Source organism: Oncorhynchus masou, chromosome 23, assembly GCF_036934945.1.
Source record: "Oncorhynchus masou masou isolate Uvic2021 chromosome 23, UVic_Omas_1.1, whole genome shotgun sequence".
NCBI classification, from domain to species: Eukaryota; Metazoa; Chordata; class Actinopteri; order Salmoniformes; family Salmonidae; genus Oncorhynchus; species Oncorhynchus masou.
Genome location: NC_088234.1, coordinates 60,069,106 through 60,554,105, shown reverse-complemented (window position 1 = coordinate 60,554,105; position 485,000 = coordinate 60,069,106). Strand labels below are relative to the sequence as shown.

Sequence of the window (485,000 nt, the reverse complement as noted above, 5' to 3'; positions counted from 1 at the left end):
TCACAGAAGGAATGCAATCATTCTTTGGTGACAACAAAATACATCATTTCTGTCTCTTTTTTGTACAATGTGTTTTTTGTAATATGCTCTGCAGTACAAGTTGCTTTTGTACAGTAGACTTTAAATACTATAAATATAAATATATAAAACCAATTAATTATTGTTATAACTTGGTCTTTTGGGGCTTCATTCAAAATCTGCATTTGCCACCTGCAAGAAACCCGGTAAACATCACGTCACATCTCTCTCTTCATCTCAAAGTTGTCCCCTAGAGAATGCTCCTAGAGTATGTGTGAAACTCATTCCACTGAGGCCCGAGTGCCTGCGGTTATTTTCGCTCCACCCTTGTACTTGATTGATGAATGAAAGTCAGTGATTAGTTAGAAACTCCCCTCACCTGGTTGTCTAGTTCCTAATTGGACACAAATTGAAAGGAGGAACCAAAGACAAGCAGACACATGGCCCTCCATGGAATAAGTTCGACACCCCTTCTCTAGAGTCTAAGCCAGGAGGGGAATTGTTGTAAGATGGTCATACCAAGGATCATTTAGCAATTCGATATTTAATTGTAGGATCCCTTTAGGTATTCAATTAAAATAAAATAAAAATATTTGATGAAACATTGAATTTGGCCATACTGCTATTAACCCATCGAAACTTAGAAGCTTTATTCATTGAAGATCTAGATTTGAGACCTGCAAGAAACTCACTAAACAGGTAACGTCAGAATCATTTTTTTCATCTCAAGGCAGTTTCTCAAAGAATGCTTGAATTGGAATCCTCTATTGTCCTTTCTGTTAGAACTATACTGAACAAAAATGTAAACCCAACATGCAACAATTTCAAAGATTTTACTGAATTACAGTTCATTTAAGTAAATCATTGAAGTGAATTAAATAGGCCCTAATCTATGGATTTCACAAGACTGGGTATACAGATATGCATCTGTTGGTCACAGATACCTTGAAAAAATGTAGTGGCGTGGATCAGAAAACCAGTCCGTATCTGATGTGACCACCATTTGCCTCATGCAGTGTGACACATTTCCTTCGGAGTTGATCAGGTTATTGATTGTGGCCTGTGGATCAATGGATGTGCAACGTTGCTAGATATTGACGGGAACTGGAAAACGCGTTCGTACACGTCAATCCAGAGCATCCCAAACATGCTTAATGGGTGACATGTCTGGTGAGTATGCAGGCCATGGAAGACATGTAACATTTTCAGCTTGCAAGAATTGTGTACAGATCCATGCAACATGCATTATCATATTGAAACATGAGGTGATTGCAGCAGATGAATGGTACAACAATGGACCTTGGGATCTTGCCACTGTATCTCTGTGCATTCAAACTGCCATCAATAAAATGTAATTGTGTTTGTTGTCCGTAGCTTATGCCTGGCCATACCAAAACCCCACCACCACCATGGGGCACTCTGTTTACAACGTTGACATCAGCAAACAGCTCACTGCAGTCCTGCATGCCAATTTCACGCTCCCTCAAAATGTGAGACATCTGTGTCATTGTGTTGTCTGACAAAACTGACTTCTTCCGTCGCGACGTCCCTCTAAGGCCCTTTTGCTAGTCCCGGGCCCGCTAGCTGCCTGAATCGCTGTGTCTCCGGTCCGCCTGAGCCACTCACTGGACCCCTAAGATCACTTGGCTATGCATGCCTCTCCCTAATGTCAACATGCCTTGTCCATTGCTGTTTTGGTTAGTAATTATTGCATTACTTCACTGTAGAGCCTCTAGCCCTGCTCAATACGCCTTAGTTCCACCTCCCACACATGCGGTGACCTGACCTGGTTTAAATTATCTTTCTAGAGACAATATCTCTCTCATCGTCACTCAATGCATAGGTTTTTTATTTATTTTATTTATTTTTAATAATTATTTATTACAAAAGACACAAGGAAGGGGTAACATTAAAGTATTAGAACATGAAGGACAAACAACACAGCATCAAGACACTATCAAACATGTATCAGTCCTTCCGCAACAGAGCCATTCTTATGTGTGAGGGTGCGTGTGAATGATAGTGATATGAAATATGTCATAGTTTCGTTTTTCAAGGACAACTGAAATCATAACAGCAAAGCCTACTATGTGTTTATTTGAATGAGAGTGTGTGTGTATATGCATGTGTACAAACACCTGCACGGCATAAGCCTCAGGTAAACCGTCATTAGTTGTAAAAACACTGCCACTTAGTTTCATTCAAATGTACTTTTATTATGTTTTATTTTGACTTTTTTCCCCTTTATCTTTTGACCATCATTCTCTCTCTCACACAGCAACTCCACTCCCACTTGTCTCCAGTTCCACATCCCAACCCTCAGCTTCCCTCAGCCCATCCCATCATTCTCTCTCTCACACAGCAACTCCACTCCCACTTGTCTCCAATTCCACATCCCAACCCTCAGCTTCCCTCAGCCCATCCCATCATTCTCTCTCTCACACAGCAACTCCACTCCCACTTGTCCCAATTCCACATCCCAACCCTCAGCTTCCCTCAGCCCATCATTCTCTCTCTCACACAGCAACTCCACTCCCACTTGTCTCCAATACCACAGACCAACCCTCAGCTTCCCTCAGCCCATCCCATCATTCTCTCTCTCACACAGCAACTCCACTCCCACTTGTCTCCAATTCCACATCCCAACCCTCAGCTTCCCTCAGCCCATCCCATCATTCTCTCTCTCACACAGCAACTCCACTCCCACTTGTCTCCAATTCCACCGACCAACCCTCAGCTTCCCTCAGCCCATCCCATCATTCTCTCTCTCACACAGCAACTCCACTCCCACTTGTCTCCAATACCACAGACCAACCCTCAGCTTCCCTCAGCCCATCCCATCATTCTCTCTCTCACACAGCAACTCCACTCCCACTTGTCTCCAATTCCACATCCCAACCCTCAACCTCCCTCAGCCCATCCCATCATTCTCTCTCTCTCACACAGCAACTCCACTCCCACTTGTCTCCAATTCCACATCCCAACCCTCAGCTTCCCTCAGCCCATCCCATCATTCTCTCTCTCACACAGCAACTCCACTCACACTTGTCTACAATTCCACATCCCAACCCTCAGCTTCCCTCAGCCCATCCCATCATTCTCTCTCTCACACAGCAACTCCACTCCCACTTGTCTCCAATTCCACATCCCAACCCTCAGCTTCCCTCAGCCCATCCCATCATTCTCTCTCTCACACAGCAACTCCACTCCCACTTGTCTCCAATACCACAGACCAACCCTCAGCTTCCCTCAGCCCATCCCATCATTCTCTCTCTCACACAGCAACTCCACTCCCACTTGTCTCCAATTCCACATCCCAACCCTCAACTTCCCTCAGCCCATCCCATCATTCTCTCTCTCACACAGCAACTCCACTCCCACTTGTCTCCAATACCACAGACCAACCCTCAGCTTCCCTCAGCCAATCCCATCATTCTCTCTCTCACACAGCAACTCCACTCCCACTTGTCTCCAATACCACAGACCAACCCTCAGCTTCCCTCAGCCCATCCCATCATTCTCTCTCTCTGTCAGGATTTGGCCAGGGTTGTTCCGGGTTTTGGTCACTAGATGCCCCCATTGTGCTTTTTGACCTTATGTTTTTTACCTTGTTCCCCATTATTATTTGCACCTGTGCCTCGTTTACCCTGATTGTATTTAAACCCTTAGTTTCCCTCAGTTCTGTGCTCTGTGTTTGTATGTTAGCACCCAGCCCTAGTGTTCTGTGTATTCTTGTCGATTCCGGTGGATGCTCTTGTGGAATTCTGTTTTTGTTTTTGAGTATCTCTTGAGGCTTTTTTGTGCTATTCCTACCACCTTTTGGATTTGCCATTTTTGTATTGAAGGACTTCTCCTTTTTACTTTATTAAATACACCGTCTTAAGTACTGCTGTGTCTGCCTCATCTTCTGGGTTCTGCTGACTATTCGTGGCTCAGTTGGTTAAGTGACTGTTTCTCACTCTGGAGACCCAGGTTCGTAACCGGGTCCTGACAGAAACACAGAGCCAAAAATGAACCCAGCGGCAGCCAGTTCCCAGGACCTTTTTGCCATGCTGTCCCACCACCAGGAGACTGTCCAACGCCACGAAGCCGCCCTGGTTCAGCAAGAGGCCTTAATGGCTAGACATTCTCATCTTCTGTCGGAGATGCTGACTTCCATTAAGCAAATATCTGATCGTCTTACCCCGGCAACAGTTCCCGTCCCAGTACCTCAGATTCACGTACCCATGGCAGTTAACCCCCTGGCTGAACCTCGTCTTCCACCTCCCCAACGGTTCTCAGGTGATCCAAGTGCTTGTAAAGGGTTTCTCACTCAATGTTCTCTCTCCTTTGAGCTGCAACCCTCGTCGTTTCCCACCGACCGGTCTAAGATCGCATATATCATCACCCTGCTGTCGGAAAAAGCCCTGGCCTGGGCTACTGCTGTGTGGGATGCCCATAGTTCCTGCTGTGCCAGCTACTCTGCCTTTGCTGAGGAATTCAAACGAGTGTTTCAAGGCCCAAGCAGTGGTTCTGACTCAGCCAAACAGCTCCTGACTCTCCACCAAGGTTGGCGCAGCGTGACGGACTATGCCATCCAGTTCCGCACGGTGGCAGCAGCAAGTGGCTGGAACAACGAGGCGCTCACGGTGTGCTTTCTGAAAGACCTTTCCGACACTATCCAAGATGAACTGGCCACTCGGGAACCACCGGACAATCTCGAGTCCCTGATCAAGTTGGCCTCACGCATTGACCAGCGTCTGAGAGAGAGAGAACTCAACCGTAGACCTCTAGCCCCTATCAGTCCCAGCTCCGAGTCCCCACCTTTATCCTCGCTGGCTCCATCGGAACCCATGCAGATTGGACGCATCTCCCAGGCTGAGAGAGACCGCCAGATGAGGGAGCGACGCTGTCTATATTGCGGCAAACCGGGCCATTTCCGTTCCACGTGTCCCGGGCTCCAGGGAAACGCTCTGTCCCGTACAGACCGGGGGGAACTGTAACGGGAAACATAACCTCCTCCCATCCGTCCAACTCCCGTCTGCTCATTCCAGTCACCCTCTCCTGGGACAACCACAAGCTTCACCTTCAAGCCTTGGTAGACTCTGGAGCCGCAGGTAACTTCATGGATGGTGTCTGGGCGAAGGAGAATGGCGTTCCCTCTGAACCTCTAAGTGAACCCATGAGGGTCACTACATTGGATGGAAGCCCTTTGGGATCTGGACTTGTCACTCATGTCACTACCTCCTTGCGACTTTCAGTTTCACAACACCAGGAATTGATGAACTTTCATTTGATCTCCTGTTCCGAGTTCCCTCTCGTCCTTGGATACCCCTGGCTTCACAGCCATAACCCTCACATCGACTGGTCTATGGGCACTATCAAGCAGTGGGGTCCTACGTGCCAAGCTACTTGTATTTTCCAGAATTCTCAGAGTTCTACTCCAGAGTCTTTAGAATCCATCGACCTGACCCGAGTTCCCGAGTGTTACCATGACCTCAAACTGGTGTTTAGCAAACAGAGGGCCACCATGCTACCACCCCATAGACCTTACGATTGCCCCATCGACCTGTTTCCGGGCACTTGCCCCCCCAGGGGTCGGATCTTTTCCCTATCTCCACCCGAACGAGCTGCTATGGATACCTACATCAAGGACGCTCTGGAAGCAGGCCTCATGCGTCCATCCACCTCCCCGGCGGGAGCAGGGTTTTTCTTTGTGGCCAAGAAAGACGGTGGATTACGTCCTTGCATCGACTACCGGGGACTCAATGCCATAACCGTCCGTAACCGTTACCCGCTACCCCTTATGGCCACAGCCTTCGAGCTGCTCCAGGAAGCAGTTGTTTTCACTAAGCTTGACCTGCGGAACGCATACCATCTTGTGCGGATCAGACCTGGTGACGAATGGAAGACCGCTTTCAACACGCCTACTGGTCACTATGAATACTTGGTGATGCCCTTCGGCCTGACCAACGCCCCAGCGGTGTTCCAAGCACTCATAAACGATGTACTTAGGGATATGCTTAACATATTTGTGTTCGTTTACTTGGATGACATCCTCATCTTTTCGAGCTCCCTTCAAGAACACACTAAGCATGTCAGACAAGTACTCAAACGCCTCCTAGACAGCCATCTGTACGTTAAGCCGGAAAAATGTGAATTCCATTCATCCCGAGTACAATTCCTGGGATTTGTAGTGGAACCCGGTCGAGTCCAAATGGACCCCAGGAAGGTAGGGGCGGTAGCGGATTGGCCCACCCCCAAATCCGTTAAGGAAGTTCAGCGTTTCCTGGGCTTCACAAACTTTTACCGCAAGTTCATCAAGAACTTCAGCTTGGTGGCAGCCCCTCTCTCAGCTTTAACCAAGGGTGGCAATGCAAGGTTTTTGTGGGGAAGAGAAGCTGAGACGGCCTTCCAAGGACTCAAGCAGCGCGTTCTCTCTGCTCCCATCCTGATACTACCGACTACGGATGAACCATTTGTGGTGGAGGTAGACGCATCAGAGGTTGGTGTTGGAGCTGTCCTGTCTCAGAGGGGTGAAGACAAGAAGCTTCATCCGTGCGCTTTCTTCTCACACCGGCTTACCCCGACTGAGAGGAACTACGATGGGGGATCGTGAACTCCTAGCGGTTAAGATGGCATTGAAGGAATGGAGACACTGGCTCGAGGGGGCTTCTCACCCGTTTCAAGTGCTTACGGACCACAAAAATCTGGAGTATATCCAGCAGGCGAAGCGGTTGAACTCTAGACAAGCTAGATGGTCTCTTTTCTTCAATCGATTCCAGTTTATCCTCACCTATCGGCCCGGGTCGAAGAATCTCAAACCGGATGCCCTGTCCCGAGTCTACGCTCCTGCCATTCGAGATGACACGGACATGCCTGTCCTTCCTGCTGCTAAGATTGTGGCTCCGATCCCGTGGCAAGTTGAGGATACCGTGAGACGTGCTCAAGCTAGCGAACCGGACCCGAAAGGAGGTCCTGCCAATCGGTTGTTTGTCCCCAAGGCAGTGAGGATTCAGGTCCTTCTGTGGGGGCACTCCTCTCGCCTCACCTGTCATCCGGGCGTAGGTCGCACCTTGGAGTTCATCCAGCGTAAGTTCTGGTGGCCTACCATAAGAGAAGACGTTGCCACTTTTGTCAATGCCTGTCCCGTGTGCTGCCAGGGCAAATCTTCTCACCTCCGCCCTCAAGGACTCCTTCACCCTTTACCTGTTCCCCACAGACCCTGGTCCCATATCTCATTGGACTTTATTACTGGACTTCCTCCATCCCATGGCAATACTACTATCCTAGTCATAATCGACAGGTTTTCAAAGGCGGCCAGGTTCGTCCCTCTGACTAAGTTACCTTCTGCCAAGGAAACGGCTGAGATATTGGATATGATATAATGAGAGTGTGTATGATGTCTGTATTTGGATTATATAATGTGTGATGTCCAAATAAATAATAACTCTGCCAATTTGCATGTTTGAGTGTCTATGTGTGTAACATAATTGTAATCCATATCGTATCACCGTCATAGTTGCCCCATAATTGAAAAACACATCTCAGCATTTCCATAGCAATTGACGTTTCACATGATCATGAAAGAGACCTTGCATTACTCAAGAGACGGCTTCACTACAGTACAAATGTATTCCGTACAATATGTCATTATTCCCCAATGCCCCTATTTTGATATCTTCCCCTTGCTTGTTGTAGACATATATAAACTTGTAGACAGATACTTAAAAAAGATAGACAAACATTAAACACATTCAATTATAAAATAGTTCTCGACAATAGAAAGAGAGGGAGAGAAGAGAAGAGAAAAGAGAGAAAGAGAGTGAGAGAAGAGAGCGAGATCAGGTGTGTGTGTGTAAGCAAGCATGTAGTTGAATACGTGTGTGTTCATTTCCACTTCATAATGTTCAGATATTTTAAACAGTTCCCATACCTTCTTTTTTTTGTAACCTGAAGTCCCTGTAGAATTTAGTACAGCCACGGTGTTATGGAGCTGTCTGGGAATAGCTGTCCATCTATAAAGAGTTTGTCCACATGATAAAGGCACAATTACCCTTCTCCCTTTGTTGTCTTTGTACCGGATACAGTCTCTTACGACGTTCATTTATCTCCCTTGGAAATTGGTCATTGAGACCGAATTTGGTCCCTTTTTAGCTCCCTTCCTCTGCTTTTGTTCAGCTCCTTTTGTTGGTAGTGTTCAAATTTAGCGATGATCGGTTGGGGATCCTTGGTCTTGTCGCTCCGAGCTCCAAGTCTGTGTACTCGGTGGAAAGCCACCTGGTTTAGTCTCTATAGTAAGTTTTGATGCAAATTTCATGAATTCTCTGATCGCGCCCTCTGGATTATTGGATGCGTCCCTTGTTGGTATGCGATGTGGAGTTTAGCTTTGACTCCCAGAAGTCTTCACAGTTAGGTCATTACAGCTTCCAAAAAGTGGGTTCCTCTGTTGCTGTCCACGGTTTCTCCTAGCAGGCCGAAACGACTGAAATCGTGGTTTAGCAAAAAGAACGGCCGAGGTTTCCGCTGTGTCATTGGTCGCCAGCAGGCACTCCACCCACTTTGTGAAGGTGCAAGTCACTGTGAGGAGATACTTGTTGCCTCTGGCTGACCTGGCAACTGGGCCCACCCAGTCGATCTGGATCGAGCTCCAGTGGTAAGCCACACCTTTGCATTGCAGGGGTGCTCTGTGAAGTGGCTTGGAGGGTTGAAACTGGCAGCAAACTAGACACCCTCTCACGTATTGTGCCACATCTTGTTCCATGTGAGGCCAGTAGGCCACCCGTCGCAATGTTTCACATGTAGCCTTGACCCCCCTATGGCCTCCACATGGCTCGTCGTGGGCTTGGGCTATCATTATCCCCCTCTGTGTTTTAGGAACCCCCATTTGGCCTCCACATGGCTCGTCATGGGCATGGGCTATCATTATCCCCCTCTGTGTTTTAGGAACCCCCCTATGGCCTCCACATGGCTCGTCGTGGGCTTGGGCTATCATTATCCCCCTCTGTGTTTTAGGAACCCCCATTTGGCCTCCACATGGCTAGTCGTGGGCTTGGGCTATCATTATCCCCCTCTGTGTTTTAGGAACCCCCCTATGGCCTCCACATGGCTCGTCGTGGGCTTGGGCTATCATCATCCCCCTCTGTGTTTTAGGAACCCCCCTATGGCATCCACATGGCTAGTCGTGGGCATGGGCTATCATCATCACCCTCTGTGTTTTAGGAACCCCCCTATGACCTACACATAGCTCGTCGTGGGCTTGGGCTATCATTATCCCCCTCTGTGTTTTAGGAACCCCCCTATGGCCTCCACATGGCTCGTCGTGGGCTTGGGCTATCATTATCCCCCTCTGTGTTTTAGGAACCCCCCTATGGCCTCCACATAGCTCGTCGTGGGCTTGGGCTATCATCATCCCCCTCTGTGTTTTAGGAACCCCCCTATGGCCTCCACATGGCTCGTCGTGGGCATGGGCTATCATTATCCCCCTCTGTGTTTTAGAAACCCCCCTATGGCCTCCACATGGCTCGTCGTGGGCATGGGCTATCATCATCCCCCTCTGTGTTTTAGGAACCCCCCTATGGCCTCCACATGGCTCGTCGTGGGATGGGCTATCATCATCCCCCTCTGTGAATGCCATCAAAGTGGTGAGGGACTCATCTTGGTGTTGCAGTGTGGGTGGATCATTTCATTTTGTCCGTGATGTGTGCACAGAGGAACTTAAAAATTTCCACCTTCTCCACTGCTGTCCCTTCAATGTGGATAGGGGGGGCTCCCTCTGCTGTTTCCTGTAGTCTACAATCATCTCCTTTGTTTTGTTTACGTTGAGTGAGAGGTTATTTTCCCGACACCACACTCCCAGAGCCCTCACCTCCTCCCAGTAGGCTGTCTTGTTGTTGTTGGTAATCAAGCCTACTACTGGTTTGGCATCAGCAAACTTGATGATTGAGTTGGAGGCGTGCATGGTCAGGCAGTCATGGATGAACAGGGAGTAAAGGACCCTTGTGGGCCCCAGTGTTGAGGATCAGCAAGGTGGAGATGTTGTTTCCTACCTTCACCACCTGGTACCCGGCAATAGTCATTTATTTCAGATACCTTTGCGTTATTGGGTACAGGAACAATGGTGGTCATCTTGAGGCATGTGGGAACAGTAGACTGGTATAGGGATTGATTGAATATGTCCGTAAACACACCAGCCAACTCGTCTGCCCATACTCTGAGGACGCGGCGAGGGATGCCGTCTGGGCCGGCAGCCTTGCAAGGGTTAACACGTTTAAATGTCTTACTCACGTCGGCCACGGAGTAGGTCCAGCAGGTATATCTCACTGGTCATCCCCAAAGCCAACACCGCCTTTCCTTCCAGTTCTCTGCTGCCAGTGACTGGAACGAATTGCAAAAATCACTGAAGCTGGAGACTTACATTTCCCTCACTAACTTTAAACATCAGCTACCTGAGCAGCTAACCGATCGCTGCAGCTGTACATAGTCCATCTGTAAATAGCCCAACCAATCTACCTACCTCATCCCCATATTGTTTTTATTTACTTTGCTGCTCTTTGCACACCAGTATCACTACTTACACACCATCATCTGCTCATCTACTCCAGTGTTAATCTGATAAATTGTAATTACTTTGCTACTATGGCCTATTTATTGCCATACCTCCTCATGCCATTTGCACACACTGTATATAGACTTTATTTTTTCTCTATTGTGTTATTGACTGTACGCTTGTTTATTCCATGTAACTCTGTGTTGTTGTTTCTGTCGCACTGCTTTGCTTCATCTTGGCCAGGTCACAGTTGTAAGCCCTATGTCCATCATTCTCCACCAGATAGCTGGCATGCTTGGCTGTATGCAGGCACCAGGGTCAAGTAAAGGTGCAGGTAAATATGTCAACGTGATAAGTGGGTTATCTGTAGGCCCTCACCCCACACAAAGGACCCATGGGTGGAGTAGACATACTGGTATTTCTAGTGAACCATGGATCCATTACACAGTCTGAGGTATCTGCGCAGCTACAGAAACATTAAGTAGCATATGACTTCAGTCCCCACTATTAACAATAGTGTGACATATCGGTTTTTAGCCACATGTGCTCCCTATAGAAAGCAACCGAGTCACTCTGATGCTACAGTAACTTTACAGGTGAATTAATGTCTAAACTGTATCATTGCAGGACAAATGGACTCATTCTCTGTTTAGTTTGACCAAAAACCCAGATGAAGACCGAAAGCCGAAACTTCTACCTTTATTAATGATGCTTTTTTTAATTGAATTCCATTCCAAGTTTTGCTGCAGTGATGCTGAATCTCTTCTCTCCTTTAGTTCCTAATGTTGCTTAGTAGGTACATATTTGTTCACAGGCCAGAGATTTTAATCTTAAATTGTTTTTCATGCACAAATTTATGTTGACTTGTGTTTTGAAAAGCAGATATTGTCTCAATCTCATGTAGGTGACAGTCATTACATGGAATGTGCGTGTGTGTCTGTCATAGGAGGTTGGTGGCAACATAGTTGGGGAGGACAGGCTCATAGTAATGTCTGGAATGGAATGAATGGTAGTGTGTGTGTGTGGGCAGGTAGGGGAAGGGGTATCAGGAAGGGGAAAGAGTTCCTATGTACCAGGAACCAAAGAAGTGGAGGACCATAATCAATGCAGTAATCAATAACAATGTAATACTACAAATAACATAAGGTAGAACAGAAAATAAAAATAAAGGTAACCGACAAGATCCAATAAATACCTTTCTTGGTCACATGACCCAATGCGCTGTTTATAATAATATAAATAATAACATCCCAAGTTTCCATGGCTTTTAAACCAAATACATGTTGACAGGCTATAGCGGCACCCACTGTGTGGTCATTAATTAAGCCTGATAGGAGGCATCCACTGAAATGTAATATGATGATGCTGAATCTATGTTGGAAACTGATTGGATATGCAAAGACATCAATGTAAGGGAATTTATTTTTTCCCCCACCCAACTTTTAATCTAATCCAATGACATGGTGCCAGTTTTTCAAATGTTCACGTTGAAATCACGTTAGCTGCCAACTCAAACAAATGTAAATCAAACCTTGACTTTGAAATTACATCTGTACCCAGTGGAACAGGATGCGTTGTTAGATTCGTTGGAATACAATAAATCTAATGATACTTCATGAAAGGTGAAAAACAAGGAACTTAACTACGGGATGTCATAACATATACAGTATATGTACAATATTATAGTCTCATGACTGACATAAAAATCCACATTTTATCCATAATAAGGGTTAACAATATAAGAAGCCTGAATATCAGGTGCTAATAGCACCACCAAGTGGCAGAGAGGTCACATAACACATTACACCTGTACTGCACAAACCATTCAGCTGAACGTCTTCAAAGAACTACTTAGTTTGAATCCTACCATTAGTTCAACCATCAAGTTCAAGACCATATTAAGAGAACACTATTGAAACAAATGCCTGTCTGGCCTGTCTGGCTTAAGACAGACAGCACTATTGGAAGGATCCCTTTCTGGAGAGCTGTTCATGTCTGAATTAATGCTTCTTCAGACTACAAACTAGAGACTCCCTGCCAAGGGGTTGCCAAGGACACATAATTGTTAATAACTCATAAGTTGACTAAAGGGACCATTAGAGTCTGAAAATAGAGTCAAGGAGAGATAACATGGAAAGTCAGAGTACGGAAAAGTACAGCAGAAATGTATACTTTGACTTTACAACGTCATTCACTGTTTAAAGCTCTTGAGTTCTTTGATGCTATTTTCTTGCTTCATTGTTTCGTTTTCTTGCTGCAAAGTTTTGTTTTCATGATGCTTGTGGAAGGTGGTGGCTGTTAGTAGTTGCATACTGGAATGTAGGCGGAAATGAACTGAAAAGCTAAAGCAGCGAGAGCCTCCGGAGCGAGCAGTGGACAGCTGCTGAGGAAATGATCACTATCACTGTCATCAAAGCATGACATGTCCTGACAGCTCCTTCAAAAGCAATAGAACACAACACAAGCCATTTTGGAGAGTTTACATTTTTATTAGACAGCTCTCATTTTGGACAACGTCACAAGCCCTGTCATGCGTTTCATGTCCTGTCTCTTCCTCGGGTTTGTGGTCAGGATGCACTCCATTCTTAGGGGTGGCCGCGATGAGGGGCAGGGGCCCGTGCTCCGGCTGAAACTGTTGGGTCTCTTACAGAGAGGAGAGAAGACGGTTAGTCTAAAGCAGTGGGTGTGTGTGTGTGTGTGTGTGTGTTTATGTTCAGAGATCATGACTATGTTTTCACAGGAAGATTCCCGGAGATTGGCCGAGAACCAGCAAGCAACCCTGACAATGGCTCACCTGATTGGCCAGTCTGGTGAACACAGCCATGGTGATGTTGAGCAGGTTGACGGAGCCCTCTTCCTTGGCGTACATGTCCTCTACACCAATCAGCTTACAGATGGTGATGACCGCGTGGTGACAGTGTAGTCCGTAACCTGAGAGCAACATGTTAGACTAGCCAGACTAACAGACAACCTCCATGCCTATCACAGTGTTAATGACTCTTCCATTGCAAACAAATGAAAATGAACTCACACACGGGGGAACGTAATACGTTGCCGGTCCAGACTCACAAGGGACTCTAGTGTAGCATGTAAGGTCAAAGGTCCTCTGAGCTGATACTCCTCCTGAAGCTGGAGGCCCCTGTGTCTCTAACACCATGACATTGGAGTTTCATTATCCTTTACATAACACACCTGCGTCCGAGGCTATGTGAGACATGATGTGTTCACATGATAGGATGTAAATGAGAGAGAGATGTGGGTGTGAATAGATTTGTATTCAAGACTGTGTGTATGTGTTTGAGTAAATGTGTGAACCGTATCAGAGAAACTTTTTGTGTGTGTATGTGTGTGGGGGGGGGGGGGGAGCACAGTGCTCTGTCAGTTGAACGAACTCTCATCAACTTATTGCTCCTCTGGGTTGAGCACAGCTTGTTAGGGCAGCCATACACACACAAATGTTTAACCTTTATTTAACTAGGCAAGTCAGTTGAGGACAAATTATTATTTTTAATGACAGCCTAGGAACAGTGGGTTAACTGCCTTGTTTAGGGGCAGAACGACAGATTTGTACCTTGTCTGCTCAGGGATTCAAACTTGCAACCTTTCGGTTACTAGTCCAACGCTCTAACCACTAGGCTACCCTGCCGCCCCAAAATGCTCTACCACCCCTCGGTGCTGTTTCTTCATGCATAGGGTGGTCCTCTTGAAAGTAGAGTTGATGTCATGGTAAACTGTTACAAAGCAAAAAAACATTCAACCCAGCTGTCAGTCATCAGCTCACCCTAGCCAGTATGACCCTTTCCCTCTGGCCAACAAAGTGTACTAAATAGGGAATAGGGGGACATTTTTTCATCTCTCCCGATGAGCAATTGGGGGTGAGTCAGAACCTTGAGTGAGTGTGACTTAGTGGGTTAGTGACAGGAGTCAAAGAGCCAGCCTGTCCTGTGTTAGTCTGGGCCGGCATGGCACAAACACATCACCCACAGAACAGAACACTTACAGTAGCTGCAGGAGGTCCGGGCCTGTTAGGAACAGCCTCTTTCAGTGTGTGTGTGTGACTAACACAAAGACCAACTTTTTTATGTGATCAATATTTAACTTATTTTGTGCAGTGCTGTTTGCAGTTTGATTAGTCTGTTGAGGGAATAGATGATATATTCTTTGAGCTCGCTCACTTAAAGTACAGGGATTTGCATAGAAAAAAAGCCTGGTTCACTGTTCAGACAGTAGGAATACACATAGGAAAAAGCCTGGTTCACTGCTCAGACAGTAGGAATACACATAGGAAAAAGCCTGGTTCACTGTTCAGACAGTAGGAATATACATAGGAAAAAGCCTGGTTCACTGCTCAGACAGTCAGAATACACATAGGAAAAAGCCTGGTTCACTGTTCAGACAGTAGGAATATACATAGGAAAAAGCCTGGTTCACTGCTCAGACAGTAGGAATACACATAGGAAAAAGCCTGGTTCACTGCTCAGACAGTCAGAATAAACATAGGAAAAAGCCTGGTTCACTGTTCAGACAGTAGGAATATACATAGGAAAAAGCCTGGTTCACTGCTCAGACAGTAGGAATACACATAGGAACAAGCCTGGTTCACTGTTCAGACAGTAGGAATATACATAGGAAAAAGCCTGGTTCACTGCTCAGACAGTAGGAATACACATAGGAAAAAGCCTGGTTCACTGCTCAGACAGTAGGAATACACATTTGGAAAAGCCTGGTTCACTGTTCAGACAGTAGGAATATACATAGGAAAAAGCCTGGTTCACTGCTCAGACAGTAGGAATACACATTGGGAAAAGCCTGGTTCACTGTTCAGACAGTCAGAATAAACATAGGGAAAAGCCTGGTTCACTGCTCAGACAGTAGGAATACACATAGGAAAAAGCCTGGTTCACTGTTCAGACAGTAGGAAAACACATAGGGAAAAGCCTGGTTCACTGTTCAGACAGTAGGAAAACACATAGGGAAAAGCCTGGTTCACTGTTCAGACAGTAGGAAAACACATAGGGAAAAGCCTGGTTCACTGTTCAGACAGTAGGAAAACACATAGGGAAAAGCCTGGTTCACTGTTCAGACAGTAGGAATACACATAGGGAAAAGCCTGGTTCACTGTTCAGACAGTAGGAAAACACATAGGGAAAAGCCTGGTTCACTGCTCAGACAGTAGGAAAACACATAGGGAAAAGCCTGGTTCACTGTTCAGACAGTCAGAATAAACATAGGGAAAAGCCTGGTTCACTGTTCAGACAGTCAGAATACACATAGGAACAAGCCTGGTTCACTGCTCAGACAGTAGGAATACACATAGGGAAAAGCCTGGTTCACTGTTCAGACAGTCAGAATACACATAGGAAAAAGCCTGGTTCACTGTTCAGACAGTCAGAATAAACATAGGGAAAAGCCTGGTTCACTGTTCAGACAGTCAGAATACACATAGGAACAAGCCTGGTTCACTGTTCAGACAGTCAGAATAAACATAGGGAAAAGCCTGGTTCACTGTTCAGACAGTAGGAATACACATAGGAACAAGCCTGGTTCACTGTTCAGACAGTCAGAATAAACATAGGGAAAAGCCTGGTTCACTGTTCAGACAGTAGGAATACACATAGGAACAAGCCTGGTTCACTGTTCAGACAGTAGGAATACACATAGGAACAAGCCTGGTTCACTGCTCAGACAGTAGGAATACACATAGGGAAAAGCCTGGTTCACTGTTCAGACAGTCAGAATACACATAGGAAAAAGCCTGGTTCACTGCTCAGACAGTAGGAATACACATTGGGAAAAGCCTGGTTCACTGCTCAGACAGTAGGAATACACATAGGAACAAGCCTGGTTCACTGCTCAGACAGTAGGAATACACATTGGGAAAAGCCTGGTTCACTGTTCAGACAGTAGGAATACACATTGGGAAAAGCCTGGTTCACTGTTCAGACAGTAGGAATACACATAGGAACAAGCCTGGTTCACTGCTCAGACAGTAGGAATACACATTGGGAAAAGCCTGGTTCACTGTTCAGACAGTAGGAATACACATAGGAACAAGCCTGGTTCACTGCTCAGACAGTAGGAATACACATAGGGAAAAGCCTGGTTCACTGCTCAGACAGTAGGAATACACATAGGAACAAGCCTGGTTCACTGCTCAGACAGTAGGAATACACATAGGGAAAAGCCTGGTTCACTGTTCAGACAGTCAGAATACACATAGGGAAAAGCCTGGTTCACTGTTCAGACAGTAGGAATACACATAGGGAAAAGCCTGGTTCACTGTTCAGACAGTAGGAATACACATTGGGAAAAGCCTGGTTCACTGTTCAGACAGTAGGAATACACATAGGAACAAGCCTGGTTCACTGTTCAGACAGTCAGAATACACATAGGGAAAAGCCTGGTTCACTGTTCAGACAGTCAGAATACACATAGGGAAAAGCCTGGTTCACTGTTCAGACAGTAGGAATACACATAGGAAAAAGCCTGGTTCACTGTTCAGACAGTCAGAATACACATAGGGAAAAGCCTGGTTCACTGTTCAGACAGTCAGAATACACATAGGGAAAAGCCTGGTTCACTGTTCAGACAGTCAGAATACACATAGGGAAAAGCCTGGTTCACTGTTCAGACAGTCAGAATACACATAGGGAAAAGCCTGGTTCACTGTTCAGACAGTCAGAATACACATAGGGAAAAGCCTGGTTCACTGTTCAGACAGTCAGAATACACATAGGGAAAAGCCTGGTTCACTGTTCAGACAGTAGGAATACACATAGGGAAAAGCCTGGTTCACTGTTCAGACAGTAGGAATACACATAGGAAAAAGCCTGGTTCACTGTTCAGACAGTAGGAATATACATAGGAAAAAGCCTGGTTCACTGTTCAGACAGTAGGAATACACATAGGAAAAAGCCTGGTTCACTGTTCAGACAGTAGGAATATACATAGGGAAAAGCCTGGTTCACTGCTCAGACAGTCAGAATACACATAGGAACAAGCCTGGTTCACTGCTCAGACAGTAGGAATACACATAGGGAAAAGCCTGGTTCACTGCTCAGACAGTAGGAATACACATAGGGAAAAGCCTGGTTCACTGTTCACTGTTCAGACAGTAGGAATACACATTGGGAAAAGCCTGGTTCACTGTTCAGACAGTAGGAATACACATAGGAATTGTGTATGAGTGCCATTCAGAGGGTGAATGGGCAAGACAAAATATAGAAGTGCCTTTGGATGGGGTATGGTAGTAGGTGACAGGCCCACCGGTTTGTGTCAACAACTGCATTGCTGGTGGCGGTTTTAAATGCTCAACAGTGCACCACCTAAAGGACATCCAGCCAACTTGACACAACTGTGGGAAGCATTGGAGTCAACATGGGCCAGCATCACTGTGGAACGTTTTCAACACCTTGTAGAGTCCATGCCCCAACGAATTGAGGCAGTTCTGAGGGCAAAGGGGTGTGCAACTCAGTATTAGGAAGGTGTTCCTAATGTTTGTTATACTCCGTGTGTTCTGATTGACATATTTTGGCCGTCATGCTGAACACACTCTTCACCTGTCAATCAAACAACAAGAGCAACAGAATCCAACATCAACCAGGTCAATATAGCTTAGCAGATTCCAACATCACCTTGGGGCGGCAGGGTAGCCTAGTGGTTAGAAGGTTGCAAGTTCAAACCCCCGAGCTGACAAGGTACAAATCTGTCGTTCTGCCCCTGAACAGGCAGTTAACCCACTGTTAGTCATTGAAAATAAGAATTTGTTCTTAACTGACTTGCCTAGTTAAATAAAGGTAAAATCAACCAACATCAACCAGGTCAATATAGTTTAGCAGATTCCAACATCAACCAAGTCAATATAGTTTAGCAGATTCCAACATCAACCAAGTCAATATAGTTTAGCAGATTCCAACATCAACCAAGTCAATATAGATTAGCAGATTCCAACATCAACTAGGGTCAATATAGTTTAGCAGATTCCAACATCAACCAAGTCAATATAGTTTAGCAGATTCCAACATCAACCAGGTCAATATAGTTTAGCAGATTCCAACATCAACCAAATCAATATAGTTTAGCAGATTCCAACATCAACCAGGTCAATATAGTTTAGCAGATTCCCGGCTAGAATCCCAAAACCGTCCACTTGGAGAAATTACTTCTAACAAGACCATTTAAAACGACCCATTACTGCCGACACTGCAGAGCAGAACAATGTGAAACAGCCCCTCTTTATGGGAGGCAGAAAGAGCCCATTAACGTAGACATGCTATTATAAAGAAGAGGATGAGCCCTGGTGGAGAACTGAAGGGAGGAGACAGGCCCCTGGTTCACTGCATTTGGTGATAATCTTCCCTTCCCTCCCTCTTCTCGGTTATTGCTATCCTCCTAAAAGTCCCATCTAACTGACCAGAGACTATAGTCAAACGAACAAATGATCAATGGTTACCAAACAGAATGCAGGTAGCACCATATTAAAGCTCAGGCTTTTTAAGAGTGATTGATCTTTCCTTCAAGGCCTCAGTCACCACTGTTCACACTTTGTGTCTGATGTTTGGACTGAGTTAAAGTTCCTGCTGGTGTCTGGGCGGCGGTGTGTGTGTGTTTGCCCCTGGGGAGACAACCCATCTCATCCCTCCTTGACACCCTCTCAAAATTTAAGAGCTTTACAGTGGTCTGGATAGAGAGACGAATGCTGCCCTTCCCGTCCATTCACTCTGTTCTCCTCACTCCGGACAGATTTACGAGCTGCAGTGTGACCTAGGAGGCAGCAGAGGGCAGTGTGAGCATATAACAGGACCAGGGGACAAGACGAGGGTTAGCCATACGTACAGCCCTGCTCTGCACACATCCACACACCTGTGACACACACATACACAAACTGACCTAGAACATACATTTACACACAGACACACACTGCAATATACACACACATACTGCAATACACAAACAGCAAACATACTGAGCCAAGATCCTCTGATCGAGACCATCACTGCCACAGACCCGTGAGTTGGAGGATCAGAGAAGAGATGGGAAACAGACCCAGGGCAACACAAAGTGACTGAAGTAGTTATGTGAGCATTACTCTTGAGCAGCAGTGTCAGAGGCCATTTCCATCTGTGCAGCTACACGCATGACTGTGTGAGGAAGAGCAGAGCAGAATACTAAGAAACAAACTTTATGCTCTCTGGTGTACAGGCATGAGCAGCGTTCAACATCTACTCTGTCCTTGTACTGCACTAATGTGAGTGGACACTGTTGTTCACCATGTCAATCAATATCAATCACTGTTCTTGAGGTAGACTCAGGTAGTAGGCCAGTATACGGTTGCCTCTAAAATACTTGTATTTAGTTGTGCAGTTGACTAGGTATCTGAAATACTTGTTTTTAGTTGTGCAGTTGACTAGGTATCTGAAATACTTGTATTTAGCTGTGCAGCTGACTAGGTATCTGAAATACTTGTATTTAGTTGTGCAGTTGACTAGGTATCTGAAATATGTGTATTTAGTTGTGCAGCTGACTAGGTATCTGAAATACTTGTATTTAGTTGTGCAGCTGACTAGGTATCTGAAATATGTGTATTTAGTTGTGCAGCTGACTAGGTATCTGAAATACTTGTATTTAGTTGTGCAGCTGACTAGGTATCTGAAATACTTGTATTTAGTTGTGCAGCTGACTAGGTATCTGAAATACTTGTATTTAGCTGTGCAGCTGACTAGGTATCTGAAATACTTGTATTTAGTTGTGCAGCTGACTAGGTATCTGAAATATGTGTATTTAGTTGTGCAGTTGACTAGGTATCTGAAATAAGTGTATTTAGTTGTGCAGTTGACTAGGTATCTGAAATACTTGTATTTAGTTGTGCAGTTGACTAGGTATCTGAAATACGTGTATTTAGTTGTGCAGCTGACTAGGTATCTGAAATATGTGTATTTAGTTGTGCAGTTGACTAGGTATCTGAAATATGTGTATTTAGTTGTGCAGCTGACTAGGTATCTGAAATATGTGTATTTAGTTGTGCAGCTGACTAGGTATCTGAAATACTTGTATTTTTTAGTTGTGCAGCTGACTAGGTATCTGAAATACTTGTATTTAGTTGTGCAGTTGACTAGGTATCTGAAATACTTGTATTTAGCTGTGCAGTTGACTAGGTATCTGAAATATGTGTATTTAGTTGTGCAGCTGACTAGGTATCTGAAATATGTGTATTTAGTTGTGCAGTTGACTAGGTATCTGAAATATGTGTATTTAGTTGTGCAGCTGACTAGGTATCTGAAATATGTGTATTTAGTTGTGCAGCTGACTAGGTATCTGAAATACTTGTATTTAGTTGTGCAGTTGACTAGGTATCTGAAATACTTGTATTTAGTTGTGCAGTTGACTAGGTATCTGAAATACTTGTATTTAGCTGTGCAGTTGACTAGGTATCTGAAATATGTGTATTTAGTTGTGCAGCTGACTAGGTATCTGAAATATGTGTATTTAGTTGTGCAGCTGACTAGGTATCTGAAATACTTGTATTTTTTAGTTGTGCAGCTGACTAGGTATCTGAAATACTTGTATTTAGTTGTGCAGTTGACTAGGTATCTGAAATACTTGTATTTAGCTGTGCAGTTGACTAGGTATCTGAAATATGTGTATTTAGTTGTGCAGCTGACTAGGTATCTGAAATATGTGTATTTAGTTGTGCAGTTGACTAGGTATCTGAAATATGTGTATTTAGTTGTGCAGTTGACTAGGTATCTGAAATACTTGTATTTAGCTGTGCAGCTGACTAGGTATCTGAAATACTTGTATTTAGCTGTGCAGCTGACTAGGTATCTGAAATACTTGTATTTAGTTGTGCAGTTGACTAGGTATCTGAAATACTTGTATTTAGCTGTGCAGCTGACTAGGTATCTGAAATACTTGTATTTAGTTGTGCAGTTGACTAGGTATCTGAAATACTTGTATTTAGCTGTGCAGCTGACTAGGTATCTGAAATACTTGTATTTAGCTGTGCAGCTGACTAGGTATCTGAAATACTTGTATTTAGCTGTGCAGTTGACTAGGTATCTGAAATACTTGTATTTAGCTGTGCAGCTGACTAGGTATCTGAAATACTTGTATTTAGCTGTGCAGTTGACTAGGTATCTGAAATACTTGTATTTAGCTGTGCAGCTGACTAGGTATCTGAAATACTTGTATTTAGCTGTGCAGCTGACTAGGTATCCCCCTTTCAGTTCCGTTATTTGGTTTTTCAAATAACCATTCAAATACTCAAATAAAAGTACTTATTTTGGACTGTGCATTTTGAATCGACTAAAATACACTATTTAAAATAACAGATACCCAAATACATGTGGAATTAAATCCAGTCTGACTGTGACAAGTGTCCACCTGTGCTCCCTCCATCCAGAAAGTGGGAGTGTTATGTGGGAATAGGACTTGTCCCCATGCTAGTTTCAGTGTAAATGATAAAGCAGAAACCCAGGCAGGGATTTGGTGCTGAGAGAACATCAAAGGAAAGAGCTGCCCTGAGCTCAGAGAGCAGCAATAGTTACGTAACTAACACAAACACACAGAAAGAGACAGAGACAGAGACAGAGACAGAGACAGAGAGAGAGAGAGAGAGAGAGACAGAGAGAGAGAGAGAAGGGGATATTTTTTCTTACAGGGCTAACACCAGTGAGGACCAGAACCTAAGGCTGGTATCATGAACCTAAAGAACTTCACTTTGCCCTCCTGCGTGCGTGCGTGCGTGCATGGGTGCGTGCGTGCGCGCGCACATACACACACACACACACACACACACACACACACACACACACACACACACACACACACACACACACACACACACACACACACACACACACACACACACACACACACACACACACACACACACACACACACACTTTTATCCATCCATCTCTTTGGGTAGATGTTTCTGCCTTCTCAGCATCCTCAGTCTAAAATGGCTCCATTCCTGACTACAGCTGAGTGCAAACCTCTGAAGCTGTAGCCATACACCGCCTCTGAACTGTCTTCAGATACAGAGATGAGACGATGAGACAGATCATGATGGCAGCAGTGTGCTGTAGGAGAGGCCCAACCCAGAACAGGGAGAGGGATGAAAGAGTGGAAAGATGGGTGTGAAAAAATTATCTTTATGAGACATGAGTAAAGAGAGACAAGTGAGAGGACACAGAGAGAGAGGAGGACACGGAGAAAGAGGAGGACACGGAGAGAGAGGAGGACACGGAGAGAGAGGAGGACACGGAGAAAGAGGAGGACACGGAGAGAGAGGAGGACACGGAGAGAGAGGAGGACACAGAGAGAGAGGAGGACACAGAGAGAGAGGAGGACACAGAGAGAGAGGAGGACACAGAGAGAGAGGAGGACACAGAGAGAGAGGAGGACACGGAGAGAGAGGAGGACACAGAGAGAGAGGAGGACACGGAGAGAGAGGAGGACACAGAGAGAGAGGAGGACACAGAGAGAGAGGAGGACACAGAGAGAGAGGAGGACACAGAGAGAGAGGAGGACACAGAGAGAGAGGAGGACAGAGAGAGAGGAGGACACGGAGAGAGAGGAGGACACAGAGAGAGAGGAGGACACGGAGAGAGAGGAGGACACAGAGAGAGAGGAGGACACAGAGAGAGAGGAGGACACAGAGAGAGAGGAGGACACAGAGAGAGAGGAGGACACGGAGAAAGAGGAGGACACGGAGAGAGGAGGACACGGAGAGAGAGGAGGACACAGAGAGAGAGGAGGACACAGAGAGAGAGGAGGACACAGAGAGAGAGGAGGACACGGAGAGAGAGGAGGACACAGAGAGAGAGGAGGACACAGAGAGAGAGGAGGACACAGAGAGAGAGGAGGACACAGAGAGAGAGGAGGACACAGAGAGAGAGGAGGACAGAGAGAGAGGAGGACACGGAGAGAGAGGAGGACACAGAGAGAGAGGAGGACACGGAGAGAGAGGAGGACACAGAGAGAGAGGAGGACACAGAGAGAGAGGAGGACACAGAGAGAGAGGAGGACACAGAGAGAGAGGAGGACACAGAGAGAGAGGAGGACAGAGAGAGAGGAGGACACGGAGAAAGAGGAGGACACGGAGAGAGGAGGACACGGAGAGAGAGGAGGTCACGGAGAGAGAGGAGGTCACGGAGAGAGAGGACACGGAGAAAGAGGAGGACACGGAGAGAGAGGAGGACACGGAGAGAGAGGAGGACACGGAGAGAGAGGAGGACACAGAGAGAGAGGAGGACACAGAGAGAGAGGAGGACAGAGAGAGAGGAGGACACGGAGAAGGAGGAGGACACGGAGAAAGAGGAGGACACGGAGAGAGAGGAGGATACGGCGAGAGAGGAAGACATGGAGAAAGAGGAGGACACGGAGAAAGAGGAGGACACGGAGAGAGAGGAGGACACAGGGAGAGAGAGGAGGACACAGGGAGAGAGAGGAGGACACAGAGAGAGAGGAGGACACGGAGAGAGAGGAGGACACGGAGAGAGAGAGGAGGACACGGAGAGAGAGGAGGACACGGAGAGAGAGGAGGACATGGAGAGAGAGGAGGACATGGAGAGAGAGCAGGACATGGCGAGGCTGATACATAAGCAAGAGGATGAGAGGGGGAGAAAGAGAGAGGGGGAGATTGATAGAAGTAAATAGAGAGCAGGAGACAGCAGAGAGTGAGGGAGAGAGAGAGGGTAGGAGAGAGAGTGGAATAGAGAGGGATAAAGATAGGGAGGGAGAGAGAGAGGGTAGGAGAGAGAGAAATAGAGGGATAAAGAGAGGGAGTGAAAGAGCTGGACTCCCACATGAAGGCTGTTGCAGTAATGGTAGCATACAGAGCCAACTGTTCAGACTGATTGGCACAGCAGAGGGACAGAATTATCAGCACCAACTACCCCCCAAGACAGACAGTAGGACCAAGACAGGACAGGAAGTAGGACCAGGACAGGACAGAGAGTAGGACCAGGACAAAACAGCAGGCACAGGACACAACAGACAGTAGGACCAGGATAGGACAGTAGGACCAGGACAGGACACGGCACAACAGAGTAGGACCAGGACAGGACACAACAGACAGTAGGACCAGGACAGGGCAGAGAGTAGGACCAGGAAAAAACAGTAGGAACAGGACACAACAGACAGTAGGACCAGGATAGGACAGTAGGACCAGGACAGGACACAACAGACAGTAGGACCAGGAATGGACAGTAGGACCAGGACAGGAAACAACAGACAGTAGGACCAGGATAGGACAGTAGGACCAGGACAGGACAGGACACAACAGACAGTAGGGCCAGGACAGGACACAACAGACAGTAGGACCAGGACAGGACGGTAGGACCAGGACACAACAGACAGTAGGACCAGGACCAACTAGACAGTAGGACCAGGGCAGGACAGTAGGACCAGGACAGGACACAACAGACAGTAGGACCAGGACAGGACGGTAGGATCAGGACAGGACACAACAGACAGTAGGACCAGGACAGGACACGGCACAACAGAGAGTAGGACCAGGACACAATAAACAGTAAGACCAGGACAGGACACAACAGACAGTAGGACCAGGACACAACAGGACACAACAAAGAGTAGGACCAGGACACAACAGAGAGTAGGACCAGGACAGGACATAACATAGAGAAGGACTAGGACACAACAGACAGTAAGACCAGGACAGGACACAACAGAGAGTAGGACCAGGACACAACAGGACACAACAAAGAGTAGGACCAGGACACAACAGAGAGTAGGACCAGGACACAACAGACAGTAGGACCAGGACAGGACATAAGAGAGTTGGACCATGACACAACAGACAGTAGGACCAGGACATGACACAACAGACAGAAGAACCAGAACAGCACACAACAGAGAGTAGGACCAGGACACAACAGACAGTAGGACCAGGACAGCACACAACAGAGAGTAGGACCAGGACACAACAGAGAGTAGGACCAGGACAGCAAACAAAAGAGAGTAGGACCAGGACACAACAGAGAGTAGGACCAGGACACAACAGACAGTAGGACCAGGACAGCAAACAACAGAGAGTAGGACCAGGACACAACAGACAGTAGGACCAGGACAGCAAACAACAGAGAGTAGGACCAGGACACAACAGACAGTAGGACCAGGACACAACAGAGAGTAGGACCAGGACACAACAGACAGTAGGACCAGGGCACGACAGGACACAACAGACAGTAGGACCAGTAGAACTGGAGAGAACAGATGTAGAGCTTGTACAGGTCCAACAGAACTCTGCTCCTAAATCAACAACACTTACTCCAGAAGAGAAGTTTCGCTTTGGGGATCAGTAGAGTATATTATTATTCATTCATGAGTTCTTTCATTCTGCTCCTAAACTCTGTAACAGTAAACCCAGACCTGCTGCTAACTCAGCCTGTACTGAACCCATCACTGTCGTGTGTGTGTGTGTGTGTGTGTGTGTGTGTGTGTGTGTGTGTGTGTGTGTGTGTGTGTGTGTGTGTGTGTGTGTGTGTGTGTGTGTGTGTGTGTGTGTGTGTGTGTGTGTGTGTGTGTGTGTGTGTGTGTGTGTGTGTGTGTGTGTGTGTGTGTGAAATAGGAGAATACATTAAAAGTCTGCTGAAACCTAAACCCAACATACAGTATTATGACTCCATTCAGAAGAAACCATAACAGCTGGGTATTAAACAATAGAAATATGACTCCAAGGACAATGTGTTGAGACCCCCAGAGAGAGAGACAGAAGGAGAGAAAGAAAGAGAGAGGAGAGTCAGACTAAGAGAGCTCCAGTTGCATGCTAATGGAATTGGCAGCACCGTGAAGCCACTTCGTCATTATATTCTTGTTACCATTTGCTGCATATTGCCAAGTCTCTCTTTCAGCTGCAGAGAACAGCACAGAAACAGCCACATGCATGATATGTTTTTCTATTCACCCGAATACAATTATGAACAGGCATTGTGTCCTGAACCCTCATACAGAGTTAACTCGAATTAGCAGGTGCGCCGACAAATCGCTTCTCCATGGATTTGTGTAAAAGTTAACTATTAAAAGATGAAAAAAATCCTCCAGTCTGAACTTAAACAACTAAAACCAGGTAGAACGTGTGTAGAATGATGAATTATACATAACTAAAATCTACTGAACAAAAATATAAATGCAAAATGCAACAATTTCAAAGATTCTACTGAGTTCATAGAAGTAAATTGGTCATTTGAAATAAATAAATTAGGCCCTAATCCAGCGGTAGGCAACCCTGGTCCTAGAGTGCCACAGGCACTTCATGTTTTTGATTTAACCAACCTGGAAGACCCGCTGGTTGAATTTAGGCAACCATTGAACTGATCAATTAGCTCAGTTGGCCAGGTGTGGTGCCTTGTTGGAACAAAACCCTGCAGCACACAGTGCCTACCCCTGCCCTAATCTATGGATTTCACATGACTGGGCTGGGGTGCAGCCATGGGTGGGCCTGCATGGTCCTGCATGGTCCGTGGTTGGACGTACTGCCAAATAATCTAAAACAACGTTGGAGGCAGCTTATGGTAGAGATATTAACAAATTCTCTAGCAACATCTCTGGTGGACATTCCTGCAATCAGCATGCCAATTGCACACTCCCTCAAAACTTGTGGCATTGTGTTATGTGACAAAACTGCACATATTAGAGGGATCACGTGACCCTTGAACGAGATGACTGCACGAACTAAGAGCTCCGCACAAGTAGTATCCAATTCCTAATCTTACCTCCACTCCAAGTCCAAACTCATTTAGCTTTAGTAAGAAAAAGTCATGGCGGCTACAAAAGGCGACACTACAGGTGACATTTTTACCCAGACTCGAGTATTAGCGACAGAAAAAGCCTCCAAGAAGCAGCTAGCTTCAGAAAAAACTAGCGCCATTAGCCAGGAGCAAGAGAACCCGCTCCCCCCCTAGGCACAACGAATGCCAACCTCGCACTCTGTCGAAGTCATCCTTTCTGAGTTGAGATCCCAACGTACAGAACTAAGCACTAAATTAGATGCCATTAACTCTCAGTTCAGTGCGATAGGGGGCAAGGTGACAATCCTGGAAAACGCTTTGCCTGACATCAACAACAATGTCAGGGGCGCCTGGACGAGGCAGAGGGGAGAATCCTATCCATGGAAAACTTATTGACAGATGCCATGGAAACAATAGCATATGCTAAAAAGAAAATAGAGCATCTGGAAGAGAAAACAGAGGACCTGGAAAACAGGGGGCGAAGGAATAATTGTGTTCTATTCAATCTGGGCGAAAAAGAAGAGGGAAACATGCCACTGATCCGCTACCTGCAAGACAAACTTCCCGAGTGGCTCCATCTGTCCACCGACAGGCCCATAGAACTCAAGAGAGAGCTCACCGAGCACTGAGGGCCCCACCAGAAGCCAGACAACCACCGCGCCCTATCACCATACGTTTCCTGAGATTCACCGACAAGGAATGAGTCCTACAGGTGGCGAAAAACAACACCATCACAGTGGGAAACGCCAAACTCGCTTTACACCAGGACCTGTCAGCTGGAATATGCCGAAAGCGCCGAGAGTTTGACGAAGTGAAGAAATACTCAATTGACCAAGGCGTCTTCAGGCGATTCAAATACCCAAACGAGCTCAGGATTCTTCACCAAGGAGCCTTGTGACACTTCAAAACCCCCGAAGAGGCAAAACGTTTTTTGAGAGACAATCCTGGTCAATGAGAAACGGACCAATGACTAAATGCTATTAATGCCATTACTAAAGGAGGTAAGACAACATATAGCCGATATCCAGAGAGCCACCCCCTACATGTCATTATAGCCATCCAATTTATATTTATTTTCCTTTAACTGAGAGGGATGGGCTCTATAGCCTAACCTAGGCCTACTATGTTTCAGCCTACTTTTATTTCCTTGTTTTTTTGTTGTTGCTATTATTACTTGGGGTTCCCTATGTCCCTTGGGGGAGGTATATGTAGGCTGGGCTATTGATTTTATTTTTCTCCCCTCTTTTACTGTGGTCTGGACGAGGGCAACTGTGTCATTTACTCAATGCGGGGTGGAGAGGATGAGGCATTTCTTTGGTGGGGAGAGGGAGACGTTGTGTGTTGCTAACTGTTCCCGGTTTTTGTTTTATTCGGAACACAGAATTGAGACTGAGCGGGGGGGGGGGGGGGGTAATAGATCCAACGGGATGTGTCGAGTTGTTTGGGAACTCGGCTGGGGTGTTCAGAGATTATTATTTTATGTACACCATTTATTGTCCTTCTATGTGAACGCAGCTATAACTACTATCCATTTTTACCCAGCGATGACTTGCACTAAAGTTCGATTACCATCCGATGACGATGACTAGTACCTTAAATCTATTGACGTGGAACTGCCATGGTCTAAGGCATGCAGTAAAACGGAAAAAGATACTATGTGCTCTAAAAAAGGAAAAAGCAGACATCACAGAGACACACCTCTGTGATGCTGAACATGCCAAACTCCGCGGAGCTTGGGTGGGACAGGTGTATTTCTCATCTTTCAAATCAAACAGTAGAGGCACAGCCATACTTATCCATAAAAATGCTCCATTCATAATTGACAAAAACATATCTGATCCCGAGGGGAGATTTATTTTGATAACTGGGTCACTATATGGTCAACCAATGACTATATTAAACATATATGCCCCTAACACAGATACTCCTGCCTTCATGTCAAAAATGATAACCCTGTTCAATGAGCATTGTGTTTCCTTTGGCTTGGTGGACGGAGATTTTAATTGTACCCTTAACCCAGCCCTAGACAAATCATCTTTTACTAAAGAGATGGGACTGATAGATATCTGGAGAGAGACTAATAGCTCACCTATGGACTATACATACTACTCTAATGTCCATAACACCTACTCCCGTATAGATTACATTTTTATCCCAAAGAGTTTCATAAATTCAGCCACATGTACAATCGGACCCATAGCACTTTCAGATCACGCCTTTGTCCACCTCCGCTTTGACCTCTGCAAAAGCATCCCGAGGTCAAAGAGCTGGAAATTCAACACCTCCATGCTATCAAACGAAGCGTTCCATACATTGGTAACTACATGGATAGACAACTACACACAAGACAACAAAGATTCTCCTGTTTCTCCGGCCACAATGTGGGACGCTGCTAAAGCCACACTAAGAGGCCATCTAATCGCATATGCTTCCTCTAAGAAAAAAGCAATGGAAGCACACAGGCTAGATCTCGAGAGGGAGCTGGAATGCTGTGAAAGAATACATAAACAATCCCCAGACAGCACCTCTGGAGTCATCTTAAAGCAGCCAAAGCCAAACTGAATTTGGACTACACTCGGGGGATAAAAAAAGGTTTTCTTTACTAAACAGAAATACCATGAGTATAGCAATAGGCCCAGTAGATTGCTTGCTTACCAATTAAAAAAGGAGCAGTCAGAGCGTACAATCATGGCTATCCGAACAGCAGAGGACGAGGTCACATACGACCCAAAAAAGATCAATTTAACTTTTCATGATTTTTACTGCAAACTATATACCTCTGAGAGAAAACACACGGAGGCAAAACTCCACTCTTTCCTAGAGGGAATCTCGCTACCTAAACTATCAGAGACCGACCAAGAAGATCTCAACTCCCCCTTCACTCCTGAGGAGATCCTGGAGGCAATTACCTCCATGCCACCTAATAAGTCCCCAGGCCCAGATGGATTCCCCAGAGAGTTCTACAAAGCTTTTTGGCCCCAGCTCCGCCCTATCTTCATGCCAATGCTGGAGGATTTTTGCAAAAACGGAGTTCTCCCAGACTCAATGCACACAGCCCACATTACAGTGTTGCTAAAAAAGGACAAAGACCCCCTATCCTGCTCATCCTTCCGGCCCATAAGCTTGTTGGATTTCAACTATAAAATAATTACCAAACTGCTCGCCAAAAGACTAAACACTCTTCTTCCCAAAATAATCAAAGCGGACCAAACTGGATTTATTAGAGACAGATACTCTTCTGATAACGTTCGTCGTCTTTTTGATATTATTGATCAAGTAAACGCACAGAAGACCCCTGTCCTGCTGGCTTCACTGGATGCTGAGAAGGCATTTGACAGGATGGAGTGGAGCTTTCTGTTTTCAGTCTTAGAAAAGTTCAATATGGGCCCAAATTTGTATTAAATGGATCGAATCACTATACTCTCATCCAAATGCCATGGTGACTACTAATGGACTGAATTCTGAGATTCCCTCTGGAACGGGTCACAAGACATTGGTGCTCGCTGTCCCCCCTGCTCTACTTGTTGGGGGCGGAGCCTCTGGCAGAGCTGATAAGGAGCAATCCAAGTATAATGGGTGTTTCTGCAGGCGGCCTGCAGCACAAGATTTCGCTTTACGCGGCTGATGTCCTGCTCTACATATCCAACCCTGAGAAATCACTCACTCTAATTTTAGACACAATTGCTCAGTATGGCAAGTTTTCAGGTTATAAGATCAATTTTAACAAATCCACTGTCTGCCCTCTCAATATTACACTCACCAGCTCTATGAAGACACTATGTCCTTTCCAATGGAAAACACAGGGGTTTCAATACCTCGGGATCTTCATAACACCAGATCTGAATAGCCTTTTCAAGGAAAATTACCTTCCACTCCTGGATCGAATCAAGAACGATCTCCAAACCTGGATCTCCCGCCCAATTAGCTTAGTAGGAAGAATTAATGTAATCCGTATGAACGTCCTCCCTAGACCGAACTACTTATTTCAGATGCTCCCATGCTATCTCCCAGTTTCCTTCTTCAAAACAACTAACCAAAGCATCACCAAATTTATATGGGGCAATAAAAAAAACCTAGGATCAAGTTTTCCACTCCATCGAAACCTGAATCTAAGGGTGGTCTTGCCCTTCCCTCCCTTCAACTGTACCACTGGTCTGCCCAAATCCGCAACATGCTAACATGGATCACAAACAGACAAGAGTCAACGTGGATTCAGATAGAAGCCCAATCCTGTGGTTCATTGCCCTTAAACTCAATTATATTCATTAATAACTTTAGTGAAGTGGGCAACATAGCCAAAACCTTTGTGATTTACAGCACCCTACTAGCGTGGAGGGACTGTAAGAAATACCTGGGCATTTCCTCCCAAATATGTTCTCACTCGCCTATTATAGGCAACCCAGACTTGCCAAAAGCCCTGAGGGATGCCAACTTTAATCTTTGGCATACTCTAGGGATCAGGACCTTTTCAAACCTATTTCATCAGAAAACCACTACACTGAAATCCTTTCAAGAGCTCTGCAGTGAATTTGATGTGCCAAGATCCCATTTTTTTAATATCTTCAAATTAGACATGTAATTTCCTCATTTAGGAGGTTTAGAACTCAGTTGAATGAAGTTGAAACCCTTCTTGTCACAGCACAATCCATTAAAGGCAAAACATCTTACATCTATAGACTCCTTTCTGAGAAAGGAGGCTCCTCCTGTAACGACGTTCTTCGTTTGTCGAAAGAGAGTCGGACCGAAATGCAGCGTGTTGGTTACTCATGTTTATTAATTGAACAAACGACAATACATGAAAAAACAAAAACGACAAACGGAACGTGAAAAACCTATGCAGCCTGTCTGGTGAACACTAACACAGAGACAGGAACAATCACCCACGAAATACAAAGTGAAACCCAGGCTACCTAAATACGGTTCCCAATCAGAGACAACGAGAATCACCTGACTCTGATTGAGAACCGCCTCAGGCAGCCAAACCTATGTAACACACACCCCTAATCAGCTACAATCCCAATAACTAAAAAACCCCACTAAGAATACAACAAACAATAAACCCATGTCACACCCTGGCCTGACCAACTAATTAACTAAAACACAAAATACTAAGACCAAGGCGTGACAGAACCCCCCCCTAAGGTGCGGACTCCCGAACGCACCTCAAAACCATAGGGAGGGTCCGGGTGGGCGTCTGTCCATGGTGGCGGTTCCGGCTCAGGACGTGGACCCCACTTCATAAATGTCATAGTTCCTCCCCTTCGCGTCCTGGGATGATCCACCCTCGCCGCCAACCATGGCCTAATAGTCCTCACCCAGAACCCCACTGAACTGAGGAGCAGCTCGTGACTGAGGGGCAGCTCGGGACTGAGGCAGCTCGGGACTGAGGGGCAGCTCGGTACTGAAGGCAGCTCGGGACTGAGAGAAAGCTCGGGACTGAGAGAAAGCTCGGGACTGAGAGAAAGCTCAGGAGTGAGAGGAAGCTCAGGAGTGAGAGGAAGCTCAGGAGTGAGAGGAAGCTCAGGAGTGAGAGGAAGCTCAGACAGGTTGATGGATCTACCAGATCCTGGCTTGCTGGTGGTTCCGGCAGATCCTGGCTGACTGGCGGAACCTGGCTGACTAGCAGATCTGGCAGATCCTTGCTGACTGGCGGATCCTGGCTGACTGGCGGATCCTGGCTGACTGGCGGATCTGGAAGAGTCTGGCTGACTGGCAGATCTGGAAGAGTCTGGCTGAATGGCAGATCTGGAAGAGTCTGGCTGACTGGCAGATCTGGAAGAATCTGGCTGACTGGCAGATCTGGAAGAGTCTGGCTGACTGGCAGATCTGGAAGAGTCTGGCTGACTGGCAGATCTGGAAGAGTCTGGCTGACTGGCAGATCTGGAAGAGTCTGGCTGTCTGGCAGATCTGGAAGAGTCTGGCTGACTGGCAGATCTGGAAGTGTCTGGCTGACTGGCAGATCTGGAAGAGTCTGGCTGACTGGCAGATCTGGAAGAGTCTGGCTGACTGGCAGATCCTGGCAGACTGACGGCTATGGCTGCTTCATGCTGACTGACGGCTCTGGCTGCTCCATGCTGACTGGCGGCTCTGGCTGCTCCATGCTGACTGGCGGCTCTGGCTGCTCCATGCAGACTGGCAGCTCTGGCTGCTCCATGCAGACTGGCAGCTCCTTGCAGACTGGCAGCTCTAGCTGCTCCATGCAGACTGGCAGCTCTGGCTGCTCCATGCAGACTGGCAGCTCCTTGCAGACTGGCAGCTCTAGCTGCTCCATGCAGACTGGCAGCTCTAGCTGCTCCATGCAGACTGGCAGTTCTGGCTGCTCCATGCAGTCTGGCAGCTCCTTGCAGACTGGCAGCTCTAGCTGCTCCATGCAGACTAGCAGCTCAAGCTGCTCCGAACAGGCAGGAGGCTCCGGCAGCGCTGGAGAGGAGAAAGGCTCCGACAGGGCAGTTGAGGCGAGGCGCACTGTAGGCCTGATGCGTGGTGCTGGCACTGGTGGTATTGGGCCGAGGACACGCACAGGAAGCCTAGTGCGGGGAGCTGCTACCGGAGGGCTGGGGTGTGGAGGTGGTACTGGATAGACCGGACCGTGCAGGCGCACTGGAGTTCTTGAGCACCGAGCCTGCCCAACCTTACCTGGTTGAATACTCTCGGTTGCCCTGCCAGTGCTGCGAGGAGGAATAGCCCGCACTGGGCTATGTAGGTGAACCGGAGACACCGAGCGCAAGGCTGGTGCCATGTAAGCCGGCCCAAGGAGACGCACTGGGGACCAGATGCGTAGAGCCGGCTTCATGGCATTTGGCTCGACGCTCAATCTAGCCCGGCCGATACGCGGAGCTGAAATATACCGCACCGGGCTATGCACCCGCACTGGGGACACCGTGTGCACCACTGCATAACACGGTGCCTGCCCGGTCTCTCTAGCCCCCCGATAAGCACAGGGAGTTTGCGCAGGTCTCCTACCTGACGCAGCCATACTCCCTGATAGCCCCCCCCAAGAATTTTTTGGGGCTGATTCCCGGGCTTCCATCCACGTCGCCGTGCTGCCTCCTCATACCAGCGCCTCTCCGCTTTAGCCGCTTCTAATTCCTCCTTGGGGCGGCGATAATCACCAGGCTGAGCCCAGGGTCCTTTTCCGTCCAGTTCCTCCTCCCATGTCCAATTCTCCAAATGGTGTAGCCTCTCCCACTGAAGCTGCTTCTGTTGCCTCTCGTGTAGCTCCTGCCTGTTAACACGCTGCTCAGTCCGTGTGTGGTGGGTGATTCAGTAACGACGTTCTTCGTTTGTCGAAAGAGAGTCGGACCGAAATGCAGCGTGTTGGTTACTCATGTTTATTAATTGAACAAACGACGATACATGAAAAAACAAAAACGATAAACGGAACGTGAAAAACCTATACAGCCTGTCTGGTGAACACTAACACAGAGACAGGAACAATCACCCACGAAATACAAAGTGAAACCCAGGCTACCTAAATACGGTTCCCAATCAGAGACAACGAGAATCACCTGACTCTGATTGAGAACCGCCTCAGGCAGCCAAACCTATGTAACACACACCCCTAATCAGCCACAATCCCAATAACTAAAAAACCCCACTAAGAATACAACAAACAATAAACCCATGTCACACCCTGGCCTGACCAACTAATTAACTAAAACACAAAATACTAAGTCCAAGGCGTGACACCTCCTTTACTCCTTTGAAAATAATCTGGGAAAAGGACCTTGGTCTGACTATCAGTGATGAGTTATGGGCGGAGGTTTGCGACAGGGTATACTGCTCCTCTACCTATGTAAAAATGAAAGAATCTAATTACAAATTTTTGTACAATTTTTATTATACTCCTTTGAGACTCCATAGAATGAAAACAGATATGTCTCCTAACTGTAAAAGATGTACCTCTGAAAGTGTAACCTAATATGCATGTATTTTGGAGCTGTAGAGAGATTGCCAGATTCTGGCAATCTATACATACTGCTGCACAGAAAATACTAGAGGTACAGTTTGATATGACCCCATGTATCTATTGCCCAGCAGGACTTTGTTCTTGATCCTGACAGAGATAATTTGCTTATGACTATTACATACTTTGCTAAGAAATGTAGTCTTCTATTGTGGGCCTCTAATATCCCTCCTACATTTAAAATGTGGATTGACCAGATTGTTGACTTTCTTCCTCTTGAAAAGCTCACTTATGACCTCCACAAGAGACAGCCCAAGTTTGATAGATTCTGGTCTCCACTATTCAACTATATTTCAAACTGGACAGAGTGAACGGGGTGACTAGGGAAATGCGCAGATACATGTTGTGTAAGGTACTGTAAAACCTAAAAACTAATTATTGGCCAATCGTCTCAGCGAAAGCTAGAAATAGCTGATAAGAACCTTGATAGTGCTGCTGCAAGTGTTATATGTTTTTTTGTTTTTGAGTACGTGTGCGTATGTATGTATGTATGTATGTATGTATGTATGTATGTATGTATGTATGTATGTATGTATGTATGTATGTATGTATGTATGTATATATATATATATATATATATATATACGCACCAAGGAAAATAAATAGATTAAGAAAAATAAATGTTTTTATTTGACTTTATCATTCATTTTAATTTTATTTTAATTTTTAATTTTTTCAAATGTATTATTATTATATTTTTTGACTTTTAAATTTTTTAAGCCTGTCACATCTGTGCATGTGGAATGTGTTTTGTTGGTTGATTGAGAAACAAGAAAACTTAATAAAACTTTAAATTGAAATACAAAAACTGCACTTCTTAGAGTGGCATTTTTTGTCTTCAGCACAAGGTGCACCTGTGTGACTAAAATGGCGCCAGAGCAGAAGGCAGACGTTTTATGTGCCCCCAACCGATTGTGTTTTTTAAATTTGTTTATCTGCGTTGTTTGTAACTTATTTTTTACTATTTTTGTACATAATCTTTCCGCCACTGTCTCTTATGACCGAAAATAACTTCAAGACATTAGGACTGCGATTACTAGCAGAATCCTTTTTTTACTTTCACGACTCTGACAAGCCCGAGGCGGAGGATATACGGCTCCCTCAGGAACAGACCCCGACCCCCGTGATCTGCGGGAAGAGGAGGCAGAGAAAGAGAGGCCGAAGGGCGGGCTGCCTTCTGAGGAGTAGGAGGTGATCAAATAAACCCCCACTCCCCTCAATTCTGCTCGCAAACATGCAATCTTTGGACAATAAAATGGACGAGTTATTGGGAAGATTAAATTACCAACGGGACATTAAAAACTGTAACATCTTATGCATCACAGAGTCGTGGCTGAACGACGACAACATCAACATACAGCTGGCTGGTTATATGATCTATCGGCAGGATAGAACAGCGGAGTCTGATAAGACGAGGGGCGGCGGTCTATGTGTTTTAGTAGACAACAGCTGGTGCACGATATCTAAGGAATTCTCGAGCCATTGCTCGCCTGAGGTAGAATACCTCATTACCTACCAAGAGAGTTTTCATCTATATTCTTTGTAGCTCTTTACATACAACAGCAGTCAGAGGCTGGCACTAAGATAGCATTGAATGAGTTGTATTCTGCCATAAGCAAACAAGAAAACTCTCACCCAGAGGTGGCGCTCCCAGTGGCCGGGGACTTTAATGCTGGGAAAATTAAATCAGTTTTACCAAATTTCTACCAGCATGTTAAATGTGCAACCAGAGGGAAAAGAACTCTGGACCATCTATACTCCTCAAACAGAGATGCATACATAGCGCTCCCTCGCCCTCCATTTGGCAAATCTGAACATAATTCTATCCTCCTGATTCCAGCTTACAAGCAAAAGCAGGAAGCAAAATGTGGTCAGATGAAGCAGATGCTAAGCTACAGGACTGTTTTGCTAACACAGACTGGAATATGTTTTGGGATTCCTCCAGTGGCATTGAGGAGTACAGCACTTCTGTCATTGGCTTCATCAATAAGTGCATCGATGACGTCGTATCCACACAGTGACCGTACGCAAATACCCCAACCAGAAATCAGCACTGAGTTAAAGGCTAGAGCTGCCACTTTTAAGGAGCGGGACTCTAACCCGGAAGCTTATAAGAAATGTCGCTATGCCCTCCGACAAACCATCAAAAAAAGTGTCAATGCAGAACTAAGATCGAGTCGTACTACACCGGCTCTGACACTCGTCGGATGTGGCAGGGCCTGCAAACTATTACAGACTACAAAGGGAAACACAGCCGAAAGATGCCCAGTGACAGGAGCCTACCGGACAAGCCAAACTACTTCTATGCCTGCTTCGAGGCAAATAACACTGAAACATGCATGAGAGCACCAGCTGTACTGGAAGACTGTGTGATCACGCTCTCCGCAGCCAATGTGAGTAAGACCTTTAGACAGATAAAAACTCACAAGGCAGCAGGGCCAGACAGATTACCAGGACGTGTACTGCGAGCATGCACTGACCAATTAGCAAGTGTCTTCACTGACATTTTCAACCTTTCCCTGCAGAGTATTTAATGGCAACATGTTTTAATCAGACCACCATAGTGCCTGTGCCCAAGAACACTAAGGTAACCTGCCTAAATGACTACCGACCTGTAGCACTCACGTCCGTAGTCTTGAAGTGCTTTAAAAAGTTGGTCATGGCTCCCAACACCATCATCCCAGAAACCCTAGACCCACTCCATTTTGCATTGATCCCCATCAGATCCACAGATGATGCAGTCTCTATTGCACTCCACACTGCCCTGTACCCACCTGGACAAAAGGAACACCTATGTGAGAATGCTATTCATTGACTACAGCTCAGCTTTCAACACCATAATGCCCTCAAAGCTCATCAATAATCTAAGGACACTGGCACTAAACACTTCCCTCCACAACTGAATCCTGGACTTCCTGATGGGCCACCCCCGGGTAGTAAGGGTAGGTAACAACACATCCGCTACACTGATCCTCAACACAGGGACCCCTCAGGGGTGCGTGCTCAGTCCCCTCCTATACTCCCTGTTCACTTATGACTGCGCGGCCAGGCATGACTCCAACACCATCATTAAATTTGCAGATGACACAGTGGTAGACCTGATCACCGATAACAACAAGACAGCCTATAGGGAGGAGGTCAGAGACCTGGCCGTATGGTGCCAGGACAACAGCCTCCTCAATGCAAAGGAGATGACTGTGGACTACTTGAAAAAGAGGACCGAGCATGCCCCCACTCTCATCGACGGGGCTGCAGTGGAGCAAGTTGAGAGCTTCAAGTTCCTTGGTGTCCACATCACCAACAAACTAACATGGTCCAAGCACACCATGGCAGTCGTGAAGCGGGCACGACAAAACCTATTCCCCCTCTGGAGACCGAAAAGATTTGGCATAGGTCCTCAGATCCTCCAAAGGTTATACAGCTGCACCATCGAGAGCATCCTGACGGGTTGCATCACTGCCTGGTATGGCAACTGCTCGGGCTCCGACCTCAAGGCACTACAGAAGGTAGTGCGTCTGGCCCAGTACATCACTGGGACCAAGCTTCCTGCCATCCAGGACCTCTACACCAGGCGGTGTCAGAGGAAGGCCCTGAAAATTGTTAAAGACTCCAGCCATCCTCGCCATAAACTGTTCTCTCTGCTACCACACGGCAAGCGGTACCAGACTGCCAAGTCTAGGTCCAAGAGGTTTCTAAACAGCCATAAGACTCCTGAACATCTAGTCAATTGACAAGCCAGACTATTCGCATTGCCTGCCCTCCCCCTCCCCTCACCACTGCCACTATCTGTTGTCATCTATGCATAGTCACTTTATTAACTCTACCTACACGTACATACTTCCTCAACCAACTAGTGACATTGACTCTGTACTGGCACCCCCCTGTATATACATTGTTATTTTTTACTGCCCCTCTTTAATTAATTGTAACTTTTATCTCTTATTCTTATCAGTATTTTTTGAAACTGCACTGTTGGCTGGGGCTCGTAAGTAAGCATTTCACTGTAACCTGTTGTATTCGGCGCATGTGACGAATAACATTTGATTTGAAATGATCAAGCTGATTAAATCAGCTTCTTGGCAAAGGAGAAATGCTCACTAACAGGGATGTAAACACATTTGTGTACAACATTTGAGAGAAATAAGATTTTTGTGCGTATGGACAATTTCTGGGATCTTTTATTTCAGCTCATGAAACATGGAACTAACACTTTACATGTTGCGTTTATATTTTTATTGAGTGTTCAATATAAATATATATTTTTAGAATGGTTAGCCTAGTGGTTAGAGAGTTGGACTAGTAACTGGAAGGTTGCAAGTTCAAACCCCCGAGCTGACAAGGTACACATCTGTCGTTCTGCCCCTGAACAGGCAGTTAACCCACTGTTCCTAGGCTGTCATTGAAAATAAGAATTTGTTCTTAACTGACTTGCCTAGTAAAATACTAACATTCTCTCAGTTTTAATTATTGAAGGAGAACGTGGGAATGTTGTTCCCTTATAATTGCTACATTTACTATCCATATAGCATTAAAAACAGCTTTCTAGATTGTATTTTGGAGAAATAAATTGTGATGTGAATTTTAAGTTGCGACACAACCTGGTCTAATTTGGGTCCCATGGAAAAACACTATTTTTCCACAGTTTTTATCTCGGTCTCTAAGTGCTCTTCTCACCGGTACTCTCCCTCTTTCAATACGAAACTATAGTTGTGCTTCTATGATCAAGAGGAGAGTACGGTTCAGGCAACCACAGCTCACATGTTAGGGAACGAGAGCTTTAAATCAGCCTGCCAGGCATTAAGGGGGAAGTCAAGTACTCAGCATGTTAATATTCAAAAGCAACATCACCACCATTTCTTTTTATAAAGAATAGAGGTAAGGACATCTCTCTGCTCTGGCTTTCATCCGTGTGACTCATCTGTCATCTAAGCATCTGCCAGGTGGCTGGCGGCACCATTCAGCCACTCACTGGCCAATCACAGCTCAAGGACCTGATTTGCAGATTGTATAGGGGAGGTGTGTGAAACCTGGTCAGGCAGGAGTGTCTTCAGAATTAGAACAGAACAAACACAGTGGCTCACGGGTCATTGAGAATAACATCTCATGTGGACTGTACCACAAAGCAGAGTGTAGGGGGTCTAGGAGTGCAATGGAAAGGATGGCAGCCTTCCGACCCACGTTATCCATCTTAAACCGGATGTCTGCAGACCTATCTATACGCTGACATTCCCCCACAGCCCGACTTTATCTTAGAATTCAGGTACAAGTGTTTCTTTCCAATTATCAGAGGATATATTTTCATCCAACTTTTAATCTAGAACCTGTGTAATGCATAATACACCTTAAATCCGGGATGAAAAATGAACTGCCAACAAATTCACCTAGCCTTATGAATCACTGTGGAATTAGTGGTGTGTGTGTCTGTGCCATGTGTGTGCTCGTGTCTGTGGCACACGATAAGGGAGTCCATTACCGCAGGTATAAATTGATTTTATTACAGCGGCTTAATACTTTGGGGTGGATTTCAGAAGCTCTGTGTATCACACCCCTGCAAGATAACCTCTATGGATGGTCCCTGTTAGTTTAGGCCCTTCACTACATCCATTTGTTTTCAATTAGTCTAAATGGAAAGCACCATCATTACCGGGAGAGATCTACTCCAACTGGATGGGGAAGCTAAATGTATCTCTGAATCTCCGAAGCCCCTCTCTTCTCTCTCTCTCGGCCCCATAATAAGGATTGATGAGGATGGCGAGGAGTTTGTTTTGGGTGCCAATTGACAGGTGTGTCTGTTTATCAAAACATTTTGTAATCGACTCCGTCTATATTCCAATATCCTCTCTGACGGGTGCCTCTGATAACAACATACTGTATTAGCAATATCCATATCACCGCCATATTCATATCACCGTACTTCCCTTCATTTACCGAAATGGAAAAGTCACATCATTTCCTCCGTTAGGGGGGTAGAGTTGCAGTGAGACCTCGGTTCTGACAACATGGCTGTCTGTGCCTACAGTCTCTCTCTGGCAGCCAGAAGGCATAAAACTGTCCTTTGGAAGACATAGATCATGTAGGTGCATGAGTAGGAATCATGTTGTTATCAATGCTGGGGGGGGGGTGTTTAGAGATTACCTTTAGCCCCCTACCCCCACCAACCCTCAGTTAGTGCTGGGGTAGGAATGATGTTAGGTAGCGATAGCTACATTAGTCATTAGTTGACTGAACTTTTGTCAAAACTCTGGTAATTTTCATCCTATAGTTCAACATGTTTTCAGCACTTTTATTTCCATGACTGATCAAAACTAATTTGCTCATGCTCTCTCTCGTCTCTGCGCAGCATCAAATCCCAGCATCGAATCCCAGCATTGATTCGCAATATATATAGAATCGTGATAATCGCAATACATATCGTATCGGCACCTAAGTATCGTGAAAATATTGTATCATGAGGCCCCTGACAATCCCCAGCCCTAATGTAGACATATCGTGAGTGTCTGGGTAGGAGTGAAGCAGGTGAGATGTATCAGTGAGTGTAAACATACAAGTCGTTTGCCCTTTTTCATACAGTGTGTAATACACAGATTTCAGCATGTCTGTGCTAGGGCCTGTGTTTATGTGTGAGCGCTCCGGGGTCATATCCTTTCCAATTTCCCTCAGTGAGTTCAGCTGTGGTTCAGGCTCTTTGATCAGGGATGTTGAGAGGCCCATTGGCAGCTGGCTCCTCAACCAAGTGATGTTCCTCACCAAGCAAGGAGTTCCGGCAAGCAGCAGGGGAGACACAGACATCCTCCCAGCTAGTCTCCACGGATCAAACCCAGCTCTCCCAGGGACCGGGAACATCAACCATCAAAGGGATCCCAGACGCTTTTCTTCAAAGCCAGTAAATAGCACTACGCTACAGCGTGGTGTCTGCCCTGCTTTGTCAAACTACAGACATTGCTACATGCCCTGATACACTGTTTTGGGCGGAGTTAATATCATGGTACCAGATTCCAACATTTTAGGTTAGTATTTGAAGAGCACTCACCTCGATCACTCAGGAGTCAAAGTCTTCGTAAGTTTCAGTAAAAACATGAAATAACAAAGCAGTAAAAAAAACATGGAGATAAAAGGTGAATTCCAGGGGAATGAATATGCATGTTAACCCAGGTTACAGCTTCCAATAAACAAGAAATGTAATATAAAATTAATTTCATATGACCTGTAAGAGAGGAGCTATTTGGACTGATGATGTCAGAATGCTGTTCCTCGACTGCAGGTCAGCTATCAACACCATAGTGTCCTCCAAGCTCGTCACTAAGATCAGGGCCTTGGGTCTGAACCCTGACCTGAAAAACTACATCCTAGATTTCCTGACGGGCTGATCCCAGGTGGTGAGGGTAGGCAACACCTCCTCCATGCTGACCCTCAACACAGGGGCTCAGGGGTGCGTGCTCAGCCCACTCCTGTAATCCCTGTTCACCCATGACTGCGTGGCCACGCATGACTCCAACTCAAATCATCAAGTTTGCAGACGACATTACAGTGGTAGGCCTGGTTACCAACAATGATGAGATGGCGTACAGGGAGGAAGTTAGAGCCCTGGCGGAGTGGTGCCAGGAACATAACCTCTCCCTCAACGTCAACAAAACGAAGGAGCTGATCATGGACTACAGGAGACAGAGGGCGAATGCCCCCATCCTCATCGACGAGGCCGCAGTGGATAGGGTCAAAAGCTTCAAGTTCCTCTGCGTGCACATCATTGAGGACCTGAAATGGTCTCGCCACACAGACACCGTGGTGAAGAAGGTGCAAAAGTGCCACTACAACCTCAGGAGGCTGAAGAAATTCGGCATTGCCCTTTAAGACCCTCACAAACTTATACAGATGCACGAGGGCATTCTGTCGGGCTGCATCCCCGTCTGGTACGGCAACTGCACAGCCCTCAACCGCAACTCCAGAGGGTGGTGCGGTTAGGAACAACGCATAACCGGGGTGATGTCAAAGGATGACCAAGAAGATCATTAAGGAACTCAGTCACCTGAGCCACAGACTGTTCACCCAGTTACAGTCTGACAGACAGAGAAAGTGCAGGTGCTGGGCTTGAGAGTCCAGAAATCAACTATCGCCAGACCAGTAGACTGTTGGACAGGTTCTATTACCATGAGACTGCTGAACAGCTTCTATTACCATCAGACTGTTGAACAGCTTCTATTACCATCAGACTGCTGAACAGCTTCTATTACCATCATACTGCTGAACAGCGTCTATTACCATCAGACTGTTGAACAGCTTCTATTACCATCAGACTGCTGAACAGCTTCTATTACCATCAGACTGTTGAACAGCTTCTATTACCATCAGACTGCTGAACAGCTTCTATTACCATCATACTGCTGAACAGCTTCTATTACCATCAGACTGCTGAACAGCTTCTATTACCATCATACTGCTGAACAGCTTCTATTACCATGAGACTGCTGAACAGCTTCTATTACCATCAGACTGTTGAACAGCTTCTATTACCATCAGACTGCTGAACAGCTTCTATTACCATCATACTGCTGAACAGCTTCTATTACCATCAGACTGTTGAACAGCTTCTATTACCATCAGACTGCTGAACAGCTTCTATTACCATCATACTGCTGAACAGCTTCTATTACTATCAGACTGTTGAACAGCTTCTATTACCATCAGACTGCTGAACAGCTTCTATTACCATCATACTGCTGAACAGCTTCTATTACCATCAGACTGTTGAACAGCTTCTATTACCATCAGACTGTTGAACAGCTTCTATCACCATCAGACTGTTGAACAGCTTCTATTACCATCAGACTGTTGAACAGCTTCTATTACCATCAGACTGTTGAACAGCTTCTATTACCAGGCCATCAGACTGTTGGACAGCTTCTATTACCATCAGACTGTTGAACAGCTTCTATTACCATCAAAATGTTGGACAACTTCTATTACCATCAGACTGTTGAACAGCTTCTATTACAAGGCCATCAGACTGTTGAACAACATATATTACCATCGACTGTTGAACAGCTTCTATCACCATCAGACTGTTGAACAACTTCTATTACCAGGCCATCAGACTGTTGAACAGCTTCTATTACCATCAGAATGTTGAACAACTTCTGTCACCATCAGACTGTTGGACAGCTTCAATTACCATCAAACTGTTGGACAGCTTCTATTACCATCAGACTGTTGAAAAGATCATTTTAACACCAGACTGTTGTTTACAACACAGGCAAATCGGACTTGTGTGGATATTGTTTATTAGTGTACTCCACGGCTAACACAGTAGAGAATCCTTTCTGTGGGCAACCCACACGAATCCAAAACCAATTGTTAACAAACACATGACATTCACTACATGGAGCTCGTTTAAATGGAATGTTGTAAGCCACCATAACAGTATTCATTTCACAACATTTGATGGCATGTAAATATATCTGGAAATAAACGTAAATAGTCTGTCAATGATTTGGCTCTGCAGCGGTGTATCAGTAATTCGCTCACTACGCTCCTACATGGGATTCTGAAAGAGATGGGAAGCGACAGGACATTTCCTTGATTTTAGAGCCGGGCTTGGCAAAGGTGTCTGTTAGGAGGTGGGGTTAACCCCAGGTTGAGGAATAGGAGGGTGAAGGTCAAAGGTTGTGCGTTTCCCGCTCCAATCCAGAGCCGTGATTTAGGATCCTGTCTACGCAGATGCACGGCAATCAATCACCGTGGGGACTAGGAGCCAGAGCTGACACTGCAGCTGGACTAGCAAGAGAGAGGGAGACAATGGAAAACAGGAAATGTAATAACCAACCAAGCACTGCCTGGGCAACTGGAAGAAATAAATATATAAAATAAATGTATAACAAATAAATCCTGGTCGTGCTGTGTGGGAACGACTAAAATTAAACCGAGATTGTTCTCTCTGTGGTGCGTTTCAGTCGTAAACAGAGGTGGGGGTGGTGGGGGATGAGGATAGATTGGAGAGGCAGATGAACAATACCAGTTTGATTGTGTTCCATCTCACAGGGAGATGAGGAGAGGCAGAGAGAGTGTTCTATTTCAGATACGTCTTTCCTTGACAGAGGAACACCATAAATCATACTTATTCTCAAGTTCTGCAATTCTGAAAGTTTGAGCTTTTTGACTACTGTAATATTCAGGCCCTACAATAAGTTCTCCATCGGAGGGGTTAAGGGCCAAATGGACAGAGCTGAGAAACAAGAGGGAAGGGGTGAGTGGGTGGTAGAGGGATTAGTTTCTAAATGTGGACAAAGCCCCACTGTACCTTCTTTTTAATCTTGCTCTCCATCAGTCATGAGGTGCTAAAGGAATACAGGGCTATCCCCCAGCCCTACAGACAGCCTCCACTCTTCCTCTCTCAGACTACAGTACAGTGAGAGTGAGTCTGATGGCCCTGCACACCCTCCCTCCCTCAAAAACACAGACTTCTCACTTGATCTAGAATGTATCAAAGACCTGATATATCATTTTTAATATCAAAGACATAGACATGTAGTGAATTTAGTAGTGAATTTCGACCATCACAGGTGTTGGGTTTAGAGGGTTAGAGCCTAGGGTTAGAGCCTAGGGTTAGAGCCTAGGGTTAGAGCCTAGGGTTAGAGCCCAGGGTTAGAGCCTAGGGTTAGAGCCCAGGGCTAGAGCCTAGGGTTAGAGCCTAGGGTTAGAGCCTAGGGTTAGAGCCTAGGGTTAGAGCCCAGGGTTAGAGCCTAGGGTTAGAGCCCAGGGCTAGAGCCTAGGGTTAGAGCCTAGGGTTAGAGCCCAGGGTTAGAGCCTAGGGTTAGAGCCCAGGGCTAGAGCCCAGGGCTAGAGCCTAGGGTTAGAGCCTAGGGTTAGAGCCTAGGGTTAGAGAGGTGGAAGGGAAAGAGTCCTGTCAGTCTGCCGGGCCTTTCATTGTGTTTCGCTAGGCTCCATTGGTTCTCAGTTTCTTGTTTTAAACCCTGCTAGCCAGATGACATTTACCCTCCTTCCAGACAACGGTACGGACAGTGGACTGAGCTTTTACCGTGTGGTGCGGCGATTGAAAGACTCATCGCCGTGGAGGCTGCAGGCATTTGGAGCTTTCAGAAGGAAAGAGTGACCCAACCTGTCCTGCAGGGTTATTGATTACCAGAGCAGATAGAATGCTGACAAAATGCTGTGAGGAACGGCCCAGTGTTGTAATATGCCTGGCTGGAGGATGACACTGTTATTACTGTTTCACAACCTTTACCAGTAAAGCAAGGCCAGAGGTGACGCTGTGTGGTGGATGCAGATAGCTTTGCTTCAATAATATACCAACAATATTCAATCTGATCTAAGGTAATATCACTATACAGTAACAGTGATTGATGTTTGGTGGCAAAACGGACCTTCAAAATGTGTGCACGCGTTACACACACACACATACCTCCGTTGGGTCCAGGGTCAGGGGGCCCCAGACTGATGCCTCCCCAGGAGTTGCCAGTCCACCCTCGCTCCCTCTTCACCCTGCGATCTCATTCGTCACGCTGCCGCAGAAGCTCCTCCTGTAGTTCCTGTTGCTCCGACTCCACACGGCAGGACATGTTCTGTATGGCCCCACTCTTCAGGATGGGCTGCGTTCAACCCACAGCCACAGGACCCCCCCGATGCCCTGACAGAGAAAGAGGGTAGGAAGGAGCATTGCTTTGTTCTAAACTCCACTGCAATCCTAACTGAAACAAAGCAGCAACTTTATTTTACCTTACAGGGGGTACTGTCAAAAGAATAGTAGTTACAGAGAGACCAGGACAGATGGGACAGATGGGGCACTGATTAGGAGGGGAGTAGACAGCACTTCAACCACTGTGACGAGGTGCAGCCAAACATCAAAAGAACATAGGAAGAGAAGTCACGCCTATTCTCTTCCAATAGGGCACTGATTACACAATCTTGTCACAGTTGTAGGGTTTGAAGGATTTGAACAAAGCCAGAGAAGAAAGACAGGGAGACCTTCTGGGTAGCAGACAGGTCAGCAATAAAATAACCCGATTAATTTCCACTTTTTAAACGAAACAGATAGATAAGAGACAGAGAACAGATTTGTTCATTATAAATGAGTGTAATTAATAAAATAATACTGGTGACAGATGAATAGTCTACACAGTGCCTGTTTAATGCCCATTAGCAGAATGAAATTCAGATCAAACTTTAGCCATCGATACACAAACTCGAATTCAGCTTTGGCATCAAAGATGGAAAGAAACATGATACCAACCAATGCTTGTGTTGGTTCTCTCAGGGGTTTGGATTTACTCTCCGTCTCCAACATAAAGTAACATTATTGAGTTATAGGGATATATAAATAGCTATGAATTAAATAGATCTATCCAATATATCAATCTTACCTTCTCCGATGTTCTGGCCTCAGTTCAGATCTTTCGTCATCTTCCTCTTGGTCCTCTTCCCTCGACCCTTCCGAGCTCCGGCGCCAGTCTCCGCCAGAACTCCCCTCCAAAGCTCCTCTGCTGTCATTGCAATGATAACACACCAAAAGGGGGATTTAATTGGGAAATCTGACCAATCTGGCAACCTCAACGCAGTATGTGTTTTCTCATCCCTCTATGTTAAGAATATCGAAAGCAAGCTAAATATCCAGTGAACAAACTAGACGTCTGGTTGCCTGTAGGATACTGATGACGAGTATCCAATGGCACACAGAACCCAGCTTATATAGCCCTATGTCACAGAGATCTGCATGTGTATGGGGCTGTGGCAGTCACAAAATGTCATCAGCCGGTGATTGTCAAGCAAATAACTGGGCTATTCTGTGTTGAGCAGTTAACAAAGAAATATGTATTCCTATGTGCTTAATTTATAGTTATGTAACTTTAGTTGTTCTACAAATGTTGGGCTATATGTTTCGATTTTTAATACATTGTAAGGCTACATGATGAGAGTCTAATGATGAATTTGAAAAAAGTTGCTTGAAAGGCATGATTTCTGATTTTTATTTTTTTGCGCAGGCTGTACACACTTCTTTAGTCTCTCATTCACAATTTGACAAGCACTTGATAATGCCTTGAATTTCCCAGCTGCATCCCCTTTGTGGCTGTAATGCACCCCCAATAAATCCCTGCCTTTTGCGACCAGTGGCCACTCTGCCCTTGACCTAGTGTGCTGCGTTGTGCCCTTCTCCCTGAGTGCTGCACACTCCATTAGCACCTCTCAATCAGACGGATCCAATTCCAAGGTGCATATTGAAGCTATTGGAAGAACTGTCCACATTTACTTTTCATCAGCCAACAAGATGAGGAGGCCTAATGAACAGCAAAATCACTAACTTGTCAATCTCCTATCCCCTATATTACAAAAGTCGACCTATTCTATTCTGTGCTTGAAATAAATATTCCAAATATAGTCTGGGACAGTTGTAGGATTCAATAGATCCCAAATTAATACAACCACTGCGTAATTTGTTTTTGTTGATAATGTGGCTGACGCAACAGATCAGAACATTTAGCTGAAATTGTTGATAAATTATTAGGCTATTTCTTCACATTATAAGCTCAGTAATGTGTACACGGCAGAAGGGTATAAGCTCAAATGTTCCATTAGCGGAAAAACATTATCAAAAGTGACCGCAAATGCGATTATGCATGTAATGCTCTTATTATAAAAGGTGCATTTTTATGGTGAAAATGATCTTCTCTGAACTTGAAACTCACGTGCTGCGTATATATACCAGTTAGGCTCTGCACCCCTTGTAAAGTGGATTAATGTGCTTCATTTTGACAAAAAAAAATTGTCCACCTTAGTTGTGATACAAACCTTATCAAAACATACAGGCCTATAGGCTAGGCTACATGAGGTGTGAGACTATCATTAGAAAAATGAACAAAAAAAAGGTGGTTTCTTCTGCTGGGCATCTTTCACAAGTGATAGGCTAACATTGTCACCCATCAGACTGTTCTTGATTTAATCTCATCTTTACATATACTAAATATGTGTGTGTGTGAAATTAGTTTTGATTTAGAATGGACCATTATCATGCACCTGTCTTGAAACAGGGGCAGCGGGGGAAAAAATGCAATAAAAAGCAAATGGAGGATGCTTTTCCTGTGGTTTATCTTCATGACAGCCAGGTAGGCTATACTCCTATCATAACAATAAACAACGTGCTTAATATTAGGAAAGTTGAGTAATAAATATAGTAGGCCTAGCCTATAAGAAGCTGATGGGATCCTCCTCTTTTTATTAGCGGACATCACTGTGTTTTCTCATGCAATTGCATAACCTATAGAAATGTTGCGCAACATGAGCTCATGGGCTCTCATGTAGTGTTTGATTAGATTTCCGATTACATTTGCATTGATGTCAGAGTGATTTAGAGGGACAATAGAGTGCAGTAGCAAGTTTGGTAGGCTAATAATGACCATCGGCAGCATCAGAGCTTGGAGAAGCCTAATTACCGTGACTAAACAGTCACATGGAATTTGTCTGCCTTCATGACTTGTGACCTCTGTTGTGGCGGTAATACGGTCTCTAGGAATAGAAAATTACAACAAGGCTAGAGAGTTTGAAATATATTGAATTTCTTCTTTAAATGTAGCTCTACTTGTCTCGACAAAAAATAACTTCAGTTTTAAATTCGTTACAGGCCCTTCTTGTCCCCTCAACCACCTGAATGTCTGAACAGACAGCATAATATTACCATTTGGAAACACATTTGCAAGTACAAATATTTTTCCGCAGCATCTGTCGTGCTGCTGGTGTTGCTGCTGTAAAAAAATCTCTCTGCAACACGGCTGGGATCGACCTCCAACACAAGAGCCCCAAAAATACAATCTGCAGCTACAGTCATGAACTAATCAAACCTGCTGGAGCGCACTGAATTTCAGCAAACAAACACCTGGTATTACTCAGTGAGAGAGAATGCTGGCTTGTTTTTGTAAAAGAAAAGCTCATTTCAGCCAGTTTGCTTGGTTCTCGAGGATTCAGAAGGAGATGCTCGGTGCCGCTCTGAGATTTGATTATGAGTTCATTAAAGCATGAGAAGGGAGATGTAACGAGTGTGCTTGAGCATTTAACGAGGCTTTGTACTACAGCAAAGAAACAAAACACTGTCAATAAGCCAAACATTGCTTGAGGCTAATTCTAGTGTCCTTGCTGTGAGGAAACGTCTGAAAAGAGAGTTTGTCTTCATCATTGGGTGAGTCAGTGTCACTGGAAAGTAAATTTTGTAGCCTACTGTATTCTATACTATATATCTATATCAGGGTTTCCGTTAGAAGTAGGAAGATAAAAATGTATTGGACATATGAGAAATTAACCAGTACTCCATATGCATTAGGGCATCCACCCATCCAGTAAGCACCATCAATAAACAAGGGATACTGGTCAAATGAACGACATCTACATCTTTAAAAACAGCCTATAACAAAAACACTATTCCTTGTGCAGCATTTGCAAAACTCTATAGCCTATTGATTAATTGTTTTTTAATTTCCTAAAAGAATAATTGTCCACCTCACAGTTCAGCTGTCAGAGATTTGAGCACTAAATGCATCAGGACATTGCATGCACAGACCAATAGGCTTAGGTGTCATTGAAGAGAAAATGTTCTAAAAAAGGGGTAGAAGATGAGGCCCCGGAGAGAATGATATGTCGGCAGCATGCTACAACACTGACATGCATTTCTTAATCCTTAGACTACTGCGTCTGCTATATCCACTGAACAAAAAATATAAAAACGCAACATTTCATGAGCTGAAAAAGAAATGATCAAACGTATGCGGACACCTGCTCGTTGAACATCTCATTCCAATATCATGGTCATTAATTGTTGCTATAACATTCAGCCACAAGAGCATTAGTGAGGTTGGGCATTGATGTTGGGCGATTAGCCCTGGCTCGCAGTCAGCTTTCCAATTCACCCCAAAGGTGTTCGATGGAGTTGATGTTAGGGCTCTGTGCAGGCTCGTCAAGTTCTTCCACACCGATTGACAAACCATTTCTGTATGGACCTCGCTTTGTGCATGGTGGCATTGTCATGCTGAAACAAGAAAGGGCCTTCCCCAAATTGTTGCCACAAAGTTGGAAGTACAGAATCATCTAGAATGTCATTGTATGCTGTAGCGTTAAAATTTCATTGCACTGAAACTAAGGGGCCCGAACCTTGAAAAACAGTCCCAGACCTTACAGTTGGCACTATTCATTGGGGCAGATAGCGTCCTCCTGGCAGATAGCGTTCTGTTGGCATCCACCAAACCCAGACTCCTCCATCGGACTGCCAGATGGTGAAGCGTGATTCATCATTCCAAAGAACAGGTTTCCACTGCTCCAATGGCGGCGAGCTTTACACCACTACAGCCGGTGCTTGGCATTGCGGATGGTGATCTTGGCTTGTGTCCGACTGGAAACCCATTTCATGAAGTTCCAGACAAACAGTTATTGTGCTGATGTTGCTTCCAGAGGCTGTTTGGAACTCGGTAGTGAGTATTGCAACCGAGGACAGATGATTTTTATGCACTACGTGCTTCAGCACTGGGCAGTCCTATTCTGTGAGCTTGTGTGGCCTACCACTTTGTGGCTGATCCATCGCTGTTCCTAGGCGTTTCTACTTCACAATAACAGCACTTACAGTTGACCGGGGCAGCTCTAGCACGGCCGAAATTTGACAAACTGACTTGTTGGAAAGGTGGCATCCTATGACGGTGCCACGTTGAAAGTCACTAAGCTCTTCAGTAAGGCCATTCGACTGTCTATGGAGATTGCAAGGCTGTGTATTCAATTTTATACAATTGTCAGCAACAGATGTGGCTGAAATAGTCTAATCCACTAATTTGAAGGGGTGTCCACAAACTTTAGTGGTTATATAGTGTATCTCCATGTTTCTGGTTTGTAACGCTTGTTACTTTCAACAAACGTGCCATCATCCATAATTTCATGCTTTCGTCGATTTTAATAATTCATAAAGGTTCTACATTTATGTAAATTCACCATGCATCAACATCACAATGTTGTACAACCACCATATTTTGCAATATTATAAGACTAAAATAGGTCACATAATACCTATATTAACCATAATGTTCTCATCTCACTAATGGGAATGTAGTAGGATATCTTTCTCACCATTTAGAATGACTATTCATGCTTAGCCCTACCAATCAGCTGGCTCCAGCTGTCCTTGTCATGCACACTCCTCGTGTCTTGATAGAATAAAAAAATATACCTGTATATCTTCACAAAGCAAACTCATCAGGTTTATCACATTTCCAAGGCTTGACAGAAGGTTAATAACCTCTAGATATACTACCAGTCAAAAGTTTTAGAACACCTACTCATTCAAGGGTTTTTATTTGAACTATTTTCTACATTGCAGAATAATAGTGAAGACATCACAACTATGAAATAACACATATGGAATCATGTAGTAACCAAAAATGGCTAAATCAAAATAGATTTTATATTTGAGATTTTTCAAATAGTCACCCTTTGCCTTGATGACAGCTTTGCACATTCTTGGCATTCTCTCAACCAGCTTCACCTGTAATGCTTTTCCAACAGTCTTGAAGGAGTTCCCATATATGCTGAGCACTTATGAGTTACTTTTCCTTCACTCTGCGGTCTGACTCAATCCAAACCATCTCAATTTGGTTGAGGTCGGGGGATTGTAGAGGCCAGGTCATATGATGCAGCACTCAATCACTTTAATTATTGGTCAAAAAATAATTGCCCTTACACAGCCTGGAGGTGTGTTGGATCATTGACCTGTTGAAAAACAAATGATAGTCCCACTAAGCCCAAACCAGATGGGATGGCGGATCACTGCAGATTGCTGTGGAAGCCATGCTTGTTTAAGTGTGCCTTGAATCCTAAATAAATTACTGGCAATGTCACCAGCAAAGCACACCCACACCATCACACCTCCATGCTTCACAGTGGGAAATACACATGCAGAGATCATCCGTTCACCCACAACTCATCTCACAAAGATACGTCGGTTGGAACCAAAAATCTCAAATTTGGACTCCAGAACAAAGGACAGATTTACACCGGTCTATTGTCCATTGCTCGTGTTTCTTGGCCCAACCAAGTCTCTTCTTATTGGTGTCATTTAGTAGTGGTTTCTTTGCTGCAATTCAACCATGAAGGCCTGATTCACACAGTCTCCTCTGAACAGTTGATGTTGAGATGTGTTTGTTACTGGAACTCTGGGATGCATTTACTTGGGCTGCAATTTCTGAGGCTGGTGTTGGGTTCTGAGAATATGAAATATACTTATGTCACCGAGGGAGATAATGTAAATGTTATACATTACCTTATGTCAAGATATGATTTTTATTGTTAGCCATCAGGGATCCTCTGGGAGGAGAAGAGACACAGTCTGGTACTAGGCACCATGATAGCCTTGATTTGGGGAATAGTGACCACAGAGGCCAGGTCAGATGAAGTGAGGAAGAACAGATATCACTAAGGTTCTGTCTAGCAACAGAGATGCATTGGCTGTTCAGATGTGTATCAGGAGACTCGGCCTAGGAGGAAGGGTTAAATATCAGTGCTTGTGTGAAATGTCCTTGTCTAGTGCAGCTGTATTGACCCTCTGGGAAGAATAAACTTGGTTCAGCTTTCATAGTGTCCGTTGAGTTTTTGACTCTGAGAATTAGAACCTAAAACTGGTAACTGTAATGAACTTGTCCTCTGCAGCAGAGGTCACTCTGGGTCTTCCATTACTGTGACGGTCCTCATGAGAGCCAGTTTCATCATTGCGCTTGATGGTTTTCGCGACTGCACAAATGTTCCGGATTGACTGACCTTCATGTCTTAAAGTAATGATGGACTGTCGTTTCTCTTTGCTTATTTGAGCTGTTCTTGCCATAATATGGACTTGGTCTGTTACCAAATAGGGTTATCTTCTGTATACCACCCCTACCTTGTCACAACACAACTGTTTGGCTCGAACGCATTAAGGAAAGAAATTCCACAAATTAACTTTTAACAAGGCACACCTGTTAATTGAAATGCATTCCAGGTGACTACCTCATGAAGCTGGTTGAGATAATGCCAAGTGTGTGCAAAGCTGTCATCAAGTCAAAGGGTGGTTATTTGAAGAATCTCAAATATAAAATATATTTAGATTTGTTTAACACTTTTGTTACTTTTGTTACTACATGATTCCATGTGTTATTTCATAGGTGATGTATTCACTATTATTCTACAATGTAGAAAATAGTAAAAATAAAGAAAAACCCTTGAATGAGTAGGTGTTCTTAAACCTTTGACCAGTAGTGTATATATTTTAAACACTAACCTGTCAATAAAAGCTTGAAGCTGATCCATCAAGTCAATTGTTTAAGGCATAATTCTAATTATGTTATAATTTTGAAACATTGTCAGATATTTTATCTAACATTATAAAAGCAATATGAACTAGAGGAGACAATGGCCTGTACTGAAACCTTTATTCTATTCCAGGTCACCAGCTAATACCTTCGTCCCACCAGTCTCTCCTGTAACTTCTCCCAGGATAACACCCAAGCATGGTACTTGAAACCTATGCAGAAATGTATTCACTAGATGGGTTAATAAAATGGCATATGTTTGGAACCTTATTAAACAACTCCACAATTGAAAAGCAATTCCAGGCGATTTTTTTAACTTACAAAACAACTTGCAAAACAACTTTTTTCTTAGTTGATAACTTGGCAAAACATGGTTGGACCTGCTGTTTTTTTTTGCAGGGAACTTCTCCACATTAGGAATATGCTGATGTCACTATTTCATTCTAGCTCCTCTCTTATCTGAGAAAGTGGGCGTGTTACTTTCGTCCGGGCTCGCCGCTACTTGTGACGCCACATGCAGGTAGATTTTGTTATTTGCGGGTAAGAATGTAGATTTCACCAGCCACTTTGGTGGGTGGTCACACAGAGCATTTGGGAACAGATTTTTTTTAAATCCAAAGCCCACATGTAGAAGTTAGTTTAATTGACAAGAAATGTTACAAAAAAGTCTGACTTTGTCCTGTATCTTGGCCAGTTACCTCGTTTTGTTCACATGCTCGGTTGTTTTCAATGTTAATTTGAGTTTGCTGCTACTGTCTGCTGATAGGAAAACATTTCAGTCTGAGATTGATCTGGTTTTACCATTGTATTGAATTGATTTATTTGAACATACAAATGGTTAATAGACACAGCTCACAAAAATGAAATGAAATTAAGCAATATACCCATTTATGTTATGTACTTGAGTGAAGACCCAAAAGCGGTTTTAACAGAAAACAGAGTTCTTTAATAAAAAACAGGAATGGCATAAATCCTCTTCCAACGTAGTCAATGGAACAAAAGAACGTAGTATAATGCAGGATGCACCTGCCAGGCAGACTCCGACAGGATAGGACAAGGTGGAAGCAAACGGGACGACAGCTTGCTTCTAGTATCAAAAACACAAACAAGAATCAGACACTGAAAGTAGCAGGAACAGAGAGAGAAATAGAGACCTAATCAGAGGGGAAGAGAGAACAGGTGGGGAAAGAGTGAATGAGCTAGTTAAGGGAAATGTAGAACAGCTGAAGAATGAGAGACAGAGAAGGTAACCTAAAAAGACCAGCAGAGAGAGACAGAGTGAAGAGAAAGGACAGGAACAGACATAACAAGACATGACAGTACCCCCCCACTCACCGAGCGCCTCCTGGCGCACTCGAGGAGGAAACCTGGCGGCAACGGAGGAAATCATCGATCAGCGAACGGTCCAGCACGTCCCGAGAGGGAACCCAACTCCTCTCCTCAGGACCGTACCCCTCCCAATCCACTAGGTACTGATGACCACGGCCCCGAGGGCGCATGTCCAAAATCTTACGAACCCTGTAGATGGGTGCGCCCTCGACAAGGATGGGGGGAGGGACGAGCGGGGGCGCGAAGAACGGGCTTAACACAGGAGACATGGAAGACCGGGTGAACGCGACGAAGATAGCGCGGGAGAAGAAGTCGCACTGCGACAGGATTAATGACCTGAGAAATACGGAACGGACCAATGAACCGCGGGGCCAACTTGCGAGAAGCTGTCTTAAGGGGAAGGTTCTGAGTGGAGAGCCATACTCTCTGGCCGCAACAATATCTAGGACTCTTGGTCCTACGCTATTAGCGGCCCTCACAGTCTGCGCCCTATTACGGCAAAGTGCCGACCTGACCCCCTTCCAGGTGCGCTCGCAACGCTGGACAAAAGCCTGAGCGGAGGGGACGCAGGACTCGGCGAGCTGAGATGAGAACAGCGGAGGCTGGTACCCGAGGCTACACTGAAAAGGGGATAGACCGGTAGCAGACGAGGGAAGCGAGTTGTGGGCGTACTCTGCCCAGGGGAGCTGTTCTGACCAAGACGCAGGGTTACGAAAAGAAAGACTGCGTAAAATGCGACCAACAGTCTGATTGGCCCGTTCGGCTTGACCGTTAGACTGGGGATGAAAGCCGGACGAGAGACTGACGGAAGCCCCAATCAAACGGCAAAACTCCCTCCAAAATTGAGACGTGAACTGCGGGCCTCTGTCGGAAACGACGTCAGACGGAAGGCCATGAATTCGGAAAACATTCTCGATAATGATCTGAGCCGTCTCCTTAGCAGAAGGGAGCTTATCGAGAGGAATGAAATGAGCCGCCTTAGAGAATCTATCGACAACCGTAAGAATAACTGTCTTCCCCGCTGATGAAGGCAGTCCGGTGATAAAATCTAAAGCGATGTGAGACCACGGTCGAGAGGGAATGGGAAGCGATCTGAGACGGCCGGCAGGAGGAGAGTTCCCAGATTTAGTCTGCGCGCAGACTGAACAAGCGGCGACAAATCGACGCGCGTCACGTTCCCGAGTGGGCCACCAGAAACGCTGGCGAATGGAAGCGAGCGTACCCCGAACGCCGGGGTGGCCGGCTAACTTGGCAGAGTGGGCCCACTGAAGAACGGCCGGACGAGTAGGAACGGGAACGAACAGAAGGTTCCTAGGACAAGCTCGCGGCGACGGAGTGTGAGCGAGTGCTTGCTTTACCTGCCTCTCAATTCCCCAGACAGTCAACCCGACAACACGCCCGTCAGGGAGAATCCCCTCGGGGTCGGTGGAGACCTCAGAAGAACTGAAGAGACGAGATAAAGCATCAGGCTTGGTGTTTTTGAGCCCGGACGATAAGAAATAACAAACTCGAAACGAGCGAAAAACAGAGCCCAACGAGCCTGACGCGCATTAAGTCGTTTGGCTGAACGGATGTACTCAAGGTTCCTATGGTCAGTCCAAACGACAAAAGGAACGGTCGCCCCCTCCAACCACTGTCGCCATTCGCCTAGGGCTAAGCGGATGGCGAGCAGTTCGCGATTACCAACATCATAGTTACGTTCTGACGGCGATAAGCGATGAGAGAAAAACGCGCAAGGATGGACCTTGCCGTCAGAGAGAGAGCGCTGAGAAAGAATGGCTCCCACGCCCACCTCTGACGCATCAACCTCAACAACAAACTGTCTAGAGATGTCAGGTGTAACAAGAATAGGAGCGGATGTAAAACGATTCTTAAGAAGATCAAAAGCTCCTGGGCGGAAACGGACCACTTAAAGCACGTCTTAACAGAAGTAAGGGCTGTGAGGGGAGCTGCCACCTGACCGAAATTACGGATGAAACGACGATAGAAATTAGCGAAGCCCAGAAAGCGCTGCAGCTCGACGCGTGACTTAGGAACGGGCCAATCAATGACAGCCTGGACCTTAGCGGGATCCATCTTAATGCCCTCAGCGGAAATAACGGAACCGAGAAAAGGGACAGAGGCGGCATGAAAAATGCACTTCTCAGCCTTCACATAAAGACAGTTCTCCAAAAGGCGCTGGAGGACGCGTCGCACGTGCTGAACATGAATCGAGAGAGACGGAGAAAAAATCAGGATATCGTCCATGTAAACGAAAACAAAAATGTTCAGCATGTCTCTCAGGACGTCGTTAACTAGTGCCTGAAAGACAGCTGGAGCGTTAACGAGGCCGAAAGGAAGAACCCGGTATTCAAAGTGCCCTAACGGAGTGTTAAACGCCGTCTTCCACTCGTCCCCCTCCCTGATGCGCACGAGATGGTAGGCGTTACGAAGGTCCAATTTGGTGAAAAACCTGGCTCCCTGCAGGATCTCGAAGGCTGAAGACATAAGAGGAAGCGGATAACGATTCTTAACTGTTATGTCATTCAGCCCTCGATAATCCACGCATGGGCGCAGGGACCCGTCCTTCTTCTGAACAAAAAAAAACCCGCTCCGGCGGGAGAGGAGGAGGAGACTATGGTACCGGCGTTGAGCGAAACCGACAAATAATCCTCGAGAGCCTTACGTTCGGGAGCCGACAGAGAGTATAATCTACCCCGGGGGAGTAGTTCCCGGAAGGAGATCAATACTACAGTCATACGACCGGTGTGGAGGGAGAGAAGTGGCCTTGGAACGACTGAACACCGTGCGCAGATCGTGATACTCCTCCGGCACCCCTGTCAAATCGCCAGGCTCCTCCTGTGAAGAAGAGACAGAGGAAACAGGAGGGATAGCAGACATTAAACAGGTCACATGACAAGAAACATTCCAGGATAGGATAGTATTACTAGACCAATTAATAGAAGGGTTATGGCGCACTAGCCAGGGATGACCCAAAACAACAGGTGTAAAAGGTGAACGAAAAATTAAAAAAGAAATGGTTTCGCTATGATTACCAGAGACAGTGAGGGTTAAAGGCAGCGTCTCACGCTGAATCTTGGGGAGAGAACTACCATCTAAAGCGAACAAGGCCCTGGGCTCCCTAACTGTCTGAGAGGAATGTCATGTTCCCGAGCCCAGGTCTCGTCCATAAAACAGCCCTCCGCCCCAGAGTCTATCAAGGCACTGCAGGAAGCAGATGAACCGGGCCAGCGGAGATGGACCGGAAAGGTAGTGCGTGATCCAGAAGGAGAGGCCTGAGTAGTTGCGCTCACCAGTAGCCCTCCTCTTACTGATGAGCTCTGGCTTTTACTGGACATGAGGTGACAAAATGACCAGCGGAGCCGCAGTAGAGACAGAGGCGATTGGTGATTCTCCGTTCCTTCTCCTTGGCCGAGATGCGGATACCCCCAGCTGCATAGGCTCAGCATCCGAGCCGGCGGAGGAGGGTGGCAGTGATGCGGCAGGTGGCAGTGATGTGGAGAGGGGAGCAATGGAGAACGCGAGCTCCTTTCCACGAGCTCGGCGACGAAGATCAAACCGTCGCTCTATGCGAATAGCGAGAGCTATTAAGGAGTCCAGACAGGAAGGAACCTCCCGGGAGAGGATCTCATCCTTAACCTCGACGAGGAGACCCTCCAGAAAACGAGCGAGCAAAGCCGGCTCGTTCCAGTCACTAGAGGCAGCGAGAGTGCGAAACTCAATAGAATAATCCGTTATGGATCTATTCCCCTGACATAGGGAAGACAGGGCCCTGGAAGCCTCCTCGCCAAAAACAGAACGGTCAAAAACCCGTATCATCTCCTCCTTAAAGTCCTGATACCGGTTAATACACTCAGCCCTCGCCTCCCAGATTGCCGTGCCCCACTCACGCGCCCGTCCGGTAAGGAGAGAAATGACGTAGGCGATGCGGGCTGCGCTCCTGGAGTAAGTGTTGGGCTGGAGAGAGAACACCACATCACACTGAGTGAGGAATGAGCGGCACTCAGTGGGCTCCCCAGAGTAACACGGCGGGTTGTTGATCCTGGGCTCCGGAGACTCGGAAACCCTGGAAGTGGGCGGTGGATCGAGGCGGAGTTGGTGAACCTGTCTTGTGAGGTCGGAGACTTGGACGGCCAGGGTCTCAACGGCATGTCGAGCAGCAGACAATTCCTCCTCGTGTCTGCCTAGCATCGCTCCCTGGATCTCGACGGCGGAGTGAAAAGGGTCCGGAGCCGCTGGGTCCATTCTTGGTCTGATTCTTCTGTTATGTACTTGAGTGAAGACCCAAAAGCGGTTTTAACAGAAAACAGAGTTCTTTAATAAAAAACAGGAATGGCATAAATCCTCTTCCAACGTAGTCAATGGAACAAAAGAACGTAGTATAATGCAGGATGCACCTGCCAGGCAGACTCCGACAGGATAGGACAAGGTGGAAGCAAACGGGACGACAGCTTGCTTCTAGTATCAAAAACACAAACAAGAATCAGACACTGAAAGTAGCAGGAACAGAGAGAGAAATAGAGACCTAATCAGAGGGGGAAGAGAGAACAGGTGGGGAAAGAGTGAATGAGCTAGTTAAGGGAAATGTAGAACAGCTGAAGAATGAGAGACAGAGAAGGTAACCTAAAAAGACCAGCAGAGAGAGACAGAGTGAAGAGAAAGGACAGGAACAGACATAACAAGACATGACAATTTACTTCTTACTACTAATATATTTGTTGTTTTTGAAACAGAAAGCATGCTCATCCATTTAAAAATAAATTATGGAAGAAAAAATAATTTCTGGTAAGCTGCTTGACTGAGGGACCTTACAGATAATTGTATGTGTGGGGTACAGAGATGAGGTCGTCATTCAAAAATCAAGTTCAACACTATTATTGCACACAGAGTGAGTTCATACAACTTATGTGACTTGTTAAGCACATTTTTACTCCTGAACTTATTTAGCCTTGACATAACACTGTGATTGCATACTTATTGACTCAAGAGATTTCAGCTTGGAATTCTTGGTAATTAATTTGTAAACATTTTGAAAAACATTCCACTTTGACATTATGGGATATTGTGTGTAGGCCAGTGACAAGATGTCTACATCTAATCCATTTTAAATATGAGCTGTAACACAACAAAATGTGGAAAAAGTCAAGGGGTGTGAATACATTCTTAAAGGTACTGTAGATACTATAGACAGTGTTGAAATGTATCCATTCTAGAGCAATAATACTGGTCAATCAAAAAACTGTGTAGCATATGCTAGAAGCTTAGAACGCTTCCACAGTCTCCTTTAGGCCTGTACACACCTATAACCTTCATCCCTTCCCTTCATCTCTCCTATATATTGGCACACAATGAATGAGGAATGAGGCACACAAAAAAAGTTGAAAAAAGTTGAAAGGCATGAAAAGACCAACAAGCCACGCTTCCCTCTCCGTACGCACACTTTGTTTTGCCTTACTTTGCTCATGGCTATGAGACTTCTGTGCTAGAAGTCTTCAAATTGGACACAGACTAAAGCAGTAAACAGGCGTACTGCATATCGAAACAGTTTGTTCACAGACAAAATACAATCAAAGAGGTCTGAACAGAGTTCTGAGTGAGTATAAAACTAAAACTCCAGCTCATCTCCAACAATTTGTCATGACCTAGTGAAAATATTATCTTCAAAAGAACCAAGCCCTCAGGCAAAAGAGCCTTTAGAACACAAATGAGTCTTAAAAAAATGAATCACTCTGTGATCTAACAGAGCATGGGCTTTTCACAAAATGTCTTACAGGACACTGTATACAAGCATAGGGACCCTGTTTTCTGTTCTCTCTTGACTCCCTGTACACGCCCAGTCAGTGAAGCTGGCCACTCAGATGCTCATAGACATGTCTGACACATTCATTAGATTCAGCAGCCATATCTGCTGTGCCACCAGTCAGCCAGCCAGTCAGTCAATCAATCAGCGAGTCAGTCAGGCGGCCCAGCATCTCTTTCATTAGCAGTAGTAATAATCCTGGGCTAGGCTGCCATGACCAGCTATTAGAACATTTGGCGTCAGGCAGAGAGACAACAGAGTTCCACTTGGCCCAATCATTTCACTCATCTTTCACATTACACTGAACAAAAATATAAAACGTAACACGTAAAGTGTTGGTTTCATGTTTCATGAGCTGAAGTAAAAAAAGATCCCAGAAATGTTCCATACACACAAAAAGCTTATTTCCTCTCAAATGTTCTGCACACATTTGTTTAATCCCTGTTAGTGAGCATTTCTCCTTTTCCAAGATAATCCATTCACCTGACAGGTGTAGCATATCAAGAAGCCGATTAAACTGCATGATAATTACACAGGTGCACCTTGTGCTGGGGACAATAAAAGGCCACTAAAATGTGCAGTTTTCACAACACAATGCCACAGATGTCTCAAGTTGAAGGAGTGTGTAATTGGCATGCTGACTGCAGAAATGTCGGCAGCGCTGTTGCCAGAGAATGTTAATTTCGCTACCATAAGCCGCCTCCAACGTCGTTTCAGAAGTACGTCCAACCGGCCTCACAACAGCAGACCACGTGTGACCACGCCAGCCCAGGACCTCCACATCCCGCTTCTTCACCTGCGGGATTGTCTGAGACCAGCCACCCAGACAGCTGATGAAACTGTGGGTTTGCACAACCGAAGACTTTTTGCATAAACTGTCAGAAACCAGGGAAACTCATTTGCTCGCTGTCCTAACCAGGGTCTTGACCTGACTGCAGTTTGGCATCGTAACAGACTTCAGTGGGCAAATGCTCACCTTCAATGGCCAGTGGCACGCTGGAGAAGTGTGCTCATCACGGAAGAATCCCAGTTTCAACTGTACTGGGCAGATGGCAGACAGTGTGTGTGGGCGAGCAGTCGACTGATGTCAACGTTGTGAACAGAGTGCCCCATGGTGGCGATGGGGTTATGGTATGGGCATGCATAAGCTACGGACAACAGAAACAATTTCATTTTATCGATGGCAATTTGAATATACAGAGATACCGTGACGAGATCCTGAGGCCCATTGTCGAGCCATTTATCCACCACCATCACCTCATGTTTCAGCATGATAATGCACAGCCCCATGTCGCAAGGATCTGTACACAAGTCCTTGAAGCTGATAATGTCCCAGTTCTTCCATGGCCTCCATACTCACTAGGCATTGACTGGTTTTCTGATCTACGCCCTACTATTTTCTTGAGGTATCTGTGACCAACAGATGTATACTGTATCTGTATTCCCAATCATGGGAATAATGACTAATTCATAGATTAGAGCCCAATTCATTTATTTCAATTGACTGATTTACTTATAAGAACTGTAACTCAGTAGAATCTTAGAAATTGTTGCATGTTGCGTTTATATTTATGTTCAGTGTAGTACATAGCATCTCATCAGATTAGTCTTAGCCTTCCTTATGTGCTAAAGATCACACACTTAAGTTAACATAGAATCTAGTGACAATTCTGGCATTCGACATCTCTTGGAAAAGTGTACCTTTCCCTATTTAAAAATAGTCTTCCCAAAACAATTGAACAGGATGTCAGTCCGTTTTGAAAACCCATTGCTAAAGAATCATTTGCCAGCAAAATCTTTAAAAAGTATGCTGAAACATCCTAATACACACCAAAGCAGTTTCTCAACTATTTAAGAGGCATATAATTTACAATAATAAGTCTGGAGATGCAACGCAATTAAAGTAGCAACTTGTCTTGAGTATGTATAAATAGAAATATAATGCTGAGAGAGTGTCAACTGAAGGTGGCAGGTTAATAAAGTCAGGAACGTTGGGTGTATGTTTGGGTTTTCTTGCATAGGCTGAGACAGAGCTGGTGGTGACAGATGAAGCATGGGTAATTATCTCAGAGAGAAGCTGAAAGAGAGAGTGGGCTGCCTGCCTGTGTTGTGCTGAGTTGAGCTGACAGACACACACCAATGGAAGCTCTCCGCTTGACAGGTTCACCCACTGTGATTAAGTCTCACTTGGCGAGCTCGGGCCTTTTTTAATGTGTCCTATTCAAATGCTCAAGTAGATATGTCTATGTCAGGGATGGGCAACTGGCCTCTTGCAGGCCTGCGGATCAATTTCTCGGAACTCAGTCTCGGGGTCTCAACTTACTGTTTAGCGTCAGAATAGTAGAATATACATGGTGCAATTATTTTATTGTGCATCAGCAGTATTTCTTGTTGGGGTGGAGGGGTTGCCCATCCCTGGTCTATATTATAGTGCACGGAGCTTCCTTCCATCTCATACTGCACAAATAAACTGCAAACCTGGTTTCAAAAAACAGATAAAGCAACACCTCGTGGCACAACACCTCTCCCCTATTTGACCTAGATAGTTTGTTTGTATGCAATGATATGTAGGCTAAGTGTGACGTTTTAAAAATGTATGAAGTTCTGTCCTTGAGCTGTTCTTGTCTAATGATGTTCTGTATTATGTCATTCTGTATTATGTTTCATGTTTTGAAACAGGAAGATTAGCTTCTGGAAGATTAGGAAGATTAGCTGCTGCTTTTGCAACAGCTAATGGGGATCCTAATAAAATACCAAATAGTGCCGTCTCTGGTAATACTGGGGCAGTATCGAGAGGTTCAAGTCGTAGACCAGAGTCGGGGATGATTCGCATTGTGAATAACAGCACCATTATAGTGAAGGTTGAGCACATACTGTATCAGAGCTGATGTCAGCTAATATTAGAATTAATCCATTTCTTCACTTGATAGAGTAATGTGGAAAGGAAGTGTGTTCTGTTGATAAAAAAATAAGCATTGACATAAGAGCTTGGCTGATAATGACAATGAGTTAACATGAAAATAATAGATATGCTTTAATATAGGTACTCTATCAACTCTTCAGAGTTCGGGAACACCAGTACTTACGCTTGTTGAAGAAGCTGCTATGTCTGGTCTGTATCCAGGTAGCAGGGGCAGCAGGGGTCCGTAGAGAGCCAGTGGGTCTGGCCAGGTGAGAGAGGCAGGGCACCCCGTGCTGTCCGAAGTGGCGCTACCCCTGAAACACAGCACAGACAGGGAATGTTATTTACTGCACATTAAAATTACTTAGAACAGCTACGAATGAGCCAATCTTCTTTATTTTGGATTTGGGTGTCAACGACTTTTGAGCACTTTGTATACCGCAAAACTAGCTCTCGTCCACGCAACCGTCTGGTCCTTAGATATGCATGGGCCAAAGAGTCTGGTCGCATAGAGATCCTACTATAATTAATAAGCATTCTAATTCTATGGATTGTCATTCATTTAGTATTTTGGAGAAATTACACCCTGTGCATACAAAGAAAGGTTATCCAGCACTCAACGTCTTTACTTTGGTGAGTTAAAGATTTAGATTATATGACTTAATTTGCAGTTTATTTCATCATTTTTGGGGGGAGCTAAACAAAATGGGGGCCTGACGACTCACACTAAATTCTGCCGCTGCTCTGTTGTTTGCTACATACTTTAGTCTGAGACTCATTGAAGTCGTCTGTAGTGCCGCGAGGAATGAGGGGTGTTGTACAAAACAAAGCCATTAGCAATTGGATTGTCTCTAACCAATCAGAGTATCAAATGACAAATTTTCTAACCGCCACTTCTCCACATTATCCACTAAATTGGCCAGAATTAAAAAAGATTTGTTTATTTTTTATTTTTATTAAAATGCCGCCGAAGTAGAAGGTTTTACGTGTCCCCAACCGATTGTGTTTTTTTGTTCATTTATTAGCATATTTAGTAAAAAGAAAAAATAGAAAACGTATTTTGTACATAATGTTGCCTCTACCATCTCTTATGACCGAAAATAACTTCAGACACCAGGACTGTGATTACTCAACACGGACAGGCAGAATCCTTTTTTACCTTTAACGAGTCTGACGAGCCCAACGGGAACAATACACTGCTTTCTCTGGAACAGGCCCAGATCCCTGTGATATGTGTGAAGAAGAGCGGACAAAAAGGGACCAAAGGGCCGACTGCCTTCTGAGAATTCGAAGGTGATCGAATAAACCCCCACTTCCTTCCATTCTGCTAGCAAAAGTGTAATCTTTGGAGTTATCCCCCTCTCTTCCTCTCTGGCATTACCCACGTGTGTTCTGGCCCAACGCATCGATTTCTGGACCAATCAGATGGCCACGAATGTGTTCATGTTCTGTAAGGTACTCAGATCAAAAGACAGTACAGTATGAAAGGGAAATGTAAAAAATGTTCAACTTCATATTCATCATCTCCAGCACCACCTCAACAGCAACACGTGAAAAGTGCGTCTTTCTATGTTTTGTAGTAAAAAAAAAGAGAAAGATAAGCGTTTCCAATAACATCATCGGTGTGCATCGTGTGATTTTAACCATTTAGGAGTTGGCATTGCCTACTAATTGGTTGATGATGTCATTGGAAACACTTATCTTCCTCTATATTTTTTACATAGAAACACTCCATTTTCACATATGTTGATGTTGGGAGATGATGAATATGAAGTTCAAAATGTTTGACATTTCCCTTGAAGATGAAGGCTAAAACTGCTTCTCCAAAAGAAATCCCTGATCACACTTGTAGGCAATGTCATGGCGAGGTTGGCTATCAAAGCCTCAGGGTTTAGAAACTCTGTGCTCAGATCCAGAACTTTGCGCAAAAGAAACGAACATGCTGACCAAAGTGCCTCCACCATCGTGTGCATGTTGATTTTGTCCAACCACACCAGAACCGTTCATGACACGCAGGTTAAAATATCAAAACCAACTGTGGACCAACTATATTAATTTGGGAACAGGTCGAAACACATGAAACATTCATGGACATTTAGCTAGCTTTGTGTTGCTAGCTAATTTGTCCTGGGAGATAAACATTGGATTATTTTACCTGAAATGCACATGGTCCTTTTTTTTGTTGCTGGATCTTTATACAAAATTGTGTGTTCTGTAACGTCCGGGGTGTCATGGGTGAGAAGTCAGGCGCAGGAAGCAGAGAGTTCAGGGTAGTGCCATACCTTTTAATGTACAAAAACCGGTGAACATACGCCAACCCCACGAAGCACAGGGCGCACACCAAAACAAATGCCCCAAACACGGGGGATTTAAACAGTCCAGCAAAACCCAAGAAAATGGGAAAACCGTGACACACACAGACGTGTACACCAAACAATCCCGCACAACCAGCAGGCTCTGCACCAGACCAATGTGTACAACAGCGTGTTCCAGTTCCTGCCAATATCCAGCAACTTCGCACAGCCGTTGAAGAGCGGGACAACATTCCACAGGCCACAATCAACAGCCTGATCAACTCTATGCAAAGGAAATCTGTCACGCTGCATGAGGCAATGATGGATACACCAGACACTGACTGGTTTTCTGATCTATGCTCCTACCTTTTTTAAAGGTATTTGTGACCAACAGATGCCTATCTGTATTCCCAGTCAAATGAAATCCATAGATTAGAGCCCAATTCATTTATTTAAATTGACTGATTTACTTATATGAACTGTAACTCAGTAAAATCTTTGAAATTGTTGAATTTGTGTTTTTTCTCAGTATAGTTAGTTCTCTCTCCTCATTCCTCTTCTGTGGATTTTATATGGCAGTTGGCAACCAAGGTGCTTTACTTACACCAGTTGGACTGGACTGTGGACCTCATTATTTCAATCACCCACATACTGTAAGTATATGCTCATAAAAGCCAAAGAGTAGATGGGAGAGGCGGGACTTGCAACGCATCAAGCATCTAAAATTGCTGGGGTAGCCATGTTGGTTGTGTGCCTTGAAATCTAAATAAATCACAGACAGTGTCACAAGCAAGCACCCCCACAGCATCACACCTCCTCCCTCATGCTTCGCAGTGGGAACCATACTCATTCGTTCACCTACTCTGCGTCTCACAAAGACACGTTGTGGATGGAACCAAAAATCTCAAATTTGGTCTAATGTATATTGCTCGTGTTTCTTGGCCCAAGAAAGTTTCTTCTTATTATAGTTGTCCTTTGGTAGTGTTTTTTTTCACAGCAATTCGACCATGTTGACCTGATTCAGTCTCCTCTGAACAGTTAACGTTGAGATGTCCCTGTTACTTGAACTCTGCAAAGCATTTCTTTGGGCTGCAATTTCTGAGGCTGGTAACTTTAATGAACTTATCCTCTGCAGCAGAGGTAACTCTGGGTCTTCCTTTCCTGTGGCGGTCCTCATGAGAGCCAGTTTCATCATAGCGCTTGATGGTTTTTGCGACTGCACTTGAAGAAACTTCAAAAGTTCTCAAAATTTTCCAAATTGACTGACCTTCATGACTTTAAGTAATGATGGATTGTCGTTTATCTTTGCTTATTTGAGCTGTTCTTGCCATAGTATGGACTTGGTCTATTACCAAATACAAACCACCCCTACCTTGTCACAACACAACTGATTGGCTCAAACGCATTAAGGAAAGAAATTCCACAAAAGTAACTTTCAGCAAGTCATACCTGTTAATTGAAATGCATTCTAGGTGACGACATCCTGAAGCTGGTTGAGAGAATACCAAGAACATGCAAAGCTGTCATCAAGGCAAAAGGTGGAGGCAGGGTAGCCTAGTGGTTAGAGTGTTGGACTAGTAACCGAAAGGTTGCAAGTTTGAATCCCTGAGCTGACAAGGTACAAACCTTTTGTTCTGCCCCTGAACAGGCAGTTAACCCACTGTTCCTAGGCCATCATTGAAAATAAGAATTTGTTCTTAACCTCTTGATGCTCTGGGGGCGCTATTTCATTTTTGGATGAAAAACGTTCCCGTTTTAAACAAGATATTTTGTCACAAAAAGATGCTCGACTATGCATATAATTGATAGCTTTCGAAAGAAAACACTCTGACGTGTCCAGAACTACCAAGATATTTTCTGTGCGTGCCCTAGAACGTGAGCTTCAGGCAAAACCAAGATGAGACGGCATCCAGGAAATGAGCAGGATTTTTGAGGCTCTGTTTTCCATTGTCTCCTTATATGGCTGTGAATGCGAGAGGAGTAAGTCTGCCCTTTCTGTCGTTTCCCCAAGGTGTCTGCAGCATTGTGACGTATTTGTAGGCAGATCATTGGAAGATTGACCATAAGAGACCACATTTACCAGGTGTCCGCCCGGTGTCCTGCGCCGAAATTTGTGCGCAAAAGTCAGCTGCAAGTATTTTTCCATGGAATTTAGAGAAGAATGCAAGCTTCCACGAACGATATATCAATGAAGAGATATGTGAAAAAACACCTTGAGGATTGATTCCAATCAACGTTTGCCATGTTTCGGTCGATATTATGTAGTTAATTCGGAAAAAGATTGACGTTGTAGGTGACTGAATTTTCGGTTTGTTTCGGTAGCCACATGCGATGTACAAAACGGAACGATTTCTCCTACACACAGACGCTTTCAGGAAAAACTGCGCATTTGGTATGTAACTGAGAGTCTCCTCATTGAAAACATCCGAAGCTCTTCAAAGGTAAATGATTTTATTTATTTGGTTATCTGGTTTTTGTGAAAATGTTGCGTGCTAAATGCTACTCAAAATGCTAAGCTAGCTTTGCATACTCTTACACAAATTAGTCAATTTCTATGGTTCAAAAGCATATTTTGAAAATCTGAGATGACAGTGTTGTTAACCTCTTACACTTATGGTGGCGCTATTTCATTTTTGGAAGAAAAACGTTCCCGTTTTAAACAAGATATTTTGTCACAAAAAGATGCTCGACTATGCATATAATTGCTACTGTTCGAAAGAAAACACTCTGACGTGTCCAGAAATACAAATATCTTCTCTGTGCGTGCCCTTTAACGTGAGCTTCAGGCAAAACCAAGATGACTTGGCATCCAGGAAATGACAAGGATTTTTGAGGCTCTGTCTTTCATGATCTCCTTATATGGCTGTGAACGCAAGAGGAATGAGTCTGCCCTTTCTGTCGTTTCCCCAAGGTGTCTGAAGCATTGGGACGTATTTGTAGGCAGATCGTTGGAAGATTGACCATAAGAGACCACATTTACCACGTGTCCGCCCGGTGTCCTGCGCCGAAATTGGTGCGCAAAAGTCACCTGCCAGTATTTTTCCATGGGGCACAGAGAGAGCAGCAAGCTTCCACGAACTGCATGTCAATGAAGAGATATGTGAAAAAACACCTTGAGGATTGATTCCAAACAACGTTTGCCATGTTTCGGTCGATATTATGTAGTTAATCCGGAAAAAGTTTCACGTTGTAGGTGACTGCATTTTCGGTTCGTTTCGGTAGCCAGGCGCAATGTAGAAAACGGAACGATTTCTCCTACACACAGACGCTTTCAGGAAACACTGCGCATTTGGTATGTGGCTGGGAGTCTCCTCATTGAAAACATCAGAAGCTCTTCAAAGGTAAATTATTTTATTTATTTGGTTATCTGGCTTTTGTGAAAATGTTGCGTGCTACATGCTACACAAAATGCTATGCTAGCTTTGCATACTCTTACACAAATTAGTCAATTTCTATGGTTCAAAAGCATATTTTGAAAATCTGAGATGACAGTGTTGTTAAGAAAAGGCTAAGCTTGAGAGCAAACGCATTATTTTAATTTTATTTGCGATTTTCAGAAATCGTTAACGTTGCGTTATGCTAATGAGCCTGAGGCTTAGTCACAATCCCGGATCCGGGATGGGGAGTTTCAAGAGGTTAAGAAAAGGCTAAGCTTGAGAGCAGACGCATTATTTTCATTTTATTTGCGATTTTCAGAAATCGTTAACGTTGCGTTATGCTAATGAGCCTGAGGCTTTAGTCACGATCCCGGATCCGGGATGGGGAGTTTCAAGAGGTTTAACTGACTTGCCTAGTAAAATAAAGGTAAAATAAAAAATCTAAGATATATTTTGATTTGTTTAACACTTTCTTTTTTGGGTACTACATGATTCCATATGTGTTATTTGATGTCTTCACTAAAAAACCCTTGAATGAGTAGGTGTGTCCAAATTTTTGACTGGTACTGTACGTCCTTGGGTGTTGCATAGCATTTGACCAGAGTTATGCCCCCTTTGTTTTCTGGATGTCTAGCCCACATTTTCTGTACAGGACACCTACAGCACCCGTTGTCGCAGGAAGGTCAAAAAGATTATCAAGAACATCAACCACCCGAGCCACTGCCTGTTCACCCCGCTACCATCCAGAAGGTGAGGTCAGTACAGGTGCATCAAAGCTTGGACCGAGAGACTGAAAAACAACTTCTATCTCAAAGCCAATAGACTGTTAAACAGCCGTCACTAACACAGAGAAAATCACTGGCCACTTTAATAAATGGAACACTAGTCACTTTAATAATGCCACTTTAATAAGGTTTACATATCTTGCATTATTAATTCCATATGTATATACTGTATTTCTATACCATCTATTGGCTCTTTCCTATGCCGCTCGGTCATCGTTCATCCATATATTTATATTCTTATTCCGTCCCTACTTAGATTTGTGTGTATTAGGTAGTTGTTGTGGAACTGTTAGATTATTTGTTAGATATTACTGCACTGTCGGAGTGGGAGGCACAAGCATTTCGCTACACTCGCATCAACATCTGCTAACCATGTGTGCGTGACCAATAAAATTTGATTTGAAGCACGTGCACCACTTTTTTAGCTTGCTAAAATCTAGCTAGTTGGAGTCGGTGTGTACCTCCGTTTGTACCACTACACAGTGGGCTCCCAAGTGGCGCAGTGGTCTAAGGCACTGCATCTCAGTGCTAGAGGCATCACTACAGACCCTGGGTCTGGCCGTCATTGTAAATAAAAAATGTGTTCTTAACTTATTTGTTCTTACTGCCTAATTAAATAAAGGTAAAAAAAAACAGTCAAATATTTGACGCATGTGTGCACCCGTTGAGGCCTGTTCCATTGAAAATGAATGACTTCCACCGGAATGCAAAGAGTTTGATGCATCTAGTGGACATGAGGCGTTCGGAGTCTTGGTACACAGTCAAGAAATCCTCCGCGAAAGGACATGGAAAGCGACAGAGCACGGGGACAACAGATTGTCTTCACGCGATGGACCAGAGCTAGGCATTCATCAAGAAAGACATGTAAACGAAAGATAAGAATGGATTTGTTGAGCAACGTACATCCCGATAATATATTATTATCGATAAGAGATGATTTCTGATGGAATGGTGATCTTAAATAGCTAGCTTGCCGACTGTCTCGCTAAATCTGACAAGCTGAGAATGACAAGTTAGCATTAGCCATAGCATAGTGTGCAGCCTTTGTCCTTCAAAACAGACTACATGGTTCAGTATGCAACCCAATTACATATTCTAGGGTTAAAACGTGTAATTTGGGAAATATATTCACTTCCCAGTGTAATCCGGAGGGCACAGCCCATCCGTATGGACGCCGCCATTTTGAAGTTATGAAAGGTCCTGAACAGCACAACAAGTAGACTGAGATGTGCCGGTTCAAAAATAAGATTTTGTTTAATTTTGTCACGTTCTGACCTTAGTACTTTTGTTATGTCTTTGTTTTAGTATGGTCAGGGCGTGAGTTGGGTGGGTTGTCTATGTTCCTTTTTCTATGTTTTGGGATTTCTGTGTTTGGCCTGGTATGGTTCTCAATCATACGCAGCTGTCTATCGTTGTCCCTGATTGAGAACCATACTTAGGTAGCCTGGTTTCACTTTTGAGTTGTGGGTGATTATTTTCCCGTGTCAGTGTTTGTGCCACACGGGACTGTTTTGTTTGTGTCGTTCTTTCACTTTGTTATTTTGTATTTTGTAGTGTTCAGATTTACATATTAAAACGGACACTTCCAATGCTGCACCTTGGTCCGATATCTCTTACTCCTCGCCAGAAGAAAAGATAACATTACATTATGGATAACGTACAGGTAAATATGATTATTAGGAAAGCTATATTCAATGTAATTAAAGCTATAATGAAGTGTTTCAATTATAAGCATGTCGGCTTAATCTGACCTGGACCTCAGATCCTGGTATTAGGCTACATGGGTGACTGGTTAAGAATTATTGGGTGATATAATCCTGCTATTCTGTGTGAAATAGCTGTACAAATGCATTTTCTGTCTGTTAAATTAGCTTGATTTCTGATGCCTGTTTCTGTTGAATGTACTCACAGGTTCAACTTAAAGAGCAAAGCTCATGCTATGCTTATTGCCACTGTGTGTTCTATTACAATACATTGCAGCATTTCTTGAGACTTCTCACACCTGCAGAAGGCAAGGAACTGTGAAAATAAAAGAGGCCTCTAGAACAGAACATCCTGTTACAGATCATGTCTCTCATATCTGTGACAGCTGCCATGTGTGCTGCAGCTTCGGAAATGACTCCCAGCAGCAGGGCACTGAACATGGAAAAGTGAGGGTATGTACGTGCATTTTCTTGTTGGCGTTTTGACAATTTATCTATATCTACCTTGTCTGCTGTTGGACAAAGACAGAAGCGTCGAATGAGAGAGAGAAAGCTCAGGAAATGAACCAGCGGATGTGAATACAACTCAACACAGTTCCAAATCAAATCAAATCAAAATGTATTTGTCACATACACATGGTTAGCAGATGTTAATGCGAGTGTAGCGAAATGATTGTGCTTCTAGTTCCGACAATGCAGTAATAACCAATGAGTAATCTAAACTAACAATTCACAACTACTACCTTATACACAGTGTAAAGGGATGAAGAATATATACATTAAGTGATGGTACATAGCGGCATAGGAAAGATGCAGTAGATGGTATCGAGTACAGTATATACATATGAGATGAGTAATTTAGGGTATGTAAACATATAAAAGTGGCATTGTTTAACTTCTTCGAAATAGGGGGCGCTTTTTTAATTTTTTGGATACAAAACATTCCCGTTTTAAACAAGATATTTTGTCACAAAAAGATGCTCAACTATGCATATAATTGACAGCTTTGGAAAGAAAACACTCTGACGTTTTCAAAACTGCAAAGATATTATCTGTGAGTGCCACAGAACTGATGCTACAGGCGAAATCAAGATGAAATTTCAAACAGGAAATGTCCCAGATTCTGAAGGCGCTGTGTTCCAATGTCTCCTTATATGGCTGTGAATGCGCCAGGAATGAGCCTACACTTTCTGTCGTTTCCCCAAGGTGTCTGCAGCATTGTGACGTATTTGTAGGCATATCATTGGAAGATTGACCATAAGAGACTACATTTACCAGGTGCCCGCTTGGTGTCCTCCGTCGTAATCTCCAGCTGCGTGCATTTTTCCATTTTCTTCAAGGAGAAACACAACTGCCACGAATGATTTATCATCGAATAGATATGTGAAAAACACCTTGAGGATTGATTCTAAACAACGTTTGCCATGTTTCTGTCGATATTATTGAGTTAATTTGGAAAAAAAGTTTGGCGTTGTAATGACTGAATTTTCGGGGGGTTTTCTAAGCCAAACGTGATGAACAAAACGAAGCGATTTCTCCTACACAAATAATCTTATTTGGAAAAACTGAACATTTGCTATCTAACAGAGTCATTGAAAACATCCGAAGTTCTTCGAAGGTAAATTATTTTATTTGAATGCTTTTCTTGTTTTTGTGAAAATGTTGCCTGCTGAATGCTAGGCTAATGCTATGCAAGCTATCAATACCTCTTACACAAATGCTTGTGTAGCGATGGTTGAAAAGTATATTTTGAAAATCTGAGATGACAGTGTTGTTAACAAAAGGCTAAGCTTGTGAGTGAATATATTTCTTTCATTTCATTTGTGATTTTCATGAAGTTAACGTTGCGTTATGCTAATGCGCTTGAGGCTATGATTACACTCCCGGATACGGGTTTGCTCGACGCTAGAGGTTAAATAGCCTATAAACAAAACCTAACTCAAAACAGGTGTACCCAATTAAACCCAATAAACAGAAACAAACAGAAAGGGAATCGATGGCAGCTAATAGGCCGGCGACGCCGACCGCCGAGCGCCGCCCGAACAGGAAGAGGTGCCATCTTCGGCGAGATTCGTGACAAAGTGGCACATCAATTTTTCCACTATTAAAGTGGCTGGAGTTGAGTCAGTATGTTGGCAGCAGCCACTCGATGTTAGTGGTGGCTGTTTAACAGTCTGATGGCCTTGAGATAGAAGCTGTTTTTCAGTCTTTCGGTCCCTGCATTGATGCACCTGTACTGACCTCGCCTTCTGGATGATAACGGGGTGAACAGGCAGTGGCTCGGGTGGTTGTTGTCCTTGATGATCTTTATGGCCTTCCTGTGACATTGGGTGGTGTAGGTGTCCTGGAGGGCAGGTAGTTTGCCCCCGGTGATGCGCTGTGCAGACCTCACTACCCTCTGGAGAGCCTTACGGTTGTGGGGCGGAGCAGTTGCCGTACCAGGCGGTGATACAGCCCAACAGGATGCTCTCAATTGTGCATCTGTAAAAGTTTGTGAGTGCGTTTGGTGACAAGCCGAATTTCTTCAGCCTACAGAGGTTGAAGAGGCGCTGCTGCGCCTTCTTCACCACGCTGTCTGTGTGGGTGTACCAATTCAGTTTGTCCGTGATGTGAACGCCGAGGAACATAAAACTTACTACCCTCTCCATTACACTCCCGTCGATGTGGATAGGGGGGTGCTCCCTCTGCTGTTTCCTGAAGTCCACGATCATCTCCTTTGTTTTGTTGACGTTGAGTGTGAGGTTATTTTCCTGACACCACACTCCAAGGGCCCTCACCTCCTCCCTGTAGGCAGTCTCGTCGTTGTTGGTAATCAAGCCTACCACTTTAGTGTTGTCCGCAAACTTGATGACTGAGTTGGAGGCGTGCATGGCCACGCAGTCGTGGGTGAGCAGGGAGTACAGGAGAAGGCTCAGAATGCACCCTTGCGGGGCCCAAGTGTCGAGGATCAGCGGGGTGGAGATGTTGTTACCTACCCTCACCACCTGGGAGCGGCCAGTTAGGAAGTCCAGTACCCAGTTGCACCGGGCGGTGTTGAGACGCTGGGTCTCGAGCTTGATGACGAGTTTGGAGGGTACTATGGTGTTGAATGCTGAACTGTAGTCAATGAGCAGCATTCTCACATAGGTATTCCTCTTGTCCAGATGGGTTAGGGCAGTGTGGTTGCGATTGCGTTATCTGTGGACCTATTGGGGCGGTAAGCAAATTGGAGTGGGTCTAGAGTGTCAGGTAGGGTGGAGGTGATATGGTCCTTGACTAGTCTCTCAAAGCACTTCATAATGACGGAAGTGAGTGCTACGGGGCACAACATAGTGACACAACTTTTAGCTCAGTTACCTTAGCTTTCTTGGGAACAGGAACAATGGTGGCCCTCTTAGAGCATGTGGGAACAGCAGACTGGGATAAGGATTGATTGAATATGTCCGTAAACACACCAGCCAGCTGGTCTGCGCATGCTCTTAGGACGCGGCTGGGGATGCCGTCTGGGTCTGCCGTCTGGGCCTGCAGCTTTGCGAGGGTTAACATGTTTAAATGTTTTACTCACATCGGCTGCAGTGAAGGAGAGTCCGCAGGTTTTGGTAGCGGGCCGTGTCAGTGGCACTGTATTGTCCTCAAAGCGAGAAAATAAGTTGTTTAGTCTCTCTGGGAGCAAGACATCCTGGTCCGCGACGGGGCTGGTTTTCTTTTTTGTAATCCGTGATTGACTGTAGACCCTGCCATATACCTCTTGTGTCTGAGCCGTTGAATTGCGACTCTACTTTGTCCCTATACTGACGCTTAGCTTGTTTGATTGCTTGTGGAGGAAATAGCTACACTGTTTGTATTCGGTCATGTTTCCGGTCACCTTGCCCTGGTTAAAAGCAGTGGTTCACGCTTTCAGTTACGTGCGAATGCTGCCATCAGTCCACGGTTTCTGGTTTGGGAATGTTTTAATAGTTGCTGTGTGTATGACATCGCCGATGCACTTGCTAATAAACTCGCTCACCGAATCAACGTATTCATCAATGTTGTTGTTCGACGCAATGCGGAACATATCCCAATCCACGTGATCGAAGCAATCTTGAAGCATGGAATCAGATTGGTCGGACCAGCATTGAACAGACCTGAGCGTGGGAGCTTCCTGTTTTATTCTCTGTCTATAGGCAGAGAGCAACATAATGGAGGCGTGGTCAACTTTTCCGAAAGGAGGGCAGGGGAGGGCCTTATATGCGTTGCAGAAGTTAGAATAACAATGATCCAGGGTTTTACCAGCCCTGGTAGCACAATCGATATGCTGGTAGAAGTTAGGGAGTCTTGTTTTCCAGATTAGCCTTGTTAAAATCCCCAGCTACAATGAATGCAGCCTTAGGATATGTGGTTTCCAGTTTACATAGAGTCAAATAAAGTTTGTTCTGGGCCATCAATGTGCCCGTCTGGAGCCTGACCAGAAAACCGCTTCCTCTGCCCCTTTTACGGCGTCGTTGTTTTGGTTCGCCGGCTGGGATCCGATCCATTGTCCTGGGTGGTGGGCAAAACAGAGGATCTGCTTCGGGAAAGTCGTATTCCTGGTCGTAATGATGGTGAGTTGACGTTGCCCTTATATCCAGTAGTTCCTCCCAACTGTATGTAATAAAACCTAAGATTACATGGGGTACCAATGTAAGAAATAACACGTAAAAAAACAAAATAATGCAGAGTATCCTTGGAACGCGAAGCGAGGCGGCCATCTCTGCCGGCACTGTTCAACAGGATAAACTGCTGTTCAACAGAAACCTCATCCCAGACCCAGGCTTCTAAAATGTTCTCTCTGACAGCCGAAGCTGTCAGGAAATATGACAGGAGACAGGAAACAAATTAAAAAGATTCTGGAAGGTCCCTCTCCCACTGCCAGTGCAATGAGCAGAATTGAAGCTTAAAATACATTTAAAAATCTACAGGGTTTGAATATGGCAATTTCGTTGTACTTGTGACAAACATCTTTCCGGGTTCTACTATTATTCGCTCTCCTTGGGGTTTGAATACAAATGACTCTGAGGCTTTTCTTCATAATTTACAGCCCTTTTCTTTGTGTAAATATGAGTGTTTACTGTGTTAGACATGAGTGTAGCAGCAGCACTAGTATGGGGCAGTGTAGGTGGCAGGAGAGCTACAGTTTGTCTTATAATAATGATTCAGGTGTTGCATAACCATAATCCATTAAGTATCTAAAGGAACAAATAGCTGTATGTTTCTCAATCCATGCTGTATTCAGGTGATAGAAGGGATAACTTTCCTCTGTCAATTATACTGACTCACTCCACAGTGTATCTCTTGATTTTAATCATGTGTGACATATCGCTACTTTGATTACTTTGCAGAAAATGAACCATGTCCATTCATATGTCCTGGAGCATTGGCAATATTACATTGTAATGACACACCACTGTAAAGACATTGTAATGACACTGTAATGACTCTTCTCTTACAAGAGGGATAACCCTATCACTTTACCCGCTCTGTCTGACCCCTCTTCAAGCTACGGTCCAGTAGCGCTGCATGCTCTTTTTCCTCAGATCTCCATGCCTGTTCCTCTGGTCTATGACAGACGCTTCCATAATCAGTCTCAATTCACCGTGCTCTGTATAATTACCCTTCCTCAGGCTACCAGCTGGGCCCTCAGCCACAGGAAGTGGTTTTGTGTGTGGCGGGTCACCCATCACTCCCGCTAGAGGACTCAGCTGTAATTGGCACGTGGCGAGGGAAAATATAAAGTGTGTGTCACAATTGCATTCAGTGTAAATGTGGCAGCATTATATTCCTTTTCTGTGTGATAATGAAGGTAATGGTATCAAGTTATTTTGTAAGGGGGGGGTAACTGCTGTGCTGCAGTGTGATACTGTTATCAAGAGATAACTGACTAACAGGTGAGTTAAAGCAAGTTTTGCATTAACACACACACACACACACACACACACACACACACACACACACACACACACACACACACACACACACACACACACACACACACACACACACACACACACACACACACACACACACACACACACACACACACACACACACACACACACACACAGAGAGTCCCCATTCCTCTTATCCATATCTAGTCCAGAGTCTATTGTCCAGGCCAGGCATTTCCTGAAGAGACCCTTAGGGGACCCTGAAGGGGTTGATGAGGAGCAAACCTCCAGCCCTCACGCTGATTGATGTCAGCCTGTAATCTCCATAGCCACCTGGTGAAGTCTGATTTAGTGAGGCCACTCTGGGCACAACCTGACAGGGATCGATGCATCCCTGTTGGCACCATGCAGCCCTGGACCAAGCCACTGTCTCTGGCAGCTACTGAGGAGAGAGAGGGAAGGAGGGGAGAAAGAAAAAAGAGAAAGGGGGAGGGAGAAAAGGGAGAAAGAGAGAGGGGGAGGAGGGAGAAAAGAGAGGGGGAGGAAGGAGAAAAGAGAGAGGGAGATGGGTGTAGGGATAACAGAGAGAGGGGGTGGATTGAGAAAAGAGAAATAGGGGGGAGGAAGGAGAAAAGAGAAAGAGAGAGAGAGGGGAGGAGGGAGAAAAGAGAGTGGTAAGGAGAGAGAAAATAGAGAGGGGGAGGAGGGAGAAAACATCAATAGTGACACAATAGCATTCAAGATAGTCCACCGGTGCAATTTAGAGCATCAGTGTTCCTGACCAATATTGCAAGAAGCATCTCTATCAAATCACCCGGAAGCATCTCTATCAAATCACCCAGTACCTCTTCTCAACAGACCATTGTAATTCATTCATTTTATTTTGGGAACCAGTTCACCTAGGATGCACTTTTCATTACAGTAAATTGTCAACTGTTGACATTCCATAAGGACACAGTCTTTTCATTTTGGAGGAATTTTCCCTGCTTTGGGGTTAACAGTGTTACGGCGCTGCTGTGAGCAATGTTGACTGTCAGGCATATGCTGTTTTCCTCGCCAGGGAAATTGCTCCCTAGCCATTCAGCCCCAGAGTTTTTATTCAAGATTATTGATATGAAATAATGGCTTTTCTGGGAACACAACCAAAGAGACTAACTCAGTGTATCCAGTTCCATTTAGAGGAAAATTAGTCTGTGTACATTGTTAGATGGAAACACAAAGGCTAAATTTAACTAAAGTGATAGTCCAGCAATAGTGACATTGAAGGTTGTCACATTAGGGCTTGACTAAACATGAAACAAAGTGTTGGCAGGTCCACTGACCATTTTTCTGCTATTGTTTTGATGTCCCTGAAACAGCCATTAAATATATTAGTGATGAAGAAAGCATCACTCTGGCTGCATTTACACAGGCAGCCCAATTTTGATATTTCTTTTACAAAATGGTATTTTGGCCAATCAGATCAGCTCTAAAAAAGATCTGATGTAAAAAGATCTGATGTGATTGGTCAAAATGCCAATTAGTGGAAAAAAGGATAGGCATTGGGCTGCTTGTGTAAACACAGCCATGTTTCTGTTTGAGGGTAACCCTTTTGTTTTGTTCTAAATGAAAGTGCCGTCTCAGCCGATGATTATAGGAATAATAATTGATGAGTGATGGGACATTCACGTGCTTGTTGGAAGTCTTATGTCTGACATGATTGTGTTCAAGTGCTTTTGAAGTTGGAACAATTCTTCAACCAATAAGATTTTAGATCGTTAGATAAGCTAGCTGACATTGCTAATAAAGTTAGCTAGCTTGCTTAACATTTAGAATATGGTCAAACGATCTACATTCTACTGTAACGATGTGGGGTGAGAGTCGGGAAGCAAGTTCAGGGAGTGAGTGTTTTAATAAATAAACAGGACATAATACAAAACAAGAAACATAAAAAATGATGCCTGGGGAAGGAACCGTAGGGAGTGACATACTGTATATAGGGCAGGTACTCAAGGAGGTGATGGAGTCCAGGTGCGTGTCATAATGCGTGTAAGAATATGGTCAAACTATCTACATTCTACTGGTGACAGGTGTGCACCATAACGAGCAGCCACGTGACCTAGAGGCTGGAGAGGGACACGTGACATCTACATTCTCCACATTGATGAGTTTGGAATGGTCAAAAACTGTTTTGTTTTCATCTTTTGGTTAAAAAGTGGTGAATTGTCAGAACTCGTGTAACAACATATTCTCTGAATTTCCCATGCACTTACAATTACGACTTGGAAAGTCGTTCAAGTCAAACTTCCCAGTCAAAACTCAGAACTTCCGTTAACTCCAACAGCACAGGATCAAACCGAGAGCCTAATAACCATAACAGAATGCATTAAAATAGCTATTCTCTTTGATTTCTTCATAATTTAAAATGAAAAAAAAGCACTTGAACATCTGAGTTATCTCATTGCAGGTGCATGGGAACAATGTGATTACTTTAAAGAAAAGACAAACTAGCACAATGCTCTTGCTCGTATCACTTATTTTTATTAAAGCTTACATGATGGCCTTTTGGCCTTTCAAGAGTAATTTCTTCATAATTTAACACCAAAAGGTTTGAATAAAATCACACATGACCGACAAATAATTGAACCAACTCTGTCAGATTAAATATTGATTGTGAAAAACAATTTCATATGAATTGTTTCCATCCTTTTATTTAGAAGATAAACTTAAAGCACTAAAACAATAAAGCGAATAAACTAAACGTGACGCTACATGCAGTGCAGAAAGCAACTCCACACAAACATAGTCAAGATCCCACAAATCACAATGGGGACAATGGCTAAATCAGAGACAACGATATACAGCTGCATCTGAATGGGAACTATATCAGGCCACCATAGAAATACAATTCCCCTAGATAACCCACCCTAAATCACACCCGACCCAACCAACATAAAGAATAAACAGCTTTCTATGGTCAGGGTGTGACAGTACCCCCCCCTAAAGGTGCGGACTCCGACCGCAAAACCTGACTCAATAGGGGAGGGTCCGTGTGAGCATCTACCATCGGGGGTGGCTCCGGTGCAGGGCGCGTCGCCAGAGGCTCCGGACCGTGGATCATCGCAGGGGACTCCGCACCGTAGATCGTCGCCAGAGGCTCCGGACCGTGGATCGTCGCAGGGGACTCCGCACCGTAGATCGTCGCCAGAGGCTCCGGACCGTGGATCGTCGCAGGGGACTCCGCACCGTAGATTGTCGCCAGAGGCTCCGGACCTTGGATCATCGCAGGGGACTCCGCACCGTAGATCGTCGCCAGAGGCTCCGGACCGTGGATCGTACTGGGACCGTGGCGCCGTACTGGGAACCCTCGCAGTAGGCTCTGGACTGAGAATCCCGCTGGAGGCTCCGGCGACAGTTCCCAGTCCAGAGCTTCCTGCGACGTTTCACGGTCCGGTTCCTCCTCCGACGTATCTGTAAGTGGAGTGGGTACTTCGTCCTGCACCGGAACCGCCCCCGACGGTACATGCCCACCCGGACCCTCCCCTATTGAGTCTTGCGTTTTGCGGTCGGAGACCGTTTTTGTTTGGTGAGTTTTGATTCATTAAAATATGTGGAACTCTACGCACGCTGCGCCTTGTCCATTCATTATGACGAGTGTGACACAATACTTCATCAGATGAGAGCAATATTGTCACTGATTAAAGTGCTTGGGGCGAATCACATCGTCAGAGGGATTGACAAAGAAAACAAAATGAATGAATCGGAAGGATTCTTTATTAAGATAGGCATTTGAATGTCCCTGCACTGTGGGGCCGAATTAGACACATAGTCAGACCAAGTACGGGGAGGTTGAGAAGAAAAGCTACATGAGATAAAGTGATGGAGAGGTAATGAGAAAAAGAGATGAGAAGAGGGAATGAAAGGTTGAAAAAGAGAGATGGGAAAGAGGGAATGAGGGAGAATGAGAGATAGAGCATGATAGGGTAATGACAGGAAGGAACTTGAATGTGCTGTTAGGAGGCTGACAGCCCGAGCAGGGGAAGGTGACCGAGGCTGTAAGAACAGCAGGAGGATCAGAAACGACAGCAGACGAACTGGAGATGAATGAAACAGGAGCAGAGGTGACCTACAGAGAAACACCCAGAGAGAGGAACGAAAACAACAGAGGGAGGTAGAGGAGGAACAGATGTAGAAAAAGAAAGATCCTGGGAGAAGACCGACAGAAAACAGAGGGAGGTAGAGGAGGAAAAGATCCAGAGAGAACAAGCAGACACCCAGAGAGAACATATAGACCATCAGAGAGAACATATAGAATATCAGAGAGAACATATAGACTATTAGAGAGAACAAACAGACACCCAGAGAGAACATATAGACTATCAGAGAGAACATACAGACTATCAGAGAGAACATATGGACTATCAGAGAGAACATATAGACTATCAGAGAGAACATATAGACACCCAGAGAGAACATACAGACACCCAGAGAGGACATTCAGACAACCAGAGAGGACAAACAGACACCCAAAGAGGACATATAGACTATCAGAGAGAACATATAGACACCCAGAGAGAACATATAGACACCCAAAGAGGACATCTAGACTATCAGAGAGAACAAATAGACACAGAGAGAACAAACAGACACCCAGAGAGGACATACAGACACCCAGAGAGAACATATAGACTATCAGAGAGAACATATAGACACCCAGAGAGAACAAACAGACACCCAGAGAGGACATACAGACACCCAGAGAGGACATATAGACTATCAGAGAGAACATATAGACTATCAGAGAGAACAAACAGACTATCAGAGAGAACATATAGACACCCAGAGAGAACATATAGACTATCAGAGAGAACATATAGACTATCAGAGAGAACATACAGACTATCAGAGAGAACATATAGTCTATCAGAGAGAACATATAGACTATCAGAGAGAACATATAGACTATCAGAGAGAACATATAGACACCCCGAGAGAACATACAGAAAACAAGAGAGAACATACAGACACCAAGAGAGAACATATAGACACCCCGAGAGAACATACAGACAACAAGAGAGAACGTATAGACACCAAGAGAGAACATACAGACACCAAGAGAGAACATATAGACTATCAGAGAGAACAAACAGACACCCAGAGAGAACATATAGACTATCAGAGAGAACATATAGACTACCAGGGAGAACATACAGCCACCCAGAGAGAACATATAGACTATCAGAGAGAACATATAGACACCCAGAGAGAACATATAGACTATCAGAGAGAACATACAGACAACAAGAGAGAACATATAGACACCAAGAGAGAACATACAGACACCCAGAGAGAACATATAGACTATCAGAGAGAACAAACAGACACCCAGAGAGAACATACAGACACCCAGAGAGAACATATAGACACCAAGAGAGAACATGCAGACACCCAGAGAGAACAAAAAGACACCCAGAGAGAACATATATACAACAAAGAGAACATACAGTGCCTTGCGAAAGTATTCGGCCCCCTTGAACTTTGCGACCTTTTGCCACATTTCAGGCTTCAAACATAAAGATATAAAACTGTATTTTTTTGTGAAGAATCAACAACAAGTGGGACACAATCATGAAGTGGAATGACATTTATTGGATATATCAAACTTTTTTAACAAGTCAAAAACCCGAAAATTGGGCGTGCAAAATTATTCAGCCCCTTTACTTTCAGTGCAGCAAACTCTCTCCAGAAGTTCAGTGAGGATCTCTGAATGATCCAATGTTGACCTAAATTACTAATGATGATAAATACAATCCACCTGCGTGTAATCAGGTCTCCGTATAAATGCACCTGCACTGTGATAGTCTCAGAGGTCCGTTAAAAGCGCAAAGAGCATCTTGAAGAACAAGGAACACACCAGGCAGGTCCGAGATACTGTTGTGAAGAAGTTTAAAGCCGTATTTGGATACAAAAAGATTTCCCAAGCTTTAAACATCCCAAGGAGCACTGTGCAAGCGATAATATTGAAATGGAAGGAGTATCAGACCACTGCAAATCTACCAAGACCTGAACTAAACTTTCAGCTCATACAAGGAGAAGACTGATCAGAGATGCAGCCAAGAGGCCCATGATCACTCTGGATGAACTGCAGTGATCTACAGCTGAGGTGGGAGACTCTGTCCATAGGACAACAATCAGTCGTATATTGCACAAATCTGGCCTTTATGGAAGAGTGGCAAGAAGAAGCCATTTCTTAAAGATATCCATAAAAAGTGTTGTTTAAAGTTTGCCACAAGCCACCTGGGAGACACACCAAAAATGTGGAAGAAGGTGCTCTGGTCAGATGAAACCAAAATTGAACCTTTTGGCAACAATGCAAAACGTTATGTTTGGCGTAAAAGCAACACAGCTCATCACCTTGAACATACCATCCCCACTGTCAAACATGGTGGTGGCAGCATCATGGTTTGGGCCTGCTTTTCTTCAGAAGGGACAGGGAAGATGTTTAAAATTCATGGGAAGATGGATGGAGCCAAATACAGGACCATTCTGGAAGAAAACCTGATGGAGTCTGCAAAAGACCTGAGACTGGGACGGAGATTTGTCTTCCAACAAGACAATGATCCAAAACATAAAGCAAAATCTACAATGGAATGGTTCAAAAATAAACATATCCAGGTGTTAGAATGGCCAAGTCAAAGTCCAGACGTGAATCCAATCGAGAATCTGTGGAAAGAACTGAAAACTGCTGTTCACAAATGCTCTCCATCCAACCTCACTGAGCTTCAGCTGTTTTGCAAGGAGAAATGGGAAAAAATTTCAGTCTCTCGATGTGCAAAACTGATAGAGACATACCCCAAGCGACTTACAGCTGTAATCGCAGCAAAAGGTGGCGCTACAAAGTATTAACTTAAGGGGGCTGAATAATTTTGCACGCACAATTTTTCAGTTTTTGATTTGTTCAATTTTTTTGAAATATCCAATAAATGTCATTCCACTTCATGATTGTGTCCCACTTGTTGTTGATTCTTCACAAAAAATATAGTTTTATATCTTTATGTTTGAAGCCTGAAATGTGGCAAAAGGTCGCAAAGTTCAAAAGGGCCGAATACTTTCGCAAGGCAATGTATATACACCCAGAGAGAACATATAGACTATAAGAGAGAACATAGAGACACCCAGAGAGAAAATACATACACCCAGAGAGAACATACATACACCTAGAGTGAACATATAGAACCCCAGAGAGAACATGCAGAAACCTAGAGAGAACATACAGACACCCAGTGAGAACATACAGACACCCAGAGAGAACATACAGACACCCAGAGAGAACATACAGACACCCAGAGAGAACATATAGAAACCCAGAGAGAACATATAGACACCCAGAGAGAACATATAGAAACCCAGAGAGAACATACAGACACCCAGAGAGGATATACAGACACCCAGAGAGAATATACAGACACCCAGAGAAAACAAACAGACACCCAGAGGGAACATACAGACACCCAGAGAGAACAAACAGACACCCAGAGAGAACATATAGACACTCAGAGAGAACATATAGACTATGAGAGAGAACATAGAGACACCCAGAGAGAACATACATACACCCAGAGAGAACATACATACACCCAGAGTGAACATATAGAACCCCAGAGAGAACAAACAGACACCCAGAGAGAACATACAGGCACCTAGAGAGAACATATAGAAACCCAGAGAGAACATATAGAAACCCAGAGAGAACATACAGACACCCAGAGAGAACATACAGACACCCAGAGAGAACATATAGAAACCCAGAGAGAACATACAGGCACCTAGAGAGAACATATAGACACCCAGAGAGAACATATAGACACCCAGAGAGAACATATAGACTATCAGAGAGAACATACAGACACCCAGAGAGAACAAACAGACACCCAGAGAGAACATACAGACACCCAGAGAGAACAAACAGACACCCAGAGTGAAAATATAGACACTCAGAGAGAACATATAGACTATGAGAGAGAACATAGAGACACCCAGAGAGAACATACATACACCCAGAGAGAACATACATACACCTAGAGTGAACATATAGACACCCAAAGAGAACATATAGACACTCAGAGAGAACATATGGACTATGACAAAGAACATAGAGACACCCAGAGAGAACATACATACACCCAGAGAGAACATACATACACCCAGAGTGAACATATAGAACCCCAGAGAGAACAAACAGACACCCAGAGAGAACATGCAGACACCTAGAGAGAACATATAGACACCCAGAGAGAACATATAGACACCCAGAGAGCACATACAGATACCCAGAGAGAACATATAGAAACCCAGAGAGAACATAAAAACACCCAGAGAGAACATACAGACACCCAGAGAGAATATACAGACACCCAGAGAGAACGAACAGACACCCAGAGGGAACATACAGACACCCAGAGAGAACATATAGACACCCAGAGAGAACATAAAAACACCCAGATAGAACATATAGACTATGAGAGAGAACATACAGACACCCAGCGAGGATATACAGACACCCAGAGAGAATATACAGACACCCAGAGAGAACAAACAGACACCCAGAGGGAACATACAGACACCCAGAGAGAACAAACAGACAGCCACAGACCTGGAACATGATGACACTCTTTATGTTCCTAGACACAGACAGACTTGTAGAGAGCCATGGACAACAGAGACACAGAGGCCAGAGATACAGGTTGGCATAGAGACATTCAGACATATATACTGTACAGAGTATTAGGAGAAGAGGCATATAAACACAGAGATATATTGTATAGTCTTGGGAGAAGAAGCATATGAACACGGAGATATACTGTATAGTCTTGGGAGAAGAGGCATATGAACACAGAGATATACTGTATAGAGTCTTGGGAGAAGAAGCATATGAACACAGAGATATACTGTATAGAGTCTTGGGAGAAGAGGCATATGAACACAGAGATATATTGTAAAGTATTGGGAGAAGAAGCATATGCACACAGAGATATATTGTATAGTCTTGGGAGAAGAGGCATATAAACACAGAGATATACTGTATAGTCTTGGGAGAAGAGGCATATGAACACAGAGATATACTGTATAGAGTCTTGGGAGAAGAAGCATATGAACACGGAGATATACTGTATAGAGTCTTGGGAGAAGAGGCATATGAACACAGAGATATACTGTATAGAGTCTTGGGAGAAGAGGCATATGAACACAGAGATATATTGTAAAGTATTGGGAGAAGAAGCATATGCACACAGAGATATACTGTACAGAGTCTTGGGAGAAGAGGCATATGAACACAGAGATATATTGTAAAGTATTGGGAGAAGAAGCATATGCACACAGAGATATACTGTACAGAGTCTTGGGAGAAGAGGCATATGAACACAGAGATATATTGTAAAGTATTGGGAGAAGAAGCATATGCACACAGAGATATACTGTATAGAGTCTTGGGAGAAGAGGCATATGAACACAGAGATATATTGTAAAGTATTGGGAGAAGAAGCATATGCACACAGAGATATACTGTACAGAGTCTTGGGAGAAGAGGCATATGCACACAGAGATATACTGTACAGAGTCTTGGGAGAAGAGGCATATGAACACAGAGATATATTGTAAAGTATTGGGAGAAGAAGCATATGCACACAGAGATATACTGTATAGAGTCTTGGGAGAAGAGGCATATGAACACAGAGATATATTGTAAAGTATTGGGAGAAGAAGCATATGCACACAGAGATATACTGTACAGAGTCTTGGGAGAAGAGGCATATGCACACAGAGATATACTGTACAGAGTCTTGGGAGAAGAGGCATATGAACACAGAGATATACTGTACAGAGTTTTGGGAGAAGAGGCATATGAACACAGAGATATACTGTACAGAGTTTTGGGAGAAGAGGCATATGAACACAAAGATATACTGTACAGAGTCTTGGGAGAAGAGGCATATGAACACAAAGATATACTGTACAGAGTCTTGGGAGAAGAGGCATATGAACACAGAGATATACTGTACAGAGTCTTGGGAGAAGAGGCATATGAACACAGAGATATATTGTAAAGTCTTGGGAGAAGAGGCATGTGAACACAAAGATATACTTTACAGAGTTTTGTGAGATGAGGCATATGAACACAGAGATATACTGTACAGAGTTTTGTGAGATGAGGCATGTGAACACAAATATATACTTTACAGAGTCTTTGGAGAAGAAGCATATGAACACAGAGAAATGGAGATTCACAACAAACAATCCATTCAAACCTATCGAGCAGGGGTACTCAAGTACTATTTCAGAAGGTCAAGTTACACAAATGTCCTAGGTGACAAAGGTCTGGATGAATAATGTAATTTCTCGGCTTAGTAACAAACCCCCACCTCGCAACCCATGCCATCCCAAACTGTTCACGCCCCTCTTGTTGGCGGAGAGAAAATGTTGCTATATTTAAAGCTAATTTCCTTCAATTCTATGCATTCTTCCATGTCTTATGTGTGTTTATATGATACAAGGGGTCAAAGCTCGACCAAGTTTTTTTGGGGAGGACATGCAGTCCGTATTTACCCCGTTCTGGGTCCGGATCCGGTCCTGCTGTCCGCCAGTTGAGTATGAAGGCTATAGAACATCAAATAATCATTGATGTCTGGGCAGTCAGCGCTGATGGGGACAAACAGACATTAGTCATAAGATATTAGTCAAGCAATGATTCACTTTTACCTCTGAGCTAAAGGACATGTCTCAATTGTGATCTCTTTATGCAGGTATATGAATTCATGAGTGGACTGTGTTTGATTTTGGCATAGATGAGCAGGAGTCACAGTCATGGTTTTATGGTTTTATTGAGTAAGTGTGGCTCTTTTCAAGTGGCTGAATTAAAAGGGCAAGGCTGCAATGTGATGGATGAATTGAGGGACTGTGGGTGGAATGGAATGGAACAGCTCTCCTGGTGTTTGGGTAGATTTGTGTTCTGTACCTCTCCTGGTGAGTCAGCAACAACTGTACATAGATCAACCGTACAATAAGGTCATCATCACTGGCCAGGGGGAGAAGGGCGAAGGTCAAGTGATCTACTTGACCTGTGATCACAATGGCAAGTGTAATGTAGCCTTTAACGTTGACCTTTAACCTGACCTCACACATTAGCCTTGGCACTGATTTCTATGCCTTGTTGTTGTGTGGGTTCAGTGAAACCCTCTCGGACATCTTCCTGAGCTGAAAGATTGGGCTTCAGAGAAAAGATCGCAACACATGGGAACACATGAAAAATGCATGTACATAATACTTAAAAGATAGTCTCCATGCAAATGAAGAAACACAGCCTCAAGAGGGGAAAGTAAGATGAGTTAACTTATGTGTTCACTTTACACATTCACAAGTTAAAGGAAAAATTCATTCATGATGACATGTTTCTCCACACTTCTCTGTCCAGATTATTATCCCCCCACCCTCATAACTCTTGGACATGGCTAAATGGTGATGGACTCAACAGTAGCACCTGCTCCAGGAGGAGTTCATCCCAACGTCCTGATCTAGGATCAGCTCCTCTCAAACATCACTTCAACATTATTTTTTAGAAGCCTGGATTTGGTGACAAAATTATAATATATTTTGCAACTGCAAACACAGTACTAGTCAAAAGATTGGATACACCTAATCATTCAAGGGTTTTTCTTTATTTTTTTACTATTTTCTATATTGTAGAATAGCAGTGAAGACATCAAAAATATGAAATAACATATGGAATCATGAGTAACCAAAAAAGTGTTAAAAAAATCAAAATATATTTTCTATTTGAGATTCTTCAAAGTAGCCGGCCTTTGCCTTGATGAGAATTTTGCACATTCTTGGCATTCTCTTAACCAGCTTCACCTGGAATGCTTTTCCTACAGTCTTGAAGGAGTTCCCACATACAGTATGCTGAGCACTTGTTGGCTGCTTTTCTTTCATTCTGCAGTCCAACTCATTCCAAACCATCTCAATTGGGTTGAGGTCAGGTGATTGTGGCCAGGTCATCTGAGGTTGCATTCCATCACTCTCCTTCTTGGTCAAATTACCTTTACAAATAACCTTTACAAATGATCGTGCCACTAAGCGCAAACCAGACGGGATGGCGGATCGGTGCAGAATGCTGAGGTAGCCATGCTGGTTAAGTGTGCATTGAAATCTAAATAAATCACAGACAGTGTCACCAGCAAAGCACCCCAACACCATCACACCTCCTCCTCCATGCTTCATGATGGGAACCACACATGTGGAGATCATCCAAATACCTACTCTGTGTCTCACAAAGACACGGCGGTTGGAACCAAAAATCAAAATTTGGACTCATCAGACCAAACGACAGATTTCTACCGGTCTAATGTCTATTTCTCATGTTTCGTGGACCAAGAAAATCTCTTATTCTTAGTGGTGTCCTTTAGTAGTTGTTTCTTTGTAGCAATCGACCATGAAGGCCTGATTCACACAGTTGATGTTGAGATGTGTCTGTTAGTTGAACTCCGTGAAGCATTTATTTGGGCTGCAATCTGTGGTGCAATTAATGAACTTATCCTCTGCAGCAGAAGTCCCTCTGGGTCTTCCTTTCCTGTGGAGGTCCTCATGAGAGCCAGTTTCATCTTAGTGCTTGATGGTTTTTGCGACTGCACTTGAAACTTTGACTGACCTTCGTGAGTTAAAGTAATAATGGACGGTCTCTTTGCTTATTTGAGTTGTTCTTGCCATAATATGAACTTGGTCTTTTACTAAATAGGGCTATCTTGGGTTTACCACCCCTACCTTGTCACAACACAACTGATTGGCTCAAACACATTAAGAAGGAAAGAAATTCAACAAATTAACTTTTAACAAGGCACACCTGCTAATTGAAATGCATTCCAGGTGACTATCTCATGAGAAAATAACAAGATTGGTTGAGAAAATAACAAGAGTGTGCAAAGCTGTCATCAAGGCAAAGGGTGGCCACTTTGAAGAATCTCAAATATGAAATATATTTTGATTTATTTAACACTTTTATTGGTTACTACATGTGTTATTTCATAGTTGTGATGTCTTCACTATTATTCTACAGTACAATGTAGAAAATAGTAAAAATAAAGTAAAACCCTTAAATGAGTAGGTGTGTCCAAACTTTTGACTGATACTGTATGTAGAGTTGTCTGAAGTTATATTTGGTCAGTTTTTCTCAGTTGTGTTAATAGTTAGAAAATACTACATCAACCCAGACACAGACACAGTAGAGCAAATTGGAGCAAACCGAGCCAGACCACACTAGACTAATTGATCCTATTGGGCAAAACATTGTTTCCACGTCATTTCAACTGCCAAAATCTATGTGATGACGTTGAATCAACGTGGAAAACTAATTGGAATTTCTAAAATCAACATAAGGGCAGTTTGTCTTTTTTTCACCCAACTTTGAACCAAATTCCAATGATATGGTGAAATGTTTTGTTGATTGTCACCAAAGCCCCATATACTACCCACTTATCTCAGCTCGCTTGTCACCATAGCATCTCCCACCTGTAGCACACGCTCCAGCAGGTATGTCTCTCTAGTCACCCCCAAAAAGAATTCTTTCTTTGGCCGCCTCTCCTTCCAATGACTGCTGCCAATGACTGGAACGAACTACAAAAAGCACTGAAACTGGAAACACTCTCCCTCACTAGCTTTAAGCACCAACTGTCAGAGCAGCTCACAGATTACTGCACCTGTACATAGCCCACCTATATTTTAGCCCAAACAACTACCTCTTTCCCTACTGTATTTTATTTATTTATTTATTTTGCTCCTTTGCACCCCATTATTTTTATTTCTACTTTGCACATTCTTCCATTGCAAATCTACCATTCCAGTGTTTTACTTGCTATATTGTATTTACTTTGCCACCATGGCCTTTTTTTGCCTTTACCTCCCTTATCTCACCTCATTTGCTCACATCGTATATAGACTTGTTTATACTGTATTATTGACTGTATGTTTGTTTTACTCCATCTGTAACTCTGTGTCGTTGTATGTGTCGAACTGCTTTGCTTTATCCTGGCCAGGTCGCAATTGTATATGAGAACTTGTTCTCAACTTGCCTACCTGGTTAAATAAAGGTGTTCTCAACTAGCCTACCTTGTTAAATAAAGGTGTTCTCAACTAGCCTACCTGGTTAAATAAAGGTGTTCTCAACTAGCCTACCTGGTTAAATAAAGGTGTTCTCAACTAGCCTACCTGGTTAAATAAAGGTGTTCTCAACTTGCCTACCTGGTTAAATAAAGGTGTTCTCAACTAGCCTACCTGGTTAAATAAAGGTGTTCTCAACTAGCCTACCTGGTTAAATAAAGGTGTTCTCAACTAGCCTACCTGGTTAAATAAAGGTGGAATAAAATTTAAAAAAATGTAAAAAATTGAACGTTAGTTTGACAACTGAACCAATCAACTGAACCAATCAACTAAGCGTTGAACTGACGTCTGTGCTCAGGGGAATGGCAGATCGGATGTACTAAAGCCGGTACGATTGATGAGGTAAACTGCGCTCTCCCATTCAGCAGCTAACCAGGCCGTAATTACTTCTAAAGAGCTGCATCCACGGTAACTGCAAGCTAAAAGCATTCTAGAATTTCTCCCTGACTGTCCATGAATTATTCATTCCATTATAATCCTGAGGAAACGGTGGAATTTATCTTTCTTAACCATTTTCATGAATAGTGACATAACGGAGAGAGAAATAGAGTGAGAAAACTTCCTTTCATTACTGTGCTCATGCGGTTATCTAACGGTCTGTCTGTTGGATCTGATGGGGGCTAGCTATAATAAATGTATCCAGGGAGACATGATGTAAATCATTATCAGTGGACAGACAGTGACCTCGCCCCGGCTTGGACCCATCGCTCTGTCTCTAAAATGGCAGCTCCTATTTATACACTGCCAGGCAGGCAGTTACCGTTCCCCAGAAAATGTGCTTTTAAATTATCGTCACTTCATTATTCATTAGCGCACATTCAGGACTTATTACGGCTGTTGAATATTTAAAGCAGGTTAATAATTCAAAATGAGACAAACATGGGCTGGGTTAACATGGTTAATAATTAGACTGGGACAGTTAGAGAGCCACTGACTGACGGTTTTTGAACTGTGTGACGAAAGTAATTTATTACCATGCTGTGACGATGATCTGATATTATGTAGCTTATGACTTGGAACATGTTGTTGACATTGTGTTGCTTGACATGAACATGGGGAGATCGTTTTTTTATGCAATGCCATCTACTCATAACAAAAACATCCATTACAACATATATGTTGGGGAAAGTATGACAAGGTCGATTTAAACTCTTAAAAATTTAAAAGTCTTTCTTACTCATTTGTCTTCATGTGAGTTCTTGTCTACAACTTATGATTTTCAATTACATGTTGTTGTTTTTTTTTCATTTACATGTTGTGTGTGTTTGTTATGGGAATGGGATGAGTCACACACACACAGAGCTCGAATAAGAAATCATAGGCCCCGGGGCTTTGCTTGTAGACCAGTCAAGTTGTATGTCATTGTATACTGTAGCATTAAGATTTCCCTTCACTGGAACTAAGGGACCGAGACCGAACCATGAAAAACAGCCCCAGACCCTTATTCCTCCTCCACCAAACTTTACAGTTGGCACTAAGCATTGGGGCAGGTAGTGCTCTCCTGGCATCCGCCAAACTTAGATTCGTCCATCGGACTGCCAGATGGTGAAGTGTGATTCATCACTCTAGAGAACGCGTTTCCACTGCTCCAGAGTCCAATGGTGGTGAGCTTTACACCACTCCATCCGACGCTTGGCATTGCGCATGCTGATCTTAGGCTTGTGTGATGCTTCTCAGCCATGGAAACCCATTTCATTAAGCTCCCAACGAACAGTTCTTATGCTGACGTTGCTTCAAGAGGCAGTTTGGAACCTGGTAGTGAGTGTTGCAAATGAGGACAGAAGATTTTTACGCACTAGGCTCCTCAGCATTTGGAGGTCCCATTCTGTGAGCTTGTGTGGCCTACTACTTTGTGGCTGAGCCATTGTTGCTCCTAGACGTTTCCACTTCAGAATAACAGCACTTACAGTTGACCTGGGCAGCTCTAGCAAGACCGAAATTTTATAAACTGACTTGTAGGAAAGGTGGCATCCTATGACGGTGCCATGTTGAAAGTCACTGAGCTCTTCAGTAAGGCCAATCTACTGCCAAGGTTTGTCTATGGAGATGGCATGGCTATGTGCTGGATTTTTGTCAGCAACAGGTGTGGCTGAAGTAGCCAAATCCACAAATTTAAAGGGGTGTCCACATAACTCACCTAATGATGAACATGAAGCTGTAGGCTACTACTCACGGTGATGGCCGATGTACTCCTCTTGGCAATAGCCTATCTCAAGATGAGGTACTTTGAAAAACAGTGCTGCTGTTCGCAAAACAATTGAGAGTTGTTGAGAATTTTTTTAATATTGTTTGCTAATCTTGTCAACAAAAAATGTAATAAAGTGGTTGGCAATATCAAAGGGTTTTGTTATAAAAAGCCATCTGCCTCAATGAAAGATGGAGCCAAGTTTGCTTTCTTGCCTAGAATTTCATTTAAAGTACTCCAGAGCTTTTTTACTATCATTCTTCATCTAATTTAACTTTGTTCCATAGTATAGTTCTTCTTCTTTTTGTTTAGTTTAGTTCCGTGATTTCTCAGTTTCCTGTATGTTTGCCTGTCTGCTGTGTTGTCAGACTTATTTTCTATTCCCTTTGCCTCATCCCTCTCATCCCTCTCATCCCTCTCATCCCTCTCAGCCATACATTTCTTCAATTCATCATCTATCCATTTGGCCGTTCTAACAGTTAGTTTCTTGATGGGCGCATGTCTATCAGTAACCTGAAGAAACAATGTGCAGCATTCTGATGTTCAGAATTAGTTGTTAAGAAAAAAATGTTGTAATGGTTCTATGGACAGATTAGTCTTGTCTTTTCAGCGGCAGGCATTTGCTTTCCAAACTGTTCATTTTTCCAGCGATTGTATTTTGACATTTGCAAAAGGCAAACAGACCAACATACCATAGAAAAATAATCCATAGTAGGCCGTACCCATTCAAGTCAGGACTGGCATCCATTGCTAGTGTACCCATGAGTTTAACAGTCAAATTTCCAGGGTAAGAGGTTCCAAAACCCTTCTATGGATTATATGTCTATGGCAGCAACGCAACAAGCTGTATATTTGACATGCATGTTGCCACATTGCGGCCTTCCTGACTGTAGGCAACTGGTAACTGCCAAAATAAAGGATACACTTGAGTAAATGGGGGATACGAAGTTTATGTGTGAGGTGCATTTTCCTGGCATGGTTTAGGTCCACTTGTGGAATCTATGCCAAGGAGCTTTGAAGCTGTTCTGGCAGCTCATGGTGGCCCAACACTCTTTTAAGACAATTTATGTTGCAGTTTCCTTTATTATGGCAGTTACCTATATGAGTTTATGATAAAATGTAATCCACAGTCATTTTTTTGAAACTGTTGGTCCTTTGTGTCTAAGTTATGTTCTCTGGTGTATTTTGAACATCGAGAGTGGGCTCCTGTGTGAGAGAGCGGGCTCCTGTGTGAGAGAGCGGGCTCCTGTGTGAGAGAGCGGGCTCCTGTGTGAGAGAGCAGGCTCCTGTGTGAGAGAGCGGGCTCCTGTGTGAGAGAGCGGGCTCCTGTGTGAGAGAGCGGGCTCCTGTGTGAGAGAGCGGGCTCCTGTGTGAGAGAGCGGGCTCCTGTGTGAGAGAGCGGGCTCCTCTTGGGCCCAGTGCCTGACACAATTGACCAGTCACATGTACTTACTATGCAGTTGATTTACTTTATTTGTATTAATCAGTTAGCCAATCAAGGCAGGGCCACGCAGTTACCCACGTGGGCCCCCTACCTCCTCAACTCCCCCATCTGATGATTAGCAGAGTGGCGGCAGGCAGCAGCAGGCTGTCTACACTCATTGAGAAAGGGCTCCTGAATCCTTTTTGGCGGATGCAGTAAAAAAAGAAAAATATCTACAACTTATCTAAGATATAGTATATATATATATATATATATATATATATGTATATATATATTTTAAAATGTTGCTGTCTCTTATGCCCCCCACAGGCCTGGGCCCAGGGGCTTCAGCCCCGGTAAGCCCCTGCATTAATCTGGCCATGCACACACACACACACACACACACACACACACACACACACACACACACACACACACACACACACACACACACACACACATACACACACACACACACACACACACACACACACACACACACACACACACACACACACACACACACACACACACACACACACACACACACACACACACACACACACACACACACACACACACACACAAACAGGTCAGTAGGTATTGACTGTGTTTGAGGGGAGAAGATGCATCACAGTAACCACATCCAGAGACCCACTGCTGCTAAACCCAGGACCAGATCAGAAAATGTTCTATCTAGTATTATTTCAACTTATAGTTCACAGACTAGTGTCCCCTCACATCTGACTGTGTGTGTGTGTGTGTGTGTGTGTGTGTGTGTGTGTGTGTGTGTGTGTGTGTGTGTGTGTGTGTGTGTGTGTGTGTGTGTGTGTGTGTGTGTGTGTGTGTGTGTGTGTGCGTGTGTTACAGATCAGTCTTCCAGGGTCCTCTGAAACATGTGAAATGACGAAATGACACTACAGCAACCACTAATGACTCCTAGCATGTTCCCTCTTTTGCTTTCTCTCTCAAGTCCACACATACAGTACACAAACACACAATCATTCTACACCATGTACATCTTCAAAAGATGATAAATGGTTACCCCTTAATTATCGTATATCGTGTTGCGATGAATGTGGTCAAGGCATGGTGCAATTGATACTGTATAAAAACATTGTGTGATCATTTATCAATGTAGTGATTCCTATAACATGTTGTTTTTAATTATCACTCGCTGCTGGCATAAATCAAGCAGTAGATGGAGCATCTGTTTCCGAATGGGTGTATAAAATGGATTTATCTACATAACAAACAAGCTGTCAAACAAACTAAACAAGAAAAAGAAAGATAAAAAACGACTGCCATCAAACATGTCACCAAGGAGATGGGCCTTGGCATGACTGACTGATTTGAGCAGAGCGGAAGGCTTTACCAACGGAGGAAAATGGTTGGTTCTGCAGGAGCCTCTCTCTCTCATTCAAAGCAGTGTCTGCCATTATGGTAATGAGAGGATGGAGGGCTGCCTCTGTGTCCAGCCTGGATTACAACTGCTCAATGGTGTATCTAAGGGAGAAATAAACAAGAGTTTGGCTATAAAGATGCTAACAGGCCCTCTGAGAGGATGTTAAATAATCTGCAAAATACATACAAAAAGTAGAGTTAATGATGGGGTCTGTCATGCATGAGGCACAAAGATTTCAATTGAGAAATGTGTAAATGGTGCAGCAATTTCACTGTAATCATCACAAATAAGGTGAGATACTCTATATAGGCACTCTATGTCTAGGTTGTAGGAATAAGGAAAGGACACACACACACAGACATACACACACTTCTTGTTTCATAGATGGCTGGGTTAGGAATGGGGGTCAGCTGGGACGATAATTTGTTTCTCTCCGATGTGGATGGAGCTGGTAGGGCTCCCTGTCACCTGAGGGCAGGGGGTTGGGATAAATCACTGGTACAGTCCATAAGAGTGACCCCCTACTGCCCCCAGACACAAACACAACTGTCAGCCACACAATCAGCCTGCTGGAAATGAATAGACCATGAGGACTTCCTGATCCCCAGGTTACCAGGCTGAAAACCCTCAGGATGAACCTTCACTCCTACACAGGTGGATTCTAGTGGGCTCTGAAGAGCAGGACAATTGTTACTTGTTCATTCTTCACGTCACTAAAATTGGTATTACATTTGACATTTTAGTCACTTAGCAGACGCTCTTATCCAGAGCAACTTACATTTAGTACATTCATCATAAGATAGATAGGTGGGACAACCACATATCACAGTCACAATTAGTACATTTTCATCAATAAGTAGCTATCTGTATTGTCAGAGCCAGTAAGGTGGGGAAAAAGTAAAGTGTGCGTCTTAGGTCGCGACTCTGCTGTCCTGGCTTCAGGGGGAAGCTGGTTCCACCATTGGGGTGCCAGGACAGAGAATTGAGTGCTCGGCTTAGGGTGTAGGGTTTGAGCATAGCCTGAAGGTAGGGACTGGCAGTTCCTCTTGTTGCTCCATAAGCAAGTACCATGGACTTGTAATGGATGGGAGCTTCGAGTGTGCGGAGGAGCGAGGTGACATGGGAGAACTTGAGATGGTGGAACACCAGGTGGGCTGTAGCATTCTGGATAAGTTGCAGTGGTTTTATAGCGCAAGCGGGCAGCCCAGCCAACAGTGATTTACAGTAGTCCGGACAGGAGATGACAAGTACCTGGATTAGCACCTGCAGCGTTTCCTGTGTGAGGCAGGGTCGTACTCTATGGATGTTGTAGAGCATGAATCTGCAGGAGCGAGTCACTGCTTTGATGTTTGCAGAGAACGACAGGGTGTTGTCCAGGGTCACGCCAAGGTTATTTGCACTCTGGGAGGGGGACACTGGGGAGTTGTCAACCGTGATGGAGGGGGGAAGCAGAAAAGTAGTTGAGTGTCATGTGAGGATATGACGGAGCCGAGTGACTTGGTGTATAGAAATGGAAGAGGAGAGGACCTAGAACCGAGCCCTGGGGAACACCAGTAGTGAGAGTACGTAGGAGTGGCCTGCCAGGTAGGATACCATCCAAGAGTGTGCAGAGCCTGAAAAGCCCAGTCTTGAGAGAGTGGAGAGGAGGATCTGATGGTTCACGGGGATAACTTTTATTTTTGCACTTTTATTTTTTTTTCATTACTACGATTTATGTTTCCAGTTTGTCAAGAATAACATTCAGGTAGCCTAGTTATTTGGGTTTTGGAGCACACGGTCGATGATGTGGCATGCAACCATTGGTTGATGCAATAGAACGTTTGCATTGTAGCAGAGAGAGGGAGGCGAAACGAGAGCCCTTCCTCTGCCCAAAATTTATCCACATTAAGCAGATCCTTAATTATTAAGCAGGTGCTGAGATTTTGTATGGGGAGCAATGAGAGAGTGTCAAATTAAGTCAAGTTAAACATGAATTGCTATTTTGATATGTGAGGCTTATTTGATTTAATAGAAGTTTCATAATGCTTAGGTTTTTACTAATGTACTGATATAAGTGCGATGAACCCGTCATCCCGGCAACTTGATTTAAAAAAACACTTGATATCGGAAGTTGTCCCTGTTGAAATTCGAGATGTCTATGCATATTCCCGAGGCTAGCATAGCATCTCACTCCATTGGATACTGGCAGTTGATGTCAACACACCTCGTTTTTTTTTTAAATAACGAGATGTATCCACCAATCCAAAGAGAGAAATAGGCGGGAGATGGACAGCCTGCCATTCCACTCTGTGGACAACCAATCCCATTGTTAGGGTGGAGACACAAGCATCATTATATCATATCTCTGAATATAGTCTGCCTGGAACCCAACCAATACCAGTGACAGGTGGATCCTCATATGAAACAAAAAGATCCCTCAAAATGAGATTATTTGTCATAAAAACAAACAATGATAATAGTATAATGCACAAAACGTTGTCACTGACATTTTAGAATGGATAATCCCAAACACTGCGCACACTCTTCTTGGTAAACTTAAAGTAGTGCATGAGATAGGTGTTCTAGACAGCACACCCTAACTAAAATTACACAAGACCGCGCAAGATAAACAATACAAGAATGTCTTGGCACATTTCCGAGGGATGATGGGTGTGAGACCCTACCCATAGGCTAGATGAGAAATATTTTAGCTTTGTTTTGTTTTTAAATCAACCAGTGTTGGGGAAGCTACTCTGAAAATATAGTTCACCAAGCTACACTTAATAAAATATAGTTTACTTAACTTCTTTGATATAGTTTACTTAACTTCTTCTTCTTCTGCTGTTCAGAAATGCTCTTCATCCAACCTCACTGAGCTCGAGCTGTTTTGCAAGGAGGAATGGGAAAAAATTTCAGTCTCTCGATGTGCAAAACTGATAGAGACATACCCCAAGCGACTTACAGCTGTAATCGCAGCAAAAGGTGGCGCTACAAAGTATTAACTTAAGGGGGCTGAATAATTTTGCACGCCATTTTTTCAGTTTTTGATTTGTTAAAAAAGTTTGAAATATCCAATAAATATCGTTCCACTTCGTGATTGTGTCCCACTTGTTGTTGATTCTTCACAAAAAAATACAGTTTTATATCTTTATGTTTGAAGCCTGAAATGTGGCAAAAGGTCGCAAAGTTCAAGGGGGCCGAATACTTTCGCAAGGCACTGTATATACAACAGTAAGTGGACACCCCTTCAAATGAGTGGATTTGTCTATTTCAGCCACACCTGTTGCTGACAGGTTTATAAAATTGAGCACACAGCCATGCAATCTCCATAGACAAACATTGACAGTATAATGGCCTTACTGAATAGCTCAGTGACTTTCAATGTGGCACTGTCATAGGATGTCACCTTTCCAACAAGTCAGTTTGTCAAATTTCTGCCCTGCTTGAGCTGCCCTGGTCAGCTAGTAGGCCGTCATTGCAAATAATAATTTGTTCTTATCTGACTTGCTTAGTTAAATAAAGGTTAAATAAAATAAAACTATAAGTGCTGTTACTGTGATGTGGAATTGCCTAGGAGCAACAAAGGCCACACAAGCTCACAGAACGGGACCGCCGAGTGCTGTAGGGCGTAGTGTGTAAAAGTTGTCAGGGATGAGATGTTTGACGAGCAGGTGTCCAAATATTTTTGGTAATGTACTGTATATATTTATATTCTAATATTTCTATGTATATATTTCTATTCTAATATTTTAATTTCTATATTTCTTAATTCCTTTCTTTTTATTTGGGGAATTTGTGTGTATTGTTTTCTATTGCAAGTTACTACTGCACTGTTGAAGCTAGTAACATAAGCATTTCGCTACTCTCATAATAACACCTGCTAAATATGTGTATGCGACCAATAAAATGTGATTTGATTTAATTCATGATGATTGTTTAGGGTGATGTATTAGAATGGGCCTTCAGCCTTTTGCATAGCCAACAGAGGTAGGCCTAACTCAGTGTAAGGGTTCCCTTGGTGTCTCATGCTACAGTACATAAAAACCCTGCTTTCTTTGCTACTTACTTGACTGTTTTCTCCCCTAAGCCCCTCGCCAATGCTCAACGGGTCCTAATAGTCCTATTGTTCAACAGAGCTCCTAGCTGTTTAAAAGCTGCATAAATGGATGTGACGTCAAGAGTAAGCAAAATGTTTCTGTAAAAGTTATCTGAATCTGAGGCTTAAGCTGTATGCTATAGTTAGGGTTAACCATCGACTATAGCTTCATATGACATAGCTGTGAGCCAAAGCTGTAAACAACAACTACATTCAGCTACTCAGAACACAACAAAACAATTATTTTAGATACTTTTGGCTGTGTAGCATCAGCTGTTGGCTACTACAGGCTATGCTACTATACGCTAAAAGCAACAAATGCATGATGAAGTGGTTAATACCTCAGTATCTGTTCTACGTTGATGGCATGCTAAGGTCTGATCCACAAGTGCTGACTCAGAGAGATGAGGTATGATAATCCAGTGGGCAAAAACTGGTTGAATCAACATTGTTTCCATATCATTTAACCCCCCCAATTCTGTGTAATAATGACATTGAATCAATGTGGAAAACTGATTATATTTGCAAAAAGTCATCAACATAAAGGCATTTTGTCTTTTTTTCACCCAATTTATATTTTTTTTGTTGATTTCATGTTAAATTCACTCAACCAAATGTAAATCAAAACTAGATGTTGAACTGATGGCTGTGCCCAGTGGGAAAGCTATAAGTGCTCTTAGCAAATATATTCATCATTCAGTCAGCAAATCTATTGTGTTCTTAGTTTGTTGGATGTGTTGGCACTTTCTGTGTCTTAAAAAGATCTGTCCCTCTCATGTCTCTCCTTTCACCCCATTACTCACAGACAGATTACATGATTGTGTGTTAATTACATATGCCTTTGCCATCCCACAGGCGACTGAAGGTTTCGACAGCCGACCAGGAGTTCCACACTTCTTTACTGCTACTGCAGTGCTTATTTTTAGAATTGACAAATTACATCCTGTCTTTTTCTTCACTCTTCTGCAACATGACCAGACTAGAAAATGGACCCCGGGCACAACTCCCTTACTACCTACATCACAGAAATCTCCCCTCCCCCACCTTGTTCTTATCCTCTTTCTCCTCTTTCGTCCTCCATGGTACTCCATCCCACGGTCTGACAGCCGGCTGACACTCTTTCTTGTCTCTGGGCCAAAATCCCTGGGATTTAGGGGGGCTAAATCAGAGCACCAGAGAGCAAAGAAAGAAAAATCCTTTCTTCCTCCCTCTCCCTCTCTCTTGCATTCTTTCTTTCTTTCTCTTTTCTCTCTCTCTCTTCCTGGAAAAGAACAAGAGAGAGAGAGAGAGAGAGAGAGAGAGAGAGAGAGAGAGAGAGAGAGAAAGAAAGAGTGCAAGAGAGAGGGAGAGGGAGGAAGAAAGGATTTTTCTTTCCTTTCTCTCTGGGGCTCTGATTTATCCCAGGCACATTCCCGGGACCACCCATACGTAAAATATATGCATGCATGACCGTACCTCGCTTTGGATAAAAGCGTCTGCTAAATGGCATATATTTGTGGTGCCTGGATTAGAGATGATGGCCTCACTTTCTGAGGCTTAAAAGCTCGGTTTTCACAAGACAAGGGCTTTGAGACTCACTCCTGGACAACATTTCACCCTCTGCAGCTAATGCATTTAAATGACAAGCACATATCTAGCCCTTTTATAACTGCTCTGGCATACAGTCTGTCCAGAGACAGAGAGCAATGGATCTCCCCTATAATGGATCTCCCCTATCACAAGGGGGAAAAAAGTCATAAAGACAAAATGCACAGGTCAATCACTCACTCGCTCTCTCTCTCACTCACACACAGGCGATTCCATTAGTGTTAGTACAGCCTGGCTGTAAAAAGTGTATTTCTTTATTGTGGGAGAACGTAAAGCAAACATAATACAATGTCAGAATGACAGCAGCCCATTTAGCATGTGGCTCTAGTCACATTTATAACCTTGACTATATGTCTTGTTCATCTCTCCATTCAGTTCCATCAGAATTGTGATTTATGACTGTGCACATTACTCTCCTCTAGGATAATATAGTACGCTTGTTGGGAAAGTAAATAATTAGCGCAAACAATATGAGAGCAATTAGTGTGATACATTTTAACACACACTATCGACTATCTGTGTCTTCTTTTGAAACCTCACATCAGTGGCCTATAAGCACATTTAGACTAGAGCATCCCTCAGAATATCCTCTAGAAACCCTTAGAGCAGTAGGATCTCATTTTAAATGGTGTCAGGGAAAATCTGAGAAAGTGAGAGAAAACAAGCCCTGCAAACCTGAAGTCATAACTTTTATAAAAACGACCCGCTCACAACAAAGGTGTAGCCTGCAGGCTCTGATCAGTGAGCAGTGTCAGATGTAGGAGAAAGAAAACCGCCTTGGTTACCACTGCCAGACCTGTGGCACAGATTCGCTCTGTTTATGCTTCAGTGTCCAAACTCATACATTCTGATCTAATATCATCTGTCTATCCTACTGTATTATAATATTTATTTAGTTTGGAAAGGTTTTTAATGTGATCTAATGCAACATTTGTATCAAATAACAAACATGAGAAAGAATGCTTTGTGGTAGGTGTCCAAATGATGAGTTATGTGACAAACTAAATTGCAGTCAAGTAAAATGTGATTTATGCTAATGTTGACATGACATGCTAATCTGCAGGATACAGACTGAATGAACCTCTGGCTCCAAGGCTAATCTGCCTCTCAGCACTGTTCTAGGATCAGTCTGTCCAGCACAATTCTAAAACTTAATCCTAATCTCGCCATGGAACTCTCCAGAGGTATAACAGGCATTTGCATGAAACCTATGCTAACAGAGTAATCCCTATGAACCCTACAGTTCTGGGCATTAAAAAGTAACTTTCTCATAATGCGTTTGCTGCAGTAAGAGACATTGTTAAGGTGACAAACTCTCTTGCAGGGTGACACAAAGCATTTCTGAAACATTTGTAAGAATTTTTTTTTGCAGTAGAAATTAACTTTTTAATGCCCCCAACTGTATTTACTCTGAATTCCCAGTTTGTGATTCAATCTCTAGTCCTCCATGACATTTCATGTACAGTATGTAAGTCAATTACTGTATTAGATCCTGTTTTAATTGGGTAGATCATATTCAGAAAGTATTCACACCCCTTGACTTTTTCCACATTTTGTTGTTACAAAGTGGGATTAAAATTGATTAGTATTTTTTTGTCAAATATCTACACAAAATACTCTGTAATGTCAAAGCGGAAGAGAAATGTCAAAACATTTCTACAAAAATAATGAAAAATGATTGAATATATAAGACAGATATTGTCATTGATTAGATAAGTATTCAACCCCCAGACTCAATACAGTTTAGAAACACCTTTGGCAGTGATTACAGCTGTGAGTCTTTCTGGGTAAATCTCCAAGAGCTTTGCACCACTGGATTGGTCAATATTTGCACATTATTATTTTTTAAATGCTTCAAGCTCTGGTTGCTTCAAGCTCTGGTTGTTGATCATTGCTAGACAGCCATTTCCAACTCTTGCCATAGATTTTCAAGATGATTTAAGTCAAAACTGTAATTAGGCCATTCAGGAACATTCAATGTCTTCTTGGTAAGCAATTTCAGTGTATATTTGGCATTCTGTTTTAGGTTATTGTCCTGCTGAAAGGTTAATTCATCGCCCAGTGTCTGTTAGAAAGCAGACTGAACCAGGTTTTCCTCTAGGATTTTGCCTGTGCTTAGCTCGTTTCTGTTTATTTTTATCCTAAAAAAACTCCCTCATCGTTGCTAATGTCAAGCATACCCATACCATGATGCAGCCACCACCATGCTTGAAAATATGAAGAGTGGTACTCAATGATTTGTTGTGTTAGATTTGCCCCGAACATAATGCTTTGTATTCATGACATAAAGTACATTTCTTTGACACAATTCTTGCAGTTTTACTTTAGTGTCTTTATTGAAAATAGGATGAATGTTTTGGAATATTTTTATTCTGTACCGGCTTCCTTCTTTTCACTCTGTCAATTAACATGATTTTTGTTGTCAGGTATAGTTTTCTCCTATCATACCTATTAACCTTTGTAACTGTTTTAAAGTCACCATTGGCCTCATGGTGAAATCCCTGAGCGGTTTCCTTCCTCTACGGCAATTGAGTTAGTAACGCCTGTATCTTTGTAGTGACTCTGTGTATTTTACACCATCCAATGTGTAATTAATAACTTCCTAATAACTTCACCATGCTCAAAGGGATATTACATGTCTGCTTTTTTATAAAATATTTACCCATCTACCAATAGGTGTCCTTTGTGTGGCATTGAAAAACCTCCCTGGTCTTTGTGGTTGAATCTGTGTTTGAAATTCACTGCTCGACTGAGGGACCTTAGAGATAATTGTATGTGTGGGGTACAGAGATGAGGTAGTCAGTCAAAAATCATGTTAAACTCCATTATTGCACATAGAGTGAGTCCATGTAACTTATTATGTGACTTGTTAACCAAAAATGTACTCCTGAACTTATTTAAGGTTGCCATAACAAAAGGGTTGAAAAACCAGTTACCAAAAATCTAAGCATAATCCATTTTAAATTCAGGCTTTAACAACACAATGTGGAAAAAGTCAAGGGGTGTGAATACATTCTGAAAGCACTGTAGAATAACATCTATAGTGTATTGCAAATCTTTCTGTGCACTTTACTGTTACCTCACCTACAGTTACATACGTACAGTTTGCATTTTCCTAACCAATAGTGTTTTTTTGTTTGTTTCTTTGCATTGTTGTAATTTTTTTAAATTTATTTTGTACATAATGTTTCTGCAACCATCTCTTATAACCCGAAAAGATCTTCTGGGCATCACCACCGCCCCCAGGTGGTGAGGGTATGTAACAACATCTCCTCCCCGCTGATCCTCAACACTGGGGCCCCACAAGGGTGCGTTCTGAGCCCTCTCCTGTACTCCCTGTTCACCCACGACTGCGTGGCCACGCACGCCTCCAACTCAATCATCAAGTTTGCGGACGACACAACAGTGGTAGGCTTGATTACCAACAACGACGAGACGGCCTACAGGGAGGAGGTGAGGGCCCTCGGAGTGTGGTGTCAGGAAAATAACCTCACACTCAACGTCAACAAAACTAAGGAGATGATTGTGGACTTCAGGAAACAGCAGAGGGAACACCCCCTATCCACATCGATGGAACAGTAGTGGAGAGAGTAGCAAGTTTTAAGTTCCTCGGCATACACATCACAGACAAACTGAATTGGTCCACTCACACAGACAGCATCGTGAAGAAGGCGCAGCAGCGCCTCTTCAACCTCAGGAGGCTGAAGAAATTCGGCTTGTCACCAAAAGCACTCACAAACTTCTACAGATGCACAATCGAGAGCATCCTGGCGGGCTGTATCACCGCCTGGTACGGCAACTGCTCCGCCCTCAACCGTAAGGCTCTCCAGAGGGTAGTGAGGTCTGCACAACGCATCACCGGGGCAAACTACCTGCCCTCCAGGACACCTACACCACCCGATGTTACAGGAAGGCCATAAAGATCATCAAGGACATCAACCATCCGAGCCACTGCCTGTTCACCCCGCTATCATCCAGAAGGCGAGGTCAGTACAGGTGCATCAAAGCTGGGACCGAGAGACTGAAAAACAGCTTCTATCTCAAGGCCATCAGACTGTTAAACAGCCACCACTAACATTGAGTGGCTGCTGCCAACACACTGACACTGACTCAACTCCAGCCACTTTAATAATGGGAATTGATGGGAAATGATGTAAATATATCACTAGCCACTTTAAACAATGCTACCTTATATAATGTTACTTACCCTACATTATTCATCTCATATGCATACGTATATACTGTACTCTATATCATCGACTGCATCCTTATGTAATACATGTATCACTAGCCACTTTAACTATGCCACTTTGTTTACATACTCATCTCATATGTATATACTGTACTCGATACCATCTACTGTATCTTGCCTATGCTGCTCTGTACCATCACTCATTCATATATCCTTATGTACATATTCTTTATCCCCTTACACTGTGTATAAGACAGTAGTTTAGGAATTGTTAGTTAGATTACTTGTTGGTTATTACTGCATTGTCGGAACTAGAAGCACAAGCATTTCGCTACACTCGCATTAACATCTGCTAACCATGTGTATGTGACAAATAAAATTTGATTTGATTTGATTTGATTTAGAACTGCAATTAAACACCACAGACTGGCAAAATCCTTTTTTCCCTTTAATGAGTCCGACGATCCCGACGTGAATGATATACTGCTTTGCCAGGAACAGGCCCAGATCCCCGTCATTTGTGTGAAGAGAAGGCAGAGAAAATGGTTCGGAGGGTGGGATGCCTTCTGAGAATTTGTAGGTAATCGATTAAACCCCCACTGCCTTCCATTCTGCTAGCAAACGTGCAGTCTTTGGAAAGTAAAATGAATGACCTATGCAGAAGATGAAATTACCAAAGGGACATTCAAAACTGTAATATCTTATGCTTCAAGGAGTCGTGGCTGAACAACGACATTATCAACATACAGCTGGCTGGTTATACGCTGTATCGGCAGGATAGAACAGTGCCGTCTGGTAAGACAAGGGGCGGCGGACTATGTATTTTTGCAAACAACAGCTGGTATCTAAGGAAGTCTCGGGGTTTTGCTCGCCTGAGGTAGAGTATCTCATGATAAGCTCTAGACCACACTATCTACCGAGAGAGTTTTCATCTGTTTTTTTCATAACTGTCTATATACCACCACAGAGTGATGCTTGCACTAAGACCACACTGAATGAGCTGTATTCCTCCATAAGCAAACAGGAAAATGCTCACCCAGAGGCGGCGCTCCCAGTAGCTGGGTCCTTTAATGCAGGGAAACGTAAATCCGTCTTACCAAATTTCTATCAGCATGTTAATTGTGCAACCAGAGGGAAATAACTCTGGACCACCTTTACTCCACACACAGAGACGCATTAAAAGCTCTCACTCGCCCTCCATTGAGCAAATCTGACCATAATTCTATCCTCCTGATTCCGGCTTACACGCAAAAATTAAAGCATGAAACACCAGTGACTTGATCAATAAAAAAGTGGTCAGATGAAGCAGATGCTAAACTACAGGACTGTTTTGCCAGCACCGACTGAAATATGTTCCGGGATTCCTCCAATGGCATTGAGGAGTACACCACATCAGTCATTGGCTTCATCAATAAGTGCATCGATGACGTCGTCCCCACAGTGACCCAACCAGAAGCCATAAATTACAGGCAACATCCACACTGAGCTAAAGGATAGAGCTGCCTCTTTCAAGGAGTGGGACTCTAAACCAAAAAGCTTATAAGAAAACCCGCTATGCCCTATAACGAACCATCAAACAGGCAAAGCGTCAATATAAGACTAAGATCAAATCGTACTACACCGGCTCTGACACTTGTCGGATGTGGCATGGCTTGCAAACCCTTACAGACTACAAAGGGAAGCACAGCTGAGAACTGCCCAGTGACACGAGTCTACCTGACCACCTAAACTACTTCTATACTCGCTTCGAGGCAAATACAACTGAAACATACATGAGAGCACCAGCTGTTCCGGAAGACTGTGTGATCTCGCTATACTCAGCCAATGTGAGTAAGCCCTTTAAACAGGTAAACATTCACAAGGCCAAAGGGCCAGACAGATTACCAGGACGTGTACTGCAAGCATGCGCTGACCAACTGGCAAGTGTCTTCACTGACATTTTCAACCTCTCCCTGTCCGAGTCTGTAATGCCAACATGTTTTAATCAGACCACCATAGTCCCTGTGCCCAAGAACACTAAGGTAACCTGCCTAAATGACCGCCAACCGATAGCATTCACGTCTGTAGCCATGAAGGTCTTTGAAAGGCTGGTCATGGCTCACATCAACACCATAATCCCAGAAACCCTAAACCCATTCCAATTTGCATACCACCCCAACAGATCCACAGATGATGCAATCTCTATTGCACTCCACACTGCCCTTTCCCAGCTGGACAAAAGGAACACCTATGTGAGAATTCTATTCATTGACTACAGCTCAGCGTTCAACACCATAGTGCCCTCAAGGCTCATCAATAAGCTAAGGACACTGGGACTAAACACCTCCCTCTGCAACTGGATCCTGGACTTCCTGATGGACTTCCAAGTTGTAAGGGTAGGTAACAACACATCCGCCACGCTGATCCTCAACACAGGGCCCCCTCTGGGGGTGCCTACTCCCAGTTTACACATGACTGCACGGCCAGGCACGACTCCAACACCATCATTAAGTTTGCAGATGGCACAACAGTCGTAGGCCTGATCACCGACAACAACGAGACAGTCTATAGGGAGGAGGTCAGAGATCTGGCCGTGTGGTGGCAGGACAACAACCTATCCCTCAACGTGATCAAGACAAAGACAATGATTGTAGACTACAGGAAAAAGAGGATCAAGCACACCCCCATTCTCATCGACAAGGCTGTAGTGGAGCAGGTTGAGAGCTTCAGATTCCTTGGTGTCCACCAACAAACTAACATGTTCCAAGCACACCAAGACAGTCGTGAAGAGGGCACGACTGTCTTGGTGTGCTTGGACCATGTTAGTTTGTTGGTGGACACAAACCTATTCCCCTTCAGGAGACTGAAAAGATTTAGCATGGGTCCTCAGATCCTCAAAAGGTTCTACAGCTGCACCATCGAGAGCATTCTGACTGGTTGTATCACTGCCTGGTATGGCAACTGCTCGGCCTCCGACCGCAAGGCACTACAGAGGGTAGTGCGAACGTCCCAGTACATCACTGGGGCCAAGCTTCCTGCCATCCAGGACCTCTATACCAAACGGTGCCAGAGGAAGGCCCTAAAAATTGTCAAAGACTCCAGCCACCCAAGTCATAGACTGTTCTCTCTGCTAGTGCATGGCAAGCGGTACCAGAGTTCCAAGTCTAGGTCCAAGAGGCTTCTTAACAGCTTCTACCCCCAAGCCAGAATACTCCTGAACACCTAATCAAATGGCTACCCAGACTATTTGCATTGCCCCCCCCTACCCTTTTACACAGCTGCTACTGTCTGTTGTTGCCATCTATGCATAGTCACTTTAATAACCCTACCTACATGTACATATTACCTCAACTAACCGGTGCCCCCGCACATTGACTCTGTACCGGTACCCCCCTGTATATAGTCTCACTATTGTTATTTTACTGCTGCTCTTTAATTACTTGTTACTTTTATTTCTTATTCTTATCCGTATATTTTTAAACTGCATTGTTAGTTAGGGGCTCGTAAGTAAGCATTTCACTGTAAGGTCTACCTACACCCGTTGTATTTAGCGCATGTGACTAATAACATTTTATTTGAATTGATACCATATATCATACACACAACATTGTTCATTTGCCTTATGCAAAATGTCAGTCATTGAAGCACTATTGCTCATTCAGATTCCTTGGTAATTACCCCAAACGTCCATAACCCAGGCCTGATCCCCGAACTCATTACAGCTAGCACATGTACTGCACTTGCTCTTCGATAGAGGTATGATGGTGTTTTAAAAAGGGTGATATCTGTCTTAATGCTATTATGCTGAAACCTCTAGGGCTCTGATTGTGGCTGTAGCCTACTTTCACAGCAATTCTTCTTCCGGACCTGTCAAGACACACATTATAAAGGGGACATGCTCCAATTAACAACTTGTTCTGTCCTCGATCCAGTTGACCAAATCTTTCCTTAAATCTGCTCGTATGGAATAATTTGACCTTGGAGAAATGCTGCAGTTGCATGCTCACTATAGCATGTCATATAGCCATGGAAAACTGCCCCTTGGTCCTTTAGTGTTGTAATACACAAAGGTTACAGCATTTCATCCTGTCTGTTCTTTAATGGCCCTCACCCTCTGTGTACTTTGTCATAGCCGAGGAACATGGCAACATCATATCAATGAAACTGGACGGTAGTTTAGATTACGCATTACTGCGACCATATATAGATCAAACAGTATTCAGACTATAATACAGACCAATGCATTACAAAGTCAGCCTCAATCACAGGCTCACAATGAGGATCTTATTGGATCATACAGTATGACCCCTTTTTTCCAGGCCCCCTGAGACACAGACACAGAGACACCCTACCTATATGTACATAGCTACCTCAATTACCTTGTACCCCTGTATAGCGACTCGGTACTGGTACTCCCTGTATATAGCCATGTTATTTGTACTCGTTATTGTTATTTGTTATTCACAGTGTATTCATTCCTCATTTCACTATTTGACACAGAGGCACAAAGACAGGTGACAGGGCTAACTAAATGACAAGCTGAACAGAACACACTGGCCCACCGGGAGGGATGAGGGAGGTGGGAAGGAATGAGAATTAGATTGGAGTGTGTGGGTGTGTTATTCTGTACTTGTCACTTGGATGAGGGGTTGAGTCATATGAATGTACAGGACAGAGCATAGCTTGAACTGTCATCAACTAAAAGGGCCATTTTGCACCTTATGGGTACTGACTTACAGTGTAGTTTGGCGGTTTGTCTCATACAGAGCAAGATGGAGACTGTTTTTCTGTACCAAACCAGTTGTTAATCCTGTATCTCCTTTCCACTGTGAGCTAAAATAATACATGAATAAACTATAATATGCCTGGATATGGATCATACGCATGATGATGATTGTGTGTGTGTGTGTGTGTTTGTGTGTGTGTGTGTGTGTGTGTGTGTGTGTGTGTGTGTGTGTGTGTGCGTGTGTGTGTGTGTGTGTGTGTGTGTGTGTGTGTTGTGTGTGTGTGTGTGTGTGTGTGTGTGTGTGTGTGTGTGTGTGTGTGTGTGTGTGTGTGTGTGTGTGTGTGGTGTGTTTGTGAGTGTGTGTGTGTGTGTGTGTGTGTGTGTGTGTGTGGTGTGTTTGTGAGTGTGTGTGTGTGTGTGTGTGTGTGTGTGTGTGTGTGTGTGTGTGTGTGTGTGTGTGTGTGTGTGTGTGTGTGTGTGTGTGTGTGTGTGTGTGTGTGTGTGTGTGTGTGTGTGTGTGTGTGTGTGTGTGGTGTGTTTGCGAGTGTGCATGTCAGGATGTGCATGTTCGCAGGGTCTTTCCCCAGTATGACAGAAGTACAATGTACCCTTCTTCTCTTTTCAGTCAAGAAGACCCTCCGATGCAAGAAGAATCCAGAAGTGAGCCCTCGTTTCAAGAGAGCTATGATGACGTCAACGTAGATCACCTCCTCAATAACTTCCAATTGGTAGGTTCAGTCTCACTCCTCCTCCTCCTTTCAGATTCAGTATGTGCATGTGTGTGTGTAATTGGACTTCGTCCAGACAGTGTTTGTGGAGGCAGGTGAGCAGCTCACAGCGAGAGAAGATTGATGACTTTGTCTTTGAAAAACAAGTTCCCATGAAATGAAGGCAGGAGCATCAGTCCTGGCCTAGCTGTGGACCTCTCTCTCTCTCTCGCTCTCTCTCTCTTTCTCGCTCGCTCTCTTGATCTCTCTCGCTCTCTCGCTCTCTTGCTCTCTCTTGCTCTCTCGCTCTCTCGCTCTAGCTGTCGCTCTCGCTCTGGTTTATAGGCTCCATGGGTTATAGGGGTTATAGGCTCCATCAACAGTCCTCTCCCACAGTAGTTAGACCATCGAAGCGCAATGATGCACCAACTGATGGTAATGATAGAAGAGGGAACTTGCAGAGATACCATTTCTCTATTGAAAGTGATGTTCTGTAGTCCTAATCTAATCTATGAGGTGTCACAAATTTAAATGTTCTGATGAAAGAACACTTTCTATCTACAGTATCTGTATCTTTCAGCTAGTTGTTTTTCTCTCAGCTGTATTTCAGTCCAATATGGTTAGCAATCTAAACTCACGTAACACGCAACATATTGAAACATGTTTTAATTTCCTAGCTCAACCTCTCCTTCAAATGTTACTGCTCAAATGCGACCACTTCCCCCAAAACTTAAATTGTATGTTTAATATAATATTCAAACTTACAATATGACATTTTCAATATGTCAGCTATGAAATATACAGCTGGAACAGGGTTTTTTCGAAATCGGCGTGCACGTTTTGGTTTTTGCCCTAGCACTACACATCTGTTTCAAATAATCAACTAATCATCAAGCTTTAATCATTTGAATCAACTGTGTAGTGTTAGGACAAAAAACTAAACGTGCCCGCCTTGGGGTTCCAAGGACTGAGTTTGGGAAACCCTGAGCTAGAATGTTAATGAATTCCCAGATTCCATATTTCTCATATTACTGTCTTTTCAAACAGCTCTTACACATAGTATCATCATTTTCACAATTCCACAGTACTATTCCAAACTCATAGTGTGGAAATATATTTTATACAGAATTTGAAAATCACTGCACTGCCCATATAATGTGTTCTTGATTTGATTCCATCTGTTGGGTTCAGGAGGTGCTTTTCTGTTGGTCTGTTCCTTGGTCTGGTCTTTGGGTCTGGTCCTTGGTCTGGTCTTTGGTCTGGTCCTTGGTCTGGTCCTTGGTCTGGTCCTTGGTCTGGTCCTTGGTCTGGTCTTTGGTCTGTTCCTTGGTCTGGTCTTTGGTCTGGTCCTTGATCTGGTCATTGGTCTGTTCCTTGGTCTGGTCTTTGGTCTGGTCCTTGGTCTGGTCCTTGGTCTGGTCTTTGGTCTGGTCCTTGGTCTGGTCCTTGGTCTGGTCCTTGGTCTGGTCCTTAGTCTGGTCCTTGGTCTGGTCCTTGGTCTGGTCCTTGGTCTGGTCCTTGCCTCACTTGCTTTCAGTAGATGTGTGGTGCTACCCAGTTCTTATAAGGAGGTGTGGGAATGATTCAATCTGTAGAGGGCAGAAGACTGCTACAGTCTGTTCCTTGTGTCTCCAGTGCAGGTAGCCTACCCCCGGCTGAGCAGATGGCATGTGAAGCATGTCAAAAATAGGAAATGAAAGCATTGTGATTGATTTGATACACTTGCACTTATTCCCTGACCTGTTTATCTGGAAAATATGCTATTTTACATTATATTATGCAGAGGCAGAGAAATATACAAAAACTGAGGATAGCATCAGGGAATTAGCATGTAGATCATTTTTTTGCGTCTAGTTGTTGTGATTGCACTGTGTCACTGAGAGGAGAGCCATATGTACTACCAGGAGAGAAGCATCAAATGGAATTGAACCTATTACAGTCCAATGATCAGTAGGATGAAGGAGTCCTGCAATCACATTTGTCCTTCAAACACAAGGTATATTTGAGTCCAAAATCCAAAATCTCTCTCTCTCAATTCAATTCAAAGGGCTTTATTGGCATGGGGAACATACAGTTGAAGTCAGAAGTTTACATATACCTTAGCCACATTTAGCCTTTTCATCACATTCCCAGTGGGTCAGAAGTTTACATACACTCAATTAGTACTTAGTATCATTGCCTTTACATTGTTTTAACTTGGGTCAAATGTTTCAGGTAGCCTTCCACAAGCTTCCCACAATAAGTTGGAGGAATTTTGACCCATTCCTCCTGACAGAGCTGGTGTAACTGAGTCAGGTTTGTAGACCTCCTTGCTTGCACACGCTTTTTCAGTTCTGCCCACAAATGTTCTATGTGATTGAGGTCAGGGCTTTGTGATGGCCACTCCAATACCTTGACTTTGTTGTCCTTAAGCCATTTTGCCACAACTTTGGAAGTATGCTTGGGGTCATTGTCCATTTGGAAGACCCATTTGCGACCAAGCTTTAACTTCCTGACTGATGTCTTGAGATGTTGCTTCATTACATCTACATAATTTCCCTTCCTGATGATGCCATCTATTTTGTGAAGTGCACCAGTCCCTCCTGCAGCAAAGCACCCCCACAACATGATGCTGCCACCCTCGTGCTTCACAGTTGGGATGGTGTTCTTCGGCTTGCAAGCTTCCCCCTTTTTCCTCCAAACATAACGATGGTCATTATGGCCAAACAGTTCTATTTTTGTTTCATCAGACCAGAGGACATTTCTCCAAAAAGTAGGATCTTTGTCCCCATGTACAGTTGCAGACCGTAGTCTGGCTTTTTTTTATCCCGGTTTTGGAAGAATGGCTTCTTCCTTGCTGAGCGGTCTTTCAGGTTATGTCGATATATAACTCGAAGAGGCATTGAGTTTGAAGGTAGGCCTTGAAATACATCCACAGGTACACCTCCAATTGACTTAAATGATGTCAATTAGCCTATCAGAAGCTTCTAAAGCCATGACATAATTTCCAGGAATTTTCCAAGCTGTTTAAAGGCATACTCAACTTAGTGTATGTAAACTTCTGACCCACTGGAATTGTGATACAGTGAATTATAAGTTGTCTGTTAACAATTGTTGGAAAAAGGACTTGTGTCATGCACAAAGTAGATGTCCTACCCGACTTGCCAAAACTAAAGTTTGTTAACAATAAATTTGTGTAGTGGTTGAAAAACAAGTTTTAATGACTCCAACCTAAGTGTATGTAAACTTCCGACTTCAACAGTATGTTTACTTTTCCAAAGCATGTGAAATAGATAATAAACAGAAGTGAAAGACTCTCTCTCTCTCTCTCTCCCTCTCTCTCTCTCTCTCTCTCTCTCTCTCTCTCTCTCTCTCTCTCTCTCTCACTCACTCTAGCCCCCTCTCTTAAGCTTTCTTTCTCTTTTGGCTTGAAGCAGAGGGTGTTTTTCCATTCAAAGCGATATTCTAAGGAAACCGTTTTTAAACCATTTCCCTCATCTATATATTCATGCAGAAGCAGCCGCTCTGGTGTCAGCAGTAAATCACAAAGAGAGAGAGCGAGACAGAGAGAGAGAGAGAGAGAGAGAGAGAGAGAGAGAGGGAGAGAGAGAGAGAGAGAGAGAGTGTGTGGTTAATGACTGTTGCGGCTCCCTAAAGCCATGGGGACATTAAAGCTCATTCTCAATGGAGGAGAGGGGACAGAGGCAGGAGGGGCTGTATTGGGAGGCAAATACATATACATGTGATTTAATCTACCAGTCTGCGTGACTGCGTTATTTCCCCAAGGATGAATGGCAGCTTCCTGTCGCCGTATCAGCTCCCTTGTGTATTAGCAGCTCAGGTCTTTTTGTTGGTTTTCAGAATTAAGCATTAGGTGTTGACGTGCCAGGCAACAAAATGAGATTAGATTTATAATCACAACGTGAGCAGTGTTATTTAGTCGGCTGGGTTAGTGTACAATGATAGATCCCTCATCTCACTTATTTTCTGGACAACCTTGGTTTGTCATAAATATCAAATCAGCGCAATTCATTTAAAATGCCACTATAGTGCGCTCTCAGTGAAGCAGAATGCCAGTACATAAACACGCTCTTAGTGATCTCTAGGGAAACAGCCCTGCTGGGACGCTCAGAGGCACAGTGAGGCGAGGCTCTGGGAAATACAACTGCTATGCCCTTAAATGGTTTGGTGGACTAAATCTGATGTCAAAGTCAGGCTCTCTCCAGGATAGGATAACATGGGGCTTCCCTGCCTCTTTGTCAACTAATAGCCACATGGGATGGAAATGGTGGAAATGGAAAGTCTGGTATATGCCTACTTGGCGTGTAGGAGGAACTCAACTAGAGCTCAGAGTAAACCTGAACCTATACTAGAAATGAAAGTTATAAAATACAGTCAATGTGATGTTCATAAGCCACTTCAGTTTGTTCTATATCTCTGGGATGACAGATAATGTTGCTCTTTTTGCAATCACACTCTTTCTCTGATCCACGAAAAGAAGATACCTTCACACCAATAGCAGTACAGAAAGCAATTTCAGTTCATGTTCATACAGAAGCCTATCACATTATAGTCACAAGCTAGATTTCCAACCAATTGGTGACTGATTTTCATGTGAACATTAAAAAATAAAGATAATATGCAAATGTTGTGTTTGTGATTCCACCAAACTGACTTGTTGCAGATAAACATCAGTGTGTGATGACGTAGTGCACACTAAATGTACTTTTTGATGAAGTTTTCATGTACTGAATACAAATCTAAAGTTCAATGCGTTTCCATCACATTTTCAACTCTACTGATATTTTGTCACAAAAACTGTTATATTAAATAGCAAATGTGCCTCTTTGGTCTTGCCATGTGTGTTCCAGCCAACAGCTCGCAGATACAGTGTAGGTAGGCTGTGTGGCTAGTCTTACAGTACATGATGAGATTATTATGGATAAGAGCAAGAATATTTTTATCTGTCAAATGGCAGTCAAGCATCAATCATCATGTCACCAGAATAAGACCCTGGATATTTATTGGAAAGGAGCATCAAGCTCATCACCGTGCACTTTCACCAGCCTGTGAAGTTCATCCTAAATGATTTCATCTGTTGCCTAATGAATTACATGCTTACCAGAGTCGTAGTGGGAAGACCACACATCTTATCATCGTGTGACTCCAAGTTTACTTCGATATAATGATTTTTATATCAATATTTATGCATAAAGGCGTTTCCACTGCCATTTCTCGCAAAATGTATTTTACCGCCACAAAAAGATCCCACCATGTCGAAAGAACAAATGATCTGTTTTTCTTGGAACTTTCAATAAATTGCCTGGTTTTCCCAAATCCCCTGTTGGAGGATTCCTGGATTCATGGAATAAGCAGGACATCCGAAATCCTCCAGCCAGGATTTCTGGAAACCAGGGAATTTTACAACCCTATTCCTACATGTGAGCTATAAATTGACTTTACATTTCAATGCACACATCAGATTGTTTTATTAGAATATTTCCCCCCCGGTTCTTTTAAACCATTATGAACTTCACCCATGTCTATGTCTCCCACCACACGCCTGTCAGATAAACACTTACTGAAATAAAAACACTTTCATTATAAAATCCAATTAAATGCAGTTCCAACAATAGGTTTACTTGTTCCTTGAAAAGCAACGTGCTAGCAGAATTGAGTTTGTCTTTTTGTGTATGAAACATCTTGTTTTGAGTGCTGTAGAATACACTACAGACAATTCATTTGTTTGTGTATGAACAGTGAAATGTATTCTCATAATGTGGAGTGTTCTGGGTTCTGTGCCAGGATGAAGTGACTGTTCTCCACCATCCATTCTGTTCTGGGTTCATTTCTATGCAACAATCTTAATTGGACCTGTCCCTCGAAGGATGTTGAAAGAGGGAGTGTGTACTGCTGGTACTATTTTGTGAGCATCCCAATGTATTCTTGCATAAAAACAACACCATTATGACTTTCCTACATTCTGCTGTCTGTTGTCAAATTCCTGACATGATGATGCCCTTACCTGGCAGCATGGGCTCATACCAAAGGCATCTAGCTTAAAGATTAAGGCTTATGTTTCTGTTTGTTTAGCATGATTATTTTTGATTCAAATAAAATACTTAATTTTTTCCCGAAGGTGGTGTCCCGTTCTCATCATTTTAAAGGTGACATGTCACACGGACAAGCCAAGGCTCTCCGCTGAATCCCAGCTCTGTTTTGTCCCCATTACTAGTCAATTGACATTATATCTTCATTTCTCCACTCAACGCTCTTGAGGAAAAACCTACTCATGTGTAAAAGTAGAGGGAAGAATTTGGAAGGAGACATGCTTACCTAGCTGGTGACTCTTTTTCCTCAGTGTTTATTGGAAAAATCTTCATGTGAAGCGCTTTCCACTTCACTCAGGGCCAGACACCTTGGCTGCAGAGATCACCTTTCAGATCGCATGATGGCATGGGAGGTGTACACAGTATTCCGTCAGCTTTTTCCATCCCCCATATGTGACTGATCTGGGATGGAGAAAACAAAATGCCAATCCTTATAAAACTGGCTACACTCCATTACAACTAAAATGGTATTTATATGCATTGCTTCTGAAGGGGTTAATGTTATGACCTCTAATGTCAATGTAAAGATCACAAATAAAGAAGCCCCAACACTAACCAAGCACTGCCGTCCTGTGTCCCCATTATGCCAAATGTCTTCACATAAAGTGACCATGCCATCCTGTGTCCCCATTATGCCAAATGTCCTCACATAAAGTGACTATGCCATCCTTTGTCCCCATTATGCCAAATGTCCTCACATAAAGTGACTATGCTGTCTGGTGTCCCCATTATGCCAAATGTCCTCACATAAAGTGTCTATGCTGTCCTGTGTCCCCATTATGCCAAATGTCCTCAAATGCACAGTGTCTCAATGCCCCACATCATGTGTCCTTATATGCCCAGGTTGCCCACAGTACCCTTCTGCTCCCATGTGCCCTTTATCGACCGCCCTCACTTTTCCTGCCAGTGCTTCAGACAGAGAAAGCCCCAAATCGATCACATTTCCCAGGCCTTCCCCTGTAACCACACTAAACACACTTTCCCCTTTGTTTAAATAATTCAAACACAACCACTTACGGCCTACTGCCTTAGCTTTAGTTACACTGGAGCAAGAAGACTTAAGTTTCCTTTGTGTGTAGATAACCCACGGGTGGTAAGATGTTTCCTCAGATGTGTAGAATTCATCACTGAATCCAAATGAAAATGACAACAACAGCAGTAATCCGAGACAAGGGATAACTCTTTCATGTACAAAAATCTAATATTACTCAACCTACCTGAAAATGAACTGAAAATAACATTCTGCTTGGGGGTCAACCTTCATGATTTTTGTACATATGGATCTGTTGACGCCCAGTTGTTAGGAAATACATTTTATTTCTAGATGTGTTAACCTGTGCAGTGTTTATCTCAGGCCAGTCATTGTGATCTAGCTAGCAGTAAGTCTATTGTAAGTCTATTGCCTTACTGTGTATAGATTATATGGGCTGCGTTTGGTTACTGTGAGCTCTGAGCTGGTCTCCAGGCCTATGAGTTGTGATTGGCAGACCCGGCGCCAGGATTAAGTGACTAAGGGGGCAGTTGAAATCGTTGAGGGGGTACAATTGTCGAGGTTCTTGCATTGGAATTATATTGAATTTAGCTTATATCACAGTATACCACAATAAACATAACGTTCAAATGCCGAGACTCCGAGTACATTACATGCTTTTGAAGTGACAGGTTGGCGCGAAATCTCAACCTTTTCTCTGCTGCGCTGAGTCAGGTTAAATAGTGGCCTTCTAGCAGTCAGCAGGAAGCAGGCCGGTACTGTTGCATTTTCAGTGCCTTCGAAAAGTATTCAGACCGCTTGACTTTTTCCACATTTTGTTTATGTTACAGACTTATTATGAAATGGATTAAATAAATGAAAAATCCTCAGGTCTAAGGAATTGTCCGTAGAGCTCTGAGACAGGATTGTGTCGAGGCTCAAATCTGGGGAAGGGTACCAAAACATTTCTGCAGCATTGAACACATTGGCCTCCATCATTCTTAAATGGAGGAAGTTTGGAACCACAAAGACTCTTCCTAGAGCTGGCCGCCGGGCCAAACTGAGCAATCAGGGGAGTTCCTCAGTGGATATGGGAGAACCTTCCAGGAGGACAACCATCTCTGCAGTACTCCCCAAATACAGGTGTGCCAAGCCTGTAGCACCATACCCAAGAAGACTCGAGGCTGTAATCGCTGCCGAAGGTGCTTCAACAAAGTCATACCCAAGAAGACTCAAGGTTGTAATTGCTGCCAAAGGTGTTTCAACAAAGTACTGAAAAAGGTCTGAATACTTCTGTAAATGTGATATTTCTGTTTTTTTTTACAGAAAACCTGTTTTTGCTTTGTCATTATGGTGTATTGAGGGTAGATTGATGAGGAGGAAAAAAAACAATTGAATCAATTTTAGAAAAAGGATGTAACGTAACAAATGTGGAAAAAGTAAAGGGGTCTGAATACTTTCTGAGGGCACTCTATATACACAGTGCTGGTGTTTCAAAAATATTTACAAATATATATACAAAGCTTATGACTTCAAAATGTCAGCATTCAAAAGAAAATCCTGTCTTAACCAATAAAGCACAGGTGGGGTCTACCAGGCTCAGAAACAGCCTCCCACTTGCTGAGTTTTAGTCAGAACATAAGTAGAGGTTTTATGTGCAATCTATATAAAACTACCAGAAGCCCTCCGTAAACCAATGGGAATATTAACTGTATGGAATATACTGTAGATCTTAAAGACCACCAACAGAATGCAGACTGGAAAAGAGTCCCAAACAGTATCTCAATGTTTAATTATCAACTAATACACTACAAATTACTTCACAGATTTTACTTGACTCCATGAAAAAGCTGTCAATTTAAACTGGCTTGTGTTCTCAATAAATATTAGAACCTACACGCACATGATGAGGGACTGTCCCAGTCTGAAGATCTTCTGGTCACAGGTTGCCAGGTCTGTGTCGATGATAGTTGGTGCTGTCATTCCCTATCTTCCCAATATACTATTGTTGAACGATGACTCTTCACTGACTCTCACAGTTCCCCAAAAATAAGTATGGTTGCATGGACTGACCGTGGCACAAATAATGTTGGTGACAAACCTCCACATAAACTCAGCATAACTCAATGGCAACATAACTGCCTTGACGTTCTTTCACGAGAGCTCTCTATCTTGTGTGAACGGCATCAAGGAAACAACACTAGATACATTTAATAGAGCAGTCCAAAAGGTTAAAAGCTTATTATGAGTTCATGTAATGCAATTATGTTTGAATTCATTAATTGTGTTTTGAATATCTATATCGAATATCGATGCATGCAGGCTAATTCTATCCATGTGTGGGGGGAAATAGGGATTACTAAGAAGGGGGAAGGAGAGGGGAGATTGGACAGACAGAACAAATAATTCTTATTTAAATTTTTCTGTATTGTTTTTAGTTTCTTTGCATATGTACTTTTTGAACATAATATTATTATTATGTCTGTGATCTGAACCCTTCACAAAAAAATTTAATAAAAAGTTGTAAACCCCATCCCCCCCCACCCAAAAAATAACACATTGAATAACATATTCACTATATGGAACAACAGATAGTCACAAAAAATCTAAAGGAAGTTTGTTCTGAAGTGTCTGTCCTATATCTGCGTGATCAAGAAACATTACTTGTTTTTTGGGGTATATTAGTGTGTAGCCCAAATGGTTCGGACGCTACAGACAGAAGTTGGCAGATCGGCTGTAACGACCTCAGACGAGTCCCAAGAACGCTTGTGGGGAATTATGTTATTTCTAGATGGTGCACAGTGAGAGACCAGGTCTCCCCCCCTACAGTCCAGGGGAGCTGCCATTGAATCCACCACTCAACATGCAACAGGCTGGTGCTAATGATGAGCATTTTGCTTCTATTGATTGGGTTATGGCTGTTGTGTGAGTGCGTGTGTGTGTGCGTGTGTGTGTGTGTGTGCGCGCGTGTGCGTGTGCGTGTGTGTGTGAGGGAGAGAGAGCATGTGCATGTGATTCAGCAAGTATTGTATGTGGCTGTCTATGTGTATGAGTTGTTTTGCAGATTAATGTTTGAGTATAGTTGATCATACTATTCATACTATTTGTTCTGCAGATTCATGTTTGAGGATAGCTGATCATACTATTTGTTCTGCAGATTAATATTTGAGGATAGCTGATCATACTATTTGTCCTGCAGATTAATCTTTGAGGATAGCTGATCATACTATTTGTTCTGCAGATTAAGGTTTGAGGATAGCTGATCATACTATTTGTTCTGCAGATTAATGATTGAGGATAGCTGATCATACTATTTGTCCTGCAGATTAATGTTTGAGGATAGCTGATCATACTATTTGTTCTGCAGATTAATGTTTGAGGATAGCTGATCATACTATTTGTCCTCCAGATTAATGCTTGAGGATAGCTGATCATACTATTTGTTCTGCAGATTAAGGTTTGAGGATAGCTGATCATACTATTTGTTCTGCAGATTAATGATTGAGGTTAGCTGATCATACTATATGTTCTGCAGATTAATGTTTGAGGATAGCTGATCATACTATTTGTTCTGCAGATTAATGTTTGAGGATAGCTGATCATACTATGTGTCCTCCAGATTAATGCTTGAGGATAGCTGATCATACTATTTGTTCTGCAGATTCATGTTTGAGGATAGCTGATCATACTATTTGTCCTGCAGATTAATCTTTGAGGATAGCTGATCATACTATTTGTTCTGCAGATTAAGGTTTGAGGATAGCTGATCATACTATTTGTTCTGCAGATTAATGATTGAGGATAGCTGATCATACTATTTGTCCTGCAGATTAATGTTTGAGGATAGCTGATCATACTATTTGTTCTGCAGATTAATGTTTGAGGATAGCTGATCATACTATTTGTCCTCCAGATTAATGCTTGAGGATAGCTGATCATACTATTTGTTCTGCAGATTAAGGTTTGAGGATAGCTGATCATACTATTTGTTCTGCAGATTAATGATTGAGGTTAGCTGATCATACTATATGTTCTGCAGATTAATGTTTGAGGATAGCTGATCATACTATTTGTTCTGCAGATTAATGTTTGAGGATAGCTGATCATACTATGTGTCCTCCAGATTAATGCTTGAGGATAGCTGATCATACTATTTGTTCTGCAGATTCATGTTTGAGGATAGCTGATCATACTATTTGTCCTGCAGATTAATGTTTGAGGATAGCTGATCATACTATTTGTTCTGCAGATTCATGTTTGAGGATAGCTGATCATACTATTTGTTCTGCAGATGAATGTTTGAGGATAGCTGATCATACTATTTGTCCTGCAGATTAATGTTTGAGGATAGCTGATCATACTATTTGTTCTGCAGATTAATGTTTGAGGATAGCTGATCATACTATTTGTTCTGCAGATTCATGTTTGAGGATAGCTGATCATACTATTTCTTCTGCAGATTAATGTTTGGTGATAGCTGATCGTGAGAGGCTGGTGAGGGCCACCCGCAGTGTGGAGAGGGGCTGGTGAGGGCCACCCGCGGTGTCGAGAGGCTGGTGAGGGCCACCCGCAATGTGGAGAGGGGCTGGTGAGGGCCACCCGCAGTGTGGAGAGGGGCTGGTGAGGGTCATCCGCGGTGTCAAGAGGCTGGTGAGGGCCACCCGCAGTTCGAAGAGGTGAGGGACTGGTGAGTAGAGGTATGGTGGTCATCAGCAGGTGACAACGGAAGCTTGGGGAGGCTTGGTGCTCAGCCTGTGTGTTGGTCCTGTGGAGCCCTTTGCCTTGATTAGCAGGCAGGGCATGTCGTCCACAGAATACTTATTTCCTGTAATGACTTTACAGTATTCAACTTCTAACCAGCCAGCTTCATCCTGCAAGTCAGCACTGAGCACCTGCTCAGCGATCACACATACAAACACACTCATTCTGCACACACACACACGTGAATGTACAGTACGCATACACGCATGCACAGCACACATACACGATTGTTACACTCTAATATTTCTACACACTTACACCCACCGACACACTCACACACATAATCAAATTCACACATGCTCACACATTCAGGTTATCAACCAGCTATAGTATCGTTATAAATCCCTCCTTTTCCTGACTGATTGGATTTTCATGAGCTACAGTATGGCCATCTCTGTGGCTGTTTTCTCTAGTGCTCATGTATAATTTTACGACTGAAAGAAGAGCACATTATCATAACGGGATCTCACCACGCATGTTGCCATGGGGGTTGCCACCCAATGTCATTAAGAGAGAAGCAAGTAGCAAGCCGATGAACAACACACACATTTACAGTAAATGAGACATTTTGGCTATCAGCAGAACTGCATAATGTTTCTCCATAGTAGAACAGGAATTTGACATTTAGTTTAAAGTTTGACACAGCGGGCTATCTGTCCGGCTGTGAGTCTGTGAGGAGCTTCAGTGTTTGACATTCAGAAATGGACTGGGGAACGCAGATTAATCACACATATGGCCAATTATCCCCAGGATCCAACGCAGCTGATGACAAAACAACAATGAGGAAATGAAGGAGATGCAGCTGAGACCAACCCCCATTTACAGCTTTCAGTTCTTCAGGAAAGCAGGAAATCAAGGTTTGAGGACATACAGAACTGGAGCATGAAAGAGAGATAAGTGGATTCTACCTCATAATCTGACAGGAATACATGGTCTGTCATTCATTCATTGTTTGGTTATTGCTTCCTCCCTTAGGGCCTACTTATTGCAGGGATGGTTTAGTATCTCAATTGATAAGAGAAAGTGGTTGGTATGACAGGCTATGATAACTACATTCACCTGAATTGGCCAACAGAGTCCACTGTCACTGGGCCCACTTTCATCATTTGTTCCTGTAGATATATATAGTCATTGGTGAAAGTAAGGTGGTACGGCGTCCCGGCAAAATAATAGTGGGGGTACGCTGTACCGGTAAAACGTTAATCACAATTAATACAACATGCCCAAAAAAACATTATTAAAGATTACTGCATGTCAGCCTCATGAAACATTTGTGAGTTGACTGTAAACCGGGTGGTATATGCTCCAAACTGTGTTGTGGTTTGAGGAGAACACTTACATTTTGTCAAGGCGAAGATGAGTGGCCGAGAAGCTTGTAGACAAGGTGAAGGTGAGTGGCTGAGACTGAGGTGCGCGTACAGTGGATCCATCAATTCAGGCTACAAGTGTAGGCCTAATGACAAATCGCAGAATGTCATTACAATACACGTAGGTGTTTTGCAACATATATCTCTTTCCATTCATCAAATTGCAGGTGGAGTGCATTGTTGTGGTTTGGATGATGAAATTATTTTGTGACAGGATGAATGTACGCTGGTAGCCTACAGGAGCGCCTTTGTTAAGTGATTGTTTGACAATAAGACGAAAACATCATAGTAGATATACTGTAGATATATCTGTATACTGTATATATATCATCATAGTATCGTAGTAGATATACTGTATATCTACAGTAGATATACTGTAGATATACTGTAGTTATACTGTAGATATACTTTAGTTATACTATAGTTAGACTGTAGATATACTGTAGATATACTGTAGTTATACTGTAGATATAGTGTAGTTATACTGTAGATATACTGTAGTTATACTGTAGTTATACTGTAGATATACTATAGTTAGACTGTAGATATACTGTAGATATACTGTAGTTATACTGTAGTTATACTGTATATATACTATAGTTAGACTGTAGATATACTGTAGATATACTGTAGTTATACTGTACATATACTGTAGATATATTGTAGTTATACTGTAGATATACTGTAGATATAGTGTAGTTATACTCTAGATATACTATAGTTAGACTGTAGATATACTGTAGATATAGTGTAGTTATACTGTAGATATACTGTAGTTATACTCTAGTTATACTGTAGATATACTGTAGATATACTGCAGTTATACTGTAGATTTCTCTTCCAATACGAATCCCTGACCTACATTACAGATTGGGACAAAGCACACGTTTCACCATGGTTACATGTAAGTGTTGCACAAATATAACAGATCTCTAGTCATGCTCAGTCATTCAATGAGTCAGTCTAGTAATCTTGGACCATTTGATAGAGTTACATCTCATATCCTCAACAAACTGGAGAAGCCACTGTGCATCAGCAAATTTCTCTTTCTCTGTCCAACAGTACTTCACTTATCAATCTGGAAGCCTCTGAGTTGGAGCATACCCAGTAAGGGGCTCCACCCCAGAGAAATCAAATCAAATCACATTTTATTTGTAACATACACATGGTTAGCAGATGTTAATGCGAGTGTAGCGAAATGCTTGTGCTTCTAGTTCCGACAATGCAGTAATAACCAACAAGTAATCTAACTAACAATTCCAAAACTACTGTCTTATACACACAAGTGTAAGGGGATAAAGAATATGTACATAAAGATATATGAATGAGTGATGGTATAGAGCAGCATAGGCAAGATACAGTAGATGGTATCGAGTACAGTATATACATATGAGATGAGTATGTAAACAAAGTGGCATAGTTAAAGTGGCTAGTGATACATGTATTACATAAGGATGCAGTAGATGATATAGAGTACAGTATATACGTATACATATGAGATGAATAATGTAGGGTATGTAAACATTATATTAGGTAGCATTGTTTAAAGTGGCTAGTGATATATTTTACATCATTTCCCATCAATTCCCATTATTAAAGTGGCTGGAGTTGAGTCAGTGTGTTGGCAGCAGCCACTCAATGTTAGTGGTTGCTGTTTAACAGTCTGATGGCCTTGAGATAGAAGCTGTTTTTCAGTCTCTCGGTCCCAGCTTTGATGCACCTGTACTGACCTCGCCTTCTGGATGATAGCGGGGTGAACAGGCAGTGGCTCGGGTGGTTGTGTCCTTGATGATCTTTATGGCCTTCCTGTAACATCGGGTGGTGTAGGTGTCCTGGAGGGCAGGTAGTTTGCCCCCGGTGATGCGTTGTGCAGACCTCACTACCCTCTGGAGAGCCTTACGGTTGTGGGCAGAGCAGTTGCCGTACCAGGCGGTGATACAGCCCGCCAGGATGCTCTCGATTGTGCATCTGTAGAAGTTTGTGAGTGCTTTAGGTGACAAGCCGAATTTCTTCAGCCTCCTGAGGTTGAAGAGGCGCTGCTGCGCCTTCTTCACGATGCTGTCTGTGTGAGTGGACCAATTCAGTTTGTCTGTGATGTGTATGCCGAAGAACTTAAAACTTACTACCCTCTCCACTACTGTTCCATCGATGTGGATAGGGGGGTGTTCCCTCTGCTGTTTCCTGAAGTCCACAATCATCTCCTTAGTTTTGTTGACGTTGAGTGTGAGGTTATTTTCCTGACACCACACTCCGAGGGCCCTCTCCTCCTCCCTGTAGGCCGTCTCGTCGTTGTTGGTAATCAAGCCTACCACTGTTGTGTCGTCCGCAAACTTGATGATTGAGTTGGAGGTGTGCGTGGCCACGCAGTCGTAGGTGAACAGGGAGTACAGGAGAGGGCTCAGAACGCACCCTTGTGAGGCCCCAGTGTTGAGGATCAGCAGGGTGGAGATGTTGTTGCCTACCCTCACCACCTGGGGGCGGCCCGTCAGGAAGTCCAGTACCCAGTTGCACAGGGCGGGGTCGAGACCCAGGGTCTCGAGCTTGATGACGAGCTTGGAGGGTACTATTGTGTTAAATGCCGAGCTGTAGTCGATGAACAGCATTCTCACATAGGTATTCCTCTTGTCCAGATGGGTTAGGGCAGTGTGCAGTGTGGTTGAGATTGCATCGTCTGTGGACCTATTTGGGCGGTAAGCAAATTGGAGTGGGTCTAGGGTGTCAGGTAGGGTGGAGGTGATATGGTCCTTGACTAGTCTCTCAAATCACTTCACGATGACGGAAGTGAGTGATTAGCATTCCCGCACAGATGAGTTGAGCTTGTCAGTTTGGAGCCTACACCTGTCAGAATTTACCCAGGCTCAGCCACAAAGCAGATGAAAATCCCTGAACAAACACTGTAGCGGCACAGCGATACATCAGACAGTTAACATGTCAACTGGAAACGATAAGGGCTTACAATTGCTTTTAGAGAGCTTTGCCTCAGAGAAATTCAACACCTTTCCATTGAGGTGGAGCTAGCAATCCCACACGCCATGTGCCTTAGTTGTTTCTGTTGCGAAAAAAATAGGCTAATTCATGACAAAGTTTACTTAGTGAGCGACTGTGTCTGTTTTGAGACCCTTCATGTTGGTCTTCACTAGGACATGGATTGGGAGGAAGGAGTGACTCCATTCTCAGAGGCTGTGCGTGTGTTTTTTGTTATTGCTGATTTCACAAGGTTTAAGCATCCCTCAGGGGGTTATAGAGTGACAGTCTTCACTCACATTAAAATAAGGCTGCAGTTAGCATGTGTTCATTCACACGTGGCTCGTGACTCAGGAAAACTCAGGGCTTTTAAGCATTTCATCACTGTTTATTTTCAGGATTTTACATCCACATGCATAACCATTCTGCTATCATTCCATTGCCACATCATCTTTGTCAGTCATACTAGGACACTATCAGAATATGAAACATCTCATTCGCTTGTCAAAGACAGTTGATTTTGTAATTAATTGTAATCTACTGAAATTAGCATTTATAACATGATATACTGCAGTATCTGTTATTGTAGGTCTTTATGAAGACATTCCTTTAACTTCTCACAGTAACGTTTACAGCCCCACCCCTCCCTGGGTACAACAAGCAGAGCTCTGGAAAAGTGTAGTGATGCGTTGCAGACGCCTTATTGCAAACTGGCTGAAGTTGGCCCTGGTTGTGGGGAGGGTGGGAGGAAGAGGATTGGGGGAGAGAGGGAAGGGAGAGGAGGATGGGGGTAAATGCGTCAAAGCTGTCCCACTGAGACAGATTCAGGCCTGCAGAGTTATCTCACAGACCGATCCTGTTTGGAGGAGAGAAGGGAGCCAGAGAAATGGAGCAGTGTGTATCTCCAGGCCACAGAGATGGAGACATGATTTAAAGCCCCACATAGATTCACTTACACTTACACACAAACACACACACATCCACTTTAACACACACTTGCGCAAATTCACTCATGTGTACAGTATATATAATGGACACACGCACATCCGCATTAAGATATATACTCTTAGACAGGATTGTTTTTGGCCCGGTACCGGGTCCGCAGAGCTTTAGTGTGACCTAACATTTGAAAGCTACAGCACTTGTCTTTTTGGAAATCAAGCTCAAATCACATTTGGAGATTTACATCAACTTTGCTGTCTGTCTCTCACACATGTACAACGTTGTTTCAATATTGAAATTCGATCTCCAACTGTCCCATTGAGGATTAACAAATAGTGTAGCTTTTCTCAGCCAGTCAAAATCAGGAATTAGCATCATTTTGTATAGATAGATACCAGGGCTATTTAACTTATTTTTCCTTCATATCAATTTGTCTCTAGCATTTGAACGGTGTAAGCTACATAAAATATTAAGACCCCGTTTCTGAAAGTTATGACTCTCAGGAATAGGTACGTGCCTTCTGTTTCCCTCTCTGATACTCACGAGGTCTTGTTAGAAGGGAGTGTGACAAAAAATAAAAGAATTAATGAGTGAGGGAAATGAATTCAAAGCATACTTCCTTCAGACTGGAATTTGGCATTACCGACATGTCTTTGTGTTATTTATTGAGATGCTTAGTTTTCAGATCATTTTTAAATTACCTAATTACTTTTAAGAAGCTTTCAATAGTTGTTTAATTAACCTCTAATTAACTATGCTAATGTGTACTTGTTTTACAATGGTCATACCATGGATAATTTAGCTCATTTCGTGAGAAGACCGTTTTTTGGGGTGTCTCAAACACTGCTGTAGCTCGGCCACCTTCCACTGCAGATGTGGAAGGCCACGATAAGTGGACGCTGTGGATTGAGATGCGGCATGAAGCCCATGCAAAGAACCCAGATATCTCTAGCTTAAACTGACAGATTTATTTATTATGTTACTTAGATTGATGCACGGGTGAGCGAGCATTGTGCCTTTTCCTTTTCACCGATTTATCGAATGTTTTTGATGCACATCGACTCACTTTGGTTGAGCGCCCTCCAATTCTTTCCAAATAAATCTTAGCAACATTTAATTTAAAGAAAAGTGCTTTATTGGTGTGTGTGCAATGCTTTTTTAAACAGTTGTTCCGAATAATAACTGCATGTGGAAAATGTCCGGCCCCCCTGCAATTAACCTTTTTTACATCTGGATCCTGTAAGAATGTAGTTGAATAGCGCTGATATTACAAAGAAATGTCAGGTGAAAAACAGTTAGTTTAGCATGCAAGCAGCTAGTTTGCTGTCTTTCCAGCTTCAGTTTGAAGTGATTGTGTTAGCTGTGTAGTTGGCTAGCTCCTCTGAACAGTGATGAGAGAGATAAAATGTTCTATGCCAGGCGAAATAGTGAATCATTACTCTTTGTTATAGATGTATGCAAATAAATGTCACTAGAAAACAGGTTGCGTCTCTGGCAACCTAATCGATAGAATGAACGACCAGCCGACTTTGGAAGCAACCCAAGATTTGTGTCGGGACTATATATCGTGGAAGGATGAAATAGTATGAATAGATTCATCAAAATAACGTTTTTATTGAAAGCACGTCAACCATTATTTGAATATGTTGGTAACCCTTTGTGTAAAAGTGATAATACCGAGAGGCAGGTGTTTGGAGAATATATTGGTACGGTTTGTCTCGGGCCTAACAACACCCATGCCAATATATCCTCCAAACACCGGCTTCTCTGTATTATTGCTTAATTGGTATATTGACAGAAAATACGTCTCTTGTACACCAAGAATGCAGGGAAGACTTTCAGGTAGATGAGAAGAGAAGAACGTGCCTATTTGAAAGCTATAAAAATCTTTTTGTAGCTCTCATGCCAGAAAACATTGGAGACCCCTGCTGTAACAGAACACAGGCAGGCAGAGGGTCTAGGCCCCGCAGCACCAATGGTACTGATGATGGCATGGCTGAGTGTGTGATTCACACACCCAAATGACATACAGACAGGACATATCCCCGTTCCCTGGGTGCCAAGTACTTGTTCAGTTCTTCTTCCCTATGAATGTTTATGTTTTGATGAGATTAGAGTGAATGTGTGACCTGCATTAACCTTGGGTGTTAAAACAACAGATTAAATTGATTGTTCCTTGTAAAACTGAGGCATGGAATCACTGAGCCATGCAGTTAAACCAAAGGAGAGGGGAGAGGTTTGAGTCCAAAGTCATGACTGCATGGTTTAAAGCCCCATGCAGTCTTGTTAATTGAATGATTAAATCATCGCTGTATGTCTAATAAAAAACTATATGTTTATTTCATGAAAATATCTAAGTATATATATATATATATATATATATATATTTGTTTATTTCACTGAGTCTCTTTTTGCCATTGAAATGCTCAGTCTGAGAGTAAATATATTTACAGACACAACCCTGATTGGTGTATAGGATCATCTAGATAAATAAAAAAAATAACAGCACTCACTTATAATAAGCGTGACCTGTGGAATGCACATGGAACTTTGACTTGGGAGTCCGGTGCACTCAGGCATGTTGTTACATTTGTATCATTTGAGGGGCGTGTATCACAAGCAAAGTCATTTGTATCATTTGAGGGGCGTGTATCACAAGCAAAGTCATTTGTATCATTTGAGGGGCGTGCATCACAAGCAAAGTCATTTGTATCATTTGAGGGGCGTGCATCACAAGCAAAGTCATTTGTATCATTTGAGGGGCGTGCATCACAAGCAAAGTCATTTGTTTCATTTGAGGGGCGTGCATCACAAGCAAAGTCATTTGTATCATTTTACTTTGCCTGTGAGAACCATTAGCACAGGCAAGTCTGATTAGGCTTAGCTTTACCATAGCCTCTGCCATAGGAACAAACAGGGCATGGCTTTGTGTCCGTAGGGTTGCAGCCTTTACAATGCTGGAAACCACTCGCCTCTAGCACATACTGTTCAAATCCAAATACCTATTTTATAGGGGTACACACAAATCAATCCTCATGAGTAAGGAACTATGAAAATAGTTTAAATAAACCCTATTCAATCTATAAAAAAACAAACATTTGCCTCAGAAAATAGAATATTTGCAGTATGGATCAGATGAAATGGAGGTCATCGCCACAAAATAAATGAATAGTGAAATTTTAGGTGTGCCGCAGAACTGTTATTCCTTCAAGGTGTGCCGCAGAACTGTTATTCCTTCAAGGTGTGCCGCAGAACTGTTATTCCTTCAAGGTGTGCCGCAGAACTGTTATTCCTTCAAGGTGTGCCGCAGAACTGTTATTCCTTCAAGGTGTGCCACAGAACTGTTATTCCTTCAAGGTGTGCCGCAGAACTGTTATTCCTTCAAGGTGTGCCACAGAACTGTTATTCCTTCAAGGTGTGCCGCAGAACTGTTATTCCTTCAAGGTGTGCCCCAGAACTGTTATTCCATCAAGGTGTGCCACAGAACTGTTATTCCTTCAAGGTGTGCCGCAGAACTGTTATTCCTTCAAGGTGTGCCGCAGAACAGTTATTCCTTCAAGGTGTGCCACAGAACTGTTATTCCTTCAAGGTGTGCCGCAGAACTGTTATTCCTTCAAGGTGTGCCGCAGAACTGTTATTCCTTCAAGGTGTGCCGCAGAACTGTTATTCCTTCAAGGTGTGGCACAGAACTGTTATTCCTTCAAGGTGTGCCACAGAACTGTTATTCTTCAAGGTGTGCCGCAGAACTGTTATTCCTTCAAGGTGTGCCGCAGAACTGTTATTCCTTCAAGGTGTGCCACAGAACTGTTATTCCTTCAAGGTGTGCCGCAGAACTGTTATTCCTTCAAAGTGTGCCGCAGAACTGTTATTCCTTCAAGGTGTGCCGCAGAACTGTTATTCCTTCAAGGTGTGCCGCAGAACTGTTATTCCTTCAAGGTGTGCCACAGAACTGTTATTCCTTCAAGGTGTGCCGCAGAACTGTTATTCCTTCAAGGTGTGCCACAGAACTGTTATTCCTTCAAGGTGTGCCGCAGAACTGTTATTCCTTCAAGGTGTGCCCCAGAACTGTTATTCCATCAAGGTGTGCCACAGAACTGTTATTCCTTCAAGGTGTGCCGCAGAACTGTTATTCCTTCAAGGTGTGCCGCAGAACAGTTATTCCTTCAAGGTGTGCCACAGAACTGTTATTCCTTCAAGGTGTGCCGCAGAACTGTTATTCCTTCAAGGTGTGCCGCAGAACTGTTATTCCTTCAAGGTGTGCCGCAGAACTGTTATTCCTTCAAGGTGTGGCACAGAACTGTTATTCCTTCAAGGTGTGCCACAGAACTGTTATTCTTCAAGGTGTGCCGCAGAACTGTTATTCCTTCAAGGTGTGCCGCAGAACTGTTATTCCTTCAAGGTGTGCCACAGAACTGTTATTCCTTCAAGGTGTGCCGCAGAACTGTTATTCCTTCAAAGTGTGCCGCAGAACTGTTATTCCTTCAAGGTGTGCCGCAGAACTGTTATTCCTTCAAGGTGTGCCGCAGAACTGTTATTCCATCAAGGTGTGCCGCAGAACTGTTATTCCTTCAAGGTGTGCCGCAGAACTGTTATTCCTTCAAGGTGTGCCGCAGAACAGTTATTCCTTCAAGTTGTGCCGCAGAACTGTTATTCCTTCAAGGTGTGCCGCAGAACAGTTATTCCTTCAAGGTGTGCCGCAGAACTGTTATTCCTTCAAGGTGTGTCGCAGAACTGTTATTCCTTCAAGGTGTGCCACAGAACTGTTATTCCTTCAAGGTGTGCCGCAGAACTGTTATTCCTTCAAGGTGTGCCACAGAACTGTTATTCCTTCAAGGTGTGCCGCAGAACTGTTATTCCTTCAAGGTGTGCCACAGAACTGTTATTCCTTCAAGGTGTGCCGCAGAACTGTTATTCCTTCAAGGTGTGCCGCAGAACTGTTATTCCTTCAAGGTGTGCCGCAGAACTGTTATTCCTTCAAGGTGTGCCGCAGAACTGTTATTCCTTCAAGGTGTGCCGCAGAACTGTTATTCCTTCAAGGTGTGCCGCAGAACTGTTATTCCTTCAAGGTGTGCCGCAGAACTGTTATTCCTTCAAGGTGTGCCACAGAACTGTTATTCCTTCAAGGTGTGCCGCAGAACAGTTATTCCTTCAAGGTGTGCCGCAGAACAGTTATTCCTTCAAGGTGTGCCGCAGAACAGTTATTCCTTCAAGGTGTGCCGCAGAACTGTTGTTCCTTCAAGGTGTGTCGCAGAACTGTTATTCCTTCAAGGTGTGCCACAGAACTGTTATTCCTTCAAGGTGTGCCGCAGAACTGTTATTCCTTCAAGGTGTGCCACAGAACTGTTATTCCTTCAAGGTGTGCCGAAGAACTGTTATTCCTTCAAGGTGTGCCGCAGAACTGTTATTCCTTCAAGGTGTGCCGCAGAACTGTTATTCCTTCAAGGTGTGCCACAGAACTGTTATTCCTTCAAGGTGTGCCGCAGAACTGTTATTCCTTCAAGGTGTGCCGCAGAACTGTTATTCCTTCAAGGTGTGCCGCAGAACTGTTATTCCTTCAAGGTGTGCCGCAGAACTGTTATTCCTTCAAGGTGTGCCGCAGAACTGTTATTCCTTCATGGTGTGCCGCAGAACTGTTATTCCTTCAAGGTGTGCCGCAGAACTGTTATTCCTTCAAGGTGTGCCGCAGAACTGTTATTCCTTCAAGGTGTGCCACAGAACTGTTATTCCTTCAAGGTGTGCCACAGAACTGTTATTCCTTCAAGGTGTGCCGCAGAACTGTTATTCCTTCAAGGTGTGCCGCAGAACTGTTATTCCTTCAAGGTGTGCCGCAGAACTGTTATTCCTTCAAGGTGTGCCGCAGAACTGTTATTCCTTCAAGGTGTGCCGCAGAACTGTTATTCCTTCAAGGTGTGCCGCAGAACTGTTATTCCTTCAAGGTGTGCCACAGTTCAGAAAAGGTTGGGAAACACAGGTCTCTACTGCAAAGCCTACCCCGCATAACCCTTCAAAGTAGGAGGATACATATACAAATAAAAGATGACTGGTCATTGGTGAGAATAATCCGATCAGATTGTGATGTCATGATCTGGGTCAAAAACTCCATCCCACCCACTGAGGTCTAAATGACTGGAGACTGCGTCGTAAATGTAAGACGTTGTTTTCAAGGTAATCTACTTACATTCGCATAAGCCGATTCATGGTCCGGCTACATCCGGGTTGCATCCAGGTTGCATCCGGTTTACATGGACCAACATCACATGCGTACTAGCACTTAGCACTCACAAGGAACAGTGTGAGAAGAGACGACGTCATCAATTCATCCAAAAACATGACAGAGATTGGATGAATACTGTATATAAAATGTTAATGTGAGTGATGTAAAAACAATCGGCCATAGTGACAATTATTTGAATGATTTAATGGATGTTTTGTGCACAAAATTGATAACTAAAGAGTCTTATTAGGAATGTTCTAATCTGACTTCTCTATGTGGTTGTTGATGGAAATGCCTTTCCTGGGGCCGGGCATTAGTTAAACTGCAGTACCAAAGCAAGAATGTAGGAGCAGTCGAAACCATGCTTCTAGACCGGACCCTGGCCCCTTGATCCCACCTGAACAGGCTGAAATTCCAGGCATGGTTTTCAAACAGCTCTTACACAAAAGGTGCATTATGATAATTTTCACAAATTCTGTTATTTTGACCTTATATTGTGGAGATATCACACAATACACTGGGTCAGTTGTGCGCCACCCTATGGGACTCCCGATCACGGCCGGTTGTGATACAGCTCAAGATCAAACCAGGGACTGTAGTGACGCCTCTAGCACTGAGATGCAGTGCCTTAGACCGCTGCGCCACTCGGGAGCACGAACTCAATCATCTCAATATTCAAATCAAAGTCAATTCTGCCAACAGTTTTGCATACGAAGACTGAGAACAAATTGAGTTTTTAGACAATTTTGAAACACCGAAGGAAGAAAAGTTTGGCAGGTAGGGTAGCCTAGCGGTTAGAGCGTTTGGCAAGTAATTGCAGGTTTGGGAAGAAAAAAAAATCTGCTGATGTGCCCCTTGAGCAAGGCACTTAACCCTAATTGCTCATGTAAGTGTCTCTGGGTAAGAGAATCTGCTAAATGGCAAAAATGTTAAATGTAAGGTGGATGGTGCTTATTGTAACCTAACAATTTCAGGACATCCATGTCTTACACAACCTGTGGTGCTTGCAGTGTTGACTGCGTTGATTATATAACATCTCAAATCTGCCTTACAGTAGCCTAAATAGATGCCAGTGTGATTGTGTGTATTTAGCAGTGAAAATGTGGATAAACCATGTGGAGTGAACGCATGGATACTCCTTTCAGAGTGACACAGTCACTGGAGACCAACATTGCTTCGGGTTTAGGACTGTGTGTGAACACACGTAGCAAACCATAGCTTGGACCCTGGAGGTTGTCAATCGTACAGAATGAGTCACTCTGTGTGTGTGACACAATCAGCTCACATTATGCATATTACTGTCCCAAGGTCCTTCTTAACTGAACTATTATGTCCCTCCTTTTATCAAAGCTTTACTCCTTTTCCAACCCAGAGATGGATAGAGATTGTGTGATGCATATGCAGCTCTACTGGGGTGGCAAAACCGTTATTGTCAGATGAATCAGACTCAATTGGCAGAAGTCAACTGTCACATGAGAATTGAAAATGAACATTTTCTGGATGTCACAATGACAATGTTATAGATGTTGTCCCATCGGTGCCTAACCTGGGTATTTGACATTTTTCACTGGTTAGTGCTAATTTATGGCAAATTTGTCCCAAATTCTTTTTTCCACAACCTAATGACCTGAAAACAATGCTAACAGACTGTCAGATCTGAAAGTTGGCCCACTATGTCGTGGGCTGAGCCAGTCCTAACATGGCACAGGAAGAAACAGATGGAGACTACAAAGACTTTGGTCACATTGCTCTCACGTTCTAGTCATTGGTATTCCAAACACTAACCACTCCACAACACGGCTCAGGGAGGGAAGGGGATGAAAATGGCTCACACCCCACTCCTATCCGGTGCCAACCGGTGTGAAACTGAATGAGGTGATTCCTCTCCTGTCACTGGCTGCCATTAAGGTCCAGGCTTTGTGTCTGCCCATATTAAATCACATTACAGAGCAGCTGTGTGTCGCTGCCATGTCCTATAGTCTTATAGGCTGTAGACGTGTTGTAATATATGCGGCCAGGAGGCTACAATGAAGGGTGCATTACGTACAAATAGAGGTTTGTATTGTGGTGATATTTTTAGGTAAGTTCTCTCAGGGTTAGATACAATATATGTATAGGTGATGTGTGTCTGAGGAGACCTTAACCAATATGTACATGTCTAAACTGTTTCTGTTTTTGCATTCTGTCTCCATTGAAGATTGTTGGGGCACGGTGACATTGTCTCAAGTATAATACAATGGCTCGACTCCAACACCACACACACAGTATAATGAAATGCTTACTCAGACTTCTATACCCATAGAATTCCATTCCATACAATAGCTCAGTGAGTCTCCACTGTGATGAATCCCTTAATTACTGGTGGCCATGAGAGAAATCAATGGAAAGTCACAGTCTCTTGTGGGTTACTTGTGATCACAAGGGGGAGTACTGCAAGTCAGGGTAACATGAAGGACAGACTAAGGGGACGAACTGAGGGGTATTATGTTAAAAAACAGAGAGCATTAGTGAAATAGAGAATTATCATGAGTGTAGAGACAGTAACTGACTCTCTTACTGATCCTTGACTTTGGCAACGTCATCTACAAAATAGCCTCCAACACTCTACTCAGCAAACTGGATGTAGGCTATCACAGTGCCATCCGTTTTGTCAACAAAGCCCCATATACTACCCACCACTGCGACCTGTATGCTCTCGTTGGCTGGCCCGCACTACATATTTGTCACCAAACCCACTGGCTCCAGGTCATCTATAAGTCTTTACTAGGTAAAGCCCCACCTTATCTCAGCTCACTGGTCACCATAGCAACACCCAAATATAGCACGTGCTCCAGCAGGTATATTTCACTGGTCATCCCCAAAGTCACCACTTCCTTTGGCCACCTTTCCTTCCAGTTCTCTGCTGCCAATGACTGGAACGAATTGCAGAAATTGCTGGAGACCCTCTCTAACTTTAAGCATCAGCTGTCAGAGCATCTTACCGATCACTGTACCTGTACACAGCCAATCTGTAAATAGCACATCCAACTACCTCATCCCCATATTGTTATTTATCTTCTTGCTCTTTTGCACCCCAGTATCTCTACTTGCACATCATCACCTGCAGAGCTATCACTCCAGTGTTAATGCTAAATTGTAATTATTTTGCCTCTATGGCCTATTTATTGCCTTACCTCACTAATCTTCTACATTTGCACACACTATACATAGATTTATCTTTTGTGTTATTGACTCTACGTTTGTTTATATGTAACTCTGTATTGTTGTTTTTGTCGCACTGCTTTGCTTTATCTTGGCCAGGTCACAGTTGTAAATGAGAACTTGTTCTCAACTGGCCTACCTGGTTAAATAAAGATGATATATATATTTTTTTAAATGGGACAGGGTTGGGTGATGGATGTCATTTTTAAACCATTCACTCCAAGCCTGGTTATTGGACATCATCCAAACCACCCACTGAGGAATGAGACCCTGCCCTGCTCCACTGGGGCCTCTGGAGGTGCTCTGGGGGTGCTCTGGGGTGCTGTGGAGCTCTGTATGACTACATGACTCATCACAGGTCTTTATAAGCTCTGTGCCAGGCTCTCTGCCTGGCGCTCTGCCAGGCTCCTCCGAACCGGTAACCCAAACCTGGTAAACTGCCAGTTACACCTTCATAGCACTGGCCTGGCTCAGCAATCTGTTTTCAGTAGGACTGGTGAACCTGAGGGATTGCCATGCTCTTTAATGTCAGGAGTTTTATTGTCAGCTGATTGACGAAGTCATCAAAAGCTTAAATGTCATTGGATGGTGTGCTAGCTGATGAGCTACGATTTCTGAAGGCTGTATTTAACATGACCATAACACTCAACACAATTTTGTTGTGTTCAAAATGACAATAATTTATTGATGACAGCAGTCAAGACATGTCTTGGTGATGGTAGTCTACAGACTGATCCATAAGGTTTGAGTAAAGTGCTATTGAGCTATGAGGGTCCGGTAAAAGGAATGGGGTAGGAAAGAGAATGGTTGAAGAGGGGGAAAAAGGATGGACGCAGCTACAGGAACAACAGAGGAAGGGGCTGGGAGTGTGAGTGAGGGTCGCAGTCGTGAGCCATTGAGTGAAATTATAAAGTATTGATCCAGAATAGCTTTCTGCCATCCAGGACTTCTATACTAGACAGTGTCAAAGGAAGGCCAAAAATTGCCAAAGACTCCATCCATCCTAGTCATAGACTGTTCTCTCTGCTACAACACGGCAAGCGGTACCGGTGCGCCAAGTCTAGGTCCAAAACTGCTTCTGCACATTGTTTCACATTTTTAACATTTTTGTCAACATCAATGTGGAAACTCTGGTGAGTTACCTAGCTTGTTTTCTGCTAACATGCTAACTGGGGAAAGGCTAATGTTATTGAGCTACAGTAGCATGTCACTAGCAGGGTTTAGTAGAATAATTATATCGCTGTCACGTTTCTTTATGAGTATTTTGTAACTAAAAACCAATTTGAGTCAGATCTGTAAAGAGATAAGGTATACGTTTAGTTTTTAGCTCATATTAAAGATTGCACCACTATTTCTTGGTTGTAATAGTTTGCCTAATTTCAGTTCATGTGACAAAACAAGAAATGTATAGTGTAGAGAATCGTTGTGCCATTTAACCCACAATTAAATATATTTTCAATAACCCAAAATATTGTATTTTCAGCTGTTTGAAACTGATGTACAAAACTGAAAGTAAAAGACGCAAAACAAAACTTAGGAATGGGAAGAATAGAAACGCTGCACACAGAATATATCTACCGCTTCTTAGACTTGCTTTCAATAAGAATGACAGATCTATAACTCACAAGTGTATGTGAATTCGTTCGGGTCGCCCAAAAAGTGACATATTGTGTCTTTCAGTGTTGACAATGTCTAGCTAGCTACTTGTATTGCTGACGAGGCTAACTAGCTCTGAGTGGTAATCCTAGAATGTGTGTTGGCATATTTTCACCTGCTCATGGAACTGTAAGCTAATTTAATGCTGTCAAAAAAATATATATATATATATATATTTCACCTTTATTTAACCAGGTAAGCTAGTTGAGAACAAGTTCTCATTTGCAACTGCGACCTGGCCAAGATAAAGCTTAGCAGTTCGACACATACAACACAGAGTTACACATGGAATGAACAAAACATACAGTCAATAATACAGTAGAAAAAAAGAAAACAAAGTCTATATACAGTGAGTTCAAATAAGGGAGTTAAGGCTATAAATAGGCCAAGGTGGCGAAGTAATTACAATATGGCAATTAAACACTGGAATGGTAGATGTTCAAAAGATGGATGTGCAAGTAGACATACTGTGGTCTAAAAGGAGCAAAATAAATGAATACAGTATGGGAATGAGGTCGATAGATGGGCTGAATACAGATGGGCTATGTACAGGTGCAGTGATCTGTGAGCTGCTCTGACAGCTTGTTCTTAAAGCTAGTGAGGGAGATGGGAATCTCCAGCTTCAGTGATTTTTGCAGTTCGTTCCAGTCAGTGGCAGCAGAGAACTGGAAGGAAAGGCGACCAAAGGATTGGCTTTGGGGGTGACCAGTGAGATATACCTGCTGAAGCGTGTGCTACGAGTGGGTGCTGCTATGGTGACCAGCGAGCTGAGATAGGGCCGGGCTTTACATAGCAGAGACTTGTAAATAACCTGTAGCCAGTGGGTTTGGCGACGAGTATGAAGCGAGGGCCAGCCAACGAGAGAGTACAGGTCACAGTGGTGGGTAGTATATGGGGCTTGGTGACAAATGGATGGCACTGTGATAGACTGCATCCAGTTTGCTGAGTAGGGTGTTGTAGGCTATTTTATAGATCACATCCCCGAAGGTACTATTACTCCTGTTATGAACTTCTCTTTATGAGGAGTTTTATGCAGATATGTTGTGCACATTCTAACATTTATTTCCTGACTATATGTCACAGTCATAGAGAATAGAGAATTAATAGAATGGATGTCTCCATTCAAGGCAATGATGGCATAATGGGTGGACTGGCAGCCATTTTGAGTGTACCCATGCAAGGAAGTAAAAGCAGGAACCTTACACTTCAATCTGGTCATGGCTAGAAGTGTCATGTCCTGACCTTAGTTCCCTTTTTATGTCTCTATTTTAGTTTGGTTGGGGTGGGCATTCGGTGTTCTATGTTTTTGTATTTCTGTGTTTGGCCTGGTATGGTTCCCAATCAGAAGCAGCTGTTTATCGTTGTCTCTGATTGAGAACCATACTCAGGCAGCCTGTTTTCCCACTATGATTTGTGGGTAGTTGTTTTCTGTCCTGCAGCACACGCAAGGTCCCCCTGCTCAAGCCAGCGCATGTCCAGACCCGTCTGAAGTTTGCCAATGACCATCTGGATGATCCAGAGGAGGAATGGGAGAAGGTCATGTGGTCTGATGAGACAAAAATAGAGCTTTTTGGCCTAAACTCCACTCGCCATGTTTGGAGGAAGAAGAAGGATGAGTACAACCCCACGAATACCATCCCAAGCATGGAGGTGGAAACATCATTCTTTGGGGATGCTTTTCTGGGGAAAGGGGAAAGGACGACTGCACCGTATTGAGGGTAGGATGGATGGGGCCATGTATCTCGAGATCTTGGCCAAACACCTCCTTCCCTCAGTAAGAGCATTGAAGATGGTTTGTGGCTGGGTCTTCCTGCATGACAATAACACGAAACACACAGCCAGGGAAACTAAGGAGTGGCTCCATAAGAAGCATCTCAAGGTCTTGGAGTGGCCAAGCCAGTCTCCAGACCTGAACCCAATAGAAAATCTTTGGAGGGAGCTGAAAGTCCGTATTGCCCAGCGACAGCCCCGAAACCTGAAAGATCTGGAGAAGGTCTGTATGGAGGAGTGGGCCAAAATCCCTGCTGCAGTGTGTGCAAACCTGGTCAAGAACTACAGGAAATGTATGATCTCTGTAATTGCAAACAAAGGTTTCTGTACCAAATATTAAGTTCTGCTTTTCTGATGCATCAAATATTTATGTCATGCAATAAAATGCTAATTAATTACTTAAAAATCATACAATGTGATTTTCTGAATTTTTGTTTTAGATTCCGTCTCTCACAGTCGAAGTGTACCTATGATAAAAATTACAGACCTCTACATGCTTTGTAAGTAGGAAAACCTGCAAAATCGGCAGTGTATCAAATACTTGTTCTCCCCACTGTATACCCAATACACACAAATCTAAGTAAAGGAATGGAATTAAGAATATGTAAATACATGAACGAGCAATGTCAGAGCGGCATAGACTAAGTGTTATGTACTTGAGTGAAGACCCAAAAGCGGTTTTAACAGAAAACAGAGTTCTTTAATGAAAAACAGGAATGGCATAAATCCTCTTCCAACGTAGTCAATGGAACAAAAAGAACGTTAGTATAATGCAGGATGCACCTGCCAGGCAGACTCCGACAGGATAGGACAAGGTGGAAGCAAACGAGACGACAGCTTGCTTCTGGCATCAAAAACACAAACAAGAATCAGACACTGAAAGTAGCAGGAACAGAGAGAGAAATAGAGACCTAATCAGAGGGGGAAGAGAGAACAGGTGGGAAAGAGTGAATGAGCTAGTTAGGGGAGATGTAGAACAGCTGAAGAATGAGAGACAGAGAAGGTAACCTAAAAAGACCAGCAGAGAGAGACAGAGTGAAGAGAAAGGACAGGAACAGACATAACAAGACATGACAGTACCCCCCCCCACTCACCGAGCGCCTCCTGGCGCACTCGAGGAGGAAACCTGGCGGCAACGGAGGAAATCATCGATCAGCGAACGGTCCAGCACGTCCCGAGAGGGAACCCAACTCCTCTCCTCAGGACCGTACCCCTCCCAATCCACTAGGTACTGATGACCACGGCCCCGAGGGCGCATGTCCAAAATCTTACGAACCCTGTAGATGGGTGCGCCTCGACAAGGATGGGGGGAGGGACGAGCGGGGGCGCGAAGAACGGGCTTAACACAGGAGACATGGAAGACTGGGTGAACGCGACGAAGATAGCGGGAGAAGAAGTCGCACTGCGACAGGATTAATGACCTGAGAAATACGGAACGGACCAATGAACCGCGGGGCCAACTTGCGAGAAGCTGTCTTAAGGGGAAGGTTCTGAGTGGAGAGCCATACTCTCTGACCGCAACAATATCTAGGACTCTTGGTCCTACGCTTATTAGCGGCCCTCACAGTCTGCGCCCTATTACGGCAAAGTGCCGACCTGACCCCCTTCCAGGTGCGCTCGCAACGCTTGACAAAAGCCTGAGCGGAGGGGACGCAGGACTCGGCGAGCTGAGATGAGAACAGCGGAGGCTGGTACCCGAGGCTACTCTGAAAAGGAGATAGACCGGTAGCAGACGAGGGAAGCGAGTTGTGGGCGTACTCTGCCCAGGGGAGCTGTTCTGACCAAGACACAGGGTTACGAAAAGAAAGACTGCGTAAAATGCGACCAACAGTCTGATTGGCCCGTTCGGCTTGACCGTTAGACTGGGGATGAAAGCCGGACGAGAGACTGACGGAAGCCCCAATCAAACGGCAAAACTCCCTCCAAAATTGAGACGTGAACTGCGGGCCTCTGTCGGAAACGACGTCAGACGGAAGGCCATGAATTCGGAAAACATTCTCGATAATGATCTGAGCCGTCTCCTTAGCAGAAGGGAGCTTAGCGAGAGGAATGAAATGAGCCGCCTTAGAGAATCTATCGACAACCGTAAGAATAACTGTCTTCCCGCTGATGAAGGCAGTCCGGTGATAAAATCTAAAGCGATGTGAGACCACGGTCGAGAGGGAATGGGAAGCGGTCTGAGACGGCCGGCAGGAGGAGAGTTCCCAGATTTAGTCTGCGCGCAGACCGAACAAGCGGCGACAAATCGACGCGCGTCACGTTCCCGAGTGGGCCACCAGAAACGCTGGCGAATGGAAGCGGCGTACCCGAACGCCGGGGTGGCCGGCTAACTTGGCAGAGTGGGCCCACTGAAGAACGGCCGGACGAGTAGGAACGGGAACGAACAGAAGGTTCCTAGGACAAGCTCGCGGCGACGGAGTGTGAGCGAGTGCTTGCTTTACCTGCCTCTCAATTCCCCAGACAGTCAACCCGACAACACGCCCGTCAGGGAGAATCCCCTCGGGGTCGGTGGAGACCTCAGAAGAACTGAAGAGACGAGATAAAGCATCAGGCTTGGTGTTTTTGAGCCCGGACGATAAGAAATAACAAACTCGAAACGAGCGAAAAACAGAGCCCAACGAGCCTGACGCGCATTAAGTCGTTTGGCTGAACGGATGTACTCAAGGTTCCTATGGTCAGTCCAAACGACAAAAGGAACGGTCGCCCCCTCCAACCACTGTCGCCATTCGCCTAGGGCTAAGCGGATGGCGAGCAGTTCGCGATTACCAACATCATAGTTACGTTCTGACGGCGATAAGCGATGAGAGAAAAACGCGCAAGGATGGACCATGCCGTCAGAGAGAGAGCGCTGAGAAAGAATGGCTCCCACGCCCACCTCTGACGCGTCAACCTCAACAACAAACTGACTAGAGATGTCAGGTGTAACAAGAATAGGTGCGGATGTAAAACGATTCTTAAGAAGATCAAAAGCTCCCTGGGCGGAAACGGACCACTTAAAGCACGTCTTAACAGAAGTAAGGGCTGTGAGGGGAGCTGCCACCTGACCGAAATTACGGATGAAACGACGATAGAAATTAGCGAAGCCCAGAAAGCGCTGCAGCTCGAAGGCGTGACTTAGGAACGGGCCAATCAATGACAGCCTGGACCTTAGCGGGATCCATCTTAATGCCCTCAGCAGAAATAACGGAACCGAGAAAAGGGACAGAGGCGGCATGAAAAGTGCACTTCTCAGCCTTCACATAAAGACAGTTCTCCAAAAGGCGCTGGAGGACGCGTCGCACGTGCTGAACATGAATCGAGAGAGACGGTGAAAAAATCAGGATATCGTCCATGTAAACGAAAACAAAAATGTTCAGCATGTCTCTCAGGACGTCGTTAACTAGTGCCTGAAAGACAGCTGGAGCGTTAACGAGGCCGAAAGGAAGAACCCGGTATTCAAAGTGCCCTAACGGAGTGTTAAACGCCGTCTTCCACTCGTCCCCCTCCCTGATGCGCACGAGATGGTAGGCGTTACGAAGGTCCAATTTGGTGAAAAACCTGGCTCCCTGCAGGATCTCGAAGGCTGAAGACATAAGAGGAAGCGGATAACGATTCTTAACTGTTATGTCATTCAGCCCTCGATAATCCACGCATGGGCGCAGGGACCCGTCCTTCTTCTGAAAAAAAAAACCCCGCTCCGGCGGGAGAGGAGGAGGAGACTATGGTACCGGCGTCGAGCGAAACCGACAAATAATCCTCGAGAGCCTTACGTTCGGGAGCCGACAGAGAGTATAATCTACCCCGGGGGGAGTAGTTCCCGGAAGGAGATCAATACTACAGTCATACGACCGGTGTGGAGGGAGAGAAGTGGCCTTGGAACGACTGAACACCGTGCGCAGATCGTGATACTCCTCCGGCACCCCTGTCAAATCGCCAGGCTCCTCCTGTGAAGAAGAGACAGAGGAAACAGGAGGGATAGCAGACATTAAACAGGTCACATGACAAGAAACATTCCAGGATAGGATAGTATTACTAGACCAATTAATAGAAGGGTTATGGCGCACTAGCCAGGGATGACCCAAAACAACAGGTGTAAAAGGTGAACGAAAAATTAAAAAAGAAATGGTTTCGCTATGATTACCAGAGACAGTGAGGGTTAAAGGCAGCGTCTCACGCTGAATCTTGGGGAGAGAACTACCATCTAAAGCGAACAAGGCCGTGGGCTCCCCTAACTGTCTGAGAGGAATGTCATGTTCCCGAGCCCAGGTCTCGTCCATAAAACAGCCCTCCGCCCCAGAGTCTATCAAGGCACTGCAGGAAGCAGATGAACCGGGCCAGCGGAGATGGACCGGAAAGGTAGTGCGTGATCCAGAAGGAGAGGCCTGAGTAGTTGCGCTCACCAGTAGCCCTCCTCTTACTGATGAGCTCTGGCTTTTACTGGACATGAGGTGACAAAATGACCAGCGGAGCCGCAGTAGAGACAGAGGCGATTGGTGATTCTCCGTTCCTTCTCCTTGGCCGAGATGCGGATACCCCCAGCTGCATAGGCTCAGCATCCGAGCCGGCGGAGGAGGGTGGCAGTGATGCGGCAGGTGGCAGTGATGTGGAGAGGGGAGCACGGAGAACGCGAGCTCCTTTCCACGAGCTCGGCGACGAAGATCAAACCGTCGCTCTATGCGAATAGCGAGAGCTATTAAGGAGTCCAGACTGGAAGGAACCTCCCGGGAGAGGATCTCATCCTTAACCTCGACGAGGAGACCCTCCAGAAAACGAGCGAGCAAAGCCGGCTCGTTCCAGTCACTAGAGGCAGCGAGAGTGCGAAACTCAATAGAATAATCCGTTATGGATCGATTCCCCTGACATAGGGAAGACAGGGCCCTGGAAGCCTCCTCCCCAAAAACAGAACGGTCAAAAACCCGTATCATCTCCTCCTTAAAGTCCTGATACTGGTTAATACACTCAGCCCTCGCCTCCCAGATTGCCGTGCCCCACTCACGCGCCCGTCCGGTAAGGAGAGAAATGACGTAGGCGATGCGGGCTGCGCTCCTGGAGTAAGTGTTGGGCTGGAGAGAGAACACCACATCACACTGAGTGAGGAATGAGCGGCACTCAGTGGGCTCCCCAGAGTAACACGGCGGGTTGTTGATCCTGGGCTCCGGAGACTCGGAAACCCTGGAAGTGGGCGGTGGATCGAGGTGGGGTTGGTGAACCTGTCTTGTGAGGTCGGAGACTTGGACGGCCAGGGTCTCAACGGCATGTCGAGCAGCAGACAATTCCTCCTCGTGTCTGCCTAGCATCGCTCCCTGGATCTCGACGGCGGAGTGAAAAGGGTCCGGAGCCGCTGGGTCCATTCTTGGTCTGATTCTTCTGTTATGTACTTGAGTGAAGACCCAAAAGCGGTTTTAACAGAAAACAGAGTTCTTTAATGAAAAACAGGAATGGCATAAATCCTCTTCCAACGTAGTCAATGGAACAAAAAGAACGTTAGTATAATGCAGGATGCACCTGCCAGGCAGACTCCGACAGGATAGGACAAGGTGGAAGCAAACGAGACGACAGCTTGCTTCTGGCATCAAAAACACAAACAATAATCAGACACTGAAAGTAGCAGGAACAGAGAGAGAAATAGAGACCTAATCAGAGGGGGAAGAGAGAACAGGTGGGAAAGAGTGAATGAGCTAGTTAGGGGAGATGTAGAACAGCTGAAGAATGAGAGACAGAGAAGGTAACCTAAAAAGACCAGCAGAGAGAGACAGAGTGAAGAGAAAGGACAGGAACAGACATAACAAGACATGACACTAAGATACAATAGAATAGAATACATTATATACATATGAGATGAGTAATGCAAAAAATGTAAACATTATTAAAGTGACTACTGTTCCATTTATTAAAGTGGCCAGGGATTTAAAGTCTATATATATAGGGCAGCAGCCTCTAATATGCTAGTGATGGCTATTTAACAGTCTGATGGCCTAGAGAAGCTGTTTTTCAGTCTCTCGGTCTCAGCTTTGATGCACCTGAACTGACATCGTCTGCTGAATGATAGCGGGGTGAACAGGCAGTGGCTTGGGTGATTGTTGTCCTTGATTATCTTTTTGGCCTTCATGTGACATCAGGTACTGGAGGGCAGGTAGTTTGCCACTGGTGATGCGTTGGGCAGACCGCACCACCCTCTGGAGAGCTCTGCGGTTGTGGGCGGTGCAGTCTCTGTACCAGGCGGTGGTACAGCCTGACAGGATGCTCTCGATTGTGCATCTGTAGAGGTTTGAGAGTGTTTTAGGTGCCAAGACAAATTTCTTCAGCCTCCTGAGGTTAAAGAGACTCTGTTGCGCCTTCTTCACCACGCTGTCTGAGTGGGTGGACCATTTCAGTGTCCGTGATGTTCATGCCGAGGAACTTGAAACTTTCCACATTCTCCTCTGCGGTCCAGTCGATAGCGGGGTGTTCCCTCTGCTGTATCCTGAAGTTCACGATCATCTTCTTTGTTTTGTTGACGTTGAGTGAGAGGCTATTTTCCTGACACCACACTCCAAGAGCCCTCACCTCCTCCCTGTAGGCTTTCTCGACCATGTTGGTAATCAAGCCTACTGCTGTTGTGTTGTCTGCAAACTTGATTGAGTTGGGGGCGTGCATGGCCATGCAGTCATGGGTGAACAGGGAGTACAGGAGGGGGCTGAGTCAGGAAGTCCAGGACCCAGTTGCATAGGGTGGAGCTTAGTGATGAGCTTGGAGGGTACTGTGGTGTTGAATGCTGAGCTATAGTCAATGAACAGCATTCTTACATATGTATTCCTCTTGTCCAGATGGGATAGAGCAGTGTGCAGTATGATATCGATTGCATCGTCCGTGGGTCTATTGGGGCGGTAAGCAAATTGAAGTGGGTCAAGGGTGACAGGTAAGGTGGCAGTGATATGATCCTTGACTAGTCTCTCAACGCACTTCATGTTGACAGAAGTGAGTGTTACGGGGCGATAGTCATTTAGTTTTGTTACCTTTTCATTCTTGGGTATAGGAATAATGGTGGCCATCTTGATGCATGTGGGGACAGCAGACTGGGATAGGGAGAGATTGAATATGTCCGTGAACACATCAGCCAGCTGGGACGTTGAGCTTCCAAGCCCATTCTATTAATTCTATTTCTATGGTTATAGTACGGTTGCTAACTGATTTTATGGAGTCACTGTATTGTCTACATCGAGATGTAGAACTTTTACTGGCAAGTAAGATATTCTAATTGACATCCTATTCTGCTTTGTTTAATTTATTGCCTGATTGGGATCTGAGTTGAGGTTATTCTACGATACTCCGAGTCGATATACAGGTAATAATAAGGCATTCCCCTCGACCATGCCGACAAATTGGGGAAAACCAATGGGTTTTGTCTGGCTAATAGCCGACACAAATGGGCTGCAATATTCAAGGTAAATTCAATCAAATTAAATCCAACTTGAGAGACTCCCCTTGTCTCCTGAAGTCCTCCAAAATGTTTCACCACTGCTTGTAGGTCCAGATTGCGGACCCAACTTTTTTCTATCCTGAGTATTACCAACCCAGACAGTTTTCACTTAGACATTGTGCATTATATGTCCATTGCGCTGCACACAATTTAAACTTAGTCTTGAATGATGCATGCTAAAATATACTGTACCAGAGATAAGGGACTGTTGTTATTGCAACCACACAACTCAAAAGTCGGTTCACCAGTATGATAGAAATGGCAAACAGCATTTTTTGGTTCAAGTCCTCAAGAACTGTTGCCTGCTAAAGATGATGCTCTGTTTGCATCTGGCAATATACTGTCTGTCCAGTATCCAGACGACCTGTCCCCAGAGCTTCCTATACAGTTCATCTCTTTCCATAACATGTTGAGGCCAGCAATAAAGGAGAATGAGCGGCTCAATTAAAGATGTTACAGAACTGCTGTATGTGAAGTACCACTCCCTGCAGATTCCCTGATGTTGCTATGGCAATCAAGCTGTCTGTAGCATCACTGTCACTGTCGGTTCTGCAGAGAGATCGTTTTCTAAACTAAAACTCACAAAGAACAACCTGAAGAAGCATTAGGCTCTCAGTCTGATATGAACTTTTAAACACCTGCGTAAGCTCCACTCGTTGCACAGGCACTGTCGTAGCCTTGACAACAGCATTTGTTCACCAATATCCTCTTGTCCATTCAATCAGTTCATTTGATTGAATGGACAAGGGTCACTTTTTCAGTCACATTCCTGAAGCCCTAGAAACAAACACGTAGCTTCCTAGTACATATGGACATTTAAAAGGCTTATTATTGACTTTTTGGAGGGTTACTGTCAAAATTATTTATAAAAATAAATAAAAATAGACATCAATGACAGGCTCGTGGGCCACCAGAGCTTGTGGCTCCCCCGCTAGATACTAGCCCAGACACTACAGTTCCTAGAACAGGGTATGTTGGTAAGTGTTACATCACTTTTTGTCTGCAATTCTACACATTAATTATGCCATGTTAATGATATCTGAGTCAGAGTGACTAACAGAATCAATGGGTGCGTCCTGGAGGTTAGGGTCCTTGGGCACGTGCCCTGCATGCCCAGTCGGTATTCAGCCATTATTACTACAAGTTTAGATAACTGGCTAGACTAATTGTGATGCGTTTCAGAAAACTAGGCATATGTCGCGGGTCACTACTTCACAAGAGAGCCCTTTGAACGTTATCTTTTTTGGCAGAAATGCCTTCTGGAACATGTGAACATTCGTGTGCCTTAATAACAAACTTGTATGCCATCTGTAAAGACTAATAAAATTGTTCAATTACGAGTCTAGTTGGTTTAGCCACAGAAGAAGTGAGCAACCTTCCCACTAGCCATGATTGGCTGAGATAATGAGTGGGCTGGACAAGCAGAGAGATGAGTTCGGATTGGTCTGTCATATAGCACCCTTCTGTCTATCTGAGCTGGTTAGTATGTGTAGGTAATCCTGTCTAACGCAGATTTAAAAATAAAATCTATTTTCAGCCTTTACAGAATGCATGTCTTCCTCCAGCCCCAACAGTCTTCACAGTCTTCAAAAATAAAGACAGGATATAGAGCACATTGGAACAGAACTGTCCTCCCTCCATACTGTATTTGAGCAGAGACCAGTAAACCCTACTATTATCTGTCTAGAGTTGTTATAATGTTGTTGTTTTTTAGCAATAACTGAACTGGCCTGGGCTTGACCAATTAAATCTGAATCATAGTGCAGGCCACACTTATGAGGGGTCGGAGGAGTTCAGTATATTACAGGCAGTAATACAATCCCCAAAGATTTGTGGCTTTTGCGCCGCAACATAAATTCCCCTTTGTATGTAATCAACACAGATCAACACAAATATCCTGATGCCAAAGCTAATTGTAAACCACCCACTAACCATTTCAGGATGTTTTACAAGCCCAGTGCTTATACTGTAGGCTCTAAATTAAACCTGCCTTGTTTTCCTATTGGAGTGCTTGTCAGGGTTGTAATGCAACAGCAGATTCTGTCACCCCCAGCCTACGGCCCCCACCTTTCCCATTCTCCCAGGGATCCGTTGCCAAGTTCAACCCCCCACGCATCCTCAGCCCACAGTGGTAACTTGAGGTGGCTGGTCTGTGATGGCCACACAGTGGCGATTGCTCTCTCTATTTCTCTACTCTCTCCTTCTCTCTGTCTCTCTCCCTCTCTTCAAGGCTGTGTGTGTCAGCCACTACTAAGGGCCCTGCCACTGGGAAGCAAGGCACTGTCACTGAAATTTACTGTGATGAATGGAATCAGATAGAGGAGGAAGCTGCTGAAAGAGAGAGGGAGGGAGGGAGAGGAGGATAGTGAGAGAGGAAGAGGAGGGGGAGTCATGAGGGAAAGAGGGTAGGAAGAGAAGGTGAAAGAGTGAGAGAGGGAACAGAGAGAAAGGGAGAATGGGTGACAGAGTGAGGAAGGAATGAGAGAGGAAACAGAGAGAAAGGGAGAATGGGTGACAGAGTGAGGAAGGAATGAGAGAGGGAGAGCGAGGAAGGGTGAGATTGCTAGAGAGGAATAATAGGTCAGAGAGAGAGGCGGGATAGAGTGAAGGGTCACATTATTACAATCCATTGTGGGAAGGAAGCGAGGTAGAGATGAGGAGAGAAGATAAAGACAGGGAATAGCGGCTAACTGAAAAACAGAGGGAAAGACATACAGTGAGAGAGAGAAAGACCGAGAGAGAGGGGGGGGGGGCAGAGAGAAAGGAAGCTTTAATGTAAACCCTGTGTCTCCTTGACAGAGGTTTTATTTTCCGTTCCTCTGTCTAAATTGCTTTTTTGCCATACTCTTCTGTCTCTCGTCTCCCTCTCTGGTCATGTGCATGCACAGTGAATGGAGGGGCTGCCACACATCACACAGGCACCCTGAGATCTGAAAGCTCCAATAAATCACCCAGTCGGCTGCAATCAAATGTCCAGGAAAGGAAACCTCTCAGTGGGGGACAGAATACAGACAGCCTGTCTGTTTCTCCCCCTCCCTCCTGGAGGACAGGATTACGACACAGATTTAGTAGGATAGCAGGACATGGACCTGACCTCTCATTTTTACATTTCCAACTTGATTTACAAGCTCATTAATTTTGTATTAATGCCATATCAACTAATTTCTCTCTTCCTGTGTATGGATCTGGGGAGGGTAGAGTGGGTGAGTGGGGTGTGCCAGGGCTTTGAGGTGATGGCAAGTACAGAGACAGAAAGACAGAGAGAGAGTGTGGGGGGTGGGGGGGTGGTTTTGAATAAGAAGTAGTTCCAATTAGATAGAGGGACGGAGAGAAAGAGAGAAGGAGCGAGGAGGGTGAATAGAATGAGAGAGTGAGAGAAGAATAAGACTTCTGGCACTCTCATCACTGTGAGCGACACTTTGATGTTGGAGCAGAGAGGGAGCCCTGAGATTATTCTTATTGTGTGCTTAAACTGAGGATGTAACTCCATCTAGTCTAAATGAAAAGAGTCAATATTAAACGACACTGTTTCACTCATTTGGAAGGTCTTTCAAAGTCTAACTTTTTTTCACAATTGCAAAAGGAAAAGATGAAAGAATAGTTATCGTAAGGATTCCCCATTCGTCTACATTAGATTCTCTTTTTGGAAGCCAGGCAAACAAATATCCATGGCTCGAAGACTATAGGTGCTGCTGACAGTGTGTCATGCCACCCCTCCTCCACAGCTTTGGTCCCTGTCAGCTAATGTGCCTTATTGTTGATTCAGAGCCAATAACAATCCAGGGAGCTCCAAATTCTCCAGACAGAGGACACTCATGAAAAAGTATTACTAAATTACTACTCATCACTACTACACAAGGTCTACACAAAACCTACTGGTTTTACTACTTGATTGCCGTTGAGATGGGTAGTAAACCAGTAAGGATTTATGTAGTAATTGCAGTAGTAATGAGTGATAAATTGGGACGATCCACTACTGGTGAACACTACATTTCCTACTCAAATATCTACATATTCTTCCATTAAATGTGTAACTAGTGAGCTTTTGGGTATCTACTACTTAAAACCTACACATACTTACACAATTCCTTCATGTTCACTATTGAATTACTACACAATACCTACACATTACTGCTGTATGTCTACTCAGTCCCTATTGAATTACTACACAATACCTACACATTACTGCTGTATGTCTACTCAGTCCCTATTGAATTACTACACAATACCTACACATTACTGCTGTATGTCTACTCAGTCCCTATTGAATTACTACACAATACCTACACATTACTGCTGTATGTCTACTCAGTCCCTATTGAATTACTACACAATACCTACACATTACTGCTGTATGTCTACTCAGTCCCTATTGAATTACTACACAATACCTACACATTACTGCTGTATGTCTACTCAGTCCCTATTGAATTACTACACAATACCTACACATTACTGCTGTATGTCTATTCAGTCCCTATTGAATTACTACACAATACCTACACATTACTGCTGTATGTCTACTCAGTCCCTATTGAATTACTACACAATACCTACACATTACTGCTGTATGTCTACTCAGTCCCTATTGAATTACTACTGCCAGTGCCATCTGTGTGGGTATTGTTGTGTTCTTTTGATTGAAAACTATTCTTACTATTGAAAACATAGTTTACTACTGTTTGATATTCAAAAGTGACTACTGACATCTTGTTTCACTACTGTGTCACTACTAGACTAGTGAACCTGTAATTTCCTCAAGTTTCTAACTGTAGTTATATCATCAAACAAGAAATAATAAGCGTTACAAAAGCAATACATTTTTATTATTTTATTAATTAAACACGTGAAATATTTACAGTTTTTTGTTAATCCCTTTGAGGTCTTCATTCAGCTTTGTCTTAATTATCTTCAGATCCTATTTTGTGTTCGAGACCCATTTCCACCATCTTTTAGACAATACAGACGAACACAAGAGACAACCAATTAAAAGTCATTATAAATCATTTCATAACAGAGTCACATAAGACAACACAGAAAAACATTTGATAGACAATGTTGTTAATCTTAGCAACAATGGCCTCCAGTCTTCTTATGTCGAGGGCCTCCTTGGCAACAGGCCAAAAGAGGTAAGAAAATTCGGTAAGTATACCAATATGAACATACTGTACATTTGCATACAAACACACATACATTAGATAGCATGACAAAAACAGAGGCTACATAGCTACATATCAATGGGGATAGCAAACAGCTGGGCTAAACACAAGATCATTTTGGCTCACAATCTTTTTGATGTGGTAAATGGCTAAATAACAACATAAAAGTATTCAGAAAACATAAAGGAAAATTAAACTTGATTACATTCAGGAATGTCAAAAACAGTAGCTAGCTAACAACAACCAACTTCTTCCTGTTTTGTATTTTTCTGTGGTCTCGAAAATCCGGTGTAGTCTGGCTGTAGTGTTGTGACTACTTATTTACTTCGAACATCAAGTAGTAACAATCTCAACCAGATTACTACTGGAAACATTAGCGTTTTCCTTCTGAACACTACACAACTCTACTTGTGTATCTTGAGTAATGCATAAACTACACATTCACTGCACAATCCCTACAAGTCTTTACGTAGTCACTACTGCACAAATAGATTTTGTGTAGTAATTCAGTAGCAAAAAAAAGTAAGGTACAAAATGAGTCAGCCCCACGTACTTAGAATGGTAGAAAAATGTGTACTTGTGGACCTTGCTGATCGTACAGGCTCCTGTATCAGTCAATCCTCTTATTTATGAAAATAAATAAACAATACTTTCAAGAAAACTTGATTATGTCTGAGTTTGGTCTGGAATCAACATACAGAGTAGTCTTGTGATCAAAACTCTTTTTCAAATGAAATGTTGTTTAAATGGATCTATTCAAGTGAATGCCCGAAAAAAACATCATTGTTGGAGCAGATTAGTTGATGGTTAACGTAGCTGAAATAAACACGTTTCATGAGTTTCTCTAATAACTGTTCTGACTGACCCTGAACTTGTGGAACAAATGAGAATCTTTGCAAAACTAAAATGCAAAGGCACATTTTAAAAGACTGATATGAGATTCATTAATGTTCTTCTTTTGGATACAGCTTTTAGAATATTCAGCTTTTTATTTGCTTGTTTAACACTACTCAACGTCCCCTCTTAAATAACACATAACTGCTGATGATATATCTGTCTGTTTCAACAGATATGGACCATATCTAACACCCGTAGTAAAACATGCATATGGTCCTTCATTGGTGCAGTGGTTTTTGAACTACAGTACATGTCGCCTTTTCATGTGACTCATCAGTGCACATGGGAAGATCACACAGTAAATCTTCCTATGTTAGTCGCTGTGTGTGTTGTAGTATTTACTCTAACTCGTCTGAAGGGAAGCAGTCAGCTATACCCATCACTCTCCTCAGTCTCAGTGAGTAAGCGTCTACAAGTGTGTGTGTGTGTGTGTGTGTGTGTGTGTGTGTGTGTGTGTGTGTGTGTGTGTGTGTGTGTGTGTGTGTGTGTGTGTGTGTGTGTGTGTGTGTGAGAGAGAGAGATAGATAGTGAGGAGCAAAGAGAGAGCAGACAGAGAGCGAGAGAGGTCAGAGAGAGAGAGACAGCAAACTGACAAATTTGGGTGCTTGACACTGACATGAAAAATCTCTGAATCAGCAAAAATATTTTTCTGCTACTCCTTACGACACACACACACACACACACACACACACACACACACACACACACACACACACACACACACACACACACACACACACACACACACACACACACACACACACACACACACACACACACACATGACAGCAGTGTGGGATTGATTAAGCATAAATCAAATCGCATTGTATTTGTCACATGTGCCAAATACAGTAGGTGTAGACCTTACCGTGAAATGCTTACTTACAAGCCCTTTAACCAACAATGCAGTTCAAGAAATAAAGTTAGGAAAATATTTACTAAATAAGCGAAATAAAAAATGTTATAAAATGTAACACAATAAAATGTAATAACGAGGCTATATACAGGGGGTATCGGTGCGAGGTTCCAGGTTAGTCAAGGTCATTTTTAAATGTAGGTAGGGGTAAAGTGACTATGTATAGATAATACACAGTGGGGGGGCCCAGACAAATGGAGGTGACCTAAATGGCGTCGCCACCGCCATCTGCATCAGTTGAATACATAGGCAAAAAATACCCATTATATTTTCTTTTGTTGCACACTTTCTCATTTCACACTTGGGCAACAGTGTTTAATGTTCTGTGTGAATTTGAATGGATGTGGGTGCTGAGTGGCTGGTTGGTAGGTGGTGGAACTGAATGTGCTGATGAAGCCTGTGTTCCCTCATTTCCACTGAGATAGGCTGCAACAGACAGACAGACAGACAGACAGACAGACAGACAGGCTCTGACCAGAAGTAGTGCATCATATTCAGAGTATTTCTATACTACTGGCCAAAAGTAAAGTGCATTACACAGAGAGTGAATAGAGAGAGTGACATTTGGAAGCAGACAGAGTCTGGCCTGCCCTCTCCCCACAGTGCTGGCGCCGTGGATGCTGTGCTCGGAGTGCCAGACGGGAAGGGGCCTGGTGATGAATCCCTTCCCCAGAGCAGGGTGACGTTGCTGAGCTGGATGACGCATGGTCCCTGGGTCTGCCGGAGATCAGCAGCCTGGATGCCCATTTCACCCAATTATATTTCTAATCTTGTTGAGGGATGGTGTGTGGAAGGAGCCGACGGCCAATCAAATCATGCCCCTGGAGGTAAATAACCAACCTCATTATGGACATGGAACGCCAAGGAACCAACAGGGGTTGTGTGGCTTGTATCGGTTTGGTTAATGTACTATCCATGTTCTGAAGGCACTGTGTGTGTGTGTGTGTGTGTGTCTGTGTGTGCCTGTTAAAGTTTCCTGGTATACCATCTATTGTAAAAGCCCACAGAGGTCCCAGATGTGTGTGTATGTGTCTATGTTTGTGTGTGTGTATGACAGACAGAAACAATGTTAGACTAACTGATCCATTTGAATGAGTGAAATGAGTCTTTCTAACTGTCAAGATTGTCAGCAAAACATCTGCTGACAATCTTGACATTTAGAAAGACTCATTTCACTCATTCGAATGGATCAGTTAGTCTAACATTGTTTCTGTCTGTCATACACACACACAAACATAGACACACACACACACACACACACACACACACACACACACACACACACACACACACACACACACACACACACACACACACACACACACACACACACACACACACACACACACACACACACACACACACACACACACACACACATGCCACACACCAAAGATGATATTTCATAACTGAATTTAGAAGGCAATAGAGATTCTATAAATAAATATGAACTAGAATTGTAAATTGTGATGATGAAATTTATGAGAAGGGTCTCTGAATACTCTGTTCATTATCATGTCTAGAGTTACTCTGATTACCCTGGAGATTCAAAACATTGACTTTGTTAGCTGAATAAACTCTCCCATGTGAGTGGGGCAACTAAGGGCAGTATGAAGGACCAGCTGGCTGCTCAACTCACTGAGGTCACAGACTCCACCTGCACATACTGTGGAAATAAACCAATGCACCATACAGTACAAACATGTTTTCAAGGTAAGTGGCCTAGTTCGGAGTCCTAGCACTTCTCAATGTTCTATGCAACAATGTTTGGCCATCAGAGAAGCTCAACATTCTGAAAGACCCAGCTATTGTTACCAGGGTTCTGGAAGGTATCCCCAACATTCTGTAGAAACATGGGTCTCAGTAACCAAGACAAACACTAGTCATTTGCCTTGCACTGTTTGATATAAATGTGATTAATTATTGTTCCTGATGAATGCAATTTTTTGCTTTTTAATTGTTCACTGACCATTATGGAAAAAATAAGACCTAAATTAGAACTAATTTACTACATGGTACTACATGGTAACTACATGGTAAAACAGTAGTTATCTACTTCCGGCGCCGACAGAGATGGCCGCCTCGCTTCGCGTTCCTAGGAAACTATGCAGTTTTTTGTTTTTTTATGTGTTATTTCTTACATTAGTACCTCAGGTCATCTTAGGTTTCATTACATACAGCCGAGAAGAACTACTGTATATAAGATCAGCGTCAACTCACCATCAGTACGACCAAGAATATGTTTTTCGCGACGCGGATCCTGTGTTCTGCCTTACAAACAGGACAACGGAATGGATCGCGTGCAGCGACCCAAAAAAACGACTCCGAAAAAGAGTAAGAAGAGGGGTGGGGGTGTATGCCTTATGGCTAACGAGCATGGTGCGATGAAAGAAACATACAGGAACTCAAATCCTTCTGTTCACCTGATTTAGAATTCCTCACAATCAAATATAGACCGCATTACCTACCAAGAGAATTCTCTTCGATTATAATCACAGCCGTATATATCCCCCCCCAAGCAGACACATCGATGGCTCTGAACGAACTTTATTTAACTCTTTGCAAACTGGAAACCATTTATCCGGAGGCTGCATTCATTGTTGTTGGGGATTTTAACAAGGCTAATCTGAAAACAAGACTCCCTAAATTTTATCAGCATATCGATTGCGCAACCAGGGGTGGAAAAACCTTGGATCACTGTTACTCTAACTTCCGCGACGCATATAAGGCCCTGCCCCGCCCCCCTTTCGGAAAAGCTGACCACAACTCCATTTTGCTGATACCTGCCTACAGACAAAAGCTAAAAAAAGAAGCTCCCACGCTGAGGTCTGTCCAACGCTGGTCCGACCATGCTGACTCCACACTCCAAGACTGCTTCCATCACGTGGACTGGGACATGTTTCGTATTGCGTCAAATAACAACATTGACGAATACGCTGATTCGGTGTGCGAGTTCATTAGAACGTGCGTTGAAGATGTCGTTCCCGTAGCAACGATTAAAACATTCCCTAACCAGAAACCTTGGATTGATGGCAGCATTCGTGTGAAACTGAAAGCATGAACCACTGCTTTCAATCAGGGCAAGGTGTCTGGTAACATGACTAAATACAAACAATGCAGCTATTCCCTCCGTAAGGCTATCAAACAAGCTAAGCGTCAGTACAGAGACAAAGTAGAATCCCAATTCAACGGCTCAGACACAAGAGGCATGTGGCAGGGTCTACAGTCAATCACGGACTACAGGAAGAAATCCAGCCCAGTCACGGACCAGGATGTCTTGCTCCCAGGCAGACTAAATAACTTTTTTGCCCGCTTTGAGGACAATACAGTGCCACTGACACTGCCTGCAACGGAAAAATGCGGTCTCTCCTTCACTGCAGCCGAGGTGAGTAAAACATTTAAACGTGTTAACCCTCGCAAGGCTGCAGGCCCAGACGGCATCCCCAGCCTCAGAGCATGCGCAGACCAGCTGGCTGGTGTGTGTACGGACATATTCAATCAATCCCTATACCAGTCTGCTGTTCCCACATGCTTCAAGAGGGCCACCATCGTTCCTGTTCCCAAGAAAGCTAAGGTAACTGAGCTAAACGACTACCGCCCCGTAGCACTCACTTCCGTCATCATGAAGTGCTTTGAGAGACTAGTCAAGGACCATATCACCTCCACCCTACCTGACTCCCTAGACCCACTCCAATTTGCTTACCGCTCAAATAGGTCCACAGACGATGCAATCTCAACCACACTGCACACTGCCCTAACCCATCTGGACAAGAGGAATACCTATGTGAGAATGCTGTCCATCGACTACAGCTCGGCATTCAACACCATAGTACCCTCCAAGCTCGTCATCAAGCACGAGACCCTGGGTCTCACCCCGCCCTGTGCAACTGGGTACTGGACTTCCTGACGGGCCGCCCCCAGGTGGTGAGGGTAGGTAACAACATCTCCTCCCCACTGATCCTCAACACTGGGGCCCCACAAGGGTGCGTTCTGAGCCCTCTCCTGTACTCCCTGTTCACCCACGACTGCGTGGCCACGCACGCCTCCAACTCAATCATCAAGTTTGCGGACGACACAACAGTGGTAGGCTTGATTACCAACAACGACGAGACGGCCTACAGGGAGGAGGTGAGGGCCCTCGGAGTGTGGTGTCAGGAAAATAACCTCACACTCAACGTCAACAAAACTAAGGAGATGATTGTGGACTTCAGGAAACAGCAGAGGGAACACCCCCTATCCACATCGATGGAACAGTAGTGGAGAGAGTAGCAAGTTTTAAGTTCCTCGGCATACACATCACAGACAAACTGAATTGGTCCACTCACACAGACAGCATCGTGAAGAAGGCGCAGCAGCGCCTCTTCAACCTCAGGAGGCTGAAGAAATTCGGCTTGTCACCAAAAGCACTCACAAACTTCTACAGAGGCACAATCGAGAGCATCCTGGCGGGCTGTATCACCGCCTGGTACGGCAACTGCTCCACCCTCAACCGTAAGGCTCTCCAGAGGGTAGTGAGGTCTGCACAACGCATCATCGGGGGCAAACTACCTGCCCTCCAGGACACCTACACCACCCGATGTTACAGGAAGGCCATAAAGATCATCAAGGACATCTACCACCCGAGCCACTGCCTGTTCACCCCGCTATCATCCAGAAGGCGAGGTCAGTACAGGTGCATCAAAGCTGGGACCGAGAGACTGAAAAACAGCTTCTATCTCAAGGCCATCAGACTGTTAAACAGCCACCACTAACATTGAGTGGCTGCTGCCTACACACTGACACTGACTCAACTCCAGCCACTTTAATAATGGGAATTGATGGGAAATGTTGTAAATATATCACTAGCCACTTTAAACAATGCTACCTTATATAATGTTACTTACCCTACATTATTCATCTCATATGCATACCTATATACTGTACTCTATATCATCGACTGCATCCTTATGTAATACATGTATCACTAGCCACTTTAACTATGCCACTTTGTTTACATACTCATCTCACATGTATATACTGTACTCGATACCATCTACTGTATCTTGCCTATGCTGCTCTGCACCATCACTCACTCATATATCCTTATGTACATATTCTTTATCCCCTTACACTGTGTATAAGACAGTAGATTAGGAATTGTTAGTTAGATTACTTGTTGGTTATTACTGCATTGTCGGAACTAGAAGCACAAGCATTTCGCTACACTCGCATTAACATCTGCTAACCATGTGTATGTTACAAATAAAATTTGATTTGATTTTAGTGTGTAGTTCCAGTAGGTAGCTACACTGCTACATGGTAAAACAGTAGTGTGTAGTTCCAGTAGGTAGCTACACCGCTACATGGTAAAACAGTAGTGTGTAGTTCTAGTAGGTAGCTACACCGCTACATGGTAAAACAGTAGTGTGTAGTTCCAGTAGTTAGCTACACCACTACATGGTAAAACAGTAGTGTGTAGTTCCAGAAGATAGCTTCACTGCTACAGGCAAAAAAGTAATGAACTAGTAAAAACACTACCTTGATTTAGTTCAACTACCCCCAAGATACTTCAAAATGTAGTTAAATTACTAGTTCACTACTCCCCAACACTAACAGCTGAGGACAGTTGAGGGTTTAGTCAGGAATAGCCAGGAATTATCATGCGCCAAAAAATTCATTCCGGTCTCTGAAAATTCTCTCCCTTCTAAAAGTAAGGTTTTCAATGTCTTCCAATAACGCAAGAACAGTCATGGTTACTTCTTATCTGCCCCACTATTTATAGAACATCGCATCCTGTTCACTCAAAGCACCTTGCATCTGGCAATTCATTCCTCACACCTTTAATTTATCATTCCTAACAAATTGTTCATGAAGCTACTGCAAAGTTCACCACATGCTTGGAACCATATGCGTCCCAAACTGCATTACCCCTACATATCCAGCAGGAAAATCACTGAGGTCTAGTCTAGACTTTGTGTAGCGATAAACTCATTTCCACATCAAGGTAAGGCTTTTTAAGTAACTACCTATATGTGGTTTTCTGCGTAAGTCAGACTTAAGATCGAAATTGATCGTAAGTCCGTTTTATAAAAGAGGCCCCAGATACATACTGTAACAGAATCAGTGGACACAAGAACATGTTCTAAAGGAAATGTCTTAAAGGAAATGTTTTAAAGAAATGTTTTAATGTTTGAATAATAACAGTCAATAAAAAAACTATGCTCCTAAATGACAAAGCCCAATTAACACCCACAACAAAGTAACAGGTACAAGAGCATCAGACATCCCTGTTTAAATGAATCATACTCCTAATCTTCTCCCCTCCCCTCCTCCTCTCCGACCCTCCTCCTCTTCTCCCCTCCTTCTCTTCTCCCCTTCTCCTCTTCTCCCCTCCTCCTCCTCTTCTATCCTCATCCTCCTCTTCTTCCCTCCACCTCTTCTCTCCTCCTCCTCTTCTCCCCTCCTCCTCTTTTCCTCTCCTCCCCTCCTCCTCTTCTCCCCTCCTTATCTTCTTCCCTCCTCTACTCTCCTCTTCCTCTTCTCCATCTTTCTCATTCTCTTCCTATCTGAAGCTGATCAGCATATAAGTGGTGCTTCACTGTGAAAGTCTCAATGTTGCATGGACAGCGTGTGTGTGTGTCCATGTGTGTATGCATGCATGCGTGTGTTTGAGTGTGTCTGTGTGTGGATCGGGTAGGAAAGCTGCAGCAGAGATGAGCTTTCTACGGAATACAGTCTTCTCAGACATGGGGTCGTCTCGATTAGCCTATCTGTCATAATGCCTCTTATTCCAGAAATGGAACCATTGGGCAGCACTTTGCGGGATTGCCTGCATTATATCACCAGGGTGGAAGGACAGCCCATCCCTTGGTATCTAGCCCTCCCTCCTGCTCTCCATCTCTCCTTCCCTCCCTTCATTTCCTCCTTCCTCCACTGCCCTTGTTTCAGCTGACTCACTCCTTAGACCCATATGCTCTGTTGCTCTCATCCCTCTGTTGCTCTCATCCCTTCTTCCCCTCTTCCTCTCTTCCCTCTATCTTGTCTTCCATCTTTTCGTGTCTTCAGCTGGGTGACTCCTAGGGCATGGTGCCTCCCCTGAGGTAAGCCGGGATGCTGCCTGCATGCCTGACTGCCTGACTGCCTGGCGTGGGTATGAGAAGCTGATCATTACAAAGATCCTGCTGCAGCTGAAGCTTTTACAAATGTTTTCCCTCTACGTTCAGAATGTTTGTATTCCAGAAGAGATATTTGGATGTTGTTTTCATTATTTTGACTGACACGCAGTGAATGCATGCCCCACATATCATATAGAGGCTGGCTACATTGTGAAGTTGTAACAGAAGTGTGTGTGTGTGTGTGTGTGTGTGTGTGTGTGTGTGTGTGTGTGTGTGTGTGTGTGTGTGTGTGTGTGTGTGTGTGTGTGTGTGTGTGTGTGTCTGTGTGTCTGTGTGTCTGTGTGTCTGTGTGCCTGTGTGTGCCTGTGTGTGCCTGTGTGTGCCTGTGTGTGTCTGTGTGCACTCTTCACTCTGCAGTTGAGTTTATTGATTTCCTAGCCCCCTGCTCCCAGTCAAATATGAGATGATGATGATATATGGATTACGTGGGAAATATTGAACCAGGTAGATACGGCTGGATGGTCTGTCCCTGTGAGGGTTAAAGAAGAGGGTGTAATGACAAAAGAAAACTTTGGATTTCACACCTTTGAAGGCCCTTTGCTTCTTCTAGCCTTCCCAATTTACAGTGACAAGGAGATCCTGATCAGTGTGGGCAGCACCTAGCAATGTGAAGACAGAAATCTTTTTCAGCATGAATGGACACATTTTACACTATTTTGTTGAATAGGATTTGTTATAGATCTTCATTGGCTGTTACCTTACCAACATATTTTCTTCCTGCGGTCCACAGAAACAACACATTATTAAACAATCATACAGAAAGAAAGGAGAAGCCATACATAACTAACAGTTTCTCAGCCACTTTCACAACTAATGCTCATTCCACCATTTCTATGTTTAGCTGTTTCTATATTTATAAACTACATCCCATACACATGTCTTGAATAATCTACCCATGAGGAGATAATCTATAGGATATTCTAATATTGCCCACAACCCTTCAGCTATTTTATTTGACCACAATAAAAATGGCATGTTTGTATGATACTGTGTAAATTCTGCCGTGCAGATTCAATTGAATTGAGCCCTTAGTCTTGACATTTTGGTATAAGACCTTTTTCAGCAGACAGTGGACAAGTATTTTTCACTAGGTGTGCCCTGGATGTGGCTCCATTGACATCTCCTGCTGGGCACATGGTGGGCCGGGGTGGGCAGCTCCTTCTCTCTCTCTCTTCTTCATTAGGACCAGACAGATGCTGAGACAGCTGTGGAAGTGTTTGATTCAACACCTCACTGCCTCCAGCAGCAGCCTCACAGTGTTCACTGATTCCCATTCATCCTGTTCTATCTGGCCAATATACGTCCCCAGCACCCAGAGAGGCTGAGTGCCTGACAGAAAATAAACTCTAGCCTGCTCAGTAATTGGCCGAAGTGTCATGCATAGGGGAACTCCGTGTATTGCAAGGTGGTTCAGGTGTCCATAGTGGTCTCTGACCTACAGTATATAATTACCATGGTCTTGGATTTGCTTCTGCCAGGGCGGAACATCACCTAAGCACTAGGTATAAATCCCCAGGGAATAGACGTGTTCTGAATGAATGGGCTGTCAGTGTGAGGGTCTGTGTATAGCAAAGGGAAGGGAAAGGGGGATACCTACAGTAGTCAGTTGTACAACTGAATGCATTCAACTGAAATGTGTCTTCTGCATTTAACCCAACCCCTCTGAATCAGAGAGGTCCGCACCTCTCTGATTCAGAGGGGTTGGGTTAAATGCAGAAGACACATTTCCCTTAATCGACATCCACGGCGCACTGGGAACAGCGGGTTAACTGGCTTGATCAGGGGCAGAACAATAGATTTTTACCTTGTCAGCTCAGGGATTCGGTCCAGCAACCTTTCAGTTACTGGCCCAACACACTAACCACTAGATCGTGATACCTCACATCTCAAAATAGGGCTACTTAATGTTAGATCCCTTACTTCAAAAGCAATTATAGTCAATGAACTAATCACTGATCATAATCTTGATGTGATTGGCCTGACTGAAACATGGCTTAAGCCTGATGGATTTACTGTGTTAAATGAGGCCTCACCTCCTGGTTACACTAGTGACCATATCCCCCGTGCATCCCGCAAATGTGGAGGTGTTGCTAACATTTACGATAGCAAATTTCAATTTACAAAAAAAAAAGACATTTTCGTCTTTTGAGCTTCGAGTCATGAAATCTATGCAGCCTACTCAATCACTTTTTATAGCTACTGTTTACAGGCCTCCTGGGCCATATACAGCATTCCTCATTGAGTTCCCTGAATTCCTATCAGACATTGTAGTCATAGCAGATAATATTCAAATATTTGGTGACTTTAATATTCACATGGAAAAGTCCACAGACCCACTCCAAAAGGCTTTCGGAGCCATCATCGACTCAGTGGGATTTGTCCAACATGTCTCTGGACCTACTCACTGTCACAGTCATACTCTGGACATAGTTTTGTCCCATGGATTAAATGTTGTGGATCTTAATGTTTTTCCTCATTATCCTGGATTATCGGACCACCATTTTATTACGTTTGCAATTGCAACAAATAATCTGCTCTGACTCCAACCAAGGAGCATCAAAAGTCGTGCTATAAATTCACAGACAACACAAAGATTCCTTGATGCCCTTCCAGACTCCCTCTGCCTACCCAAGGACGTCAGAGGACAAAAATCAGTTAACCACCTAACTGAGGAACTCAATTTTACCTTGCGCAATACTCTAGATGCAGTTGCACCCCTAAAAACTAAAAACATTTATCATAAGAAACAAGCTCCCTGGTATACAGAAAATACCTGAGCTCTGAAGCAAGCTTCCAGATAATTGGAATGGAAATGGCGCCACACCAAACTGGAAGTCTTCCAACCCACTTGGAAAGACAGTACCGTGCAGTATCAAAGAGCCCTTACTGCTGCTCGATCATCCTATTTTTCCAACTTAATTGAGGAAAATAAGAACAATCCGAAATGTATTTTTGATACTGTCGCATAGCTAACTAAAAAGCAGCATTCCCCAAGTGAGAATGGCTTTCACTTCAGCAATAATAAATTCATGAACTTCTTTGAGGAAAATATAATGATTATTAGAAAGCCAATTACAGAATCTTCTTTATATCTGCGTATTCATTCAAAGCTCAGTTGTCCTGAGTTGTCCTAGGATCAAGAGAGACACTCTTATTTTCCACCTTAATTTGCAAATTAATTAATTAAAAATCCTACAATGTGATTTCTGGATTTTTTTCCCTAATTTTGTCTGTCATAGTTGCAGTGAACCTATGATGAAAATTACAGGACTCTCTCATCTTTTTAAGTGGGAGAACTTGCACAATTGGTGGCTGACTAAATACTTTTTTGCTCCACTGTACCTACACGTACGCTACGGTCACAAGACGCAGGCCTCCTAATTGTCCCTAGAATTTCTAAACAAACAGCTGGAGGCAAGGCTTTCTCCTATAGAGCTCCATTTTATGGAATGGTCAGCCTACCCATGTGAGAGACGCAAACTCGGTCTCAACCTTTAAGTCTTTACTGAAGACTCATCTATTCAGTGGGTCATATGATTGAGTGTAGTCTGGCCCAGGAGTGTGAAGGTGAACGGAAAGGCTCTGGAGCAACAAACCGCCCTTGCTGTCTCTGCCTGGCCGGTTCCCCTCATTCCACTGGGATTCTCTGCCACTAACCCTATTACAGGGGCTGAGTCACTGGCTTACTGGTGCTCTTTCATGCCGTTCCTAGGAGGGGTGAATCACTTGAGTGGGTTGAGTCACTGATGTGATCTTCCTGTCTGGGTTGGCGCCCCCCCTTAGGTTGTGTAAGTATGCTCTCTCTAATTCTCTCTTTCTTTCTCTCTCTCGGAGGACCTGAGCCGTGCTGTCCCCAGTCCACCTGGCCGTGCTGCTGCTCCAGTATCAACTGTTCTGCCTGCGGCTATAGAATCCTGACCTATTCACCGGGCGTGCTACCTGTCCCAGACCTATTATTTGACCATGCTGGTCATTTATGAACATTTGAACATCTTGGCCATGTTCTGTTATAATTTCCACCCGGCACAGGCAGAAGAGGACTGGCCACTCCTCATAGCCTGGTTCTTCTCTAGGTTTCTTCCTAGGTTTTGGCCTTTCTAGGGAGTTTTTCCTAGCCAACGTGCTTCAACACCTGCATTGCTTGCTGTTGGGGGTTTTAGGCTGGATTTCAGTACAGCACTTTGAGATATCAGCTGATGTACGACGGGCAATATAAATAAATTTGCTACCTGCTGCCCCCACAGTGTGTGTGTGTGTGTGTGTGTGTGTGTGTGTGTGTGTGTGTGTGTGTGTGTGTGTGGAACTATCCCGTCATTTCTGTCAGCAGGTCTCTCATGGTCCCTGGGGTACCGGCCTCGGACTACCCCAGCACTCTGGTCTTTTCCTGGACTCAAATGTAGAGATAAACAACGAAACAAACTAATCGTAGATTCACCAATGTGTCAATTGTGAAATCCCGGACAGTTTTTCATTCATAATTTGTTAAACTTTCCAGCCAGCTAAACCACATGTAGCAAATAGTTTTTTGCAGTTGTTTTCAGGGACTAAAGTTGGCACCTGATCTATTTTCACTCCATTGCATTGTCTCGACAGGAGAAAACAGTCCTCCCGACTTGATTGAAGGTACAATGTTTTTTTGTTGATGTACTTTTTACCCCTTTTTCTTCCAATGTCATTATATCTAATTGGTAGTTACAGTCTTGTCCCATGGGTACAACTCATGTACGGCCTCGGGAAGGTCAAGAGCCAAGCACAGCTTCTTGACACACTGCTCACTTCATCTGGAAGCCAGCCGCACCAATGTGCCGGAGGAAACATTGTACATCTGGCAACCTACGTCAGCTTGCAGGCCCCCGGGCCGGTACAAGTAGTCACTAGAGCGCAATGGGACAAGGAAATCCCGGCCGGCCAAGCCCTCCCCTAACCCGGACGACGCTGGGCCAATTGTGCGCCGCATCGTGGGTCTCCCGGTCATGGCCAGCTGTGACATAGCTTGGGATCGAACCTTGGAATTTCTAGTTAAAATTTGAAGATAAGTTACTGTAAACAACTTGCCAAACTGTTAACAAAACGGATGCATGGTTAATAAAGGTAGTTGTTGCAAAGAAAGTTCAAGGAGAGGGGCTACAAGAATGATCAGATTAATATTGCCATTGAGAAAATTCAAAACAAAACGAGACATGACCTTTTTCCAAGGTCAGTCTCGCAAAAAGACGCATTCTTGCGTTCTAACTACCCGCTATTCAAAGTGCTCTGAACAAATTAAGGGAATTGTTCACAAACATTGGCACATCCTAAAATCCGATGATAGTCTCGGTAATGTGTTTTTGGACCTTCCCTTGGTCGTATTCTCGCGGGGCAGAAATCTCAGAGACCAATTGGTAAACTCTGATTTACCACCCCAAGATATTCCTGAGCAACGTCTATTTGCGCCCCTACTGGATGGAAATTACAAATGTAATGGCTGTGCTCAATGCAATGGCACTTATAAATGTAGATCCTTCAAACACCCACAAACAGGGAAATCGATCCCAATAAAAGGTGTTATTACGTGCTCCACTAAGGCAGTTATTTATCTTATAACTTGTCCTTGTGGTAAAAATTATGTAGGTAAAACAAAGCACGAATTAAAAGTACGTATCTCAGAGCACCGTAGCAGAGGCTGCCTGGATCTTTAATTTAAAGACCCTTGCGCCCTTCGGTCTCAACGTAGACTTTGATCTGACGCCATTCTTGTGATTATTGTGACTTTGCCATTGTAATTGTGTGTAAACTTGTATAGTCAAATTAATCTATGATCGTATGCTATCCATTTGTTTGTATGCTGTTCTTTGTATGACATTTTAATATTTGATTATTAACCAATGATATTAGGCCACTCCTGGCCATGATTACAGACACCTGTATGATATGATACAGTACTGCTGGAGTAGGCTAGCTGGCAGTGGCTGCGTTGTTGACTTTGTAGGCTAGCTGGCAGTGGCTGCGTTGTTGACACTACGACTTGATTAGTGTAGTGTCAACAACGCAGCCACTGCCAGCTAGCCTACAAAGTCAACAACGCAGCCACTGCCAGCTAGCCTACTCCAGCAGTACTGTATCATTTCAATCATTTTAGTCAATAAGATTCTTGCTACGTAAGCTTAACTTTCTGAACATTCGAGACGTGTAGTCCACTTGTCATTCCAATCTCCTTTGCATTAGCGTAGCCTCTTCTGTAGCCTGTCAACTATGTGTCTATCTATCCCTGTTCTCTCCTCTCTGCACAGACCATACAAACGCTCCACACCGCGTGGCCGCGGCCACCCTAATCTGGTGGTCCCAGCGCGCACGACCCACGTGGAGTTCCAGGTCTCCGGTAGCCTCTGGAACTGCCGATCTGCGGCCAACAAGGCAGAGTTCATCTCAGCCTATGCCTCCCTCCAGTCCCTCGACTTCTTGGCACTGACGGAAACATGGATCACCACAGATAACACTGCTACTCCTACTGCTCTCTCTTCGTCCGCCCACGTGTTCTCGCACACCCCGAGAGCTTCTGGTCAGCGGGGTGGTGGCACCGGGATCCTCATCTCTCCCAAGTGGTCATTCTCTCTTTCTCCCCTTACCCATCTGTCTATCGCCTCCTTTGAATTCCATGCTGTCACAGTTACCAGCCCTTTCAAGCTTAACATCGTTATCATTTATCGCCCTCCAGGTTCCTCGGAGAGTTCATCAATGAGCTTGATGCCTTGATAAGCTCCTTTCCTGAGGACGGCTCACCTCTCACAGTCCTGGGCGACTTTAACCTCCCCACGTCTACCTTTGACTCATTCCTCTCTGCCTCCTTCTTTCCACTCCTCTCCTCTTTTGACCTCACCCTCTCACCTTCCCCCCCTACTCACAAGGCAGGCAATACGCTCGACCTCATCTTTACTAGATGCTGTTCTTCCACTAACCTCATTGCAACTTCCCTCCAAGTCTCCGACCACTACCTTGTATCCTTTTCCCTCTCGCTCTCATCCAACACTTCCCACACTGCCCCTACTCGGATGGTATCGCGCCGTCCCAACCTTCGCTCTCTCTCCCCCGCTACTCTCTCCTCTTCCATCCTATCATCTCTTCCCTCTGCTCATACCTTCTCCAACCTATCTCCTGATTCTGCCTCCTCAACCCTCCTCTCTTCCCTTTCTGCATCCTTTGACTCTCTATGTCCCCTATCCTCCAGGCCGGCTCGGTCCTCCCCTCCCGCTCCGTGGCTCGACGACTCATTGCGAGCTCACAGAACAGAGCTCCGGGCAGCCGAGCGGAAATGGAAAACTCGCCTCCCTGCGGACCTGGCATCCTTTCACTCCCTCCTCTCTACATTTTCCTCCTCTGTCTCTGCTGCTAAAGCCACTTTCTACCACTCTAAATTCCAAGCATCTGCCTCTAACCCTAGGAAGCTCTTTGCCACCTTCTCCTCCCTCCTGAATCCTCCTCCCCTCCCCCCTCCTCCCTCTCTGCAGATGACTTCGTCAACCATTTTGAAAAGAAGGTCGACGACATCCTATCCTCGTTTGCTAAGTCAAACGACACCGCTGGTTCTGCTCACACTGCCCTACCCTGTGCTCTGACCTCTTTCTCCCCTCTCTCTCCAGATGAAATCTCGCTTCTTGTGACGGCCGGCCGCCCAACAACCTGCCCGCTTGACCCTATCCCCTCCTCTCTTCTCCAGACCATTTCCGGAGACCTTCTCCCTTACCTCACCTCGCTCATCAACTCATCCCTGACCGCTGGCTACGTCCCTTCCGTCTTCAAGAGAGCGAGAGTTGCACCCCTTCTGAAAAAACCTACACTCGATCCCTCCGATGTCAACAACTACAGACCAGTATCCCTTCTTTCTTTTCTCTCCAAAACTCTTGAACGTGCCGTCCTTGGCCAGCTCTCCCGCTATCTCTCTCAGAATGACCTTCTTGATCCTAATCAGTCAGGTTTCAAGACTAGTCATTCAACTGAGACTGCTCTTCTCTGTATCACGGAGGCGCTCCGCACTGCTAAAGCTAACTCTCTCTCCTCTGCTCTCATCCTTCTAGACCTATCGGCTGCCTTCGATACTGTGAACCATCAGATCCTCCTCTCCACCCTCTCCGGGTTGGGCATCTCCGGCGCGGCCCACGCTGGGATTGCGTCCTACCTGACAGGTCGCTCCTACCAGGTGGCGTGGCGAGAATCTGTCTCCTCGCCACGCGCTCTCACCACTGGCGTCCCCCAGGGCTCTGTTCTAGGCCCTCTCCTATTCTCGCTATACACCAAGTCACTTGGCTCTGTCATAACCTCACATGGTCTCTCCTATCATTGCTATGCAGACGACACACAATTAATCTTCTCCTTTCCCCCTTCTGATGACCAGGTGGCGAATCGCATCTCTGCATGTCTGGCAGACATATCAGTGTGGATGACGGATCACCACCTCAAGCTGAACCTCGGCAAGACGGAGCTGCTCTTCCTCCCGGGGAAGGACTGCCCGTTCCATGATCTTGCCATCACAGTTGACAACTCCATTGTGTCCTCCTCCCAGAGCGCTAAGAACCTTGGCGTGATCCTGGACAACACCCTGTCGTTCTCAACTAACATCAAGGCGGTGGCCCGTTCCTGTAGGTTCATGCTCTACAACATCCGCAGAGTACGACCCTGCCTCACACAGGAAGCGGCGCAGGTCCTAATCCAGGCACTTGTCATCTCCCGTCTGGATTACTGCAACTCGCTGTTGGCTGGGCTCCCTGCCTGTGCCATTAAACCCCTACAACTCATCCAGAACGCCGCAGCCCGTCTGGTGTTCAACCTTCCCAAGTTCTCTCACGTCACCCCGCTCCTCCGCTCTCTCCACTGGCTTCCAGTTGAAGCTCGCATCCGCTACAAGACCATGGTGCTTGCCTACGGAGCTGTGAGGGGAACGGCACCGCAGTACCTCCAGGCTCTGATCAGGCCCTACACCCAAACAAGGGCACTGCGTTCATCCACCTCTGGCCTGCTCGCCTCCCTACCACTGAGGAAGTACAGTTCCCGCTCAGCCCAGTCAAAACTGTTCGCTGCTCTGGCCCCCCAATGGTGGAACAAACTCCCTCACGACGCCAGGACAGCGGAGTCAATCACCACCTTCCGGAGACACCTGAAACCCCACCTCTTCAAGGAATACCTAGGATAGGATAAAGTAATCCTTCTCACCCCCCCTTAAATGATTTAGATGCACTATTGTAAAGTGGCTGTTCCACTGGATGTCAGAAGGTGAATTCACCAATTTGTAAGTCGCTCTTGATAAGAGCGTCTGCTAAATGACTTAAATGTAATGTATGTAAATGTGTCCTTTGACACTATATAAATGAGTCATCCCGCAGTGTTTGTGATTATACCCTGATGAAGACAGCTTGGCTGTCGAAACGTTGGTATTAAATTTTTTCATCTGAGCTCCAAGAGTGTGCGGCTCTCTTTTATTTTCAAGTTGTTGCTTCAGCAACTTGAACCAGCACTAACCAGTTTAATTGAACCAGCATCAATCAGGTTAAATCTTTTCACCTTGTCTCTGCTTGTTCCAGGTTGAAGAACATCCCACCCTGACACCCTGCAGATGTAAAGAACTCCCAGTCACCAGGATATTCACCATATCCCAGGATATTATTCAGTAGTCTGCAACATCACAATTTTAGATAGAAATAGATTCACCCATGTTATTGTTTATCATGCAGATTTGTTAGGACATTGCAACTTATGCAGCTCATTCTAAAATACAGATGTGATTTCTGTCCCAGAGGATTGCACTGTGTGCAAGTCTTCCATTCAGACCACAATGTGTTGAATTAGGTGTAAGTAAATGGCTGGAACAAAAACCTGTAAACTCCTGTCCTGTCTATAAAAAATTGACCTGTGGTTGTCAGGACTAATTGTACCCACAAGCTTAAGAATGTTGGAGTTTAATCTCCTTGATATCCCTCACTTGGGAGTTACTTATTTTGTACAATGGACTGTGTTTTCTTCAGGACTCATGCACAGGTACAAGAAAATCAATACAAATGTTAGGATTTATTAAAAATGACCCGTGTTGATGTCTCCACGTGGTTCTGGTTTTGAGGCTTGGGCATCATGTGCCCACAGTTCATCTGCATCAGTAATATTACAATGCTGTATTCAATTCATTAAATAGGTATTCCTGATTGATATGCCTTTATATAATTAAACTGGAGATGTTGTCCTTTATCACATGCCAGGGGTTGTTTCGTATCCAATGCATTTAGCTTACATGAATTGGCCTATGCCATCTAGTCTAGTTAAATTGCATCATATACAGTTGAAGTCGGAAGTTTTACATACACTTAGGTTGGAGTCATTAAAACTCGTTTCTCAACCACTACACAAATTTCTTGTTAATCTTGCGACGAGCAATCCCGTATCCGGGAGCGTAATCATAGCCTCAAATGCATTAGCATAACGCAGCGGACATAAATACCCCTAGAAACTTTTCCTATTCATTAAAAATCGCAAATGAAAAGAAATAAATATATTCAAACACAAGCTTAGCCTTTTGTTAACAACACTGTCATCTCAGATTTTCAAAATATGCGTTACAGCCAACGCTAGACAAGCATTTGTGTAAGTATGCTATGCATAATGCTATGCTAGCTCTGCTGGCAGCAGGCAACATTTTCACGAAAATAAGAAAAGCAACCAAATTAAATCATTTACCTTTGAAGAACTTCGGATGCTTTTACTCAGGAGACTCCCATTTAGATAGCAAATGTTCCTTTTTTCCAAAAATATTATTTTTGTAGGCGAAATCGCTCCCGTTTCTTCATCATGCTTGGCTGAGAAATCGACCGTAAAATGCTACAACTATAACGCCAAACCTTTTTCAAAATTTGCTCCATAATATCGACAGAAACACGGCACACGTTGTTTAGGATCCATCCTCAAGGTGTTTTTAACATATATATTTGATAATATATCCGTCGAGGCAATTGGTTTCTCATAAGAAGCGATTGGAAAAATGGCTACCTCAGTATTTTACGCAAGATTTTTTTGCGGGAGACACCATGTGACCACATACTATATATGGTCCCTTACAGCCATTCTTCAATGGAAATGCCTAAAAAGACGTCTTAATGCTGTAGACACCTTGGGGAATACGTGGAAAACGTAAGCTCATTCGTAGCTCATTCACAGCCATATAAGGAGTCATTGGCATGAGGCGGTTTCAAAAAATGCGGCACTTCCTGGTTGGATTTTTATCTGGGTTTCGCCTGTAACATCAGTTCTGTGGCACTCACAGACAATATCTTTGCAGTTTGTCAGAGTGATTTCTTTCCAATGCATAGTCGAGCATCTTTTCGTGACAAAATATCTTTTTTAAAACGGGAACGTTTTTCATCCAAAAATTTTAATAGCGCCCCCTCAAGCATAACTGGATGCAAACTATAGTTTTGGCAAGTCGGTTAGGATATCTACTTTGTGCATGACACAAGTGGTTACACACCAACAAATGGTTACAGACAGATTATTTCACTTATAATTCACTGTATCACAATTCCGGTGGGTCAGACGTTCACATACACTAAACTGACTAAGCCTTTAAACAGCTTGGAGAATTCCAGAAAATAATGTCTTGACATAATTTGAGTCAATTGGAGGTGTACCTGTGGATGTATTTCAAAACCTACCTTCAAACTTTGCTTGACAAAAGTGGTGCTGTTGCGCCTTCTTCACTACACTGTCTGTGTGGGTGGACCATTTCAGTTTGTCAGTGATGTGTACGCCGAGGTCTCTTCAGAAAAGAGAGGCCATGGAAGGTTATTAAACAGAGGTGCCTAGTTATTCTTATTTTGTTGATATCAAGTAACGCGCAACCTAACCCTGGCCCTGGTATGCAATGTCTCCAAACCCGCTCTGATTTTAAATCTCGATCTGGTCTTGGTATTTTTCACTTAAATGCACGCAGCATGTTGTCTAAAATTAGTCTGAGACTATTTGTAAACAGTTGGAATTTCTTGTTTTGAATCTTGATGTTTTAAAGGGTCTCTCTATAACTGTGATTGGCTGTTATAGACCCCCCCCCCACCCCCCCTCTGCTCTCAGTGATGCATTTTCTCCTCTGATGTACCTTATGTCTAAACTTCTTTTCAGTGAAATGATCTTGATTGGAAATTCTTTCATTTTGTTTTTTTCCAAATAGTAAACAATCATGCCCCATTCCACAAGTTCAGAGTTAAAGGGAGGGATAATCCATGGTTTTCTTCTGAGCTGTCTTGTATTATTCACAGATGTAATCTAGCCTGGGCTAAAGCAAGGAAATCATGTTCTGATGCTGATTGGCTTCTTCTGAGGCAGCTTAAAAAAGCGTTCTTCTCTTCTCGGAAAGGCCAAGTCTGAATATTTGATGTATGTTACCACTGATAACCTGAATGACCCTAGACAGTTTGAAAGGCTATTAAGTCTATGTCTGGTAACAGTAATGTTAATGAATTACCGTCATGTGTATTGAAGGACTCTGTTGCTGTACATGACAAAACCGAAATGCTGAATTGTTTCAAGGAGCACTTTGTATCATCTGGTAGGCTGTTTGATTCAGTATCCTCTGTCTCTGTACAACCCTGTGTGGATGAACTGGCGAGAGCTGGTCAAACATTTAGCTTTTTGCCATTCTCAGTGCAGGAGGTACATAAAGCCCTGAAATCCTTAGATCAGACTGGCAGCTGAATTCATAGCTGAACCACTTACATATCTGTTCAAATTAACCCTAGAATGTAATGAAAATCCAGGGATCTAGAAATTAGTATTTGTCCTACCACTTTTAAAAGTTCCAACTATTGTAAATAATTACAGGCCAATCTCAAAGCTGTCACCCCTGGCGAAAATACTTGAAACCCTTTTAAGATAAAATAGTTTTTTATTTACTAACCATGTTATCAATGAAAGAATCGGGCTTCGGGAAAAAGCATAGCACAATTACAGCCGCCATGAAGGTTTTAAATAATGTAACTGAAATCGTTGACAAAAACAGCACTATATCTCACTTTTTATTGATCTCTCTAAGGCTTTTGATTCAGTTGATTATGCTAACATGAGGCAGAGAATGTCGAACGTTGGTCTTTCGGAGCATACAGTTGCATGGTTTGCTAACTGTTTGTCTGATAGAACTCAGTGCACTCAATTTGATGGGATTACGTCTTTTAAATTGTCTGTCTGTACTTGGTGTTGTGTGCCCCAGGGCTCTGTACTTGGTCACCTCTTATTCACTATTTATATAAATAATTTAGACAGAAAAAATTGCAAAATGTGCAACTGAACTTTTATGCTGATGATACTGTTATTTATTGTTGTGCCTCGTCTCTCACAAAGCTTTCCTGAACTTGAAAACTGCTGTTTAACTTCTTGAAACTCCCCATCCCGGATCCGGGTTTGTGACTAAAGCCTCAGGCTCATTAGCATAACGCAACGTTAACGATTTCTGAAAATCGCAAATAAAATGAAAATAATGCATCTGCTCTCAAGCTTAGCCTTTTCTTAACAACACTGTCATCTCAGATTTTCAAAATATGCTTTTGAACCATAGAAATTGACTAATTTGTGTAAGAGTATGCAAAGCTAGCATAGCATTTTGAGTAGCATTTAGCACGCAACATTTTCACAAAAACCAGATAACCAAATAAATAAAATCATTTACCTTTGAAGAGCTTCTGATGTTTTCAATGAGGAGACTCTCAGTTACATACCAAATGCGCAGTTTTTCCTGAAAGCGTCTGTGTGTAGGAGAAATCGTTCCGTTTTCTACATTGCGTCTGGCTACCGAAACGAACCGAAAATTCAGTCACCTACAACGTAAAACTTTTTCCGGATTAACTACATAATATCGACTGAAACATGGCAAACGTTGTTTGGAATCAATCCTCAAGGTGTTTTTTCACATATCTCTTCATTGATATGCAGTTCGTGGAAGCTTGCTTTCCTCTCTGTATCCAACGGAAAAATACTGGCAGGTGACTTTTGCGCACCAATTTCGGCGCAGGACACCGGGCGGACACCTGGTAAATGTGGTCTCTTATGGTCAATCTTCCAATGATCTGCCTACAAATACGTCACAATGCTGCAGACACCTTGGGGAAACGACAGAAAGGGCAGGCTCATTCCTCTCGCATTCACAGCCATATAAGGAGACAATGGAAAACAGAGCCTCAAAAATCCTGCTCATTTCCTGGATGCCATCTCATCTTGGTTTTGCCTGAAGCTCACGTTCTAGGGCACGCACAGAAAATATCTTGGTAGTTCTGGACACGTCAGAGTGTTTTCTTTCGAATGCTATCAATTATATGCATAGTCGAGCATCTTTTTGTGACAAAATATCTTGTTTAAAACGGGAACGTTTTTTTCATCCAAAAATGAAATAGCGCCCCCAGAGCATCAACAGGTTAACCTGTTCAACATACCTTGTGTCAATTTAACCTTATGCTGACAAAACTCAACTAATGGTGTTTTCTAAAGCAAGAAATAGACATCTGAACCTTTTACTTACTACCTGTCAGGGCAATGAGATTGAGGCTGTAACCTCATATAAATATCTTGGAATTTTATTGATGACAGCCTCTCTTTTCATTTGCAAATTCAACAACTTACAAAACAAATGAAGCTGAAGTTGGGATTTTATTTGAGGAATTAAGCCTGTTTTTCTTTTGAAGCCAGAAGGAGACTAGTATCAGCTACATTTATGCCTATACTAGACTATGGTGATATTTTATATATGAATGCTTCCGCTCAGTGTTTGAGATCAATTGACACCCTTTACCATGGAGCATTGAGATTTATTTTAAACTGTAAAACCCTTACGAACCATTGCATTTTATATACCAGGGTTGGCTTGCCTTCTCTAGTCACTCGTATGCTCAGTCACTTTATAAAGCCATTTGGGGTTTACTACCATTTTATTGGGGCATTTTAATTCTTCAGAAATGTGGTGAGTACTCTCTTCGTTCGCAAGACTTTATCCTATCCAAACTGAATTTGGTAAAAGGGCTTTTATGTACTCTGCACCATCAGCTTGGAACTCCTTACAATAGTTTTCAACTGGAAGAACTTGTCCAGATTGGTGTTTTTAAATCATCAATGAAGGACATTAAGGCTCATTCCTTGACCTGTCAATGTTTTGAATAAGCGGCTTTATGATTTTGTTATACTCCTGTGATTTCTATGGTTTTTACTAGATAACTTGTAGTTTTTCATTTGGTCTGTCTGTAAAAATAAAAATGTGTGGGTTGACAGTAAGAGACAGACTCTGCATCTGTTCCTATATCCACAATGGCATTCTACTTAGAATGAAGCAACGGACGGGCATGCTCTCTATGTGGCATGCTCGTATCCATGGTTACTTGCACATGGACACTGTTGTTTTATACTGCCTTGTGGACAATGTAATTCCTGTTGTGTTCGTATGACAACACTTTACTGGAGGCTTGTCCTGGGAACCTGTCGGGAGAAAACCTCCTTGTGACTTTATTGATCCACTTTTATTTCTAATGAAGAATGAAGAACAAAGTGAAATATAAATATGAAATATTTTTCATCACTCCCTCGAGAATTTTTGTAAGGCCTCACAAATTGCTTCATTACATGTAGGTATTGTATTTCTCAGATTATATTTTATGATACAATTCAGAGAAAACACTGAAAATGTACTTCATGGTTCTTTGAGAGAATGAATGTGAATTTGTCTGTCTGTCTGTCTGCGTGCGTGCGTGTTTTAAGGAGTAATGTAGATAACATTCCTCAAGAACTTGACATTTATGAATAATGACAAAAAAAAGGAAATCAAAGGCAAACATTCCTTTACAAAGAAAACCAATTTGGTCTACCGAGCTAAAGAATCATTTCTGCAAACAATTACAGGCAGCGATGGTTTTAGCTTGCCTTTATAATCCCTCTGGCTATGGAAGCATCCATTTTGAGACGTTACCTTTACTACTGTGCAGGAACAAAGAGCCTCATAAAATCCGTCAATGTTCCTGTTGCCTGTGAATGAGGCACTAGTTTGCTCTACTCTGCTACTTTAAGCTAAGAGGCTCACCATCTGAATATCTATTCTGCCTGTCCCCTGTGTCCAACAAACGCTACTGCTGGCTGGCTGGTCCATTGCCCACCCATTGAGGAAGTGTTTCCAGCTTCTGCTAATGTAGGGAGTGAGTCTCTCAACAACTGAGATTTTATGTAATTTTTACCAGTGTTGAATATGCCTCCTGGCTATTGTAAAATGTTAATTTGGATAATTATTCAACATGTTTTATTTTACCTTGCTCTAATCATATTCGGACTGCATAAGAACACCCAAAACTGTGTAAACATTCCAATCATGTAAACACTCTGACTTTACTATTACAAACATACATTTTAAACAGGCAGAGCTGGGACGGTTAATGACCGAGACCCCCATGACAAGTGGCAATGATGGAGGAGCCATGTCCTCTCAAGATGCTTTGGGAGCTCCCTGAGCGGGAGCCAAGTGAATTCATGATGCTGCTGGTCATGGCTCCCATGTCATTTCGTCTTGGTTTGGAGGGAATGTGGAGTATGGGCCACTATAGCTCTCTCTCAGCTCTCTCTTTCAGCTCTCAGAGACTGGGCAGCTCTGCTTCTTTGGCACTATGAGTGGTAGCTAGCTATATACAGTGCATAGCCTAGTTGGAGATTGGCCTCCTGAGGCTAGATAGCTTTGTTTGGTAGTTTCTTTTACAGGTGGAAAGGTAGTTAGCAAGGGTACGGACTGACATTTCAATCCTTCTGAAATATAATGTTACAGAGGAATCTGCTGGGAGGAGCTCATTGCAGGACACGCTCATTGTTTTGGCTGGAATGGAATTAAATGGAATGGAGTCAAATATTTACTAAGTAGACTAAAATAAAAAGTAATAATAAAAAGTAACACAATAAGAATAAGAATAACAAGACTATATACAGGGGGCACTGGTACCGAGTCAGTGTGCGGGAGTACAGGTTAGCTGAGGTAATCTATACATGTAGGTGGGGGTGAAGTGACTATGCATAGATAATAAACAGCGAGTAGCAGCAGTGTGCAAAAGGAAGGAGGGGGGGTCAATGTAAATTGTCTGGTGTTGATTTTATTCATTGTTCAGTAGTCTAATGGCTTGGGGATAGAAGCTGTTAAGGAGCATTTTGGTCCTAGACTTGGCGCTCTGGTACCGTTTGAAGTGCGGTAGCAGAGAAAAATATAGAAGTTTATAACTTGACACCGCCTATTGCATAGGTCCCGGATGGCCGGAAGCTTGGCCCAGGTGATGTACTGGGCCATTCGCACTACCCTCTGTAGCGCCTTACGGTCAAATGCCGAGCAGTTGCCATGCCAAGCGGTGATGCAACCAGTCAGGATGCTCTCGATGGTGCAGCTGTAGAAACTTTTGAGGATTTGGGGACCCATGACAAATTTTTTCAGTCTCATGAGGGGAAAAAGGTTTTGTTGTGCCCTCTTCATTACTTCTTTGGTACGTTTGGACCATGATAGTTCGTTGGTGATGTGGACACCACGGAACTTGAAAAACTCGTCCCGCTCTACTACAGCTCGTCGATGTTAATGGGGGCCTGTTCTGCCCGCCCCGACTTTTCCTGTAGTCCAGAATAAGCTCCTTTGTCTTGCTCACATTGAGGGAGATGTTGTTGTCCTGGCACCACACTGCCAGTTCTCTGACCTCCTCCCTATTGGCTGTCTAATCGTTTTCGGTGATCGTGGCCAAACACGACTCCAACACCAGGATCCAGTTGCAGAGGGAGGTGTTTAGTCCCAGAGTCCTTAGCTTAGTGATGCGCTTCGTGGGCACTATGGTGTTGAACGCTGAGCTGTAGTCAATGAACAGCATTCTCACATAGGTGTTTCTTTTGTCCAGGTGAGAAAGGGCAATGCGGAGTGCAATTGAGATTGCGTGGATCTGTTTGGGCGGTATACAAATTGGAGGTGGTCTAGGGTGTCCGGGAGGACATTGTTGATGTGAACCATGACCAGCCTTTCAAAGCACTTCATGGCTACTTACATGAGTGCCACAGGGTGGTTACCTTCACTTCTTTGGGCACAGGGACAATGGTGGTCTTTTTTTAAACCTTTATTTAACTAGGCAAGTCAGTTAACCTCTTTCATCTGGGGGACACTATTTTTATGTTTGGAAAAATAATGTTCCTGTCACGAATATTACCGAAGGTGACTCCCCTTCTTGTTCGGGTGGCGCTCGGCGGTCGTCGTCGCCGGTCTACTAGCTATCACCGATCCGTTGTTCTGTATTCCTTTGGTTTTGTCTGATTGGTATCACGTGTTTCTTGTTTGGTTGTTAGGGTAGGGTTATATATAGTTTGTTCAGCCCGCTTCTGTTTCGTGCGGGCAAGACTCTATGACACTGAGGACAGGTCCATCGATCCTACTCCCATCATTCCGGCAGCTAAGCTGGTGGCACCAGTAGTATGGGATGTGGACGCAGACATCGAGCGGGCGCTAAGGGAGGAACCTGCGCCTCCACAGTGTCCGGAGGGTCGTAAGTACGTGCCGCTGGCTGTTCGTGATCAATTGATTCGATGGGCTCATTGTCTACCCTCGTCGGGTCACCCAGGTATTTTTAGGACAGTGCGAGGTCTTCAGAGGAAGTACTGGTGGCCCACTTTGAGGAGGGATGTGCGATTCTATGTCTCCTCCTGTTCGGTGTGCGCCCAGAGTAAGGCTCCTAGACACCTGCCACGAGGTAAATTACAACCTCTTCCCGTTCCACAACGGCCGTGGACCCATCTATCGGTGGATTTTCTTACTGACCTTCCCCCCTCTCAGGGTAACACAACGATCCTGATCGTTGTGGATTGGTTCTCTAAGTCCTGCCGTCTTATCCCATTGCCCGGTCTCCCTACGGCCCTACAGGCTGCGGAAGCTCTTTTCACCCATGTCTTCCGGCACTACGGGGTGCCCGAGGATATAGTTTCTGATCGGGGCCCCCAGTTTATCTCCCGTGTTTGGAGGGCATTTATGGAACGTCTGGGGGTCTCGGTCAGCCTGACCTCAGAGTATCACCCGGAGAGTAATGGGCAGGTGGAGAGAGTGAACCAGGAGGTGGGTAGGTTTCTGCGGTCGTATTGCCAGGACCAGCCAGGGGAGTGGGCGAGATATATTCCCTGGGCAGAAATAGCCCAGAACTCACTAAGCCACTCATCTACCAACATGTCACCATTTGAATGCGTGTTGGGGTACCAGCCAGTCCTGGCACCGTGGCATCAGAGCCAGACTGAGGCTCCTGCAGTGGAGGAGTGGGTGCGGCGCTCTAAGGAGACCTGGAGGGCTGTCCAAGAGTCATTACGCCAAGCGAGTGTAAGGCAGAAGAAGAGCGCTGACCATCACCGCAGTGAGGCCCCCGTGTTTGCACCTGGGGACAGGGTCTGGCTCTCGACCCGAAACCTGCCCCTCCGCTTGCCCTGCCGGAAGCTGGGTCCGCAGTGTATAGGGCCATTTAAAGTCCTGAGGAGAATAAACAAGGTGTGTTATCGATTATTACTTCCTTCGTATTATCGTATTAACCCCTCGTTTCATGTGTCTCTTCTCAGGCCGATGGTAGCGGGTCCCATGCAGGAAGGTGAGGTTCCGGAGGTTCCTCCTCCCCCTCTGGACATCGAGGGGTCCCCAGCGTACAGGATACGAGCTATTCTGTACTCGAGACGCCGGGTGAGGGGCCTGCAGTACCTCGTTGACTGGGAGGGGTACGGTCCGGAGGAGAGGTGCTGGGTTCCGGTGAGGGATATTCTAGATCCATCTATGTTGAGAGAGTTCCATCAACTCCGTCCGGATTGCCCAGCGTCTCGGCCCCCGGGTCGTCCCCGAGGCCAGCGTCGGCGTGCTGCGGGAGCTGCGCATCGGAGGGGGGGGTACTGTCACGAATATTACCGAAGGTGACTTCCCTTCTTGTTCGGGTGGCGCTCGGCGGTCGTCGTCGCCGGTCTACTAGCTATCACCGATCCGTTGTTCTGTGTTCCTTTGGTTTTGTCTGATTGGTATCACCTGTTTCTTGTTTGGTTGTTAGGGTAGGGTTATATATGGTTTGTTCACCCTGCTTCTGTTTCGTGCGGGCTTGTTCGTCTGTTCTATGTTTGAGTGTATTTTGTTTGTATTTTGGGTTTCGCACTGTCCGTTTATATTTCTGATCATTTGTTTTCCTACTTTTGATCATGTTATTTTTCCAGGACATTAAAGCATGTTTTTTCCCACATCTTTTGCTCTCTGCGCCTGACTCCACACCTCCTCACTCATTTGCCGTAACAGTTCCCAATGTAAACGGCCTATTTCTCAGGCCAATAGGCTAGAATAAGTCCAACGCTCTAACCACTAGGCTACCTGCCGGTCTGCTTGAAACATGTGGGTATTACAGACTCGGTCAGGAAAATGTCAGTGAAGACACTTGACAGTTGGTCCACGCATACTTTGAGTACACATCCTGGTAATCTGCCTGGCCCAGCGGCTTTGTGAATGTTGACCTGCTTAAAGGTTTTGTTCACATCAGCTACCGAGAGCGTTATCACACAGTCATCCAGAACAGCTGGTGCTCTCGTGCATGTTTTAGTGTTGCTTGCCTCGAAGCGAGCATAAAAGGCATTTAGCTCGTCTGGTAGGCTCGTGTCACTGGGCAGCTCTCGTCTGGGTTTCCCTTTGTTGTCCATAATAGTTTTCAAGCCCTACCACATCCGAAGAGCATCAGAGCCGGTGTAGTAGGATTCAATCGTAATCCAGTAGTGAGCTTTGCTTGTTTGATGGTTCATCTGAGTGCATAGCGGGATTTCTTAAAAACGTCCAGATTAGTCTCCCGCTCCTTGAAAGTGGCAGCTCTAGCCTTTACCTCGATGTGGATGTTGCCTGTAATCCATGGCTTGTGGTTGGGATATGTACTTACAGTCACTGTGGGGACGACATCGTCGATGCACTTATTGATGAAGCCAGTGACTGAGGTGGTGTACTCCTCAATGTGATTGGATGAATCCCGGAACATATTCCAGTCTGTGCTAGCAAAATAGTCCTGTAGTGTAGCATCCACGTCATCTGACCACTTCCGTATTGGGCGAGTCACTGGTACTTCCTGCTTTAGTTTTGCTTATAATTAGGAATCAGGAGGATAGAATTATGGCCAGATTTGCCAAATGGAGGGCGGGGGAGAGCTTTGTATGCATTTCTGTGTGTGGGGTAAAGGTGGTCTAGGATTTATTTTTCTCTGGTTGCACATGCTGGTAAAAATTTGGTAAAACTGATTTAAATTTGCTTGCTTTAAAGTCATCAGCCACTAGGAGGGCCGCTTCTGGGTGAGCATTTTCTTCTTTGCTTATGACCTTATAGAGTTGGCTGAGAGGGGTCATAGTGCCAGCTTCGTTCTGTGGTGGTAAATAGACGGCTACGAATAATATAGATGAGAACTCTCTTGGTAGATAGTGTGGTCTACAGCTTATCACAAGGTACTCTACCTCAGGCGAGCGATACCTCAAGACTTATTTAATATTAGATATTGTGCACCAGCTGTTATTGCAAATAGTCACACACCCCCCACACCTCATCTTACCAGATGTAGCATCTCTGCTCTGCCGATGCATGGAAAATCTCGCTATCTCTATATTGTCCGTATCGTGGTTCAGCCACGTCTCGGTGAAACATAAGATACAGTTTTTAATCTCCCGTTGGTACGATAATGTTAATCGTAGGTCATCCCTTTTATTTTCCAATGATTTTACGTTAGCAAGATAAATGGATGGCAGTGGGAGTTTACTTGCTTGCCTATGGATTCTCAGAAGGCTGCCCGATCTGCGAACCCTTTCCCTGCATCTTTTCTTCACGCAAAAGGCGTGGATCAGGGCCTGTTCCAGTGAAAGCGGGGTATCCTTCAGACTTGTTAAAGGAAAACGTTTCTTCCAGTCCGCGGGGAGTAATCGCTGTTCTGATGTCCAGAAGTTGTTTTCGGTCATAAGAGATGGTAACATTATGTACACAATAAGTTAAATATAAAAAGGTATACAAAACGCCAAAAAAAATTAACCAAATAGCACAATCGGTTGGGAGAATGTAAAACAGCCATGTTCTTTGGCGCCACCTTGACTCCGTTCCATTGATTTCATTACAGCCATTACAATGAACCCATCCTCCTATCGCTCCTCCCACCAGCCTCCTCTGATTCGGTGCCTCTGTTTAGGATTGAGCAGAACTGAATGGAAACAGTGTTGTTACTTAGGATTGCCTCCTAGACCTGTGGTGTTGTTGAGGTGTCTCCTATACCTAGACAGCAGGTTATTAGGATGAATGTTGTCCTGGAGGCAGTAGTGAGTACATGATAAATCACAGTACATGCCAACCTGCTCCTAGAACGTGACACATTGAGTGTGCTACGGATCTGTCACATTTGACTGACTGCTGTGCCTCATTCAGGATGTGACAGGAAGCACAATGAGATTTGTAAAGCTCTCAAACGCATAATAGAAAGAAAGCTGTCACACAGCGGTGAATCAACATCTGACGATAGGTTAAACTCAACGAGAAACTTGGTTTGCATTCGAAAAGAGCTGACAAAAGGCACCACGTGCAATGACAGCATAAGTGGAGTACAATAGGGTGGCACTCTTGAGAATATGAACGGGGTTGGAGAGAGGTGATTTGATTGTGTTGACTCAAAGCCAAGCTAATCTACGCCTTTCTATGCTGTTGTGTCTTTGCCAAATAGAAACAGTGGGAGGCATAGACAGAATAACAATGGTGGACAGAGGCAAGATGTCTGTATGTACAGTATTACTGTATTTGCGTAATTGTGTCTGAAACACTAGTACTTACCTGGCACATGCCAGTATTTGTACACACACACACACACACACAACATGCACATGTATACATTAGCAGGTGATGTCTATCATCCTCAGGTGGATGGACAAAGAAAACGGCTGATGTGGAAAGAGGACACAGTGGAGAGGTGTGAGATAGGGAGGGAGGATGAGTATATGTTTTCCAGCAGAGCAGATGGGTAGTGTGAGGGAGGAGGATTGTGTTTTCCAGCAGAGCAGATGGGCAGTGTGTGTGTTCTTAACCTTGATACCACCCTCCGCCCCCACCTCCTTCCAACACGCTGTACAGTATATTAACACTGTATCTGTGTCCCATTGGATATCTCAGGCACGATGTATACATCCTATATTTCTATAATGAGCATCTGCTGGTCAGAGCAGCCTTAGACAACCTTTAGTTCATACATTTTCTCATATGTGTGAATCAAACCAGTGCATTTCAGCTTGCTCCCAAGGATGCTGCTGGAAAATCATTAAAGTTGCATTGCTGTGTGTGTGTGTGTGTGTCTCTCTGTGTGCGTTTCTGGACATCCATCCTTGTGTGTGTGTGCCCGTGACGGTATGAGTGTGTTTCTTAGTTAGTTTAAAAAGATAAGCAGTGTGAAAGAACACTTTCTCTGTGTGTGTGTGTTTACACCACAAACAGTAATCTTGCTGCATCGACAGATCTCACCGCTTCACACTGAGCCAACTCTGGCCATCTTCCAGCCTCTTCCCTGGAAATAGGCCTTAATCCTAATGATCTATTTATTTGGTCAACACACTCCCTGGTAGAAGGTTCACTCAGTGTTACCAGATAATATCACTCCAAGTTTGCAGATAATATCACACCAAGTTATCTGATAGGGATTGGATTCAATGAATAGAAATTGGATCTGTTGTGTAAAGGCTGAGGAGTAAGTTTACACATCGTCATGTGCTACACGCGCATGCCCACGCACGTACACAAACACACACACACACCTACACACCCATAAACACCTGACACACACACAGAGCCCAGTGTAATAAACAATCAATTATATAGACTAGGTTGTGTATCCGTCCAGGGATTGTGCCCCACGGTAAGTGACCCTGTTCCTTCCAATAATCCGGCTTCTATTACTTTGTACTGAGGCAATCAGTAGGTCTGACCCCCTCCACCTCTGTCTCCACTTCCCATCCTCATACTTCTGCCTCACCTGTTATCTCCACCCGTTGTGCGGGAGGAAACAGTCCTGATGTGAGACGGGAGAGAGTTTATTTATGTACACAAATTCTATAGCAGTGATTCCCAACCCTGGTCCTCCAGTGCCCCAGTGGTGTAAAATACTTCAGTAAAAATACTTGAAAGTACTACTGAGGTAGTTTTTGGGGGTAACTGTACTTTACTATTTATATTTTTGACAACTTTTACTATTACTTCACTACATTCTTGAAGAAAATAATGTACTTTTTACTCCATACATTTTCCCTGACACCCAAAAACGACTTGTTACATTTTGAATGCTTAGCAATACAGGAACATGGTTTAATTCACACACTTATCAAGAGAACATCCCTGGTCAACCCTATTGCCTGTCACGACTTCCGCTGAAGTCGGTCCCTCTCCTTGTTCGGGCGGTGTTCGGCGGTCGATGTCACCGACCTTCGAGCCATCTCTGATCCATTTTTCATTTTCCATTGGTTTTGTCTTGTCTTCCTTCACACCTGGTTCCAATCCCATCAATGACATGTTGTGTATTTAACCCTCTGTTTCCCCTCATGTCCTTGTCGGAGATTGATTTTTTTTGTATGTGATGTGATATTTAGTGTTGTTTTGTACCCACTTTGTTATTTTGTACATTTTGGTTGTTTTGGAGTTTAATCACAATTTATTAAACAACTCCGTTTATTCCAAGTTCGTTCTCCTGCGCCTGACTTCCCTGTCACCAACACGCACCCCTTACACTGGCTCTGATCTGGTGTTGGCCCCTTGCTATCCGTACATTTATAAAATACAAATAAAATGGTGCCATCTGGTTTGCTTAATATCATGAATTTAAAATTATTTTTACTTTTGATACTTAAGTATATTTTAGCAGTTACATTTACTTTTGATACTAAAGTATATTTAAAACCAATTAGACTTTTACTCAACTAGTATTTTACTGGGTAACTTTCACTTTTACTTCAGTCATTTTCTATTAAGGTATCTTTACTTTTACTCAAGCATGACAATTGGGTACTATTTCCACCACTGCATTACCCCCAACAGTAGACATTTTTATTGTAACCCTCGACAAGCACACCTGATTTAACTTGTCAAATAATCATCAAGCCCTCAATGAGTTGAATGAGGTGTGTTTGTCCAGGGGTACAATGAAAATGTGTTCTGTTGGGGGTCCTGGAGGACCAGGGCTGGGGATTTTCCCCAAATGTTCAGCATACCTGTCTAACAACATTTGTCAGATAGACATACAGGTAACTGCCAAAATAAAGGAAACACTTGAGGAAGTGAGGGATACAAAGTATATTGAAAGCAGGTGCTTCCACACAGGTATGGTTCCTGAGGTAATTAAGCAATTAAAAAATCCCATCATGCTTAGGGTCATGTATAAAATGCCCAGTTCCCAATTATTTTGGCTACCATGGCTAGAAGAGATATCTTTGAAGGAGGGGTCTCGAAGGAGCATTGGGGGTTTAAAGGGTGTGTGTGTGTGTGTGTGTGTGTGTGTGTGTGTGTGTGTGTGTGTGTCTTTGTCTTTGTCTTTGTCTTTGTGGATGGTAAGGTCAACTTGTTTGCAATGTACAATGTACTGGTCTCACCTATTCTTGGACTGTCCTCTAGGTGTGTTGTTTAACATGTCCTTGTACTGGTATGTCTTCCTTTGTGCATGAATGAAACAGGAGAAAGGAGGGTATGAAATAACAATGGTCGAATAAATGAATTAATTGAGCATGACACCACACTTGATTTCCATATCCATCACTTATGTAAATCAAATCCTTACACACTACACACGTTAGTTATAAGCCCTTCAAGTCATAAGAAAAACTAACATAAATACAATATGTTGATAGAAGGTGGCATATAAGACCCTCAAAATTAATTATCAGGTGTTTGACAGACCTGGGTGCAAATACATGCATATTCATATTCTGTATATTTAAATACTTATATTCTGTTTATTTGAGTATTTTTCAAATAATTTTGCTAACTTCTTCTATTTGAAGTAAATAGCATAAGCATTATATAGCATTATATTATTATTATATTATAGAGCATTATATTTGGAACTATGTCCAAATACATTAAGCCTACTTCAAATACCCATAGGACCAAAATATAACTATTATTTTAAAATACATTTGTCTATATATTTGATCATGCCAATTCATTCCAATATCCAAATGCTTACTTCGAAATTTAGTTGAAAGTAATTGAAATACCCTAAATCGGTGGTCACCAACCGGTCTCGCTCAAAGCACTTCCAAGTCAATCACCAAACATTTCTGTAAAAAACAACAACAATCAAATCAAATCAAATGTAATTGTCACATACACATGGTTAGCAGATGTTAATGCGAGTGTAGCGAAATACTTGTGCTTCTAGTTCCGACAATGCAGTAATAACCAACGAGTAATCTAACATAACAATTCCAAAACTACTACCTTATACACACAAGTGTAAAGGGATAAAGAATATATACATAAAGATATATGAATGAGTGATGGTACAGAACGGCATAGGCAAGATGCAGTAGATGGTATCGAGTACAGTATATACATATGAGATGAGTAATGTAGGGTATGTAAACAAAGTGGCATAGTTTAAAGTGGCTAGTGATACATGTATTACATAAAGATGCAGTAGATGATATAGAGTACAGTATATACATATGAGATGAATAATGTAGGGTATGTAAACATTATATTAAGTAGCATTGTTTAAAGTGGCTAGTGATATATTTTACATCAATTTCCATCAATTCCCATTATTAAAGTGGCTGAAGTTGAGTCAGTGTGTAGGCAGTAGCCACTCAATGTTAGTAGTGGCTGTTAAACAGTCTGATGGCCTTGGGATAGAAGCTGTTTTTTAGTCTCTCATCCCTGCTTTGATGTACCTGTACTGACCTCGCCTTCTGGATGATAGCGGTGTGAACAGGCAGTGGCTCGAGTGGTTGTTGTCCTTGATGATCTTTATGGCCTTCCTGTGACATCGGGTGGTGTAGGTGTCCTGGAGGGGAGGTAGTTTGCCCCCAGCGATGCGTTGTGCAGACCTCACTACCCTCTGGAGAGCCTTACAGTTGTGGGCGGAGCATTAGCCGTACCAGGCGGCGATACAGCCCGACAGGATGCTCTCGATTGTGCAACTGTAGAAGTTTGGGAGTGCTTTTGGTGACAAGCCGAATTTCTTCAGCCTCCTGAGGATGAAGAGGCGCTGCTGCGCCTTCTTCACGTTGTTGTCTGTGTGGGTGGACCAATTCAGTTTGTCTGTGATGTGGACGCCAAGGAACTTAAAACTTACTACCCTCTCCACTACTGTCCCATCGATGCCAGTCAGCCAGACTCTTCCAGATCTGCCAGTCAATCAGACTCTTCCAGATCTGCCAGACAGCCAGACTCTTCCAGATCTGCCAGTCAGCCAGACTCTTCCAGATCTGCCAGTCAGCCAGACTCTTCCAGATCTGCCAGTCAGCCAGACTCTTCCAGATCTGCCAGTCAGCCAGACTCTTCCAGATCTGCCAGTCAGCCAGACTCTTCCAAATCTGCTATTCAGCCAGACTCTTCCAGATCTGTCAGTCAGCCAGACTCTTCCACATCTGCCAGTCAGCCAGACTCTTCCAGATCTGCCAGTCAGGCAGACTCTTCCAGATCTGCCAGTCAGCCAGACTCTTCCAGATCTGCCAGTCAGCCAGACTCTTCCAGATCTGCTAGTCAACCAGACTCTTCCAGATCTGCCAGTCAGCCAGGATCTTCCGGATTCAACTGTCTGGCTGGGCTTCATCTCAGTACTGGGCTTCCTCTCAGTACTGGGCTTTCTCTCAGTACTGGGCTTCCTCTCAGTACTGGGCTGCCCCTCAGTCCCGAGCTGCCCCTCAGTCCCGAGCTGCCCCTCAGTCCCGAGCTGCCCCTCAGTCCCGAGCTTCCCCTCAGTCCCGAGCTTCCCCTCAGTCCCGAGCTGCCTCAGTCCCGAGCTGCCCCTCAGTCACGTGCTGCTCCTCAGTTCAGTGGGGTTCTGGGTGAGGACTATTCGGCCATGGTCGGCGGCGAGGGTGGATCATCCCAGGACGCGAAGGGGAGGAACTATGACATTTATGGAGTGGGGTCCACGTCCCGAGCCGGAACCGCCACCATGGACAGACACCCACCCGGACCCTCCCTATGGTTTTGAGGTGCGTCCGGGAGTCCGCACCTTAGGGGGGGGGGTTCTGTCACGCCTTGGTCTTAGTATTTTGTGTTTTCGTTAATTAGTTGGTCAGGCCAGGGTGTGACATGGGTTTATGTTGTTGTATTTCATAGTGGGGTTTTTTGTAGTATTTGGGATTGCGGCTGAGTAGGGGTGTTGTATAGGCTTGGCTGCCTGAGGCGGTTCTCAATCAGAGTCAGGTGATTCTCGTTGTCTCTGATTGGGAACCGTATTTAGGTAGCCAGGGTTTCACTTTGTATTTCGTGGGTGATTGTTCCTGTCTCTGTGTAGTGTTCACCAGATAGGCTGTAATAGGTTTCACGTTCCGTTTTTTTTTTTTTTTGTATTTATAAGTTATTTCGTGTATCGTCATTTGTTCCATTAAAGAACATGAGTAACCAACACGCTGCATTTCGGTCCGACTTTCTTTCGACAAACGAAGAACGCCGTTACACAAACGCACAGCAAAGTTGATAATGTGAGATTTCAAAACTTTTGATATTACCAGAGACAGACTCAACGAATAGAGCAAAGAGCTGCTGTTTTTATGAAAACGTTCATGTTTAAGTTGTTATTCAGCACTAGTGTCAACACTTTGTTCAAAATGCGCGTTCTCCCTACTTCCACTAATATCTCACTTTCTCTGGGGATAAGAGTAACCACATGAATTGGTGCATGAGGCAGAAATAATGCAGTGCGACTTGAGTTTCGCCATCAGCTGGAATACTGTCTTATTTCTCATTGGAGGGAGGGAGAGAGGAATTTCAAGTTGGTCTGAGAAGAACAACATTGGCAGGGCAAATTCAAGCATAGCCAATATGCAGTGATAATATATTGGGCCTATAGCCTACTGCACAAACCTCATTGCTACATAACTGTTTTTAATTTGTTAATGTTGCATAGGCTTATGTTTTTAAGTCATGTTTAAAAAAAATCTAAGCGGGAGATCTCTGCTTTGCATATTGACTCAGAAAAAGGATCTTGACTCAGAAAAGTGACCAACCCAGGTCTGGTGTTTGAACATGGTTCAGAATCCTTTGCCTGAGCAGGTTACCTACAGTATATTTTCAATGTTATATCATCGGCAATGCAATGGGAAGATTAAGGATTACCCTTATTCATAGATTAAATTGGTAAAAACTAAAATGCTGTTTTTGAATAATCCATTATATGTTGTGTATAAACAATAATGAAGATGCTGAGAGGTTAAATCTCTTTAATGACAGTTTTGCGTTAGCTAGTGGATCACTGAGTGGATCATCTGAATGATCAACTGTGATGGAAATCTGTCAATTTTAGTAGAGCTCTGTCTTTGTTTACTCAATGATCAACTGTGATGGAAATCTCTCTCACTCACTCACTCACTCACTCACTCACTCGTCCTCCCTCTCACAGGTAGATAAAGCAAGGCAGGGTTAACACCTAAGACTGTAGTCACACCTGCTTCTCTTACAGCTTCCCCTGGGAGACAGAGGATCTGCCTCCCTGCTAGCTCAAAGTGAAGACAACCTGTACCAGCAATTGCATAGGGATCAAGAGGGATGGATTGAAAGAGAAGAACCACAGAGTACTATAGCTCTAGATGAGAGAGTAGTGCATATTCACTTCACCCCTACCTACATGCACAAATAACCTGAAGTAACCTGTACCCCCGCACACTGAATCTTCACCGGTATCCCCTGTATATATTATTTTACATTTTTCACTTTAGTTTATTTGGTAAATATTTTCTTAACTCTTCTTGAACTGCACTGTTGGTTAAGGGCTTATAAGTAAGCATTTTACGGTAAGGTCTACACTTGTATTCAGTGCATTTTATTTGGTTTTATTAGAGACTTAGCTACATATCTATCAGCGACTGACATCACAGGAGACTGCTGAGGGGAGAACGGCTCATCATAACCATGCGTTTGATGTATTTGATACCATGCCACTAATTCCGCTCCACCAACCTCCTGTGACTGACATACTGCTAAGTATATACACCTGTTGCACTCTATAGGATGGGAAACAACCAATAGTTGGAATCATGTACTGTTTGATGGAGAGGCAAGTTTCCATTTTCCATCCAAGCTCAGTTGTAGTGTTTTACAACATGTTTCTGTACCGCTTTTGGTAACTGGAATAGGGTGTCCTTTGCCATGTTTTTCCCCTCTCAGGTGAAGCATCTTCACAGAACATCATCATCTGACACCCCCAGCCTTCATCAACCCCCTCTGTGTTCAACAACAAATACACACACAGTCCAACCCCACATTACCCCCTCCTCATCCACTTTCAGCCCCCTGGACCCCCTTATCTGCCTGCCTCTAAGCCGCTCCTGATGAGAAGGGATTGGAATACTAGACGGCTGGAAAGAAACAGGGAGGAAAATAGAAAGGGGGAGAGAGAGAGAGAGAGAGAGAGAGGGATGGATAGAGAGGGAGAAAACAAGTGTAGAGGAAGGGATAGGGATTAACAGAGTGAGATGATACTGGAGAGAGGCATGGAAGAACAGAGAGAGAGAGAGAGAGAGGGAGAAAACAAGTGTAGAGGAAGGGATAGGGAGAGTGAGATGATACTGGAGAGAGGCATGGAAGAACAGAGAGAGAGAGAGAGAGAGCGAGAGAGTGAGATGATACTGGAGAGAGGCATGGAAGAAGAGAGAGAGAGAGAGAGCGAGAGAGTGAGATGATACTGGAGAGAGGCATGGAAGAACAGAGAGAGAGAGCGAGAGAGTGAGATGATACTGGAGAGAGGCATGGAAGAACAGAGAGAGAGAGAGAGCGAGAGAGTGAGATGATACTGGAGAGAGGCATGGAAGAACAGAGAGAGAGAGAGAGTGAGATGATACTGGAGAGAGGCATGGAAGAACAGAGAGAGAGAGAGAGTGAGATGGAAGTGACATAACGTCCACACTTCTTCCCTGTAGATATATTAGGGTCACTTTTGCTTTCACATAAGGTATTCCTCTTAATTTGTATCCAGAAAAATAAAACCGCCCACAACCACTGCTCTTTGGTTGCTTCTACAAACAATAACTGTCACAGCATAATGACAGAAATCACAGCACTAGGGTGCTAAAATATGGTGTGAAGTGGTGCTATCTGTTTATATTGTAGCTACTGTACTGTCTTCTGAGAAACATGGAGGAGGAGATGTCATGAAAAACCTTCCCCAAAAAGCCAGAAGATCAGCAGCAGTGGCGCTCTTTCTTGAAATAATGTTCCAAATAGGAACAAACCAAATCAAACTATATTTGTCAGATGCGATGGATACAACCGTAAAATGCCTACTTACAAGCCCTTAACCAACAATGCAGTTCAAGAAACAGTTAAGACAATATTTACCAAATGAACAAAAGTAAAAAATAATAAAAAAGTAACAGAATAAAATAGCAAAAATGAGGCTATACACAGGGGGTACCGGTACCAAGTGGATGTGCGGGGGTACAGGTTAGTCAAACAGACAAGACTAGGAAATAAATAACTATTGTCTTCATCACGACTTGTTTGTCTACAGCCACTATGGAGGAGGGGGTTTAGTCTCTGTATTGTTGGGAAGGGTCTGTTAGTTGTATTTTGTTTTGTGTTACTAGTCTAAATATAAGTCTAAATGTTGCTGTTACATTGCACAACCTTCAATGTTATGTCATAATTATGTAAAATTCTGGCAAATTAATTGTGGTCTTTGTTAGGAAGGCCAGGCGGCTCAAACTGTTGCATATACCTTGACTCTGCTTGCACTGAACGCAAGAGAAGTGACACAATTTCCCTAGTTAATATTGCCTGCTAACATGCATTTATTTTAACTAAATATGCAGGTTTAAAAATATATACTATTAAATATACTAATGTATTAATTTTAAGAAAGGCATTGATGTTTATGGTTAGGTACATTTGTGCAACGAATGTGCTTTTTTCGCGAATGAGCTTTGGTTAAATCATCACCCGTTTGGCTGTTGAAGTAGTCTGTGATTCGATGATACATTAACAGGCACCGCATTGATTATATGCAACGCAAGACAAGCTAGTTAACCTAGTAATATCATCAACCATGTGTAGTTAACTAGTGATTATGTGACGATTGATTGTTTTTTATAAGATAAATATAATGCTAGTTAGTAACTTACCTTGGCTCCTTGCAGCCTCAAGGTCCTATTGATGCTGCACTCCCGTAACAGGTGGTCAGCCTGCCACACAGTTTCCTCGTGGATTGCTATGTAATCGGCCATAATCAGCATCTAAAAAGGCCGATTACTGATTGTTATGAAAACTTGAAATCGGCCCTAATTAATTGGCCATGCCGATTAATCGGTCGACCTCTAGTCACTACCCTGGCATCTTGAGAAGTCAATGTTGATTTGTCAGCATTAGCCCATTTTACTGAAGGAAGCCTTTCAGAAATGAGTCCCTTTGGAACCATTACACAGAGTTCTTAATGGAGTCAGATGACCCAGTCAGCAGGGTGAATCAACACATGGGTGACCCAGTCAGCAGGGTGAATAGACACATGGGTGACCCAGTCAGCAGGGTGAATCGACACATGGGTGACCCAGTCAGCAGCGTGAATCGACACATGGGTGACCCAGTCAGCAGGGTGAATCGACACATGGGTGACCCAGACAGCAGGGTGAATCGACACATGGGTGACCCAGTCAGCAGCGTGAATCGACACATGGGTGACCCAGTCAGCAGGGTGAATCGACACATGGATGACCCAGTCAGCAGGGTGAATCGGCAAATGGATGACCCATACAGCAGGGTGAATAGACACAGGGATGACCCATACAGCAGGGTGAATTGACACATGGATGACCCAGTCAGCAGGGTGAATAGACACATGGATGACCCAGTCAGCATGGTGAATCGACACATGGGTGACCCAGTCAGCAGGGTGAATCGACACATGGGTGACCCAGTCAGCAGGGTGATTCGACACATGGATGACCCAGTCAGCAGGGTGAATCGACACATGGGTGACCCAGTAAGCAGGGTGAATCGACACATGGGTGACCCAGTCAGCAGGGTGAATCGACACATGGGTGACCCAGTCAGCAGGGTGAATCGACACATGGGTGACCCAGTAAGCAGGGTGAATCGACACATGGGTGACCCAGTAAGCAGGGTGAATCGACACATGGGTGACCCAGTCAACAGGATGAATCGACACATGGGTGACCCAGTCAGCAGGGTGAATCGACACATGGGTGACCCAGTCAGCAGAGTGAATCGACACATGGATGACCCAGTCAGCAGGGTGAATCGACACATGGGTGACCCAGTCAGCAGAGTGAATCGACACATGGATGACCCAGTCAGCAGGGTGAATCGACACATGGGTGACCCAGTCTGCAGGGTGAATCGACACATGGATGACCCAGTCCGCAGGGTGAATCGACACATGGGTGACCCAGTCAGCAGGGTGAATCAACACATGGGTGACCCAGTCAGCAGGGTGAATCGACACATGGGTGACCCAGTCAGCAGGGTGAATCGACACATGGATGACCCAGTCAGCAGGGTGAATCGACACATGGGTGACCCAGTCAGCAGGGTGAATCGACACATGGATGACCCAGTCAGCAGGGTGAATCGACACATGGCGGTGTGATACCAGTTTTCATTGTGAGACATTGATTCTCCTTGGTGTGATTTTTGCTATGTTCTTTCCTTTAGTTTTTGGTGTCAATTCCATTTCAATGAATTTAAAACAGGAGATTGAGGTATTGGACATGAGGAATTCAATGTAGAGAGGAGAGGAGAGGAGAGGACAGGAGAGGAGAGGAGAGGAGAGGAGAGGAGAGGAGAGGAGAGGAGAGGAGAGGAGAGGAGAGGAGAGGAGAGGCAGTGATAAAGGTTGTGGTGGTGGTGGAAGGGGGGAGGACTGTGTGGCCATGATGATCAAAACAGAACATGACTTGTACCTGCCTTACACTCTCTCTCTCACTCTCTCTCACTCTCTCTCCCTCTCCCTCTCTTTGTCCTTCTCTCTCTGTCCTTCTCTTTCTTTCTCGCCCTACTTAACTCTAACAGAGTTCTATGTGCTGATTCAGCATGGCTCCATGCTCATCCCAGAAATTTTCAAAACTCTGCATGCATGCACACAGATGCATGGAACACACACAATCAATTTATCAACCCCCCCATATCTGCCTCTGTCTCCCTGCCACACATAAACACACACTCCACGGAACAGTGTGATGCACAACACACATCTGCCTTTGATAGTGTGCCATGAGCTCTGAAGCCCATCATAACGAATACACATATTTTATTTACATTAGCAACAATATCACACCGAAGGGGAAAAGTGTCATATGTATTCCATGTAAAGTTGCAGGATTTGTGCTATAATACCACATTCAGTGTGTGATGTATACTGTTCCCCAACACATGTTGTTATTCCACCATTTGAGCATTTACATTCATTCTCTCTCTTTCATTTGTTTCCCCTGCAATTTGTTGACATCGCATGATATGCACACAGTAAAAAAAAAAGAAATCACATCCTTTCTTGCGGAGCTCTTGACAGCTGCTTTTCTGACAGGTTTCGTCAGGAAATACTATGGCTCACACACTTCGCATCTCAACCCCCAGCTAAAAGAGAAGATACTGTATGTCACCACCACATAATCATATAATATCTCAGAGGCCCACACTGTACTATACTATTGAAGACAGCAGCAGCAGGCTCTGGCTCTCCGCACGCCATCGGTTAGCGGTTAGCCTTGCCTAGCTTAGCCCGCGTCTACCAGGTACACTCGGGACGATAGCGAGAACAGACAGATTAACCATGTGTGACGTGACTGGAGCCTCTGCTGCCATTCCTTTCCGTGCTTAAGAGCCATGCCTGGTGGGACTGGTGACTCAGGGAATTTCTCCAGTGTCAGAAAGCGTGATCTTTTCTTTCCTAGTGTAAACAGGCCTCTCTCCGACAGATGCCGATTTAAATCTAATCTTCCCCTCCCACCCCCCTCCTCCCAATATGGCAGCTGGGCTAGACATACATGCGGACAGCAGCAGTGAGGGAGAGAAGGTCTCCATAGAAAGACGAGGTTAGAGAGTTGGATTAGCAAGCTAATTTAACACTCATTAATGTCATGGACATGTGGCCATGGGCGTAATGACAGCAGAGTGGGGAGAGAGAGAGAGAATGAGAGAGAGAGAATGAGAGAGAGAGAGAGAGAGAGAGAGAGAGAGAGGGGGGGGATGGCAGCAGAGAGGAGAGAGAGAGGAGAGAGAGCAAAAAGAGTGAGGGAGAGAGGAGAGAGAGAAAGAGAGAGAGAGAAAGAGAGAGAGAAAGAGAGAGAGGGGAGAGAGAGAGAGATGGGAGAGAGAGACAGAGAGAGAAAGAGAGAGGGGGGAGAGAGAGGGGATGATGACAGCAGAGAGGAGAGAGAGAGGAGAGAGAGAGAGAGGGAGAGAGGTGATGCTGACTGTGTGTGAGGAGCCTGAGAGAAGCCTGGCATTACTACCACATGAGTTCAAGGTGAAGCAGATCTCTCCAGCCGCCCTCCTCCAGAGAGCAGCCTCTCTCCCAACGCTTCACCCAGGCAAAGTGCTGCTCACTGGGCCACTTCGCCTGCCCACGGCACCCTAGGGCACCCAATTCTGGGGCCTGCAGCTGGATGTGACACCATGCAGCTCCCCGAACACACAGGCAGAGCACACACACACACGATATAGTGTCTCATAGAGCACACGTACACAGATTATTTATAGTTATAGTTATAAACATCAACACACTCTGACTCATGAACACACACAGATCACATGTGCACAGTGTCCCTTACATGCACACATGAAGGCTCGCGCACATGCAACTGCACACATACGCGCACACGTACACACGCACTTGCATGCACAATGTAACACGCCTGCAGAGCTGGTTGCTGAATCACGGACATCTTCCAGGCGTTTTCTCTACTGATGCCCAGCGCCTCTCACCCCTGGAGCTGCTTGGCATCATGTAAACACTATCTGCCCTCTCACAACAGCCACAGCCCTATCATGTTATCACACAGTCGCTTCACACAGCTCCATCACACAGCCCTATCTCACAGGACTCTCACACAGCACTATCACACAGCCCTATCATAATATCACACAGCCCTATCACACAGCCCTATCATGCTATCACACAGCCCTATCACACAGCCCTATCACACAGCCCTATCACACAGCACTATCACACAACCTTATCATAATATCACAAAGCCCTATCACACAGCCCTATCACACAGCTATATCACACAGCCCTATCACACAGCCCTATCACAGAGCCCTATCACAAAGCCCTAACATGCTATCACACAGCACTATCATGCCATCACACAGCCCTATCATGCTATCACACAGCCCTATCATAATGTCACACAGCCATATCACACAGCCCGGTCACACAGCCCAATCATGCTATCACACAGTCCTATCACGCTATCACACAGCCCTATCACACAGCTCTATCAATTAGCCCTATCACACAGACATATCATGCTATAACACAGTTATATCACACAGCACTATCACACAGCCCTATCATAATGTCACACAACCATATCACACAGCCCTATCACACAGCTATATTACACATCTCTATCACACAGCTCTATCACACAGCCCTATCACACAGACCTATCACACAGACCTATCACACAGCCCAACCACGCTATCACACAGCCATATCATACTCCCCTATCATGGAATCACACAAACCTATCACACAGCCTTATCATGCTATAGTGTAGTAGCTGTGGACCACCAGGGTCCGTCAAACATGTTCCGCACCATCGTCATGTGATCATCATATGCTTAACCTCCTGTATGGTATATTCACCAGGTGATCTTAGCCTCCTGGACAGCATATACACCAGGTGATCTTAGCCTCCTGGACAGCATTTACACCAAGTGTTGTTAGCCTCCTGGACAGCATGTACACCAAGTGATCTTAGCCTCCTGGACAGCATGTACACCAGGTGATATTAGCCTACTGGACAGCATATACACCAGGTGATCTTAGCATCCTAGACAGCATATACACCAGGTGATCTTAGCATCCTAGACAGCATATACACCAGGTGATTTTAGCCTCCTGGACAGCGTATACATCAGGTGATCTTAGCATCCTGGACAGCGTATACACCAGGTGATCTTAGCTTCCTTGACAGCATATACACCAGGTGATCTTAGCCGCCTAGACAGCATATATACCAGGTGATTTTAGCCTCCTAGACAGCATATACACCAGGTGATTTTAGCCTCCTGGACAGCGTATACACCAGGTGATCTTAGCATCCTGGACAGCGTATACACCAGGTGATCTTAGCATCCTGGACAGCGTATACACCAGGTGATCTTAGCATCCTGGACAGCGTATACACCAGGTGATCTTAGCATCCTGGACAGCATATACACCAGGTGATCTTAGCATCCTGGACAGCATTTACACCAGGTGATCTTTGGGTGCATATAAACATCATCTACACCAAACTCCTTGGTGACTTCATCCTGTTTTGTTGTTAGCTTGTTTGTGATTGTGTCACTCGGTCCGTGTTCAGCCCTCGAGGCAATCATTGCTCTTTAACGACGGCTCATTGAGTGGGTACAGCAGCTGTTGATGAGGTATTGCCCTTTTACACAGGGTTAAAGAGATGTGGGCGGGGTAGGTATTGCCCTTTTACACAGGGTAAAGGGGATGTGGCAGGGTTGGTATTGACACTGCTCTCCCCACCAGCTTTCCTTTCCCCTGTGTTTCATTCAGGGTGTAAAATAAATTCACTGACAATGTGAGGCAGTGTGAGTGTGACAAGGTTTGTTTGTTGAAAGTCTGTCTAATGGATGGCTGGTATTACCCAGTCTCCATGGATGAGAGGAGGTGGAAAACGCTGAGCAGAGCTATTAGATATTAGAGCGGGCGCTCGTAAAGATCACTCACACAGATACTCTGTGTCTTGAAGCAGGCAATGGGGAGAGTACTGTGCATACATACAGATGACAGAGGGACCACATGCTTTCATAAAGAGACAGGAGGGGAGGGGGAGACTGTGTTGGCTTGGTTAAGATGGCTGATTGTGGGCTGACAGATCACATGTCCTCTGCTTATAGGAGCTGTTAGGGTGTGTGTAGTGGTGTGTGTAGAGTGTTAAGATGCAGTGTGTGTGTGTGTGTGTGTGTGTGTGTGTGTGTGTGTGTGTGTGTGTGTGTGTGTGTGTGTGTGTGTGTGTGTGTGTGTGTGTGTGTGTGTGTGTGTGTGTGTGTGTGTGTGTGTGTGTGTGTGTGCGTGTGTGTGTGTGAGTGTGTGTGTGTGAGTGTGTGTGCGTCTTTGCCCTGAGCCAAAAGGAAACCCTCAGAGGGCAGTGACAAGGTGGAGAGGGGAGAGACCGGTTTGGCCTGCTTTAATCCCTGAATCCAATTCCCTGCTTGTTGACAGTCCACACACTGGGGTAGAAAAGCTGTCATGGTAAAACCATCAAAGCTGAGAAACAGGCCTTAAAGGTGGAATCCGTAGCGATGAAACTCCCATGTCCGTTTCCCATATTTCAACAACAAAGACGTTACTTCAAACTAACACCGTTACCTTCCCTCTGACATCAACGCACATGCGATAGAACAGCAGCATATGTACTAGGATTATTTTATGACCACGATGCTGGATACTCATTTCCTCAAAGCAATAATAGAAAATGCAACTGGGGCGGCCAGTGGCTCTGTTTCGCCTATCGCGGATCTCAGCTTTAAGGCAGGGTACAAGTATGTGGTGGAGAAGATGGAAGACAAAAACAAGACAAGAACAGATCGAGGAATAGAGGCAAAAACACTGACTACCCTACACCTTTCAGGTTTGATGTGTCATACACAATTGCATGGTTTACAATTTGATTCCCTTGTATCATTCAACGTAAGCATACTGTACTATAAGAATCTTTCAGGCCTCTCTATGGGGTTTCTTCCTGTGTGTACTGTAGAATGTGCTGACACATGGAGGTTGTGTTGTTGCTATAGGGCACTGATAAACACTGACAAACATATTGTAGCAGCGGGGTAGTACCGGGCTGTTGTCACCGCATCTTCAACATAGTGTGGATATACACTGTCACTATCCTCCGTGCTCAGTCTGACTCATCCAACAGTCAGAAGAGAACAGGACAAATGCTGAAGCATGGAAAATATCAATACAAATAGACTGTCTGCATTTGGAGGCCAACTAAGCATCCCAGCCCATGTCCAATCCACCTGCTCAAATAAAGAAGCGGAATTCTCAGCCTTGTTTGGGTGTAGAAACAGGTCAAGGGTCAGACCCACCTATTGACTGGGGCATGAGTGACAACAGCAGTTGAAAATGGACTGTCATACAGTAGTTCCGGGGCTAGTTGAAGGTGAATATGCACCCACTACACATACAGCTTTGCATCATATTGTGCTTTTAATGTACTAAATTGGGAATCAAAAGCTAAATAATGTATTCATTGGCCTTACATAATGCTACATACTGAAAATAGACAGGAGGAATGATTCTATGAGTCCTGGTGCATGCAGCTGTTATTGTTTCCAACGCTGAGTGAGTCAATGTTAGCCATCGATTTGAGTTATTGAAGCTCAACCTGCCACAGGCACTTCTACATAGCAGACAAAACTATAACCAAGAGGGAAAGAATGTGAGGGAGATAGGTGAGTTACTGAGCTGTCTTAGAGCAAGAAAATCAATACTTGGATACCTGACTTTGCTACATCTGTTAAACAACCACTCTTGATTGGAGGCAAGTGTTTAGTGCTTACAGTTGCATTTGCTGCAAACAAATGATAATAAACTCCATTCAGAACAGCCTCTGTACTGGCTGTTTTTAACTAGCTTTTTTCTATTTTACACCAATTCACTCTGATGCACATACAGATTGTATTATATAGTTGCCTGCAGAATGCTACCATACTTGATCATGATGTGCCTAAGACAGGCTAGCTAGACAAGCCAGTCAACTTACCCAGTCATTTACTGTAGGAAAATAGAACTTCCTATTGACCTGGGGAAAGGAAGATACCACACCTAAAGTCAAAATGACTCCACGGCCTCTTCACGAGTTTGGCTTCTCGCCATCTGATGAACATGTCAGAAGGGGTAGTAGTTGGTAGTTGGTCGTTTTTTGGCGTGGATGGTCATGGATCAGGGTTGGTTGCTAGTGTTGGGTGGTCCTTTGCATGGGGTGATGTAAGTTTCCTTCAACAATCAGTCTTCCAGATAGATGACACAGACACAGTGTGACGACCCTCCCACTCTGTCTGCCGTATTCTCTCTTTGTTCTTGTTTCCTTATTAGGATGCCGGTGGGCGGAGTTGGGAGGGTCGTCAGCTACATGGGAAACACCTGGGCCAGGTGTGTCCTAGGATAAATAGACCTCTTCCACATTCATGGAGGAGACTCTCTCCATGCAGACACCTTTGTAGATTGTGTTGTGGTTCTTGGTGGCCTTTTGGTTGTTTGCTTTGGCACCTTTCAACACCCTGCATTATCACATTCATGCAAAACACCCACTTACACTACTGATTACTGATTACACACACCATTGTATATGTTACTTAGTTACTTATTTAATAAATATATTTGTTGTTACTCCTTATCTCCACGTTGTCTCCCTTTGTTACGGGCTTTGAGCCGGTTCGTGACAACAGGAACCTTGGTATAAAACTCTTTAGTAATAACATACAACTGTAGTATAGTCTATAGTAAAGACCTGTGTGGCGAAACAGGAGACAACACTCTTTATACTTAGTTGGTGTGGACAACCTACCGTCAATCATACCTTAACATTGTTGCATTGGATTAGATACAAAGTATCTAAGATAAGAAAAACAAGTCTAGACTGTGGTTTTCTCACTTACTATCTCGGCCTTGAGGCTGTATGACTATCAGCAGGTGCTTTAGTTCCCAGCCTGAGAACTAAAGCAGTACTTCTCTGTTTACCCAGTACTTTTCCATCATTGCGCATTGCAAGCATACAAAGATTATCACATATATACAGTAATCATGGCACTGGTGTACAGGAGGCTGTTGAGGGAAGAACGGCTGGCTCATAATAATGGTCACAACGGCGCAAATAGATTGGCATCAAACATCTGGAAACCATGTGTTTGATACCATTCCACTAATTCCACTCCAGTCATTACCACAAGCCTGTCCTCCCCAATTAAGGTGCCACCAACCTCCTGTGGTACACTAATGAGTAACATGGACCATGTTAGTCACAGAGCAGGAGTATCAGTTAATATCATATGGATGGTATGATGTGCAGTCACCAAACTCAGTCCCGATTACAAAGTATCCATGCAGAAAATGAAGACAGCGATGTTTTTGGGGATGTGTCCATTCACACAGGTTTGGGACTTCGACATATTCATATGACATAATATGACATATTATTATTATGTGGAAGCATGGAATACTGTTTGTACTGTTACCTCACTCATGTTCCATATTAATATACAGAGGCAATCAGAGTCATATTTGGGGACATGGGTAACATTCTGGATGTGTCAATTTAAAGAATGAGAACTTCAGCTTTAGGGATCATATTGTTCTAGCTAGGGTAGTTCATTAAACTGTAGTCTTGTAATCCTCCCCACTCCTGGCTGGGGTATTCCAGCTCATTTGAAGAGTATGTGATGTTGATGAATGGCCACAAGTGTCTCTTCCAATCTCTTCCCCCTGAGCTGAAGGAAAACTCCAATCAATCATCTCAACACACCCCACTGCTCACTTTGTGCTTGGATCAGCAGTGTGTGTATGTCTATCTGTGTGTCTTTGTGTGTGTGTTCATGTGTGCTTGCGTGTGCGTGCTGCATGCAGATTTCATGCTTGCTAAGGACTTGTGTTTTCAATTGTGATTTTGTGCACTTATCAAGTCAATAGCAGCAGTTCAGGGGTATATCTCAATGTATTACATTTTCAGTGTCAACACGAAGCAGGAAATGGGGTGACAATTTATTTAAGATTTTAGTATTCAGTCGCTTCAGTAGAACTCTACTCCAGAGAAACTTGAACAATTCATCTATATTTGAACAAAAGCTTTTCCGCTTGCTTTTTGCTATATTGAGTTGCAAAAGGGCACTGTTCCCAGATCACATAGCTGTAATAGTGACACAAATTGAGTGGTTGAGAGAGTTTCTTTGTTTACACTGAAATAATGGCAATCTTCTACATCGATTTCCCAAAGCTAGCTCTTTCTGTTGCGGTTCACACCTCATGTAAACTAAAATTCCTGCATAGCCATTGACTTTCATCATGGACACACCTCTGTCTCTCAGAGCGCCTGGAACAAAACGCTGGTGGCAAGACTCAGCGAGGCAGAGGCATAGTTGACCAAGTTATGCAAAAAGATTGGTCCTTCCGGACCTCATAATATCACGGTCACTCCCATGCTTTGGCTGGTGAGGGACAAAAGATACACATTGGCCTGGAGTGGTAGTCTGGATGGAGAATCAGAAGAGCAGCTATGTTTCACACTTAGGATTGCAAAATGTCAATAAATTCCCCAGTTTTCCCAGAAATCCCGGGTGGAGGTTCCCTGAAATCAGGAGGTAATAAGCAGGAAATCTAGAATCCTCCGACCAGGATTTCTGGAAAACCAGGGAATTTATTGGACATTTTGCAACCTTAGTCACACTCAGCCCCTCAGGCCCACTATAACTTCCTCACCGCCCCTGATATTCTTAGACAGCGGGTGTAGGAAGTAAGCAGTGAGCCTGGGCGGTCTGAGCTGCCTTCCCTGGGGTTTGTCTCTGACACCTACAGAGAGACAGAGAAAGGGTCAGAACAATGAGACTGTCAGCGCCACTTTCTTAGAGTTGCTTCAGCTCTCTTGTCACAGCATCACTGTCCTCACAGTGCCCATGTCCCCTCCAGTCAGGCTCCCCTCCAGAGCTAGCGTGTGATCAGTGACTGTGATTCTACAAGAAAGTCATGAGTCATGTACTGGAGTCAGCTCTGCAGAGTGGTCACTAGCGGGCACAGCCACAAAGTCATACAATATGAATTAAAACCTAACCCTAACCTTAACCACACTGCTAACCCTTATGCCTAACACTAACCTTAGTAAATTAAGACCAAAAAGCATGTTTCTGTTTTCATTCATTTTTACAATATTGCCAGTTTTAACTTTGCAGCTGGTACATCTAGCAGAAATCACTCAGTTCTGCTTCCACGGCAAGATTCACGACAATAAACTTCAACCTGCAACTTGAATTGGGGAAGATCTCATTGTTCACTTGAGGGTCACCCCTGTCCTTGTCACAAATGGACAGCCCAGTACATCAGGCAGGGCCTTTTTGTAGAGCCAAAAGATTTTACAAGGACGGAGAATAAGCCAGCTTCATAATAGAGACTCCGACAGTAATCCATTGAAGCAGTCAGCACCCCCCTCCCCTCCATTGGCCCGTTCATGCTCATATGTATGGTGATAGGAGAGAACTAGTCTGTAACCGGATTAACGCGGCCCCATACTTAATACTTCCAAAATACTATGGAACAAAGGGGAGAGGGAGACGCCAGGAACGAACCCCATGCATCATTTATTCAGTCCCGCAGCTATGCAACAGAGAAACCTGCTTTCCTGCTATTGCTTCTCCAATGTGGTGTTTATATTATTAGTTCAAATGAGGGTCTCTGATGAACGCAGTCACCCTGTCTGGCCCTTGGGAAAGATAGCTGAACCATTATGAGAAAGGCCAACAGCTACAACAACAGGATTCCAGCTGAGCTAGACAAAATAAAAAATAAGTAGCCTAAGTAAATAGAATAAATTGTTTTGTTTGTCTGCACAGACCCTCCCTGGTAATGTTATTGGTAATAAGGCCTGGTCTCATAGACTAGACGTAATATAGTACATGTAAATCCGGAACACTCAAATTAGTATGATATCTTACGTTTGATATGGTTACATAAGACAGAAGGTTACTTAAGGCAAAACTGAAAGGAGAATGCTTGGTCAAGATAGATAAGCATACTGCCTAACACAAACGTCTAGTAACCCAATGGTTGCATGTTCAAATCCCATCATGGACAACTTTAGCAATTTAAGTAGAAAGCAACTTTGCAACTACCTACTACTTTTTATCAACTTTGTAAATACTTAGCATGTTAAGTAACCCTTTCCCTAACCGTAACCTTAATGCTTTAACCAACAGTTGAAGTCAGACGTTTACATACACGTTGGCCAAATACATTTAAACTCCGTTTTTCACAATTCCTGACATTTAATCATAGTAAAAGTTCCCTGTCTTAGGTCAGTTAGGCTCACCACTTTATTTTAAGAATGTGAAATGTCAGAATAATAGTAGAGAGAACCATTCATTTCAGTTTTTATGTCTTTCAGCACATTCCCAGTGGGTCAGAAGTTTACATACAACGAGGAAAAAAAGTATTTGGTCTCCTGCTGATTTTGTACGTTTGCCCTCTGACATAGAAATTATCAGTCTATAATTTCAATGGTAGGTTTATTTGAACAGTGAGCGACAGAATAACAACAAAAAAATCCAGAAAAACCTATGTCAACAATTTTATAAATATATTTGCATTTTAATGAGGGAAATAAGTATTTGACCCCCTCTACAAAACATGACTTAGTACTTGGTGGCAAAACCCTTGTTGGCAATCACAGAGGTCAGACATTTCTTGTAGTTGGCCACCAGGTTTGCACACATCCCAGGAGGGATTTTGTCCCACTCCTCTTTGCAGATCTTCTCCAAGTCATTAAGGTTTCGAGACTGACGTTTGGCAACTCGAACCTTCAGCTCCCCACAGATTTTCTATGGGATTAAGGTCTGGACACTGGCTAGGCCACTCCAGGACCTTAATGTGCTTCTTCTTGAGCCACTTCTTTGTTGCCTTGGCCGTGTGTTTTGGGTCATTGTCATGCTGGAATACCCATCCACGACCCATTTTCAATGCCCTGGCTGAGGGAAGGAGGTTCTCACCCAATATTTGACGGTACATGGCCCCGTCCATCATCCCTTTGATGCGGTGAAGTTGTCCTGTCCCCTTAGCAGAAAACATCCCCAAAGCATAATGTTTTGATGGTGAGGATGGTATTCTTGGGGTCATAGGCAGCATTCCTCCTCCTCCAAACACGGTGAGTTGAGTTGATGCCAATGAGCTCCATTTTGGTCTCATCTGACCACAACACTCATAACACTTTCACCCAGTTGCCATCTGAATCATTCAGATGTTCATTGGTAAACTTCAGACAGGCATGTATATGTGCTTTCTTGAGCATGGGGACCTTGCAGGCGCTGCAGGATTTCAGTCCTTCACGGCGTAGTGTGTTACCAATTGTTTTCTTGGTGACTATGGTCCCAGCTGCCTTGAGATCATTGACAAGATCCTCCCGTGTAGTTCTGGGCTAATTCCTCCCCATTCTCATGATCATTGCAACTCCACGACGTGAGATCTTGCATGGAGCCCCAGGCCGAGGGAGATTGACAGTTATTTTGTGTTTCTTCCATTTGCGAATAATCGCACCAACTGTTGTCACCTTCTCACCAAGCTGCTTGGCGATGGTCTTGTAGCCCATTCCAGCCTTGTGTAGGTCTACAATCTTGTCCCTGACATCATTGGAGAGCTCTTTGGTCTTGGCCATGGTGGAGAGTTTGGAATCTGATTGATTGCTTCTGTGGACAGGTGTCTTTTATACAGGTAATAAACTGAGATTAGGAGCACTCCCTTTAAGAGTGTGCTCCTAATCTCAGCTCGTTACCTGTATAAAAGACACCTGGGAGACAGAAATCTTTCTGATTGAGAGGGGGTCAAATACTTATTTCCCTCATTAAAATGCAAATCAATTTATAACATTTTTGACATGCGTTTTTCAGGATTTTTTTGTTGTTATTCTGTCTCTCCCTGTTTAACCTCTTACATCTATGGGGGCGCTATTTCATTTTTGGATGAAAAACGTTCCCGTTTTAAACAAGATATTTTGTCACAAAAAGATGCTCGACTATGCATATAATTGATAGCATTCGAAAGAAAACACACTGACGTGTCCAGAATTACCAAGATATTCTCTGTGCATGCCCTAGAACGTGAGCTTCAGGCAAAACCAAGATGAGATGGCATCCAGGAAATGACAAGGATTTTTGAGGCTCTGTTTTCCATTGTCTCCTTATATGGCTGTGAATGCGAGAGGAATGAGCCTGCCCTTTCTGTCATTTCCCCAAGGTGTCTGCAGCATTGTGACGTATTTGTAGGCAGATCATTGGAAGATTGACCATAAGAGACCACATTTACCAGGTGTCCGCCCGGTGTCCTGCGCCGAAATTGGTGCGCAAAAGTCACCTGCCAGTATTTTTCCATGGGATACAGAGAGGAAAGCAAGCTTCCACGAACTGCATATCAATGAAGAGATATGTGAAAAAACACCTTGAGGATTGATTCCAAACAACGTTTGCCATGTTTCGGTCGATATTATGTAGTTAATCCGGAAAAAGTTGCACGTTGTAGGTGACTGAATTTTCGGTTCGTTTCGGTAGCCAGACGCAATGTAGAAAACGGAACGATTTCTCCTACACACAGACGCTTTCAGGAAAAACTGCGCATTTGGTATGTAACTGAGAGTCTCCTCATTGAAAACATCAGAAGCTCTTCAAAGGTAAATGATTTTATTTATTTGGTTATCTGGTTTTTGTGAAAATGTTGCGTGCTAAATGCTACTCAAAATGCTATGCTAGCTTTGCATACTCTTACACAAATTAGTCAATTTCTATGGTTCAAAAGCATATTTTGAAAATCTGAGATGACAGTGTTGTTAAGAAAAGGCTAAGCTTGAGAGCAGGCGCATTATTTTCATTTTATTTGCGATTTTCAGAAATCGTTAACGTTGCGTTATGCTAATGAGCCTGAGGCTTTAGTCACAAACCCGGATCCGGGATGGGGAGTTTCAAGAAGTTAAATAAACCTACCGTTAAAATTATAGACGGATAATTTCTTTGTCCGTGGGCAAATGTACAAAATCAGCAGGGGATCAAATACTTGTTTCCCTCACTGTACACTCAATTAGTATTTGGTAGCATTGCCTTTAAATTGTTTAACTTGGTTCAAATGTTTTGGGTAGCCTTCCACAAGCTTCCCACAACAAGTTGGGTGAATTTTGGCCAATTCATCCTGACCAAGCTGGTGTAACTGAGTCAGGTTTGTAGGACTCCATGCTCGCACATGCTTTTCAGTTCTGCCAACACATTTTCTATAGGATTGAGGTCAGGGCGTTGTGATGGCCACTCCAATACCTTGACTTTGTTGTCCTTAAGCCATTTTGCCACAACTTTGGAAGTATGCTTAGGGTCATTGTACATTTGGAAGACCCATTAGTGACCAAGCTTTAACTTCCTGACTGATGTCTTGAGATGTTGCTTCACTATATCCACATAATTTTCCTACCTCATGATGCCATCTATTTTGTGAAGTGCACCAATTCCTCCTGCAGCAAAGCAGCACCACAACATGATGATGCCACCCCCGTGCTTCACGGTTGGGATGGTGTTCTTTGGCTTGTAAACCTCCCCCTTTTTCCTCCAAATATAAAGATGGTCATTATGGCCAAACAGTTCTAATTTTGTTTCATCAGACCAGAGGACAATCTTTGTCCCCATGTAATGACAATCTTTGTCCCCATGTAAAAGTACGATCTTTGTCCCCATGTAACGGTTCTCGTCTGTCGAAGGAGAAGCGGACCAAAATGCAGCGTGGTGGTTATTCATGTTCTTTAATAACTTCTTGAAACTCTAGGGGCACTATATCTTTTTTGGATAAAAAGACGTGCCCGTTTTAAGCCCAATATTTTGTCACAAAAAGATGCTCAACTATGCATATAATTGATAGCTTTGGAAAGAAAGCACTCTGACGTTTCCAGAACTGCAAAGATATTCTCTGTGCGTGCCCTAGAACGTGAGCTACAGGCAAAACCAAGATGAAACGGCATCCAGGAAATCAGCAGGATTTTTGAGGCTCCGTTTTCCATTGTCTCCTTATATGGCTGTGAATGCGAGAGGAATGAGCCTGCCCTTTCTGTCGTTTCCCCAAGGTGTCTGCAGCATTGTGACGTATTTGTAGGCATATCATTGGAAGATTGACCATAAGAGACCACATTTACCAGGTGTCCGCCCGGTGTCCTGCGCCGAAATTGGTGCGCAAACCTCAGCTGCAAGTATTTTTCCATGGAATTCAGAGAAGAAAGCAGGCTTCCACGAACGATATATCAATGAAGAGATATGTGAAAAAACACCTTGAGCATTGATTCCAAACAACGTTTGCCATGTTTCGGTCGATATTATGGAGTTAATTCGGAAAAAGTTTGACGTTGTTGGTGACTGAATTTTTGGTTCGTTTCGGTAGCCAAATGTGATGTACAAAACGGAGCGATTTCTTCTACACAAAGATTCTTTCAGGAAAAACTGAACATTTGCTATGTAACTGAGAGTCTCCTCATTGAAAACATCCGAAGCACTTCAAAGGTAAATTATTTTATTTATTTGGTTATCTGGTTTTTGTGAAAATGTTGCGTGCTAAATGCTACTCAAAATGCTAAGCTAGCTTAGCATACTCTTACACAAATTAGTGATTTGCTATGGTTCAAAAGCATATTTTGAAAATCTGAGATGACAGTGTTGTTAAGAAAAGGCTAAGCTTGAGAGCTAGCACATTCATTTCATTTCATTTGCGATTTTCATAAATAGTTAACGTTACGTTATGCTAATGAGCTTGAGGCTATAACTGGATACAGGTTTTTTTCATAGCCAAACGTGAACAAAACGGAGCGATTTGTCCTACACAAATAATATTTTTTTGAAAACTGAACATTTGCTATCTAACTGAGAGTCTCCTCATTGAAAACATCTGAAGTTCTTCAAAGGTAAATGATTTTATTTGAATGATTTTCTTGTTTTTGTGAAAAAGTTGCTGGCTGAATTCTAGGCTTATAGCTATGCTAGTTATCAACACTCTTACACAAATGCTTGTTTAGCTATGGTTGAAAAGCATATTTTGAAAATCTGAGATGACAGTGTTGTTAACAAAAGTCTAAGCTTGAGAGAAAATATATTTATTTCATTTCAATTGCGATTTTCATGAATAGTTAACGTTGCGTTATGCTAATGAGCTTGAGGCTATAAATAGAATCCCGGATCCGGGATTGCTCGACGCAAGATGTTAAAACGTGGGGATTACAGACTGGGACAAGGAGAGGTTGGAAATTACAGTGAATATGCGGGCCAGCTGTTCTGTGCATGCTCTGAGAAAGCACCCTGGAATACTTGACCTGATCAAAGGCCTTTCTCATGTCGGCCTCTTAGAGCGAGATCACCCAATCGTCTGGGTCGGTGAGTGCCCTTACACCCGGCACAATGTTGTTGTTGTCAAAGTGTGCATAAAGTGCATTGAGTTCATCTGGTAGAGAGGCATCATTGGGCAGATCACGGTTGGGTCTTTCTTTGTAATCCGTAATGGTCTGTAGCCCCTGCCACATGCGGTGGGCGTCGGAGTCTGTGTGGTATGATTCAACCTTATTCCTAGATGGTCCTATCCGCTCGGTCAATGGAGATTCCATCAAGTTGGATAGCCATGGGGGGGGTTATCTTGTCCGAGAGCCATGTTTCAGAAAAGCAAAGACAATTGCAGTTTTGAGAGTTCTGTTGGTAGCAAATCCGTGATCGGAGGTCATCCATCTTATTATTGAGTGACTGTACATTGGCCAGTAGAATGGAGTAAAGAGGTGGCCAGTTTTCCCTTTGCCTTAATCTCATCAGATTCCCCTCCTCTTTTCTCTGTAAGGCCAACGTTTCCTCTTGGGTAGCTCGAAAATTGGGTCGGAATTACAGGAAGAGTCCAGGGCAGATCAAAGTCAAAGTTGAAGCCAGAATTGGGGTAAGTAACTGCCGATCTGACGTTCAAAAGTTCTTGTCGGTTGTAAGATATTGTACGTGTATTTTTAACCTTACGCTTGATGTTAAGGAAATCCCCAAGTTATGGAAATCTGCCTTTGTACTGCTTCTCCTCTTGACAACTATCGACCCATATCAAAATTGTCTGTATTGTCAAAGGTACTGGAGTACTTAGGTAGTAGGCAGCTAAAGACCTACTTCCAAGAAAACAACATCTTAAATGGAATGCAATCAGGTTTTAGGTCTGGCCACAGCACTGTTTCAGCAACATTGAAGGTTTTAAATTACTTCCACTGTGCTCTTGATAAGAAGTTACATTGTGTGTCTGCTTTTATTGATTTGTCGAAGGCTTTTGACACCGTGGACCATGCTGTGTTAGTGCAAAGGTTAAAATGTTGTGGAATTACTGGTCACACTCTAGATTGGTTTACAAATTACCTATCAAATTGTACACAATGTGTAATGGTGGATGGTTGTAAATCCATAGAGTCCATAGAGGTGTGCTCAGGTGTTCCGCAAGGTTCTATTTTGGGCCCACTGTTGTTAATTTTGTATATCAACAACATTGGGTATCTTATTGAAACAGCGGATGTTCATTTTTATGCAGATGATACTGTTCTTTATTCAAGTGGGAGTAGTTTATCTTTAGCTTTTGAAAATGCCCAAAGAGCATTTAACATCATACAACAGAATCTGTATGATTTAAAGCTGATTCTAAATTTGGGTAAAACAAAATGCATGGTATTTTCAAATGCCAGACATGTTACAAATCATGTAATTGATACATTGGCTGGACATACTATAGTGCAAGTTAAAGTGTACAAATATTTGGGTGTGTGGGTTGATGATAAGCTGAGCTTCACTGTGCATGTAGAGAACTTGATAAGGAAGCTCAAACTGAAAATAGGATTTTATTACCGGCATAAGACTTGCTTTTCTTTTGAGGCCAGGAAGGAGCTGGGACGATGTACATTACTGTCGGTTTTAGATTTTAGTGATGTTATATATATGCAGGCCTCAGCCACTACCCTGAGAGCACTTGATTCTGTATATCACGCGGTCCTCAGGTTCATTACAAATCAGAAATGTCTAACACATCATTCTGATCTCTACAGTGCTGTTGGCTGGTTGTCATTGACCTTGCGTAGGCTTAAACACTGGTATACACTGATTTATAAGGCCATATTGGGTAAAATGCCATTTTATCTCTGTTCTTTTTTAGTCAGGTCAGTAAATAAAAATCAATTACAGTCCCATTCTGATTTGCTTCTAACAGTACCAAAAATTAGAACAGGTCATGGTAGAAATAGTTTTAGTTACTTAGCACCGTGGTCCTGGAATTCTCTCCTGAACATTTTAAAATGTGATAATCTAGTTTCGTTGGTGGAGTTTAAACACTTGATCGATGTATATATCATAGAAGAGTGTAATTGTTTTTAGGCCAGCTGTTTTTAGTCAAGAAGCTTGTGTTTTTAATGTAATATGTAATTGTTGTACTGTATGTGTGTTTATAGTTTTGTTTAATGTTGTGTTAGTGTATGTAAGTTGTTTTGTCTGAAACATTTTCCCCATGCTGCTATTGGTGTCAGATCTGTGTGTGTGGAGTCAGGCGCAGGAGAAACAAGTAGGAAAAGGGCGTGTTATTAAACAAGCTCAAAATAACAGGACACCGGACTACAACAGTAGCCACAAAACCCCACTCAGACACAGTCCAGGGAAAAAACCACCTGTTAAAAATGAACTAAAGAAAACGCAACCCAAAACTCACTGACAGTTAAACGAAAACAATCCCGCATAAAAACCCAAAGGGAATGTCGAGATAAATACCCCCCCTAATTAACCAAAATGAAACCAGGTGAAACACAAAACAGATATAACCAAAAGAAAAGGAAAAAGGATCGATGGCAGCCAGTAGACCGTGAACGACGAACGCCGAGCGCCGCCCGAATAGGGAGAGGAAACACCTTCGGTGGAAGGCGTGAGAATTGGACCAGGTCTCTCTTGGAAAATAGATATTATCTCAATGGGAAAAAACCTGTATAAATAAAGGTAAAATTTTAAAAATGTAAAAAATAAATAGTGAAAATAAATAAAATAAACAGCGGCTATCCATTTTCTGTGGGATTATTTAAGGTACTCTTTGAAGAGGTAGGATTTCAGATTTTTTTGGAAGATGAGCAGGGACTCTGCTGTCCTAGCTTCAGGGGAAGCTGGTAACACCATTGGGGTGCAAGGACAGAGAAGAGCTTAGACTGGGCTGAGCGGGAGACAAGAGACCAGAGGTGGTAGAATGGAGTGCTCGGGATGGGGTGTAGGGTTTGAGCATAGCCTGAAGGTAGGGAGGGGCAGTTCCTCTTGCTGCTCCGTAGTAAAGTACCATGGTCTTGTAGTGGATGTGAGCCTTGTCTGGAAACCAGTGAAGTGTGCGGGGTTGAACACCAGGTAGGCTGCAACATTCTGTATAAATTGCAGGGATTTGATGGCACAAGCGGGGAGCCCAGCCAACAGTGAGTTGCAGTACTCCAGATGGGAGATGACAAGTGCCTGGATTAGGACTTCCTGTGTGAGGTAGGGTCCTTCTCTACGGATGTTGTAGAGCATGAACCTGCAGGAGCGAGTCACTGCTTTGATGTTCCAGAGAACTACAGGGTGTTGTCCAGGGTCACGCCAAGGTTCTTTGCACTCTGGGAGGGGGACACTGTGGAGTTGTCAACCGTGATGGAGAGGTCATGGAGTGGGCAGGCTTTCCCCGGGAGGAAGAGCAGCTCCGTCTTGACGAAGTTGAGCTTGAGGTGGTGGGCCGATATCCAAACTGAGATACCTGCCAGCCATGCAGAGATGCATGTGGCCACATGAGTGTCAGAAGGGCTGCAAACAAGGGCTGCAAACAATGGATGGGGAGCATTTGTGAAACCTACAGGGAGAGGAACAAACAGGTATAGAAAACACATACATAGTTGCCAAAGCTACAAAAGAGCAAAATGAGATTATCTGTAAATAACTAGGTAAGACTCTCAAATGAGAGTGTTGTGGAACGTTCCTCTCTTTCGTTCCTCGAAAAACTTGGAAGAATCACTCAGCATAACCGTCGTAGTTTTGGCGACGGTCTTAGTTTTGCGACGAGACTGCAGCTTACATGGCTGCCGCTGAGAAAACAGGGGAGACTGAAGTACTAACACTAATTGCCTTGCAGAGGTGAAGAGCACACCTCCCAGTACTAATTGCTGATTGCCTAGGAGAGGAGAAACTACTCCCCCTCCAATATAGCCACTGATTACCCAAACAACAGTCAAAAATTGCCCTTCCCTTTAATCCTGGTTGATGTGTCAACAATCATCTGTAAATTATGAGCAGTCAGCAGTTCACACACCAAGTAAGCCACTGGGAAGAAATACAGTACTTAAAGTAGAAAAAAGACAGTATTAGACAACAACAGATTGATATACAACATTTTACTTATCACTCAAGGAGTCCTCTAGCAAAAGACTCAAGCACATAACATATCATACGAAATGTCATTCGTAACACATCATACGAATTGTAATTCAATAAAATATCATACAAAATGGACGATGGACAACCACAAATTACTAAAACCATACCAAACGTACCATATCGTACTAATTTGAGTGATCCGGATTTTAATTCACTATGTGACGTTTATGCAAGTTGCAGCAAAGACTCATCAACTCTGTCTATGACTGTTATGCACTGAAGATGCAATTCAAATCATCCTGTTATTATTACTCATCATATAATGCGTGTCTCTTGCTCTTATTCTCCCCCAGCACACTCTGATCAGCCGTGTGTGTGTGTGTGTGTGTGTGTGTGTGTGTGTGTGTGTGTGTGTGTGTGTGTGTGTGTGTGTGTGTGTGTGTGTGTGTGTGTGTGTGTGTGTGTGTGTGTGTGCGTGTGTGTGTGTGTGTGTGTGCGCGTGTGTGTGTGTATGTGACTCTTGTCTTTTCTTCACGCAAACTGTCTAGGGGCATCTTTTGTCCACTCATCTCCTTGTCCAATCAGGTACCATTATGTAATCTCCTTGTCCTGTCAGGGTTCATTATGTCTGTTGGCAGTGAAAGGCGCTGAGTGACGATAAGTTCATCTCAGTGCACAGTGACACAGTGTCTGATCCCCAGGGTACAGTACTCAGTCTTTATATCAGAGATCAGCTCATCGTCAACGCTTGAGGTCCACCCTGCCCTGTGCCATGACAAACATACATTTTTTCGCCACGTACGTACACAGTACATATGTGACTGGTTACAGGATCCTAGACGTTTGATGCAAGTTCCTAATTTACAGGAGGGCCAATTGATTACTATAATATTTTCTTAAGAAATGCCTTCTGGAATATGTGAACTTTCATTTGCCTTAATTACAAACTCATATGTGCTCTATAAATATGAATAAACCATTTAAATGATGAGCCTATTTTAGCCACGGAGAAAGCAATGAGCTACAGTATATAGGGAGAAAGACAGGATCCTTCCAGGCAAGCCATGACACGCTGAGATATGGAGGGGCTGGACATGATGAGAGATGAGTTCTGATTGGTCTGCTATGTCACAGGCTTCCGTCTATAACAGAATGGGGGCTTCCCTGGTCAAGAAGGTATAAGGTTCTGCATATTTCTTTGAAATATATTGCTATGGACAACTGCAAAAGTGTTGCTACAGCTCTCAACAACATTAATTCCCTGAATTTAGCTGCTGCTATCAACAAATCTCAGTGGCAAAAAGTTGTGAGAGACTACGTTTGGGAGGACAATGCCATTCTTATGTAATAAGGCACAAGAGGCAGTGCTGTACAGTCGTGGCCAAAAGTTTTGAGAATTACACAAATAATAATTTTCACAAAGTCTGCTGCCTCAGTTTTTATGATGGCAATGTGCATATACTCCAGAATGTTATGAAGAGTGATCAGATGAATTGCAATTAATTGCAAAGTCCCTCTGTGCCATGCAAATGAACTGAATCCCCCCCAAAATTTCCACTGCATTTCAGCCCTGCTACAAAAGGACCAGCTGACATCATGTCAGTGATTCTCTCATTAACACAGGTGTGAGTGTTTACGAGGACAAGGCTGGAGATCACTCTGTCATGCTGATTGAGTTCGAATAACAAACTGGAAGCTTCAAAAGGAGGGTGGTGATTCGAATCATTGTTGTTCCTCTGTCAACCATGGTTGCCTGCAAGGAAACATGTGCCGTCATCATTGCTTTTCACAAAAAGGGTATTTCAACCATTTATCGGATCATCAAGAACTTCAAGGAGAGCAGTTCAATTGTTGAGAAGAAGGCTTCAGGGTGCCCAAGAAAGTCCAGCAAGCGTCAGGACCATCTCCTAAAGTTTTGTATGATTTTTTATTATTACTTATTATTACAAAAGACACAAGGAAGGGGTAACATTAAAGTATGAAGGACAACAAGAAGGACAAACAATACAGCATCAAGACACTATCAAACATGTATCAGTCGTTCCGCAACAGAGCGGATGTGTGAGGGTGCTTGTGCATGATAGTGATAGAAAATATATGTCTTAGTTGTCTTAGTTTCCTTTTTCATGATCACAATCTTGTGAAACCCGAACCCTCCAAGATCCCCCCACAGTTCCCCAATAGCTGCCCCTCAACCATTCGAGACCCCTCCCACAGTCCCCCCCGGAAGACCCCCAATGCACCAACAACCAAGAGAATGAACTAAAGAGAAAAAAGGAAAAGACAGAAGAAAACAGTAAACATCAAAGCAAAAATAATAATAATAATTTAAATACATTTAAAACAAAGGACATCAAGGACAACTGAAATCATAACAGCAAAGCCTACTTTATATGTTTGTGTGCATGTCTGGCACTGTTACATGTATGTGTGTGTTCTTGAATGTGTTTATTTGAATGAGAGTGTGTATATGCATGTTTAAAAACACCTGCACAGCATCAGCATCAGACAAACCGGCAGTAGTTGTAAAAACACTGCCACTTAGTGTCATTCAAATGTCATTTTATTATGTTTTATTTTTACTTTTTTCCCCTTTATCTTTTGACCATCATTCTCTCTCTCACACAGCAACTCCACTCCCACTTGTCTCCAATTCCACATCCCAACCCTCAGCTTCCCTCAGCCCATCCCATCATTCTCTCTCTCACACAGCAACTCCACTCCCACTTGTCTCCAATTCCACATACCAACCCTCAGCTTCCCTCAGCCCATCCCATCATTCTCTCTCTCACACAGCAACTCCACTCCCACTTGTCTCCAATTCCACATACCAACCCTCAGCTTCCCTCAGCCCATCCCATCTATCTCTGCTGGCCACCCACTTCGTGTTTCTATGCAACACATATCTTTCAACTATGCTATGATGTTTAACGTACAATTTCAATCTATCTAATCGAATAGAATCTACAGATTGCGTGTTGAAGATAAGTACTTTTACTAAGAGTATTAGTATATTAGTAATTGACTGACCCTGTCTCTCCAGATCTCCTAACAGTACTATTTCAAGGGTCAATTTTAGATCAATGCCATGCATTTTCAGCCATTCCTGAACCTGAGACCAGAAACAGGCTACCTGAGGGCAATACCAAAATAAATGGTCTATTTATTCTGCATCCTCACAACAAATTCTGGAGAGCTTCGATGATTTTATGTTCCAAATATTCAACATTTTGTTGGTGGCAAGAATTCTATATAATCATTTTAGCTGAAAAGCACAAAGTTTTGAATTTTGTGTTGTTTTATATATCAACTCATATACCCTGTATCATGGAATTGGTACAGAAAAAATCTCTTCTCAGCTATTTTGCAATCTGTATGGCACAGTTGTCAACATCCTGGTCCTCAAATGAAACTGGTATACTTTCCGATTTATGCTATTTTTATTGCGCCGCCGTCTCCTAAAGTTGATTCAGCTGTGGGATCGGGGCACCACCAGTACAGAGCTTGCTCAGGAATGGTTGCAGGCAGGTGTGAGTGCATCTGCACACACAGTGAGGCAAAGGCTTTTGGAGGATGACCTGGTGTCAAGAAGGGCAGCAAAGAAGCCACTTCTCTCCAGGAAAAACATCAGGGACAGACTGATATTCTGCAAAAGGTAAAGGGATTAGACTGCTGAGAACTGGGGTCAAGTAATTTTCTCTGATATACCTTCTTTCCGATTGTTTGAGGCATCCGGAAAAAAAGCAGAGATGAGAAGACAAGGTGAGCTCTACCATCAATCCTGTGTCATGCCAACAGTAAAGCATCCTGAGACCATTCATGTGTGGGGTTGAACACAACCATGATTTAAGAATGGTACTAACACATCCTCCGAGAGCATCTTCTCCCAACCATCCAGGAACAATTTGGTGACGAACAATGCCTTTTCCAGCATGATGGTGTAACGGTAGATTTCCTCTTCGTCGGAAGAGGAGTAATGATTGGACCAAGATGCAGCATGGTAAGTGTTCATGATGATTTATTAAAAATGAACTGACCACTGAAATAAAAAACAATAAACGATGTGATGAAAACGAAAACCTAAACAGTGCAATGAAACTCAGGCTACCTAAGTATGATTCTCAATCAGAGACAACTAACGACACCTGCCTCTGATTGAGAACCATACTAGGCTGAACACAAACACCAACATAGAAAAACAAACATAGACTGCCCACCCCAACTCATGCCCTGACCATACTAAATAAAGACAAAACAAAGGAAATAAAGGTCAGAACGTGAGAGGTGGAGCACCTTGCCTTAAATAAGGAAAAAGTGGCTGGGGGAACAAAACATCAATATTTTGGGTCCAAGGCCAAGAAATTCCCCAGACCTTAATCCCATTGAGAAAGGTCAATCCACAAGAGGCGGATGGACAAACAAAACCCACAAATTCTGACAAACTCCAAGCATTGATTATGCAAGAATGGATTGCCATCAGTCATGATGTGGCCCAGAAGTTAATTGACAGCATGCCAGGGCAGATTGCAGAGGTCTTGAAAAAGAAGGGTCAACACTGCAAATATTGACTCTTTACATCAACTTCAATAAAAGCCTTTGACACTTATGAAATGTATTTAATTATACTTCAGTATTCCATAGTAGCATCTGACAAAAATATCTAAAGACACTAAAACAGCAAACTTTGTGGAAATTCATATTTGTGTCATTTTCAAAACTTTTGGCCACGACTGTACATACGCAAGCACCACTTTTCCGGTTTTTATTTTTTAGAATTTTTTTCATTTCACTTCACCAATTTGGACTATTTTGTGTATGTCCATTACATGAAATCCAAATAAAAATCCATTTAAGTTACAGGTTGTAATGCAACAAAATATGAAAAACGCCAAGGGGGTGAATACTTTTGCAAGGCACTGTAGCAGGACAAATTCATACTTAGTGTAAGGGGCCAGGAGAGAGCTTAGAGCAGGTAATACTAGGGTACAGGCCGGTGCTGATGGAGGACCATAATACCCAGCAACAGTCAACAAAGAGCTATTTGAAAGTTTGATACTTAATACTAGTTTGGGGACAGACTTGGTGGAGACAACCGAGCACTAAAGTTGTTCCTTGGTAAAGATTGCCACACCACCAATGGTTAACATCAGTGTTCAAAACACTCTTCCTCAACCATGTCTCAGTAATGACCAACACATATGGATTGGACCTGTGAACCCACACTTTCAATTGATTAATTTTAGGTAATAAGCTTCTAGTGTTAACGTGCAGAAAACCCAGGCTTTTACTAGAGCAGAAATCAGTGAAGCAGATATCAGAGCACAACTCAGAATTGGGGCTAGCAACAGTAGATGGGCCAGGGTGTACATGCATATTTCCAGATATCATCAGCAGTAATACAATCAGGGTGCGGCAGAGGACAGGGAGAGCTCTGCAGTGTTGATTTATGACATTTGAATGTGCATTAGATGTCAAACGATAATATTGTACAGCAATTTCATCAGGTAACATTAATACAAAGCCAGTGATAGGTAGTTAGAATAGCATGGGAAGCCAAGAGTCTGTGTAACCGATAGAGAGTGGGAACAAACAGTCTGTCCCCTGGTTGGGTAAACAAGCAAGTTCATAGTCAACCAAGCATGCAGGAGCCATTAGGCAAATAGCATAAAGCACAAGAAAAAAACATTGTAATTTCAGAGTCACTCGCCCCAACAGTGCGTGTGTGCTGGAGGCAAGCGAACGTTCGGGAGAAAGGGGGGAGTGTGACGGGGGTACCTGTACCAGATAGGGGGAGACAGGTCAGGGCAGATTGTGTACAGATCGCCAGTGGTGGAATCCAAGCAGCAGTCACACCCACTTGGGAGAAGTTTATTTCTGGAAGCAGAATCCTTGTAGAAAATACCAGGGGGTGGTCTCTGAAAAGTGGGAGGGAGCTTCAAAGGCCTCTGGATTTGGGTGGGGTAGGCTGTGAGACTCTCCTGCTATTGCTGGGCTCAAAGGCTTTGTCACCTCTCACTTCACACCTCAGTGCTAATTGAAGTTGTATCTGTTCTGTCCTAGCAAGCTTGGTAGCCTTAACTTGGCATTCAGCCCCTATAAAGTAAAATATGTAATTTTAATGTATTTTTCTTCTTGGCTTTCAAAATAGCTTCAGACTAAACATTACTCACTCAATTCCAGGTTGGATGGTGTTTTCAGGTTCCTGTTGTTTGTTTGCCAGAGCATTTGCTGAAAGCTTGGAAATAGACATCTTTGGTAGTCGGAATCTTTCCTGCTAATTTCGTCCAAAATCAGATTGTAGATTTGGAGTTTTGATTTGTAGTGAAGGTTATGTTGTGGAGGGTGGTATCCTGTATATGTCCTTGCCGAAAAATCTCAAAAACCTATATTTTTGTAGAAAGTAGAAAACCTGTGTGTTTTATAAGTTTATTTATGAAAATATTTAGCCTACTAGATGACAGTAGCTAACGCAAGAGTCTATAGCAGCACACAAGTAGACTACAAATGAGTGCTGGGCCTGGCATGCCCTGGCATGCTACTGGAGCGAAATCGGAGCAGACAAGAAGGCTGACCCTTCAGCCTTTGGGAAACTCGCTCCAGTCAAAGGGGGTACACTCCACTCTTTGTGCCAGCGCCACTCCGCTCACATTATCTGCTACAGACCCAGTCGTTATAGATGCTATGCAAAAGAACTGGTTGTCCGTTCTAAAGAAAATGGTTGCTATGCAGGCTGGAAAGTGTTCTTGTCACTTGTCTCTGAATGTCCTTGAGTGTCCCATCCAGAGCCCGGACTTGAACCCGGTCAAACATTTCTGGAGAGATCTGAAAATAACTGTGCAGCGACGCGCCCATCCAACCTGACAACACTTGAGAGGATATGCAGAGAAGAATGGGAGAATCTCCCCAAATACAGGTGTGCCGAGCTTGTAGCATCATACACAAGAACCCTCGAAGCTGTAATCTCTGCCAAAGGTGCTTCAACAAAGTACTGGGTAAAAAGGTCTGAATACTTATGCAATTTTGATATTTCAAGTTTGTTCATTTTATACATTTGCACAAATTTCTAAAAACCTGTTTTTGCTTTGTCATTATGGGGTATTGTGTGTAGATTGATGAGGGCAAAAAAAAACGATTTAAACATTTTAGAATAAGCCTGTAACCTAACAAAATGTGGAAAAAGTCAAGGGGTCTGAATACTTTCCGAATGCACTTTTATTCCGCTAAGTATATATGTGAATCTGCAGTAAAATCCTTTTTATCTTTGTTTCAATGTCACACATTGGCTCCATTATTTATTGAAATACCCAGAGGCACTTTGTTTTGCAATTTCTGTGGGGCCTTTGAAAAATGGCCAGAACACAAAATAACGTTATTAACCGGTTCCCATGCTTTTAAAGTAACGGCTTTGTTCCAGAACATTGTAGATCATGTTTTTTTTCCGGTACGTGGTCTGTTCACTGAACTTGGTCCAACCCTGAATGGGCATAAGCAAATAAGAGCTCATTAGCAATTGATGAGAATATTAACAAACTTTGATTGTCTTTTTCTCCAAAGTGGGTAAAAACGTATATTAACTCTCATAGCAGCATTGCTTTCCCATAAATGTCTCCAATTGTAGTGTGTGATATACCTTTTTGAAGTTGAACTTTTATAAACTGTAAAGAACAGTTTTGTAAAAAAAAAAAAGAATGACAATAAGCCTAGGATCTTGTAACCAGTCACATATGTCTGCACACACAGTACAGTAAATAAAGTGCTGTATGTACAACAGCATCCCACATACAACCATCAAACATTCCATGGACTCACTTTACAGTACACACCCACATATTTTCTGTCACAATTCCAACTGAAATCCTACACCCATCCCTCTCCTCTGATAGATCAACACCTTATCCTCCCACTAACACATCTCAGCCATTCTCCAACATATCTCCAACACTCCCTCTTGCACCTGGCCTCAAAGTAACAGGAGAAGTGCTCTGTGACTGTATACAGTTATACAGCACAGTGTCAGCCCATATAAGTGCATTATGTTATGTTGCTCATGGCCTTGTTGCCAGCATACGCTATTCCATGGAATTTGAAACTGTGGGAATATGTTTTGGAGCCAGATTGGGTTCCAGTGTAGTTTGTATTTCAGGTAGTGGTGAGCAAAGATCTACAGGAGTGATAAATATGTGATTACACTTACGGAAAGCTTCACCGCCACACCGTTTTGTGCAGACATAGACAAATCAGCTACTATTTATATATACTAAGATGTTTTTGCTGAAAAACCAGAACATTTCTTATTGTTATAAGTTCTGGTACAGAGATTCACATTTCAGAGTTTGAAATGAAAAACAATTGAAGTCCCTTCTGTATTTCCGCAGCATATTATTGGACAAGTTTGTTGATGGCAGCAGATGGTCCCCTGAATGCCTAAACAGCGATGCCAAAATGGTGGCCTACGAAACTCCAGCAAGACAATTGACATTTACAACATGTCAACACAATCAGCATGATAATTAACTGTCAGTGCCTTTAGATCAAAATGCTTTCAATCTTCATTGTCATCTCAAGCTTAAGATTTAAAGATGAAGGATGGATGGACTACATCTCAACCACCCTTTTATGGTGATTTAATGTGAACATACAGCCGTTTGGCATCAACTAATTCTCCATGAATGTATACAAGACTCAGGCATAATATCAAACGACAATACTCACCTAGCAACACACACACACGCACACACACAGCCAGGCCCATGCTAAATTGAAAAACTGAAGCCCCAGTAATTTATTCATAATTTTAACCAACTTGAGCCTCCGACATTACAGTGTATCTGCAGCACTGCGCGGAGGAAAGGAGAGAGGAGAGAAGGCTGGCCTTAGTCCTGCTCAAAGGATGACTAACCTTTGATGGAGGATCTGGGTGGGAGGAATAGAACACTATCCTTAAGCCATTCGCTGCTCCCTTATTGACTGTGGCTAAAAGCATAGCATGTTTTTACTGTAAAAAGAGCCTGCCTGACTCTGCGAAGCATTGCGTAATGTCCCTTAACGCTGAGTGGGGGAATTATCACAGCGTCTGACGTGTTGGGAAGTGTGTGAAATTGTTTGCTTTGCGATCCGGTTGGTCACAGCTTTATATTTCTGCTTGCAACATGGTGGGCTTTTTGATTAGCATATCAGCTTCTTCGTTGGCTGAGAATCAGCATTTGAAAACATAACAAGTATTGTCTATAAACCTGCGGTGGGGTGAGAGTGAGGCCCCTTAAGATTAAAATACATCTCTCTGCATCCCTAAAATAACACAAGGTTATCCTCAAGTGAAACTATCGGCTTATGAAACATGGAGTGTATCGTTAGTCGTTGATCGTTAGTGTTGAGCTTTAAGTACATGCTCTGCTTCTTTATGTAGCTACATCATCCATGCTGTCGAAGCAGTGCAAATGTACAGCGTTCTCCAGTCATGTACTAGATACACCTTCCTCCGTAGCCTGAGACTGCCGCTTGGATATACAGTACTTGTCAAAAGTTTGGACACACCTACTCATTCATGGGTTTTTCTTCATTTTTACTATTTTCTAAATTGTAGAATAGTAGTGAAGACATCAAAACTATGACATAGCCCATATGAAATCATGTAGAAACCAAAACATATTTGAGATTCTTTAAAGAAGCCACCCTTTGCCTTGATGACAGCTTTGCACACTCTTGGCATCCTCTCAACCTACTTCATGAGGTAGTCACCTGGAATGCATTTCAATTAACAGGTGTGCGTTGTTAAACGTTAATTTGTGGAATTTGTTTCCTTCTTAATACGTTTGAGCCAATCAGTTGTGTTGTGACAAGGTAGGGGTGGTGTACAGTAGATAGCCCTATTTGGTAAAAGATCAAGTCCATAATATTGCAAGAACAGCTCAAATAAGCAAAGAGAAATGACAGTCCATCATTATTTTAAGACATGAAGGTCAGTCAATGCAGAAAATTTCAAGAACTTTAAACGTTTCTTCAAGTGCAGTCGCAGAAACCATCAAGCGCTATGATGAAATTGGCTCTCATGAGGACCGCCACAGGAATGGAAGACCCAGAGTTACCTCTGCTGCAGAGGATATGTTCATTAGAGTAACAGATCTGAAGCCGTTCTTGTGATTTTGCTATTGTAAATGTTTGTAGGCTTATGTAGCCAAATTGTATCTATGATCATACGCTATCCATTTGTGTTTTTTTGTATGCTGTTTTAATATATTAGAATAAACCAATGATATCAGGCCGCACCCGGCCATTATTACAGACACCTGTGTGTCTTTTGAGACTATATAAACAAGTCACTCCGCAGTGTTTGTAATTATACCCTGATGAAGACGGCATGTCTGTCGAAACGTTGGAAATAACATTTTTGCATCTTAGCTCCTAGAGTGTGCGTCTCTCCATTATTTTCAAGTGTTCCACTCTGCTAGCCAGCACCTCGCCTAAATAGGTGTGCGTTTCTTTCGCCTCTAGATTAGAGTAACAGACACATCTCAACATCAACTGTTCAGAGGGGACTGCGTGTATCAGGCCTTCATGGTTGAATTGCTGCAAAGAAACCACTAATAAAGGACACCAATAAGAAGAAGAGACTTGCTTGTGCCAAGAAATACAAGTAATGGACATTAGACTGGTGGAAATCTGTCCTTTGGTCTGATGGGTCCAAATTTAAGATTTTTGGTTTCAACTGCCGCTTCTTTGTGAGACGCAGAGTAGGTGAACGGATGATCTCTGCATGTGTGGTTCCCACTGTGAAGCATGAAGGAGGAGGTGTGATGGTGTGGGTGTGCTTTACTGGTAACACTGTCTGTTATTTATTTAGAATTCAAGGCACACGTAACCAGCATGGCTACAACAGCAATCTGCAGCAATACACCATCCCATCTGGTTTGAGCTTAGTGGGATTATCATTTGTTTTTCAACAGAACAATGACCCAACACACCTCCAGGCTGTGTAAAGGCTATTTGACCGAGAAGGAGAGTGATAGAGTGCTGCATCAGATGACCTGGCCCCAACAATCCGATCATCCGATCTCAACTCAATTGAGATGGTTAGTTATAAGTTGGACCACAGAGTGAAGGAAAAGCATCCAACAAGTGCTCAGCATATGTGGGAACTCCTTCAAGACTGTTGGAAAAGCATTCCAGGTGAAGCTGGTTGAGAGAATGCCAAGAGTGTGCAAAGCTGTCATCAAGGCAAAGGGTGGCTACTTTGAAGAATGTAAAATATAACATATATTTTGATTTGTTTAACACTTTTTGGCTACCACAGGATTCCATGTGTTATTTAATCGTTTTGATGTCTTCACTATTATTCTATACTGTTGAAAATAGTAAAAATAAAGAAAAACCCTTGAGTGAGTCTCATGGGAACTGTGACATGTTTTTCCAGCATCTCTTCTCTTTTCTGTTTTGTTAGACTGGGGCCTGAGAGGAGGGGCTGAGGGATCACTCACTGACAGCACCATGGCAACAGTTACCGTGGAGCCAGGCGAAGCAGGGTTGGAGCACCTTTAGGGAACACAGCCTGTTCCAACAGCGGAACCCATGGGACCTGCTGATAGTGGTTGCTAAGGTCATAGATGTACTCACCAATCACACGCAGCATTGTGAGTACTCCCCAAATGACTTCACCGGGTGATTTGCTTTAACACCCACATGCAGTGAACACGGGTGTCAGACCAGGAATGATACACAATGGGAGTGAGGATTATTTTATTTCCTCCTCCTAATGTTTAACAATTAACCAAATATTAAGCCTACCCAATTCCTGATAACAAGCCAAGCTTCCGACTTGACTCAGTCCCATCATCTACTGTTGAGCTATAATCCTGTTGTCTAGTCACTATATCACTGGAGTTGTTTGTGTTTGTATCACATTTATTTTACTATTTTGCCACTTTGTAAAATAGGGAACAAGCTACACTAATTGCCCTCATGTCGTGTTTAATTAGGCAGCCAATCAAATAATAGGGCAGGAGGTTTGCTAACTGACAGAGGGGATGAGGATTACGGTCCATCAAGGACCATTCAAATGTCAAACAGCTAGGAGGGGCTGTAAGTCATTTCAATGAATATGTTCTGTCAGTATGTCACAGTTCATTGTTGACATTGATCATATTTCTATTTCCCCCATATATGTTTTGATGACATCATTTCTCTCTTTATCTCTGTCATTCACAAGAGGTTTTATTTGACCAGCTCTATCCGTGTGCCCAGTGGTTATTTGGATTGAATAAATATAGTGGAATTCGAGCAAGGCTTACCAAACCACTTCATTATCATGCTCTGCCATCAAGTGATGCAGTCCTATGCATGCTGAAAGGAACAAATGAAGACAGGCTGTGCTGTGTACCAAACCGTGTGGCTCAGTTCGTACAGCATGGCGCTTGCAATGTCAGTGTTGTGGGTTTGATTCCCATGGGGGGACAACTAAGAAAACGCACAATGTATGACCTTGCTAGTGTAAGTTGCTCTGGATAAGAGTGCCTGCTAAATTATGTAAATGTACGTGCAAAACTGACTGAAATTCATTGACAGTTTCTCTGGCTTGAATAAAATCAATCAATGCAATCATTGGGATTGCACGTGTTTAAAAAAGAAAGGCTTGTCTGAAAGGATTTCCATACAGGATCATTAGGTGAAGGGGTTATCTCCCTTCAACAGAGCCGATCATTATCTCTATCCAAGGTGAACAAACCTCTGTGGATGATAATTGGATTTAATGAGTTGCTTCACATACCAACCACTGTTTTTATTCAGGCATAATGTGTATGGCAGTCTTTATTTCAACACAGTGTAGGTGTATGGATGCAGTACAGGGGGGTGTGAAAGTAAACAGTTATGTATTGACCAATGGAACAGTTCCTTTATCTCCATAATGAGAGTTTAGAACATTTTAATGGTCTTTAGAAAGAGATGGTTGATTGGCCATTGAATACCATTCATATAAACATAATTAAGCATTTGATGAATATGACCAGGCAAGAACTGTTGTGGTACCATACAAATGTTTTTGACCTATGTTGAGAGAAACTCACCCATCTCAGATTTAACCAAACTCCCATAGCTCAACAGCAGTAGAGACCTGCCCAATTCTACTGGCAGATACACTAGATATACAAAAGTAAGTGGACACCCCTTCAGATTTGTGGATTTGGCTTTTTCAGCCACACCCATTGCTGACAGGTGTATAAAATTGAACACATAGCCATGCAATATCTATAGACAAAACATTGGTTGTAGAATGGCCTTACTGAAGAGCTCAGTAACTTTCAACGTGGCAGTGTTCCAACATCTAGTGGAACGCCTTACCAGAAGATTGGAGGCTGTTGTATCAGCAAAGGGGGGAACCAACTCCATATTAATGCCCTTGATTTTGGAATGAGATGTTCGACTAGCAGGTGTCCACATACTTTTGGTCATGTAGTGTAGAACATGATTTCCTCTTAACCACCGTCAGAGGAACATAGTAAACAAGTTTTAATATCTCGGTCCTGTACCCTCTATTCTTCCTCTGGCTGATAGGATAAGCTGCTCCAGATGAGCAGATCATTTGCGTGTGTATTATAGCCAACATTCCCAAGGTTTGTCCCCTCGGAGCATCGTGACCTTGACTATGTCAACAACAATTAGAGGGAGGGTAATGATGCTGTGGCCTACGTAGAATTGAGATGTGTGTAGGGTGATGAGGGTCACAGTGGTTCGTATGTGGAGAGGTGTTAGAAATGTGTCTCATAAGGTTGATGAGATGCAAATTAAAAGAGTGCGCAGTCAACCCCAAAGGAATTGGAGTCCTACACTTTCACACATCTTCATTTAAATGCAGTGCTGCACATGCGCACCTCGTCGTTAAGGGAGCTTGGAAGGAACAGGGGCGAGAGTTAGAGCCGTTTTATTTCATTACTTTCATTACTTTAGCCGTGCAGAGTGGAATGCACCATGATACCGTGTATTTGTTAGAGATAAGAATAGTAGTGTACTTCTACTGCGTGGATAAAGTGTTTTGTAATTGCAGTACTGCTCATTGGGCATCAGTCTACAGTTCTTCTTTTCCCGGTAAATGCTGGTCTCAGTGCCTACAGTATATTACAAACACCATATCATACATCAACATATATTGTTCAGTGTACGGCACAGAATATCCTGACAGAACCACGGACGACGCAATCACCATGGCACTGCACACTGCCCTCACCCACCTGGACAAAAATAATGCATATGTGAGGATGCTGTTCATCGACTACAGCTCAGCCTTCAATACCACAGTGCCTTATTAGCTCACTACAAAGCTTCTGACCCCGTGTCTGAACTCTTCACTATGCAACTGGGTCCTGGACTTCCCGACCACAGGTGGTGAAGGTAGGCAACATTATCTCCTCGACACTGATTATCAACCGGGGGCCCCATAAGGGTGCGTCCTCAGTCCCCTCCTGTATTCCCTGTATACCCACAACTGCTTGGCCTCACACAGTCCCATCTCCACCATCAAGTTCGCTGACGACACAAGTGGTAGGCCTGATTATCAACAACAGGAGGAGGATGCCTGGACTTTCCCCCATCCACATCAATGGGGCTGCCTTGGAGACTGTCAATAACTTAAAATTCCTCAGCATACACATCTTAGAAAATCTGAAATGGTCTAACCACATGGACACCATGGTGAAGGCGGCACAACAGCGACCCTTCAACCTTAGGATGTTGAAGAAATTCAGCCTGTACCCGAGGGCCCTCCCTGTTCTACAGGAGCATTATCGAGAGCATACTGTAGGGCTGCATCACAGCCTGGTAAGGAAACTCCACCGCCACGGACCGCAAGGCTCTTCAGAGCGTGACAGAGATGTTCACAAGTCTTTGAGGTGGAGTCCAAGTCAAGTCTCAAGTCTTTTAGGGCCAAGTCCAAGTCAAGTCCCTTTTGGCAATGGCTTTCTGCCTGATGTGGGTTAGGTCTGTAAATTATTTGAAGAGACTCCCTTGTTCATTAGTCCATACTTGTATGAAAGAAAGCATATTAAATCAAAATATATTTATTTTTAAAACATACAGTATACATTAATAAAAGTAATTGTACCAGATATGAAAAAAAGCAAACATAACATTTTAAAGTGCATGGTATTTTGTGGCAGACAGTCTATATTTCACTTCATTCTGCCACACAAACAGAACATCTGTAGTTGAGGGAATATAAATGTAAACCAACATGACTGACAACTGTTCAATAACTGCACTACTAGAGTGTTCTATATAGCAAATGTAATGACCTTTAACCCTAAAATATATTTACTGACCTGGACACTTAACAGAAATACAATTTCCTCTAACAAGTAGAAAAGTATGTCCTGTTCCCTAAGACAGGGAACATTTATGTTGCAGACAGGTTACAATTCAGAAAGAACAAGTTTGTCAGCATTCTTGCACTGAGCCTGGCACGATGAGGGTGCATGATGAGGCCTCCATGACTAAGCACTCTCTCCACTGGGGCACTGGTGGCAGGCACAGCCAACACTGTCATTGCTACCTGCTTAAGCCTTGGAAAGTCTTTTGCATGGATTCTCCAAAAATCTATTTCATTTTCATCAGAAGATGCTTGGATGTAGCAAATAATCTCTGCTCTGACAGTCTCCTTTCTTCTTGCTTATCTTGTTGCGGTAGTCAGAGAAAAGTCTGGAGGTTTTGGCAGGTGGTGGTTGTTCTTCTCTGTAACGGTTTTCTTCATGTGAAAGAGAGTCGGACCAAAATGCGGCGTGGCTATTGAGATTCATGTTTAATGAAAACAACTAAACACTACAAAAACAAGAAACGTAACACAAAACCAAAACAACCTATACTGGTGCAAAATATCACAGAGACAGGAACAAGGACAATCACCCACAAAACCCAACAACGAACAGGCTACCTAAATATGGTTCCCAATCAGAGACAATGACTCACACCTGCCTCTGATTGAGAACCATATCAGGCCAAACATAGAACTAGACAAACTAGACATGTAACATAGAATGCCCACCCATATCACACCCTGACCAAACACAACATAGAAACATACAAAGCAAACTATGGTCAGGGTGTGACATTCTCCACTACTGCTCTCCGTAACGGTGACTTTCAGTGCCTCAGCCAAAACAAGGTCTGAAAAAAATGCATTAAATAATGTACGAATATAATAGTACACATTGTACTGTACATAAAAAAAGCATTATTATTTAAATACAAGTGACATAGAAAACATTGCATGTTGCAATGCATTGTACCTACCAATCAGACTCTCCTTCAATTCAGCGTTATCTTCATGTGGTATGTGGATCAAGCCAGAACAGGCAGAGGGACGGGTCCAGCAGCACAGCCATTATGTATAGATTGTCACCAAATGGAAGTTTTGCCTATTCAGCCGGGGGCTCCATTCTGACACTCACAAACACCCCCTGAAATGGGTGTTTGAGTGACTGCTGAAGTGCTTTTACTAGACTGACTTGGTGACGACTTGTGCTCAGTATACTTTGCAGATGATAGTTGAGTGACAGTACACAAGGAAGGAATATTACTTCAAATGTATCACTGATTCTTTCCCCATTGTGTGACCCTGTGAATCTATCACAGCTCAACAGAACTGACTCCAGTCTGGGTGTGTTTTTCCTCTTCCATGGCCATGTAATGGGCCGTTACTCCCATGAGGCCCCTCATGGTCCTGTCATTTCATATATCTACAGTGACAGACACTGATTCTGTCTTCTCTAGGGCACTTTTGATTGTAGCCTCTATGTTCAGTGTTAAGTCATGCAGGCACCTGGTCAACGTGGGCCTGCGTACTGGTCTATATTTGTCATCTACCACTGACATGAAATGCCTAAAGTGAGGTTTGTTCATAAGGATGTAGACAGGTTGCAGGAAATGATCAGGTATAGCCTCTGTTATGGCCTTCTGCCTGGGGTGGCCCTGGCTGTACACATGGACACCTGTGGTGGTCAAAAATGAGTTAATGCTGAACAACATGATGGATAGTTGTTGCTGACTTGACATGGAAGTACAAGGACACAAACAAATGTCTATGGGATTTTTCTGCAGAAATGTCCAAGAGGTTGCATGTTAGAACTCTCGTTTTATACTTAGTTACTTCCTAAGACTAGGCTACAACAGAAAGTATATTCAATCTCAGTGTGATATGCATATCGCCGAGATGTAACTTAATAATCTCTGGTAACAAGTAGGCCAAGCTTTCTGACAACGCACCTCTTAGCCTTTCAAGAATTATTTGACAGTAATACATTTCCAGTTAGCTAAGATGACACACAAGAAATCAAGCTATATCAAGCTGCTAAACAGGCTATTATTACTCAAACCACATTGAAACGTTGTTAGCTAGCTTTCCTAACTGACCTTTCGCGGTGAGTTTTCAAATGTCGTATGAAGTTATATGTAGTTGCGCCAGCGTCTTTAATGTTAATTCCACAAGTTTTGCAAAGAGCATTTCATTTTGTTGCCACTGGATTACACTGCAGGTACTTGTAAGCAAATGTAATAAGAAAAGCCTCACCACCTGATGACATTGTTGCTGATTCTGATTGTTTAGCTGTAGTACTACAGTGACTCACAAATGTAATAAGAAAAGCCTCACCACCTGATGACATTGTTGCTGATTCTGATTGTTTAGCTGTAGTACTACAGTGACTCACAAATGTAATAAGAAAAGCCTCACCACCTGATGACATTGTTGCTGATTCTGATTGTTTAGCTGTAGTACTACAGTGACTCACAAATGTAATAAGAAAAGCCTCACCACCTGATGACATTGTTGCTGATTCTGATTGTTTAGCTGTAGTACTACAGTGACTCACAAATGTAATAAGAAAAGCCTCACCACCTGATGACATTGTTGCTGATTCTGATTGTTTAGCTGTAGTACTACAGTGACTCACAAATGTAATAAGAAAAGCCTCACCACCTGATGACATTGTTGCTGATTCTGATTGTTTAGCTGTAGTACTACAGTGACTCACAAATGTAATAAGAAAAGCCTCACCACCTGATGACATTGTTGCTGATTCTGATTGTTTAGCTGTAGTACTACAGTGACTCACAAATGACGCAGACGTTCCAGAATGCTTTTCATCCCTCTGCATTAAACTACTGTGTTACAATGCCACCTGTTCCATGTTATCTGACAGAATGCACAACAAAAACTTATCCCAGTACTGACTTGGATTGTTCACAAGTCTCTCATCTAGAGTCCAAGTCAAGTCTCAAGTCAATTGATTAAGAGTCTAAGTTAAGTCGCAAGTCATTTTCTTTGCGACTTCAGTGTGACTCGAGACCGAGTCTTAGATGCACACTGCTTGCCTTACAGGACACCTACAACACCAGGTGTCACAGGAAGGCCAAGAAGATCATCAGGGACCCCGAAACCAAGCCACGCCCTGTTCTCCCTGCTTCCATCACTCAGACGCGGGCAGTACAGGAGCATCATGGCAAAAACTGAAAGACTGGCCAATAGTTTCTACCCTCAGACCATCAGGCTGCTGAATATCCACCACTAGTCAGCTACCTGCTCCAATACAGACACAATGCCCTTGGACAGCACAATATGAAGCATGTCTACCAAGTATGGTCATGACACATCTAACCAATGAGAAAAACAGATTGATATTGTTTCTGGGAAGAGCAATACCGATTTATAATTCTGTGGGATTTTTCTCCCATTGTGTTGGATTCTACGTTTACTTTCTGAATGGTAAACAAGGGGAGCCAGATCAGTGTGTTTGCGAGGTCATGGCCCGCTTATGAGATTGCTTATAAATAGCAGCTATGTTTTACAATGCAGTTACAATGGGCAATTTCTCTCAAACAATCCATCTACCTCCCTCATGTATTGTACAAATACACACTCTCTCACACACATACACAGACACGCACACACACATACACACATGCACACACACAGTAAAGCATTATTTGTTGTTTCAACTTATTGTTTCTAGTCATAAAGTTGCATGGATTTTCTCAAGATCTACTAACTTTCAATTTCAAACTATCCATATGTACTTTGACTTATAAAGGATAGTGAAGTTAACTGCAGTATCACCTACTATTCCTAGTTGAATCAATTTCAACTTGTCACGCCTTGGTCTTAGTATTTTGTGTTTTAGTTAATTAGTTGGTCAGGCCAGGGTGTGACATGGGTTTATGTTATTGTGTTGTCGTATTGGGGTTTTTGTAGGCATTGGGATTGTGGTTGATTAGGGGTGTGTTTAGTTTAGGTTTGGCTGCCTGAGGCGGTTCTCAATCAGAGTCAGGTTATTCTTGTTGTCTCTGATGGGGAACCGTATTTAGGTAGCCTGGGTTTCACTGTGTATTTTGTGGGTGATTGTTCCTGTCTCTGTGTATTTTCACCAGATAGGCTGTATTTAGGTTTCACGTTCCATTTTGTTGTTTTGTATTTGTCTCAGTATTTTCATGGAATCGTCATTTGTTTTCATTAAAAAACATGAGTAACCAACACACTGCATTTCGGTCCGACTTTCTTGCGACAAACGAAGAACGCCGTTAAACAACTTTAGTTATATAAACTTTAAATGTATCGAAACTAACACCAAATTTACTTTGACTACTAAAATATAGTCAAGTCAACTTTACAATGTTTTCATTAATCAAACTTACTATCAAATTAAGTAGACTTAACAACCCTAACCCGACTAAAAATGATAGATATTTCAGGAGGGAACGTTACGCTCCACATCTGTCTCTTGTCCATGTGTGAGCTTTTTCTCCAGTTTCAAAACACTCAGTAATGTCATCCAACCAAGAGACCACTTCAACTACAACTACATTTTTACTTGTTACTTTTTACAATTGATTGATATGTAAAAGGTTGCTCTGGATAAAAGTATGCTAAATTACCAAAATGTATGTATAAAAAATGTTATGGTTACAAAGCATGCTGGGAATTATTTAAAAAATAATAAGTTGAAGTCATCTTAACTTGACATTTTTTGTTAATACAGCTGTTTTTTCAGTTGAGTTGACATTTGGGTTGTGAATTTCAAAGTTGAGTAAGCATGTTGATCTTTCTTGATTCGACTTAGTTACATACGTATAGATAATTTGATAAGTTGTACTTATCTCAACTTTACATTTTGAGTCAACACAACTGTTATGTTGCTTCAGTTGTTTTGAATTGAAGTTGCGTAAACACAGATTTTTGCTAACTTAAGTTGATTTAATGCATTTTACATTCTGAGTGCTTTGAAGTCTACTCAACTTTCTTTCTTTTTTGTGCAAATTTTGTTGATGCATTGTTAATACATTTTTTGTACAGTACACACATATACACAAACACACACTATTACCTGTCGTATGGGTCACATCTGTGTGTGATTATTGAAATATGTTGCAGTACAGGGCCTCTGCTATACATTCTTAGACAAAAGGTTGCATATATAACCAAAAAGGGCTCTATTGCTTGCTTCATATATGGAGCCCCTAAAAGTGCTATATGGAACCCTTTTATAGGGTTCTTTGATCAGAACTCAAGGATTCTTCTTCACTGAACCAACATTGATTCCATATAGAACCCTATATGGTGCCATTTATGAATTAGGGCTTCTAATAAAAATACATATTTTTAGCTAAGAATATAATATCATAAACAATAAAATAATTTCAAGAGAATACCAAGAGAATACCAAGAGAATACCAGCATAATTTTGAGATTTTATTGTCATTATAAGCTAAAATAGTTTGGTGTTTGGTGGCCAATAGTTTGGTGGCCAATGAGGCATTTTGGGGGGGAATAATGACCATGTCAATCTTGGTACCAACTCTGACTGACGTCTGTAAGGAACAGTAGGCTGCAGTATGGGTTGTTGCCTGGCTGGTTCCTGAGAAGGAAAACAAAGGAGCACAAACATGAGTTACTCTAAATAAGCGTTAATCTGTCAAAATGAAGACAAAATGCTAGGCAGACATAATTATTATGTAGAAGAGCAACATGCAGTTGTTGTCAGCAGCAGCCGAAAGAGATCCTCTGGCTCTGATAGTTGGGTTACGCCAGACTGAGCAAAACATAGATTGTGTGTTAAAAATCCTGTAATGACGAACTAGGCTATTTAATCACCAAGACATATTATACATCATTTATTATACATCATTTAGATACATCGAGTACCTCGTCTCCGTCCGCCCACTGCCAATCACACATTCAACAGGGGTCAGAAACAGTATATTTGCTTCATGAGACATAGTCCCCTCTTTTCATGCCACACTGAAATAATGAAATAACTTAATTCCACCATAATTTGCAAATAAATTAATTAAAAATCCTACAATGTGATTTTCTGGATTTTTCTTCTCATTTTGTCTGTCATAGTTGAAGTGTACCTATGATGGAAATTATAGGCCTCTCTCATCTTTTTAAGTGGGAGAACTTGCACAATTGGTGGCTGACTAAATACTTTTTGCCCCACTGTATGTTACTGTGTGTGTATAAGAATGTCTCAAGGGTGTACAATGGCATGACCCTCTCAGTCCCAAGAGCATAGTGAAGATGATGGAGCAGATAAGGACCAGTGCTAACTCGAAAGCATGTCTCTATCTAACATGATTAGCACGGGATGGACAAGCAAGGCAGGCCTAAGCAGATAGCTTAGCGCTTAAGAGGGGTGGGCCAGTAACCGCAAGGTTGCTTCTGCCTGAGCCGACGAGATGAAAAATCTGTCCCTGCCCTTGAGCAAGGCACTTGCTCCTGTAAATCGCTCTGAATAAAAGTCTTTGCTAAATGACAAATGAGTTTAGCTGTGAGGAGGCCATTTATTTTCCACTTTCCATTCTCAAATGTCCACTCTTCTTGAATGATTCTACGTAATATCTGAAGTGTGACTGAGACTTCAACTCTGAAGCGCAACTTGGTCCACCTCTATCCAAAGGAGTAGTCTCCACATAAATTAGTTTAGTGCATGTTTCTGCACCCTACACACCAGGATCTAGTGTGTCTTCCTATAAAGGTTTGTAAAGACTATGTTTTTTTCATGCTGTCCTGTGCTCTAGCATTAATCACTAAACACTCCTGTGAACCCAGTGTCTCCCTGAGAGAGAAGCTTTCACAGCCAGCCTGTAGGAGCAGGAGTGACAGCTATCATGAATTAGTGAGTTCATCACTAACAATCACACTTTATTTGGATAGTACGGATAGTCCATCTGTAGATGCTCTACAGGGTCCACCATTCACTTTTTTTCTCACTGGCCCGGACATGGTGTAGTTTTTAAATGAATTGGGGTCATGCAGGGCCTGTAGTTTGACATGCAGGGCCTGTAGTTTGACATGCTTTATGCTTTATGTTCAGCGATTAGATTTCCTTATAATGATATGTATTAAAAAGTTTTTAAATAATCCTTAAGAGTCTATTGACGCTCACGTGCATCAATCTAATTAACATAATACTAAAATCCCCATAAAAATCTGTCAGTTTAATAAGCTAGAGATATATATTTTTTACATTGGCTGCATCTCAACTCATCGCATCATGTCGGCCTTCCGCATCTGTGGTAGAAAGTGGCAGAGCTACAGCGTTTTGCATTACAACCCCCACAAGCCCCATTGGACTCGTCTGAAGTCGGGACCACCAATATTCCAACGCCACAAGGAGTTGCTAGAGCGCGATGAGCAAAGTAAAGACCCCCGGCCAAACCCTCCCCTAACCCGGAGGACGCTGGGTCACCCTATTGGACTCCCGGTCACGTCCGGTTGTGACACAGCCTGGGGTCGAACCCAGGTCTGTAGTCATGTGTCTGAACCGTTTGGGCTACAAACCACTATGGAAAGGGGAGACTCCCAAGAGCAGTAGCTTCCTAAAGGTTTGGGCTACAAACCACTATGGAAAGGGGAGACTCCCAAGAACAGTAGCTTCCTAAACGTTTGGGCTACAAACCACTGTGGAAAGGGGAGACTCCCAAGAGCAGTAGCTTCCTAAAGGTTTGGGCTACAAACCACTGTGGAAAGGGGAGACTCCCAAGAACAGTAGCTTCCTAAAGGTTTGGGCTACAAACCACTGTGGAAAGGGGAGACTCCCAAGAGCAGTAGCTTCCTAAAGGTTTGGGCTACAAACCACTGTGGAAAGGGGAGACTCCCAAGAGCAGTAGCTTCCTAAACGTTTGGGCTACAAACCACTATGGAAAGGGGAGTCTCCCAAGAGCAGTAGCTTCCTAAACGTTTGGGCTACAAACCACTATGGAAAGGGGAGTCTCCCAAGAGCAGTAGCTTCCTAAACGTTTGGGCTACAAACCACTATGGAAAGGGGAGACTCCCAAGAACAGTAGCTTCCTAAACGTTTGGGCTACAAACCACTATGGAAAGGGGAGTCTCCCAAGAGCAGTAGCTTCCTAAAGGTTTGGGCTACAAACCACTATGGAAAGGGGAGTCTCCCAAGAGCAGTAGCTTCCTAAACGTTTGGGCTACAAACCACTATGGAAAGGGGAGACTCCCAAGAACATTAACTTCCTAAACGTTTGGGCTACAAACCACTATGGAAAGGGGAGACTCCCAAGAACAGTAGCTTCCTAAAGGTTTGGGCTACAAACCACTATGGAAAGGGGAGACTCCCAAGAACAGTAGCTTCCTAAACGTTTGGGCTACAAACCACTATGGAAAGGGGAGACTCCCAAGAACAGTAGCTTCCTAAAGGTTTGGGCTACAAACCACTATGGAAAGGGGAGACTCCCAAGAACATTAACTTCCTAAACGTTTGGGCTACAAACCACTATGGAAAGGGGAGACTCCCAAGAACAGTAGCTTCCTAAAGGTTTGGGCTACAAACCACTATGGAAAGGGGAGACTCCCAAGAGCAGTAGCTTCCTAAAGGTTTGGGCTACAAACCACTGTGGAAAGGGGAGTCTCCTAGCTACAGTAGGATAGCCAAGACAAATGTTAGTCATTTTTTGCATTATTCTTTTAAGAATGTCAATCGTAGCCAGTATATTGCTAGTACTGTATGTTCACTATTGAAAGTTTACTTTTGTAAATCACTTTCCCTAAAATACATAAGCTCAGTGAGTAGATTGTTGGGCGCTTCTTTTTGGTCAGGACAGCTCACATGTGCTGTGTAAAGGTAGTTGTCGCACTCATCTATTTAACCTGTCTTCGTGCTTGTCTCCACCCCCCTCCAGGTGTCGCCCATCTTCCCCATTATCCCCTGTGTATGTATACCTGTGTTCTCTGTTTGTCTGTGGCCAGTTCGTTTTGTTCGTAGAACCTACCAGCGTTTTATTTCCCTGCTCCCGCCTGTTCCTTACTCCTGTTTTATAATTTCCCGGTTCTGACCGTTCTGCCTGCCCTGACCCTGGGCCTGCCTGTCGTCCTGTACCTTTGCCCCTCTACTCTGGATTATCGACCTCTGCCTGACCTGACCCGAGCCCGCCTGCTGTCCTGTACCTTACACCCTCTCTGTATTATTGACCCCTGCCTGCCTTGACCTGTCATTTGCCTGCCCCTGCTGGAGGAGTAAATGTTTGTTTCTTCAACACTGTCTGCACCTAGGTCATACCTTAAAGCTTCTGTACTGCTGGGCTAAGTCTAGAGAACACCCATAGATGCATACAGTATGTGTGTGTACCCATGTGGGAAAAAATAATGCATCCATCCGTGGTTGCGTGTGTTAGTATCAGGTTTCAGGTAAGACCCAAGTGCAGACTGTATTGAAGTAACATTGTTTATTGCAACAACAGGGGCAGACAAATGACAGGCAGGGGTTGATAATCCAGAGTAGTGGGGCCAAGGTGCAGGACGGCAGGCAGGCCCAGGGTCAGGTCAGGCAGAGGTTGGTAATTCAGAGTAAGGGAAAAGCCACAGGACGGCAGGCGGACTCAGAGTCAGGACAGGCAAGGGTCAAAACCAGGAAGATGAGAAAAAAAGAGACTGGGGAAAAGCAGGAGCTGAGACAAAACGTTGGTATGCTTGAACAAAGGGGGATAATGGGGAAGACGGGCAACACCTGGAGGGGGTGGAGACAATCATAGGGACAGGTGAAACAGATCAGGGCATGACAGTTTGGTCTTCTATAATGTTATACCAAAGGCTCCTCCACCTTTACTCCACAGTCCCTGTATTTAATAGACTTCACCATCAGAGAGTATCTGACCTCCACTTACAGACTATGAGCACTGTGGCTCTGTATAATTAGACACATACTCCGCCTGTCATGTTCACTTATGACTCGTCACTACCACATCTCGCCTCAGCAAAATGAGAAAATGTGTTTTGTTTGGCCTTTTTAAAGACAAAAAAACAAGCAGCAAGCAATGCAGATGTAGAAGCACGGTGGCTGGGAAAAACTCCCTAGAAAGGCAGGAACCTAGGAAGAAACCTAGAGAGGAACCAGGCTCTGAGGGGTGGCCATCGAGCTAGCCTGCCAAGAGTAATGAATTCCAAAAGTGTGCAACTAGCATTTAGCTAGCTGGCACTGAATTGTCACCCTATGCTTCTTATTAGCGGATAATACCTTTGGATGATTATAGTTGAAGTTGTTGAAGTCTTACAAGTAGCTTAAAACCTGTTACGGCTAGGGGTTCTGCTAGCGGAACGTTTCAACAACATCCGGTGAAATTGCAGAGCGCAATTGTTTTTTTTTTATTATTAGAAAAATGTAACTTTCATACAATCACAAGTGCAATACACCAGCCACCGTGTCAGATTTCAAAAAGGCTTTACGGCAACAACAAAACATGCGATCTGAGAACAGCACCCCATCATACAAACACGACAATCATATTTCAACCCACCAGACGCGCCACAAAACTCAGAAATAATGATATAATTCATGCCTTACCTTTGAAGATCTTCTTCTGTTGGCACTCCAAAATGTCCCATAAACATCACAAATGGTCCTTTTGTGGCGCATTTGCTTCAGAAAAACACCGCTTCCACCTCGCCCAACATGACTACAAATGATCTAATAAGTTACCTGTAAACTTGGTCCAAACATTTCAAACAACGTTCCTAATCCAACTTTAGGTATTTTAAAATGTAAATAATCAATCAAATTTAAGACGGGATAAACTGTGTTCAATAGCGGATCAAATGAAAGTACAGCGAGTTCCAGGTCACGCACCCCAAACAAAACAGTCCACTTGGATATACACCCAGAAAGGAAAGGGATACTTCTTCATTTCTCAAAAGAAAACATCAACCAATTTATAAAGACTGTGGAAGCCATAGGAACTGCAACCAGATGCCTCCGAAATCTAGATTCACATAGAAAACCAATTGAAAACACAGTCACCTCAAATACAAATATTCCTGGATGGTTTGTCCTCTGGGTTTCACCTGCCAAATAAGTTCTGTTTTACTCATAGATATAATTTAACAGTTTTAGAAACTTTAGAGTGTTTTCTATCCAACTCTACCAATTATATGCATATCCTAGCTTCTGGGCCTGAGTAGCAGGGAGTTTAATTTGGGCACGCTTTTCACTCGGACGTGAAAATACCCCCCCTAGCCCGAAGAAGAGGTTTTAAAGTAAATAGAAGTAAAATATCTAGCTAGCTAGTAACAAATTCAACAGTGTCATTAGCAGCTAATAAGAAGCAAATGTGGTATCTAATATTAGGCTAATTCTCATGAACGAAAACAATATTAAAAGTATGATCAATTTCATCAACATCAACACCAGACGTAGCTAAATGTTAGCAATGGATTGTGGTGGTCCTGGATCATCATTGGTGTCTGTCCTGGGTCGTCATATTCCCACTGTGGCACTCCTGGTTCTTCCTATGACTCTGGTGGTCCTGGATTATCATTGCTGTCTGTCCTGGGTCGTCATATTCCCACTGTGGCGCTCCTGGATCTTCATATGACTCTGGTGGTCCTGTATCTTCATATAACTCTGGTAGTCCTGGATCATCATTGGTGTCTGTCCTGGGTCATCATATTCCCACTGTGGCGCTCCTGGATCTTCATATGACTCTGGTGGTCCTGGATCATCATATGACTCTGGTGGTCCTGTATCTTCATATGACTCTGGTGGTCCTGGATCTTCATATGACTCTGGTGGTCCTGGATCTTCATATGACTCTGGTGGTCCTGGATCTTCATATGACTCTGGTGGTCCTGGATCTTCATATGACTCTGGTGGTCCTGGATCTTCATATGACTCTGGTGGTCCTGGATCTTCATATGACTCTGGTGGTCCTGGATCTTCATTTGACTCTGGTGGTCCTGGATCTTCATTTGACTCTGGTGGTCCTGGATCTTCATTTGACTCTGGTGGTCCTGGATCTTCATTTGACTCTGGTGGTCCTGGATCTTCATATGACTCTGGTGGTCCTGGATCTTCATATGACTCTGGTGGTCCTGGATCTTCATATGACTCTGGTGGTCCTGGATCTTCATATGACTCTGGTGGTCCTGGATCTTCATATGACTCTGGTGGTCCTGGATCGTCATATGGATGTGTCGGTTCTGGATCTTCATATGACTCTGGTGGTCCTGGATCTTCATATGACTCTGGTGGTCCTGGATCTTCATATGACTCTGGTGGTCCTGGATCGTCATATGGATGTGTCGGTTCTGGATCGTCATATGACTCTGGTGGTCCTGGATCGTCATATGGATGTGTCGGTTCTGGATCGTCATATGTCTCATATGTCTCATTCTCAATCATCAGTTGACAGTTAATAGGTTGACTAGGATAGCAGTTATTGTTTACATAAATTAACCCATGTAAAAAAACAAATTGTAGTTCAACCCATTTTTCAAGGAGAAAGTTGGTATGTCTGGTATAGTAAGTCTCCTTTGTATTTCAATGTTAAATGTAATGTGACATTTAGTTTGGGAAGAACCCAGATAAATATATATTTTTCTATAAAACAGAGCTACAGAAATGATTACGCTGGCAACTCCTACCACAGGACCCTTTCTTGAGAACTTTGGGGGATTTATTGTCCCTCAGTGGCCTGAACCGTGTACCTGACCAGGTAAAGTCTGTCTTAATAGCCATTAAAGTATTTTCCAGTATTACATGAAAGAATAATCCTAATCTAAATAACACCACTTGTCACATCATTTTTAATGGACACATTCATGTAGAAACAGAGGATGGCATGTATGTGTGTTGCTTAGTGGCAAGTCTGTCCCACCCTGGGAAAAACCTATGATCCATTACTGTGGTGTCAGATAAAGTACACACATGCTTTACTTAATGTGCCCATCCTCTGTGCCCATGTGTCCACATTTCCCACCCTGTGTTAAATTGCCTGAATGTATTTAAAGGTCAGATTGTCCAAACCGAATGGAAATGACAACACAATGTGTCACTGTCCTCTAACCGAAGTGGTCAGACAGATTCGAACAGACTACAATCAGACCACAATATGACTTCTGCGTGTCTAGACCTGACAGTTAAATGTAATCATCGTGTTTGGTTAATAAAAGTCAGATTTTCTTAACCGAGGTGGTTAAGATTTACATGTAAATTGTGCTAATGTTTTCTGACATAACTATGCCAAGGAGATGAGCAACTTCAGTCAGTGGAGTTTTAGTGTTTACGTGGTTAACTTCCCCCCTCATGCTACATGCTGACTCAAAACACACAATTTAAAAATGAGGCCCAGATCTTGTTCAGAACTAAATGGTTGGTAAAATAAAACTTTATTTAAAAAGACCTGCTAATAACCAAAGATGGCACTCTACCAGACAAACCCATTTTATGCACGCTTTGACAATATCTTCCTGTCCGGGTTGGCGCCCTCCTCGGGTTCGTGCCTTGGGGGATATCTTCGTGGGCTATACTCGGCCTTGGCTCAGGGTAGTAAGTTGGTGGTTTGAAGATATCCCTCTAGTGGTGTGGGGGCTGTGCTTGGCAAAGTGGGTGGGGTTATATCCTGCCTGGTTGGCCCTGTCTGCTGCGATAGTTTGTGTCAGTGGTCTAGAATCAGTCTATTATATCTGGAGTATATCTTGTGTCTTATCCGGTGTCCTGTGTGAATTTAAGTATGCTTCCTCTAACTCTCTCTCTTCTCTCGGATGACCTCAGTCCTACGACCATGCCTCAGGACTACCTGGTCTGATGAGTCCTTGCTGTCCCCAGTCCACCCCAGTCCACCTGCTGCTGCTCCAGTTTCAACTCTTCTGCCTGCGGCTATGGAACCCTAACCTGTTCACTGGATATGCTACCTTGTCCTGGACCTGCTGTTTTCGACTCTCCCTACCGCATCTGCTGTCTCTAACTCTGAATGATCAGCTATGAAAAGCCAAACTGACATCTACTCCTGAGATGATGACCTGTTGCACCCTCTACAACCACCATGATTATTATTATTTGACCCTGCTGATCATCTATGAATGTTTGAACACCTTGGCCATGTTCTGTTATAATTTCCACCAGGCACAGTCTGAATAGGACTGGCCACCCCTTAGAGCCTGATTCCTCTCTAGGTTTCTTCCTAGGTTCCTGACTTTCTAGGGAGTTTTTCCTAGCCACCGTGCTTCTACATCTGCATTGCTTGCTGTTTGGGGTTTTAGGCCGGGGTTTTATTAGCACTTTGTGACATCGGCTGATGTAAAAAGGGCTTTATAAATGTATGTGATTGATTGAGAACCGTACCGTGCGTGAGGGCCCCCACGAACCAGAGGACTGGGTGATCTCGCTCTCTGAAGCAGACGTGAGTAAAGTCTTTAATCAGGTCAACACTTGCAAGGCGATGGGGCCGGACCATATTCCAGGACACGTTCTCAGAGTTCAGCTAGTAGGAATATTCACTGTAATGTTCAGCCTCTCCTTGTCCCTGTCAGGATTTGGCCAGGGTTGTTCCAGTTGTTGGTCACTAGATGTCCCCATTGTGCTTTTTGTCCTTATGTTTTTCCCTTGTTCCCCATTATTATTTGCACCTGTGTCTCGTTTCCCCTGAGTGTATTTAAACCCTTAGTTTCCCTCTGTTCTGTGCTCTGTGTTTGTATGTTAGCACCCTGCCCTAGTGTTCTGTGTGCTCTTGTCGATTCCTGGGTGACGTTCTTGTGGTATTCTGTTTTTTGTTTTTGTTTATTTTTGGTGAGTTTCTTTTGAGTTCTTTTGTGTTTTACCTACCACCTTTTGGATTTGCCATTTTTGTATTTTAGGATTTTTTCTTTATTAAATACACCATCTTAAGTACTGCTGTGTCTGCCTCATCTTCTGGGTTCTGCTGTCTATTCGTGGCTCAGTTGGTTAAGTGACTGTTTCTCACTCCGGAGACCCAGGTTCAAAACCGGGTCCTGACAGAAACACAGAGCCAAAAATGAACCCAGAGGCAGCCAGTTCCCAGGACCTTTTTGCCACGCTGTCCCACCACCAGGAGACTGTCCAACGCCACGAAGCCGCCCTGGTTCAGCAAGAGGCCTTAATGGCTAGACATTCTCATCTTCTGTCGGAGATGCTGACTTCCATTAAGCAAATATCTGATCGACTTACCCCGGCAACAGTTCCCGTCCCAGTACCTCAAGTTCACGTACCCATGGCAGTTAACCCCCTGGCTGAACCTCGTCTTCCACCTCCCCAACGGTTCTCAGGTGATCCAAGTGCTTGTAAAGGGTTTCTCACTCAATGTTCTCTCTCCTTTGAGCTGCAACCCTCGTCGTTTCCCACCGACCGGTCTAAGATCGCATATATCATCACCCTGCTGTCGGAAAAAGCCCTGGCCTGGGCTACTGCTGTGTGGGATGCCTATAGTTCCTGCTGTGCCAGCTACTCTGCCTTTGCTGAGGAATTCAAACGAGTGTTTCAAGGCCCAAGCAGTGGTTCTGACTCAGCCAAACAGCTCCTGACTCTCCATCAAGGTTGGCGCAGCGTGACGGACTATGCCATCCAGTTCCGCACGGTGGCAGCAGCGAGTGGCTGGAACAACGAGGCGCTCACGGTGTGCTTTCTGAAAGGCCTTTCCGACACTATCCAAGATGAACTGGCCACTCGGGAACCACCGGACAATCTCGAGTCCCTGATCAAGTTGGCCTCACGCATTGACCAGCGTCTGAGAGAGAGAGAACTCAACCGTAGACCTCTAGCTCCTATCAGTCCCAGCTCCGAGTCCCCACCTTTATCATCACTGGCTCCACCGGAACCCATGCAGATTGGACGCATCTCCCAGGCTGAGAGAGACCGCCGGATGAGGGAGCGACGCTGTCTATATTGCGGCAAACCGGGCCATTTCCGTTCCACGTGTCCCGGGCTCCAGGGAAACGCTCTGTCCCGTACAGACCGGGGGAACTGTAACGGGAAACATAACCTCCTCCCATCCGTCCAACTCCCGTCTGCTCATTCCAGTCACCCTCTCCTGGGACAACCACAAGCTTCACCTTCAAGCCTTGGTAGACTCTGGAGCCGCAGGTAACTTCATGGATGGTGTCTGGGCGAAGGAGAATGGCGTTCCCTCTGAACTTCTAAGTGACCCCATGAGGGTTACTACATTGGATGGAAGCCCTTTGGGATCTGGACTTGTCACTCATGTCACTACCTCCTTGAGACTTTCAGTTTCACAACACCAGGAATTGATGAACTTTCATTTGATCTCCTGTTCCGAGTTCCCTCTCGTCCTTGGATACCCCTGGCTTCACAGCCATAACCCTCACATCGACTGGTCTGTGGGCACTATCAAGCAGTGGGGTCCTACGTGCCAAGCTACTTGTATTTTCCAGAATTCCCGAGTTCTACTCCCGAGTCTTTAGAATCCATCGACCTGACCCGAGTTCCCGAGTGTTACCATGACCTCAAACTGGTGTTTAGCAAACAGAGGGCCACCATGCTACCACCCCATAGATCTTACGATTGCCCCATCGACCTGTTTCCGGGCACTTGCCCCCAGGGGTCGGATCTTTTCCCTATCTCCACCCGAACGAGCTGCTATGGATACCTACATCAAGGACTCTCTGGAAGCAGGCCTCATGCGTCCATCAACCTCCCCGGCGGGAGCAGGGTTTTTCTTTGTGGCCAAGAAAGATGGTGGGTTACGTCCTTGCATCGACTACCGGGGACTCAATGACATAACCGTCCGTAACCGTTACCCGCTACCCCTTATGGCCACAGCCTTCGAGCTGCTCCAGGAAGCAGTTGTTTTCACTAAGCTTGACCTGCGGAACGCATACCATCTTGTGCGGATCAGACCTGGTGACGAGTGGAAGACCGCTTTCAACACGCCTACTGGTCACTATGAATACTTGGTGATGCCCTTCGGCCTGACCAACGCCCCAGCGGTGTTCCAAGCGCTCATAAACGATGTGCTTAGGGATATGCTTAACATATTTGTGTTCGTTTACTTGGATGACATCCTCATCTTTTCGAGCTCCCTTCAAGAACACACTAAGCATGTCAGACAAGTACTCAAACGCCTCCTGGACAGCCATCTGTACGTTAAGCCGGAAAAATGTGAATTCCATTCATCCCGAGTACAATTCCTGGGATTTGTAGTGGAACCCGGTCGAATCCAAATGGACCCTAGGAAGGTAGGGGCGGTAGCGGATTGGCCCACCCCCAAATCCGTTAAGGATGTTCAGCGTTTCCTGGGCTTCACAAACTTTTACCGCAAGTTCATCAAGAACTTCAGTTTGGTGGCAGCTCCTCTCTCAGCTTTAACCAAAGGTGGCAATGCAAGGTTTGTGTGGGGAAGAGAAGCTGAGACGGCCTTCCAAGGACTCAAGCAGCGCATCCTCTCTGCTCCCATCCTGATACTACCGACTACGGATGAACCATTTGTGGTGGAGGTAGACGCATCAGAGGTTGGTGTTGGAGCTGTCCTGTCTCAGAGGGGTGAAGACAAGAAGCTTCATCCGTGCGCTTTCTTCTCACACCGGCTTACCCCGACTGAGAGGAACTACGATGTGGGGGATCGTGAACTCCTAGCGGTTAAGATGGCATTGAAGGAATGGAGACACTGGCTCGAGGGGGCTTCTCACCCGTTTCAAGTGCTTACGGACCACAAAAATCTGGAGTATATCCAGCAGGCGAAGCGATTGAACTCTAGACAAGCTAGATGGTCTCTTTTCTTCAATCGATTCCAGTTTATCCTCACCTATCGGCCCGGGTCGAAGAATCTCAAACCGGATGCCCTGTCCCGAGTCTACGCTCCTGCCATTCGAGATGACACGGACATGCCTGTCCTTCCTGCTGCTAAGATTGTGGCTCCGATCTCGTGGCAAGTTGAGGATACCGTGAGACGTGCTCAAGCTAGCGAACCGGACCCTAAAGGAGGCCCTGCCAATCGGTTGTTTGTCCCCAAGGCAGTGAGGACTCAGGTCCTTCTGTGGGGGCACTCCTCTCGCCTCACCTGTCATCCGGGCGTAGGTCGCACCTTGGAGTTCATCCAGCGTAAGTTCTGGTGGCCTACCATAAGAGAAGACGTTGCCACTTTCGTCAATGCCTGCCCCGTGTGCTGCCAGGGCAAATCTTCTCACCTCCGCCCTCAAGGACTCCTTCACCCTTTACCTGTTCCCCACAGACCCTGGTCCCATATCTCATTGGACTTTATTACTGGACTTCCTCCATCCCATGGCAATACTACTATCCTAGTCATAATCGACAGGTTTTCAAAGGCGGCCAGGTTCGTCCCTCTGACTAAGTTACCTTCTGCCAAGGAAACGGCTGAGTTGGTAATTAATCATGTGTTCCGAGTCTTCGGCATTCCTCAAGATGTGGTTTCTGACAGAGGTCCCCAGTTCGCCTCAAGGTTTTGGAAGGCCTTCTGCCAACTCATGGGGGCTTCTGCCAGTCTATCTTCAGGGTACCATCCGGAGTCCAACGGCCAAACAGAGAGGATGAATCAAGAGCTGGAAACCACCCTCCGATGTATGACTCGTGACAACCCGTCCACATGGTCATCCTTTATTGTTTGGGCCGAATACGCGCACAACACCTTGCGCTCCTCCTCCACTGGTATGTCCCCGCACGAGTGTCAGTTTGGCTATGCTCCTCCATTGTTCCCAGACCAGGAGGCAGAAGTCAGAGTGCCTTCAGCCTTGAGGTTCGTCAGACGCTGTCGGCTTATGTGGAGGAAGACCCGTCTTAATCTGATACGTTCCTCACAGAGGTATCAACAACAAGCCAACAGACGTCGCCGTCCCGGGCCTACCCTGCGCCCCGGCCAGAGAGTCTGGCTCTCCACAAGAGATTTACCTCTACGGGTGGAGTCTCGCAAGCTGTCCCAAAAATACATCGGTCCCTTCAAGGTTGCCAGGAGAGTTAACCCAGTTTCTTATCGCCTACACTTACCCAGATCCCTTAAGATTAATCCCACATTTCATGTGTCTTTGTTAAAACCTGTTGTTTTTTCTCCCCTTGTCCCGGCAGACAGACCTCCCCCTCCGCCTCGTGTCATTGGAGGCCAGCCGGCTTATACCGTCCACCGGATACTGGATTCCCGCCGGGTGCAGCGGTCCTGGCAGTATCTGGTGGACTGGGAAGGCTACGGTCCTGAGGAGCGCTCCTGGGTTCCTGCCAAAGACATCCTGGACCCTGACCTCATTCGTCAGTTCAGGGTCCTCCACCCTGAGAGAGCTGGTGGGAACGTCAGGAGCCGTTCCTAGGGGGGGGATTCTGTCAGGATTTGGCCAGGGTTGTTCCAGTTGTTGGTCACTAGATGTCCCCATTGTGCTTTTTGTCCTTATGTTTTTCCCTTGTTCCCCATTATTATTTGCACCTGTGTCTCGTTTCCCCTGAGTGTATTTAAACCCTTAGTTTCCCTCTGTTCTGTGCTCTGTGTTTGTATGTTAGCACCCTGCCCTAGTGTTCTGTGTGCTCTTGTCGATTCCGGGTGACGTTCTTGTGGTATTCTGTTTTTTGTTTTTGTTTATTTTTGGTGAGTTTCTTTTGAGTTCTTTTGTGTTTTACCTACCACCTTTTGGATTTGCCATTTTTGTATTTTAGGATTTTTTCTTTATTAAATACACCGTCTTAAGTACTGCTGTGTCTGCCTCATCTTCTGGGTTCTGCTGTCTATTCGTGGCTCAGTTGGTTAAGTGACTGTTTCGCACTCCGGAGACCCAGGTTCAAAACCGGGTCCTGACAGTCCCAATCTATAATCCCCACATGTTATAAGATGACTACCATCACTTCATGCCACAATGACTACCGCCCTGTAGCACTTACTTCTGTAATCATGAAGTGCTTTGAGAGGCTGGTTATGCCACACATCAACTCCATCATCCAAGACACCCTAGATCCACTCCAATTTGTATACCGCCCCAACAGATCCACAGACAACACAATCTCAATTGCACTCCACACTGCCCTCACCCACCTAGATAAGAGGAATACCTACGTGAGAATACTATTAATTCACTTCAGCTCACCGTTCCACACCATTATCCCCTCCAAGCTTGTCACCATGCTTGTAATCCTGGGATTGAACACCTCCCTCTGCAACTGGATCCTGGACTTCGTGATGGGATGACCCCAGGCAGTGAGGGTAGGCAACATCACCTCCACTAAGCTGACCCTCAACACAGGGGCCCCACGGGGGGGGGGTGCTCAGTACCCTGCTGTATTCCCTGTTCACCCACGACCGTGTGGCCGCACACAACTCCAACACCATCATGCTGACGACACAACGTGGTAGGCCTGATCACCGGCAACAATGAGACAGCCAATAGGGAGGAGGTCAGTGACCTGGCAGTGTGGTGCTGGGAGAACAACCTCTCCCTCAACGTCAGTAAGCTCAAGGAGCTGATCGTGGACTACAGGAAATGGGGGGAGCGAGAATGCCCCATCCACGTCAATGGGTCTGTAGTGGAGCTGGTCGAGAACTTCAAGGTCCACACACACGTGCACAGTTGTAAAGAATTTGTGACAGCGCCTCTTCCCCCTCAGGAAGTTGAAAAGGTTTGGCATGACCCCTACAGCATCGTTGAGAGCGTATTGACTGGCTGCATCACTGTTTGGTATGGTAACACCACAGCCCTCGATCGCATGGCGCTACAGAATGTGGTGCGGACAGCCCAATACATCATTGGGGCAGAGCTCCCTGACATCCAGTACATTATATCAGGTGGTGTGAAAGGAAGGCCCGGAAAATCAATAGAGACTCCAGCCACCCAAGCTATAGACTGTTCTCTCTGGTAAGCGATACCGGTGCATCAAGTATAACACCAAGAGGCTCGTGAACAGTTTCAATCCCCAAGCCATAAGGTTGCTAAATAGCTAACGAAATAGCTACACGGACTATCTGAATTGACCCTTGTATTTATTTACATTTTTGCACTGTCTCTAGGCACACTAAACGGACTCTACACACTCACAGTCCAAGACACACATTTGTACTGACTCCACGTACACGCACATACAATCTTAATTTATTCTGCTGCTAGTCTGTTTATCATATATCATGATGCCGAGTCACCTTACCCCTATACATATCTCCCTGTATCACTCCAGTATCCCTGCACATTGTAAATATGCTACTGGAACTGACCCTGTATATAGTGTGCTTATTTACTTTATCATGTTCTTCTTATTTCTTTTTTACATTTGTTTTCAACCTTGTTATTTTTAGTGCTACATTGATTACTGCGTTGTTGGGGTTAGAGCTTGCAAGAAAGGTATTTCACTGTACTTGTGCATGTGACATGAAAACATGAAACTAATCTTTCTGTGCTTTCAGAATCATCCTGCTGCAAATGTTTCTTGCTCAGCACACAACAAAGTATTCTCTATTGTTCACATCACTGTGTCGTTGGGTCCTAGACCATGAGTGTGTTTGAAGAAGTATGGTGTCGGGTTTCGCTTTGAAAAAAATCCATTCTTCAATTTGACATACTAGTTCATGTCATATTCTTCGGAAATTACCATACGCTTGGGACTGTGGATCATGGCCATTGTGGTGACTAAATGTAATCTGTACAATAGCTTTGTAACCCAATCAGTCTTTACCTGTGGCTCTTTGACTACATTTAAAAGTCTTTGCCAGACCGCAGGCAACGGAGAAAATAATATCTCCCAGACATGTGCCGACACGTGTCCATAATATTAGCTTCTAGTTATCTTTTTAGCAAGGCTTTTAGCACGCTAGCTAACTATTCCAAAACAAATCAAATTTAATTTGTCACGTGCCGACCTTGCCTTGAAATGCGTACTTACAAGAACTTAACCAACTTTTAATAACATTTTGTTAAGAAAGTATTTACTAAATAAAGTAAAGTAAAAAATAAATAAATAATAAAATACAAAAAGTAACACAATAAAATAACAATAATGAGGCTATATACAGGGGGTACCAGTACCGAGACAATGTGCAATTAGTCGAGTTAATTTGTACATGTAGGTAGGGGTAGAGTGACTATGCTTAGATAATAAACAGTGAGTAGCAGCTGTGTAAAAACAAGGGACGGGGGTCCTGGATGACAGGAAGCTTGTCCCCAGTGATATTCTGGGCCATACGCATTATCCTCTGTAGCACCTTACGGTCGAATGCCGAGCAGTTGCCATACCAGGAGTTGACGCAATCTGTGGATCTGTTGGGGCGGTAGGCAAATTGGAGTGGGTCTAGGGTTTCTGGGAATGATTGTGTTGAGGTGAACCATGACCAACCTTTCAAAGCATTTCATGGCTATGGACGTGAGTGCTAAGGGGCGGTAGTCATTTAGGCAGGCTACCTTCACTTTCCTGGGCACAGGGACTATGGTGGTCTGCTTGAAACATGTAGGTATTACAGACTCGGTCAGGGAGAGGTTGAAAATGTCAGTGAAAACATTTGCTAATTTGTCCGCGCATGCTCTGAGTACACGTCCTGGTAATTCGTCTGGCTCCACGGCCTTGTGAATGTTGACTGGTTTAAAGGTCTTTAATATAATAAAGACAATCCTGAAACTTGTCCTAAATGATGATGTGCTTTCTCCTCCACTCATGTTATTCTCTTCTCTCTCATCTTTCCCCTGGTGCTAAAGGCCCCTTGTGAAGGAGAAAGTGGGTTGCAGGTGGTCGCTAGGGGAAACGAAAATGACACCAATCTCAGTTCTATTCCACTATCTTAATTGTGAAAAGAAATGTGTGTACTTTAATGTGGGCTAATATTATAAACTCACAGGAACCATCATAGGCTTCCACTCTGCTTCTTAACTTTTAAACCTGGTCCCCAGGTACTAGCAAATAGCCGAGACCCTCAAATCTGGCTCCTTCTTAATTCTGTCTCATTTCACCCCAGCATGATCTGTCTAAGCACTGAAGAATGGTGGCTGTCAGAGTTCCTTCATCGGAGATTAGGTAAATGTCCCAATTTTTTTCTGTGATTAAGCCGTTCTCCGCTGAGGGCTGGAAATGTATCTGGCCCATTCTTTCAGTGTGAACTTACCTCATCCACCCAATAAAACGTCCTCTATATCTCTTCCCAAAAACTTGGGACAACTTCAGTGAAAGTTGTTTTGTGTGAAATTATAGGCCTATATTATTGTGCTAATATCTTATTTTCCCAAGGTTTTGTGTCTGTTGTGAGCAGCACATCAAAGGCATCCTGAAGCTTTGGCTTTGAATTGATGCAATTATGAACATCAGAGAATGGCATCATCCCATTTCTGAATGAGGCTTTTTAAAGAGGACAATACAATAATGAGGTTGTGTTCTCTCACAACTTGTTCACAATGAGTTCACAATGACGAGCATTTCAATAGGCCCCTTGTCAGATACAGACGTTATTACCTTACTCAAATGATCTGCAAAAAACGTCAGCGGTGGTTAAGCTAACCAAAGGAAATAATGTAATATCAAGGCGAAGCGAACACCATTGGGTTGCTGTATATTTCTCCTTTAAATATTGTAGTTCACTAGAATAGTTGTCAGGGCAGCATTAGAAGCATGAAAACGCTTTTCCAATCAATACTCCCATCTGTAGGCCTGTAGGCTTGAACTAAAGGTCTGAACATATTCTCCTTCTACTGCACTAAAGAGAAGCACTGCATACAGTCCTGTAGTGGAGCACCATATATCACCACAAATACAAATGGATTTTCTTTTAAAGTCAGCCAAGGTGTGTGAGGTGAGAACACATAAGACAGGACTATTTGTTTGGTTGGCAAAGGTGAAGGCTTAGCTATGTTCAATACACATGAACAGCACACATTGCTACTGGCTGTGGAGCTATAGTATTATGAAAGCACAACAACAACCGATACACATCTGTACCGGTGATTCATTTCTCTCTTCTAGTTCTCATTTTGAGATGAGTGCAAACTGCATTTTAGGAAACTGTGTGGGTGTTTATTCTAGGGATGTTTAGTACGAGTTCTCTGAGTAAATGTGTATCTGTTCTAATCTAACTCTATAAACCCGTTGGGACACGGGGAGAATGAGGCACATTTGTAAACATGAATAAACCTGAGAGATATCTATCCCAAAGGATTAGAATCATCAGTGAAGGAAAACAAAACCTCAAACAAAGAAGAACAGAGCAGCTGGTAGAAAATGGAAGTGTTTACTACAGGTTGGCCCCTCTTCAATCTCACGCTACTCCCTAAAACCTGCTAATAACATTCCTATAAATGCTACCGAGAACAGCTATGTAGATTTGATGTTACCCTGGGGTGATTGTGTGTTCACATATAGATCAACGGTGAATGGTGGTTTTACCTGTAGCCTGCGGTAAGCCTATTTCCTATTTCATCCGGTTGACGTATTGCAGGTCCATTGTTGACTGTTACACCTTGCTGTCTGATTTCCAGTTGAAGATATGGAAGGACCGCTGGATGCAGTAGTGTGAAATGTGGTGTAGCATGGAGTATGTCAGAGAGCACACAGCTCCAGCTTGGTCAACCTTGCTCTTTAGTGATACAATCTGAAGGTTGATTCCTTAACATTCTTATCTGCCATGGGATCTGCAACAGTCCGGCATACTGCACACACATTACGATGGCATTTCTTCAAGCGATAAATGTCCCTGTGAGAGCATCCTCAGTAGTGTCAATAACAATCGGATGCAGCCGGTTTTCAGGGAAAATGGAAAGAGAGCCTATGAAGCACTTAGGCTTTTTGACTTTAACGAGGCACTCCATCTTAACTCCTCCACATTTACTGGATTGGTTGAACAGCGCAGAAGAGAACCTTCCCCGACAGTTTTTTCCCCTCCCGTCAGGACCAGGGTTACCGTGCTACCTTAGGTTATCGTGAGAGAAGACATTTCAGAGCACCTGCAATCTATTCTGCGTCTGCTTTAGAAACTGCCATGCACATCCCGCTCCATGTCCAAAGCAATACAGTTCAATTTGAGAGCCGGCAGAACAGCGCCGCTGTTGTCAACAGAAGGTGAAGGGTCAGTCAGTGTCTGCTATGAGTGGTGAGGAGTAGGGAGTAGGCGTCTCTCTCAGTACATTTGCTACCCATTTCAACAACACAGCTCTCCGGTTCAGTGATTTTGAGTCCACTGCATTTGACATTTTTCTTTACTGTAAAGAAAATGAAAGCAGTGTTATGGTGGCAGGTAGCCTAGCGGTTAAGAGTGTTTGGGCCAGTAACCGAAAGGTTGCTGGTTTGAATCCCGAGCTGTCTAGGTGAAATAATAGTATCTGCTAAATGAGTAAAACAAAACGTTATATCAGTGTCTATAAGTACCGTAGCAACCTATTACTGTTAGGAAATGGCAAACGCTCCAGTCTCTAACATAGAGTGTCTGGACTGAGGAGCCATGTAATATGATGTAGACGCGTGTGCCTAGCTTAAGATGTGCGCGTGTGTGGGTTCGAGTGTTTATCCGATATAATGAGATAGCCTTTCGGGTCCTTTCCATCAGCCAATCAGGGTCACTGCCGGTACCCTGTGTCGTCGGAAATCAGAAATAGCCCATCTCCTCATCTCCTTCATCTCTACATCTCCATCTCCATTCACGGCGGTCGGCATCTCTGCACATGACAGCACACAGCTGGGAGTGAAGTCTACATCCAGATCTCACCTCCCCCTCTCTCTCTGTAGCTCACCATCTCTCAGTCCTGTCCTGTATTTGGACTTATAATGAATCATAAAGATTTGTATTACCAAGACCTTAATCGCCTATGTCATAGATTGCTGTTCTTCCAGTAGTGTAGGCACACCTGACCGAAGATAGTGAGAGATTCACAGCCTCAGTTAGAGAGAGGCTACAAAGACAATTATTAGACCACAGAGACAGACAGTCAGGACCACTGCCAAGTCTGACAATTAATTGGGAATTAACTTATGGCAAGGAAGCAGGCTAATTTCCTGTCGTACCGGTGCTTGTAAACCAATGCTTTTGGTTTGAATTCTACTGTATCAGAACGATCTCTCTGTGCAGGAATTCTGCCTTTGTTTCTGATAAGTTCCTCAGCAGGTGACCTCCAGCAAAAGCCTTTACAGAACTTTGACATGTTGAGTGGAGGTCTCAGTGTTTGTGACGGAGTCCCCTAGGGGCTGGAGGAGTGTCCTGCAGCACTGCCTAGATCGGTGACAGACTCTCCCAGTGGCGGTGACACCCCCTGCTCCACTCCGCTCCTCATGGACACACTGTGCACACTAGACTGCTGACATTGGGGCTTTTGTAGCAGTCCAATGATGCACCACACAGCCCTTTGTGAAGGCACATTGCAGCTCCAACAGAGGGGCTTAAGCGATGGTGACCCCTGCTCTATTTGTGGTGGTTTGTATTAAACAGGGGAAGTAGGAAGTATCTGTTTCACTATTTCAGTGAGATGCTTCCTGACGGCCACAGTTAGACTAAGATGCTTCCTGACGGCCACAGTTAGACTAAGATGCTTCCTGACGGCCACAGTTAGACTAAGATGCTTCCTGACGGCCACAGTTAGACTAAGATGCTTCCTGACGGCCACAGTTAGACTAAGATGCTTCCTGACGGCCACAGTTAGACTAAGATGCTTCCTGATGGCCACAGATAGGCCTCCCTGGGATGCTGGTATGTCAGAGTGGTCATTGAGATGCAAGCTGCAGGTTCACAGCCAAACAGGGTGAGACAATCCCATCTGTGCTTTTGGAAAGATGTGAACTAAGCACATCTAAAATCATGCATTACTGTGAGAAATGCTGACCTAGTGTACTGAATAAAAGTCCATTCATAATGAACTGTGAGAAAGCTGAGCCATGGATGACATGGATGGCATCCATCCAGGGGGCTGGTGGCACCTTCATTTGGTCCAGGGGCAGGCAGAAGGTCATACACAGGGGTTCAAAAAGGCAACAGTACAGGCAGGGAAAAGGCTAGTAACTTTGTCCGGGAGATCAGGCAATAGTTGAATAACAGGGAATATGATAGGCTAAGGTACAGGCATGGAATAGGCAAAAGGCATTGTAAATTGTATCTTTATTTAACTAGGCAAGTCAGTTAAGAACAAAGTCTTATTTTCAACGACAGTCTAGGAAAAGTGGGTTAACTGCCTTGTTCAGGGGCAGAAGGACAGATGTATACCTTGTCAGCTCAGGTATTCAATCTTGCGACCTTTTGGTTACTAGTCCAACGCTCTAACCACTAGGAAACCTGCCGCCCCTGCTGTTGCTAGTGAGGTAGGGAAAAATGATCATACACGGGAAAACCAGTGCTCCGAGGAGAGGTGTGTCAAAAACAAACAATACCTCACAGTGATGGGGTGCAAAGAACTGAACTAAATAGTGTGTGATAATGACATACAGGTGTCAGAACAGGTGATCAGAATTCGGGTGATTGGGATCTGGAAAGTGAGCTGCGTTTAGAGGATCCACGTGCATGAGAGTGTGAGTTCGAAACAGACGTTACACAGATGTAAGATTTTAATTTAATATTTTGTTGCTGAGAATTTTCATTCACATCAGGAAATGTAAAGTGTAGTGTATCTGAGGTTTAAAAAGGCTTCTATAGTTTATAATTTCCACTTTGAAATTTCAGACATGACTTTATCAACCGCTACAAAAATGTTAATTAACATAATCCACGTAATAATTCACATTGCCTGTTGCTGCAGGATTTTTCCTTGTGTACTACAGGAAAAAGAGGACCGAGCATGCCCCCATTCTCATCGACAGGGATGTAGTGGAGCAGGTTGAGAGCTTCAAGTTCCTTGGTGTCCACATCACCAACAAACTAACATGGTCCAAGCACACCAAGACAGTCGTGAAGAAGATGACAAAACCATTTCTCCCTCAGGAGACTAAAAAGATTTGGCATGGGTCCTCAGATCCTCCAAAGGTTCTACAGCTGCACCAACGAGAGCCTGACTGGTTGCATCACTGCCTGGTATGGCAAATGCTCGGCCTCCGACCGCAAAGCACTACAGAGGGTAGCGCGTACGGCCCAGTACATCACTGAGGCCAAGCTTCCTGCCATCCAGGACGTCTACAACAGGCGGTGTCAGAGGAAGGCCCATAGACTGTTCTCTCTGCTACAGCACTGCAAGTGGTATCGTCTAGGTCCAAGAGGCTTCTAAACAGCTTCTACGCTCAAGCCATAAACAGATTCTACGCTCAAGCCATAAACAGATTCTACGCTCAAGCCATAAACAGCTTCTACGCTCAAGCCATAAACAGATTCTACCCCCCCCCACCCTCTTTTACACCACTGCTACTCTCTGTTATCATCTATACATAGTCACTTTAATAACTCTACCTACATGTACATATTACCTCAACTAGCCGTTGCCTCCGCACAATGACTTTGTACCGGTACAATTTGATTTGATTATTTTCCTTACGTAGCAAACTGGCTCAAATTAAGATCCTACATCTGCAGAAATGGAGGTAGATTAGAATCGACCATGAGACTGCAGACATCTTCACACATTTAATATTGCATATGACCTTGGGTGAATATCGTCCTTGTCTGTAATCTCTGCAGCATTTCCCATTCTTCTTTCAAAATGTTGTAAATGCTCCTCTGTTCCCCTAGATTGCTTTCTGTATAGATGTTGAATAATTAATGGGGCGGTAGGGTAGCCTAGTGGTTAGGGTGTTGGACTGGTAACCAAAAGGTTTCAAGTACAAATCCCCGAGCTGAAAAGGTACAAACCTGTCGTTCTGCCCCTGAACAGGCAGTTAACACACTGTTCCTAGGCTGTCATTGAAAATAAGAATTTGTTCTTAACTGACTTGCCTAGTTAAATAAAGGTAAAAAAAATCTATGTTTACTTTCAGAAACCACTGGAACTATTGATGTGAGGTAAATTGCTGTTGAGAGACGTTGGCCAAAGCTCTCTATATAAATCACTACGTCGTCAACGACATAGAAGCTTTAATTGTAATATCTCAGGGGCTCCTGCACACAAACAAGTAGACGCACTGCGCTTCAATCCAAAGCAATGACATGTCTCAACACTTTCACAAAGATAAAAGAGATGAGCTACAATCAACTCAAACAGATGAGCTATCTATCAACTCAAACATCGCCAAGAATTTTTATTTTCCCCGTTTCAACACAGAAAAGTGATGCATCACAAGTTACTCTAATAAACGCAAAACCAGCACTAACAGTGTAACATTGCAAGGAGCCTTGATTCAAACCAACACAATTCATGTCTTTCTTTGACACTTTACTTCCTCTCATGTCGGCAGGCAGAGCAAATGGAAAGGCTCTCTGTTTGTGTGACATCAAACCAAAATCCCTGAGTGTGTTTGTTGTCTCAACACTTTAGAGAGAGTTTATAAGTCACATGCACATTGTTGTGGATGTGAACGCAGGCGACAGTGAAAATCTTAAGCTCCAACAGTGCAGGCCAAAGGGAAGTGAAGGAAAGATATGGAGAAGCAGAGGGGAGAGGATGTGAAAGCCCCACCTGTTTTGAGCCCCACATTTGATGCATGCTATTTTGGCATTAATATGTGTCACATATCAGTTTGCAAACAATGTAAAAAAGTATATATCATTGAGTTAATAAAGCCGCATACAAAATGCAGGTGTTTCAGCATAGCTCAGTTCTTTCTGTGGTGGTGGGGAAGCCAGCAGAAAATACGGAGCGTTGCGCCGTGATTGGCTTAGTGTTCTGTCACTCATGGGGACACTACGTCACCGCCAAGTCTAAGGGTAGAGCTGGAAAATTCAACCCACTTGGGTGCTATCATAGACTTACATTAGAAGTGCATTTCCAAGAAGGCTCAGGGTAATTGGCTACAGATCAAATTATGTCAAATCACATCATATCACAGTAGCTTTGATTGGAATGATCATGTCAACATCATACGTTCAAAATCTTAGCTACAGCAGTCATCATCATGAATCAAGTCAACAATGTACTGGCAAATCCTTTTTATTCCTTGGGGCGGCAGGTAGCCTAGTGGTTAGAGCATTGGGCCTGTAACTGAAAGGTTGCTAGATCGAGTCCCTGAACTGCTAAGGTACAGATGTGTCATTTTGCCGCTGAAAAAGGCAGTTAACCCACTGTTCCGAGGCCATCATTGTCAATAATAATTTGTTCGTAACTGACTAGCCTAGTTAAATAAATAAATATGAAGAGAAATTTTAGATCAAATGTATCGGTGCTCATCAGCAATTGGACACCAGGCTTCACAACAAGTTGGAAATCGCAAATTCAACAACGGAAAGAATCAGTGCAAGAATTGCAAAGCAATCATTAGCCTGCTATTCAATGAAGTGTGGTTCTAAGATTAAGGGTCTCTTCTTAGTTTAAAATGATAAACATTCAACATTGGCCGTGCTGTCAATGAAGCATGATTTGTGACGCACTCAAAACAACTTGAGGATCACTGACGTCATCCTGATTCTCAGTTTTTGTTGTTGTTGGGGTTCCCAGTTGTCTTGAAAGCAACATAAATCCAGAGAATGACTAAGTTTAATGACAAAACCTGCCCACAAAGGACAGCTGCGCCACCTTCCTGTTCAAGTGAGCACAGTACAATAAGGTGGTCCAAAAATGTCTTGTATGCTGCAACATAAATGAGGTAGTATGCCAGGGAGATATGTATACTTGTTACAGCTTACTAGGTGTGGTGGGTGGAATCAGGTGCAGAGAGCAGGGTTCAGTAGAAATTTATTCTCCGGCGCATCAAAACGGTCACGCCAACACACAGGGCGCATACAATTTACCAGCCCAAACAACAGGACCAAAATAGTCCGGAGAATACAGACACGGGAAAAAAAACACCAGACGACAGAGTAACAAAAAACAAGCCCGCACAAATACCCAGCGGGCCTAGTGCCCTTAAATAACCTACAAACAAACACTAACTCAAAACAGGTGTACCCAATTACCCAATGAACAGAAACAAACTGAAAGGGAATCGATGGCAGCTAATAGGCCGGCGACGACGACCGCCGAGCGCCGCCCGAACAGGAAGAGGCACCATCTTCGGCGAGATTCGTGACAATACTGTAGCTAAGAAAGTAATACTAAGTGTATGTTGTGTAGTAAGCTGTTAGTAGCCCATGTGCCTCATCCTAATAAATTGGTCTATTTTCACGTCTTTATTTATCCTACGGTTCTGACTTGGTGTACAGGGAGAATTCTGTGAGAACGGCCCATGTTCTGAATTCTGTTGCTGTTGCTGTACATTTCAAAACTGATGAACAAATAGTTATATTGACTACGTCTGTCGTACAAGTATCTCGCTCATTGACTTAATCGGAATTACAGATTGCCTCTCATCCGCTTCTCGTCCCCTTATGCCATAGTTTGTACATCTCAATTGTCAGTAGAAACCACATTTGTTTAAGCAAGTCAGCCATATCAGCTATGTTTTTTAAAGGCAGTAAATGAGGCTGAATGAACTATTTCGCTGTCAGACAAGGCTCCGCTGAGAGCCAAGTGTTCAGTGGTAAGGTGTTGGGAATGCTGTTGGGACTCTGCTGTTGGGACAGATTTATGTAGTCCCTAACAGTTTGTGAGTGCCGTTTATCACCGTTATAGTGCTATTCATGTATGTAGTGGCATTGCTAGCATTAATCCCAAAAATGTGTTGTTTTGCCCCTCCAAGATTTACATTGTAAAATCGCCACTGGAAAGGAGATGTGAAAGTCCAAACACCTGAGGAATGCCCTAACCACTGTAGCTTTCTCCCCTCTCTCTCTCCCTCTCTCTCTTCTGTGGACATTCACACTCTTCCCATCCTCTTCTCATGCTTCTCTCCTCTCCTCTACTCTTCCTCCTTACAGATTTCCCTTCTGTTTGTCTGTATCTTTCCTTCCCACCTGTATTCACTTCTTCTTCTTCCCTGTGTTTGTCTGTAGCTTTCCTCCTCACCTGTATTCACTTCTTCTTCTTCCCTGTGTTTGTCTGTAGCTTTCCTCCCCACCTGTATTCACTTCTTCTTCTTCCCTGTGTTTGTCTGTAGCTTTCCTCCCCACCTGTATTCACTTCTTCTTCTTCCCTGTGTTTGTCTGTAGCTTTCCTCCCCACCTGTATTCACTTCTTCTTCTTCCCTGTGTTTGTCTGTAGCTTTCCTCCCCACCTGTATTCACTTCTTCTTCTTCCCTGTGTTTGTCTGTAGCTTTCCTCCCCACCTGTCACGCCCAGGTCTTAGTATTTTGTGTTTTATTTATTTATTTGTTCAGGCCAGGGTGTGACATGGGTTTTGGTATGTGGTGTGTTTTGTCTTGCGGTTTTTCATAGGTATTGGGATTGTGGCTTAGTGGGGTTTGCTAGCAAAGTCTATGGCTGTCTGAAGTGGTTCTCAATCAGAGGCAGGTGTTTATCGTTGTTTCTGATTGGGAACCATATTTAGGCAGCCATATTCTTTGAGTGTGTCGTGGGTGATTGTCCTTGTTTCTGTCTCTGTGTTACTTTGTGCCAGTATAGGCTGTTTCGGTTTTCGTGTTACATTTCTTGTTTTGTAGTATTCGTGTTTCCTTTGTTTTATTAAACATGAATCTCAATAGCCACGCCACATTTTTGTCCGACTCTCCTTCACATGAAGAAAACCGTTACACCACCTGTATTCACTTCTTCTTCCTTCTGTTTGTCTGTAGCTTTCCTCCCCACCTGTATTCACTTCTTCTTCCCTGTGGTTGTCTGTAGCTTTCCTCCCCACCTGTATTCACTTCTTCTTCCCTGTGGTTGTCTGTAGCTTTCCTCCCCACCTGTATTCACTTCTTCTTCTTCCCTGTGTTTGTCTGTAGCTTTCCTCCTCACCAGGATTCACTCAATGAGCCATTGCAGGGTTCTGTAATGTACTAGGATCATGTAACCGTATGATGAACAGCTATCTGCTGAAATTCCTACCAACCTGAATCTCTTTGCATTTTAGTGCACCAGGCACTAATGGTTATATCCTGTGATGGCCTATGCTCATGCTGGTGCTAGCAGGGGGGGGGGGGGATTACATTGGCTTTTCATATTAGCATTTTATTAGAAATGCAACAGCTAAACTGTTTCAGGCAATACATGATGAAAAGATTACCTTAGTTTAACCAACCAGAGAAAGGATGCGGATTGCTCATTTTGGAACCAAAATGGGTTCTACCTGGAGCCAAGAAGGGTTCTCCTATGGAGACAGCAGTAAAACCCTGTTGGAACACTTTTTTTCTAAGAGTGCAGTATTTAAAAACCTGGTGCTTGTTTGTTGGAATTGCTCAATCATACATAATCTATAGGTGTTGGTTATGGAATGTGGTTATTTTAAGGTATTATCTAGGACTGAGGTCAACATCAAGAGATGGTTGTATTATTGAGAGTCATTTGACACGCATCAGTTCATATGCCACACTTTAGGAACGTTCAGAGATTGGTTAAATCCATCAAACATGCAATGTCAACTCTATGTGCACACTCTATGTGCACACCTCAAAATGTGCTATCTAGAACCTAAATAGGTTATTTGGCTGACCCCATCACCTGTCCTTGTGATTGTCTCCACCTCCCTCCAGGTGTCGCCCATCTTCCCCATTATCCCCTGGTATTTATACCTGTGTTCTTTGTTTGTCCGTTGCCAGTTCATCTTGTTTGTCAAGTCAACCAGCATTTTATTCTCAGCTCTTGCTTTTCCCAGTCTCTCCTTTTTCTCACCCTCCTGGTTTTGATCCTTGCCTGTCCTGACTCTGAGCCCGCCTGCCTGACCACTCTGTCTGCCCCGACCCTGAGCCTGCCTGCCAACCTGTACCTTTGCCCCACCTCTGGATTGCTGACCTCTTCTTACTCTGAGCCTGAGCCTGCCTGCCATCCGATACCATTGCCCCACCTCTGGTTTACTGACCCCTGCCTATCCTGAGCCTGCTTGTCATCCGGTACCATTGCCCCACCTCTGGTTTTACTGACCCCTGCCTGCCTTGACCTGTCTATTGCCTGCCCCTGTTGGAATATTAAATCATTGTCAATTCGACGTGTCTACATCTGGGTCTTACCTTGATTTTTGATAGTACAAACTGGCCATGATGGACCCAGCAGACCCGGGCCAGCTGACCTGAGCCAGATTCACCTGGCTCCAGCAACATAATCCCCTCATTAACTGGTCTACTAGTGCCATCATGAGCTGGAGCCCGTTCTGCCACGCCCACTGCCTGAAGTCAGCACAACCTGCCCCGGGACGTCTTCCTGGGAGCTCGGAAGTTGCCCCGGACCTCTCCTCCAATCCCATGGAGTACCAGGACCTCCGGGAGGTGTTCAGCAAACCCCGGGCCACTTCACTCCCGCCGCACTGAACTTATAACTGCGGGACGACTCCCTAACACGACTCCACCCCAGGGATGACTGTACTCTCTGTCGGGACCAGAGACCAAGGCGATGTAGACCTACATTGGGGATTCCCTTACTGAAGGATTCATCCATCCTTCTTCTTCTTATCCCACCAGCATGAGAAGGAGAAGAAGGACAAGACCCCGGCACCCGTGCATCAACTACTGGGGTCTCTGAAGAACTACTACTCGCTACCACTCATCTCCTCGGCCTTCGAGTCGCTCCAGGGGGGCACGGTGTTTTCTAAGCCGGATCTACAGAACGTCTCGCCACTGGTGCGGCTACGGGAAGGGGACGAGTGGAAGACCGGCTTCAACACGGCTAGCGGTCACTACGAGTATCTGGTCATGCCATTTGGCCTTACCAATGCCCCTGCTGTGTTCCAGGCTCTGGTCAATGATGTTCTCTGTGACATGTTGAACCGGTTCGTCTTTGTCTACCTAGATGACATCCTCATATTCTCCTGTTCCACTCAAGAACATGTGCTCCACGTCCGACAGGTTCTCCAATGCCTCCTCCTCATCATTTCACCATCCCTTTTCTGGGTTTCATCATCGCCTCAGGGAGTGTGCAAATAGATCAGCAGTGGATGCAGCTGAAAAGCTTCCTGGGGTTCGCCAACTTCTATTGCTGCTTTTTCCGGGGTTACAGCTCCCTGGCTTCCCCCTGTCCACACTCACCTCGCCCACAGCTCCATTCACGTGGTCACCAGCTGTTGACCCGGCATTCCGGGACCTCAACCATCGCTTCACCACAGCTCCCATCTTGGTTCATCCGGACCCTTTCTGTCAGTTTGTGGTGGAGCCCGATGCTTCTGATGTCGGAGTGGGGGCGGTCCTGTCCCAGCGTTCTATTGCCTGCCCCTGTTGGAATATTAAACCATTGTCAATTCGACATTTCTGCATCTGGGTCTTACCTTGATTCCTGATAGAAGAATCCTTTTTGGTTCTAGGTATGTGAAAACCCTTTCCATGGAAGCCAAAAGGCTCCTACCTGGAACCAAAATGGGTTCAACCTTCAACCATTTGAAGGCGCTGTTCACTGAGGCTCCTGTGTTGGCGCATCCGGACCCCTGAATCCGTGTCAGGCTAGGTGGGCCATGTTCTTTACACGTTTTAGATTTACGATCTCTTATAGACCAGGTTCCCTTAACACTAAGGCCGACGCGCTGTCCCGTCTCTATGACACAGAGGACCGGTCCATCGAACCCACTCCCATCCTTCCAGCCTCTCAGCTGGTGGCACCGGTGGAATGGGAGGTGGACGCGGACATCGAGCGGGCGTTGAGGGTTGAACCTGCACCTACATAGTGTCCAACCGGTCGAAGTTACGTGCCGCTTGGTGTCCGTGATAAATTGTTTCGGTGGGCTCACACACTACCGTCTTCGGGTCATCCGGGGATTGATTGGACAGTGCGGGGTCTTAGGGGGAAATACTGGTGGCCCACCTTAGCTAAGGATGTGAGGCTCTATGTCTCTTCCTGTTCAGTATGCGCCCAGAGTAAGGCTCCTAGGCACCTTCCTAGAGGGAAATTACAACCCCTCCCGGTTCCACAACGGCCATGGTCCCATCTCTCGGTAGATTTCCTTACTGATCTTCCCCCATCTTAGGGGAACACTACCGTTCTGGTCGTTGTGGATCGGTTCTCTAAGTCCTGCCGTCTCCTCACATTGCCTGGTCTCCCTACGGCCCGACAGACTGCAGAGGCTCTATTTACCCACGTCTTCCGGCACTATGGGGTTCCAGAGGATATCGTATCCGATCGGGGTCCCCAGTTCAAGTCCCGGGTTTGGAAGGCATTTATGGAGCGTCTGGGGATCTCGGTCAGCCTTACCTCTTGTTATCACCCCGAAAGTAATGGGCAGGTGGAGAGAGTAAACCAGGAAGTGGGTAGGTTTCTGAGGTCGTATTGCCAGGACCGGCCAGGAGAATGGGCGAGGTACGTCCCGTGGGCAGAGTTGGCTCAGAACTCACTTCGGCATTCATCCACGAAGATGTCGCCATTCGAATGCGTACTGGGCTACCAGCCAGTCCTGGCTCCGTGGCATCAGAGTCAGACCGAAGCTCCTGCGGTGGAGGAGTGGGTACAGCGCTCTAGAGAGACCTGGCGGGCAGTCACGAATCTCACCAAAGATGGTGCCTAACAGAATAACAGTCCCGCACAAACCTAGGCGGACCTAACAGGCTTAAATAGACAAAATTCAAGGAACACAATAAGGAACAGGTGCAAGTAATAAGACCAAATGAACAGAAAAGGAAAAAGGGAGCAGGCAGGGGAGCCACCTTCGGTGGAAGTTGTGACAGTTGTGTGCCAGTTGTGTGCCTTTTATAAACGTGTTTTCATGCGTGAGTCTGTGATGTCCTAGTAAACACAGAGGCCATTGTTCTGTGATGCTTAGATTCTGCAAGTAAAACTAGAAACAAGGAAGTGGGATGCCTCTCACATGTCTTTGACAAGCAGACAAGGAAGTCTTTGAAAAGCTATTAAATCCCTTCTTTCTTCGACCCTATAGTTGTATGCCTTTTAAAGTGGTTATATTCATAGAACAGAGCACCAGCCACGTTAGAAAGGATGACACAGTTTGGCACTGCCACCTCAGGTGTCATCTCCAGCATAGTTAAGTGTTTTTGCGTCGCAGAGGGAAAGTGCATTCATTTAAATCAGACATAACAGGCTCCCTATGCATTGTGAGTACCAATAATGTGAGTTCTCAAAATGAGTTCTCAAAAGACGGACTCAGAGATTTGATTTTGAATTAAGAACATAAGGAAATACGAGGGGGGTGGCAGCACCACACTGACTCTTCAGCTTGAGAGGGTGCTGTAGACTGTGAAATATGAAGTTCACTGAATTCACTTCCAAAGACCCTCCAAGTGACTGTCATCTCCCACTCCAACCAATACAGGACAGACTCAGTCGTTCACTTCCTCATACTTTTTCTCATGAGCACATGCACACACATACATACTCTTAGTGTACAAAACATTAGGAACACCTTCCTAATATTGAGTTGCACCCTGTTTTGCCCTCACAATAGCCTCAATTCATCGGGGCATGGACTCTACAAGGTGTAAAAAGCGTTCCACGGGGATGGTGGCCCATTTTGACTTCAATGCTTCCCACAGTTGTGTCAAGTTGGCTGGAAGTCTTTTAGGTGGTGGACAATTCTTGATACACACAGGAAACTGTTGAGCGTGAAAAACCCAGCAGTGTTGCAGTTCTTGACACATTCAAACCAGTGTGCCTGGCACCTACTACCATACCCCATTCAAAGGCACTTACTGTTAATATTTTGTCTTGCCCATTCACCTTCAGAATGGCACACAAACACAATCCTTGTCTCAATTGTTTCAAGGTTTAATGATCATTATTTAATCTGTCTCCTCCACTTAATCTACACTGATTGAAGGGGATTTAACAAGTGACAATAAGGGATCGTAGCTATTCAGCTAGATTCATCTGGTCAGTCTATGTCATTCAATAACATACAAAGATGAATTCCTTTATTCAGAAACGCTCAACTGGTTGCATCTCTGAGTGCATCACATCCCCATTCTTCATCCTTCCTTGTGTCTGACACAAACATATTATGATTGACAATCTCTGCATAGAGGCCTTTGGGCTCTAAAAGCAGCCCAACCTCGGACTCACAATGTGGAATTTATGCTCAAATCTGGGTGCATCTAACCTCTGTCAGCAGGTACATGTAGCAGACTGTATACACCAGCCCATTTCTCAGTATAAGAGCTTTGCCTTAGTGGGACTCTGGGAATGGAAATGTAGAAGATCTCAGTGTGACAGCTTTATGGTGTTCCTCTCTCAGCCTCCAGCGCATCCATAGTGAGGTGTAGTCCTTGGTAAATAACTAATCCATCTGCCTTCCAATGAAAAGACATTCTGATAGACTTTATAATCTGTCTGACATGCACCAGGTGTCTTCAACCAAGCAGAGAGATTTTGCTGAAAATCTGCGAGGGCCAATGCATTGCATATATAGTAGACTTTGCTTCGACTTACTTCGAGAATATGACTAAAACGTTTCATTTTTCTTTCCAACCTCTGAATATCACAAAGGAAGCCGTGATGACCCCTGTGATGACCCCTGTGCGGAGAGTTGGACCCAAAACCTAATCTGCAGCGATTAGTTTGTAAATGTCACCACCTTTGTTGTGGCTGAAGGATGTCATGCAGAACGTTCTCTGGCTGTTCTGAGGAGGATACTGTCCCCTCTTTGTGTTCATAACAAACAAAGGTTGAATTTAAATAGGACACATTGCACCTGACCAGAGCATGTGCAGCTGTTGCCTGTCACAGTGGTACTCTTTTTTTATACATCCCTTTATTGATGCTCCTTGCTATTTTTGCCACCGATACACCAAAAGAGTCCGTTTATATTTAAACTATGGCCTTAATTGTGGTACAGTAGTTCAGGTGAGTTGATGTGTCAGTGGTGAGTAATTGGTCCAAGTCCATGATGTTATTTACAGTACACTGTTTAATTTGCATGTTCATACTTAGCTCAACACAACAACCCAATCATCAAATAGAACCACATTATGGCATAGTCAACACACATCACTTTCTCCCTCTGGCAAAAGCCATTATGGGATGGGATAACCAACACTCTTAAGCCCTGTGACACAGACCTTTACATTGGCTTTTCCGACACACTTTGAACTCTGATCTCTGACACACTTTTAATAGCACCCTCCACACAGAGAGGATTAGTCGTGTGACAGGGAGATCGCTGGACGGAGAAGCAGCCTGTCACACTGCATGGTGGTGAGTTGTGACCTTTGACCCTATCTGTTATGTACTTGAGTGAAGACCCAAAAGCGGTTTTAACAGAAACAGAGTTCTTTTAATGAAAAAACAGGAATGGCATAGATCCTCTTCCGACGTTGTCAATGGCACAATAGAATACCCGCAGAGAGGGTGACAAATGAAACATAAAGTCCCTCTGATGAATAGCTGGGTAGCGGCGACAGGCTGCAGGTCGCTCTGGGTCGGTGCGGGTCTCAGAGGAACAGTGGTAGCTGATCACACGTAGCATATGATGAACTGGACACGGTGCAAACAAAAGATAGTTAGTAGAGTGCAGGATGCACCTGCCAGGCAGACTCCGACAGGATAGGACTAGGAGAAAGCAAACGAGACGATAGCTTGCATCTGGCATGGGAAACACAAACGAGAATCTGACACCGAAAGTAGCAGGAACAGAGAGAGAAATAGAGACCTAATCAGAGGGAAAAAAGGGAACAGGTGGGGAAAGGGTGAATGAGCTAGTTAGGGGAGATGAGGAACAGCTGGAGAAGGAGAGAAAGAGAAGGTAACCTAATAAGACCAGCAGAGAGAGACAGAATGAAGAGAAAGGACAGGAACAGACATAATAAGACATGACAGTACCCCCCCCCACTCACCGAGCGCCTCCTGGCGCACTCGAGGAGGAAACCTGGCGGCAGCGGAGGAAATCATCGATCAGCGAACGGTCCAGCACGTCCCGAGAGGGAACCCAACTCCTCTCCTCAGGACCGTACCCCTCCCAATCCACTAGGTACTGATGACCACGGCCCCGAGGACGCATGTCCAAAATCTTACGAACCCTGTAGATAGGTGCGCCCTCGACAAGGATGGGGGGAGGGACGAGCGGGGCGCGAAGAACGGGCTTAACACAGGAGACATGGAAGACCGGGTGAACGCGACGAAGATATCGCGGGAGAAGAAGTCGCACTGCGACAGGATTAATGACTTGAGAAATACGGAACGGACCAATGAACCGCGGGGTCAACTTGCGAGAAGCTGTCTTAAGGGGAAGGTTCTGAGTGGAGAGCCATACTCTCTGACCGCAACAATATCTAGGACTCTTGGTTCTACGCTTATTAGCGGCCCTCACAGTCTGCGCCCTATAACGGCAAAGTGCCGACCTGACCCCCTTCCAGGTGCGCTCGCAACGCTGGACAAAAGCCTGAGCGGAGGGAACGCAGGACTCGGCGAGCTGAGAAGAGAACAGCGGAGGTTGGTACCCGAGGCTGAAAAGGAGATAGACCGGTAGCAGACGAAGGAAGCGAGTTGTGGGCGTACTCTGCCCAGGGGAGCTGTTCTGACCAAGACGCAGGGTTACGAAAAGAAAGACTGCGTAAGATGCGACCAACAGTCTGATTGGCCCGTTCGGCTTGACCGTTAGACTGGGGATGGAAGCCGGACGAGAGACTGACGGAAGCCCCAATCAAACGGCAAAACTCCCTCCAAAATTGAGACGTGAACTGCGGGCCTCTGTCCGAAACGACGTCTGACGGAAGGCCATGAATTCGGAAAACATTCTCGATAATGATCTGAGCCGTCTCCTTAGCAGAAGGGAGCTTAGCGAGAGGAATGAAATGAGCCGCCTTAGAGTATCTATCGACAACCATAAGAATAACTGTCTTCCCCGCTGATGAAGGCAGTCCGGTGATAAAATCTATAGCGATCTGAGACCACGGTCGAGATGGAATGGGAAGCGGTCTGAGACGGCCGGCAGGAGGAGAGTTCCCAGATTTAGTCTGCGCGCAGACCGAACAAGCGGCGACAAATCGACGCGCGTCACGTTCCCGAGTGGGCCACCAGAAACGCTGGCGAATGGAAGCGAGCGTACCCCGAACGCCGGGGTGGCCGGCTAACTTGGCAGAGTGAGCCCACTGAAGAACGGCCAGACGAGTAGGAACGGGAACGAACAGAAGGTTCCTAGGACAAGCTCGCGGCGACGGAGTGTGAGTGAGTGCTTGCTTTACCTGCCTCTCAATTCCCCAGACAGTCAACCCGACAACACGCCCCTCAGGGAGAATCCCCTCGGGGTCGGTGGAGACCTCAGAAGAACTGTAGAGACAAGATAAAGCATCAGGCTTGGTGTTCCTTGAGCCCGGACGATAAGAAATAACGAACTCGAAACGAGCGAAAAACAGAGCCCAACGAGCCTGACGCGCATTAAGTCGTTTGGCTGAACGGATGTACTCAAGATTCCTATGGTCAGTCCAAACGACAAAAGGAACGGTCGCCCCCTCCAACCACTGTCGCCATTCGCCTAGGGCTAAGTGGATGGCGAGCAGTTCGCGATTACCAACATCATAATTACGTTCTGACGGCGATAAGCGATGAGAAAAAAACGCGCAAGGATGGACCTTGCCGTCAGAGAGGGAGCGCTGAGAAAGAATGGCTCCCACGCCCACCTCTGACGCGTCAACCTCAACAACAAACTGTCTAGAGATGTCAGGTGTAACAAGAATAGGTGCGGATGTAAAACGATTCTTGAGAAGATCAAAAGCTCCCTGGGCGGAAACGGACCACTTAAAGCACGTCTTAACAGAAGTAAGGGCTGTGAGGGGAGCTGCCACCTGACCGAAATTACGGATGAAACGACGATAGAAATTCGCGAAGCCAAGAAAGCGCTGCAGCTCGACGCGTGACTTAGGAACGGGCCAATCAATGACAGCCTGGACCTTGGCGGGATCCATCTTAATGCCCTCAGCGGAAATAACGGAACCGAGAAAAGGAACAGAGGAGGCATGAAAAGTGCACTTCTCAGCCTTCACATAAAGACAGTTCTCCAAAAGGCGCTGGAGGACGCGTCGCACGTGCTGAACATGTATCGAGAGAGACGGTGAAAAAATCAGGATATCGTCCATGTAAACGAAAACAAAAATGTTCAGCATGTCTCTCAGGACGTCGTTAACTAGTGCCTGAAAGACAGCTGGAGCGTTAACGAGGCCGAAAGGAAGAACCCGGTATTCAAAGTGCCCTAACGGAGTGTTAAACGCCGTCTTCCACTCGTCCCCCTCCCTGATGCGCACGAGATGGTAGGCGTTACGAAGGTCCAATTTGGTGAAAAACCTGGCTCCCTGCAGGATCTCGAAGGCTGAAGACATAAGAGGAAGCGGATAACGATTCTTAACTGTTATGTCATTCAGCCCTCGATAATCCACGCATGGGCGCAGGGACCCGTCCTTCTTCTGAACAAAAAAAAACCCCGCTCCGGCGGGAGAGGAGGAGGAGACTATGGTACCGGCGTCGAGCGATACAGACAAATAATCCTCGAGAGCCTTACGTTCGGGAGCCGACAGAGAGTATAATCTACCCCGGGGGAGTAGTTCCCGGAAGGAGATCAATACTACAGTCATACGACCGGTGTGGAGGGAGAGAAGTGGCCTTGGAACGACTGAACACCGTGCGCAGATCGTGATACTCCTCCGGCACCCCTGTCAAATCACCAGGCTCCTCCTGTGAAGAAGAGACAGAGGAAACAGGAGGGATAGCAGACATTAAACAGGTCACATGACAAGAAACATTCCAGGATAGGATAGTATTACTAGACCAATTAATAGAAGGGTTATGGCGAACTAGCCAGGGATGACCCAAAACAACAGGTGTAAAAGGTGAACGAAAAATTAAAAAAGAAATGGTTTCGCTATGATTACCAGAGACAGTGAGGGTTAAAGGCAGCGTTTCACGCTGAATCTTGGGGAGAGAACTACCATCTAAAGCGAACAAGGCCGTGGGATCCCTTAACTGTCTGAGAGGAATGTCATGTTCCCGAGCCCAGGTCTCGTCCATAAAACAGCCCTCCGCCCCAGAGTCTATCAAGGCACTGCAGGAAGCAGATGAACCGGTCCAGCGGAGATGGACCGGAAAGGTAGTGCAGGATCTTGAAGGAGAGACCTGAGTAGTTGCGCTCACCAGTAGCCCTCCTCTTACTGATGAGCTCTGGCTTTTACTGGGCATGAGGTGACAAAATGACCAGCGGAGCCGCAGTAGAGACAGAGGCGGTTGGTGATTCTCCGTTCCTTCTCTTTGGCCGAGATGCGGATACCCCCAGCTGCATAGGCTCAGCATCCGAGCCGGCGGAGGAGGGTGGCAGTGATGTGGCAGGTGGCAGTGATGCGGAGAGGGGGGCAACGGAGAACGCGCGCTCCCTTCCACGAGCTCGGCGACGAAGATCAAACCGTCGCTCTATGCGAATAGCGAGAGCTATTAAGGAGTCCAGGCTGGAAGGAACCTCCCGGGAGAGAATCTCATCCTTAACCTCGGCGAGGAGACCCTCCAGAAAACGAGCGAGCAAAGCCGGCTCGTTCCAGTCACTAGAGGCAGCGAGAGTGCGAAACTCAATAGAATAATCCGTTATGGATCGATTCCCCTGACATAGGGAAGACAGGGCCCTGGAAGCCTCCTCCCCAAAAACAGAACGGTCAAAAACCCGTATCATCTCCTCCTTAAAGTCCTGATACTGGTTAATACACTCAGCCCTCGCCTCCCAGATTGCCGTGCCCCACTCACGCGCCCGTCCGGTAAGGAGAGAAATGACGTAGGCGATGCGGGCTGTGCTCCTGGAGTAAGTGTTGGGCTGGAGAGAGAACACCACATCACACTGAGTGAGGAATGAGCGGCACTCAGTGGGCTCCCCAGAGTAACACGGCGGGTTATTGATCCTGGGCTCCGGAGACTCGGAAACCCTGGAAGTGGGCGGTGGATCGAGGTGGAGTTGGTGAACCTGTCTTGTGAGGTCGGAGACTTGGACGGCCAGGGTCTCAACGGCATGTCGAGCAGCAGACAATTCCTCCTCGTGTCTGCCTAGCATCGCTCCCTGGATCTCGACGGCAGAGTGAAAAGGGTCCGGAGCCGCTGGGTCCATTCTCGGTCAGATTCTTCTGTTATGTACTTGAGTGAAGACCCAAAAGCGGTTTTAACAGAGTTCTTTTAATGAAAAAACAGGAATGGCATAGATCCTCTTCCGACGTTGTCAATGGCACAATAGAATACCCGCAGAGAGGGTGACAAATGAAACATAAAGTCCCTCTGATGAATAGCTGGGTAGCGGCGACAGGCTGCAGGTCGCTCTGGGTCGGTGCGGGTCTCAGAGGAACGGTGGTAGCTGATCACACGTAGCATATGATGAACTGGACACGGTGCAAACAAAAGATAGTTAGTAGAGTGCAGGATGCACCTGCCAGGCAGACTCCGACAGGATAGGACTAGGAGAAAGCAAACGAGACGATAGCTTGCATCTGGCATGGGAAACACAAACGAGAATCTGACACCGAAAGTAGCAGGAACAGAGAGAGAAATAGAGACCTAATCAGAGGGAAAAAAGGGAACAGGTGGGGAAAGGGTGAATGAGCTAGTTAGGGGAGATGAGGAACAGCTGGAGAAGGAGAGAAAGAGAAGGTAACCTAATAAGACCAGCAGAGAGAGACAGAGTGAAGAGAAAGGACAGGAACAGACATAATAAGACATGACACTATCACTGAAAACTCACTGCCCCTCAAAGTCTATATCATGAGAGGTCAGATGCATTAACTACGCTCTCATCTCTGTCTCTTCAGAGAACTCTCTTCAAAGGGATGTGTGTGGTTAAGAGAGAGAAATGTGAGTCACGTGCATGCGAGAACATGCGCTGATGTTGGGCTTACGTAGTGGGTTCAAATACGGGGGTGACAAGTAGTCAAGTTCCAACATGGAGGTGTCATGGGAGTTGAGGCAGTGGGTCTTGGAGAACGTCACATAACATAACAGACTCCAGGCTACTCGGGTTCCCCTCTTTATTTATATATTTGATTTATTTAACCTGTATTTAACTAGGCAAGTCAGTTAAGAACAAATTCTTAGTTACAATGACGGCCTACCCCGGCCAAACCATAACCCGGACTATGCTGGGACAATTGTGCGCCGCCCTACAGGACTCCCAATCACGTCCGGTTCTGATACAGCCTGGAATCAAACCAGTGTCTGTAGTGACACCTCTAGCATTAAGATGCAGTGCTTTAGACCGCTACGCCACTAGGGTGTGTGTGTGTGTGTATGTGTGGGGGGGGGGTCTGGAATATGAGTGGTATATACAGTAATATACGTGCTCTCCACAGTTAGAATAAATCACTCTATTTAGCGCTGTCAAACCCTGGCCTTAGTTATCTTTGTTTTCTTTATTATTTTGGTTAGGCCAGGGCGTGACATGGGTGATTTATTGTGTTTGTCTTGTCTAGGGGTTTATTAGATTAATGGGGTTGTGTTCAGTTTAGTTGTCTAGGTAAGTCTATGGTTGCCTAGAGTGGTTCTCAATTAGAGGCAGGTGTTTATCGCTGTCTCTGATTGGGAACCATTTTTAGGCAGCCATATTCTTTGGGTATTTTGTGGGTGATTGTTTCCTGTGTCAGTGTTTGTGCCACACAGGACTGTTTTCGGTTTTCACGTGTCTTGTTTTGTTAGTTGTGTTCATGTTTGAGTTTTCCTATTAAAACCATGGACACTTACCAGGCTGCGTATTGGTCCGATCCCTGTTTCACCTCCTCAGAGGAAGAGGAGGAAGAAAACTGTGACAAGCATCATCCACATTTTTCACACTGACACATCTGGCATTAAATGTCACTCAGGATTCACCCACTGGGGAGCCAAGCCCACCCAATCAGATTGAGCAGAAAACAATAATAATATAAATAATAATAATAATATATAAGTTTATATAGTAGCATTGAATGCAAGGGAAGCCAGCAAGCATTTGGCCACGGACGGAGTGTTGTATGGCATTTAAGCTCATCTGGAGGTTAGTTAACACAGTGTCCAGAGAAGGGCCAGAAGTATACAGAATGGTGTAGTCTGCGTAGAGGTGGATCAGAGAATCACCAGCAGCAAGAGCGACATCATTGATGTTTACAGAGAAAAGAGTCGGCCCGAGAATTGAACCCTATGACACCCCCATAGAGACTGCCTGAGGTCCGTACCACAGGCCCTCTGATTTGACACACTGTACTCTATCTGAGAAGTAGTTGGTGAACCAGGCGAGGCAGTCGTTTGAGAAACTAAGGCTGTTAAGTCTGCCGATAAGAATGCGGTGATTGACAGAGTCGAAAGTCTTGGCCAGGTCGATGAATACGGTTGCAAAATATTGTCTTTTATCGATGGCGGTTATGATATCGTTTAGGACCAATGACCAGCTTGGAAACCAGATTGCATAGCGGAGAAGGTACGGTGGGATTCGAAATGGTTGTTGATCTCTTTGTTAACTTGGCTTCTGAAGACCTTAGAAAGGCAGGGTAGAATAGATATAGGTCTGTAACAGTTTAGGTCTAGAGTGTCTCCCCCTTTGAAGAGGGGGATGACCGCGGCAGCTTTACATTCTTTGGGGATCTCAGACAATACGAAAAAGAGATTGAACAGGCTAATAATAGGGGTTGCTTCAATTACGGCGGATAATTTTAGAAAGAGAGGGTCCAGTTTGTCTAGCCCACCTGATTTGTAGGGGTCCAGATTTTGAAACTCTTTCAGAACATCAGCTATCTGGATTTGGGTGAAGGAGAAATGGGGGAGGTTTGGGCAAGTTGTTGTGGGGGGTGCAGGGCTGTTGACCGGGGTAGTGGTAGCCAGATGGAAAGCATAGCCAGCCGTAGAAAAATGCTTATTGAAATACTCCATTATCGTGGATTTACCGGTGGTGACAGTTTTTCCTGGCCTCAGTGCAGTGGGCAGCTGGAGGAGGTGCTCTTATTCTCCATGGACTTTAGTGTCCCAGAACTTTTGGGAGTTTGTGCTACAGGATGCAAATGTATGTTTGAAAAAGCTAGCCTTTGCTTTCCTTACTGCCTGTGTATATTGGTTCCTTACTTCCCTAAAAAGTTGCATATCACGGGGGCTATTCGATGCTAGTGCAGTACGCCACAGGATGTTTTTGTGCTGGTCAAGGGCAGTCAGGTCTGGAGTGAACCAAGGGCTATATCTGTTCCTGGTTCTACATTTTTTGAATGGACCATGCTCATTTAAGATGGTGAGGAAAGCACTTTTAAAGAATATCCAGGCATCCTCTACTGACGGAATGAGGTCAATATCCTTCCAGGATACCAAGGCCAGGTCGATTACAAAGGCCTGCTCGCTGAAGTGTTTTAGGGAGAATTTGACAGTGATGAGGGGTGGTTGTTGACCACAGACCCTGGTTGAAGACAGCAGAGGTGTATTTAGAGAGCATGTTGGTCAGGATGATATCTATGAGGGTGCCCGTGTTTACAGGTTTGGGGTTGTACCTAGTAGGTTCATTGATAATTTGTGTGAGATTGAGAGAATCTAGCTTAGATTGTAGGACGGCCGGGGTGTTAGGCATGTTCCAGTTTAGGTCACCTAACAGTACGAGCTCTGAAGATAGATGGGGGGCAATCAATTCACATATGGTGTCCAGGGCACAGCTGGGGGCAGATGGTGGTCTACAACAAGCGGCAAAGGTGAGAGACTTGTTTTTGGAAAGGTGGCGTTTTAGAAGTAGAAGCTTGAATTGTTTTGGCACAGACCTGGATAGTATGGCAGAACTCTGCAGGCTGTCTCTGCAGTAGATTGATTTTTTTTTAAGTATAAAATAACAGGCAATCAGCATTTAGCTAAACTGAGTGAGTTCAGCTGTGAATGGTCCTGGCACACCAAAAAAAAGGTGTCACATCAGAAGCCAAATGTCATTGACAGAAAAAAATGGAATTGTTGCATCTCGTTGTGTTGTTGTTCTCTGGTGGCTAGCTAGCGATTTACTAAATTTTGCCATGGATGGAGATAGGGATTTGGGACTTGTTGTTTTACTTAATTCTCCATACTGGCCAATGATTATAATGGAGATTCTGATTCAACCATAAATTCATACATTGTGCCCCTGGCCTGAGAGAATGGAAGTTGTATTTAGATGTAGAAGACTAATGTTAACTAGCTAACGTTTCCCATGAATGGAAGTTACGTTAGTGAGCAAACATTTTAGCCAGGTAGCCTAGGACAACAACAACTAAAATCGTGTACTGTATAGACAATGTTCCCTATAAGCTGCGTGCATGCACACGTGTGCAGTAGCCCCTGAGACTGCTGCATAGCTTCCTCTGGACTGTCCCGCAGAAGAAATACAGTATCAGCCCACTGAGAGAAGCACGACATTGAACTTCACACACCTTGTTCTAGTTAGTTAACGCTATCAACGTTTCCATTTACTGTGGCAATTGTGATCAAATCAATTCAATATTAGCCACTTTCAATGCATACCGAAACATACCGAAACAAAATGAGCTATGCAAGACTTGGTATGCAAAACTAACTGTGCAAGAGATGTTGTTGTCGGCAGAACACATTGGAGTAGGATTCTATTGCATTGAATGGCATGACTCTACACTGGCCCGTACTCTACACTGACCAGCGCACCATAACCAATCAGAGCTGCAATAGGCCTATATGCAAATAGACCATCGCCATATATGGATCTGTGCCATTCAACTTGAACTGGAGTGTTTACAGCATGAGCGGAAGTGAGTAGATGTGCTTATTTGGAAATCAAACGAGAGCTACATGTAGCCTTGTGCGCATTTTGTTAATATCCTTTGCTAGTTAGTGAGTTATTATCCCAGTTATAAATCATTTGTAGTCAGCAATAGGGTATTGATTGCTTCCTACGGGAGCACAACACATTTACATTTACAGACATATTTGAAAAGCCAATCAGATAAAGAGCTTTTTTTGTCTTAAAGGGGCAGTGTTGTATTTTGAGACAGGCTTGAATAAGCTAAGTAGCCAATAGGCAGAGGGAAGCATAATTTGTCCGATTCTTTGTAATAATAGTATGGGAAAAATAATGAATTTTATTTTGTAAAGTGGTTTCTTTCATCAAACAACACAACATTTTCAGTCAACTCTTTCTCTTTCTCATCGTCGGATGTGGCAAGGCTTGAAAACTATTACAGACTACAAAGGGAAACCCAGACGTGAGCTGCCCAGTGACGCGAGCCTACCAGACAAGCTAAATGCTTTTTATGCTCGCTTCGAGGCAAGCAACATTGAAGCATGCACGAGAGCACCAGCTGTTCTTTGTGACTGTGTGATAACGCTCTCGGGAGTTGATGTGAACAAAAACCTTTAAACAGGTCAACATTCACAAAGTCACTGGGCCAGACGGATTACCAAGACGTGTACTCAATGCATGCACGGACCAACTGTCAAGTGTCTTCACTGACATTTTCAACCTCTACCTGACCGAGTCTGTAATACCTACATGTTTCAAGCAGACCACCATAGACCCTGTGCCCAAGGAAGCGAAGGTAACCTGCCTAGATGATTACCGCCTTGTGGCACTCACATTGGTAGCCATGAAGTTCTTTGAAAGGTTGGTCATGGTTCACAACAACAGCATCCTCCCAGACACCCTAGGCCCACTCTAATTCGCATACCACCCCAACAGATCCACAGATGACGCAATCTCAATCGCACGCCACTGCTCTTTCTCACCTGGTAAAAAGGAACACCTATGTGAGAATGCTGTTCATTGACTACAGCTCAGCAATCAACACCATAGTGCCCACAGAGCTCATTACTAAGCTTAGGATTCTGAGACTAAAAACCTCCCTCTGCAACTGGATCCTGGACTTCCTGACGGGCCACACCCAGGTGGTAAGAGTAGGCAACAACACGTCTGCCAAGCCAATCCTTAACACTGGGGCCCCTCAGGGGTGTGTACTTAGTCCCCTCCTGTATTCCCTGTTCACCCACGACTGTGTGGTCGAACAAGACTCCAATACCATCACTAAGTTTGCTGACGACACAACAGTGGTAGGCCTGATTACCGACAATGATGAGGCGGATTATAGGGAGGAGGTCAGAGAACTGGCAGTGTGGTGCCAGGACAACAACCTCTTCCTCAATGTGAGTAAGACAAAGGAGCTGATCGTGGACTATAGGAAAAGGTGGGCCGAACAGGCCCCCATTAACATCAACGGGGCTGTAGTGGAGCGGGACGAGAGGTTTAAGTACCTTGGTGTCCACATCACCAATTAACTATCATGGTCCAAACACACCAAGACAGTTGTGAAGAGGGCACGGCAAAACCTATTCCCCCTCAGGAGACTGAAAAGATTTGGCATGGGTCCCCAGATCCTCAAAAGGTTCTACAGCTGCACCATCGAGAGCATCACTGCCTGGTATGACAACTGCTCAGCATCTGACCACAGAGGGTAGTGCGAACGGCCCAGTACATCACTTGGGCCAAGCTTTCTGCCATCCAGGACCTATATAATAGGCGGTGTCAGAGGAAAGCCCATAAAATTGTCCGAGATTCCAGTCCCCCAAGTTATAGACTGTTTTCTCTGCTACCGCACGGCAAACGGTACCAGAGCACCAAGTCTAGGACCAAAAGGCTCCTCAACAGCTTTTACCAGCTTCTATAAGCTTCTACCAGCTTCTTTTAGACTGCTGAACAATTCATAAAATCGCCACCGGACAATTTACATTGACCCCCTCCTCCCTTTTGTACACTCGCTGTTTGTTTGTTTGTTACCTATACATAGTCCCTTCTCCCCCACCTACCATGTACAGATGACCTAAACTAGCCTGTACCCCTGCACACTGACTCGGTACCGGTGCCCCCTGTATATAGCCTCGTTATGGTTATTCTTATTGTGTTACTTTTATTAGTACTTTTTGTTTTAGTCTACTTGGTAAACATTTTATTCTACTTGAACTGCATTGTTGATTAAGGGCTTGTAAGTAAGCATTTCACAATAAAGTACACTTGTTGTATTTGGTGCATGTGACAAATAAAATATGATCTGATTTGATGGACATGTGGATAAACAGGTTGATGTCAAGCCATGCATTTTATTTTTCAAAAGTCTTGTGGAATGTCGGCCTACATTGAACAGCACACATTTGCTGCTACTGTTGGCTGAATGTTAGAACAGCTATTTCCATGTTAAAATGTTATGGGATAAATTTTCTCCATTGTTTTTGATGATGGCTGTCATCTATCCCCCCTTAGGGCAAAACGTGTAGAATTGAAGGAAATGTATTAATTTTGAAGGAATTGGAGGAAACTAATTAATTAATTTTCTTCTCCACCGATGGCAAAATGTGTAGAATTGTAACTAGATTACTTTAAAACAGCAATCTATTCTCTACACCCCATGGCAAAATGTGTAGAACTGCACAAAATTAACTCTAAAATGTAAAAATATCTCTGCTGTCAAGAGGGGGGTTACTAAAATGTTTTGCTTGCAATGTGGTGGAGGGGTGTATATGGGTATACAGACCCCTGAGCAACTGCAGCCCCTCATGATGAGTTCAGATGTTTTGTGACCCCCACCCCCATCAATGTTACCCACCCCGTACTACAGCTACTCCTTCAAATATCGGCAGTCTGACAGGTGATAATAGGCAGAAACACAGAGCAAAATTACAGCCTGGTCTCATAAACTAGAGACGCCAGCATAGTAAATGTAAATCTGGGACAATCAAATTAGTATGATTTGTTACGTTTGGTATGGTTACATAAGACAGAAGGTTACTTGAGGAAAAAAAGAACCGACCATGACAAGACTGACCCCATCTCAAAGCAACCCTCATTATTCAAAAAAGAAGGGAAATCATACGTAGCATGATCTAGTACATTGTACTGCAATTACCAAGTTTATTGAAATGTAGGCCTAATTACAATGTATATAACGTCACCCCAAGTATTTAAAGTGGAGCAATGGGAGGGTCTTGGTGTTGATAGGCGGGTTGGCAGCGGGCCGCATTTTTAGAGTCGTTTCCCTTTGCTCTTTCTGAAATCGATGTGGATAGAATAATCCCCGAGCGGTAGAGCTTTGGGAAAAAGTGTATTCCGGGAGTTTGTCCGTCTCTACAGAAGCAGCCCGCGTTCTAAACGCACTTTGGACTCGGTCTCTGTGCATGGAGCTCTGGGGCTGTCCACACATCGAATAGGATAGGAAAGAGGTTGAGTGAGAGAAGGCGAGTGAAAGCGAGAGAGAGAGAGAGAGAGAGAGAGAGAGAGAGAGAGAGAGAGAGAGAGAGAGAGAGAGAGAGAGAGAGAGGGAGGGGGGGGGGAATAATCAGGAAGAACTCTCAGCGCACCTTTTAGTTCTCCGATATGCAGATTTGCTGATAAAACATCAGTTATCTGTTCATCTCATACAGGTCGTGGAAAACTGCGAGTGCATGGGAATCTTTAACTCGTTTTTTCTTCACCGGGGTATCTCGCCTTGATTTCGTATAAAACCCAGCACGAATGTGAGCTGTAATACCAGGCTACTGACGGCTCTAGCGGCTCCTTATTGGCATTTTCACGTCTAGGCTACTACAACTACTATTGCTGACTTCTGCCTGTGGATCTTACCGTTATATATTGTGAAAGGTATGATTCTGCTTATATTGTTATTATTAACATATAACAAATTGTGTATTTTTTCTGGCAAAATCTAGTTACAGCAAGTTTAGTCCACTCGATAGAGCTGTGAGATACAGTGTGGCCGCATGTTTTAGCTATCCTAAATTCTGTACAGGTTATTATATGTTATACGGATCTACTGGGATTAGTCGACCATTCTGTCTGAGATTAAAATGGTAAAGCCTTGGAGATTTATATTGAGTCTATTTTAGCTTTTGACAATGTCTCAATATGTAGGAATTGGGTTTCATTCTTGCGCTTCCTTGCTTGCCTTCCTGCCACAGCAAGACCTGGTCGTTTGCCCATGTTTCCAAATATGCACTTGGAAGTTGTGTACAAACCCACATAAATTGATCCATGTCGGCAATAGCATGCCTAGGCTATCCTACACGCGGTATATTTGCGCTACTCCAGAGTTATTCATTGCGCCAAATGCGTTCACGTAGCCCTATGCGGGTTATTTGTGCAGGTTGTGCCGTCGCATTGGATTTCCAATATGCGGATTCCAACTATGGATTAGGGAATAGGAGGTTTATATTGAATGAGCATGTTCTGTAAACCTAGTCATTAATACATCAACTGATGATACCGTCGAAAACAATAGAAATCACACAACAGTCCATACAAGTAACCTTCCTATAGTAAATCTGGCTAGAATTGTATGCTTCCAAACTGGTAAGGATGCTCTAAAGGCGGCACCAAATTGTATAGGCTACTGCCGTGACCATACGTCCATCATTTCTTTCTATAATTAGCATAGTTTACTAGACTGATATACCAGACCTACATTATTAGTTATCATAAGTAGCCTGCTGTCTTATTAATTTTTTATTCAAGTTAATTTTATTATAAACTGATATTAAACAATTAATCGCTATAATTCCACTATAATTCACCACAATTTTCCCTGGGAAAATATGGTATACATTTAAGTGCTATGGTCAATTAGTCCAATATAATCTTTCCTAGATGTTTGCGCGTCTGCTTCCTTTCTGACTACACTGAAGGTGAGTAGTCCAGCACGGTTAGTGTCGCTTCCCTCCCGCTTCACTGGATGCGTTCTGTACCCGTGGTATCTCGGCGCATAGTAAGCTATACACGCTCAAGGTCTCCTCTCTTCCCTCTTATTTCAAAGGTCGGGGAACCGTCCCTACTCTTTACTAGTCTTAAACACATACATGCTTTATCTCCTGCTCTAAGGAGAATGAATAACTTGATATTGTCACCTATTGCTGGTGATTATAGAGCCTTGTAAAATATTCTGGATGCTAATTGTTCATAAAATGCTATGCACGTGACAAATCTGCGTAATGTTCACCACAGTACCAACTACCAAGCATATGAAATATGTAAAAAGTTATTATCCCTGCAGACAATCAGCTAAAATGTATCTTCTGCTACCTCTTTCCATCCAATCAAGTGCCCAACCCTATGGTACTATTATAGGCATTGTAGCCACTCACCAGGGGAATAATTGATATGAAATGTTTATTTAATTAAAACAATTTATTGAAACTTTTTTTAACTAGGTAAGTCAGTTAAGAACAAATTCTTATTTACAATGACAGCCTACACAGGCCAAACCAGGAAGACGCTGGGCTAATTGTGCGCCACCCTATGGGACTCCCAATCACAGCTGGTTGTGATACAGCCTGGAATTGAACCAGGGTGTCTGTACTGATGCCTCTAGTACTGAGATGCAGTGCCTTAGACCGCTGCGCCACTCGGGAGCCCCATGGTTATATTATATTATAATTAATGTGAATTACTACATATTGTTATTATGCTATTATTACAGTGAGAGCAAGTTGTGTTACATTTCCAGTAATTCCAACCCTGTAATACCCCCCCCTCCCCCTTGCAGGTTTAGGAAGCAGAGGAAGCACACCACTCCAGAATCATGGGACACTTTCAGCTCTCCCCCATGCTCTCCCTTGGCCTTCGGCTTGTGGTTGTCGTAGCAATCATGTTTCTCAAATTCCAACATGTGACGGCTATGTCCTCGGACGTGGACTTGGATCAGTTTGTGTCTCCAACTGCCAGCGGCAATGTTACTGTGTGCACCACAGCAGGCACAGCATGCGAAAAAGGGGTGATTCTGCCAATATGGGAACCTCAGAATCCCTCGTTTGGGGACAAAGTGGCACGGGCAACAGTCTATTTCGTGGCCCTGGTGTACATGTTCCTTGGAGTGTCCATCATCGCTGACCGTTTCATGGCGTCCATCGAGGTCATCACCTCTCAGGAGAAAGAGATCACCATCAAGAGACCCAACGGAGAGACCACCACCACCACCGTGCGGATCTGGAATGAGACAGTGTCCAATCTCACGCTCATGGCCCTGGGCTCAAGTGCCCCTGAGATCCTACTGTCCGTCATTGAGGTTTGCGGCCACGGTTTTGATGCAGGAGCCTTGGGTCCAAGCACCATCGTGGGCAGCGCCGCCTTCAACATGTTTGTCATCATCGGCATCTGTGTGTACGTGGTGCCCGACGGGGAGGTCCGTAAGGTCAAGCACCTGCGCGTCTTCTTCGTCACAGCCACCTGGAGCATCTTCGCCTACATCTGGCTCTACCTGATCCTGGCTGTAATCTCCCCCGGCATAGTGCAGGTATGGGAGGGCCTGCTCACCCTCTTCTTCTTCCCCATCTGCGTGTTGTTCGCCTGGGTCGCTGACCGACGCCTCCTCTTCTACAAGTACGTCTACAAGCGCTACCGTACCGGCAAGCAGCGAGGCATGATCATTGAAACCGAGGGTGACCGCCCGCTCCCGTCCAAAGTCGACATTGAGATGGACGGAAAGATGCTCAACTCTCACGCGGTGGACTTCCTGGACGGGCCTCTGGGGCTGGAGCTGAACATGAAGGACCTGGATGAGGAGGAGACCCGGCGCGACATGGCCAAGATCCTCAAGGAGCTGAAGCAGAAGCACCCAGACAAGGAGATGGAGCAGCTGATTGAACTTGCCAACTACCAGGTGTTGAGTTCGCAGCAGAAGAGCAGGGCCTTCTACCGCTGCCAGGCCACCAGGCTCATGACCGGCGCTGGGAACATCCTGAAGAAGCATGCGGCCGACCAGGCCCGCAAGGCCGTCAGCTTGCACGAGGTTCGCTCTGATGTGGCCGATAACGACCCCATTTCCAAGATCTACTTTGACCCAGGCTCCTACCAGTGCCTGGAGAACTGCGGCACAGTGGCAGTTAACGTGCTACGGCGTGGCGGTGACCTGACCAAGACAGTGTCGGTGGAGTTCCGTACGGAGGATGGATCAGCCAACGCGGGCTCGGACTACGAGTTCACCGAGGGGGTGGTGGTGTTCAAGCCCGGCGAGACCCAGAAGGAGATCCGTGTGGGCATCATTGATGATGACATCTTTGAGGAGGATGAGAACTTCCTGATCCACCTGAGCAACATCAAAGTGCTGCTGGCAGAGGGAGAGGAGGTAGAGAACCCAGAGACCAATCACGTGGAGGCGGTGGCCTGTCTCGGCCTGCCTGCCACGGCAACCGTGACCATCTTTGACGACGACCACGCCGGCATCTTCACGTTCGAGGAGCCGGTGGCACACGTGAGTGAGAGTGTGGGCACCATGGAGGTGAAGGTGCTGCGTACGTCAGGGGCACGTGGGGTCGTCATGGTGCCCTACAAGACTGTGGAGGGCACGGCACGTGGAGGAGGAGAGGATTTCGAAGATACCCACGGGGTCCTGGAGTTCCAGAATGATGAAATCTTGTAAGTTCTTAAGTTATTTTAAAATATTTATTCATTTTATATGTGGGGGCTGACATTACACTGCTTATTAGTGTGCTATTATGTTTTTTTGGCCATGAACATTTTACATTTGAATGAATATTTTCAGACAAATTTCTCAAAAAGTGAGTAGGCTATTGAAATATGTTGTGTAATGTATAAATCTGAAGCCACCAATGCAGTTTATTGTCAGTCTCTCTAGTTATGCGTAGTTATGTGTAGTCTATGCTGATGCTGGGTTTTGTTTGTCTGTGAATGCATGTGTTGATGATGATGCGGATGGATGCTGAGTGTGTTTGTGTCATGTCGTGGTCGTGGTGCAGCGGACTGCTTGTGTGCCATGAGGAGACGTCATCAACTCCCTTTGTTTCCACTCTCCTCTCTGCTTCTTCTTTCATTCATTCATTCCTTTATTCATTCACTCATTTACTTATTGATTTATTTATTGAATGTGTGATTTCTGCTGAGTTCTCAGCATCTGTGTTTCAATCGCTCTCAGGTTAATCCATGTTGGATTGCTCCTCGTTAATTTCAGGGGTATGACCAGCCTGAACTCTATAAGCTTTGACCATTGTTGATGTATCGTGAATGAATTTCTGTTGTTATTTTGTTTCTGTTTTGCCACTAATGTGGTTTCTGTACTGCATCTCAGATAACTGTGTGGATTGGATCTGGCATGTCTTACAGATATGCCACTACAGGTATACTGTATCTCATTTAATATTAGAGAGGGTTCGTAGAAATGTCAGAGACTTGGCATTCAGGGTTGAATGATCAGGTTAGGCTCTATGCCTGTATTCACAGTTCTGAAAAGAGTGTCTCATATGTTTTAAGGTTTGGGCTAGTTAATTCCTTTATAAAAGGACAAGAGCAGCTTGTCTCTGACTCTCTATTCCCCGCTCTCTCTCCCTCTCTCCCCATACTCACCCTAATTGACATGCAGGGGACAACTGAGACAGATGAATGAAAAGGGCTTGTTTCTAAACAGATTCAAAGCAGATGTTTAGATTCAACTTTCCGAGGCCCATTGCAGTTTCCATATCGTAGCTCTCACAGCGCTGCTTAGTGGATTTTAAGAACACTTGTCTAAATGAAATGATAGAGCGTCAGAGGTAAGGTATTGTACAGTACAGGAACCAGTAGCTTACAGTCTAGACCAGCAGCAGCTCTGGGAGGAATACACTGTAGAACATCAGTTTTAATTTTCTGGACATTTTGGAATGGAATGCTGTTAGCTGACTGCTCTAATTGTGTAATTGGGTTTTAATATGGCAATATGATATCACATAGTTTGTTTTATTTCCACAAAAATTATACCTGTATCTACATTTTAACTTTTTATTCAATATCTTGCCACAGTATATTTCAGGGTTTGAATTTTATTCTAGTGATGTTTGGAGCAAAGGTTCCAAAGTGGGCAAGGCTCTAAGGGGGCAAGAGTACGTATCACAGTTTCATCTTCAGACGACAAGAAAGCTAAACCTCCTACCAGAGAACTGTAAATGTGTGAAACACCTCCCAACAAGCCCTTGAACACATCCTGAAAGAGGAGAGGACACTGTAACCGTAGAAAAATTAATTAGGATGCAGACGATCTGAAGTGAAGCGCCCATGGGCTGGGGGCCCGTGGACTGAGGGCTGGGGGCCCGTGGACTGAGGGCTGGGGGCCCGTGGACTGAGGGCTGGGGGCCCGTGGACTGAGGGCTGGGGGGCCGGGGTGATGAGTGGCAGGTTGGGCAAATGACTGGTGAGTGGCAGGTTGGGCAAATGACTGGTGAGTGGCAGGTTGGGCAAATGACTGGTGAGTGGCAGGTTGGGCAAATGACTGGTGAGTGGCAGGTTGGGCAAATGACTGGTGAGTGGCAGGTTGGGCAAATGACTGGTGAGTGGCAGGTTGGGCAAATGACTGGTGAGTGGCAGGTTGGGCAAATGACTGGAGGGTGGCAGGTTGGGCAAATTACTGGAGGGTGGCAGGTTGGGCAAATGACTGGTGGGTGGCAGGTTGGGCAAATGACTGGTGAGTGGCAGGTTGGGCAAATGACTGGAGGGTGGCAGGTTGGGCAAATGACTGGAGAGTGGCAGGTTGGGCAAATGACTGGAGGGTGGCAGGTTGGGAAAATGATGTGAGGATGGACAGAAATAGCGAGATAGGGAGAATCGTTCTGATTTAAAATTGTTCAACTCATTGATCTTGATGTGCTAACAGATACCTGAGGTTAACTTTCACTCTGAACCTCGCCCGGAAAGGAAAATTAAAAGACAAGTCACTTATCGAGTAGTGAGTTAGCCAAAACTGCCAAAACCGACACCCAAACCAAAGCTCTTAACTTCCTTCATGTTTCCTTATCACTTAATACGCTTACGTTCCTTACAAACATTTAACAGACATTCTTAACCCCCACCTAATAAGCTGTTTACTGTTACTCAAAAACAAACACCGTGAATCATATTCCACTAGTGTGGAGCTCCACTTACATCCCATTCCACCCCTCCAGTCCACAGCCCAGAAACACGAGCACGGCATAAAGAGCCAGGTATCTGAGGTTGCACTAACAGGAGCTGGATAGAGATCCTTATTAACAGAGATATTTCAGTTAGCGCAAACTGCCCTAGTCTCCACACGTGCTGTTCCACTTCCCTCCATCTCTCCTGTGCGAGTGCTTGTCATGTCAGAGGCGCCGTCCCCTAAAGTTGAGTCAGTAATAAGGCTTTTGTGTGGTTTTTCGGTTTGTGTTGCAGCCTCTCCTCTCCCCTCATGACAGGCCTGTTGTATGGGAAACAGATTCAGTTAATTAGCATGGCTAATCAACAGAGAGCCATTTGGGAGATTTTCGGTCTGTCTGTTTTAGGGTTATGCCGGTGGCAGTGGTGACACCAGTCACCAGTGCTGTTCTGTGGTTGGGTTCACAGATGGCATGGCCAGTATGGGTCTATTAGATTGATGATTTTATGGATTATTCTATGGAACTAAATCCTCAATCCTCTTATAACTGAAAGGTGTGACTGTGTGTGGATGATACAAGGGAGTTGATCTTAGATCTGTGTGTGTGTGTGTGTGTGTGTGTGTGTGTGTGTGTGTGTGTGTGTGTGTGTGTGTGTGTGTGTGTGCGCGTGCGTGCGTGTGTGCGTGTGCGTGTGCGTGTGTGTGTGTGTGTGTGTGTGTGTGTGTGTGTGCGTGCGTGCGTGCGTGCGTGCGCGCGTGTGTGTGCATGTGTGTGTTTAATAATACCTGTAATAGTAAACAAACAAAAATTTGACCTACTGGGGACATTTTGTTGGTCCCCACAAGGTCAAATACTATTTCTAGGGGGTTTAGGGTTAAGGTTAGAATTAGGTTTAGGGTTAGTTTAAGGTTTATGGTTAGCAGCTAGGGTTAGGTTTAGGTGTCGGGTTAAGGTTAGGGTTAGGTTTAGGTGTCGGGTTAAGGTTAGGGGTAGGCTTAGGTTTAGGTTTAGGCTTAGGCTTAGGGAAAATAGGATTTTGAATGGGACTGAATTGTGTGTCTTCACAAGGTTAGTTGTACAAGACTGTGTGTGTGTGTGTGTGTGTGTGTGTGTGTGTGTGTGTGTGTGTGTGTGTGTGTGTGTGTGTGTGTGTGTGTGTGTGTGTGTGTGTGTGTGTGAGTAAATAAATACAATTAAAGTACGTGTTATGAATCTTTCTGGCTTTCTGTGTGTTCAAATCCTGTGTACATTATACCTCTAATTGTGTACATTATACCTCTAATTGTGTACATGATACCTCTAATTGTGTACATGATACCTCTAGTTGTGTACATGATACCTCTAGTTGTGTACATTATACCTCTAGTTGTGTACATGATACCTCTAATTGTGTACATTATACCTCTAATTGTGTACATGATACCTCTAATTGTGTACATGATACCTCTAGTTGTGTACATTATACCTCTAGTTGTGTACATGATACCTCTAATTGTGTACATTATACCTCTAGTTGTGTACATGATACCTCTAATTGTGTACATTATACCTCTAGTTGTGTACATTATACCTCTAGTTGTGTACATGATACCTCTAATTGTGTACATTATACCTCTAGTTGTGTACATTATACCTCTAGTTGTGTACATTATACCTCTAGTTGTGTACATTATACCTCTAATTGTGTACATTATACCTCTAATTGTGTACATTGTACCTCTAATTGTGTACATTGTACCTCTAATTGTGTACATTATACCTCTAATTGTGTACATTGTACCTCTAATTGTGTACATTATACCTCTAATTGTGTACATTGTACCTCTAATTGTGTACATTGTACCTCTAATTGTGTACATTATACCTCTAGTTGTGTACATTTTACCTCTACTTGTGTACATTATACCTCTAATTGTGGACATTATACCTCTAGTTGTGTACATTTTACCTTTAATTGCGTACATTATACCTCTAATTGCGTACATTATACCACTAATTGCATACATTATACCTCTAATTGTGTACATTATACCTCTAACTATGCACATTGTACCTCAAGTTGTGTACATTTTATGTATGTGTACATTATACCTCTAGTTGTGTACATTTTACCTCTAATTGTGTACATTATACCTCTAATTGTGTACATTATACCTCTAATTGTGTGCATTATACCTCTAATTGTGTACATTTTACCTCTAATTGCGTACATTATACCTCTAATTGTGTGCATTATACCTCTAATTGTGCATATTATAACTAATTGTGTACATTATACCTCTAGTTGTGTACATTTTACCTCTAATAGTGTACATTATACCTCTAGTTGTGTACATTATACCTCTAGTTGTGTACATTTTACCTCTAATTGTGTGCATTATACCTCTAATTGTGCATATTATACCTCTAGTTGTGTACATTTTACCTCTAATTGTGTGCATTATACCTCTAATTGTGCATATTATACCTCTAATTGTGTACATTTTACCTCTAATTGTGTACATTATACATCTAATTGTGTGCATTATACCTCTAATTGTGGACATTATACCTCTAATTGTGGACATTATACCTCTAGTTGTGTACATTTTACCTTGAATTGTGTACATTATACGTCTAATTGTGTACATTATACCTCTAATTGTGTGCATTATACCTCTAATTGTGGACATTATACCTCTAATTGTGCATATTATACCTCTAGTTGTGTACATTTTACCTCTAATTGTGTGCATTATACCTCTAATTGTGCATATTATACCTCTAATTGTGTACATTTTACCTCTAATTGTGTACATTATACATCTAATTGTGTGCATTATACCTCTAATTGTGGACATTATACCTCTAATTGTGGACATTATACCTCTAGTTGTGTACATTTTACCTTTAATTGTGTACATTATACGTCTAATTGTGTACATTATACCTCTAATTGTGTGCATTATACCTCTAATTGTGTAGATTATACCTCTAATTGTGCATATTGTACCTCTAATTGTGTACATTATACCTCTAGTTTCAGGAGTGTGATTGTAGAGTATGTGTGTATTCATGGGACTGACGTCATGGCTTTGTGGTCACCCTGGGCTGTTTACATGCAACACTGCTGCTGTCACCCTGCTAGATGTTTTATTTTATTAAGGTCCACATTAGCCAACGGCCACGATGACAGCTAGTCTTACTGGGGTCCGACACATAACCAAAAATACATGACAAAATACTTTACAATTTATATGAATCTAAAGAGGCGTTGTGCCGTGAGGCGTTGTTTTATCTGTTTTTTTTAAACCAGGTTTGCTGTTCACTTGCGCAATATGAGATGGAAGGGAGTTCCATGCAATCATGACTTGTTCTGGACCTGGGGACTGTGAAAAGACCCCTGGTCGCATGCATGGTGGGGTAAATGTATGTGTCAGTGCTGTGTGTGTAAGTTAACTATGCAAACAATTTGGAATTTCCAACACATTAATGTTTCTTACAAAAACAAGAAGTGATGCAGTCAGTCTCCCCTCAACTCTTAGCCAAGAGAGACTGGTATGCATTGTATTGATATTAGCCCTCTGATTACAGCGGCGGCTCACTGTAAGACGTGTGGCTCTGTTCTGGGCCAGCTGCAGCTTAACTAGGTCCTTCTTTGCAGCACTGGACCATATGACTGTGCAATAATCCAGATAAGATCAAACTAGAGCCTGCAGGACTTGCTTTGTGGAGCGTGGTGTCAAAAAGCAGAGCACCTCTTTATCACGCACCGACCTCTCTCCATCTTTACAACCATTCAATCTATATGTTTTGACCATGACAGTTTACAATACAAGGTAACACCAAGTCATTTAGTCTCCTCAACTTCTTCAACAGCCACACCATTCATTACCAAACTTTGTCAAACTTTCTCAACCTCCACCATGTTTCCTTCCATACTGAGTGAACTTGGAGGACAGATATGTGGTTTTTTGCTTTGTCATTTTGTCCTGGTTTTTTGGTGGTGCAGTGAGGCAGCACAGCCAGGTCAGTAGAAGAGAGAAGATTAAGAGGGTCAGTCGTTTGACAGAGAGAGAGAGAGAGAGGGAGAGAGAGAGAACGTGGAGATGGAGGAGAAATTAGATAGACAGAATATGAGAAAAAGGGAGAAGGGGAGATAGAGGGGAGATCGACAGAGACATAGAGAAAGACAGATAGAGGGGAGATAGACAGAGACATAGAGAGAGACAGATAAAGGGGAGATAGACAGAGACATAGAGAGAGACAGATAAAGGGGAGATAGACAGAGACATAGAGAGAGACAGATATAGGGGAGATAGACAGAGACATAGAGAGACAGATAGAGGGGAGATAGACAGAGACATAGAGAGAGACAGATAAAGGGGAGATCGACAGAGACATAGAGAGAGACAGATAGAGGGGAGATCGACAGAGACATAGAGAGAGACATATAGAGGGGAGATAGACAGAGACATAGAGAGAGACAGATAGAGGGGAGATCGACAGAGACATAGAGAGAGACAGATAGAGGGGAGATAGACAGAGACAGAGGATGAAAACTGAAACAAAGCAATTGGCATGGATATCAGGCAGGTCTTTGTAGAGGATTAGTGGCTTTACAAAGTGCAGTTTGGGGTATTTTCACTGAGCTGCCAGTGGACAGATTAAATTAACTTGGAGTCTTCTGAGACCTGCTGCACCTTTTCCACTGCTCCCATCTTAGACTGCTGACACAGCACAGTCACTCTAATGGCATGGTTGATGCAACGGCCACACAGCCAGCCATACAAATATCCTTTATCTCTTTTGCATTTCTCTCTCTCTCTCTCTCATGTTACGATCAACTACCACTCAAACGTCAACACATACAGTATGCATACTTATTGGAATATGTGAGCACTTAACATCATAGACATGAATGCACTCATACACAACGCACACACGGACTCGCATGTGCACACACACAAAGTCTAAGTTTGTCCTTTAAGTACTTAACTTCCAAACTTCAATCCATTTGTCATGTAACCATTATCCCTGAAATGTCATGTTTATTTTTATTTTACCTTTATTTAACCAGGCAAGTCAGTTAAGAACAAATTCTTATTTTCAATGACGGCCTAGCAACAGTGGGTTAAACTGCTTGTTCAGGGGCAGAACAACAGATTTGTACCTTGTCAGCTCAGGGATTTGAACTTGCAACCTTTCGGTTACTAGTCCAACACTCTAACCACTAGGCTAATGTAACCATTATCCCTGAACTGTCATGTAACCATTATCCCTGAACTTTCATGTAACCATTATCCCTGAATGGTCAGTAAGTGGCCTCTTATTCCAAAGTGGAACTTTTAAGTGTTCCTGGATTTTATCCTGCTTTTACCAACTTTTTTTCTGCCTGGATTAAAATGACAGGCTCAGGGGCTCCATCCTAACTCCACAGACTCCACTGCTCTCTCTCTCTCTCCCCTCCTGGGCACTTATCTCCACTAAGGTGGCTCAGAAGTGACACTTTTTACAGTGAGTTGGGATGGGATAAGTCATGACTTCCTGAGAAAGAGAGAAAATAGTTTTGAGTGATTCCTCTAATATTCAGCACTCCCCTACTGTAGAACTCACCTCGTGGAGACAGTGTGATGAGGATGATGTCTAGTACTGTCTGTCCCATACACATTCATATTGTCTGTAGATGGAGACCAGACTTCTCCTCTGGTATTGTACTATTTCCAGAGATTATGGACCTTCACAAAATATCTCAGACTAGGAGTGCTGATCTAGGATCAGATCCCCCCCTGTTTATGTAATCTTATTCTAAAAGGCTAAACAGATCCTATATCAGCTCTCCTACTTTGAGACTCTTTGTGAATAAATGCCCTGGATTGAAGGGTTTTGAAAGGGAGGGGGACACAGATAATCTTTGATAAAAATGTTACTTCATTCCCCCACCTTCACAGTTAAGTGGGTTTTATAAATGGTTATGAGCCTTCTAATGCAATTATTTTTATATTCATTCTTGGGAAGACAGTGCCATGGTTCTATAGAAGGCCATTTATCCACATTAGTCAATGGGAATAGAGTGCTGTAGAGTGTGCAAATGTTTGTGTGTGTGTGTGTACGTCTGTGCGACTGTTTGTGTGTGAGCCTGTGCATGTGTGTACAAGTAATGTTTGTCTGTTTATGAGAGCACATTATCAGGTTTGTTTGTAGCGTACGGTGTGATTGTGTGTGTCTTTGTTTGATGCACAGTCCAAGTCAAAAGTTTGGACACAGCTACTCATTCATTGTAGCATAATAGTGAAGACATCAAACTATGAAATAACACATATGGAATCATGTAGTAGCCAAAAAAGTGTTAAACAAATCAATTTGAGATTCTTCAAAGTATCCACCCTTTGCCTTGACAGATTTGCACACTCTTGGCATTCTCTCAACCAGCTTTATGAGATAGTAACCTGGAATGCTTTCCATATGTGTTATTTCATAGTTTTGATGTCTTCACTATTATTCTACAATGTAGAAAATAGTAAAAATAAAGAAAAACCCTTGAATGAGTAGCTGTGTCCAATCTTTTAACTGGTACTGAATGAATTCACTTCAGCCAGTAAAGACACCTGCCACCGATGCAAAACAAGCCCACAGCTCAGCTCATTATTCTATTAGTGGAGTGCTGAGGGTAACCACAACGACTGCGTTTGCAGTATGTGGTCAAATGTTTCGTCTGTAGTAAAGTGAAACCATTTCATGCTTAGATGGGCCTTTTATGTGACTGCATTTTCAACCTTCTCAGACACAGAGAGAGTGAGAGGGAGAGAGTGGGAGAGAGAGTGGGAGGGAGAAAGACCTAAAAAGTCCCCCTCTTAAATTCAGAATGTTGGGCAGGGGCTTAGCACAGACACAGATGCAGCATTATGGCACAGCTCCAAAATCAGAACATGGTTTCTCTTCCTCACGCTGCCGACCGCCGCCCGGCAAGAATGAGCTCCTCTCTGTTTACATACACTGCATATCTGGAATACATTTGGAAGAGGAACGTTCCAAAAAAGGCTTTGAGATGTCCTTTGTGTGATGCCAAAGGAGGATTTAGATTGAGGAGTTGTATTAGATGCCAAAGGAGGATTCTGCTGTTTTCTCTCTCTCGCTCCTTCTATCTCTCTCTATTGCTCCCTCGTTAACACTCCCTTCATCTCGTCTCTTACTTCTTGTTGTCAGTATGTCTCCTATCATCTATGTGAGCCTGGCATGTGAAGTAGAATGTGCAACCACAATATAAGTGTGTTCACACACCCGCTGGATTGTCTGAAACCTGGAGCCTCATTGTAGGCCTGATATTCTCTGGAGTTCCTCTGATACATCCACCGTTGATATCTCTACCTGATATTCTCTGGAGTTCCTCTGATACATCCACCGTTGATATCTCTACCTGATATTCTCTGGAGTTCCTCTGATACATCCACCGTTGATATCTCTACCTGATATTCTCTGGAGTTCCTCTGATACATCCACCGTTGATATATATCTCTACCTGATATTCTCTGGAGTTCCTCTGATACATCCACCGTTGATATCTCTACCTGATATTCTCTGGAGTTCCTCTGATACATCCACCGTTGATATCTCTACCTGATATTCTCTGGAGTTCCTCTGATACATCCACCGTTGATATCTCTACCTGATATTCTCTGGAGTTCCTCTGATACATCCACCGTTGATATCTCTACCTGATATTCTCTGGAGTTCCTCTGATACATCCACCGTTGATATATATCTCTACCTGATATTCTCTGGAGTTCCTCTGATACATCCACCGTTGATATCTCTACCTGATATTCTCTGGAGTTCCTCTGATACATCCACCGTTGATATCTCTACCTGATATTCTCTGGAGTTCCTCTGATACATCCACCGTTGATATCTCTACCTGATATTCTCTGGAGTTCCTCTGATACATCCACCGTTGATATCTCTACCTGATATTCTCTGGAGTTCCTCTGATACATCCACCGTTGATATCTCTACCTGATATTCTCTGGAGTTCCTCTGATACATCCACCGTTGATATCTCTACCTGATATTCTCTGGAGTTCCTCTGATACATCCACCGTTGATATCTCTACCTGATATTCTCTGGAGTTCCTCTGATACATCCACCGTTGATATCTCTACCTGATATTCTCTGGAGTTCCTCTGATACATCCACCGTTGATATCTCCTCTACGTGCCTCTGCTCAGTGTCCAGTGGCTCAGCTTGTGACACCTTAATCTTAGACTGTCCGTGTCTGGTCCACTCTCATCTCCAGAAACAGCCACCTGGATTGCAAGGCATCATGGGAATAACGCTCGGGCCCTCTCTGATCTTTTCTACCAGTCCTCTTTTATCTCACCGAAACACATGAAGGGCCTTTTCATATGCGGTCGTGCCCGACGGGGCGTTACAGCCCGTCCCTAACGTTACCCAGTAACCCCTGCTCTGTAATATTTACCTCAGTAGCTCCGCAGTGGAACAGATGACACATGACTGCTCCAGCACTGTGAGTGTGCTGCTGATATCACGCAACAGGTCAATTATACACTTGCTTCATGTCAATGCCGTCCTAAGGCATTTGGTCCCGGTCCCTGGTTTGCCCGATTAGGAATATGGATAGCCCCATAGGTATTACGTCTCACTGGGCAAAGACGTCAGTTCAACATCTAGTTTTGATTTACGTTTGGTTGAGTTGTCAACTAATGTGAATTCAACTTTAAACGAAGAAAAAAAATGTCACCACCCACTGGACACACGCTGGTTGAATCAAAGTTGTTTCCACGTAATTTAATGAAATTACAATGAACCAACGTGGAATAGACGTTATATTGACGTCTGTACCTAGTGGGCATGTATTTAGGTTAATTCACGATCCGGATCCGGGATCGTGAATAAAGCCTCAGTCTCATTAGCATAACGCAACGTTAACGATTTCTGAAAATCGCAAATAAAATGAAAATAATGCGCCTGCTCTCAAGCTTAGCCTTTTCTTAACAACACTGTCATCTCAGATTTTCAAAATATGCTTTTGAACCATAGCAAATCAATCATTTGTGTAAGAGTATTGCAAGCTAGCTTAGCATTTTGCGTAGCATTTAGCACGCAACATTTTCACAAAAACCAGATAACCAAATAAATAAAATCATTTACCTTTGAAGAACTTCGGATGTTTTCAATTAGGAGACTCTCAGTTACATAGCAAATGAAATAATCTTTGTGCAGGAGAAATCGCTCCGTTTTGTACATCACATTTGGCTACCGAAACGAACCGAAAATTCAGTCACCAAAACGTCAAACTTTTTCAGAATTAACTCCATAATATTGACCGAAACATGGCAAACGTTGTTTAGAATCAATCCTCAAGGTGTTTTTTCACATATCTCTTCATTGATATGCAGTTCGTGGAAGCCTGCTTTCCCCTCAGAATCACATGGAAAAATACCAGCAGCTGAAAATGACGCACCAATTTCAACGGAGGACACCGGGCGGACACCTGGAAAATGTAGTCTCTTATGGTCAATCTTCCAATGATATGCCTACAAATACGTCACAATGCTGCAGACACCTTGGGGAAACGATAGATAGGGCAGGCTCATTCCTGTCGCATTCACAGCCATATAAGGAGACAATGGAAAACGGAGCCTCAAAAATCCTGCTGATTTCCTGGTTGCCGTTTCATCTTGGTTTTGCCTGTAGCTCCCGTTCTAGGGCACCCACAGACAATATCTTTGCAGTTCTGGAAAATTCAGAGTGTTTTCTTTCCAAAGCTATCAATTATATGCAAGGTCGAGCATCTTTTTGTGGCAAAATATCTTGTTTAAAACGGGAACGTTTTTCATCCAAAAATGAAATAGCGCCCCCAGAGTTTCAAGAGGTTAAAAGTTGGGTGAAAGTGTCCTCTGGAGTGGCGCAGTTGTCTAAGGCACTGCATCACAGTGCTAGCTGTGCCACTAGAGATCCTGGTTTGAGTCCAGGCCCATGGGGCGATGAAAAAATGGTCCAGCGTCATCCAGGTTAGGGGAGGGTTTGGCCGACAGGGATGTTCTTGTCCCATCGCTCACTAGTGAATCCTGTGGCGGGCTGGGCGCAGTGCATGCTAGTTGTTTTGGACCCGGAAGCGCTTCCGGGTTAAGTGGGCATTGTGTCAAGAAGCAGTGTGACTGGGCTGCGTTTTAAGGATGCACGCCTCTTCCGAGTCCGTACGGGAGTTGCAGCGATGAGACAAGACTGTAACTACCAATTGGATACCACAAAATTGGGGAGAAAAAGGGGCAATCTTTTAAATATGTTTTAAATACAATAAAAAAGTTGGGTGAAGAAAATATGAAATAACCTTATCTTGATGACTATGTCATCACATAGATGTTTCTGGTTTAAATTAAATAATGTTTTGCCCAGTGGGTTTGGCTTCCTGATGGTGAATACTATGACAGGATTTCACCAACAGGAATACGATTTGTCATACATCAGAGATGGTGTTGTTTTCAACCTGTCATACATCAGAGATGGTTTTGTTTTCAGGCCTGTCTTACATCAGAGATGGTGTTGTTTTCAGGCCTGTCTTACATCAGAGATGGTGTTGTTTTCAGGCCTGTCTTACATCAGAGATTATGTTGTTTTCAGGCCTGTTTTACATCAGAGATGATGTTGTTTTCAGGCCTTTCTTACATCAGAGATTATGTTGTTTTCAGGCCTGTCTTACATCAGAGATGATGTTGTTTTCAGGCCTTTCTTACATTAGAGATTATGTTGTTTTCAGGCCTGTTTTACATCACAGATGATGTTGTTTTCAGGCATGTCTTACATCAGAGATGGTGTTGTTTTCAGGCCTGTCATGCATCAGAGATGGTGTTGTTTTCAGGCCTGTCTTGCATCAGAGATGATGTTGTTTTCAGGCCTGTTTTACATCAGAGATTATGTTGTTTTCAGGCCTGTTTTACATCAGAGATGATGTTGTTTTCAGGCCTTTCTTACATTAGAGATTATGTTGTTTTCAGGCCTGTTTTACATCACAGATGATGTTGTTTTCAGGCATGTTTTACATCAGAGATGGTGTTGTTTTCAGGCCTGTCATGCATCAGAGATGGTGTTGTTTTCAGGCCTGTCTTACATCAGAGATTATGTTGTTTTCAGGCCTGTTTTACATCAGAGATGATGTTGTTTTCAGGCCTTTCTTACATTAGAGATTATGTTGTTTTCAGGCCTGTTTTACATCACAGATGATGTTGTTTTCAGGCATGTCTTACATCAGAGATGGTGTTGTTTTCAGGCCTGTCATGCATCAGAGATGGTGTTGTTTTCAGGCCTGTCTTGCATCAGAGATGATGTTGTTTTCAGGCCTGTTTTACATCAAAGATTATGTTGTTTTCAGCCTGTCTTACATCAGAGATGGTGTTGTTTTCAGGCCTGTCTTACATCAGAGATGGTGTTGTTTTCAACCTGTCATACATTAGAGATGGTGTTGTTTTCAACCTGTCTTGCATCAGTGATGATGTTGTTTTCAGGCCTGTTTTACATCAAAGATTATTTTGTTTTCAGCCTGTCTTACATCAGAGATGGTGTTGTTTTCAGGCCTGTCTTACATCAGAGATGGTGTTGTTTTCAACCTGTCATACATCAGAGATGGTGTTGTTTTCAGGCCTGTCATGCATCAGAGATGGTGTTGTTTTCAGGCCTGTCTTGCATCAGAGATGGTGTTGTTTTCAGGCCTGTTTTACATCAAAGATTATGTTGTTTTCAGCCTGTTTTACATCAGAGATGGTGTTGTTTTCAGGCCTGTCTTACATCAGAGATGGTGTTGTTTTCAACCTGTCATACATTAGAGATGGTGTTGTTTTCAACCTGTCATGCATCAGAGATGGTGTTGTTTTCAGGCCTGTCTTGCATCAGTGATGATGTTGTTTTCAGGCCTGTCTTACATCAGAGATGGTGTTGTTTTCAGGCCTTTCTTACATCAGAGATTATGTTGTTTTCAGGCCTGTCTTACATCAGAGATGGTGTTGTTTTCAGGCCTGTCTTACATCAGAGATGGTGTTGTTTTCAACCTGTCATACATCAGAGATGGTGTTGTTTTCAACCTGTCATACATCAGAGATGGTGTTGTTTTCAGGCCTGTCATACATTAGAGATGGTGTTGTTTTCAACCTGTCATGCATCAGAGATGGTGTTGTTTTCAGGCCTGTCTTGCATCAGTGATGATGTTGTTTTCAGGCCTGTTTTACATCAAAGATTATGTTGTTTTCAGCCTGTCTTACATCAGAGATGGTGTTGTTTTCAGGCCTGTCTTACATCAGAGATGGTGTTGTTTTCAACCTGTCATACATCAGAGATGGTGTTGTTTTCAGGCCTGTCATGCATCAGAGATGGTGTTGTTTTCAGGCCTGTCTTGCATCAGAGATGATGTTGTTTTCAGGCCTGTTTTACATCAAAGATTATGTTGTTTTCAGCCTGTCTTACATCAGAGATGGTGTTGTTTTCAGGCCTGTCTTACATCAGAGATGGTGTTGTTTTCAGGCCTGTTTTACATCACAGATGATGTTGTTTTCAGGCCTGTCTTACATCAGAGATGGTGTTGTTTTCAGGCCTGTCATTCATCAGAGATGGTGTTGTTTTCAGGCCTGTCTTACATCAGAGATGATTTTGTTTTTTCAGGCCTGTCTTACATCAGAGATGGTGTTGTTTTCAGGCCTGTGTTACATCAGAGATTATGTTGTTTTCAGGCCTGTCTTACATCAGAGATGGTGTTGTTTTCAGGCCTTTCTTGCATCAGAGATGGTGTTGTTTTCAGGCCTGTCATACATCAGAGATGACCTAGAATCCCATATGAGCCTCTTACAGTCTTCTCTCTCTTCAGCTATGTAGAATGTTCACTCCCAAACCAAAGGGCTTGTTAACTAATTTGGCTACTTTCAGGTGTTTACTGTAGCTGTGAAAGTTCAGCTCACCTGATTAGCGATTACCTCTCTGTAAACCCTTAGTTCAGTTCACCTGATTATCAATTACCTCTCTGTAAACCCTTAGTTCAGCTCACCCGATTATCAATTACCTCTCTGTAAACCCTTAGTTCAGTTCACCTGATTATCAATTACCTCTCTGTAAACCCTTAGTTCAGCTCACCCGATTATCAATTACCTCTCAATTACCTCTCTGTAAACCCTTAGTTCAGCTCACCTGATTATCAATTACCTCTCTGTAAACCCTTAGTTCAGCTCACCTGATTATCAATTACCTCTCTGTAAACCCTTAGTTCAGCTCACCTGATTATCAATTACCTCTCTGTAAACGCTTAGTTCAGCTCAACTGATTATCAATTACCTCTCTGTAAACCCTTAGTTCAGCTCACCTGATTATCAATTACCTCTCTGTAAACCCTTAGTTCAGCTCACCTGATTATCAATTACCTCTCTGTAAACCCTTAGTTCAGCTCACCTGATTATCAATTACCTCTCTGTAAACCCTTAGTTCAGTTCACCTGATTATCAATTACCTCTCTGTAAACCCTTAGTTCAGTTCACCTGATTATCAATTACCTCTCTGTAAACGCTTAGTTCAGCTCAACTGATTATCAATTACCTCTCTGTAAACCCTTAGTTCAGCTCACCTGATTATCAATTACCTCTCTGTAAACCCTTAGTTCAGCTCACCTGATTATCAATTACCTCTCTGTAAACCCTTAGTTCAGCTCACCTGATTATCAATTACCTCTCTGTAAACCCTTAGTTCAGTTCACCTGATTATCAATTACCTCTCTGTAAACCCTTAGTTCAGCTCACCTGATTATCAATTACCTCTCTGTAAACCCTTAGTTCAGCTCACCTGATTATCAATTACCTCTCTGTAAACCCTCACCTGATTATCAATTACCTCTCTGTAAACCCTCACCTGATTATCAATTACCTCTCTGTAAACCCTTAGTTCAGCTCACCCGATTATCAATTACCTCTCTATAAACCCTTAGTTCAGCTCACCTGATTATCAATTACCTCTCTGTAAACCCTTAGTTCAGCTCACCTGAGTATCAATTACCTCTCTGTAAACCCTTAGTTCAGTTCACCTGAGTATCAGTTACCTCTCTGTAAACGCTTAGTTCAGCTCACCCGATTATCAATTCAGATTATCAATTACCTCTCTGTAAACCCTCACCTGATTATCAATTACCTCTCTGTAAACCCTCACCTGATTATCAATTACCTCTCTGTAAACCCTCACCTGATTTTTATTTGATTTTAAGAGGACCGTCCCATAGTGATTCACCCACCTGCAGATGACTCACTTTCTCTAAAGGAGAGAGAGAAACTGAGAGAAAGACACAACGAAAGAACAAGAGAATGAGAGAGCACAAGAGTTAGTGAAGAAATGAATGAGTACGTTTGTCATTGCTGGCAGGAAGCATTTCCATGGAGGAAAAGCCTATCCCATATTCCCCTTTCCTCTCCTTCGGCCTGTCACCATGACAATTTGTATCTCTTACACCGGCTCCCGTCAGATGGATAGCCAGTTCGTGGGAGCCTCCTGAGGGTGATCACTGAAATATGGAGCATTTATCAAAGCTTTTTCAAATAAATAACTAGTCTTATTGGGAGTAGGCACTTAGCAAGACTCATCCCTCATACCATGCCTCTTATATGGCCCTACACATTACACACACACAGACACGCACACACACAGACACGCACACACACACTCACACACACGCATGCACGCACACACAGACACTCGCACGCACGCGCACACAGACATGCACACACAGACACGCACGCACACAGACACGCATGCACACACACACAGACACGCACGCACACACACACACGCACGCACGCACACACAGACACGCACGCACACACAGACACGCACGCACACACAGACACACACAGACACGCACGCACACACAGACACGCACACACAGACACACGCACGCACACATGCACACACACAGACACGCACACACACAGACATGCACGCACACACACACACACGCACGCACACACACACGCACGCACACACAGACACACGCAAGCACGCACACACAGACACACGCACACACACACAGACACGCACACACACACAGACACGCACGCGCGCAAACGCGCACACAAACGCACACACACACTCAAAACACATACACACTCTCAAAACATACACACACACACACACACACATACACACACACACACACACACACACACACACACACACACACACACTACAAACACATACACATTCTCAGAACATATACACACACACACACACACACACACACACACACACACTAAAAACACATACACATTCTCAGAACATATACACATACACACACTCAAAACACATACACACACACTATACATGGATTTGCGTACATGCATGTGACAGCTGTTGGGGCTGAGGTCTGGAGGTCCTGACAGCAGGACTCTGGGTTAATAAACCTTGCTTGCCTTGTTTCTTGTTTCAGCACCAGCTGTTCACAAGCCTTGAGATCTTTGTTGAGTGTGTGTGTGAGCGCTTGTTAGCTTGCGTGTTCGCCTAAGTCTGTGTATCCTCTGTGTACCATAGATTTTGTTTCTGTAAGTGAGATTGTCCGTTTTTCTGTCTCTTTCTGTGTGTGTGTGTGTGTGTGTGTGCACATACGTATGTGTGTGCATATGTGCATGAGGGTGTGTCTTGTTTGTTTTCCTTTGATACCTTCCATCCCGTGCCCAGTCCACTGCAGGGACCGCCTGCAGGCCGGTGGTCAACTAGGACAAATGATCCTCCCATAACCCACCTGGCTGTGGTTGTCCAACATTGATCAACATTACCTGGTCTTTATGTCTTTCCAAGCACAGCTCTTATCTATAGTACAGATAGAGTAGCTCTCTTAGACTGGAACAAGGGATGAGGTCCGTTCAATAAGAACACACATCAATGTACGAGTCAATTCAGGGACTGTTGAAATTCCAACTGTGACTAGTTGATGAGAACATGTTTCCAACGAGTCACCTGAAGAGATAGAGATGAACTTGAATTTAGCCCAACCGTGTCTGTACAGAGGCATAGTACACAGCCCTGTGAAGACTGCTGTATGATTGACATGGCAAGCCTGTCTGTCTGTCTGTCTGTCTGTCTGTCTGTCTGTCTGTCTGTCTATCTGTCTTTCTGTCTGTCTACTGCTATTTTGAGCTGGTGGTTACTTAGTGGATCAATGTTGTCATTCATTATGGCCTTTTACTTAGAGCAGGAGTCTTGACAGCATCTTTAAGGGGGTGAATGATAGTCAGAGGACGTTCCTGCCTGTCTGCTCTGTTTGCATGTAGGCTAACCTGGAAAAGCAGCTCAACTCATTGCAATGTAGCACATGACGTCCCAAGATGGTGCCAAGTGGAAGAAGTTAGAAAAGTGCTGCAGGCTTGTTATTTCTCTTTCATACAATCTATCTGCTTCTCTCTCTCTTTCATACAATCTATCTGCTCTCTCTCTCTCTCTCTCTCTCTCTCTCTCTCTCTCTTTCATACAATCTATCTGCTTCTCTCTCTCTCTTTCATACCATCTATCTGCTTCTCTCTCTTTTTCATACAATCTCTCTGCTTCTCTCTCTCTCTCTTTCATACAATCTATCTGCTTCTCTCTTTCTCTCTCTTTCATACAATCTATCTGCTTCTCTCTCTCTCATACAATCTCTCTGCTTCTTTCTCTCTCTCTCTCTCTTTCATACAATCTATCTGCTTCTCTCTTTCTCTCTCTTTCATACAATCTATCTGCTTCTCTCTCTCTCTCTCTCTCTCTCTCTCTTTCATACAATCTATCTGCTTCTCTCTTCCTCTCTCTTTCATACAATCTATCTGCTTCTCTCTCTCTTTCATACAATCTATCTGCTTCTCTCTTTCTCTCTCTTTCATACAATCTATCTGCTTCTCTCTCTCTTTCATACAATCTATCTGCTTCTCTCTCTCTTTCATACAATCTCTCTGCTTCTCTCTCTCTCTCTTTCATACAATCTATCTGCTTCTCTCTCTCTTTCATACAATCTCTCTGCTTCTCTCTCTCTTTCATACAATCTATCTGCTTCTCTCTCTCTTTCTCTATCTCTCTCTTTCTCCCCCTCTCTCTCTCTCTCTCTCTCTCTCTCTCTCTCTCTCTCTCTCTCTCTCTCCCTTTCTCTTTCGCTCTCTCTCTCTCTCTTTTTCTCTCTCTTTCTTTCTCTGTCTTTCTCTCTCTATATTTCTCTCTCTCGCTCTCTCTCTCTTTCTCTCTCTCTTTGTCCCTCTCTCTCTGTCTTTCTCTCTCTATATATTTCTCTCTCGCTCTCTCTCTCTCTCCCTTTCTCTTTCTCTCTCTCGCTCTCTCTCTCTTTCTCTCTCTCTTTGTCCCTCTCTCTCTATCTTTCTCTCTATATATATTTCTCTCTCGCTCTCTCTCTCTTTCTCTCTCTCTTTGTCCCCCTCTTTCTGTCTTTCTCTCTCTATATATTTCTCTCTCGCTCTCTCTCCCTCTCTTTCACTTTCTCTCTCTTTCTTTCTCTCTCTCTCACTCTCTCTCTCGCTCTCTTTCTCTCTCTCTCTCTCTCTCTCTCACTCTCGCTCTCTCTCTTTCTCGCTCTCTTTCTCTCTCTCTTTCTCTCTCTCTCTCGCTCTCTCTCTCGCTCTATTTCTCTCTCTTTCTCTCTCGCAATTCAATGTCAATTTAAGGGGATTTATTGGAATGGAAAACATGTTTACATTGCCAAAACAAGTGAAACAAAAGTGAAATAAATAAAAATTAACATTAAACGTTACACTCACAAAGTTCAAAAATAATTAAGACATTTCAAATGTCACATTATGTCTATATACAGTGTTGTTACGATATTAAAATAGTTGAAGTACAAAAGGGAAAATAAATAAACATAAATATGGGTTGTATTTACAATGGTGTATGTTCTTCACTGGTTGCCCTTTTCTTGTGGCAACAGGTCACAAATCTTGCTGCTGTGATGGCACAATGTGGTATATCATAGTCAAAGCTAGAGGTCGCCGATTATGATTTTTCAATGCCGATACCGATACCAATTATTGGAGGACCAAAAAAAAAGCCGATACCGATTAATCGCCCGATTTTTATATATATATTTGCAATAATGACAATTACAACTATACTGAATGAACAATGAACACTTTTATTTTAACTTAATACATAACTAAAATCAATTTAGTCTTAAATAATGAAACATGTTCAATTTGGTTTAAATAATGCAAAAACACAGTTTTGTAGAAGAATGTAAAAGTGCATTATGTGCCATGTAAAAAGCTAATGTTTAAGTTCCTTGCGCAGAACATGAGAACATATGAAAGCTGGTGGTTCAATATTCCCAGTTAAGAAGTTTTAGATTGTAGTTATTATAGGAATTATGACGCGTCGACTATTTCTCTCTATACCATTTGTATTTCATATACCTTGACTATTGAATGTTCTTATAGGTACTACAGTATTGCCAGCCTAATCTCGGGAGTTGATAGGCTTGAAGTCATACACAGTGCTGTGCTTCAAGCATTGCTAAGAGCTGCTGGTAAATGCAGTAAAGTGCTGTTTGAATGAATGCTTACGAGCCTGCTGCTGCCTACCACCACTCAGTCAGACTGCTCTATCAAATATCAAATCATACACTTAATTATAATATAATAAACACAGAAATATGAGCCTTTGGTCATTAATATGGTCAAATCCGGAAACTATCATTTCGAAAACAAAACGTTTATTATTTCAGTGAAATAGGGAACCGTTCCGTATTTTAATCGAACAGGAGGCAACCCTAAGTCTAAATATTGCTGTTACATTGCACAACCTTCAATGTTGTGTCATAATTATGTACAATTCTGGCAAATTAGTTCATAGTTCGCAACGAGCCAGGCGGCCCAAACTGCTGCATATACCCTGACTCTGCTTGTACTGAACGCAAGAGAAGTGACACAATATCCCTAGTGAATATTGCCTGCTAACATTAATTTATTTTAACTAAATATGCAGGTTTAAAAATATATACTTCTGTGTATTGATTTTAAGAAAGACATTGATGTTTATGTTTTGGTACATTTGTGTAGGTTGTAATTTGATGATACATTAACCTCTCTGGGCAACCCGACGCGCTAGCGTCCCACTTTGCCAACAATAAATGCAAATGCGCTACGCCAAATGCTAATAGCACTCGTTAAAACTCAAACGTTCATTAAAACACACATGCAGGGTACTCAATTCAAGCTACACTCGTTGTGAATCTAGCCAACAAGTCAGATTTTTAAAATGCCTTTCGACGAAAGCATGAGAAGCTATTATCTGATAGCATGCAACACCCCGAAATACCTGAAGGGGACGTAAACAAAAGAATTAGCGTAGCCGGCGCTACACAAAACGCAGAAATAAAATATAAAACATTCATTACCTTTGACGAGCTTCTTTGTTGGCACTCCTATATGTCCCATAAACATCACAATTGTTTTTTTTTTGTAGATTAAATCGCTCCTTGTATACCCAAAATGTCCATTTATAAAGACTGTGTGATCCAGGAAAAACACAGTTTATAAACACAACGTTGTTTTTTAAAATTAAAAAAGTTGCCTATAAACTTTGACAAAACACTTCAAACTACTTCTGTAATCCAACTTTAGGTATTAGTAAACGTTAATAAACGATCAAATTGATCACGGAGCGATCTGTATTCAATAGCAACAAGTTTGGAAAACATAGTCCACTTTCCCCCTTTAATTTCTTCCTGCTGTATACCCGACGAAAGGCTGTGCCTATTACTCATATGACCAAGGATTTAGCTGCATAGAATTCACAACACTGGCGACATCGTGTGGGAGCTGTAGGAACTGTAATCCCATCGTTATCTATTATACCTTGCAATAGACAATACAGAGACTGGCGGATTGATTTTTTCTTCGTCGATTTTGTGATCAGGTTTCCTTGCGATTTTCACCACGAAACACGTTCTGTTATAGTCACAGACATCATTTAACCAGTTTTAGAAACTTCAGAGTGTTTTCTATGCACACATATTAATCATATGCATATACTATATTCCTGGCATGAGTAGCAAGACGTTGAAATGTTGCGAGATTTTTAACAGAATGTTGAAAAAAGTAGCCCGATTTAACAGGCACCGCATTGATTATATGCAACGCAGGACAAGCTAGTTAACCTAGTAATATCATCAACCATGTGTAGTTAACTAGTGATTATGTGAAGATTGATTGTTTTTTATAAGATAAGTTAAATGCTAGCCAGCACCTTACCTTGGCTCCTTGCTGCCCTCGCGTGGATTGCAATGTAATCGACCATAATCGGCGTCCGAAAAAGCAAACCCAAAATCGACCGCTCGACCTGTAGTCGAAGCTTTCCTTAGTTTTGGGTCAGTCACTGTGGTCAGGTCTTCTGCCACTGTGTACTCTCTGTTTAGGGCCAAATAGCATTCTAGTTTGCTATGGGTTTTTTTGTAAATTCTTTCCAGTGTGTCAGTGTGCTTAGGGGACTCTTCTCCAGGTTAATTTCTCTGTAGGTGATGGCTTTGTTATGGAAAGTTTCAGAATCGCTTCCTTTTAGGTGGTTGTAGAATCTCTCTCTGTCTCTGTCTCTGAACCACACACATGCATGCAAGTACACATGGGCGCATTCACTCACTCACACACACACGTGCCCGTGCATACACACACGCACACGCACACACACACAAACAGCCCTTTCCTACTGACAGCCAGGCATCCTAGTTTCAGCAGAGCCATTATGGTGAGAGATGTGTTGGGAGACAGAGAGATACCTGATCCTATCACAAGACAAACACTAGCAAGGAGAGATGTAAACTCTTCCAACTCTCTCCTCTCCCCCGTAAACAGCGCCTGTTTTTAGATCAGCTCTTCCCTCTCCCATGTAGACTAGACCTGTTCTCCAATCGGCCCTCTCCTCTCCTCTCCTCTCCTCTCCCTCTCCTCTCCTCTCCTCTCCTCTCCTCTCCTCTCCTCTCCTCTCCTCTCCTCTCCTCTCCTCTCCTCTCCCCTATAGACTAGACCTGTTCTCATATCAGCTCTCTCCTCTCTTCTCTTCTCTTCTCTTCTCTTCTCTTCTCTTCTCTTCTCCTCTCCTCTGTAGACTAGACCTGTTCTCATATCAGCTCTGCCTTCTCTCCTCTCCTCTCCCCTGTAGACTAGACCTGTTCTCATATCAGCTCTCTCCTCTCCTCTCCTCTCCTCTCCTCTCCTCTCCTCTCCTCTCCTCTCCTCTTCTCTCCCCTGTAGACTAGACCTGTTCTCAGATCCTCTCATCAATAATCTCCCTGTGTGTCATTGTAGTTCAAACATGGCCTGTTCATTAGACTGATTTACAGGCTTCTTAAACATGAAGTGACAGGCAGCAGATAAAGTTGATAAACACACTGTTTTCATCCACCGTTCACCCAGCTGTCATCTGACCCTGTAACAAACACTGACAGACACTGTCCATACTCTGCTGTTTTCATCCACCGTTCACCCAGCTGTCATCTGACCCTGTAACAAACACTGACAGACACTGTCCATACTCTGCTGTTTTCATCCACCGTTCACCCAGCTGTCATCTGACCCTGAAACAAACACTGACAGACACTGTCCATACTCTGCTGTTTTCATCCACCGTTCACCCAGCTGTCATCTGACCCTGAAACAAACACTGACAGACACTGTCCATACTCTGCTGTTTTCATCCACCGTTCACCCAGCTGTCATCTGACCCTGAAACAAACACTGACAGACACTGTCCATGCTCTGCTGTTTTCATCCACCGTTCACCCAGCTGTCATCTGACCCTGAAACAAACACTGACAGACACTGACAGACACTGACAGACACTGACAGACACTGTGTCACCATGTTTATACACAGAAAGGCCTAGATACGCTCTGTCACCTTGCACCACTGGCAGGGAATATACATACGCTTTGCTGAGCAGTGTGTGTGTTTAGGTAGTAATGTGTGCATGGATATATTTGTTTGAATGTGTATTTACACAGCGTATCAATGTGTATATTATATTGTATCTATTATATCTGTGTGTGTGTGTGTAGGTGGTAATGTGTGTGTTTGTGTGTGTGTCCATGCATCAAATCTCTGTGTGTTTGTGTGTCAATGCATCAAGTCTCTGTGTGTTTGTGTGGCAATGCATCAGGTCTCTGTGTGTTTGTGTGGCAATGAGTCACACCTGTGTGTGTGTGTATGTGTGTGTGTGTGTCTGTGCGTTAAGTCTGTGTGTGTGTGTGTGAGTGCTTCTCTCCCTCTGTGTACTGAAAGGTCATGTGATTGGGGAGGACTGGGCTGGCTGGCTGATATAAACTAGTAATGGCAGTTCTGGTGTTGAGAGCTCTGGCAGGCAGGCAGGTAGCAGTTAGCCTGCCATTAGCTAGCTGGGACACCAGACTCAGCAGCTTTGTTCAGCTAGACCACCGTGCGGAGAACGTTTATCGTGAATAACGTTGTTGAGGCAGTTAAGAAAACTGTAGAAATTACAATAACTTGAGTGATGCTAATATCATGTAGCTTGGGTTTGTGAGATTAGGCTGAGCAATGTAATTGGGAAATGTTAGCATGAATACAGTAGCTGTTGAGTTTTTTGTGCAGTCAGCATGATGGCAACTTAAATGTATTTGTTTTGAATGCTGCCAGTGTGAACGTTAGCGTGAGTTGCACCTTTCATCCAGGCCTCACTACTTCTTTTTCAGTACATTTTGTTTGCATCAACCCCAACACTTTTCTGTACCTCTACCACTTCATCATGGTCCCCTCTTCAGAACACTGTGTTAAAAACCACATTGGAGTCAATACCTTTTTCTGAAACCCTGAAATGGAATCAGATCATCAGGAAGCTAAGCTGCACATGGCTAAGGGAGTCAGTAGAAAGTGTAGAGGAGAAGATGTAGCAGCCAGACCAAACCAAACCAGTGAGGAGCTCTGTGTGAGGACTGAGCAACCGTGTTTAATAAAGGAGGTCTGAGGGAGGCCTGATTACACTAAGGAGCCACACGGGGGTTCTCTAATGAGAGCACACCCCACATCACATCCATATCCCATCCCCAAGAAATAGGCTGCTGGGAACAGGCCCCTCCTCACATGATACACTCTGTCTCATCACACTCTCACCCACTTAGATTAGTATGCTCAGTGGGTGACAAAACTAGGCTGGGTGGAGAGGGGGAAAGGGAGGGGAGACAGAGGAAGGAGTGGAGGGTTGAAGAAAAGTAGAGATGTAAGAGAGTGACAGATGGAAAAGGATGAATGGAGAGAAAGACATGGTGATGAAGGTGAAAGGATGAATGGAGAGAATGACATGGTGATGAAGGTGAAAGGATGAATGGAGAGAATGACATGGTGATGAAGGTGAAAGGATGAATGGAGAGAAAGACATGGTGATGAAGTTGAAATTATGAATGGAGAGAATGACATGGTGATGAAGGTGAAAGGATGAATGGAGAGAATGACATGGTGATGAAGGTGAAAGGATGAATGGAGAGAAAGACATGGTGATGAAGGTGAAAGGATGAATGGAGAGAATGACATGGTGATGAAGGTGAAAGGATGAATGGAGAGAATGACATGGTGATGAAGGTGAAAGGATGAATGGAGAGAAAGACATGGTGATGAAGGTGAAAGGATGAATGGAGAGAATGACATGGTGATGAAGGTGAAGGATGAATGGAGAGAATGACATGGTGATGAAGGTGAAAGGATGAATGGAGAGAAAGACATGGTGATGAAGGTGAAAGGATGAATGGAGAGAATGACATGGTGATGAAGGTGAAGGATGAATGGAGAGAATGACATGGTGATGAAGGTAAAAGGATGAATGGAGAGAATGACATGGTGATGAAGATGAAAGGATGAATGGAGAGAATGGCATGGTGATGAAGGTAAATGGATGAATGGAAAGAATGACATGGTGATGAAGGTGAAAGGATGAATGGAGAGAATGACATGGTGATGAAGGTGAAAGGATGAATGGAGAGAATGACATGGTGATGAAGGTGAAAGGATGAATGGAGAGAATGACATGGGGATTAAAAGAACTTCAGTGAAGGAGAAGAGAGGAAATGACTAGGGGTAGAGAGTAGAGGAGTAAATATGCGTGGCATGTCTGCCTGTGGCTCTCACCCCCTGACAGGACAGTGTATCCCATCATGCAGTGGGTGTGCGTGTTCTGGGCCCTGCTCTCTCTCTGCGTCGGTCTTATTTAAGAGAGCAGCGGGCTAGTGCAGAGCCTGGCGCCTGCTGCATTCGTCCTCATCTAAATTCATAACATATGACCTAATGTGCACACCAGGGGGGAGATAACTGTTGTCCATTGCTTCACTGAGAAAGGGAGAAAGAATGGTACAGAATGAGGGAGAGTGTGTGTGTAAATACAACATGCAATTAGTTCTATGATTATATTGTTTTTGAAATCAATTAGTCCCTGGCAGTTCCCATCCGTAGTGTGTGTGTTTGTGAGTGCATGTGGTTGTGTGTGTTTGCGTGTACGTTTGTGTGTGTGTGTGTACACACGATCCATACACAATCAATATCTCTTTTACCTCCTATTGTTTAACTGATTGGAAACCTGCTCTTATCTGTTCGACTCTGTAGGACGTAGGGACACACAGTTGAGTGGGCTGACCCAGGACCAGTCAGCAGCTGGGCTAACCTGGGTCCAGTGGTGGTGGTTTCCCCCTATGCCTTTACCTCTCCCGTCCCTGCTGGTTGCAGTCCTGGGGGAAATTCAGCTCGCTGCTTTCATTTTGCTGCTTGGTTGCTAACTGGAGATTTGAGTGCTACACCACATTAGCATAAGCTATTATTGTGTTTCTGTAATAGCATACATTTCTCCTGGTGGTATTCTCTTTTGACATGGTTAGTTCTCGGGTTTTTTGTTTAAGCGCCTATGTTCTTGTCAGGGCTATTTGGTCCTTACTTATTTACTCTATTTTACTAGCTCCACTTCCAAGGGGTGCTGGTGAGTTATGAAACATGACCCGCCAAACCACACTTCTTAACACCTGCCCGCTTAACACGGAAGCCAGCCGCATCAATGTGTCGGAGGAAACACTGTTCAACTGACTACTGAGGTCAGCCTGCAGGTGCCCGGCTCGCCACAAGGAGTCGCGAGAGTACGATGAGCCAAGTCATGCCCCCCCAACCAAGCCCTCCCCTAACCCGGTTGCTGCCTCTAACACTGCAATGCATTGCCTTAGGTCACTGCGCCACTCGAGAGGCCCGAGTTATGGTTTTAAACAGAAGGAATGAGGACATCTTTCATTTTCACAAAAACCCCAGCCACAAAGGGTACTTGTAAAATATATGCACACAGACACACACATGCATGTTTAAAATAAATGCATGCACGTACACAAGTACACACACGTACACACACGCTGTTTCCAGCACAAAAATGCTCTATTTTAAGACACTTGTCGACTTAGCGAGAGAATTAAGATAAACATTGAATTATCTGGAGCAGAGCCCAAAGATAAAAGGACCACTGATAGACTGGAACAGGCAGGACCAAGAGAGGATGGCCTGGAGCAGGCAGGACCGGGAGAAGATTGCCTGGAGCAGGCAGGACCAAGAGAAGATTGCTTGGAGCAGGCAGGACCAAGAGAAGATGGCCTGGAACAGGCAGGACCAAGAGAAGATTGCCTGGAGCAGGCAGGACCAAGAGAATATTGCCTGGAGCAGGCAGGACCAAGAGAAGATTGCCTGAAGCAGGCAGGACCAAGAGAAGATTGCCTGGAACAGGCAGGACCAAGAGAAGATGGCCTGGAGCAGGCAGGACCGAGAGAAGATGGCCTGGAACAGGCAGGACCAAGAGAAGATGGCCTGAAACAGGCAGGACCAAGAGAAGATTGCCTGGAGCAGGCAGGACCAAGAGAATATTGCCTGGAGCAGGCAGGACCAAGAGAAGATTGCCTGGAGCAGGCAGGACCAAGAGAAGATTGCCTGGAAAAGGCAGGACCAAGAGAAGATGGCCTGGAGCAGGCAGGACTGAGAGAATATGGCCTGGAACAGGCAGGACCAAGAGAAGATTGCCTGGAACAGGCAGGACCAAGAGAAGATGGCCTGGAGCAGGCAGGACCAAGAGAAGATGGCCTGGAGCAGGCAGGACCGAGGGAAGATGGCCTGGAACAGGCAGGACCAAGAAGATGGCCTGGAACAGGCAGGACCAAGAGAAGATGGCCTGGAGCAGGCAGGACCGAGGGAAGATGGCCTGGAACAGGCAGGACCAAGAAGATGGCCTGGAACAGGCAGGACCCAGGGGAGACAACCTGGAGCACACAGGACCGAAGGAAGATGGCCTGGAACAGGCAGGACCGAGGGAAGATGGCCTTGAACAGGCAGGACCGAGGGAAGATGGCTTGGCACAGGCAGAACCAAGAGAAGATTGCCTGGAACAGGTAGGACTGAGGGAAGATGGCCTGGAACAGGCAGGACGGAGAGAAGGTGGCATGACACAGGCAGAACTGAGGGAAGATGGCCTTGAACCGGCAGGACCGAGGGAAAATGGCCTGGAACAGGCAGGACCAAGAGACGATTGCCTGGAGTAGGCAGAACCAAGAGAAGATTGCCTGGAACAGGCAGGACCAAGAGAAGATGGCCTGGAGCAGGCAGGACCGAGGGAAGATGGTCTGGAACAGGCAGGACCAATAAGTTGGCCTGGAACAGGCAGGACCAAGAGAAGATGGCCTGGGAACAGGCAGGACCAAGAGAAGATGGCCTGGAGCAGGCAGGACCGAGGGAAGATGGTCTGGAACAGGCAGGACCAATAAGTTGGCCTGGAACAGGCAGGACCAAGAGAAGATGGCCTGGAGCAGGCAGGACCAAGAGAAGATTGCCTGGAGCAGGCAGGACCAAGAAAAGATGGCCTGGAGCAGGCAGGACCAAGAGAAGATGGCCTGGAGCAGGCAGGACCGAGAGAAGATGGCCTGGAGCAGGCAGGACCGAGAGAAGATGGCCTGGAGCAGGCAGGACCAAGAGAAGATGGCCTGGAGCAGGCAGGACTGAGAGAAGATGGCCTGGAACAGGCAGGACCAAGAGAAGATTGCCTGGAACAGGCAGGACCAAGAGAAGATGGCCTGGAGCAGGCAGGACCAAGAGAAGATTGCCTGGAGCAGGCAGGACCAAGAGAAGATTGCCTGGAGCAGGCAGGACCAAGAAAAGATGGCCTGGAGCAGGCAGGACCAAGAGAAGATGGCCTGGAGCAGGCAGGACTGAGAGAAGATGGCCTGGAGCAGGCAGGACCGAGAGAAGATGGCCTGGAGCAGGCAGGACCAAGAGAAGATGGCCTGGAGCAGGCAGGACTGAGAGAAGATGGCCTGGAACAGGCAGGACCAAGAGAAGATTGCCTGGAACAGGCAGGACCAAGAGAAGATGGCCTGGAGCAGGCAGGACCAAGAGAAGATGGCCTGGAGCAGGCAGGACCGAGGGAAGATGGCCTGGAACAGGCAGGACCAAGAAGATGGCCTGGAACAGGCAGGACCAAGAGAAGATGGCCTGGAACAGACAGGACCGAAGGAAGATGGCCTGGAACAGGCAGGACCGAGGGAAGATGGCTTGCAACAGGCAGGACCAAGAGAATATGGCCTGGAACAGGCAGTACCGAGGGAAGATGGCCTGGAACAGGCAGGACCAAGAGAAGATTGCCTGGAACAGGTAGGACTGAGGGAAGATGGCCTGGAACAGGCAGGACAGAGAGAAGGTGGCATGACACAGGCAGAACTGATGGAAGATGGCCTTGAACCGGCAGGACCGAGGGAAAATGGCCTGGAACAGGCAGGACCGAGGGAAGATGGCTTGGAACAGGTAGGGCCAAGAGAAGATGGCCTGAAAAAGGCAGGACAAAGAGAAGATGGCCTGGAACAGGTAGGACTGAGGGAAGATGGCCTGGAACAGGCAGGACAGAGAGAAGGTGGCATGACACAGGCAGAACTGAGGGAAGATGGTCTTGAACCGGCAGGACCGAGGGAAAATGGCCTGCAACAGGCAGGACCGAGGGAAGATGGCTTGGAACAGGTAGGGCCAAGAGAAGATGGCCTGAAACAGGCAGGACAAAGAGAAGATGGCCTGGAACAGGTAGGACTGAGGGAAGATGGCCTGGAACAGGCAGGACCAAGAGAAGATGGCTTGGAACAGGTAGGACTGAGGGAAGATGGCCTGGAACAGGCAGGACAGAGGGAAAATGGCCTGGAACAAGTAGAACTGAGAGAAGATGGCCTGGAACCAAAAAATAATAATAATCATTCTCTCTACTATTATTCTGACATTTCACATTCTTAAAATAAAGTGGTGATCCTAACTGACCTAAGACAGTGAATTTTTACTCAGATTAAATGTCAGGAATTGTAAAAACTGAGTTTAAATGTTTTTGGCAATGGTGTATGTTAACTTCTGACTTCAACTGTAGCTAGCTATCAAAGATTCAATGATGAAGAGAGACAAGCACCAATGAATAATGATTTAACAAATATCCAATAGGCCTACATAGGCAAGAACAACAGTTCTTCCACACAAGTGGAAGAACTGTCCATGGTCCTGGCGCTGGTTGGTGGCAGCCAGTGCTGGCCTCTTCTTTGGCGTTGAGAATGGTACGTCCTACTCCCATCTAGCTCTTTCTGTTCTCCATGTTTGGCCTTGCCAATAACTCTTCAGTCAGCTCTCACACCAATGGCCACTCACAGCCATTGTTTCCCTTGCCTTCAGGCCCTCATCGGATAACTTTTGCATTCTGAAGTTGCTACCCATGCGGGCTAGTCGTTAGTTATTTTCTCATGTATTGACGCAGTTGGTAATTCTATTCATTCTATTCATTCGATGTTGCTATGTTAAACAAATGATTGGCATGTAGCTAGCAAGCAGATATTCAATGATGATAAGAGACAAGAACATCAAAAATAAGGATTTAATAAATAAAAAAATATATACATTTTATATTGTAGATCTGTAGTGTTGTAATAATGTTATATGATGTACTGTGTTATCTTTTGTTTTATATGTAATGTACTGTGCATTCGGAAAGTATTCAGACCCCTTGACATTTTTCACATTTTGTTACATAACAGGATTAAATTATTATTCTTTTCATCAGTTTACAAACAGTACCCCATAATGACAAAGCAAACAACTTTTTTTGAAATGTTTGCAAATTTATAAAAAAAATTGGGGGGAAATATCACATTTACTTAAGTATTCAGACCCTTTACTCAGTACTATTCTAAAATGGATTAAATTGCAAACCCAATAGTAGCGTTGAAAAATAATGTGTTTTTTTCCTGAGGGAGATTAAGTTGATGAATTTCCTGTCTGGGATGCAGGACAGTGGAATTATGACATTAACACGTCATGGTATTTTGTGGGAGTTGTCCCACAACCAAAATCAACCAATCAGCCTCAAGGATCCAAATAACCCGTTTTATAGACCCGTAATGAGACACACACACATCAGGATTCCCTGGTAATGTGGACAGTTATTCTACCATCTTCAAAGTGCGCATCAGAATTTGGTAAGAACAAAGCACTTTGTTGCATCCTGGAGTTGCATGTTCTGTTAAGATGAGTTATGATAATCTTAATATGATTTCTGTCATTCTGAGCACAGTGGGTGTAACCAGGTTACACACTCAATGCATATGGGTCCGGTACATTTCTCAAATGTCTGGTAGATCAAACTGCTGCCGGTCATTTTCATAACGGAAACCCTGACACACACACACACACACACACACACACACACACACACACACACACACACACACACACACACACACACACACACACACACACACACACACACACACACACACACACACACACACACACACACACACACACACAGGGGAAAGGATGTGTCACTCCTCTGAAGCACTGCCCCCTCCACTTCCTTTACCATCCTGTTTATTTTCTCTCTGCTAATGACGGTGGCAAAGTGAAGACCATCTATCTCTCCAGAGATAAGAACCAGGAGGGCCCTCCTCCCTCTATCTCTCCCCCATTAACAACTCCTCTCCCTGGGTGATTCAGCTACGAATCATGGCTGTAGCCTAGCTGCCTGGTCACGCGAACCCATTATTAAGCGTTAATGTCAGCTCGGGGGCCTTGCCACACTAAGACCAGTGTATGGCTCTGTTGGCTGTTGCCGAGCTGTTCTTGGCAACACGTCTTTCCATAAGTCATTTCCCTGGTGTGTGTGTGGATAAGCAGCGTAGCAGTACGGGTGGGACTGGAGAATAGCCTTAAACAAGAATGTAGCATTGAGGGTGTGACTACTGTAGATCAGTATTTGTGTTAATGATTCATTTTCAAGGCTATTAACAGGGTATTCAATCAAGACAATTAGTGTAATACATATTTTAAAAATGACAGTTTCATGCAATTCATGCAACAACACCAAGCAGATACAAGCACCTGTCCTGGCGTTGTGTCAGATGAGCGATGAGCGTCAGTGAATGATTCCGCTCGTTAGTCCCTCTCTAATAGGGGCAACATTCCCAATCCCATCGTACTCCAGCATGGCCTGCTTTCTTTCCCTCTTTCCCTTGTCCTGATTCAGCCCTTTATTTTTAGCAGCATGTCACTGACCTCCTGAGGAGGTGGAGACTCCACTGACTCTCCCTTCACTGGCTACCTCCTCAGAGAGGGGAGATGTCAGTGGGGAGAGCAAGGCGGTGTGTATTTCTAATTGTATGGAATTAGGCTCAGATATTCCTCAGTGGAAATCATATAGTTTTGACAGTTGCTGTATATGAGTGTCAACTGTTATAAATCATGTGTTCTAGTGATGGTGTAAAGAACATGTTGCAGATAGATCCACACTGAGCTAGTGGTGGAGTACAGAACATGTTGCAGATAGAACCACACTGAGCTAGTGGTGGAGTAAAGAACATGTTGCAGATAGAACTGCACTGAGCTAGTGGTGGAGTAAAGAACATGTTGCAGATAGAACTGCACTGAGCTAGTGGTGGAGTAAAGAACATGTTGCAGAGAGAACCACACAGAGCTAGTGGTGGAGTATGGAACATGTTGCAGATAGAACCACACAGAGCTAGTGGTGGAGTAAAGAACATGTTGCAGATAGAACCACACAGAGCTAGTGGTGGAGTACGGAACATGTTGCAGATAGAACTGCACTGAGCTAGTGGTGGAGTAAAGAACATGTTGCAGATAGAACCACACAGAGCTAGTGGTGGAGTACGGAACATGTTGCAAATAGAACCGCACTGAGCTAGTGGTGGAGTAAAGAACATGTTGCAGATAGAACCACACAGAGCTAGTGGTGGAGTACGGAACATGTTGCAGATAGAACCACACAGAGCTAGTGGTGGAGTAAAGAACATGTTGCAGATAGAACCACACAGAGCTAGTGGTGGAGTACGGAACATGTTGCAGATAGAACCACACAGAGCTAGTGGTGGAGTAAAGAACATGTTGCAGATAGAACCACACAGAGCTAGTGGTGGAGTAAAGAACATGTTGCAGATAGAACCCCACTGAGCTAGTGGTGGAGTAAAGAACATGTTGCAGATAGAACACACACACACACACACACACACACACACACACACACACACACACACACACACACACACACACACACACACACACACACACACACACACACACACACACACACACTGTCCTCCAGACTCATTTTCCTCACCCACATTACAGTCTCTCTTCTCTGTTCATGTTGACCTCTAATATGCTAATGCCCTAATGTCTCTGCTTCCCTCCTCTATTTATTATCACCCAGACACTCACACACACACACACACACTCTCTCTCTCTCTCTCTCTGTGTCTCTCTCTCTCTGTTACACATACATACTCTCTCTGTCTCACATACACGCTCTCTCTCTCTGTCTCACACTGTCTCTGTCTCACACTCTCTCTGTCTCACATACTCCCTCTGTCACTGTCTCACACACTCTCTCTCTCTGTCTCACATACACTCTCTCTCTGTCTCTATCACACACACGCTCTCTCTCTGTCTCACACACACTCTCTCTCTCTCTGTCTCACATACATTCTCGCTCTCTGTCTCACACTCTCTCTGTCTCACATACTCCCTCTGTCACTGTCTCACACACTCTCTCTCTCTGTCTCACATACACTCTCTCTCTGTCTCTGTCACACACACGCTCTCTCTCTGTCTCACACACACTCTCTCTCTCTCTGTCTCACATACATTCTCGCTCTCTGTCTCACACACTCTCTCTCTTTCTCTTTCTCTCTCTGTCTCACATACTCTCTCTGTCTCACACACACTCTCTCTCTCTGTCACACACACTCTCTCTCTCTGTCTCAAATACACTCTATCTCTCTGTCTCACACACACTCTCTGTCTCACACACACTCTCTCTGTCTCACACTCTCGCTCTCTCTCTCTCTCTGTCACATACTCTTTCTCTCTCTGTCTCACACACACACTCTCTCTCTCTTTCTCTCTCTCTCTCTCTGTCTGGTAAGTAAAAATGTTGCCGGTAATATTTCTGGCCCCACATTTCCGTAACAGAAACCCTGACACAAACGCACATACACAGTACGGCACAAAGAGATCCTCTCGGTCTCACAGACCTTACCGAGGAGCTTCATCTGTGAGAGGAAAGACATGTCTATTCCACTGAGAGGTAGTGTATTTTCTTCCTGTGTGATCTCATGGAGGTGTTATGACTAGCAGCGTAAGCTAGGAGGCCCTAGGTCTCCGGGCCTGTTCCCACCAGACTGAAGGAGATTGTAAACTGTTACACTGGAAAACGTTCTGTCTTATGTAATGACTGTGGCAGCGCTGTGGAGGAGATGCTCAGATTGACAGAGGAAAATGAACTGGACAAGCAGGGAGCTAGAATATTACTGACGCCCCCTCACTATAGGGCCCACTACTCTCACAGCCTGCAGGCAGTAGGAGACGCAGCAGGGAAATGTCCTCCATACCGTACGGCTCTTATCTGGCATGGCGTATATTTACGGGGTAAAGCCAGAGATATTAGGGTGGAGAGACAGTGCAGTGACGAGGGACGCTGGAGGGAGTTCCTCTGTAGTTTAATCCTTTTCCTCTCCTGAAGAAAAGCTCTAAATCCTGCCAGAGATCCCAGTGGACCCTGCAGCTCTCTCCCTTTCTTTCCATCTTTCTCTCTCCTCTCTCTGCTCTCTCCCCTCTCTGCTCTCTTTCTCTCTCCTCTCTCTGCTCTCTCCTCTCTCTGCTCTCTTTCTCTCTCTTTCTCTCTCCTCTCTCTCCTCTTTGTGTGCTCTCTCTTTCTCTCTACTCTCTGCTCTCTCTCCACTCTCTGCTCTCTCTTTCTCTCTCCTCTCTCTGCTCTCTCTTTCTCTCCTCTCTCTACTCTCTCTGCTCTCTCCACTCTCTGCTCTCTCTTTCTCTCTCCTCTCTCTCCTCTCTCTGCTCTCTCTCCTCTCTCTACTCCCTCTTTCTCTCTTCCTCCTTCTCTCTGCTCCCTCTCTCTTTCTCTCTCCTCTCTCTGCTCTCCCTTTCTCTCTCCCATCTCTTTCTCTCTCCTCTCTCTGCTCTCTATTTCTCTCTCCTCTCTCTGCTCTCTCTCCTCTCTCTCCTCTCTCTGCTCTCTCCTCTCTCTGCTCTCTTTCTCTCTCCTCTCTCTGCTCTTTCTCTCTCTCTCTCTCTCCTCTCTTCTCTCTTCCTCCTTCTCTCTGCTCCCTCTCTTTCTCTCTCCTCTCTCTGCTCTCTCTTTCTCTCTCCTCTCTCTGCTCTCTCTCCTCTCTCAGCTCTCTCATTCTCTCTCCTCTCTCTCCTCTCTCTGCTCTCTCTTTCTCTCTCCTCTCTCTGCTCTCTCTTTCTCTCTCCTCTCTCTGCTCTCTCCTCTCTCTGCTCTCTTTCTCTCTCCTCTCTCTGCTCTTTCTCTCTCCTCTCTCTACTCCCTCTTTCTCTCTTCCTCCTTCTCTCTGCTCCCTCTCTCTTTCTCTCTCCTCTCTCTGCTCTCTCTTTCTCTCTCCTCTCTCTGCTCTCTCTCCTCTCTCAGCTCTCTCATTCTCTCTCCTCTCTCTCCTCTCTCTGCTCTCTCTTTCTCTCTCCTCTCTCTGCTCTCTCTTTCTCTCTCCTCTCTCTGCTCTCTCCTCTCTCTGCTCTCTTTCTCTCTCCTCTCTCTGCTCTTTCTCTCTCCTCTCTCTACTCCCTCTTTCTCTCTTCCTCCTTCTCTCTGCTCCCTCTCTCTTTCTCTCTCCTCTCTCTGCTCTCTCTTTCTCTCTCATATCTCTTTCTCTCTCCTTTCTCTGCTCTCTCTCTTTCTCTCCCCTCTCTCTGCTCTCTCTCCTCTCTCTCCTCTCTCTGCTCTCTCATTCTCTCTCCTCTCTCTCCTCTCTCTTTCTCTCTCCTCTCTCTGCTCTCTCTTTCTCTCTCCTCTCTCTTTCTCTGCTCTCTCTCCTCTCTCTGCTCTCTCATTCTCTCTCCTCTCTCTCCTCTCTCTGCTCTCTCTTTCTCTCTCCGCTCTCTCTTTCTCTCTCCTCTCTCTGCTCTCTCTTTCTCTCTCCTCTCTCTGCTCTCTCCTCTCTCTGCTCTCTCCTCTCTCTGCTCTCTCTTTCTCTCTCTTTCTGCTCTCTTTCTCTCTCCTCTCGCTGCTCTCTCTCCTCTCTCTTTCTCTCTCCTCTCTATCTTTCTCTCTCCTCTCTCTCCTCTCTCTGCTCTCTCTTTCTCTCTCCTCTCTCTTTCTCTTATCTCTCTGCTCTCTCTACTCTCTCTGCTCACTCTGCTCTGTTCTCTCTGCTCTCTCTTTCTCTCTACTCTCTCTGCTCTCTCCACTCTCTGCTCTCTCTTTCTCTCTCCTCTCTCTGCTCTCTCTTTCTCTCTCCTCTCTCTACTCCCTCTTTCTCTCTCCTCTATCTGCTCCCGCTTTCTCTCTCCTCTCTCTTCTCCCTCTTTCTCACTCCTCTCTGCTCCTTCTGGCGTTACATCTTGTTGTGCAGGTTTCTCCAGGGGACCCCCTCCCCCCTCCTCTCTGCTTTGCTACAGTCACTGCACACCAAGTCCTATCAGTGTAATGAGCCTGTCTGTCTGTCTGTCTGTCTGTCTGTCTGTCTGTCTGTCTGTCTGTCAGGGCCTGAACTGTCAAATGATAGAGGCCACAGAAGCAGACATCAAACATATACCCAATTTGAGTTCTCTGGTAATGGACCACAGATTAACCCCATTAACCAGCTAGCAGCCTCCCATTCAAGCGTTTTGTACCCAGCCGCCACAGAAACAGCGTTCTGGAAAGTCCTACGTTTTTTAAATTAAACACCACAATAGCTGCCCTACTTAACAGAACCTTGTGACTTCTGCTGCTCTGTCACAAGCACTGCAGCCCTATTAAGAAACCCAGGGATGTGTTATGGTTGTAAACAGTGTCTGGTGCTGTGCTCTGGTCTGGTTGGTATTAGTGATGCTTTATAGTGTGGGCTGCCCTGGGGGGGGGGGCATTGTTTGCTCAGCACCTGCTAAAATGCAAGCAGGTGAGAGAGATGGCCTTTACAGGTGAGCAGTGCGCTGTACAAAGTGCCCTTCTGGGTCATCTCGCCTCCCCCAGTGAGCTTTATGACTGTGTGCTGTGTACCTGCGGCTGAGATACAGGGACATGAACATGTGGACGGATGGACAGATGAAAGGAAGGATGGAGGAGGCTGTCTTTATGGCTCTCGGTCTGTACAGAGGCTGTTTGTCCAGTATCCATGCAGTGTGTTAGTAACAGAGAATAACATGCCTTAGCTGTAACCTCTACTTAGAATGGATGTTAAGGGGTTAATGGTTTTGAAATGCTATTTTAGGATACTAATACTTTTTGATGCAGTGTGCTTGTACGAGATGAACTGTGACCAGGGGAGTGAAAGCAGACTTGTTTGATGTTTGTACACGATGAATTGCTGGTTTTGGATGGGTTGTTCTGATTGAGGTCATTTTGGGTGAAATGTGTTGTGTTGAGCTTGTAGCTTGTTACGCACGCCTCTATGAAGAGGGAACGCAACACCCTGCTACAACTAAACTCTCCGTGAAGTGAAAAAGGTATGGACTGTAGGTGCGAGTAAGGATGACAACAGGACTTTATTCCTTTATTCCTTTACACGGTAATATGGGGAAAAGGGGCTGGACGGAACCAAAGCAAAGAAAGTAAATCTCAAAGCCCCCCCTCTCCTATCTTACCTGCCTAACCAACACTTACCTAATTTAGCACCACCTGGTGCCCTAACCAAAATACAGGGGGTGGTCCGCCCAGGTCTTACCTATTGTGCCTAGACAGTGAGTATAATACGGGTATATGTATGCCCGCGGGCCTCTTGCCTAAGCACTCCCTAGGTGCCTTCCCCTTCCCCCCTGGGAACAAATGAAACAGGAGAACAAATAATTTCTCAAACAAACTAAGAAACAAAGGACATCAAATAAGCTCTATCTGAGCAACAAACTCACTGAACATACCAACTGCTACCAACAACTAACATAGTAAATTATCCACAGCCATCAGCCTCCTCTCTCAGCAATGATTCTCTATCACATTCAATCTCTCTGCAATGACCTCCCAGCCATCAACCTCCTGAACAGAACACTGGCTTTTATATAGCTTCAGAATGAATGTGTAACTGGAGACAGCTGTGTCTTGACGAGGGGGCGGGGTCAGCTCTCCAATTAGCCATGGAGTGGACGAATCAGCTGCTTGAGGGATTTCAGGAAGCCATTTCCTGAAATAAACACATGCAAATACACAAACTACAACACAAACTGGGGAACGTAACACGCCCACCACAAAAATTGCAAACTAGTTTTTGCAATAACAAAAGCCAACGCATCCCCAGTTAGTAAACCTGTAATAGAACGTCAGCAACCACATTCACCGAGCCCTTCACATAAGCGATCTGTACATTATATCCTTGTACAATCAGAGCCCACCGCATAAGGCGGCGGTTCTGGTTGTACATTTGTTTCAAGAACACCAATGGATTATGGTCCGTGAAGACCATTACAGGCAAGGCACTGGAGCCCACATATACCTCAAAGAACTGTAAGGCAAGCAATAAAGCCAGCGTCTCTTGTTCAATTGTAGAGTACCTTGACTGACACGAGTTGAACTTACGGGAGAAGAAACTGACGGGCCGATCCACTCAGTCTTCATCTTCCTGTAAGAGAACAGCACCCACCCCCACAATAATAGCATCTACCTCCAACTTAAAAAGGTTTGTCAAAGTTGGGGGCGGCAAGCACTGGAGCACTACAAAGTAGCGCTTTAACGGACTCAAAAGCATAGTTACAGTCCTTGGACCACTTAAATGGTACCTTGGGACTAAGCAGATATGAAAGGGGAGCTACTACCGTTGAGAAATTCTTACAGAATGTACGATAGAACCCTACCATCCCTAGGAATCTGCGCAACTGGCGGCGAGTCGTAGGAGCAGGAAAAGCAACAATTGCTTCCACTTTGCCAGTTACTGGGCGCACTTGACCTCGTCCCACTTGTTTCCCTAAGTAAGTCACTGTAGACTTCCCAAACTTGGCCAAATTGAGGGTTAAAGAAGCATTCTCCAACCGCTGAAACTCACTTTTCAAAGTGGAGAGATGATCAGACCAAGTAGACGAATGAATCACCACATCGTCAAGGTAAGCAGTACAATTTGGCACATCTGCAAACACAATGTTAACTAGCCGCTGAAAAGTAGCAGGTGCATTACACATGCCAAAGGGCATCACAGTGTATTGTACGAAGTTATCTGGCGTAACAAAAGCCGATATGTCAGAAGCTCGAGAGGTCAGAGGCACCTGCCAATAACCTTTTAGCAAATCTAACTTACTAACCTTTAACAGCAGAGCCAATTCTATCAATGCAGTCATCTAAGTGAGGTAGAGGAAAAGAATCAGACTTTGTAACGGCATTTACGCGATGATAGTCCGTACATAAGCGGGACGTACCGTCAGGCTTAGGAACAAGAATACATGGGGAACTCCAGGAGCTGTTACTGGGTTTTGCCATGTCATTCTGTAATAAATAAGCTACCTCACTTTTCTTTACCTCCCTTTTCTTAGCATTAACCCGTTACGGATGCTGACGTATAGGAACAGCATTCCCCACATCCACGTCATGTTCCAAGATGGATGTGCGACTTGGAATGTCCTGAAACACACTGAGAAAACTGTTTATCAACAGGATAAGATCCTTAGTTTGATCGTTATCCAAATGTTCCATTTGAGAGGGTAACTTCTTCAGCATCTCTGAATTACAAGGCGTTCACCTTGCTGTAACGTATGGCGTAACTCCAAACCCGTCCTCCTTATCCTCATCTAGGTCCCAGCACCACCGCAGCCACACTGGAGACGGCAGACTGGACTGGCTTATTTGAGGAGCTGTCGGGAGAATCACGCACATAATATGTTTTCAGCATGACACACACGGGAAGAACGCCTTCGATCTGGTGTCTTTATCACATAATTGGTGTCATAGAGTTTCTTTTCCACCAGATATGGTCCAAAAAAATGTGCTGACAGAGATGAGCCAGGGATTGGCAACAAAACTAAAACTTGATCCCCTGGTGCAAATGAACGGCCAACAGCCTTTTTGTCATAATGCAACTTCATGCGTTTTTGAGATGAGGAGAGAGACTTTTGGGCTAACGCACATGCGGCGTGCAGTCTCTCCCGCATCTTACTGACATAATCCAACACATTTTTAGGGGCGCTACTGGGTGTAGGAGATAAGATATGCTCCTTCAAAACTTTCAGCGGACCCCGTGGGGTGTGTCCAAACACAAGGTCAGCAGGGCTGAACCCTAAGGACTCTTGTATCGTTTCCCTTATAGCAAATAGGATAAAGGGCACGCCCTCATCCCAATCAGTACTGGTATCCATACAATACTTAACCTCTTGAAACTCCCCATCCCGGATCCGGGATTGTGACTAAGCCTCAGGCTCATTAGCATAACGCAACGTTAACGATTTCTGAAAATCGCAAATAAAATTAAAATAATGCGTTTGCTCTCAAGCTTAGCCTTTTCTTAACAACACTGTCATCTCAGATTTTCAAAATATGCTTTTGAACCATAGAAATTGACTAATTTGTGTAAGAGTATGCAAAGCTAGCATAGCATTTTGTGTAGCATGTAGCACGCAACATTTTCACAAAAGCCAGATAACCAAATAAATAAAATCATTTACCTTTGAAGAGCTTCTGATGTTTTCAATGAGGAGACTCCCAGCCACATACCAGATGCGCAGTGTTTCCTGAAAGCGTCTGTGTGTAGGAGAAATCGTTCCGTTTTCTACATTGCGCCTGGCTACCGAAACGAACCGAAAATGCAGTCACCTACAACGTGAAACTTTTTCCGGATTAACTACATAATATCGACCGAAACATGGCAAACGTTGTTTGGAATCAATCCTCAAGGTGTTTTTTCACATATCTCTTCATTGACATGCAGTTCGTGGAAGCTTGCTTCTCTCTGTGCCCCATGGAAAAATACTGGCAGGTGACTTTTGCGCACCAATTTCGGCGCAGGACACCGGGCGGACACGTGGTAAATGTGGTCTCTTATGGTCAATCTTCCAACGATCTGCCTACAAATACGTCACAATGCTGCAGACACCTTGGGGAAACGACAGAAAGGGCAGACTCATTCCTCTTGCGTTCACAGCCATATAAGGAGATCATGAAAGACAGAGCCTCAAAAATCCTTGTCATTTCCTGGATGCCAAGTCATCTTGGTTTTGCCTGAAGCTCACGTTAAAGGGCACGCACAGAGAAGATATTTGTATTTCTGGACACGTCAGAGTGTTTTCTTTCGAACAGTAGCAATTATATGCATAGTCGAGCATCTTTTTGTGACAAAATATCTTGTTTAAAACGGGAACGTTTTTCTTCCAAAAATGAAATAGCGCCACCATAAGTGTAAGAGGTTAAGTAGCATTGCCTTCAGTGTCTGATGCCAGCGTTCTAGAGCCCATTGACTCTGGATGATACGGACTGGAGACCTGATGGGAAATACACAATGTCTTTAACACATTTGAAAACAGTTTAGACATGAAGTTGGATCCCTGATCAGTTTGGATTACTTTAGGGAGTCCAAACGTAGAGAAGAACTTCACCAGTGCCTTCACCACAGTCTTAGCCATTATAGTACGGAGAGGAATAGTCTCTGGGTATCGAGTAGCACTGCACAATATTGTTAGTAGGAACTGGTTACCTGACCTGGTTTTCGGCAATGGACCTACACAATCAATTATCACTCTACACAATCAATTATCACTCTTTCAAACTGTTCCCCCACCACAGGAATCGGGCAGAGCGGCGCTCGTGGAACTGTTTGATTCACTTTCCCAGTGAGTTGACATATGTGACATGTTTTACATAATTGGACAACGTCAGACTTCAAACCTGGCCAGAAGAAATGACAAAGGACCCGGTTATAAGTCTTTGTGATCCCCAAGTGTCCAGACCACGCCTGGTCATGGGCGAGTGACAGCACCTGCTGTCGGAACGGTGTAGGAACAACCACTTGACACACTTCACTCCAGTCATTAATGGTGTCATGAGATGCCCATTTCCGCATCAAAACTCCTGCTTCCATAAAGTAGGCAGTCTCTCTAGTTTTAGCTTCCTCAATGGAAATTACCGAAGCAAAACACTTGCGAAGACTGGTGTCTTCTTTTTGACATTCAATCACCTTCTCGGGGGTGACAGACAAAAGAATGTCATGTAATTGGGGCGCATTTTCGTTTTCCCCTTCCTTAGTTTTTACGGGGGTAAAAACTGTCGGCATTGCAGAAGGCATACTCGTTGCATTGTCTTCTACCTCAACGTTCTCAAAAATGGAACTAGCCAAATCCACCACATCTCCTAGCTTGCGAGATTGTGCCCTCGTTAACACACAAGCAGGAAAAACATGTGGAATTGCTTGAACCAATTTCTCATCTGTAGTTCTGATTTCGTTGTTGTCTACTACCTCTAACACAGGAGTGACTTTACCACCAGCAATATCATTCACTAGTAGCAATGTGACTCCTTTTACTGGCAGTGTAGACACTACACTAACATGGAAACGTCCTGATACCAAGTCTGACACTAAGTGGACCCAGTGTAATGGTACAGGTACGGTTTGTCTCTATCCCCTGTAATATGACATGCGAGCCACAATATGTTTCAGTAGACCAGGGTAAAGCATCAGTAATGATTACTGATTGCGCCGCCCCGGTGTCTCGTAGGATTTGGATAGACTTTTGATCAGCTTGTTCTCCTGTTAAAGAAACACAACCGGCAGAGATAAACGGAGCATAGACAGGATCCGGTTTCTCAAATGCTGAATCAATAACTCGATCCAAGGGACGAGCCAAAGACTTGACTAAACCCAAACTTTTCATTTTTGGGGACGGTGACTGGGACTGTTGCGGTTTATTTTTCAAAACTGGGCAGTCCGCAATCACGTGACCCTTTTGGTGACAGTAAAAACATTCACGGATTTCATGAAAAGGCTTAGGGTTGTCAGAGGTAAAGCGACCTGAACGAGGAACTGATGACGTAATCGTCCGGCCTTCAAAACGAGGTGCACCAAAGACAGTCTTGTGTGTCAAAGCGTACTCATCTGCCAACACTGCTGCTTGGGCCAATGTCGCCACTTTCTGTTCATTTAAATTAACTACAATTCTATCTGGGAGGTTGCTTTTAAAGTCCTCCAACAACATCAACTCCGAATATCAGCAAAGGTGTTAGCTTTGCTGGCTGAACACCAGCGACTAAACAGAGACTCTTTGTCCCTAGCAAATTCAACAAATGTTTTTTTGTGGTTCCTGAAGCGCTGTCTATAAGCTTCAGGCACCAACTCATAAGCCCGCAACACTGTAGTTTTAACTGTATCGTAGTGTAAACTGTCTTCCAGGGAGAGAGCAGCTACTACTTCCTGGGCTTTCCCAGACAATTTACATTGTAACAGGAGCGGCCAAACCTCGAGTGGCCAATGCAGTGCAGCGGCCACACGCTCAAACACAGAGAAATAAGAATCAACTTCTGACTCTCGGAATGGAGGGACTAAAGCTATGATTTTACTCACATCGAAGTGGGCTTGATGATGAGCAGCTTGTGGAGTCACACTGGAGCCAGCGTCTAGCTCCAATTGTCGGATCCTCACCTCCTTGTCAGCTTCTATTTTCCTAATTTCATATTCAAAATTCATCTGTCTCTCTTTATCTTTTTGCTCCATTTCTAACCGAGCCAGCCTCACCTTCAGCCTAGCAGTCCCATCTGAACGACCCGAAGCAGAAGATAAAGGATCGAATCGGGGCAATGTAAAGGGGGTACGAGGAACCCCTTCCTCCGCCCTGTCCTTCGACTTGGCATCAGAAGGTCTACCCGTCTCCTCTCCTTGCAATGAGAGAATCCGTTCTCTCAATAAACCCTCCCTGACTAGCACCAAAAGCTCAGCCTTTCGGGCTTTCTCAGGGAAAACAAATCCATAATGGTCAGCTATAGCTATAAGGTCTACTTTACGAAACCTACCCAAACAATCAATAGAGGGCGCTTCAAAAAACTTGGAAATGGCTGATGCAGCCATCTTATATACAATGCAGTCTCCTGAACACACTAACTAAACAAGTCATCCAAACTCACAACCTACCATCACACCTCAATCACTATCCACAGAGAGCTCAGAGCAGCAGGGTCCGGTGGGTTTAATGGAAAGATCCCGGATGAGCCCCCATTATGTTACGCACGCCTCTATGAAGAGGGAACGCAACACCCTGCTACAACTCAACTCTCCGTGAAGTGAAAAAGGTATGGACTGTAGGTGCAAGTAAGGATGACAACAGACAGAATGTGGTACCGTTTACAAGGACTTTATTCCTTTACACGGTAATGTGGGGAAAAGGGGCTGGATGGAACCAAAGCAAAGAAAGTAAATCTCAAAGCCCCCCCTCTCCTATCTTACCTGCCTAACCAATACTTACCTAATTTAGCACCACCTGGTGCCCTAACCAAAATACAGGGGGTGGTCCGCCCAGGTCTTACCTATTGTGCCTAGACCGTGAATATACTACGGGTATATGTATGCCCGCGGGCCTCTTGCCTAAGCACTCCCTAGGTGCCTTCCCCTTCCCCCCTGGGAACAAATGAAACAGGATAACAAATAATTTCTCAAACAAACTAAGAAACAAAGGACATCAAATAAGCTCTATCTGAGCAACAAACTCACCTAACATACTAACTGCTACCAACAACTAACATAGTAAATTATCCACAGCCATCAGCCTCCTCTCTCAGCAATGATTCTCTATGACATTCAATCTCTCTGCAATGACCTCCCAGCCATTAACCTCCTGAACAGAACACTGGCTTTTATATAGCTTCAGAATGAATGTGTAACTGGAGACAGCTGTGTCTTGACGAGGGGGCGGGGTCAGCTCTCCAATTAGCCATGGAGTGGACGAATCAGCTGCTTGAGGGATTTCAGGAAGCCATTTCCTGAAATAAACACATGTAAATACACAAACTACAACACAAACTGGGGAACGTAACATAGCTAAGTTTGAAGATGATTGCTTATTCGCAGTGCTTTACTTGACTTGTGATTGGCTGGTCTTGTGTTGTTGAGCTATGGAGATAATGCATCCTCTGGGGTGTATAACTGGGAGGGAGTGTGTTTAACTGCAGTGAAAACCTTGAGCTCCAACTCCTTCCTGTCTCCCTCTCTCTTCCCTCTCTCCAACTCTCCTCCACTACATTCCTCTCTCGCTATCTTCCTCTCTCCCTCTTCTTCTTCCTCTCCCTCTCTCATTCTCCCCATTGGGTTGGGATGGTGTTGTTAAGCAGAGGTAGATAACGAAGTGACAATAGGTCCAGTATAGGATGGCCACAGGACAACACCACAGCTGCTACTAGGAGAGGAGGGTACAGCCGCTTATCAGCTATCTGCTTCTCCACTGATAACAACAGACAGTTACTCTGGAGGGGAGAGGAGGGGACAAGCAGAGAGAGAGAGGGAGAGAGAGAGAGAGGGAGAGTGAGAGGGGGAGAGAGAGAGAGAGAGAGAGGAAAATAAGGATTTGCTGTACCAAAGACCTGTTAGTCAGCTGCTACTCTGGAGGGGGGAGGAGGGAACAAGCAGAGAAAGAGAGAGAGAGAGAGAGAGAGAGAGAGAGAGAGAGAGAGGGGAGAGAGGGAGAGAGAGAGAGAGAGGGAGAGAGAGAGAGAGAGGGAGAGAGAGAGAGGGGAGAGAGAGGGAGAGAGAGAGAGAGATGGAAAGACACACAGAGAGAGATAGAGAGAGAGGGGGGGGGAGATGGAAAGACACAGAGAGAGAGATAGATAGAGAGGGGGAGAGATAGAGATGGAAAGACACAGAGAGAGAGAGAGAGAGAGAGAGAGGGAGAGAGGGAGAGAGAGAGAGAGAGAGGGAGAGAGAGAGAGAGAGAGAGAGAGAGAGAGAGAGAGAGGAAAATAAGGATTTGCTGTACCAAAGACCTGTTAGTCAGCAGTTTTCGTCACCTGCCCGCAATTGCTAATAACCCATCTGCAACTGCCTGACTATGTGATAAAGTGATCTGAGGCCCTGAGAATCCTAATATAGAAAATGAGTTTACAATCATAGATTACAATCAGATACAACAGCATTTTGGGGGGCCTGATTTACACTGAGCAAAAATATATAAATGCCACATGAAACATGTTCAGAGATTTTACAGAGTTACAGTTCATATAAGGAAATCAGTCAATTTAAATAAATTCATTAGGCCCTAAACTATGGATTTCACATGACTGGGAATACAGATATGCATCTGTTGGTCACAGATACCTTAATAAAAAAAGACTGACTGATTTTCTGAACAGTAGGCCACAGTTCCCTTGACGTGCCAAAGGCCTATTTGAACTCCCTGTCTTGTTACTGTAGAATTTGTTTCGCGCCTCACAATCATCACACATAACATGCAGTACACTGCTATCATCCCCTTTCACCACTTCACAAACATTACTGTTCTGAACCTCCCTTGTCTTTCTTTTCAACTCTCCATTTTGCAGCTTTTCTGTTATTGAATTAAACTCTGACATTTTCCTTTTTGCTCTGTGGATTGACATGACCTTTTGCTGCACATTCCCTATTGGCGTGTAGCCTCGGCCTTTAAACCTAGTCTTATGCACTAATGCCAGATAGCCTAAAACAATGACAGAAAAACAGCAATGTTCCCTATAGATATAAATTGCACAAGAATGACACATTTATGGACTTTGAAGGTACTGTTTTCTCCTTGTTCAACCCGCCCTTCAGCCACACAAATATTTCATCACCCTAAACCCGCCCGCCCTACTGATATAACTGAGAGGACTGTAGGTTATGAGTCAACCCGCGCATCGCTAACAGACATACACACACTTCGTGGACTGAACCAGACCCATCTCCATTACTATATCCCACCTCTCTAGAGGCATGCTGCTGTCCCACCGACACTAAATAACAGTATGAAAATAAGAAGACATTAGCCAAGCCTGGCACAGGGACCAGCTGTTTATTCTGGGGCTAACTTACCTAGAAACACCCAGACCACTCCTACTCAATCTGAACAAAACCCTGGCAGCTCTCTCTCTCTCTAGCGTACTTCCTCTTTTTGGTTGAGTCAGCTCTCCTCTTTCCTCTCTGTGATTATCCTCATCTCCCCGCTGACATGTTCAATTTACTTTCTCCCCTTTCTTCTCCCTGGACATTTTCTTTGGCGTCCCCACTTTCAAAGGCAGAACTCATGAACACAGGGAGGAGGCATTACATGGGAGGAATACTGCACTTCAGCTCTTTCTGCCTTGTTCTTCTTCTTTTGTTTACGATGCTGAGAGGGAATGTTTCTGGAGAGGTGCAGCTGATATGTAGTTCTGTTGACCTCTGACCTCTATTTAGGTGAATATATGGAGAGAGAGATGGCGGAGAGGAGAAGATCGGTGGTCTGTCTTTATTCATTTGGATTTGAGGGCCAGCCTGGGAGTGTCCTATAGATAACACAGTCAGAGGACGAGTATTCATCCATCAGGCAGTCAGTGAAACTGCTGACGGTGAGAGAAGAGTTTCACTTTAATGTTCTAACTTTAACAGGAGGAGCTGTGAATGAAAGGGTTAAAGAGATTCTCTGGTACTTTTGTATCCTTTCTAGGCAGTAGTTCTGAAAGCCAAAAGTGGCCCCGGAAATGGCATACTACGTCACATATGTGCAGATACTGTATGTGCACCACATCACAGCTCCCACTCTCTGCTCTGCTGTGGGTGCATCATTTGCATCTTGCTAGCTGTCACTCATAGGGTGAGGGGCTGAAGCTCATTGGCTAGAACTCAAACTGCTAGGGGGCTGGCCCAAGTCTGACATTTTTTGGGGGGAAATGGATCAGCACAACTTCTAGAAAAATAGTTGCAGGTAAGACAGTAATTCTGCTGATAGATTATACATGTATGAACTACACATTGACACATCCAGCCCAAAGATGGAGGATTTAAAAAGACTTAGTAGTTGCCAAGGTTCCGTAGCACATATTTAAGTGATGCCAGCCACTCTAAGATGAGTCAGGGGTAACTGGTCAATCCTAATCATGTAGCACATCTTTAAGTGATGCCAGCCTCTCTAAAATGAGTCAGGGGAAACTGGTTAATCCGAATTATGTAGCACATCTTTAAATGATGCCAGCCTCTCTAAAATGAGTCAGGGAAAATGGGTTAATCCTAATCATGTAGCACATCTTTAAGTGATGCCAGCCTCTCTAAAATGAGTCAGGGGTAACTGGTTAATCCGAATCATGTAGCACATCTTTAAATGATGCCAGCCTCTCTAAGATGAGTCAGGGGTAACTGGTTAATCCGAATCATGTAGCACATCTTTAAATGATGCCAGCCTCTCTAAAATGAGTCAGGGGAAACTGGTTAATCCTAATCATGTAGCACATCTTTAAGTGATGCCAGCCTCTCTAAAATGAGTCAGGGGAAACTGGTTAATCCTAATCATGTAGCACATATTTAAGTGATGCCAGCCTCTCTAAAATGAGTCAGGGAAACTGGTTAATCCTAATCATGTAGCACATATTTAAGTGATGCCAGCCTCTCTAAAATGAGTCAGGGGAAACTGGTTAATCCTAATCATGTAGCACATCTTTAAGTGATGCCAGCCTCTCTAAAATGAGTCAGGGGAAACTGGTTAATCCTAATCATGTAGCACATATTTAAGTGATGCCAGCCTCTCTAAAATGAGTCAGGGGAAACTGGTTAATCCTAATCATGTAGCACATATTTAAGTGATGCCAGCCTCTCTAAAATGAGTCAGGGGAAACTGGTTAATCCTAATCATGTAGCACATATTTAAGTGATGCCAGCCTCTCTAAAATGAGTCAGGGGAAACTGGTTAATCCTAATCATGTAGCACATATTTAAGTGATGCCAGCCTCTCTAAGATGAGTCAGGGGAAACTGGTGACCTGACCATAATAACTTAAATCAGTTTGCATATTCCTAGTTATTGTATACCTACAGTATATAAAGCGTCATTTTATTTTGTGTCTTGGTTTCTGACTCTATTGGTTCTGACGTTGCTGTATGTCAGTGACCAGCTACAAGGCTAGATGTGCCACTCCAGCCCCAGCCCCAGCCCCAGCCCCAGCCCCAGCCCCGTTCCCAGCCCCGTTCCCAGCCCCAGCCCCAGCCCCGTTCCCAGCCCCAGCCCCAGCCCCATCCCAAGCCCCGTTCCCAGCCCCAGCCCCAGCCCCAGCCCAAGCCCCGTTCCCAGCCCAAGCCCCGTTCCCAGCCCCAGCCCAAGCCCTGTTCCCAGCCCCAGCCCAAGCCCTGTTCCCAGCCCCTGCCCCAGGCCCAGCCCCAGCCCAAGCCCCGTTCCCAGCCCTAGCCCCACTCCAAGCCCCGTTCCCAGCCCAAGCCCCGTTCCCAGCCCCAGCCCAAGCCCCAGCCCCAGCCCAAGCCCCGTTCCCAGCCCCAGCCCCGTTCCCAGCCCAAGCCCCGTTCCCGTTCCCGTTCACAGCCCCAGCCCCAGCCCCAGCCCCAGCCCAAGCCCAAGCCCTGTTCCCAGCCCCAGGCCCAGCCCCAGCCCCAGCCCAAGCCCCGTTCCCAGCGCTAGCCCCGTTCCCAGCCCCAGTCCAAGCCCCATTCCCAGCCACAGCCCCGTTCCCAGCCCCAGCCCCATACCAAGCCCCGTTCCCAGCCCCAGCCTCTGTGTTGAGACTGTGAAAGAGCCTGCCCGACCTTCATGCTTGAAAACATATGTAATTTCCCCATAGGAAACATTTACAGTCCGTGGCTAAATCACTCCATTCATTTGTGTCATTGAATAATTAATTCATCCATTCAGTCAGCATGTGCATTGTACACAAGCTCATGTGTATATATTTCTGTAGACAGTATGGCTTTGGAGAAGGAAAGGTGGGGGGGTTTCCAGCTCCTGTGATGGTTTCACTGACATTGTTGGGGAGAAAAGGGGAGAATGGGGGTTTAATGAGCGAGGGGAAGACTGGGCCATTCTATTGAATTGATCTATTCTAATTCTAATCTTAAAATGTTATTTATCCTATATCAGTCCAGCCAATCCCAGCAATCTGATCTTCTACTGTGGAGCAGGCTACACAGTGAGAGCGTGGGTAATTGTACCTGCTGAATGGCTTTTAATGTCTGGGAAAAGATCCACATTGGGCAGCAGGTGAGCGTGTCGGAGAATGTGGTGATGAGGCTTGTGGAACCTTACGTTGGCAAGAGGACAAATGTCACCATGGACAATTTCTTCACTTCACTGTTATTGGCGAACAAGTTGCTTGCAAAGAAAACAAGTCTGGCCGGCACCATGAACAAAGTGAGGCCCTCCCTCCCTCTGTGCAAAATAAGGCACCTGCACAGCCGTTGTACTCTGCAATGGTGCTGAAGAATGACAAGACGACGGGGACACAATAAAGAGAAAATCAGAAACTATTACGAACTACAAACAAACATAGGTCAAAGTGTGTCAAGAAAATGAAAATGATAGAACACCAATTGATTGAAAACTTGAACACTGTTTTGTGTGTTTTTGTGTTATTACATAAAGCCTACATTAACATGAACTAAAATGCTATTGTGTTATTGGAAATGTAATGAACATTGTATTCTAATGTTACCCAAGGCCTTCATAAACACAACCAAATCATTATTTTTGTGTTAGCTTTTATATGAAATGTATTAATTAAACTGTTAGAATGTTGCAGTTAGAATGACTGCTCGTTAACTTGAAGGGGGGGACCATTGAGGCCCAGGGGTTCTATGGTGTTAAACCTAAATCCCTGCAATTCTACACATTTTCCATGAGGCAGAGAAAAATGTTACAGTTTTAAATCTTAAATGACAGTGTATTCATCTAAACAAAAAGTATTACGTTGAAATAGTTTATATATATTTATATTTTGAGATCTGGGGACCCCACTTTGAGAACCCCTGGTATAAACATTCCTGTAGGCTTGCCTGCTATTGCTGTGTGTGTGTGTGTGTGTGTGTGTGTGTGTGTGTGTGTGTGTGTGTGTGTGTGTGTGTGTGTGTGTGTGTGTGTGTGTGTGTGTGTGTGTGTGTGTGTGTGTGTGTGTGCGTGCGTGCGTGTGTGTGACAGTGTTGTGTCTCCCTAGCCTAACACAGTCATAAATTACCTGATCTAGAGAGTAGTGGAGCTGACTGGAGTACATGTTTATGTTGGCCCTGGTGAATTACATTGCACCATAGGACATGAGCACACACGCGCCTACACACACACACATGTAACCACAATCCCGCACACGCACACACAAAGGCCGACATGGAGGGCAGTTTCCATGCAGCCTGTCTCTCTCAGAGCCAGACACACACACACATACACTTTCTCACCATCTCTCCCCTGTTCTTTCTTTCTTTCAATTCAATTATCCTTCACTGACATGCTTACCAATAATATAGCTAAATAATATAGCTAAATCAGCATATAATTCAACCCAATTAAATGACGAGAGACCTTCCCTCCTATCTTTTTCATCTGTTTTTATTTTTTTCTCTCCCTCTGTCACTCCACTTCTCTCTCCCTTTATCACTCTCTACTTCTCTCTCCCTCTGTCACTCTCCACCCCTTTCTCCCTCTATCTCTCTCTGCCCCTCATTTTATCTCTCCCTCTCTCTGCTCCTCCTTCTCTCTCTCTCTATCCCTCCCTCCCTCTCTCTCTCTATTTCTCTCTCCCTCTCTGCCCCTCCTTCTCTCTCTCTATCCCTCCCTCCCTCCCTCTCTCTCTCTCTCTCCCTCTCTGCCCCTCCTTCTCTCTCTCTCTCTCCCTCTCTGCCCCTCCTTCTCTCTCTCTCCCCCTCCTTGTCTCTCCTCTTCTCTCTCTCTCCTCCTCCCTCCCTCTCTCACTCTTCCACTCTCTCCCTCCTCTCTCCCTCTTTCTCTCTCTGCCCCTCCTTTTCTCTCTCTCCCTCCTCTCTGTCTGCTCCTCCTTCTCTCTCCCTCTCTCTCCCTCCCATTCACTATCTCTCCCTCCCTCTTCCTCTCTCTCCCTCCTCCTATCTCTCTCTGCCCCTCCTTCTCTCTCTCTGCCCCCCTGTCTCTGGCCCGTAGCATGGGGTACACTCAGCTCACTGAGCATCAAATGACAGGGTGACCTATAGCGTGGCCTGGAGATTGAGTAAGAAGAAGGGGAAGAAGGGCAGAGGATAAGATAAATGGAGGTAGCACCAAAAAAGTGACGAGGGCGTGTGTGACAAGAGGAGATATGTAGATGCAAATCAAAGATGAGAGAAGACAGCTGTATGTATGTACTATCTGAGAGAAGAACAGAGAGGGAGTGAGAGCGAGAGAGAGCGCAAGAGAGTGAGAGCGAGCGATATAGCGCAAGAAAGAGAGAGAGAGAGGGAGAGAGAGAGAGAGAGAGAGAGAGAGAGAGAGGGAGAAAGAGAGAGAGAGAGAGAGAGAGAGAGAGAGAAGAGAGAGAGAGAGAGAGAGAGGGAGAAGAGAGAGAGAGAGAGAGAGAGAGAGAGAGAGAGAGAGAGAGAGGGAGACACACACACACAGAGAGAGCTGTGATGCTAGCTGGAGTGTAATCGATAACTGTGTGCTCCGTCTGTCACATTCCATTTGATCGTTGCCAGATCCTGCTCCCCTGGGATTGAGCTGTCTGTCTCTGTCTGTCAGGAGAGGAGACCAGAGACCAGGGGACGTGTCATCCCTGCTGCCCATCTCTGTTAACATACACACACACATGCATGAGAGCACTCACACACACATACACACACACACATACACACACTCAAGTACACACACACCTTGAAGGTTGTGACTCAGCCTCTCCATCCCTTTAGCATCATTCCTCCTTATTCTCTCTCCCTATTTCTCAAATCTCTCTCTCTGTCTTTCTCTCTCTCTCTCACTCCGTCTCTCGCCCTCTCTCTCTCACATTCTCTCTCTTGCTCTCTCCCGTCAGAGTGCATGCTGGGTGTGAGTCGGGAAGCAGGAGCGATTGTGGGAGCGACTGGTATTATTTTCACTCTATAGGGTTTCGGTGTGTATCCATTTTTTATTTATTTTATTTCACCTTTATTTAACCAGGTAGGCTATTTGAGAACAAGTTCTCATTTACAACTGCGACCTGGCCAACATAAAGCACAGCAGTGTGAACAGACAACAACACAGAGTTACACATGGAGTAAACAAGTTCAGGAGAAGGGATGAAAAGGCTAAGGGTTCAGTAGAAGGGATGAAAAGGCTAAGGGTTCAGGAGAAGGGATGAAAAGGCTAAGGGTTCAGGAGAAGGGATGAAAAGGCTAAGGGTTCAGGAGAAGGGATGAAAAGGCTAAGGGTTCAGGAGAAGGGAGAAGGTGGGCAGATGTGGTGGGGAAAATAGGAAAGGAGAGCTACGGGGACAGTTGTGGCAGAGCGGGGAAAAGATGGGGGGGAACAGTAGGTGAGATTGTGATTGAGGTCGCTGAGGGGGTGTTGGAGAATGAAATGGGAGTTCAAGAGGAGAGTGAAGCAATGGAAAATGAAGCAGCTGTTTTCAAAGTACCGAGGAGGAAGAGGAAGAATTTAAGGTGTGATGAAGGTTCTAATTCTAACAGGAAGGTAGAGATTGATAAATCAGTTGAGGATAAACAGGTTGTAGATAGGGTGGAGTTTTCTTCTGGGGATGAAATGGTCTGGAAGGGAGGTGTGGGATTGAAAAGGTACGTCAATTTCCGAATTTGACAAAAGGGAAGAAATATATGCAGGATTATAATGGATTTTTTTTCCTGAATTTTAATTGTTTATTGAATCAACAACATTTTCTGTCAAAAATAACAGGGGGAGGTTTGACAAGCCCAGAAATTGCTAGACTAAAGAAAGTGGTCAGGAGAGTGACAAGTGAGGTACATTCTAAAGGAAATGAAAGAGTTCAGCCGCAGCCTTAGCTCTATAAAGAGATGTGTTTTGTGTCTCTCCCTCTGTATTCTTTTCCAGCCATGAGCAGTTTTAAGATTTCTTCTTAAATGTAAATGGGGCAAGAGACGGGGGAAAAGAGCCGTAGTCTATGAGTTAATAAAGGGAAAGGTAAGTGAGGTGAAGTTATGTGGCAACAGGAGTGGGAGGGTGGGGGGCAGTAGTTGTGTGTAGTGGGGGTGTGGCCATCCTGTTCTCAAAAGGGGTTTTGCCTTTGCCATACGAGGTTGAAGAGGTTGTTGAGGGGAGGTTATTAAAAGTTAGAGTGAGGTATGAAAACCTCACTATGTGTTTAATAAATGTATATGCCTCATTAGTGGCAGTTGAGAGGGTATGTTTTTTTAGAGACATTATCAAATACCATAGAGAAATGTAATACTGAGGATCATTTCTTTCTTGCTGGGGATTTTAACTATACAGTCAGTAATTTAGATAGAAATCCCAAAAGAACCTCATATAGCCCCAAGAACCTTTTTAAAACGCCTTATTGTAACACATGAACAATGTGATATTTGGCGGAGTCAAAATGGAGGCACGAGACAGTACACGTGACCCGATGTGCCTGGGGCGGCAGGGTAGCCTAGTGGTTAGAGCATTGGACTAGTAACCGGAAGGTTGGGAGTTCAAACCCCCGAACTGACAAGGTATAAATCTGTCATTCTGCCCCTGAACAGGCAGTTAACCCACTGTTCCTAGGCCATCATTGAAAATAAGAATTTGTTCTTAACTGACTTGCCTGGTTAAATAAAGGTAAAAAAAAAGAATGTGAGAGGGAACACAATCTCTCTGGCCAGGTTAGATAGATTTGATTGTTTTGAGCATCATTCTCGGGTCTGTAAATCAAGTGTGATAAACCCTGTGGGATTTTCTTATCATTGTTTAGTGACAGAGGTGGTGTACATTAATGCCGTAAAACCCAAAAGCACATACCTGCATTTTAATATAACTTTATTGAATAATGCTCACTTCAGGAAATGTTGTAGTTTTTTCTGGGAGAGGTGGAGGTCTGAAGAGGACAGTGTTGTATCCCTTCAACAGTGGTGGGATACAAGGAACATCCAGGTTCAACAATTCCGTAATCATTACACGATGAATGTCACCAGACATATCACCAGAACAATGAACATCCTAGAGTCTGAAATAGTGGAACTCCTGACGTTAGTTGAGACACAGGAGACCGAGGCCATAGCACTCAAGAGGAAAAAAGCCACATTGGTAGACCTGCTGGGTATCAGAGGACAGGGGGCATTGGGCAGGGAATCTCTGAAATGGATGCCTCATCCAAATTTTTCTTTGGTTTAGAGAAAGATAATGGACAACAAATAATTATGAATTGCTTCAAATCAGCTGTTGGACAGGAGCTCACGAGCCCAAGTGGAAGTAGAAAGAGGGCAGTAGAGTTCTATTCTGAGCTCTACAGGTGTGAGTACAAAGAGGATAAAACATTGACACAACACTTCCTTGATGGGCTCCCACAGGTGGCTGCAGAAGCTCAGGTTGAATTAGAGCAACCATTGTCTTTGCAGGAGCAATACACTGCATTTCAAGGCATGGAAAATGGAACGGCACCGGGAATTGATGGGCTTCCCGTTGACTTTTGTAAGTCTTTTTGGGACTATGTTGGGAGAGGATTAGCTAGCAGTAGTTAACCCCAGGGTTACTACCGATAAGCTGCAGAAGGGCTGTCCTCACCCTATGGTCAAAAAAGGGTGACCCTAGGGAGGTGAAGAACTGGAGGCCGGTGGCCTTGATGTGCACTGATTATAAGATCCAAGGCTTTGTCCACCAGGCTGAGGGAGGTGATGGGGCAAATCATACGGTCCAGTCCTACTGTGTTCCCGGCAGGCAGATAGGGGATAGCATTTCACTGATTCTAGATTTTTTTGACATCTCTTGGACTATTGGGTTGAATGCTGGTCTAATTTCAATTGATCAGGAAAAGGCATTTGACCGAGTTGAACATCAATACACTTTTGAGGCTTTTGTTTTCAGCTCTGGATTCTTTCCATGATCAGGGTGATATCTGGTGACATTGAAAGTGTATTGAAAGTTAACGGTGTCTTTAGTGCACCTTTTAAAGTGTGTAGAGGAATTAGGCAGCGGTGGTCGTTGTCCGTAATGTTGTATGCCATCGCTATAGAGCCACTTCTAAATGGCATTAAAAGTAGCATTGAAGGGGTGTACCTTTCAGAGGATATTCCTCCTATTTGTCTCTCAGCCTATGCTGATGATATAGTTATTTTGGTTGGTGGTCTCTGGCTGGTCTCTGGGTGGTCCCTGGCTGGTCTCTGGCTGGTCTCTGAGTGGTCTCTGGCTGGTCTCTGGGTGGTCTCTGGGTGGTCCCTGGCTGGTCTCTGGCTGGTCTCTGGCTGGTCTCTGAGTGGTCTCAGGCTGGTCTCTGGCTGGTCTCTGGCTGGTCTCTGGGTGGTCTCTGGGTGGTCCCTGGCTGGTCTCTGGCTGGTCTCTGGCTGGTCTCTGAGTGGTCTCAGGCTGGTCTCTGGCTGGTCTCTGGCTGGTCTCTGAGTGGTCTCTGAGTGGTCTCTGGCTGGTCTCTAGGTGGTCTCTGAGTGGTCTCTGGGTGTCCTCTGGGTTGTCTCTGGCTGGTCTCTGAGTGGTCTCTGGGTAGTCCCTGTCTGGTCTCTGAGTGGTCTCTGGCTGGTCTCTGGGTGGTCTCTGGCTGGTCTCTGGCTGGTCTCTGAGTGGTCTCAGGCTGGTCTCTGGGTGTCCTCTGGGTTGTCTCTGGCTGGTCTCTGAGTGGTCTCTGGGTGGTCTCTGGCTGGCCTCTGAGTGGTCTCTGAGTGGTCTCTGGCTGGTCTCTGGGTGGTCCCTGGTTGGTCTCTGGCTGGTCTCTGGCTGGTCTCTGGGTAGTCCCTGGCTGGTCTCTGGCTGGTCTCTGGGTAGTCTCTGGCTGGTCTCTGAGTGGTCTCTGGGTGGTCTCTGGCTGGTCTCTGGCTGGTCTCTGAGTGGTCTCTGAGTGGTCTCTGAGTGGTCTCTGGCTGGTCTCTGAGTGGTCTCTGGATGGTCTCTGGCTGGTCTCTGAGTGTTCTCTGGGTGGTCTCTGGCTGGTCTCTGGGTGGTCTCTGGCTTTTCTCTGGGTGGTCTGTGACTGGTCTCTGGGTGGTCTCTGGGTGGTCTCTGGGTGGTCTCTGGCTTTTCTCTGGGTGGTCTGTGACTGGTCTCTGGGTGATCTCTGAGTGGTCTCTGGGTGGTCTCTGGGTGGTCTCTGAGTGGTCTCTGGGTGGTCTCTGGCTGGTCTCTGGGTGTTCTCTGTGATCAGTTAAGATCATAGAGCTTGTTAGCTGCTAGATGGCTCCTTTTAAGGCTGGCTACGGTCATGAGAGAATCTGTGCAGCTGCATATCCCCGCGTAACTCAAGTCAAGGCCTTGTATGTGTGCGTTTCATGGGGGCAGAAGGGTAGGTTGTGTGTGTGTGTGTGTGTGTGTGTGTGTGTGTGTGTGTTTGTGTGTGTGTGTGTTTGTGTGTTTGTGTGTGTGTGTGTGTGTGTGTGTGTGTGTGTGTGTGTGTGTGTGTGCATGGGATGGCAACAAATGCTTGTTCCCCAGGCTTCGTGGTTCCATAGAGGCCTGTTTGAAAATGTGGCAGGTTTCATCATAGAAGTAGTACTGGTTATGATGGGTTTGGGACTTTGGACTGTCCTAGTGGGAGATTCAAAGTTAACCCCAGGTTTGTGGGATAAAGGGGATGGAGACAGGGTGGTAGAGAGGGGTCAGGGTGGAAAAAATACATTCTCTTCTCCAGCTGCAGATAGGAATGAAGGGAGATCATGGGAGAGAGAAAATAAGGAGATGAGTGTAAGGGGTTATGTCAGGGATTGTGTGTGTGTGTGTGTTGTGTGGGGGCAGAGGGGTGGGCTGTTTGTGTGTTGTGTGAGGGGAGAGGAGTGGGCTGTGTGTGTATGTGCTTGTGCGTGGAATGGCTAAGTAGGCCTTTCTGTGTGAGGTCTCTTCCTTCTTATGAAAAACTGTGTGGTGTGTGTGTTTAGGTTCTATCAGGGCAGTATTTGTTGGATGACTCGGAACACACACACAGTGCTAACCCCCCTCCAGCGTGTGCTGCAGCTGGGTCCCTGCTCTCCTCACTCCTCATCTGTCTCTCTCTCTGTCTCTCTCTCTCTCTCTCCGTCTCTCTCTCTCTCTCTCTCCGTCTCTCTCTCTCTCTCTCTGTCTCTCTCTCTCTCTGTGGTCTCTCTCTCTCTCTCCGTCTCTCTCTCTCTCTCTCCATCTCTCTCTCTCTCTGTCTCTCTCTCTCTCTGTGGTCTCTCTCTCTCTCCGTCTCTCTCTCTCTCTCTCTCTCTCTCTCCGTCTCTCTCTCTCTGTCTCTCTCTCTCTGTGGTCTCTCTCTCTCTCTCTCTGTCTCTCTCTCTCTCTCTCTCTCTCTCTCTCTCTGTGGTCTCTCTCTCTCTCCATCTCTCTCTCTCTCTCTCTCTCTCTCTCCGTCTCTCTCTCTCTCTCTGTCTCTCTCTCTCTCTGTGGTCTCTCTCTCTCTCTCTGTCTCTCTCTGTCTCTCTCTGTGGACTCTCTCTCTCTCTCTCTGTCTCTCTCTCTCTCTGTGGTCTCTCTCTCTCTCTCCGTCTCTCTCTCAAATTCAAATTCAAATTCAAGCTGCTTTATTGGCATGAAAAACATTGTGTCAATATTGCCAAAGCAACAATGTATACAATATACATTGTAACAAAATTCTAAATGATAGCAAATATAAAATATAAAAGTGTAGTAAATAATAATACAAAATTAAATACAAAAATAATAATAATTACAGTAATAACAATAATAGCTATAACAATTAAGTTACTGCTTACTATGCAGATGTTATTATTCAGTGTCCCTCAGGCTATGGCAGGAAAATACATATTTGGCTGCAAGAGGAGCCATTGCTCCTTCGCCCATGAGTATTCTTAGTTTTTCCTCTGGGTTCAATTTGTAAAAATTTGGAATATGTTTAGTAATTTCTGTGAATAATGAATCTCTTTGTGAGGAATATTTATCACAGTAAAGGAGAAAGTGCATCTCTGTCTCTACCTCCCCTGTTATGCAGTGACCACATACACGCTCCTCTTTGGGTAGCCATGTCTTTTTATGTCTGCCGGTTTCTATTGCCAATCGGTGGTCACTCAGCCTGTACTTGGTAAGGATCTGTCTCTGCTTCTTATCTCTGACAGAGTAGAGATAATCAGCCAATTCATATTCTCTGTTTAGGGTCAGATAGCAATTTAGTCGGCTTTGGGATTTTGTTTCATTTTTCCAATGTTGTAAATATGATTCCTTTGATTGGTTCATGATCTTGCTTATTGGAATTCTTTCTTTTGAAGCAGTGCTGGTGTCAGCTTGGTTGGTGAGGTCCAACACCAGCTGACTGAGAGGGCTCGTTTCTGGGCTCAGCTCTTGGGTTTGAAGTGATTTAAATTGCAGACTTGAATTTGGACTTGAATTCAAATGTAGCCAAAATTGTAATGATCTTTTCTGTATTTTCATTATTACTGGAAAACGGCCCAATTCTTCCCTACATGCATTAGTTGGTGTATTTCTCTGGACTTGTAGGATTTTCCGACAGAATTCTGCATGTAGGGCTTCAATTGGATGTTTGTCCCACATTTTAAAGTCCAGTTTATTGAGTGGCCCCCATACCTCACTTCCATAAAGAGCTATTGGTAGGATTACACTGTCAAATATTTTAGTCCAAATTCTAATTGGGATGTTGATTTTGAATAATTTCATTTTTATTGCATACATTGCTCTGCAGGCTTTTTCTTTGAGTGCATTCACTGCCATATTAAAGTTTCCCGATGCAGATATGGTCAGACCAAAATAGGTGTAATTTTTTGTGTGTTCAATTAAGGTGTTGTTCAGGGTGAATTTATATTTGTGTTTCTGACATCTGTTTTTTTTTTGGAAAATCATGATTTTAGTTTTTTTTTAATTTACTGCCAGGGCCCAATTATGGCAATATTGCTCCAGAATATTAATTTTCTGTTGAAGACCTTCTTTGGTTGGTGATAGAAGTACCAAGTCATCAGCATATAGCAGGTATTTCACCTCTGTGTCAAATAGTGTGAGTCCTGGGGCTGGAGATTGGTCCAACATGTCTGCTAATTCATTGATATAAATGTTGAAAAGATTTGGACTCAAACTGCAGCCTTGTCTCACACCTCGACATTGTGAAAAAAATTCTGTTCTTTGGTTTTTGATTTTTATTGCACACTTGTTTTCTGTGTACATACATTTTATTAAGTCATATACCTTACCACCAAGCCCACTTTGTAGAATTTTGTAGAATAGCCCTTCGTGCCAAATCGAATCAAATGCTTTTTTAAAGTCAATAAAGCAAGCAAAGATTTTGCCCTCTTTTTTTTGGTGGACGTGTTTATTAATTAGTGTGTGTAAGGTGTATATATGGTCAGTAGTGCGATGGTTAGGGAGAAAGCCAATTTGACATTTACTTATTACATATTTTTCTTGAAGAAAGGTTTGAATTCTTGAATTCAAAATGCTACAGAAAATCTTTCCCAAGTTCCTCTCTCTCTCTCTCTCTGTGGTCTCTCTCTCTCTCTCCGTCTCTCTCTCTCTCTCTCTCTCTCTCTCCCTCTCTCTCTCTCTCTCTCCGTCTCACTCTCTCTCTGTCTCTCTCTCTCTGTGGTCTCTCTCTCTCTCTCTCTCTCTCTCTCTCTCTCTCTCTGTGGTCTCTCTCTCTCTCTGTCTCTCTCTGTCTCTCTCTCTCTCTGTCTCTCTCTTTCTCTCTCTCCCTCTCGCTCTCTCGCTCGCTCGCTCCCTCTCTCTCTCTCTCTCTCTCTCTCTCTCTCTCTCTCTCTCTCTCTCTCTCTCTCTCTCTCTCTCTCCGTCTCTCTCTCTGTGGTCTCTCTCTCTCTCTCTCTCTCTCTCTCTCTCTCTCTCTATCTCTGTCTCATTAAAGAGCAGACAGATGTTCTGACCAGGGAGACAACCACACACACCTCCCTCAGGATGCTAGTGGCCAGGCGGCTAGAGCTTACTCTCAGTGGCAGTGCAGTGGGGAAGATGTCTCGGTAAACCAGTCAGGCTACTAATGCAGAAACAGTGATGACATCTCCACTGTGGCAGATGTCTGGAAAAGCCCTACAACACTCCCCCCATCACACCACTAATGGATGGGAAATCCAATAGGCTGTCCTACTCCAAGCTCTTTCTGGTCAAATACTCTATGTAGCCATATTTTGAAATAGTAGCTGCAGCAGTCAGGGGACTAAGGGAGAAGGAGTGTTAAACTGTCAAAATAGCAAAGCATGTCCCGTAACTGGGATAGTCCAATTTTCTCCCTCATTTGCTTTCTATTTCTTCCCTCTATCTCTTTCCTACAGTACTCTCTCTCTCTCTCTCTCTCTCTCTCTCTCTCTCTCTCTCTCTCTCTCTCTCTCTCTCTGTCTCTGTCCCTCTCTGTCTCTGTCTCTCTCTCTGTCTCTGTCTCTCTCTCTGTCTCTGTCTCTGTCTCTCTGTCCCTCTCTCTGTCTCACTCTCTGTCTCTCTCTCTCTCTCTCTCTCTCTCTCTCTCTCTCTCTCTCTACTTCCCTGTCATCTAAAAGGGCATGAGATTTGCCTAGAGATGACTGTGTGCACCCAGATGAATTATGAAGAGATGTGCTGATGTGAGAGACCACTAAGGCCACTAAGGTTACACGTTATTTTATTTATTCATTGTGTGTGTGTGTGTGTGTGTGTGTGTGTGTGTGTGTGTGTGTGTGTGTGTGTGTGTGTGTGTGTGTGTGTGTGTGTGTGTGTGTGTGTGTGTGTGTGTGTGTGTGTGTGTGTGTGTGTGTGCCCACTGAGTGTGTGTGTGTGTGTGTGTGCCCACTGAGTGTGTCATGTGAGTGTTAATTGTGTAGGTCTCTCTGTGAGTCTGGGGTACCTGGACTGTGAACGCCGTTGGCTGCAGTCATATTTTATTCATCCACCTTTATTTATTTATGTATTTGTTTATTATTCTCTAGATTGGGAAGTGTGTCAGAAGTTGGCCCAGACTGGGAATGATGTCACTTGGGGCAGCACACATGACCCAACCTCCCAGCAGGCCTTGCATCTCTGCTGAAATGCAGATGTCAGGTCCTGGCTGGCACTGCCTCGATGCATTGTAGGTGACAGAATAACAGGGTCATCAGAAGTTAACTGATGGACTGATAGACTATTGTGGTGCAGTCACATTAAAGGGCAAAGTGCAGTTGCTACATCCATTTTTTGACTTATACACTAATGATATGTACATGTTGATTTTTGAAAAATATAACTTGCAATGCACCATGAGCTTAGAGCCTCCATTTTAGAGTGATTATATTTCACCATCCCCATGCATCAACATTTTACAGTGGTGGGGATTATGTCCCTGGAGTGACTTATAGTGCTGATACTATTACTACCTATGGTCAGGTCTTTCCAGAAGTTATTTTAACTGCAGCTCACACCAAACTTCACCCTCAAACACTGAAAGGCTCTTTGATTCATATCAAAGGAAGAGATCGTATTGTCTAAGTCACAGTCATGCACAATTATCCCCAACATCATCAGTCTCTGTGTTTCTATGTGACACTACCTTTGTGGAGTGACAGTCAGACAGACGCTGGCCATGAGTATTCTAGAATCCCTGACAGTCAGATGCTGGCCATGAGTATTCTAGAATCCCTGACAGTCAGACAGACGCTGGCCATGAGTATTCTAGAATCCCTGACAGTCAGACAGACGCTGGCCATGAGTATTCTAGAATCCCTGAAAGTCAGACAGATGCTGGCCATGAGTATTCTAGAATCCCTGACAGTCAGACAGATGCTGGCCATGAGTATTCTAGAATCCCTGACAGTCAGACAGATGCTGGCCATGAGTATTCTAGAATCCCTGACAGTCAGACAGACGCTGGCCATGAGTATTCTAGAATCCCTGACAGTCAGACAGATGCTGGCCATGAGTATTCTAGAATCCCTGACAGTCAGACAGATGCTGGCCATGAGTATTCTAGAATCCCTGACAGTCAGACAGATGCTGGCCATGAGTATTCTAGAATCCCTGACAGTCAGACAGACGCTGGCCATGAGTATTCTAGAATCCCTGACAGTCAGACAGACGCTGGCCATGAGTATTCTAGAATCCCTGACAGTCAGACAGACGCTGGCCATGAGTATTATAGAATCCCTGACAGTCAGACAGATGCTGGCCATGAGTATTCTAGAATCCCTGACAGTCAGACAGATGCTGGCCATGAGTATTCTAGAATCCCTGACAGTCAGACAGATGCTGGCCATGAGTATTCTAGAATCCCTGACAGTCAGACAGACGCTGGCCATGAGTATTATAGAATCCCTGACAGTCAGACAGACGCTGGCCATGAGTATTCTAGAATCCCTGACAGTCAGTCAGATGCTGGCCATGAGTTTTCTAGAATCCCTGACAGTCAGATGCTGGCCATGGATATTCTAGAATCCCTAACAGTCAGATGTTTGCCATGAATATTCTAGAATCCCTGACAGTCAGATGCTGGCAATGAGTATTCTAGAATCCCTGACAGTCAGATGCTGCTCATGGGTATTCTAGAATCCCTGACAGTCAGATGCTGGCCATGAGTATTATCGAATCCCTGACAGACAGATGCTGGCCAAGAGTATTCTAGAATCCCTGGCGGTGTAGTTTCAAAGATGAATGTTCACAAGGGTTATTTCTGGGGTGTGCAGTCGGTGTGAGACTGACTATGACGTATGTATGCCGTTCTCTCTCATCCCTCTGGAATAGGGTCGTAATCGGCCCTCTGGCCTTATAAATATTACATGGGTGTTCTATCCTCAATCATCGCTCCAATACGGAAGATAATGGCACTGACCATTTCAGTACACTAACACCCTTATCAAGAATCCTCTTGGAAAGTCCTGCCATTTTTCCTCTGGCATCCCCACTGTTAGATGGTATCTTCCATGATTTATGCTTTAGTTGACGTTATTTCTGGATCCTTCTCTGCAATTTCAGTCTCATCCATACTGATCCCACTGGCCTCCCTCCCTCCTTTCCCCATCTCTCTCTCTGTGAACATGTCCTCTTCATCGCCATCCCTTTTTCTTTCCTTCTCCTATCTCTCTCTTTTTAGACTATGAGATGGTTTTATTTATTTATCCAACAGTCTGTTTGAGACATGGTTTATATGAGGCAATGTTGTGGTAGTTTGTGCGTGTGTGTGTGTGTGAGTGGGGTTTACAGGGGTCTGACTTAATGTTGTGATGGGGGAAATATAATTCCCCTCTCACCCCCCACCCCCTGGTGGTTACAGTAAGTGGGGTGTATGGTGGCCGTTGGCTCTGAGACTGGTGTGTACTGGGAGTTTGTTGTTGTGGAGGTTGGGAATATGCCTCAAGGCTGGGAGAGGCTGTTGGTCCAAATAGATAAGCAGCTAAGTGCTGCTCCTGTCATAAGAAATTAGCCCTAGATGACATGTTGACAGCAGCACAGCCACACAAATGCACGGCAGCTCTCCACCCCTTTTAATTTAGACTCTCCCCCCCTCTCTCTATATATCCCTCTTTCTCTTACTCTCTCTCTCCCCTGTCTCTGTCCAAATTAGCATTGTTTTTGTCATTCAGTGAACCTGGTGATCGGGAGAGAGAAGCCTAGTAGATGTCTGGCTTTGGGAAGCGACGTGGTTACAGTGAGTCTATGTGTTTGTGTTCATAAAAGCATGAGGAGGGAGCTGGGTGCAGCAGAACGCTTGTTGTGGGGTGGACTGACTCGGGTCTGCTTGGCCCACGCCTGACGCTACCTCCCATTAATAAAACAGGATCTACAGTTCATGTCTGACCCACGCCTGACGCTACCTCCCATTAATAAAACAGGATCTACAGTTCATGTCTGGCCCACGCCTGACGCTACCTCCCATTAATAAAACTGGATCTACAGTTCATGTCTGGCCCACGCCTGACGCTACCTCCCATTAATAAAACAGGATCTACAGTTCATGTCTGGCCCACGCCTGACGCTACCTCCCATTAATAAAACAGGATCTACAGTTCATGTCTGGCCCACGCCTCCCATTAATAAAACAGGACGCTACCTCCCATTAATAAAACAGGATCTACAGTTCATGTCTGGCCCACGCCTGACGCTACCTCCCATTAATAAAACAGGATCTACAGTTCATGTCTGGCCCACGCCTGACGCGACGCTACCTCCCATTAATAAAACAGGATCTACAGTTCATGTCTGGCCCACGCCTGACGCTACCTCCCATTAATAAAACAGGATCTACAGTTCATGTCTGGCCCACGCCTGACGCTACCTCCCATTAATAAAACAGGATCTACAGTTCATGTCTGGCCCACGCCTGACGCTACCTCCCATTAATAAAACAGGATCTACAGTTCATGTCTGGCCCACGCCTGACGCTACCTCCCATTAATAAAACAGGATCTACAGTTCATGTCTGGCCCACGCCTGACGCTACCTCCCATTAATAAAACAGGATCTACAGTTCATGTCTGGCCCACGCCTGACGCTACCTCCCATTAATAAAACAGGATCTACAGTTCATGTCTGGCCCACGCCTGACGCTACCTCCCATTAATAAAACAGGATCTACAGTTCATGTCTGGCCCACGCCTGACGCTACCTCCCATTAATAAAACAGGATCTACAGTTCATGTCTGGCCCACGCCTGACGCTACCTCCCATTAATAAAACAGGATCTACAGTTCATGTCTGGCCCACGCCTGACGCTACCTCCCATTAATAAAACAGGATCTACAGTTCATGTCTGGCCCACGCCTGACGCTACCTCCCATTAATAAAACAGGATCTACAGTTCATGTCTGGCCCACGCCTGACGCTACCTCCCATTAATAAAACAGGATCTACAGTTCATGTCTGGCCCACGCCTGACGCTACCTCCCATTAATAAAACAGGATCTACAGTTCATGTCTGACCCACGCCTGACGCTACCTCCCATTAATAAAACAGGATCTACAGTTCATGTCTGGCCCACGCCTGACGCTACCTCCCATTAATAAAACAGGATCTACAGTTCAGTTGACGCTACCTCCCATTAATAAAACAGGATCTACAGTTCATGTCTGGCCCACGCCTGACGCTACCTCCCATTAATAAAACAGGATCTACAGTTCATGTTGGCCCATGTCCCATTAATAAAACAGGATCTACAGTTCATGTCTGGCCTGACGCTACCTCCCATTAATAAAACAGGATCTACAGTTCATGTCTGGCCCACGCCTGACGCTACCTCCCATTAATAAAACAGGATCTACAGTTCATGTCTGGCCCACGCCTGACGCTACCTCCCATTAATAAAACAGGATCTACAGTTCATGTTCATGTCCCATTAATAAAACTGGATCTACAGTTCATGTCTGGCCCACGCCTGACGCTACCTCCCATTAATAAAACAGGATCTACAGTTCATGTCTGGCCCACGCCTGACGCTACCTCCCATTAATAAAACAGGATCTACAGTTCATGTCTGGCCCACGCCTGACGCTACCTCCCATTAATAAAACAGGATCTACAGTTCATGTCTGGCCCACGCCTGACGCTACCTCCCATTAATAAAACAGGATCTACAGTTCATGTCTGGCCCACGCCTGACGCTACCTCCCATTAATAAAACAGGATCTACAGTTCATGTCTGGCCCACGCCTGACGCTACCTCCCATTAATAAAACAGGATCTACAGTTCATGTCTGGCCCACGCCTGACGCTACCTCCCATTAATAAAACAGGATCTACAGTTCATGTCTGGCCCACGCCTGACGCTACCTCCCATTAATAAAACAGGATCTACAGTTCATGTCTGGCCCACGCCTGACGCTACCTCCCATTAATAAAACAGGATCTACAGTTCATGTCTGGCCCACGCCTGACGCTACCTCCCATTAATAAAACAGGATCTACAGTTCATGTCTGGCCCACGCCTGACGCTACCTCCCATTAATAAAACAGGATCTACAGTTCATGTCTGGCCCACGCCTGACGCTACCTCCCATTAATAAAACAGGATCTACAGTTCATGTCTGGCCCACGCCTGACGCTACCTCCCATTAATAAAACAGGATCTACAGTTCATGTCTGGCCCACGCCTGACGCTACCTCCCATTAATAAAACAGGATCTACAGTTCATGTCTGGCCCACGCCTGACGCTACCTCCCATTAATAAAACAGGATCTACAGTTCATGTCTGGCCCACGCCTGACGCTACCTCCCATTAATAAAACAGGATCTACAGTTCATGTCTGGCCCACGCCTGACGCTACCTCCCATTAATAAAACAGGATCTACAGTTCATGTCTGGCCCACGCTACCTCCCATTAATAAAACAGGACAGTTCATGTCTGGCCCACCTCCCATTAATAAAACAGGATCTACAGTTCATGTCTGGCCCACGCCTGACGCTACCTCCCATTAATAAAACAGGATCTACAGTTCATGTCTGGCCCACGCCTGACGCTACCTCCCATTAATAAAACAGGATCTACAGTTCATGTCTGGCCCACGCCTGACGCTACCTCCCATTAATAAAACAGGATCTACAGTTCATGTCTGGCCCACGCCTGACGCTACCTCCCATTAATAAAACAGGATCTACAGTTCATGTCTGGCCCACGCCTGACGCTACCTCCCATTAATAAAACAGGATCTACAGTTCATGTCTGGCCCACGCCTGACGCTACCTCCCATTAATAAAACAGGATCTACAGTTCATGTCTGGCCCACGCCTGACGCTACCTCCCATTAATAAAACAGGATCTACAGTTCATGTCTGGCCCACGCCTGACGCTACCTCCCATTAATAAAACAGGATCTACAGTTCATGTCTGGCCCACGCCTGACGCTACCTCCCATTAATAAAACAGGATCTACAGTTCATGTCTGGCCCACGCCTGACGCTACCTCCCATTAATAAAACAGGATCTACAGTTCATGTCTGGCCCACGCCTGACGCTACCTCCCATTAATAAAACAGGATCTACAGTTCATGTCTGGCCCACGCCTGACGCTACCTCCCATTAATAAAACAGGATCTACAGTTCATGTCTGGCCCACGCCTGACGCTACCTCCCATTAATAAAACAGGATCTACAGTTCATGTCTGGCCCACGCCTGACGCTACCTCCCATTAATAAAACAGGATCTACAGTTCATGTCTGGCCCACGCCTGACGCTACCTCCCATTAATAAAACAGGATCTACAGTTCATGTCTGGCCCACGCCTGACGCTACCTCCCATTAATAAAACAGGATCTACAGTTCATGTCTGGCCCACGCCTGACGCTACCTCCCATTAATAAAACAGGATCTACAGTTCATGTCTGGCCCACGCCTGACGCTACCTCCCATTAATAAAACAGGATCTACAGTTCATGTCTGGCCCACGCCTGACGCTACCTCCCATTAATAAAACAGGATCTACAGTTCATGTCTGGCCCACGCCTGACGCTACCTCCCATTAATAAAACAGGATCTACAGTTCATGTCTGGCCCACGCCTGACGCTACCTCCCATTAATAAAACAGGATCTACAGTTCATGTCTGGCCCACGCCTGACGCTACCTCCCATTAATAAAACAGGATCTACAGTTCATGTCTGGCCCACGCCTGACGCTACCTCCCATTAATAAAACAGGATCTACAGTTCATGTCTGGCCCACGCCTGACGCTACCTCCCATTAATAAAACAGGATCTACAGTTCATGTCTGGCCCACGCCTGACGCTACCTCCCATTAATAAAACAGGATCTACAGTTCATGTCTGGCCCACGCCTGACGCTACCTCCCATTAATAAAACAGGATCTACAGTTCATGTCTGGCCCACGCCTGACGCTACCTCCCATTAATAAAACAGGATCTACAGTTCATGTCTGGCCCACGCCTGACGCTACCTCCCATTAATAAAACAGGATCTACAGTTCATGTCTGGCCCACGCCTGACGCTACCTCCCATTAATAAAACAGGATCTACAGTTCATGTCTGGCCCACGCCTGACGCTACCTCCCATTAATAAAACAGGATCTACAGTTCATGTCTGGCCCACGCCTGACGCTACCTCCCATTAATAAAACAGGATCTACAGTTCATGTCTGGCCCACGCCTGACGCTACCTCCCATTAATAAAACAGGATCTACAGTTCATGTCTGGCCCACGCCTGACGCTACCTCCCATTAATAAAACAGGATCTACAGTTCATGTCTGGCCCACGCCTGACGCTACCTCCCATTAATAAAACAGGATCTACAGTTCATGTCTGGCCCACGCCTGACGCTACCTCCCATTAATAAAACAGGATCTACAGTTCATGTCTGGCCCACGCCTGACGCTACCTCCCATTAATAAAACAGGATCTACAGTTCATGTCTGGCCCACGCCTGACGCTACCTCCCATTAATAAAACAGGATCTACAGTTCATGTCTGGCCCACGCCTGACGCTACCTCCCATTAATAAAACAGGATCTACAGTTCATGTCTGGCCCACGCCTGACGCTACCTCCCATTAATAAAACAGGATCTACAGTTCATGTCTGGCCCACGCCTGACGCTACCTCCCATTAATAAAACAGGATCTACAGTTCATGTCTGGCCCACGCCTGACGCTACCTCCCATTAATAAAACAGGATCTACAGTTCATGTCTGGCCCACGCCTGACGCTACCTCCCATTAATAAAACAGGATCTACAGTTCATGTCTGGCCCACGCCTGACGCTACCTCCCATTAATAAAACAGGATCTACAGTTCATGTCTGGCCCACGCCTGACGCTACCTCCCATTAATAAAACAGGATCTACAGTTCATGTCTGGCCCACGCCTGACGCTACCTCCCATTAATAAAACAGGATCTACAGTTCATGTCTGGCCCACGCCTGACGCTACCTCCCATTAATAAAACAGGATCTACAGTTCATGTCTGGCCCACGCCTGACGCTACCTCCCATTAATAAAACAGGATCTACAGTTCATGTCTGGCCCACGCCTGACGCTACCTCCCATTAATAAAACAGGATCTACAGTTCATGTCTGGCCCACGCCTGACGCTACCTCCCATTAATAAAACAGGATCTACAGTTCATGTCTGGCCCACGCCTGACGCTACCTCCCATTAATAAAACAGGATCTACAGTTCATGTCTGGCCCACGCCTGACGCTACCTCCCATTAATAAAACAGGATCTACAGTTCATGTCTGGCCCACGCCTGACGCTACCTCCCATTAATAAAACAGGATCTACAGTTCATGTCTGGCCCACGCCTGACGCTACCTCCCATTAATAAAACAGGATCTACAGTTCATGTCTGGCCCACGCCTGACGCTACCTCCCATTAATAAAACAGGATCTACAGTTCATGTCTGGCCCACGCCTGACGCTACCTCCCATTAATAAAACAGGATCTACAGTTCATGTCTGGCCCACGCCTGACGCTACCTCCCATTAATAAAACAGGATCTACAGTTCATGTCTGGCCCACGCCTGACGCTACCTCCCATTAATAAAACAGGATCTACAGTTCATGTCTGGCCCACGCCTGACGCTACCTCCCATTAATAAAACAGGATCTACAGTTCATGTCTGGCCCACGCCTGACGCTACCTCCCATTAATAAAACAGGATCTACAGTTCATGTCTGGCCCACGCCTGACGCTACCTCCCATTAATAAAACAGGATCTACAGTTCATGTCTGGCCCACGCCTGACGCTACCTCCCATTAATAAAACAGGATCTACAGTTCATGTCTGGCCCACGCCTGACGCTACCTCCCATTAATAAAACAGGATCTACAGTTCATGTCTGGCCCACGCCTGACGCTACCTCCCATTAATAAAACAGGATCTACAGTTCATGTCTGGCCCACGCCTGACGCTACCTCCCATTAATAAAACAGGATCTACAGTTCATGTCTGGCCCACGCCTGACGCTACCTCCCATTAATAAAACAGGATCTACAGTTCATGTCTGGCCCACGCCTGACGCTACCTCCCATTAATAAAACAGGATCTACAGTTCATGTCTGGCCCACGCCTGACGCTACCTCCCATTAATAAAACAGGATCTACAGTTCATGTCTGGCCCACGCCTGACGCCCTACCTCCCATTAATAAAACAGGATCTACAGTTCATGTCTGGCCCACGCCTGACGCTACCTCCCATTAATAAAACAGGATCTACAGTTCATGTCTGGCCCACGCCTGACGCTACCTCCCATTAATAAAACAGGATCTACAGTTCATGTCTGGCCCACGCCTGACGCTACCTCCCATTAATAAAACAGGATCTACAGTTCATGTCTGGCCCACGCCTGACGCTACCTCCCATTAATAAAACAGGATCTACAGTTCATGTCTGGCCCACGCCTGACGCTACCTCCCATTAATAAAACAGGATCTACAGTTCATGTCTGGCCCACGCCTGACGCTACCTCCCATTAATAAAACCTACAGACGCTACCTCCCATTAATAAAACAGGATCTACAGTTCATGTCTGGCCCACGCCTGACGCTACCTCCCATTAATAAAACAGGATCTACAGTTCATGTCTGGCCCACGCCTGACGCTACCTCCCATTAATAAAACAGGATCTACAGTTCATGTCTGGCCCACGCCTGACGCTACCTCCCATTAATAAAACAGGATCTACAGTTCATGTCTGGCCCACGCCTGACGCTACCTCCCATTAATAAAACAGGATCTACAGTTCATGTCTGGCCCACGCCTGACGCTACCTCCCATTAATAAAACAGGATCTACAGTTCATGTCTGGCCCACGCCTGACGCTACCTCCCATTAATAAAACAGGATCTACAGTTCATGTCTGGCCCACGCCTGACGCTACCTCCCATTAATAAAACAGGATCTACAGTTCATGTCTGGCCCACGCCTGACGCTACCTCCCATTAATAAAACAGGATCTACAGTTCATGTCTGGCCCACGCCTGACGCTACCTCCCATTAATAAAACAGGATCTACAGTTCATGTCTGGCCCACGCCTGACGCTACCTCCCATTAATAAAACAGGATCTACAGTTCATGTCTGGCCCACGCCTGACGCTACCTCCCATTAATAAAACAGGATCTACAGTTCATGTCTGGCCCACGCCTGACGCTACCTCCCATTAATAAAACAGGATCTACAGTTCATGTCTGGCCCACGCCTGACGCTACCTCCCATTAATAAAACAGGATCTACAGTTCATGTCTGGCCCACGCCTGACGCTACCTCCCATTAATAAAACAGGATCTACAGTTCATGTCTGGCCCACGCCTGACGCTACCTCCCATTAATAAAACAGGATCTACAGTTCATGTCTGGCCCACGCCTGACGCTACCTCCCATTAATAAAACAGGATCTACAGTTCATGTCTGGCCCACGCCTGACGCTACCTCCCATTAATAAAACAGGATCTACAGTTCATGTCTGGCCCACGCCTGACGCTACCTCCCATTAATAAAACAGGATCTACAGTTCATGTCTGGCCCACGCCTGACGCTACCTCCCATTAATAAAACAGGATCTACAGTTCATGTCTGGCCCACGCCTGACGCTACCTCCCATTAATAAAACAGGATCTACAGTTCATGTCTGGCCCACGCCTGACGCTACCTCCCATTAATAAAACAGGATCTACAGTTCATGTCTGGCCCACGCCTGACGCTACCTCCCATTAATAAAACAGGATCTACAGTTCATGTCTGGCCCACGCCTGACGCTACCTCCCATTAATAAAACAGGATCTACAGTTCATGTCTGGCCCACGCCTGACGCTACCTCCCATTAATAAAACAGGATCTACAGTTCATGTCTGGCCCACGCCTGACGCTACCTCCCATTAATAAAACAGGATCTACAGTTCATGTCTGGCCCACGCCTGACGCTACCTCCCATTAATAAAACAGGATCTACAGTTCATGTCTGGCCCACGCCTGACGCTACCTCCCATTAATAAAACAGGATCTACAGTTCATGTCTGGCCCACGCCTGACGCTACCTCCCATTAATAAAACAGGATCTACAGTTCATGTCTGGCCCACGCCTGACGCTACCTCCCATTAATAAAACAGGATCTACAGTTCATGTCTGGCCCACGCCTGACGCTACCTCCCATTAATAAAACAGGATCTACAGTTCATGTCTGGCCCACGCCTGACGCTACCTCCCATTAATAAAACAGGATCTACAGTTCATGTCTGGCCCACGCCTGACGCTACCTCCCATTAATAAAACAGGATCTACAGTTCATGTCTGGCCCACGCCTGACGCTACCTCCCATTAATAAAACAGGATCTACAGTTCATGTCTGGCCCACGCCTGACGCTACCTCCCATTAATAAAACAGGATCTACAGTTCATGTCTGGCCCACGCCTGACGCTACCTCCCATTAATAAAACAGGATCTACAGTTCATGTCTGGCCCACGCCTGACGCTACCTCCCATTAATAAAACAGGATCTACAGTTCATGTCTGGCTACCTCCCCCACGCCTGACGCTACCTCCCATTAATAAAACAGGATCTACAGTTCATGTCTGGCCCACGCCTGACGCTACCTCCCATTAATAAAACAGGATCTACAGTTCATGTCTGGCCCACGCCTGACGCTACCTCCCATTAATAAAACAGGATCTACAGTTCATGTCTGGCCCACGCCTGACGCTACCTCCCATTAATAAAACAGGATCTACAGTTCATGTCTGGCCCACGCCTGACGCTACCTCCCATTAATAAAACAGGATCTACAGTTCATGTCTGGCCCACGCCTGACGCTACCTCCCATTAATAAAACAGGATCTACAGTTCATGTCTGGCCCACGCCTGACGCTACCTCCCATTAATAAAACAGGATCTACAGTTCATGTCTGGCCCACGCCTGACGCTACCTCCCATTAATAAAACAGGATCTACAGTTCATGTCTGGCCCACGCCTGACGCTACCTCCCATTAATAAAACAACAGGATCTACAGTTCATGTCTGGCCCACGCCTGACGCTACCTCCCATTAATAAAACAGGATCTACAGTTCATGTCTGGCCCACGCCTGACGCTACCTCCCATTAATAAAACAGGATCTACAGTTCATGTCTGGCCCACGCCTGACGCTACCTCCCATTAATAAAACAGGATCTACAGTTCATGTCTGGCCCACGCCTGACGCTACCTCCCATTAATAAAACAGGATCTACAGTTCATGTCTGGCCCACGCCTGACGCTACCTCCCATTAATAAAACAGGATCTACAGTTCATGTCTGGCCCACGCCTGACGCTACCTCCCATTAATAAAACAGGATCTACAGTTCATGTCTGGCCCACGCCTGACGCTACCTCCCATTAATAAAACAGGATCTACAGTTCATGTCTGGCCCACGCCTGACGCTACCTCCCATTAATAAAACAGGATCTACAGTTCATGTCTGGCCCACGCCTGACGCTACCTCCCATTAATAAAACAGGATCTACAGTTCATGTCTGGCCCACGCCTGACGCTACCTCCCATTAATAAAACAGGATCTACAGTTCATGTCTGGCCCACGCCTGACGCTACCTCCCATTAATAAAACAGGATCTACAGTTCATGTCTGGCCCACGCCTGACGCTACCTCCCATTAATAAAACAGGATCTACAGTTCATGTCTGGCCCACGCCTGACGCTACCTCCCATTAATAAAACAGGATCTACAGTTCATGTCTGGCCCACGCCTGACGCTACCTCCCATTAATAAAACAGGATCTACAGTTCATGTCTGGCCCACGCCTGACGCTACCTCCCATTAATAAAACAGGATCTACAGTTCATGTCTGGCCCACGCCTGACGCTACCTCCCATTAATAAAACAGGATCTACAGTTCATGTCTGGCCCACGCCTGACGCTACCTCCCATTAATAAAACAGGATCTACAGTTCATGTCTGGCCCACGCCTGACGCTACCTCCCATTAATAAAACAGGATCTACAGTTCATGTCTGGCCCACGCCTGACGCTACCTCCCATTAATAAAACAGGATCTACAGTTCATGTCTGGCCCACGCCTGACGCTACCTCCCATTAATAAAACAGGATCTACAGTTCATGTCTGGCCCACGCCTGACGCTACCTCCCATTAATAAAACAGGATCTACAGTTCATGTCTGGCCCACGCCTGACGCATTAATAAAACAGGATCTACCTCCCATTAATAAAACAGGATCTACAGTTCATGTCTGGCCCACGCCTGACGCTACCTCCCATTAATAAAACAGGATCTACAGTTCATGTCTGGCCCACGCCTGACGCTACCTCCCATTAATAAAACAGGATCTACAGTTCATGTCTGGCCCACGCCTGACGCTACCTCCCATTAATAAAACAGGATCTACAGTTCATGTCTGGCCCACGCCTGACGCTACCTCCCATTAATAAAACAGGATCTACAGTTCATGTCTGGCCCACGCCTGACGCTACCTCCCATTAATAAAACAGGATCTACAGTTCATGTCTGGCCCACGCCTGACGCTACCTCCCATTAATAAAACAGGATCTACAGTTCATGTCTGGCCCACGCCTGACGCTACCTCCCATTAATAAAACAGGATCTACAGTTCATGTCTGGCCCACGCCTGACGCTACCTCCCATTAATAAAACAGGATCTACAGTTCATGTCTGGCCCACGCCTGACGCTACCTCCCATTAATAAAACAGGATCTACAGTTCATGTCTGGCCCACGCCTGACGCTACCTCCCATTAATAAAACAGGATCTACAGTTCATGTCTGGCCCACGCCTGACGCTACCTCCCATTAATAAAACAGGATCTACAGTTCATGTCTGGCCCACGCCTGACGCTACCTCCCATTAATAAAACAGGATCTACAGTTCATGTCTGGCCCACGCCTGACGCTACCTCCCATTAATAAAACAGGATCTACAGTTCATGTCTGGCCCACGCCTGACGCTACCTCCCATTAATAAAACAGGATCTACAGTTCATGTCTGGCCCACGCCTGACGCTACCTCCCATTAATAAAACAGGATCTACAGTTCATGTCTGGCCCACGCCTGACGCTACCTCCCATTAATAAAACAGGATCTACAGTTCATGTCTGGCCCACGCCTGACGCTACCTCCCATTAATAAAACAGGATCTACAGTTCATGTCTGGCCCACGCCTGACGCTACCTCCCATTAATAAAACAGGATCTACAGTTCATGTCTGGCCCACGCCTGACGCTACCTCCCATTAATAAAACAGGATCTACAGTTCATGTCTGGCCCACGCCTGACGCTACCTCCCATTAATAAAACAGGATCTACAGTTCATGTCTGGCCCACGCCTGACGCTACCTCCCATTAATAAAACAGGATCTACAGTTCATGTCTGGCCCACGCCTGACGCTACCTCCCATTAATAAAACAGGATCTACAGTTCATGTCTGGCCCACGCCTGACGCTACCTCCCATTAATAAAACAGGATCTACAGTTCATGTCTGGCCCACGCCTGACGCTACCTCCCATTAATAAAACAGGATCTACAGTTCATGTCTGGCCCACGCCTGACGCTACCTCCCATTAATAAAACAGGATCTACAGTTCATGTCTGGCCCACGCCTGACGCTACCTCCCATTAATAAAACAGGATCTACAGTTCATGTCTGGCCCACGCCTGACGCTACCTCCCATTAATAAAACAGGATCTACAGTTCATGTCTGGCCCACGCCTGACGCTACCTCCCATTAATAAAACAGGATCTACAGTTCATGTCTGGCCCACGCCTGACGCTACCTCCCATTAATAAAACAGGATCTACAGTTCATGTCTGGCCCACGCCTGACGCTACCTCCCATTAATAAAACAGGATCTACAGTTCATGTCTGGCCCACGCCTGACGCTACCTCCCATTAATAAAACAGGATCTACAGTTCATGTCTGGCCCACGCCTGACGCTACCTCCCATTAATAAAACAGGATCTACAGTTCATGTCTGGCCCACGCCTGACGCTACCTCCCATTAATAAAACAGGATCTACAGTTCATGTCTGGCCCACGCCTGACGCTACCTCCCATTAATAAAACAGGATCTACAGTTCATGTCTGGCCCACGCCTGACGCTACCTCCCATTAATAAAACAGGATCTACAGTTCATGTCTGGCCCACGCCTGACGCTACCTCCCATTAATAAAACAGGATCTACAGTTCATGTCTGGCCCACGCCTGACGCTACCTCCCATTAATAAAACAGGATCTACAGTTCATGTCTGGCCCACGCCTGACGCTACCTCCCATTAATAAAACAGGATCTACAGTTCATGTCTGGCCCACGCCTGACGCTACCTCCCATTAATAAAACAGGATCTACAGTTCATGTCTGGATCCCACGCCCCTGACGCTACCTCCCATTAATAAAACAGGATCTACAGTTCATGTCTGACGCATTAATAAAACCACAGTTCATGTCTGGCCCACGCCTACCTCCCATTAATAAAACAGGATCTACAGTTCATGTCTGGCCCACGCCTGACGCTACCTCCCATTAATAAAACAGGATCTACAGTTCATGTCTGGCCCACGCCTGACGCTACCTCCCATTAATAAAACAGGATCTACAGTTCATGTCTGGCCCACGCCTGACGCTACCTCCCATTAATAAAACAGGATCTACAGTTCATGTCTGGCCCACGCCTGACGCTACCTCCCATTAATAAAACAGGATCTACAGTTCATGTCTGGCCCACGCCTGACGCTACCTCCCATTAATAAAACAGGATCTACAGTTCATGTCTGGCCCACGCCTGACGCTACCTCCCATTAATAAAACAGGATCTACAGTTCATGTCTGGCCCACGCCTGACGCTACCTCCCATTAATAAAACAGGATCTACAGTTCATGTCTGGCCCACGCCTGACGCTACCTCCCATTAATAAAACAGGATCTACAGTTCATGTCTGGCCCACGCCTGACGCTACCTCCCATTAATAAAACAGGATCTACAGTTCATGTCTGGCCCACGCCTGACGCTACCTCCCATTAATAAAACAGGATCTACAGTTCATGTCTGCTCCTGCCGCCATCCCTAATCTGTCTGTTTTAACTCTGCCGCGCACTGCAGACGGGTGAGAGCTGAATGTTACCGTGGCAACCTACCTTAATTGGCATGGCATGACTGACACCTGCTGTCAGGTCTGATGGCTTTCCTGACCGACAGTGAGCTGGACAGCCCAGGCTGGGGTCCTCAGTGAATAATCAGTAGTGTGAAGTTGAGAATGGCTGGTCATTGCTCAGAATAATCTTATGTCACAGCATTGAAGCCCACTAAACTGAGACTATTACTACGGTTTCTTATCAAGGGTATTCCACAACAAAATGTCATGCCTCATCGCTATGGGACAACCATAAACCATTTCACAGTTCCGGAGCAAGACATGGTAGTGACATTGAGAGTTACTATGGATCTCTATGGCCGCCAAGCCATGTGCTGCATATTAAAGACACCACTATAGTCTAAGTACAAGACACTTCCTCCATTTCCACATGGGGTCTTTTTTTAGCCGTCCATCTCCGAGCCTAAATACCTTCATTACGATGGAACTGACATGTTTCGACAATGGTGCTGGAATAAGTGGTAATGGATCCCTGTAGCTCTCTTCATAAGCCCTACAGCATATCTCTCCTGTCTCTTCTCTGACTGTCTTGTAACCTCTCATTACCTTCCAGTAGCTGTCTGTGTTTCTGTCTCAGATGGCACCCTATTTCCTTTTATAGTGCACTGACTCTGGTCAAAAGTGGTGCACTATATAGGGAATAGGGTACCGTTTGGGTCTCAGCCTGTGTCTGTGTGTATGTGGAGCACCAGGACCACACATCACTGTCAGACAGAGACAAGACATTATGGATCAGGGCCTGATGCCTCCTACAGACCTGTCACACTCCACTTATCCTTTCTTTCACTCGCTCCCTTTCTCTTTCTGTCATCACAGAAGTGTAGCCATTCACCTTCTGTTCTCCTCTCTACTACCATTCTCTCTCTCTCTCTCTCTCTCTCTCTCTCTCTCTCTCCCTCCCTCTCTCTCTCTCTCTCTCTCTCTCTCTCTCTCTCTCTCCCTCTCTCTCTCCCTCTCTCCCTCTCTCTCTCCCTCTCTTTCTCTCTCCCTCTCTCCCTCTCTCTCCCCTCTCTCTCTCTCTCTCTCTCTCTCCTCTCTCTCTCTCTCTCTCTCTCTCTCTCCTCTCCCTCTCTCTCTCTCTCTTTCTCTCTCCCTCTCTTTCTCTCTCCCTCTCTCCCTCTCTCTCTCTCTCTCTCTCTCTCTCCCTCTCTCCCTCTTTCTCCCTCTCTCTCTCTCTCTCTCTCTCTCTCCCTCTCTCTCTCTCTCCCTCTCTCTCTCTCCCTCTCTCTCTCTCTCTCTATGTCTGTGTCTTTTTTCCTGTTTCTCTCTCTCCTCTCTTGCTTCCCCTGCCTAACAAGGTTTCCATGGAGAAGGTGAAGGACAATGGTTTGAGTTTGTTTTATTAGTTGTTTACTCATGAAACGTCGTCCAATGAAATGCTTACTTGCAGGTTCCTACTGAACAATGCAACAACAATAATAAATAAGAAAAGATAAGAATAGGGACATAAAATAAATGACAGCAGAATAAAATAAAAGTCAGATATTTACACGTGTATTGGAGTACTGAGCAGTATAATAAGAGTGTGGTAGCAGCTGTGACCTGTGTGTGTGTACAGCATCATGAATGTATGTGTGGGTGTGTGTGTGTGCATGAGTGAGTGCATGTGTGCTAAGGTGTTACAAATGAAAGGATCTGCCAGTTAGAAGAGGAGGAGAAAGGATATCGCCGAGACCACAGACATCGACAAAAGGATGTTGCTTCATCCTGTATTTGAGATGTCAGAGTGAACACGAGGTAGAACCCTGGACCGTGGCTCATATGTCACAAGGATTCTCTAAAAACAACACACATGTTATTCTCTCCTCCTCGTGTACTGTACACGCATTGGAAATTCATGTCGAGTGATTTTCTTTTCCAATATACAGTATTTCTGAAAACCAGTTACATCCTCTATTCATGACTGCAGTAATCCAGGCGGCTTAATGCCTTACCACTGGACCACTGCTGATGATGTCAGCAGAGAGGAAGTTGCACACGAATGCTTGGTTTTCCTCTTGTTTTTGTCAAGTAACCCAGCCACCTTGGTTTCATGTTCCCCCTTTCTCTCTTGAATGGGCAGTTATGGAAAACCCACAGTCCCCTTGGGGACAGCTCAAACATTCCCTTTAGCCCGGTTCCTTTTTCTGGGCTCCCAGAACCAAACACAGTCACTTCTGATTGGTTCCTCACATGTCCCGTGTCCCATGTCCCGATGCCCAGGAAATGACAGCACTCTTTCCCCTCTCTCTCTTTCTGTGTGAACAGCGTTTGCACAGTTTTCCAAGCCCAGCTGTAGAGCACACATAGGCTGCTAGAATCTCTCTCGTGTTGTTTGTTGTTTAATGTAAAGAGAAACAAGCTTTCATCAAGCTTTCATCTTGGATTTGGCCTTAGCACTCCCTACATCAAATGATTGTGGTGGATATTGTATAAGCTGAATTCTCAGTAAAGATAACAGAATAATAGGTTAAAAAACAGAAGATGTTTTTCCAGGGACTAATCCACGCGTCTTTTGGTCTACAGTGTAGTGGATTGAAATGCCAATCGATAGTAGATACTAGTATGTCGGCATCGCAAAGCGTGTGATGTTTCTACCGCAGTGCAACAGTAGGGAGTCATTCTGTCAAACAGATTGTCTAGTTACAGAAGGAAGACTTTAGTGTTTATTTCATGTGAAAACATCAGAAACAGTGTGTTTGCTGACTAAGGTCGCCTGCCAGCCAGCCCCCTGTTATAGAACACATGGAAACAACCCCACTGTAGCCAAGGCAGGAGACAGAGAACAGACAGAAGAAGAGTTCCCCTCACATCCCTCTCTTTCTCCCTCCTTCCCGTTGCTCATCTCTCTCTTCCTTCCCATCTTCTATTTGCCCACTCCTACTTTCTCCAATCCCCCTTTCTTTCTTTCTTTCTTTCTTTCTTTCTTTCTTTCTTTCTATCTTTTTTCTTTCTTTCTTTCTTTCTATCCTTCTTTCTTTCTTTCTATCCTTATTTCTTTCTTTCTAACCTTCTTTCTTTCTATCCTTCTTTCTTTCTTTCTATCCTTCTTTCTTTCTATCCATCTTTCTTTCTTTCTAACCTTCTTTCTTTCTATCCTTCTTTCTTTCTATCCTTCTTTCTTTCTTTCTAACCTTCTTTCTTTCTATCCTTCTTTCTTTCTTTCTAACCTTCTTTCTTTCTTTCTATCCTTCTTTCTTTCTTTCTATCCTTTCTTATTTTCTATCCTTCTTTCTTTCTTTCTAACCTTCTTTCTTTCTTTCTATCCTTCTTTCTTTCTATCCTTCTTTCTTTCTATCCTTCTTTCTTTCTTATTTTCTATCCTTCTTTCTTTCTTTCTTTCTTACTTTCTATCCTTCTTTCTTTCTTTCTAACCTTCTTTCTTTCTTTCTATCCTTCTTTCTTTCTAACCTTCTTTCTTTCTTTCTATCCTTCTTTCTTTCTATCCTTCTTTCTTTCTTTCTTTCTTTCTATCCATCTTTCTTTCTTTCTAACCTTCTTTCTTTCTATCCTTCTTTCTTTCTTTCTTTCTATCCTTCTTTCTTTCTTTCTAACCTTCTTTCTTTCTATCCTTCTTTCTTTCTTTCTAACCTTCTTTCTTTCTTTCTATCCTTCTTTCTTTCTTTCTTACTTTCTATCCTTCTTTCTTTCTTTCTACCCTTCTTTCTTTCTTTCTTTCTTACTTTCTATCCTTCTTTCTTTCTTTCTATCCTTCTTTCTTTCTTTCTATCCTTCTTTCTTTCTTTCTTTCTATCCTTCTTTCTTTCTTTCTATCCTTATTTCTTTCTTTCTATCCTCTTTTCTTTCTTTCTTTCTTTCTTTCTTTCTTTCTCTCTCTCTCTCTCTCTCTCTCTCTCTTTCTTTACCTCCTCCTCTTCTCTTCCTCTTTTCTTGGCACGACTGCTTGTTTTGAAAAGCTGCATAAACTCCGGCATATTTTCCATGACTTCAGCCCTGCTCAGAAACCTGCTGAACCCGTCTGTCCTAGTGACTGTGTCTGGAGTCTGAAGGATGTCCTAGTGACTGGGTCTGGAGTCTGGAGTAGGAAGGATGTCCTAGCGCATGGGTCTGGAGTCTGGAGTAGGAAGAATGTCCTAGCGACTGGGTCTGGAGTCTGGAGTAGGAAGGATGTCCTAGTGACTGGGTCTGGAGTCTGGAGTAGGAAGGATGTCCTAGCGCATGGGTCTGGAGTCTGGAGTAGGAAGAATGTCCTAGCGACTGGGTCTGGAGTCTGGAGTAGGAAGAATGTCCTAGCGACTGGGTCTGGAGTCTGGAGTAGGAAGAATGTCCTAGCGACTGGGTCTGGAGTCTGGAGTAGGGAGGAGGCCTAGCGACTGGATCTGGAGTCTGGAGTAGGGAGGATGGCCTAGTGACTGGGTCTGGAGTCTGGAGTAGGAAGGATGTCCTAGCGCATGGGTCTGGAGTCTGGAGTAGGAAGAATGTCCTAGCGACTGGGTCTGGAGTCTGGAGTAGGGAGGAGGCCTAGCGACTGGATCTGGAGTCTGGAGTAGGGAGGATGGCCTAGTGACTGGGTCTGGAGTCTGGAGTAGGGAGGATGGCCTAGTGACTGGGTCTGGAGTCTGGAGTAGGAAGGATGGCCTAGTGACTGGGTCTGGAGTCTGGAGTAGGAAGGATGTCCTAGCGACTGGATCTGGAGTCTGGAGTAGGGAGGATGGCCTAGTGACTGGGTCTGGAGTCTGGAGTAGGGAGGATGGCCTAGTGACTGGGTCTGGAGTCTGGAGTAGGAAGGATGGCCTAGTGACTGGGTCTGGAGTCTGGAGTAGGAAGGATGTCCTAGTGACTGGGTCTGGAGTCTGGAGTAGGAAGGATGTCCTAGTGACTGGGTCTGGAGTCTGGAGTAGGAAGGTTGTCCTGGAGTCTGGAGTAGGAAGGATGTCCTAGTGACTGGGTCTGGAGTCTGGAGTAGGAAGGATGTCCTAGTGACTGGGTCTGGAGTCTGGAGTAGGGAGGATGTCCTAGTGACTGGGTCTGGAGTCTGGAGTAGGAAGGTTGTCCTGGAGTCTGGAGTAGGAAGGATGTCCTAGTGACTGGGTCTGGAGTCTGGAGTAGGAAGGATGTCCTAGTGACTGGGTCTGGAGTCTGGAGTAGGGAGGATGTCCTAGTGACTGGGTCTGGAGTCTGGAGTAGGAAGAATGTCCTGGAGTCTCGAGTAGGAAGGATGTCCTAGTGACTGGGTCTGGAGTCTGGAGTAGGGAGGATGTCCTAGTGACTGGGTCTGGAGTCTGGAGTAGGAAGGATGTCCTAGTGAATGGGTCTGGAGTAGGGAGGATGGCCTAGTGACTGGGTCTGGAGTCTGGAGTAGGAAGGATGTCCTGGAGTCTGGAGTAGGAAGGATGTCCTAGTGACTGGGTCTGGAGTCTGGAGTAGAAAGGATGTCCTAGTGAATGGGTCTGGAGTAGGAAGGATGTCCTAGTGAATGGGTCTGGAGTTGGGAGGATAGCCTAGTGACTGGGTCTGCAGTCTGGAGTAGGAAGGATGTCCTGGAGTCTGGAGTAGGAAGGATGTCCTAGTGACTGGGTCTGGAGTCTGGAGTAGGAAGGATGTCCTAGTGAATGGGTCTGGAGTAGGGAGGATGGCCTAGTGACTGGGTCTGGAGTCTGGAGTAGGAAGGATGTCCTAGTGACTGGGTCTGGAGTCTGGAGTAGGAAGGATGTCCTGGTGTCTCGAGTAGGAAGGATGTCCTAGTGACTGGGTCTGGAGCCTGGAGTAGGAAGGATGGCCTAGTGACTGGGTCTGGAGCCTGGAGTAGGAAGGATGTCCTAGTGACTGGGTCTGGAGCCTGGAGTAGGACGGATGTCCTAGTGACTGGGTCTGGAGTCTGGAGTAGGAAGGATGGCCTAGCGACTGGGTCTGGAGTCTGGATTAGGGAGGATGGTAGGGAGGATGGCCTAGCGACTGGGTCTGGAGTCTGGAGTAGGAAGGATGTCCTGGAGTCTCGAGTAGGGAGGCTGGCCTAGCGACTGGGTCTGGAGTCTGGAGTAGGGAGGATGGCCTAGCGACTGGGTCTGAAGTCTGGAGTAGGAAGGATGTCCTAGTGACTGGGTCTGGAGCCTGGAGTAGGAAGGATGTCCTGGAGTCTCGAGTAGGGAGGCTGGCCTAGCGACTGGGTCTGGAGTCTGGAGTAGGAAGGATGGCCTAGCGACTGGGTCTGGAGGCTGGTAGGGAGGCTGGCCTAGCGACTGGGTCTGGAGGCTGGTAGGGAGGATGGCCTAGCGACTGGGTCTGGAGTCTGGAGTAGGAAGGATGGCCTAGCGACTGGGTCTGGAGGTTGGTAGGGAGGCTGGCCTAGCGACTGTGTCTGGAGGCTGGTAGGGAGGCTGGCCTAGCGACTGTGTCTGGAGGATGGTAGGGAGGCTGGCCTGGCGACTGGGTCTGGCGGCTGGTAGGGAGGATGTACTAGCGACTGGGTCTGGAGGATGGTAGGGAGGATGGCCTAGCGACTGGGTCTGGAGTCTGGAGTAGGAAGGATGTCCTGGAGTCTCGAGTAGGGAGGCTGGCCTAGCGACTGGGTCTGGAGTAGGAAGGATGGCCTAGCGACTGGGTCTGGAGGCTGGTAGGGAGGCTGGCCTAGCGACTGTGTCTGGAGGCTGGTAGGGAGGATGGCCTAGCGTCTGGGTCTGGAGTCTGGAGTAGGAAGGATGGCCTAGCGACTGGGTCTGGAGGCTGGTAGGGAGGCTGGCCTAGCGACTGTGTCTGGAGAATGATAGGGAGGCTGGCCTGGCGACTGGGTCTGGCGGCTGGTAAGGAGGATGTACTAGCGACTGGGTCTGGAGGATGGTAGGGAGGATGGCCTAGCGACTAGGTCTGGAGGCTGGTAGGGAGGATGGCCTAGTGACTGGGTCTGGAGTCTGGAGTAGGAAGGATGTCCTAGCGACTGTGTCTGGAAGATGGTAGGGAGGCTGGCCTGGCGACTGGGTCTGGCGGCTGGAAGGGAGGATGTACTAGCGACTGGGTCTGGAGGATGGTAGGGAGGATGGCCTAGCGACTGGGTCTGGAGTCTGGAGTAGGAAGGATGTCCTGGAGACTCGAGTAGGGAGGCTGGCCTAGCGACTGGGTCTGGAGTCTGGAGTAGGAAGGATGGCCTAGCGAGTGGGTCTGGAGGCTGGTAGGGAGGCTGGCCTAGCGACTGTGTCTGGAGGCTGGTAGGGAGGATGGCCTAGCGACTGGGTCTGGAGTCTGGAGTAGGAAGGATGGCCTAGCGACTGGGTCTGGAGGCTGGTAGGGAGGCTGGCCTAGCGACTGTGTCTGGAGGATGGTAGGGAGGCTGGCCTGGCGACTGGGTCAGGCGGCTGGTAGGGAGGATGTCCTAGCGACTGGGTCTGGAGGCTGGTAGGGAGGATGTCCTAGCGACTGGGTCTGGAGGCTGGTAGGGAGGATGTCCTAGCGACTGGGTCTGGAGGCTGGTAGGGAGGATGGCCTAACAACTGGGTCTGGAGGCTGATAGGGAGGATGGCCTAGCGACTGGGTCTGGAGGCTGATAGGGAGGATGGCCTAACGACTGGGTCTGGAGTCTGATAGGGAGGATGGCCTAGCGACTACCCCGGCCCTGGTCTGGAGCAGGGATGGAGAGGGAGAGAATGGCCCACAGAGCAGCCCCATAAAGACTCAGCCCTGGGAAAATGAACATGGAGGAAAGGAGGATGGGGTTTGCAGAGCAGCGTGACATGTTTACGTTCGCTAGCATCGTCATTGTGGAAGGAGATCTCTAGTGTATGCAGCCTGGGAAACTGGAGAGGACTGGATGGGAGGGGCTACAGTAACATAAACACCTGTTCACTGACAGTCACACACCGATACACCTCAGTGAAGGAGATAGTACAGGAACACACGTGTGTTGTAGAAAGTAATAACATGTTTACCCTCTGATTTGATTCAATGCTCTACTGTTTTCATTCACTTGTCTTAAAGGATGTATATTCATCGTAGCTATTGACACATTTTGTATGTTCTGTTGATTTGTGTGTTTGGGTCCAGACAGAGCTTTGCTATGGGCTTGAATTCACTTCCAGTTCTCTATCTGGTCATCCAGTTTTTTGCCCCAGCAGGGAACCAGACATTCAGACAACCACACCCCCCTCACCCCTCCTCTCCTCTGTTAGTCTCAGTATTGGAGCTAATAGACCTGTCATTTAGTGGCCTGTTTAAGGGATTTGTCTCTAGGCATGTTTCCACTCTGTTCGTTGATGTTCATTTGATGTGGAAATGATGACTGAAATGAGCATGAATATTACATTCCTCAGGAGAGCTGCACGCTGCTATTCCATCTGAATAGAATATCTTCCTTTCAGCACTTCATTCTCTCTCACACACACACTCTCTCTCTCTTTCAGGGAAACATTTACAAATGCTGGTATCCGTGGTGACAGGCAGCCAATCAACCTGTAATTCTGCACCTCCCTCCCTCCCTCCCTCCTTCCCTCCCCTCCTCTCCCCTTCTTGTTTAATTGTCTCAGTTGGAGAACAAGCCCAGAAACACTCACACTGATGGAAACCATTTCTAGTTCTGAAATTAATGATTTCCCCTCTGTTCCTGGAGACATACATCATCCCTGTCCCCCCCACCCCCCATGAATGTGTCTGCCTCTCTCTCTCTCGTTCTCTCTTTCTCTCTCTCGCTCTCTGCCTTTCTCTCTCTTTCTCTCACTCTCTCCGCCTTTCTCTCGCTCTCTCTCTCTCTCTCTGCCTTTCTCTTTCTCTCACTCTCTCTGCCTTTCTCTCTCTCTTTCTCTCTCGCTCTCTGCCTTTCTCTCTCTTTCTCTCACTCTCTCTGCCTTTCTCTCTCTCTCTCCGCCTTTCTCTCTCTCTCTCTCTGCCTTTCTCGTTCTCTTTCTCTCTCTCTCTGCCTTTCTCTCTCTTTCTCTCACTCTCTCTGCCTTTCTCTCTCTCTCTGCCTTTCTCTCTCTTTGTCTCATTACCTCTGCATTTCTCTCTCTTTCTCTCACTCTCTGCCTTTCTCTCTCTCTCTCTTTCTCTTTGCCTTTCACTCACTCTCTCTGCCTTTCTCTCTCTCTCTCTCTCTCTCTCTGAGCCATGTGTAGATAAGAGATAGAGGTGTTATAATGAGCTCATGGCCTCTTTATTGAGACTAACACATTATAGACACGCTGATGTCAAAACAGAAGAAGGGGAGAGGAGTAAAGTGCTTTGGTCATCTAGAGTGTGTGTGCATGGGTGAGTGAATTGGGATCTGTCTGTTTCCCCATTACTGACAGTGTTGTGGGTCATAGGTCAAAAGGTGGTCAACAGCAGCATCAGGATTTAGGAAGTGTTAGACTGTGAACCGAAGGCTAGCCATTTACTTAGTGTTTCGGTCTCTCTCCCCTGGCCCATAACTGGCTCAGTCTGCCTGGCTGTCACTGTTGAGTGACATGAAACCCCCCTATGGGGAGAGATGGGCCATATAATGTAGGTGATCCCAGTGTGATGAACAGACAGACTCTCACTAGACTGTCCCATAAAACCCATATGCAGACAGTGACATAAGCCATAGTGTCAAACCGCTAGTTAGCTAGCTCAGATATAGTCTGTTACATTCTTAAACATTACAGCTTTATATTACAAGATGAGTATGTTGGAGCAGTGTTGAGAATATCTGCTCTGTTTCTGTGATGTGGGCCCGACTGACAGGCTTCCCTAGGAATTTCGCAAGATGTTTCAGAGAGCGACTCATAGCCTGTAACCTTATCCATGTCATCCACAAACCAGAACAGAGAAACCATGTGTGCTTGTGTGTGTGTGTGTGTGTGTGTGTGTGTATGTGTGTGTGTGTGTGTGTGTGTGTGTGTGTGTGTGTGTGTGTGTGTGTGTGTGTGTGTGTGTGTGTGTGTGTGTGTGTGTGTGTGTGCGTGCGTGCGTGCGTGTGTGTGTCCAGAATGAGGTCATATCTCACTCTTCTACATTACTTCTCCCCACCGAAACTCTTTCACCTGTCTGTTGAGCTGTTGAGGCTAAGTGTATCGATTCTCTGTTAAACACTCAAGATGTCCCGGGTGTTAAATATCCAGTGTGTGTGGGTGTTTGTGTGTGCGTGCGTGCGTGCACTTGCATGTGTGTAGGTACTTTCTAGCATTCACGTTTGTGTCAATGTATGTGGCAACCTGCTGTTAAATTGTGTGTGTTGTTTGAGCTGCGAAACACAACCACTGACTGCAGAACATAACAAGAGTCAGAGAGATAGAGAACGAGAGAGAGGGAGAGAGAGGAGGGGAGAGAGGGAGAGAGAGGGGGGAGGGAGAGAGAGGAGGGGAGAGAGGGAGAGAGAGGGGGGAGGGAGAGAGAGGAGGGGAGAGAGGGAGATGAGGGTGAGGGAGAGAGATAAGGAGAGAGAAAGGGAGAGAGGGAGAGGCATAACCACAACCACTGACTGCAGAACAGAATAAGACTGAGAGAGAGAGAGAGAGAGACAGAGACAGAGTGACAGAGAGACAGAGAGAGAGAGAGAGACATACCTCTACAGGGAAAGGAGGGGGAACAGCTTCCTAAACAATTTGACAATTCACATCAGCCTCTGGCACTTGAGGAACTTTCAACAATTTAACAACCCTGTTTACAGTGTGTCAAGTTGATTTAATGAAATGTTGAAGTCTTTTTACAACTTCAAGTACTGTATATGCTACAACTATTTGCCTTTGTGTAGAGTATTTGTCAGTGTGTGAGAGTTTACAGAGTGTATGAGGTGAAACCTAGTGTGTACAGTGCGTGTGCTCTAAGCCCATTCATTAAGCAGCATGCAGGAACAGTTGGATCTCCTCCAATGAGAATGCATTCCTTCTGCATGAGCACACTCACCTCACTGCCTCTGACTGGCCGGAAGAACGGCCCAATAGCCAGCTAAACTAGGCATCACAGCCAAACCCTCCATTAGCAGGGAGACGTTACAACACAGACTTACACTGCAGTGGGAGCCTGAGACTGTGGGGCCAGTTGCGCTGTGGCCTAGTTGGATATGTAAAGATCAGCCTAAGAGAAATGTGGTTTGGTATATAGATTAGCCAGTGATGTTTTGTGGCCCTATAGAGAATTCCCATTAATATACAGTGCATTCAGAAAGTATTCAGACCCCTTGACTTTTTCCACATTTGTTACGTTACAGCCTTATTCTAAAATGAATTAAATCGTTTTTCCCCCTCTACAATCTACACAAAATACACCATAATGACAAAGCAAAAACACTTTTTAAAACATTTTTGCAAATATATTAAAAATAAAAAAGCGTTCACACTCTTTACTCAGTACTTTGTTGAAGAATCTTGGGCAGCGATTACTGCCTTGAGTCTTCTTGGGTATGACACTACAAGCTTGGCACACCTGTATTTTGGGAGTTTCTCCCATTCTTCTCTGCAGATCCTCTCAAACTCTGTCAGGTTTGGTGGGGAGCGTCGCTGAACAGCTATTTTCAGGTCTCTCCAGAGATGTTTAAAATCGGGTTCAAGTCCGAGCTCTGGTTGGGATACTCAAGGACATTCGGAGACTTGTCCCGAAGCCATACCTGCGTTGTCTTGGCTGTGTGCTTTGGGTCATTGTCCTGTTGGGAGGTGAATCTTCACCACAGGCTGATGTCCTGAGTGCTCTGGAGCAGGTTTTCTTCAAGGATCTCTTTGTACTTTGCTTCGTTCATCTTTCCCTCGATCCTGACTAGTCTCCCAGGCCCTGCATCTGAATAACATCCCCACAACATGATGCTGCCACCGCCATACTTCACCGTAGTGATGGTGCCTGGTTACCTCCAGACGTGACGCTTGGCATTCAGGTCAAATTTTGGTTTCATCAGACCAGAGAATCTTGTTTCTCATGGTCTGAGAGTCCTTTAGGTGTCTTTTGGCAAACTCCAAGTACATTACATTTACATTTAAGTCATTTAGCAGACGCTCTTATCCAGAGCGACTTACAAATTGGTGAATTCACCTTCTGACATCCAGTGGAACAGCCAGCCACTTTACAATAGTGCATCTAAATCATTAAGGGGGGGTGAGAAGGATTACTTATCTTATCCTAGGTATTCCTTGAAGAGGTGGGGTTTCAGGTGTCATGTGCCTTTTACTAAGGAGTGGCTTCCTTCTGGCCACTCTACCATAAAGGCCTGATTAGTGGAGTGCTGTAGAGATGGTTGTCCTTCTGGAAGGTTATTCCATCTCCACAGAGGAACTCTGGCGATCTGTCAGTGTCCATCGGGTTGTTGGTCACCTCCCTGACCAAGGCCCTTCTCTCCCGACTGCTCAGTTTGGCCAGGCGGCCAGTTCTAGGAAGAGTCTTGATGGTTCTAAACTTCTTCCATTTCAGAATGATGGAGGCCACTGTGTTCTTGGGGACCTTCAATGCTGCAGAATTGTTTTGGTACACTTCCCCAGTCTGTGCATCGACACAGTTCCTGTCTTGGAGCTCTATGGACAATTCCTTCAACCTCCTGGCTTGGTGTTTACTCTGACATGCCCTGTCAACTGTAAAACCTTATATAGACAGGTGTGTGCATTTTCAAATCATGTCCATCATTTGAATTTACTACAGGTGGACTTCAATCAAGTTGTAGAAACATCTCAAGGATGATCAATGAAACAGGATGCACCTGACCTCAATTTCGAGTCTCATAGCTAATGTTCTGAATACTTATGTAAATAGGGTAAAACCTCATTTCTATCAGCATGTTAAATGTGCAACCGGAGGGAAAACAATTCTAGACCACCTTCACTTCACACACAGAGACACGTAGAATGCTCTCCGTCGCACTCCATTTGGCAAATCTATTCTCCTGATTAGAAGCAAAAAATAAAGCAGGAAGCACCAGTGACTCGGTCTATAAAAAAGTGGTCAGATGAAGCAGATGCTAAACTACAGAACTGTTTTGCTAGCACAGACTGGAATATGTTCCTGGATTCTTCCGATGGCATTGAATACATTGAGTACATTGAGACATTGAGTACATTGAGGTATTGAGTACATTGAGTACATTGAGGCATTGAGTACACCACAACAGTCACTGGCTTTATCAATAAGTGCATCGAGGACGTCGTCCCCACAGTGACTGAACGTACATACCCCAACCAGAAGCCATGGATTAAGGCAACATTCTCTCTGAGCTAAAGGGTAGAGCTGCCGCTTTCAAGGAGCACGACTCTAACCCGGAAGCTTAACCTCTCTTGGGTAGGGGGCAGTATGTTGACGACCGGATGAAAAGCATGCCCAAAGTAAACTGTCTGTTACTCAGGCCCAGAAGCTAGGATATGCATATAATTGGTAGATTTGGATAGAAAACACTCTAACGTTTGGGATTCATTTTGTATGCATTTTGATGGGGGACATTGGGCGGATTATTGACTGAAGCACGCCAGCTAAACTGATTTTTTATGGATATAAAGAAGGACATTATTGAACAAAAATACCATTTGTGATACAACTGGGACCTTTTGGAGTGCCAACAGAAGAAGATCATCAAAGGTAAGGCATTTTTTATATCGCTATGTCTGACTTTCGTGTCGCACCTGCCTGGTTGAAATATGTTTTTCATGTGTTAGTATGCGGGGCGCTGTCCTCAGATAATAGCATGGTTTGCTTTTGCCGTAAAGCCTTTTTGAAATCTGACACGGCGGCTGGATTAACAAGAAGTTCAACTTTATTTTGATGAATTACGCTTGTGATTTTATGAAAGTTAAATATTTATAATAATTTCACTGGATGTTGGCCAGGTGGGATGCTACCTGCTCATAAGAAGCTAAAAGAGATCCCGCTATGCCCTCTAACAAACCATCAAACAGGCAGAGTGTCAATACAGGACTAAGATCGAATCTTCCTACACCGGCTCCAACGCTTGTCGGATGTGGCAGGGCTTGCAAACTATTACAGACTTCAAAGGGAAGCACAGCAGAGAGCTGCCCAGTGACACGAGCCTACCAGACAAGCTAAATAACTTATGTTCTCGCTTCGATGCAAGTAACACTGAAACACGCATGAGAGCATAAGCTGTTACGGATGACTGTGTGATCACGCTCTCCACAGCCGATGTGAGTAAGACCTTTAAACAGTACAACATTCAGGAAGGCCGCAGGGCCAGATGGATTACCAGGAAGTGTACTCCGAGCATGTGCTGACCATCTGGAAAGTGTCTTAACTGACATTTTCAACCTATACCTGTCTGAGTGTAATACCAACATGTTTCAAGCAGACCTCCATAGTCCCTGCGCCCAAGAACACTTAGGTAACCTGCCTAAATGACTACCGACACGTAGCACTCACGTCTGTAGCCATGAAATGCTTTGAAAGGCTGGTCATGGCTCACATCAACACCATTATCCCAGAAACCCTAGACCCACTCCAATTGACATACCGCACCAACAGATCCACAGATGATGCCATCTCTATTGCTCTCCACACTGCCCTTTCACATCTGGACAAAAGGAACACCTATGTGAGAATGCTATTCATTGACTACATGACCATAGTTTCCTCAAAGCTCATCACTAAGCTAAGGACCCTGGGAAACACCTCACCTAACCACCTCAAGGTGGTAAGGGTAGGTAACAACACATGTGCCACGCTGATCCTCAACACAGCGGCCCCTCAGGGGTGCGTGCTCAGTCCCCTCCTGTACTCCCTGTTCACTCATGACTGCACGGCCAGGCACGACTCCAACACCATCATTAAGTTTGCTGATGACACAACAGTGGTAGGCCTGATCACCGACAACAACGAGACAGCTTATAGGGAGGAGGTCAAAGACCTGACTGTGTGGTGCAAGGACAACAACCTCTCCCTCAACGTGATCGAAACAAAGGAGATGATTGTGGACTACAGGAAAAGGAGGACAGAGCACCGCCCATTCTCATCGACGGGGCTGTAGTGGAGCAGGTTGAGAGCTTCAAGTTCCTTGGCGTCAACATCACCAACAAAATAACATGGTCCAAGCACACCAAGACAATCGTGAAGAGGGCAAGACAAAAAGCTGTTGAGACTGAAAAAGTTTGGCTGGGTCCTCAGGTCCTCAAAAGGTTTTACAGCTGCACCATTGAGAGCATCCTGACTGGTTGCATCACTGCATGGTATGGCAATTGCTTGGCCTCCAACCGCAAGGCACTACAGAGGGTAGTGCGTACGGCCCAGTACATCACCGGGACCAAGTATCCTGCCATCCAGGACCTCTATACCAGGCGGTGTCAGAGGAAGGCCCTATAAATTGTCAAAGACTCCAGCCAACCTAGTCATAGACTGTTCTCTCTGCTACCGCACGGCAAGGTTACAGGAGTGCCAAGTCTAGGTCCAAGAGGCTTCTAAACAGCTTCTATCCCCAAGCCATAAAATTCCTGAACAGCTAATCAAATGGCTACCCAGACTATTTGCATTGCCCCCCACTTTAATAACTATACCTACATGTACATATTACCTCAATTACCTCGACACCGGTGCCTCCGCATATTGACTCTGTACCGGCACCCTCTGAATATAGCCCTCCTATTGTTATTTACTGCTGCACTTTAATTATTTGTTATTCTTATCTCTTACTTTTTGGGGGGTATTTTCTTAAAACTGCATTTTTGGTTAAGGGCTTGTAAGTAAGCATTTCACTGTAAGGTCTACTACACCTGTTGTATTCAGCGCATGTGAAAAGTACACCTTGATTTGATTTGATTATGTGTAGAAAAACTATTTATTTGATGTTAGAATTAGGCAGTAATGTACCAAAATGTGGAAAAAGTTAATGAGTCTGAATACTTTCCAAATGCACTGTACAGCCATCGCCAAATGTTTTGAGAATGACACAAATATGTATTTTCACTAAGTCTGCTGCCTCAGTTTGTATGATGGCAATTTGCATATACTCCATGAAGAGTGATCAGATTAATTTAAATTAATTGTAAAGTCCCTCTTTGCCATGCAAATGAACTGAATCCCCCAAAAACATTTCCACTGCATTTCAGCCCTGCCACAAAAGGACCTCTTGACATCAAGTCAGTGATTCTCTCGTTAACACAGGTGTGAGTGTTGACGAGGACAAGGCTGGAGATCGCTCTGTCATGCTGATTGCGTTTGAATAACAGACTGGAAGCTTCAAAAGGAGGGTGGTGCTTGGAATCATTGTTCTTCCTCTGTCAATCATGGTTACCTGCAAGGAAACACGTGCCGTCATCATTGCATTGCACAAAAAGGGCTTCACAGGCAAGGATATTGCTGGCAGTAAGATTGCACCTAAATCAACCATTTATCGGATCATCAAGAACTTCAAGGAGAGCGGTTCAATTGTTGTGAAGAAGGCTTCGGGGCACTCAAGAAAGTCCAGCAAGCGCCAGGACCATCTCCTAAAGTTGATTCAGGGGCACCACCAGTACAGAGCTTGCTCAAGGATAGCAGCAGGCAGGTGTGAGTGCATCTGCACGCACAGAGGCGAAGACTTTTGGAGAATGGCCTGGTGTCAAGGGCAGCAAAGAAGACACTTCTCTGCAGGAAAAACATCCGAGAAAGACTGCTATTCTGCAAAAGGTACAGGGATTGGACTGCTGAGGACTGGGGTAAAGTCATTTTCTCTGATGAATCCCCTTTCCTATTGTATGGGGCATCCGGAAAAACGCTTGTCCGGAGACGACAGGCTGAGCACTACCATCAGTCCTGTGTCATGCCAACAGTAAAGCATCCTGAGACTATTCATGTGTGGGGTTGCTTCTCCACTCACAATTTTGCATAAGAACACAGCCAACACATCCTCCGAGAGCAACTTCTCCCAACCACCCAGAAACAGTTTGGGGACGAACAATGCCTTTTCCAGCATGATGGAGCACCTTGCCATAAGGCAAAAGTGATAACTAAGTGGCCCGGGGAAGAAAACATTGATATTTTGGGTCCATGGCCAGACCTCCCCAGACCTTAAACCCAGTGAGAACTTGTGGTCAATCTTCAAGAGGCGGGTGGACAAACAAAAACCCACAAAATCTGACAAACTCCAAGCATTGATTATGCAAGAATGGGCTGCCATCAGTCAGGATGTGGCCCAGAAGTTAATTGACAGCATGCCATTGCAGATTGCAGAGGTGTTGAAAAAGAAGGGTTTTCTTTGCATCAACTTCATGTAATTGTCAATAAAAACATTTGACACTTATGAAATAATTTAATTATACTTCATTATTCCATAGTAACTTCTGACAAAATATTTAAAGACACTGAAGCAGCAAACTTTGTGAAAATTAATATTTGTGTCATTCTCAAAACTTTTTGCCACAACTATACATGTTATAATCATTCGGCAGAAGATTCCAACATACTATCAGTTTGTATAAACCACTGTTGGTCATAATATATTATACTTTAACCCCTCCCACATTTAGGGTAATATTGACATGGCCGGGTCAAAAATAGCAGGACAGTGTCCAAAGACGAGAAATTAATGAAAAGCTCCACCTAGATGCCAGCTCTTTGAATAAGAGTTATTTTCCCCAGTGCACTCCAACATGTGTATCCCAAATTAAATCAGTGGCTATTAATAAAAGTGGATGCTGTACAGCGTTGGGATGCCAAACGGGATAGCAGCAGGAGTGCTTGTGAGGGTAGGGATGACTGGCTGAACAGCAGTGGGTGTGTTAAGGCTCAGAGAGAACTCAGTACCTGTCTATATGTCCTCTGAAGGACGCCCCTCTCATCCTAGCCCTCCTTTGGCTGTGATATCATGGCTCTCTGCCAGATTATAAATAATTGAACTAACAAGTTAAATTAAAAGGCCTAAATACCCTGTTGGCATTAGAATACAACTTAGTATGAAGCAGTCAGTCACATATCCTGAGGGCTGTGTGAAGATCCAGGTTGTAGTGTGGAGATCCAGGGGGTAGTGTGGAGATCCAGGTTGTAGTGTGGAGATCCAGGGGCTAGTGTCAAGATCCAGGGTGTAGTGTGGAGATCCAGAGGGTTGTGTGGAGATCCAGGGTGTAGTGTGAAGATCCAGGGTGTAGTGTGGAGATCCAGGGGGTAGTGTGGAGATCCAGGGTGTAGTGTGGAGATCCAGGGGGTAGTGTGGAGATCCAGGGTGTAGTGTGGAGATCCAGGGGGTTTGTGTGGAGATCCAGGGGGGTAGTGTGAAGATCCAGGGGATAGTGTGGAGATCCAGAGGGTAGTGTGAAGATCCAGGGGCTAGTGTGGAGATCCAGGTTGTAGTGTGAAGATCCAGGGTGTAGTGTCGAGATCCAGGGGGTAGTGTGGAGATCCAGGGTGTAGTGTGGAGATCCAGGGGTAGTGTGGAGATCCAGGGTGTAGTGTGGAGATCCAGGGGGTAGTGTGGAGATCCAGGGTGTAGTGTGGAGATCCAGGGGGTTTGTGTGGAGATCCAGGGGGGTAGTGTGAAGATCCAAGGGGTAGTGTGGAGATCCAGAGGGTAGTGTGAAGATCCAGGGGTAGTGTGGAGATCCAGGGGATAGTGTGAAGATCCAGGGGGTAGTGTGGAGATCCAGAGGGTAGTGTGGAGATCCAGGGGGTAGTGTGGAGCTCCAGGGGGTAGTGTGGAGATCCAGGGGGTAGTGTGGAGATCCAGGGGGTAGTGTGGAGATCCAGGGGGTTGTGTGGAGATCCAGGGGGTTGTGTGCTCTGATAGACTGGGGAATTTTAAGGGGTGTCATATTCATACACGTCTTTCTCTGCCTGTCTGCCCATCCACAGGATAAGAGCATGGTATGTCTTCTCTCTCTCTCAATATCCACTAATAATAAAAAAGTGACCCCCTCTCATATCATTACCAAGCCCTGCAATGCCAAGAGCTGAGCAAAGAAAATAGTCTCCTCATCCAGCTGGTCAGCAGCCACAGCAGAACCCAAGACAGAGCTGCATTTCCTGACAAAATGTACAAAATATAAAACAATTAGAGAGTGTAATTTCCCCAAATTTGAAACGCTTTTTGAAGGTTTCAAAGACCTCTGATCAGAATAGGCTTCCCGTCCTGTTGGGGGAAGACTCAGCGAGTTGTGGGTTTGCAGCGCATTACATTGCTGCCTGCCATAAGATGAGGGACAGTGTCTGACAGATCAACCAGCCTGCACATGTCCTCTACGCTTATTGGTATTGTTCAATGCATGTTGTTACTGTTGTCCCGTTGACAGTATTGATTATTATTTTAATTATATTGTTCATCTCCAAAGTAAGCTTTGGCAATATGCACAATGTTTTGTCACGCCAATAAAGCACATTTTATTTAATGGGATGAAAAAAATAGAGAGAGAGAGAGAGAGAGAGAGAGAGAGAGAGAGAGAGAGAGAGAGACAGAGAGACAGAGAGACAGAGAGACAGAGAGACAGAGAGACAGAGAGAGAGAGATTAAGTGCCTCTGTACCTGTGGTCATGGGAGATGAAGTACTACATATAACAGCTGGCATTTAGGGGTGTGATTCCTTTTAACGTAGACCTCAGATAAATGTCATTTGTATTGACAGAGGAGGTATGCAGCAAAGAGAAGGATTTGGTTTGGTTCACACATAGTAAAGCCATGGCACTCTTAATGCTGGCTCCGAGCCATCAGTAATTATATTCTATAATGGGTAAAGAGGACGAAAACAGAGGGTAAGGAGGAGTCACATGAGCATGTGAACAATGGCTGCTGAAGGGGTCTATTTAAACATTCATAAGGAAGGCTAAAGTTCCATTACAATGCATCATGGCTGCTATAAGGGCAAATGGTGTTGCACTGCTCTGCTCCTCCGCTGCCAAGAAGGCCACTTAGGCGTCATTGTGTTGCCTCAGGGCAGTGACAAGGGCAGTGACAGTACATGGCAGTGTGACCCCGGTGTAACGTGGTGTGCTGTGCTGAGCTCCCTTTAATTTTCGGAACATTCCAGCATATCGCCACTCTAAATACCTCCCTACTTTCCGTATATCTATCTGCACACCAAATCAACTGAGCAGAGAGATGCCACTAGAGCAGTATCTATCTGCACACCAAATCAACTGAGCAGAGAGATGCCACTAGAGCAGTATCTATCTGCACACCAAATCAACTGAGGAGAGACGAGGAAACTGAGCTGGACTTCCTAACGTCCTGCCAAATGAATGACCATATTAGAGACACATATTTCCCTCAGATTACACAAACCCACAAAGAATTAGAAAACAAACCAAATTTCAATAAACACCAATATCTATTGGGTGAAATACCACAGTGTGCCATCACAGCAGCAATATTTGTGACCTGTTGCCACAAGACAAGGGCAACCAGGGAAGAACCAGCACCATTGTAAATACAACCCATATTTATGTTGATTTTTTTGCCCTTTTGTACGTTAACTATTTGCACATAATATGACATTTGAAATGTCTTTATGCTTTTGGAACTTTTGTGCGGGTAATGTAGACCTTACATTTTTTTATTGTTTATTTCACTTTTGTTTATTATCTTCTTCACTTGCTTTTGTAACGATCTGGGTGTCGTGGGTGTGAAGTCAGGCGCAGGAAACAGAGAGTTCAATATAGTGCTCTTTTAATGCACACACGGTAAACAACGCCCCCCCCCACAAAACACTGGGTGCTCAAAACAAATGCCCCAAACGCGGGGACGAAAACAGTCCAGCAAAATCCACGACCAGGAACAAACACGTTCGTCTCCAACATACACAAATGTTACAATAATTAATCCTGCACAAAGAAACAGGCGGGCTGGCTGACTAATAAAGCCCAACTAATTACCACAAACTCATAACAGGTGTAACCAATAAACACACAAGGAGGGGGAGGAAAGAATCAGTGGCAGCTAGTAGGCCGGCGACGACGACCGCCGAGCGCCACCCGAACGGGAAGGGGAGCCATCTTCGTTCGGAGTCGTGACAGCTTTGGCAATGTTAACATACGTTTCTCATGTTAATAAAGCCCTTAAATTGAAATTGAAATTGAATTGAGCGAGAGAGAGAGAGACATATAGTGAGACAGAGAGAAAGAGAGGGGGTGGGGGGGACAGGGATGATGTATGTCTCCAGGGACAGAGGGGAAATCATTAATTTCAGAACTAGAAATGGTTTCCATCAGTGTGAGTGTTTCTGGGCCTGTTCTCCAACTGAGACAATTAAACATGAAGGGGGAGGGGGGGGGGGGTACAGGTTGCCTGCCTGTCACCACAGAGATGAGCATTCCTAAATGTTTCGCTGTTTTGATTTGTTAATTTGGAAGGAGATGACAGCCTCCAAATATGTTTTTCCTCCTCTAACTCTCTCTCTCTCTACCTCTCTCTTTACCTCTCTCTGTGTCTCTATATCTACATCCCTCCCCCTCTCACTCACTCTCTCTCTCTTTACCTCTCTCTCTCTCTCTCTCTCTCTCTGTGTCTCTATATCTACATCCCTCCCCCTCTCACTCACTCTCTATCTCTATCAACCTCTCTCTCTCTCTATCTCTCTCTCTCTCTCTCTCTCTGTGTGTCTCTATATCTACATCCCTCCCCCTCTCACTCACTCAAAATCTCTATCTATCCCCCTCTCCCTCGCTCTCTCTCTCTCTCTCTCTGTGTCTCTATATCTACATCCCTCCCCCTCTCACTCACTCTCTATCTATCTACCTCTCTCTCTCTCTCTCTCTCTTTCTGTGTGTCTCTATATCTACATCCCCCCCCCCCTCTCACTCACTCTCTATCTCTATCTATCCCCCTCTCCCTCGCTCTCTCTCTCACTCTATCTTCTCTCTATCTATCTCACCTTGTCTTTTGGAGGACCAATCGTTTTCACCAAGGGTCTCAGCATAGGTTCCTGATTGGCTGGGGTGGGATAAGGGCCATGACAGGTCGGCTCAGTAAGTGATTCTTGCGGCACTAGTAAACGGACCCACGGGGGTGTTTGAGCTGGAAACGTGTCAGAAGTCAATACAACACCCTCACTGTGTGTGGCGCGGTCCAGTTTATGACTTGGTTGTAAGGAACAACCCTGGAAGAAAACTAGCGCCCTAGTTTCTAGTAATTATATTCTATTTCTATTCTAATTCTATTTCAGAGTTGTTAATATTTCTCCACACAGTACATTTATGTGTGATAGTAGTGAGAACAGTAGCTGTTGTCTCTGCCTGTCCATCTGTGCAGTATGTCTGTCTCGAGGCTCAGATGTACAGCCTCATAGTAAATCTGATCTCAAATCCCAAGCAGAATGAACCTGTACCTCAGATTTACACACTTTGGGTCAGCTGAGGCTGCTTGAGCTTTCTAATAGTTATCTTCATAGGGTCTCTCTCTTTTGCTCGCTGGGTCTCTCACTCTCTCTTCTCTCTCCCTCTCCCTTTCCCTCTATCCCTCCCTCTTTCTTTCTCTCTCTCTCTCTCTCTCTCTCTCTCTCTCTCTCTCTCTCTCTCTCTCTCTCTCTCTCCTCTCTCTCTCTCCTCTCTCTCTCTCTCTCTCTCTCTCTCTCTCTCACTCTCCATCTCTCTCTCCTTCTCTACTTACTCTCCCCTCTCTCTCTCTCTCTCTCTCACTCTCTCTTCTCAACTCTCTCCCTCTCCCTTTATCCCTCTCTCTCTCTCTCTCCTTCTCTCCTCTCCTCCTGTTTCATTGACTCCAGGCAAATGCTACTGATCTGTTCTGTGTTCTGTGTCTGTAGACCCACGGCAGATCTACGATGCTTTCGGAAAGTTTTCAGACCCCTTGACTTTTTCGATTAAATACATTCCTCATCAATCTACATACAATACCCCATAATGACTAAGCGAAAATATTTTTTTTGAAATGTTTGCAAATTCAGATGCATCCTATTTCCATTTATCATCCTTGAGATGTTTCTACAACTTGATTGGAGTCCACCTGTGGTAAATTCAATTGATTGGGCATGATTTGAAAAGGAACACACACCTGACAATATAAGGTCCCACAGCTGACCAAATCATTAGGTTCTTGGAATTGTCCGTAGAGCTCTGAGACATGATTGCATTAAGGCACAGATCTGGGGAAGGGTACCAAAACAATTTCTGCAGCTTGAATTCCAATCATCACAACTGGAGGAAACCTGGGCCCATCCCTACGGTGAAGCATGGTGGTGGCAGCATCATGCTGGGGGGGATGTTTTTCAGCGGCAGGGACTGGTAGACTAGTCAGGATCGAGGGAAAGAAGAACAGAGCAAAGTATAGAGAGATCCTTGATGAAAACCTGTCCAGAGTGCTCAGGACCTCAGACTGGGGGTGAGGTTCATCTTCCAACAGGACAACGACCCTAAGCACACAGCCAAGGCAATGCAAGAGTGGCTTAGGGACAAGTCTCTGAATGTCCTGGAGTGGCCCAGCCAGAGCCCAGTCATTATGGGGTATTGTGTGTAGATTGATGAGGGGAAAAAAACCTTTTCTTCTATTTTAGATTAAGGATGTAACGTAACAAAATGTGGAAAAAGTCAAAGGGTCTGAATACTTTCTGAATGCAATGTATACCACCTATCTACTGTTACAGTGCTACTTTGGTTCCTGGAATGAGCTGTCCCAGAACTAGTCACTTCCTTCTGCAGGCCTGTCACTCAAACCCTGTAGCAGCAGGTAGAGCTGTGCTGACTGAAGCACCTAACCAACTACAACACACCAGGCATTGACAGCAACCCAGCAGTCACACAATGGTGTAGTCACAAATACTGTACGTCACAGCCTATTGTAATTCATGTAGAATTTGAGCAAACGTTATGAGGAGTGGTTCAAGTTAGGATATGGCTTTCGGATCTCAGTGCTGTGTTACTGTGTTGCATATTCCACACGTTTCACTAGCTGGAGATACACTGAGTGAGATGTCATGCAAAATGTAAGGTATGTTAGTGTGATGACAGTGAGGTGTTTGCCTGTATCAGTTGTAGCAGTAGTGTAAATGGGAAGCAGTAGAGACAGAGACATCTAATCCACTTTCTCCCTGTGCTGTGGAGTAATGAGATTACTGTGAGGTGAGACTGACAGCTTCTCACTCTCAGGTCTGCCAATTCAATTACACCACCATTGTCTCAGGTCGCAGCGTTTTGCAGCGTCCCTCTCAAAGTCACACAGGGAAAGCAAATATGGCTGGGCTCTCACATTTCTGTTTGGGTTAAATGCCTTGTTGTGTGACAGGAGGAGGAGGTGTATTTGTTTAGTGGGTAGTAGCAGTAGACTTACAAACTAAACTATGTGTGGTGCACACAAATAGCTGCGGTATAGGCCTATATGTGAGCTACTGTAGGCGTTGTGTTATAGGAAAACTGAAGTTTTCCAAGTCTGGTTGGAACTGAAAAGGAAGTCTCTTTCAAACTGTAAGGGAAAGTCTCTCTCAAACTGTAAGGGAAAGTCTCTTTCAAACTGTAAGGGAAAGTCTCTTTCAAACTGTAAGGAAAAGTCTCTTTCAAACTGTAAGGGAAAATCTCTTTCAAACTGTAAGGGAAAGTCTCTTTCAAACTGTAAGGGAAAGTCTCTTTCAAACTGTAAGGAAAAGTCTCTTTCAAACTGTAAGGAAAAGTCTCTTTCAAACTGTAAGGGAAAGTCTCTTTCAAACTGTAAGGGAAAGTGTCACACCCTGACCATAGTTTGCTTTGTATGTTTCTATGTTTTGTTTGGTCAGGGTGTGATCTGAGTGGGCATTCTATGTTGTGTGTCTAGTTTGTCTGTTTCTGTGTTTGGCCTGGTTCTCAATCAGAGGCAGGTGTTAGTCATTGTCTCTGATTGGGAACCATATTTAGGTAGCCTGTTTGGTGCTGGGTTTTGGTGGGTGATTGTCCTTGTTCTGTCTCTGTGTTACTTTGCACCAGTATGAGGCTGTTTCGGTTTTTCGTGTTACGGTTATTGTTTTTGTATTTAATTCGTGTTTTTATTTTGTTTCATTAAACATGGATCGCAATAGCCACGCCGCATTTTGGTCTGACTCTCCTTTGCCTACAGAAAATTGTTACAGAAAGTCTATTTCAAAATGTAAGGAAAAGTCTCTTTCAGCTTTCTATTCATTGATGTGCTGCTTTTAGTGTCTGTGTGTTTATTGATTATGTATGCTTTGGCTGGTGCAATCAAATGTCCCCTCTGGGGATGTATAAAGTACTATTTTATCTTATTAACTTAAAATAGTATGTAACAGGTACACGTTCTTGGCTCATATAAGCATTGGTAATAGGTCACAGAGTATCAGAGAACTCCATGGGAACAATTAAAAGGCCTGAGGGATCTGGGGATACAGAAGTTGATACTTGACCAATGGCACCACACATTGACCATGTGAATAGCGTCCCTTGTATATGACATTACAACATGGCATTGAGGGACGAGTCCTCCAGATGGACACATAGTGAGGAGAACCGTGCCAAGCCACATTATTAGAGGACTGGAAATAGAGCCTTGACCCTGGGCTGATTTAGACCCCCGGCACTGTAGGGTCCACTTACACATGTCTGTAACTGACACACAGACCAGGAATGGAGAGAGAAAGTGAAAGGAGATGAGATGGGAGGGGGGTCTTGTTATTTTTCATCAAAATCCTTGTAGCTCCTCTTCCCTCTAGTCATGACACCTGCAAGTGGACAGTGTAGAGGTCTGGCCATAGAATAACATAACAGGATCTCTGTGGGTCTGACTCTGTGTTCATGCTGGATAGGCAGTGTTCAGAAACACACACCCACTGTATGTTGTCCACTTACTGTATCTCTGCTGCCCAGCATCAAATCAAATGTATTTATATAGCCCTTCGTATATCCGCTGATATCTCAAAGTGCTGTACAGAAACCCAGACAAAAACCCCAAACAGCAAGCAATGCAGGTGTTGATACACATTGGCTAGGAAAAACTCCATAGAACCCAACACCTAGGAAGAAACCTAGAGAGGAACCAGGCTATGAGGGGTGGCCAGTCCTCTTCTGGCTGTGCCGGGTAGAGATTATAACAGAACATGTTCAAATGTTCATAAATGCATGGTCAAATAATAGGTCTGGGACAGGTAGCACGTCCGGTTAACAGGTCAGGATTCCAGAGCCGCAGGCAGAACAGTTGAAACTGGAGCAGCAGCACGGCCAGGTGGACTGGGGACAGCAAGGTGTAATCATGCCAGGTAGTCCTGAGTAAACATGCCAGGTAGTCCTGAGGCATGGTCTTAGGGCTCAGGTCCTCCGAGAGAGAGAAAGAGAGAATTAGAGAGAGCATACTTAAATTCACACAGGACACCGGATAAGACAGGAGAAGTACTCCAGATATAACAAACTGACCCTAGCCCCCCCGACACATAAACTACTGCAGCATAAATACTGGAGGCTGAGACAGGAGGGGTCAGGAGACACTGTGGCCCCAATCCGATGATACCCCCAGACAGGGCCAAAGAGGAAGGATATAACCCCACCCACTTTGCTAAAGCACAGCCCTCACACCACTAGAGGCCCACAAAGATCTCCGCCACGGCACAACCCAGGGGGCGCCAACCCAGCAACAGTATCAGAGAGAGGGATAGCACTGTAGGTTGTTGTATTTCTTTGTGTTGCTCTTTCTCACTCTATAACGTGACCGGGAAACCCATGAGGCGGCGCACGATTGACACAGCGTCATCCGGGTTAGGGGAGGGTTTGGCCGGCCCGGGATTTCTTTGTCCCATCGTGATCTAGCGACTCTTTGTGGTGGGCAGGGCGCCTGCAAACTGACTTCGGTCGCCAGTTGTACGGTGTTTCCTCCGACACATTGGTGTGGCTGTCTTCTGGGTTAAACGAGCAGTGTGTCAAGAAGTATTGCGGCTTGGAAGGGTCATGTGTCGGAGAACGCATGGCTCTTGACTGTTGACTCTCCCGAGTCCGTACGGGAGTTGCAGCGATGAGACAAAGCTGTAACTACCAATTGGGGAGAAAAAGGGGTAAACTAACAACAACAACAAAAAAGTCCCATATAGCGCTGGGAAAGGCCAGCTATTTACTGTCTGTGCACCAGCACTGTAATTAATTGTTCAGTGTGTGCGTGCACTTTTGCACACACATGCATTTTTCCTGTGTTTATTTGTGTTTGTGTGTTTGCTAATGTATGCATTTGTCAATGTTAAATGTAAGTGTTTGTGTGTGGAAAGAAATGATGATTAGACAAAGAAGCTGATGTCAGCAGTCTAACTGTCCACTCTCAATAGCATTCCTGTATGTTCGTCTGTCCGTCTGTTTGATTGACACAGTGACAGCAGTCCACTCTCAATAGCATTCCTTTATGTTCGTGTGTCCGACTGTCTGATTGACACAGTGACAGCAGTCTTACTGTCCACTCTCAATAGCATTCCTGTATGTTCGTCTGTCCGTCTGTCTGATTGACACAGCGACAGCAGTCTAACTGTCCACTCTCAATAGCATTCCTGTATGTCCGTCTGTCTGATTGACACAGTGTTTGAACTTAAAAACCCTAGACCACTAATTAGACCTTTTCTCCCTCCCTCCCTCCCTCCCTCCCTCCCTCCCTCCCTCCCTCCCTCCCTCCCTCCCTCCCTCCCTCCCTCCCTCCCTCTGTCTCCTGTATTGTTTGTGTCGGCTTAATTTAATTAAAGCAGTGAAAGCACATACAAAGGACAAGATTGAAATGCTACAAAAGATCAGCTGAACTACAAAGAGAGGGAGACATCAGTCAGAGAGAGATAGGAAAAACACAGCACAACAAACCTGCTATTTAAGAGCTCCAGAATCATTTTAATCAACGCTAGTGACATCGAAGGCTTATCTGGCGATGCATGCACCTCTGCTGATATCATTGTTGAAAAATCCTCCCATATGGAAGAGGTGAGTAGGTTAACACCTCAGATACATGGCTAGCGCTGTCGCTAACACTACCAGCATTAGGGGGATCAGAACCCGAGACACAGAGTGCACAGGTCTCAGAGATAGGGCTTAGGGAATGTCATCCACTGGTGTCTGGCTTCTCTCCAGTTTTTACTTGCTCAGTGATTTTAATCATACAATAGACTTTGTTCCTACACTTTAACTTGTGTTCTGAGGTGGGATTTGATCTCAAGTTAAAAGCAAGTACATAGTGAGGTATGTTGACATGTGTATTGAAGACAAGGCTGCTCTTCCTCAAGCTGATACCCTGAGTAACCTTCACCATGACCTCTAACCCCTGAACTTGACTTCATTCTCCTGGGCTGAAGGATTACTTCATCTTATACACCACAGCAGTGTCATCTGGTGTGAATGTACCTGTGTGGTGTGTGTGTCGGATCCACAGTCCTATGTCTGTGCTGCCCAGTGCCCACAGCTAGCTACATTATTCTGTGCTGCCCAATACCCACAGCTAGCTACATTATTCTGTGCTGCCCAGTACCCACAACTAGCTACATTATTCTGTGCTGCCCAATACCCACAGCTAGCTACATTATTCTGTGCTGCCCAGTACCCACAACTAGCTACATTATTCTGTGCTGCCCAATACCCACAGCTAGCTACATTATTCTGTGCTGCCCAGTACCCACAACTAGCTACATTATTTTGTGCTGCCCAGTGCCCACAGCTAGCTACATTATTCTGTGCTGCCCAGTACCCACAACTAGCTACATTATTTTGTGCTGCCCAGTACCCACAACTAGCTACATTATTTTGTGCTGCCCAGTGCCCACAGCTAGCTACATTATTCTGTGCTGCCCAGTACCCACAACTAGCTACATTATTTTGTGCTGCCCAGTGCCCACAGCTAGCTACATTATTCTGTGCTGCCCAGTACCCACAACTAGCTACATTATTTTGTGCTGCCCAGTGCCCACAGCTAGCTACATTATTCTGTGCTGCCCAGTGCCCCCAGCTAGCTACATTATTCTGTGCTGCCCAATACCCACAGCTAGCTACATTATTCTGTGCTGCCCAGTACCCACAACTAGCTACATTATTTTGTGCTGCCCAGTGCCCACAGCTAGCTACATTATTCTGTGCTGCCCAATACCCACAGCTAGCTACGTTATTCTGTGCTGCCAAGTGCCCACAGCTAGCTACATTAGTCTCTGCTGCCCAATACCCACAGCTAGCTACATTATTCTGTGCTGCCCAGTACCCACAGCTAGCTGCATTATTCTGTGCTGCCCAGTGCACACAGCTAGCTACATTATTCTGTGCTGCCCAGTGCCCACAGCTAGCTACATTATTCTGTGCTGCCCAGTGCCCACAGCTAGCTACATTATTCTGTGCTGTCCAGTGCCCACAGCTAGCTACATTATTCTGTGCTGCCCAATGCCCACAGCTAGCTACATTATTCTGTGCTTCCCAGTGCCCACAGCTAGTTACATTATTCTGTGCTTCCCAGTGCCCACAGCTAGCTACATTATTCTGTGCTGCCCAGTGCCCACAGCTAGCTACATTATTCTGTGCTGCCCAATGCCCACAGCTAGCTACATTATTCTGTGCTGCCCAGTGCCCACAGCTAGCTACATTATTCACCCATTGATTCTATTTTGATACATTTTCTATAAGCATTTCATTGTTTCTCCCAGAGATGTTTTGTGTGTGTGTGATTTCATTGTTTCTCCCAGAGATGTTTTGTGTGTGTGTGTGTGTGTGTGTGTGTGTGTGTGTGTGTGTGTGTGTGTGTGTGTGTGTGTGTGTGTGTGTGTGTGTGTGTGTGTGTGTGTGCAGGTGTGTAGACAGCCTCGTAAACACAGCATGTAATTACAGTAACTGGATTTGTCACATCCACTGACCCAAACCCATTTAATTTGTTCAACTCTTACCTTATAAACCTTTGTGTGTGGAAAATGAACCTATTTTAAAAAGTACACACGCACGCACGCACGCACACACACACACACACACACACACACACACACACACACACACACACACACATAGACTACCCACCACTGCGACCTGTACGCTCTCATTGTCCTCACTTCATACTCGTCGCCAAACCCACTGGCAGCACACACCCGTAGCCCTTCGATCCAGCAGGTATATCTCACTGGTCACCCCCAAAGCCAATTCTTCCTTCGGCCGCCTCTCCTTCCAGTTCTCTGCTGCCAATGACTGGAACGAACTGCAAAAATCTCTGAAGCTGGAGACTCTTGCCTCCCTCACTAGCTTTAAGTACCAGCTGTCAGAGCAGCTCACAGATCACTGCACCTTTACATAGCTCATCTGTAAATAGGCCATCTAATCTACCTCATCCCCATACTGTATTTATTTATTTATCTTGCTCCTTTGCACCCCAGTATCTCTACTTGCACAATCATCTTCTGCACATTCTACCATTCCAGTGTTTAATTGCTATATTGTAATTACTTCAACACCATGGCCTATTTATTGCCTTACCTCTCTTATCCTACCTCATTTGTACATGCTGTATATAGAGTTTTCTACTGTATTATTGATTCTATGTTTGTTTATTCCATGTGTAACTCTGTTTTGTTGTATGTGTCGAACTGCTTTGCTTTATCTTGGCCAGGTCGCATTTGTAAATGAGAAGTTGTTCAGCCACAGGGAACTTGTGCAGCCACAGGGAACTTGTGCAGCCACAGGGAGCTTGTGCAGCCACAGGGAACTTGTTCAGCCACAGGGAACTTGTGCAGCCACAGGGAACTTGTGCAGCCACAGGGAACTTGTTCAGCCACAGGGAACTTGTGCAGCCACAGGGAACTTGTGCAGCCACAGGGTTTCTCTGGTCAAGAGTCCTGATACGCCTGTGTTCTGCTAACCTTGTTTTCAGCGCTCGTTTCGGGTTCCCTACATAGCATAGACCACAAATACACTTGATCAGGTATATCACATTTTTTGTGGAACACGTAATATTGGCCTTAATCTTAATGGCCTTGCCCGTAATAGGGTGATTGACCTTTGTGCATTTGTTCGTACAGTTACACTTGGGTACGTCGGCCACATCTATAATTACATCCGGCACATTGTCTAGGAAGGTACTATGTGGCTCTGGTGGAAGATCAGACCATGTGACTGATGTTGGGGGCGTGTCTGAAGACTACCCGCGGTGGTTCTTTAAACGTCTTTTCCAGTTGTGGATCAGTGCTCAAGATGGTTGAACTGTTTACCAGTTGGGGAGTACTGAAGGAAGCACTGAACTCATGGTCAGGAGGGCGGAGTGGTTTGGACTTGATGCTGTCGTTCTGGGTCATATTTTTACAACGTTCCCTTACATCATGCAGCCATTCCTCTGGGTAACCCCGCTGTCTGAAACGCTCATCCAGATGGTCGGCTTGTTTGTCATAGTCATTCTGTGTACTACAAATCCTGCGTATGCGACTGTATTGGCTGATGGGGAGGCTCTTTTTTAAGGGTATAGATTGGAAGCTGTCTCCACGTAACAGGGAACTCCTGTCTGTCGGCTTCCAGTATAGGTCCGTGCTAAAGCCACCCCCCCTAATCAAAATGTCAAGAAAACTTGTTTCATGCCCTTCAAAGGTGAGGGTACATTTCAAATGTTCACTGGTTGTATTGATGAAGGAGTGGAATCGATGAAGTTCCTCTGCTGTGCCCTCGACTAGAAGGAATACATTATCAATTAAGCGTTTCCAGAGTCTGATAGGATGCAAGAGTTAGGGCTGAAAATCCCATTCAACCACACATACAGATTGGCATAATTCGGTGCCATTTTATTACCCATAGCAGTTCCCTCCTGTTGAATGAATGTGTCATTTTCAAATATTAAAAAGTTTTCAGTCAGAATAATCTCAGCCAGTTCAACAATACAGTTAGTGCTAGGGAGTGTATCGGTGGGTCATTGACTAAGACAGTGTGCCAGTGGGCTGTTGACTAAGACAGTGTGCCAGTGGGTCATTGACTAAGACAGTGTGCCAGTGGGTCGTTGACTAAGACAGTGCGCCAGTGGGTCATTGACTAAGACAGTGTGCCAGTGGGTCGTTGACTAAGACAGTGCGCCAGTGGGTCGTTGACTAAGACAGTGTGCCAGTGGGTCGTTGACTAAGACAGTGTGCCAGTGGGCTGTTGACTACGACAGTGTACCAGTGGGTCGTTGACTAAGACAGTGTGCCAGTGGGTCGTTGACTACGACAGTGTACCAGTGGGTCGTTGACTAAGACAGTGTGCCAGTGGGTCGTTGACTAAGACAGTGTGCCAGTGGGCTGTTGACTAAGACAGTGTGCCAGTGGGTCATTGACTAAGACAGTGTGCCAGTGGGTTGTTGACTAAGACAGTGTGCCAGTGGGCTGTTGACTAAGACAGTGTGCCAGTGGGCTGTTGACTAAGACAGTGTGCCAGTGGGTCGTTCACTAAGACAGTGTGCCAGTGGGTCGTTGACGAAGACAGTGTGCCAGTGGGTTGTTGACTAAGACAGTGTGCCAGTGGCTGTTGACTAAGACAGTGTGCCAGTGGGCCGTTGACTAAGACAGTGTGCCAGTGGGCGCTAGGCCTCCCTGATGGGGGATGTTAGCATACAGGGATTCAACATCAAAGCAAGCCGTAAGCATCTCCCCATTGATATTGTGTATTGTCTTGAGGGTGTTAATCATACCCATAGAATCGTGTACATATGCAGGGAGTGACACTACACTGGGTTTTAGAAAGAAATCAACAAAAGCAGCAATATTTACAGTCAATGAGCCAATGGAGGCAACAATAGGGCTCCCTGGAGGCTTATACAATCATTTGTGGATTTTTGTTTAGGCATGAATAACGGTTCTGATTGGATTGTCTACTTTCATGAACTCATATTATTTTTGCATCATGTCTCCACTTTCCACATGAACAGTGGTGTGGAGTCACATGACAGTTTCTGATAGAAAGTGGTGTTGTTCAATTGTTCCCGGATCTCATTCACATCGTCATTGTGGTTTAACAACATCACAGATCCGCCCTTGTCAGCATTACACACGAATGTTTTAATCATCTAATGCTTGTCTCTGTTCTTTATGGAGATTATAGTACACTCTGTATTTCCATGTTTTATTCATAATCTGAGACACATCTTTTCCCACCAATCTGCAGTATTTTTCTTGGGAGGGAATTCTGTATCTGGGCCGGACAAAAGGTGGATTTAGCTCGAAAATGGGTATTTATTCTGTGGGAAATGTAATTCTCTATTGTGTGTTTATTGTGTGTGTGTGAGCGTGTGTGCGTGCGTGTGTGCGTGTGTGCGTGTGTGTGTGTGTGTGTGTGTGTGTGTGTGTGTGTGTGTGTGTGTGTGTGTGTGTGTGTGTGTGTGTGTGTGTGCTATGTCAATATGGGACGTTCACTTTGCATTTGTGTTCGCTGTTTATCTGTGTCATGTAGTTTGAATAATGAATTGACTCATAATTGTAATGATATACATCTCCATACTTGCATATTCTCCCATGCAGACACAGCCGAGATGACGGAGTGTTCAGCAGTTAGGCCAAATTACACGTCTGTTGAGTGCAACAGAAAGCAATCCTTTACAGTACTTTTCATCATCCTCTTATTACCATATAGTACATTTGGGTGCAAGGTTTTGAACGGGTTCAAAGCATAGGTCCAATGCTCCAATTATTTAGCTGTTTTCCATTTATTTTCCATTGACTAATTTAAGGGAGTTCTCACTCTAGTGTGAGTCTCTGTGCATGTTTGAGTGAGTGTGTTCCCTCTCCAGTCCAGTTGGTATGAAAGTTATTGGTCATTGGAAGACATGCCTGCCCCTCCTCTCCATCCTCTGAGGGAAATGTTTTGCCCAGTTATATTTAGCCTAGTTGAAGATGTCATGGATTCAGAGAAACACTAGCCTTACTGGATATTTCCATGGCTGTGCTGATGGCGCTGTAACTGTACCTTGACAGTAGCACTGCAGTCAATACAGGGCAGTGGAAGTGTCTCGTGTCCGATGTTATTTTATCTCCTCAAGCGGCTGCCTGAGGAGAATGGAAACTGATAGGCCCTGTGATCCCTCTGCAGACAGCAGGCCACAGATATCACCCTGTAGATAATTCACATACAGGCCAGACCATTGATCCAAGGCTCTGTAGCACAGGCTGTGTACTTACAAATGAATAATACCAGCTTTGCACTTCTATGGTGTATGGATCCAAAATCCCTGTGATATGACTTGTGAGTCCACATCATTTTATTTTCGCACGCACGCACGCACACACACACACACACACACACACACACACACACACACACACACACACACACACACACACACACACACACACACACACACACACACACACACACCTGAATATGGAGATAACTCTTAGCGGCACCCCAGAGTCTAGACAGTGAGAGGCATCCCTCGCTTTCCCCCTTTGTAGAGAACCACAGAGCTGCATAACACACCCATCCATCCCTCCTTCCTATCCATCAGAGGAAATTAGAAACCAGCGCCTCAGATAGCGCTGTCGACTGGGCCATTGGTTTGATCATCTAGCTTATTGTAATCAAATAGGCTGGTGAATGAAGCTGAATGCATATTATTGTTAGCCATGTTTTAGACCCAAGGCACTCTTCTCAAAGCCTCCATTACAGCCATTGTCAGTACTGTAAAGGGCAGCTGAATGACGATCCACAGCCTGTACAATAGACCCTGTACTCATACTCTCCATAGAGCCAAGGTCCCATTCATACAGATGGCATCCCCTTAGATATAATGGCCTGTTAATGTACTGTATACTAATCATTTGTCACGTGATACTGTGGCCAATGTCGGTAGCACCAGGAAAGCAAGACAAACACATTGTATTAAGAATTCCACAGCTATTGAAACTCTTCACAGATGATTTGTGAAGGGTAACATTCATTCCAAAGGTTGTCTATATTAGATCGACTTGATCCTCTGATGACTAGAAACAAAACAAATAGATGGAAATGAAGACCAAATTAATCAAAGTTTTCCATTGGTGTTTAATGTGTTGTTGTTAACTATGTTATAATCCCTGTTGGGATCAGGCTTGTGGGGGCGATCAGTGGTTCATGTGTTGACTTGGTAATAGACGCTGCCCACTGCCCCCTGCACGCTCCACTCACTAGACAGACAGAAGGCTGACACGTGGCTCTCTCTAAATGGAATGTTCCACTCAATTAACTCATTAACATTCACTTCTTCATTTTAGAAACGTTTCATTGAGATCATGATTAAACACTTTCTTCTTTCTCTCTCTCTTTCTCTCTCTCTCTCCCTCTCTCTCTCTCTCTCTCTCTCTCTCTCTCTCTCTCTCTCTCTCTCTCTCTCTCTCTCTCTCTCCTTTTCCCTCTCTCTCTCTCGTTCTCTCTCTCTCTCTCACTCTCTCTCTCTCTCTCTCTCTCTCTCTCTCTCTCTCTCTCTCTCTCTCTCTCCTTTTCCCTCTCTCTCTCTCGTTCTCTCTCTCTCTCTTTCCCCTCTCTCTCTCTCTCTCTTTCCCTCTCTCTCTCTCTCTCTCTCTCTCTCTCTCTCTCTCTCTCTCTCTCTCTCTCTCTCTCTCCTTTTCCCTCTCTCTCTCTCTTCCTCTCTCTCTCTCTCTTTCTCCCTCTCTCTCTCTCTGTCTTTCCCCTCTCTCTCTCTTTCTCTCTCTCTCTTTCCCCTCTCTCTCTCTCTTTCCCCTCTCCCTCTCTCTCTCTCCTTTTCCCTCTCTCTTTCCCTTTCACTTTCTCTCTCTCTCTCTCTCTTTCCCTCTTTCTCTCTCTCTCTCTCTCTCTCTCTCTCTCTCTCTCTCTTTCCCTCTCTCTCGCTCTCACTCTATGCTGTAAGGCAGGCTGTCTCCTCTGTATTTGATCACAGTAGTGTCATGTAGTGCAGAAAAAGAGAGTTTGTTGTGCTGTAGTATCGTTGTCTGTAGAGGAAGTTAGCAGAGCTAGTTGTTGCATTGTGTCTTGTGTGGAGTTGACTTGTTATTGGATTGTCATGGTGAGCTGGCGTGTTGTATCATACTTACTGTTCACAGCAGAACTGACTGAGGAGACGAGAGGAAACTGGAAAGTGTTGCATTCTGGGAGCAGATGGGCTGTTCTGGATGCTAATTATGGAAGTCTTAATGAATCTGGCGATAAAGAAAGCAATCTTTGAATTTCTTCAAACACACAGAGAAATACTCTGAGGACGTTCGCACAGCTCTCTATAAATGTTTCCGAAATAATATCCCCCAAAATAAATATGTCAAGTGCTACAATTGACTTCCTTCAGACAGAATGAAGACTGAGTGCAGTCTATAGATTGGTATGAAGACGTACTTGGTCACCACCTACGGTGTTTGTGCACTCTGGGAAATGTCTCACTCTCTAGCTAGCAGTGACCTCTTTGCTGGTTGAGATTAAATATTTTACTGTGATTTTGAAAAGAGTCCTATGGTTTCCCCTTTTGGGTGTTTTGGAAAACGTACAGAGAAGGTTGTTTGCAGGCATACACATATAGTGTACTGTATAGTGAAGAGGTGGCTGATCCCAGGGAATGAGACAATCCTGACAATAGTTGTCTCTGCTGTTTTCTACCATCTTGATGGTGACTGTTTGACCTCCACGTGACCCCGAACTATCCAGTGTGTATCTCAGGGAGATCTTCAAATGCTAATTCTGCCACTACACTTCCTTCCTTCTTTCCTTTCAATTCAAGGGGCTTTATTAACATGGGGAACATATGTTTGTTGTACATATTATTGTAACTTTAAGGATAGTTGTGTATTGTTGTACATATTATTGTACCTTTAAGGCTAGTTGTGTATTGTTGTATGTAATATTGTACCTTTAAGCATAGTTGTGTATTGCTGTACATAGTATTGTACCTTTAAGGATAGTTGTGTATTGTTGTATGTAGTATTGTACCTTTAAGGCTCGTTGTGTGTTGTTGTACGTAGTATTCTCCTTTACCTTGTGATTTTCTGCTACAGCAGTCAGCAACATTTTAGCTTTCATGTGTAGGACTGACATTAACCCCCAATAATAATTCCATCATCATTTTTCAAATACTTGGCATCAACATTATTTGTCATGCTCTGTAGCCTATATGGCATTGGACGAACAGTCTGCTTACATTCATGTGTTAAGCGCGTCACATGCTGTAAGAGTCAAACGGTGTCACGTAGTCTTCCTCCTGGGTTATTGCATCGGCCAGGACTGCTGGCAACCACAGGTAACAACAGTGGCTCACAGGAGAGAGAGAGATGTCCTCAGCACACCATGGTTTGATTGGCAGGTGTCAGATGACATCGGCAGTGAGGTGAGAGTGATGTCACAGCTCGGACCTGTCACTGTGACAGGGTGATGACATCACGTCCTTCCAGAAATAAAAACTTGGAAGGTTTGGTCAGTCCTTTCAAGGAAGTGGCCACAGCACATGTAAACCTCAGTGGAGGGACAAAGAAACATTTGTGTGTGTGCAGTATATTTTGCAAGCTCGGCGGCCATACTGTAGATACATTTTCAGGTGAATGTATTCAAGTTTGTTTATCTATATTGTCCGCTCAGTCAGGCCCATAGCCTTCCGGGAAGAAGGATATTGGATTTGTAAATCATGTTTGTAAGCCTATAAAAGATTAGGCCTAGTGCTGGAATACAGTTTCGCTGTTACAGTCAGTCAACAGTAATGGTACAAATCACAGAAGTAGGAATGGGGTATGTTTCACCCCTTAGGCCTCCAAATAAATGGACGGTGACTAGAGAGATCGATAGGAGACTATTAACTGGGTCCAACTTAATAAGTTAACTACAAGCCTGTGTAATGAATTTCCTCGTAGGTAATCAGTTAGTATGCTCGAGTTTATGCTTGATGCATTGTGGTCAACCTATTTGGCATTTGTGACCTTTGTATAGTGGTATATAGGGAATTGGAAGGGGTCAAACTACCCCCTGCACATGACACGTTTGTAGGGACCACTGGCGTGCCTCTGTTTGGCTCCCCGAGGGAAACAGGAAGTCCACATCAGTGTAATAGGTGTTTAGCATTATCTAATAGTGCAGCTGAACAGGTCTCTGAAGTTAACTTGGCATTGTGGAAAGACGCACGCTTGAAGCTCTTTGTTCCTCTATTCCCAATGCTTTAAGGAGGGGGAGGTTGGGAGAGAGGCAAAGTAATGTACTGATGGGAGAGAGGCATTTAAGTGGTTTTCCACCAATTTCTCCAGCCAGCATTTTTTTAAAGACTCTTTTGGTTTAGGTTTGTTTGGGGCTTTGTGTAATGATACCATGGCAATGATGTCGTCGCCCTAAGTAGAGGCTGTCATTTTTATGCCGTACCGTCTTGCAGCTTTGTCCAGGGTTCCTCACCGCACCAGGGTTCTTGTCATATGCTAGCAGTGAAGGAGAATATCTAACATTTGTTCATTTGTTGTTTCCACGTTTACCTAAAAGTGGTCATTTTAATCTGCTTTTGGCTTTAGTCCTGTAGGAGTCATGGCTGTGGGTCTAAAATATATGGGTCTTTGTTTAGTCTGCTTAGTAAGAAGAGCAGTTTGTAGTTGTATTCCACTCCACAGACACAATATTGTTTCACATGAATGATTAAAAACCAAAGAGAGGTGTATTACACCATCAGCTAATTAATGTACCAACATAACCGATATTGCCGCATATTGTCTCCCGTGACCATGGTTAGCTCACATGCACTGTAGCCCACCTAAATACATGGTGGCCAAACTGACTGATCATACGCTGAACCCTTAAGCTTCCTCTGTGTAGGTACAAAGATGGATTTCCAGCCCATCTGTCAAGATGTGAAGGGTAGTCGAGCCCTTAGGAAGATGTGAAGGGTAGTCGAGCCCTTAGGAAGATGTGAAGGGTAGTCGAGCCCTTAGGAAGATGTGAAGGGTAGTCGAGTCCTTAGGAAGATGTGAAGGGTAGTCGAGCCCTTAGGAAGATGTGAAGGGTAGTCGAGTCCTTAGGAAGATGTGAAGGGTAGTCGAGCCCTTAGGAAGATGTGAAGGGTAGTCGAGCCCTTAGGAAGATGTGAAGGGTAGTCGAGCCCTTAGGAAGATGTGAAGGGTAGTCGAGCCCTTAGGAAGATGTGAAGGGTAGTCGAGCCCTTAGGAAGATGTGAAGGGTAGTCGAACCCTTAGGAAGATGTGAAGGGTATTCAAGCCCTTAGGAAGCTGGTGTCTGCTGGTTGGCATGCAGTCATGTACAGTAAAATACAGAGCACCTCTGAGAGAACACAGTCCCCTATAAGAGACTAGTCTGTCTCGGACAGCATATGTATACCACTTTTATCCTTGCATCTGCTTATCTACATCGAGTCTCTATAGGTCCTGCCTTGGGCTGTCATTGTTGAAATGACGTGGAAGCAATCGTTAGAATCACAATACATATAGAATCATTAGAATCACAATACATATAGAATCGTTAGAATCACAATACATATAGAATCATTAGAATCACAATACATATAGAATTGTTAGAATCACAATACATATAGAATCATTAGAATCACAATACATATAGAATCGTTAGAATCACAATACATATAGAATCATTAGAATCACAATACATATAGAATCGTTAGAATCACAATACATATAGAATCGTTAGAATCACAATACATATAGACTCGTTAGATTCACATTACATATAGAATCTTTAGAATCACAATACCTATAGAATCATTAGACTCACATTACATATAGAATCTTTAGAATCACAATACCTATAGAATCATTAGAATCACAATGCATATATAATCATTAGAATCACAATACATATAGACTCATTAAATTCACAATGCATATATAATCATTAGAATCACAATATATATAGAATCACAATACATATAGAATCATTAGAATCACAATACATATAGAATTGTTAGAATCACAATACATATAGAATCATTAGAATCACAATACATATAGAATCGTTAGAATCACAATACATATAGAATCATTAGAATCACAATACATATAGAGTCGTTAGAATCACAATACATATAGAAGCGTTAGAATCACAATACATATAGAATCATTAGAATCACATTACATATAGAATCGGTAGAATCACAATACATATAGAATTGTTAGAATCACAATACATATAGAATCGTTAGAATCACAATACATATAGAATCGTTAGAATCACAATACATATAGAATCGTTAGAATCACAATACATATAGAATCGTTAGAATCACAATACATATAGAATCTTTAGAATCACAATACATATAGAATCGTTAGAATCACAATACATATAGAATCGTTAGAATCACAATACATATAGAATCGTTAGAATCACATTACATATAGAATCGTTAGAATCACAATACATATAGAATCGTTAGAATCACAATACATATAGAATCGTTAGAATCACATTACATATAGAATCGTTAGAATCACAATACATATAGAATCGTTAGAATCACAATACATATAGAATCGTTAGAATCACAATACATTTAGAATCACAATACATACAGAATCGTTAGAATCACAATACATATAGAATCGTTAGAATCACAATACATATAGAATCGTTAGAATCACAATACATTTAGAATCACAATACATACAGAATCGTTAGAATCACAATACATATAGAATCAGCACCTAAGTGTCATGATAATAACGTGTCTTCAGGTCGCTGGCAGTTCCCAGCCCTAATAGTTGCACCAGGAGAGGACAAAGAGAAGGCTTGGTCAGAGAGGGAAAGCATCAACGAGACTACTTTTCTTTCTCTCCCTTCTGAGGAAGCACGCCCTGTGAAGTTTTCCACCTACGGACATCACAGGAATCCTATTCACTGGCTGGTCTCCATGGAGATAGCTACAGGTATTTTTGAATTCTGAGATGGTTGACTCTTACCCATGTTTCAAAGTGTTTTTCTCGAAACGATTCACTGCCAAAGTGAAGGAATATAATTTGCTGGTGGCCTTGATTGTAAAAGCCTTTTCTTGAACAACATCCATCTGTTTGTAGGCTTTACAGTCAAGGTGCCACTCACAGTCCCTTCCATCTTCTCTGTCTCCTGGCATACTCTCTCTCTCTTTCCTGGCCAGGCCAGCTGTTGAGTCATGACTTGTTCCCCTCCACTGATCTGCTCCTTTCCCAATTAGTTATCACTTTCTTTAATAACGTGTTGCTCATGATTTGATCGTTTATCCAAGTACTGCGCCAGGGCTCTTTTATTGCAATAAATGGCCCCGTTGTACAGCCATTCTAGCTTTACTTGACATCACATTGAACTCGCAGCTGCAAGAACGGAGAACACTTGGAGTGCAAAGCAGACTGTAATGTCAAGTGAATGTCACAGTTCCACTTAAGGTTTAATTTCCCTCTGTCACTTTTAATGTATGCACTCATAGTGATTGGCACACAGAGAGATAATGTTTGAGAAAGAGACACCCAGACACAGAGGGACAGAGATTGATAAATAGAGAGAAGAGAGGTCTCCCCGTCTCAGACCTTTGGATCACTCTATCCTGTGTGGCCCACGTCTGTCATTGAACAAGGTCGACTTGACCATTACCTCTCCGTCTCTCTATATCACTTTGTTTGACATTCTGATCTATGGTTTTACCTCTCTTCTCCCTCTCTCTCTTATAGAATATTATAGAATATATATATAAATAAATACAAATTCTTTGACCTCTTTTTCTTCTCTCCAGCTTCTGTACTCCTCTTTGTCTCTGTGATTGGCTTAGCCCTCATCTTTGATCACAACTCCCAATCATTTCAATAGGTGTAATTACTGTAGGCTGGGACGTTAATACACACAGGGATTCCTCAAACAGATGTTACACTGACCGGATTCTTTGCGTGAGCACACACACACACACACACGCACATACGCACACACGCACGCACACACACACACACACACACACACACACACACATACACACATACACATATAGTGTACTGTATAGTGAAGAGGTGGCTGATCCCAGGGAATGAGACAATCCTGACAATAGTTGTCTCTGCTGTTTTCTACCATCTTGATGGTGACTGTTTGACCTCCACGTGACCCCGAACTATCCTGTGTGTATCTCAGGGAGATCTTCAAATGCTAATTCGGCCACTACACTTCCTTCCTTCTTTCCTTTCAATTCAAGGGGCTTTATTAACATGGGAAACATATGTTTACATTGCCAAAGCAAGTGAAATAGATAATAAACAAAAGTGAAATAAACAATAAAAATAAACAGTAAACATTACACTCACAAAAAGTTCCATAGGAATAGAGACATTTCCAATGTCACATTATCTCTATATACAGTGTTGTATTGATAGTTAAAGTACAAAAGGGAAAATAAATAAACATAAATATGGGTTGTATTTACAATAGTGTTTGTTCTTCACTGGTTGCCCTTTTCTCGTGGCAACAGGTCACAAATCTTTCTGCTGTGATGGCACAATATGGTATATCACCCAATAGATACAGTATGGGAGTTTATCAAACTGGATTTGTTTTCAAACTTTTTATGGGTCTGTGTAATCTGAGGGACATATGTGTCTCTAATGTGGTGATGCATTTTGCAGGTCATTTTCTACCTCATTTTGTTGGCAGTGTGCACATAGTCTGTCTTCTCTTCAGAGCCATGTCTGTCTACGGCAGCCTTTCTCAATAGCAAGGCTATGCTCACTGAGTCGTTCATAGTCAAAGTTTTCCTTAATTTTGGGTCAGTCACAGTGGACAGTTATTCTTCCACATTGGACATGTATTCTTCCACAGTGGACAGTTATTCTTCCACATTGGACATGTATTCTTCCACAGTGGACAGTTATTCTTCCACAGTGGACAGTTATTCTTCCACAGTGGACAGTTATTCTTCCACAGTGGACAGTTATTCTTCCACAGTGGACAGTTATTCTTCCACAGTGGACAGTTATTCTTCCACCGTGGACAGTTATTCTTCCACCGTGGACAGTTATTCTTCCACCGTGGACAGTTATTCTTCCACCGTGGACAGGTATTCTTCCACAATGGACAGTTATTCTTCCACAGTGGACAGTTATTCTTCCACCGTGGACAGTTATTCTTCCACCGTGGACAGTTATTCTTCCACCGTGGACAGGTATTCTTCCACAATGGACAGTTATTCTTCCACAATGGACAGTTATTCTTCCACAATGGACAGTTATTCTTCCACAGTGGACAGGTATTCTTCCACAGTGGACAGGTATTCTGCCATAGTGGACAGGCATTCTTCCACAGTGGACAGGTATTCTGCCACTGTGTACTCTCTGTTTAGGGCCAAATAGCACTCTAGTTTGCTCAATTTATTTGTTAATTCTTTCCAGTGTGTCAAGTAATTATGTTTTTGTTTTCTCATGATTTGGTTGGGTCTAATTGTGTTGCTGTCCTGGGGCTCTGTGGGCTGTTTTTGTGTTTGTGAACAGAGCCAGCTTGCTTAGGGGACTCTTCTCCAGGTTAATTTCTCTGTCGTTGATGGCTTTGTTATGGAAGATTTGGGAATTTCTTCCTTTTAGGTGGGTTTATAATTGAACGTCTCTTTTCTGTATTTTGATAATTAGCCGTTATCAGCCTAATTCTGCTCTGCATGCATTATTTGGTGTTTTACATTTTACATGTACACTGTTTTTACCATCGACGACCACTTTGGAAACAAGCCTTTAATTAATACTTTCAAGTGATATCCTCTGCAAAAAGTTTATCCCATTTTGTGAATTTTTGTTTGGTCAGTGGACCCATGACCTCACAACCATTAAAGGCAATGGGTTCTATAACTGATTTAAGTATTTTTTGCCAGTTCCTTATTGGTATGTAGAGTTTTATGTTCCTTTTGATTGCATAGAAGGAAGGCCCTTCTCACCTGTCTCTCAGATCGTTCGCAGTTTGTGGAAGTTACCTCCCTCTCTCTCTCTCTCTCACTCTCTCTCTCACTCACTCACTCACTCACTCACTCACTCACTCACTCACTCACTCACTCACTCACACACACACACACACACACACACACACACACACACACACACACACACACACACACACACACACACACACACACACACACACACACACACACACACACACACACACACACACACACCCACACCCATACATACGTCCCCACTTTTCTCTAGGTAATTGCTTCCTCTTTTTGTCTGAATTAGTCCCTGTGGTTGGCGGTGCCTTTTAAAGTTAGTGTGTGGCAGAACGCTCTCTCTCATCCCGGAATATTACTATGTGGCTCTCTGCCTGCAGGTTTGCTATAACCCTGTAACACGGGCTGACATCCGAACTTCAGCTATTCACGGTGGCTGGGAGGTGTCGTGCAGGTAAGAGGCTTGTCACCTTCTCCGGGAAGAGAGGAGACAGGTCCAAAGACTGAACTCTAGTTTCAGTCCTGTGGGGGTTTGGTTAATGTCATAACTGTACTGGTTGTTTGGGCTGAATGGGTTCCCCTGAATCAAGTGTGTGGATAGAGTAGCTCCCACTAGTGGGATGTATTTGTTTCTTCACAATATTTACTCTCATTTACTTCAGCCCAGTTTAACCATCCCTTGATTAGATACTGTATGTAGGCTATTGTGTTTCAATGTATGGTTTTGTAGCTCTAGTAAGACTTCATGCTCACCTGTACCTCTGCTGGTGTCCTTGTGTGAATGTCCGGTACACCTTTCTTTTGTCATATGATCTGGGTGTTGACATCCTCTACTCTCTTACCCCTTCTTACACCTTTGTCCCCCCTTATCCCCCCGTTCCCTTCTGGTAGTGATGGCTCTGTCATCAGCGGGTCCTCACAGTGGACCTGGGGTCAGGTTTCCCAGGCTTCCGGATGGGTCTCTGTCCCTGGCAGGGCATGGTGGCTCCGATAGCGACAGGAATAGGAACACACACATTTCCACATTACATTCTCCTCTTCACCGGATCCTTCACCTCAGAATCTTCTGCCTGCCTAGCTCCTACGCTAAGTCTAGAAGGACGGTATGAGACACGGGTTACCCATACACACATACATACACACATACGAACACACACATGCAGGCACGTACGGACACAATATGAGAGCTTTATATTACACTCATTTATTCTTCACTGATTCTGACACTGCTTCAACAACTGATAATCATTTATTTTCTCAGCAAGGACACTGTGTCATTGAGAGTATTGAATTGAGAGTATGCCTTCAGAGAGTGTCAGGTTACCATCTGGGAATTGCCTCAACAACGTGAAATGGAATGTGTCTGTGTGTATGTGTATGTGTGGGAGAGAGAGGGAGAGAGGGATGAAGAGGGAGAGAGAGGGATGAAGAGAGAGAACTCATCCAGTTCTGTCCAGAGCTGTTATAATTGTGCTTGTCCATGCTTGTCCATTCACTAAATCCTGTCCATTTATGACATTGTATTTCTGGACCTGGGGAATAGCCTCTATGGGCTCTTCATGTGTGTGTACAGTATGTGTGTGTACGGTATGTGTGTGTAGAGTATGTGTGTGTAAAGAATGTATGTGTACAGTATGTGCTTGTAAAGTATATATGTGTAAAGTATGTGTGTGTACAGAATGTGTGTGTACAGTATGTGTGTGTATGTGCCTGCCCCGGCACGCTCATTAGGCAGGATTAGACGACTGTCTATGTCGGCTGATTGATCAAGACGCACCTCCTATAACACATAAAATAAAATAAATTGTTGCAGTCTGACCAAATCTGAATCAATCGTAGAAGTCAATGTTTGGTTCAGATTTTGTTTGATCTGGTCCAGCCTTGATTTGGCTCAAACATAGATGTCTATAAATTACGTCTTTTCACCTTTCATTCAGAACCTTTCAACATCTTTTCAACCTTATTTTGCTTACTGGGACTATTCAAGTAAGGATGACCATTTTTTTGTCTTGCGTAGGGCGGCAGAATGGCCAGGACCGGCCCTGTGCCTGCCTGCATATCTGTTTATCATGCTGGACGTCCATTGTATGTCCTGTGCCTTGCTGTCTAGCTGCTGTTGCCATGTCGACAGCTGTATACATTCGTCAAGCCCTGAGACGGAGTGGGGTCACAAGGTTGCGCCTTAAATACTTTGCCCTTATATGGCCGTGTTACTGTAGGACCTTGAATACATCACTGCAGTACTGAGTATTACTGTAGCTTATAGTGTACAGACCAGCACAGTAGCTAGAGTGGCTATAGCAGAGGAGACTGGTAATTCACTATTGCAGTACTGCAGTTGGATATAGTCTCATTAACCATGTTCTAATCTGTGGCTCCGCAGAAAGAGGTGCTCTCTCAGTCTTTTATAAACCCCCCCCCCTAGAATCAGCATCCTAAAATACACAATTCTGTCTCTCCAACTGTTCAGTTCAACACTTTAGTTTAATCATCTGTTTGTTTGTTGGGTTTTTTTTTTTTGCACTCCATGTCAATTTGAGCTCAGCGTTTAAACACACAGTAAATGGAAAGTAGACAGAGAGGAGATCCAAGAGTGGCAGACTGGGAGATGAAGAGGGGATTTGGCTGATGGAAAAGAAGAGTAGTGTGAACGATAGAGAGAGAGAGAGAGAAGAGTAGAAGAGTGGATTACTCGAGGAAGAGAGTGTGAGATGGAGAAGGCATTCTGTGCCCTGGTGAAAGCACTGCCATGTTGTGGAGAAGCAGGCTGAAAAATTTCCTCAATATCGGAGAGAATTATCATAGATTGCAGAGTGTCCAAAGGACAGGAGGTCTCTCTTGCTCGCAGCACGAAACCCAATAACCTTAAACCTCAATGTTTAAATATTGTGTGTCCACTGTAAAGATGCTACAATGACATTTACATTTACTCTGAGTGAAGATTGGAGTTGATAACAGAAACAGAATCTGCTGATACTATCAGAAACAAACGGCTGATTTGATAAAAACAACAACAACATTATAGTACACAGCAAATGTTGGTGGCGTTGAGGTAAAAAGTGTTGTGGGTAGGGTCGGGCGGTATTCAGATTTTCATGTCATCATACCGTCCTCTTCTCATCCCAGGATTTAAGGAATTACCAGTTTAGTACAGAAGGGGGCGGCAAAAGACCTGCAAAAAAAGCCCATTGGGCGTCTATTAAAACAAAAACTAAATTAGTAATAGCAAATTTCCTTGGAGGCTGCTAGCTAAATATGCAAATGAGCGCAAACAAAAAAAATAATCAATCAAGCTCATAAAGTTATACATATTTAGGTAGGCACTACCAAATGTCATTTTTGGTCCGTTTGGACATTTACTAGTGAATGTGAATGAGAGACCTTGTGCAAATGAACAAAGTTTTGTAGCATGATTGTCTGATGGAATAACAGGTTTGTCTCTGGAGCAGCATGTGTACACGCTGTGTCTGTGTGGAGTCGCTAAGGCAACGGGCCTGCCTGCTCTGCTCAGAGAAGATGGGGGAGGAACAGAGAGGCCAAGAATGGAGAGGAGAAAAAAATGCAAGAAAATCAAGCTGCAGTGGCAGCTGTACAGATAACTCATCCAAAGGCCTTTGACTTCTCTAACACGGCAGAAAGCTACACCTTATTAATTCAGCCACTTACTTAGATAACTAGCAAGTTAAACTTAGGGTTCTAAAATGCTTGTTATTGCAATTTCTACTCGGCATCAGACTCATTTTGTGCTTCAGTTGCACTTCTCCACTGGATGAGAATTCACAAACGGGCATTCTATCAGCAGACAGCACTCTGACTGATGTGGAGCTACTTTTCTCCATCATTCTATCAGCAGACAGCAGTTTGACTGATGTGGAGCTACTTTTCTCCATCATTCTATCAGCAGACAGCAGTTTGACTGATGTGGAGCTACTTTTCTCCATCATTCTATCAGCAGACAGCAGTTTGACTGATGTGGAGCTACTTTTCTCCATCATTCTATCAGCAGACAGCACTTTGACTGATGTGGATCTACTTTTCTCCATCATTCTATCAGCAGACAGCACTTTGACTGATGTGGAGCTACTTTTCTCCATCATTCTATCAGCAGACAGCAGTTTGACTGATGTGGAGCTACTTTTCTCCATCATTCTATCAGCAGACAGCGCTTTGACTGATGTGGAGCTACTTTTCTCCATCATTCTATCAGCAGACAGCACTTTGACTGATGTGGAGCTACTTTTCTCCATCATTCTATCAGCAGACAGCGCTTTGACTGATGTGGAGCTACTTTTCTCCATCATTCTATCAGCAGACAGCGCTTTGACTGATGTGGAGCTACTTTTCTCCATCATTCTATCAGCAGACAGCGCTTTGACTGATGTGGAGCTACTTTTCTCCATCATTCTATCAGCAGACAGCACTCTGACTGATGAGGAGCTACTGTTCTCCATCATTCTATCAGCAGACAGCACTCTGACTGATGTGGAGCTACTTTTCTCCATCATTCTATCAGCAGACAGCGCTTTGACTGATGTGGAGCTACTTTTCTCCATCATTCTATCAGCAGACAGCACTTTGACTGATGTGGAGCTACTTTTCTCCATCATTCTATCAGCAGACAGCGCTTTGACTGATGTGGAGCTACTTTTCTCCATCATTCTATCAGCAGACAGCGCTTTGACTGATGTGGAGCTACTTTTCTCCATCATTCTATCAGCAGACAGCGCTTTGACTGATGTGTAGCTACTTTTCTCCATCATTCTATCAGCAGACAGCGCTTTGACTGATGTGGAGCTACTTTTCTCCATCATTCTATCAGCAGACAGCACTTTGACTGATGTGGAGCTACTTTTCTCCATCATTCTATCAGCAGACAGCGCTTTGACTGATGTGGAGCTACTTTTCTCCATCATTCTATCAGCAGACAGCGCTTTGACTGATGTGGAGCTACTTTTCTCCATCATTCTATCAGCAGACAGCACTTTGACTGATGTGGAGCTACTTTTCTCCATCATTCTATCAGCAGACAGTGCTTTGACTGATGTGGAGCTACTTTTCTCCATCATTCTATCAGCAGACAGCACTCTGACTGATGTGGAGCTACTTTTCTCATTCTATCATTCTATTGGTGTAGCCAGACTACTTTTCTCCAGTACTTTTCTTGGTGTAGCCAGACTACTTTTCTCAGGTAAAATGTTAGATTAACATTAAGCAAAACATTAGGAAATGTAGCTGGCTACATTCTTTCTATGATAAACCGTAGAAATATGATGGACCCATATCGTTTTTGGAGAAAACACCTAGCTTGTTCATTGCAAACTAATTTCCTCGTGTGGCTGACATCCAAATAGTGTTACACTTCTGTTGCCATTTGATGAAAATGTATCTATTTTCTACCGAATGTGTTGCATCAATGTATTTTCTGTGAAGGAAAACTAGAGTTGCACATCCCTGAACACTATTGAAGCAAGAAAACACTGTTGACTTTCAATATAAAACGTGACCCCTGCCAATAAACAGCTGGACTCACCTGCTCCTGCTTTCTCCTGTTGTACTGTCTGAACCGTTCTGGGGAACTACAGTAAGCTTCATAATGTCACATCCTGTGACAGGTGAAATGAAGGTGAATCGCGTAACATATTGCACAACTTGACTGCAGGTAGTTACTTAAAAAGCAGCTACACATATTACAATGAATTGAAAAACGGGAATTGAAAAACCATCCCGTGGCTATTTCCAAATACCCTGGTATATGGTATATACGGTATACCTCCCAAGCCTAGTTGTGAGTGTTATATCTAAATGTTGATTCTAGTGCGGTTAACACTAGTGGGATTGAAATGACGTTTTATTTGAATCACAGTGGAATCAACACCACATGTTGTTGCTGTTACTCGACTGTGTTGAGTTCATTTCTGTTAACTCTCTCAGAGTGAAAAGCACATGTGAGTGGTCTCATTATCATATTTCCCGCACGCTTTGTTGTAGTTGTATTTTTCGAATGGTTTGAGTGTGATATTGAGGTGATTGTTCCAATTCAGATGTTTTAGGTAGTTTTGGTTAAAAAGTTATTCTTCATAACAGTCATTCTAAACTCAGATTGTGGGTGATGAAAATAGTTGAATATCCTCCCTATGATTGGATTCCAAGGAATTTCAAATGACTACGAGCTATTACATTGGGTCTTTGCAGGTCTGATATGGCCCATGAGGTTTTTCAGACCACAATGTTGGGGGAACACCTGGCCGTAACTAAAGGCCTTATGAAACATCTGATGTATTGTCACGAAGGGTTTACTTTCAATCAAACACATTCACTTAGGCTGTCACTTGGTGAAGGCTTCAGGATGGAAAATTCGTGAATGCAACAACCAAGTCTCGGTCACTAACACACACAGTCATCGGTGGTTAACTCTAGCATTCACTTTGTTCCACACTGTTTCGGTGGGTCACATATAAACTCTAAGAAAGGGATACATGTATGAACACTTTCAGTGGGTTCGCCTGCTCATGTAGGTATGCAAGTGTGTGTTGACACGGTATGTATGTGTGTAGACAGCATGGTTGTGGTGAATGTGCAGTAGTCACCCTGTGAGTAAGTAAGTGAGTTTGGCATGGCTGCCTCAATAACCTGCTCAGCGGCTGCCTAGTCAACAGAGACACACACACTGTTCTGTTCACTCACTGACCACAGCTCTAAGCACATATTACTACGGCAGCAGGTAACCTAGAGGTTAAGAGCATTGGGCTAGTATCCGAAAGGTTGCTGGTTTGAATCCCCAGGACAACTAGGTGAAAACTCTGTTGATGTGCCCTTGAGAAAGGCACTTAACCCTAATTGCTCCTATAAGTTGCTGTGGATAAGACTAAAATGCAGATTCACTTCTTCCACTCCTGTCCTGGTCTGTGACACTCACTGGCCTCCCAAGGGTTAAACTAAACTTCAGCTATGAGAGGGAGACACAATTGGGGGACTTGACAAGGTTAGGAAAGGATGATAGACTGTCTCTTGTTCTCCCGGTCCCTGTCTGTCAGCACTGATTCTGGAGCCTGTGGAAGGACCCTGTCTTTTTCCCCTAGAGAGGTCACACACAGCGACAGGCTGTTCTGCACATGCCATTGTCTTCCGTTTCAGTGATAAGACAGAGAGAGAGCGAGAGAGTGAGAGTAGAAGAAGTGTTTTGCCGTGTAAATCATTCAGTGGATAAATCTGTAGGCCCATGAAGGAGATAGAGAGCGTGTATGGAGACAGAAACCATTAAGTCTAGTTGAGTCACAGGAGCACAAGACAAGCTTTTCTCTCTTTTCTTTCAACGGCGGGGTCGTGAGATTGTTCCAGATTGTTCCATGTCAGGAGTGTGGCGGCGTATGGGGAAAGAAGATGCTTTAAGAAGCCACCATAATTCCGTCTCCTAAATCCTGGCCTTATAAGCCTGTGTTACCCTGGTCCAAGCCCAGCTTCGGAGAACAGCAGGAAGACCACCGTTTTCCCTCCTTTCCCCCTGCTTCTTCCCTCTCTGCACCATGAATGTAGTGTTGTGTCCAACTGGGCAGCTGAAAGCTATTTAGTGAAACCATGGTGAAACCATGACATCTCCAAACACTGGCACAGGAGAGCACAGCGCCAACATAGCCGTCAAACTCTCACTTTTATCCCTCCTTCCCCCTCTAGTTAACCAGCTGAGAAGGGAAGAGAGATGTGGAGAGAAAGACTCAGTGGTCATTGACTTCAATTCAACGTCTATTCCACGCAATTTCATTGAAATTAAACAGCATTGATTCAACCAGTGTGTGCCCAGTGGGGAGAGAGAGGAGGGGAGAAAAAGAGAGATGGCTAGAGAGGGGGAAGGAGATAAGGAGAGGGGGGGAGAAAGAGAAACCCAATTTTGAGAAAACAAAAAGATAATTACTTGACACATTGGAAAGAATTAACCAAAAAATAGAGCAAAGTGGAATGGTTCTGGCCCTAAACAGAGAGTACACAGTAGCAGAATATCTGAGAGAGAGAGAGAGAGAGAGAGAGAGAGAGAGAGAGAGAGAGACAGAGATAGATAGATAGAGAGAGAGAGCGAGACAGAGAGTACCTTGTAAAAACACTGTATATATATATATATATATAATATGACATTTTCAATGTCTTTATTGTTTTGAAACTTCTGTATGTGTGATGTCTACTGTTAATTTTTATTGTTTACCTTACTTGCTTTGGCAATGTTAACACATGTTTTCCATGCCAATAAAGCCCCTTGAATTGAATTGAATTGAGAGACATAGAGAGAGAGAGAGACAGAGACAGATATATATATATATATATATATATATATATATATATATATATATATATATATAGAGAGAGAGAGACAGAGATATATATATATATAGAGAGAGAGAGAGAGAGAGAGAGAGAGAGGGGGAGAGGGAGAGGGAGAGAGACAGAGAGGGAGGGAGAGAGAGACAGAGAGAGAGAGAGACAGAGAGAGAGAGGGAGAGAGAGAGACAGAGAGGGAGGGAGAGAGAGAGACAGAGAGGGAGGGAGACAGAGAGAGAGAGAGACAGAGAGAGAGAGAGGGAGAGAGAGAGACAGAGAGGGAGGGAGAGAGAGAGACAGAGAGGGAGGGAGACAGAGAGAGAGACAGAGAGACAGAGAGAGAGAGAGGGAGAGAGAGTGACAGAGAGGGAGGGAGAGAGAGAGACAGAGAGGGAGGGAGAGAGAGAGGCAGAGAGAGAGAGAGAGAGACAGAGAGAGAGACAGAGAGAGAGAGAGACTAAAACTTAACAAAGGTACAATCTATTGTGATATGTGCAGCTTATGCTCCTCCTTCAGATTCATCATATTATGAGGATCAGTTTTTTGACAATCTCCAGACAGAAATCATTACATTTCAGGCACAGGGTAAAGTGCTTCTTTGTGGAGATTTCAATGCAAGAACAGGTTCTGAGCCTGACTACACTGATGCGTGAGGTAACCACCACATATTTGGACATCCCTCCTTATACAGTAGCCCTATTATAAATAATAGAAACAGTCCTGACCAAATACTGAACAAAAATGGAAAGGAGTTAGTATATCTCTGTGGAGCCTTAGGCCTGTACATGCTTAATGGTAGAATCAGAGGGGACTCTTTGGGTCAGTTTACTTACTGCTCAGCTCTTGGGACAAGTGTAGTCGATTATGCCATCACTGACATTGACCCCTCTTCCATTAGTGCATTCACTGTCAGACCACAGACACCCTTGTCAGATCACAGTCAGATCAACGTGTTTCTGAAGAAATTAAACCTCTTGATACTCCCCATCCCGGATCCGGGATCGTGAATAAAGCCTCAGGCTCATTAGCATAACGCAACGTTAACGATTTCTGAACATCGCAAATAAAATGAAAATAATGCGCCTGCTCTCAAGCTTAGCCTTTTCTTAACAACACTGTCATCTCAGATTTTCAAAATATGCTTTTGAACCATAGCAATTCACTAATTTGTGTAAGAGTATGCTAAGCTAGCTTAGCATTTTGAGTAGCATTTAGCACGCAACATTTTCACAAAAACCAGATAACCAAATAAATAAAATCATTTACCTTTGAAGAGCTTCGGATGTTTTCAATGAGGAGACTCTCAGTTACATAGCAAATGTTCAGTTTTTCCTGAAAGAGTCTTTGTGTAGGAGAAATCGCTCCGTTTTGTACATCACATTTGGCTACCGAAACAAACCGAAAATTCAGTCACCAACAACGTCAAACTTTTTCCGAATTAACTCCATAATATCGACCGAAACATGGCAAACGTTGTTTGGAATCAATCCTCAAGGTGTTTTTTCACATATCTCTTCATTGATATATCGTTCGTGGAAGCCTGCTTTCTTCTCTGAATTCCATGGAAAAATACTTGCAGCTGAGGTTTGCGCACCAATTTCGGCGCAGGACACCGGGCGGACACCTGGTAAATGTGGTCTCTTATGGTCAATCTTCCAATGATATGCCTACAAATACGTCACAATGCTGCAGACACCTTGGGGAAACGACAGAAAGGGCAGGCTCATTCCTCTCGCATTCACAGCCATATAAGGAGACAATGGAAAACGGAGCCTCAAAAATCCTGCTGATTTCCATCTTGGTTTTGCCTGTAGCTCACGTTCTAGGGCATGCACAGAGAATATCTTTGCAGTTCTGGAAACGTCAGAGTGTTTTCTTTCCAAAGCTATCAATTATATGCATAGTCGAGCATCTTTTTGTGACAAAATATCTTGTTTAAAACGGGAACGTTTTTCATCCAAAAATGAAATAGCGCCCCCAGAGTTTCAAGAGGTTAACCGGCAATATTCATTCAAAAAAACAGCCCAATAAACTCTACAACATAAACCAATCGTACAGATGGGCTCCAAACAGTGCAGAGAGATTCATTGAAACATTGAACTCAAATGAAATGATGAACTCTATACAGTTTTTCAATAACTCACGGTACCAAAACAATAAATATGGTGTCAATTCAGCTACTCAAAACATCAACTACATATTCCAAAAAGCAGCATCGAAAGCAAATTTGAGAAAACCAAAGAAATGCATCAGAAGCAAAAATCAAAATGTTTCTGACAAGTGGTTTGATAATGTAAAACAATCAGAAAACACCTCTGAGACAAATGTCAAACAAAAAACATAAGCAGCAAAACAACCCAGAGCTACGATATGAATACTTTGAAACTCTGAAACAGTATAAACAAACACTGAAACGCAAGAAACTGAATTATACCAACAGGACACTTGATGAAATTGAAAACGCAATTGACCAAAATCAGTTCTGGGAAATGTGGAACAATTTAAGCACGACAAAGCCACAAGAATTAGCAATACAAGATGTAGGAATTTGGAAAACTTATTTTGATAATCTATACAAAAACATCCCACAAAACGACTTACAACAGAACCAATTAGAAATTAAAGAAAAATTGAACATCCTTGAATCAGTCATTAAAAACAACCAAAATCCATTCGATTACCCAACAAGAACTAAATGAAAAGCTAAAATCTATTAAATCAAAGAAGGCTTGTGGTCTAGACAACTTCCGTGATGATACCTGCTATATGCTGCTGACTTGGTACTTCTATCACCAACCAAAGAAGGTGAAATACCTGCTATATGCTGATGACTTGGTACTTCTATCACCAACCAAAGAAGGTCTTCAACATAACATTAATATTCTGGAGCAATATTGCCAAAAACAACCAAAATCCATTAGATTACCCAATAACCCAACAAGAACTAAATGAAAAGCTAAAATCTATTAAATCAAAGAAGGCTTGTGGTCTAGACAACATCAGAAATGAAATGCTGAAAAACAGCACACCTGAGTTGCAAAATGCTGTGCTTAAATTGTTCAACATGGTTTTAAATTTCTGGCTGCTTCCCTGATGTCTGGAACCAGGGGCTCATCTCCCCTATCCACAAAAGTGAAACAAAATCAGACCCCAATAATTACAGGGGAATTTGCGTAAACAGTAACTTGGGAAAGATTTTCTGTAGCATTTTGAATTCAAGAATTCAAACCTTTCTTCAAGAAAATAATTTAATAAGTAAATGTCAAATTGGCTTTCTCCCTAACCATCGCACTACTGACCATATATACACCTTACACACACTAATTAATAAACACGTCCACCAAAAAAAAGAGGGCAAAATCTTTGCTTGCTTTATTGACTTTAAAAAAGCATTTGATTCGATTTGGCACGAAGGGCTATTCTACAAAATTCTACAAAGTGGGCTTGGTGGTAAGGTATATGACTTAATAAAATGTATGTACACAGAAAACAAGTGTGCAATAAAAATCAAAAACCGAAGAACAGAATTTTTTTCACATTGTCGAGGTGTGAGACAAGGCTGCAGTTTGAGTCCAAATCTTTTCAACATTTATATCAATGAGTTAGCAGACATGTTGGACCAATCTCCAGCCCCAGGACTCACGCTATTTGACACAGAGGTGAAATACCTGCTATATGCTAATGACTTGGTACTTCTATCACCAACCAAAGAAGGTCTTCAACAGAACATTAATATTCTGGAGCAATATTGCCATAATTGGGCCCTGGCAGTAAATTTCCCAAAAACTAAAATCATGATATTCCAAAAAAAAAACAGATGTCAGAAACACATATAAATTCACCCTGAACAACACCTTAATTGAACACACAAAAAATTACACCTAACTTGGTCTGACCATATCTGCATCGGGAAACTTTAATATGGCAGTGAATGCACTCAAAGAAAAAGCCCGCAGAGCAATTTATGCAATAAAAATGAAATTATTCAAAATCAACATCCCAATTAGAATTTGGACTAAAATATTTGACAGTGTAATCCTACCAATAGCTCTTTATGGAAGTGAGGTTTGGGGGCCACTCAATAAACTGGACTTTAAAATGTGGGACAAACATCCAATTGAAGCCCTACATGCAGAATTCTGTCGGAAAATCCTACAAGTCCAAAGAAATACACCAACTAATGCATGTAGGGAAGAATTGGGCCGTTTTCCAGTAATAATGAAAATACAGAAAAGATCATTAAAATTTTGGCTACATCTGAATTCAAGTCTGCAATTTAAATCACTTCAAACCCAAGAGCTGAGCCCAGAAACGAGCCCTCTCAGTCAGCTGGTGTTGGACCTCACCAACCAAACTGACACCAGCACTGCTTCAAAAGAAAGAATTCCAATAAGCAAAATCATGAACCAATCAAAAGAATCATATTTACAACATTGGAAAAATGAAACAAAATCCCAAAGCCGACTAAATTGCTATCTGACCCTAAACAGAGAATATGAATTGGCTGATTATCTCTACTCTGTCAGAGATACGAAGCAGAGACAGATCCTTACCAAGTACAGGCTGAGTGACCACCGATTGGCAATAGAAACCGGCAGACATAAAAAGACATGGCTACCCAAAGAGGAGCGTGTATGTGGTCACTGCATAACAGGGGAGGTAGAGACAGAGAGGCACTTTCTACTTTACTGTGATAAATATTCCTCACAAAGAGATTCATTATTCACAGAAATGACTACACATATTCCAAATTTTTACAAATTGAACCCAGAGGAAAAACTAAGAATACTCATGGGCGAAGGAGCAATGGCTCCTCTTGCAGCCAAATATGCATTTTCCTGCCATAGCCTGAGGGACACTGAATAATAACATCTGCATAGTAAACACTAACTTACTTAATATTGCTATTATTGTTATTACTATTACTATTGCTGTTTATCATTCCAAATGTGGGTGGTAATGGTAGTGATAACAGTTTAGTGATGGTATTAGTAGTCGTAGTAATGATGATTGTAGTTGTAGTACTGATATAAAGGAGAAGATTACCGTTATTTAGTTATAAGTTAGTTATAGTTTAATTTTTCATACTTTGATTTTATATTTATTACATTTCTACTATTGACTGTTACCATTTTATTGTTATTATTTTTGTATTTAATTTTGTATTATTATTTACTACCATTTTATATTTTATATTTGCTATCATTTATAATTTTGTTACAATGTATATTGTATACATTGTTGCTTTGGCAATATTGACACAATGTTTTTCATGCCAATAAAGCAGCTTGAATTTGAATTTGAGAGAGAGAGAGAGAGAGAGGGAGAGAGACAGAGAGAGACACAGAGAGAGAGAGACAGAGAGAGAGAGAGGGAGAGAGAGAGAGACAGAGAGAGAGAGAGAGAGGAGAGAGAGAGAGAGAGGGGGAGAGAGACAGAGAGAAAGAGACAGAGAGATAGAGACAGAGAGAGAGAGACAGAGAGATAGAGACAGAGAGAGAGAGACAGAGAGAGAGACAGAGACAGAGAGAGAGAGGGAGAGAGAGAGAGAGGGGGAGAGAGACAGAGAGAGAGACAGAGAGAGAGAGAGAGAGAGAGAGGAGAGAGACAGAGACAGAGAGAGAGAGAGAGAGAGGGAGAGAGACAGAGAGATAGAGACAGAGAGAGAGAGACAGAGAGAGAGAGACAGAGAGAGAGAGACAGAGAGAGAGAGAGGGAGAGAGACAGAGACAGAGAGAGAGAGAGAGGGAGAGAGACAGAGAGATAGAGACAGAGAGAGAGACAGAGAGAGAGAGACAGAGAGAGAGAGAGACAGAGAGAGAGAGAGAGGGAGAGAGACAGAGAGTGAGACAGAGAGAGAGAGAGAGGGAGAGAGACAGAGACAGAGAGAGAGGGAGAGAGACAGAGAGATAGAGACAGAGACAGAGAGATAGAGACAGAGAGATAGAGACAGAGAGAGAGAGACAGAGACAGAGAGAGAGGGAGAGAGACAGAGACAGAGAGATAGAGACAGAGAGATAGAGACAGAGAGATAGAGACAGAGAGATAGAGACAGAGAGATAGAGACAGAGAGAGAGAGACAGAGAGATAGAGAGAGAGAGAGAGAGAGATCCTGGTGTCAGGCTCTGAATTGTATTTTTTTCTCTTCCCCTTTATCTTCATCAGCGCATCCGCATCTCAATTCACCCAGTATTACCCAGAGTCCTCTTCTCGCCTTTCTCCATGTTAGAACATGAAGGCGGTCCCCAGATGGAAAGTTGTTGAGAAATCACAGAGTTGTGAATAGAGCTCTGGACCCAGTCAAGTCCCTCATGTAGACTTGACTCACTTACTAGTGGATTCGTGCTAGGCCAGTCCATTGTTCCTGCTATGAGGCTGTTGCTCAGAGTAAACTCAGTCTCTTGTGACAGAGGCCAGCGCTCACGAGAGATGTGGTGCTGGGTGACGAGATTACAGAAGATGACATGATCAGAAACTATGGATGGCCATAACATGTTACAAGACAAGATATAATGCACATTCACGAGGAGGTCTATGGACAATCAGTCATGTTTGACAGGCGGACATGCCTTTAATGTAGGTTACTGGCATGTTGCAGAAAGATTGATTGTGTGAACTTTTTCTGCACCCAAAGTTGTCCCCTGTGTTTTACAACTCTCACACACACATGCTTCCTCGGAGGATGAATGGAAATCAGAGTGTCCAGGGGACCGTGTTAAATCATACATTCACTGTCTCAGAGTGTCTAGGGGACCGAGTTAAATCATACATTCACTGTCTCAGAGTGTCCAGGGGACCGTGTTAAATCACACATTCACTGTCTGAGAGTGTCTAGGGGACCATGTTAAATCATCCATTCACTGTCTCAGAGTGTCCAGGGGACCGTGTTAAATCATCCATTCACTGTCTCAGAGTGTCCAGGGGACCGTGTTAAATCATACATTCACTGTCTCAGAGTGTCCAGGGGACCGTGTTAAATCACACATTCACTGTCTCAGAGTGTCCAGGGGACCGTGTTAAATCATACATTCACTGTCTCAGAGTGTCCAGGGGACCGTGTTAAATCACACATTCACTGTCTCAGAGTGTCCAGGGGACCGTGTTAAATCATACATTCACTGTCTCAGAGTGTCCAGGGGACTGTGTTAAATCATACATTCACTGTCTCAGAGTGTCCAGGGGACCGTGTTAAATCATACATTCACTGTCTCAGAGTGTCCAGGGGACTGTGTTAAATCATACATTCACTGTCTCAGAGTGTCCAGGGGACCGTGTTAAATCACACATTCACTGTCTCAGAGTGTCCAGGGGACCGTGTTAAATCATACATTCACCGTCTCAAGTGTCCAGGGGACCGTGTTAAATCACACATTCACTGTCTGAGAGTGTCTAGGGGGCCGTGTTAAATCATCCATTCACTGTCTCAGAGTGTCCAGGGGGCCGTGTTAAATCACACATTCACTGTCTGAGAGTGTCTAGGGGGCCGTGTTAAATCATCCATTCACTGTCTCAGAGTGTCCAGGGGGCCATGTTAAATCATACATTCACTGTTTGAGAGTGTCTTGGGGACCGTGTTAAATCATCCATTCACTGTCTGAGAGTGTCTAGGGGGCCGTGTTAAATCATACATTCACTGTCTCAGAGTGTCCAGCGGACCGTGTTAAATCATACATTCACTGTCTGAGAGTGTCCAGGGGACCGTGTTAAATCACACATTCACTGTCTGAGAGTGTCTAGGGGGCCGTGTTAAATCATCCATTCACTGTCTCAGAGTGTCCAGGGGACCGTGTTAAATCACACATTCACTGTCTGAGAGTGTCTAGGGGACCGTGTTAAATCACACATTCACTGTCTGAGAGTGTCTAGGGGGCCGTGTTAAATCATACATTCACTGTCTCAGAGTGTCCAGGGGACCGTGTTAAATCATACATTCACTGTCTGAGAGTGTCCAGGGGACCGTGTTAAATCACACATTCACTGTCTGAGAGTGTCTAGGGGGCCGTGTTAAATCATACATTCACTGTCTGAGAGTGTCTTGGGGACCGTGTTAAATCATCCATTCACTGTCTCAGAGTGTCCAGGGGACCGTGTTAAATCATACATTCACTGTCTGAGAGTGTCCAGGGGACCGTGTTAAATCACACATTCACTGTCTGAGAGTGTCTAGGGGGCCGTGTTAAATCATACATTCACTGTCTGAGAGTGTCTTGGGGACCGTGTTAAATCATCCATTCACTGTCTCAGAGTGTCCAGGGGACTGTGTTAAATCATACATTCACTGTCTGAGAGTGTCCAGGGGACCGTGTTAAATCACACATTCACTGTCTGAGAGTGTCTAGGGGGCCGTGTTAAATCATCCATTCACTGTCTCAGAGTGTCCAGGGGACCGTGTTAAATCACACATTCACTGTCTGAGAGTGTCCAGGGGGCCGTGTTAAATCACACATTCACTGTCTGAGAGTGTCCAGGGGACCGTGTTAAATCACACATTCACTGTCTCAGAGTGTCCAGGGGACCGTGTTAAATCATACATTCACTCTCTGAGAGTGTCCAGGGGACCGTGTTAAATCACACATTCACTGTCTCAGAGTGTCCAGGGGACCGTGTTAAATCATACATTCACTGTCTCAGAGTGTCTAGGGGACCGTGTTAAATCATACATTCACTGTCTCAGAGTGTCCAGGGGACCGTGTTAAATCACACATTCACTGTCTCAGAGTGTCCAGGGGACCGTGTTAAATCATACATTCACTGTCTCAGAGTGTCCAGGGGACCGTGTTAAATCATACATTCACTGTCTGAGAGTGTCCAGGGGACCGTGTTAAATCATACATTCACTGTCTGAGAGTGTCCAGGGGACCGTGTTAAATCACACATTCACTGTCTCAGAGTGTCCAGGGGACCGTGTTAAATCATACATTCACTGTCTGAGAGTGTCCAGGGGACCGTGTTAAATCACACATTCACTGTCTCAGAGTGTCCAGGGGACCGTGTTAAATCATACATTCACTGTCTCAGAGTGTCCAGGGGACCGTGTTAAATCATACATTCACTGTCTGAGAGTGTCCAGGGGACTGTGTTAAATCATACATTCACTGTCTGATAGTGTCCAGGGGACCGTGTTAAATCACACATTCACTGTCTCAGAGTGTCCAGGGGACCGTGTTAAATCATACATTCACTGTCTCAGAGTGTCCAGGGGACCGTGTTAAATCATACATTCACTGTCTGAGAGTGTCCAGGGGACCGTGTTAAATCACACATTCACTGTCTGAGAGTGTCCAGGGGGCCGTGTTAAATCACACATTCACTGTCTCAGAGTGTCTAGGGGACCGTGTTAAATCATGCATTCACTGTCTGAGAGTGTCCAGGGGGCCGTGTTAAATCATCCATTCACTGTCTCAGGGTGTCCCAGGGACTGTGTTAAATCATCCATTCACTGTCTCAGTGTCCAGGGGTCTGTGTTAAATCATCCATTCACTGTTTCAGGGTGTGCAGAGGACCATGTTAAATCATCCATTCACTGTTTCAGGGTGTGCAGAGGACCGTATTAAATCATCCATTCACTGTTTCAGGGTGTGCAGAGGACCATGTTAAATCATCCATTCACTGTTTCAGGGTGTGCAGAGGACCGTATTAAATCATCCATTCACTGTTTCAGTGTCCAGGGGTCTGTGTTAAATCATCCATTCACTGTTTCAGGGTGTGCAGAGGACCGTATTAAATCATCCATTCACTGTTTCAGGGTGTGCAGAGGACCGTATTAAATCATCCATTCACTGTTTCAGGGTGTGCAGAGGACCGTGTTAAATCATCCATTCACTGTTTCAGGGTGTGCCGAGGACCATGGTAAGTCATCCATTCACTGTCTCAGGGTGTGCAGAGGACCGTGTTAAATCATCCATTCACTGTTTCAGGGTGTGCAGAGGACCATGTTAAATCATCCATTCACTGTCTCAGGGTGTGCAGAGGACCATGTTAAATCATCCATTCACTGTCTCAGGGTGTGCAGAGGACCGTGTTAAATCATCCATTCACTGTCTCAGGGTGTGCAGAGGACCATGTTAAATCATCCATTCACTGTCTCAGGGTGTGCAGAGGACCATGTTAAATCATCCATTCACTGTCTCAGGGTGTCCAGGGGACCGTGTTAAATCATACATTCACTGTCTCAGAGTGTCCAGGGGACCGTGTTAAATCATACATTCACTGTCTGAGAGTGTCCAGGGGACCGTGTTAAATCATACATTCACTGTCTGAGAGTGTCCAGGGGACCGTGTTAAATCACACATTCACTGTCTGAGAGTGTCCAGGGGGCCGTGTTAAATCACACATTCACTGTCTCAGAGTGTCTAGGGGACCGTGTTAAATCATGCATTCACTGTCTGAGAGTGTCCAGGGGGCCGTGTTAAATCATCCATTCACTGTCTCAGGGTGTCCCAGGGACTGTGTTAAATCATCCATTCACTGTCTCAGTGTCCAGGGGTCTGTGTTAAATCATCCATTCACTGTTTCAGGGTGTGCAGAGGACCATGTTAAATCATCCATTCACTGTTTCAGGGTGTGCAGAGGACCGTATTAAATCATCCATTCACTGTTTCAGGGTGTGCAGAGGACCATGTTAAATCATCCATTCACTGTTTCAGGGTGTGCAGAGGACCGTATTAAATCATCCATTCACTGTTTCAGTGTCCAGGGGTCTGTGTTAAATCATCCATTCACTGTTTCAGGGTGTGCAGAGGACCGTATTAAATCATCCATTCACTGTTTCAGGGTGTGCAGAGGACCGTATTAAATCATCCATTCACTGTTTCAGGGTGTGCAGAGGACCGTGTTAAATCATCCATTCACTGTTTCAGGGTGTGCCGAGGACCATGGTAAGTCATCCATTCACTGTCTCAGGGTGTGCAGAGGACCGTGTTAAATCATCCATTCACTGTTTCAGGGTGTGCAGAGGACCATGTTAAATCATCCATTCACTGTCTCAGGGTGTGCAGAGGACCATGTTAAATCATCCATTCACTGTCTCAGGGTGTGCAGAGGACCGTGTTAAATCATCCATTCACTGTCTCAGGGTGTGCAGAGGACCATGTTAAATCATCCATTCACTGTCTCAGGGTGTGCAGAGGACCATGTTAAATCATCCATTCACTGTCTCAGGGTGTGCAGAGGACCATGTTAAATCATCCATTCACTGTCTCAGGGTGTGCAGAGGACCGTGTTAAATCATCCATTCACTGTTTCAGGGTGTGCAGAGGACCGTATTAAATCATCCATTCACTGTCTCAGGGTGTGCAGAGGACCGTGTTAAATCATCCATTCACTGTTTCAGGGTGTGCAGAGGACCGTATTAAATCATCCATTCACTGTTTCAGGGTGTGCAGAGGACCATGTTAAATCATCCATTCACTGTCTCAGGGTGTGCAGAGGACCATGTTAAATCATCCATTCACTGTCTCAGGGTGTGCAGAGGACCATGTTAAATCATCCATTCACTGTCTCAGGGTGTGCAGAGGACCGTATTAAATCATCCATTCACTGTTTCAGGGTGTGCAGAGGACCATGTTAAATCATCCATTCACTGTCTCAGGGTGTGCAGAGGACCGTGTTAAATCATCCATTCACTGTCTCAGGGTGTGCAGAGGACCGTATTAAATCATCCATTCACTGTTTCAGGGTGTGCAGAGGACCATGTTAAATCATCCATTCACTGTCTCAGGGTGTGCAGAGGACCATGTTAAATCATCCATTCACTGTCTCAGGGTGTGCAGAGGACCATGTTAAATCATCCATTCACTGTCTCAGGGTGTGCAGAGGACCATGTTAAATCATCCATTCACTGTCTCAGGGTGTGCAGAGGACCATGTTAAATCATCCATTCACTGTTTCAGGGTGTGCAGAGGACCATGTTAAATCATCCATTCACTGTCTCAGGGTGTGCAGAGGACCATGTTAAATCATCCATTCACTGTCTCAGGGTGTGCAGAGGACCATGTTAAATCATCCATTCACTGTCTCAGGGTGTGCAGAGGACCATGTTAAATCATCCATTCACTGTCTCAGGGTGTGCAGAGGACCATGTTAAATCATCCATTCACTGTCTCAGGGTGTGCAGAGGACCATGTTAAATCATCCATTCACTGTCTCAGGGTGTGCAGAGGACCATGTTAAATCATCCATTCACTGTCTCAGGGTGTGCAGAGGACCATGTTAAATCATCCATTCACTGTCTCAGGGTGTGCAGAGGACCATGTTAAATCATCCATTCACTGTCTCAGGGTGTGCAGAGGACCATGTTCAGACACCAAATAGAAAAACTACTACCTGTACTCCAATAGTAATGATCAAATGGAGTGAGCGCTGATCATGCACACTGATCCCCTGTTTTAGCCAATAGGAATGGATTATTTGTCTGATTTATCAGTAGCCCTTCCAATCATATTGGCAGGGAGGAGGCCTGGCCAGAGAGGGACCCCAGTGGATAATGGGATGAGGGCGCAATGAGAATGATTGTCTCCGCTGCGTCATTAGTAGTGCTGTGACGATACCCTTTTGCATTATTCTGTAGAGATTATGTATCTCTGTATCTCTCTTTCTCTCTCTCTTTCTTTGTCACGCTCTCTCTGACAGTGCATCAGAAGCCTGTTAAGGCCCTGTGAGTCACTGCAGTGGGTAGACTGATGTTCCTGCTGTGGCAAAGGGCTCTCTGTAGTGGGCAACACACAAACACACACACACACACGCACAAACACAGTTTGTGTGTCGTACTACAGTCTCTTTTTTTGTCTGTCTCTGCTGGGTCTTTCTCTGGCCTTCTCTGCTCTTCCGTGTTATAACCAGGTTATAACCAGGTTATAAACAGGGCAGTTACACATGGTTTGTGTAAACATAGTTGATAGTTGTGGGTTAATGTTTGAACAGACAGACATATAGCAGTTACACACCAGAGTAGGTCTGGACCCTCCCTTGCGTGTGCGTGTGCGTGTGCGTGTGTGTGTGTGTGTGAGAGAGAAAGCTCTCATATGACGTAAATGCTGTTCATAGAGAGAGCCTGGTGGAACTGGGAAGGACTTTTTTTGTAATAAAAAATGTACCTTTATTTAACGAGGCAAGTCAGTTAAGAACAAATTCTTATTTTCAATGACAGCCTAGGAACAGTGGGTTAACTGCCTGTTTAGGGGCAGAACGACAGATTTGTACCTTGTCAGCTCGGGGGATTTGAACTTGCAACCTTCTGGTTACTAGTCCAACACTCTAACCACTAGACTACCCTGCCATCCTGACTTTATGAATTTATGTTGTGTGGTCCTCTAAAACAAATATTATTTTGCAACCATGCTTCAGTATTTCTACAACCCTCATGTCTATAGTGAAGAATAGCTGCAGTATTGTCATTTTTGAACGACCTGGTTGTTTCCCAGGCTAATGGACTGATTGATGTGTGTGAACTCAGCGTCTCCAGGTATTAACTGGGCTTTAGTCTCCTGGTGGCCTTATGGGAGGTAGTTTACACAGAGAGCTGACCCCCTGGCTCTCTATAAAGGGAACATTAATCCCCATCCCATCGATGTAGACATTGAGCTAAAGGACTATAGGCTACCATAGTCATGAATAGAAATGAGTTGGATTTATGCTGAACAGAGTTAGCGCCTCACAAAGTAAATACTTGATGTAGGCTAACTCACCTTGTCCACCAGACCACCACCAATGGGCCCAACATGACCTGTTTTTACACTCAAACGTACAGTACACTGCAGCACATTACTAAAGCAATCTGTGGCTAATCCCTCAGAGATACACTGTGACTCATCTGTTTGTACTCACAGGTGCAAAGGTGACCCCATTCCACTATCTCACAGGCACTCTGCAACAATCGTTCTCTCTCTCTCTCTCTCTCCCTCCATTCTCTCTCCCTCCCTCCACCCCCCTCTCCCTCCAATCCCCTCTCCCTCCTCTCCCCTCTCGCTCCCTCTCCCCTTTCGCTCCTCTCCCCTCTCCCTCCATTCTCTCTCCCTCCATTCTCTCTCCCCTCACTCTCCTCTCCCCTCTCCCTCCTCTCAACCTCCCTCCTCTCTCCTCTCTCTCCTCTCCCTCTTCTGCCCTCTCCCTCCTCTCTCCTCTCCCTCCTCTCCTCTCCCTCCTCTCTCCCCTCTCCCTCCTCCCCTCTCCCTCCTCTCCTCTCTCCCTCCATTCTCTCTCCCCTCACTCTCCTCTCCCCTCTCCCTCCTCTCAACCTCCCTCCCTCTCTCCTCTCCTCCTCTCCCTCCCTCCTCTCCTCTCCCTCCTCTCCCTCCCCTCCCTCCTCTCCCTCCTCTCTCCTCTCCCTCCTCCCTCCACCCCCCTCTCCCTCCTCTCCCGTCTCCTTCCTCTGCCCTCTCCCTCCTCTCCCCTCTCCCTCCTCCCCCTCCCTCTCTCCTCTCTCCTCTCCCTCCTGTCTCATCTCCCTCCTCTCCCCTCTCCCTCCTCTCCCCTCTCGCTCCTCTCCCCTCTCCCTCCTCTCCCCTCTCGCTCCCTCTCCCTCCTCTCTCCTCTCCCCTCTCCCTCCTGTCTCCTCTCTCCCCTCTCCCTCCTCTCCCCTCTCCTCTCCCTCTCCCCTCTCCCTCCTCTCTCCCTCCCCTCTCTCTCCTCTCCCCTCTCCCTCCTCTCCCCTCTCGCTCCCTCTCCCCTCTCGCTCCTCTCCTCTCTCCTCTCCCCTCTCTCTCCTCTCCCCTCTCCCTCCTCTCACCCTCCCTCTAACATCTCCTATATGGCTGGATTCAGTAACTTCCCATGTTGTAGATTCAGCTCTTGTCTTCAGTCTTCAGGCTGGGGGGAGAGAGAGGATGACTAATGAATGATCACCTAAACAAACCACGTCAATGTTTAAGTGCTCTTATCTCTGCCCCTCTTAATGGGACTTTGACAGCATTGTTGCCTTGAGTGGAAACTAGTTTAGATTTAATTAAGTCACTTAAAGTGTGCCACTCAAAGTCAAAGACTATTCCCTAAAGTGCCGCTTTATAACAAACTATAGACAGCGAGAGAGAGAGAGAGAGAGAGAGAGAGAGAGAGAGAGAGAGAGAGAGGCAGAGAGAGAGAGTGAGAGAGTGAGAGAGAGAGAGAGAGAGAGAGCATGAGAGAGAGAGCATGAGAGAGAGAGACAGAGAGAGAGCATGAGAGGGAGAGAGAGAGAGAGAGAGAGAGTGAGAGAGAGAGAGAGAGAGGCAGAGAGAGAGATAAACCAAGGAAGTGTAAGACGAGGAAGACATAGAGACAAAGTGGCTCCTGTTCCTATTGCACTGCAGTACTCCCTGAGAGTCTGAGATACAGATATGTCAACAAACAAACACACACACAGTAGGGAGAGAGAGAGAGAGAGAGAGGCAGAGAGAGAGATAAACCAAGGAAGTGTAAGACGAGGAAGACATAGAGACAAAGTGGCTCCTGTTCCTATTGCACTGCAGTACTCCCTGAGAGTCTGAGATACAGATATGTCAACAAACAAACACACACACAGTAGGGAGAGAGAGAGAGAGAGAGGGAGAGAGAGAGACGGAGAGAGAGAGCATGAGAGGGAGAGAGCGAGAGAGAGAGAGAGAGAGCATGAGAGAGAGAGACAGAGAGAGAGAGAGAGCATGAGAGAGAGCATGAGAGAGAGAGAGCGAGAGAGAGAGACCGAGAGAGAGAGAGTGAGAGAGAGTGAGAGAGAGAGAGAGAGAGAGAGCATGAGAGAGAGCGAGAGAGAGAGACGGAGAGTGAGAGAGAGACGGAGACAGAGAGACAGAGAGACGGAGAGAGAGAGAGAGTTCAAAACATGAGGTGGAATAATACAGTAGAATGATGATAACGCACTTTTAGAGTAAGACCTGTTTGAAAAGAAGACATTTCAGCCTGTTTTGGTGGGATGGAGTTTTGGCCTTCCATGGTGACATCACCATGCACTTAATTGGTTAATAGACCAATAAGAGAGTCCCGAACCCCTCTGCCAATAACATTATTTCTCTTTTCCTTTGTCTTAACCCCCTACATACAGGAGGTGTATTGAGACAGTTTGCCTGTCATGAGCAGCTGACACTACACATACTGTCCCTTGAGACAGGGGATTCTCTCTATGTATTTACGCGGTCATTGACGTGGCTGAGTTCTGGGGATCCAGCTTTATCCCTCCTTCCGCCTGTCTGTCTGTCTGTCTGTCTGTCTGTCTGTCTGTCTGTCTGTCTGTCTGTCTGTCTCACTGTATGGAGAAATGACCTAATTTGACTCATGTCTGACCTGCTCAATGTGCTTATCCTTTCTGGGACATGTGATGCTCAGTACTGTGAATATTATATACAGTGATGCTAACATTATATAATGCAACTGATGTGGCAATGTACGAACTAACACTGTGAAATTGATCCCCTCCCCTGTCTCACTGTGTTGAGTTTGACGGGGATGAGTTGACATTACCCACAAAACAGTCCACTTACAGTATTGTTATGAACTGTGAGTGCCTCTGAACAGACAGCAAACTCACATTCACTGGAGTTACGTAAGTGATCATTTAGTTTGCTTAGCTAAATTGTATTCTTTAAAAGGTCCTGTCTCCAACCCCAGAGAATGATTGACATTTCCAGCAGGCTGCTGATGCATTGCTGTTGTTGTTGGGACTGGAATTGAGCATCAGGTGAAAAGAAGAGTGGCTCATACAGTATCTGTCGCCATGTCCAGGAGAGATGATGCAGAATGCTGCTGAAGGGTTGAATAACAGGGCCATCTTATATTCATCTGCTAGCTAGATAACCAGTGGGTGTACTGTACTGTATGCGTGTGCATGAGGGAGAGGAGAGAGGCGAGGAGAAATAAGGAGAGGAGAGGAGAGGAGAGGAGAGAGGTGAGTAGAAATAAGGAGAGGAGAGAGGTGAGGAGAAATAAGGAGAGGAGAGCGGCAAGGAGAGGAGAGAGGCATGGAGAGAGTAGAGGAGAGGAGAGAAGAGGGGAGGGGAGAGGAGAGGGGTGAGGAGAAATAAGGAGAGGAGAGGAGAGGAGAGGAGAGGAGAGGAGAGGAGAGGAGAGGAGAGGAGAGGAGAGGAGAGGAGAGGAGAGGAGAGGAGAGGAGAGGAGAGGAGAGAGGTGAGGAGAAATGAGGAGAGGAGAGAGGTGAGGAGAAATGAGGAGAGGAGAGAGGTGAGGAGAAATAAGGAGAGGAGAGCGGCAAGGAGAGGAGAGAGGCATGGAGAGAGTAGAGGAGTGGAGAGGAGAGGAGAGGAGAGAGGAGAGGAGAGGAGAGGAGAGGAGAGGAGAGGAGAGGAGAGGAGAGGAGAGGAGAGGAGAGGAGAGGAGAGGAGAGGAGAGGAGAGAGGTGAGGAGAAATAAGGAGAGGAGAGGAGAGAGGTGAGTAGAAATAAGGAGAGGAGAGGAGAGAGGTGAGGAGAAATAAGGAGAGGAGAGCGGCAAGGAGAGGAGAGAGGCATGGAGAGAGTAGAGGAGAGGAGAGAAGAGGGGAGGGGAGAGGAGAGGAGAGGGGTGAGGAGAAATAAGGAGAGGAGAGGAGAGGAGAGGAGAGAGGTGAGGAGAAATGAGGAGAGGAGAGAGGTGAGGAGAAATGAGGAGAGGAGAGAGGTGAGGAGAAATAAGGAGAGGAGAGCGGCAAGGAGAGGAGAGAGGCATGGAGAGAGTAGAGGAGTGGAGAGGAGAGGAGAGGAGAGGAGAGAGGAGAGGAGAGGAGAGGAGAGGAGAGGAGAGGAGAGGAGAGGAGAGGAGAGGAGAGGAGAGGAGAGAGGAGAGAGGTGAGGAGAAATAAGGAGAGGAGAGGAGAGAGGTGAGGAGAAATAAGGAGAGGAGAGAGGTGAGGAGAAATAAGGAGAGGAGAGCGGCAAGGAGAGGAGAGAGGCATGGAGAGAGTAGAGGAGTGGAGAGGAGAGGAGAGGAGAGGAGAGGAGAGGAGAGAGGAGAGGGAGGGAGAGAGAGGGAGGAGAGGAGAGGAGAGGGAGAGGAGAGGAGAGGAGAGGAGAGGAGAGGAGAGAGGTGAGGAGAAATAAGGAGAGGAGAGGAGAGAGGTGAGGAGAAATAAGGAGAGGAGAGCGGCAAGGAGAGGAGAGAGGCATGGAGAGAGTAGAGGAGAGGAGAGGAGAGGAGAGGAGAGGAGAGGAGGGTAGGGTAGGGGAGAGGAGAGGAGAGGAAAGGAAAGGAAATGTAAGGGTAGGGGAGATGTAAGGTGAGGAGAGGAGGAAAAAGGAAATGTAAGGGTAGGGGAGATGTAAGGAGAGGAGAGGAGAGGAAATGTAAGGGTAGGGGAGATGTAAGGAGAGGAGAGGAGCAGACACGTTAGGAGAGGAGATGAGAGGACATGTACAGTAAGGAGAGAACAAAAAGAAGAGGAGTGGAGAGGTGTGGTCAATATCTATAGGCTTGCAGAAGCAGCTCTCACTGACAGACATCAGTCCTCTTAACAGGTTTCACACACCATCTGTGCAGAGAGCTCTTCTCCCTCTGACTTGTTTCCTCTCCCTCCATCCTTCTCTCCCTTCTTCTGTCTTTCACTGTCTCCCTCTCCACTCCCGTTTGCCCCCCCCCCCTTCTCGTGCCATATCTCTCTCCTCTTCCTCTGTATTGTATAACAGTGTTGATGTAGTCATCATTCTGTCAGTAATGGACATGTAAGCATCATGAAATGTGCCATGAAGCTTTAACAACTGTATCACGCAATGCAACAGACTGTGTCTTAACCCCCTACTGTATCTATGCCACTATGTTGTGTTTCCATCCAATGCTGTGACTGCCTGACTGACTGCCTGACTGACTTTGTGACTGCCCATGCACGGCTTATCGGCAGTATCATGCAAATTCCTACTCAATCAATAGCAAACAGGCTTACAGTAGTCTATTCTGGGATGGCTAACTAGATTTCATTCCCATTATGTATGGAGTTGGCCTAGATCTCCTCTATTGCTTTTCCTTCCAGGAATTATCTAAAGGAACTGGGAACATCAGGTTTTCCTTGTTTTCCTAAAAGGCCCATCTGTGCGTTCGCAGCTTATTCAGCACTAACTCCACTCCATTATTCCAACCATTGTCCGTGGAAGCGGGCCTCACACATGAAAGGCCTCTAATTCCATCTGAACACATAAGGTCTGGTTCAGACTTGGAAATGTACGCCTTTCCTACCCACTTGGTATTCAGACTTGTTGGTATTCAGACTTATCGTATGCAGGAGTGTAACAGGCTTTGCAGGCATGGTTCACTTGTGTGAGGAATAAATTATATTCAACTGTTGAAAATCCTCCCACATTCTGGTCAACAGAATTTCTCATGGAGTTTTCATTCAATAGGGTTTTCTGTACATTAATCTAAAGCCATCCCTTTAAATAAGGTGTATCTTTAATGAGCATTTTCTTGACAGGCTCACTAGAATATACAGAGAGAAGGTTCAGAATAGTAGAATAAACAGAGAGAAGGTTCAGAATAGTAGAATATACAGAGAGAAGGTTCAGAATAGTAGAATATACAGGGAGAAGGTTCAGAATAGTAGAATATACAGAGAGAAGGTTCAGCATAGTAGAATATACAGAGAGAAGGTTCAGAATAGTAGAATATACAGAGAGAAGGTTCAGAATAGTAGAATATACAGAGAGAAGGTTCAGAATAGTAGAATATATGGAGAGAAGGTTCAGAATAGTAGAATATACAGAGAGAAGGTTCAGAATAGTAGAATATACAGAGAGAAGGTTCAGAATAGTAGAATATACAGAGAGAAGGTTCAGAATAGTAGAATATACAGAGAGAAGGTTCAGAATAGTAGAATATACAGAGAGAAGGTTCAGAATAGTAGAATATACGGAGAGAAGGTTCAGAATAGTAGAATATGTGGAGAGAAGGTTCAGAATAGTAGAATAAACAGAGAGAATGTTCAGAATAGTAGAATATACAGAGAGAAGGTTCAGAATAGTAGAATATGTGGAGAGAAGGTTCAGAATAGTAGAATAAACAGAGAGAAGGTTCAGAATAGTAGAATATACGGAGAGAAGGTTCAGAATAGTAGAATATACAGAGAGAAGGTTCAGAATAGTAGAATATACAGAGAGAAGCCATGTAAAGCCATGTAAATACACTCATACTCATCTCCTTTTCAGCACCAACTGGTAGATTTAAAAATACTCTGATCTTCTATATTATTTAGAGTTAGGAAAGTATTTATGAATAATACAAAACAGGTTTGGAGAGCCTTTATGCACAAAATATATTAGTGACTCAAAAATACAGTGTTGTTATTCGTCCTGAAAGTTGTCATATACAAGTTCAATCCATGAAATATTGGAAGGTGAGAAAAGTGTAGAATAGGGTTTGACCAGTGGTCTTATAAATCTACCCTAATAATCCTCACTAATCAATGGACTGTGATGACAATGGTCCAGTCATCTTTGAACTGTGCGCCAGACTCCAGGTTTAAACTGCTAAATATGGTCTGCGTTCCATGATGATTGAAATAGGATACATATCTCAACCTAATACGTTAGCCTAATATGACCACTATTGCTAGTGATCCTGAACAACCACATGAACGTGACAGAGGAAAGAAAGGTCAACTAACGATGTAATGGAATGGTGCAAAATGTGAGGAAACTGCCGCTAGAGTGACAGTTCTAAATGTATGTTGGTATAACGGACAGTGGCTACTGATAGCGGCAAATATTTAACACCAAACAAATGGTACAAATAGAGTGAAAGGTCTGGGCATTTACTGTAATTAAAACATTCTAGAAATCAACATGAAGTCAACTTTGGCACTATACTGTCATTTGCGTATGGCGACAGAGGCCAATAGCTTGTGTCTCCACATTTCATATCTGCAAGTTATAAGGCCAGCATTTCATAGACATCACTGTGGAACAGGTGATATGTTGATATGCTTTAGTTTACTGCCGTGTGACTGGTTACACATCTGTCTCCAGCGATCATCAGATAAACTGTAGATAAAACAATTGTCATTTATATTTACATTCCCATTATCCAAACGGCTCACTCAGTTACCGAGCTCTTATTAATAGCTCTTATCAATACTGTAGCTCTTATAAATAGCTCTTATAAATAGCTCTTATAAATACTGTAGCTCTTATAAATAGCTCTTATAAATACTGTAGCTCTTATAAATAGCTCTTATAAGTACTGTAGCTCTTATCAATAGCTCTTATCAATAGCTCTTATCAATAGCTCTTATCAATAGCTCTTATAAATACTGTAGCTCTTATAAATAGCTCTTATAAATAGCTCTTATAAATACTGTAGCTCTTATCAATAGCTCTTATCAATAGCTCTTATCAATAGCTCTTATCAATAGCTCTTATAAATAGCTCTTATCAATAGCTCTTATCAATAGCTCTTATCAATAGCTCTTATAAATAGCTCTTATCAATAGCTCTTATCAAGTTGTAAATGACAGTTCATGGGGAATTGTGTTATTTATATCTGAAAATAAAATCGATGGTGTTCCACTTGGAACCGGCAGGTTGCTTGACCTTATTTTTCATTTCATCACACATAAAGGTGGTGGAATTATGAGTGAATGAGGTCAAGTTCAGAATATGGCGTATCTGTAAACACACCTTCATTTATTCCATCTCCACCCCAAACAAATAGCTGGTGAATAGCAGGCTATTCTCATTCTTAACTTAAAGGTCAGAATACACGTAGAGAGAAAGGTGCATAAAAGGGAATTCCATTCCATTCCAACTATGGTTGGAATTCCCTCCAGTGAGATCAATACCTGGAGTAGATTGGATAGCACTCTGCTCTGGTCTCTCTTTTTCTCTAGTAAGATTGGATAGCACTCTGCTCTGGTCTCTCTATTTCTCTAGTAAGATTGGATAGCACTCTGCTCTGGTCTCTCTATTTCTCTAGTAAGATTGGATAGCACTCTGCTCTGGTCTCTCTATTTCTCTAGTAAGATTGGATAGCACTCTGCTCTGGTCTCTCTATTTCTCTAGTAAGATTGGATAGCACTCTGCTCTGGTCTCTCTATTTCTCTAGTAAGATTGGATAGCACTCTGCTCTGGTCTCTCTGTTTCTCTAGTAAGATTGGATAGCACTCTGCTCTGGTCTCTCTGTTTCTCTAGTAAGATTGGATAGCACTCTGCTCTGGTCTCTCTGTTTCTCTAGTAAGATTGGATAGCACTCTGCTCTGGTCTCTCTGTTTCTCTAGTAAGATTGGATAGCACTCTGCTCTGGTCTCTCTGTTTCTCTAGTAAGATTGGATAGCACTCTGCTCTGGTCTCTCTGTTTCTCTAGTAAGATTGGATAGCACTCTACTCTGGTCTCTCTGTTTCTATCATAAGATTGGATAGCACTCTGCTCTGGTCTCTCTATTTCTCTAGTAAGATTGGATAGCACTCTGCTCTGGTCTCTCTATTTCTTTAGTAAGATTGGATAGCACTCTGCTCTGGTCTCTCTGTTTCTCTAGTAAGATTGGATAGCACTCTGCTCTGGTCTCTCTGTTTCTCTAGTAAGATTGGATAGCACTCTGCTCTGGTCTCTCTGTTTCTCTAGTAAGATTGGATAGCACTCTGCTCTGGTCTCTCTGTTTCTCTAGTAAGATTGGATAGCACTCTGCTCTGGTCTCACTGTTTTTATCATAAGATTGGATAGCACTCTGCTCTGCTCTCTCTGTTTCTCTAGTAAGATTGGATAGCACTCTGCTCTGCTCTCTCTGTTTCCCTAGTAAGATTGGATAGCACTCTGCTCTGGTCTCACTGTTTCCCTAGTAAGATTGGATAGCACTCTGCTCTGGTCTTTTTGTTTCTCTAGTAAGATTGGATATCACTCTGCTCTGGTCTCTCTGTTTCCCTAGTAAGATTGGATAGCACTCTGCTCTGGTCTTTTTGTTTCTCTAGTAAGATTGGATATCACTCTGCTCTGCTCTCTCTGTTTCTCTAGTAAGATTGGATAGCACTCTGCTCTGGTCTCACTGTTTCCCTAGTAAGATTGGATAGCACTCTGCTCTGGTCTTTTTGTTTCTCTAGTAAGATTGGATATCACTCTGCTCTGGTCTCTCTGTTTCTATCATAAGATTGGATAGCACTCTGCTCTGCTCTCTCTGTTTCTCTAGTAAGATTGGATAGCACTCTGCTCTGGTCTCTCTGTTTCTATCATAAGATTGGATAGCACTCTGCTCTCTCTGTTTCTCTCATAAGATTGGATAGCACTCTGCTCTCTCTGTTTCTCTCATAAGATTGGATAGCACTCTGCTCTCTCCGTTTCTCTCATAAGATTGGATAGCACTCTGCTCTCTTTGTTTCTCTCATAAGATTGGATAGCACTCTGCTCTCTCCGTTTCTCTCATAAGATTGGATAGCACTCTGCTCTCTCCGTTTCTCTCATAAGATTGGATAGCACTCTGCTCTCTCTGTTTCTCTAGTAAGATTGCTTGTCAATGGCCTCTATGCATTCCGTACACCCAGATTATAATAGATATGTACTCGTTTTTCCAGCATGGCCGGCCATATTGGCTTGTGGCGGTTGAGGAAGCATGTGTGTGTTCTTGTGTGCTAGCGTCACAAGAAATGAGAGCCTAGTGTGTGTGTGTGTATGTGTGTAGACAAGTTGAATAATGACTGTTTTCCACTCTTTGCTCTGTTTTCTCTCTGTGATTCAATCAGCCAGTGTCTGTCCATTGGCGTTCTCTCCATGCCACTGCTTTCATGTCTCAGCCACTCCTGTAGCTCCAGTCATTCTAGACTTTTCATCCCTCTGTACTGGACAGCGCCTCAGTCCAGACCTGACCTTACTGTGGGACAAAAAGTCAGAAACGTCAGCGAGGGCCAGTTTATTACAAGTCATTTCCTGCCATATGGGGCTGTTATATTGCAGTCTCTTCTTGTGGACTAGTATTCAATGACTCATGTAGGAAACAAGAGACAGTATAATAGGAGCAAATGAATGAAACTGTGGTCAAAGTATTAACTGATTGGACTAACCAGAGCCCTGCTCCTGATGATTTAACCCCCTCTTCCCTCCTCCCTCCCTCCCCTAACTGCGGTTTCGACTGGACACTGCAGTCCCGGCTGCCTCTGATGTGCCGGAGAGCTCTGGCATTGACCCAGTAGCCAGTAAAGTTGTCATTTCCCTCCAACAGAAAAAGTGTTCCGTTCAGCACAAAAGCCCAGTGCTGCTCAGAATCCTAAACAGACATCAATTAGTTGACTTACAAAACCCTGCTGTTAAAACTACTTTCTCTCCGATTCCACGTTCCTGTCCTCTCACTCTCCATACCTCTCTTTCTCTCTCTCCCCCTCTCTCTCTTGTTCTCTCTCGCTCTCTCTCCCTCTCTTGTTCTCTCTCTCTCGCTCTCTCTCTCTCTCTCTCTCGCTCTCTCTCCCTCTCTCTCTCTCTCTCTCTCTTGTTCTCTCTCTCTCTCTCTCGTTATCTCTCCCTCTCTCTCTCTTGTTCTCTCTCTCTCTCTTGTTCGCTCTCTCTTGTTCTCTCTCTCTCTCACTCTATCCCTCTTGTTCTCTCTCTCTCCCTCTCTCTCTTTCTTGTTATCTCTTTCTCTTCTCATGGCATTACTGTGTGAGAATCCATATTCCCATTTGGGAGACTTAGGGCTAAATGAATTGTAACTAGCCAAGTATTGGCTTTTCTGGAGAAAAAAGCACAGAGTAGAGCAGAAGTGAAGTCGAGCACCATTTGTCTCCCCATCTCATGATCATTATTTCCTGGAGGCCTTCTCTGTCACGGGTTGTGGGGATGAGGCAGGGCAGGATATGTATACATTCATCCTGGAGAATTTGGATGAGGACACAAATAGGGTAGCTACGGGGGGAACTAATCTGAAGATTCCAAATGGATTTCTGGGCACTGCCGAGGCCATCTAATGATTTTACACAGCCAGTTGGGATGAAGAGGTCTGACATGCACACAGGCACACACAGTGCATACACACACTTGCGGTCAAACACAAATTTGTGCTGGTTTCAATGATAATAAGCCGCGTAACGCCGGACTGTTCTATGTTGGCCTGTGTGTGTGGATGCTAGGCAGGCACAGTGCTGATTCTAGGGAGGGTTTTCCAGGTTGCCATATTGGCGTCCGTATGCCTGAGACAATTTAACAGACTCCTTTGGGACTGTGGATAGGACATCCCCAACAGTCCTGGTTGGCTTATATACATGTTATAGAAGTATTACACTGGTACTGTAGCCGTAATTGAACCAATGGCAGTCTCATCTCTCACACTTCTATTGGGACATGTATGTAGCAGGCCTACACAGCAGACCACCTCAGCTCATTGGCTGGGTTGGATCGATACAACCAGTAGTCCCTTTCTGTGTCCATGTTGTGATTCATTTACGTGTCTGCTGAGTGACCATGGTGTCTTCTGTAAGGTTCCATACCGAGAACGCCCTCCGTCCTTCCTTCTGTCCAGGGCTCATGTTGTCTGGGGAGCTCTGTTCTGCTCTGACCTACTTGGCCTAATGATGGTCGATGCCAACTGATCATGTTTAATTGGTAGGCCCAGAATGGGTGCCAATGATACGCAGTCAGAGAATTCACCTGATCTGGGACAACATCGACAGACATTTTTTACTGGCTGTCCTTTCATTAAAAAAAGAGAGACATTTGGGCCCCTGGAGCTCTGTTTTACCCTTTAGGGCTCACAGTTGGTCGTGGCTCGGGCCAAGTTAGATTTTTCCTGGTAATAAAAAACTTCTCTTCCCCTAACTATGTCCATAAAACACTTGGCTTTACTCATAATAGTTTACCTTGACTACAATGACAGGACATGACATGACTCGACAGGACTCCCATTGGTATTGGTACCTGGATATGTGTTGTGTTACATTGGTAGAGATGCGTTGTGTTACATTGGTAGAGATGTGTTGTGTTACATTGGTAGAGATGTGTTGTGTTACATTGGTGGAGATGTGTTGTGTTACATTGTTAGAGATGTGTTGTGTTACATTGGTGGAGATGTGTTGTGTTACATTGGTAGAGATGTGTTGTGTTACATTGGTAGAGATGTGTTGTGTTACATTGGTAGAGATGTGTTGTGTTACATTGGTAGAGATGTGTTGTGTTACATTGGTAGAGATGTATTGTGTTACAATAGATGTATTGTGTTACTTCCAGGTCCACATGTTATAACTAGACTCCTCGTCATCCTGTCAGCTGAAACATTAGCACAATATACAAGCACCGTACAGGCAGTCCCAGCCAGCCCATACGCACCCCAGCTATTCAGCTGCCTTCTCTACTCCCAGCCAGGGAAAACTTTAGTTACTATTGGCCGACCGAGCCAATCTCAACTCTGGAGATGTGTCCTGTCCTTGTAAAAGCTTTCAGGATGATGATCAAGGTAATTGACTTGGACTACAGTAAATGTGCTGGTGGTTGATCAGTTTAACACTATCGCACCCCGGTGTTGAGGAGGAGTATGGAGGGGGTGACACTGTGGGGATGGCTGGGGTCGATGTGGTTGACTTTTAGAAGAGGACAGAGTCTGGATTGATGCATTAGATGTGCGTTGTAAAAGTGGGACAGCAAACGTTTATGTAAGGCTCTGATTAGGGATTCAGCAGGCCACAAGCATTTCCCACAAGCCCCTGCTCTAACAAGGCTTTCCACTCAGGGAAATGTTGAACTGTTAGCACTAAAATCTGAACAAGTGAACTCTTTTTCGCAACTAGACGAGTACTTTTTTCAATGTAAGTCTGCATAAAGCAGACACATTCAGATCTTCAAACAAGTACCCTGGGAATTTATTAAACCGCACTGTCGGAGCAAAATACAGATTTTCTGTGTGATGAAACCATAATCACAAAGGCTCTTCATACTGTGGTCTAATGAAACAAATACACAGATCCAATCCCAGCCAGTGTCTGGGGCTTTTAAGCACTGATTGGAAACCTGTGTGTGTGGGTGCGTGCATGCTGGCGAGTGGGACAGGGAGATAATTTTTGTGCGTGTGTGTGATCTGCGGCTTACATGGGAGCTGACCTGTCTTGGACAGTCAGCTCTGCCGGCTGGCCTGTTCACCTCCTGGCTGGCCATGTTACAGCTGATGTAAACTCTTTGATCTGGGGACTCCCTGGGATCCTCTCTCTGTCTCCGGGATACAACTCCATATTAGGAGAGCAAGAGAGACAGAGACAGAGACAAAAAGAGAGAGAGGAGGGAGAGAGATTAATCATTTTGGTTCTGGTCACCTTTAAACACAAATTCTAGTGATTAGGCCTTGTCATAAATCTGAGGACAGACAGATATGGGAGTTTTCAGAATGGTTCTCCATGACAAAGGATGAGGCTGGGTCTGACGCAACATGTTCTGTAAATATACAGTCTGGGCCGTGTTCAGAGACCGAGGACAAACTACCTCCCAAAGAGAGGAACGTTCATAAAAGTGAATAGACTGGTTACTGATTGTACACAGACTCCATCATTAATGTTCTCTAACGGTCATAGAGACAGAAATATAGACACACAGGCAGACAGGCAGATTGTACTCAAGATATGAGGCAGCCATCTATAAGGATGAGCAGTCTAAATACAGACCTTAGATAAAACCGCCGGAGTCACTGAGAAATGACCAGCTGCTCTGAGAAATGAAGGATGCTCATTTAGCCTCCTGAATAAGTGAAGCCTTTCTAAAAACAGAGATGCAGTCGGTTTCACATGATAATACGTCTCCCTCAATGTTAGAAGACTATTTATATCTATCACACTGTCTAATCGCTTTCTCTAATGGTCATATGCCATAATGATTTCAGGGACTTTTTAGGCCTTTCTTTTCACTATTGATCTGCACATTATAACGCTGCTGTTCCATTACGGTTGGCCTTTTCCCCAGTGTTTCTTTCTTAGTGTTATTTCCTCAGTTTGACAATATTGTCATGAGTGTCTCCTGGAGGCAGAACTGAGCGATTTCCCCTTAGATAGGCCAGCTGCCAAGTCAAAATTGGCTATATTGTAAACATTTATGAAAACAAAAATGTTATTTTGGGATTTAATTTAAGGTTAGGGTTAACAGTGTGGTTAAGGTTTGGGTTAAGGTTAGGGTTATGTTTAAATTTGAAGACTTTGTGGCTGTGCCAGCTAGTGACCACTCTGCAGAACTGACTCCAGAACATGATTCATGATGAAAAATGCTAACCTACATTATTTCCAGGTAGAATGATCCTCAAATGCTCAAAGCAACATCCTGGCACTACACTTGTCAGGAGAAAGCGCATAGAAGCCTTGTTGCGATTGCCAGTTAAAAACTAGCAATTTTTCTGTCGGCCTGTGCCTGAGAGAGCTGTGGTTTTTGTCCATGGTTATGATACAGAGTGATTATTAGACTAGATGTGTCTTTTGAAACCGCACATGAAAACAGACCACCCCCACACTCATACTCACACTTTGCACCCACGCTAACACACACACACACACACACACACACACACACACACACACACACACACACACACACACACACACACACACACACACACACACACACACACACACACACACATATATACACAAACACGCCTTTGTTTTGTCTGAATCTAAAGTCCGCCCACCCACAATCTGCTTGCACAAACACAAACATTTAATGGATTTGCCGCCCCAAAGGTCAATCCTTATGAAAACAAAGCTACTTGTTGGTGGGTTTCGTTAGACGAGGATTGGTGTATGTTTTATTACTGGGACATTAAATTGTGTCTGTAAACCACAGTAAATACACAGTACCAGTACCAGGCCCTGGTGTCGTCAACGTGACGGAACGCTGTGTAGACTAGGTGAAAAGTCTGAGGAACACCATTCTGACACACTGCATTTTCCGAGCTTAAAAAATGTGTTCCCTTCTAACCTGAATTTTCCGATCCAAATACGTCCCGCTCTGTTGTGTGTTTTATTGCTTCCTGTGTGTGACAGGGGAAACTCCTAGCTCCTGCATGCTGCCTGCTAACGCTCATAGCGCCATGGCAACAAGCTGGACAAGCCACAGGGCCTCTCTCTCTCTCTCTCTCTCTCGCTCTCTCTCTCACCCCCCTCTCTCTCTCTCTCCCTCTCTCTCTCTCTTCCCCTCTATCCCCTCTCACTCTGCTCTCTCTCTCTCTCCCCCTCTCCCTCTCTCTCTCTCTCTCTCTCTCTCCCTCGCCCTCTCCCTCTCTCCCTCTCTCTCTCTTCCCCTCTATCCCCCTCTCAGCTCTCTCTCTCTCTGCTCTCTTTCTCTCTCCCCCTCTCTCTGCTCTCTCTTTCGCTCTGTTCTCTCCCCCTCGCTCTCTCTGCTCTCTCTTTCTCTCTGCTCTCTCTTTATCTCTTTCCCCGCTCTCTCTATCTCCCCCTCTCTTTCTCTCTGCTCTCCTTCTCTCTCTCCCTCTCTCTGCTCTCTCTTTCGCTCTGTTCTCTCCCCCTCTCGCTCTCTCTGCTCTCTCTTTCTCTCTGCTCTCTCTCCCACTCTTTCTCTCTGCTCTCTCTTTATCTCTTTCCCTGCTCTCTCTATCTCCCCCCTCTCTTTCTCTCTGCTCTCCTTCTCTCTCTCCCTCTCTCTGCTCTCTCTTTCGCTCTGTTCTCTCCCCCTCTCGCTCTCTCTGCTCTCTCTTTCTCTCTGCTCTCTCTCCCACTCTTTCTCTCTGCTCTCTCTTTATCTCTTTCCCTGCTCTCTCTATCTCCCACCTCTCTTTCTCTCTTTCATTCTCTCTCCTTGTTCATTGCTCTCTCTGCTCTCTTTCTGCTCTCTCTCTCTATTTGGCGAGAGCTCTGATTTACTGTACAGTTGGATTGGTGTGTAGTAGCATCATTGGTATTAGTGTTTCATTAGCATAGTGTACTGTTAGCTCCTGTATCATAGGTTGTTTTATAAGTGTTGTGGGGCTGTTACTGTTGGTACTTCGTTTGGCTAGTCTACCAGTGGTTTGAGGTAAAGCAGTGAGGCTCTGTAAGTCTAGCTTTGTGTGGTATGTCTGTCTGTGTGGTATGTCTGTCTGTGTGGTATGTCTGTCTGTGTGGTATGTCTGTCTGTGTGAGCTAGGTTGAAGTCCTCTCCTTCCATTAGCTGGTTTTTGCTGAGTCTATTTCTATCTCTCCCATCAGGCATGTGAGGAGATGTCAGCTGGCATCCCTTTAGCCCAATGCTGAGTTGAAAAGCACCCCTGTGTGTGTGTGTGTGTGTGGGTGTGTGCGTGCGTGGGTGCCTGTGTGTGTGTGTGTGTGCGTGCGTGTGGTGTGTGTGTGTGTGTCGCTGCGAGTCACACTCTTTCCAGGGCATATTCCTTAGACACCAGTGTCTCCCGGACGCTATGATATTGACAGGCTCCTGGTTTTTACACTCTGAAGGAAGAAGCCTTTAGATTGAGTGACCTTTTACTGCAGTTGGTTAAATCAGGCTCACACACAGTGTGGTTATTGGTAGTCTTAAACAAATCTACTTTGAAACTAAAGTATCCACCTCACACACATGGTTATGGACTTAATAAAATAAGACACCTGTACCATGTCAGATATAGAGTTGAAATGTATTCCATTTTTAGTTTGCATCCCAATATTACACTTATATACATCACAGAAGACTGAAATACAGTGCCTTGCGAAAGTATTCGGCCCCCTTGAACTTTGCGACCTTTTGCCACATTTCAGGCTTCAAACATAAAGATATAAAACTGTATTTTTTTGTGAAGAATCAACAACAAGTGGGACACAATCATGAAGTGGAACGACATTTATTGGATATTTCAAACTTTTTTAACAAATCAAAAACTGAAAAATTGGGCGTGCAAAATTATTCAGTCCCTTTACTTTCAGTGCAGCAAACTCTCTCCAGAAGTTCAGTGAGGATCTCTGAATGATCCAATGTTGACCTAAATGACTAATGATGATAAATTCAATCCACCTGTGTGTAATCAAGTCTCTGTATAAATGCATCTGCACTGTGATAGTCTCAGAGGTCCGTTAAAAGCGCAGAGAGCATCATGAAGAACAAGGAACACACCAGGCAGGTCCGAGATACTGTTGTGAAGAAGTTTAAAGCTGGATTTGAATACAAAAATATTTCCCAAGCTTTAAACATCCCAAGGAGCACTGTGCAAGCGATAATATTGAAATGGAACGAGTATCAGACCACTGCAAATCTACTAAGACCTGGCCGTCCCTCTAAACTGTCAGCTCATACAAGGAGAAGACTGATCAGAGATGCAGCCAAGAGGCCCATGATCACTCTGGATGAACTGCAGAGATCTACAGCTGAGGTGGGAGACTCTGTCCATAGGACAACAATCAGTCGTATATTGCACAAATCTGGCCTTTATGGAAGAGTGGCAAGAAGAAAGCCATTTCTTAAAGATATCCATAAAAAGTGTTGTTTAAAGTTTGCCACAAGCCACCTGGGAGACACACCAAACATGTGGAAGAAGGTGCTCTGGTCAGATGAAACCAAAATTGAACTTTTTGGCAATAATGCAAAATGTTATGTTTGGTGTAAAAGCAACACAGCTCATCACCCTGAACACATCATCTCCACTGTCAAACATGGTGGTGGCAGCATCATGGTTTGGGCCTGCTTTCCTTCAGAAGGGACAGGGAAGATGGTTAAAATTGATGGGAAGATGGATGGAGCCAAATACAGGACCATTCTGGAAGAAAACCTGATGGAGTCTGCAAAAGACCTGAGACTGGGACGGAGATTTGTCTTCCAACAAGACAATGATCGAAAACATAAAGCAAAATCGACAATGGAATGGTTCAAAAATAAACATATCCAGGTGTTAGAATGGCCAAGTCAAAGTCCAGACCTGAATCCAATCGAGAATCTGTGGAAAGAACTGAAAACTGCTGTTCACAAATGCTCTCCATCCAACCTTACTGAGCTCGAGCTGTTTTGCAAGGAGGAATGGGAAAAAAATTCTCGATGTGCAAAACTGATAGAGACATACCCCAAGCGACTTACAGCTGTAATCGCAGCAAAAGGTGGCGCTACAAAGTATTAACTTAAGGGGGCTGAATAATTTTGCACGCCCAATTTTTCAGTTTTTGATTTGTTAAAGTTTGAAATATCCAATAAATGTCGTTCCACTTCATGATTGTGTCCCACTTGTTGTTGATTCTTCACAAAAAAATACAATTTTATATCTTTATGTTTGAAGCCTGAAATGTGGCAAAAGGTCGCAAAGTTCAAGGGGGCCGAATACTTTCGCAAGGCACTGCATAACAAAACAATGTTTATAAATTATGAAATTATGAAAAATATTCATAACATTCCACCCATGAGGCCTCTAGAGTGCGATTTGACACAGGAAATGGCCACCGTCAAAAACCGCTCCCAAGGATAGTGTGAGAGGATTATTTTCAAAATCCTACTTTCCCTAAACCTCACCCTAACCCAAACTCGTACTTTTCCCTAACCCTAACCTTAACCCTAACCTTAACCCAAAAACCTAAGCCTAAACCTAAGCCTAAACCTAAAGCCTAAATGTAAACCTAAGCCTTTTTATTTATTTTTGTTTCACCTTTATTTATCCAGGTAGGCCAGTTGAGAACAAGTTCTCATTTACAACTGTGACCTGGCCAAGATAAAGCAAAGCAGTGTGAACAGACAACGACACAGTGTTACACATGGAATAAACAATAAAACAAGTCAATAACACAGTAGAGAAAAAATAGTCTATATACATAAAACTAACCCTAGCTCCTAACCCTAACTCTAAAACTAACCCTAGCTCCTAACCCTAACCCTAAATCTAATTCTAACCCTAATTCTAACCTTAACCCTAAACCTCCTAGAAATAGAATTTGACCTTGTGGGGACCAAAATTTGGTCCAATTTTTGTTTGTTTACCAGTCTTGTGGGGACACACACACTCAAACTTACACACACTCAGCCATGAGGGACTAGGGGTTAGCTTTGCGCTGCACACACACAGATCTATCCCATTCTCTCCTAACCTATTTGTGTACTATACTGTGGCACTCTAGAACCATTTTGCCAAGATCTGGAAACAATCTACACTAGAGCTGTTTTGGTGGCGAAACACCGCATTGCTGTGACAACCCAGGGATGTACTGTAGACTGCATTTGTCATTGAAAGGAATGAGTTAAAAGCTTTTCACTTACTTATTAATCCACAGATTGGGTTTCTCTGTGGCTGGGTGGTGTGTGCTGCGTAGGAGAGAATCATGACAGTTTTAAGGCTGTGACTCGATGTACTTTCCACCTCTCCTCTCAAGTGACACCAGTGACAGATTGGTCGTAGAATCAACCCCTACAACAGATGGATTTTCACTATTCAATAAATGTTGACCTGCCAGACAAATAACATACTAGATCACTGAAAATACAGTGTCTGTGAATAAAAGTGGAAAAGAGGGCAGTAGTTGGTATGGCAGAGAGAGAGAGAGAGAGAGAGAGGGGCAGAGAGAGAGAGAGGCAGAGAGAGAGAGGGGGGGGCAGAGAGAGAGAGGCAGAGAGAGAGAGACAGAGAGAGAGAGGGAGGGAGAGAGAGAGAGAGAGAGAGAGGGAGAGAGAGAGGGGCAGAGAGAGAGAGAGGCAGAGAGAGAGGGAGGCAGAGAGAGAGGGAGAGAGAGACAGAGAGACAGAGACAGAGAGGCAGAGAGAGAGAGAGGGAGAGAGAGAGGCAGAGAGAGAGAGAGGCAGAGAGAGAGAGGCAGGGAGAGAGAGAGAGAGAGAGAGAGAGAGAGAGAGAGAGAGAGAGAGAGAGACCACAATGTTTATATTGGTCACATAAACTAACAGCTGTGAAGACATTGTAATTTAAAGACTAAATCACAGCCTCTCTCTCACTACATGCTATGCTGCCTCTCTCATGGGGCATTTCGTACAGCTGGTTCTATACCCTGACTACTGATATGTACAGCAATGATCACTCTTCTCTGAGTGGAGACGTGGGAAATGATTGTAATGCCTGTGAAACTGTGAGGGTGAGGGAAGAGCCATTTTCTGAAGATCTCCCCTGCCAGGCGCTTTGTGATTCCAGGCTGACTGTACTGTAGTCCCAGTGAGGGACCAATCAAACTGTAAGGACATCTGTGATTTGATTTGCCTCTGATTCTCAAAGCCTTCCCAACATGAACAGAGGGCACATACACACAGCCAGCGTGATTTCACAGATTTTATGATGTTTATAAGGCACAGGGTCAACATGAATTATTATTTCACTGTGTGGATTCTGTGGACCAGCTTATCGTATACATAGTTCCTGTCTGCCTCAGGGTACATGTAATTAGTTCTACAGTATATCACCACTGGTCACTCCTGGACCAATAGCAAGAGATTGGGCCCTGGTTCCAAATCTGTAACCAATAGCTACTGCCCTTCCTGATAACAGCCTATTGACTCTGTCGAAGACCGCTGCCAAAACCAACACTGGGACTTACTCAAGCCTTTGATTAATCAAGAAAGAGGTCAACAGTTTGATTCTGTCACATTGGATTCATTGTGAAATGTAATCCGTTGTCTCCCTTTACAAGAGTTGGCAGTGGTGTCTTCTGTGGGTATTGTTAAGGAGAGGAAGTACTTCGATGTTTGAGGGGAGAGGGGGGGTCACTTAGTGTTGTTACAGATGCCATGGGATGGAGCTGAGATCGTTATGGGGCGAGGGAGGTTATTGGGAGGTGTTAAGGATATGTTTTGGATTAGTTTGATTGGTTATAGAGCAGAAGGGAGTATCTGGATGTCTGGATGTTGAGGAAAATGTCCAGCAAGGAGAGGTTTATTAGAGGAACAGGAGAATTCAGGGCCTTGCAGAAGGAAACGGAGTGAGGGATTTTATGCCATTGTAGCTGGAGAGGAGGTAGGAGGAGGTCAGAGGGAGGTAGGAGGAGGTCAGAGGGAGGGAGCAGGGGGTCAGAAGGGAGGGATGAGGGGGTCAGAGGGAAGAGAGGAGATGGTCAGATGGGAAGGAGGAGGGGGTCAGAAGGGAGGGAGGAGATGGTCAGAGGGAGGGAGCAGAGGGTCTGAGGGGAAGGAGGAGGGGGCCAGAAGGGAGGGAGGGAGGAGGGGGTCAGATGGGTAGTAAGAAATACAGACACAAATTTAAATGGTTGTCCTTCAGCATTTCAGCCTCAACGTTAATATGCAACACCCAGAATCACACACTCCCACACACCCATTGAATAATAAACAGTACTTTACATGTTAAGGTATGCTGCATTTAAAGCGGGTGAATGTAGTGCTATGGTGGTCAGGGCTGTTTTCTCAGTAAACAACACCAAGTCAGTACACACCCAGCCTATACAGACAACACTACAGGGCTGTTTTCTCAGTAAACAACACCGAGTCAGTACACACCAAGCCTATACAGACAACACTACAGTGAGTGGGAGTCATGTGACTAAATCTTTCAGCATGGTTTCAATTTGTAAGTCGCTCTGGATAAGAGCGTCTGCTAAGTGACTTAAATGTAATGTAAATGTTTTTGGATGTTAACAAAACATACACTGCAAAAAGTCTCTTTAAAAGACTGGGTGACTTGGGGGGCGTTTGCACCAAGCCAACAGTTGGTGTAACTGTAGTGTTTGGGTCTCTGTTTTTGCAGGTAAATGTATGGTATTTGCTTTTAGATCAGTGAGTGGTGTGGTGGTGATGTGTTAGAATAGCTATGGATGCTGCATTGGGTCAGTCAGAGTCCAGCTCAGCACTTCTAGGATCAGTCTGTTTGTCTGTCAGACCCCTCTCAGGGCTGGACCACAGCTAGGACACCTCACCTAAACACTCAGATCTACTTAGAAATAGTCAGTACCTGATGCCCCACTTCAACAGATGTGTGTGTGTAGCAGGAATTTAAATATTCAATATCATCATAAAGTGTGATGAGAGATTAGGCACTATACATTATTGTGATGTTATTCCTTCGAGTGACATTTTTCCGTTCATTGATCAAAACATACAAAATCATCTCAGTTTTCTACTCATCTTCCTCTCCACCTGTTGTCTTTCAGATGTCAGCGTGGTTTGTCTGCCTGCTGCCTGCCTCTGTTCTGTTCTCTCTCCGTTTCCTTCTTTTATACTCCGACCTGTTGTTTCCTCACTGTCTCTTCCTTTTCTTCTCTTCTTCTCCTCCTTCAGCAAAATGATCAAGGTCAGAATCGTTGACGACGAGGAGTATGAGAAAAACAAGACCTTCTACTTGGAGATGGGAGAGCCTCGCCTGATGGAGACCAATGACAGTAAAGGTGGGGGAGATAGTCCTGGGGGGTACAGGTCAGACCCCTCTACCCTGACCTCTGACCCTGGGCCCGGCGTCCGCTGCACTGCGCTACACTGCATGTTCACACCAGCAGGGGGCACCAGGAGGAGGCTGCTGTGTAGAGTTCATGTCACCACAGGACAGAGTAGGACTAGCAGTTACACACACCAAGCAGCGGGCTCCTCTCCCACTCAGTGTGCCCTCAGCAGACGTGAACGTGCAGCAGCTCACCTCGTGTCACCACCACCTCTCATTCCCACGACTGGTCAAGTGTGTGTGATTGTGTGATTGTGTGTGTGTGTCCTTGTGCCTGTGCTTATGTGTGTGTGTTTAACATACATGGTTCCAACTCCCCTACGTTGTTGTTTTGTGTCCCTGCAGGAAGACCATAGCCATTAAAATACTTGACCGTGAGGTGTATGATAAACACAGCTACTTCACCCTAGAGCTGCAGACGCCACAATGGAGAAGGAGAGGCCGGACAGGTGTGAGAGAGCTGACCAACTAAACACACTGGGGTTGGAGCTCACTTGGCTCCTCTCCTCTTGTCTTTTATCCCCTCCTCCTTTACTTTGTTACTTTCTCCCTCACTTTTCTGTTCTAATCTGTTCTCCTCCACCTCCAAAGTCTCTATTTGACTCAGTGTACACGCACCTTTCCTCCCTCGCTCTCTCCCTCCTGGATAACTGCGATTCTCACTTTGCTCAACTTCCTGTGTCCAATGGCCTTAACAATTCACGCCTACAAAGACAATGCTTGTCCAACTCTGTCCTGAAGAGTCCTAGTGCATTAGTGGACATATGCTTGTCTAAAATGTTGCATTCTGATGATAGGATATTTCTAGGATATCCTTCCCACCAAGTCTCTCTATCCCGTATTCATCACAAGGAAAGACAGAAGAAACAGTGGAGATATTAGATTGTTGTATCACCCACCACTCCTGGCCAAAAGTGTGTGTGTGTGTGTGTGTGTGTGTGTGTGTGTGTGTGTGTGTGTGTGTGTGTGTGTGTGTGTGTGTGTGTGTGTGTGTGTGTGTGTGTGTGTGTGTGTGTGCTCCACTCAGTTTGTCCTTAGTACCTCACAAAAACCCTCTTAGTTTCAATCTCAACTCTGAAACATTAATAACTGGTCCACCCCTAACTGTATCTCTGTCATTTATGGATGTGAAATGTTCCTAGTAATGTCACTCGCGATTTATCTATTAATAACGCCACAACCCGATAGAGATTTACGATACACTGATCAAAGAGTGAGGTTTAATAAAGTATAAATACAGGATGAAGATCAACCCCCCCCCCCCAATCCTCGAGATTCACGACAACCTGACAAGTCATAAAAGAAGATCAAAGTCTTGTTCAGTCTAACGATGCCAGATCCCTGAGAAAATACGAGTCCATGGAAGCAATTTAATCTCCGCTTTCTCTGGAGTGAAGCTTTAAAATACTTTATTTTACAACAGGAGGAATATGATTCAACCTGTTAGCACAAAAGCGCTGCCATAAACAGTGATGCTAAAGTATTTCCTGTGTGTTTTAGTGTCGTCGTCGTAGAAGCTGGTGACTGCTGGGAGTTTTATGATCAAGTCTATTGGTCCCTCTAATGTCCCTTCTGTCCTTCTGATTAAACCCACCAAGTTACCCTCTAATGTCCCTCTTTGTCCATCTGATTAAACCCACCAGGTTACCCTCTAATGTCCCTCTTTGTCCATCTGATTAAACCCACCAGGTTACCCTCTAATGTCCCTTCTGTCCATCTGATTAAACCCACCAGGTTACCTTCTAATGTCCCTTCTGTCCATCTGATTAAACCCACCAAGTTACCCTCTAATGTCCCTTCTGTCCATCTGATTAAACCCACCAAGTTACCCTCTAATGTCCCTTCTGTCCTTCTGATTAAACCCACAAGGTTACCCTCTAATGTCCCTCTTTGTCCATCTGAAACCCTTTAAGGATGCTGCGAATTTTCGCAGCTTTTTGTTAAAAATCGCGCAAAATGTCAACGTCCTGCAAGTCATGCCAGGAATATAGTATATGCATATGATTAGTATGTGTGGATAGAAAACACTCTGAAGTTTCTAAAACTGGTTAAATGATGTCTGTGACTATAACAGAACATGTGTCGGAGTCAAAATCCCAAGGAAACCTGTTCACAAAATCCACGAAAAAAATATCAATCCCCCAGTCTCTGTATTGTCTATGGCAAGGTAAAATAGATAGCGACCGGTTTACAGTTCCTACAGCTTCCACACAATGTTGCCAGTGTTGTGAATTGTATTGAAGTTAATCCTTGGTCAAATGAGTAATAGCCACATCCTGTCGTCGAGTCTCCCAGAGGAAGTTATGAAAGGGAGAAAATGGACGACGATTTCAAAACTTGCTGCTATTGAATACAGATCGCCCCGTGATCAATTTGATCATTTATTAACGTTTACTAATACCTAAAGTTGGATTACAAAAGTAGTTTGAAGTGTTTTGTCAAAGTTTATAGGCAACTTTTGTAATTTAAAAAAGTGACGTTGCGTTTTGAAACTGAGTTTTTCCTGGATCACACAGTCTTTATACATGGACATTTTGGGCATACATGGACCGATTTAATCGAAAAAAAGACCCAATTGTGATGTTTATGGGACATATAGGAGTGCCAACAAAGAAGCTCGTCAAAGGTAATGAATGTTTTATATTTTATTTCTGCGTTTTGGGTAGCGCCGGCTACGATCATTTTTTTGTTTATGTCCCCTTCGTGTGTTTCTGGGGGCTGCATGCTATCAGATAATAGCTTCTCATGCTTTCGCCGAAAAGCATTTTACAAATCTGACATGTTGGCTAGATTCACAACGAGTGTAGCTTTAATTGAGTACCCTGCATGTGTGTTTTAATGAAAGTTTGAGTTGTATGGAGTACTATTAGTTGGCGCTCTGGAATTTTGCTGATTTTGATGCCTGTACAGGTATCGCAGCCATAACAGGGTATTACCACCAGGTTACCCTCTAATGTCCCTTCTGTCCATCTGATTAAACCCACCAGGTTACCCTCTAATGTCCCTTCTGTCCATCTGATTAAACCCACCAGGTTACCCTCTAATGTCCCTTCTGTCCATCTGATTAAACCCAGCAGGTTACCCTCTAATGTCCCTTCTGTCCATCTGATTAAACCCACCAGGTTACCCTCTAATGTCCCTTCTGTCCATCTGATTAAACCCACCAGGTTACCCTCTAATTTCCCTTCTGTCCATCTGATTAAACTCACCAGGTTACCCTCTAATGTCCCTTCTGTCCATCTGATTAAACCCACCAGGTTACCCTCTAATGTCCCTTCTGTCCATCTGATTAAACCCACCAGGTTACCCTCTAATGTCCCTTCTGTCCTTCTGATTAAACCCACCAGGTTACTCTCTAATGTCCCTCTTTGTCCATCTGATTAAACCCACCAGGCTACCTAATGTCTCTTCTGTCCATCTGATTAAACCCACCAGGTTACCCTCTAATGTCCCTCTTTGTCCATCTGATTAAACCCACCAGGCTACCTAATGTCTCTTCTGTCCATCTGATTAAACCCACCAGGTTACTCTCTAATGTCCCTCTTTGTCCATCTGATTAAACCCACCAGGCTACCTAATGTCTCTTCTGTCCATCTGATTAAACCCACCAGGTTACTCTCTAATGTCCCTCTTTGTCCATCTGATTAAACCCACCAGGCTACCTAATGTCTCTTCTGTCCATCTGATTAAACCCACCAGGTTACTCTCTAATGTCCCTCTTTGTCCATCTGATTAAACCCACCAGGCTACCTAATGTCTCTTCTGTCCATCTGATTAAACCCACCAGGTTACTCTCTAATGTCCCTCTTTGTCCATCTGATTAAACCCACCAGGCTACCTAATGTCTCTTCTGTCCATCTGATTAAACCCACCAGGTTACTCTCTAATGTCCCTCTTTGTCCATCTGATTAAACCCACCAGGCTACCTAATGTCTCTTCTGTCCATCTGATTAAACCCACCAGGTTACTCTCTAATGTCCCTCTTTGTCCATCTGATTAAACCCACCAGGTTACCCTCTAATGTCCCTTCTGTCCTTCTGATTAAACCCACCAGGTTACTCTCTAATGTCCCTCTTTGTCCATCTGATTAAACCCACCAGGCTACCTAATGTCTCTTCTGTCCATCTGATTAAACCCACCAGGTTACTCTCTAATGTCCCTCTTTGTCCATCTGATTAAACCCACCAGGTTACCCTCTAATGTCCCTCTTTGTCCATCTGATTAAACCCACCAGGCTACCTAATGTCTCTTCCCACTTCCCAGCCTCCTCTGCTATGTGGTGATTATTGACCCTGGTTTCCCAGCCATGTCCTGTTATAGTCTGTTAACTAGGCAGCAGTATGAGGGATGGAGGGCCGAATGCAGGAGGGGAGGCGGGAGGGCTGTAACAGACCACAGTAATGGCCACATATTCTGTGGACTAGTTATTATATTAGAACGTTATCTTTTACAAGCGCGGAGTCTGTAACTACCGCTGAACCAGCTCAGTGCTGCTGGATCAATTCCTAATATAACAGTCAGCATGTTTGAGTTATGCTCCCCTGGAATGAGAAAAACTGCAAAAACAATCTGTTCTCATCCTAGCTGTATTGGAAGTGTGTGTGTGTGTGTGTGTGTGTGTGTGTGTGTGTGTGTGTGTGTGTGTGTGTGTGTGTGTGTGTGTGTGTGTGTGTGTGTGTGTGTGTGTGTGTGTGTGTGTGTGTGTGTTTAGTTATTATCATAATGTTTTATTATTGAACCTTTATTTAACTAGACAAGTCAGCTAAGAACAAATCTTTATTTACAATGACGGCCTCCCAAAAGGCCTCCTGTGGGGACGGGGGCTGAGGTTCAAAATGTAAACAGAGAGACACCACAACACTACATAAAGAGAGACCCAAGACGACAACATAGCAAGGCAGCAACACATGACAACACAGCATGGTATAAACACAACATGACAGCAACATGGTAGCAACACAACATGGTAGCAGCACAAAACATGGTACAAACATTATTGGGCACAGACAATAGCACAAAGGGCAAGAAGGTAAAGACAACAATACATCACACAAAGCAGACACAACTGTCAGTAAGAGTGTCCATGATTGAGTCTTTGAATGAAGAGATTGAGATAAAACCGAGCACTGAAGGTGATCCTTGGTAAAGATGACCACTCCTCCACCTTTGGAAGGTCTGTCTTGCCGAAAAAGGTTATAACCAGAAAGGTTAACATCAGTATTCAAAACACTCTTCCTTAACCACGTCTCAGTGATGACCAACACATCTGGATTGGAGCTGTGAACCCACACTTTCAAATGATCAATTTTAGGTAATAAGCTTCTAGTGTTAACGAGCAGAAAACCCAGGCTTTTACGAGAGTAGAAATCAGTGAAGCGGATATCAGAGCCAGGATATCAAAGTCAGGATTGGGGCCAGCAGCAGTAGCTGGGCCAGGATGTACATGCAAATTTCCAGATATGTCTGTGTCTTCTATGAGTGCATGTGAGTGTGAGTGTGTGTGTGTGTGTGTGTGTGTGTGTGTGTGTGTGTGTGTGTGTGTGTGTGTGTGTGTGTGTGTGTGTGTGTGTGTGTGTGTGTGTGTGTGTGTGTGTGTGTGTGTGTGTGTGTGTGTGTGTGTGTGTGTGTGTGTGTGTGTGTGTGTGTGTGTGTGTGTGTGTGTGTGTGTGTGTGTGTGTGTGTGTGTGTGTGTGTACTGACACAGTCCATGAATCCCCAGCAGGCCTCTGGAGGGAGCGATCAGAAATAATGGGTGATGACTGACTGAGCCCAACAAGCAAACAGTAATTACTGCTCTGCCTCCTCTTTAAACTGAGCCCCACCAACACCGTTAGTACAGCTAGCTCCGTTAGCATCATTAGCCTCCACTCATGTGAAGGGAGACTGAGGAGACACAGTGTTTTAAGATGAGTGGAGAGGTAAACAGCTGCAGTCCCTGAAGTAGCTCCACTTCCCCCTGACAAACACAGCTGCTAATTAATGTGAAACTCTGATTGCCTGAGAGGAAAACAAAACCAAAACAAGATTTAAGGCTGGCAATATGTTTGTTCACAATTAGCTCTCAATCTTCGTGCAGTATGGAGATAAGGTTTCATTTTATAGCCAGGATTTTTTTTATTTAATTTTTTTTTTTTTAACCCCTTTTCTCCCCAATTTCGTGGTATCTAATTGTTAGTAATTACTATCTTGTCTCATCACTACAACTCCCGTAAGGGCTCGGGAGAGACGAAGGTCGAGAGGCATGCGTCCTCCGAAACACGACCCAACCAAGCCGCACTGCTTCTTAACACAGTGTGCATCCAACCCGGAAGCCAGCCGCACCAATGTGTCGGAGGAAACACCATGCACCTGGCGACCTGGTTAGCGTGCGCTGCGCCCGGCCCACCACAGGAGTCACTAGTGCGCGATGAGACAAGGACATCCCTACCGGCCAAACCCTCACGACACTGGGCCAATTGTGCATCGCCCCACGGACTTACCAGGCGCGGCCAGAGCTCAAACCCAGAGTCTCTGGTGGCAAGAATAGTGCTGAGATGCAGTGCCCTCGACCACTGCGCCACCCGGGAGGCCTATAGCCAGGAATTTGGCTGCGCTTCATGTGAACTAAGTACAGTACTACTTCAAATATTTGCAATCAAAACTCTGCCAAAGAAAGTGAACTGGAGTTGGGTGAAACAATGTTTTTCCTGAAATGTAACTTACGTTTACTCAAACACAAACATGTCTGATATGATTTACCTTGTATACATACCGCACAATAGAAAGGCATTAAGACACAGACAGACAAGCAGTCAGGTAGTCAGGCACTCAGGCAGACATTCAAGCAGTCAGGCAGTCAGACAGACAGACAGTGGGGCCCTCCACTAGGGCCCTAGACCCCAGGCCCCACCATCTCCCAGTATTCCTTTCTCTCTGTCTCTCTGTCTGAGTGAGTGATCCGTGCTGACAACAGCCTGACCTGGGGTCTCAGAGCTGCATGTGACTGGGGTCTCAGAGCTGCATGTGACTGGGGTCTCAGAGCTGCATGTGACTGGGGTCTCAGAGCTGCATGTGACTGGGGTCTCAGAGCTGCATGTGACTGGGGTCTCAGAGCTGCATGTGACTGGGGTCTCAGAGCTGCATGTGACTGGGGTCTCAGAGCTGCATGTGACTGGGGTCTCAGAGCTGCATGTGACTGGGGTCTCAGAGCTGCATGTGACTGGGGTCTCCCTTCAGAGTAGAAGTTTGTGTGTGTTAAAGTAGTGGTGTTAAACGAGTGTCTGGATGGCTTGTGGCTAATGAATGCTGTAATTATCTTCTCCTAGTAACAGGTCTCTAGAAAAAGACAAGCGAACATCTGGCATCTATAAGAGCCACAATGACACTCTGGTATGAATCGCCTGTACTGAGCTAGTGAGACTTCAACTATGTGGGTTCATTAATTACACAAGACAATGTTGATGACATGTGTAATGTAAATATGCATTTAAATGTATGTGAGATTTGTAAATATGTGGGTAGAGCAGTAGACTAATTACAGCAGGCACAGAGCTGGGGCCGGACTCTTATGGAGAATATCTATTTTAAAAAGCTTACCGAATTACATAGCTCAGTCTATACAGAACCAAATGAGGAGTTCAAACATGCAAATCTGCACGTTTGAACTCCACATGTCTAGAGAAGTTGAAGAAGTATCGACCGAAACACAATGAACACACAGTTTTACACAACAGAGAAACACAATGAACACACAGTTTTACACAACAGAGAAACACAATGAACACACAGTTTTACACAACAGAGAAACACAATGAACACACAGTTTTACACAACAGAGGCAGAGAGAGAAAGAAGATAGGAGGAGGACCAATGAAAAACAGGCAGAGAGAGAAAGAAGATAGGAGGAGGACCAATGAAAAACAGGCAGAGAGAGAAAGACACAGGAGGCATAACCAAACCTCTCTCCCAGGATGTCCTATGGATGATTGAGAGCGACACTGATATAGAATACACAGCGTTCCTCCATCCCTCCCCAGAACATCCTGCCAGGGTCAGTCAGATGTATTCTGCAGGGTTACGGTGCGGTAGCCACCACTCTGAGGAAGGGGATGGATAACAAGGTTACTGAGGCAGTAGTAATTACACCTGAGACTCACCTCTCCTTTAATTGAGTTCATCAAGTCACTCGTTAGACACAGTTAACCGCAGCCTCTCATGGTAGGTGAGGCTTACATGCTGATCAGCTGGCATGATTTGGACCCGGAGTTTTGTAGCATTTTCAGCCCTGTCAGTCAGTAGTAGGCTATGATGAGCTGCATAAGACATATTGAAAGCATATTTATTTATCCAGGTTGTCGCTGTAAAATTTAGAATATAAGTGTTCATGTGGTACATAGTCAAGGCAAGCCAATACAGTACAAACATGCTGAGTTACCGAGCCATACTAAAGCACCCTGAGTAATGGAAAAAGCAGCTCCAATATCCTCCTCCACAGTCTGTGATCCTGATTTGGCCCCTTTACCTCCACCCTCCTCTTGTTGCGCCAGTGTGACTGGGTTTGAATGGTGGGGTGACGGAGGGGAACGAATGGTGTTGGATCTGACGCTAAATCCACAATGCACTGCTCTGCTGTGAACTGTGAACTGTTCCCCTCACACCAAATCAGATCACTGCACCGGGCTGTGTGACAGTGGTGGCTCTACATTACCACCACACGCCCCATAGAGTGAGATTGAAATAGAGAGAGACAGAGATGGAAAGAGTGAGAGAGATGGAAAGAGAGAGAGAGAGAGAGAGAGCGAGAGATGGAGAGAGAGAGAGAGAGAGAGAGAGATGGAAAAAGAGAAAGCGAGAGAGATGGAAAGAGGGAGTAAGAGAGAGAGACCGTAGAGCCAATAGAACCCTGTGTGGTTCGTATTAGATAAATGCAGGAGATGTTCCAGTAGTCATACCCAGTCTCCAAGACATTCTCTGGTTTTATCATCATCCTTTTGGATTTGAATTCACACGGTTTAATAGGACTCACAAGTCACAGTAGTCCTATAGCTTCTCACTACATAGTCATGTCAGCTGACAGTGATATCATCATGGGTTTATGTGTTCAGAGGGGTGAAAACTAGGTCATGGTATGACATGACATCTTCCTCTCACAACTTGACACGTTTTATAATATAGTGAGAGAACATCCTTCCAGCCTCATGTAGAATGTTGTAGAACACTGTACATGAATACAACAATGGCTTGTTGGCTCTGAAGAACGTCCACAGAAAATGCTGTTTGATCTTGATTCTGTAAGCTTGAGGTGGCGGTTTTGTGTCCGACCTCTCCCCTCCCTCCACTCTTAGAGGGCGGCAGGTAGCCTAGCAGTTAGCACGTTTGGCCAGTAACAGAAAGGTTGCTGTTTGACTACCCAGGTCGACAAGATTAAAAATCGCTCGATGTGCCCTTGAGCAAGGCACTTAACCCTAATATGCTCCAGGGGTGGTGTATTACTGTGACTGACCCTGTAAAACAACACATTTTACTGCACCTGTCCAGTGTGAACGACAATAGAAGACCTTTTTATGTTTTAGCTATACACTGTGAACAGCCGATCGCAGCAGCATAACATTATTGTGTTACTGTGCTCACCCAGCTGCACAGGCACTCTGGTTGGTACAGTAATGTTGTAGATAATGACCTGGACTCCAGTAAGAATCCCTCCACCAACTACACCTCTGACAAACCTAATGGGCCAAACCCAGCTTGATATCCCTCCACAAAAAACACACACAACACCCCCACATGATAATAACACAGGGGAAAATGCCTCAGCAAACAGGCCTAACATCTCATTATTTAACCACACTTGACAAGATCTGAAATCAAGTCATAATGATCTTCCCTCTCTTGTGTAACTCTGGAGCGATACTACAAGGTCTGGACTGACTGTATAGCTTAATGATGGATGTACTGTACACTCACCCAACATGGATACTACGAGGTCTGGGCTGACTGTATAGCTTAATGATGGATGTACTGTACACTCACCCAACATGGATACTACAAGGTCTGGACTGACTGTATAGCTTATTGATGGATGTACTCTACACTCACCCAACATAGATACTACGAGGTCTGGACTGACTGTATAGCTTATTGATGGATGTACTGTACACTCACCCAACATGGATACTACAAGGTCTGGACTGACTGTATAGCTTAATGACGGATGTACTGTACACTCACCCAACATGGATACTACAAGGTCTGGACTGACTGTATAGCTTAATGATGGATGTACTGTACACTCACCCAACATAGATACTACGAGGTCTGGACTGACTGTATAGCTTAATGATGGATGTACTGTACACTCACCCAACATAGATACTACGAGGTCTGGACTGACTGTATAGCTTAATGATGGATGTACTGTACACTCACCCAACATGGATACTACAAGGTCTGGACTGACTGTATAGCTTAATGACGGATGTACTGTACACTCACCCAACATGGATACTACAAGGTCTGGACTGACTGTATAGCTTAATGATGGATGTACTGTACACTCACCCAACATGGATACTACAAGGTCTGGACTGACTGTATAGCTTATTGATGGATGTACTGTACACTCACCCAACATGGATACTACAAGGTCTGGACTGACTGTATAGCTTATTGATGGATGTACTGTACACTCACCCAACATGGATACTACAAGGTCTGGACTGACTGTATAGCTTATTGATGGATGTACTGTACACTCACCCAACATAGATACTACAAGGTCTGGACTGACTGTATAGCTTAATGATGGATGTACTGTACACTCACCCAACATGGATACTACAAGGTCTGGACTGACTGTATAGCTTAATGACGGATGTACTGTACACTCACCCAACATGGCTTTTTGCTCTTTTAGTCTTGTTATTAATTGTCATATTTGTTTCAGTTACACCCAAATGCATTCCCCTGAATTTGAAGGCACTTTTTAAAGGATTTGAAGGGCCTTTTTAAAAGATTTGAAGGGCCTTTTTAAATGATTTGAAGGCCCTTTTTAAAGGATTTGAAGGGTCCTTTTTAAAAGATTTGAAGGGCCTTTTTAAATGATTTGAAGGCCCTTTTTAAAGGATTTGAAGGGTCCTTTTTAAATTATTTTATTGATTAGCTTAGTGTTAATTTTAATTGTTTATTTCACTTTTGTATATTATCTACCTCACTTGAAACACATGTTTCCAATGCCAATAAAGCCCCTTGAATTGAATTGAATTGAATTGAGAGAGATGGAAAGACAGAGGGAGAGATAAAGAGAGAGAGATGGAAAACCAGAGGGAGAGATAGAGAGAGAGAGATGGAAAAACAGAGGGAGGGAGAGAGAGAGAGTGATGGAAAGACAGAGAGAGAGAGAGAGGGAGAGAGAGAGGGAGAGAGAGAGATGGAAAAACAGAGAGAGAGAGATGGAAAGACAGAGGGAGAGAGAGATGGAAAGACAGAGCGAGAGAGAGAGAGAGTTATGGAAAGACAGAGGGAGATACAGAGAGAGAGAGAGAGAAAGAGAGAGAGAGAGAGATAAAGAGAGAGAGAGATGGAAAGGCAGAGGGAGGGAGAGAGAGAGAGATGGAAAGGCAGAGGGAGAGATAGAGAGAGATGGAAAGACAGAGAGAGAGAGATGGAAAGACAGATATATATATATATATATATATATATATATATATATATATATATATATATATAGAGAGAGAGAGAGAGAGAGAGAGAGAGAGAGCGTGAGAGAGAGTGATGGAAAGAGAGAGAGAGATAGATGGAAAGACAGAGAGAGAGAGAGATGGAAAGACAGAGGGAGAGATAGAAAGGGAAAGACAGAGGGAGAGATAGAGAGGGAGAGAGAGATGGAAAGACAGAGAGAGATAAAGAGAGAGAGAGATGGAAAGACAGAGAGAGAGAGAGATGGAGAGATAGAGAGAGATGGAAAGACAGAGACAGAGAGAGAGAGAGAGATGGAAAGACAGAGGGAGAGAGAGAGAGAAAGATTGAAAGACAGAGACAGAGAGAGAGAGAGCGAGAGAGATGGAAAGACAGAGAGAGAGAGAGATGGAAAGACAGAGAGAGAGATGGAAAGACAGAGAGAGAGAGAGAGAGAGATGGAAAGACAGAGAGAGAGAGATGGAAAGACAGAGAGAGAGAGATGGAAAGACAGAGGGAAATAAAGAGAGAGAGAGACGGAATGACAGGGGGAGAGATAGAGAGAGAGATGGAAATACAGAGGGAGAGATAGAGAGAGAGAGATGGAAAGGCAAAGGGAGAGATAGAGAGAGACAGAGAGAGATGGAAAGGGAGAGAGAGTGATGGAAAGACAGAGGGAGAGAGAGAGAGATGGAAAGACAGAGGGAGAGATAGAGAGAGACAGAGAGAGATGGAAAGGAGAGAGAGAGAGAGAGAGAGAGAGAGAGAGAGAGAGATGGAAAGACAGAGGGAGAGAGAGAGAGATGGAAAGACAGAGGGAGATAAAGAGAGAGAGAGATGGAATGACAGCGGGAGAGATAGAGAGAGAGATGGAAATACAGAGGGAGAGATAGAGAGAGAGAGATGGAAAGACTGAGAGAGAGAGAAAGAGAGAGATAGAGAGAGAGATGGAAAGACAGAGAGAGAGCGATGGAGAGATAGAGAGAGATGGAAAGACAGAGAGAGAGAGAGAGATGGAGAGATAGAGAGAGATGGAAAGACAGAGACAGAGAGAGAGAGAGAGAGAGAGAGATGGAAAGACAGAGAGAGAGAGATGCTTATCTATGCTTATTTATTTTATCTTGTGTCCTTTACCATTTGCACATTGTAAAAACACTGTATATATATATAATATGACATTTGTAATGTCTTTATTGTTTTGAAACTTCTGTATGTGTGATGTCTACTGTTAATTTTTATTGTTTATTTCACTTTATATATTATATACCTTACTTGCTTTGGCAATGTTAACACATGTTTCCCATGCCAATAAAGCCCCTTGAATTGAATTGAATTGAATTGAGAGACAGAGAGAGAGAGATGGAAAGAGAGAGAGAGAGATGGAAAGACAGAGAGAGAGAGGGAGAGAGAGAGAGATGGAAAGACAGAGAGAGAGATGGAAAGACAGAGGGAGAGATAGAGAGGGAGAGAGAGAGAGAGATGGAAAGACATAGGGAGAGATAGAGAGAGAGAGATGGAAAGACAGAGAGAGAGATGGAAAGACAGAGAGAGAGAGAGAGATGGACAGACAGAGAAAGAGAGGGAGATGGAAAGACAGAGAGAGAGAGAGAGAGAGAGATGGAAAGACAGAGAGAGAGAGAGAGAGAGAGAGAGAGAGAGAGAGAGAGAGAGAGAGAGATGGAAAGACAGAGGGAGAGGGAGAGAGCGAGAGAGAGAGATGGAAAGACAGAGAGAGAGATGGAAAGACAGAGAGAGTGAGAGAGAGAGAGAGAGAGAGAGAGAGAAAGACAGACAGAGAGAGAGAGAGAAAGACAGAGAGAGAGAGAGGGTTTGAGTTTGGGTTTTAAATACTCTTTATTGGATATGAGGGCCCACCACACAATAAATACACAAAACCACAGTTACACATCAATTAAAAACACAACTCCAATTCCTCCTCCACAGTAACTACACACAACAGCATCTGAATACCCAATATACTCAAAAATAGATCGATATTGTTGACATGTTTATAATAGGCAAACTCAACCCTTAGTCTTGCTGCCAACATTCCCTCCAGCATTCCCACCGCATCCACAGACCCCTGTCCCCGAATACTGTTCTTTCGGGTCTTCCATATCGCTAATTTCGCTGCCCCTAACACAAAATTAAGCAACACAACTACACCCTTTTGACTGAACCTGTACTTTGGCCCAAATATATACAGTTGGGAAGAAAAAACCTCTCCCAATGTTGAGAACCAATCAGTGATCAGTTCCATCATCCCAACCAACCTGGGACACAGTAAAAACAGATGTGCCAGAGATTCAGACTCAGCACAGAATGGACACCCCTCTCCAACAGTAGGATCCAGGTGTACCAGATGCATGTTGGTGGCTATAGCTCCATGTATTATCCTCCATTGGAGGTCAGCTGTCCTCTTATCAATAGGCAGTTTATATAATGATCGCCAACAGCCTCTTGGAGAGGCACCTGGACCAAGCACATCCGCCCACCTCGTCGATTTTACCCCTTCCAGGGAAGAGGCATGGGACACCTTTACACATGTTTTGTACATGGCCTTCTTTCCCACCTCCTTGAACTCCCCCAGCTCCGGTGTATCGAAGGAAAGCAGCATCCCCACGTCTTCTTCAAATGCCCCCATCGCAGCACTAACAATCAGTGCAGGGAACACATAATCCAGACCCTCCTTCCACCGATCAGAATTGGAAGTCAGTCACATACTGCAGATGAAGCTCTGGCAAGGATTCACAGACCTCAGCGACAACCTTCCTCAGTAGGCGAGATGATCGGATCCCCGCTCTTTCTCCCAGCTCCTCCAACGATCTGCTCCTGCTCTGTACAACAATCTCTGGGCTGCTTGGAGCCGGAAAGCCGTGATCCTAGAGGAAATGTCCACCAGGCCTTGCCCACCCTCGTGCAGTGGCAGGTACAGGGCTGCAGCTTTGATCCAGTGTTGTCCAGACCAGAAGAAATTGACAAGGGTCCTCTGAAGCTCTTGTATCAGACCCTTTGGTGGCTGTAAAATCATTAGTCTGTGCCACAGGGTAGAAGCAGCAAGATTATTAGCTACCAGGACCCTTCCCCTATAAAACAGCTGGGGCAGCACCCATTTCCACCTTGACAGTCTAGCACACACTTTCTCCGCTACACCCTCCCAGTTCTTTTTCTGAAAGACATCGGTGCCTAGAAAAAACCCCAAAGTCTTCATCCCATCTCTGCCCCACTGAAGCCCCCCTGGTAACCTTGGAGTGGACCCCATCTGAAGCTGACCTGCCCACAGCGCTTCACTCTTTCCCCAATTGACTCTAGCTGAGGAGGCCCCCTCATACACATTTAAAGTGTTTGAGAGAACCTTAACTTCTTGAAACTCCCCATCCCGGATCCGGGTTTGTGACTAAAGCCTCAGGCTCATTAGCATAACGCAACGTTAACGATTTCTGAAAATCGCAAATAAAATGAAAATAATGCGTCTGCTCTCAAGCTTAGCCTTTTCTTAACAACACTGTCATCTCAGATTTTCAAAATATGCTTTTGAACCATAGAAATTGACTAATTTGTGTAAGAGTATGCAAAGCTAGCATAGCATTTTGAGTAGCATTTAGCACGCAACATTTTCACAAAAACCAGATAACCAAATAAATAAAATCATTTACCTTTGAAGAGCTTCTGATGTTTTCAATGAGGAGACTCTCAGTTACATACCAAATGCGCAGTTTTTCCTGAAAGCGTCTGTGTGTAGGAGAAATCGTTCCGTTTTCTACATTGCGTCTGGCTACCGAAACGAACTGAAACATGGCAAACGTTGTTTGGAATCAATCCTCAAGCTGTTTTTTCACATATCTCTTCATTGATATGCAGTTCGTGGAAGCTTGCTTTCCTCTCTGTATCCCAAGGAAAAATACTGGCAGGTGACTTTTGCGCACCAATTTCGGCGCAGGACACCGGGCGGACACCTGGTAAATGTGGTCTCTTATGGTCAATCTTCCAATGATCTGCCTACAAATACGTCACAATGCTGCAGACACCTTGGGGAAATGACAGAAAGGGCAGGTTCATTCCTCTCGCATTCACAGCCATATAAGGAGACAATGGAAAACAGAGCCTCAAAAATCCTTGTCATTTCCTGGATGCCATCTCATCTTGGTTTTGCCTGAAGCTCACGTTCTAGGGCACGCACAGAGAATATCTTGGTATTTCTGGACACGTCAGAGTGTTTTCTTTCGAATGGGATCAATTATATGCATAGTCGAGCATCTTTTTGTGACAAAATATCTTGTTTAAAACGGGAACGTTTTTCATCCAAAAATGAAATAGCGCCCCCATTGATGTAAGAGGTTAACATCCTCACCCCCTGTAATAAAAACTATCACGTCATCTGCATACGCAGACAGTGCTATCGTGGGACCCTTCATTACACCTGGCACAGAGAAACCAGTAAGCCTCGCTCTTAAAAAACAAAGCATTGGTTCAATCGCCAGACTATATAACTGCCCTGAAATTGGGCATCCCTGCCTGATGCCCCTTTGGACAGGGATGGGGCAACTTAAACCACCACCCACCTTCACCATACACGAGGCTCCAGCATACAGTAAATTCACCCAAGACAGAAAAACATCCCCAAACCCAAAGGCTTTCATTGTTTTAAACAAGTACTGGTGGTCCACACGATCAAAAGCCTTCTCCTGATCCAACGAAAGTAAACCCACATTTACATCAGACAGTTTACAAATGTCTAAAACATCTCTTATCATAAACAAGTTGTCAAGAATAGAGCGATCAGGTACACAGTAGGACTGGTCCTTGTGGATCAACACTCCCAGATACTCTTTCAACCTATTTGAGAGACATTTCGAAACAATTTTGTATTCTGCGCACAGCAAAGCAACAGGTCTCCAATTTTTTATGAGAGCCAAATCCCCCTTTTTCGGCAACAGTGAAAGCACCGCACGTTGACAGGATACAGGAAGAGAACCCTCATGAAAAGATTCACACAGCACTTCATAAAAATCCTCCCCAATAGACCTCCAAAAGTGCTTATAAAGCTCAGATGGTAAACCATCGATGCCAGGGGCTCGGCCTGTTGAGAGCTGCATAACTGCTGTGGACAGCTCCTGCAGTGTAATGTCAGCATCCAATGCGACTCTCTGCTCAGGTCCCAAGACCATGTAACAACTGTTCAGTACACAGAGAGTCACAATCCTTCGCCTTATAAAGGGACGAGTAGAAATCCATGGCATGTTGACGCATTTCAATATCATTCGTGGTCACCTTCCCATCAGGGAGACGAAGGCAGACCATCTGTTTTCTTTGAAATGTCGACTGTCCTAGGTTTAAAAAAAGCACTAGGAGCATCCATATCCTTGAGGGAAGCGAAACGAGACCTAATCAAGGCACCCTTCACTCTTTCATGCAGAAACGACCTCAGTTCATGTCTCTTGTCCTGTAAATTCATGACTAGTCCAGGGTCGTTCTGAGTGAGCAGCTTCAATTCAATAAACTTGATGTCCTGTTCAAGGGCCTTGATAGTCTCTTTAACTTCAATTTGAGACAGAGCAGTATACTGTTGACAAAATACTCGTATTTGGGCCTTCCCAACCTCCCACCATTGTCTCAAGGACTCAAAATTCCCCTTTATAACCCTCCATTTTTCCCAAAACAACAAAAACCTGTCACAAAACATGACATCATGTAACAATTTCACATTAAAATACCAGTAAGGTGATGACCTTCGTGGACAGGACAAGTGAATATCAACAGTAACAATATGATGATCAGAGAAACCCACAGGAGTAATGGCACACTTTCCAACCCTACTACAGTATTGCTCAGATACATACAACCTGTCTAACCTTGCTGCACTGACACGACCTTCATTAATTTTTAGCCATGTGTACTGCCTAACTTTTGCATTTCTAACTCTCCACACATCAGAAAGCTCAAACTCAGTTAATAGGCCAGACAGGCAAGTGGCTGACCGCAGGTGAGGTTCTTCAGCGGTGCGATCAACAGTAAAATCCACTGTACAATTCCAGTCACCCCCTAAAACCATACACCCCTCTTGGTCACACTGTCTTAAGGTTTCCTTTATTTGATCAAAAACCGCAATACGCTCTGTACCCTCATAAGCATAAACATTCAAAAAAAAAAAAACATAACATCCACCTTGGCCAATAAAACCCGACCCTTGACAATCTCTGCTGTAGATACCACAGTCACCCCTAAGCCTGAGGAAAACAAGATTGCCACCCCAGCACTGAAATTAGTACCATGACTGAGTACATGCTGCCCCTCCCACCACATACCCCAGTCAACCTCATTTTCCTCATCGCTATGTGTCTCCTGTAGAAAAACTACATTAAGTCTTTTCTGTTTTATTACTTCTAATACCCAAGCCCTCTTATTCCTGTCCCTTCCCCCATTAATATTAAGAGAACCTACCCTTAGTACCTCCATGTAGAAAAGAGAAAAGAAAAGCAGAAGAAACCAACGAGAAAAAAGACACCCTATGAAGCATGATCATCATCATTATTTTTTTTCTTCTCTTAACCTGACTACGTTTCCCACCACCTTTTGCTGCTGCAACAGCAGTAATACATTTCCTCAAGTGAAACCGCTTCTTCTCACTCAATTGGTCTAACCCCACCGTCTTCTGTAACATCACAGCTGACCTCACAAACTTATCAACATCAAAATAATCTGCCAATTTGACAGATTTCCCAAAAGTCTGATCCAGAAAATCATTTACCTCCTCTAGATCATAAACTGAGTCATCACCAGCAACTGTCATATCTGAAGAGATCTCCATATCATTCTTCTGATCCTCAGCTGAGACCACAGACAACTGACTCCCCTCTACCACATCCCTTTCAACACTCCCCACTTGCACCTCATCACTCGTACCAAGCATCTCCTCCACTACCTGTGGAGCTTAGCTCCACATGAACCCCAGCACTCGTAGTGGGCATCTCCTCCACTACCTGGGAGCTTAGCTCCACATGAACCCCAGCACTCATAGTGGGCATCTCCTCCACTACCTGGGAGCTTAGCTCCACATGAACCCTAGCACTCGTGGTGGGCATCTCCTCCACTACCTGGGAGCCTAGCTTCACATGAAAACCCTCCTGTACCTCATTACTCATAGTGGGCATCTCCTCCACTACCTGGGAGCTTAGCTCCACATGAACCCCAGCACTCGTAGTGGGCATCTCCTCCACTACCTGGGAGCCTAGCTCCACATGAAAACCCTCCTGTACCTCATTACTCATAGTGGGCATCTCCTCCACTACCTGGGAGCTTAGCTCCACATGAACCCCAGCACTCGTAGTGGGCATCTCCTCCACTACCTGGGAGCTTAGCTCCACATGAACCCTAGCACTCGTAGTGGGCATCTCCTCCACTACCTGGGAGCCTAGCTCCACATGAAAACCCTCCTGTACCTCATTACTCATAGTGGGCATCTCCTCCACTCCCTGGGAGCCTAGCTCCACATGAACCACCTCCTTTACCCCGGCACTCATACTGGGCATCTGCTCACCAGTCTGAGGAACTGGCTCTTCAGATACATCCTTACCATAACATTTCCTTCTAATACAAGTTGCAACCCCGTGCCCTCAACACGGATAACTTGTTCCTCAGCAACAGGTGCTTGTGGCTGCTCTACCGCTGTCGGTTCATCTCTCCCTACATCAGCGGGCCCAGGCGTTACGATGACCACCTGTGCCCCTCCCTCTGCCTTCTCCCTTTTCGGGCAAGCATGTCTCTTATGACCAACATCCCAACACTCAAAACACCGTTGACTATCCGTACTAGCATAAGCCATATACATTCTATTGTCATACTTGACTTTAAACGATAACTTTAAAGTCTGCTCCAGTGAGTCCAAAAAAATAAACACCTGTCGCCGAAATGACATTACCTGTTTCAACGCCGGGTGTTTGCAACCCAACGGGACAACCTCAATTGAACTGGCGAACTTCCCAAAGTGCAATAACTCGCGCTCCAATAGCTCATTTGGAATAAACGGTGGTACATTTGAAATCGTTACCCTTGTTGACGGAGAAAAAAGCGGCGTAACTGGAATAAACATTCCTTTAAGAAGTACACCATGCTCAACCATACGATCAACCAGACACTCTTCTTTAAGAAGTCTGCCATGCTCAACCATACGATCAACCAGACACTCTTCTTTAAGAAGTACACCATGCTCAACCATACGATCAACCAGACACTCTTCTTTAAGAAGTCTGCCATGCTCAACCATACGATCAACCAGACACTCTTCTTTAAGAAGTATGCCATGCTCAACCATACGATCAACCAGACACTCTTCTTTAAGAAGTACACCATGCTCAACCATACGATCAACCAGACACTCTCCTTTAAGAAGTACGCCATGCTCAACCATACGATCAACCAGACACTCTTCTTTAAGAAGTACGCCATGATCAACCATACGATCAACCAGACACTCTTCTTTAAGAAATACCACCACAGCTTTATTCATCCGGGATGCATAAGCAATATTCTCATAGCCTACATTCTCTCCTACGGCGACCAGAAATTCCTCCACCGTGACAACAGCTTCAGTAACACACCTAAAGCCGTGCCGAAGTGACAGGGACGGCATCCCCAATCGGGCTGCCATCCCCGCCAAAATCAGGGTAATTTTAATACGAAAAACAAAACACTTAATTCTACCACAACATAAATAATAACCTTAATCATGCACAGAAGAAAACCAAATAAATACCACCAAGAAATAGCAAACCGAAAGAAAGTTGTGAACATCTAACTCTCCACAACACACGCACTCCTTCACTCAAACAATTCCCAGCATGCACCAATCACTCCCAGCATGCAGAGAGAGAGAGAGAGAGAGAGAGAGAGAGAGAGAGAGAGAGAGAGATGGAAAGACAGAGAGAGAGAGAGAGAGATTGAAAGACAGAGGGAGAGAGATGGAAAGACAGAGAGAGAGAGAGAGAGAGAGAGAGAGATGGAAAGACAGACAGAGAGAGATGGAAAGACAGAGAGAGAGAGAGAGAGAGATGGAAAGACAGAGGGAGAGAGATGGAAAGACAGAGAGAGAGAGAGAGAGAGAGAGAGAGAGAGAGAGAGAGAGAGAGAGAGAGAGAGATTGAAAGACAGAGGGAGAGAGATGGAAAGACAGAGAGAGAGAGAGAGAGAGAGAGAGATGGAAAGACAGACAGAGAGAGAGCAGAATTAGTCTGATACCCACTAATTATCAAAATCCAGAAAAGAGCTGTTAAATTCTATAACCACCTAAAGGGAAGCGATTCCCAAACCTTCCATAACAAAACCATCACCCACAGAGAGATGAACCTGGAGAAGAGTCCCCTAAGCAAGCTGGTCCTGGGGCTCTGTTCACAAACACAAACACACCCTACAGAGCCCCAGTACAGCAGCACAATTAGACCCAACCAAATCATGAGAAAACAAAAAGATAATTACTTGACACATTGGAAAGAATTAACAAAAAAACAGAGCAAACTAGAATGCTATTTGGCCCTAAACAGAGAGTACACAGCGGCAGAATACCTGACCACTGTAACTGACCCAAAATTAAGGAAAGCTTTGACTATGTACAGACTCAGTGAGCATAGCCTTGCTATTGAGAAAGGCCACCGTAGGCAGACATGGCTCTCAAGAGAAGACAGGCTATGTGCACACTGCCCAAAAAATGAGGTGGAAACTGAGCTGCACTTCCTAACCTCCTGCCCAATGTATGACCATATTAGAGACACATATTTCCCTCAGATTACACAGATCCACAAAGAATTTGAAAACAAATCCAATTTTGATAAACTCCCATATCTACTGGGTGAAATTCCACAGTGTGCCATCACAGCAGCAAGATTTGTGACCTGTTGCCACGAGAAAAGGGCAACCAGTGAAGAACAAACACCATTGTAAATACAACCCATATTTATGCTTATTTATTTTATCTTGTGTCCTTTAACCATTTGTACATTGTTAACTTCTTGAAACTCCCCATCCCGGATCCGGGTTTGTGACTAAAGCCTCAGGCTCATTAGCATAACGCAACGTTAACGATTTCTGAAAATCGCAAATAAAATGAAAATAATGCGTCTGCTCTCAAGCTTAGCCTTTTCTTAACAACACTGTCATCTCAGATTTTCAAAATATGCTTTTGAACCATAGAAATTGACTAATTTGTGTAAGAGTATGCAAAGCTAGCATAGCATTTTGAGTAGCATTTAGCACGCAACATTTTCACAAAAACCAGATAACCAAATAAATAAAATCATTTACCTTTGAAGAGCTTCTGATGTTTTCAATGAGGAGACTCTCAGTTACATACCAAATGCGCAGTTTTTCCTGAAAGCGTCTGTGTGTAGGAGAAATCGTTCCGTTTTCTACATTGAGTCTGGCTACCGAAACGAACCAAAAATTCAGTCACCTACAACGTAAAACTTTTTCCGGATTAACTACATAATATCGACCGAAACAAGGCAAACGTTGTTTGGAATCAATCCTCAAGGTGTTTTTTTACATATCTCTTCATTGATATGCAGTTCGTGGAAGCTTGCTTTCCTCTCTGTATCGCATGGAAAAATACTGGCAGGTGACTTTTGCGCACCAATTTCGGCGCAGGACACCGGGCGGACACCTGGTAAATGTGGTCTCTTATGGTCAATCTTCCAATGATCTGCCTACAAATACGTCACAATGCTGCAGACACCTTGGGGAAACGACAGAAAGGGTTGACTCATTCCTCTCGCATTCACAGCCATATAAGGAGACAATGGAAAACAGAGCCTCAAAAATCCTTGTCATTTCCTGGATGCCATCTCATCTTGGTTTTGCCTGAAGCTCACGTTCTAGGGCACGCACAGAGAATATCTTGGTATTTCTGGACACGTCAGAGTGTTTTCTTTCGAAAGCTATCAATTATATGCATAGTCGAGCATCTTTTTGTGACAAAATATCTTGTTTAAAACGGGAACGTTTTTCATCCAAAAATGAAATAGCGCCCCCATAGATGTAAGAGGTTAAAACACTGTATATATATAATATGACATTGGGATTGTCTTTATTGTTTTGAAACTTCTGTATGTGTGATGTTTACTGTTAATTTCTATTGTTTATTTCACTTTATATATTCACTTTATATATTATCTACCTCACTTGCTTTGGCAATGTTAACACATGGTTCCCATGCCAATAAAGCCCCTTGAATTGAATTGAATTGAATTGAGAGAGAGAGAGAGATGGAAAGACATGGGATTGACTCAACCCTTCACTAATAATGATAAGAACTAGTTTCCCTCACAGCCATAATGACACCACATCATAAATAGCTACCAACAGCAGTAGCTGAAGAATGCTGGTCAAAGGTGACTGACTGCATATCCGTATTGGTTCTACACTACATATACAACACAATGTGGACACCCCTTCTAATTAGTGGATTTGGCTATTTCAGCCACACTCGTTTCTGACAGGTGTATAAAATCGAGCACACCGCCATGCAATCTCCATAGACAAACATTGGCAGTAAAATGGCCTTACTGACTTACAATATGACTTACAATTTCCAACAAGTCAGTTCGTCACATTTCTGCCCTGCTAGAACTTCCCCGGTCAACTCTATGCCGCAAAATGTTAGGCCACACAAGCTCACAGAAGTGGTAGGCCACACAAGCTCACAGAAGTGGTAGGCCACACAAGCTCACAGAAGTGGTAGGCCACACAAGCTCACAGAAGTGGTAGGCCACACAAGCTCACAGAAGTGGTAGGCCACACAAGCTCACAGAAGTGGTAGGCCACACAAGCTCACAGAACTGGACCGCCGAGTGCTGAAGCACCTAGAGCTTAAAAATCGTCTGTCCCCGCAGCAATGTTCCAACATCTAGTGGAAAGCCTTCCCAGAAGAGTGGAGGTTAATAGCAGCGAAGGGGGACCAACTCCATATTAATACCCATGATTTTGGAATGAAATGAGTTGATAGTGACATCCAACCCCACATTCCATGTGGCAATTTAGTCTTGATGTCAAAGATAGTTTTGCTCTCCATGACTTACCTGGCTAAACAAAGGTCACGTTAACAAAATATATGTGCAAAAAAATCAAGCCAGCATCTTTTACTGCATAATGAACCACTTTCATGTCTGTGGCATCCACAATATTACTACACAACATGTCAGTTGTCAGGGGTGTCAATTACAAAGTTGTTCTTCTGTCTCACAGCTACAGAGGTGGCTGTGAAGGAGGTGGAAGAGGAGACGCCACTGACAGAAGTGGATGATGAGGACCAACGCATCGCTGATATGGGCCGACCCACGCTGGGGGACCACGTCAAACTTGAAATCATCATTGAGGAATCCTACGAGTTTAAGGTGTGTGTTTGTGCGTTTCAGTTTGTGTGTGTGTGTGTTTGTGTGTGTGTGTCAATGTGTGTGTGTGTGTGCGCGAGCATGCCCCTCTTTCACCCACACACACTCTTTAGACAAACATAGATGTCATTGTCATGAATATTAAGGTGTGTGTGTGCGTGTGTGTGTGTGCATGCTCCTTGCTCCCTCTCTCCCACACCCTCTTCAGACAGTCATCGACTGATAGGTGGGTGCTTGTGAGCACTTGACGGATCGTGTGCTGTTCTTACTGGAGTGGCTCTCACTGTGAGGTTGGGTGGGAGGCTGGGGGGGTTGAATTACCTCTAACCTCAGAGAGTCAGCGCAAGTGGCTGCGTTGAAAGAGTTTATACTTTCAGATGGTAGTCTGCAACTTTTCTGTTCTAATATCAACTTCAAGCAAGACCCAGAATCTGATCATGTGGGGCTGCCAGGTAGGGCAGAGGTAGTAGGTGATTTTCAGACAGTATAGGATCCCTCTCTCCCTCCTAAAACCAACACACCTAGCTAGGGTTTCGACAGTAGGTGAAGTCAAGATAGTCAGGAAAGTGTCTTTCTATTTCTCTAAACATTAATACATTATCTTAGAGACCGTAGCAGAGCTGGGAGAGAATAGTGTTCTAGTCCATTTCTGCATAAACCTGAGCACAGACATCCCACCATTAACATTACAAAGCTTCAGTCAACTCAATTACCATTTAAGTTTCCTTCTAAAGAAAATAAGTATGGGATGTTCCTTCTGATGGTGAGGGAAGAGAGATTGGGATGGAGGGCAGGAGGAGAGGGGTGCTATCCAGCTGTCATCCCAGGAGCTAGCTAATAGATTCCTCCGAAAGAAAGGATGGAGGAAGGGATGGATCGAGGATGAGGTGGGGTGTCCTGGATCTATGTGTACTTTGATGAGGCTTGATTTCCTGCGCGTGCTCTAGGAACGCCTGCTACTGTCCTCTGGGAACCAATCTTTATCAAAGAGAGGGATACAGCTACAGGCCCAGTAAGGGACTGAACCTCCAATCTATTTCCCCCTGGCCTATGACATCATCACATAGCTCCTGAGAACTGGCTCTTGGCTACTGTAGCTGTTACATGTCATGGCCTTGAGGCAGGAATTACAATACTCAAGCTCTCTACACAGACTTCACTCTCGTTGTTTATTCTTAATACCTGATTATTACAGAGCGAGCAGTAAATATGTTTTAAGGACAGAAACAGTCATGATAATGTGTCCTGTATGTAGACTAGACAGCCTTGCTTCCCTCTATCTATGCACTTCTACAGTGTGCAGCTCTTTAACGCCACGTGTTTGTTGATCCCTGTGCAGAACACTGTGGACAAGCTGATTAAGAAGACAAACCTGGCCCTGCTGGTGGGGACTAACAGCTGGAGAGACCAGTTCATCGAGGCCATCACTGTCAGTGCCGGTGAGTTGAATGCTTTGACCACCTGACCGCCAGTGTGTGAGCACATCTGTACAGGAATGTGTGTGTTGTGTGTGTGAGGGAGTGTGTTGTGGCGATTGGGTGTGACATTTCTGACGCTCCGTTGATCAGTGGCTTCTGTCATACTGCAGCATCTCCTCAGAAGAAGGACATTCTATGTAAACACCACCTGGTGGATATCTGGGGCACTGCAGTCCCACGCCAAGGCCTCTGTTGATTAGAGACGCGAGCTTGTCAGAGTATAGCGTTGTTACCTTATAGCCCTTTGTGTGCTTGTCATTGTCTGTGTGTGATGAGTGTGATTTCTAAAGAAGATATGGCAACTAGCCTAGAAAACTGTGTGAGTGTGTGACTATACGCTCAGTCTAATAAGGTGGCCACTGAGGTACGCTGGGATTGATTCAAGTGATGAGAGGATTTTGGTTTAGGTGTTAGTGTGTTATGTGTGTATATTTTCTGTATCTCTCTCTCTCTCTCTGTGTGTGTGTGTGTGTGTGTGTGTGTGTGTGTGTGTGTGTGTGTGTGTGTGTGTGTGTGTGTGTGTGTGTGTGTGTGTGTGTGTGTGTGTGTGTGTGTGTGTGTGTGTATCACTCTGTGTGTGGTTGTGCTCTACTTAGCTGCTGTGCCGCCCTCTCTGGCTTAATTAAAGAAAGTCGCCGTCTCCACTCATGGGATTAGGCTTGGTGTTGACGTTTTGACAGTGGGGTAGCTTGTAACAGTTATGATGGAAGATGGTGAGAGCTTGCCCAGAATTTCCAAGTGAGAGAGACACACACGGCAGCATAACCTTATCTTAGACAGATAGGAACCTTCATAGGGTTGGATTGAAGTGGAAACACCACACAGACAGATAGGAACCTTCATAGGGTTGGATTGAAGTGGAAACACCCCACAGACAGATAGGAACCTTCATAGGGTTGGATTGAAGAAGAAACACCACACAGACAGATAGGAACCTTCATAGGGTTGGATTGAAGAAGAAACACCACACAGACAGATAGGAACCTTCATATGGTTGGATTGAAGAAGAAACACCACACAGACAGATAGGAACCTTCATAGGGTTGGATTGAAGAAGAAACACCACACAGACAGATAGGAACCTTCATAGGGTTGGATTGAAGAGGAAACACCACACAGACAGATAGGAACCTTCATAGGGTTGGATTGAAGAGGAAACACCACACAGACAGATAGGAACCTTCATATGGTTGGATTGAAGAAGAAACACCACACAGACAGATAGGAACCTTCATAGGGTTGGGAAACACCCCACAGAGGAAGAAATGCGGTTTATCTGAGTCCGACTATCAAGATGCTGTCCCCACCTCCACACTCTCGCCATATCTTTCAGCCACTCAGGACATTTAGCACCCTTGCCTTTTGAAACATTTGACATCACGAGCCCTAGCACTCAATAGTTCTTGCGTTTTTGCATTAGATTCAGTGCTAATAGTAGACACCTAGCATTTAACATCTACCACCCACAGCACTCAGTACAGAAGACATTTTGTTAGAATTATAGATCTATATTTCATATAGCACAGCACATTCTCTTTGTGTTTTCTAGTTGAGTCTGTGATCCACAGTTAAGTGAACAGGCACATTTAACAGAGCTGTTAACCCAATGTCTACCTCACTATTGGTGCGCTGCGCAGCTGTTAGGTTCACCCTCAACCGCCGGCAATTGCTAATAACCATCCACAAACGCGGGACTATATGTGATAAAGGGTCAATCTGAGGCCCTCAACCGACCCAAACCCGCTCATACAGAACATGTGATGTAAGCTATAGTCAGAAACAGCAGAAAGATTTTTGGACAGAGTTTGCAGGATTTGATTTGCCTGATTTCGATATGTTTCTGCTTATAATTGTTGACATTTTGGTAGGTTATTTGTTAGTCAACTTATCTACAATTAGATGCAAGCAGCTTCTCTTCTGTCATTATATGTTTCCCTAGAAGACGACATAAACCCTTGTTCACCAGAATAGTGGCATAAACCGATTGAATGAATGCTTAAATCCAGTTGACATCTGTAACGTTTTCCCTGCCATCTCTGCTTCTTTCGCGGAGCAAAGACATTTAGGGACCAGGAGAAAATGCAATAACTCTGAAGAAATGGGAAATGCTTTCTGTGCAAAATGTCCAAATGACATCAGTTTGACCAGTTATAAGGAAATAGAAAACTGTGAAATCGACCAACATGTTTCGGATAAGATTTCAGTTTGGCTTGGATGCATATTTCATGTGGTTAAAATACTATCAGCTTTTATGATGCTGATAAAGATAGCACCTCTACAGACGGTATGTAACTGCACATTAGCATTCTCTCAAGATGCTGTAAGAAAGAAACAATATTTCTCCACTCCTGTTCCCAAGTCAAAATGTTGCCTACATTTGGTGTATCATTTTACTGCTAGAAATGCTTAATTCTGAGAGGTTATAAACCTACAGTCTGTCCAGATATCAGTTCCCTTGACGTGCCAAAGGCCTATTTGAACTCCCTGTCTTGTTACTGTAGAATTTGTTTCGCGCCTCACAATCATCACACATAACATGCAGTACACTGCTATCATCCCCTTTCACCACTTCACAAACATTACTGTTCTGAACCTCCCTTGTCTTTCTTTTCAACTCTCCATTTCTCAGCTTTTCTGTTATTGAATTAAACTCTGACTTTGTCCTTTCCTTCTGTCTTGCACCCTGCAGCCCCTCTGATTATATTTACTCTGCCAGTCAAGAGGAAGAGTGGGTCAGGCAACTTAGCAGAGTTAGCCTCCTCACAAATTAGTTAAAGAGAAATGATTGGCTCCACACCGTGACTTTACGCAGGGCGTTGACCTAGATTGGACGTGACATTTCTACCGGTCATGAGTTGGTGGCTTCTTTAAACCTGTGGGGCAGCTGTGCCATCTGGAATCACTGTGTGTGT

The 485,000-nt window shown here is 44.5% G+C and overlaps 2 protein-coding genes across 5 annotated transcripts in view; one reads left to right on the top strand and one right to left on the bottom strand.

The window, feature by feature from the left end:
* Positions 1–13,024: 13,024 nt before the first annotated feature.
* LOC135511142 (small ribosomal subunit protein uS5m-like) lies at positions 13,025–258,353 on the bottom strand. Of its 4 annotated transcripts, XR_010451216.1 has the most exons (8): positions 257,721–258,353; positions 126,274–126,387; positions 119,430–119,605; positions 64,792–64,921; positions 47,638–47,757; positions 46,680–46,904; positions 13,341–13,477; positions 13,025–13,189 (listed from the first exon to the last, which is right to left on the bottom strand). XR_010451216.1 is itself a non-coding variant. In XM_064932716.1 (2 exons), the coding sequence occupies exons 1-2, from the start codon at positions 13,488–13,490 to the stop codon at positions 13,037–13,039; spliced, it is 303 nt and encodes a 100-aa protein (XP_064788788.1). In that variant the 5' UTR covers positions 13,491–13,566; the 3' UTR covers positions 13,025–13,036. The 4 variants fall into 4 exon arrangements, 1 of the variants encoding a protein (XP_064788788.1); XR_010451217.1 differs by lacking the exons at positions 64,792–64,921; positions 119,430–119,605; positions 126,274–126,387; positions 257,721–258,353 and adding an exon at positions 48,958–49,032; XR_010451218.1 differs by lacking the exons at positions 46,680–46,904; positions 47,638–47,757; positions 64,792–64,921; ... (1 more) ...; positions 126,274–126,387; positions 257,721–258,353 and adding an exon at positions 13,578–14,090.
* Positions 258,354–285,501: 27,148 nt separating this feature from the next.
* LOC135511141 (sodium/calcium exchanger 1-like) overlaps positions 285,502–485,000 on the top strand; it is a 279,482-nt gene continuing 79,983 nt past the window's right edge. The window contains exons 1-5 of the mRNA XM_064932715.1: positions 285,502–285,854; positions 287,752–289,619; positions 456,927–457,030; positions 480,465–480,613; positions 481,950–482,049. Coding sequence (XP_064788787.1) covers positions 287,788–289,619; positions 456,927–457,030; positions 480,465–480,613; positions 481,950–482,049 — 2,185 coding nt within the window. The 5' untranslated portion in view covers positions 285,502–285,854; positions 287,752–287,787. The remainder of the gene's footprint in view (positions 285,855–287,751; positions 289,620–456,926; positions 457,031–480,464; positions 480,614–481,949; positions 482,050–485,000) is intronic.

What these genes read in the sequence shown, in the direction of transcription:
- LOC135511142 (XM_064932716.1), bottom strand. Translation starts at nt 13,490, where the DNA reads ATGTTGCTCTCAGGTTACGGACTACACTGTCACCACGCGGTCATCACC. An exon ending in TCACCAGACTGGCCAATCAG is followed by an intron (nt 13,190 to 13,340) that starts GTGAGCCATTGT and finishes CCTCTCTGTAAG; the next exon opens with AGACCCAACAGTTTCAGCCG.